This window comes from Lepisma saccharinum, chromosome 6 (assembly GCF_977018435.1).
Source record: "Lepisma saccharinum chromosome 6, izLepSacc3.1, whole genome shotgun sequence".
Classification (NCBI taxonomy): Eukaryota; Metazoa; Arthropoda; class Insecta; order Zygentoma; family Lepismatidae; genus Lepisma; species Lepisma saccharinum.
The window spans coordinates 78,713,357-79,164,252 of NC_139234.1; the positions used below are offsets into that span (position 1 = coordinate 78,713,357).

The 450,896-nt window shown below is 39.5% G+C and overlaps 2 protein-coding genes across 4 annotated transcripts; both read left to right on the top strand.

Moving 5' to 3' along the window:
- Positions 1 to 3,667: 3,667 nt before the first annotated feature.
- LOC145988902 (uncharacterized) lies at positions 3,668 to 83,427 on the top strand. Its single transcript, XM_083124193.1, has 3 exons — positions 3,668 to 3,726; positions 25,513 to 26,216; positions 74,331 to 83,427. The coding sequence occupies exons 2-3, from the start codon at positions 25,561 to 25,563 to the stop codon at positions 76,408 to 76,410; spliced, it is 2,736 nt and encodes a 911-aa protein (XP_082980319.1). The 5' UTR covers positions 3,668 to 3,726; positions 25,513 to 25,560; the 3' UTR covers positions 76,411 to 83,427.
- A 94,448-nt stretch (positions 83,428 to 177,875) lies between these two features.
- Ypel (Yippee-like) lies at positions 177,876 to 422,037 on the top strand. 3 transcript variants are annotated; one of them, XM_083124194.1, is made up of 6 exons: positions 177,876 to 178,034; positions 229,784 to 229,827; positions 340,341 to 340,586; positions 390,641 to 390,684; positions 412,077 to 412,185; positions 416,893 to 422,037. In XM_083124194.1, exons 3-6 carry the CDS (start codon positions 340,485 to 340,487, stop codon positions 416,980 to 416,982), a joined length of 345 nt encoding a protein of 114 aa, XP_082980320.1. In that variant the 5' UTR covers positions 177,876 to 178,034; positions 229,784 to 229,827; positions 340,341 to 340,484; the 3' UTR covers positions 416,983 to 422,037. The 3 variants fall into 3 exon arrangements, with proteins under 3 accessions (XP_082980320.1, XP_082980322.1, XP_082980321.1); XM_083124196.1 differs by lacking the exon at positions 177,876 to 178,034 and adding an exon at positions 199,804 to 199,821; XM_083124195.1 differs by lacking the exons at positions 177,876 to 178,034; positions 229,784 to 229,827 and adding an exon at positions 272,516 to 272,690.
- Positions 422,038 to 450,896: the final 28,859 nt, after the last annotated feature.

A 450,896-nucleotide genomic window follows, 5' to 3' on the forward strand; every position in this document is an offset into this window, starting at 1 on the left:
GTGGCTTTTGGTTTCAACATGAGATAGGGAACAAATAATTGTTCCCAGGTATCTATGCATCGTTTTCAGACAGAGCCGAATCGGAACGATCAGTAGATTTAGGCAGTAAAGCGATTGGACACAAACACGAGGGAGTAGGCTCTGCAATCGGCACTTCATCAAATCAAATGGAAATGTTTTACGTGTTTCTAAAATTATAATTGCCTAACGCACATGTGTTGATTAAATTTAAAAGTTGAAACTATTTATAATCATATTATAACGCATTTGCTTTTTGGTTGTTGATAAGCGCTCTCTCCATGGTCGTCGGTAGGTCCGTCGACTCCAACCCCCCCCCCCCCCTCTGGAAATTGGCATCCTTCATTTCAAGTTGCAAAAAAGTAGGAAGTTTGTTTTTTTATTGTTAATAACAGAAATAAAGTTAACTTGGTTATTATTCGAACAGAGTAATCAATGTAAAATATGCACTAGATCGAAAAAATGAGTGAAAAATACAGGAACCATGATATTTTTTCATATTCTACCATTTAATTCAAAGAATGAATGGTTCCACAGTTTTCAGAATTCGAGAAATTATAATTTTAGATGAGGTCACACAATATAAACTTTGTTAGTATTTTTTATAACTTCTAAAGTCCTTTCTTAAACGACACTTGCAAAAGTTAATAACAAAATACAATAACTGCGCATTCCAGTATAGTAACTATGAAATGTAAAAGTATTAATGGAAAATACTTGTGCTGGATATTCACTCGCCTTGTGGATCGAATAGCATAATAACTATGATAATAATAATAAACAACAATACTAATAATAAAAATTCAATTAATATTTATTGAATTAGGCATATATTATTACTGTAAAAAAATAATTTTAACCGTAGTAATTATTATTATTTCTTTTACTGTTGTGATCGAAGTATTTCAATGTTTATGATTATGATTAATGTAAGCTTCATTTCAACCTGAAGAAGTACAGGGCTAGCATAAATGATTCATTCGTTTTGAAAAGGCTATATTTTCAAAAGTATTACACGTACACACATGAAAGATATATATGAAAAGAACCACAAACACATCAAGTTTGTATTGTGTATTCCAGGTGGCAGTACGAGGTTAGGACCTGTCGAAAATGGTGGGAAAGCAAGAAAAGATTTTTTGTGTGCTTGAATATGCCAGATGTTCGTCTGTTATAGCTGCATAGGCGCCGACTCCATGGGGCTTGGGGGGGGGGGGGCTCGAGCTCCCCCAATGTTATGATGTTGGGGCAGAGTCCCTCAAATAATTTTGGTTAAGAGGATCTAATGTATTATTTTGCTTCTCTTGTAAAGTTTACTCTGTATTGTTCCACATGAACTTAACTTTAAATACACATTTGAAATGTTCTAGACCATTAACTTACCGTTAAACCATCAACTTTGGGGGGTCTATGACCGGAGACAGAAAAAACACATGACTTAGTACTATATACTAAGTATATAATTATGAGTATTGTTAACATTTTTACTAAAAAGAGTTTCGAGGTGATATGACAATTATACCAATATGTTGTTTAGTGAATTCTGAACAATTTGAAGTCGTAAACACAACTTTCAGGCAATATTGATATGTACGATATTTAGTTATCCTCGAAATCTCTTCTTCTAGTCCAAAGAATAAGGGGAAAATAATTCTAAAGTATTTGAGTTTATTTAACACTGGCTTGCAGTAAAGTACGCAAGGAAAGCTTATGAAAAGTCTGTATTGAAAAAGTGGGATTAAATGCATTATTGCTAAAGCACGGCGTGCTATGTGACTTTGAAACATTTTCTAAAAGTTTTTCATGTTACATTTCATTTGCATGAGGAATATAATAGCTGCTTAAAAACTGCTATACGAAGACGTAATTTTTATTTTTAAAGAAGGGAGGGAGGGAGTCATTCATTCATTTATTTCAGTGATCAGAGCCCCCCCAATAATTTTGACAAGTCGGCGCCCCTGTATAGCTGTGCAACGCGCTTTCAGAAGAGAGTATGGGAAAGAACCGCCATGTAAACACAGCATTTTGCGGTGGTATCGGCAATTCAAGGACACGGGTTGCTTGTGTAAAGGGAAAAGCACCGGTCGACCAAAAGTGCCAGAAGAAACAGTGGAGAGAGTGAGGGATAGTTTCGTGCGTAGTCCAAAAAAATCAACGGCCCGAGCTAGCCGTGAACTTGGAATACCACAAAAAACTGTGTAGAAGATTTTGCGTCAACAGTTGCATTTCAAACCGTACCGTGTGCAGCTCCTGCAACAATTAAAGCCGGAGGATTACGCCCGTCGACTAGAATTTTGCGTCAACATGCAGGAAGCATTGGAGGACGAGGATTTCGCCGCCAAGTTGATATTCAGCGATGAAGCAACGTTCCACTTATCCGGGAACGTGAATCGTCATAACGTGCGATTCTGGGGCACGGAAAATCCACGTGCAGTCGTGACAGTTGAAAGAGATTCGCCAAAGGTGAATGTTTTCTGTGCAGTGTCACAAACAAAGATGTATGGGCCGTTTTTCTTCGCTGAGCAAACTGTGACCACCGGTAAATGTTACCTGGATATGTTGCAGTTGTGGTTGTTCCCGTAACTCAGTGCTGACTTCAGGGATTTTGTCTTCCAACAAGACGGGGCACCCTCTCACTGGAACATCCCAGTTCGTGACTACCTAAACGATGAACTTCCGCATCGCTGGATTGGGCGTGTTTGTGAGGATGACCTAGCTTTGTTCCCCTGGCCTCCCAGATCTCCTGATTTAACGCCCTGCGACTTCTTCCTGTGGGGGTACGTTAAGGACCTTGTTTACGTACCCCCACTACCGCAATCCTTAGTCATAGAATAGTTATTCTATGCCTTAGTCGAGCTCAAAGAACGCACCAGTGCTGCAGTGCAGACCATTGACAGGACTATGCTACAAAATGTATGGAATGAGCTCGAGTGTCGTCTGGACGTGTGCCGTGTAACCAAAGGGGCACATATCGAACATTTGTAGAGGGTGTATAAACTTGGTGAATTAGTGGTTCTTTTCATATATCTTTCATGTGTGTACGTGTAATACTTTTGAAAATATAGCCTTTTCAAAACGAATGAATCATTTATGCTAACCCTGTATTTTAAAAAACGAAATTGTTGGTAGAAGATCAACATTGCCTTGGAAAATATTAGTATTGTCCCTGCATCCAAAGGATCCGGGAAATTGCCAATCTTTTCTAGGTATCTCTGTATCTCTATATCACTCAAAAATTTCAAGTGATCTTTTATAAGAAAATAAGCTCGGTGACGATCTGTATTCCACTTGTTTACATTGAAAAATTCACCAAACCGGAAGTTCTTTCCCCGCCATCAATAATCGAATAGTCTGATCGATCATTTTTTGTCACGAATAACCCCTATATGTTATATTGGTATAGATGTATTCTCCGAAATCTCATCTTTACATTGATGTACTTATTCTATGACGATGCACATCATAATTTTGTTTCATAACTGCTACCCCTTCCGAAGGAAAAAAAAACATTGAATTGAATAGAGAGAAAACATGTTCTCTCGTTGTGAAGACTCAGTTCCAACTCGTCGTCTGCTTGTGACGTCACACTATTGGACTCCATTCCTAACATCGATATTTTTCTTTATCGACAATAATTTCGGTTCGAGAAATCGAATCGATACGACATTGTCGGAGCTGCTTTCATTGAGTGACAGGTGCACAAAGAAGGTAAATTATTTTTTATCACAAACCTTAAACAACTGTTTACAATGATTTACAGAATGTAATGAATTCCACTGCTCTATCTCGTGAGTTTTATTCTCTTGAATGACAGCTATTTCTCTTGTATTTCACACAATGTTGAAAACCGCCTTAGGCCTAAGCCCGCGACTAGACATTACTCTGCATTGATTGCAGAGGGATTGAAATCAAAATTTCGATATTAGACACATCTATGTAAGATCAGGTACAGGGAAATACAAGTTATTAATTTTGTCATCGAAATATGATAACTGGATCTGCTTTTTAACGTTGTCAACGATTCTTTAAAGTAGAAATAGCGAGAGAGAACTATTTCGTTTAAAATAAAGAATTTGGTATTTTATCTTTGCATCCTAAACGCTTTCAATTTTATTTAGTCTTAAGCGTGTGTTGACAAAAGGGAAATTTATGTTGCATGTAATTACTTTCAGGTATTTAGTTTGGGAATCAATTGATTAATTTTTTTCTTTCACTAAATATAATATTAGCAAAGTTTAAGCTCGGGTGGGCCAACCGGGATTGAAAGGATAAAGTGCAATTCTGTACAGTTTTCTTCCTTTTAAAATCGAACCCGGTATACCGTGATTACAAATCGTCAGTGAAAAGTTACACTGTCTGGGGGGCGGGGTACGAAAATGGGAACGACTTAAGATGACCGGACCCCTCTCCGATTTTCTTCATATTTGGCATACTCACTAATTGAGGCCTCCTAATCACGAATCTGAAGTTAAAAGTTGTCGGAAACGTCTAGAAATTGCAAAATAAGCGAAAATAACGCGTTAATTTTCGGAATGGAAACCGTCTATTTTCGCGAAAGTTTTTGTTTCACAAGCAAATATATATGTATATTCCTGAGGTAAATATCCGATATCACCCGAACGGATTTCTTCAAATTTACAGGAGAAACTACTTACTGAAATCAGTTTCTGTAGCATTGTCGAACTTATTGGAGGAATTTTCTTTCGCGGAAACTGAAAACTTAACCATAGAATGGTGCAGAACAAGAAATAATCACTTGTGATGTAAGGAACTTGCATTTTCTGTAACATTATGCCGTTCATGGACGTCCGCAGGATTTTTCCCTGGGAGGGGCAAGGAAGGTATTTTTTTCCAGGGGGGTGCAAACGAATGCAAATTTTCCCCAAAAATAGTGTTGTTCCCTATAAAACATTGCTTAAATTTGAATTTATGGTGTTCATGCAATAATTAACACATATTATTGTGGCTAAAATGAAATTATATGTGTGAAATACATATTTTTTGGTTGACTTTCATTTTTCCAGGGGGGGCCACGGCCTACCCTTGCCACCCCTTCTGCACTCCCCTGATGTCGTTGTTTCCATTATGTACATAAAGATGGCGCGAACGTCAAAAGTCACTTCGGTCTCACCAGTTTTAACAAACATGCCTTTTTTTTTACGAGAAATTTTTTTTAACTGTGCTAACCCAACCTAACCTTGCCAGAAATGGTTCGTGTGGCTATCATGAATGTTTTTTTGGGGCTATCCGTCAATGGTTTGGGATGACAGAATGAACACGAAAGTAGGTATTTTTCGGTTAAGAAGGTTGAAACACTGCATACCCACTCCAAATCGACAAAACACAAGCACGACGTGCAATGATCTGTGATGAGTGCACGCCATATTGTCCGTTACCCAAGCAGAACAAGGAACACAAGTAATGACTCGTAATATGAAAAGTTGACACTATTTTATGGAAAAAGGCATAACTTCACCTTAAAGAATCTTCCGCAATGCAGAATAGGTAAGTATCAATGCTAAAATTAACGAAATAAGCGAGTGAGAGGTGTTCGGGCCTTATCAGATATTTACCATTCCTGATACTACCACGATATATCGGAGACACTTTAAAATTGGGTATTTTGTGTTTTGTATTGCGGAACATATTTGAACGTGCCATTAAGGTTTTCACACAATTAGAAACATTTTTTGCACTAAAATAAGCCATTTCTCAAAGTGTTACGAAACGCACGTCATGGTGCGAGCCCCACAAACCATTCACAGATAGCCCCAAAAACCATTCTCGCATAGCCCCAAAAACCATTCACGCATAGCCCCAAAAGTCATTTGGGATCGTATAATCATCCACAAATAACCCCCAAAACCATTCCCGGATAGCCCCACGTACCATTCACAGAAGGTTAGGTTAGGCAAACATTTTTAAAAAACAGCGTGGTTACGTTTTCGCTTAAATTGAAGCAACGGGAATTGATTTCCGGCTGAAATAGATTGAAAGATGAAAGAAAATACCTCGAAGAACTTCGACAATGCTACAGAAACTGGTTTCCGTATGTAGTTTCTCCTGTAAATTTCAAGAAAAGTGTCTCCGATATAACGAACTGTTACCTACCACGACACCAAATTTTAACTATGTTTGCCTAACCTAACCGAAACGAACCTAACCACACGTCAATGGTTCACAATTATTTTGCGATTTCTAGATCCTGTTACTACCATGACACGAAATTTTAACTATGTTTGCCTAACCTGACCACACATCAATGGTTCGTGGGGCTAGCGCTGGCTTAATTGAAGAGGATGGGAGTGTTCCCCGATTTGTTTAAAATGTTGTATACTTTCTACATGAGGCCTCCTGAACACGAATCTGACATTAGAATTTCCCGGTCACGTCTGTAACTTGAAAATTTCACGTAACGGTAGGTTAGGTTAATTTAGGTTTGGTTATGTTTGGCAAACGTACTTCAAATAACACTAAGGTTATGCTGTGTGGCAACACAGCAACACAGTGCAACTCAGTGGCTACATTCCACAAAACATGGCTTCCTCATTTCTTTCCGGAGAAATATCACCATTATGAAAAGCAATATATTACACCTTACACACGTAATATTCAAATTTCAAACAGTGACCGGGACATCAGAACCTCTGATACTTCATCCGGAAAACTTATTTGGTTAGTACATTCTCTAATAAATAAATCGGAGAACACTCCCTTCACCTTCAATTACTCCCTAGCGCCAATTCTTCGTGGGGCTAGCGTCAATGGTTCGTAATTATTTTGCAATTTCTAGAAGTTTCCGACAAATTTTAACTTGAGATTCGTCATTAGCAGGCCTCAATTAGTAAGTATGCCAAATATGAAGAAAATCGGAGAGGGATCCGGTTGTCTTAAGTCATACCAAAAATGTAATAATGATAAATCAGCAGAGCCAGAATATCAATAAAGAAGGAAAACTGTGTAACTGAAGATGTTGAAAAAATTAAACATTTTGTAACATGCTAGGAACGTTGATGTTTTCTTTCAGTTTTAAACCTGCTGTTAGTAAACATCTGGTAAAATTTTCATACCCGTCAAACGTATTTCTTCAATTTTACAGGAGAAAGTACTTAACAAAATTTGTTTCTGTACACTTTACGAAGGTCTCGGAAGTGTTTTTTCCCCTCGCTTAATTTATTTTGCTGGTAAATTATGTATTTTTCAACATTAATCGTTTCTCCAATGCACAAAAGCTGTTCCTTGATGTCCTTCTACTACGTGAACCAAATGTTGCGTGCGTTTGATGATGTAAGAACCGGTTAGTGTTTCCAACCACGTGGTTTTGCAACTGTGAAATGAATTGTCTTGAATTTTTCTAATGTTAAATAACAATTTTAACTATGTTTGCCTTACCTAAACTAACCTAACCTAACCTTGCTGTGCATGGTTCGTGGGGCTATTTATGAATGGTTCGTGGGGTTTTCGAACCTGGAAAAAAATGCAAAATCAGGTATTTTTCGATTAAGAAGGTAGGAAACACTGCACAGCAATTGATCATTGACAACGCTAGTCAAGATTTGTCCACCATATTGTGTGTAACGCAACCTAAGAACAAAATTTACTGAAATTTTAATAAACATCTTAATGTAGACCTTTTTTTATTTAGCTAACAAAGCAGTCGAAAATTGGTGCAGGTTTCATATAATTTTTCGTTTTGCAATATAAAATCATGTTAAAGTAGTGTATCAGAAGTTTGTGTTTGATTGTAGGATCAACAGAAACTGTATTACAGAAGTCTACTATGATGTGTGGAAGATACACAATAGGTTTTAACTAATGGCAACATGACATCGCATAAATATTTTTGAAGTAAATCATTCCATGATTGGTGGAATCCATGGTAGAAATTAAGGTACCAGTGCGATCTCCACCGAACACCTCTCACTCATTTATTTAGTCATTTTTAACCTTCGTACTTACCTCTTCCACACTGCGAAAGATTCTTTAAGGTGGCATTTTGCTTTTTTCATTAAAACAATTTCAATTTTTCACATTAACAGTAATTATTGTTCTTCATTTTTTCACTTCCGTAACACACAATGTGGCGGGTAAAGCTTGAGTCGCGTCGTGCATGTGTTTTCAACGTTCATAACCTAAAAATACCTGAATAGCCCCACAAACCATTGATGCATAGACCCAAAAACCATTTACGGGTAGCCCCAAAAACCATTCACGGATAGCCCCGAAAACCATTCACAGATAGCCCCATGCACCAGTTCCGGCAAGGTTAGATTCGGTTAGTTTAGGCGAGCATAGTTAAGATTTTGTTTGTAAAACAATGTGATACAGTTTTGATAACAAAAATTTCACCTTCACTTCTTGCAAAACAATGTTGTGGTTGGAAACACTGACAGTGGGTTACGTCATGAAACGTACGGAACAGCCAGCTCACGTAGAGGAAGCAATGGTCATTGTGCGTTGGAGAGATATTTTTCTTCAAATACATGAATTCCCGGTCGAATAGATTCCACGATGGAAGAAAATACCTCCACGAACTTTCTGAATGCTACAGAAACTCATTTCTGTAAGTAGTTTCTTCTGTAAAAATGAAGAACTCCGTTCGGCGGAGATCACACTGTTACCGAAATTAAAATTTAGTACAATAAAATCAAATACCTGGTGATGGAGTGGCAATGATAATGAAAATACATTGTACATCTGGAGCAATATTTTGTCAGATGTTCCTAAAACCTATTTCAGAAATATATGTGTGTGTGTGTACATGCGTTTTTGATAGAGTAATGGTAAGGGGATGCATTTCTTTTTTTATCCACTTCAATATTAATATAAAAAATTGAAACAATTTATTTTAACCTTCGTAAACCAACCAACCCAGGCTTGTGAAATGAAAAACCCATCTTAAACTTCCTGAAACACACAAAACAAAATTTATATTAATTATTATGGACTGAAAAAACCATAAATATTTTTGGCATGAGCTGCCACTGCAAACATACAGTAAAGTGCTTGTAACTCCATGACAAATTTATAATTTTTGAAAGTTTTTGTTCTTGTTATGACTAATTTATATGGTTTTATTCTTCTACAAATGTGTTTTGTGTCAATCCATACCGATTGGTCCAGCATGGTTGCTTGACCGTTAAATAAAAAGAAAGGGGAAAAAATGTTTGTTTTTGTAATCCCTATGCAAGGGTAGTTCAAAACAGTCATTATTTTTCTAAAACTTGACTTCATTTGAAAATGGAGGCCATTTTTGTTTCATGACGCACCATTTTTGGCCTTTGCAGACAGTTGTGATAATTAATATAAGGCAGCTAAGAAAATGATAAAATGATAGTAAGGTGGGGTAAAAACCATTGTTTTCAGTACATTTGAAGCTCATTTTCGTTCTGTACCTTTTTTTAACCATCTCGGATGCAAATTGCTGAAATATAGGGCCGAAACTGAAGAAAAATCTAAGTTTAGAATATTTTTAGTAGGGAAGTAATGTAATATCAGAGCTATAATTTTCTTAGAGGAAACATATCCATCCAAAGTTTTAGGAGAAAATATTTGAGCTCTCTTACTGGTTTTCTCTTTGAGTTATGGGTCATTCTATACCAAACCATCCAATGGTGGTTGCATGACCATTTTAGAAAATTTTCATTTTTAGATATCAAAACCAATGTTCAAGAAAATTTATTGCCTTTAGTTCTCCTGGGGCAACCATTTTTCCAACATGGCACATTGTTGTTTTTTTTTTTTTTTGTTTTTTTTTTTTTTTTTTTTTTTTTTTTTTTTTTGCTCATGTAGCAGCTTATGGAAACCTTAATATCTCAAAAACCGTTAGAGCTAGAGATCTGAAACAAAATTCATTTTGTAGCTAATAAAGCATACTTTCTGTGATATTCAAGTATGTTTTGCTTAAAATTGCATCCTAAGTACGAAAATGATGGTGGAAATTTGGGTAACAATAGTTATGCCCGATTTTTTTAATGAAGGAGTTTAGTTTAAGGATTGATTTTTTAGTAACGTGTAGATCTACCTGCAGGGTGTCTGTAAATAAAATATCACTGCTTAGAAATGCACCTCTTTTGTACAGCATGGGTTCAAACATGGCCGTTCATGGAATTTTGACTGTTTTTGGGGTTAAATATCTCAGATGGGTCCTCTTTAAAAAGTCTGAAATTTGGCACAAATGAACCTAACTCACAGTAAAAACCTCACTTTTAGATTCAACTCGTTTTGGTCAATATGAGGTAACGTATGTGACCTAATTTATGATGTTGCAAATTAAGGTTAAGCTACATGTATAGCTAGAAAAATGGAGTATTTTATTTTTATTTTTTAAAGTTGGTTTTAATGCCTGACTTGTCAGAAATTAAAATTACAAGGTATGACAATTGAAGATCTGCAAAATCTCATTGCAAAGGGATTGATTTATTTGCTACTCACGTAGCTCCAGTTTTCTACTGATTTCCTCCCAGTTCATCATGTATATTTTTTCATGACCAAGTGGTAGTAATCAAAGTGATAATTCTGACCTTTTCACCAATAGTTCTTGCTAATTACTTTTTCCATTTTAACATTTCAATTTAATTACTGTACTCTCCGTGCAAAGATTTGTCACACTTGCCTTCTTGTTCTTCAGTTCTTATACTTGCTAGAACACAACTTACCAGTTTCCTCTGCACTTCTTGTATGATGCAAATAGTTTTGTGAGCAAGATCACTTAAGAATTTTTCTGCAATCAGCCTCCTCTGTTTTGAAATAAGAGATACTTCAAAAACAGAACAGACTTCATCCATTTCCTTCTTGGGGTGGCACAAAGACATCATTTCCATTCTGGTTTTTATGTGAGCCACTTTCTCCAGAGATGAAAATTTCACTGTAACATGGCCATATTGAATTACCTGGTACAAGACTTTCTTGACACTTCTTTCGGTTTGCCATGTGATGCAATTTGTTTGATTGATTGATTTAAAATTTTTGGGTGCATCATTTTGCACTCTTCATTTTATATGGGGAAATATCCCTTGATCTAATTTCAACAATTCAGTGCAGTGTTGTTCATGCAGTGTTGCCAAATGTAAGTGAAAGTGTAAATTTATTTTTCCACAAAGCATGGAAAATTGCATGTCAAACATTCGTACGGAAATTTGGACGTCAATTTCCACCTTGGGTAGGTGGACTATTTCGCCATCTATAGTTCAGAGAAGAAAACTGATCGTTTTCGCGTATAGCCAATCCTGAAATGCCTCGTAAAGGCGTACCGGTCCAAATGGGTGTTTTAAAAAAATTATGAGGTACAGTGGCAACACTGTTGATGTTTGAAGGCAACAAAAGGTGTGTTTAGAGATGGTCTATGACATGGAAATACTGGAAACAGGAAAAAAAGAAAATGAAAATTATGGTGAAAAAAGTGTTACTTACCTACTCCTAGCAACCATGCAATGCGATAAGAGCGCCCACCGAACGAGAACATAAGAATCAGTTAGTTGTGTACTCAGAACTGTTTGAGCCGTGCATTTCGCATTTTTCGTAGGGGAAGATTAGAAATGTTCTGTGAAATGAAGTACTCTTTGGAAAAGAGGGTGTTCATTGTGGAACATTATTTTTGTTCAAAATCGTACGCTAGTGTAAAAACTGTGTTTCGCGAGAAATATCCGAATAACAGTGTTCCAGAAAATTTGACGATATATCGACTTGTTTCCAGATTTCGTGAAACGGGATTAGTTAATGACAAACCCTACCACAGACAACCACCAGTTTTGACACAAGGTGTGCTGCAGGATGTGGAGCAGATAATATCACAATCTCCCAGGAAATCTCTTCGTAAACTTGCTGCACAGTCAGGTGTATCAAAAACAACAACTCACCGAGCGTTAATACAATTGCACCTACGTGCATATACAGGCTGTGCAAGAACTGAAGGAAGCAGACAAAGGTGCACGTGTAAGATACTGCCAGTGGTTTAGAAATTTTATTAGAGACAATGGTGTGAATATTTTGGATCAGGTTTTTTTCACGGATGAAGCATGGTTCCACTTAAATGGATATGTCAACAGTCAAAATTCTCGACACTGGTCGCCCGACCCTGTGGCCGAGTGGTTAGCACATCGTGCTGCAATGCCAAGGGTCCCAGGTTTGAATCCCGGTCGGGCTTGGTTGTTTGTGAATGTCCATTCATCAATTTCATCATTTCATCACTCATCCCCATCTTCGCAAATTAGCCAAGGGGCACAAAACGCGAAGTAAAATAAACTAAATCAAATCAAATCAAATCTCGACACTGGTCAAGTAACAATCCCCATTTGTTACATGAACAATCACTTCATCCACAAAAGATCGGTGTGTGGTGCGCGATTTCGCGGAGAAAAATAATCGGTCCATTCTTTCATAACACAACAGTTGACGGAATAGTTTATCGTGACCTTATCACACAGTTTATTTCTCTGTTGGAACGTGATGAACGTGATTGTTGGTTTCAACAAGACTCCGCAACATGTCACACGTCTAATGAAACTTTAGACATGTTGGCAGAGTTTTTTGGCGATCACATTATAAGCAAAAACTTATGGCCCAGTCACTCCCCGGATCTGACGTCTCCAGATTTTTTTCTGTGGGGTTATTTGAAACAAACAGTTTACATTAATAACCCAAGAACACTTGATGATCTAAAAATAAACATTTGCACAGCCATTAACAATATAAACCAATCAACCTTGCATAAAGTTGCTTCCAACATGATAAAACGTGTTGATGAATGCCTCGGGGAAAATGGTTGTCATTTTCAACATCTTTTGTAAAGCTACACTGCCTCTTACGTGCATTGCATGGTTGCCAGGAGTAGGTAAGTAACACTTTTTTCACCATAATTTTCATTTTCTTTTTTTCCTGTTTCCAGTATTTCCATGTCATAGACCATCACTAAACACACCTTTTGTTGCCTTCAAACATCAACAGTGTTGCCACTGTACCTCATAATTTTTTTAAAACACCCATTTGGACCGGTACGCCTTTACGAGGCATTTCAGGATTGGCTATACGCGAAAACGATCAGTTTTCTTCTCTGAACTATAGATGGCGAAATAGTCCACCTACCCAAGGTGGAAATTGACGTCCAAATTTCCGTATGAATGTTTGACATGCAATTTTCCATGCTTTGTGCAAAAATAAATTTACACTTTCACTTACATTTGGCAACACTGCATGAACAACACTGCACCCCATTTGTTGTTTCTATGTTTAAAAATATCTACTTGGACAGGGCTAACATTTGGTGTATGACTTATGTATGGAGTCATTCCATGTGAAATCACCCAATTTTAAATCAATTGGTTGCTTGACCATTTTGTTAATTTTTTATATTTTCACCATAGGTGGTCTTGCTAGTGACCTGCTCAAAAAGAATTTTTTTTTTTGAAAAATCTTCCGCCATCTTGGATTTCTGCTCATTTTTCATCACTGCGGGAAGCAAAAATGAGTGTTTACAAGGGTTTTGAAAAAAGGTTGCTGTGTGATTTCTATTACAGATGGAATGTTCTAGTTTTCACTGCCTGAAAGTAGAGATTCTGGCCTTTCAGAAAATGTATATATATGTAAGGTAAGAATTAAGTAACTGGGACTTTAATGGGTTTCAATATAACCATCGTAATGGGAAATTTTGCCAATTTTAAAGGTCTGTAAAATCAAAAGGGCTTGAAACCACAGGATGGAATTATTTTTGCAAGAACTATGAGTGGAAGGCTTTTCAGCCATGGTGAAACAAATCCGGGGTTGTAATCCCTTCTGTCCGATTTTTAGTTCCGAAATCCGAAAATTTCGAAAATTTGTGAATTTCAAGGTCAAATATCTCTAAAGGGGGACCTGCCAAAAATTAGAAATTTTGGCCATGGATACTCCTACTAGTACTTAGTAAAACCTGTGAATTTCATTTTGGGGTTCACACCGATGTTCATGTTACAGGCTGTCAAATATCTCTAAAAATGACATCGTGAAAACATAATAATAAATAGGCTTAAAGTGACCTGATTTCCATTATTTTATAATCTAGTTATTTTATAAGGGTAAACAGAAATTAAAATAGATAACTAGTTAGTTACTAGTTGATATATTTCAATATATACTTAGTGTGCTTTTGTTAATAAAAATCAAATCAAATCAAAATCACTTTTTGGATTGAGAAGACAAATGTTAGTAAACAAACAAGAGTACTATTATGTCAGTAAGTATATACAAGTTGCATGCACATTTTTCTTAAAGGTTTATAAATATCCAATACTATCAAACCTTACTCAATACATCCACTCTAGTACATAACAATTGTATGCGAAATATAACATACTATATACAACAATTGTCTGCGAAATATAACATAAGCTACCTGTAAAATATGACAAGCATTTAAACGCTTGAGAATATACGTATTCAGGTTCTTCCTCTATTTTTTGTATCCCAGTTACATATACCACTATGATGTACACAGTTTGCAATTCAATATATTACATCACAATGACATTTACAATTCCATATATCACTACACATAATACAACATTACATCAATATATATATATATATACACTATCTACACATGCACATCAAAGTTACAGAGGATCTTGTCTGTCTCTCAATCCATGGAGCCATGAAAAAAAGAAAAAATATCTGAGTGGTGCGTGGTCCCGAAAACACTGATTGGCACGGAGATGATTGATCAACGGACTATTTCTTCTTATGTGCTTGTAACTTTAGTGATAGTTCTGTGTTTTTCTGTTGAGTAAAATGTTGTATGTTCTCCCAGTAACAGTGGTGAAGTCACATGGTGCCAGAACATCAATTATATTGTTCAACTTCACCCAAGCAACATCATTTCTTTGTAAAGTAAAGCTCGTTGATGGTCCACCAGAGTTGAAGAACATCACTTTAACATCATTGTTTTCTTTTGACATTTCAATTACTTTACCTACATACCACCTGGTATTGTAAATGCAAACGACATTGTCATTTTCAATTATTTCAATAAAATGAAATATTCGTGGTGAGTCATCAATTCTGAACTCTACATGATTAATTTGAAATGATGCAGATATTCTACTGATGAGAAGAGTTGAAGAGTCCTTGGGTATGTAGCAGTGGTGATCTCTTGTTCCTTCAAATCTATGAGCTTCATTGAAGCGGTCATTCAGAAACCCTTGCTCATTTTTTGTCACTTTCAGTCACCATGATGAAGTTTATCCTTTAATATTTTCCACACAAAACTCATACATGTCCTTTGGTGTAAGAATATGGCCCTCAGTTGGTCGCTGCAGACTTGCCTTTGCCACAAGTCTTTTTACCGTCCCACCAATCCCATCACAAGGACCCTTGCCATGGCTTGTGGCAAAAAATGCCACTCAGCAGCCACACCGAAGTCCTGTTTATGCTTACATAAGTTAGAAAAATTCTTTCTGTTCTTATATTGGGCTCCTGAGCCATCTGAGAAATAATAAATTTTCTTTAGATTTGGGATGAACGTTTGAACAAATGGAATCAGCTGCTTTTGGAAAGCGTAAACAGCAGTTGTGTTGTGTACAATGCAGTCACATATAATACAAAGACGTTTGATGCATAGATCATCTGAAGAATTAGTCTTAAAGTAGACACAAAAGGGGTGGACAGTAGCTTGAGCATTAATCCAGTGGTAACTCTGGATTTCATCTTGTACAACAAATGTGAAGTTTTCAGAGAAATCACCAATCACTACACATTCATCCGGAGAAAGACTTTCATTCGTTCTTTTGCAAAATTCTGATTGACTCTGAGCAATAAAGTGGTGACTTTTTAATTGCAGTAACTTCGAAGCTAAATTTTCTTTAAACTCTGAAATTGTTTCTACAACAGTGATCAAATTGCAACGATCTGTTGTTATCCATTGTTTGTAAGTATTTTTTTTTCTAGTCATCATCATCAGAATTGTCCAAATCAGGATTCAGTTCAAGTAATTTTAAGTCTTGTGTAATTGTAATTGTAAACTGTGTATATCACAGTGTATATGTTACTGGGATACAAAAAATAGAGGAAGAACTTGAATACGTATATTCTCAAGCGTTTAAATGCTTGTCATATTTTACAGGTAGCTTATGTTATATTTCGCAGACAATTGTTGTATATAGTATGTTATATTTCGCATACAATTGTTATGTACCAGAGTGGATGTATTGAGTAAGGTTTGATAGTATTGGATATTCATAAACCTTTAAGAAAAATGTGCATGCAACTTGTATATACTTTCTGACATAATAGTACTCTTGTTTGTTTACTAACATTTGTCTTCTCAATCCAAAAAGTGATTTTGATTTGATTTGATTTTTATTAACAAAAGCACACTAAGTATATATTGAAATATATCAACTAGTAACTAACTAGTTTAACTATTTTAATTTCTGTTTACCCTTATAAAATAACTAGATTATAAAATAATGGAAATCAGGTCACTTTAAGCCTATTTATTATTATGTTTTCACGATGTCATTTTTAGAGATATTTGACAGCCTGTAACATGAACATCGGTGTGAACCCCAAAATGAAATTCACAGGTTTTACTAAGTACTAGTAGGAGTATCCATGGCCAAAATTTCTAATTTTTGGCAGGTCCCCCTTTAGAGATATTTGACCTTGAAATTCACAAATTTTCGAAATTTTCGGATTTCGGAACTAAAAATCGGACAGAAGGGATTACAACCCCGGATTTGTTTCACCATGGCTGAAAAGCCTTCCACTCATAGTTCTTGCAAAAATAATTCCATCCTGTGGTTTCAAGCCCTTTTGATTTTACAGACCTTTAAAATTGGCAAAATTTCCCATTACGATGGTTATATTGAAACCCATTAAAGTCCCAGTTACTTAATTCTTACCTTACATATATATACATTTTCTGAAAGGCCAGAATCTACTTTCAGGCAGTGAAAACTAGAACATTCCATCTGTAATAGAAATCACACAGCAACCTTTTTTCAAAACCCTTGTAAACACTCATTTTTGCTTCCCGCAGTGATGAAAAATGAGCAGAAATCCAAGATGGCGGAAGATTTTTCAAAAAAAAAAAATTCTTTTTGAGCAGGTCACTAGCAAGACCACCTATGGTGAAAATATAAAAAATTAACAAAATGGTCAAGCAACCACCTCTGGGTGATTTGACATGGAACGACTGGAACATGTACAGGTTTCGGTTACAAAGTAACGCCACTCTTAATTCCCAGTTGCGCCGTTCGTGGGACACACTGTATTTTGATTGGTATTTGCATATTGTCTCTAAGTCATCCAAGAAGTGTTTTGTTATTTTCACTAAGTTGTTTAAGATTAATTGAATCTTTGGCTACCTTACTAAAAGTGTCTGTGACAGTTTTCTCCAGTTAAAAATCCTGCAGAACACTCCCATTTCCAGTCACAAATAGCAAGCATTCACAAGTCACTACCTCTCAGCACATTAGGCAAGGGAAGAATGACAAAACAGATCATTCATGCACATATCAACTCCAGACTTGCTTCAAATCCTATCAAAACATGTATTTGAATCTTCTGTTGTGCATGACTCATATTCCATGAATGTCATTCTTGCAAAAAATAGTGAAAAGTACAGGCAACATAAAATCATATCTCCTGCCAGCTTTGACGCTCCAAAATAAATAGCCTACTTTTAAGCTACATGCACTGTTATATTTTTTTAAAAAAAATACATGCTGGCACTTGGATTCCAGTAAATAAAATGTTCAGGAAACTCTCAGTTTTGGAGCTGACACGACCAACTAGGCATGGATAACAAATAAATCAATCTCTTTGCAATGAGATTTTGCAGATCTTCAATTGTCATACCTTGTAATTTTAATTTCTGGTAAGTCAAGTATTAAAATTCTATGTTACTATATCTTCTGAGGCTTTTTTTAAACCAACTTTGAAAAATAAAAATAAAATACTCCGTTTTTCTAGTTATACATGTAGCTTAACCTTACTTTGCAACGTCATAAATTAGGTCACAAACGAGTTAAGTCTAAAAGCTGAGATTTTTACTGTGAGTTAGGTTCATACAGGGCTTCCTTTGTGCAAAATTTCAAAATTTCTAAAGATTACCCATCTGAGATATTTAATCCCAAAAACAGTCAAAATTTCATGAACGGCCATGTTTGAACCCATGCTGTAAAAAAGAGGTGCATTTCTAAGCACTGATATCATCCTGCAGGTAGGTCTACACGTTATTAAAAATTCAATCCTTAAGGTGATCTCCTACCCCGGTGAAGGTTTGAGCATTTTCCATGTAAGCTTATAGGGTGTTTTGGTTACTTTGGTCACAATTATCTCGAGAACCAGTCAATATATATATTATTTTTTTTTTTTTCAAATTTTAACAGAACACTGAGAAAGGATGTTTCTAGAGAACCACTGATTAAAAAAAGGTAAAAATAAAAAGGTAAAGTGCTCCCCTGCTTAACGCCATGCCATGAAGGCATATAAGGGGGGGGGGGGTATAATGCCCCACACTTTCTTGATCTGGTCTTGAGCGGCGGTGATGTAATCAGCATCATGCCCCTGACCACCTTTACCCCCCATGGTTTCCCCCAGGTTCCCAAGTCATTCGACGCTGCATGGGCACCGGGGCCAAAAGTTCCCGGATTTGAACCAGCCAGGGATCGAACCCGGGACCTTTGGCATGGTAGTCAGACGCGTTACCGACTGAGCCACCGCAGAGAACCACTGATTAATATTTTAAATTGCTGCATCAACGTCTGAAAATTAATTACAGTAGGCGCCCTCTAGTTTAGCCACCTCGGAACCAAACTAAAAAATGGCCGAACAAACTGCAGTAATGCAAAAAAGACCCATAAATCCTATACACGGTTTGCCATACTTTAAAATTAGTTATATGGTAGTTTAAACCATGTTTAAGTGTATTTTACTGTACAGAAAACAAACTGCATCTGGCCTACTTAGTACTTACCGACAACGTGATGTTTTTTTCTCGTTGTCAGGTGTCGTCTACTTTTTTTTACCTTCACTCACAAATGAAACTGTTGATAGCTGTTTCGTTAAGTATGAAAAAGAAACGAAAAACACAAAACATAACGGTATAAACACTGTCACTAATTTATATGAGACAATAAAGAAAGTAAATGCTGTACAGTATTATTTTTACTTAGTAGACAACACGTAGGCCTAAAGTAAAAACTGAACTGTTAAAAGATATTATTGGCCTACAAAACTAAAAGAAACTTAAAAGAAATCAATAAGGGTGGGCCAAACCAACCGAAGCCGAACTAGAGGGCGCCTACTGTAATTTCCTTTTACTCTTTTTTCACTTTTCTTGACACGGCAACCCTGCAGAGCCCAGTCGGCTGGCTCTTGAGGGACTCTCGTTCACGACTAATGAGCCAGGAGTAGAGGTGGTGGAGACCCGAGAAGAACTCACCAGATGTTTTTGAGCTGCAGAAACTGGTTTCGGGTATACATATTCAGGGAGGAAAGCTCTGTGAAGATTTAACTGGGTATTTTTTTTAAAATTGTAGGGCTAAATTGAAAATGGACAGAAGAAAGGGTTCAGGAATGTGAATAGAATCAGCGCAGATATATATTCACGTAGTCTGAAGTATGAAATTTCTCGAAGTACCGGGATGGCGAAAGTATGCTGTGAAGCATTGCTGTTCTCGAGGAAGGGTTGAGGGCGACATATTGCCCAGTATCTCAGATGTCGAGAAGATAAATAAATTACATAATGTCCATTTCAAATATATTTCGGCAATGGAATAAAATATTGATATTCTGTGATGACATAAAAGTAAAATATCTGTGTTATCACTGCCGTACGTCGAGGCGGAGCTGAAGGGCTACAGCCCCTCCTGAAATTTTGAGAAAATCAAATAAACCTCAGGTTAAATAGTTCATGAATATCTGGATAATGAACTTCTAACAATTGTCCAGGTCAGCCTCCCCATCCCATGGCCAATAGCGCATCCCCCCAGATCATGCCATAATTCCCATAAAGTATTTGTATGACACTGTCCTATTACTGAAAGTCATTTTTTAAGCTTTACTGAACAATTTACTTGATCTGCCCCTTCTCCAAATTATTCCTTTTCTTCATCTTGGAACCAATTATAGTGAATTAATTACTAATCAAATATGGTCCTCTCTGACTCATCGCACACATTGCAGCACGATGCCCTTTTTATACATATATTTTAGAAAAATATGTTGGGTTTTATGGTATTGAAAGGAAAAATATCCCTCCTCAAGAATTTTGATGGCACGGTCTGTGCCATTATCCCCTCGCGTGCGACGCGCCTAATGAGCCGGGAAAAGGGGGAGGGAGGAGACCCAAGGATAACTCACCAGATGCTCTCAACCTGCACACAACCAGTTTCGGGTATATGTAACAGGGGAAGAGCCCCCTGAAGATCAATCTTGGTATTTTTTTTAAGAAATTGTGGACGGAAAGTTTCGGAGCAAACGTTTGATGAATAGAAACAGAATTATCACAGATAGCCTATATTCGTTTAGTGTGGAATATGAAATTACTATGCTGCAAACAGTGCTTTGTGCAAGGTGGGGGTGGGGTTCGATATTTTCAACTATGGAAGGTAAAATAATTGAAAATTAATGATGAAACAAAATTATTTAACTACTCGATGGTTACATGCTCGATTTTTATTCTTTCTATTTTCATGAGCACAAATTGTAAGCTTTCCAAACTGTTTAATTATTGTAACTTCATTAAACACAGAAAGTATGCAAAAGTGGCCTATGCTGGTGTATTGTGTTTGTCAGTTAAAAATCACGTACATGAAGCGTTGCTAACTTGTCAACACGTGTGCACGCTTGTCCAGTGAACAGTATTTTTTACTCCTGGGCTGTAATACTACATCATAGGGATCCTATACAGACACACACACACACAGACATATTTGTAAAATTGCTCGTGTGGTGGGGGGGGGGGGATTCCATTATCTTCTTTCCATACCCAAGGATATAATATCCCCTTGAACTAAAAATAAAAGAATGCAAGGAGGTCGATCAGGTCCTTTGATTCCCATCCTCCTCGCTGAAAATTTACATTGCTCCTTACAAGTTACAAAAAAGAAAAAATGTTATTTTTGTTGTTATTAAAATAAATAACGTTCATTTAGTTATTGGAATAGAATAACGAAAGTAAAAACTGAGTTAGATCAAAAAGAAAGTGTAAAATACAGGAACCAAGTTGTTTTCATATTCAACCAGTTAATTCAAAGAATAATTGGTTCCATAATTTTCAAAATTTCAAAAATTTTCCACTAACTTTTGTGTGTAAAGGTAGTAATAAAATAGAACTACCTTCATAGTCTCAGATGTTATTAAATTAAGAAACCCATATATTTTTGTTTTGTCCACAAAAATTCCTGTCCCGAGATGCAGGCTGCCAAAGATGGTGCCTCGGGTGTCATTTCTCATGTGTGATTTTCGGCAAAATATTAAAATGCTCTATGGAACGGTTTAAGATAATTTTTGTTGCTGTTTTTTTATTTGAAGGAGAATAATTTTCCGATTAAAATAATAACCTCCGTTTGGAAATATGTGTCCAAGTTCTCTTGCTGTAGCCTTCTGAATTTATTTTTTTTACAAATAAATAAAAAAAAAATTCAAAATTACCAATCCCAAAAATTTTGATTTTTTTTGCTGTTGGTCAGTACCATACAGTACTACATTCTCTGAAAAAGAGAACTTCCAGTTTTTAGTTTAACAGGTTTTATAAACAATTGAACATTACCACATTCTCACATATTGGTCTCATGAAATCAAAATCTAGTCTTATTTGACATGGCATTTTAATTCTTCATAAAGATTAGTAACAGACAAGTTTTCAAAACATATTAAAGCTTCCAAAATATATGTGCAAGTTTCAAAACATATTACAGGTTCCAAAGCATACCACTTCTGTGCACTCTGCTTAGAACTGAAATTAGCAATTCAATGAACTAAAAATTTGTTCAACTGCATCAGTATCTTTCTTTGATATTGAGTGATGCCTTCCTATTGAACCAATAGGAACTGGGGCACCCACAATCTTTAAAACATCACGAATTGGAAGTGAGCACTGGTGGTGGTGTTGCTGTCTTGCAGCTGGAAATCTATATCCAGCCTGTCCATGTGGTAGCATAAAGTTCACGACGATTTCATTTAACTCACAACTGATATCTATAACCTCTGCAATCCACCAGTCACAGTTATACACACAGTCCACAAACATCCCTCTTTGTGGGTTATGAATCTGAATATTCTCCTGCCTTTTCTGAGATCTTGGTTGGACAAATTAATTTCTTCTTTCTTGCTCTTTAAAGTTCGTGCAATATAGGTTCGCCCATCACTGTGAGTCCAGACATGTGTCTTCTGAATTCCTTTCACAGGGGTAGTTTGGTTGGACCATTCTTCTATTTTCTGCTAGTGGAATTCTTCAACTTCCTCTTTGGGCAACAGGATGAGGGCTGTTGATGTGTATGACTTCACCACTCTCGTAAAATCCTCGGCATTCTGAATTGCAGCTGTACTTGGGCTGCAAAGATTATGTTTTGTAGCATGGTGCTTCAGCAGGCCTCCTACACCATTGCAAGGCCCCTTCCCATGACCAGTAGCACTGTATACCCACTCCATCGGCACAAGCGACTTAGTCAATTCAAACAGTTGGTAACAATTTTTGAAGTGACTAGGGGCACCATCAGAAATAATGATGATATTTTCTGCCTGTGAGTGCATCTGTTGTTGAATTTTGCATATTGCCAACAATGCATGTGCTGAGTCATGTCCTCTGTCATCACTTATAACTGCAACACTTGTGGTCTTGTTTTGAAAATATGTGACTCCATAAAAATTTAAACTTGGTCATTACTCCAGAGATACCCTTGCACTTCTTGTGGCAGAATCACAGACCAGTTCTCCGCAAAATCCCAGTGAAGCACTAAACATAGTATGTTCAGCCTCTACACGTCCCTTCACTTCTGCAATGTGGCGTTGTTGCAATTTCTTCAGATGTTGGTGTGTTACTGCTTTCACTGTTCATTTCCCAAGTTTGTCAATGAAGGTATCAATGGCAACAGTACTTTATTTTTCTCCCATGCTACATATGTAACTTCCGAAGAGTCATCTGCTATGTTTTCCAGACCAAGTGTCTGTAAGGCAAGTCCTTCCTTCCTGGAACAAACAGGTCTCTCGCTCTACATCACAGACTACTAACGACTTCACAGGTCCAACCAAGGTGTCATATGTCACACCTTCAAGTAAGTTTTTCAAAGTTACCACGCAAAGTTCAAAATTGGCACAATACACACACAAACAGACATCTAATCTGTAGGTGGGTGTGGAACCACCCACTTAGGTCGTAGTGCATAAAATTTTGATCTTCCAATGTGGAATACTGAATGTTCCTTCTTATATATGGCGAAAGTTAATTTTTATACTGCGGGTCATGTATCTTTTCACTTTCACCACTTTTTCTCGTACAACTGTTATAATGACAGTGTCTTTTTTGTTGGCGCTCTGGCAAGAACAGTCCCATTTAACTTCCAGATAAAATGACTGTGCAATTTGAACATGTGCTTCATTCATAGGATGACCATAATAGGGATCCTGTTTTCCAAACACTCCTTTTGCAGACCTCACATTTCTTGTTTTGTCTACCATGTATTTTGTTGCAGATGGAATGTGGTGCAAAAGTTGTACCTTAGAAAGGGACACTGGGATAACTTGCACCTTTTCATTGTAGAATTCACACGATTCAACAGCTGAATTGATGTTTAATATAAATTCTCGGCAAGTTGCACAAACTTCTTTTGGTTCATTTTCTTCTGCAGATGGAATTTATACTTTGAATGGTTTGGTCAGTTTTGTTTTGTTGTACTCACCCACAGCTTCATTAATTTCTCTGCGCTTTCTTGATGCATACAGCTTACAACTTGACTTCACTGACCATGGTTTCTTAACAGGACTAACACCAACCTCTATAGCTGAGTGATTCAGGGAATCTAATTCTTCTTATGCAGTTACAAATTCTTCATCATCCACACCATGGGAGTCTTCTTCTTGTTCAGTTAGTGTCATTGTTGATATTCTGTCAAAGCATCTAGAACACAGAAAGTCATCACTGGAAACATATTAACTTTGAAACAGAGTCTTGAATTGAGCACTCTTATTCCCAACCTGAAGAAAGTCTGCTTTTTGCTAGTCTTATATATATCACTCTTTTATGTATATGCAAATAGTCAGCACACTTCACTCTCCTGTGGCCCCAGTCAGAAGATATTTCAGACTCAGTCCTTTTCACAAATTACCCTACACCTCAATCAATCGGTAGAAACCTCACAAAAGCTTACACGTACTGTTGGACCACAAATTTGGTGAACTGCTCTCTTTGTTTGCCTGTTGACAACTGAACTGTGAATTCATGTCCCCTCCCTTTTATATGCTAGGCCAAACACATAGAATTATCTGGATGGTTTCAGAATGTTTTAGAAGGTTCTGTTACATTCTGGAATTATCTGGAAGCTTCCACGTTGTTCCAGAAGGCCTTTAATGATTTGGAAGGTTCTATGTAAAGAAAATCCAGAAGAATACAAACATTTCACCAGTTCCAACTTTGTTTAATTTATCGTTTTTATTCCATCACATTGAGCACATTGGTCCGAGAGTGGATTTAAAAAAAAAAAAAAATTATGTAAAATCCCAGAACCAAAGTGGCGTGTTCTCCTTTTCAGGATATGTAGTACCCTTAGATATACAACTCCTGTAAAATTCTCAGAGTTTTTGAGACAAAAAAGTTGAAAAAAAAAACTGCAATAAAGAAATTAGCCATGGAAGTTAAAACATGAACATTGTTTATAAAACCTGTTAAACTCAAAAGTGGAAGTTCTCCTTTCAGGGAATGTAGTACTGTATCAACAGTAAAAAAAAATCAAATTTTTTTGGGATTGGCATATTTTTTTTAAAAAAAATTGATTATTCAAAAAAAAAAATCAGAAGGCTACAGCAAGAGAACTTGGACACATATTTCCAAACGGAGGTTATCATTTCAATCAGAAAATTATTCTCTTTCAAATAAAAAAGCCGCAACAAAATATCTTGAACCTTCCAGAGATAGAGCATTTTAATATTTTGCCGAAAATCGCACGTGAGAAATGACGCCCAAGGGGTCATCTTTGGCGGCCTGTATCTCGGACCAGGAATTTTTTTTTGGACAAATTTGTCCTGAATTTTAACATATGTTTAATTCAATAGCAGCTGAGACTATGAAAGTAACCCCCCTGCCTGAGTTAATATGTGCCCAAATTAATGCATTTCATTAGGTATTCATCATGTCCGGAGTGCGGTACAATTGTAATTTGAATGCACTGTATATATGTATTTTATATATATATATATATATATATATATATATATATATATATATATATATATATATATATATACACACACACACACCAAGGCTAACATTAATTTGTAATGCTTTGGTGATCTTTATTGCAGGGTTATGCTGGGGTGTTGATCTACCCTGTCTGTCTGCACCATGTGAATATGAACTATATGGGGCAAGCGTCCACTGAGCAGTGGGCTACTTCATGGCCCCATCTAAAGACAAACAAGCCTCCTGGAATGGACTTTTCAGTGGTGGAATCTTGCCTCAAGATACACTGCCTCGAAAACTCAAATCCTGCCGTTGGCCAAAACGTCGACAATGTCCTGCAGTCGGTGTACGATCTGAAGCAAACCAACGCGACCGCTTACGCATGTAGCAATAATCTATTTCCTGGTGAACAGTTTCTTCAGAAGCTAGATCCAAATGCTGCATACAAAAATGACTTCAACAAAAAGCTTAGTAGCAGCCAACAGCTTGCATCCCAACCTCCTTACTGGCCACCACAGAATGCCCCAGCATGTTCGGAAAAAGTTGGTTACGAGGACACCACGGTCATCGACAAGGAAAAGGACATGGGCGACTATGCCCCCATGTTGGAGCAGAATGGGGAAGCAGGCAAGTTGGATGATGACGACATACTGAAAACGAACTTTGACTGTGGTGTCGATGGGAATGAAAAGAAGACTGATAATGCTCAAGTCTCACCGAACGATGTTGGAATGGTGTGCACTAATGTTCCGTTTACTAGTCACCCTGAAGACACCACTGTAATAAAGAAGGAGGAAGACAGTCTTTCAGGATTTGAAACAAAAAGGTAAGTTTGGAATAATGCATTTATTAATTCCTCTTTTTCTTTCAGAATATTATAGTGTGACCTCATGCAAATGAACTTGCGGAGAACTGCGTGTCTTGTGCCTGGAGAGGAGGGATAGAGCAGAGCAAGCTTCACCAAGGGCCAATCTGAAAGGATGAAGGGGAAGGGGTGTGAAGGCTTCTGCCCGAAGGTTCTTTTGTTTGTGGTCACAGTATAATAGCCCTTACAATAATTAATCATGTCATACATGTATCACAGACTCTCCTAAATACTTTTTGTCAAAATTTATAAAATCATGCTTTAAATTTGCTATTTTGTCTAGGTGCCAGAGATATGTATGCATATGCATATAAAAATACAATTCATTTCCATGTTTATTGGAGTTAATTTAACTTTCTTCCCGCAGCATTTCCTAGGATTAAGAGGGATACCACGACAATATTCAGATTACCCGGACGGTTATACAACATGGAATATTGTATCAAGATTAGGATCAATTCTATCATTTACAGCAGTAACTATAATATAAGGTATGCCCAAATGAAAAGGAGACTGCGGTTATATCTAAAGAATATTATATTACTGAATATTTGCATTACATCATATGTGAATTACAGTTAATGTGTAACATGATACCTACATATAATTGCCATTGATATTGATACACTGATCCCAGTGCGTAGAAAGGGAGTGGATGTCTCAGTGAAGAAACTCCTGGGGTGCTTACGGATCCAGCTTTCCAAGGTGTTCTGCACTTCCTTGTCACTTTACACAAACTTGGCCATAACTCAGCTTCTTGTGGATTATGTGTTGCATTGTTCCCTTGCTTATCGACAGTTCAGCAGCAATTTCACGTGCTGTGATCCGATGATTCTGATGAATGAGATTATCCACAGCAGCAATTGTGGCAGGGTTGAAGACAACGTGCGCTTGCCTTGGTCCTTTCGCATCACGCCTCATAACGCTGACATCAACGGAATATGGTGAACGTCCTACATCCTGTGATAAATTTGTGAAGCATGCTCGCCTTCTGCGCAAAGAAATTTGATTACAGCTCTCTGCGCTGATCTGGAGGAATCCATAATGCACCCGTCCGCGCAAAACAACTATCGCCAACTGAGGAAATAGCAGGCGAAGCCGTTCGCTACACCTGCAAACTGGGACAAACACCGCACATCTATCAGCAAACATATTTACCTTCTTCGATTAGATACAACGCCGCTACAGCAAAGGTCTCCTTTTCATTTGGGCATACCATATAATATGTATTGCCTGAGAAGGCATAGCAAGTGTCCAACCAGCACTATTTAATATACACTATGTTGCCATTCTTCACCAGACACCCCTTACTCACAAGTCCTGCAGTATGGCGGGTGCTCGGTTATCCCCGAACTGGTCTTCGACAGTAGGCAACATGAAAGCGGTTAAAATGTCAACGTAAGCTTGTGCCATGACATTGCCACATAAAGCAACAAGGTGGCCAAGCCCCCTCCAGGAGAAACATGACCATGCTGTAACCCCGCCACTCCCCGATTTTCACTGGCACTATACAGGCTGGTAGATGTCGTTCACCAGGCATTCGCCACACTCGCACCCTACCATCAGAGCACCACATTGTGTACTGTGATTCATCACTCCACACAGTTTTCCACTGTTCTATGGTCCAGTTTCGATGCTCCTTGCACCACACGAGGTGGTTATTTGGCATTTGCCTGTCTGATGTGTGGCTTATGGGCAGCTGCTTGGCCATGGAAATGAAGTTGCCGCACCTCGTGCCGAACAGTCATGGTGGTTGTAATAGATCCTGATGCAGTTCGGAATTCCTGTGTGATGGTGGCTTTGGATGATTGACGCTTACTCTCTGACCCTCTTCAACACTCGACGGTCTCTGGAGGTCAACATGGGAGGTTGGCCTGCACGTTTTTGGGTTGTACACATCCCTTCACATTTCCACTTCACTATAACATCGGAAACAGTGGACCTAGAGATGTTTAGGAGGGTGGAAATGTGATGCACAGACTTCTTACACAAGTGGCACCCAACCAACTGACCACGTTGGAAGTCCGTAAGTTCCTCAGATCGTCCCATACTGCTGTCTTGCTCTGTCTGCAGACTATTGAGATCACTGACCATGTGTTCGTTCCATGCGGTAGATATCAGTACTATGTCGCCCTCTATGATAAACACACGAACTACATTTCTGATGTAATGATACGTTGCAAGGAGGCATCATCCTGTGGTTCCTGACCTTCTCAGACCTGTATTTCTTCGTAATAATTTCTTGACCATGGGTTCCTATTGTATATTTGTTTTATTTCGACCTCTGTCTGCACTCCAAAGTCCAATTATATACTCTAGCAGGCTAATCAGGACTTAAGGTTATCAACCACGGAGATCCCGGAAACACACAACCCCGAACCTCTCAAGTGGAAAATTCCATGTGCCTTTTTGAGCATAGTCCGCCCATGAACCATACCGCCAAGCTCTGAAGCACCGTGCCGTGCAGAACATTTTCCATGTTCGGCTACAGCAGGACTGAGAATGACAAAGAAGGGCATTTGGAGACGTGGCCACCCTGGAGACACTTCTGGCACAGAAATTCTGTCATTTGGTTCTGTGCATTTCGCTGTAGTGGTCGTTACACCATTTGATTTCATAAGAACCAGACAACAGATGTACTGTTGCAGCGTTTCTCTGCGTTTCCCCACGTCTCAGTGGGCAATATGTTTTAGCCTACAGTTTAACGTGGGATCTATATTGGAGCATGATACCTCCACTGGGAATTTTACCTGGGACCAGAGTTGCCTACAAGGGGGATTCACGTGCCTGCATCTTGAGAATTTTTGGGGGATCGTTTCGTTTGATTAACTTGTTATTATTTTTAGTTATGGTTATGTTCAGTACACTTACAATGGCAGTGAGCCTGAGCAGCTTTGTATGTTTTATATTAGCAAACATGAAAGTGAGCCTTTTGTCTTTGTAATTAATTCAGGAGGAGTGTTATGGTGCAATTGTAGCGGTTTAACACGTTGGCATGTTATTATCTGCCGTTGCAGTTCCATACCAGTGTATACGGGTTTTGGGAGTGAAAAGTTAGAACGCCACCAGTGCATTAATGCAATGAAAAATAATATATATATTTTTTAATTTTGTTTGAAATCACTCTAATAAGGAATCGTATGAAGAAGTCTTCTTTGCAGCATTTTTGGTAATTTTACTTATGTGTTAGTTCATATTTTGCGAATTTTTAGTCCATATGTATGTAGCTACATACAAAGCCACTTGTTAGTACATATTAATCCTAGTCCTGGTATAATGCATGACGTTTAAAACTCAACGTTAGATAGACCTGAATTCTCTAATTTTATTGTTGTACGTAACAGCTGTGCATCGGCGCACTGCAGCGATTTTTCTATCTGCTCCATTAGCAACACTGCTTCTTTAGTTGTTTCGCGCATCGCACGCAGAAATATCTGCGCTGGACTCTACCTCACTTCTGCTGATTGTGGGACCCTCATAGTGCCATGACAGGACAGCTCTGTAAATCCCAACAGAGCAAAATGTTGACCATTTCAGTCTGTTGGTTGACTAACTAGTGAACAAGTCACTGGGCGATGAGGTCGTCACATCCCTACGCCTGAATATGGTTCATTCTTGTGGCAAGAATTGCACAAATGCTGCTGATACGTTTGAAGAGAGAAAAATCCAATGTAGAAGTAAGTTGGGTTTTTTTCCAGAGGGAATTGACTCCCTCACCCCAGATATATCCATAATAAAGTTAAACTTTACTAATAGGATACCTCAAGTCTCATGTAGCACTCAAAACATGTATCTCTGAACATTACCTGAGTCAAAGTATGCTCCAAAAGTAAAAGAAAAAAATGTGACACATATGTACCATGCCCCAGGCATTTAAGGGTTAAATGCCTGTTCAGCAGTGGCGTCTCGTCCCTTGGGGCTTCCGGGGCTTAGCCCCTAAAGAAAAACGGACGTATTCACGTAATTATCAATCACCATAACTCATAACTATCACACAGTCTTTTAAAAGGGGATTTTTACCCACGTAAATTCATCTGTTGCAATGGATACGAGAGCGCTCCTAGCGGCATTGATGTCAAGTATCGCTTTCTGGAGCACGTCACAAAGGTGGGCGTGGCCTACACCCACCTACGCTACAATGAAGGTCACATGCTAGCAGAGAGAGGAGGGGAGAGTGCAATGGATTTGAGTGCTGATTCGAGGCTACTTCCGTTGCGTCGCGTTCGATCTCGCGTGTTGTTCTGTAGTGTTTTGGTGGCTTTCATTCGTTATGTTTGAGTGAGTTTGGCAGGGTTGATGTTCGAACACAAATTGATGAAGGACATAGGCTGTCAATTACAAGACACAATGAAATTTATCCAGAAAAATAGGCATATATTGAATAGAATTATCAATTGCTTAAAATTTTGTGGTCGACATGAACTTGCTCTACGAGGACATAATGAAAGAGACCAATCTTTAAACAGAAGCATCTTCCCAGTTTTATTATCCCTTCATAGAAGAGGTAACTTCATGTTTTTTATTGTAGTGAAGAGTTGAAAAACATAAACTCTATCAGTAGATAGCATTCATTTTTTATTTAAAATTATTTAGAGGGTACCTTTTCAAAAACAGTAAAAATGACAAACATAGTTTTAATAACTCCAGTGTCAACAGCTGAATCTGAAGGATGTTTCAGCACATTGAAGCGTATTAAAACCTGCTTAAGAAATGCAATGGGACAAGACACACCAAATGCCTTGGCACTTGCTTACAATAGAGATAGAATACATTTCAAACATAGAGGGCTTCAACGAAAAAGTAATAACAAAATTTGCTGAGCAGAAGAACAGGAGTCAACGTTCGTAGAAAGGTATGTTTCACAACAATACCTGTTTCTTTTGTAATCATGTGAATTGTCATTATATTTTAAATTCTTTAAAAAAATAAGTCCAGTTTTGTAGTTTAGAAGAAGATAAATACCCATTTTTTTGTAATTCATGTAATTTGTCATTACATTTTAAATTCTTTAAAAAAAGTAAGTCCAGTTTTGTAGACTAGAAGAAAAAATACCTATTTTTTGTAATTCATGTGAATTGTCATTATATTTTAAATTCTTTAAAAAGTAAACCCCGGCCAAATTTGAGGCAACGAGATGCCACTGCTGTTCAAAGTCTATTTGAAATATTCTGTTACTTCTGCTCGTCCACCTACTGCCAGCTAGTGACCTGCAGAATGTGTTTTGTTGTTGCCTTCTTGACACTTTGCAGGAAGAGTGTGATTCTTGTTGAATGTGCCGATTTTTCTTTCCTCAGACAACAGTATTTTATTTGCATGTTTTTAGCTTTTTGCGAAGAGCTGGTCTCTTCCACTGTGAGGAAGCTTTTAGTATATTCTTACTTTTTAATGTGTTGTGTTTGTGTTGTGCAGGTCCCTTTACAAACTTGCACTTTTAAATTTTCCCAAGGGAATATTTCCCTGCATACATTGAAGGGTGCAAAATGGCATAAAGTTCCAACGCAACCAAAACTTTTAATTCAATCAATGAATCAATTCTTCTCCACACACTAGATTACCAGTTTACTTCAACATGCTACCATTATAGACTGTTGTCCCTTTTTCATTTTTCTCATTCCATGATAAAATTCCCTAGCATCATTTCTAAGATGTACGGGTAAGTACGACAATATGGATGAATGAAAAACTGATGAAATGGATGAAGTGAGACAAACACAGTGAAACGTCCTTGCCTTACTAGGTAGGAACACTGACTTCGTAGCATGGGCAAATTATTTTATACATGTATGTATATGTGTGTGGGGGGGGGGGGTGTTGTGTTTGTGTGTATTTCTACCAGATGGGGAAGATAGATGGCACCCTAGCATAAGCGTTGCTATCTTGAATTATTGAGGAAGACATTTTGTCTAATTCACGAAATATATATTTCACATACGTAATGCATTTTCTCATTATGGTGCACGATGCGTGCCCACCCCTAACAATAGCTGTACACCGAACGCCAGCAGAAGGCAAATTAATTTGTTATTGTTAGCATTCGACTTGAAAGATTGTGGAAAATGAATTTTGACATAAAAGTACCTATTAGTTCAGACGTATGAATTGATTTCAGTCTCAGTAATTTACATCCATTATTATAATAGGGATATAGGAACGTGATAATTTCAAACTCAAGTGGTGTTTTCTGAGAGGGCAACATTATTATGGGGTAATATGCCTCGTTTACCCACCTGATAAAAATACATTGTTTCCCCCTCGCTGGAAAAAATCTGTGGACGTCGCCTTGCCCCCGAGAACATTGTTCATCCGCTAGTATTAGATCATCGGATTTTGTAGCAGATCTTCTGGTCTCCCAAGGAACAATCTCCCGAATTTTTCAAGTCTGGCCTGGCAACACTGCCCCGAGCACCGATAATGGCAGGGAAGATGTGCGAACGCTTTTGACAGAAGGTTTTTTTCCTTGTGGTCGAGCTATATCCTTATGAAACCATTTGTTTCTCTTACATACACTACATAGCCAAAAGTCACCGGACACCCAAGTGAACGTGGCGGTATATTGGGTCATGGTCTGTGGCTGTGATTTTTGGTTTGGGCTCGGGCCATTTGTTTTGGTCAATGGCAACATGAACAGTGGTGTTTATGTGGACCTTTTAGACAATACCATGCTGCCCACAATGTGGCAACAGTTTGGAATGGCCCCTTTTCTCCATCAGCACGATAATGCACCTGCCCATAAAGCAGAGTCCATTGCATCGTGGTTTGAGGACAATCAGGTGGATGTGCTTAGCTGGTCCGCTCAAAGCCCCGACTGGAACCCCATAGAGCATCTTCGGGATAAACCGGAGCGTCGGTTGAGTGTTAGACCCACTCGAGCGAAAGTAACCCATGAACTATTCACGAGGCTACTGGACGAATGGAAAATAATTCCACCAGCAATATACCAGAACTTAGTGGAAAGCCTGCGTTGAAGAGTAAATGCTGCAATAACAGCGAAGGGAGGTCTGACATCTTATTAATTATCTGGCCGGTGTCTTTGCAATGAACAGAACTTGTTGTCCGGTGACTTTTGGCTATATAGTGTAGCTTGGGTTTGCAAGATTGTTCTTTTTTTTTTAATTCTAAAATAATACGTATAACTGAGAATTATTTACAAATCAAATTTAGATACCATGTCGTATCATTATTAAAATACTGTGTGTGTATCTATCTATTTTCAGGAACAAGATACAGTATAATACACGTTATATCTGTCATAAAGTGGTAAATTGACGAATGTAAAAGTTGGATTCTTAAATACATTACATTTGCCACTTTATTAGTGAACACTTTGATACTGAAATATGACAATTTGTGAACTAGAATTTTTCATAATGAATGTAAACATCTATTCCCTTTTAATGTTAAGCCCGACCCTGTGGCTGAGTGGTTAGCACATCGCGCTGCGACGCCAAGGGTCCCGGGTTCGAATCCCGGTCGGGCTTGGTTGTTTGTGAATGTCCATTCATCAATTTCATCATTTCATCACTCATCCCCATCTTCGCAAATTAGCCAAGAGGCACAAAACGCGAAGTAAAATAAACTAAATCAAATCAAACCTTTTAATGTTAACAAGGAATCTCACATAATATTATTGTCACTGTAAGAAAATTCGCAAATTGTTTAAGGTTTAAATTAGGGCTGAACGGATGCCGATGCCCTTACCAATTCCCACCGATACCGAAACTTGAAAATTGAATAATTAAAATTTGTTCAAAATATTGATCATTATTGGTGTGTAAATACTCTTCTCCAATTATCTGCATCAATTTATATAGAAATTTGCTTTAGAATATTCAAGAATTACAGAATATTAAAATAGATGCTATATAATCATCAAATACAGTTTTTTTGTGCAAAATTGGTGGAAAATAAAAATAAATTTTGAATTTTGCATAGTTTCCAGGATAATTAGACTGCAAAATTGTCTGCCAGCGTTTTTGTGCACCCCGTGAATGACCAATATGCCAAAAAAGTATCGGTACATGAATTCCAACTGATACTTTAAGATTCTGATACCACTGGTATTGGTAGTGGCCCTAGTTTAAATGATTCAGTAGGCTTACATAGATAGAACATTAAAGTGAAAGAATTCAATTTGAACTTGACCGTGGTTTAAAGAAATCAGACATTTTGATTTGTTTTACAACCTTGGTGACAATGAAGTTCGACCAGAAAGGAATATGTGATTAAATGCACAGAGGCATAGGCGGTGGAATGGGTGACCCGCAGAAGTGATGCATGTGTGTGTAAGAGGAGGCGTGTGAGCAGGCAAGAATCGTGATCCCAGCATGTTGCACCCAAGGTCACGTAAAGAACGAAAACGGGGAACTATACGCATGACATTGAACTTCGACCAGGCACCAGACCCATACGGAAAAATTCCAGATAGTGGCGCATTCGACAGAAGCATAATGTCACGGACACGATAAGGGAGTCCCCCGTATCTAAGCGCGTGCTGTGCACCGAGGAACCGCAGTGCATCATCACCATGGCCAGGGGCAAACCTATTGACAACACCGTGAGGAGAAGAGGGGTGGAGTTGCAACAGGATGGACTCAGTGAGCGGGAAATAGGGCGCCAACTGAACTTACCCAAGTCAACCATCCACTGCATCATCAAACACCACCAAAATACGGGTACTACAGAGCCAGGTAAGGCCCCCGGTCGAAAACGCCTGCTGAGCGTGCGTGACGTACGGATATTTAGGCGCTATATCCAGACCAACAATCATGTTTCTGTGGCCGAATTACGACTGTGGACTCGAGAACGCTTTCACATTGAAGTGACAACCAGAGCCATTCGCCGTTACCTACAGCGATGCGGTTACCGAGTGTACAAGGCGAAACGTAAACCCTTCCTTTCCATGTTGAACAAATGCAATCGACTACGGTGGGCACGAATGTACCGGGGATGGACATTTCAGCAGTGGAACAGGGTTTTGTGGACGGACGAATCCATTTTCAATGTTGTGTATGGGAAAATACGGAAAACAGTCATTTGTCGGAAGGAGGAACAGAATGAAGCAAAATGTTATGCACGTCGGGTACAGAAACCTGCGTCAGTGATGGTATGGGGATGCATGACGGCATCTGGGGTTGGCCCACTACACGTCTGTGAGGGCATTGTGAATGCACATGCCTATACACACATACTGGAGCGTCATCTTCCCACAGTGCGAAGGCACCTGTTCCACAGGCAGCGTCTCATCTTTCAACACGACAATACCAGGCCTCATACAGTGCGAATGACAAGAGAATGGTTGACTCGCCATCACGTGCGAACTCTGCCATGGCCACCATCGAGTCCCGAGCTCTCGCCCATTGAGAATGTGTGGCGTGTTCTTAAGTGACGTGTGCAACAGAGGGGACCCACGACAGTGGCTGCTCTTATCGCCTGCCTGCAGGAGGAATAGCACCGCATCGATGTGGAATACCTTGAACGACTCGTCCGCAGCATGCCCCGACGCATTGCCACAGTTATTCGCCGACGGGGCAGCGTCACACCATGGTAAACAGGATCCCCTCTAACAGTGGTCGAACTTCAATGTCATGTGTAGATGGACGAAAATGTTTTATTTTGTGTGGACACCATACATTGCTGCGTTGCAGTGGAAATTTATGTTTTCCTTTGTTCCATGTAGCCTGCTGAATAAAATATGTTCAGCATATGCATGTGTTCTCCTTCTTTCACAACGCACTCCTATATTTGTGACTGGTCGAACTTCATTGTCACTAAGGTTGTACTTTTCTTGCATTAAGTGCAGCTATTTCAGTTTTAGTTTTATGTGGATTAGTATCCACTTCCAGTATTAATTTTACTTTCTGGTCAAGCGTTAAACCTTTATGTTCTCCACAGCCGATTAGTAGCAACTGAAAACGTTCACTGTTCTTACATGTATTATGGAACACAGCAAATGTCAGCTATCGGCATCTTTTTAACATGTGTACTTTTGTATCATAATTATGTACAAAAAACATTGCGTTTTATGTTCTGCGGCAAATATTTCTCCTCTGATTTCATGTGTCGCGCGGTACCTCAGTTGCCTTCTCTGTGACCTTGCTGTAGTTATCTTTCTTGCAACTTGAGACTGAACACCGCTATGCCTGCCTATCCTTCTTTTGTATTTTTAAACTTGCCTTGTGTTTTTCTAATAACAAGAAATGTATAGTTCTGTGACATAGTTGCAGTTTGGTTACATACAAATCAACTGTATTTTATGAAAATTAGTACGTATAACACCGAATTACATATAAATGCATTACGTACAAATAATGTTTAATTAACATGTTTTTAAATTATATTTTGTCAGGACCTGCATTAATTTACGTATAAAACAGAATTACGCAGAACTGTGTTACGTAGTCTTAACTGTATAAGCAGTCTCAACTGTATATCGATTCTCGGAGAGGTCCGCACTTTTAAACATCCATTATCTATCCTCATCCTGGACCTTTCGGATGTACTGCACTAACATCTATATGTAGAAAATCCCCTTTCTCTTGATCAGGAGTTCTACCAAATAGCAAAGTAACTGTGTTTTTCCTAAAACTTATCTCTGCTTCGTGCTGTCTTAGAAAAGGCACACTTAAAACAATGTCAGTACCACGACTTTTTAAGACTAATATTTCTGTGCTAAAATTCATGCCACGAATTTTCAGTTCTCGTCTACCACAGAACATTCTCTTCTTATGATTTTCAGGAAAATCTGTTGGCTTTATATTAGGAACCTTTTGCCTGATATCAGATTAACTAATTTCTTACAGATCTTGTAACTTAATATGAAACATTCACTTCCAAGTTGAGGGTTGTCCATTAATTTTATTGGAACTGCTGGAGATTTTTACTTGGTTTTTGTTGTTCGAGCAGTTTTCACTTATTTTTGTAAATATGTTTCTTCTGTTTCTGTTAACTGAAAGTTTACATATAATTCTTATTTTTGGTTCCTTCAAGTTTTCTTGTTTAAATGGAAGAGAAGCACCCAGACAAGGTTCATGTTTGTCTGACTATTGGGATCACTGGTTGTGTAGAAACTCACGAGTAGTCTCCACTGCTTCTTCTTGTTCTGAGGTAACGCCATATCTGGGTGAGAGCCAACCATAATTTTCCCCCTTTCTCATTCTACAAATGTTTATTGTTATTAATCTTAATGTCAGGGTATGGGTAATCTCTGTTCGGTCATTGCTCAAATAAAATCAAAGCCAAGTTTTCACAAAAAAAAAAACAAGTATACTTACTTCTTAGGAAAATAAATACTTGTGCATGAATCCATTGCAGTCAGAGAAATAACATCAGCTTGACCCCTCTTTAAAACTCCAAAGCTAAAGACAAAACACCGTCATAATTCCCTTGGCAACAGCTCTTACAAAATATGTACATAAAGGTCAATCACTATCCTGTGACATCATCAGTGATAGATTTAAATATTGAATAAGCACATACATCAAGTTAAAGAAATTAAAAACTAACAATAAATATTTGTACAAAGGGAAAAGACGTGCCCCTCCGAAGAAAAGCAAAATCAACGACAATCTGGAAAACTTCAAACCGTCTAGGAGATTTTGTATTTAATCACCAATAAGAATTTCCTCTTGGTCTCCGGATAACAGTTTACAATTCTTCATGTATTTAGTTTGCAGGTTCTGAGATAAAACTGGACGCTTGAAGAAGGATTCAATTTTTGTACAGCCTGTGACTTATGATACATCCTAAATAAATGATGAAACTTGATATAAATATGGAGACTCGATCATGTAATCACTCGGCAACTTACTCCACATGCTCTCATACTGTAACGTGTTGTAATCGCCGACTCAATGAAATGTTAGTGCCAGGCCTTTTCATCTTATTTCTTCCTATGGATCATGATGTTTTCAATTTAAATTGGTTCTTCATTCTATTGTCAGTAATTTACTGGAATCAATCTTCTGGTGAAGGGGTTAATTTGTAATGGCTATATTTAAATTTCCGGATGCTTATTTGCTTGTCTACGGAATCATCCTCTTCTAGCTTGTTTTCAATCAACACTCCATCCACCGGTAAATATAATTTTCCAAGTTTAAGACACATTCGAGTTTTTACTTTCACAGAAACTAATAACGTAACAGTAGATCTCATGATTAATCTTTAACAGTTAAAATTTCCATTGCAATTGTGTTTTCAATAGTAGTTTATAGCACAGAGTTACTCTTGCAACATCTCTAGGTCTGAATTCAAATTCTAACTGTCTCTGAATTTTTACATTGAAGGGGTGCTTTATTTAAATTTATTTTTCGCCTGATTTTTACAGGTATCACCTTGGTCACCAGTCTGGGAATTGTCTCTTCTTGCTCTCAGTTTCATCCGAGACTGCCTAACATAAATAATATTTCTATGCCAGGGAAGGGGTAAAATCCCACGCCTGACTGAGATTAGATCCGTTGTCCCAACAAAAGTTCCTCATTACTTCCACACTACGCTCTTGTTCATTGCTGTGATATGTTTCAACAAAGTCTGTCTGTATGCCACTGCTTGTTATTTCAGTCCTGGGAAAATTACTGTCCTCTCTCTGTGAAGAAAAACCGTTGTTTGGACGTGGTCTCTCATAAGGATTAACTCTGGATGCTGGATATTCTCGTCGTGATCTAAACTGATGCTGCTGATGGTAACGATTTCCATTTCTAGGGTATGAACTTTCAGCTTGTTTACTGCTGTTGTGCTGCTGAACTAGGCAAACTCTAGACATTCTTTGGACATCCCTGATGTTTTGTTGAGCTCCATTCTCTCGTCTCCATGTCGACAGCCAAGCATCTTGTTACTCTGCTTGCTCTGTACCTCTTAACAAAATCAGCTAAAAGATCCATGGTGTTCGGAGCTTGAGCCAGGCACAATTGCTTTATTCTACAAGGCAACTGTCTGGTGATTAGATTAACTACTTCCTGCTCAGTGTAATGACTACTTAGATTCCTATAAGTGGAGTACATGGCCCAAACATATTCCTCCATATTATTATCATTATGCTTATTGTACCGCCTAGTCCTCGCAGATGCCAATTCCCTCTCTTTCGCTTTTGTTGAAGGAAAACGCTTCTTGAAAACTCTGCAGAAATCAGAGTAAGTGCGGAAATCGTTTTTATGGGAATAAAACCAGTGGTAGTCTTTCCAGTTAAAAAAGTGAAATAATTTCAAGCCTATATTATTGAGGAATTTGTAGAATTTCAAGGTTAATATTTAATTCTAAATATATTTCAGCTGAAATATATTTGTAGCTTCATCTGAACAGATAGGAGAAAATGTCAAGTCTTGTGTAGCTTCCACAGTTTTCATCCATTCTTCGTCAGTTTTTCTGTATTCCTCTGTTTCATTTCTATTCTCCGCCACTTTCTCTGTTATTTTCTGTTAATGGTGTCTTCTAACTTATCTGTAATAACAGTTACCTGGTGATTCACATTTCAAACAGTTCATTCCTGAAATTGTTCTGTTCGTCATTCATTTCCTCATGGAAGTTTCTCTGCGCTTGTTCAACCTCTTCTCTCAACAGGGCAATTTCGTTCTGCACCCTTAACTCCACTTGTTGAGAGTTTGTTTCACATGTCTGACGTAAGTTAATGATCTCTGTTTGGCTGCTTTCTTTTATCTTCTGTTGATTTTCTTCTATTTTTGCACTCAAATCCTCCAGTCTCTGTCTCATCTCCAAAGCAGATTCTGTGAACTTCGAATAACCCTGTGAAAATTTCTCTTCTAAGCGCCATTTTGCTTCCACCAGATTTCTACCACTTTCCTCTAACCTTAAGTTCAAGCTGCATTCCAATATGGTTATCTTCTCCTGAATCATAGCTTCCAGACTTCTGGAGTTTTCCCTAATGTTTTCCCGAATTTTTTATTCCAGAGCACTGGAGTTTTCTTGCATCTTAGTTTCTAGAGCCCTTGTACTTTCCTCCAATATAATCTGTAATGAAGAAAGCAGGTCTGCTGTAACTGGAACTGACTGCACTGCAGATTCATTCTCCTCAACCGATGATTTATTGGCACTTGTCAATATTTTTTTATCCATACTGTTCTAGTACAGAATTTCCATCAGAAGTTACCTTCATGAACACACAAAAATAAACACTAACAAAACATCATTATTTCAGGTCGTGCCAAAATCTTGACACATTCTTTTATCCAAAGGAACATTATTTAACACATCGGGGTCTCACGACGGGCATAGCCCGCAGTTCACTTAAAGTCAATGTGGACGAACGACGGTCATAGCCCGTCCTGTGATATGCAATCGCTTTGCCGATTGAACTACGGGCACGTGTTCGTTCAAGACCCTCTATTGAAATTCCGACCTCTAGGTGACTCATGTGCTATTTTTATCTCGCACCTGTGACTGTTTGTTGTCGGGTTGATGTACTGTGCATTGTTTAAAATGGCGTCGTTAGATCCAGACTGCATAGCGTCAATTCTGCATGAGGATTCCGCCCCAGAGTTTGAAGTTAGCGACGATTTTGATGATGCAGATGAATTTGAAGATTTGGAAGGTAGGTTATATTCGTAATAATTATTGTCGACAATATAAACAGTGTTGCAAACTCTAGTATTTTATGAACGAAGTGAGAAGAGGTAATTTTTTTGGGTCTATTCATCTTGCCTCTTGTTTGATTCTCCTACATGCACAGATGTATTTTTAGTTTTTCCATTTATTATTTTGTATAGTGTATGTAAAATGAAAATTTATTTTATTTATTTAGTATATTTATTTATTTGTTTAATTTTTACAGATGACGCAGAACCAACTGATACATCGTCTGGTCCTGTGCTGCAGCCACTTTTTTTATACAAAAGATAATTACTTGTAATTTGTAATTATTTTTTGTTATGTGCACATAAGAAGTATTCTTATTCAAGATTCAAAAGATGTATTGATAGTTTATGTAGTTAATTATTGAAATTTTGAGATTACGGACTTAAAATATCTCTATATTAACATTTGTTACAATGTTGTACTTTTTTCTTCTTCACAAAACATTGCTGAAAAAAATATTAAAAAACGTCTGAAAATGAAAATAAAATTTAACAAATTTTTGTTCATTGAAAAGAGGAAGTTTCTTAGACTTAAGAAATATGTGGTAAATAAAAACAAATTAAAAATATTTTTTCTATGATTTTTTGAAAAACAACCAAAAACCGCAGACCAGAGGTAACAATGCTGTATTATGAGGCCAGACCCGAATGTGTTAAATCAAACACCAAAAAAGAAAATCACATGAAGACTCGCAGCATTCACTCGATGCCTCTCAGCGTATGGGTAATCTCTGTTCATTCATTGCTTAAATAAAATCAAAGTCAAGTTTTCACAAATAAAAAGAAGTATATTTTGCTTCTTAACAAAATAAATACTTATGTGCATAAATCCATTGCAGGCAAATAAATAACAGCTTCTTACAATTCAGCTTGTTCTTTTTCTTCCTGCATTGACCCTGTCAAACAAAACACTGTCTACTTTGGCCAACATTCCTGTTTTTGCAGGGTTTCAATTTTCACTCTTGAGTTCCTGTGTAATGTTAATGAATTCATGAGATACATGATAGTAATAAATCCTGATTCTTTCACTTTTACACTTTATGTTCAGGTTATATTTCGATTTCATGTATAAGGGTGGAGAAAGAAGAATTTGAAGAATATTTGGAAGAACACGTAGGAAAGGAATGGCAAATTGTGATGGGTGATTTTAATGCACAAGGGGGGAGAGACAGGAAAGGGTATACGGAAGTACTTGGAGCAGATAGATGGGGACATGAATTAGGAGGGAAGGAGGCTACTGGACTTCTGTAAGAGAAACGGACTGTTAGTAGGTAATAACTGGTTTAAGAAGAAATGTGACAGCCATAAGATTACAAGATACAGTTGGAATAATGAACAAAAGTCTGTAATAGATTATATATTGGTAGACAAGGAAGTAAAGAAGATAATGAACAACATTAATGTAGTACCCAGTGAGAACTTTAAGACAGTGACCACAGGCTACTAGTAGGAGATGGAAAATAAAAGATAGAAGGGACAAACGAGAGAAGGATAAGAGTGTGGAAATTGAAGGATAAGATGATAAAAGAGAAATATCAAGAAATATTGTGAACAAAAAGTGCCAAGAGATGAACACAAAGGAGTAGAAACAGAATGGACAAGATTTAAAACAGAATTAGTAGAGGCAGCTGAAAAGGTATGTGGAAGGACAAGCAAGACAAAGAAACACCATGGTGAAATGAAAGAACTAGAGAGGCAGTGAAAATGGTTTAAAGTTAAATCACAAAATGCAGCTGAAAAGGTATGTGGAAGGACATGCAAGACAAAGAAACACCATGGTGGAATGAAAGAACTAAAGAGGCAGTGAAAATGGTTTAAAGTTAAATCACAAAATGCACAAAAAGAGTATGTGGAAAAGTAGAAAGAGACAAAAACAGTAGTAAAGGAGGAAAAAAGAAAGTGAATGGAAGAATGGACCAAAGTGCTAGACTAGAAGAAGATGTAGATGGGAACAAGAAAGTATAGTATGGATTAGTGAGAGAAAGAAGAAGAGAAAGAGGAGACAGCTGTAAGCTAAAGGATGAAAGGGGAAACATTGTAGAAGAAGATCAGGAAATAAGGAAAATGTGGAGAAATCATTTCGAGAAATTACTGAATGTGAAAAAAGGAAATGAGCATGAAAAAGTGAGGGAAGCTCTGAAGAGAATAAAGAGTGGTAGAGCACCTGGAGTAGATGAAGTGCCAGTGGAAATGATACTAGAAGCAGGAATGATTGGGGTGCAGTGGATGTACAGAGTGTTGAAAACAGTGTGGCAAGAGAGAGAAGTGCCAAGAGATTGGACAAAGAGACTAATAGTTCCCCTATTCAAGAAGGGTGACAGAAAGGAATGTAAAAACTACAGAGGAATAACACTTATGTGCCACTCAGCAAAGGTGTATGAGAAAATATTAGAGAAAAGAATAACGGAAGTAACAAGAGCTGAACATGAGAGAGGAACAGTGTGGATTTAGAAGAGGCAGTTCAACAGTATATCTGATATTCACCAGAAAAGGCAAATGCAGGAAAGGCACTATGAGTATGGAAATGATTTGATTATGGCATTCCTAGATATAGAAAAGGCATGCGATAGCATGGACAGAACAAAGATTTGGAAGGCTCTAAGAGAGAAAGGAGTCGAGGAAGAGATAGTGTGTAGAGTGCAGAGCATCTACAAGGCCAACCAGAGCTGTGTGAAGACACCAGTGGGAAGAACTGTGTCCCTTGGTCCCTGGTTCAATACCCGGTAGAGGCACATAGTGGTTCGGATCCCACTTTAAACTGTAGGTTGAGTCCCAATTAGCCTTTCTGTTCATAAAGTGGACTTAAAACACCAATTCCATAAAGCCACTGCTCTTCATAATTACAATGGATGCAATTAACAAAGAGGTGGGGAAGAAATGAAGGCCCTGTTGTTTGCTGATGACTTAGTAATATGGGGGAACAGGGAAGAAGAATTACAGAGACAGCTTCATAGTTGGAATGAGCAAATCAGAAGAGTAGGAATGAAATTCAGTGCAGAAAGGAGTGAGGTGCTAATAATAAGAAGAAACAGAGCCAGAAATGAACTAAGAATAAAGATGGACACAGAAGAGTTGAGGGTAGTGGAGAGCTTCAAATATCTAGAAAGCATAATTTGAGAGAAGTGGAAGAATAGATGGAGAGGTAAACAAGAGGAGAAATGGGTGGTGGACTATATCAAAGCGTTCGAAGATTAATATGGAACAGGGATGTACCTATGAAATGCAACAAGGTATAATATACAACACATACTATGTACCAATAATTATGTATGGAGAAGAGACTTGGACAATGACAGAGAGAGACAAAAGAAATATGCACTCAGTGGAGATGACATTTTTAAGGAGTATATTGGGGAAGACTAGAAGGGATAGAATAAGGAATGAGGAGATCCAACAGACAGTGGACATGGTGAAGCTTCAGGACAGGATGGATCAGGCACAGATGAGGTGGTTCGGACACATGAAGAGGATGGATGCAGAAAGACTACCAGTAAGAGCTTACAATGCACAAAGAGTGGGAATAAGGCCAAGGGAAAGACCAAGATGTCGGTGGAAAGAGCACATAGCGGAGCGTGTTAGGGGAAGAGGACAAGATTGGAACACCGTGGAAAGAGAGGAGTGGTGGAGGACCAGGAAAAAATGGAGAGGCTTGACTTCTATGCCAACCCAGCCAGATGCAGGAAACTGAGAAGGATGATGATGATTTGCATGCATCTCCATATAAAATCCAAATAAGTGGTGGGGATAAATTGGATAAAAAGGTCAATTCAGCTTTACCACTCTTTAAAACTCCAAAGTCCAAACTAAAGGCCAAACACAGTCATAATTCCCATGGCAACAGCTCCTAAAACGTCAGTCACTATCTTGTGACATCATCTCAGTGATAGGTTTAAATATTGAATAAGCACATACATCAAGTTAAATAAATTAAAAACAATAATTATTTGTACAAGGGGAAAAGGCATGTCAACATCTTGGAGAGTAACATCTGGGTGAATTGGGACTGTTGTTTTTGTTAACACCGTCTGTCTGTTCTCGATAAGGTCTATAGGAGTTTATCTGTCTTTGGTTCTGACCTCGGTCGAACTCTCTCCTTCCTAATTCTGTATTGAATTTTCGAGGACATAGGTAAATTCCTCTTCGACCTTTTGAATTTGTTTTGCACCTTAAATTTTTTATTGCCTACAGGTTCTTTATTCTTTGAGCCTTCATTATTATTCCAAGCATCAGGGTCATCATAAATCTAAAAGTCCTTTAAGAAATGGATAAACTCATCCACAGTTTGTGGAATATGTGCAAGACAAAGATTCTAAATGTGATAAGTAGAGCCCGGATTTTAGGCAAAATGCCTATTCGTTTCCGACGCTGGTAGACAAAAATTGAACGCAAAAGTACACCGATCCGAAGGTTCTTAACATTCTGAATGTTACTTTATGTTGCCTTTTTTTTTGTCTATTCCACCTTATGCTGACTTTTTCAAACATTTTTGCCTCTTTTGTCATTCCGACAAGGTATTTTTTTAAATTATATTTCTCTTCTTCTATTTGATTTCCTTTTTCAGTATCCCTTGTTATTCAAATTATTATCTGTAATTACATTTTTAAAGATTTAAGAAGAATTTAAGTCCTTCTCTTCAATTTTTAATGCCTCTTCTTCAATTTTCACTGCCTCTTTCTGAAACTTGACTGCCTTTTTTTTTTACATACACTGCTTTTTCTTCAATTTTTTGTTCCTTTTTTGTCTGCCATTTTTAATACTTTTCAGTGCCTGAACATCTGAACTTTAGTGATAAGGCAAGTGTCTAATGATCAAATTTAGAAATTCACTCTCACTAAAATTGTCAGCTAGGTTTCTGTTCGCAGCGAAGACATTCAGGCGAAGCTCTCTTAAGTTCTCGTGGACCAGATGGAAATATCTATGGTTCATCACTGCTGTTGGTTGTCTTTGTTTCGCCTTTTCAGACGCAAATTCATCGTTAAACCAAGCGCAGAAATCAGCATAATTTACAAAACTATCCAGCTAACCAATACTCAACCTTGCCAGTGAAAACTCTAGGTCACAATTCCAATCCATAGTGGTTAGGCACTTGCATTATCTCAAAATTGACATTTAATTCGTGCAGATGTCTTTCGGTGATTGGGCTTTGATATCACCTTTGAACTTTGGGATGTTTGCAATATCAGCCATCCGAGGCAACCAAAACTGTTCTGTGTTGTGGTGAAAAACCGTCATTAGTATTCATTTACCCAGGCAATTTGCATCAATCAGCAGCTGCAAAAAATTTGCAAGTACCCTGGGAGGTTCATAAGCAGTAGCCTCTGAGTTCAGTCATCCTTCATGCTCATTTGAATCAGGTAGTATATCGGAAGGGGTTTCTGTTCGAAACTGTAAATTATGGGACCTTTCCTGCAGTTCATTGACTCTTCTTGAAATTGTATCAGTCTGTTCCTGAAGTTCCTTACAAAGAGATACTTCCATCTTTTTAGCTTCTGCATAACGAAAGTTAACCTTTTCTGCTGCTACCTTTATTTTGTCTTTCTGTTCTTGCACTGTCATTTCCATGAGCTCTGTTTGTTCACCTAAAGTTCTTACTGCTAAATTAATAGATTCTACTGAAGTTCTTAACTCTTGGAAGTCTCTCTGGAGGGTCAGATTCAGATTCTCTTCCAGACTGGACGGTTTCTAGACAGGTTATCATATTTTTCATCAACTGCTCTTGTTTCCTCTATTAAGAGCTATAGCTGTTCTTCAACGATTTCTTTTACTTCTTCGTCAACCTTTTTGGTACTGTAATACTTTGACTTTCTATCTCCCCTCTCATGCTTTCTACCTGTTCAAGTTTATGCTGAGAGAATAGATCTTGCAACTCTGACCTTAAGTTTTATATCTTGCTCTAGCCTGCTTTTTAACAGACTTTCAATCAGTGAACAAAATATATCTACTCTCTCTTTCTCTTTTCTTCTTCCTTCTCTTTCTTTCCTGACTCTCTGTCCGGGATCTAAGCTCCTGTAGCTCTTTTTCTTCTTCCTCAACCTTTTCTTTCTGTCCCGTTCTGCCTGATCTTTCACCAGCCAATCAAGTAACTAGTGATCTAATGAGGGCTTGGTAGAAAGATTCTGTTCTGGTAAGCATTGTTTACATCTCATATGAGCCTCTGTAAATACTGGCAACTCTGGAAAAGTTCTCAAGATCCTCACTGCATCCAAAGCTGGTTTCATAATCCGTTGCTGCCATTCCTTTGCTTCGCAGGTTCATTCCCATTGTCCGTTTCTCCATTTTGCTTGTCCCTGTTAATACGATCGCTTTTACTATCACTTCGTGAATTCCATTGACTTTCACTAAACTAGGTGTTTACTAAATCTTAGCCCATCCTTGTGCACCAAAATAACTTTGCAACGTTCTTGCACTTGACTGCATGTCAGGAACATGTGACTCTTTTTAACTCCGAAGTCTTGCCGAGTAATAATACGACATGAATTTCAGAGACTAGACAATGTTGTATGAACACACAATGTATATTCATTTACCAACCACATACAGATTGATAATCTGTTGATTCAGGCTAGCCACTTAATGCCAGAAAGGATGAAAATAACAATTCTTATAACATATCAAACACATCGAACGTAAGAACATTCAAAATTATCATTGTGCAATTCACACGTATAACACAAAAGTCTTTGCATGGAATTACTCCCGTACTTTCACGTATTGCCAAAAAGGGAAAACCAAAACTCCCCTTTCAGGTTGCCATGTTCTTGTTGCACGTTCTTTTGTTTTTCGACCCAAACTGTCGGTAGGTAGCAATATACAGGCGGGTCGATCCACCTGGACTGGCAAGTTAGAAATGTTACATCACTGGCACTGATGCTACAGCCCCCTCCAACATTTGGAGAAAATCAAAATTTTCAAATAAAACTTTGAAGAACTTGGGAAAAAACAGAGTGGTAAACGCAAACCTCTTGAAATGACCTCCAATTGCCATTTTTGAGAGTGGAAATATCTAAATATACAAAATATCTTATTGTGCATTCCGCCCCTGTAGAAAGCAGTTATGTACTATTCACCTTTACAATTCCAGCCCCTTTCGGAAAAAAAAATCCACCAGTGATCATTGGTAGGAGATTATGGCACCTTTTGAAGATTGAAATCCTCCTAGTTCAATTAATTGATTTTCTTTCTAATTAAAGGTGTCATTATTAATTAAAGGTTACATTATTTGAAGTAACATGTTTTTTTTAAAAAAAGTCTTTAACAACTCAACAAATATCAAACCTTAAGCACAAAGGTTCATTACACATACCGAAATCATTAAGCAACCAGGGTGAAATGGGTGACACCCAAATGTCAACCACACTTCCACATAGTACACCTTTGTGCAGACTAACGAGGCTCTGACATCTGGACCAGTGGCCAGTGTCCTCTGTGCGACCTGTGTTGTGTGCTCTCCATACATGTTTGTGATTTTCTCTTCATAATTAGCCAAAGGTCGCAGAAATGTGTGAAGTAAAATAAATCAGATTATTTTTCTTCCCTACATACTATTATTTCATTTTTTGAAAATTTTTCTTGCATATCAATGGTGGTGTTGAATCCTCGTTAATTTATTTTTATGTATAAGAATCTAGCATACTGGAAACTACAGGAGCTAGTTATGAACCTCGATTTGTATAGGGTAATTAGTTCTGCGGGGGCCACAAAACGGGTATTGCTGGTGTGTATTAGCATGATTCGTATATTATCGACGTGTAATCAAGATATATCAGATTCACTTTTCAGTGGTAGTACATTTCAATTTCAAATAGATCCAGTAGTGATTACCCAATTACTCATGTCTCTTGAGGGACATGTGCCAATCCACCAATTGCTAGGGCCAATATACCTTTCCTGATATGATCTAAATACACAACATTTTTAATAGTGTCTGTATTATTATTCCAGGGACGGCTCAGGATAAAATTTTCACCCAGGGGAGATGGATTTTGGCACCCCCTACTTTCTACCTTCCTCCAATAAAAAACATGACCATGCTATATATTTACGGTTTTAATGACGAAAAAATAATACCCTTACTTTTAAAATACTTTAAGTGTTAAAGAACATTTATCGTAGGTGTGTGTTTATTTAATACCAACATAATTACATCAAAATAACAGGCTCTGAGCTTAAATTGCTACATGATTTTGCAATGTACGTATTATACAACCTTAGTGACAATGAAGTTCGACCAGTCACAAATATAGGAGTGCGTTGTGAAAGAAGGAGAACACATGCATATGCTGAACATATTTTATTCAGCAGGCTACATGGAACAAAGGAAAACATAAATTTCCACTGCAACGCAGCAATGTATGGTGTCCACACAAAATAAAACATTTTCGTCCATCTACACGTGACATTGAAGTTCGACCACTGTTAGAGGGGATCCTGTTTACCATGGTGTGACGCCTCCCCGTCGGTGAATAACTGTGGCAATGCGTCGGGGCATGCTGCGAACGAGTCGTTCAAGGTATTCCACATCTATGCGGTGCCATTCCTCCTGCAGGCAGGCGATAAGAGCAGCCACTGTCGTGGGTCCCCTCTGTTGCACACGTCGCTTTAGAACACGCCACACATTCTCAATGGGAGAGAGGTCGGGACTCGATGGTGGCCATGGCAGAGTTCGCACATGATGGCGAGTCAACCATTCTCTTGTCATTCGCACTGTATGAGGCCTGGTATTGTCGTTTTGAAGGATGAGACGCCGACTGTGGAACAGGTGCCTTCGCACTGTGGGAAGATGCCGCTCCAGTATGCGTGTATAGGCGTGTGCATTGACAATGCCCTCACAGACGTGTAGTGGGTCAACCCCAGATGCCGTCATGCTTCCCAATACCATCACTGACGCAGGTTTCTGTACCCGATGTGCATAACATTTTGCTTCATTCTGCTTATCGCCTTCCGACAAATGACTGTTTTCCGTATTTTCCCGTACACAACATTGAAAATGGATTCGTCCGTCCACCCATTCCACCACCTATGCCTCTGTGCATTTAATCACGTATTCCTTTCTGGTCGAACTTCATTGTCACCAAGGTTGTATTATGCAGCAGTAACTTCAATTAATTCTTGTCAACAATAAATCCATCTCTTTTTAAAACAAATAACCATGCACCCAGTGGAGGCACATAGTGGTTCGGATCCCTCTTTAAACTTTAGGCCCAGTCCCGATTAGCTTTTCTGTGCATAAAGTGGACTAACAAATAGCCTCGTTGCTTGTGTAATCAGAAATATGTTTTTTGCACTAATCATGGGTGACAACCCGGGCAGTCACCCAGGTTGCCTAGCCCTTAAGCTGTCTATATTTTCCCCTTCCCTTAACTTGGTTAAGTGGGTTTCTAAGTCTGGTGTTTAGCTAAAAAGTAGTGACCTTCTTACACACATGTGTAAACACATGAATTACCCTAATGACTTTGTCTGGAAAAACTACAAAATTGTAGACACCCTGAATATCTGTGTGGGGGAGAGAGAGAGGGAGCTGTTTCAGCTTTGCTCACAGCCACTGGCGTTCGCAGTAGAGGCTGGTGCTGCTTCATCTGAAATTTTGATAAAATCAAATTTTCAAATAAAAGGAGTGAAGATCTCTGGAAACACTGTGCTGGTAAATACAAAAAACCCTTAAAATAACTACCGATTGACATTTTTGAGAGTAGATAGTTCTGAATATACAAATTATCTTCCCTAGAAAGCAGGTACAGAAGGTCGATCTGCGTATATGTGTCCAATTTTGGACTAGCACTTACCTTATGAAAATCCATGGGACCACCATCAGTTGGCCTCAGTGTGATTACCGTGTGTCTTGACAATAGCCCTGCACCGTAACTTCCATTGTAGGAGACTACGATGAAGTACAGGAAGTGGAATCTTCTGCTATTCCTCCTGATAGGCTTTCCACAGGCCCCGGAGAGTGGTGACAATGAGAGGAAAGTGCCCGTTTCAGTAGACCAAACCCACAGAAATCCATGGGACTCGCATCCGGTGACTTCACCAGGATATCGTGAAATAGAATAGACCGAATGCCGGTGTCTGTCGCCATCTGTTGCAGAAAGTTCTGAGTGGAACAAGATGTATGTGATGAGACCTTACACCAATAGGCCTCTCTGAGGTAATGTTCACAGCTTTTAAAACCTTCTGGAGGTTTAATTTCTCACACAGGGTGCGGTTCACAGTTGACTGGGCCATGTGGAGTAGGGATGGCCAGATCCGGATCCTGGCGGATCCAAAATCCGGATCCGGTTGGTTCCGGATCCAGAATTTTCGGATCCTGATCCGTTTTGCCATCCCACATGCGCTTCTTTCGAAAGTAAGAATGTGCTTATAAGATATTGTTACCTGCTAATATACATATATATAGTGTGTGTGCGCGCGTGCACGATTTGTAATTAATTAATACATTTACAAGGGAGGTCTAAGTCTCCCCCTCCGATTTCCATGAAACTTGCCAAGTGTATAGAGGCCCCCCCCCCCCAAATGTCAAGATGAGGAGAAATTGAAGTGGGGATCTGACCCCGAAACTACGTAAATATAGCATAGGAAGAAACAGGGAGCATAGGGCCTCTCTATACACGTGTCAAAATTCATGGGAATCGGAGGGGGACACAGGGGTCAGATGATCCCCATGTCAATTTGTCCTCATCTTGACATTTGAGGCGGGTTTCGCCCTGTAAAACCGTTTTTTAGCTGAAACAAAAAAACACGTATTTCTTCCTTTGGGCCCCACTATACACTTGCTAAGTTTCATGGAAATCGGAGGGGGACACATAAGTCAAATGCCCACTTACATTTGTCCTCATATTGACATTTGAGGTGGGGTTGTCCCCTAAAACAGTTTTTTAGCCGAAACAAAAAAAACACATATTTCTTCCATTGGGCCCCACTATACACCTGCCAAGTTTTATGGAAATCGGAGGGACACAGGGGTCAGATCCTCACTTCAATTTTTCCTCATTTTGACATTTGAGGGTGTTTTGCCCCCTAAAACCGTTTTTTAGCTGAAACAAAAAAACACGTATTTCTTCCATTGGGCTCCACTATACACCTGCCAAGTTTCATGGAAATCGGAGGGACACAGGGGTCAGATCCTCACTTCAATTTGTCCTCATCTTGACATTTGAACGGGTTTTGCCCCCTAAAACAATTTTTTAGCTGAAACAAAAAAACACGTAATTCTTCCTTTGGGCCTAAACTATACTGCCAAGTTTCATGGAAATCGGAGGGGGACACTTAGATAACCTCCCTTGTTAGTCTTACACTTTGTAATTATATAACACTGCATATATTATAATGTTTTATTTTAATTTGTAAAACTGTAACTGAAGAACAATTGTATAATTTTTGTATAACATTTCTATCTTGTTATATGTGTTAAAGGTTTCATCCTGGAATGGAATGTCTCACATTTATGTGCATTTTCATTTCCAATACATTCGAATTCGAATACATTCGAATACATATTCGTTTCAATGGCATTTACAAAATCACCTCTGACATTTTATGTTAAACAAGTAAGATTATTTTTGTGCACGAGTGTGTTAGCCGTTGCGTAGCAAAGTATTTTAGGAACAACACTTGAAAAAAATTCTTGTAGGACTAACGAAAAATTTCTTTGTAATCGAAGATCATAATACCTTTTAAGGTGTGGTAATACTGTATTATAATGGGATTGAGATACGAAACTTTCGGGCCTGGATCTAGATCAGGAACTCTCTGATCCGGATCCAGATCCGAAACTTTCAGACCCGGATTCAGATCCGGAACTTTCGGATCCGGATCCGTTTGGCCATCCCTAATGTGGAGTCGTGTGGCCATCACACGTTGCATCGGGGGGGGTCCTGTAGTGCCATTCGATGCAACTTCCGAGACACGGGTGGCATCACTGCAGTGCACGCTCACTTCCTCGTCCATACCGTTGGCGACGGAATAGCTGGAACCTCGTGGTTTTTATGCCGCTTGATTATGTTCTTGATGGTCGTCGAACCCAAGGTGCATCCATGTTCGTTGCACTATTTCTGAATTTTTGACACCGAAAATTTGGCGTGGAAAAGTGCAACTATGTACCCTGCCCAAAAATGGTTCACCTTAGGAGCCATGATGCACACAAGACACACTCCCGATAGTGCCACGATACTACAGGCTCTAACCATCTTCCCACGCTTTTAACTGCTTGGATCTGTGTGCAGGGGTGACGGTTCAAAATCGGACACATATACGTAGATCGACCTTCTGTATGTACTCTGGCAGTTTGTTTCTTTATACACCATATTTGCAGAAAATGCAATTCAACTTACAAGCCTATCAATATATGCTGTATAAAACAGACGTTATTACTAACTTTGTTGACCCTGTACTATCCACATTTACAATTCCAGCACCTCCTGGAAAAAAAAATGATCCTGTGTATCAGGGTTCCCACACACCTGGAAATCTCAGGGAATTTTAAAAAAGTAAAATTCTCAGGGAAAATCACCTAATTGATCAATGAGTCCTACCTGTTGATTTTCTTCACACAAGCTGCTTTGAAGACATGAGCTTGTAATATATGTTTATTTTCCATTAGAGATTAATTGATATTGTGTCCATTTGTAAATTTCTGTTTCTCAAAAGTGTGAAAATATTTGTTCTATATGTGGTATGTTTGGAATGTTATTTTGTGCTCTGCAATACAGTTGGAAAAGGTGCTAACTCAGAGGAATATCTGTAACGTAGTCCTTAATTATATGTGCACAGGTATTTTTCATTGAGTTGATTTCAGAAAGTGAACTGATATGAAGTATTTCTCAATACAGTAACCGACTAATGTAATACATGACTTACGTAAATTTGCAGTTACGTAATAACTGTAGGTAACTGTCACAAAACATTTTATTTATTTGAAAAGTGTGATTTCAGGTTGTTTTTATATTCTTTTATATAGTTTTCATACTTTTATAGTTTATATCTGAGTAAATACTGCTGCATGATGTTTCATTTATATAATAATACTGTGTAAATAATATACATACATACATACATACATATATATATATATATATATATAATAAGTATTTCAGTTTCTTACGAAGTTACACTTAAGTAATTTACAAATTCGACTTACGTAAAGGTTTACGGAACGCATTACTTACCGTCTAAAGTATTTCTAACTAGATGATGAGGAAGTGCGTATTACTCACTATTGAATACTAAATAAATACGTAAAATAGTATTAAAACTTTTCAAACTTACGTGAGTGAGTATATGTTAATCCGGACGATGTTTCGGAGGTAAATACTTACTCTTTCTTCAGGTCTAACTAGATACAAAGGCTGTCGCAGAGAAGGTGAGACTAATTCCTGTATAGGAAAAGAACGACCTCCATTGGCTAGCAAATGTACTAGGGTGAAAATTTGGTTCATTAGCTGCCGATTGAGACCAAAATGATCGCAATAGGTCAAAAAGTCGTGACTGCGTAGCAGTTAAAAGACAAGCATGTACATGGACCCCTCCAAGAATCATTAAAATGAAACAAAAAAATTACAAACCACAAGATATTTATTCAGAATCAGCCATATTGAGTAGACGTACATCTTTTTCAAAATAGGCACCATTGACAGCTAAGCAAGCGTCCATACGCTCCTGCCACTTGGTGAATGTCTTTGAAAATTCGTCATCAGGTAGCGAACTGAAGAAAACCTGCACTGCGGTGATCACTTCTTTGTTTGTCATGAAATGACACCACGTAAAGCGGCCTTTAAAAGTGGAAATAGCCAAAAGTTGCAGGGTGCAAGGTCCAGGCTGTATGCTGGAAAATTTCTATTTTTCTCTTCGTCGCATAATCCTGAAAAGCTCGGGCGGGATGCGGGCTTGCGTTATCGTGGTGCAATATGAAGGAGTTCTTCAACTGTGGCCTCTTTTTTGCTCAATGACTCCTTGGTAATGCTGTTACTCTACTCAGTCTGTCTTGATCGGCATATGTCTGTTGAAACAATGCATATGTTTTCGCAGCACTTTTCCCTAAACGCCAACAAAATTTTATGGCATGTCGCTGTTCATCTTGAATATTCATCACGAAAAGCAATGTTATACACAAAAACCTAGAGGGGTAAACGAAACACGTTCCACGTAAATCAACACAGCTGCTCACTAACGTGGTTTCGCAACATGTGACAACTTGCTACGGAAACAGAATGAGTCATCCTACACGACGCAACTAGTGCCGAAACCATAGGCAGTGTTGCCAAGCCAGGAAAAAATCTGTCTCACCTTCTCTGCGACAGCCTTTGTATCTAGACACCAGACATGGTGTCACGTTAAATAGTGTTAAATAGGGATATGGTTGAAGGAATCGGTAAAAAACACTTAAAAATCCTAATTATTAAAATCGTAAAAATCCCTATCCAGGTAAAACATTCTAAAAAATACTCATATTCAAAACTAAAAGCTGCCCACATGGCAGCTGAGGAACTCCCGTCCAGCAGTAAGGTGAAGCGCGTGGGTAATGGTCTACACTCACAGAGTTACCTCCTCCCCCATGTGACTGATTCCCCTCAACCGCAACATCACCAATCCAATGAGAATTCGCGTTCTTCCCCTACAACTCTCAAAACTTCGGCAGTGACATGAAAACCCAACTTAGCGTAATTTTTACCGGCATAATCCCATTTTCTAAGGAAATGTATCCACCCCTCTCCAAAATTACCATCATCCCTATTGAGCTTATTGCCACTTCCTGTGCCTATGTATGCTGCTTCATATATGTTCTGGTCCAATTTATTACTTTTCCTAATAACTTCCCTTTTTATAATTCTATGCTCGCTCTCAACAATGTGTTCCGCGAGGCCGGTTTTTGGAACCTCTTCTCTGATATCTTTATCATGCTCACCCCATCAGATTTGCATGCTCCTTCCCGTTTGTCCTACGTATTCCCTCATTCGCATACAATTTTGTAGACACCTTTCTCTTCTTCAGGGTCTTATTTGTTCCCCCTTCCACCTTTCTTATATTTCATAAAACATTTTTCAATGCTACTGGGGGCTTTCATTCCACATTTCACACCGTATCCTTGCATTGTTTTTCAATTTTTTCAGAAATTCCTTTATAGTAGAGAATACCGACAAGGCATGTCTCCCTATCCTGTTCCTCCTTTTTAACGTCCCTATTAGCAATATTAATGAGTTCCTTCCCTACAATTATCCTATCCTATCCATCTCCAAGGTCATATACCCATTCTTTAAACCCACTCGCCTTATCCAAGCCATTTCTTTCTCCTCATTTTTGTCATTACACAATCTCTCTGCCCTGATGTAGAAATGAAGGAAAACATTATATTTGACTCTACACGAGTGTTTAAAACTCTTGTTGAGGTACAGATTAACCGCTAGTGGCTTATGAAATACACCGGTCATTATTCCGTTATCAGTTTTTGTTATGCTGAAATCTAGAAAATTGATCTTATTGTCGATTAGGTCTTCCCTAGTAAAATTAATCCTTTCCTCCTGTTTTCCCAATTCGGTAAAAACAAGGTCTAGGTCGCTTTCTTTCCCGATAATGAGAATGTCATCGACATATCTGCCATAGAACTTTATCCCCCCCTCCCCCAACTAAGTCTAAAGCAGCTTTTTCGATGTAATGCATGAAGATGTTAGCAACGTGGTCTGAGATCAGGTTGGCCATGGCCAATCCTTCTTTCCGTTTAAAGATCTTCTCATTAACGTAAAAGTAATGGTAACCGGTTGTGAGGAAAACCCACCTAACGTATTCCCATGCCACCAAAATTTCTACCCCTTTCTCCAACAACCATCTCTGAAGGCAGTCACCCGCTTTATCTCTTGGAACACTGGGGTACAAATTTATTAGGTCAAAACTGCTGATTATATCGCTATCCTCAATTTCCAATCCTTCAATGGATTTTTTAACCTCAACTGAATTTTTAATGCTGAATTGGGTACTTCCTCCGATTTTTCCCATTCTTTTTATCAGTTCCTTAGCCAATCCGTATCCCGGCTGTTCGTATGTAGGAATAATGGGCCACCAACTTTGTGAGTCTTTGGAATGCCAAATGCGATAGGAATATTCCCCTTCTTTAACCTTTTTCAGTAGTGTCTTTTTTTCTCCACTTCCCAGAGTAATACTAGGTTCTATACCTTTCTTAATTTCCCTTTTTATCCTGTTAATTGGGTTCACCGAAATTTCCTCATAATCGTCATTTCTAAAACTATTTTCCAACTTATCACGGTATTCTTCCCTCTCCATGATCACCATTTTATTTATCTCCGAAACGTCGTCCGGATTAACATATACTCACTCACGTAAGTTTGAAAAGTTTTAATACTATTTTACATATTTATTAGATTTAGGGGACCAAACCTCAGGCTATGTGAGAGCCTGGTATTGGACGTTTATAGGCAGCGAGAGGTGCATTGAAAGAGAAAGGGTGTCCAGCTCTGAAGAGCAACATCAACACTCAAACAGCTAGGGGGCTAGCCCCTTGAAATAAGAACACACACAAATTTAATTTAAACCTTCACTTGACTGAACAGGCGGGGTGAGGAAAGACATAGGATATGTTCGTTACCTGTAGCCCTGTCGCAAGATCTTGTTGTTGGTGGTCCTCGTTTCAACGGTGTCCTAACCTGTAATAAAATGCAACTAGGGAGCTTAACTCTGTTTCCCCCAAATCTGCCCTAACGTAATCCCGATTAGGCGATCACTTCCGCTCGTAATTCTCTCCTTTTACTTTTTACTTCTACTATTTAGGAGCTCATTTGCTAAGACTTAATTCGATGTAAAACATAAATCAAGCGAGCATGACCCTGGATACTGTATTTGATATAAATCTAAAAGCAACTAAGAACGAGATTTTTTCACGTGGACTATTTATTCGGAATTGGAACTTTTGATCGCTAAATCCATTACCTCGAGAGCGTCCTTTTGCAATGGCAATTCTGAGGAAAAATTCTGATTTTCATATTCTGCTGGCCTAATGCAATGTCAGCAGAGGGTTGCTGGCGTGATAAACTTTTAAGAAGCTATTTTCCAATGCTTCAGCGGGACCCCTTTTTATAACATGATTAGCTAATTTTTTATGATGCCCGGGTCCTAGGTTCGAATCCTGCCTGCGGAGTGATACGTTACGTAACTGGGGAGGGGAGGTTACTGTACTGATATAAAATTTACTGATTCCTATAACTGAGCCAATGCAAAATTGCAAATGATTCTTGCAGAACATTCATTCACCTCCTCAATTAATTTACAGGTAACCAAGTGATTCAATATGATTTACTTTAATAATGAACTGCTTATTTAGACATTTACTTCACAAAACCATGACATACAAATTGCATTTATTTATTCGAAAAAGTAATAAAAAAATGGCTAAAATTATCAGTAATATTACTGATACGCAGATATGCCCATACCAATAGAGTCACAATTAGTTTGATTCTGCTGGGTCCCCAGTCATGTGGGCATCAAGGGGAATGATGCTGATGCAGATGGCGATCTTCTCGTTCACCTTGTTCTCTTCTCTCTCTCTCTCGCCGAGAATAAGTCATCGTAACTCTGATACAACCATCTCACACATTGCCATTTTGCTGCAAGGGATGACCATCCGCTGTGCCGTACCTGTAACGTTGTATTAAGTGTTCGCATTCTTCTCGCATGTGCTGATTTTAATTTCCTCAGACAGAGTTTTAACCTTCCCAACGATTTTTGATCCACCCATGTTGGGAGATTATGACGGTGTTTTACCAAATATTTTTATCTTTTTTGAGAAGAGTGGGCTTTTTACACTGTTTCTGAGGAAGTTTTTAGACTATCCTTGTCTTTTTTTAATTTTCGTGTTTGTCATGTCGAAGTCCCTTTAAAGCTTGCAATTTTAACCTTTCTGAAAGGTCTCTTTACACCCCTTTTTAAATTTTGTAATTTTAAGATAAGGGTTTTTAGATAAAAGAATTTTCTCCATATACTTAGAAGGGTGAAAAATGGCCACAAATGCCGAAGCACCCAAAATTTTAAATCAATCAATCAGCTAGTCCATCTCATCTCTAATAATAAGAAGGTGGTGATGTTATGTCTATGAGGGGAAATGGAGGCTATTGTAAAAATATTAACAATACTGACTACTCGGGAGAAAAATTGAAGATTCTGAAAAACTCAGGGAAAATACATTTCAAATTCACGTGGAAACCCTGGTGTATGTCAGTGCTCACAGTGAATATAGTTATTTAGAATGCACCCAAATTTTCTTGTACAACAATCAAACTTTCATTGATGAGTAGATAATATAACTTGCACATGGGGATTATAAGACTTTTTTTTTCAGGGAGGGACAAACACTGTATTTTTTTCCAGGAGGGGAGAACAATGCATATTTGAAGGGTCAGAGATGAAAAAAAGAGTTAAGTCAAACTCCAGAAAAATTACATTTTAATTGCAAAACATTACTGAACATGTTAATTAAAAGGTACAAAAACATATGCTTTGATGAATGGAAGTGTCAAAGATGTGAAATGAAAGAAATCATGTTGTAAAGTCCAGTACAGCATCCACATGGAAGGAAATGATGCCACTACTTTACTCAGGACAGAAAGTTGACTTCCAGTTAACTGCCCCCCCTGACCTTTCATTACTCCCATAATTGTGTTACCCCTTAAAAAAAACATCATTTTGACATTATCATGTTCCTGCAATACCTTTATAATAATTAACATAAATTACTGTGATTGAAATGTGTAATTTAAGGTTAGGGATATATTTTTTTAATGGTGATGTATTATATATAATGAGAGTTGGGGCATGTAATAGGCTTTATTTATGGAACATTAACATTTATTTTTCATAACACCATTATGCCTTGTTTCCATGATTATGAAAAAATAAATATGCTGACCAAGGCGTCTTCTTCAGACTCTGTATCAAGTACAAAAGTCCATTTGTCAGCATATTTATTTTTTCATTTATTTTTCAGAGTGGCACACCCCTTCCATCATGGTTCCTGAAAATGTCTGACCCCCTCATCAACAAGGGTGCACTCGCCACACAACCCTTCTTCCTTTTTTTTTTTTTTTTTTTAAATGTTAAGGTATATTTGTTAACCATCTGGGACTTGAGGTTCAATCCCCCCCCTCTCCCAGGTGGACCCAAGTTAGCTGCTGCCGCTCCTCATTCTTTATTTTTCTCTAAACAGTTTGCAAGTAGCACTACTGTTGATTTCTTTCAGAGCAAAGCGACTCGAAAAATGTACCATCTAGTTTTTATTCTTCCTGAATAGAAGTCACTGAAGTTGTTTTTCAAAATTGTAAAATATACTTAAACCATAGATTCCCACGGCAATATTTCAACGAAGGAAATTTAGCCTTACATCCACATAAATATAAACTTACACCCCTCCCCCCTGATGGAAAATTCTGGACAAACCCCTGCCTGACACAAATTCTGGTGTCTATCAATTAGTATATTTTTTGTACAATTGTTTTTGTTCAGCTTAAAGGAACAGCTGTTTTTCAACTGAACAGCTGATTGTATTTTTGTAGGTAAAATTGTCGGTAAACAAATATTTTTTTTTCGAAGGTAGTGTGGTGTAAATTTCGCGTATGTATTGACATTGTCACTTTCTTAAATTAGTGTTGGTGTAATTTGGTACCTTGCCCCACCCCCATCCCTCCTGTTTTGTCTTAATAGCGCATTTATTTTCTTGTTTAGATAGAATATCGCGCGTTTACTTCTTGGTGGATGTCTTGCTTTGTGATTTTCGTTGACTGTTCGATCGGAAACAATTGGCGTATACCTGATCTGCCACACGTACACGGTACATAATTAAGTTTGATTTGATTTTTGTATTTCATCTGCGGTGCGCATCTGTATACCGAAAAGTGCGTGCACGTAAACTCAGAAATGTTCGTATAATCGATAGTAGGATCGTAAGACCTGCCAACCGCTGAATTAAATCCCGTCAATTCAGCTGTAGGCGCAGGTGGTTGAGCATTATTTTTTCTGTCTCAAATGCGTGTGCGTATAGTATTTTGATGCGAATGTATTTTGGCTGATAGATTGTAAAATCTTGCGAAGTATTCCCGAATTAGATATAAATTTATACATTTTGGGAAATAACTGAAATAAGGACCCGTAATAAACAATACGTTTGGTTTGCTTTTTTTACGTTAAATAATCCGTTTTCGAAGTAAATTAGACATGGTTAAAATAGTAGTCTTTTTAAGAAGTTCCCGACCTTTCTCATTTTTTATATATATATTTTTTGTAACAATTTGATAAATTGCTTCCAATACAATTAGCGCTATTATTGAGCACGTCATCGCAGTTCAGCTGCCACAAATGTTAAAATTAATAATATAAAATCCGCTTATTTGGAAGAAAGTTATGTTGTGAAACAATCCAATATGCTTATTGACAAAACTAGAGGGGATGGGGAAAGTCAAAAGAAAATAATGTGAATGTAGAGATTGTGTTTTTACGCGAGCCTTGGTGGTTCTCGTATAGTGGTACCCCTGATCCCGCATCGAAAATTGTAAGATGGCGTGTTGAACGTAAGGATAGGTGTAGAATGATAATTTTTTCATTATTACACTGCAGGAAGCATTTTTGAACGTAATTTCCATTTGGTGTTCGAGATCTGTATAGTGTTGTGGTTTGTTCACGGGTGAGTTTTTATGCAAATAATATGTAATTAAGGTAGAGTGTATTTTCAATTTAATTGTTTGTGACTGTTCATTGCATGTCAGATTTGTTGTTTTGTTAACAAGTTGCTCTTGAACGTAGTAGTGGTGTATGTTTTGTATTGTAGAAATGTGTGAAAATACTGCAGTCACAATTGTTAACTAAATGCTCCAAGTTCTAGTTTATATACCCTAACTTTAAAATCGTAATTTTCAGTAAAGGTGTGTGGAAAATATCAATAGGTATATCATAAATTGATATATATTTTTTTATAATACCACTATTTAAATTATTTGTTGTAGTTTGAAATTACGTGTTGCGTTCATTCCGAACATTTCATAGCCTCCGTACTTTTGCTTTCTGCAATTTACGTAACTGAAATGCTTTTTTTTTAGTGTACAACTTGACAGAAAGCCGCCTCCTTATCCCATTTATGCAGTGTAAAAAATACATTTCTCTAGATGCTGAACAGTTTTATAGACACTATTTTTTTTCGTAACAATATATGCTGTGTCTGTTTAGTTTTTATGTGATAAATCAATTCTAGTTCATTGTTTTCTAATTCTTCCCGTAAAATTAATTTTTATTAGATATGTAATACCTTTATGGCTTTTGCTCCTCTTTCAATACATAAAATGATCATTGGATGCCTAACACTTGTGATGTTTCAGGTATTTTGGCATGTCTTGGGATGGTTTCAATGCTCAATTTTAAAAAGCTACATTTAATTGAAAAAAAATAATAATGTTTCAAAAAATAAATCAGACAAAAAAAAATGTCTTCCTTGCTAATTGGTTCTGTTGTGTCTCGATCGACACATAAATTGTATGCATGAGTCGTCAAATGGAGCCCAAATATCATTAATTGTATGCATTAGTTGTCAAGTGGAGCCCAAATATCGAAGTTTAATTTCATAGTGGTAGATTTTTAGTGTGTCCCCCTTCTTTGATACAAGGCTTGACACATGATTGCCTTGTACGTACTTCAAGCAATCGTAATGAAGAGAGCATTCCTGTTATTGAAATATTATAATGGGTAACTGTTTCAAATGTTTGATGATTTTTTCCAAGTTTTATATGAGTATTACTAAGTGCTTTAGAATACTGGAAATTATTGTGGGAATAAGTTAAAAACTTGAGGAAACTAGTTACACAGTTAAAAGCTTGGTACTTGTTTACTATCCTTCGGACACATTTATTTGTTTTTACAGAAGAAACTACTTACCGTAATAAGTTCCTGTAGCATTGTCGAACATCGGGAAGGTGTTTTGTGTGATGTGGGAATGTTTCATAGCTGAAATTCAAGTTGTTCGTTGAAAATTAATTTTCCGACTGAGAATAGCTAGCCCCACGAACCATTGGCGCATGGATAGGTTAGTTCTGTTAGGTTAGGAAACATAGTTAAAATTTGGTGTCGTGTTAGTATCAGGATCTAGAAATTGGAAATAATTGCGAACCATTGGCACGTGGTTAGGTTAGTTCTGTTAGGTTAGGAAACATAGTTAAAATTTGATGTCTTGTTAGTATCAACAACATTGATACACCTTCAGGAATGTTCCGCGAAGCAGATACATAAGTACGAATGTCAAAAATTGACGAAACTAAAAAATTAGAGGTGTCTGAAGGATAGTAAATTTTTACCTGGTTCAATTTCGATTTACTTCTTTTAACACATAATTACTGCAGAGTTTTAGTGATTACTTAAGATTTTGTTCAATATATGCTTTTGTAGTTAGGTTAGGCAGGCCAGATGGCTCTCTTAGCATTAAAATAAAGTCCCTAAATGCATTCTACTAAGGTTCCGATTTACTTCTACATTGTCCATGGGAAGCACGCATGCTTCCGTAAGGTAATTTTTAAGGGTTTTTTTTTTCAACATAAATAACTTTTCGAAATCCAAACAGTGCTCATTACTTTAAGGAAGTGTCAAATTTTGTGTGAATGATTGCCAAATTTCTACGATAATTAGTATCCCTTCTATTGGTGAGCCCAACTTAAGAGTTCAGTATGGGGCTTATGGCAACAGCGTTGCCGCATGGTGCGCAGTACAAGAAAGCTCCAGCGCGCATCGAGCGTCTGCTGTAGTACACGCCGCAACAAACGTTAGTGGTCAACGGGGCTGTTCACTGTCAAACTTTTCCACTAGAGGCGCCAGCCCTGTTCTGTCCCTAAATAATTTCATTCGTCATCTGGTTGCCCTAAGCTTTAGATTGGAGCGCGATAGGATGGCTATTCAAACGTTATTTTCAACGAAGGTAAGAATTTCTCGTGTAAATCGATAACAAAAATTGTTTAGCGAACCTTTAGGATTATGTAGCAAGTCATAAGTTTCTGAAAATTACGTTCTCCTGAACCTAAGAATTAATATATTAAAGTGCAACGACAGGGTAGCTCAGACAGGCTAAATATAGTATATTTATGCACAAAGAGTACTAAACTTGACGTTATTTTGGTCGTCCCTAGCTGCCATGGGTCTATAATTTAAAAAAATAGATTTCTGCACTACGCTTTTATGTTTCCTCTTGTTGCGACTTGCGAGTATGTGCAATTCAACGGCGGGAGTAGGAATCGGGGAAACTACCCAAATTACAAAGAGAAAATGTATTAAGTGGATAAGCGCATAATATTTATTATTATACACTATGCCCTATCCGATAACTTAATATTAACATTATTAACATATGTTTTCTTTGTATGAAGCAGACATTTCCCCCTCGTATTTTCGTCCTTTTAAAATTATAATTCCTGTAAATAAGAAAGTTCTAGATATGAAACAGAATGTAACATATTTTTTGTAATAACTGTTCTTCTCGATAAATGTGTATGTATAAAATAGAGAACCATATTTACTAGCCATGAGGAAAAGTATGATATCACGTAAAAAAAATGAGTCGGGTATTAATAACAACTAGCTATAAAAAAGTTCAGTCGCGTGGAATTATTATGTATTATTCTTTACCAGATTCACAAGAATAAAGCACTTAAATTGTGAAAATTCTAAGTGACGTAAACAAGTGGTGTGCAAATTTTAAGGCTTTTTTTTTGTTCCGATATATTTTCTGTTATTGAGGATCGTCTTATTAAAATTCTTAGTTTCACAGAATTGATGTTCCGACATAATTTCCGATGTTAAGATGAAATTAAACTTGCAATTTAATGTAATAGCAGCACGTTCAGCATCAAATTCCCCATATATTTAAATGGGAGAACAATTGCCCATCAAAAGCGCTGGTCACAACAGGGGTGCTGGCACCTACAATAGTTTGCGTTGACCAGGAACATACAAGAATGCATGACTTCGTGGGAAGCTGTTCATTCTTGCAGCTGTTGGTCCAGAATAATGACGGTCCGTGGAGGAAGATTTGAAAATAACTGTTTCCGAATATACTTTTCATACGTCTTACTCTCTATTTTATCACAGTGTTTTTCTTTCCTTTATGTACAGAAAGGCAAATCGGGACTTGACCTACAGTTTAAAGTGGGATCCGAACCACTAAGTGTCTCCAACGGGTATCAAACCCGAGACCCCTTGATTACGAGGCGACGACGTTACCACTGCGCCATCGGGGAGGCCTCTTTCACATTTTTCGGTGCACTGTCTCATTTGAAACGGAACAGTGTTCATTATAATACCGGCATACACCAAAGCAAATCCCCCGGTCGTCGCATTTTAATTAAGGGATTAGGGTTCCATACCCGGTGGAGGCATATAAAGGTTCGTATCTCACATAAAACCGTAAGTCCGTCCAGTCCCAATTAACATATCTGTGCAGAAAAGTGACTTTAAAACTCAATTAATCAATTACTAGAGGTGTGAAGTAGATGAAGATCTGTTGTATTTGTGTGAACAATGATAACAGAAAGAAAGAGATAGACATTGGAAATATTCAATGTAAAATGCTCTCGCTTTGTGTCCATCAGTTAACGTTATTGCCTTGCAAGCAACAAGTCCCGGATGAAATTTATTTAGGTATCTCATAAATCTATTCCCTATTTATGCATTTGCGTCAAACTTTACTATCTGGAAAAGAACTGCTCGATCATTTTATGTTCTTTTAATATAATGCTATCTAACTTTTTATAATAGTCATCCTTTGGGAAGAGCAAGTGAACCGGGGGTATTCCCGCTAGATCCGCCAATGCATACAATATGCCTGCTTTCGGAGAAAAAGTCCCCAAAACGAGAAAGCGCACACACAAATAATAAATTTCTTGACCTGGCCCCAAGACGGAAGCCTATTCACGAACTTTTGCCTGGCCATTCCCCACCCCCTTCCCTCTTCCCAACACGTGTTTGCAGTGAGTGGCAACAGGCGGAAGGCTGTTATTTTTGACTCCCCAAATCGCGGTTAACACAAGAAAGGAAAGCGCATTTTTGGAATGTTCTGAATTGTAATAGAAGGTATAGACCATCAAAACCTTACATTTCCTCTCCTATTTGCATATTTATTATTTTCTCTTCGCATGTTAACGACTTTTATTTCTGACAGAATGGGGGTGGGGATCTCAAAAGTAAAAGCCCATAACAGCCCATACTGAACTCTTAACTTGGGCTCCTCTATAGGAGCATTTGAAAAAAATCATAGAACAATCGGAACCGTTACCAAACTTGACCTGCTTAACCTAACAACAAAAGCATTTAGTGGTGAAATACCTCTTCACACCCAATACATGTGAAGTAGGTGTCAAGAGAATGGCTGTTTGCGAACAATGAATCATACAGCCGTGTATGGAGGAAAAATCTTTCTCCAAAAGAAACACAGTAAGCAATCACTAAGACTCAGAAGTATGTGTTAACAAACATAATTAGAAATTGTACCACGTAAAAATGCATGTACACCATGATAAATTTTGAATTAAACATACAGAACTTGCGCTTAAAATGTAGATCCAGTTCTTGGCATAAAGCAGACTTCAAATAATACTTTGTCATTAAAGTGTTTTTTTTTAACTTATCACAAACCACACTGTAATATGTATTTCTAATCAACCCTGTCACGACAGTAGCAGCATCTAGTTGTCTGCAGTTTTTGTCTCTCATTCACATGTCTAGTTGGTTACAAGGTGCAACACCAAGTCATCTACGTTGATTTGATGTCATGTAGACATGCAGTGCTCCATTTGCACTGTTCTGGAGCGGTGTACAGTGTGGTGTATGGTTGCGTTATACATGCTAACCAGTCAAATTACTGTTTAAAGAAGCAAATTTTTGTTGAATCATAAACTTGAACACTGATATTTTTGCACACAGCACTTAACAAGTCAACAAGCCTGATACTGGGATATATCAACACTGCATAGTGTCAGAAAATGCAGCAAACTACATGGGTCCAATATGAAACACATTTAGATTGTGCGTAGAGACTAAACCTCATACAGCATGTAATGGTGGACTCTTCACCACACATCACAAATTTTCTCTCAACATCAATGAAAAATATCCTCTAAGGTGTTACATGGTAGCAGAATCGTTGGATTTTAAATGTCTTCTATTGAACATTCATAGGTAGGATAAATTAAATCACCACTTAATTATGATCATAGAATTTGAATAAAAGATTTAATAGCCTACACACGTATTTCTTGTGATTAAGCAAATACATTCTGTCAGGTCAAGTTTTGATTGCTGGTTGAAAATATCTTCATTATATATATGCCTCTCTTCTATCTTCTACATATGAATTGCATACATGTCTGGGGAAGGCTTTTTTACCTCTCCCCAAATTTCCTCAATAAGGGCAGATGTTGTTAGATGTATGTAAATACATGTAATGTTAACTTCAATTTCACCTTTGGGTCAATCCATATGAAGTCATACAACATGGTTGGTTGACCATTTTTAAAAAAGTTTATTTTTTGTGTGGTGTGAGCCTCATATGTTGACAGTTCAAAACCACTGTTATTTTATTTTTACTATCACTGATTGATTTGAAGATTGCGGGCATTTTTTTATCATGGCGCACGTCATTTTCTCCATTCGTAAGCATCAGCGGCAACTTTTCTATATCAGCTCTGGTAAGTCCTACGACAATGAGACAAAATCTGTGATGTTAAGCACATTATAGGCTACAATTATATTTCTGTGTAATTTTCTAAATATTATTCCTTCATAATAAATTTTAAGATCAAAATTGTGTATTTTAATCACTCAAAATGACATTTTTGAACATTTTTTTGGGGAGGGAAGGCAGTTTGTTTGACACTTGAATTTTTTTGTTTAAGTACCTGTGTACCAATAGAGTACGTCAAAAATATTTGAAGCTTGAGACTTTAATATATTTTTTTCTACAGGGTCATAAACATGTACTTTTTGTTAAAAATTTCCAAGTTCAGGGTTAAATATCTCTGGTGGGCAGTTCTTTAAAAATCTGAAATTTGTACACAATACAGTACTCCATGATAACTAACTTCAGTAAAAATTTTGAGTTTGATAAAATAACAGTAGTTCTGAACTGTCAACATATGAGGCTCACACCACACAAAAAATAAACTTTTTTAAAAATGGTCAAGCAACCATGTTGTATGATTTCATATGGATTGACCCCTTTGCAAAAAAAATTGTTGTCCACACAACTACAAAGAGCTATGAGAATAATATGAATACAGAGTATTCGTTGATGACATTAATGTTATTGGCCTTACTCTATGGGGAGAGGATTTATACAGGGTCATAAACATGTACTTTTTGTTAAAAATTTCCAAGTTCAGGGTTAAATATCTCTGGTGGGCAGTTCTTTAAAAATCTGAAATTTGTACACAATACAGTACTCCATGATAACTAACTTCAGTAAAAATGTTGAGTTTGATAAAATAACAGTAGTTCTGAACTGTCAACATATGAGGCTCACACCACACAAAAAATAAACTTTTTTAAAAATGGTCAAGCAACCATGTTGTATGATTTCATATGGATTGACCCCTTTGCAAAAAAAAATTGTTGTCCACACAACTACAAAGAGCTATGAGAATAATATGAATACAGAGTATTCGTTGATGACATTAATGTTATTGGCCTTACTCTATGGGGAGAGGATTTATATACCAGGTATAGAGAAATTACTGTAGAACATATTTCTTTTAAGACATGTTAATGCTATACAATCTTTTGTATACAGTATTCATGTACTCTTAACATTTTTGCTCATTTTGATTCTAGTAATCCTGGAATAACTACATTTTCTATCCTATATACTTATGCAACCACGTGACAAAAATCCACAGTTTACAATTACATTTACTTCTTTAAGAGAGTAAAAAATATATAGTATGATACGGCTAGAGGAATCCTGTGCGTTGTAAATAACTATTACAAAAACTTAACAACTTTTTAAAAAAATGGAAACTCATCAGTTCCCTTACTTTTCTAGGTATTTCCAAATAACTTTCCAGTCTAGTGTATAATGATTTAACTTGCTAATAAGTAGGTGTTAAACTTGATCTTTGCAAGGTAATTAAATGATTCAGTTTATTCAACATAGTTTAAGGGTACGAGGAACAGTTTCCGTGTCCAGCCAGACACAAGGACCCGAAACTGCTCCTTCTCCACTGACCTTTCCCCATCTAGGGGTTTGGAAAGAGAGGTCTGTGCATTGGATGGTTGTAGAAGGGGGAGAAAACTTAGCATTACGCTTATGGAAGTATTATTTTACTTGTTTTCTTGGGAATAACAAACTTCTGATGGTGTAGAATAACACATGAACGGAAACAGGACAGGTTCAAGATTTTGTTTGTTAGGAAAAGTCTGAAACTTCCAATTGATTAGCTGTAAGTTGAAGTTGTTTGTCCATAAGGAAAACATGGGAGTCTGTAAATAATTATTCATCATATTTGTTACAGATTGTATCTAGCTCTGAGTACTTGCATTTATATTTGATATTTACTTACTTAGAACATAATAAGTGTCTGAAATGATTTTTTTATTTTTTAGTGTAGCTATAGTTTGTGAGAAAACGGATGTCGACAATGGGCATGAAAGGCATCATCGAAAATTAATAGAAAAAATACATATATTGTTTTGTTATCTTGTATTTATTATATAATGACATAAATATAAATTGTTTTCTTACACTTGAACTCTATAGATACGCAATATCGTCCAATCCAACAAATAATAAGGATTTTCTAATAATGATGTTCTCATAGAAATAATGAAAATATCTTAGTTCTTTCCTCTTTTTTTTAAATTTTTTTTATTTTTTTATTTATTACCTTGTATGAAACGCCTCGCTGCAATTTACATGGCTTCCAACTTGACATATCTGACACTTCTTACGTGTAGCTTTTCCGCAAAACCCACACCTCACTTGCATCACACATGTTTGAAGGTAGTGTCCGTGGCCAGAAAAAACTTACTTCATCAGGTACCAGTTTGTCAACTTTCATGGTTGGCCTACCGGCTGCAGGATGCTGTTTCGTGTACATAACTAAGTATTCCCTGACAACATATCTCGTGAATCCCGCAAGTCCAGGTTTTCTGAATACACTTTATAATGCAAGCGATATAATTGCCATGCGTTATTCATTGTAACGTTAAGTATGTAGGCAATCATTGGCCAGTACCACTTCTTATTTTTGATATTAATGCGATGCGATGCAATATTTTGGTCAAGTCGATCAACTCCCCCCCATGAATGTATTGTACATGACAACACAAGCTGGTTGAGGGACAAACATATACTTTTTGTGTGCACTTGACCACCTTTTAACTTTACAGATTGGGTCCATACTAGGGGTGGCCAGATCCGGATCCTGGCGGATCCGAAATCCGGATCCGGTTGGTTCCGGATCCTTAGGATCCGGATCCTAAAATTTTTCGGATCCGGATCTGTGGATCCGGATCCGGATCCGCGGATCCGGAATTTTCAGATCCGGATCCGGGGATCCGGAATTTTCAGATCCGGATCCGGATCCAGAACTTTCGGATCCGGATCCGCGGATCCGGAATTTTCAGATTCGGATCCGGATCCGGATCCAGAACTTTCGGATCCGGATTCAGAACTTTCGGATCCGGATCCAGAATTTTCGGATCCGGATCCAAAACTTTCGGATCCGGTACTTTCAGATCCGGATCAGGTACTTTCGGATCCGGATCCGGTACTTTTGGATCCGGATCCGGAATTTTCGGATCCGGATCCGTTTTGCCATCCCACATGCGCTTCTTTGGAAAGTAAGAATGTGCTTATAACATATTGTTACCTGCTAATATACATATACATATAATATACATACACACACATATATATATATATAGTGTGTGTGCTCGCGTGCGCGGTTTGTAATTAATTAATACACTTACTTACTAGGGAGGTCTAAGTCTCCCCCTCCGATTTCCATGAAACTTGGCAGGTGTATAGAGCCCCCCCCTCAAATGTCAAGATGAGGAGAAATTGAAGTCCCCGAAACCACGTAAATATGGCATAGGAAGAAACAGGGGGCATACGGCCTCTCTATACACCTGTCAAATTTCATGGGAATCGGAGGGGGACACAGGGGTCAGATGATTCCCACGGCAATTTGTCCTAATCTTGACATTTGAGGCGGGTTTTGCCCCCTAAAACAGTATTTTAGCCGAAACAAAAAAACACGTATTTCTTCCTTTGGGCCCCTCTATACACCTGCGAAGTTTCATGAAAATCGGAGGGGAACACAGGGGTCAGATCCTTACTTCAATTTGTCCTTATCTTGACATTTGAGGGGATTTTGCCCCCTGAAACAGTTTTTAGCTCAAACAAAAAAACACGTAATTCTTCCTTCGGGCCCCTCTATACACCTGCCAAGTTTCATGGAAATCGGAGGGGGACACACAAATCAAATGCCCACTTAAATTTGTCCTCATATTGACATTTGAGGGGGGTTGCCCCCTAAAATCGTTTTTTAGCCGAAACAAAAAAAAACACGTATTTCTTCATTTGGGCCCGTTTATACACACACCTACCAAGTATCATGGAAATCGGAGGGGGACACAGGGGTCCGATCCTCACTTCAATTTGTCCTCATCTTGACATTTGAGGGGGTTGTGCCCCCTAAAACCGTTTTTTAGCTGAAACAAAAAAAGCACTTATTTCTTCCATTGGGCCCCACTATACACCTGCCAAGTTTTATGGAAATGGGAGGGACACAGGGGTTAGATCCTCACTTCAATTTGTCCTCATCTTGACATTTGAGGGGGTTTTGCCCCCTAAAACCGTTTTTTATCTGAAACAAAAAAACACGTATTTCTTCCATTGGGCCCCACTATACAGTATACACCTGCCAAGTTTCATGGAAATCGGAAAGACACAGGGGTCAGATCCTCACTTCAATTTGTCCTCATCTTGACATTTGAGGGGGTTTTGCCCCCTAAAACCGTTTTTTAGCTGAAACAAAAAAAAACACGTATTTCTTCATTTAGGCCCGTTTATACACACACCTGCCAAGTATCATGGAAATCGGAGGGGGACACAGGGTCAGATCCTCACTTCAATTTTTCCTCATCTTGACATTTGAGGGGGTTTTGCCCCCTAAAACCGTTTTTTTATCTGAAACAAAAAAACACGTATTTCTTCCATTGGGCCCCACTATACACCTGCCAAGTTTCATGGAAATCGGAAAGACACAGGGGTCAGATCCTCACTTCAATTTGTCCTCATCTTGACATTTGAGCGGGTTTTGCCCCCTAAAACCGTTTTTTAGCTGAAACAAAAAAACACGTAATTCTTCCTTTGGGCCCCACTATACTGCCAAGTTTCATGGAAATCGGAGGGGGACCTTTAGATAACCTCCCTTGTTAGTCTTACACTTTGTAATTATTTAACACTACATATATTATAATGTTTTATTTTAATTTGTAAAACTGTAACTGTAGAACAATTGTATAATTTTTCTATAACATTTCTATCTTGTTATATGTGTTAAAGGTTTCATCCTGGAATGGAATGTCTCACATTTATGTGTGTTTTCATTTCCAATACATTCGAATGAATACATATTCGTTTCAATGGCATTTACAAAATCACTTCGGACATTTGTGCACGAGTGTGTTAGCCGATGCGTAGCAAAGTATTTTAGGAACAACACTTGAAAAAAATTCTTGTAGGACTAAGGTGTGGTAATATTATAATGGGATTGAGATACGAAACTCTTGGATCCGGATCCGGATTTTCGGATCCGGATCCAGATCCGAAACTTTCAGACCCGGATCCGGATCCGCGGATCCGGAACTCTCGGATCCGGATCCAGATCCGAAACTTTCAGACCCGGATCCGGATCCAGATCCGAAACTTTCAGACCCGGATCCGGATCCGCGGATCCGGAGCTCTCGGATCCGGATCCAGATCCGGAAATTTCGGATCCGGATCCGCGGATCCGGAACTCTCGGATCCGGATCCAGATCCGGAACTTTCGGATCCGGATCCAAGCAGATCCGGATCCGGATCCAAACGGATCCGGATTTTTCGGATCCGGATCCGTTTGGCCATCCCTAGTCCATACCACAAGCTGTAGAAATTACAGTTACGACACTGTTGTCATTGTGCCGAACTAATGTAATACCACTTTTTTGATCTGACACTTCAGAGTAGCTGCCTCAAGGAAGCTTTTTAAATTGTTTTTTATCTGGTAGCGGTGCTCGTTCAACCCTGTTATTTCGTATAGTTCCCTTTGCAAGATGTCCTTTTTCTCTCAGGTATTCTAGCAATCGAACTGAATAAAAGAAATTGTCAAATGTAAATATCAACGGTATTTCCTGTGGTAGTTCCGATATAAGGTCCATAACCACTGATCCACCAACACCAAGTTGAAGGATCGTCTTCCCTGTTGAAGCACCCTGGTAAGGTTCTCCTTGAACGAGATAACCACTTCTGGTAGCTATTGCCCACACTTTGTAACCGAACGGTATTGGCTTACCATGTATGTGCTGTTTAGCACCGTGACGCCCAAAATATGGAACCATGGATTCGTCTACGGAAAGGTATGGATCCCCAGGGAAGTAGTTGAGCCAGCGCTCCTTTAACATACACCACACTGGTCTTCACTTTGCTAAACCTGTCCCTTTCATCTGTTTCAGAATTGTTGCAAAAGTGTAAATTTCTCAAAATTTCTTCAAACCGGTTTCTGGACATTGCTTTTGACACCGCATCATGATTTACGTCTTCTGAATAGTCTTCATTGTCATTGATATTTGGTTCCTCTGCTGTATCAGCAACACTCATGGAACATAAATTAGGATCTTCTGACCGGAAATCTAAATCACCTACCTCCTGATCCCAGGTCTCAGCATCATCAGATCTAGACTGCAACAGTCCTTCTTCTGTTACTTTCGTAAACACCAGCTCTGCTGTGCGAGTCATGTGAGTAAAACTTTCAGAGTTCTTCTTTATATTGATACCTTGTCTGATTTTCTATAATACATAGTAACGTTATAATAACTGTAAATTGCACCATTCATTTTGAATTACCCTGTATTACCTGTATGCCTGCTTTAAGGTTTGAATTGCTTCTGTAAATTTCTTACCAAGTTTAAGGCAAAATATCACCCAAATCTTTTCAACTTCAGTGCATTTAATTTTTCCATTGTCACAGTTTCAACAAACTATGAAGTGTGAATAGCTCGGTGACAATTGCATAATGTGGCAAGAGCATGTGTCTAGGTGCCACCACTACACTCCCACTGCCGGTTTGGGTGCTGGTTGTAAAGTTATTTTTTGTGAACAGACCATGTAGTAGTTTAGCTATGAATGCTAATTTATTGACGTAACTTTAGAATAATACTTTCAACAATAGAAGTAGAGTTCTTCAGTAAGGTAACTAACTGAGATTTTTTTTTTTAGCTCTCAAACTCCAAACTATGGGTCTTCAATGGGATGGAGTAACCATGCATCTTTGGTGCACTTGGACTCTCTAAAAGTAGTTCCTGAACTTTTGGTAGAGAGGCTTCGGCAGGAAGAATCATTTCTAAGAGATGTTTTCCAAGGTGGTTCTAATTGCCAAGTTGGGACTCACAAGGCATTATGTACAGCCACGTCAGCAGCTGGAAAAGATTGCATATCAACAGGTTTTCATCATCCATGGAGCATGTCAGCCGAGTGTGCTGTGAAAGGGTTTGATACAGATTCCTCTGGTGCACAAAAGCATCCCAAGATTGAACCATCAGATTCCAAGCATTCCTTACCAATCATGTCGGTGACCTCGAAAATACAGAGTGACGTGCCTTTCATGAACAAACATTACATGTATGCAAATAATGAACAAGCAATAGCTTTGAAACAATCGCTAAATTTCAATAAAAGTATGAACATGCTTTGTAGGAAAACATTCCCGATGAACGATACCATATGCAACAACCCATTGATGTTCGGTGGGATATGTGATAAGGCATGCCTGCAACCAGGTACCCATTTTATGGACCCAAAGTGCAGTTGTGATCAAAATCCGTACTTCTGCAGTGGCAATCCTAGTGTGTTCGCGGACAAGCAAATGTGCATTAAGCAAACCTTTCCTCCCACGACGATGCAGACTGCTGCATCTCAGTGTGGTGAGTCATTTGTGAAGAAAGATAATATGGCTCGAGCTTCGATGGTACAAAATACTGGTGGGAATAAGGTGGTGGTGTCGCAGGAGAATCATATAAACCAGGATATCTCAACGGAAATCAGTCAAGCAAGTAGTGATGACAGTGCAAAGGAACTTGAGGGAAATGTTATGCCAGGACCATCAAAGCCAAAAGTCAAGGAACGACCATTCAGTTGCCCGGAATGCGGAAAGACTTTTTTACTCAAGCATCACCTTGTCACCCATGCACGCGTTCATACTGGAGAGCGTCCATATATCTGTAAAGATTGTGGAAAGACTTTCGCACACAAACACTGCCTCGTAACACATTCAAAGCTTCATACGGGCGAACGGCCGTATAAATGTAAGGAATGCAAGAAGTCTTTTACGCTGAAGCACCATCTTGTGACGCATGCCAGGATTCATACGAAGGAGAGGCCCCATGTGTGTGCGGAATGCGGGAAGACATTTGCACAGAAGCGTCACCTAGTGACGCATGGGAAGGTACACACTGGTGAACGCCCGTACATATGCGAAGAGTGTGGTGAATCTTTCTCGCAGAAAGATCACCTTCTGATGCATTCGAGGTTCCACGGTGGGGAACGCCCATACGTGTGCAAGGAGTGTGGGAATGCTTTCCATCGTAAGTTTCAGCTCGTTACACATTTGCGGTTACACGGAATCGAACCCTACACATGCCCGATATGCGGGAAGGAGTTTCTGCAACGACGTACGCTCCTGTCTCATTCCCGAATCCATTCCGGTGAACGGCCATACATTTGCGAACACTGCGGAGAGAGCTTCCCGCGCAAGTGCGAGCTCGTTGTGCATTCCCGTGTCCATACCGGCAACAGACCTTTCACGTGCAAACAGTGTGGGAACGGTTTTCCAACTAGAGAGGGCTTGCTCGTCCACACGAGGCTCCACACTGCCGAAAAGACTTACGTTAGTGATATATGTGGCATAACTTTTTCGGACGGGAGCCACTTCCTTGCACCCGCAAGACAACCAACCCCGGAAAAGCCCTTCATGTGCCAGCAATGTGGGAAGTTCTTCGCGCAGAAGCACGGACTGGTTCAGCACACCAAACGACATTCTGGCGAAAAACCGTTCAAATGTGAGATTTGCGGAAAGGCTTTCACACAAAAGTACAGTCTATCAGTTCACTCAAAACTCCACTCCGAAGGCAAAACCGATGTTTCGCAGGTTACAGCCCCAACTCAGCAGCCTCCCCAGCAAGAGGTGTCAGTATCAGACGTACAAGTGCAAGTACCAGTCTACGAGAAACCTCTTGCCACCCAGCAGCAAGAAGTGACGGTGGCTGATGTACAGGTTCAGGTACCAGGTCCTAGTGTTTGAGACCCTACATTGAAGTAGGTGACTGTTTCAATGCATTTGTTGCTGGTTAGAGAAAAGAAAACGGAAATTTATTTGCTTCCCCTCATTAAAAAGATGTACATTCCCATGCATGTGACAAATAATGGATTAGTAATTTGCTCTACTGGCTATATAAAAGTATCTAAAGATTAGTAAATATATATGTATACAATTTGTTTTAGAGCATCACTTGAATTTGCATTAATTGCATGTTTCTAGCTGATCTGTTTACTTCATTCAATCCAGTAATTTTTGTTTACTATTTATTCATGATATATTTATTTTATAGGTCTCTGTAATATATTTATTATGTTTTTTGCTTTAGAATATCAATACATTCTATTGTGTACACTTTTGACATTAACGTTGAAAATTAGCATGGTAACTTAATGAAATTAAATAGTCATAGCTTTCAAAGTGTGTTATGTTTAAAAAGGAAGTATATAACACGTTCTTGATTTAAAACCAGTGTCATTTTTCATAGTCATTGATCAGAAGCTACACTGTGTACCATATTGTAAAGATAAAAATATTTATTAATATAACAGATTATAGTTTTTCAAAAACACACAATTCATAATTGGGAAAAGAGAGACGCGGTAGTATGTAAATACGGAGAAACAGTACAGCAAGTTCCAATGAGGATGGTGGCAGTAGCCACTAAAATTAATGGAAAAAGAAAAAACAGCTTCGTGGATAAAAGTGAGTACTAGTTTCTCCGTATTTACAAGTACACAAGTTGAAGTATGTGGTCATGTTGCTGATTGAAAATTCAGTGTTCTATTATTGCAGCTTTTTGTTATTTTTTCTCAATCTCTCAGGTGTATGCCAAGATAACAACAGCATAACAAATTATTCTTTGCATACAACTGCTGCTGTTTTAAAATGAAACTGTAAAGCAGGTTAACATTAATTTCACTAAAAAATAAGGACCTTTGATGCCTGGGGTGGGCCCATTTCTGTGCATCAGATCTATTTTAAATTTTATACTCAATCACTATCACTATCACAATTAGCTAATCTGTGCACAAAGTGGACTTTTTTTTTAATTGCACGTATCAAGTGCTTCATTATTCCAAGGGTCTCTGCAGAAATTTTCTAGAAACTAAGTACCAAGCCTTTTTTATCTATGTTCTGTAAAGTAGTGATGATTGTCATACCTCATTTTGTTGCTATTATGGCTAATATTGTTTACATGAATCGCATAAATTGCAAGACTATTATCACATGTGCAGATTGTCTGAGATCTACCCACTTCTGGTAAAGTATGTTCGTTCATACAAAAATAAGATGATTATATTGTTACAAATACAAAGCATCAGATGTCACTCCCTTAACTGCATTTATCATCTGATGTTTCTAGTCAAATAGCATTTTAGTTCCTGCCCCTGTATGAGCCTTAAACTATTAGCTTAATGGTTTTCTTGTGTGTATTCATCTGTAAGGGATATTTTATGTGTCGTAGTGCTCTGGTTGTGTTAACTTGCTGAAAATCCAACAGTCGATATGAATGATCATTTTATGCATAATTTAACAGGGGCTAGTAGCCTTCCTGCTGTGTTTTAGCTTTTATGTTGCTTTAGCTTAATTAAAAAAAGAATGTGTACATTGATAGAGACTAGCAGATGATAACAGTAATTATGTAATTTTTCTGTGTGGCAAAAGTACTGGTCCAAGCCCTCATCATATTTCATAAACGCCCACTTTTATCCTGTAAAATCGTGCCATAATCTTAGTTCTACCTTTTAGCATATTCTAAGTGCCTGAGAAGACACTTTTACAACAGTTTAAATTTGTTTACATAATATGTGTATAAAAAATGGAGACAGTCTCTCAAGTAATCATAACAGTTTCTGCACACACACACACACATATCACCTCAAAGTAATCATTGATAAAACATGCATAAAATGCATACTGTTTCAGTGTGAAATTCCACTTTTTAATTGGTGGTAGCTTTTGTGATCCTTGTGATAACCACATGCAATTCCACTGAGCATCATCCAAAATGTTAGTTTGGTGCAGATGGCATTGGTGTGACTGCAGTTGTGGCCAGAGGTAGCAAGATGTTTGTAGTCCGCAGTGACCGTTTGTTGTGAATAATTACTGTTCACCTTTTGATTTGACACACGCAGAAGATTTACTACATGGAAATTTCAGTATAATTTTGAATTCCACAGACAATAACATACATGCTTGTTTTGTCCGTGACTGTACACAGTCTGATTTTTCAAGCATAGTTGCTCTTTGGCACATAATCACCGAATAGCTGGTCTTCCATAACAGTCGAGGTAATGATTTTGGGAGGAGGGGATGAAGCAAGCACTCGCAATTCTGTAGTGCTTTTGATTGTGGGTTGTGATGCCGTTCCTTGCTCTTTAGTGAACCCTTCTATTCCAGTTGCTATATAATTCACAAACATGACATCTTGCTGCCCTTGGTAAGTAAACATGGGGTTCGTGTTGAAGAGTAGCTCACCATAGCCATTTATACAAAATTCCAACATTTTGTATGGCATTTAAGGTCAGTTATGTGTGATTACTACTAAGGTCACAAAAGTAATGGGACTTCAGTGGTAGCTATATTTTATATTTTGAGTTTATGGGTTCTAGCTAATTATGTTGTACTATATCAGGGTGTCTACCAGTCATGAAAATCAAGAAAATATAAAGAAATCAACAAGTAGGTCAAGAATTGTTGCTATCACAATGATTGATTGATTGATTGATGTAGTTTATGTTACTTCAATTTTCTGCCCTTTTTAGCTAATCACGAAGATGATGATGAATGGTATGTGAAATGAATGAAGGGACAATCGTAAACATACAGGAATGACAACATGAGCCCCACAGAGGATTATGCTGGCTGTGTCCAGATGCCAGTACCTCATTAGTCTGCCAAAGACACTCCAGGGTGAGGGTGTCCTACATAAAGGGGGACATTAATTATTATGTGCATTAAGCAAGTCTTAATTCTCTTGTTAAAGTACGGGTTCAATTTTAATCATGACTTGTGTTTTAGTAGCAGTTTTTTCATTATATGAAAAATATTTTTTTAATTCCTAATTCCCAAGTTTACCTAAGTAGGGGTCAAATAAATAAACGTCAATAAAGGTCAATAAAAAGTCAAGAATTTGGTTGACACTCTATACTTATCTATCTTTGTCTTTAAAACAGGTCACTAAGCCCCGCGACAGGTTAAGTTTGCAGCAGGTTTTATGTATTAATCCGCGTGAGAACGACACTCTGCACCTCCCGTGCCAGTCTTGCCTCAACCATCGAGCTGTTCATATCGCAGACTGTGAGAAAATCGTCAGTATTGCAGCAGAACTATATTCTGCATGCATGTTTGGGTCTATATATGCAAAACGTGCAAATTGCTCGTGTGAGAACCAGAGGTACATAACTCCCAATTCATCAATTTTACAGGAGAGTGGAAATAATGTATTCTTATGTATATGTGTGACTTAAAAAGAGTCAATAAATTGGAGATATGCGACTCCACCTTACTGCTAAGGATTAGAAGTGGAAATATGTCGATTGGACTCTTCAGAGGAGATTATTTAAACAAAACTGAAAACCACATTTTTGAAGTTATGTTCCTCTGGTTCTCATATGATGAATGACGGTGGCAAAGTTGGAAATTCCTAGTTGAAGGGGAGTGGTGGGGGGGTTGCTTGTATGGATCAAGATGGAGACGATGCACTAGGTTGGAGGAAAGTTCCATACGGACCCACACATTCTTGGTCTCGGCCATTTTGGAGGTGATGTGATCAGCACCACACTCGGGTGGGAGGAAGCTTATGCAAATTGTCCTTGTGCAACGGGAATACTTTACAAAAGTTTTCTGAACTCAAAAAGTTCTTTGTGCATAACCTGTGTATATAATAAATATGGACTAATTTGTTGTTCTATTTTTGAAAAATTCAATCCTATAAATGTACAAGCAGTTTACTTGTTGATCAACAGTAAATTAAAACATAACATTATATCCTAAACATGTGTCTAAATCCATTTCCATGTTGCAGTTGCTTCATACTATTGTATGTCACATTGGGTAATATTGAGGTAACATCTGACAATGTGTGGTGTTATGTGCATTGTTTCTTGATGTGGAGACACATTGAAGTAGTGAATAATCAATCAAGCATTGCAGCTTTATTTCCTATTTATATCTGCTAAGGGAGGTTTCACAATGACGCAACAAATGCCATTCAACACTTTACCACAAACTCCATACATTGGAATAGCAACTTTCCCCTCCAGTCTGTAGAGAAACATTTTGCCACACATACATGACCAACAGCCAGAGGCAATGTGATGCATCCAGTTGAGAAAATTGCCCGGTCTGTGACATGATGCCTATTTTGTTGTTCCAGTGTGAAAGATTGCATGTAATTATTAAGGTTTGTTTACATGTGACATGGTGCTTGCAATTCTGGTGTGAAGCTCCCTTAAGATGTACGTACTGTGACACCTGTCTCCTCTTATTCTGTTGAAATGTTTCGATGCTATGCACAGATGCAATGAATACTAAAGTATATAGTATAACGCTTAACTGCCATTAAAATGTGTTCTCCATTACTACTACTACTACATAGACCATAAATTTCTACATCCAGCAAGCTGGTAGCAAATATATGTTATGAAGTTTCTTGTTTGACATTACCTTTTTTGCTCAAGCAACAAACTAGAATTTTGTTAGCATCAAATGGTTATGCAATAATTTTTGTAGCAACAGAATATGTTGGTCCATGTTTATTTTGCTATTCATTTCAGTGTGATGAAAAGCTGAATGGATATGTATCGTGTTTAGTTTACATAAAATTAATCTTGTTTAGGAGTAGTAGTTACTGTATGTACTTCTAAAATAAATCTCTCACACCCACATGCACTGGGTGTTGCATATATTTGTTAGATCTGAGATAGGCTGTTTTTTTGTAATCAGTGATAGTATGCTGTATGAACATCATACACAAATCTTGTTAATCTTCTGCTGTATGTGTACTGTGGTTAAAAGAAAGTAACAACTTTCACCAGTAAAATGAATTTTCATTTATATTTGCTTTGTATTGTCATTCACACAAAAATAGAAGCTGTTGGGGACATGTATACCACATGTGTGTTAATTTCAGTTTGATGAGAGAGAGAGAGTAAAACATATTTTTGTGGGATAAATACTGGTATTGACAAGACTAATGCATAATATGGAATATGCTGAAGTTTACTGTTTGTATGATTGTAAATCAGCACAGTATGATTAAACTTCTATGTTGTTTGCAATACTCATAGCATATGAATTGTATTATTGTTTGGTAAATTAATATATTTTGTTACTTTCTTGCAAAGCAGTTGTCACTTGAAAAAGTTGGGAAAAATCAGTTCATTATTTACCTGCAGGCATGGAAGAATTTTCTAGTTTCCTTGTAATACACACAAATTTTAAAGACTTTGTCAATGTTTCTGCCTTTACATTTGAATTGTTAATTTTTATTTCTTGGGCAAATATGGTGCAAACTTGTGCAAAAATACATGTTTTCCATGTATACAAATATTATGTAATGTTTTCAATAGCAGAAGTCTATGAGGACTAAGTGCCAACTATATAAGATTTGATTAAGAAGTGAAATAGTAAGATAGCTATGTAAGTTTGTTCATGATGGTTTCATTTACTTGTCAGGTAGACATATGCACCTCTGATTATTGTCATTTATGATGATGTAGATAAAATATTAGTGCATAATTTATGAATGTACCCTGTTATGGGGACTACCATAATGTAGTTATACTACAGTTTTATAGTAACATTACAAACTGCCATATTGAAATGAGGGGAAGTATACAGTATTATTGCTTCAAATGTAAGAAAATGTCACATGCAGGAAAGTACATTGTCTCGCCTGTATTCAAATCTGAATTAAAACACAGCACAACATTAAAATAGCTGTCACCACTCTTCTCATACTCACATTGTCATGAAAAACGAGTGGGGAAAAGGTACGTACAAGAGCAGTGATGTTCATTAATCAAAAACCTATTTTCTTTGTTTCAGAAAGATGGTAACAAATGTGCTTCTTTGTCACTTGGAAACTTGCTCGTCGAAATCCACTTGGCATAGTGGTAATGCCATTACCTTGTACGAGGTACATAGTGATTCGGATCCCACTTTAAACTGTATATCCAGTCCTGATTAGCCCATCTGTGCATAAATTGGACTTTTAAACAAACTTGAACTGGTAGTAACAGTGGTTGAATGGTCCCACCACTTGTGCTTCATAGGTTGCAGCATAATTTTTTTAAGTGAGACATTGTGTCCTTGGTTCTTTGGTGCCTGTATCATTGGCAAGGGTTCGGTGACTTCAGTAGTTTCTTGTTTTAAGTGTGACAGAATGGTCGAATGAAAAATAGGTTGAATTCATTGAAGTTATCTTTAATTTCTGTGTGAAGAGTTAGAAGGTGTATTCAGCAGCTATTCATTGGTCAACCCTGACTGATTGATTTGGTTTATTTTGCTCTGCTTTTCTGACATTTTTGGCTAATCATGAGGTTGAGTGATGGTATCATGAAATTGATGAAGGGATGCTCACAAATAACATGCCCAGCCCAGGATTCGAACCTGGGACCCCTTTCATCCTATCCTAGCATGCTTTTCTAACCAATCTGCTATAGTTTTCTGCCTTTGATACATAATTTAGGCAATAGGAATGTAAGTTTATTACTAGGGCTGAGCCGATACCAGTGGTATCTGTTGGAATTCTTCTACCGATACCAGCAGATACTTTTCCAGCATTTTGGTCTTTCACAAGGTCCGTAAAATGCCACGCAACACTTTCGCAGAGTCTGATTATCCTGGAAGTTATGCAAAATTCAAACTTTTTTATTTATTTTGCACCAATTTTGCCTGAGAAAAGAATGTGGTTATATAACATATATTTTCATATTCTGATGTAATTCTTGAATATTCTAACTCAAATTTCTTGGTCAATTGATGCATATAAGTGGAGAAGAATATTTATACACTAATAGTGATCAATGTTATGAACAATTTTACTTATTTCAATTTTCAAAGTATCTCTATTTGTATCGGTGGGAATCGGTAAGAGTGACGACATCGGTATTGGTTCAAAGTGGTATCGGCTCAGCCCTATTTATTACTGATTTGCTGCTTTTGTTTAAAAACTCTGTGGTCCTGGCAGCTATTTTTTCGAACTTCGACATCTTGAAGTCTGAATGTGTCTTGTCTTGAATATGCAGATAGCAAGGCATCAAACCAGTTTTCCATTAAAACGTGCTTGAACTTTCTAGCACTGCTTGAAGAAAATGTCTTGAGCAGGTGGAAATAGCGAAACATTTTGTGACATTTTTGAGTGAGACATCTCTTGTAGATAGTTTCTTGTGTTCTGTGACTTCACAGCAAGAATAGGAACAAAATATTTCTCGAAGTATGCTGTTTCTTTGTCTTTATTTAGTCCCTCCCTGATGGCATTATGGTAATGCTGAAGTCTTGTAATTATGGAAATCTGTGTAAAAAAACACGAACATAAGTTTATGCTGGATGTTGATGTTGACTGTTTTTTCACACCAATGTTTACAATAAACCGTTTCCAGCTGATAATCCTGGATGACATGACAACAACGGAGATCATTCTTATTCTTTTAGAGCTTGTTGTCTTTGTGTCTGAACATATTGAGTGCTGTACTTGCAATCTCGCCACTTAGATTTTGCATGATTTTGATGTAGATATATAATGTATATGAAAACTGTATATATTCAAAATTTAATTTGATATAACAGTATCATGTTACAGTACATGCTTGACGTATGTTTAGGACACTTGGTGTGGAGCTGGTATACAGCTAAACCAATAAAGTATGAATGAATGGTCTCAGGTCGGAGCCCTGGTGTGAGCATGGATGTTCCTTTGTGTTTCTTCAGCAATTTCATCCAATCATCATTCTTCCTCATCATGATTAGCCTAAAGAGGCAGAAATGTGAAGTAAAATTATGTTGTTCCTTGTTCAGTTATTTTGTGAATGTTCCAATTCATTGTCTTCCCTCCACTTTCTAGACCCATGTATTCAAGGGTTATAAGATTGTTCCACAAGCATTGCAAGGTTTTTTTGGTAGAAGGTAATCACTCACATTGGGTCATCAATAAACAGATGTCCACTATTCTGCCAAGGCCAACTTGAAAGGACATTTCCACTACGAAGCTACCGTGAATGCATCTGCACATTTTAGATTACTGAGATTGTCTTTCCTATATCCTTCGTCAGTCATAATCAAAACTTTAATTATGAAAATCACAGAGAATTCTCTTAAGTGTTTAGCATTACAAGCACGAGGAGTTACAACGCCTTCGTACATGTATTTAGAGTGTGCTAAGCAGACGACCAATTTCATGGCTGAATGAGAATGTCATAACTGGTATATCTAATTCAGTTTTCGTGATGTATATTATCAATTTGGCACAACTTCTGAGGTAAATTTTTAGCAAACTATGTCAAATTAACACAAACTATTTTGCACAGCGTTAATATAAAATGAAATGCATACAGTGATACAGTTAAAATCATATTTTAGGTTACAGTGGAAATGTCCATCCTCAAGAGATCATGACGAAAACTGAAGTAACATTGTATTGATATAAAACTAAAATGGCGTGGAGATAAAATAACATTGTCAGAGTGTTTCAAGTCCTTTTGGTTTTCAGAGAAACAACTATCCTTAGGGTATCCCTATTTATCTACTTACCAATCGTTATCATGTAAGTGTAATTCTGTTGATAATCTCCCAAGGAAGCAAGGTTGACCTTCGAAAGTATTAGCCCCATCTAGTTTGCTGCACATTTTCTCTCTCTGTACACCAAAGCTTCTAGTTGGTTACACGATGCAACACCGAGTCATCTAGTTCATTGATTTGGAGTCCAGTAATGTATTTGGTGTTCACACTATGTTCTGGGTTGGTGTGTGTGTGGTGTATGGTCACGTGGTGAGTGCTAATTAATCAAATGAACGTTTAAAGCAGCAGTCAGGCATTTGTTGAATCTTCTGAACTTGAACACTGCTTTCCGTGTACTTGGTTGAACGCCACCACCCTGACACTGGAATACACCTGCACAACACAAAGTGTCAAAAAGTGCAACGAACTAGATGGGCTAATATGTACCAAGGTAAGTGATTTACCCTTATCTTGGTCCTGGGTTTGATACCCGGTGGAGGCACAAGTGGTTCTCATCCCACTTTAAACTGTAGGTCCAGTCCCGATTAGCCTTACTGTGCATAAAGTGGACTTAAAGCACTAAATCAATCAACAATTACCCTTATACTAAGATATCTGTAGACGCAGGCAGTTCTACATTAGTCACTCTGAAGTTCCTTGATCTGTGTGTTGCCGAGTTTTGGCCTGTTGTCAGTGTAGACCTCAGGTGCTACCGAAGAAACATTTTTTCCATTGTTATTTTCCACATTATTTTCTTGTTTTTTTTCTACCAAGGACAGTTTACTTTCTCTCTATTCATAAGATTTAGCGTATTACGGAGGCAAGAGTCACCGCCACTGGGTGTAAGAACCCAAAATTAACATGAACAGAAAAGACAAATGTATAAGGGTATAGAGAGAGAGGGCACGTAAAAAAATAAACCTCATAGGAGTAGGGCAATGTATGCACGCTCACCTCACTTAGTATTCCAGCAGTTTGTTTCTTTGTACAGCATGTTTGCAGAAGATACATTTCAACATACAAGTGTATCAATATATGCTGTATAAAACACAACTTATTACTAACTTCGTTGACCGTACAGCCACAAGGGCTCATAAGGGGAATAAGCTTTTATTCCAGAGGGTGCCAAACTTTTTCGTTTCACGGCACCCTTATGGTTTCAAGATTTTTCCATGGTGCTGAAGTCAGAATGTAGACCTATCTAACACTTGCAATGCTCGGTCTATTTGATGTTGGGCAAAAATTGCAACAAGCAAAGTCGTCGCTTAAGTATTTGCTTACTTTAGTTAGTTCATGATAATGGTTAGGTTGCTTGCCTTAAGTTGAAAAATAAACACACATTTGGAACATTGTATGGTGCATCTATAATCCATCGAGGGTGCCGCAGCACACACTTTGAGAGCCACTGCTCTATTCTATTCTAATTAAACGGTGCCAGAGGAGGTGCAGAATATCAACTTCTGTTTCTGACTACCGGCTTTGGCAGTAGCACAAACTTGCTTTTCTTCCCTTTCCAGTATCATCTGAGAATGAAACATCACTGAAATGTTGATAGCTTTTTTAATGATGTGTTTTCTTTTCATTCTGATTTTAATAGAGGTTAAGACAATAAACAGTATTATACTCGAGAACCCATACTGACATTAATATTAATGTTATTACCAGCAGCAAATGTGTTAGTAGGCATTATAAAAGCTGTTATCAACCAGTTTGTACAGAAATGTAGTATTTATCAGTGAGTTAGAACATAGGCAAAACAACTGTGATGTAAATATATGTTTAATGAATGTGTAAAAGGAGTGTTAGTGTGCATGTGAGAGATGGATGTTGCATAATATTGAAACCATGGTGTATTTTATACATCCATTGTTAAGAGTGATGGGTAAATTACATGTTTCTAAATAACTTGAGTATTATTGTGAAGGACAGTTCTTATATCAGTGCAAGGTGCCAAGAATGAACCCAAAAAAATTGTATGTTACGTGGATTATTTCTTAGAATTGTTTGTTAAAGGCTGATTGAAAATAATGACTTCACAGCACTACAGTAGTATTAATAGCTAAAAGAGTTTTCCAAGTATTTGCGTGAATGTTTTAGACAAGAGTCAGTTCGGTTATAAACTGATGTTCGGCTGAGTTTCAATCATACCCGATATGAGCCCTTTAATAACAGTAGCAGCGTAGATGTTGATAGGAAAAAAGGCTTGCTTCTAAATATATAATTCACTCTGTTGTTTCTCTTTGCAGCGAGACGTTATCAGTTGAATCAAAAGTAGCATTTGCTATCACACGGTTGATTTCTAATGTTATATCTTGTATTTACAAGTTGACTGTTCAGTTTTTGAACCTTTATATAAGTAAACAACTTATTCTGTGAAAACTTTTTTTTTTATCTTGCATGTTACTGAGTATTTTATTTTGTGTGCATGTTTATTTTATATACAAATTAAAAATCATTCATATACATAATGTCATGGATAGTGCTTGTGGCAGATGTCATAGCAGCCAGATGTGATACTTTTAATGAGGTACCAGTAATATTGTATTTCGTATAGTTTAAAATGTTCCTTTTCTTTTTACAAATAATTTTTTGTGTTGTAATAGCAGCTGAAAGTATTAAAGATCACGTTATAAAAGCATAAGTTTTTCTCATTATTCTTATCCACCAAACTACAGACTACAGAATAGTCAATTCAACATACCTTAAAAACTACATTATAGGTTGTTACAAACAGTATTTGTTTTTTTGTGATTGTGTATGATTTTGTATGCTTGGGGTTCTTCCGTGGTTCTGTGTAGTTAAAAGAGCCAATAAGGTTTGAACTTTCAGCCCTCCCCATGCGACGCCGGAGGAAGTATAAAATATGGCCTCTGACAGAGAACAGGGAGAGGTGTTTATGAACTGGATAGCAGAAGGGAGAGGATCTTCAGGCTCCAGTGGCCTCCTTGAGAAAAAGCATCCCAAGGCAGTTCTGCCGATGCTTAGCTTCCACTTGGCAGTTCTGCCGTGGGGCTCAATTTAGAGGAATGTAAATAATGTAAATTAGAGAATTATTGGAAGAATCCGAGCCTTGTTTTGTTAAATTGTAAATAAATGTATAAAGCCCATTTCTGCGAGTTTTCAGCAATCACCCTGCAACATTAATTCATTAAGTTCTTGCCTGTGATTGATTCTTTGGTTCCGAGCGCTCTGGTGAGGAACGGGATGGGAACCCAGGACTAACGAGCCTATTTAGTTGTTTATTTGGTTTTTTCCTGCCAGAAGCAGCCCGGTAAGGGTGGAGTGTTGCGGAACAAGGTATGTTGCTAAAAGACATTATTATATGATTATCTTCATTTGAGGTGTGTAATGTAATTCTGTACTACAAAAACAATTTTTGCAGGGGTAGCGTCATCCCTTTGTAATCAAGGGGTCCCAGGTTTGATACTTGGTGGAGGCACATAGTGGTTCGGATCCCAATTTAAACTGTAGGTCCAGTCCCGATTAGCCTTGCTGAGCATAAAGTGGACTTAAAACACAAACTCAATCAATCAATCAAAAAACAATTATTTTTGTTTGTTTTGTTTGAGGAGAATGTTATTTTTTACTCAGAATATTGTTATACCAAGAAGAGGCATTCCACAAAAATTGGACCTACTAAACATAAATAACAAAATGAATTAATATGGAAATTATTGTTTTTAATTGCATTAAGGTGTAAATGTTTGTGAATGCATATAATTTGCACATTTCACCAATAAAAGTTACAAGCATCTGCAGCCTATATGCTTCACAGTCAAGTCAAAATTTTGCTACATTTTTAAAACGTTGCACACGTAACACACTTTTGTTAATGCTTTTTATGTATTCAGTCTGTGCCATCATACTCAGGTTTTTTCATTTGTTAGCAGACACCATAAAGAACATCATAATTCCATGAAATCAGTTCATTATAATATTTTTATCAATATCATATCTAGAACTTCAAATTTTGCATGTGAAATGTAACACACTTCATATCAATTAGTATTTCCAGCAGGGTTGTTAAAGGTCCAGGAACTCATAGATTCTATTTTATAATTTTATTTACAGATTTACAATGCATGATTTTATGGGTGCATCACCAAGTTGCAATTAATTATGATAATTATGAAAAAAAAAAAAAAAAAATGTCTAGAATTGGAATTCTCAAACCCTTGTTTCGAACGCTACCAACGAAACCTCGGGTGACAACTCAGCTTCTCTTTGAAACAGCATTGTTTAAATAACCATAGAAAACATATGTCAGGATAGTTTTCTGGCTTGGTAAAGTACTGTAATCTACCTGGCGATAATCGCCCCTCCCAACTGCCCTCATGATTGTCAAAACTCGAGAATTCTAGTTCTTTCCAGTATTATACATTGGGGTTCCCACTGCCATGGGAAAGTCAGTGAAAATCGAATGATGTTTTCACTTTCCAGGTTGGAAACAAAAACCTTTTTTTTCCCTCCAAATTGTTTTTTGTGGAAATTTATCTTCTAAAAATGTTCTACAAAGTTGAAGAATTTTGTTTTGCAAAATTTGGAACCCTGGACATACGGCATGTTTAATTTCATCATAAGATTAAAAATATTAGAGAAAGTATTTTGAGTATATTTTGTGATCTACATTCGACAATGTACTCTTAATGGCCACTGTTGAGGCATGTAGAGAGGTGAGAAGCTAAAATACTTTTAATAATTTTCAAAATATAGTTTTGCTAGAATGTACACACTTGCATGCATGCATGCACAATACAGACATGGGTCATTATGAAATTCATGGCAACACTGCAAAGTCAGAATACATGTTTGGAAGCCTGTAGGATGTGATGCTGAATGCCACCACTTTGTGTCAGGGGGACATTGGAAACTAGTACTATAAGACAATCTGCAAACATCTTTTACTAAAGAAAGATAAGTGGTGAACACGGTAATGCTCAATACAAACCAAAACCCCTCTAAGTAGTTTCCCAGATTGTTGGTGGTATGTTGCCAACGATGTGGAAAGTGGTGAATACCATTGTCTGTATGTGTGTTATAAATGGGTCGCACCTATTGCCGAAATGTTCTCTCTGTTCACGTTACAGCTTTACAGTGGGAATGAAATGAGAGTTTGAAAGTTGCATGGACTGAGGTTTTGTGACTATGGAGACTGATCCCAAGACACCTCACCGACGCAACAAATCCTTACATGTGTTGCATTATAGTGAAGGATTATGGTGTTGGATAGCAGTTCTGAACACTTCTCATGAATGGCATGATGCTGCAGAAATGATTTGTAATACTGCATATTCATAGCATGCCCCTCATAAACCAAGTGACACAAAAAAAATACCAACTGTCATAAGCCAAAATGGTAATGACTTTCGTGAGGAAGGGATTCTGTTGAACCAGCATGATGCCATTCAAGTGAGTGATACTTGAGTTCAAATTAATATGCATGTGCCAATGTTTTGTCTATTGCATTTATGTGATTTAACATGTCACATTAGTTTGTGTTGCTGCCACCATTTGAAGATGGAAGTCAGTGAGGTGGAGTGCTCTAAATTAGTGGTGGAAAATGATCAGTGAAATCAGTATTTTTTTTCTGTATCTACAATTTTGTGACTTTTGAAAAATGTTTTGCTCCTTTACAACTTCCCAGCAAGTTTTTTTTTTTTTTTTTTCAATTCAGCTAAAGGTAAAGCATATTTTGTACCATTTCCCTACCAGTGATTTTCTTGAGTATTAGCCTTCTTCAATTACCGAAATGTTTTGTTTTTATTGCCCGAGGGCCACATTCCCTACCTATGCCATTTTTTATAATTTATAAGGTATACCTTGTTAATATCACAGGGGCTCTTACAGATGGCAAGAGCAGCTCGTGCTCATTACAATCAACATGGAAATCTCTTGAAGAATTGGAAAGGCTGATGAGGATAGACAATGAAACGAGTAGTAGAGGAAAGTGACCAAAGTCGGACACCCAATTGGTTTATCGATGATATATTTCTGAATATTAAAGGTAAAAATTATTTTTCATTGTTAGAATACTCTCTAATGAGTTACCAAAGGGTTCCGAGTGTCAGAATCCACTTTAGGAAATACTGCCAAGAGCATTTTCAATTTAGCAAAAAGTTGCAAAAATGAGCATTTTAAAAAAGCACTCCAAATTCGGACCCCCTATTAGTATTTATAAAACAAATAATATAAATGGCAATTGAATGATAATTTAAAGTATAAAATGCAAAACAACTGAGGTTATGTAATATTATGATGATCTTTTTAAACACAGTTATAATTGAGCACTTAAAAGTAAATTCATAGTAGAGTGGATAATAATCTCCAAAACAGTGTTCTGTAGTTGTACTGCTCTAGCAGTCGGCCAACGAACAGAGAGAAGTTTCCTGTGTCGCTTCAAGAACAAGGTGAGCCATTTTCGTCTGACCCAATTGTTTCTCTTGAAAGGGTGGTCAATATTGTTCCTTACGTTGGTATGCTATGCATCTTAAATTTGAACGTGTTAGACCAAGCAACATTCTCTCCATCGCTGTACAATACTCAACAAATTCTTCCTTTAGCACTGGTGTAAGTACAATCGGACGGCCCATTTTTGTCTGATGCTTCTTCAGGATTCCAGTATCTCTCACTGGATAAAATGTTGTTTTAGGCACAACAAACGCATTAGCTTTCTTCCATCCAATTTTCTTTGTTCTCATTGCATCTATCGCTCTGGCCATCAACTCATGGGACTAGAACCTTTTCTTGTTGCTTATGCCTTTTCCTGCCATTATTTGTAACCTATAAGTGAACAAAGATAATGAGCCTTCCTCAAAATATTCCGTGAAAAATGAGGATCCGACTTTGGAACATTGAGGTGTCCAACTTAGGAAAAAGCCATTGTTTCGAAACGTCGCCTTCTCGAATTACTACCTTAACGAAACTTTTATATAATCACGTATAATATAATCACAGTATAAGAAAGCAAAACAGGAGAGGATGAGATAAGAAGAGAATGATTGCTCAAACATTGCTAATTGAGGAAAATACAGGGTGGGAGTCAACATGAAACAGCTCATGCTAGAAGGGAGTGGAGAAAGCAATAGAAAATAAGAGAAGAATGCATGTGGATGAAGTGCAGAAGACTGTACAGAAACAAGAGTTTATTAATAATGCTTTTCAACAAAAAACAAAGACAACATGTTTTGCATTTCAATATCTGCTACACACTATTTTTCTTTAATGTGACGTGGCACCCACTTGTCAGCAACTTCACACAATTTGAGGATGTGCTGAAAAATGTGAACCACCATATAGGCTATGTCAGGCACGTATCCAGAAATTATTTTCGGGGGGGCCTAAACATCATTTTTTTTTTTTCAGGGGTATAGATAGAACCTCGCAAGGTTTAAGGTCGATGGTGGCGATTCAGTTCGAAAACGGGGGGGGGGGGGGCAAGAAAAGTTTACTTTCTCTTGCTAGACAAAGGTTAGCATTAAAAAGCCATAGTGCGGGGCCAAAAATGGAGAGCAACTATCTCCTAAATCTGCTGCTGTTTTTTCTTTTCTTTTTCTTTTCAGAACGTGATATCGAGATATTTTTATCACTCGACTCCTCTGTTGCAATGTACGAACGTTGTGTTTGTGCCGAAACGATCTCGGTATGTGTGTCCGTTTCACGAAGCTGTTATGCAATGGACAATCCATTCGAATGTGTTCTCCCAGGTTTTAATATGATCCTTTATGGTGTTGTCGCCTGCCTACGAAACTTAACCTTAACAAAAATCCTAATTTTCCATCCTTGTGACTTGGATCTTCAAGGTTTAGGAAGAATTCAGACCGAAGGCACACACACGTCGTTTGTAATGACTAATGAGTGACCCAATTGACAGAAACTTTTCACACCGTAGCGTCACGACAGGCTGCAGAAGACTGTGTTCGATTTGTGAAATCCTCAAGCGACTAGTGTTGCCCACGAGACGAGACATGTCCCGTCTCGTCTCGTTTTCGAGACGGGACAGGCTTTTTAAAATTCGAGACGGGACGAGACTGACCACCTGTCTCGTCTCGTTTTCGAGACGGGACGAGACGGCTCCTGAAAAGTCTCGTCTCGTCTCGAAAGTCGCGAAAAAATATAAACAAAATGACTAATCAATTGCAAATATTTATTTATTCGGAATAAAGCATTTTCTTTGGGAACCCAAAACAGCTTCTATTACAGGAATAGAGATCTGTAAGATTCTCCCTCGAAAAATCCTAATTCGTCACACGTTGTCCGTAACGAATTTGCCCAGACTGAACCTCGTGTCCCTGTATCTTCCTACTGAAATTTCCTCAGAATACCTTAACTCTGGAAACTATATTTTACCCCAAGAGCTCTCTTCCATTTATCCTTGCGCAAAACGATCCGGAGGTAGTCACTGCCATTGTTTTCTGCGGCCCTGTTCCAGCCATACTGGCGACAATCGTCATAAAATTTCTCGCCCAAACAGACCCTTCTTTCATTTGCGACCCTCTTCTCAAAATCCACAGCAGCCTCGATTGCTGGTTGCAAACTTCAAAGATTTCACACTAAAAACCTAGGTAAAGGTAAAGTTCCAGGTGCATATAACAATATAACACAGTGCCATGAAGGCACATTTACGGGGTGTGGGGGAAAGATCATTTTGGAGTCGAAGTGATCAGCATCACACTCTGGCCGCTTTTGCCCTCCAGGATTGCCCCCATGCACCCATTGATATGAGGCTGTTGAGCTACTTAATGCAGAGACAATGAGGAATAATTCCGACCTTTATTTACCCACTCCGGGATTCGAACCCGGGTCTCCCGCCTGGCAGTCAGACGCCCTAACAACTACACCACCGCGGCTCTAAAAAGCTAGTGCAATTGTTACTCTGCTTTGACGTAACGAACATAAAATTGCCTGAAGTCATAGGAGTAATAAGCGACATGCGACAGCAGCAAGTGTCGCTTGGAAATGAACCCACAGTAATAAACGTGTCGCTTGTCACATTGAACAAGTCACAGGAGAGAAGCGACAAGCAACATGTTTCGCTTGGATACGAACCCTCAGTAAACGTAACCTTCCGAACCGAAGCACCACGTGTCTCTTGTCGCTTGCGTGTCGCTCAAATTGGGTCGTTTTCTTAATATCGAGCGCAGAATCGCCTCGATCTGTTGGCACTGCCCGTGCTGTGAATACTTTTATCATAGACGGAACGGAAGGGAATCCTGTCGCTTGTCACTTCAGTGTAAACCCCCGTGTGGCTTGTCGCCTGTCGCATGTTCCTTCTGTCTGAAAGCTCCCTGCGTGTACGATGGATAAAGAGTGGATGGGAGCTAGAAAAGCAAGGCAGATTCTATACATTATCTAGCTATTGATAATCAACAAACTTTATTTGATATACTCATGTTCTTATGATTAAGGAATCATATTTATTCTCACTATAGCTACAGTGAGCAAAGTGATTACAGGTTTAACCAATTTTCGAGAGTAATATTTGTGATGTCTCCCAGTTATAACTTTTGTTGGCATAATATCCTGGATTACTTTCACGAGACGAGACGGGACGAGACGAGACAGAACCCTTCGAGACGAGACACGAGACGGGACAGCATTTTCACGAGACGAGACGAGACAGACCAAAGTCTCGTCTCGTCTCGTCTCGTCTCGTGGGCAACACTACAAGCGACACGTATAGCTTGTAGCTTCGGTGTGAAACCTGGTGGGTCACTCTCATTGTCACCTTGAAACGGCAGCTCGTGTTGACCAGAAGAAAAATATCTTGTCAACCGGTGGGAATGTCCCTTAGTTTTATTATTATCTCCATTTTTGTGCTTGTTAATTAAACAGGCAACATCTTACGGTTGGGCATACACAAGAGATGTGCTATGCAGAAATTTTAGCGGAAAATGCAAGCTCCACTAGGCATACCGTGCCATTGCTCTACAGCGACAGCAAAAGATCAAGCGAAGCCAAGGGTGACTCGGTAGCTCACTTGGTAGAACAAAGAATGGCACGGTATATATGCCAGAGACCCTGGTTTTGGAATCATGATCGAGCTTGCTTTTTCCGCTAAAATTTCCACATATGCAACATCTTCTTGCTTTCTCTTCTCGACATTCATAAAATTTTCGGCCTTCATGGCTGTCCTTTGTGGTAGTTAGTTAGTGTTTGAGTGTTTTTCCAAAACAGTTGACTTAAAAGTCCTTTTTTAACCCACGAAACTCTCGGACTGCATACACGAAACTTGGTCCGGTCACTAATAAATCGTCACTCAAAACTTAGTATTTCAGTCGATCTGTGCAGCTTATTTCTTTTTTTTTTTTTTAAAAAAAAAAAAGGATGCTCCAATGCCCATTACTGCTGAAATATTTACTTTAGAGACCTCGATCTCTTCGGCTCATGACCCGAAACGAGCACTACACTGTTGGCAATGTATTTTGCTTTGGACCCGAACTTGTGCTAGTGGTAAATGTGTCACTAGTCCTCTTCCCCCCTCCCCCTCCCCTCCGAATATCTACATCTTATAAAACTGTCAATGGACACTTACTGATCACTAATCGACTGTCGCACTTACTCCTGAAGTCTTATTGAATTATTCTGTTGTACAGACTAACTGTGAAATTGAATCCGCATATTTATACCCATATTATATTCTGGAACGTTCCACACATAAAATGTTTTGTTAATACTGCCAGTAGTTCGACTCCACCTATTCAAGAACGTTCCTTCTCGAGCTTTTCAGAGAATTAGTAATGCAACGAATCGCCCGACTCATGGCACTACCTTCAACAGTGCTTTGTTGTGCAACTTTCAAACGCTGACAAATCTTTAAAGAATGCTCAAGTTCGTTGCGACAACACCGAAAGAGCAAGAAAAGTTTACATACAATATTATCAATAACAGGATTATCCCTCAGGGTTCTAGAACATTCTCCGCCTTTCCTCTATAATTATATCTCTCCTTAAATTATAATCACAATATTTTATTTCACACACACAAGCCAAAACCCTCATTTTATCTAGTGTAAATCGAAACATTTCGGAGAGGGCTCGAGCCCCCTGAGCCCCCCTCTGGATACGTGCCTGGGCTATGTAATACATACCAGCCCCCTCTGTAAAAAGATCCTTATGCTAGGGTTTCCTACCCTATATACTGAATCATTAACTTGTTCAATTTTTATTGAATGTGTGCAGTTAAATCACTATTCTTATAGCTGATATGATCCATATTTTTATGTGACGTCACCAGTAGAAGATATGTCACTAATGTATTTATTTTTGTAAAAGAAAGCGTAATTTCTTTGTTTTATATGTAATATTGCACCCTGTTTGTAATATATATCTTTTGTTTAATGTTTATTGTATTTTATGCTCTGTTATGAGTAGTTTAATGTATCTTCATGTTTGCAAGAGTGCACTATACGAATTTATATTTCTAAAGATGTATAGATGTCAGTTTTGTTGGTAGAATATTTTTGTAGATAGTGAATGATTCATCTGTACTTTAATCTGTGTTCTCGAAAATAGTATAAAAGCGAGGATATCGCGTAAGAATCATCACACTCTTTCGCCACGGATCGACGAAGCTTTTAAACTTAAAAAGAATTCCTCGGTGTTGTGCATACATCTTGGTATGGTAGTTCGGGGCGCAAGCTAGGCCTATGTGATCATAGGTACGCCGATAGCCATGCATTGATGATATGCACAATACTGCAACCATTCTACGTCAAATAATAAAGTTAGCCTAAGGATTAATTTGGAAATAAAAGGCTAAAGAGCAAATATTGGCTCAGTTATCATTGCATATCTCTTGGTGTGGTAGTTCGGGGCGCAAGCTAGGTTTATGTGATCATAGGCTTGCCGATAGCCACGCATTGAGTTTATGCGTTTTAATTGAGTCAATTCATCGACAAAGCGAAATCCTCGCCCTCGTCTCAAGTATAGTTGCATTATAATTGCAATAAATAAAGAATAAAACTTTTCAGTTTATACATACGGCAGTAATGTGGTTTTATTTCTCTGTGCTGTGAATATTGTCTTTGTCTAACACTATCCCTGTACCTGAGAGGAGTCTGTGTACTTCACCGAGTCTCATCGTTCACCGCTGAGTATTATTAAGTTAATATTAATAGTAAAATAATACGACGCGTCTAAATAATTGTGCTTAGAACGTATCAAGTGGCAGCTCAACGTGTTGGCTCGATATTGTAGTGTACAAGGGCAAGACAATTGTTTAAAGTTGAGATTAATTGTGCAAGAGCACTGAACTTTCATAGTTGTAGAAAAGCACAGAGCTATTTCGTTTCGAAATGGAAAAGAAGCATTTGCGTAGCGCAAATGAAAATCTTGCTTCAAGTTCAGAGCTTAATGTTCCCGATTGTTGTCGGGCCATTGATAAAGAACCACATTTGTATGCAAGAAATGTACAAGGCTTCTACATTATGAATGTTGTGGCTTAGATATTCGAACTGAAAGCCACGATGCTACCGATTTGGTTTGTAAAGATTGTGAATCATTGTCTACGGATAGTTCATATGATCCATTAAATATGTTCAAAGCATTAAAAGCCATAATTGAAGGAATTAGCAAGGAACAAGTCGAAAGTATGGAAAAATTACAGACTGATATTAAACAGCAAGCTGATTCCATTAATAACTTGAAGGCCGATATTAGCAATGATATTAGCAAACAGTCTGAAGCACTGAAAGCTGATATCTGCAAACAGTCTGAAACATTGCAGGCTGATATGTGTAAACAGTCTGAAGCACTGAAAGCTGATATCTGCAAACAGTCTGAAACATTCCAGGCTGATATGTGTAAACAGTCTGAAGCACTGAAGGCTGATATCTGTAGACAATCTGACATATTAAAGGAAGATATCCTCAGACAATGTGCGTTGCTAAAGGATGATATCGGTAAGCAGCACGATGAATCTATAAAAGTATTAAGAGCTGAAATAGGCGAGATGGCCTGTGAGATTCAACAACTGAAGTCTGAGAACGAGGAATCTAGGGCGCGACTCTCTGAAGAAATCCGGCAGGCTAGAGAGATAGACTTTGATGACTTCCGGCGTAGCTTGGCAGCCGATGTTAATACAGCCACGGAAAGTGTTCGCATCGATGTAGAGGATATTAATTCGAGATTCACTGAGGAGTGCAATAAGATTATTGAAAAACAGCTGACGATGGAACAGATATTAGCCGAGGCCGAGACTGACAGAATACAGTTCCGGGCTGAGGTCCAAGAAAATATTAGTCAGATTTCAGTAGTTATGTCTCAAAGAAGCAAGGACGTTGAGGAAATAAAAACTCAAGTAGAACAACTTACGAATCACTTAGAGACCATGCACGTTACCCGCCAAACGGAAACAGAAACTGGATCTCGAACAGCTGGTCATCCGTCTGCAGTTGCTGAGAGTGCAGCGTTGCCAACCGTGAACATTGAACTAAATGAAGCGATGGACAGAGCCGGTGGAGAGAGAACTAGAGAAGACAAACAAGTCTGTCGCCCACGAGTTACTGCTGATTCAAGAGCTAATGAAGTGGCGTCTGCTGTTCCACCTACCTTTAGTCTTTCGGGTGATGACAGAGGTTACAGAGAGCGCGAATCTGGCAGGGCCCGGCACAGTCTTTATGAAGAAAGGACAAAGAGGAAACGTCTAGAAAGGAAGAAAGATCGCAGTTCCACCTCTTCCAGCACCAGCTCTGACTCTCAATATCAAGCAAAAATCAGGAAGCGAACACGAAGGCATGGAAATTCAAGGAGCGGGCCAGATGAGTCACCGCCGACAACTCAGCGATCAGCAATGACTGGAACTCCAAAGATGGCAGACCTTAATTCCTTGTCAAAGTTCAAGGGAGACCTGGAAGCCCAGAATGCTGAGCAATACTTAAAAGAACTTAATTTCAATTTTGATTTAATGCAAATTCCATACGAATATCGATTGGAAATTATTCCTCGGCTCTTCAAGGGCCAGGCTGAGCATTGGTTTCGAGCAAACCAGTTAGAGTTCAAGTCCTATTCTGATTTCTGCCGTCGTTTTCGCAAACAATATGCTTCAGAAGAGGCCAAAGAGAGGCAGCTGACAGCAGTGAGATCTCGCCGATACTTAAAGCAGTCCGGTATGAGCATGGAGGAATATGCCTGGTCTATTTACTCAGCCTATCGCAATCTGTCTGCCCGTTACATAGAACCTGAGATTGTGAATTTAATCATCTCCCAGCTTCCATATAGAGCTCGCAGTCTGAGTCTAGCTAATTCTCCTCAAACTGTACGGCAGCTAGCCGACTTTCTGAAAAGGTTCGAGGTGTTTGAGGAACAGGACAGTTGGAAGCCTGTGTGGAATAGGGAAGGTGCAGGCCAGGGAAATGCTCCCAGACAAAATAGAATTGGAAACCAACAACCCAGAGTCAGACAAGTTATGCAGAACCAGAGGAATGGATATTCCAATTACAACAGGCGGCGTAATCCTCCGAGAAGAGATGGCAGGAACAACTACGCACGTGGGCCGCGTCGTTCCAGATCTGATCCAGAAGAACATTCCCGTGACTCTTCACGTAACGCCTCTGAACCCAGTAACTTCAGAGCGACGGCGCCTCCGTTTGAACCTTCTGCTTCACGTTTGACGAACGAGCAACGTCAAAGCGTCGACATAACCAGAGACTTTGCTACGTTCCTCGGAATATACTCAAGGGAACTACTTACATTTATTGCTCAACTGCGAGCCTGAGACTTATCAGCCTACCATGAAGCCCTCAGGTTGTGGGAAAACCGATAAGGATATGCTTACGTAAAGCTTACCAACTCTCGCACACAAAAATATAATTAGAAGTCAGTTAATGTTAATATATTAGACTTGAACTCACAATTAAACTCCTTATTAGAAACAAAAGTGTATTTAGATCATAATTGTTCTTCACTACACAAATTACCACATTCACATTTCCAAAATCACTTCCATTATTCCAGAAACATCCATAATATCTCTCTCCTCACAACCCACAATCAAATCTTTTAAGGTTAGTCCATAACCATAAAAGACTACCCAATTGAACAAAACAAATTACGTCATAATAGACAATTAACATTTTAAACATATTAAACACCTAAAATTATACAATAAGTGGGTGCGTATCATGGCATCCTCCCACAAACAAAAAGAAAATTAACAAAATGAAAATGGAGTAAATTTTCTTTTTCAAAACTCTAGGGCCATCCACTCAACTAAACAACTGCTTCTCAGTTTCTTGGAGTGTAGGACGGGGCAGACGTATTCCAAGTGGTAACATCTAATTGTTTAACACTAGTTTCTCCACTATCGAAATCTTCCGTCTGTGTAGCAGTTTCTTTCCTCCTCCAATTGTAGTTACCTCTATACCGGTTATAGCGATGTGGGGAGAAATTATTATTACCATACGAACTTCTTCTTCGGAATGGCGTTCTTCTTTCTTCTCCAGAAGATCGCTGTGATCCCTCGCAGTTCCTTCTTCTGTAGAACCCGCTTCTATTTTCTTCTCCTGAAGGATTGTTACTTTGCTGAGCGCTACCACTGAAGTTCTCATTATCAGATCTTCCGTTACCTGTAGGCATCTTTGCTGAATTGGGTTGATTACTGGAGAACGTCAATTGCCTAACTCTAGCTTGGTTGGCTCTTCTGTCCTCGAATCTCGGATTTTCTCTCCTCCATCCCTCAAGTTGCTCCGAGGCTTCATATCTTCCCAAGAAGCTGGTAAGTTGGTCCATGTTGCGTGGATCGCGAGTAAGTACCAACTGACGCACTCGCAGCGGAAGTTGACTAATAACCAAGTTCAGCGCTTCGCTTTGGTCAACACTATCCACAAGATTACAATAAGAGCCATATGTGTCCCAGCAATATTCTTCAAGTGAGAGGTCACAGCTCCTCGAATACCGTTTGTTTCTCAGAGTCTGCATTTCCCTTTGCTTGGCATCAGCAGAGGCATATTGTTTTCTAAAGGCAGCACAAAAATGTTCAAAAGTCTTCCACTTCTTCTCATTTGCAACAAACCACGCCTTAGCTTTTCCTACCATAAGAGAGGGCAATAACTTCAATCTAAAAATCATAGGAACATTCATTAGATCCAGGTATGTTATTAGCTCTTTTAAATACCTCTCAGCAGAGACAGTATTAATCTCTCCAGCAAACTTTGAAAGAGCGTTAACATCAGACATGCGAAAAGATTTGTAGGAGCTATTCTTATAGGCATTGTCACGAGATATCTCATCCTGTCCCAATCTCTCGGACTTTCCATTATTATGTCTCTTCCTGGGCTTTGTAATTTTCCTAGTTTCAGTTTCCTCAGAACTAGAGGAAACTGCAGAGCAAGAACTTGACGAGTAACGATTTCTTTTCCTCATCTTCCCCTTGGAATCACCTCTAGTTGTTGAACCGTTCATTCCCGGTTGAAATACAGCTTCACCATTTTGAGAAGGTTCTAGAACCCGACAGCCTGCCATTAACATCTGTAGTTGATCGACCTGCCTATCTACAGATGCGACTTTCTCCGTAACTTCTTCAAGTTTCCTTTCTTGCCTTCTCTGATTTAGCTCTAAATTATCAAGTAATTCTGAGGAACCTTGTGTTGCTTCTGGCCTTGCAATTATTTCAACACTCTCTATTCGTCCCCTCAATTTCTCAATTTCATTTTCCATTTCCTTTTCTTTAGCTTCTCTAGATGTTTTCTCCTGTGTCAAGTCTAAGTTCCACTTTTCATAATCCTCCTTTTGTTTTTCTTCCAGCTTTAGTATTAATTCAGCTACTTGCTGCCTCTCACACGCAATTTCCTTCCTCAGAGTCTCCTTAATTTCTCTACATTCCTTCCGCCCCTCTTCTATTCTAAATAATAATTCTTCCTTATCTTGGCTGAGCAGCTTCAACAATTCTCCTCTTTCTTCATTCCTTTTTCTTTCTTGTTCATTTCTTATCCTTTCCTGTTCATTTCTTATCCTTTCCTGTTCCTCTTTATCTTCTCTTCTGATTCTTTCTTGTTCATTTCTTATCCTTTCCTGTTCCTCTTTATCTTCTTTTCTTATCCTTTCCTGTTCCTCTTTATCTTCTCTTCTGATTCTTTCTTGTTCATTTCTTATCCTTTCCTGTTCCTCTTTATCTTCTTTTCTTATCCTTTCCTGTTCCTCTTTATCTTCTCTTCTGATTCTTTCTTGTTCATTTCTTATCCTTTCCTGTTCCTCTTTATCTTCTCTTCTGATTCTTTCTTGTTCATTTCTTATCCTTTCCTGTTCCTCTTTATCTTCTCTTCTGATTCTTTCTTGTTCATTTCTTATCCTTTCCTGTTCCTCTTTATCTTCTTTTCTTCCCATTTCCATTTTCTCCATCAGGGTTTGAAACAACTGTTCCAAACAAGGACTTCCTTTGTTACCCTTCTCTTTACAAATAAGACATTTCAATTCTTCCCCCTTATACTGCGATTTTGGCAAAGGATAACCAGCACAACGTAAGTGGAAGCTTCGTTTACAATCGTTGCACTCAACCTCTTCATCGTCAGCTTTCCCTTTATCGGAACAGCAACTTAAAGTATCCATTTTTAACTTACGACGATCACTTCTTAAATTATGCTTCTGCATACCCTACTCAAACACATTTATCGAGTCCCGCGTTGCGGCGCCAAAAAGTTTACACCTGCTACGTTCCCCGGAATATACTCAAGGGAACTACTTACATTTATTGCTCAACTGCGAGCCTGAGACTTATCAGCCTACCATGAAGCCCTCAGGTTGTGGGAAAACCGATAAGGATATGCTTACGTAAAGCTTACCAACTCTCGCACACAAAAATATAATTAGAAGTCAGTTAATGTTAATATATTAGACTTGAACTCACAATTAAACTCCTTATTAGAAACAAAAGTGTATTTAGATCATAATTGTTCTTCACTACACAAATTACCACATTCACATTTCCAAAATCACTTCCATTATTCCAGAAACATCCATAATCTCTCTCTCCTCACAACCCACAATCAAATCTTTTAAGGTTAGTCCATAACCATAAAAGACTACCCAATTGAACAAAACAAATTACGTCATAATAGACAATTAACATTTTAAACATATTAAACACCTAAAATTATACAATAAGTGGGTGCGTATCAACTTTTGTTGGGCACCATCGACTAGTGCTAATCCGAGTGGTATGCAGTCGGATTTAGCCAGTCGCCCAACGTGAATTCTTCGTTCCCGATCACGGTTGGGCTAAAATCTTGGACTTCTCTGGGAACCGATGACAGCGTTATAAATAGTGAAGATAATCATCTTTTTGTTGTGCTGACTCTCAATGAAGGAGAACAAAGTTTAGATAGAGCACTACAACAGGCAGTTAGAAAGGAAAATTTACCCAGGGCTCCGTTAATTAAAGCAACTGTAACAGGCGTCGATTTTATTTGTGTTCTGGACACTGGCAGCGAATGTAATCTCATGAGCTACGCCATTTGGAAGAAGATTAAAGAGAAGCTGCCGTCATTGCAGTTACAAACATGTCCAGATGTTAGACTGACTGATTTCACTGGGAGAAACAAAACTAGAGTTGTGGGATGTAGACAAGTATATCTGGAGATTGCTGGAAGAAATTTATTGGAGGACATGTTTGTCTTGAAAAGTCTCGAAGCTGACTTTATTTTGGGCTACCCATTCCTCAGGAAATATGAAGCAGGAATTGACCTACAGCTCGAGAAGTTATCCCTCACCGTAGACGAAGTTCCGGTAGAGCAGGACCTCGTGAATAATGGATCTTCGACAGGGACGTATGTAAGAAAAGTCCGTGAAGATTTCCATGTCGATCAGTGGACGGCTAGTCCTGACGACATTCTTCAGAAGGTCAATGCGAATGAGATTTTATGCGAAAGGGGTAGAAGTCAATTGAAGGAAGTCTTACCGAAGCATAAAGATGTATTTTCCGAGAGACCAGGTACTATTAAAAACTTCCAGTGTGAGATTGAACTCACCACCACAGAACCTGTGTATCGATATCCATATCCCATACCTATAGCCTAAAGAAAGCTCCTGAATGAAGAACTGATAAAGTGGAAACAAGGAGATGTTACTGTGCCTTGATATTCATCTTGTATGAGCACCTTAATTGTTGGTAGGCCTGATGGTAACATACGCCTGCAGTCGTATTGATAATTAATTATTCCATTTCTGAGACTACTGGATATTCGCCTGCTGAACTATTCTTCAACCATCCCATACCCAGAGAGATCCTAACCCATTTCAATTGGCCCGAACGGGAAGAAGCCCAACCGGATTGGAAGTCCAAATTATTCTTAGCCCAAGTCAGGGAGAAGAAGAAACTGTCGAAGAATATAAAACAGAAGGGAAACGCCAAGACATTGACAGTTGGAGACTTCGTGATGGTTAAAAACCATTCCTTAAGCTCCTCACTAGATAGGACCATTCAAAAGTTATTTATGTTGTGGATAGAACCTTATCTAGTGGACAAAGTGGAAAATAATGTTGTGACATTGCTAATTCCAAGGACTAAAGAATTATATGGTAAGGTTAACTTGGATAACCTAAAACTGGTGCGTTTTTCGGAGGATAAAAAGAAAGAATTTGTACTTTAAAACTAAGTTTCCTCCAGGTAGATAACTTCCTTCCTGAAACTTAGTTTCCGAAAGGAAGGGGCAGATGGTATGGTCCATATTTTTATGTGACGTCACCAGTAGAAGATATGTCACTAATGTATTTATTTTTGTAAAAGAAAGCGTAATTTCTTTGTTTTATATGTAATATTGCACCCTGTTCGGGGCGCAAGCTAGGTGTATGTGATCATAGGCTTGCCGATAGCCACGCATTGAGTTTATGCGTTTTAATTGAGTCAATTCATCGACAAAGCGAAATCCTCGCCCTCGTCTCAAGTATAGTTGCATTATAATTGCAATAAATAAAGAATAAAACTTTTCAGTTTATACATACGGCAGTAATGTGGTTTTATTTCTCTGTGCTGTGAATATTGTCTTTGTCTAACACTATCCCTGTACCTGAGAGGAGTCTGTGTACTTCACCGAGTCTCATCGTTCACCGCTGAGTATTATTAAGTTAATATTAATAGTAAAATAATACGACGCGTCTAAATAATTGTGCTTAGAACGTATCATAACGTCCTTTTAGCTATTCATGTAATAAAATATAATATTAACTCTCCCGAAACATATTTAAGATACGCGCCATTCAAAGCCAACAAGGTCAGAATATGCCATGGAGAAATTTACACTTGGCAGAGGTATATTCTGGTAATGTTGGATATCAGAAAACCAAGGCGTAACAAGAAAATATCGAAGGATTCACAAAAAATGTCAGTAATAAAGGGGGTGCCAAAATATTGGCTACGTGGCTGCTTATGGTATATCTAAGTACCATCTGCATTCTTACGATAATTTTTTTAATAGATTTCTGAAATGATGATAATGCTGGACTTAGGATGCTTTCTTCAGAGTAAACACGAAACTTATATCTTGGACTTGAAGCCATTCAGAGAATATGGACCAAATTCTTTAATCTAACTTTGATAAACATACATATCCCAACGGAAGAAATGAAATAAATTTTCTATCAACAGCTGGAAGAGGTATGTCGCTCAAGAATACAGAGGAACCAGTATACACAATAAAACCAACAAGAATAGGACAAGACTGAATTTGTAGGAGGCAAGAATATGATTATTGTCTCTGTATACTTTCCACATAAACACCGGCAGCTCCCGAGGGGGATGGGGGGTACGATGGTACTGCCGTACCCCTGTTGTTTCACGGACGCCGGAGGGACATGAAGGCAGAACGTAGCCCAATTTGTTCCTGAGAAAGAAGAATTGATGCGAGAGCAGAAGAGAAGCAGAGCGGCTACAAAACAGGAAAGTCATAGTTCGTTTAGTCCAGATCGTTCAGACCTTGGCTATAGCTGGTGCTCCGTTGCGTGGCCACAGTGAAGGAGAGGGTAGTACATATCGTGGATTGTTCAAGGAACTTTACACCTTGATTTGAAGACTTCGATTCTGTGTTGGGGCGGCATAGGGAAGAGGGCGCTGATAACTAGGACATATATTTTTTTTTGGTCAGGACGGTAAAAAATCGCCATTTCCCGACGATGGGAAATGTTCAAAATTTCCCGAAGCTCTGAAAATCTCGAATTCTACACGTCATTTTCAACTTAAGTGATTGTTTTTGCATTTCTGGAATAAAAACAAACAATTTTCGATACGTTCTAGACACTTACAATGCAGAAAACGTCGAGAATTAACAACTTTTTAAAATGACCATTCGGTAGTTCCCGACTTTTCGGTATCCCGCACACCCCTACTGATAACGCAAAGTACACCTCGAAAACCATCCAAAATGACATCATCAAATCAATCCACGACGTCATGGCCGACAAAATGCGTGCATCGTTCACATGTTTCTGTGATGATGGACGAAACAACGGACCGTTCGAAACATGAACATACGCTGGTGTCAGGAGTTCATGGAACCCTGATTGCGCTGAAAAGAGCGAAGTCGACGAAAGCAGGGTACTTTGGATCTCTTGCGGATGTCATTGGAAGCGATGGGAGTTGTCAAATGCAAGTCTTAGCGCAGTGTTACGATGGAGCAGCAAATCTGCAGGGCCGTTGGAACAGGTTACAGGCGCAAGTGAGTGATTTCGTGGAAGAGATGTTCTCACCGTTCATCGCTACGCGCACTGTCTAACTCTCGTATTAGTAGATATCATGAAATGCGTGCGGGAAGCCTTTTCACTGTTTGGTACCCTGGAGGCTTTGTATGTCTTCATTGAATGCTCAGCTCAAAGACATTCAGAATTCAGTCGACTTGAAGTTAAGGACACTAAAAAAACTCAGCGATACGAGATGGTCCCGACGGTCAGAAGCGGTGAACATCATAACAGAAAAATTTCCTCTGATGATTCAAGCCCTTAAGGAACTTCAGGACAACTGAGAAGATGCCAAGGTTTCTGTTCAGGCTAAAGGACTGCTCTTCACCATCCAGTCATTTGACTTGATTCTGTGGATTCGTCTTTTGAGGCCCGTCCTGAATGTCATCAATACACTTAATGTCTAGTTACAACAACTTGACACGGATATGGAGAGTGCTCTAGGAGGTTTTGAAGCTCTGGAAAACTCCATCCAAAACCTTAGATCAGTTGATCACTTCAAGACAATATAGGTATGAAGGTTCCATGGCTGAATGCGAAAACATGGAATTCTTCTTCCTTCAAAACGCAAACGCCAGGTCAATGTACGCTACGATGACAACCTCTCAACAGAAAATATCAGTACAAGGGAAGAGGAACCATGAGCGGCATACTTTGCTGTGCTGGATCGAGTTCTCGTTGGTATGAAGGAGTGCTTCTCCCAAAGATGCCGTTCTCGCCTACAGGCCTTCCAAGAAGTGTTGACGCAGGAATCGCCGCCGTCTAAGGAGTAGATCGGAGAGGTGGCTGAGTTTTGCGATGTAGACTATTCTCTTCGGGAAGGGGAAATTGCCTTGTTGAGAAACGATACGCAGTTTTCTGAAGCTAGGACCATACACACTCTCTCTATCCCTCTGTCTCTCGTCCGTCCAGTGCAGCCTCTTTTCTTTTCTTCTTTCTCTTTCTTTCAGAGGGAAGAGAGAGAGAGTAAGACACTCTTCTTTCCTCTCCCATTCCCCACCCTGAAGAGGGGGGGGGGAAGAAAGAGAGAGACAGTTTCCACTCTCTCTATCTTACTTTCTCTCTCACTAGGGTGTGAAGGGGAACTTTCTCCTCAATCTCATCTTCTTGCGGGGGGTTCGGAGGGGTCAGGAGCGAGAGGAGGAGGGACACGGGAGGACAAGAAAGAAAAGAAAGAAGTGCCTATGAAAGAGAGAGAAGATGTTTCCCTTTTCTCACCGTCTTCGAGAGAGAGAGAGATCCCTCGCAAGGAAGAAGAAGAGAAAGAAACGATTTCCCCTTTTCTCCCTTTCATCCCTCTTTCGAGAGAGAGAGAGGGAGGAAGCTCTCTTCTCGCTCTCTCTCTCTCCAGAGAAGAAAGAAAGACGTGAGGGGAAAACCTCCACTTTCTTGCTTTAATCACTTTATCTCTCTCTCTCTCCCGGAGGGCTAAGGGGGCTCAAGCCGTGGCCAGTCCCCCTTCCGGTTTTCTCCTCTTCCTCTCGTTCCTTCCCTTCTCTCTCTCTCTCTCTCTCTCTCTCTCTCTCTCTCTCTCTCTCTCTCTCTCTCTCTCTCTCTCTCTCTCTCATCATCTCTCTCTCTCTCTTTGAAAGAAGAAAGGAAAGGGAAGATAGAAAGGATTCCAACTTCCCCCCCCCCACCCACTCGCTTCCCTTTTCTACGAAAGAAAAAGAAGGGGAAGGGAGGTGGGGATTCTGTAATTCTTCCTCTCTTGCTCGCTAGGAAAGAAAGAGAAGACATCTTTTTTCTGTCTTCCTTTCCTCATGTAGTTTCCTTCTTTCTCTCTCTCTTTCTTTCTAAAAGTGAAAGTGTGAGAGAAAGAAAAGAAAGCGGGGATGAGTGGTCTCTCTCTCTCTCTCTCCCCGATATTTGTGGTGTGTTTCAGATCTGCAGCGACTACTAGCAGTGTGCGGGACAAAATGTTTTTGGTCGGGACGGGAATTTTTTCAATCCCGAAATTCGGGACGGGAAAAATTTGCCATTTCCCGACTTAAATGTTCGAAATTTCCAGAAGCTCTGAAAATCTCGAATTCTACACGTCATTTTCAACTTGAATGATTGTTTTTGCACTTCTGGAATAAAAACAAACAATTTCCGATAAGTTCCAGACACTTGCAACGCAGAAAACGTCGAGAATTAACAACTTTTTAGAATGACCATTCGGTAATTCTCGACTGCTCGGGATCCCGCACACCCCTAGCAGCGACAGCTGTTCTTTACTCAACAGTAAAGTCAATTATTAGATCATGTTTGTGCATGCCAATTTCGACAGCCAGCGAGCGTCGAGAGAAGTTTCTCGAAGTTGACAGGTGAAATCAAAAATAAGAACCACCATGACACAAGATCGACTCCAGGAATTGTTGATGATGTTTATTGAACAAAACTTGTGCAGAAATGTTAATATCTCGCATTGCATTGATAGATTCAGATCGTACGGCCCTCGTAGGCTTCTTTTGTAAACTAAACTGTTAACCTTGGTATTTTTAACATGCACAAACATTTCAGTACAAACAGAGGGAAATTAAATAAACCTTACGGCACAAGAGAAAAGTAGATTTCGTCTGCTTAGAGTGTAAGGTGGATGGTAATATTTTGGAAAGGAGGACAGAAATCAATGATCGATCGTAAGTTAACTTTCGTCTTTCGGAACACATATTGAAAAAAATAATGTATGTACGTAATACCTCGTATCATGTAATAGGTTTTATTATAACAGATACAAAAGACATTAACAATATAGAGGCATTAATTATATTATTTAATTATTAAATATTAATAATTAAATGTTAATTCTATACCTGTATAATATGGGATCCTTTTTACTAGTGCTGTACATTCCAAAACGTTCTTGTTAATTATACTGTATTATTAAACTTATAAAAAATCGTCATACAGATACTACATATAAAATTGCTAGATAAAATTTAGTATAATACATTCTACTAGAAGAGAAATCCACGAGCAAATTTTATTGTACAAAATTATCAATGGATCAACAGAACAGCAGGAAATTAAATTTATTGAAATTCAATGTGAACAAAAATAGGTTTGCTTTTGCAGAAAATTGTACATTAGTTACGTCAATTGGTAAAGGTATTGTAATATATAAAAGACAGTGTGAAACTGTGTAATCGATTTTCATTCTGTATAAGTATAGTGGGAGCGCTGTTTTGCTTATCGTACCCCTTGTTCAAGAATCCTGAAACCGCCAGTGCACATAAAGATATACAGAGTGATCCATTGAAGTATGGAGCGCTGCGTCGGAGTAGAAATCTAATGCAGAATGAATTCAAGACCTTTTCGTTTCTCAATCTTAATATCAGTGTCGGTATAATAATATATAATGTAATATAATAAATTGTGTCATATTAAATAAATAATGAAATTATGTTCCATATTTTGTGCGCGTTTGTGTACAGAGTGCTATTAATACTAATTCCATGCAGCTCTAGTAATTAGCAATTAGAAATGAAAAACTATCTTAAGTCAATTACAATTTGTGAAGGAAAACAAGTATCCCCTGTGTACTTCTCTCAGTGAATCTCAAAATTCGGTCACATTGACCCCTCGCGACAATGCATTTATTAATTTCATTTTATTTTCAAAAGTTTGTCAAAGTTTATTTTGAGTCAACCTTATCCACGCACACCCATTCCCCTAACACAGTGGCGTGCTCAGGGGTTACGTATATTTTTTTTAGTAGTTGGCCCTCATTTTGCCATCTTTTTCTCTTAAAAGATTGCAAACCTCACATATAACAAATATTAGATTTAATTGGTTGCTATTGCATTGCATGCTTTCGGGACAGATATAGAAAAGGATGAGCTATGTAGCAGTCGAGTGGTACGTGCGCTGTATACATCAAAATGGCACCAGAACCAACAACCAAGAAACTATGTCTCAGAAATCAGGTGGTTTTGTTTACATTAACTTCGATCTTTCAGAGGATGGACAATAACAAAGTTCATAGATAGGAGTTGATAATACAAAACAAACTCACAGTGAGAACCAAAATGAAAGAAGTCATTTGTCAGTTGTCACTTTCCCTGCTATCCATCGAGAATTTGAGAAATAGAAGTTACTTTACTGGAAAGTCAACTTTGGGTGATTCACCACCCCCTTACCAAATCCCCCTACCGCCCCTTGCCCTCGCTGGACGTTTACCCCTCTCCCAAAACACTCTCAGGAGGACCTGGAAATTAATGTTCACGAAGCACGTAAGTTCCATTTTCCAGTTCCGACACGCGAATGTTTGGCCCTTGTGACTGTTTTCAAATTGTAAAATATATAATCACTTCTTGTGTAAAAGAAAAAGAAAGAAATGTCATAGCATACTGTTTTGTTGCGTAGCAACCAGTTGTAAGAAACAATTGAAGGAGATAACAAGAACGTTTTGCATATAGTTCGAATCATAGTAATTGGTGCATAATTAATGTATTTATTCAGTGCAAATAATAAGTATACTCATCAGAGAATAGTGTTGTGATTTTGAACTATATTATTGTTATTTCATAATTTGCTGTGAAGTAGAACAGTGATTTACTGAGTATAATGTAAAATGCTCAAGCCTCTACGACACTAGCAAAAAGTGGCGACCGTGTGACAGGACTCCGAAGTTAAGTAGTTCTTCGGATAAATGATGTGAAATATAATCTCAATAGGTCTGGGATTGAAGCGAATTCTAACTGCATTTGATTCATATTCAAGTATTTAAGTGTGTGTAAGTTTTTTTCGTTAATGTAAAACAGTGACGTGCGGTGACGTCGACACTTGGGGTAGCAATGAGTGGCATGCCCAACGGGTCATAATCCTCCCCCTCTTTTAGGGCCCAGTATTCCTAAAAGAAGAACGTCAAATAAAAAATTGCAAAGTTAGGAATGACTACAAAAAATTGTACACATAACTTCCACCCACTTTCGAAAATCAAAAACGACGACCAAAAATGGCGGAAAGCGAAGTAAAACAAACCAAATCAAACAATCAATCAATGAATGATTTGATTTGATTCGCTTTTTTGACACATTTGGTTTATCGCGAAGATGATGCGACAAAATTAATGAAGGGACAAACACAAAGAACACCCATGTCCAGGTAGGGATTCGAACCCGGAACTCCTGGTGTTGTAGCGCGTTGTGGTAACCACTCCCCCACGGTTGGTTGATTTGATGGTTGATTTGACGTTTTAAGTTCATTTTATACACACAAAGGCTAATCGGGACTAGATCTATAGTTTAATGTGGGATCCGAACCACTATATACCACTATATACCTCCATCGGGTACAGATCCGGGACCACTTGCACTCCCCCACAGAGGTCGGCCGACAACAAACATGTGAGGAAGGCGCTAACCATTCGGATACGTGGGTATTGGTAAAGCAAACTGCATTTTTCCTGAGTAGTAATTTTCAATTGAATTTTTGAAATACTATCTTTATATATGATTAACGTGTTTTTTTTCAAAAATTTTGCATTGCTTAATTTCCCTAATTTCCCTATCTCACGACTCGTTACTGAAGGATCCGGGCTCAAGCCCTGGCATTTGGATGAGTGTTTCTTTTCAACCAATCTTCACCAGTTTAATTTAATCAACGTTCATCGTCATGGCAGAAATTAGGTAAAGCGATGGATGAGAGAAGAAAATACAAATAATTTCTTCCCAGTACATCTGCAGGACACTGTGAAATCAGGAGCCTAGAATTCTCTGTTCATGATTGTCCCTTACGACTTTCCAAGCTCTTAGCTACTTATTGCGATTAAATCTATACAGCTAGAAAAAGCGATGGGTAACAAAACACACCTTTAAACAAACCTTTTTTCTACTTTCTTGAATGATATTCATTTGGCTTTTTGAGTTCTGGGATACATTTTTCATTTCTAATTTTTTCATTATTCACTGCAGGCAGAGTACAACACATAAGAACAAGAATGCACGAATTCCGGCCTGAATTGTTCTTTGTGAGGTCCGTTCATCACTTTCATCATATCATCACTCATCCTCATTTTCACGATAACCAAATGTGGCAGAAAAGCTAAGTAAAATAAACTAAACCAACAACAAGAATTAGAACGCTCGTTCACTTGCCCAAATAAGTACATCCGTATTTATGATTGTATAGCTTATCCATTTTTTTATTGGAGGCCAAGAGATTAGTATATTTAAATAAAACACTACTAAAACGAGAGAAAGAGAGAGCGTGAGCAAATATTTGTTAATTAATAATTATATATTCCATATTTTTAAAAAAAACATAACATTTTTGTCTGCACATAAGACGTTCCAATTGCATAAATAATGAAAGTACATCCCATATTATACATACATATTGTACAACGTGTAAAAAGTAGTGTAAATACAGAAGACAGAAGTACTGCAGAAAAATTTCCCCTTAGTTCTTTAGAGGATTTACAAAGGAAGCGAAGGGAAACCAATCCCCTATCTGTCCTATAGGAGATAGACTGGAGGACCTGAAAGCACGGGCTTTCAACCATTGGAGCGGGGACGAGGGGGCAAGGGAGGTAGAGGCAGAAATCTTCCCTTTCCTTTCGAAAACCCGTTTCTACCTGGAACTGTGAGGCGGAGAAAGAGCGAGCTAGGCCGCTGAACGCACCGAGGGACGAGAAGCGCGTGAAAAAAAAGTGTTGCATATGAACTGTGGCTTCAACAAAACAATAAATATTGTGATTTGAAAATAATTAGAGATTTGAGATTGATTGAACTATCTCTGCTAGACTAGCTACTCCTCAGTGCACGTCACTGATGTAAAATGTCTTCCAGAGATTCATCTAAATCTCGTAGCAGAAAGAAGACTGCTATGCAATACGAGGGCACATATCTAGCAACGTTTACAAACGTTCAAGGACAAGAAGTTAATTCTGATGATAAGACTGATACCAGTACTCGCAAGGTGGAATGTTGTGGTGATACGAAAGCTGACATCAGATTTGTTCAGTGCTATAAATGTCTTTCATGGTTTCACTTTTCTTGTCTTAAGTTGTCACTTGTTCATTGGTCTATTTATTCTACTACGGTAGAGAATTACTTTTGTAAATCTTGTGAACCTAACTATAATCCATATTAATTGTCAGCTTACAAAGAGAGTATTAGTCCTAATTTTAACGATCTGCTAGAAACAATCAAGAGCATTCAGTTCGTTGTAGTTAATTCTAGTAAAGAATTAAAATCTCAGCTTGAGGATTCAAACAAAGAATTAAAATCTCAGCTTGAGGATTCAAACAAAGAATTAAAATCTCAGCTTGAAGATTCCAACAAAGAATTAAAATATCAGCTTGAAGCTTCCAATAGAGAATCGAAATCTTCCAGCGAGGAATTAAAATCTCAACTTGAAGCTTCTAACGAAGAGTTGAAATCCAAAATTGAAGCTTCCAATGTCGAATTACAGTCTAAAATTGAATCTATGAATTTTGATTTTAAGCAGGTTAATAACCGTATACACATGTTGGCTTCTGATGTAACAATAAGAATCGAATCCTTAGCAGAAACGTGTGTAAGTTCAAATGCAGAATTAAACCAGAAGTTGCAAGAAAGCATGCAAAATTATGACTGTAAAATATCAGACATTCTTAGTCTACAAGATCTTCGTGAGAAACAAATAAATGACATTGAAGGTTCTTTACAAGGTGCAAAAGACGATATAGGTAAACTCAAATGTGGAATTGATGATTGTTGTTCGCAAATTGAAACATTCGATTCTAAGGTTTCACAGTGTTTCGAAATCGTTAATCAGTACGATAATAATTTGAAACAGCTTGCATTACGTGTTGATATCATTGAGAATAATATGCAGAAACCAGTTAATGTAAATTATGTTGGTGCTGGTTGTACTGTTACAGGTACTTCTCATAACAAATATGCTAATACGAACAATAAAGTTAATGGTATTGATAATGTTGCAAATCGCCAATCGAGAAGATTAAATGTAAGACGTGATTCTGGAACTGGTCATAATCATGATTCTGGTTTGAGTGATTCAGATGCAAGTTCTATTAACTCTACGGATACTACTAAAGTAAAGATGTTTTATGTAAGGGAACCGCATCTTAAGCATGTAAGTTGGAAGCAAAATCGCAAACAATCTAGTTTACATAATGCTAGAAAGACGCAAGAAAATTCTAATTGCTCTTGTATGAATAGATCTAGCTGTATTTTAGACAAACACAGAGTACAAACTGAGAATAACATTGATGTTTCCTCGAATAACGCATTTCCTGAAACAACATCAAATATGTTAGGTAGGCCAGAGGACTTCCGCAGTTATGGAGGATATTGTAATTTAAATTACACAAACTATCCTTGCACTTGGTGTTCCGGTTCTACTAATTATACGCAAATTTATCCAGACAGGTCTGATAACACAGCTTTAAGAATGAATAATACACAGAGAGCATTTAATTCTCATAATGATAACGATGAGTCTAGAAGGAAACTGTTTAATTGTTCTTACCCTTGCACATATTTTGCTGGTAATCAACAGTCACCGAACATTCATGATAGTGCATTTGTGAATAGAATAGAAAATTGTAATGGTACACATAATTTTCAAGAAGATTATAATGCAAGACCGAACTCTGATTCTTTGCCCTTGTACATGAGGAAAGATAGACATTTGAAGTTAAATGAATTGTCTTTATTACCAAAGTTCTCAGGTCGAGTTGAAAATCAATCTGCAAGAGAATACTTGGAACAATTAAACTCAACGTTAGATCTGATAGGAGTGCCTGCTGATAAACGATTGCAGAGCATTCAGAATTGTTTTACAAATCGAGCAGCTTATTGGTTTAGAACACACAAAAGATATTTCTGTTCTTACACTGATTTCGAAAGTAAGTTTATTCAGCAGTTTGCTTCGCCTGAAATGTTACAGTCACAGTTAGCTGTTTTAAGGAATCAAAAATACGACCAAAATGCACATGGAAGCTTAGAAACCTTTGCACTAAAAACACATTCCACATATTGTAATTTAGTGAACAATCCGAATGATGTTGATGTTATACAATTGATAATGAGCCAGTTGCCTGATAATGTTGCTAACAATATCGCTTGTCATAGTGTTCAGACGATGGATCAGCTTACAAATATGCTTCGTAAATTAGATGTTATTAGAACTAGTAGGAAAGGACTTATGCATTTACCTGAAGATTTAGATTGCGACAAGTCTAACAAAGGTCTTAAGAAGAATGAACATCAAAGATTAAATGTACGACAAGTAAATATTCGACAAACAAGAAGTACTAGTTCTTCTTCTACTCAAACTCTGCCTTCTGATAATTTGGGTGCCTCTGTTGGAAATAGTTCAGACAATATAAACCAATCTATGAGTTCAAGATATAATGCAATTAATGCAACTAATTTTGGAAATTTCCGACGAAATAGAAATCAGATGTTTCCTAGGAATTTTTACAATACTGGCAGGTTTTACCGTAATAATAATAATAGAATTATCCCGAATGAGAATTCCAGACAAGATAATGGTCTTAATTTTAGGCAGCCTAATTACAGATTTTCTAGGAATGGTTACTATAATAGTAACAGATCTTTGTTTCCCTCTGTTTACGAAAACTGTCCACCACAAAATCGAGATGTGCCAGTGGTGAGTGATACAATGAGGAATCAGACCAGCAATATGCAAAGTAATATAATGACGAGTACATCTAATACTGGTGTAAATCCTAATTTGACTCAAAATCCAACTTGTGGTGTCCAGTCTTTACAATTTAATGATGCTAGGCAACAGCAGTTGGAAAGGCAGTCTACTTTAAATTAAAGTGGCAGTCGGAAGAGCCTCTTTCCCTCTGCACTACCTACAAGAGGCACAAGGAAGAGTCAAATGATTTATTTAATGTTTGTGATGCTATGCAATTTTCGAATGAAAATGCATTAAGTAACTTGCAAATTAATTTTTTGTTAGAATGGTTTGAGGAAGAACCTGACTGGGTTATTAACGATGAAGATATTCCTGTACCTTTAACAGAAGTTCCAATTGTACATGGAATTATATGTCAATTGCCTATCATTTGTATAATAGATTGTGGTAGCCAAGCAAATGTTATGAATTATGAGGTTTGGTGCAAGATATCATCATGTATTGGTAATCTTACGTTGGACATGGTGGATGACATTAGATTATGTGGATTTGCTGGAAATAAAAAGTGCAAAATTGTCGGTTGTAAGACGATAAATATTCAGATTGACTGCGAATACTTTCCAATGGAATTTTTCATTTTAAAAGAACTTAATGCAGACATTATTTTAGGTGTTCCTTTCTTACGAAAGTACAAGGCAATTGTGGATTTTAGGAATCAGAATATAAGTTTAATAACTTCATCAGGAAAGCAAGTGTGTACAACATTAGATAATAAGAATTCTAGTACGATAAGTGTTGAATCTGACAAGCTTGTATCTGATGTCAAGCACGATACTGACATAACTGAGAATAAATTCCAGTCATGTAGAATGTTAAAATATGTACATATGTTAGATATTGAAACAAATTATATGCCTTCCCAGAGGGATATTCACGAGAAAGTATTTGCAATTGAAGATATCAGTGACTCACAGAAACGTGATTTATTTTCACTCTTATGGAATTATCACGAACAATTTTCTGACAAACCAAGACATGCCAAGGTAGAACCATATAAGATACAGTTAGACAGTGACGTACCTATTGCCACGGCACCTTATCCTATACCAATTTCTAGGAGAAAGAATTTAGAAGAAGAACTCGCCAAATGGGAAAGTTGGGGTATCATATATCAAGAATCTTCCCCATATTTAAATCCTCTACACATTGTGCCAAAACAAGGTGGTTTATGGAGACTAGTAGTGGATTTTAGAAATTTGAATAAGCATGTCATCAGTCCTCAAGTTAGAGTTGAACCAATTCATGAAATGTTACAACGATTTTTGGGATCAAAATATTTCTCTTCTATTGATTTATCGTGTGGCTATTTCCAGATCCCATTAACTCCAGAATCACATCTTTATACTGCTTTCTCATATCGTGGTAGACAGTATTTATTTCGATATCTTCCCTTCGGCATACGATCTGCTGTGTCCATTTTTCAAGACAGGATGAACAAAATTTTCACGAGAGAATTCCACAACTTTGTTGTTTGCTATTTAGATGATCTCTTGATCTTTAGTAAAACTTGGCAGGAGCATTTAACACACCTGAAAGCTGTTCTGCAAAAATTGAAAGATGTTAATATGTCCATCAAGTTTTCAAAGTGCAAAGTTGCTTCTAAAGAAATTGCTTTCCTTGGACATATTGTTTCTGGAAATGAAATTAAGTTAGATAGTAGCAAGAATTCTGCTATAATAAATTTTCCAACACCAAATAACAAAAGGTCACTTCGAAAATTCTTGGGTTTAGTTAACTGGAGAAGAAAATTCGTGAATAAATTTGCAGAAGTTGCCCATCCGCTTTATGAACTTCTAAAGTCGAATATTCTCTGGACGTGGAAGGAAGTGCATGTAGAAGCTTTTGAAAGGTTACGTGATTTGGTTATATCTCCAGAAGCTTTAGCACAGCCTAATTTTTCTAAACCTTTTAACATAAATGTAGATGGTTCAAAGAAAGGTATTGGAGGTGTTTTATGGCAAAATGGAGAGACACCAGAAGATAATCCCAGGATTATTCAATATGCAAGTAGAGTTCTTCGTGGTAATGAGTTGTCTTACAGTACACATGAAATCGAATGTTTAGCAATTATTTTTGCTTTTGAGAAATTTTATATTTATGTAGCCGGAACTAAAATTAATTTGTTCACAGATCATAAATCTCTTTCTTGGCTGGAGTCAGCAAGAACTTTAAATCCACGTTTAAATAGATGGTGTTTAAAACTGCAAGGTTTTGATTATGATATCCACCATGTTTCGGGGGTAAACATTCAAGCTGCTGACACATTAAGTCGATATCCCGATACTACTACAGGAAATATTTCTTTATCCGAGTTGTTTATTAATAACTTAAAATTAGATATTATTGAAGAAGATACTTTGGAATTCTGGAAGGAGTCTCAACATCGTGACGCATATTGTAGTGCTTTAATTCAGAAGATTAAGAACGGAAATCTTTCCAAGTCTTGTAAGACTCAGTATGCTTTCCAAGATAGCATTTTATTTTTAAAATGTGTTTCTGAAGGTAATTGGAGATTAGTTGTGCCAGTTTCATTAATACCGAAAATCTTACATAAACTGCATGATTTGCAAGGACATTTTGGATATAGAAAGGTTTTTAGTAAATGTAAGAAATTATATTATTGGCCAAAGATGAACTTTAGTATTAAACAGTATTTGAATAATTGTTTAACTTGCGCCAGAACTAAACAAGCTGTTTTTAAAAATGAAAAGGATGATTTACACGTTTATTCTACCAGTCCACATTATTTGATTTCAGTTGATTTGATAGGACCACTTCCGAAATCTCAAGGTTACACATTTATATTGACTGTAATAGATGTAATGTCTAAGTTTCTTATGGCATATCCTTTAAGGAAAGCAACATCTAGAGAAGTAATTAATAAATTTAAACTGCAATATTTTTATCATTATCCTGTATGTAATAGTCTACTGTCTGATAATGGTTCGCAATTCAAGTCACGAGAATGGAAAACTTTTGTGGAAGAATTTAAAATAAGGCATATCACAACTTCCGTTTATTCTCCGTTTGCCAATCCTATTGAACGATACAACAAGGAGTTAATTAGATTATTAAGACTGTACATAAGCAAAAATCATGAACATTGGTCAAAATATTTAAGTTTTGTTTCAGGACTATTAAATAACTCCGTATCTGAAGTAACGGGATACACTCCAAATGAATTATTTTTGCATTATGAAATAAGAGATCCTGTTTTAAAACAAATTGATTGGCCTGAGACATTGAAAGCAGTTCCTTGGAAATATAAATGTTTAATTGCCAAATCTCGTTTGAAGGAAAAATATAAAATGAAGCCTAAGGAAACTAGTGATAGATACACAAGGATAGAGAAAAATGATATAGTATTAGTCAAAAACCATGGACAAAGCAGTGCTGAGTGTAAACGAATACACAAATTTATGGACTTGTGGCTTGGTCCATATTTAGTTAAAGAAGCCAATGGTAACTGTTGTGAATTGTTATCGTTGGATGGAAAGGGAACTGTACAAACACATAATGTATCCAATTTAAAGAAATTCAATTGTAGTCAGGAAAGAAAGGACGAATTATGTAAACTTAAGTAATTTCAATTGATTTCAACAGCCTTTTAATAAGAAATGTTAATATGTTTTAAATAATTATGATATGTTTTAAATATTTTCTGTGTTAATTAATGACAATATGTATGTCATGAGAAAGTTTGTTTTCTTTGTAATTTTTCATGTTACCTAAAAATTTTAAAACCAATGTTCTAAAATTTTTCTCCGGAGGAGGGAGAATGTTGTGACTGTTTTCAAATTGTAAAATATATAATCACTTCTTGTGTAAAAGAAAAAGAAAGAAATGTCATAGCATACTGTTTTGTTGCGTAGCAACCAGTTGTAAGAAACAATTGAAGGAGATAACAAGAACGTTTTGCATATAGTTCGAATCATAGTAATTGGTGCATAATTAATGTATTTATTCAGTGCAAATAATAAGTATACTCATCAGAGAATAGTGTTGTGATTTTGAACTATATTATTGTTATTTCATAATTTGCTGTGAAGTAGAACAGTGATTTACTGAGTATAATGTAAAATGCTCAAGCCTCCACGCACACCCATTCCCCTAACACAGTGGCGTGCTCAGGGGTTACGTATATTTTTTTTAGTAGTTGGCCCTCATTTTGCCATCTTTTTCTCTTAAAAGATTGCAAACCTCACATATAACAAATATTAGATTTAATTGGTTGCTATTGCATTGCATGCTTTCGGGACAGATATAGAAAAGGATGAGCTATGTAGCAGTCGAGTGGTACGTGCGCTGTATACATCAAAATGGCACCAGAACCAACAACCAAGAAACTATGTCTCAGAAATCAGGTGGTTTTGTTTACATTAACTTCGATCTTTCAGAGGATGGACAATAACAAAGTTCATAGATAGGAGTTGATAATACAAAACAAACTCACAGTGAGAACCAAAATGAAAGAAGTCATTTGTCAGTTGTCACTTTCCCTGCTATCCATCGAGAATTTGAGAAATAGAAGTTACTTTACTGGAAAGTCAACTTTGGGTGATTCACCACCCCCTTACCAAATCCCCCTACCGCCCCTTGCCCTCGCTGGACGTTTACCCCTCTCCCAAAACACTCTCAGGAGGACCTGGAAATTAATGTTCACGAAGCACGTAAGTTCCATTTTCCAGTTCCGACACGCGAATGTTTGGCCCTTAGTGACGCATTAAAGGGTGCCGTCATAAAGAAAGGCCATCAACCTGGATCCGTCCATTGGTCTCTGCACCGCAGGATCTAGGCACTTCGACCACCTGCGCCTGCACCACGTGTTCAATAGTCAACAAAGAGCCTGTTATAACGGAAAGAGGGGAGAGGGGAATGTCTGGATTAGGCTGGAGAAAAAGAACAACTTGTTTTCCCAGACATATAAGGTACTGGGTTATAGTGTGAAGACTGAAGAGAAGAAGATAGATAGTACGTGTAGGGAGCAGCACATGAATCGCTAGCTTCGCACATAATGGTCCACAACAAGCAAGGGTTTTTACAAGTTTATGACTTACAGAAGATGGATTTTTAAGTGAGGTGGGTTTTATTTATGGTACAAGTTTATTGTAAAGTGAGCACAGTTCTAACGACAAGGGTTTATCCAGAATTTTCAATTTTGTCGTATGACTGAAAAAGAGCAACGTTCCATCGTCCTTGACCCTAGAAAAGAATGCAAAGTATGGTACGAATAAGGAGCAATCTTTATATAATATGAAAATAAGTAAAATATAAAAAATTTGATCTCCCTGAATAAGGATCATGGCTCTCGACTTAGAGAGAGGGTGCAAGGGCGTGCCGAAAGGTTTATTCCTTCCTTATTTTATACCGCAATATTTTAATCGTAATGTTTTCAATTGCCTAAAGATGGAGTAGAACTGTTATGTAATTAGCTGACTGCACTGCTCTGTAATGATGTCAACGGTCTGCATTTTTCTGAAGGCTGACGAGAGGCTCTGCCTGGACTCCGATCCAGGATAACCCTCTACGTAGCTTGTGTTGTCACGATTTGTCAAAATCTGAAGAAAAGGGACGTAAAACGAACGAAAACATAACACTTGCTTCAACTTTAAATCCACTCAAGTAATAAGTTATTATTATTATTATTATTTTTTTAAATCCTTAAATTTTTTGCCAACCCCCTACATGTTAACGTACTCGGTTGTAGCAAATCAGCCTCGAAAATTCTCTGCCCCTTATTAGTATCTATCTCATCGTTCGTGTTTAGTTTTTTCTCTATTCTTTCTTCTTTATTCTGACTGTTTCTTCTATTTCTTGATTACTTTTCTCTTTATTTAAAAAAAGTCTCCCATTTTCCCCCTTTCTCTCTCTTCATCCTTTCTCTTCTTACTCTTGTTTCGTTTTCTATTTATCTGATTGTTTTTATTTATCTTTATGCTCTCTATCTCCCTCTTTTTCTTTGTCTTTCTCTCTTCCTATCTCTATTTTTCTTTCTCTTTTCTCTACAGACGCCAACCAAACATATACAAACTCCCAGATGAAAGGGGGGGAGGTCAGCTGTTGGAACTGAGACGTGGAAGGGAGAGGCTGTTTTGCTTCGGTCAGCTCGGATCGGAGGACAGATCTCCCGCAACGAATGCTGTAAGAGATTGGATTGTCGGGCAAGCTAGTGCTTTGGTGTCCAGTTTACAGGTAAAAGGGTAGTTTGTACTGGATGTTATTTTGAAGTAATTGCGGTGCGCCGGGCAGTCTAGTGCCTTGTCACCGTGGAGGTTGAGAAATGTACACGTCGGGCGACTTCGGGCCTGTTAAGACGTTTCTTGGAGTAATGCGAGTCTACCTTGTGGCAAGCGTACTCCCGATATAATTCATGTCATTTAAAGCATCCAGTTACAAACAATAGAGATTCCAACATCGAAATCAGAGTTTTGGCCCGATAATTAGAGAAATGAATGTTCGGATACGACATGCATATACTTCAAATTTTACGTTAATTAAGCTTTTAGAAAATATCCAAAAATTCAGTTTTTAATTACACAGATGCTGGACAAGGTAATTTATCCCCCTATAACAATAAGGTTTCGTAAAGGTTATCCGTTGTCTCTTGTAGTTAATTATATAATTATGTTGACTTGTAGCAACCCACGTGCATTGTCGTACAAAGCAAGATACCCCTAGACAATCTGAGCCGAGTACGAAGTGCACCGAACCTTGAATGCGGAGGTAAAGTGTGGGGGGCCAGGCATGGGGGTGTGCACATTTAATAACACAAAGCTTATAAAGTTCGTAAAAGGCAATTTTAAAGATTGTAGCTTCTCGTGCATCAGAAAAGCGGCACTAACTTAATAAAGTAGGCATCAAATACACAAACCACCCTTGAATAGAAAGTATGTTAATTATGCCATTTTGTCTGCCATGATGAAATATCTTACATGTTCTTGTTCAACGACTGAAATTCAGAACTTAGGGCTAAAAATGGGAAGGACGCCGAAATGCCATCCACTTAGGAGGTGCCACTCACAAGGGACAAGAATATTTTTAATACAAATTAACTTCCATTAGGAGACAAATACCTTGACATAAAAGCAATGAATGTAGTTGCAACTCTTGCACTGGGCATTTTTATTAGTGAAAATAACTGCTGAAGATTTTTTTTTTAGAATAGATTGTGCATAAATACTGCACAGAATTGGATCAATTGTTTTAGATTTGCTTCAAAGATTGATTCTTCTGCACGGAATCAATTTTGGCCACTATGGTGGTACTGCAGAAATTATTTCCTAACCTCACAAATTATATTTAATTAGCATGTAGGACTAAAACTGCGAGCAAGAAAATTGCCCAAGCCTGCTGATATTTGCACCGTATTTCAATGATTACTTGATTGAACTTGTATTAAGGTCTATTATATGCACAGAGGCTGATCGGGACGAGAGCTACAGCTTCTAGTGGAATTGAATTGCTTTTTGAAGTCCACTTTATGCACAGATACGTTAATCGCGACTGGACCTACAGTTTAAAGTGGGATCCGAACTACTGTGCAATGTGCCTCCACCGGGTATCGAACTCGGGACCCCTTATTACAAGTCGACGACGTTGCCATTACGCCATAGGGGAAGCCCTTCTAGTGGAATCTGAATGATTTAATGAAATATACCTCCACTGGGATCGAACCTGGGACCCCTTGATATGAAGGCAGCAATTCTATCGCTAGACTATGGGGCTGGGAGGCCAATTTTAATATTTCCAATGTTTTAGCATTTAGGAATTAGGTAGTTTGTGTACTCTTTCATTCTTTAACTTTGTATTTCTCCCTCGAATATTTGCAGTGATAAGGATAGGAAGGCTCGTGTTTCTGCAGCCATAAACATTCGGGTTTAAGAATGCTGGAGAATTAGTTACTTTAGAATAGGTATGACGATTGAAACGAATGAGAGAACATCACTCTCATGCAATTGTCGGTACTCCAATGAGGAACTAACAAACAGAAGGGAAACATAACGCTTCTTTAGATTTTGAACGTCATCCTACTTATGAAAACTCATTTGTCACACCACTTAAACCTATTCCGAAATATAGTGATACGATTTACAGAGGCTAATAATTGTACACATTCAGCTGTATATGCCAACAGCAATCAAAGAACAATCTCACAGCCACGGAATACGTCAATCTTCCAGGCAGGCAGGTGATTTCGCAGCAAGTTTGGCCACTCCTGATTGGCAAATTACTTAATATCGAACGACCAGTGGCACATTGATTTCAGAACACATCGTAATAAAGAAATTGCGAACTACCCGAACTAGAAAATGTACTTGAACATTGTACTTACCCCAATGGAAGTTTCATAATGGAAAATGTAAATTTTACTTTTTAAGTTTTTGGTTGAAATGCGTCTACCGTACTACAAAAATCTAGGGGGCTACCGGGGGGCTGAGGCCCGGTTTGGGGGTCTTCAGCCCCCCTAGCCCCCCTGTAGCGCCGTCCCTGAATGTGAGAATGGCTCTATGATTGTTTGAAACCTGAAAAAAAAATGGAAAACTATTGTGCCAGATCTGTTGTATCAAGTAGAAGTCTTTCTTTCCAGGATATAATAATGATATAAATTATTATTTATTGATAATACTACAGAAATATTCGACGCCTCGTACATGATTACAGTGCATACAGACTATGAGACCCGTGCTTAATAACAGCCAAAAAACCGTGCAAAACCTAATTTATGCTTCCTTCTGCCAGTTCTTTTGAAGGTTAATTCGTCGATAGCTGTACAAAGCTCTCTTTGACAGACCACGAACAACGTAGTTGTTATCCAACACGGAGCACAGATAAAGCATAGTTTACTTAACAATCTAGACCTTGCCTCTATTTTTACTGCTTTCAACAAGAAGCACTATTTCAGGATTAGACTCGCGTTCAATCTGCTTCTTCTGACACGATATTCTGTGCGCCAAAGTCAGAAATGTACAAGGGCAAAGCATTTCGTGAGTTCAACTCATGATTATCGGTTTTGATAAGACTTTGTACGAATTGTCCAGCACCAGGTTCAGAGCTAGATAGCAATTTAAAGAGGTGAAGGATTTGCAGATCGGAAGAATTATATTAAGATAATATTTTCTGCAGGCATGTTCATATTCGAAGGGAAAGGTTCGTGTCCAAAATCCTCTCGCCAAATTGGTAAACACAATGCAATAATTCTATAATAAAATAACCAAGAGCTAAGAATTTGTACAAAAATATCTGAAACTGTGTTGATAATTTATGATTTAATCGGTGCCAAATAAAGAGTTAAAACAAACAACAGCTTGAGATAGAAAGAATAACATCAGCGATAAGTTAATACACTCAAGTGCCAAAAGTCATGGAATTAAACATACGAAATCTAACTTATAGCATACATAAGACGAAACTTGTGTGAATAACGTAATCTCACAATCTCTGTTACTTTCGAAAGCGAGAGATTGGAATCGAAACTTGGTTGCAGAACTTCAAAATAGCTACCGTGATTGAGTGTGTAATACTAGTAATACTACATACCATATACTAAAACCGAAAATGTCTTAACTTAAAAGTCACTACCCATCGTGTAAGATATTCAACCATCCCAAAATAAAATCCGGTGAACACTACTGTCCTTCATGGATAATTAATTTTATTGTTATAAATACTCTTTAAAAAATATTAAGTAATAAATACTTTATTAACTTAAAGATTTACTGTGAAGATCAGTAGTTTTATTTTAAAGTTCAAATGTTTTTATTATGTTTGAATTCCAATCAATTTTGATCATGATTGTGCAACAGAAACCAAAGTTATAACGCTTAGGCAACCATGGATTGCGAAATATTACTTCTCGCTACAAGCCTATTGGAAAGGGGAACGGGAAAACATTGAATAAGCGTTAAAGTCAGACAGAGAGAAGGAAGAGGCCGGTGTTCCATTGGAAATCAATATATTTGCGAAGTTAACCCGACACTGAAGTTTTCTTGCGCAACGGAATGACTACGATTTATCAAAAATCCAATAATCGTCCCAACAATGACTGGACTGCTTCCGCCTCGGATTTTTTTGTCTTGTCTTGTCATTTGTCAGAACTGGTTCAGTGTGTCTGTGGCTGTCCTGCCTATTTAGCTGCTTTCACGTAGCTAAATTTCTGTCCAATAAGAATGCATATACCAATAATATTGGATATATTTTCAACAATTGCAGAGCAAACCTGTGCATTTACTATACTTCTAATTTCATGTGACTACTATTTTTTTTTTTCAAATGTGAAAGAGTTTTTTACCTGTCTTTCAAACGTCTGATCTACAAGCCATATAACAGGGGCGGACTTGCATAGTAAGCGGGGCTTGGTACCGTTGTCCGTGGGTCCAATATATTGAGGTACATATATAAGGAAAACTTTCCAATTTATACATAAAACTCATCATGTTTATATTGTTTATTGTTTATATTACCTGGTCCTAAGGCAAAACGTGTCAATAGAAATATGACTATACAATAAATCAAGATTCACATGCCGAAGTAAAGGGCCTCCCTGATGGCGAAGTGGTAGCGTCGTCATCCCCTTGTAATCAAGGGGTCCCGGGTTCGATACCCAGTGGAGGCACATAGTTCTGATCCCACTTTAAACTGTAGGTCCAGTCCCGATTAGCCTTATTGTGCATAAAGTGGACTTAAAACACCAACTCAACCAACCAACATACCCAAGTAACACGCCAGCCGTGTGAAAAGGAATGGAAGAGACAAAAACAAGAATTGCAACCAAGACATGAAGTTAAGGCCACAGCACGAACTGCATAAGACATAAGACTACAAATTGCAGAAACTTCAAAAATAGCTTTACCCACCATGATAAGTCTTGATCTTGACCAATTTATTGCGACTATTTTATCATTCATAGCCGGTACTAGAGAGGGGCAACTCGGGCACTGACACGAGGCTCTATGGCCCCGAGCCAGATTAAAATAATTGTCTGTGTACGGTTTGTTATGAGTGACGCAGCTGCTTCCAATTAAGTTGACTTTTCCTGACTTCGTGAATTGTTTTGATATACTTAAAAATATCGAAAATTACTGAATCATATTTTAAACGAAGTACTACTTAAAAATCGTCTTCAAATATTTCAGTCAAACATAGTTAATGTGCAATATTCGTTTAATTAGAATGAAACTACGACGTGAAAATATTATTTTGTATGAGACGATGTAAATGCACTACAGCGTCAAAATTCAACGAAGAGTACACAAAAGACAGTTATTATAGAGAAGATGTGATTAAAAATTGCCACTTTGATTGTTAAAATAATAGTTTGATATCGAACACATCCCGCTTTTTAATAAAATATAAAGAATGTTGCACCAATGGCACATCGGAAATGAAAAGAATCACTAGTTAGAAGCTTTATTACCCTCTTCATGGTTTTCATTTTTATTGTTCTGCTTACTGCTCTCAGATAATAGCACGAAATATATAAATAAATTGTTCGTTAATTGTAATAATGTTGATGTTATTTATAGGACACATGTACTTCGGACTAAGGAACAAAAGCTGATTTTTTCAGACTTATGGAAAATTTTGGTTATAGGCCACGCGAATATTTTGTCCCAAGTCCGGCACCCACCTAGATCTCCAGGCTGTTGCATTGTAGTTGTGCACCACAAATAAATGTATTTGTTCAATTGACTTTTCCTCTGGATTAAAAGAGAAATACCTAATTATTTTAACACCATTAAGCCTTGTTTCCATGATAACAAAAAATCCAATATGGTGACCAAGGTAGAATTTATTTTTATTTTAAAACATAAAATAGAAAGAACATAGGGATGATATACGATTTATGAGAGAGAGAAATGCGATATTTAAGCACACGAGAGAAGGAGGCCAAAGAAATAGAGAAGAAAGAAGAAGAAGACACAATGAACTGGAGTGGGTGACTGAAGATAAACAAAGAATGGAAGAAGGTGTTAGAAAGAGTGAAAAGGACAAAAGCGAAGGAGGAGAAAAGAAGGAAGAAGAAAGAAAGAATAAGGAAAAAGAGCGTGAGATAAGGGGTCCAAGCACGTTCCAGATGAAAGGAAATGTTTATCTAAATCGCCTGTCACGTGAAACAAAAGTTGACAGGAGAAGGCCATCTGCCGGAACATCTGGAAAGGAATGTTCCAGATAAACAACTTCTAATATTCTTGTGTCTGGAGGAGAGTGATTTTTGTGTATATATATCTTCCTGTTTTGTACCTTATTTCATTTGAATTTGGTACAGAGTCTGAAGAAGATCTTGCTAGAAGGTTGAAACGTAACGTTTAGTTTATGTTTTAAAATATAATAAATTCTGCCTTGGTCAGCATATTGGAATTTTGGCTAATTGTTTTCACTTCTCCTTTTTATTTTATCTATTTTTCCCATTCTGATTTTCTTTTCTCGTTTCATATTTCCTGTGCATTTCTTTACGTACGTTGTCTTTCCTTCTCTCGTTCTTTGTTTCTATAGCTGATCTTTTCTCTCTTTTAAAGCGTTTCTTTCTTATAACGAAACATCAACATGATATCAATATATCCCGCTTGAAGGAGTACTAAATTGTGTTCTGTATAATATGGGGAATGTGAAAAAAAAATTTGGGGGGGGGGATTTCGTGATATTGTTTCTAATTATAATCTAACTTAACATAATTCATCTTATGTAATAAACTGTACCTCCCTTGTAATTTAAATTAAAGTTTTATTCTGGATTAAATCTCCTTAATTAAATTTCACATATGTATTTATTAAAGAGAGGTAAAATGTTTCGCTAACTTCCGGGGCTTTAGTGGTTGAGGGTTAGATTGCTAGTTCGCAGTGCACAACCGTATCACTAATAAAGATTATAGGAATAAATTTTGGGATGTAAAATATTATTTTATTAATTACACTTTGGAATATTTATAATATTGTTAAGATTAAAAGTATTTATAAGTACCGTATTTACCGGCGTATGAGACATGTGTGTAAAGGCTTTTGAGGAAAAAGATTTATCACTGAATTTGTAACTAATTTACATTATTTCAAGTATAAAGTAATATATAGGTGTACTTTCAACAAATAACTTACCTAATCTAACTAGAAAGAATACATTTTAATCTTTATCACACACCGCAAATAAGCAAGAAAGAAATCGTCTTAACTGCAGAATGAAGACAATTTCCTGAAATTGAGGTAATCAAAAACTGAGTATCGACGTTTTTCAGACCTATTTTTAAAAGAAGCAAGTGCGTCTTATACGCCTGCAAGTACGGTAAATAAGAAAAAATCATGTTCAAGCTGCTGCGTACAGATGGCGTTGAAGTGATACCTTTTTGTTAAAACCGGAGCATATTTTTGCTTTTATGGCTAGTAAGGAAGGCTTTGTTGAGAAACATCTTATCCAGAGTGGGACCGAAAGTATCTGAAATACTATGTGTGTCTTCAGAAACTAGTCCAGAAGTGGTGTTTCCTCGCAGTATACACAGGCCCGTAGCCAGGCAGGGGCCAGGGGGGGGGGGGGGGGGCTGAGCCCCCCTGACAGGGTCACCAGCCCCCAGCCCCCTTGCACTGCCGCCAGCCCCCATGAAATTAGGTAAAACTATTTTGTATTCTAATTTGTTTAAGGTGAAGAGTGAAAATGTAGACAGAATATATTATTTTGTTCCCAACTTCGTTCGTTCATCTTGTTTATGAGCAGAAGTCTAAGCAGCGGCAAGTGTTTAGAAGATTCTCTAGACTTTAGAAAGTTCTTCAAGGGGAGCCTTCTTTATCTGTACCTTCCCTGCCTGTTGCAGCTTCTCGTTTGACAGAAATCTGTGACTTGATGTCATCATCAACATTCCTTCCGCATCTGCGTCAAATGTCAACAGATCCCAAGTTTTTTTTTATTGCTTTCGCCTGGGGGTGGAATGTACGGTAGGCACTATGATTGAAGTGAATACTGTAACAGGTGACGCAAAAGTCATTATCCTATTTGAACTGACCTTTATTTTGACATCTTGTTGTTTATATGAGTAGTGTTTTGTCAGTTAAATAGAAGATACTCACGAAATTTATTGTTTGCAAAAATAAATAAGTATACCCCACAAGAACGTGAAAAAAGTGACAATTTTGCGTGACACTTTTCCGGGCAGAGTAATATCCCGCTTTGGTGATTTAACATGGCCGACCAGGTCCCCCGATCTAACCGCTCCAAAATTTTTCCTTTGGGGATATTTGAAGTCATTGGCTTGTGTGAATAAGCCAGAGACGTTACAGCAACTAAAGGACAGTATTCAGCATGACATTGAAAAAATTTTCCCGCAGATTCTTTGCAACACCATGGAAACGCAATAAAAGGAGCTCAAATTTGCATCAATTTCGAATGGTGGTCATTTATTGGATGTTATCTTTAAAAATTGAGGACATAAATCTTCCAAGTATCAATAAAAGTTTAACACAAAAAAAACCTAATCAGGTGATGACTTTTGTACTACCTTGTACATTTTAACATGTATGATACAAATATCTGGATCATCAAATATAGTATGAAGTGTGTATTAAGGGATACATTAGCACTTCAAGAGATGTTTTAGAAGATGTAGAAAATAACTGGAGTATGTGTATGATATTTCTAAGTTTTATATTTTAAATTAACTTAATGACTCACCAACACACATAATTTACCTTCATTTAATACTATTAAACTTTTGAAAAATGGACTTGGTTTACAAAGCCCCCCCCCCCCGATAACCCATGAGCCCCCCCTGGAGGTCAGTTCTAGCTACGGGCCTGAGTATACATGGTGCAGATTTTAGCAAACACTGTTTTTTGAGAAAAAAAACCTTCGATTTGTTTAGTTATTCTACGCTTGAAACTCGAAGTCGAGACTTTCCGTTCGAGAAAGACCGAGAACAAGACAAGAATTTTTAATACTCCGTGGTGTAGTAGTCAGCGTAACGCATTGCGAAGTCAGAGGTCCAAGGATCGCTGGTCGAGGCATGGATGTATCATTGTCATTTTCCCATCACCCATTTCACCCGTTCGTCATTCGACCCTATCAACGTGATTAGAAAAGCAGCATGGAATGACCAAAATAAAAATAGAGATGGACATTGCAAATTGAGACGAATGGCTCATCTCAATACCATCCCTACCTATATTTAATACTTCTATAACCTGGATGACTAATTTTATAATAATTGAATAATTTTCACTTTTTGAGAACTAATATTATATATTTATACATTAATTATTGGTTTTGAAAACGTATGTTTTTATAAAAAAAAACTTTGTGAACGAAAGAAAGGGAATCATTTTATTAGGGGTTGACACATTTAATATGTCCCTAAATACCATTAAAAAATGAGGATTTGGGTTAAAAAGAGCACTTACTTATTTATCTAGTTTTGTTTGTCGGGGTCCGGTAAAGAGAGTCTGACGTCTGACTGGCACCCCCTTCCTATTTTCCTCCGGCCGCCTGTGTCAATTTTCGGATCAAAGGTGAAAGCGGAGGAAGCGATCGCCTCCCTCCCCCACCAGGCATCTAAAAATAAAAATAATAAACTGCGATTGTCCCTCCTTTGATGCCTAAAATCTAGCGAATTTAGACTCTTCTGAGGTCTAAAATAAAGTGATCAACTCCGAAACTGCTAAAATCGTCAATTAGCAAAGAATAAATAGTGATGACTAAAATTTAGCATTTAGTGTCTTCATATAATGGTAGGTAAGAAAAAAACACCTTCTCCCTTCAGATCTTCACTAGGGATTCATTCACCACTGCCATATTGCCCATAGCAATCTCAAAGTCAAAAGTCTACATTCATAATAACAACAAGGTCGGAAGATATGCAAGACTTATCTGCGGTAACTGATAAAATTTTCGTGGGAAGAAAAACAAAAGTACACAAGAAAAAAGTACGTAAGAAAGATTATCACCAGTCAGAGTGTATGCTTTTCAGATAAATAAAAAAAAACTTTGTAGTTATTGTTCTTTTCATTTTGAGATTACGACAATGCTGATCGATACAATCAACTGTGCATATAAATAATACATTTAACTTTACATTGTGTAGCATTTGCTCATTCCAAGAAACACAATTGGCTTGTTTACTTTTCAAACACGGAATTGCAGTGCTTTACTTCATTTAGGTATTATCACATGCGGCATGATGACTATCAATGCTTGTTTCACGAGTTATTGTTCCTTGGGACGTGTTATACATAAATATTGATGGCTTATCGGGCTGGCGTCGGCTCTACTTTCGTTTGCTATTTCCGGATAATCATTGCGTTGCTTGCTCTGTGTTTATAGTGTGAACACGCGGTTACTGTCCAAGCAATGACGTGTTTCGAATATGCAGAGACACGATGTGACATTCACCTATAGTTGACTTGAATGTGAACACATGAATTTGAATATTCTAGGTAATAACGGCATAAATAGGCTGTCAGAACCATAGAATACTACCAGAAGGAAGTGATTTCGCTTCAGTGACGTCGCTGTGTTCATAGTTGTGTTTCTATTGTGTAATTTACGATTGCATTACTATGTAGTACTGTTGTAATATAATTATTACCGTTAAAGAGTGACATTATATGAAAATTATGCACGTGATTTGTAAATAAAGCCTCTAAAGACATATTTTCTTGCATGGACGTGCCAGTATATCACATAGGTAAAGCCACAGACCTCTCATTACAAACTGGAAACGATGCGCTTTTGTTTGAAGCCGCGCATATTTGCTCGCGCATAGCCCGGGGGATATAAATATTGCGGAGATGAGCATTTGAACTTCTTGTTCTTTTTATTTATTTATGAAGGTATTATTTGTACAGTGGGATCCACTAGTATTGCTCGGCAAATTATGCATGACTATTTTCATTAATTTTTCTCTTACATCCTATGTGTTTTTAAGCGATGGATTTTTATGTATGGTGGTGCAGAAGTTGTCAACAGCTTGTTTTGAGTTTTCTTTTAATTCTTGAAGCTGTTATTGGGTCAAATAAAGTGCACGAACATGGTGATGGACAATTTGCACGATAATACTCATGGATCCCACTGTACTCACTTACTTCTTAGTAAACTTAAAAATTTCAATCTTGTGTGGTGCAATGACTCATAACTTTCAAAATAGTTGTTTCAAGTGGAAATATGAAGGTATGCTCGCAGCCATGATAGTACCACCCGGCTTCGAAAATTTTGGCTTCAAGTTGACCCATATTAAAAGGCTCACGTTTCCGGTCTGGTATTAGAGGTCTGTGGGTAAAGCAACCTCATGCCATACAACCTTTATTTGATTTATTTTACTTTGCTTTTCTGCCACTATTGGCTAATCGCGAAGATGGAGATCAGATGAAATTGATGAAGTGACACTCACAAAGAATACCCATGCCCAGGCAGGCAACCCGGGATCCTTGGCTTGCCATTAAGGCTAATAGGGGGATGTAAAGGTTGGCCCCACGCCTTTACAATGCATTGTGATCAGCACCACACACAGAAAACTAAATGCATCATATCGATTGATGCACTATGTGTATTCTAGCTTCTTCAAAGAATCAGATTCACATTTGATGCTTTGGGTGAATTTTTGTATGTCGTGAAAGAAACACCGATGTGCATCATTTAATTCAAGTGAGGATTTTTTCAGTTGAGATGCACTTTAATGCATCAGTTGATGCACCTTCCTGCATCTTTTTGGATGATGCACTTAAACGTTTGGTCTGAGCTAAATGACTTTATGTAGCTAAGACGAAACGTTTAAGTGCATCATCAAAAAATATGCATTCTGGTGCATCAAGACGCATCAGCTGATGCATTAAAGTGCATCTCGACTGAAAGAAATCCTCACTTGAATCAAATGATGCACTTTGGTGTTTCGTTTACGAGATACAAAAATGCATCAAATGTGAATCTGATTCTTTGAAGAAGCTACAAAACACGCTTTAGTGCATCAATCGATGCATTCTGTTGCATCAATCGATATGATGCATTTTGTTCTCTGAGTGCACGCTTCGGCCGCCTTTATTTCCCCAAGGACGACCTACCGACTCCATCACTGATACTCGCAGTACAGCATATACCTTTTTTGTCACAACGCCCAACATGTATGTCAGATATTAACCTTTGCTTTTAAAAGACAGGAAAAAGTACAATACTATTAATTAGTATTTTGTACCTTGTATCTCACATCACCATTAACAAATCATGTAAAAAGCATAACCTTGAGTTGACTCTGATAAAAAGAACAGAGCCCATGGTGTTTACCCAATCTATTTCCTTGCAAACTGACAACAAAATTAATTGAATGGCGCTCCATGTATTATTTCACTGAGTTGCCTCGTCCTTTAGTCTTTTCCAATTATTTTCTTTTCGCCCCGTTCATACCATTAGAAGCAGGCTACATCAAGACGATGAGGACGAGAAGTGTAGATATTATTATTACAGGATCTAACCTATAGATAGCATGAACTCACAGAAATATTTATAATTGACTGAATGAATGCAAATAACATAATATTAATACTATTCTACCAACTTATAATTTCGCGAAGAATATACAAACTAAGAAGATATTTATGATATTTGTCCCATTACTGTGTTATTGCAATAATTTTTAAAAATTAAATAATGAGAAGGTATTGGTTGTTCTCAGGACAAGCTTAAAATTTATAATCGCTTATTAAAATTTACCTTCAACTTTGATGTTTTTCATAAAATTTATATTTTCCCTTCTTACCTGAATTTCTTTGTGCAGTGGGAAATTTCATATGGAACCTGAAACATCATTCTGTACTGGAACAAAATAAACATTATAGCAATGGATTTAAATACAGAGAATTGACAAGCAGAAGTAGAAAGATATACAAGAACACGAAAACGAAAGAGAGAAAATTAAAGAATTACGTAGAAACAGAAGAAAAGAGAGGAAAAATAAATACAAACAAGAAAAAAAGAGAGAAAATGAAAAAGAAATTGAAACACAAGAAAAGAAAGAGAAAATAAAAATAAATAGAAACAAGAAATAGAGAGAAAATTAAAAATAAATAGAAACAGAAGAAAGGAAAAAGAGAAAATGAAAGAAAAATAGAAGCAGAAGAAAATGAGAGAAAATAGAAGCAGAAGAAAAGGAGAGAAAATAGAAACAGAAGTAAAGAAAGAGTGAAAATGAAAAAGAAATAGAAACAGAATGAAGGTAAGAGAGAAAATGAAAAATAAATAGAAGCAGAAGAAAAGAAAGAGAAAATGAAAATGAAATACAAACATAAGAAAAGAAAGAGAGAAAATGAACAAGACATAAACAAAAGGAAAGAAAGAGAAAATGAAAGTAATAGAAACAGAAGAAAAGAAAGATGAAATGAAAAATTAATAAAAACAAGAAAATAAAGAGAAAATTCAAATAAATACAAGCAGAAGAGAGAAAATGAGAATAAATAGAAACAGAAGAAAAGATAGGGATAAAATTAAAAAGAAATAGAAACAGAAAAAAGAGAGAAGATGAAAAATAAATAGAAACAAGAAATAGAGAAAAATAAAATAAATAGAAACAATAAAAGAAAGAGAAAATTAAAATAAATATAAACAAAAGGAAAGAAAGAAAGAGAAAATGAAAAAGAAATAGAAACAGAAGAGAAGAAAGAAAAAATAAAAATAAATAGAAACAAGAAATAGATAGAAAATAAAAAATAAATAGAAGCAGAAGAAAATAAGGATAGAAAATGAAATATAAATAGAAACAGAAGTAAAGAAAAAGGGAAAATGAAAAATAAGTAGAAACACAAGGGAGAAAATGAGAATAAATAGAAACAGAAGAAAAGAGAGATAAAATGAAAAAGAAATAGAAACAGAAGAATAGAAAGAAAAATGAAAAAATAGAAACAGAAGAAAAGAAAGAAAATGTAAAAAATTGAAACAAGAAAAGAAAGAAAATGAAAAATAATTCGAAACAGAAGAAAAGAAAGAAAATGAAAAGTAAATAGAAGCAGAATAAAGGAAAGAGAAAGTTAAGAATAAATAGAAGCAGAAGAAAAGAAAGAGAGAAAATGAAAAATGAATAGAAACAGAAGATAAGATAGAGAGAAAGTGAAAAATAAAATAAACGTAAGAAAAGAAAGAGACGAAAAAGAAATAAACAAAAGGAAAGAAAGAAATTGTGAAAAAGAAATAGAAACAGAAGAAAAGAAAGAGAGAAAATGAAAAATAAATAAAAAAGAAGAAAAGCAATGTAGAAAATAGGAAGGCAGAGAAACATGGAGAAACGAAGGAAAAAGAGAGAGAGAAAAAATTAGAAAAATGAAACAAAGGACAGAACTAATAATAAGAGAGGAAAAGAGGGAGAAAGGGAGAGGGTGCTGGAGGGAGAGAGAGAATGACCATCGAAGAAGCAAAACCCATCAAAACCAAACAATTCTCTGGTTGTTCTTTTGAACAGGGCCGAACATAACACATGATCCGTAACGGATCAGACGTAACACATAATACGTAAAAAGAACTAATGATTGATTATGTTTTTGTTTTGCGCGTAAAACGTGAACGTGTTGGCAAAATAGAAGTTTAATGGCCTTGAAATGACATTTGCTCACTGTGCGAAGTAGCCACTAAATTCGCATGTGACATACACAAAGAGAGCAGCAACCAAAAAACGGAGCACATTGTTGTTCCTTCATGGCACAAGCGTGAAGGTTGTTGCAACAAAGAGAGTAAAGATCGAAAAATGAAAAGAAAGGTGGAGAATTTGCTTTGTCTTGCCTCGCTTCACAAAAAATGCAACCTTAATGTGTATGCTTTGTACAGTGTCTCTCAAAAGTTTTAGGACAACGACATTTCCAACTAGGCAACCCAATTTACACAAAGATTTCGTGGGTTGCGTGTAGAGTTAGGCTCAATTTCAGGGTTGCCACATGCACAATAGATATTTGTGAAATACGCGAGAGAAATGAAAATAAGTATTATTGTATAAAATTATTAAAATATCAATATTGTATCGCAAATGACGAAATTCTTACTAAAAGAAACTAGGTTTTCTAGTTTTTCATCGCTTATGAGCCTAAGGAAAGGATAACAGGTTAGAGGAGACGAAAGGCGACAAAGGATAGGCGAAAGAGAAAGCGAAAGGAGAAGAGGAAAAGTAGAGGAGAGAAAAAGAGAGGATAGACGAGGAGAGGAGAAGTAGTGAGAAGAAAGGAAAAAATTGGAGGAGAGATGAGGAAAATGGAGCAAAGAAGAGAAGAGAAAACCGAGAGGAGAGGAGAGGAGAGGAGACGAGGGGAGGAGACGAGAATAGAGTAAAAAGGAGTAAAAGGGAAGAATGAAAAGAAGAGGAGAAGAGTGAAGTGGAGTCGGAAATCTAAGACAGGAAAGGAGATAAGAGGAGTGGAGAAGAGTGGGATGAGACAAGATGGGAGAAAAATAGAGAAGGTGATATGAGATAAAAGGAGAGCAGAAGGAGGGGAGAAAAGAATAAGAAGGAGAAGAGAAAAAAGAAGAGAATGGAAACGAAAGTAGAGAAGAGGTAGTTGGAGAAAATATCGTCTCGGCGTCAAGAATTGATGCATTCATCAAATTATCGATATGAAACACTCAATAACGTTTTGAAATATATTGGAGAATCGGTGCCATATGCCTTTTGGCTGAGTTCAGAGCAAGATGAAATCTTTCACGTAAGATCATTGATTTTTCCCGCGATTATACCACTAAAACATGAATGTAATTTTAATATTTATAAGAATTATCCAATTTTTCTCGACTTCTCGGTTCGTTGAAATGAAGATGTTGTAATTTAATACAGTAGAGCGTCGATTATCCGAAGTAATTGGGGGACATGGGTGTTCGGAAAACTGGTTTGTTCGGATAATCGAACTGTACATGTTTATTTGCCAAAAAGAAGTACTGTACAGTAAATTTATTCATAAAAACAGGCATCTCTTTAAGTATGTATTACAAAGTAACGTACAAAGGCAACTTTAGTAGGAATATATAGTATGTGGTACAGTTTATTAAACAAAAATATGTACATATTACATACGCATTTTGCATGAACAATACACACAGTACACAAAATTAACGTTTAAAAAAATCCTTTATTTTGGTCTGTCTAAGCAAGCCTACACGCTTACGAGCAGCTAAGTCACGTACTTTTTTCATTACAGATATCTGAAAGTGAGCGAGTACACAGTTCGGTTAAGCGGTCGTTCGGTTGACCGACGTTCGGATAATCGACGCTCTACTGTATTTCCCCTCCCCCCATCGTTAATTCCAAACTGAATCATTCCGTTTCACACAGGGTGGACAATGAACACAATGAGATATGTCTAAAACTTACGAAAATTTTCTGCCACCGGAGGGGTTTGAACCTACGACCTTCAGGTTGACAATCCTTAACGATAACCACTACCCCACAAGCTTTCGCTCCCGAGAACAGGTAGAAGGAGCTGACCAATGTGAAATGTAGATGCAACTCTCCTCCTACATTTAATGTGCAAAGAATACTTGTTTGTAACAAAGAAAACTAAGGTAGAATGAATAGGAGAAAACATTTAACGGAGGATTGCACATGTTGAAAACTTTTCATTCGATATTTGCGGAGGTATCCTTGCATTGATCTCGAGTGGGAAAAGGGGTAAAATTAGTATATACTGAATTGCCACAAATATAAAGAGTTATTTCATTAATATTTGTCAATGTCTTTAAAGCAGTACAGAATTATCGTTAGAGTATCATAATTCAGGATCTTATGCATGAAAATATCCCTTTGAACGTGTGTCAATTCATTTTTTATTTTTTTTATAAATTCCAGATGCAGAACAATGTAGTCACTATACACTGCTTTTACAAATAATGCCACCATGCTGTTGTTTAATAAAGTGAGAATCGAAAAAATGAGAACACCTCGTAAGGAGGATCGATCCTAGGACCGCTAGCAGCCCAATCGAGAACACTAGCCACTACACCTCGCTTTTACCTTCCGTTGAAACATCAATTTTTAAGTATTCTGTCCTTCCAATATTGTAGTTGAAACATCAATTTTTAAGTATTCTGTCCTTCCAATATTGTAGTTGTCGTTGGGTATACATGTATAAGTTAAACTTTTACTTTAATTTTGAATTGCTTTCTTGTAGTATAGCAGCTATCAGCCTCACCGATGGCGCAGTGGTAGCGTCGTTGGAGCGAATTTACAATACCGGAACCCTCCCCGATGTTTGTAATATTTCGCATACTCACTAATTGAGGCCTCGTAATCACGAATTTGAAGTAAAAATTTGGGGGTCACGTGCAGAAATTGCAAAATATGCGAAATTGAGAGGTCCGCGATCGGCACGATTGCTTATTATTTACCGGAAAATTTTGTGTTTTTCAATACTTAAAAAAAGAAACATCGCCTACATTCCTGATATTACTACGACCCCAAATTTTAAATATGCTTGCCTTGCCTAACCTAACCTAACCTTACCGAGAATGGTCAGTGGGGCTATCCGTGAATGGTTTTGCGCTAATTGTGAAAAAGAACCAATAAAAAAATCTTATTTTCGTAGCACTTTAACGGCAAACGTTCATCATCGAAGACGCCATTTTCGTGTCCTGCAATTTTACGATCGATGCACTGTTGCCAAACTTACCTGCAATTAAATCAGTCCACATTCCACATGTTCTTCTACATCGTGATTGTCGCTGTCACTGTCGTCTTCTTCGTCATCCTCGACGCATTTCCATGCTCTCCAAGTATGAAATCAACAGTGTGGCAACGCTGTAGACGGCGTAACTAATTGCGAACGTCAATTGTTCATGTCAACAAATATGGCTACCATACTTGTATACGGAAAATCATTGCGAGAATTGAAAAGCTTATTTTACAACTACTACACGTTAATGAACAATTTCTTCACCTCACCCCAACATGTTGACCCGAGATAAATAATCGACTAATTATTTCGTGAGTATAAGCATAGAAATTACAGAAGAGTCCGGTATTGTAAATTCTTTCCGCGTTGCCTTGTAATCAAGGGATCTCGGGTTCGATTCCCGGTGGAGTCACGTAGTGGTTCGGATCCCACTTTAAACTGTAGGTTCAGTCACGATTAGCCTTACTATGATGATGAAAAACGAGAATATTAGTAGTTGTGAAAATACGAGTTATTTCTTCTAACTTATTATTGTGATTAGATATTATGAATGGGAATGGAAAATATCTAGAGGCTTGAACATTGCAGAATGATGCTCTCTTCCTGTGATACTGTAACAGACGAAATGCTCGTGTCCAGAACAGTCTTATGAAATGTATTTGCTGTTGCGCAAGTTAACACAAAATAATTGCACCGTTTGCAAATATGTTTGCGTACTGCCAAATGTGAGAAACATTATACGTAGACAGGCGAAAAATTTTATTCATGAAATCACATCACATTTTACAGTGTTTGTCAAGAGATACTAGTGGGACACTGTGTTAAGGTGCTGGACTAAATGCTTCTTATTTGTCTTCATCGAACAACAACAATTTTTAAGGTAGAGCAACAGTAGTTCTGCCCTTTCTAATTTCTTTAAAATTCTTACACATTCCTTTAATTGGGTTAAAAATAAATAAAAATATTGCTTGCATTTCTGTCATTGACATAGACCAGGCACGTATCCAGGATTTATTTGAGGAAGGAGGAAGGGACCAGACCCAAAATTATATATATATAATTATATATATATATATATATATATATATATATATAGAGAGAGAGAGAGAGAGAGAGAGAGATTACAAAACAGTTCAAATTGTGCGAGCGCCATTGAAAATTCATTATAATTCTATGTTTAGAAAACGACGGAAGAACATTGGTCGAATTTCCTTTCTTGCTCTTTTGAGAGAATACTGTATATACTTCTACAATAGCAATCGCGTTCGGAAAAGGTGAAAAAAATTACTTTGTTTTCAAAGGCAGACAAGCTTGGTAGCGTAGCTTGCTGGTGTTCAAAGTGACTCACGCTATATTCAAGGCCGCTTCTTATCGCAAAACACTGTGCGTCGATGCACAACGTCTGCACCCAGCAAGTTACAAGTGACCAGAGTCGAATTTTAAAGAGAATCTGAAGAATGATATATTTCATCAGAGGCGGCTAGGTGGGCACTAGCTGAACATGCAATAGTTTAAGTCATAATTCCTGACAAACAAAAAGCTTATTAAACATGTATTCGAATAGTAATACGTGCTTTATCCTGTAACATGTAAGATACTTATTGGGATTACAGCGTAGTAGTGGCAACATATGCATGAAAAACAAAATAAAACTGAATGGTTGGTTTATTATAGATAAATATTTAAAAAATATATTTTCTTCATTCCCTTTTTTTCTTATTTTAATAATAATAATAATAATAATAACCCATGGCTCCACAGTCCTGGAAGGGCCTTGACCTATCTTCCGACTGCCAGTCTCCCTCCAACAGTACTGCCAAGAGGTGTGGAGATCTTCAACCGGTAATGGGGTGACGTGGGATCAGCACGTCGCACCCCAGTCGTCATAGGATATTTCCCTCACTCTTACCTCCCCAATTTCCTCACGATGGTGGGTTGCTATCGGTGCTATACCCAGGGCTAAAACCCAAAGACTGAACACAGGCGAACTCGAACCCATGACGTCCCGCAGTCGGAGTCCAAAGCACAGCGCCTTAGACGGCACAGTCAAGGAGGGGGACTTTTGTTATTTTACTTTTGGCTAATCGCGACGATGAGGATGAATAATGAATAGAGAAAGAAATAAAGAAGTTCACGCACAAAGAAGAGGACGAATCTTCAAACCTCTTAGATTACGAGTTCAAGCCCTAAATATGAGGTTTTTTACCTTAGACCTCAATTTCAAAATTATAAAAGAAAAATGCCTATTCATACTAAACTTCTGATCGAGGACTAAACAGTTTGTAACTGTGAAACTACCCCTGAATGCAAATTCACATTTTTTTTCATGTGAGTAAGAATTAAATGTGTGGCACACAGAGATACTTTTTGTGAAAACAGTTAATTCTGTCCTGTCCCAGCATGTCTGTAGCAAAGCCACGCATAGCAGAAGAGGAGGAGAGAGAGAAAAAGGGGGAAGGGGGGGATCGACTGGACAGAGCGAAACAGTGCACGCTGCTGGGAAGGCTGGTAACTGCAGTGGCTCTCCCCCTCCACGCAATCCCGTTCCACTCACTTGTTCATCGCTGCTCAGATACTTGTTTTCGTTCACCTGCTCCAGAGATAAGTGGGACAGAGTGTAGTTCGCATATATGTAGCAAGTAAACAAACTTATCTCAGAATGAAAATTCCACAGAGTTTTAAAACTTTGCTTCAGCAATGAATGACTGGAAACGGATCACATATAATTCCCTTGCAAAAATCTAGTACTCTAAAATTCATTTGAAGACTTGAAAGTATCTATTTACTAGATTCCAAGTTGTAAGGAACTATTTCGTAGATGTTCATGTAACCTTTATAAAATTACAAATAAATTATTCACAAACTTAGATATACTAATACGCAGAAAGACATTCAGAGTTAAATGCATCTGTATAAAGTAATTCTAGAAGTACAGAGCTATATCAGAGTATTGAACTTTTCTTTTGCAGGATAACGTTTACAATATTGAGGCGAGAGAATGATTAAGAATTTTTGCTCCAAGGGAAACAAAGGGCGTAGTGTATTGGTTAGAGTTCTTGAAAGCATTGATTGCGGTCCCAGGTTCGATCCTCCATATTAGAAAACATATTCCCCTTTTATTAAACAAGAGCATGGTAACATTATTGTAATAGCAGTGTAAAGTGGCTACATTGTTCTGCATCTGGAATTTATATACAGTATAAAAAAATTAAAAAATGAATTGACACACTTTCAAAGGGATATTTTCATGCATAAGATCCTGAATTATGATACTCTAACGATAATTCTGTACTGCTTTAAAGACATTGACAAATATTAATGAAATAACTCTTTGTATTTGTGTAAAAAGTAAAAGTAAAGTGGTCCCCTGTGCTTAGCACCACGCCATGAAGGCGTATAGGGGGTGTGGGGGTACTAATTTTACCGCTTTTCCCACTCGAGATCAATGCAAGGATACCTCCGCAAATATCGAATGAAAAGTTTTCAACATGTGCAATTCTCCGTTAAATGTTTTCGCCGATTCATTCTACCTTAGTTTTCTTTGTTACAAACAAGTATTCTTTACACATTAGATGTAGGAGGAGAGTTGCATCTACATTTCACATTGGTCAGCTCCTTCTACCTGTTCTCGGGAGCGAAAGCTTGTGGGGTAGTGGTTATCGTTAAGGATTGTCAACCTGAAGGTCGTAGGCTCAAACCCCTCCGGTGGCAGAAAATTTTCGTAAGTTTTAGACATATCTCATTGTGTTCATTGTCCACCCTGTGTGAAACGGAATGATTCAGTTTGGAATTAACGATGGGGGGAGGGGAAATATTAAATTACAACATCTTCATTTCAACGAACCGAGAAGTCGAGAAAAATTGGATGATTCTTATAAATATTAAAATTACATTCATGTTTTAGTGGTATAATCGCGGGAAAAATCAATGATCTTACGTGAAAGATTTCATCTTGCTTGAGACCCCTTGATTACAAGGCAACGCGGAAAGAATTTACAATACCGGACTCTTCTGTAATTTCTATGCTTATACTCACGAAATAATTAGTCGATTATTTATCTCGGGTCAACATGTTGGGGTGAGGTGAAGAAATTGTTCATTAACGTGTAGTAGTTGTAAAATAAGCTTTTCAATTCTCGCAATGATTTTCCGTATACACGTATGGTAGCCATATTTGTTGACATGAACAATTTACGTTCGCAATTAGTTACGCTGTCTACAGCGTTGCCACACTGTTGATTTCATACTTGGAGAGCATGGAAATGCGTCGAGGATGACAAGGCCACTGCAGCGCGCAACATGGAAATGGTGATGACCAATCGTTATCAGGCCAAGGGGGAACCACATTGACGCCCCACACGGTCGGCGGCCATCTTGATGTCCGCCATCTTGAATTCAACTTCAGAATTTTAAATGGGAAGGGGGTCGTGCGAAATATCAAAATGGGCTAGAATTTCACGAGAAATGCAATGGTGAAGGTTTTTTCGACGTATCTTTAACCAGTAAAAAGTTATGACTGAATTCTTGTACCAATTTGCTTCTTTTCGAGGTGTTAGAAAAATGCCTTAAAATTTGTTTAGCGCTTCGGTAATGCATCGAGATCAAAGTGACGTCTATGGAGAGACGTTCGCATGCCATTGCACATTATTTTAATCGGATACATCCATGAAGAGTTGTGCATTATGAATGGTTGTCGCGAACAATTTACAGTGTGACGCTTCCATTGAATTAAAAGTCCTTCACAGTGACAAGGCTAATGTTTATGTTCATAAGGAGGTTCATAAACAGAATATTCGATGATTTTTATCTGATAACCCATTTTCGACAGATCAAAGCTGAATGGTTAGTGTTGGTAAGTTAATGGTGTGGCGTGCTGTGTGGAACACGATTGGTTAGTCAATTTTCCATCAACGGAACCTTAAATGCTTAGGGCTACTTGGATTTGTTAAACAAACAGTTTTTTTCATCCTTGCTTATGGAAGAAGGTACTTTTTACAGAGTTTTTTCAATAGGGAAGAACACCAGCACACTTATGGGAATGTTATGAACCAGTTTTTGTCCAAAGTTAGTTATCAGATGACAAGGGTCACATATTCTGTTTATGAACTTCCTTATGAACATAAACATTAGCCTTGTCACTGTGAAGGACTTTTAATTCAATGGAAGCGTCACACTGTAAATTGTTCGCGACAACCATTCATAATGCACAGCTCTTCATGGATGTATCCGATTAAAATAATGTGCAATGGCATGCGAACGTCTCTCCATAGACGTCACTTTGATCTCGATGCATTACCGAAGCGCTAAACAAATTTTAAGGCATTTTTCTAACACCTCGAAAAGGAGCAAATTGGTACAAGAATTCAGTCATAACTTTTTACTGGTTAAAGATACGTCGAAAAAACCTTCACCATTGCATTTCTCGTGAAATTCTAGCCCATTTTGATATGTCGCACGACCCCCTTCCCATTATAAATTCTGAAGTTGAATTCAAGATGGCGGACATCAAGATGGCCGCCGACCGTGTGGGTGGCGTCAATGTGGTTCCCCTTGGCCAGATAACGATTGGTCATCGCCAATTTCAAATTCCATGCCGCAGTGGCCTTGTACTGAGGGTGTTAAGTGACTTATTGAGCCACCCTGTATAAATGAATAATAGCAAATTCTGGACAAGTTCCAAACAATTTAGAGTTTACAGTGTCTCGGGAGGCTCTGGAGCAAGCGAACGAAAACAAGTCTCTGTGCAAGTACTCTCTCGAGAGGACTCGACCAATCAACGCATGAGAGGAGAAAACGTGGCTGCACCCGCCGCTTGCAGCAGCGCGCACTGCTTTCCACCTACTTGCTTTCTGTTCTTGTCGCGGCATTTCTCCACAGATTTCCGAAATAGAGTGAACCTCAAAAGAACATGAAACGTGTTAAAAACCGTAGCCCAGTAAATACAGAAAAAAAATCGGGGCATATCGAAAGAAAATAGGAAGCTGAATTTTGGGAATGCCATTTCTTTAGGATATTTTTCTGCATTCGACTGTTTTGCTGAGTGTTTTTCTTTAATTTCTTTTATGCCTTACTTCAAGTAAACTTTTTCGGCGTGAGGAGGCGCTTACGCACCCATAATTTGAACTATGCTACCTAGAATTTGTACACTACATAATTATATTAGAGTATTTGAAAAAAAGTCCTCCTCCGTAGTCGAGCGGGTTAAGGCGTTCACTCGTCTTGAGATCGTTCGCTGCGGGACGGCGTAGGTTTGAATCCGGCTCTGGTCGGAACTTATTCGGCCTACGTATAGGGCCGGTGGCAACCCACCATCGTGAGGAAATTGGGGAGCTCCGAGTGAGTGAGCGTAACCCGATCGAGAAGACCTACAGTAAACGGCTGGGGGTTAGTCGGGCTGATCACCCGTCACCCCTTTACTGGTCTAAGAACTCCACGCTCCAACAAGGTGACGGCGGAACAGTGTGGGAGGGAGACCAGCAGTCGGTAGGTAAGCCAAGGCCCTTCAAGGTGCTGTAGAGCTGTGGGTTATTATTTGAAAAAAGAAAATAAGCGTTCGATTTTAAGCGGGGAAACACATGTCCAAATTGCAGGGCAAAATTATTGGGGGGGGTCATTAATGAATGACTCACTCCCTCCCTTCTTTAAGTTTTGGCCTCAGTGTTCGGAATCTCGTAAAAGCCCATGAATTCCTCAAAAATATTAAAAATTTTATTTACAGTTCGATTGCAAAATGTCAATTTTTCACGGATGGATATGTCACAAGTTTCGTCAACCATAATAATTAGCAAAATATTCCCGACTTTTAATATCTGCTACCACGGAGCCCAAAACAGATCTCTCTAATATATCAATTATCTCGTTCTGATGCCTTCACATCCTTCATTCCACACCATCTCAGACGAGGGTAGGCTGGCAAGGTATCGGCTCCACCCTAGTGTCACTAGACCATTTGGTGTTCGTGCAGACGAGATCCTGTCAGCACTTGGTGTTGACAGTGATCTTCCTGGCGTCTCTCCACTCATTTCGCCTCTCCCTACCTGGGAGTTTCCTGCACCTTCTATCGATCTTTCTCTGACTGCTCTTCCAAAGTCAGAGACACCAATGGTTGTATACCAGCAACGGTTTTTAGAACTTCGTGCGAAGCACCCCAATTTTAATGTGTTTTACACGGATGGGTCCAAGACATTCGAATCAGTTGGTTGCGCCTTCGTCCTAGACTCTCAAAGCTCCAGTTACTTGCTACATCCTGCCTGTTCCATCTATACGGCAGAGTTGTACGCCATTCTAAAGGCACTGGACTTTGCAGACGTCAATGGTCTGAAGAAAGTCCTTGTGTGCTGTGATTCGACCAGCGTGTTGCAGTCTCTGGATTCGCCGTATTCCCGGCATCCAGTAGCGCAACGCATATTCAGACGGCTTGTGTCCTTATCTGCCAGCACAGATGTACACTTCTGTTGGGTCCCTAGCCACGTGGGCATCCAGGGGAACGAAGCAGCTGATGCTGCCGCCAAGTCTGCTGATGCAGATGGCGACGTTCTCGTCCACCTTTTGCCAGCTAGCGACCTGCAGAATGTGTTCCGTTCTCGCCTTCTTGACACTTGGCAGACCGAGTGGGATGTGGAAACGGGGAACAAGCTTCACTCTGTTAAGCCCACTATAGGTGCTTGGCGTTCCTCGTCTCGTCCCTCTCGGCGAGAAGACGTTATTCTTACCCGCCTGCGTATAGGACACAGCCGTCTCACGCATGGTCACCTACTGCAAGGGCTGGACCCTCCGTTGTGTCGTACCTGTAATGTTATTTTAAGCATCCGACACATTCTCGTTGAATGTGTCGATCTTGCTTACCTCCGGCAGACTTTTAACCTTTCCGGCTGTTTGTCATCCCTCTTGGGTGATGACAGCAGTATTTTATCACATGTTTTTAGTTTTTTGCGAAGAGCTGGACTCTTCCACCGTCTGTGAGGAGGTTTTTAGTTTATTCCGACTTTTTAATGTGTTGTGTTTGTCTCGTGCAGGTCTTTTTACAACCTTGCACTTTTAGTTTTTCCCAAGGGGCTCTTTACACCCCTTTTTTAAGTTCTCAGTCAGAATTTTAGATAAGGGGACATTTCCCCGTATACACAGAAGGGTGCAAAATGGCCTTAAGTGCCGACGCACCCATAAATTTTAACTCAATCAATCAATCAATGAATGACATGTGAGAGCCATCTGTAGCCCGAACGTCCCATCCATTCTCCTAGTTCATGCACATCTTCTTTTGAAACTCTTTTTATTAAAAATGTTAACAATGCTCATAATTATACTTAGTATATAGTAATAAGTCATGTGTTTTGCTGTCTCTGGTCATAGCCCCCCCCCCCCAAAGTTGATGGTTTAGCGGTCTCGGCCCCCCCAAAGTTGATGGTCTATAACATTTCAAATGTGTATTTAAAGTTAATTTCAAGTGGCACAATTCAGAGTAAACTTTACAAGAGAAGCAAAATAATACATTATATCCTCTTAAGCAAAATTATTTGGGGGGCTCTGCCCCCACATCGCTAACATTGGGGGGGCTCGAGCCCCCCAAGCCCCATGGAGTCGGCGCCTATGAGGGCAACTCTCGATTAGCCACTTAACTACCATTTTATTGTTATTTTATTATTGTATGCATATATATACCTAAATATGTACACACACACACACACACATCGCATTGATCCCTCGAAACTATCCACCCATCTGGATTCTATACTTCCTGGCGCAGTCTATTTTCACTATATGATTCAGCTTTATTTTGTTTAAACAATCTTGGACAAACTTGCCTCGTGTTAGATATTAAGATATTAATTGTGCAATAAAGTCCCAAACCTGTACAAAACCAAAACAAAGATTGGATAGTTTGTGCAAGAGTTTTTGAAAACCGGATAGAACAGTTTGGGCAGGTGGTTCTGGTAAAACAACATGCACAAAACTACAATTCTATACTTCCTTTCATACTAAGACTCTCCAAGAATAATTAATCTTAACACATGCACTTAATTGCACTACACTGTTAAAATTTTGATACTATTCTTCTTCAGAAAGGAAGTCAAGGTTGTCATCGAGGTCTTTCGACTACGAATCCACTAATGCCAGTCTGTCGCTAGATGCCTGTGGTTTCTAACTGAATCTCAGCTCTTGGCCAAGTGAAACTTTTTCCCCGTAAACAGACACAACTTTTGTTTCATTTTTTAAAGGAGACAAAGACGTCATCACAACCACAAGGAACTCGACTGCAGGATAATTTTGTCTGTTGTGGAAGAATTGAAGGCAAGAAATGCAGGCTGAGCTGAATTGTTGCTCGAACTAAGCAACCTTGAAGTTGATTGATATCCGTCTTTGCGGTTTGTGAAGTTCAGTTTCAGCACATGCAACGTTTGTGAGAAGAAATGCGTCTTAAGATCGGAGTGTTCTATTTTCCTGGCAGCTGAAAGCGAATATCTAGGTCCATCGGAAGCAATCTGTAAATGTTTGTGAATGGAGGTCGAGTCACATACACTTTATTTACACATTCAAAACAGTCAGCAAGATAGCTATGAGTATCTGCAGTGTGTATCAGCGTAGAAGGTTACGAGGTCGTAGCTAATAAATTAATGTTTTCCTTCCAGTTTTAGATGATAATTCCCTTCATGGTTCGCGTGAATAGATGAACCGATTTTACGCATGAAACCATGGCTGTGGAATTATTTGCTCAAATTGCTCTCCAGCTTCTTCAGAGAGTTTATTTTATGTGTACTTTATGCATATATGAGCTAATCTGGGATGAACCTACAGTTTAAAGTGAGATGTGCCTCCACCGGGATACTTGGAATCGCTTGATTACTCGAGAGCCAGGGGCGTATCCCCAAAGAAAATTTGGGTGGGGTCCAGCCAGAGGTGCCCATCCCCCAAGGCAAATGGCGCGTCCCATCCTCTATAATAGTACGAGGATAGTTATCTAGTTTTTCTTTCTCTTTCTTGTCGTTTTGTTATTCAGGAAATCGTAATTTTAGAATTGAGTGTCTGTTGACACTTTTTAGAAGCCGTTTCAAATATTTGGCTGCACTCTTTCATCTGAAATCTCCCGAAGTCTCTGAAGCAGTTCTGTGACGTCCCTTGGGTAAGAAAGAGCAGAGGCTAAATTGTGATAAGGGCTCTAAATACTTTCACAGCTGTACAGTAAAACTGAAAAAACTTTTCTCAGATTAAGAAAGTCCCCTTTTCAACTGCAGCTAGATCACTTGCTTTGAGTGGTTCACTCGGACAGCTCCACTTAACTGACAAGGTTGAAGAAATTTAACAAAATATGAAATGAATCATGTTTTCTAGAAATCGAGTTTCACACACTACTGACAATAGTTTGTTCTTACTGTTACATAATACGATATATTTGTTTTTAGTATTTCACCTCTGCATGTATTATTTCTTTAAAAAAACTCAAACTTCACTTACTGTACCAAAACAGTTTCTCACTGAAGTAAAATTTTCAGTTGATATATCACTACCCAGTGTGAAACTAAAAAAAAATAGTTGATGTTATTTTATTTTCAGAATCCACAAACCGTGCACGTAGAGAAATTTTTCTATACCTGCCACATCAAGTGTCTCATCGGAAAGTATGTTGAATCTACCATAGTATTTTCAAAACGAAGAAATGGATTGGGAGGGGGGTCCGGACCCTTGTCGAGAGCAACACTAACACCAAGCGCCTTAAGTTTATTTCTTATATTTTTCTTACGGTAGATCATCAAACTCAATCGCCTTACTAATTTCCAGAGAAGTCTTTCAAAGAGTTCGACTGCCTTGAAATTTAAAATCGAAAGACCTAATTTTAAGACAATTGGTGTTGTCAAAACTTTGGCAATTTGCTGCTCCGTTTTGATTAAACCTTCTACCTTCACGAACATGAAAGCTTGCATGACCAAACTAACGCTTAAGTTCCATGAGACACATTTCTCAATATCTGAAAATATGGACTAGACAGAGATTTGAAAATAGAAGAATTTGAAATGCCCGAAATGTATGCCATCTTGAAATGCATTGACCGATTTTACTGGATGCAATACCAAATCATCTGTCGAAAATTTATTTACCTTGTAGGACTATGGAACAATACAAAGGCTACGAAAATTATCACAAATAGATCCTTCAAACTAAGGCTTGTTTCAGAAATGAAGTCTGATGCTTCAGAGCTTAAGATATAGAAACAATCAATAAGACAATTAGAACGAAATTAGAATTAATTTAGTTTTCTTATGGTAATGAAACTAAATTAAGTGGAGACACTATACATAAAATCCCACTTCTACTATAAAAAAGTAATATGTTATTAAAAGCCATGAAACTAATGTTTGTATTAATAATTCCAAATTCTGCATAGTTTTCCCTTTAATTTCATCATACTAAGTGATACTTTGAATAAAAATATAATTAACCTTGTTTGTCTACTTACACATGTAATGGCTCAAAATTAGGTAAAATTGTATTTCAAGCTTTTGTCGCAACATATTCCCTAACTTACATAAAAATGTTTACTAAATATAGTTTTGAAGATAATTCTACATCATGGGAGAGTGAACGTAACATATAGGAAATCGATTCTTCGTCCTTCCATTTTGAAACTTAACATTTAATTTCGTTCCTTTTAATTTTGCTGTAACTTCCCTGTGAATTTCAGTTAAATGATGCTAAATTTACTGCAGTTATCGAAATCACAACTTTCATGACGTGCCCCCTTTGGGACAACTGATGACGTGACCAGCTCATGCGTTGTATACTTTACGCTAAAAAAAATGGTAACCTATAAAAAAAATATGAAAATGTCAGAAATAGCCAAACAATGGAGCAAGACAATACTGAAATGTTCAACAATAGTTATGCATTGTTGAAATAGATTTCAGTAGCCATGCAACTACATTGATCTGACGATTCATCACATGGCAGAGACGACAGAATTTTATTTTACTTTCATCTAAGGTAACCATGTTTTGTTTAGTTTTAATTTCAGATTAATGGCAGGCCTCCAAGAAGGGTACACACAGGTAGAAGCGATTTCCAACGTAGGAGGCGCTGCCAGCTGCAGTATCCATAAGTATAGCTTTAAGGTTCCGGGAAGTTATTTTTTCTTTGTTTTCGAAATATTTTCTTTCGAACTGGGGCATCAATATCAAGTATCTAGTTTCGATTCCATCGAGTTAGTTAATTAATTAGATGATTAGATTAGAAAGTAAGAAACGAACACAGAGAATAATAAAATAATTTGCATTTATCAGTAAATTGCCTGAATTCGTCCACTGAGAATGTTCTATGTTCAATTTTTCATTTGTACAGGACAGCACTTTAAAGTTTGACATGATATGTTTATTGAACCTTTGTCACCATTGCGCTGAAAGCTGCAAATGCTGATATGTTGAAGTCTCTCTAAAGAGAAGTAGAAGTGGTTGTTTCGTTAGGTACTTATGCTGTAATTAATAATTGAAATTTCTGATAGAACAATTGCACACAACACTAGCCTTGATTTGAGAGTGCCAGTGTTGTATCTACCAGATAGTTCATTGAATTTTGAATACGAGATGGAGATTGCAACGTCCCCACGGTTGTACCCCAGTCGTCACAAAGTTAGTCCGCTACTCCTTTAGTCGGGAACATGAGAATATTTGCAAATCATCAGGGCTTGCTGGGTAGGAAAAAAACACAACACTGTTTTCAAAGTTAAACGCAGTTTTATAATCGCGTATATTTCATAATCACTTACCAATAAAACACTAGAACATTCAATACTAACGTTGGGCAATTCCCTCACATATAGCGAAAGTCAAATTACATAATTAATTGTTTACTTTCAACTTATCGGCAAGAAGAAAACTCGAAAACCCAAAATCTATACTTCAATTCTCTCCGTTTCCAAGTTCTTATTATTCTTCACCTTCACCTGTTTTCCAAACTCAGTCTGTCGTCAGGTGAGAAACATTCAGGTGGGTTCACTTCCTCGGCTGAGATGAGAAAGTGACGTCAACACGAACAGATTTTGACGTATTTATAAACATATATAAAAGTTCCAACTACAACTGTATCAGTCTAACTATAATTGTCTCTGACAACTTGCACATTATTTGAAGTAACAAACATTTTAAAAATTTTAACTTCTTACAAATATAAAATCTTAAACTCTCAGGTTCGTTACAATTGCCCCTCGTCTGGGGAAAATTTTTGAAGAAATTGTAATTTACAATTTCTGAAAAAATTTTGAGTACACAATGAAACTTTAAATACAGAAATTATCTTGAGGCTAATTCAACTTCACCAACCAATGCTTCTCTTCAATCGACAACAACTCAGAAGGAACGTAGGTGTAGTTTGTGGTATCCAAAACATAATACAATCCAGGATAGTTAATCAGCCAATAAGCAGTGAATTCAGGCAATGATTGATTCCATGATGGTTCAATAGAACAGTAAGTTTCCATATATCTAGTTTCTTCTCCAGAAAGACTTTGTAGAAAACGGTATAGGGTTCGATAAGCGGTGAACTGAATCAGTACTTTCCTATAGCACTTCGAACTCAACACTCTTCTTGCTTCTGTGCTTCTAGAATAATGCCTTTAAATTCCACACCAGCAATATAATAACTCCTGCTTATAGGAATCAGTCCAAATATTTACTATATGGACCTTCTCTGAGAGGTATACGGATTTATACATCCCGATTCTATCCTCATCTTGGACCTTTCGGATGTACCGCACTAAATATATATCTGGAAAATCCTCCTTCATTTGATCAGGAGTGGTAACAAACAACACATCAACTGCATTTTTCTTAATACTTATTTCTGCCTAGTGCAGTTTTTAGAAAAAGCATACGCCAGAGGAAGTCAGAACCAAAACCTTAAATGATTCTTTGGTGCTAAACTTCAGAGCACCGATTTCCAGTTCTATTTGTCTACCACCTAGCACACTATCTTCTTAAGACTTCCGGAAAATCTATATCAGTTTTGTATTCGGAACGTTTTGCACTTGACTGCCTGAAGATACATTTTCTGTCAGCAAAAATAATTTACATATTATTCTTGTTTTTTACGTCCCTTCGAGTTCACTTGCCTAAACGAAGAGGAGGCACTTAGAAAAGGTCGACGTTTGTTTGACATGATTGGGATCGCTGGTTGTGCAGAAACTCTCTAGTAGTCTCCACTGCTTCTTCCTGCTCCGAGGCAACGTCATGTCTTGGTGAGAAGGAACTACAATTGTCACCTCTACGTGGTGGAGAGTACCGTCTGGGCGAAGTAGGATTACGTCGTTCTGGGTAACGCCATCCGTCATGCTCTTGTTCTGGACGAGGCCCGTAGAAATGTCTCTGTCTTTGGTTTTGATCTTGGTTGAAACTTCTCCTGCCTAATCCTCTGTTGAATCTTCGAGGTCGTGAGAAATTTCCTCCTCGACTCTCTGAATCCGTCTGTATATTCCGGATCTTAAAACTTTTATTGCCTGCAGCCTCTTTATTCTTAGGGTCTTCTTTACTCTTCCGGGCATCAGGGTCATCATAAATATCGAAGTCCTTTAAGAAATGTGTCAATTCATCCACACTTCGTGGAGCGTGCGCCAGACAAAGATTCCGAATGCGATACGGCAACTGTCCAATGATCAAATTAAGTACTTCACTCTCATTAAAATTATCAGCCAGGTTTCTATACGCTGCGTAGACACTCCAGGCAAAACTTTCTAAGTTGTCGTGGACGAGGCGAGAATACCTTCGGTTCCTCACAGCCGCTAGTTGTCTATGTTTTGCCTTTTCTGATGCAAATTCATCCTTAAAGCGTGCGCAGAAATCAGCATAATTCACAAAGTTGTCCATATTACCAGCTAACCAATGCTCAGCCTTGCCGGTGAAAACCCGAGGTAATAATTCCAATCTATAGTGCTCAGGCACTTGCATTAAGTCGAAACTGACATTTAATTCACGCAGATATCTTTCGGCAGATTGAGCTTCGATATCGCCTTTAAACTTCGGAATGTTCGCGATATCAGCCATTCTGGGCATCTTAAACTCTGTTCTGCGTCGAGGAGAAAAACCGTCATTACTATCATTTTCTCTAGGCCTCTTGCATCTATCAGAAGTTGTGGTATTACTGTGGAAGAATGGGTTTGGAAGTAGAACAGGAGGCTCATAGGCAGTAGCTTCTGGGTTCAGTCCTCGGATTGAATCAGGCACTATATCGGAAGAGGTTTCTGGTCGAATCTGTAAATTATGGATCTTTTCCTGCAGTTTACTGGCCCTGCTTATAATTGTAACTGTCTGTTCCTGAATTTCTTGGCGAAGAGATACTTCCATCTTTTTAGCCTTCTCATGGAGAAAATTAACCTTTTCTCCAGCTTCCTTTATTTCAACTTTCTGTTCTTGCACTATATTTTCTATGAGTTCTGTTCGTTCACCAAAGGTTTTTAGTGCTACATTAATAGACTCTACAGAACTCTTTAATTCTTGAACTCTCTCTGGAGGGTCACATTCAGATTCTCTTCCAGACTGGACAATTTCAAGGCAGGTTTCCATATTCTTCTTCAATTGATCCTGTTCCTTCTCTATCCGTCCTTGCCGAATTGTTAAGAACTCTAGCTGTTCTTCCACAATTTCCTTTACCCTTTCGTCCACCTTCTCAGTGACTTTAATATTAAGTTTTTCTATCTCTTCTCTGATACTCTCTACCTGTTCAAGTTTGTGCTGAGAGAATAGAGCCTGTAACTCTGACCTTAGTTTTATATCTTCCTGTATCCTCCTTTCTTCCTGGTTTTCAATCAATGCACGGAAAATATCTAAGTCTTCTTTTCTCTTTCTCTCTTCCTCCTCTTTCTCGTCCCTTCTCGTTTCTTCTTCCTCTTCCTTTTCCTCCTTTCTCATTTCCTCTTCCTCCTCTTTCTCTTTCCTTCTCTTTTCTTCTTCCTCTTCTTTCTCTTTCCTTCTCTTTTCTTCTATAGACTCAACTATGAGTTTAAACTCCATCATCTCCTTCTTTCGAACTTTCTCTATCTGAGCCATCTCTTTCTTACGCTGTTTCTCCTCCTCTATCCTTTCCTTCTGTCTACGCTCCTCATCCTCCTTTTCTTTCTGGTTTCGTTCTGCTTTATCTTTCATCAACCAATCAACTAGCCAGTGATCTGATGAGGGTTTGGTAGGAACGCTCGGTTCTGGTTCTGTTTCTGGTGCTGACAAGCATGATGTGCATCGCATCCCTTTATTTGATGCCAACGTTACTTCCTGCCCATCACAACTACTATGAAACCCCTGCAAACATTTTCAACACTGGAAGAATTCCCTGTCATTGGTAAAATCATCAAAGCATTCAAACTTGGTTTCTGCATCCATTGTCGTTCTTCCTCTGCTTCGCAGATTCATTCCTATCGCGTCTTTCTTCATTCTACAAAACCGTCTATGACTCTTACCAGTTAATACCTTCACTTCACTATCACAATTTTATCTTCGTGGATTCCAAGGACTTTCACTATCAACTTCGTGAATTCAATGGACGAACACTTTCAGTATGCACTAAATCGGGTATCACGTTATAATTGCTAAAATAATTTGCACTCGAGCTCCCACGATTGTATCAAAATAACTATGCACTCGGGCATCACGTTGGTGTGCCAAAATAACTATGCACTCGAGCCCCACGCTGGTGTGTCAAAATAACTATGCAACGTCCCCCCGGTTGTACCCCAGTCGTCACAAAGTTAGTCCGCTACTCCTTTAGTCGGGAACATGAGAATATTTGCAAATCATCAGGGCTTGCTGGGTAGGAAAAAATCACAACACTGTTTTCAAAGTTAAACGCAGTTTTATAATCGCGTATATTTCATAATCACTTACCAATAAAACACTAGAACATTCAATACTAACGTTGGGCAATTCCCTCACATATAGCGAAAGTCAAATTACATAATTAATTGTTTACTTTCAACTTATCGGCAAGAAGAAAACTCGAAAACCCAAAATCTATACTTCAATTCTCTCCGTTTCCAAGTTCTTATTATTCTTCACCTTCACCTGTTTTCCAAACTCAGTCTGTCGTCAGGTGAGAAACATTCAGGTGGGTTCACTTCCTCGGCTGAGATGAGAAAGTGACGTCAACACGAACAGATTTTGACGTATTTGTAAACATATATAAAAGTTTCAACTACAACTGTATCAGTCTAACTATAATTGTCTGTGACAACTTGCACATTATTTGAAGTAACAAACATTTTAAAAATCTTAACTATTTACAAATATAAAATCTTAAACTCTCAGGTTCGTTACAAGATGAAACAATTTCATTATAAATTTGTCATTCAGTAGCAAAGTAAAATAAATAATTCATATTTTGGGCAATTAATCAACTACTTTGATTCCACTATTATTAAAAATTTTCGTTTGTTAGCAACAAAAGTAAGAACTAAAGACTATTACTATTGCTACAGCGCCTAGAATCAAGACTACTAGAAGGAAAGGCTGGGGTCAGACACGCCTCTTTTCGCGACTGCCGCGGGTGTGACGTCATGGGCGGACAAAACCCAGCTGAGTCTTTACCCCATACGGAAAGAAACGTGGAAAGGCTGATCTGTTTTGTTCTTTTCACTCCTTTTTTCTTGTATTTCTCGATTGTTGGGTTCAGGGTGCGAAATGCTGGAGGGGACGAGGGGGATTTCCCCCACCAACAATCTTGGCCACAAAAAAAACCACTGTTATAACAATGAAAAGATAAGCAATTACTTTAAATTTCAAATATACTTTACTAAGAATAATATTGAAAACACACACAAATTAGTGTAGTTGTGAGTGTTGAATGCTTTCTGTCTCAAGAGATCATTAACAAATCTACATCAATACGCACAGTAAAAGTAAAACAAGTATGCAAAACAATAATAACTATGAAATCTAATTGATTTATATTAACATAGTGCACAAACTAAACAAAAACTTACACATAATAAAACCACTTCAACTGCCATAATTTATTAACTTCTTTAATCGGTTAGTAAAGGAATTAGTTAGCTGCTTTACACTATCTGATATGTATGAAAGTAACAAATTAATTTCTAATTAATAATCACAATAATTATTTTAATTGAGTAATTTATTTTTACTTTTAATAACATTACAAATATGTACATCGTATAGTTCACACATATGTTTGTGGGGAGGGGGGTTGTAGGTTACGAACTTTCTCCCCCTCACCAGTTTTCAATGATTTCGCACCCTGGTGGGTTGTGAGGTGTTGCAGTTCACAATGCCTTCAGTGAGGTGTTGCGACGTGTCGTGATCTCCGATGAAAAAATAAAAACAGCGGGTGACAATATATAACTGAACACATCGCATCTAACGAGACTTGTTAGTGGATTGCAATACCAGTAGTCTCATTACACAACATCAGGCTACCATACACTTCAAAATACACAACTTGCTATTTATATACGAGTGATGCTTAAATGACAACGTAGTTCAACTTCCGTCCTCCATTGTTCTATTATTTATTCAGTCAAATTTTCATCACAATCCCCCCCCCCCCAAAGTTAAGTGGACTCAACCAGCTTTCACATACCCGCCTGTAGGCACCCCTGTTCGACATTCCACTGATTATATATACGTATACGTATATAAAGTGACCCTCGACTTTCTTCAGTTCTATGTCTCAAGTTTTCGTTCAGTGAAAAGTTTTTTAAAGTGTGTGTTACATAATACACATTCCTCCCTGTGTAGTTCAAAGATTCATAAGACTCAGAACTGTAATCTGAATAAGGAAAATTAATTAAGAAAAAAATACCAATAGTCGAAGCAAATTTACCAAATTTGAAGAAGTTAAATGAAAACAGCTCCTCTCTCACTCCTAAAAGAGAGCAATAGACGAGATTGTTTTCTTTTACATATTCAACTTATCCATAATTTTGGCTTTCTGCCTTTCTTTATTTAACAAAATTATTTTACGCATTCAACATATATATTTTTCTTTCTGCCCTAACAAAATGCATTACTAGGTGTATTAACAGCAATTTTACATGAAACTAATGTTTCACAGAGGAATGTGACGACTTATAAACTACCGATAAAAAATGTGTAATGGCTGTGTAATCCAACTGTAAGGACATACGTTATGTCGGATCCTAAGTAAGTCTGTGTATTCACTCCCAATTAGCTTCTGGGCATAATTACGGCTCTTTTTTGTTCATAATTACTGCTTTGATTCGGCTGCGAAACCGGAGCGTAGAGCGATCTGTCCGCGCGTGACGTCACGCCTGACGTCAAGGACCACGTGATCAGGTATGGCCCCAGCCTTCTCCTCTACTAGTCTTGGCTACCACCTACTCGCTCGTTCCCTGCGCAGACTTTTTCATGCCTCCTCGCATGCCTCTGCGCACAGGCCAGACTATGCTGGCCCAGTGTTGCCAATCTCCGATTTAAAGATATACACACTGAAGCATTTGTATTTTTTATATTTACTGTCCCTTTTCTTCCGCTTTAAACTAATCGCGGCGATGATGATAATGATGATTGCATGAAATGACAAAGGGAACCCCACAAAACTTTCTTAGTGCCATCGACATGAGTGTAAGGAAACTTTCAAACCAATGGGACAAGCGACACGGGATGTTCACACTGTCACACTAGTGACACACACTTCCAGACTGTAAAATAGCATTCATTACAGATGAGGGTCCAAACAGCAAACGACACGTTCATATGGCGTATTCGCGTGCTACTTGTTACTTCGGTCGGAAAGCTCCTTAAAAGAAGGGTGCTGAGACCGAAGCGACGCGCTACAGGGGGAGTTCCCAACTAAGTGACAAGCGACATGGTGCTTCAGTCTATTAGCTTGCGAACAACAGATAGGCGACACGATAAACCGCACATTACAACAACAGATCAAGGCGACACGATAAGTCACACGTGTCGCTTTGTCGCTTCTCCGTCGCTCAAACTGGGCCATTTCCTCAATAGCTTGCAACATGTTGCCGTGGTTTGTTGTTCGCGCATACGCGATGCAATGAGTGTCTTGCTTTAGTGAGATTGCGCACCAAAGCGACAAGCGGCACGCGACACTTATCGCTTGAGGATTTCACCAACCGAACGCTGGCCTGTGCTTCCCGTCATGCCGCTACGATGTGAAATGTTGCTCTTGATTGGCTCCTTTCCAAGCAACATATGTCACTTCGGTATGAAAGTTGCCTTGGACCGAATGACCCGTGTCGCTTTGGTGTGAAATCCTCGTATCGTTTGTCGCGTGTCGCTTTGGTGTAAAATCTCCTTGAGGAAACGGTGCAGTCAGAGTTTTTGTCCCTACGGTTCGAAAGGCTGCATTGATTTCCGACTGCTCGCTTTCAAGCGACATTTGTGGTTTGTCGCCTCGGTATGAAATATCTCTCAGGATACTATTTATATTCTAATAACATAGAAAAATAAACTCTAATACACAGTCCAAGACCTGACGTCCGGAATCACATTGCGATGTTTCTTCTGTGTTACGCATGCTATTTATTTATTAATTTTATTTTACTTTTCTTTCCAAATGAATGTCATTTCGTGACTGCAAATCACTCCACAAATATAACTGTTTCCATCAAGTCACGTACCGCCTTTCAAGACAAACAAATCTACACAATATATTCCAAAAACTAACTAAGCCGCATTACTTTCATAACAAAATTAGCACCTGGGTCGATCGCACTGCCATCTACTTGTCATCGTCTCGGGGAACCAGTTTCTTGGGTCGTTTTCCACACTACGTTATTCAAGGCGCTGTACTATTGCTAAGCAGCTTCCACAAGTGACAGGTTAGAATGCAAGTGGTTTATGTCATGCTCGGATGGCGCTTATAATTAGTTGAGGAAATTGTCGTAAGGTTTCATTGGCTGTTGGAGTCACTCTCGTGGCTGTTTCCAAATTCTGCACATGGACCAAAAAGACTCTCAATGTATCAATATTGGTTGTATGTAGGCATCAGACAATTGCAGAGATGAAACAATGGCATCCTAAATAGACCGCAGCCAAATATCTCGATTTGTTTACAATTTGGAGATAGAACATTTACATTCTCAATGGACGTTACATAAAGTGTTAATGTTAAATAAACCTTTGAGGGTTCGAAGCATCGTTTTGTTTCGTTCCTTTTGTTTCATATGTCTACTAAATGCATCGAGTCCATTGCCTCTGTTGTCGAGCTGACAGTAGCCTGCAGGGACAAAATCGACGCAGTATAATTTATAAAGGCACACAGGGTTTGCCTGAAGTGACTTGGAGGGAAAACAGATATTTCTTGCCCTAAAAGAATCCGTATATAATCCAATCATTTGTCAACGTTTGGGGACTCTACCAAATCCTAGAGGCTACAGACAAGTTTTCTCACAATTAGAGGGAGGAGAAGGGGGCAAATTCATCTTGTTTCGGGTGGCAAGTAAAACTGTAGGACCTTTCGCGAAAAGTATATGTCTGTAAAAGTGACCAAACTTGGCCAAAAACTTTCACTCCCTTCGCCATCTATCCAAGAGCTATGGAACTCCTTCCAGCGCGAATTGGAAGAGGGGAGGTTCTCTCCCCCATTAAGGCGACTCGAACACTCGACCCTTCCTGTTCGGCTTGGAGTCCTCGTCGAAAGTTCCACCTAGAAAAGGCTCCACGTGCTCCTGGATGTGATAGTGCACGAAGGTTCTCCGAATTGGGATTGGTTCATCAACTCTGGAATACAACCATGGACGTCCGCAGGATTTTTTCCAGGGAGGGGCAAGGAAGGTACTTTTTTCCAGGGGGGGGCAAACAAGGCATATTTTCTCCAAAAATAGTGTTGTTCCCTAAAAAGACATTGCTTAAATTTGAATTTTTGGTGTTCATGCAATAATTAACACATATTATTGTGGCTAAAATGAAATTATATGTGTGAAATACATAATTTTTGGTTGACTTTCATTTTCCAGGGGGGGGGACGCCCCCCCCCCCTTGCCCCCCCTTGCCCCCCCCCCCTTCCGGACGCCCATGAATACAACCCTATTGGGAAGGTCCCACATTTTACTCTGCGTCCACTGTTCTTATACTGGGGTAACAATGACCAGCTTGCCACAGGATGATTATCGTCAACCTCTTCTACCAATTTAATGTGCCGAATGTGCATTGGATATTATCCTAATTGTTTCCATTCATATCCGACAATAGGAAAGTTGCTGGCACATGTTGATATCCATATTTTCGGTTCCACTGTCCGCAGTCGAGATTCTCCTACGTCACTTCAGACAAACGTTGTATGCAATGTACTGTGTAAGGCACCTCTCAATTATTTCATTTGGGTCTGCCAGGTACCTCAAGCTTGTACTATGTTAAGTAATATTCAAAGAGCCTTCTGTAATACGAGAGTGATTCAAAAAGTAAGGTAACAAGAGCTCTAATGGACAAACTTTATTCCACAGGCAAGATACACAGTAGTGTGGCACTGATGCACATTACTTTTCAACATAGTGACCATGTTTGTTCAAACATTTATTCCAACGGTACACCAAGTCATCAATGGCATAGAAGAAATCTGCGTCAAGTTCCTGAAGCCGCGTCATGATGGCTTGCTGAACTTGTGAATCGCCTACCACCACCCAGGTTGTTCTTCAATGGTCCGAGGAGATGAAAATCACTGGGTGCCAGGTCAGGACTGTGGGGAGAATGGTCAAGTACCTCAACCAGAAGCGCCGTAACAATTCACATGTGCTGTTGGCTAAGTGTGGTCGGGCGTTGTCGTGCAGAAAACCTGTTGAGACAGATGCTCATTTTGCTGTTCTCATGAACGATCTTGTGCACACTGCCCACTGAGATGTTGAGTTCCTTAGCAATATCGTTAAATCAAATGCGACGATCGTCCTGAACCAGGCCTTTAATACGGCACAAATTGTCACCTGTGGTGGACGTCCTTGGCCGAGCTGATCGTTGCTCATCTTGGACATCTGTCCTGCCGTTATCGAACTCAGTGCACGAAACCCACACCTGTTTCATGGCATTACATTATCATCGTACACCTCAACCAGTTGACGAGGACTTTCTGCTGGTGAGGTGCCCTTTAGACTCAAAAAGCGGATCACACTACGCACTTCCACGCTTGACCATGTTTCCGTGAGCGCAGCCATCTACGAACTGATATTGCGAGGGTATGACGCAACATATGCGTCATCTAACGGCTGTGTGATAAAGTTGTGTTTTTGTGCTGCGAGCCCGGTGGGAAAATCAAAGAACAGAAGGGATATGATACCCGTGAGAGCTCTTGTTTCACCCTCGTATCATGACTTTAGATTTACATATTTTAGTATTTGCAGACTCAAATCGAAGATTTATTTCATGTTGTATTACAAGATCCGTTGCCTTGAATATGAAAACGTGGATCTTGTAATATACTAATGCAAATTGACTCATTTGAGTCGGTTGGTTCTCCGGCGCAAGGCTGTAAGGTCCAAATGGCCTTGCGTCCCTCTTCCAACTGAAAAAAAGAGGCCCTCACAGATGGTAGAGACGTTGACGGCGTTGTGGGGCTTTAAACTAACATCTACCTGTACCAAAAGTAAATAAGTCATTACAGGGCCTTAGCTGTTTGAAGGAAGTTGAACCTCGGACCAGAAGATGGGTAACAAGGGTGAAGAGCTGTGTGTCAAAAGTTTATTTGCAATACGTAATCCTATCTAAATAGGATTTCAAATATGAAATCGGTGTAATTTTCTCGGTTTTCAATTCATTGACGACATTGCGACGGCGAATGGAGTGTCGGTAATACTCGAAAGGGAGGATAAGGCAGATGCACAAGACGACGTCGCTTCAGCTCCTCCGTCTCCTAGCAGAAGTCCAGTGGCGGCGATTTGGTGAAAGAACTGGGGGAGGGAAGTTTAAAGTGCCAGTCCTCATTCGAAAGTCACTTTACTTCAAAGAAAGTTCCGAAGGGTCAGTTTCCTTCTGACAACCGTATGTCAAGTCCACGTGGACCCGGTATATCGTCCCCTCAATCCTTTCCCACCAATAGCGTCCGTTTTAGGAACTGACGGTACTTGTCAAGTCCACGTGGAGTAAATGAGATGTTGCCATTGAGTTTCTTTAGAGATTTCATAACGTGATGTTGCGGTTATCTTTGCTACGTTGTGTTATAGTGTTGTGCTTTCTTTTATATACAATGTGGAGGGAGACCTTGGGAGTGGAAAGTCGTCGCAGTCCGTGTTGAATGTCTAAACACTGCAGGTAAAAGGGACAACAGCGCTTCTCAGAAAAACAGGTGCTGGCTCGAAACCAGATACGCGTCAGGTCGGCTTCCTCTCGAGCTATGTCAAAGATACCAAACTGGCGTTCGAACCAGGACTTATACCTTACCTTCTCTTGGGAGACAGAGGCCATAGTGCGGGGCAAGAAGTTGTACAATTTGGGGGAGGCAACTGCCCCCCTTTGCCGACTACAATCACCGCTACTGATGTAAACTATTTGCCTTCAGTTTACTTAAGAAGAGAGTTTATTTTCAGTTTTCTAACCTTCGCACCTAAGTGTTATGTACTCGTTGATCGGTATCAAGAAAAGCCAAAATTAACCTTAGAAGCTGAAATCTAATCTATTTTTCATTGTCTTAAAATCTTGCACAAGCCAAACGTTTATGTGAGAGTGCGTGCTATCCTTCCCTTCTTTCACTACCGGGCCTCCCCGATAGCGCAGTGGTAGCGTCGTTGCCTTGTAATCAGGGGGTCCCGGGTTCGATACCCGCTGGAGGCACGTAGTGGTTCGGATCCCACTTTAAACTGTAGGTCCAGTCGCGATTAGCTTTACTGTGCATAAAGTCGACTAAACACACCAAATCAATCAGTCAATTTACCTTGTCCAACTATCTTCCAGGAAAACTTCTTGCCAGGTCTCATTGATTTGACACCAAACCGTTTGCCTTCCTTAGCGCCAAATTCTTATTTCTGATTACGTACAAGTAATGGTAAGTGTGGCTATTTAATTTTTGGTTTGAGTTTATTTTTAAATCCAAATTTTGTACAGAAAGGCTAATCAGGACTGGACCTACAGTTTAAGGTGGGAACCGAACCGCTACGTGCCTCTACCAGATACGTGGCTATTTGTGTTAAATCTAATTGATTTTTATTGTTGGCAAGAATTAATTGGTTACTGCTGCAAAACATAATAACTAGGCTATATTGCAAATCATGTAGCAATTTAAACTAAGAGATCACTGTTATTTTGATGTCATTAGATAGGTATTAAATACATACCCAGAAAAAACGTGTTATTTGAACTCCTGAAAGTATTTAAAAAATAATGTTGTTATTTTTCTTCATTAATACAGTAAGTATATAACACGGTAATGTTTTTTATTGGAGAAAAGTGGAATGTAGGAGGTCCAGAGTAGAAAGCTGTGGGATGGAGAAGGGTGGAAAGTACGGGGGTGCCAAAAATCTACCTCGCCCGGGTGGAAATTTTACCTTGAGCCGCCTCTGTCCACTAGTGGTAATTTTGAGTCTGTGCTGCGTTATTGTATGTACCTAGGTATATTGATTCAGGATGATATAATAATTATTATTTTTTTGAAACGAAGTGTTTATCAGAAAAAAAATGTTAAGAAAGGTTTTTATCTTGTGACCTCTATGGGGTCGCCAGAACAACCCCGAAAGGGATTAAGCGTGAAAATTAAATTTTTGCTGTTAATACATGGTTGTTCTTTTGGCGCTTATTCCGGTGTTCAATTTTGGTTTCGGAATTAATCCGTTTCACTGTAATTCCATTTCGCACTTATTCTTTCGTGGTTAGCCTCCCCGATGGCGCAGTGGTAGCGTCGTCGCCTTGTAATCAAGGGGTTCCGGATACCCGGTGGAGGCACTTAGTGGTTCGGATCCCACTTTAAACTGTAGGTCCAGTCCCAGTTAGCCTTTCTGTGCATAAAGTTAACTTAAAACAACAATTCAATCAATTGAATCATTCGTGGTTATTCCATTCGCGCTTAATCTACCACTACCCCCTCTATGAACTGTGAAAGGTTTTGTGCTGGGAAACTCTGTATATGTTGCTTATATCATACATATTTTTTGAGATTTGCTATTCGAGAACAAGACAGCTCGCGACCTTACAGTAAAAAGGTTTTATCTGCCAATTCGTCATATTCTCAGGAGAACTACTAGTAGATAAATATTTAACTATGTGCACAGGGAAAACTAATTATTCCAACAAGTTGTGCCTTTGTATAGTGATCCCTCCCTCTCTAATATATACAGGAAAATTAATGAAAATATATTACGTACTAATGTTTAGGTATTGCAACGCAACGACGAATTTGCAGTTAGAACCTTTTTACTCCAAAAGTAACGTTTCAGATGAGAGTAAAAAGGTTATCTCTTAAATATTCAAACTTTTTGCAAAAAAAAGAAACGTGAGAAATTAATTATATTCTAGTTATTCTGTATTCTGCATGAACTATGTACACGTTAAAGTAAATAAGATGTAAAGGGTGCTCCAGAGTACAAAATAATACAAATTGTTTCATCCAATACTACAGTATAAACCAATTACCTAAGAGTGTGAAGATTAGATTTTGAAATAATGTTTAATAGAAAGTATTGACATGTGAGTCAGTTGAAAAAGTAACCATGTTGTAAATAGTGTTGCAGTATATAATTCCAGTGGGAACACAAAACGTTCATTTTAACATAACATGATACTGCATATCCTTCTGATAAGAAAATGAAAAGTATTTGTACTCATTGAGAGTAGTACATATTGCTTATTGACAACACGACTGTAAACAAGTGAAAAAAAAAGTATCTTGTATGTTTCTCTTCAACACCGTAGCAAAGTAACGTCGGTCCACAGCCGGCATCCACTTCATCGTATAAGTGAGATCTGACACTTTTTCTTTACTTAATTGCTTCCTCTCTACGTTGGAGGTTCCAATAGATGGATACATAGGAGATGAACGTTGTGCCATTTGTCTGGTAGTCAGAAAGACCGGAAACAAAGCAGATAGAACTTTTTTACCCCAACTTAAAACCTCATTTGCAGATAGTACTTTTTTATCCCGTTGATTTCTTCGAAACTAATATACTTCGAAGCATGATCTTTACGGAGTACAAAAAATGTAAACCAATGGTCTGCTTAGGGTCACAAACTAATTTTCGCACAAAAGTGCAGATATAACCTTTTTACTTTAAGGTCGCGAGGTATTATATATCGAATCGAGAACGAGAAGGACTTTCTCAGATACGAGACGAGACCCTTCCACTTCTCTATCTATTGAACTTATGTAAAACTCCCGACTCAGTGTTGTCGAGTCATGAAACAATTTAGATATTTTTCTTGCAGCGTAGGAATTTTTTCAAACATAACATCTTGTATGATGCTGATATGCCAAGGTCATTATGCAATGTTTTGTTTTCAGTCTCCCAGAAATGCACTACAATGACATTCACTTGATATTCCTGATGCGTGTTTTTTAACGCGTAACATACCCCCACGCAATCGTTAGGAAACAAAGACTTGGCTGTGATATTGTTTGTTTTGTGTAGGCCAAGGTTCATATAGCAGTATTAGTATAGGTCATACAAGTCTCATACATGCGTACGCAGAAGGGGCTACAGCCCCCTCCGAAATTTGGAGAAAATCAACATTTTCAAACAAAAGCAGTGAAGAACTCGGGAAAACCCATAATAAATGCAAACTCGCCTTCAAATGACCCCCCTATTGCTGTTTTTCTGAAAAGTTTTCAATACACAAAATATCTTGCCGCCCTCCTACAAAGCAGCTATGCATTATCCACCTTGACAATTGCAGCCCCTTCCTAAAAAAAATCCTGCGTACGCATGTATGTAATTTTTTTTTTATCTTAAAATGTATTCTTCGTGCAGATTTGCATTATTATAAACAGTGTGTCCCAGAAAAATGTGTACACACGTTAACAAAAAATTTGAAGCACCGGCATTGGAGAGTTACATTCTAAGAAGAGTCCATGTTCTCAATGTAGATGATCTGGACCGGAGAGTTTAGTTTAGTGCTGTGCTGGTACTTGGGGAAAATGTGCCGAACAGATGGATTGGATGAAGAGGTTCACCACGTTCATTAGACCTCACACCACTAGACTTTTTGTGTAGGGATGCATAATAATACGAGGGGCATACTGAAAGCAATGACCAACATTTTTTAAAAAAATCAGAATCCATCAATACACGCAAAAAAAGTGAATCATCGCAAAATATAGACTTTACTGAACGCGTCGAGGTAGTGTGACATCATTAGCTTCGATAGCGTGAGCACAGGCAGTTGTTTCAAAATAGCTGAGAGTGATGTTTCGTTTCGACAACGTGCTGTGATTGAATTTCTTGTTAAAGAGGGAATTCCTGCTGCTGAAATACACAATAGACTTCAGCGTGTATATGGAGATGTATGCATGGGAGTAGCAAGGTTAGAAGATGGGTAAAACATTTTAAAGATGGAAAACACGAGCATCAAAGATGAGACGTCTGCTGGCAAAGATATGGGCTTCTTTGAGTTCCGATATCTTTTCTGTTGTTGACGATCGTCTTTTCAAAAATGTTACTCTCACAGGACTGATTATTCAACTATTATGTTCAGACATCATTTCTGAGGTTAAGATGATATTAAACTTGCAATTTAATGTAATAGCAGCACGTTCGGCATCAAATTCCCCATGTATTTAAATGGGACAACAATTGCCGATCAAAAGCGTGGGGACGCAACAGGGGTGCTGCCACCTACAATAGTTTGCTTTGACAATGCCCATTCAAACCATATCCTCCCTGCACGCTATTTCCTTCTCTCTTCAAGAACTAGCGGTTCTGAGTATGCTACACGCCAACGTTTGCCACGATTACCCATTAACGGCAAACCGCACTTTTAATTTACAAGTGGCCTCGAAGGACATATTCCCAGAAGGTTTTCCGCCAGTGATAGACGCTCGCGCTATCTTCCGAGAATCATCATAACAAAACCCTCTTCCTGAAGTCCGAGAACTGTTATACGGAAAAATAGAAAGAGGAAGAATAGTTGGTTGGTAGCATGTGCTGTTTGCTTGTGTACTTTTCCTAAAAACTTTTTCTCAATAGAATAAATAATCTGAAGTTCCCTGGAAGAGAAAGAGAGGATATTTGAGGTTCGTGATTCCACGAAAGACATAAAACTCATCAAATCTTAAGGTGGTCTTATATCCTGGTGAAGATTTGCGCATTTGCGTAAATATGGTAGACTTAGCGATTGGTTTTGTAGAAACGATATAGAGCATCGTTTCTCAACCTATGGGGCGCGACCCACTGCTGAGTCTCGAGGGGGCATTTGGTGGGTCGCGAAGTCGGGCTCGAAAATCTATTTACTGTGTCTTAAAAATATATTACATTTAAATTAATAAGATATATTGTTTTAACAATTTAAATTCAACCTGTGTTGCACGTAATCGAAATTCTACATTTTTCTTATTGGCACACTACCATTGCTTTTCACCGGTATTCCTCAATTTCAGCACGTGTGTTTAGTTACATGTTAGACTAGAGTAAATTTGTCTTTTAAATTACATAATTACTTTTCTAGAATAAAGTATGTGTGATTTGTTTAAGCAAGCGTAAAACATGGTTTCTTATAAAGTACTCGATGTCTGCAAAAATATGATTATAAACTGGGTGCACACTCTTACAAGTAATTCTTCCGGTGCCCATGCTTATGGGTTCCATGAAGTGTAATATCCTTCAAGGTGGGTCCCGGACTGAAAAAGGTTGAGAACCATTGATATAGAGTTATCGTGCGTTTCAATCACTGACGTACGCAAGGGGAAGCTGATGGGGCCACAGCCTATCCCGAAATTTTTAGAAATCCAAAATTTTCATATGAAATCAGGGAAGAACGCGGGAAAAATCAAGGACGTAATGCAAACTCCCTTTAAAATGACCCCGGATAACCAATTTTGTCTTTCAACAACTTTTAAAACAAAGGTTAAAAATAGTAATTACTAAATACTTTATTGCGTGCTCTTCTCCCCAGAACGCAGCCCCTCCAAAAAAAAAAATCTAATCGTTTCAATTGCTGGATAAAGTATGAGAATAATACTTTTCACTTTTCTGTACAATTATGAACAATGTTCTACTAAGTATGAAACATAACATTTTAAATATTCACTTGATCGATGGAATAACTTACTACTGATGTCTCACGATTGCAACGTTTGTATTTATGTATATTCGTGTGGCTTCTCTCAACAGTTTACGATTGAAAGAAAATCTGAAATTTGCTGTTGTGGATGAGAGTGTTTTTTGCTGGGTGCGAGCCAAAACAAACGGAATGTCGCTCGTCTTTCAAAACGCAGATGTACATTAATTTTTAGTGTAGTGTACATTGTCTACGTAGAGTTTAATCTACGCGTATGTTATGAAACTTTCGAGATGATGAGATTAAATGGTAATCAAATGAAGTAGATGAATTACGGAAGTGCCTTCCCTAAGAATCGAACTTAAGATCATTTGCTTTCGGCGATTTTTTGCCTTGAATTAGTGCCCATTGACGGTCTACCACCCGATATTCAGCTCTTTGGAAATTATATTCGAAATGTAACGTTCTCGTCTATGTGCAGTTTTATTGTCTACGTAACATGTTTTTTGGTCGCGACAATGAGAATGAATTTCGGCTGAATGAGATTTATGAAGATAAACACAACAACATCCTAGCGATGTAATGGCAACTCCTGCAATTCTTGAGGGGAAGGGGGTGCGGAACCGTGGTGCAGGGGTACCACAATGTGCTCCTGAAATTTTGTATAAGCTCAGAAATTTGTTAAAAATATATATATATGGAAGTGTTTTGAGGCGAACACTGGGTAGAGATAGAAAGATCCGCTCTTTTTGTTTACTGTGCGTGGAAGATGTATCAACAGAGTTAGTAGCTCTATTTCACGGATCGGGGCACCACAAATAACTTCATGACTCAGTGTTGATCGTTATTACACAGATAAGGGTATATAAGCAGATCTGGAAACAAGGCAGGAAACCGGTTTCACTGACCTCCTGCTGGGAACGGCCCCTCGCAAGAAATTTCGGAATAATACGTTGAGAGGCGCTGAGAGGCACCACTCGCACTCTTGCTTCCCACTTCTTCTGCCACAAAAAGACAAGAGATGGCACTGCTAAATTTCAACGCTCGGGTGCTAAGCCTGATGTCATCGAATTCCGGGACAACTTTCACTTGCGAAGCCTCAGTTCTTCGGCATTGAAAATTGACCGCGAAGGCGTGGCTTTTACTAGCGGTTAGGAAACAGTACATCTATTTAAAGACTAGATTCTGGAGAATGCATGGATATTATACTCATTCCTCACAGATAAGGGTTACTTTTTCAGAGAACACTTAGGTAATTTACTACAGATATAATGTGCCTAGCAACGAGATAAATCGTTTACTTGTGGTTTTGTTTATCTTGCGTTACTTACATAAATACCGCCTAATTAAATGTAAAAGACGTTACTGAGTGAATTCAATAATCGCAAGAATATCTCTGGAAGGCAGTCTTTTATATACCCTTGTCTGTGTTATTACTTTATAATATGCGGAGAGGTGGTCGAGTGGATACTCAGTGGCATATCATGAGACGATGTCTGCTACAAAATTATTATAGTCCTCTGAACTGTCGACCTGGTTCGACTTTAGTTTGATTTTCTGCACCCACGAAACGCATTCATTTCCCCCCTTCCAAGCGCACCATCTGTATTGATCTATGGTGTCACATCCTGTCAGTAAATGAATTACACTTTTCTTTTCAGATGGGAAGGAAGGAAAACTCTTCCATCTTTGCTTCTTCCGTGTGAAAGGAGGTTCTCGCTTCCTCACACTCTCCACGTAAAAACGTGTTGAAAAATTGAATTAGTAATCAGGGTTGGGCAATCTCAGAGGAAGAAAAGAAAGGCATTTGTGTTTTATTTTCTGCTCGCTGCCTCGCTCTAGGAAGCAGAAAAGTTATGTGCATGACTTCCCGAAGAAAATTGCATGGGTTAGAACAATGGAGCTGCAAAATCTTTTGTCACGTGAGTGAGTTTTTTTGAATTCACGAAAACGTACAAGTTCTTGGCGGAGTCGTAAAATGTTTATCACGCTAAGTTCACTAAACCGCATCTTTACACTTATCTATTATTCCATTTCCTCGTGAATTATCTCCTCAAATTGTACGATATCGCTATTAATATAGTATATCTAGTGTATTGAAAAGACGTTGGCCAATATTAAATGGATATTAATTCTTGTAGTAAAACGTAGGCTGAAATCTCTTCCATTTTTGTTTGTTCCGATTGGAACACTGTTGCATCTGAAGTAAAAGAAAATGAATCAGCAAGTTTAAACAGCTCTCTACATCACACTACATCTAGGGTTGGCACTGACTTAGTGTCGTCTCACCCCCCCCCCCCTCTTCTATCACCGTCACTAAATGTATATACTACACCACGTCAGGCCAAAATTTGCACTTTTCCGTAACACATTTTACCCATATGAAAAGAAATTACAACTTGTATATAGAAACGTTAATAGTGCAGCAATTGTCTCGTGAAGAAACAGTAGAAAACTACTTTTATAATTCGCTTTTCCGTGCGAAATGAAGTCAGTAACCTTCGGATCACTAAAACGTCATCATTCTGGAAGAGTTCACGAGTATGTGGTCTAAACGCCCACCGCGATTCCCTACTGCTGCGAGCTTCCCGGAGTTTTCTTGCGTGCTTGGATTGGAGGTCGTATCCCGAAAGTAAATGTTCTCCTGAGAGAGATTGCCAGCAGTTTTCGCCACGAATGCAATTAGTGAGATCAGGAAGAAACTTAGAGCTCTGGCCACTGCTGCTGCCTAACGGTTGGTTAATTCGTACAGCAAATCTAGTGGAAGAGAAATTTTATACTTGGTACCACTGTGCGATTGTCTATGTGCTGGCAAAATTGTTCCAGAATTGGGGCTTGCGTGCATAATCGTCGTTCCCAGTGGTGAAGGAATAGGGAGGGGAGTTTCATGGGTACAATGTACCCCCACCAAATTGTTAAAGGGGGTACATTAACCTCTAAGCCCCTCGGCTCATATTCAGTGGCGGCGATTGGGTTCCAAAACTAGAGGGCGGGGCAAGGACAGATTACTTTCGCTTTGCTAGATATGGTTTAGCATAGTGCGGGCGTAAAAGTAGCAAAAAGTGGGGGGACAACTGCCCCCTTATTCGCCGATACTGCTCATATTGTGCCCATCTTATCTCCGCCTCTAAAAATTGGAAAAACACATGTGTCTCTTTCTCTCTTTCTGAAAGAATCTCTTTTACCACCGTAAACCTATTTTACCACATTGTGGTAGTTACTTCAATTGATTTTGCTCTCTTTTTTTTTTACAGATGATAAAAAACCTACTTGAAGGAAATACAAAGAAATGAAATAAGACATGAAGTTTAATTTAACGCAATGAAACTGAACGTTAAGGTCACTTCGTGTGTTCATATGAGAACCCTGAAAGTTTTTAAGGGAGGGGAGCATTTTAGATGCCATTATGGGAAGGCATATTGAGCGAAATATATACAGTGACCTGACAACCCCCCCCCCCCCTTTCTTCGGTATGCCTATTCACACGTCTAAACAAGGGATTGGAAGATATGATATACATTTGGTTCAGAGCAGTATACAATTTATCTTCACTTCCTCGAATATTTATAACGAAATTTTCAGAAACTTAATGCTCTCGCTACAAAATATTTTCCAGATATTATTGAATGTTTTCAGCTAAATTTTCAAACTTGTAATTTTTTTTATCTTGAGAGCTCATTGTGAGCTCATTTGTCTCATAAAAGAATGGGGAGAAGAGGAATGGAAGAAATATTTAAAAAAAAAAACTTACCAATTTAAGTGTTGATGTTTCAATTTGAACAATTAAATATACCTCAGCCCAAATTTAGATAAACTTAGATATAAGGCTGTACAAACATTCTACCAAACTATTGATTGATTGATTTAGTTTATTTTACTTCGCGTTTTGTGCCTCTTGGCTAATTTGCGAAGATGGGGATGAGTGATGAAATGATGAATGGACATTCACAAACAACCAAGCCCGACCGGGATTCGAACCCGGGACCCTTGGCGTCGCAGCGCGATGTGCTAACCACTTTTTTTTTTTTTTTTTAAAGGAAAGCCCCTATGCGGAAGCTTCCCCCATCACACTTCATTCACTCATATCATTTCATTCATATTTCAATTTCAAGACTTTTCAGGACAGACAATCACAAACATCCATGGCCGAGCCGGGAATCGAACCCGGGACCCCTGGCGTCGTAGCGCGATGTGCTAACCACTCTGCCACAGGGGCCGCCCAACCACTCGGCCACAGGTTCCGGCAGTATTGCAGTTATCAAGTTTCCTAGCCTTTTGCCAGAATTACCAAACTATTAAGAGGTAATATTTGTTCATTTTTATGCAGTTTGCACAATGTCGAAAGAGTCTCGTTATCTAATCACTCGTTACGCACATTTTCGGCGCTACTTTTATTTACTGAATTCCTGTAGGTGTGTTTCACCTACGTCACAAACTGTTGCATGTGGGATCAAGCAGACATGATGGAGGCCAGTTCTTGTAAACATACGGAATTCAAGCGGGTGGGAGATTTGAACCTTGTTTACGATGACACATTGTGCAGTTTTCTGTTGTTCAAACAGAAGCTCGCGTTCTTTCATGATATTCCCTTGAACATAACAAACAAAATTGACAGCGAACATGGCAGCTGTGCGAATACTGTGAATTCTGACGTCACATGAAACACTCCTTACGAAAATCGTATCCTGATGCGGATGGAATATATATGTTTATCTTTTCGTTCCACTAAATTCGCAAATGGGCATCGCCAACCGTTTGGCAAGTATGGTCTTCAGCCCACCGTGAAATTGTTTTAGCCCATCCAAGTCTACAGAAAAAAAAAATAAGAATCATTTACACAGAGTGTGGTAAGAAGTTCCCCGTCCACATTGCACCGTGCCATAGGGTGGGTGTAGTGGTTGGACCTCACACATTCTCGATCTCGGTCAGATTTGGAAGTGATGTGTTCAGCACCACGTCCCAGCCTCCTTTACCCCTCAGGTACCCCAGAGCCGTTTTATACTCGGACAAGGCAGGAAAAATTCCGACCTTAGAAAACACCCAGAGAATCGAATCCGGGTGTCTCGCGGTCAGACACCCTTGCGACTAGATTACCGCGGCTCCATAAAGATATGATAAGACAGAAATAAAGTGAAAGTGATGGAAGGAGATGGAGGAAAATGAAAGAAAGAGAGAGAAAGAAATATAAAGAGAAACACAAAGTTGAAATGAAGGAAGAAAGAAAAGGTAGAGTTAGAGAATCCGAGGATGAAAGAGGAAGAAAGACAATAGAAGCAAAACCAGACACACCAAGAGAGAGGGAGAGGCAGACAGACAGACAGACAGAGAAAGAGAGAGAGAGAGAGAGAATCGACCTGATATTTCCTCACCTTTGAATGTATTTGATTTTTTAGCGCCCCTTCTCTGCCACTTTTGGCTAATCACGACGATGGATGAGTGATGATATGATGAAATTGATGAAGGGACACTCACAAAGAACACCCATGTCCAGGCCAGGATTCGAACCCAGAACCCCTGCAGCTTAGCGCGCTGTGATAATCACTCCGCCACGAAGTCTGCTAGGCTAAGAGCGAATATGAGTTTGAATGGTGATAGGATGAAATTAATGAAGGGACAATCACGAACGGACAGCACACAACATTAGCCCCACACAGGAATATACTGTCTGCGAGTCCGGACGCCAAAGCCTCGCTAGTCCAGAGTGTACTATGTGGAAGGGAGATTGACATATGCCAAGCATGTATTCGGAGAGCGTCACCTCGTCTACACCCCTCAATTAGAGAGTAGGAAGGAGGCAGAGAGAGAAAGGGGGGATAGAAAAGAGAATAAGAGTTTGTTTGAAAGGTACACAAATAAAGTATGTTAGAAAAATATTAATAGCAAGATACTAGGAGGAAAAACTGACGAGAAGAGGAAAGAGTATGTTTGAAAGGTACACAAATAAAGTATGTTAGAAAAATATTAATAGCAAGATACTAGGAGGAAAAACTGACGAGAAGAGGAAAGAGTATGTTTTTGTTATAAGTCAAGTTTATGTACAGATAGGCTAATTTGGATTAGAACTACAGTTATATGTGAGATCACTCTCAGTTTCCCTAGCTCTCTTTCTTTCAATGTTTTATGACGCAATATCCTTGTAATCAAGGGGTCGCTTAGTTTCACTCCTGGTGGAGGCTCCTTGCACAGTAGCGGTTCGAACATGAACATGGAATCATAATTTTCCTCTCTATTTTTGTTTTCTTCATTCTTCTGTACTCTTACTTCTTTATTCTTTTCTGCCTATTTAATTCTGTCTCATCCTTTCCATCGCTTTCTTTCTTTTTCATTCTTTCGCTTTCTTTTCTTACACTGTGTGCGGCATTTTATTCTAGATTATAGTTGCAGTAATTTTTCGCTGTACAGTTTTTGTAACGAAGCTATACTCCACAATTGTGAAAATTTGGTGGCCCCCCAAATTATTACACGCGTATGAAATTATAATGCTGCAGGTTTTTCTAACAAAGATATTTTATTTTTAAAGATTTGCATCGAATATTATCTTTCATACTCCCAGCTGTTCATCGCACACAGACAAAAGCCTAAACAGGTGCGTTGAGTCTAGATCCTTTCTCATAAAGTTTATCTTGTGCTGGCGCACACTTCAGCTGCGCAGATAACCATGCACCCGGTTGCCAGCTGCATAGTTATTATAACTGTGATCAGTATTTTGACGGGATTTGTTCAGCGACGAATATACTGTATATTGAGATAGATAACCGGGCTATTCGGTTTATTATATCTCTCATTTTTCGGCTAGGGTATCATGGACGACACGTGTCTGATTATTTTTATTTTTACCCGCAATTTGTCTCTTCTCTTGACACAAGACTTAACTTGATTGATTGAGTTGGTGCTTTAAGTCCACTTTAACCACAGTAAGGCTAATCGTAACTGGGCCTACAGTTTAAAGTGGAATACGAACCACTATGTCACTATGTGCTGCCATCACCCCTTGATTACAAAGCTACGACGGGGAGGCCAAACTTGAAAAATACATATTAATGTATATTGAAATATTTTAAAATTTCAATATTTTTTGGATAGCAGTTATATTTAATATACCTAAATACCATACATGAATGCGTATTCGAGCTAAAAGAACACATATTTACTTGTTTTTCTTGTTGGTTGTGCGTCCCTTCTGATAACGCCACTGATTGGGTGGTCCATTTTCGATTGAAATTTCTCAATATTAACATGTGTAAACAATTTGTTCATAGGACGGAATCGATCAATTTGACCCTCCCCTCGAACAGTAATTTTCACACACCCTAAAACCTCTAAAATGTCCTCAACAGCCCCCAAAATTTTTCACAAAGGCTCAATGCGTTGCTATTTTGGCTCTAAATTTACCATTACGGTCTTCTAAAAATACGAACTTACACCTCTCCAAATGAGGAATTTTGTACAGATACCTGGCACCAAAAATGAACTGATTACCCTTATTAAGTGCAATACAGAATTCTGTTTGAAGTTCATGAGCCTCCTGTACAACAGCATGAACTATATTTCGTGTACGTTCTAACTTTCACTTCTTTATAATGCTTCTTCCATGATCAAAAATAAAAAATAATGTTGTTTTCCATGTATTATACTAAATCTGTAAATTCCGACAATTGTGTACCAAGTGTAATAAGTGAGTGTGCTGCCAACCCTGTCAGGCAGACGATGCAAAATAAATCGAAGCAGACCTCCGTGTTGCTGAGATGGAAGATTCGTAGTGTGTTATTTATGGTGATTGTTCTTTTATTCAAGTGATTTTGCAATCTTAACTGAATTTACAGACTCTTAAAGGGTTGGTGCATTTTTTGTTTTATCGAGGACTGTACATGAAGGTATGTTTCATCTGCATTTGTGGAATAGTCTGTAGTTTCTTTGTTTTTGACAGTGAAGTATCAGCCATCTTGTTTATGAACTAGAAATGCTTTCTTGTATTTAAGCACAGGTAGATAGAGTTCAAGAAATTTGAGCATGACATGCTCTTAATATGCCCTAGTTGCATGTTGTACACACGAACATTGCTATAATACGTTATTTACGCATTACTTGAAAGCACGAATCGTGCAAGACGGAACGGACCAACACCATGCTGGCCGATGTTTACATTGCTTTGCAGAGTCATTTAATTTAATTAATGCACTAATTTTAGGGTTCAACATGTTACAAATTGCTTATATATACCGTTGGACGTCAGTAAGTTGTGAAGTACATGCCAACAATCTAAGAAACGTCGTACAGTTCTCTTTGTTATGGTAGTCAGCTGGTTGCAGAACCTGCCATGTCTGGAAGGGGGAGGGGGATGTGTTTTGCGTTGGTAAGAAAGAACTTTGTGTGCGAAGTGAGTGTGCTCCATGTGTTTTCGTTGCACCTTGAGAAATGATATGTTTTCATGAAAAATGAACCTACATGTACAGACATTGCATTTCTTATATAATCTCGCTGAAGTTTGCAGCTCCAACAAACATGCGCGAAAACGAATGACCTTCGTGCTAGAACGTATTGATCCGTTGTTAGCAGAAAATAAAACACGATTAACGGAGCAGCTGTAATGTAATTTGAGGTGGTTATGAATGTTTCATAGGTACTGAGCTCCTTTGGCCTATGAAACCAAAAGAAAATTTAATTTAATATTGATGTTAAAATTAAAGGCGGACCAACGCGATTAGAGTTGTCTTTGCATGGCTGGCGGTTTTGTATCTTCTCACGTGCATATTTATTTTCTAGGTCGCTTGGTTTGTGGGAATTGTGTAACGTTGACGTCTGGTTTCGCTTGTTTATTTCGTTTTGTGGGCGCTGTGTTGACATTTGTTGTAGCACTGCACTTGCACTAACATTGAGCTTGCAGTAACCAAAACGTTTAGAAATCACTATTTTTGTAGAATGTTTTCTCATATATATACACATGCATATGTCTGGTAAATCTATAAAGCAGTATGACATTTTAGTAGCATGCATCAAGAAAAGTGGGTGAAAGATTGTGAGTGACATTGGGTATAGTGCCAGTGGTATGCATAAGAAATAACAGGCAAATTGTTTCCAAGTATTTTCACACGTTTATTTACATTCTACATCATCAGGGATAAAATGATTAAATGAAGAAATTGATTGTAAATGAAATTCACGAGCAAGGCATTGGCCAATTTGGCTGGTTTCTCAGTACCTACTGATGTAAAGTGCTGAAGACATGTTGCTCTTAATGTTTATTTTACTGCAAGACATAGTTCTTTGCAATCTCCTGCATGCTTTTTTTTTTTTTTTTTCCACAAAAAGCATTGTGCTTTCTAGGACTTACTGGAGCTGCTTTAGGCTGAGAAAAAGGGTTTTCTGGAAATACAAAGTGCTTATGCTATGAGAAAAGAGAGTTGGCATTTTGTTTGAATTTTTCTGTCACTTGGCCAATTGAAATATGACTTGTTTGCCAAACACATGCTTTGACCAAGTGTTGCAGAATAGTAATAATTATAAGCACTTTTGTGTTTAGATGATTCTGTGATTTATGCACAGTTTACACCAATTTGAATAACTACTAGAGTCCATAATTCCGAGCTACTGAGGTGATAATGTACACTGATGTGAGCTATCTACTCAAGTGCCCAACAACCATCTGATTTGGAATTGAAGGTTTTGGTTTTTATCAAAGTTTACTTGGGAGGTGCATATTATGTGTTTTTTCCTTGCTCTGTATTCACAACAAAAAAGTTGAAAAAGTGAAGTGATGCTATCGGTACTCCTTTTTGATTTTAACAATATTGTGGAATAAAACTTTACCTTAGGCACTTTATTACTTGGTTCAGAAATGCAGATGCGAAGTAGGTTGAGTGCTGGACTCGTGATCTAGCCACAGATAGATTGTAGCGTGGGCGTGGGTGTTTCATTGTGAGTGCCATGAATAGCGAAACATGGTAGGAAAGCAGTGCTAATTAAGAATAATACAAATTTATAAGTTATTTTTTGGAGAACTTTTGTAAGTCAAGTGTGAGCCTACCAAACATTTTTGAAAAGTTGGCGCCCCTAGTAATTGGTAAAAAATGCTCTGGAAATATTATTTTATCATTGTATCTGAGCTTTTAAAAAGGTCTACCTGAGGAATCAAGTAAGGCCTACTGCATAGCCAAGTGGCTTATGTTCTTGACTTAGATGCAATCAGTGGCGTAACGGCCACCCCCGCAATGTGTGTTTGGGGGGGGGGGAAGCTGTAGGGGCTTCGCTATGCAGTGGCGTAGCATTATAGTATGCCCATACACCCGGCGTTCCCTGATTTAAAATTTAAAAAATACGTAAATGCTGTAAATATAAAGTAAATCTTGACTAATTTCATATATGTTTGACCTTCATGGCATTATAATAGCTATTTTTCGTGATCTGCTTGCAACGCTCCACTAACAACATTCGTTCCAGCATTTTTTCAATGCCTTTCCTGCCTGGACGCCGGGCAGGTTCGGAGTAAAGAACTCTATATTCCTTGCTGTCTTTCTGGAGGGAAAGCTTGGACAGGCTTGGATCTCTACAGCACACGCGCAAATGCCCTCTTGTAAGCCAGCTTATGGAGCAGAGGACTACGTGATTGGTTCATGTGACCCTTCCTGCCTTCTGAAGCAGACGACAGCTGTAGAATTCCTACCTGGTTCTTCGCGCTCGTGCCACTCGTGCTGTGTGATGCTACAATACGCAATATTGACTGACGTACCTTTACCAAACTCAAATATACTATTTCTTAATGACCATTGCATTGTATAATTTATCGCACGAACAGCGATGTGTATTAAAAACTAAAAGATCAACACAGTTTTTGTCAAATAAGTTGGTGAAGTCCTCGTGGTAGAAGTTCAGCCTGTGCCTGCTCTACCACTTAACCTACAAAACTATTCTTTTTTTTTATCATTATTATTTTTTTGTTAGTATCTAACTGGTTAATATTGTGTCAATTGGAAATGTTTAGCACTCATTTGAAAACTCTTAACATTGAATGGTCTGTGGACAAAATTATTTTAAAATGTTTATCACCATTCCAAGATGCCATAAACAGTGGTCTGAATTACTAATCGGCACTGTTACGTCAGTCGAGTGTACGATAGTTGGATCATCCACCCACCTCTGTGTCAGAGTGTTTTGCACAGCATGCCAAGACGACAGAGGTCCCTGGTTCGAATCCCGGCGTTAGCATGGGTGTTCTTTATGAGTGTCCCTTCATCAACTTCATAAATATCACTCATATTCATATTTGCAATTAACCAAAAGTAGTAGAAAAGCGAAGTAAAATAAACCAAATCAATCAGTAGTTGGATCATCCACAACAATGACGTCTACTGTTGTTCAGAGGCACTTGTGATTCAGGTAGGTTTTCTAATGACTTGTGGCATAGTGAGGCATCTCATTTTCTTGCTAAAACATGCATAGATGATGTTTTATTGAAAACCCATCTGATTTCAGGCAAATAAACAATACCTGTGGCAACTAATTCCATAAGTAAATTATTAAGCAAAAAAGGGCCGACCTTCCTTCGGACTTGGCGTTCCCACTCGAAATGTCCATGCTACGCCACTGCCGCTATGTTCTCTCTCTGTGCTCCTGACATTTTATATTGGCTAATCCCAGAAATTAAGCAAATAGTGTCGCAAATTTTAAAAATTGGTTTATGAGGCCGAAATTTGGTTCCCAGTAACATATCATATGACGAAGTCTGCGATAATAAGCAGTCGCGTATTGTCTCAGCTAGAGGGGCTCGGACAACTTGACATTATGGGTCTCCTCCAAAATTCAGAATTAAGTTACCTGCTCACAGATGACAATGGATAGGAAACTTCTCTCATCTCATACTTTTATAGCTACGTAGGTTTCGTAAACGTAGTGTAGTGTGTGTGTAGTACAATTGTGAATCGAGCAGAAAGATTCATTTGCTCAACTGGTCGATGCCTTATTGTTACACAATACATAAACAAACAAACTTGATAATTCATGGGCTTTTTTGACCAGTTATATTACATGATATTTAAAATGTAACTTTCCACCAAATATTTTCAAGGAGGCTGGACCTCAGTATGAGATTGAAATAAGATCTAAGATAAATTTCCCACATTGTTCACAATGTAACAGGTGTGAACTTCACACCTGTTACATTTTACTTAAAGGGACCTAAAAACTCAGGAGGTGGAGTTTTCTCTTTATCCTTAGGTCCAGTAACCCCAATTCCACCACGCAGGGTATACAAAGTATTCAGTGCTCCAATCGGCATTTCATTGAGTGATACGTTTTCAGTGAATAAAGTCCGGTCTCTGCTTAATTTTCTCTCTCTCAAGACTGGAGTCTGCTGCTATTTCTTCGCAGCAGATTGCAATTAACGTTTTGATGTTAGGTCACCATCGACAATCTAGAGGTCCAGTTCAACCCCCACAACTGAAATGGTAAGTTTGCTTGAGTATATAACTCACTGTTAGTATTAGAAGCGTAATGTGAACGGCTCGTACGTTGAATCTTGGCCTGGTATAGTCAGAGGATGGCTTTATGGGCTGAAGGCACATCCACCTCCATGTCCAAAATAGTATAGTTTACTATGCTTTAAACAGTATTTTTTTAAAATATATGTGTATGTGTAACCTACATCTTAAAAAAAAAACTTTTCAAACAAAGAATACAAAGGATCAGGAACAAAATAGTTGGCTGTGTGAAGCCTCCACCCTCCTTAAAAAAATAACCCTGGCTGTGCCACAGTGTTGAAGTAAGATAAAATATTTATAATTTCTTCATCCAGTAATTTATCAGAGATTCAGACCACCCTGATTTAGTTTCCACAAACTACTAAACTGATGTATAGCCTAAGTTGACGACAAAAAATGGGAAGGAAGGGTTAAAGTTAATTCATATTACATCTGGGAAGGGGGGGGGGGTGCTAACTATTGTGTGTCTGTCCCACTCTGGCATCATCTCGATATTTTTTTTGTTTCACTGAGGGCCCCCCAATATTTTACTTGCAGAGGGCCCCCAGAGAACTGCGCTACGCCACTGGATGCAATGGGTCGTGAGTGCAAGCAGTTGAGTTTCAATTCCTAAGTGTTCTTCACCCAGTATTGTAAGACAATTTGGGCTTTGGTCTCGAAAGCTAGGAAATAGTGTCAATGGGACTAAATTCTGTGACAATGCACAGTACCACTACAACCCCCCTCCCCCTCCTGGAGCGGGGAGTGGACTCTTGGCCACTATTAACACTCCCATCCAACTTATGGTCTGAAAGTCATCGGAGTTGCTGTCCAAGTGTGCTCATAGATCATACATATATTCTTGGATTGGTGTAAAGCATACCTAAGATCTCATACTTCTGCAGAACTTGAGTTGCAGCTGTGTAATGCTCTGCAGAAGGTAACCTTCCCCCCCATGCACTTACAGCATAAAGCTATTGTCCACTATTCTCTATCATCTGAACACATCCATAATCATTTTTCTCGATTGAAAATTATTAGGGACTAAATAGCACTGAAGTAATATTGTACACATAACACTAAACGTGACTGTGACTGCTCTATTAATAAAACACTACGGTTCTCAAACGTAACATTATGTAATGGAATATATTTTAAATAGTGATATTCTCTTTACAATGACAAGGTAAGTTCCCTGGGCATACAACACTGTGCCATGAAGGCACATTTAGGTGATGTGGGGTTAGGGCCCCACACATTCTTAATCTCAGCCATTTTGGAGCTGGTGTGATCAGCACTATGATACAGCCACCTTTACCCCCCAGGTACCCATTGATATGATACATTTTAAAGTCACATCCACACTTATATCCATGTGACATCATTTTCGAGATTTGCATCAAGCACATGCACATACATGTGAGTTGTCAGGTAACAATTTTAAAATGTCAGAAGGTTTATGCTTGACGTTTACTGTTTTTAGGAAACAAGTATAAACATGATGTGACTTCTGCAGGAACAGCTCTGTTGTGAGTGAAGTGAGGAAAAAAAAGATTTATTTCTTTGTAATGTGACTATAATAAGCCAGATCTTTCATATGGCATGGTAACATTTATCCTTGCCCAGTGTTTTCTTTCTTTCTCTCTCTTCCCCCCTCCCCCCTTGCTTTGCTCCTCCCAAGCTGTGACTCTACTCTGTTTCAATATCTGTGCAGTACATGCTTCTCAATTCAACTGCTGGAGGAGAATTGGAGAGAATGCCTAATCGTGCCTGCATCCATATGATACACAGCTACGACACACCCTCCCATCCACACTAGGCCAGTCAAGATGTTGATACAAGTGTGGATGTAGCACAAGGGAGCTTTCAGACTGAAGTAACTTGCAACATGCGGGTTTTGCCCTGAGTGACAAGCAATACAAACTCAGACTGCACACACACTGCAATTGGAACCAACAGTCCATGGTAACACAGTGTGTACTATTGAGAAAACAAGAAGACCAGAGTGAGGCACACGCGACAAGCAGCATGTGTAGCATGCAATCTTTCGCACTGGATGGGCATGGCATTTATTTCCGAAGGTTCATTTCAAGTGATCAGTATCGCTTGCCACCTGGTTCTGAAAGCTCTGTTACACTTCCTTCAGTGTGATCTATAAGTCCCTGTGCACAGTCGTCATATAAGAGTTCAGACTGCTTAAACTAGTTTCATGCCTTGGTACACAATAAAATAGACAGACGAGATATAAAATCCTAAAAATCCATACGATTTAAAGGCTCTCATGCAGCCAAATGTTTGGAATTCTCAACTTTGGTGCTAACAGTTGCAGGTTTGATTCCCTTGGTAGCCCCTAAGATTTCAGTGTTGTCCCACTTGAAAAGAAGTAGCAGTCCTCAGTCTCAAAGCACCAATGGGAGTCAACACATTGCACACACATCACCATTAAAAACCCGTTTGGTAAGGCTTAGCCCTCAAAGGGCTGTTGCTCCATTGAGTTTAGTTTTAAATTTATACTGTTGCTCCATTGAGTTTAGTTTTAAATTTATACATACAACTTCACTTTAATAACTGTAATATATTTTTGTTCCTAGACAACAATAACATAGCCTAAACATTATACCATTAAATTATTCTGTGTGATAAAATACTTTTTGAAGATCATTGTAAGAAACTTTAAATAAATATACTGATATTTATAAATATAAGTCTTATATAGTATATTCACAATCTTTCTCATTGTCATACGAAGCATTGTGAGAGTTATAAATAGTCTGTAGACATTTGCTAGACAATGAAGTGAAGATATGATCAATATTATAATGAAAGCAACATTCGTTGCATCTTTATTTTTGTTTTATTTTATTGTACAAGGTGTTTCCATGACCTTGAATCAAACTGGTAGGTTGGATGGAGTCTGACCCAAGTATCAATATGAGATTAGGAACCCCTGTCCAGAAACACACCATTAAAAAAGTTATAAGCTATAACTAGTTGGAGCTGTCTGTGATACTGGAATAAGACAACTGAAAGATTAGGCTTTGCACATGGTGCTCGTGACCATCTGAATCAGACTTTTTCTCGACGATGGATAGGAGGAGGAGGAGGTGGTCATGTTCCTTGGCCAGCTCCGTCACCTGATCTGCCCCCTCGCGTTTTTTTGTGGAGTCATGACAAAAATGTTGTCTACGAAACTCTGGTAGAGAGTGAGGAGGACCTGCTGGCATTTTCAGGGATGATAAGCGTGGATGCGACAGAGCTTTGCATAGTTGTTGTGTCTGCATCAACGCTGGGAGTCTTTATTTTGAACACCTACTGTAACATTTTCATCATAGAGTGCTACGATACACTAGTAGTGGTCTGTATTCAATTTACAAGTCACATCTTTCAGTTGTCTTATTCCACTGCCATAGTTAGCCCAACTAGTTTTGGCTTATAACTTTTTAATGGCGTGTTTCCAGACTGTGGTTTCTTATCTCATATTGATACTTGGGTCAGTCTCCATCCACTCTGCCAATTTAATTCAAGGTCACGGAAAAACCCTGAATTATACTGCTTAAAACACAGTTATACATAAACCTTTTAGACAGGAAAACATTCAGACTACCTTAACTTGTAAAACCAGGTAATATGGAGTAGCCTAAAGATTTCCCTAATAAATTATTCTACTTGACACAATGTGCATTATAAGTCATTGTGAGGACCTTTAAGAACATGCTTTCTTTTCTTGATGCAAAACTAAACAGTTTTCACATTCACATTAAAAAAACAGCCAATTGTGTTTGCAAACTACTCACTAAAATGTTCTCCACAAATATGTAGTTTCTGGACTGTCCATCAACTGCATGTTCTTGTGTAATTTGTGTAGGATTTAATTAATTAATTTAATTAGATTTTTCGTTGTAAATAATAGCATGCACATTTATACAGTTATTGGCCGCGGTGGCTCAGTCGGTAACGCGTCTGACTACCATGCTAAAGGTCCCGGGTTCGATCCCCGGCCGGTGCCCACCCAGCGTCGAATAACATGGGTACCTGGGGGAAACCCTGGGGTGGTAAAGGCGGTCAGGGGCGTAATGCTGATCACATCACCCCCCACTCACGACCGGATCAAGAAAGTGTGGGGCGTTACCCCCACACCCCCTATACGCCTTCATGGCGTGGTGCTATGCACAGGGGAACACTTTACCTTTTACCTTTATACAGTTTAATGTACAAGATTTAGAGGCAAGATACATTAAAAATCACACACATACAAAACTTTATAAACACACTAAAATACAGCATTTCACCGAAGTTTCCAGGTTCATGTCCTTGCCTGGGCATGGATGTTCTTTTGTTAGTATTCCTTCATCAATTTAATTTAATCATCACTCATTCTCATCATCATGATTAGCCAAGTGTGGAAGGAAAGAAACTAAATAACAAAAGTACAAATACTGAAGAGGCAATTTCAATAGCTACTACATTCATTATTTGCATTGTTTACCATCCTTCAAGTAATCATTGTGTTCTGATAGAAGAACATTAAAATATCCATTGTTTATACAATGTGAGTAAAAGAAATATGAGAGTAATTTATTCTAAGTGAATAATGTTAAGCCTGTGTTGTAATCTTTGATGGTAGACGTGAAATATCTAGTTTCCATTAATTAAATTACGAATATATATTCTTCTTTTTAAAATACTCTTAGTATTTTATTTATCTAGTATATTATGATGACCATGATATAGAGTCTGAAAAGTTTGAATTGTAAAACAAAAGTGCGACCGTCGTGGTGGAGTGGTAAGCACAGTGCAGTATGACGTCAGGGGCTTTGAATCCGGGCTGAGATGGGTGTTCTTTGTGTGTCCCTTCACTTCATCAATATTATATTAACATTCATCTTCATCTTCGCGATTAGACAGAAGTGGTAGGAAAGCGAAGTAAAATAAACTCAATCAATCAACCTAATACAAAAGTTTAATGTATCATTTCTGTTCATCCTTGACGATTGTGTTTTTCATATTTTTGTTGCATGCAAAATTCCATGCATTTCAATATTGGCCTGACACACTAAACTGAAGAAACGAATAAAGATAAGTAATTTGTTTGATTTAGAGCATTTTTTAATAACCGTGCTGCATTTTTTTCTTTCTTTTGCAGTTTAATAGACGTTATCTTTAAAATTGAGTCTCCTGTCCAATAGGACAACCAAATCCCTGATAGCTGCAACTTTTTTTCTTCTTCAAAAGAAGCTATATGTGTGACACCATATCTTCCTTGTAAAAGCAACAACAAACGATTTAGCTGTAACAAACTTGAAATGACTGTATTTGTTGTACAGTGGAATCCATACTGTGCAAATTGTCCATCACCATGTTCGCGCACTTATTTGACCTGAATAAGAGCTTCAGGAATTAAAAACAAACTCGAAACAAGCTGTTGACAACTTCTGCACCAGCATACATAAAAATCCATCGCTTAAAAACACACAAGATGTAAGAGAAAAATTAACGAAAATAGTCATGGACAATTTGCATGGTAATACTCATGGATCCCACTGTACATGTCAGTGTAAATCCTGATACCATCAGCATTGAGAATATATATATTTAGTGTTATTTACAACTCTTGTGACATCATTCGAACAAATGTCAAACAGGAGAGACGTCTTTGTATATTTTACTTAGCATAGAAAAAGTTGATTTATTCGTTTTAAACCATATTCATATATTCGAGAATGACTTTGTCACATTTCTATCTATCCCCAGTCAGCATTTCTTAACCAGTGGCCTCAGTTCAGATTCCTTATCCATTCTTCTCTATCCATATTCCATACCCACTACCAGTGGCGTACCCAGGATTTTTGAAAAAGGGGGTGCTACATATAATATACAGGGTGTCCGGGCTAGGGGTATACAAAAATATATGCTTATAAAGAAATAACTGTACATTTTATGTTGTTGGATAAATGCTTAATCGTGAGAAATTCTCCCCGAGATTTGATCGTCACCATTTCAAGATCAACACCGAGTCGTATAGATCGCGTATGCACACAAATGTTCAATGTGACGCGCACTGGGAAGTCTAGCAGCGTACGCCTGGCAGTCAACAGGTGGACGCCACAACGAAAGGTGCAGTATGTGCTATGGTTAGTAGAGTTCAAATGAGTAACATGTGTTCAGTGGCGTGCAAGAAGAGAAAGGACGTGGACCTCCCACTCTTCCTGGTCGTTAGATCGGAAGAGGTGGTCTCACTGCTGGCCCCCTCGATCTCCAGATCTAACATCCGCTGGACTTCTTTGCATGGCAGTTTATCAAGGACTTTGTGTACAGGACGAAAGATCCAGATCCAGTCCACATGTTGACTGTCAGGCGTACGCTGCTAGACTTGCCAGAGCGCGTTACAATGAACATTTGTGCGCATGCACGATCTATACGACTCGGTGCTGACCTTGAAATGGTAACGATCAAAGCTCGGGGAGATTTTCTATCGATTGAGCATTTACCCAACAACATAAAATGTATAGTTCTTTCTTTATAAGCATGCATATATATTTGTGTACCTCTAGCCTGGACACCCTGTATTTTATTTAGTAGTCGGACCTCATTTTGCAATCTTTTCCTACATTTGATGTTTTTTTTTTACGAATACTGGACCAAAGGTTTTCTAACCCCTATTTGGGTACTCCACTGGCCACTACCCTCAAGTCTACATTCTTTACCTAATGTCCCCAGTCAACTTTCCTTACCCACCACTACTCAGTCCACATTCCTTAACCCACTACCTTCAGTCCACGTTTCTTACCCACTGCCCTCAGTCTACATTCCTTACCCATTCCTCTCAGTTCATATTCTATACCGTCAAATATACATTCATTACCCACTACTCTCAAGTCTACAATCCTCACCCAATGCCTCTACTCACTCAACATTCGTTACTCAATGACATCAGTGTACATTCTTACCCCTGCCCGACCCTGTGGCCGAGTGGTTAGCACATCGTGCTGCGACGCCAAGGGTCCCGGATTCGAATCCCGGTCGGGCTTGGTTGTTTGTGAATGTCCATTCATCAATTTCATCATTTCATCACTATCTTCGCAAATTAGCCAAGAGGCACAAAACGCGAAGTAAAATAAACTAAATCAATCAAATCAATCAATACATTCTTACCCAATATATTTTTATATCTGGCCTTCTACTAGAATTCTATTGCTGCTGTTGCGAATTTTGAGTGTGTGTGGGTATATTGCTCCAGACACGACTACAAGTAAATAACTAACTCTCTAGCTTTCTTAAACCCGAAAGTGGGCCTCCCCGATGGCGCAGTGGTAACGTCGTCGTCTTGTAATCTAGGAGTCCCGGGTTCGATACCCGGTGGTGGCACATAGTGGTTCGGATCCCACTTTAAACTGTAGGTCCAGTCCCGATTAGCCTTACTGTGCATAAAGTGGACTTAAAACACCAAATGAACAACAATTAAACCTGAAGGTTTATGGCTGCAGCAACACAAGCCTTCCATCGGTCCCTATCCTGCCTTTAGGTTCATCTCAACGTTGTCCATCTTCGTCTAGGCCTTCCTACAGGTCTCTTACCATCAGGTCCCACATGGCCTGCCCACCTAGGTCTTCTTGACTCAGACACGACTAGTTCATAAATAATTCAAGCATGCATGCATGACCTGTGTGCAGCTGGGAGCCATGTATTTGTTTTGTAGTGAGAAAAGTACATTGTTTTTTCTTCTTCCTTTGCGACGTTGCAGACCTTATGACCTGTACAACGCAGTTTCTGGTGTATCAAGGTTGCTGCGAAACATCTGTTCCACGATAAGATATTTCGTTTTTAAGATTCATTGACGCAAGAGGTTTGTGATATGTTTCCGTTCCGATTTATTATTGTTTCCAGGCCTTGAGGGGTTTCGCGCGTTTCAAAATAGCGTTGTGTATCTTTTTTGTTCCCTGGGCTTAGGTGATCTAGATAATGCTTATCTGGCATTGTTATCTTTACAAAGAGAATAATTTCCTGTTCTTTGTTCTCTAGAGGTGTGAGGTGCTATTGTTTTTGTAATAATCTCTGTAGCCAGATACATTATCGAGATTAGAGAGAGAGACTTACGAAGACAAGACCGAGAACAAAATAGATCTTTTTCAAATTCGTTCAGTTGTTGCTCATACGCATAATTCAGTAGTTTGATATTTACATTTCAAGTTGTGACTCATTTTTAAGGAAAGAAAGAACACAAAAGTGCTTATTGATTCATCTGTAGGGCTTTTTCAGAAGACACGTAGTACCTACCAGGTGCCTGCAGTCTCGTATCACTCCTTGCTCTCGTTTTGAAGCCAGTGGGCGGAGCTTAAGTTTGTCTGCGTAAGATGGCCGCATCTACTTCAACCAATGACTTCAACAGACAGAAGAACATCGCATCGGCTGCTGCAAGCACATGCGGGCTGGAAGTAGGCTCCAACTACAAACGCAAACTTGAGGTTTACTTTACACGTAAATACTCAAAAACAAAAACTATGACTAGCGTTATTTGCTTATGGAATATTGTTCCTTCAGGTTTCCTGTCGCTTCTGTTAGTGCAGCCGTGTGTTGAGCAGGCACCATTGCGTCCTAAATCTTATTCAAAAGTACACAAAATTACATGCTTTCTTGCGGCGTCTTCGAATGTTTTGGTCTGACTTCTCCGGTTCTGTCACGTGACCCGGCTTCAGAAACACCGCGCAGGGCTTACTCTTCCTTTCTTACCTCCATGCGCAGTTCACTCTGTACTGCATTGTTGCCGATTGGTGCGGGCCACATCCAGCTGCTAGCACTTGGGAATATCGGTTTCTCAAGCATGTTGATAGCACAAAACGTAACCCTCGTAACCAACTTACAGGCATTATTTCGACAGAGTTTTAATAATGCCTACGTTGTTAGGTTCGGAGGCCTGGTTCAGGGCTGTTAGCAACCCGTTTTCGCGAAGTGACAGCAGGTGGATGTGCCACGCACCCAACACGCTGAGGCTGAGCGCCTGGACTCTCAGCCTCTGTGGAACTTGTGTTGCGCGCTGTCCACCGGTGTTTATGATTGTCCCTTTACCAATTTCATCTTCATATGATCACCATCTATCCTTATGTTCGCGATCAGTGGCGCTAACTTATATGAGCTCGTGGGGCTTGAGCCCACACAATAATTTTTCTTCTTATTATTATATTTGTTATCGGGATTCGTGGCGGAGTGCTTGTTGAAATCAGTAAATAACAGGTTTTTTTTTTTGGTGGGCAATAACATAGGTAATCATGGGCGTAATTTGGGGGGAGGGTGGGCAAATAGAACTTGGGGCTTAACTTTGGGGGGGGGGGGCAGAATCAAATTTGGTACTTAACTTTGGGAGGGGCAGAATCAAAGTAGAGACTTGACTTTGATGTGGGGGCAGAATTAAACTTGGTACTTAACTTTGGGGGTCAGAATCAAACTAGAGATGACTTTGATGTGAGGGGGCACAATCAAACTTCGGACTTAACTTTGGGGGGCACAATCAAACTTCGGACTTAACTTTGGGGGGCAGAATCAAACTAGAGACTTGACTTTGAGGTGGGGGCAGAATCAAACTTGGTACTTAACTTGGGGGGGGGGGCAGAATCAACCTAGAGACTTGACTTTGATGTGAGGGGGCAGAATCAAACTTCGGACTTAACTGTGTGGAGGGGGGCAGAATCAAACTTGGGACTTGCGGCTGGGGCAGAATTAATAATTTTTCCATCCCAAAAAAATAGCGTCCAGAACTATTTTGCTCAATAGCTTACAGTTGCACAATTATAAAAGAATACTCTTCAATACTTTGCTAATCATGTCCCAAGAGGTTACCAAAAGTATAATTAACTTTTAAATTTAGTAGCCTGAAAATTTTGGGGGGCAAGTGCCACCCTTAGCCCCGCCAAATTACGCCTATGAATATAATACATGGAAGGGAGGAATTATGAGATTTTTTGTGAACTTCTATTTCAAGTCTTTGAGCCCACCCAATGTTTCTGAAAAGTTCGCGCCCCTGTTCGCAATTAGCCAAAAGTGGCAGAAAAGCTACGTAAGTAAGAAAATACAAGTATATACATATCGCCGTTCTTGAGGAACTAGTCACCGCATGCTAACTGATATTACAATTAAGATAGATGGAATTATCTTGTATTGCATTCCTAATGTGTACTTAAAGAAGCAGGGACATTACCGCACTCAGCCCTTAGTCAGTATGTAAATGAGAGTCAATATGCAATAACAACTAAGAAAATTAAAAGGACATAATATCAGCCGTGGAATAATTCTCAAGATTTGAGAATAATTGGCCTGGACTGTTATATGCTCGTAGATGCCAGGCTTAGAAGGGACTGACTAGCTGGGGGAGAAGATGAGCTAATGTGAGTGGCGAAAGGGGGTTGGAGGATTGCCCCTTGTGTTGTATTGGTGTACGCTCGTCTTTTTATAATTTATAATCTGCCTTAATTGCTCCAATTAGCACAAGGACGATATTAACGTTTTTTTTGCCGATAATCTTCCTGTGGCGCAACCACAGGGGCATTGTCCCCCAACCTTAAATGGAAATCGATTCTTGGGGGGGGGCGGCAAACATTGACGGCCAAGGACACCTGTAGAGGGCACAGAGGGGCAATTCATAGGTATTGTATTTTGTTATTAACTTGTACACATTCTGTTAAAAAAGGCTTTAAAAGTTAGGGCCAAAGTTTACTCATAAAGTTTATATTGTGTGACCTCTCACAAAGAAAAATTATTGCTGTGGATCCATTTATTCTTTTGATTAAATGGTAGAATATAAAAATGTAACCTGTTTCCTCTATTATACACTAAACTTTTTTCGATCTAATGTTTAATCGTGCTAAGGAAGTAAAAGTGATTACCACTATACACTATTTAAATTAAGCCCCCTTTACCCTCCCCCTGTCTATGTACCTGGAGTTGACGTTCACCTAGCACTATAGTTTCCGAGAGAGTTGGTGGACATGCTTCGGTGACCATTCCGCTGGGAAATATGGCTAGGAATGGTTTCCTTAGTTTAGCAACAGCAGTTTCAATTTCGGATACGACAGGAACGCTGATTATTCCAGCCCCGTTCCACTCCCACCTCGTTAGCACTAATGAATATAATCCGCTCGTGGATTATGCAACTGTAAGAACACAGGTGCAGCTAGCTCGGAGGGGCATTATGTAAACTTACCCGACCCTGAGTGTGTGCGTACATGCTTTTAGTTGTGTCTCGGACGCCCCACTAAGGAGTTTTCTCGAGAGCTTTCGACCTTAACGAAAAGGCAAAAGTTCAACAAATATTCAGAGCAAATGCTCTTTCAAGTCTGGCGATCCGTAATGTAAAACCCTTGCAAACCAAATCAAGTTCTACATTTACTACTATCTAGCCGTAGACTTTAGTGTGTGCTCTTGTAACATAGCAATATTTTCTCGTTTCTTTAAATTTTTTGCATTTTTTTTTTCAAACTGGTGCCTTTTTCAGGAGGTACACAACGGTACGTCGTGCCGGCACCTTTTTATAGGTGAGAATAAAACTAATAACATTGTATTTCCTCACGATGGTGGGTGGCCACCGGTTCCATACACTGGCCGAAAAATCAGGAGAAAAATTGTTGCGCTTTTCCTCAGGAGAGACAAACCAGCACTCGTCCTGTAGCCCGAACTCTGCACTTACACTTTATATAGACCGCACCGCTACTCAAGTAGTTACGATGAACACAATAACAATCGCACCTGAAGAGTACCGGGACCTTTCTCCTCAGGAAATAATAAAAAATGGTTATCACAGTATTCTTTTTGTGAACTTTGACACATTGACACTATAGTGGAAAGCGAGCGTCTCAGGTGGTTCATGAACGAACGACAATCCGTTGGTGCAATCGGTATGTGCTACTTTTTGTGTGCGGGAGTAATGCAGGTTACTGTTTTTATTTATTTATTTATTTATTACTTCAGATTTTCTATGTTGAAACGTGGTTAGTGAAATTGATGGAAACAAGTATATTTGTGTATTGATTTGCAATCACGAAACTACATCTATTCAAAATTAAAAGCCATTCTTCCTGGAAATAAAAAGTGTACGCGATGATAAATAAACAGTTAACAAGCACATTTGTTAAACAGTCATATTCTTCTTTCCTCGTATTTATTATGTACCCGTGATACATCCAATATATACATAAGTGTAGGATAAATAAAAGAGCGAGGAAAGAAAAAATGAATCGAATTAAAACGTAACGTTGTAACTTTTTTTTAATGTGACGGCGGCTGAATCGTGGTGTTGATCACGTCACCTTCATTGTGGCCAAGATCGAGAATGTGTTACGTCGTCCCTGGTTCGATACTCGGTAGAGATACATAGCGGTCCGGATCCCACCTCAAACTGCATGCTCAGCCCCGATTAGCGCATTTGTGCATAAAGCGGACTTAATGCAAAACACAACCCGAGAATGTGTGAGCCCTACCTCCACAGGGCTTCATCATTTTATGCTCATAGATTCAATAGTGTTGCCAACCATAATAACCTGAAAAACGAAATATGCTGACCAAGGCAGTAATTTATTTTATTAAAAACATAAACTAAAACGTAACGTTTCAACCTTCTAGCAAGGTCTTCATCAGATTCTGTGTCAAGTACAAAAGTAACAAGATACACAAAAAGGGGCATTATATATACATAGTGTTGCCCACGGGACGAGACGGGACAGGCTTTTAAAAATTCGAGACGAGACGAGATTGACCATGTGTCATAAGACAAACGAATATTTTCGAGACGAGACAGCATTTCCACGAGACTCCACGAGACGAGACAGGCCAAAGTCTCGTCTCGTGGGCAACACTATATATACACAACATATTTCGTTTTTCATAATCATGGAAACAAGGCTTAATGGTGTTATAATAATAACCTGACAGTAACCGCACTAGACTCGGCAGTGCTGACCATAATTTTTTAATAGTTTTACTCTCACTCGAACCTGCGACCTATCGACCTACCTACCACCTGGCATGCTTATTGTCACGTGTCTCTTTTGCCATCCTGGCATACTGGTTAGCGTGCTGATGCTCGTTAAACCCTCTGAATCTAACTTTTTTTTTACAATGCAGCACTCAATTCTTAACCTTTTTATCACCTCTCCACGTGCTAGCCTACTACCATCAGGTTATCCGGAAACGGCCTCGGTAGGTCAGTGGTTAGCGATTCACGCTATGAAAACAATGCTGATATTTTGCGATTTGCAACCGATAATTTTTTGCTGACAGCGGTTGTTTAACTTCTGTAACAGTCATGTTCTGCCGCAGCAGTTTTTTTTATTTTTCTTTCTTCAGGTTACAACAAAAGTAATTTTTACACCAGATCCGATCCGATGCTGCATCATTAAATAAAGATGGGAGAGGACTCGGGTTGGAAACACTGAATGTCGGTCATTGACTTGAAGATTAGAATTGAATCTGTGTTTTTCCAAACTGCGTTTTCCCGATACCCACGATCAGGTGTGTTGTAATTCTCTTATCGTGGCCCCAGTTCCTTTGCAGACTCAACAGATCCATTCCCACGTTATTATGTCTACTCTTGTTTCTCCCTGACATATATTCCTTAATAGCATGTTTTGTTGTTTGTTACATTAAGAAAACATTAGGTAATTTCATTCCCTTACTTGTTTTTGACAACAGTACAACGCTGTTATTTACGTACAAGATAAAGTGGCAGGCAAATCAGTGGCGTGTCTAGTATTTTCGAAGTTTGAGGTTTTTTATTTGTTTTAAGTCCACCAAATGCACACAAAGGCTAATCGAGACTGACCTACAGTTTAAAGTGGAATCCGATCCACTATGTACCTTCACTGGGTATCGAACCCGGAACTCCTTGATTACAAGGCAAAGGCCCCCAAGGATTTTCGAAATGAGGGGGTTACGTATACCTTTTTAAAGCAGTCAGCCCTCAATTTGCCATCTTTCCCTGACTTTGACGTTCTTTGGCCCAGAAATATGCCCCCCACCCCCGCCCCCCTTGGGCATGCAACTGCTGGTAACACCTTTCAGTCTCCTTTTGTAGTACTTTTTTCTTATTTACGTCTGTTGTACACTTTTCTGCCAATTTTGTCTACATCGAGACCTCGTCAAACCGCCGGTACTTTCGAGTAACGTTCTCGGATGTGCAGCACGCGTAGACTGCAGAGCGAGAAGCGATACTGTAGGTTTGGGGCGGGTTTGCACAGTTCTCAATCTACTTTTTTTGGTTAAGCCCTGCCCTTCCGTCTTCGGACGTAAGCACTGATAATATTAGTTTTTAAGGTCCGATCGACCAAACAACCAACTTCAAATTCTATTTTTGTCTTTTACGTCGAAAACCAGGGAGGGTCATATGAACCCTTGAACCAGTCGGCTTGTAATCAAGGGGTCCCTGGTTCGATACCCGGTGGAGGCACATGGCACAGTGGGTCGGATCCCACTTTAAACTGTAGGTCCAGTCCCGATTACCCTTTCTGTGCAAAAAGTGGACTTAATCAATCAAGGCATAGTTTATAATCAAGTCAACTTTAAACTATAGGCTCAGTCCCGATTAACCGTTCTGTGCATAAAGTGCGAGGCAACTTTAAGATATATAGGTAAAAGGTAAAGTGCTCCCCTGTGCTTAGCACTACGCCATGAAGGCGCATAGGGGGTGTGGGGGTAACGACCCACAATTTCTTGATCCGGTCATGGGGTGATGTGATCAGCATCACGCCCCTGACCGCCTTTACCATCCAGGGTTTCCCCCAGGTACCCATGTTATTCGACGCTGGGTGGGTGCCGGGGCCGCTTCCAACGTTAGAAAAGTTCCCGGAATTGAACCGGCCGGGGATCGAACCCGGGACCTTGAGCATGGTAGTCAGACGCGTTACAGACTGAGCCACCGCGGACCGTCACCTATATAGCTTCAGACCCGATTAACCGTTCTGTGCATAAAGTGGGTAAACTGAAACAAACAAACGGTTGGCAACACTGTATGGTTGTACTGCTTGGATTCCCATATAGTGTGACGGTTAATGCTGTTGCCTTTTGTGCGAAATGTGTGGGCTTCGATTCCCGGTTGTATCCTTGAAACATGGTACCAATTGAGGATCAAATGGGAAAGTGCAAGCGAGCTCATTCATGGTTAGCTAGAGAAGAGCGGTGAAAGATCCTACGCTTCGAACGATGAATAGCTGATTGGTGAGTCTTTGCTATGAAAGGACCAATGCTCCATAGACCTTAACTTTAGTGCTTTCCCATCGGAGAACTGCTTCTCAGTCCGATTCGCAACTTAATTGCCACTGTGGCGCTAGCGTCGCTGCCTCTATGATCGATGGAAATGAGATACAACGTTTGTTTGTTTACAGTCGTCTGTTCAACGCGAATGGCTTCGTTCAGAATAGAGGAAACGGAATTTTCGGAATGTTATCGTGTGTTGCGTATCCAAAGGCAACTCCTGGAGGTGTGAAGCCGTTTTAAGCATAGTCCTTGCGTGTTCTCAGTTTTTACTTACGACCGTGAGCAGTAATATAGAAAATTCAGTTGCCGACCACCGTGGCAGAGTGGTTACGCACTACGACGCCAGAGGTCCCGGATTCAAATCCCCGGCCTGGGCGTTCTTTGTGAGTGTCCCTTCATCAATTTTGTCGTATCACCACTAATCCACATCGTCGCAAATTATAATATATAAATATAATAAAGCAAAGCAATTAGCCAAAAGTGACCGAAAAGCGACGACAAATAACAAACATCAAATGAAATGAATCAGAAAATTCAGTCACAATATGTGAAAACATGCATTTGCATTATAAATGGTGTTGTTCGTATCCCGTGTTATAACTGCAGATATTCGAGATGGGACGTGTATAAAGCAAATTCAGTTGGAATTGCAAAGCTCTAGATTCTAGAGGTGTAACATGAGACACATCGTCGTCGTTCTTACTTGCTTAGGTAAGCGGTGAGAAATTTTTGCTGATTCTGTTGACGGATACTGTATTTTAAGCCTGTAAACTATACAGTGTGTGAAGCTGGTTTAGAAATAATTTTCGGCTTGACAAGGAGTTTTTGTGTGTTGCAGTGCTTGCAACATTGATATCAAAACAGATCATCTAAGTGGATTGAAATCACAAAACATTTATTGCGAAGTGTAACGCTATTTTGTAATTTTGTCTTGCATTTTTTTTTTCCTGTGTCGAAAACATTGAAATGATATGAAAATCATGACTCGGGATGTTTTGGGTGTTGTCGTTCGTTTTAAGGGGCCCCTGATGGCGTACTTGTAACGTTGTTGCCTTGTGATCTCGGAGTCCCGGGTTCAATACTCGGTGGAGGCACATAGTGGTTCGGATCCCACTTTAAACTGTAAGCCCAGTCCCGATTAGCCTTTCTGTTCATGAGGTGAACTTAAGAGAAAAACTAAAACTCCAAGCTCGTTGGTTATATAAGCCTCTCTCGACGAAAGTTTATTAATTTATTTTTAATAGTGTTGAATAAATCTGTATACGTGCAGCTTAACACTAAAGATTGGGCGGCAAGGATGTCGAATCGACCCTTCCTAATAGAAATATGTATAATACATTGTTGGAAAGGGGTAGGAATCGAAGATTCCAGAGATGTGTGACTTATGGTGAGGAAACAATTAGGAAGTGGAATAAAACGTAGTATTAATTTTCAGAAACCACCATTATAAATTAAACATAATGAGCCTAATTTACGTGCAAATGTAAGGCTAAATGCCTAATTTATTATGTTAGGCTTGTTGGGTTTAGTTATCCTAGCATAAATAATACATTTACAGTGTATTTATGCTAAGAGAACCAAACCTAACGGACCTTACCTAAGAACATAGGAATTCCTCGAGAAACGTCACAACGTAAGAGTGTCCTCATGTGCGATAAGGGAGACAAGTGAAGTCAGGGTCTTCCTTATCACACAACGCTAGGACAACCTTGAACAATAAAATAACCAAAAACCATATATTTGCTAAGCAAATTGAAGAAAGCAATTTAAATTAACGGAAATAATTTACAGCTATTATAAAATAGAAACTTCAATATCAAAATATAAAAGGAAAACCATAAATACGGATGAAAACACAAAATAAAGATAGTTGAATCCTAGTGGAAATTTGAATACATACACGTTAAAAACCAAAGTTCGACCTGGCAACTCTGTGTGTTTACAACATGGATATCGATAAAGGAAAGCTCTTATGGTAAGTAATGTAAGATAGTTTGTATTATTTCACAGAACAGGAACTTCTAATTGAAAAATGCACAGTGCCAAATGGAAGCACGAATTAAGTACTAGGAGTGAACAAATTTTCTTTTACGCCGAAACGGTAAAACACAAGGGTCGATTGTGCAGTTTAGCCGATTCGGCTTTTAACATGTTAAAGCACCATAGAATGGCCTGGAAATGGATTTTCAAATTGCCAGGAAAACCTGGAGAAGTCAGGGAAAAAAATCCCCTCCATTAGAGGATTAATAATCCGCAAACGGATGCCATCAAGAATCTGGTTTAGAATTGGCCGACTTTTGAATTTTACTCTGTCTGACCGTAGCTTTTAGAAGAGAAAAGATAGCGACGCCTTATGTAACCACATGTACTTGTTTTTCTTTTTTATATACAACTAAGTGTTGCGTAACATAGTTTTCATATTTTATTGTTAGTCGCGGAGATAACAGATTGTTGTTACGTAAAAGAGATGTGAAATGGGAAAATGAGATTTTTTAATGCAGTTATGCAGCTCGGATATACGAGTTTTTGCATGCCATCAGAAATAATTGGCGTGTGCAAAATTATCTTCCACGGGGCAGTACGAAAGTTCGTAATAGGATAATATTTCCGAAATGGGTAATAAGACTTCAACAACTAACAACGTGTATCTTCGTGGAGCGAGTCGACAGTGGTGCCCGGGGCGATACAGCCACGGACACTTCTGGATTGTAACTATCCCATTGAAAATCAATGGAGGTCGTTACAACCTAGAGTCGTTTTCACGTTCAGAAGAGACAACGGCGCTTATGGAGAAACAGCACAGTGTTGCCAATACAGCGCTAGCTCATGTCGCCGGGAAATGATGACCTTCCTTCACAATGAAGGTGTTACATATTTTGTATATATAATGATAATTATATGTAATTATTAACATTAATATTATACTGTGAACGTTACAGTTACCCTTTTTACTATGATCCATTGCGATCACTACACACGCGAGTGTAATGCACGAATATGACACTTCAGAAATCACTTAAAAAAGTAAAAATCACTGAGAGCTCACACAACTGAAAATACTTTTTCGGGAGAGGGAAAAAGTCTAAACAGACCAAAGCAGATCTCTCACTCAAGTAAGGGGACCCTGGCACATGGGTTAGATTCGAGTTGCAACCCAAACAAACAAATGAGTTATGGCCCACGTGAACTGATAAGACGCGAATGACTCAAGCAAGGCATGTCATATTTCTATCTTGAAGCCCCATATTTTGTCACGTGTTGGAAAGCCTTTCAAAGGTTAATATGGTGTCTATGAATTTATGTGTACGTTGGAAACTGAAAGGCGATCTTCATTTCAGTATTAATGTCGACAGTAATGTAAACGAAAACAACGTGTATTTGCGACAGCACTAATGTTGCTCACAACAGCAGCATTGGAAATAATTGTCAATTATTAAATTTCAGTAATTTCAATTCTATTATAACAAACTGCATGAAGTTCATATTTTTACTGAATGGAAATAAAATAACAACTGGAAAACTTGGTGGTGAGTAGCCCGAATGCTGCGGTGAGTCAGCTCAAGATGGCCAGACAACGTCTCCTTACTTCGCGTGCGGTTCGGGTTAAAAAGAAACTCCAAATACATGGAAGTAATATTTCTGGGAACCTTTGAGTGGTTATAAAAAATAATTTCATTATTTTCTCCACAACTTTGTCGCTGGAAGTTTTTACTTGGAATTACAGAACAAAAAATGGCCAGCGACGACATTTTCTACTGCACGAATATAAAAAATCTCCACATACTTTATTTGAATATTTTTTAATGCAAATATGCTTTAAAGTATTGATAAATTCTGAGTACCACCGTCACCTATGACAATTAAAAAACAGTGTCAATTTTTTTCATAATGAAAGCTTCAATTTTACGGCATGTTTCAACGTTAGGAATGAAAACAATGTAAAAATTGTGTTTTCACAGAAAATTTGCGTTTTTAATTTATCTAAAATTATGTAAGCAAGTTACCAGTTTTTTGTGTTCACTATCGTATTCTCCACAAAATTTCCTGCAAAACTGCAGGTACCGATTTTACTTAAGCTAAATTTCTAAATCCAGAAATTTGACAACAGCGCGCTCGTATCTCCCATAAGAAAAGCATTGCCCATAAGAGCCCATTGTGTCTTCTGAACGTGAAAACGACCTAGAAATGTCCGTGACTGTACACTCGACGGCAAATGTAATAGCAAATATGTTGTCCATCGCCGTGCTCATTAGCTTTGCTTTATGGAATTCCTATGTTTGACATTGACTTGAAAGTGTTGCAAAACCTGAAAGAAGTCACCGAATATTTAAAAAAAAAAAAAGCTGCACACGGCGTGAATGAGCATTTTCACACATTTGTAGACACTAATTTTCTGCAACAGTACCAGCTATTCCTCTATGAAACTATCGGCAGTGGTGGCCTCCCCGATGGCGCAGTGGTAGCGTCGTCGCCTTGTAATCAAGGGGTCCCGGGTTCGATACCCGGCGGAGGCACATAGTGGTTCGGATCCCACTTTAAACTGTAGGTCCAGTCCCGATTAGCTTTACTGTGCATAAAGTGGACTTAAAACACCAAATCAATCAATCAACTATCGGCAGTGACCACATGTTCCACGTTCCTGGAAATTCATTTTAAGTTGTCGGGATCACATTGAAAAGTTGAGTAATTTGTTTAGGTAAACTCGCTAGGAACCTGGAATCTTTTGTTATAGCAATTAAGATAAGCAAATTTTTGTTGACTCCAAAAGTACTTTACTAAGGTTAACACACACAAAGAACGGAGGATAATGTGGAGGGCTCGGAAGTCGATGACCTAAATAATGTAAAAAAAAGATGACTTAAAAATAATTTTTACTCTGAAAATGAAAACTTGATTTTTTAATAAATTAAATTAGAATAAGTTGAATAATTCAATAAAACCCTCAGTTTGGTGGTTTAAATTGCTGAAGCAAAGGGATAAAAGCAATTAAGTGCTAATGTAGTTTTCTTTATCTTTACTTCAAGGTTGTATAAAATACACTTCAAGGTTTTTTTTTGTTTGTCATTCACTTCCTTTCAGAATGGACCTTCCATGATACAGTAGTCAGCCAGCATCTGAAAATATAGTTGTATGTCGCGTACATCAGATTATATATTTTTTTATATTGTGATTAAAGCGATAATAGTTTTGAATTTGCTGGAGGGAAAATAAATTTACCACAATGAATTATATTGAATGCATTGCCAAACATTTCATTTAAAAATAATATTTATTTATTGAGGAAATTTCAGATACAGAAAGCATGGCCATTTTACGCTGAAATTGTCAACAATGGTAAGAAAAAAAATTAAAAAGAAAATATGAACAAAATATTGTGATTTTCCCTTGACCGTATTTTCGATTAATGTCATGTCACGAAATTTAAATATGCAAGTGCTGCTAGCAAATGCATTTAAAATTCACAATGGAGGAGAAAAATAAGCTTAAAAAAATGAAGAAAAATGCAACAAAACGGCAAAAAATACTGAAAAATGACCTAAATGTTAAAAAAAAGGCCGACAAATGCCAAATAAAAATAATGTTTATTTGTTCTAACTGAAGGGAAACGGACTGATATCAGGTTTAGCATTGCTTTTAAGGCTCACAAAAAGGATGATATTTCATAAACTTTCCAGCCCTACTAATGTCTGTCTCTGACTGTGTATGTTTCATGTTCTCTCCCCCCCCCCATCCCTGTCTTTCATTACCATTAACAGATCTACACCAGTAACAATGCATGCACAATAAGAATAAAACAACAATGCAAGAAAACTATAAGTGCGAATATAATTTATTTTTATTAATAGAAAACAAAAACGTACGTATATTTAATAAAACCATTTCAACTAGGTATTTTCCTATTAACATTTTAAGCAGTTTGTAAAGGAATAAATTTGCTACTATGTATATATTTTTCATTGATTTAGTTTATTTTACTTCGCGTTTTGTGCCTCTTGGCTAATTTACGAAGGGGGATGAGTGATGAATTGATGAAATTGATGAATGCACATTCACAAACAATCAAGCCCGAGCGGGATTCGAACTCGGGACCCTTGGCGTCGCAGCGCGATGTGCTAACCGCTCGGCAACAGGGTCCGACTTTACTATGTATGTAGATTTTAGGTTTTTAATCTATTTTTTCCTTTACATGCATGTAAGAAATAATAAGTTATGTCAGCGTTTTGTAAAACGCAAACGCCTTAAAAAACTATTTTGCTTGTTAGAACCTATTTTAGGTTTATGTGCCTAAATCAAGCCTTGTTTTAGGTTTTTATATATTTTTAAAGGTTTTACAGGATTTTTATGTCACATAGAGGCATTTACTTTATTTGGTCACGAAAAAAAATCAATGATGAATGTGTTTGAAACGTACTCTCTGTCGATTTCCCTTCCTTCAAGTTAAGCTCTACACAAATTGTCTGGTGCCACTTACCTTTACAATTCAAAGTGTTCTGATCTGTGAGGTCTTGCTACTTTTCATGTCACTTCGAAGCTATGTGGCATTCACGCCTTGCAAACTAACATTTCAGCATTGAAGTTTGTACGACTGACTATGCTTTTGTTGAAAGATTATTTTCAGCATGTAATGATATTCCTTCCCCCAACAGCCTTTGATGATTTCACACCTGCCTTTAGTACTCGACTGCGGAGAAATATAAGATGAACCTTCATTTTCGAAATTACAGTTTTAATGAATTTTATCATCTGAAAAAAAAAAAAAGGCTTGTCGACGTGTTTGTTGGCTCGTTCCCGCAGGCTAATTACGACCTCAAAAGTGTTGTTTCTGACCCTATCAGCGTGTTTGACATCTCTTGAAATTGAATTATTAAATGAAAAAGTTAGCCATGGTGTGTGTGTGTTGGCACAGCGCCTAGGGCACGACTGTCAAACGACGCTTTAGGTCATTTTGATATATTGAATGGCTCTGGCTCGGATATTTTTCAATGCAAATTAAATTGAACTTCAAAAGCATCGGCTAGTCCAAAGGTCGTAATTGTATGCGCGTGCTCGTTGGTAACAGAAGATTGAAATGCCAAACAGGATTTATATTTTTCATTGAAAGTGCATAGTTTTAGCACTTGATACTTGTTTTGGATGGCGAAGTTAAGTGATGCCCTTTTTTTTTCTATTATAAGAATTCGGAACGTGGACAGAAAAGTCTGGGAGCCTTCGAAATGCAATGCTACAGGGAAAGTTCAAGATCAAATGGAGAGACGACACAATAACAAACGAAGATGTCGTGAGACTTGCATATACAGGGTGAGCCAGAAAAATCTGACGATTTTAAAAATGATATAACACAGAAAATAAAAAAAAGAGTTCGTCTTTATTCATGTGCTAGCCATCCAGCCGTATGCATGGCGAGTCCGTGTCGCTTGCGCCGAGTCATTTGCGCCGAGGCTTCTTATCGGTTCATTTCTGCCGCGACATATGTCAAGATCTTCCTTGGTGGGTTTTCCCACAATCCGGAGTGTCATTACCGTCGCGCGCACCTGTGTTTATGAAGTTGCACAGCTGCAGCTGTGTTTGTCTTCGATTGAAAAGGAAGGTGATTGGTAAATGAATGTAAGATGAAAGTATATATGAGGGATCTACATCTGGAAATTAGTATTTATGTGAAACTCAGGCTTGCAAGAGACGACAAGATGGCTGAGAATATGAAAATGTCAATACATCGAAATGGACAAATGTGTTGATTGTGTTCTTTCGAAGTACAGAAGCTTATTCGATCTTCGAGGATGCCTTCGAGCATTTGCATACCTACAAGAATTCAAATAACGTTTGTACTGTTCTTGTTCTAGTGTATCTAAATATTGTGTTTATATAATGTTTGCAAAAAATAACACTGTATTTACAATGTTTCTTTGACGAATAACGATAAATTATTAATAGTTAATAGGCTGATGCTGATTTATGTATTTTGTGTTGTGGAATGAAATTGATACAAGTAATCCTGTGTAACGTCTTTTGAAATAAGTAAAGAAAAGTCATATTTGACTCTGTGGATAGGTTTAACATTTCAGTGTAAACACAGCTGTGTAACGTCATAAACATACGTTTGATTTTATGTTTTAAGTCCACTTTATGCACTATGCACCATGTGCCCATAAACACACGTGCGCGCGGCGGTGATGACACTCTGGATTGTGGGAAAACCAGCCAAGGATGGTCTTGACATATGTCACGGCGGAAATGAACCGATAAGAAGCCTCGGCGCAAACGACACGACACCCCCATGCCATTATTATTGAGAAAAGAAAATTATGATTTCCATCAACATAGTGTAAAGGTTTCCGTGACCAGGTTAAGCTACAGAAGCAAAGGAAAGAAAAACAATTAAGTGCTAATGTAGTTTTATTTATTTTTACTTCAAGGTTTTTCTGTGTAAGACGTTCATCGCCTTTCAGAGTGGACCTTGCACGATACAGTTGTCGGTCAGCGTCTGAAAATAGATTATATTTTTTTTAATACTGTGACTAAAACCACAGGTTAAAGCGATTATACTTCCCAACAAGGGAACCTCAAAGTCAAAGTAAGCTTCACACAAAGTATTTTAAATTGCCGGAGAAAAAATAAATGTACCACAAGTTAACTATTTAATCCATTGCCAATCATTTCGGTTAAAAATATCATAGAGCTTTTCAATTTACCGTATTTTCGATTAATGGCGAACTTGCTAAAAAGACCACGTCAGAAAACTTAGATATATAAAAGATATACTAGTAAATGCATTTAAAATTTACGAATCAGAGGAAAAGAAAAATAATCCTCAAAATGAAGAAATATGCAATAAAAACGGCAAAAAATACTGAAAAATGGCCTAATCGTAAAAAAAAAAAAGGCCTAAAAATGCAAAATAAAGACAATGTTTTCTGGTTCTAACTTATCGACTGATATCAAGTTTAGCATTGTTTTCAAGGCTCAGAGAAAAAGACACGGAATTCACTGCAGTTATACACAAAGAACCAAGTATTCAACATTCCGATATAATTTTCCCCCACTTTCCCCTTTATTATTCAAGTTATCAACTGGATTTGTCTATAGTAGGAAATATTTCGCGGAGTTGTCGACTAACGAGAAGAAAGTGTGAGCTATTTTCATCATACAGGTGCCTCGACGTGAAGCTCAAGTGCAAATTCATTTCCACTGTCTCGCCTGATCTTCTGGCACTCGCTGCAAAAACTCGGGATTGCTACTGTGGAGATGTTCTATTTCCTCATTCCTAGGGGCTAACGGGGTTCTGGCGAGTGGATCTACGGTTAACCAAAGTATCCTCTGTATCTAAGCTTGTCACCTCGTGACTTTGTTACTATTTTGTGTTATTGTTTACAGAAGGTGCTTTACATTTTGAGCATGGCAAAATTGCAGTTTTTAACCACACATATTCCCATATTTTGCATCGAAATTTGTATCAAGGCAAATTATTCCATACTGCTTTAATTTTTTTGAAACCGTGACAGACCTCTGGTTTCAGGAGACATGAGATGAACTATCCCGTTAGTAGATACGGGAGCTAGATTTATACTAGAACTAGATGAATAATACTATGTAATAATACGGGAATTATTTACATGAAACTAAGAACAATACGAGAACCAGATTAATGATGATACAAGGTTAGATCAATAAGAAGGATACGAGAACTGGATCAATATTACTGAGAATGTTACAGAACTAGATCAGTGATGCTAAGAACTGTAATCTGTTTTTGAATCATTATTCTGCAGTTTTAATTGTTGTCCAGAATACTATGCCGTGCAGCTCCACCTGGTACCCCTTGAATGAAAAGCGACATCGTTAGCTACTGTGCTATCAGAGAAGCTCCTAACAACTACATCAGCGATACCATAAAACGATACCAGAAGAACAGTCCTTCCCTATGTGTATTGGTAACGCTGTCGCCTTGTAATCAAGGGGTCCAGGGTTCAATACCCGGTGGAAGCACATTGCACAGTAATTCGGATCCTACTTTAAATTTTAAGTCCAGTCCTGATTAGCCTATCTTATCATAAAGTGGACTTAGAGCAAACTTTTTTGATGTGACAACAACAACAATATAAGATGATTGGTTACGAGAACAAGAAGATGAACGGCACTACGTATTATAGATTCGCTAGTGAGATCAATGAGCTAACAAATATAGACACGTCAATCTACTCATCGAAACAAAACTGATAGCAAAGCAAAAGCTGAAGCAGACGTAAATTCCAGTTTTTTCTTGGATAACGGAAATAGTCAGCGAGCTTGATATTTCCTGCAGCCTTCATGGTACTAGTATTCCGCAGTTTGGTGTTCCTTGTTTGGAATGTGGCTCGTTGGCACAGCTTAACTCAGGACATCGCTTGTTGATATCCGTCGGCAGAGTGTCCTCCATTCGAGGTGGCGAAGTTTGCTGTATCCTTTTGGAACTTTGCCCAAGAGGCCGTGTGGAAATCTGGAAATTACCAGATACGGAATTTTCTCTCGCAAGCTGGAACATTAGAAATCTGGTTTTGCGACTTCAGTTTCAGAAGAAACGTATATATATTTTCTCACCTATTTACTGTCCGCTGTAAGAACGAAATCTATGTAAACAAAAGCACATAGGAGAGAATCTATTGGTTATTCCGATGTCAGCTCTGCAGGAATCTCAACATAGCTCCTATCGTGAAGTCGTGCGATCTTATATTATACTGGCTGATTACCCGGCTTTGCCCGGGCATTTATTTATCCCAATCTTGTATTAGAGGAAAATAGTGAATTCTAACTATAGAGTAAAATGTAACTAATTTTAAATGTGGTCGTGAATGTCACCAATTATCTTAGTGACTCCGAAAACTATGGATTCGACATTAATCTAGGTCATTTATGGCATTTTATTTTTCACCCCCTCTCACACCCCATGGCGATAGGTGATGAACTTGGGAGTTGAACCGCATTGGGAGTGTCACGAAAACTATGGATTCCATTCGCAACGCAGCCTGAATGTTAGACAACCCGAGAAACACTATCGTTGTGCGGATTGCATAGAGTCACGGATGTCTGTCTGTCCGGAATTTAATATCGGTGGTTTTCGATTATTTTTACATGTCACCTTCTCCCACCCCACCCCTAGGGGTGCCAGGGGTGTCTTACCTCAAAATATTATTTCCAGATTGCAAGTGATACGTGTACCAAGTTTAATTGAAATTGCTCCAGGCATTCGAGAGTTATGCTGGAACAAACAAATATATATATACACACACACACACACACACACACACACATACACACACACACACACACATATCCATATTTATATATATAGAAGATTAGGTATCACTTGGACTAGGTCTGAAAGGAGCAAAAGAGAAGGGGAGGGGGAGTGTATTGCAGTTTCCTATGAGTTTGTTACCCGTATTTTACTATTTCGAAAACTAAGGTGGTTTGATTTCAATCAAGTTTTAAATCGGGCGACATTTTTTAAAATCAATTTAAAGAAATAATTGATAGAATATTGCACATAAGGAATTTGTAGATATCAGAATCACTTTCAGTGAAAGTACAAGGTAACCAAAAAAGTTCTTGACGTTTTTGACGTCCCATTAATCATGCGCTCACAGAGAGGAAACGAAATGACGCACGTGCCTGCCAAGCGATCGGGAGTTAGTCTGACCATCGACTGTCAGTAATACAGGCACGTTGCGCACACACAGCAGTCATAACTCGTCCAGTGTCGAAGGGAAGGTATCGAAGCAACTTGTTCGCGTGTGTTTGTTGTATGGCTTTAAAGTGGGCCTGTCAGCTGCCGCATCAAGTCGCCGCATTTGCCAGGCATTTGGGGAGAATGCCGTGAACGAACGCACTGCCAGGCATTAGTTCCAGAAATTCCGTTCGGGAGATGTGAGCCTTTCGGATGAACCTCGCAGTGGATGACCACATGTGTTGGATGACGAGGCCCTGAAAGCAGCCATCGAGGAGGACAGTGGTCTAACGTGTGATAAACTTTCAGAAAGGTTCCATGTTTCCGCTGAAACAGTCAGACTGCACCTGCATGGGATAGGGAAGTCATACAAGTTAAGCAAGTGGGTAGGTACCCCACATATTGTCGGCAACCAACAAGGACCAACGAGTGACAGCCTGTTTGTCCTTGCTCACTCGGCACCTGAACACACCCATATTTGATCGCTTGCTCACTGGTGACGAAAAGTGGGTCCTGTATGACACTCCCAAGCGTACCAGACATTGGTTGTCGCCACGTGACCCTGTTCCTCACACCTCAAGACCACCTCTGCACCCACGAAAGGTTATGCTCTCTGTATGGTGGAATTGTCGGCAAGTGGTGCATTACGAGCTCCTTCCACCTGGTCAGACAATCACTGCTGACCTCTACTTTTAGCAGTTTCAAAGGGTGCACCGTTCATTGCGGCAGAAGGAGCCGGCATTGGTGAATCGCAAGGGTGTGCTGCTCCTGCACGACAATGCCAAGCCACATGTGGCAAAGAGGACACGGGAGACCCTTCAGCAACTTGGCTGGGAGACACTGTGCCTGCCATCCACCATATTCACCTTGCACCAACAGATTACCACCTGTTTCATTCCCTCGACAACCACTTCCGTGGGAGATCCTTCGCAAATGAGGGAGACCTGCGGAACCCACTCACGGACTTCTTTGCATCCAAGCCCGCAGAGTTTTATCACCAGGGTATTGTGCAGCTGCAGGAACGTTGGCAAAAGGTGTTGGATGCTGATGGAGATTACTTCGAAACCTAAAGGTACGTACCGTCCACCGTATTGCTCTTTGTTTATCACTGCTCTAGAACGGCAAGAACTTTTTTGGTTACCTTGTACATTAATCTCGTATTCATTTAATGGTGTTTATTAGGCTCTAGGAAAGGATATATTATATATACTAATGGGGTGAAGCTCATAGGAAAGGAAATGTAATATGTAAACTGTATACACACTTTCTCTTGATTTAAAATTCAGTAATTTTTAAGGCAAAAATAGCGAACATTTTTGTGCAGAATAATATACAAAATACTAATCATGTTAAACCGTAAATAGTGTAATTATCATTAAACTGTAAATAAACATGGCAGATGATATTTTGAAAACTATCATTTAAAAAATCACCAAAATTCAGCTACAAAGACTATAAAAAATATTTTAAGTTACAATTACTCGTATATAGTACATCCAGAATGTTTTATTTTCACTGGAAGACTACTACTTCAATCAAACTATTCAAATATTATACAGGGCCGTTCATTAGAGAAATACTTTCTATAAAAAATATATGTGCCAAAATACATACAAGTGATTTTAAGCCTTTTTTAATTTAAGAAAAAATCGATTTAAATAATAAAAAAATCTTCAACAAGTAATTTTAAAAATAAAAATCATGATTTTTGTACAGCCTGTGTAAAACAATGGCAAGGAAATAGAAAGAACTTAATTTTTATGTACGCGATGACAGATGCGATCCGTAGCTGGCCGTACTATTTTTCCTCGCTCTCTCTCAAAGTTAGTTATTTTCGCATTTTTATTTCTCTCCAGGCGAAGGTGTTAACGAGAGCTGATCTCATTTTGGTATTTTCTTTGGCGGCGGATTTCCAGTACTGGCATTCTTTGGCGGCGGATTTCCAGTACTGGCATTTTAAAAAAAGGAACCCTTCGATTTGATGGGAGCTGGCAGACGACGCTGGAATTTGCACAGCTGTCATTGGTTGTCCTTACCACTTCCTTTTGATCTTTTGATGCCAACTTCACATTTGCTCAGATTCGTTTATCTGGGTGGGAGCTTTAGAGGAATTTTAAGTACCTAGATACTGGGGAAGGTGAGCAGAAATATAAAAAAATACAAAACTGTTAGAGATCGGTTAGTTCACATGAACTCTCCAGCCTAACTGTTGCCTATTTAGGGGGGGGGGGGGCAGGAAAAGATATTTAAAGTCCTTGCCTTTACTCATTCTGAAGGTGCCGGGGCCTGCCCCGAGTTGATACCTTCCTGAAGATGATGCCTGCTCGAAAAGGTATTTAAAGAAGCTGAGCAGAAAGCTGGAGAAAATAACCTCCTGGATATTGCCACCATATTTCTGCATACAATATCAGTCTCTCAGAAAGTTGGGATTCGTGAACCACATAACGTACGAGTAATAAGGGTTACTCGGGAATTACAGACCTGGGCGTTCTTGGGGGGGGGGGGGGGCAAAATCAAACTTGGGACTTTACTTGATGGACAGAATCAAACTTGGTATTTAACTTTCGCGGCAGAATCAAACTTGGCACTTAATTTCGGGGCAGAATCAAACTTGGCACTTAATTTCGGGGCATAATTGACAAGTTTTCCATCACAAAAATAGCATACATGATTATTTTGCTAAATAACTTACATTTTGTGCAACCATAAAAATAGTACTTTTCAGTACTTTACTCCTGGTTACTCCTCAGATCGCAGGAGGTTAACAAAATTGTCCTTCACTTCTAAATTTATTAACCCGAATGTGAACGTTGATTGAGAATGATATTTTCTTACCAGTAAGACTAGTGTTTTCACGATGCATATTTTTTTCATGTACTGTAAAACATTGTGCAAAAGGTGTAAAAAAGAAAACAAAGATTTTTTTGTTGTTGCCTCAAACTGTAGAACAATTCACATAATCTATTATTCCATTTACGTATGGGGTGTAACGGGTGACCCTTTTTGCAAACACCCAAATATCAACCTCTGTTCCACGTAGTACACCCTGGACTGCATTCTTGCAGACTAACTTGGCTCTGGCGCCAGCAGCTGCTGCCAGGATAATTCTCTGTAAGATCTGTGTCGTTCCGTATACGAGTATGTTTTTGATTGGTCCCTTCATACATCTTACTATGTCACTATTCATCCTAATAGTCGAGATTGGCCAAAACTGGAAGATAAGCGACGTAAAATAACCCAATTCAATCAATCAATCTACTTATGCCTCCCTGCTGGCGTAGTGGTAACGTCGTCGACTTGTAATCAAGGGAGCGCGGGTTCTATACCCGGTGGAGAGACATGGTACAGTGATTTGGATCCAAATTTAAACTGTAGGTTCAGTACATAAAGTGGACTTAAATGAATAATTCAAATTCATCTTACGTATACATTACTTAAGTGTCATTAAACAAACTAAAGGTTAGAGATAGAATGCAGATTTTACTTAAAATTCTCTTACGCATTTCGCCCTGCAAAAACTACAATGTTTTACACACGCCAAAGACCCCTTCGCCCCTCGCAAGCGCCTCCATCTTTCTCAAGCTCCTCGTTTACCATCCAAAACAACTTTTTTTTTTCAGGACAGGCAATGGATACCCGTACCGAATTTGCAATGAATGAATAATCGAGTTAATTTTTTTTGCTGCTTCTGTACATATGGTTCCGAATTTAGAATTTCTATAAATTAGTTATATTTTATTTTGCCATTTTAATGTAGTATTTGAGTCTACCCTCTAAAGACATGTAGATAGAATACCTTGCGGGTCGGATATATTTGGGGGGATGCTGTGGCTCAAATCCCATAGCTCCCCGACACTTGATATAGTAATAAAGTGAAGTCTGCAGAACTCACGTTGCATGAGGCATTCTTCGATGAAACTAAACGTAGAAGTCTTGTTATAATTTTATTTTTCACTGATGCGAGGTCTGTTTAATTTCGAAACACAATCACACAGAAAAACCGAAGGCGACACTTGATTTTTACCTCTTAAAAAGGATATCTTTGGTTCTTAAAACAAGAAGTAAATTCAACAACTACATATCGGAATGAAATTGAATTGTATATTACAATTCAGTAAAATATTTTTTTTAATAAATGAAGGTTGATTGATTGATTTGCTTTACTTTACTTCGCTTTTTGTGCCACTTTTGGCTAATTTGCGAAGATGGGGATGGATGATGACATGATGAAATTGATGAATCGACACTCACAAACAGCCATGCCCAGCCCAGGCCGGGATTCGAATCCGAGATCCCTGGCGTCGTAGCGCGATGTGCTAACCACTCCGCCACGGGGCCTGCAATAAATTAAGGAAAATAGTTTGTAGTCAAATGTTAAAAACTGTTTCAGAGGGAAGTACGTAATTTACTAATACTACGAGCAATTTACGTAAAATACGTGTCGAGTAAATAACTCCACCTCTGGATTCTAATAAAATTTTCACAGTTTTTGATTCCTAAGTCTACTAATTCTACAGTTACATGATTTCCATGATTTCTGCAGTATGAGTTGTGGTCATTTGTTTTGAATAAAGTTTGCGATTTTTTCTTTGAAATGTAACCGGCTATTTCACCATTAACTTTTCCCCAGGCAACTAAAATTAGGTACATTCGAGCGGAACACTTTATTTCCCATAGTTGTCAGATAATAGGTCCAGTAAGAACTCTTGTTATATCCTACAAAACCACTATTATCATTGAGACTCTGTGCTTGTTCTTTCCTGCCAAAGGGGGAAAAATCCCTGCGTGATTAAAGAAAAAAAAAAGGTTTTCCCAATTTTTTTACCGTTTGCGAGCAGAACAAAGAATCCGATGGAAAGATGTGACGCATGCGGCGGCCCTGAAGAAGTGAGTCGTTATGCACAGAGCTGGACATGGTTATGGAACAGTGTTGCCAACTTGTTACTTAAAAAAGAGCTAAAATGGAGCTAAAATAACCAAAGTGAAGTACATTTACTAAGGTGCAACAACTTGTCTTCGTGTAATAGAGATGATCGTAGCAAGTTTGAAAACTGGTCCGAGAAATTCGCTTAAACACAAATGGAGGGATATTTCCTACAATGAGTACTTCAAAATACTCTTCATGTCGACACAAAAGTGCACGAATTTCCGTCTGAGGATTGTGATGAAAGTTGCACAATGGCCGAGACTAACACGTGTTAGGACTAGGCCTCATGTAGGGACAGATAGGCAACCAATCTATCATTCCACCGAATAAATACAAGATGTTTCAAAAAAATTCATCTGATTTTCAAGTGGTCGTATATTTGGAGTTTACAAGGTGATACGTCATCTGAAGGAAAACTAATCAAATTCATGTATTACCGTATGTTCTGTATGTGATATCCTTTAGTTACACGAGTAACATCAAGGTGACAGAAATTCGTGCCATATTCGCTCCAATATGTCGATTCACACTGACTCCACAACAGTTAAGATTTTTCAGCTCAGCTCATCCAGAGTTGGTGATCTACAGTTGGCCTCCCAAGTCACCGGGTCGTCTTGTGGGAATACATGCTGTGGGATGCTGTGTGTACCCGCTACCGTTGCCCACAACAAATAATAGCTTTTTCTTAAAGCAGCGAAATGTCATTGTATTACTATTTCCGATAACATCAAAAGAGAGAAATTTTAGAGTCAGGTTCCCAACCTGCTGTTTTTTTTTTTTTAAATAAACTGCAAATGTTAATCATTTTCTTTTCTTTAATTTATAATCACTATGAAAGTTTTAAAAAAATGTTTTGTGCCTTTCATACATTCGTGGTTGGTTTTCAATAATTTGCCGCCTAAAGTTTTCGGTTTGGCGAGAAGGTTTGATTCACAAGGGTCGTAAGTATCAAGCGAGTATGGATCGTAAGAAATCCTTCTGTCAGCTTCATTAGACTCCCAAGTGGCGTGCCACTTTTTCTTGCAGATGCTCTACAGAGTATATGTAATGTCAGCACTGATGATGCTACCAGGTGTAGAAGTATGAAACCGGAATTTGTTTGCAAGAAGTAAACGGCTGGTGTTTGCAACTGACAAACAATATTTTATTGAAAGTAAGCTCCATTGCTAGTTACACATTTCTCCCACCTTTCCGGCAGGTTATGAATGCCACGCCAAAAGAAAACGTTCTTCTTTTGAAGCGAACCAGTCCGCGAGCCATGTTCGTACATCTTCATACGAATTGAAGCGCTGTTCTGCAAGAGCGTGTCCCAGTGAGACAAAGAGATGATAATCTGAAGGAGCCAAGTCGGGAGAATACGCCGCATGCCCTAGTATCTCACATTTGAACGCCTCGATCGTTTCCCGGACCCGTTTTGCTGTGTGTGGTGAGGCGTTGTCATGGAGCAGGATGACCTTGTGTTGCCTTGCTTCATATTCCGGCCGTTTGTCACGTAATGCTCGATGTAAATTGATCATTTGCTGTTGGTAGCGATCTGCGTTAACGGTTTCACCGGGTTTTAGCTTGCAATTCGTTGTCTTCGAACTTTTTCGGAGGTTTCCCACGTTCCTCGTTTCGCAAGTCAAAATCGCCACTTTTGAATTTCTTGAACCACTCGAAACACTATGTTTTCCCGAGAGCATGTTCGCCGTAAGCTTCGACGAGCATTCGAAGCGATTCTGCGGCGGTTTTCTCCAAATGATAACAGAACACCAATGCTGTCCGCAAATCGTAGTTCGTAGGCACAAAACTCGACATGTTCCGGGTGTGCAACACCTTACTCTGTCTGGCACTCGGGTTACTCTGTTCCGATATTACGTCCTCGGGAGTGGCGGGCAGCAGCTGGCGGTGCTTACGCGATCTTCCGCGCCCTCCACTGCCGGCTATCACCATCTATCGGCCAATTCCGGTTTCATACTTCTACACCTGGTATATGCACTCTTCTAATACGGAGCAACACACCCCTTTACGAAAAAAACAGAACTAATTTAAGTCGTGAATTAAAAGAACGAGTGTTTTGACTGTAACAAGTCAACAACCATTACATATGGAAACAGTTGTCTCCGTACAGTAAGTGTCTGTCTAATCCTTTTAGCGCTACACAGGCCGACTGTGATTCAGTTTTTTTTGTGGGCGCAGGAGAAATGAATCTTCATTTTGTTAAAAAAAAAACAAAAAAAAACAATGCAACACTTTCTCCAAAAATGAGAAAAGTCGATTCAGGAGTGTTGTGAGCTGTTCAGCTTTGATTATTGAATATTTGTATAGAGTGGCCAAAAACTTGTCAGCGTTTGAACATCTCACAATGTGCTACTAACGGGCTCAAGCACGTTTCTCTATCTGTACACATTCCCGAGATGTACGTAATTGAAAATGGCTTGTTTATGAATACTTACTTTTTGAACAACCCTCGTACAATGCGGAATAATCAGATTCCAGTAAAATCCTCTCGGAAGTGTCGGTTTTGGAGCAAAGCAAAGCTCTGTATCAAATTTCATGACAATTTGTGACCATGAGGGTCAACTCCTTCCTGATTTGACATGGAATGTGAATGACCCGTCAGCGAGAGCGCATTAGTGCTAGTAGTTCTAAACGATGCGAGTTGGCAACATTGCTCAGGAGTAAGTTGATCGCTGCGCCTACGTACGGAACAGGGAAAGCGGGCGCTCAGCAGAAATCGAAGGCTGGAATGGGGGCAAAATAAACCGCAGCAAGGTCGTCGTTTCAGTGAGATCCCTCGGAAAGAGGCCTTGGAGTGGATAAAACGATACGCACATCTGATACAGTATCTGATACACAAACTAAAAAAAAAAATGGGTTATTTAAAACTTATTAAAAATAAAAATATTATAAGTAGTAGGGCTGAGCCGATACCAGTAGTATCCGTATCGGAAAGTATCGGTTGAATGCTTTATTTACGATACTTTTCCGTATCTTGCGGGAAGTTTAATTATCCTGGAAATTATGCAAAATTCAAAGTTTATATTTATTTTGCACCAGTCTTGTGTGGAAGAACTGAATTTTATGATAATGTAACGTGTACTATAGTATTTTGACGTAATTCTCAAATATTTTAAGGCAAAAGTCTTGTTGGCCTTCCCTTTGGCGCAGTGGTAGCGTCGTCGCCTAGTAATCAAATGGTCCCGGTTTCAATAGCCGGTGGAGGCACATAGTGGTTCGGATTCCACTTTAAACTGTAGGTCCACTCCCAATTAGCCTTACTGTGCATAAGGTTGACTTAAAAAACACCGACCAACTCAATCAAAAATCTTGTTAAATTGATGCATATAATAGACACTAATACGTATTGATATACGTAATATATTAATATGTAATATTGTGAACAACTTTTAATTATAATAATTTTCAAGCGAGCAAGAAAATTTTTAGATCCAAATTTTTGCAAACTGAAAACAATATTGATTTAATAGGGCGCAAATAATTTATTTTACATTTTTTCTTCATTTATATCGTTCGGCTCTCAGGGCCGACTCCCGCCGTCCCTCTGAACTTGACGAGTCTGTAAGAAAAGTGAACAATGCGAGCGAAACGATCAAGATGGTTTTACGAAATATGTTTTCGTTTGTCTAAATTTTGAAATCGAGGGGGCAATTGAATATCAATCCAAGTTTGCGGTGCAATGCCCCTGTCTCCCCTGTGGTTGCGCCACTGTCTGCCATTGGAACAACCGGTAGGATTTTTCATAATCCATGTGAATTTGCTTAGATTCACTTCATCCTTACAACGAACAGAGAGTGGATGTAGCGTAGACTAACTCTATTGACATACAGAGACACATCGCAGGTCCTTGACAGGACATGACAGGTTCACATGAAGAACCTGCACATATGTACATGTATCTGGATCCCCAGTAAGGATACCAGGGAGTCACTGTAGACATCAAGGCCATTTCCGTGTTATGAAACAGCTTACGTCGTCCGATACGAGTTCTCCAGCCAGGAGGTAAACTTACCCTTCACTTTTTCTCCTCCCACAGAATCCAGTTATCTGGCTGGAGGCAGCGTTGCCAACTTTATAGATATTATTCTCCGAACGTCACTTACTTTATCTACACTAAACGTATATTTTGACATATATTATGCCATCGCATACACGTAGTCTATATTAACTTTGGTGCTCGTGTGCCGAACTTCCATAAAAATAAGTTCGCAAAAAGAACTTCAACTTTAATATGGTAATTTTGGTATGTCAATGTTTCTCACTGTTTTTGGTATTTTACGTCGCTTTTCCACCTCGTGGCGATGAGGATCAATGATGAACAGGTGAAGTTGAGGATGGGACAGACACAATGATATATATGGCGTGAATGTTATCGATTTAGTTGCTAATGTATAGTATAGGAACGAAATAGAGCCTACTTCTGTTTCTGTAAAAAAAAATCATCGTAGAGTGCAATTTGGTAAACTTTCGGGAGGGGCCGTGCTCGGTGAGCCCATGCCTGGCTACACCAATGTTTATCGTTGTCAGGCTGGGAACAATATTGAAGGAATTAAAAAACATTGAAGCATATCGCTTACTAATAAGGAAAGAAAGGCAGATTTTGAGAGATCTGTTGCGTTTAGTGAAGAGAGAACTCGTTCCAAGTATTTACAAACCGAGGGAGATATTTTCCTAACGCGTAGGTACGCACGACCTCGCAATTGTCTCTTTATAGCGCCATACAGGGTGTTTAAAATAAAGGTGACCGAACAACATTGTTTGAGTAGCTACTGAGTTTATTACTTTTTTAAAAAAAAATACCCTTTACTATCATTCATGCTCATCTTTACGCTTTGCCTACAGAGGTAGAAAATCCACTCAAAATAAGAGAAATACAAATACCTTTGTAAAGTGAAAATATGTCAGGATATGGCACCACTTGCTGGAGGATGGATGAACACGGTTTGTGCCGTGTCGCCAGCTGTCGCCGTCCTCTAGATTTTGGATATTTCTGTTTTCATTTCTGCAGGTTATGGCACGACCACATCTGTGTTGTGTCGAGAAGTGCTGCCAGGAGTTGTTCCAGGCCGGATGGCAGAGATTGGAGTAGCCAGATTTACTACAGTAGTTCGATTATTTTTTCCTCCGTACGAAAATATGGAAAACACCTTGAATTTCCGCTTCCACACACACACACACATTCATACATACATACCTATATATACACACACACACACACACACAGCGTGGTCCCAAAATGATTATCGGGGTTTCACAGTTGTTTAATTTCCCTTATATGTGGGTTACAAGGACAAAGCTTACAGAGAGTAAACAACAATTGAACACCTTTGCATATACTCTGTCACAGTTATCTCTGGAGTAAGGCCGCGCAAAGCGATAGAGAAGTGGGGTGGATCGAGCGGGAAGGACGAAGCAGTACACGCTGCTGCTGAGAAGGCTGGTAACTGCAGTCGCTCCCCCATCCAAGCAATCCCATTCCCTCCCACGTGTTCAGTGGTGGAAACGTCGCACGTCACTACTTGCACAGAGACTTGTTTTCGTTCGTTTGCTCCAGAGATATCCGGGACAGAGTGTAGTGTACCTTATAAAAGTTCATTGTGAGCACCTTTCGTGACACGGCATACGTCCATCCGGTAGTCCAATGCTTCTCGATGCTTTCGTTTGATACACTTGGACGTTCAGAATTCTTCCCTTTGCAGACACGTCCAGTTTGAAACGTATTAAACCGTCGAGGAATACAATCGGACGGAAGATCACTTCCAAATCGCTCGCTAAACTTAAACAGCAGAACCACACCTTGCAAATTCAAAGATACCAAAGGACTTCAGCATGGTAGTCGCTATTTTAATACACCTTCGCCGCTGTGACTGATGGGAAACAAATGATAAGTTCTCAGGGTAGCAAACTTCCACAGCCGTTCTTATCGTACATGTACGATATAAACCTTCGCCTTCGTCTGTAGCAATATACCAACTACTTGAATCCCCTATTTTCGACATGCTGTATATAAATAAATAAATATATTTAGAAAAATATGTAGAAATTTGAGCTATTAATGCAGGCTCCAACAGGCCTCGAAAGTTCAACAGTGCCAGGTGCATCAAGTATGTAAAGTGTAATTTTAGTTTGGTTTCATGTAAGTGCACCCAGTGGCAACACTAAGCTAAGCTTAGCGTTGTGCGATATTTCGATACATTGAATCGATAATTTAAATACAGAAGCCCGGTTGACGTTGCCACGCAGTGCGCGGGAACCAGCGACTTTTGTTTCGCGCTCGCTTTGCTTTTCCCATATGTGGCAACAGCGCACTTATACCCAGCCGCCTATTTTCATGGCCGTGCGTTTAGTCACGGAAATAATATGTGAAAGGAAGAGTTTTGCATGACTACGTCTACGTCTTATCCTGGCGGTCTATAATTTTTTGGAAGTATGGACATTTTTATTGTTGTCATGCCTTCTCTTATTTCTTGTAATCAAGGGTTCCCGGGTTCGATACCCGGTGAAGGCGCATAGTGGTTCGGATCCCACTTTAAACTGTAGGTCCAGTCCCGATTAGCCTTACTGTGCATAAAGTGGACTTTAAAACACCAAATCAATCAATCTTATTTCTTGTATTTTTCTCTGACATGGCTCTTATTTATTTCTATCAATTTTATTAATTACCCTCCTTTCATCACGTCTGTCGTGTTACTCAGGAATCTATTTATATTTTAGGCTTTAACACTATTAGACCTGATCGTGTTTTACTACTTAACTTTTATTGTCTTAACTTACTTTAGTCTAGGCATTTTGTGCGTTCTTCTTATTGGGTCTCTATGTCCAATATTGTATATTGTTCGGTTGAAATGATAGGGTAGTGCATTCCAAAATTTTATTTTTTCTCTTTGCATAAAATCAAATAGTGTTTCTTCATCTAACATTTCTCTTCATTTGAATGTTCGTTACATATCTATCCGCTCCCGTGATAATTCTAAATACTTTATTTTGTATGCTTTGGAGTGGTTGTTGATAAGATGGTTCAGCATGTTGCCATACCACACAGGCATAGGTTAACATTGTTTTAATTAATACTCTTTTTTTTTTGGTCACATGTCAAGAAACAACAATATAAGGCCATGGATGTTCCCAAGGTAAAATATTCCGGAGGTAAAATAGTCCCGTGTTCGGATCTCCGGGTGGGGACTACTTTGGGAGGTCCCTGGACTAAGGACAAGATCTACATTAGGAATAAAAATATTAAATTAGGCACCTGTAATGTTCTGAGCCTTTACCGGCCTGGGGCATTTCAGTGTACAGTTAATGAAATAGTTAAGTATAAATTAGATGTAGTAGCTGTCCAGGAAGTTAGGTGGCCAGGAGAAGGGAATTGTAAAACTAAAGATTATACTTTTTTCTATGGTGGTACTGAAAATCATAATTTTGGAACAGGCTTTTTCATAAATAATAGAATTATCTCTGCTCTTAAAACAGTAGAATTTATTAATGATAGGATATCATATGCAGTTTTACAGGGTAGGTGGTGTAAAATTATTTTAATAAACATACATGCACCAACGGAAGATAAAGATGATAATACTAAAGATGATTTTTATACAGAGTTAGAACAGGTCATTGATAAATTTTCTCAGTATGATATGAAAATTCTGTTAGGTGACTGTAATGCACAGATTGGCAAAGAAGAGACATTTAAACCCACGATTGGTAAATAAAGCCTTCATGAATTAAGTAATGATAATGGTATAAGATTGATTACTTTTACAACCTCAAAGAATTTAATTGTGAAAAGTACCACTTTTAAACATAAAGATATCCATAAATATACCTGGTGTTCTCCAGATGGTAAAACTCATAATCAGATAGATCATATTCTCATTGATAAGGGAAGACATACTAGTATAATTGACGTTCGTACACATAGAGGTGCTGACTGTGCCAGTGACCATTATTTAGTAATTGCTAAATTAAGAGAAAGACTCTCAGTGATAAATCATAAGCAACAAAATCTAAAAGTTATAAAATTTGATACAGGAAAATTTACTGATGAAAGAATTAAGAAAGATTACCAAATTAAACTGTCAAATAGATTTGATGTTTTGCAGGATTTAAATGATGATGAAAATATAAATGAGACAGACGTAAATAAGAATTGGGAGCACATACGTAATGCAATAGAATCAGCAGCTAAAGAAAGTGTAGGATACCATAAACCAAGAAAAAGTAAGCCATGGTTTGATAATGAATGTCATAATCTAATAGAAATAAGAAATCAGGCTAGACTTAGGTGGTTAAATAACTCTGATGATACAAATCTAAACAATTATAATAGAATAAAGCGAGAAGTTAACCGCACGTTTAGAAGTAAAAAAAGAGATTACTTGAAAATCAAAATTAACGAAATTGAAACAAACAGCAAAAATAAAAATATCAGAGATTTATATAAAGGTATAAATGAATTTAGAAAGGGGTGGCAACCTAAAGTAAACTTGATAAAAGATAAAGAAGGTGATTTTCTAGCTGACCCAAGCGATATTCTAATTAGATGGAAGAACTACTTTAATGACCTTTTAAATGTCCATGTAGGAGATAAATCAGAAGTAAATGAGTCCACACAGCAGAACCTTTAGTTCCAGAACCTAACTTGACTGAAGTTAAAGATGCTATTAAAAGGCTAAAGAATAACAAAGCACCTAACATTGATTTAATACCAGCTGAGTTAATTAGATATGGTGGAAATTCATTAATATGTCAAATTCATAAATTAATTTGTTTAATATGGAATAAAGAAGAAATCCCTCAACAGTGGAAAGAATCCATAATTGTTCCTGTGTTTAAAAAAGGTGATAAAATGAACTGCAATAATTACCGTGGAATTTCTCTACTCTCAACAACATACAAAATATTGTCTAACATTCTTTTAACAAGACTAACCCCATATGCTAATGAAATTATAGGTGATTATCAATGTGGATTTAAACGTAACAGATCAACTACAGATCAAATTTTTCACATCAGACAGACACTTGAAAAAAAGTGAGAATATAATCAAAATGTCCATCAGCTATGCATTGATTTAAAAAATGCATATGATTTGGTGAAAAGAGATAAATTATATAATATATTAGTCGAGTACAATTAAGAATAATGCTAAAATATTTTTCAAAACTGCTAAAGAGATAGGTTTGGAAGTTAACAAAGAGAAAACTAAATATATGCTTACAGGCCGAAACCAAGTGTTAGGTAATAATCAAAATCTAATTATTGATAACAACTCGTTTGAACCAGTTTCCAAATTCAAATACTTAGGAGTAATATTAACAAATGATTGATTGATTGATTGATTGATTTGATGTTTTAAGTCCACTTTATGCACAGTAAGGCTAATTGGGACTGGACCTACAGCTTAAAGTGGGATCCGAACCACTATGTGTCTCCACCGGGTATCGAACCCGGGACCCCTTGATTACAAGGCGAGGACGCTACCACTGCTCCATCGGGGAGACCCTATTAACAAATGAAAATTATATTAAAGAGGAAATAAAAAGTAGGCTCAATTCAGGAAATGCATGTTACTTCTCTCTTCATAAACTTTTGTCTTCTCGTTTAATATCTAAGAAACTAAAAGTTATAATATACAAAACAGTAATTTTGCCTGTAGTATTATATGGATGTGAAACTTGGTCCCTTACATTGAAAGAGGAACATAAATTGAGAGTATTTGAAAAGAAGATCTTTAGGAAAATATTTGGACCTAAAAGGGATGAGGAGACAGGTTGAGTGGAGAAGGTTACATAATTTAGAACTACATAATTTGTATTCATGTCCAGATATTATTAGAATAATGAAATCAAGAAGACCTAGGTGGGCAGGCCATGTGGCACGAATGGGAGAGGAAAGAGGAGTTTACAGGATTCTTGTTGGGAAACCTGATGGTAAGAGACCTGTAGGGAGGCCAAGACGAAGATGGAGGGACAACGTTGAGATGGAGGGACAACGTTGAGATGGACCTAAAGGAAATCGGTAGGGATGGAAAAGAGTATATAGATCTTGCTCAAGATAGGGACAGATGGAAGGCCTGTGTTGCTGCAGCCATGAACCTTCGGGTTTAATAAGGCTAGAGAGTTAGTTAATTAATACTTTATAAAGCGTCACTCTATTTTTTATAGTTAGCATTGAGTTTTTAACTAATGGGTACAATTGAGAGAGTCTTGTGTTACCCTTATGTGCTATTTTCTGAATGTGATCTTTAAAAGTTAGTTGACAATCCATCATTATATCTAAGTATGTAGTTTTGTTTTCATGTGGAATGTTATTTCCCGCTAATCTTAAGCTGTATTGGGTTTCTCTTTTTCCTCTCGGTGAATAGTATAGCTGCACTTTTGTCTAAATTTACTTTAATTCTCCATTTAGTTGTCTAATTTTTGTATTTTATTAGATAGGTCTGTATTTTTCTCTTTGCTATACGTATATTGCCTTGTGCTATTTGCGAATATTGCTGCGTCATCAGCAAACACTGATAATGTTATATCGTGGCTAGTGGGCATATCAGCCGTGTGAATGGCACATAGTATCGGCGACAGGATTGATCCTTGCGGGACTCCAGCAGTAATGTCTTTGGGCGAAGATCTACTGTTGTTGAAGGTCCATTAAGGAATGTATCCAATATTTGAATTATATACTTAGGGTAGGAATATTGATGAAGTTTATATAAAAGTCCTACTGTCCAGACCTTATCAAAACGCTTCTATGTCTAGGAATACTGGCACTGTGTATTCCTACCTGTTGAAGTTTCTTGTTATGTGGTCCACTGCTCTCATTAGCTGAGTTACTGTGCTATGTTTTTGTTTGAATCCGTGCTGAAATTCAGGCAGGATATTGTTTTGCGTAGTAAATGTTTTTATTCATTGATGTAGTATCTTTTCAAACATTTTACTGATGTTGTACTGATGTTGCACAGTATGCTTATTGGCCTGTAGTTGATTGGAAATAGAGGGCTTTTATTCGGCTTTAAAATTGGACATACTATTGCTGTTTTCCACTGTGTTGGAAAGTATCTTGTTATTAATATCACATTAAACGTTTTAGTTAGATACACAATCATTTTTCTTGTTCCGTTTTTTAAGTGTTGCGTATTAATCTTATCTATTCCTGGGGCTCTTTCCTTTGGTAATTTTTGTACAATTGTTGCCACTTCCTTGGGTGACTGCATACAGATAATGATCTTTATTTTCTTTCGATAGTCAATATAGTGACACACGCGCTCCCTTGAAAGCAAGGCGATCCAATAGGGAAAATCTATTTCTCGCCTTGGCTGATGGCCATGCCTTCTTGAATGAAAGGTGCCTGATTTAGCTTCCGTCTTCCAACTCCCACACTCAGTCACTGGGGCCAGAATAACGAAAACCAACGAGGGTGGCAGGAAGTTAAAAAAAAAAAAATGACATTTGGCGAACGAACATTTAAGTTCCAAGGAGTAAGATAAAGTGATTTCAAAAAAGGAAAACGTGAAAATAAAGTAGCTATTTTAAGTTTATGAACCAGGCACGTGTAGAGATGGAAAGTTACAAACTTCCAATGATTCTTGCTTACCTCTTCCCTACCAGATTAGAATTCAACACGTGTGCCCACACTAACCTACTAATATGCTTAATATAGTGGCATCAGATATAAAAAAATAATAATTTTGAAATAATTTCTAGCGTCAGACCGACCTCTCTCCGGGGCACGTTTGTGTCAACCCTGACTTTTCGAGCAAATACTGTCAGTTTGTGTCACATAGATTACAAAGACCAACTCTATGAGATCTTTCATTCTCTTAAACCTCCGAACACACGGGGTTGTGCTCCGATGTGGCAACAGCGCGAATTTCTGCCACCCGCCTAATTTCATGGCCGTGCGTTTATTAATTTTTCATCGAATTAATATATCGAGGCTGTTTCGGGGCAAGAGAAGTGAAGTCAAAAAATGCAATTTGACAGCAGACAGTTATTTATAGCAACCATTACATGTGTTGGATCATCACTTTTTAGAATGATTATAAAATGACCAGTATAAAATTATACTTGTTATAATATTTTCTTTGATCCAGTGTGATTTAAATGCAAGCTACACAAAATCGCAGTTTGTGACTTATGTGCATTTTCCCGAACATCCTAGATATTGCTATTGGTACCCCATTTTATCAATCCAACCTTATCTAGCTCACGCTCTGTTCTAATATGTTCAATGCACATTAATTAATACATTAACTGCTCCTGACTGAAATATAATTTGAGAATACAGGCCCTGGTAATTCATTTTCTGTATGAGCTAGTTGAGAAATTTACACTTCATCGCATTTCTTAACAAGAATGCTACAGAATTAATTTTTGAATGGCGGAAAGAAATCCAACCCTGAGAGGGCAACAGTCCTCCATGGCCACTACGTACACATTTATTTATTTATTATTATTGAACTCAACAGGTTTACACCTATTTGCATAGTTCATTGTTATGGAACACACAAAATAACAATACTGTACAGTTTCATAACATATTTCAATTTGTTTTTCTAGCCAATGTATTCATAACTGTGTTCCTGAATTCTAAATATGACATTGCAAACAAATCGATGCTTTTATTTTATATTTTTCTATAGCATTATAGGGCGCAGTCATTCTCCAAATACGTGACCTTTCCATGATATTTGTTCGTGCTCTACTTACTTCTCCAAAGCATGGACATATAATCAAAATTACAGGTCCTGGATTCGAATCCCGGTTAGGACAGGAGTGTCCCTTCATCAATTCCACCATATCATATCTCATTTTCGCGATTAGCCAAAAGTGGCAGAAAAGCGAAGTAAAATAAACGAAAATAATCAATCAATCAATAAACTAAACTACGACTTCATTATTTCAGCCGGCCCCCGTAGCGGAGTGGTTAGCACATCGCACTACGACGCCAGGAGTCCCGGGTTCGAATCCCGGGCTGGGCATGGATGTTTGTGAGTGTCCATTCATCATGTCATCAGTAGGGATGAACGATATCGGAAATTTGATATGCCGATATATCTCCACGATATATATCGCCAAATATCGTGACGATGTATCGCCAAAACCATATATATTCGCCAAAATATCGTGACGTTATATCGTCGACACGATATATGTCGCCAAAATATCGTGACGATATATCGTCTAGTTGATATCGCCTGTACGATATTTTTTCAATATCGGGATATATCGTCTCGACGGTATATCGCCCAACACTAGTCATCCCCATCTTCGCAAATGAGAGAAAAGTGGGACAAAAAGCGAAGTACAATAAAGCAAATCAATCAATCAATCTCATTCTTTCAGTACATTACACACTGTCCCTCATCAGCTGGTTGTCCTGTTGTTGTGCAGACTTCTCTAAAGCATTCGTCGCCAGTCGACATGCTAGCGTCATGTTTGTATACCTTTGGTATCGACCAACGCTGGGATGTTTGCGATGGGGCGATATTGATTGGCTGACAAGAGCGCGGCGCGTGCGCGAATGAGTGTTTCTGCGGCAGGTTGCTAGGCAACCGGATTCTGCGTCGTTCTCTCCAGTGCATCTCTTTACCTTTCTCCGGAGCATGTGCGTATGGGTTGTTGTGCCTGCCTTGGAGGCCACAGGTGGCGGAACTGTTGATCAGCTGTACAGGCTCTTTTGTCCCTGTCCTTGAGAGACTTCTGGGGCAAATGCGGGAAGGCCCCGGGAGGTCATTCAAGCGCGCATGTTGTCATGGTGAGGGCGGGTCGGTATGTCTTCAAGACTCCCACCAAGATAGAGATATTTTTAGTGTCATGGACATTTTTTTTTGCAGAGAATTTCAGAAGTTGTATTCTAAATTGTGGGAAACTCGTACATCCGTTTAGATTTCTTCGTGAATCTAGGTGTTGAATCTGTGACTCATTTGTGTCTAGCCAACGTTAGTTACCTTGTAAATTCATTTGCACTTTGTTTTTAAAAATACATTTTCCATGCAGACATCCCTCCTGAAATCAGTGTCTCCAAGCAGAGTCAATTTTGTATCATTTAGAGATGTTTCTTTCGAGATCGAGATAACAAAACTGGAGCTTTTATATATCGGGAACTGACCGAGAACGAAGCAGGGGTATGCTGCTCGAGACGAGATAGGTTCCTGATTCGAACTTTGTGTTTATCCCATTATCCATTTCACCATTTTTCCTGGTCGTCGCGATTAATCCAAATGGTCAAAAAGCGATGCAATATAACCGGCATAGAAAGAAAGATGAGAACAAGATGTCTCGAAGCAGGGTGCGAAATCATTGAAGGGCGGGGGGGGGAGGGGAAGAAGATCTTAATCTACACCCCCATATATATATATTATATATATAAAAAAAAATTATGATATGGATATTTATAATGTTATTAAATATACATAAAATAATTAATTAGTTACTTTTATACATATATGTCAGATATGTGTAAAGTAGCAAGTTAATTCCTTTACTAACTGGTTAAAGATGTAAATAAATTACGAAATAGTTTTGTTATGTACAAGCTTTTCTTTAGTTTTTGTATTAATACAAAACTATTATAATTTATAATTATGTTTGACTTGCGGCAGTCTTCTTTTATTGCACGCATATTGTTATTGGTGTAGACAGAGTAATAATCTCTTGAAAAAGAGAGAAAGCATTCTGCACTCACTCTTTTGTGTGTTTTAGATATTATCCTTAGTAAAGTACATAAGTAAATACTAATTGCTTATATTTTGTTGTTACAAGAAGAACTCTCCCCCCCGGGAATTTTTTGGTGGGGGGATTTTTTAGGTCAAGATTATTGGTGGGGGGAATCCCCCCTGTCCCCCAGAATTTCGCACCCTGTCTCGAAGTCTTGTCTCGTCATCATGTCTGAACTTCTTTAGGCTAATGTACGTACACGATTTAATGATGAAACACATGAGAGAACGAAGACAAAAGCCATGACTTACTCGAGGACATTGTACTAAGAATCTGTTCACAGAAAGTGGCTACCTAAGGCTCGACTAAACCTTTGGCCGGCGCCAGCAAAGTCGTTTTCAAAGTTTATTCTCGTATATATTTTTTCAGAATTTGGAATTTTCGAAAGGAGAATAAATTTCGAAAATGACTTCGCTGGCGCCGGCCCAATAGTTCATAGGGTTAGAACGTATGTTGATTTTGTTGGTAGCCATGTGTGTAGTTTTCCTATCGATAAGGAACAAGTATAAAGTACAGCTTGTGTGTTACATACGTATTGCACTAGACTATGTAACTATTTTATTGAACCATAATTAATAATGTTTTCTTTTCATTCCAGGTGCTTTTGTTGTGGACTTTAAATCTACACTGGAAATTTAAGCCGTAAGTGTATTTATATTTCATTTTTAATTCACTTCTTAGAATTCTTTGATGTACAACATTCTTGCGAGAATTGTTGTTGGTTATGATTTTCCTTTTATTGCGTGATTGTGGGGTGAATTTTAGCTCTGTTGATGGTAATAAAAGTTTTTTTTTTTGTAATGAATTTCATTTCTTGAATTCAGCTCGTTACATGGCGGTATTCGAATCTGAAACTAAGCCTTAATCATTTGGTTCCTTTTTTGTTTCCCTATGCAGGCGCAGGATCATCGAAGAAGAATACAGGGATCATGAAAATTTATGAGTAGAAATAGTTAAACGTATCGAAATGAGTGAAGCGTTCAAATGGGGCGGAATAACATAGCTTTTGAGAGATGCGATGTATACAATTGATTGGCCGCTCTGAACGGTGTATCCTTTCTCTTCTTGCGAATTTTCCGAACACTGCATATCCCCACGAGAAAGCTATATCGCTGGGTAATATCGAGAATTCGATCCACATACATAGCCAGCTCCCATACCACGATTTGTGGGATGATATTTTCACCATCCCACTTAGCAAAAATTACCTTGCGAGAAAATTAACGCAGCAGACTTCGAAAGGTGGCGATGCCTTGATAAAATTTGCGCAAAGAAAGGTGAAAGTAAGAGGTACTAAGTAATAAAATAACTGTTTTTACTGCATTTTTCCATTGTTAACCTCACATGGTCCTTGCATGTCTTTCCCGTGGTGTGCTAATTGCTTCATTCTCGAGGTGGAATCGAAGGAGGTTTATTGCAGTGTGAGAAGACTTGTATGCAGTTGATGGAAACTCGAGGCTGTGTCTTGTAAGCCGGGTCAGCGCCCTTCATTAAAATAAGATTTTGATAGTCTTTCTCAGCAACGACTCGAAAAATATATATAGAGGAACCACTCTAATATTCTATATTTTCCAAAAATCACATCATGCCTGTTGGAAATTCATCACATTTATTTCCTTACCAGCAGTGAATGGATTTATACGTCAATGCATATCTTCATATGATGCTAAAATCAATGTTAGTTTTGTATTATGTTTCCTTATCGTGGTATGGAAGCTCCAAAAATGCTATTTTTATTTTCGATATTTTTCCATATATTAGCTTTTGGCACATATTTGAGTTATTTTTACATATAATTTCCATATTTTCAAACATTTTCTGACATATTCCATATTCGTGCCATTACATTTTCCTCTCTTGTTTTAAATTCCATAGTTTTCGTTTGCTGTATTCTGTTCTTTTTGTTCTATACCCCGCAGTTCAGCTTCGAAACAGCCAGTAGCGAGCACGATGAACGAGCACGCTCAGTTGCATAACGTATTATTGTTAAATTTCTTGCGAGTGAAATTTTGGAAAGATTAAAACAGCATTTCGGCAGTGAAATATTATCGAAAACCCAAGTGTTTGCGTGGCATAAAAAGTTTGTGAGTGGAACACGACCTGACAAACCTGACCGCAGACCACATTGAAGCAGTCCGGCATCTGATTGAACAAGATCAACGCATAACTGTGAAAGACAGGAATGCTGATTATTATCGTACGCTTTTGGACACAGTTAAAGCATCCTATAAGTCCAAAAAGACGGGGCATCACCATCCGTAGTGTCAATCTTCTGCACGAAAACTCTTGACCTCATTCCGTCGCTTTAACTCAAGGAAAAAATTACGAATCTACTGGACTGTGTTGGAACATCCTCCCTATAGTCCTGATCTCTTACCCCGTGATTATAATTTGTTTGGGTCACTTAAGGAGGCGTTAGGAGGTCAACGTTTCAAGAGCGATGAGGAGGTAGAGGAGTGCTTCTCGTGCAACCGGTTCGCCTTGTAATGAAGGAGTCCCTGGTTCGATACCCGGTGGAGGCACAAGTTGTTCGGATCCCACTTTAATCTGTAGGTCCAGTCTCGATTAGTCTTCCTGTGCATAAAGTGGACTTAAAACCAAGAGTCAAACTCAAACCAACCACCGGTGTTTCTATGCCACGGGTATTTAAAAATTACTAATACGTGTCAAAAGTGCGTCCTTTGATTGTAGTGAAATGTATACAGAAATATTATTCATTTGTATTTTTTCAATATTTTCATGTAATAAATAGTTGGAGAAATTCCGGTTTATATTTGACTGATCGTAGTATTTCATTTCCCTCTTCTTCAGCCTCAGTGGGCGAGCGTATACATGATTACATGTTTTTTTTTTTATTATGCTTCCGCCGCAGTGGGCGCGACCAGCATTGGGAGGAAGAAGAAAGATTCACTTGAGAGCGTTGGAGCATTTCCTTTCCCGACCGTTTGTGCAGAACCTCTGACACAACACTTTCTGCAACCGCAGCTGCAAAACGCTCACGTTGCAAGTTCAAACGTCAACAGAGGCTCCCGTGTTCGAGGAATCTTATCGCGCAGTGCAGACTGAGTGCACAGCATTCTGCACTTCGTGCAATTTGTTTATCTCGTTTCAAGGACTGCAATACTAAGAAATACATTTTCCTAAAGCGGGCCCCTTACGCCTATTCATTACTGGATTCAACGAAAGGCCAGTACAAAATTTCAATTTGGTTTCTGCAAATGAGCGGTGGTCCTGAAGGCTGGTTGAGGTTTTATGGTTTATATTAGTTTTTCTTAGGTTTCATTGTGTAGGTATCTGTATAAAAATGTTAACATGGAATCAATTAAATAGTCAATTTACATTTTAAGTTCAGACGTAGCGATCTACAGTATTCTTTGAAATCTTCCTCTTGTAACCTTTAGACTTTTAGAGCACTTGAATGTGACATTTAAACTTCTAAACTTTCCTTTCTTTATCTTTTTCATTTCTTTCTTTTTCTCTTCCTCTTTATTCCTTTTGTTTCTTTCGTCCTCTTTTCTTTTTCTCACTTCTTTGTTATCTTTTTCAAAACAAAGATGGTAATAACATTTGGGTATAGTTTTGTTTGGGCCACCCTGTATTTTCATACTTTCGCTCTTTTCATTTCCTTTCCTTTCTTTTCTTCTATTTCCATTTCAGTTTCGTTACTCTTACCTTTCTTAATAGTAATCACCATTTCGCCTTCCAATCAAGAGGTCCCGATTAGCCTATCTCAACATAAAGTTGACTTAAACTTTTTCCTTATCTTTTTTGACTGTTGATTTTTTCCTTCTTTTTTTCTTTGTTCTTATTCTTTTTTCCTCTTTCCCGTTCTTAATTACTCCCATCTTTTTTCTCGTCTTTTTCTTTTCTTTCTTAAATTTTCCGTTTTTCTTTTTCCTTCCCTTTTCTATACTTCCTTTTATAATTTTTCTATTATTCATTTTTTTCTTGCTCTTTCCATTTTCTTTGTCTTTTTATTCTTTGTTTCTTTCTTCCTTTGCTCTTTCTTGTGTTAACTTCTGCTACTTGATGCTGTCTCACTGTTTCGGGGGTTTCACTGATATAGTATCGTGCTTTATTGCGATGCAGTTGCTTTAAACTGGATCATCCCGTTCTTTATAAAGTTTGTATGAGGCGCGCCATGTTTTTCACACTTACAGAAGGAAAGTTGACGTAAACTTCCGAAAATGATGGCGCATCATCCTCCAAAACGTCACCATTTGCACAGTATATTGTTTTTACGCATGCAAGCAACTCTACACAGAACTGTGAAAACCCATTGTGTAGTTTCGCACCCTAGTTACTCGAAAGATCTGTGTGACGATTCTGGCGGTCGGAGGTCATGGCTTATGAATTCCATTGTTTCAAGACTACGAGAACGATGTATAATTAATTGTGTCATTGCGATTATTAACATTCATTCCATTGTAGATGTCAAGGAGCACGCAAATTGTCACACACGTGGGAGCAACAGACGTTTCTAAACAAACATTGCATTATCCACTACCTGCAAAAGTGAACACGTGGACATTTTAACGCTTCGTGACACGAGCCTCGAGGCATTGTTGTAGGGATGTCAGTCAGTCTGTAGATATATAACCGCATACAAGACGTAAACTTACAATAATAAACGTATTTCATTGCCTGTTTGATGTTCGCCTTCTAACCACGGAGTCTAAGGGAGGGTTGCTAAAGGTCCAGGAATTTTAAAGAAATTCAATTCCGCTCCAGGAGAGAAAATCAGCAAGCGCAAATGGGTTCTGGACCGTAAGGAACCTATTTATCTGTAAAGTATTTCAATTCGGTCCAGGAACTTTTTTTTTGGATGAATTTAAATACGATCCAGGAACATTTTCTCGGATGAATTTAAATAAGGTCCAGGAACACTTTTTTCCGGATGAATTTAAATACAGTCCAGTAAACTTTTTCCTGATCACTTTAAATACGGTCCAGGAACCTTTTCTCCGGATCAGTTTAAATAGGGTCCAAGTTGCATATTGAAATGAAACAATACGCAACTTGGATCTTATTTAAATTGTGCCAGAAAAAAAGGTTCCCCTCCTGTTACGGAACCCATTAGAATGTATGGGTTCTTGGCAGGCACGTATCTAGAAATATGTTTGGGGGGGGGGGTCCGAACCCAATGCCTCAGGAATTAATATTAATAATAATAACAATAATGTTTATATGAAGATAATTATAAATCAAATTAATACTAATTACAATACATAAATTAATATTATATTATTACACGATTACGTAAAACGACTGTATAAGAATAGAGATATAAGAGTGCATATTCATTACGTAGCTTACCTGTAGTTAAGATCGGAATAATTTACATAAAAACAAGTGCCTTGGAAATGTAATTAATGTCAAATAGTTGAATAATTGAATATTTATCGAATAACAAAAATGATGATGATACATGTAGTTGGAGAAAAGTAAGTTTCTGATTAAAATTTTATGCATATTATTTTGAGTAGTAGTGTACATAAATCTTCTGTGTGATGTCCTTCAAAGCCGTATGATCCCAATATAATCCTTGTCTTAACAATAAGTTAAGAGGAAATTATACAACAAATGCTAAACGAGTATATTTTCATTATTTAATTTTCGTACTTAATAAGTCTTTCGGGTAAGGGGGGGGGGGGTCCGGATCCCCTAAATACGTTCTTTGTGTCCTTCAAAGCCCTATGATTCCAATATAATCCTTATCTTCGAATAAGTTCAGAGGAAATTGTACAACAGCAGCTAAACGAATATATTGTCATTATTTAGTTTTAGTACTTGATCAATCTTTCGGGGGGGGGGGGGGCTGGACCCCCCTAAATACGTCCTTGGTTCTTGGATCTTTAACAATCCCATCCACTAATTTCCTTAGTCATAGGCAGATTTCCATGACTTTTCCATTATTTCCATGTCAATAAGTATTATACGGAATTCCTGTACAATTCAGTAGTACTTCTTTGCTCCAAAGCAGTGGACATGCGTACCTAAATTGAAGTTGAAAGCAGTCTCGCAAGTGGGACACCCAAGGGTATGTTGTGTACATATCTTCTGTCTGTAGTATTCTCCTTCAGAAGATAAATGAACTTTGTTTCTTTGAAATGGGGTGAGTCTGTGGTTTGCACGAGCGCTTTCACAAGACCGCAATCTCCGCTTAGCTACCGTTGGGTCTCAAGGACATAGAATTATCATCAGTCTGGCTCGCGTTGCTTCCAGTTGCCGCAACATGTGTGAGGACTGCTGGAGATAATGATATGTCAATGTGCGTCGTATTGAATACGCACACACAAAGTGGTGGATATAAAATCTGGTTCTGATACAAATATCGTTGGATGTATGAGGAACACAGGTTGTCATTTGAGTAATCTAACTAGATGCTTTGGTGTCCAGGGTTGCCAATTTGGTGTTTTTTACACCAGATCTGGTGTTGTGAGACGTCGGACTGGTGCCAACTGTTTATTATTTGCGCCAAAGCGCAATTCTCGTGTTTTTTTTAGATTTTCTGCCGTAAATTCTGGTGCGAAGAATTTCATCGTTATATTCAGTTTGTAATAAGTTATAATAGCTTCGCTGGGGAATTAAAATCTACATTAATGCAACGTAATTAATTTGTAACTACGTATTTCAAATACACTGGAATGGATATTATTAATATTCGATAATGAAACAATATACACTTAATATTATTTTTATAGAATTTTGTTTCCAATTTTCTTTAGTTCCTTTCGCGCCCTCTTGACTTCGGTGCCCGGGTCGACTGCACCCTTCCCTTATCCGTACCCACGGCCCAAGATTCTTATAAGACAGATGTTTCCTTTGTCAGATGATAATCATGATGATGCTTTATAAATGAAAATGTACTATTTTATGCTATAATTCAATTTTTGTGATGTGGCGCTATTTCTGGTGATTTTTCACTTTGCCTATAGCGCTTTTCTGGTGATTTTTAACTTGGAATCTAGCGCGTTTGTCCACTGGCAATTGGCACCCTGTTGGTGTCACCATTCTGGAAGGTCCATAACCATTCTTCAGCGAATTTGCAGGTCACTCAAAGGTCCTCAACGCCAAAAATTTTCTCGGCCGCTCTCCTTCCATTCAAATCTTGTTTCCAACCCCAAAATTCAAAATACCAGAAGAACGGTTTTGTAAACTCTTCTAGGAACTTTCAGCCGTGTAACGTGACATGAAATTCGCATAACATATTCATGTTACGTTGACACAGCACAGATAAGATAGAAATGGAATGGTATTGTCCGAGTACTTTTGCATCACCCTATATGTATTTTGTTAACACAAAAGATTATTGGTTTTTATTCTGAAGTTTGGGTGTATATTTGGTGTTCGACAGTTGGCCTCCTGAGTCACCTGACTGTATTCTGGGGATACATTAATGATGCTGTATACCCGTTACCAAAACTATGGATAAGATGAAAAATCGTGGTGTTGGTTGAGCGAGTATGATACGAAATCCTCTTATCGCCTTGATGCTGTTCATTGGTAGAGCACTTAAAAGGTATGATATAGATTTGTGATCAGTTTTCCTTCAGATTGACGTAACACCTAACACTCTGACCTTGTAAAACACAAATATACGACTATTCGAAACCTGACGAATCATTTTGAGACACACTATATATGCACTCGAATTGGTGTAAACTGATTAACTTTAGTACTTTAAGAATGTTTCCTTTAAAACTTATGTAGTGCATTGGTGTCGATTAATAATGATGTTCTTCCTTTACACAAAACATTTGCAAAGAATGAAATTCAGCCTATATCGATTAAGAGGTATTTTCTATTTTTCCCATGAAATTAGTCCTTCATTTTTCTTTGTAAAGTTAGCAATTAAAGTGTATAAAACTTGAAAACAAGTTAATGACTATTATAAATTACACACTATCACCAAATTCGTTGACCTTAAATTACATACAGGAATAGTTCTTTAATTAAATTAATGGGCGCTTTTCATATCTCACTTGTTCTGCGACTTTACTAAAGCATTTGTTCTCAAATATTCATCGAAGATTTGTGTCCAAGGATTCTATTACCGTGATTGCTATGCGTTTGTTGATGCAGCCATTGCAATGCTATTCAGCCGTGTGACGTGGCCTGCTGCCAATGCGGGGATTCATTTGAAGATCACGTGAAAGAAGCCGTGATTGCATTGCGCTAACTTCTGAGTGTCGGTATGCGAACCGTTGGCTCGAACCCAGGCGTCGGCATTGGGCAGGGTTTGAATCTGCCGGATTCAACCGGGCTGTGTGAATCATCTGCGTTGTTTACATTATGAAAGTCGCTTGCTGCTGTGGAGTCCTAAGATAAACTGCCTGTTTTCCTGATTGCCCTGGTAGTCATCAGCCGATTACGGTTTTGCGGGAGTGAAATCTGAGATCTGGCTATAGCAGTGATTCCCAACGGGGATGCCGCGAGATATTTTGGGGATAAACGAAAAAAAAGGATTATTAGGAAGTAGTCAAAATAAATATTAAGTCGAATTACGAAACAATGAACTTAATTTTGCCCTATTCAACTTCATATTTGTGCGAACAGGCCTTCTCTGCTATGGCGACAATAAAATCCAAAGCAAGAAATAGACTGCATAACCTTGGGGATCACATGCATGTTTCTTTGTCGACTGTAAGGCCTCAATCAACATTTGTGCTCTAAGCATCAATTGCAAGTCTCACATTAATAAAGTAAAACTCTAATTTAAAAAAAAAATGAAAAAAAAATAATTTTTTGTTGTTTTTTTTTTAAAAAAATTGAATTTTTCTAAATTTTTTGTTTTTGAAATTTTTTTTCAAATTTTTTATTGGAAATTTTGAGTGATTTCCATTGTAGTAAACTGTATTCTATTCTGATGATTGTTCCTTATCATGGGCGTCCGGAAGGAGGGGCAAGGGGGGGCCGTTGCCCCCCCCCCCTGGAAAATGAAATTAAACAAAAAAATATGTATTTCACACATATAATTTCATTTTAGCCACAATAATATGTGTTAATTATTGCATTAACACCATAAATTCAAATTTAAGTAATTTTTTTTAGGGAACTACGTACACTCTTTGGGGGAAAATGTGACTTGTTTGCCCCCCTTCCTTACCCCTCCCTGGAAAAATCCTGCGGACGTCCATGTTCCTTATATTATACACATTTCAATAAAAGAATAACGTTAGTACTGGAGTAGATATTTGACAAATTTAACTTGCTCCTCATAACATATTCCACTTCGATTTAAGATTAAAAATTGAAAAAAAAAAAATCCAACAAGGTTGCCCCAGGTTTTTAATATAATTCCCTAGGGTGCCGCAAACGTAAAAAGGTTGGGAATTCGTGGCTGAGTGTTACACAGCGCGCTAGGACGCCAGGGGTCCCGGCTTCGTATTCCGGCCTGGGCAAGGGTGTTCTTTGTGAGTACCCCTTCATCAACTTCTTCATATCATCAATCATCCTCACCGTTGCAATTAGCCAAAAGTGACAGGAAAGCGACGTAAAATAAATTCATTCAATAAATCGAGGTGTTGAACACGTACACATGACATTCCTAGTTTTAGGGTTCTGGAATTTTCGTCTGATGCTGATGATTGGCAATTGTAAATTTTTTTTAAAAAGCTATTTGATTTAAGTTTTGTTATTTAGTGTCTACATGGCTAATCGCGATGATGATGACGAAGAGACAAAGAACACCAATGCCCAGGCCGGGATTCGAACCCGGGGCCCCTAGCCTCGTAGCGCGCTGTACTAATCACTGCGCGACCAAGGTCAGCCGTTTGCGATTTCCTCTTTTAGATACGAGACCAAGACAAGACAGCGGTTTTTATTCCACAAGACCTGACGTTCCAACATAATTTATAGATGCAATGATTTTTTGATTGAGTTTATTTCATTTCCCTTTTCTGCCACTTTTGGCTTACCGGGAAGATGAGGATGAATGGTGATGAGATAGATGAAGGGACAGTCAGAGACACATAAGGGCAGCACTCAACACGAGTCCGACGGAGGATTATATTGGCCGTGAGTCCAGACGCCGGAGCCTCGCTAGTGTGCGAAATGCAGTTTGGGGTGTACTACGGAAAGGGTCATCCCATACACCCCTATGCAGTTGCTATGAAAAAAAATCACGCCTCATGGTTATGAACATGTACTTCCAGACAGAAGTTGCACAACCTGAAAGATGTCACCGGTGATATCGCTGATGGAAAGACAAAAGTTTGTCAATAAATACGTACATATTTTTAAAGCCTCTACTGCAGGTGAAGGTTAAAAGTAACGATCTTGTACTCTGTGCCTGATGGTTGCAATCGCACATATATCTTCCTTGCGTCATTGGGGCCCTTTCCGAACTCGCTGCCCTTGAAAATATCTCAATTTGTAGAAACGATAATATGTGAAAACAGTATACAATCGACGCTCGAAAATAATGGCGCAATTTTAAAAAACTGCGTAGCTGAAAAGTCAGTGAGGCCAAAAGTAATTGAGCTTGTTTGAAAATGCGTAGTTATTTCACCACCTTAGCTTCTGTGGTTTGAAAAATGCAATCAATTTTAGCCAACACCATCGTTTTTTTTTTTGGTCCATTACCTTTATACTCTATCCGGGAATCTGTGGAGCAGGGCCGCACATAGCGGCAGAGAAGGGAAAGACAGCGAGTGGGCGGAGCGAAGCAGTACACGCTGGTAACGGTAGTCGAATTTCCTCCTCCACGCAATCCCGTTCCCTCATTGGTGGAGACGTCTCGCGTCACTACTTGCGCAGTCCTGTTTTCGTTCGCTTGCTCCAGAGATTCCAGGCACAGAGTATAGTGTGTTGTAATTTAAACTTACTTAATTTCTAATTATTTGCTCTTTTTGACACCAGATGTAGTGCAGGTTTATCCCAGTGTCAGGCGATGTACGAGGGATGACTTCCACGCTACTCACACCGACTCTGGGGTCTCGCAGCCAGGATAATTCTCTGTCGGGCTTGTATTGTGCGTGTCTTCCCGTTTCGCCGAATGTCGCATTATATCAATTTCCCACCTAAGTAAAATTTTAGGCGAGAGAGGAATTCCCGTTTCGCTGCATATTTTGAAGGGAGGGGATTTTCCCACCGATGGGAAATTTCAGGTGATTGAGGCCAAACGAAACATTTGTTTTAAAAGGAGGTATTTGTAGATCTGGAGAAAGCATTTGATAAGAGTGAGTTGGATGAAACTTGAAACTTACAGAGATACTAACTGAGATTGGTGTAAATGGGAAAAAGCGGAGACTGATAAGCAACCTGTACATGAAATAGTAAGTTAAACTGAGAATAGGACAAGAAATGACAGAGGTGAGTTAAATTGGGTGAGGAGTACGACTTGGATGCTGCCTATCACATTATTCAACATCTAGTTTTGAAGAATTAGTAAAGATTTTTTTTCCAGAATGAGGGTGGGCTAATAAATTATAGGAAGAAGAACAAGATGCATAATATTTGCTGACGACATGTCTTTGTTAGCAGAAGACTAGAGGACGGTGAATACTTAAATGCCCACTGTGACCATTCGGGATGAAAATAAATTTGAACAAGACGAAGGAAATGGTTATTGGGCAGAAACCAAGGAAAATTAACACGAGACTTCGAGACCAGGATAGAGAACATTCTGAAAGTGGACTTTGTTACGTGGAGGTAATGAAACTATCTATCTTCCAAGTTTCATTGCCTCCAAATAAAGTTGAGCTGTTCCCCAAGTGAAAGAAGTGAGATATATATTTTTACCACAGTTATTGAAGAACTGAGTTTTTCAATTTTCTTTCCGGATTTTTTCCTGACCTTCGACTGTAAAATTCGACACAGTAGTGCATTAATATTTACAATGCAAATATTTCCTATAACCATTTCCTTGGTTTGATTTGGTGTTTTAAGTCCACTTTATGCACAGTAAGGCTAATCGGGACTGGACCTACAGTTTAAAGTGGAATCCGAACCACTATGTGCCTCCACCGGGTATCGAACCCGGGACCCCTTGATTACAAGGCGACGACGCTACAACTGCACCATCGGGGAGGCCTTATAAACGTTTCCATTGCCTTGTCAAGTCATAAAATTTCCTGTGTGTTTTGATTTTTTTTTTTTTTTTTTACTAGTAAGCAACACTTCAGGGTGCTGCTTTGCGAACATTAACTTCGGGTGTACAGTCAAACTTGGTCCCCTCCAAAGCAGGACTTCAGCTCAAATGAGTATACTACTTCCCTGAAATTTCCCAAATGAGTGAAAATTTCCTCCCTTCAAAATATTCCGCAAAACGGGAATTCCCTTTTTGCCGAAAATTTGAGTTAGGTGAGATACTTGTGAGATATAAGAGCCGCGGTGGGTCTAATCGGTAGGGCGTCTGACTGCACGCCAGAGACCCGGGTTCGATTCCCGGGGTGGGTGATCCAAGGTCGGAATTTTTCCGACATTGTCCCCGCATAAGGCGGCTCCAGGGCTTGCCCATCATCAAATTAATGAGTAGTACCTGGGTGTAAAGGCGGCCGGGGCGTGTTGCTGATCACGTCACCTCCAAAACTGTCGAGATGCGTAGGGATTTCATGGCAGGGTGCTAAATGCACGGGGATATTTGTCTCTAAGACATTCGGGGGAGGAGAATTCGGCGAAACGGGAGTAAATCTCCGAGTTGGCAACACTGAATCATTCTCTTAGAAATGAATGCGTGGGCGTCGCTGATGGCCGGCGTCAGGAAGGAAAGGGCTCGCAAGGAATCGCCGCTTGCGAAGGCACAAGTTTGTCGACCTCGGATAAAGAGCGACAGCTCCCCCCGAATCCCCCTTCTTCTTTTCCTATCTCCACTTGCGATTTTTCTTTTCCGTCTCCATGGCACAAGAGGACATTTCCCAAGTATGGGAACCCGAATGAAATATGGGCAGTCGGCTTGCTTGTACTTCTCGTTCCGGGGTCTTTTGTGCAAACGAACGCCTGGTTCGTTGCACTGTCGGAGCAATTAGGAGCCTTGTAAGATGTTACGGTACATCCGTTCTTTTCCCGTTAAGAAGGAAAAGGATTAGTGTTAACTTTTCTACACTTCCGGTAGGTGCATTTTTCTCTATCGGCTCTGCTTTCCCAGTGGAAATTGGCTGCTTGTAGCTTCCTGTAAATAAGAATACAGTTTGCGAGACGTAAAACAGAAAATACATCTCTCTTAAATATGTTCTTTTTCGATAAATTTAAATATTAAACAACAGGATCATTTATTAACCATGTCAATAAGTGTGTTGTGTTAAATAAACTAAATTAAGAATTTCCTGGCGACTTGATTCGAACAAGTGTTCTCGAGTTACCAGGCAGGTTAAATCGGCATTAGCTGCTAACGTTTCGAGCGCATAAATTGCCCTCATCATAAATCATCATCCTGGTGGGAGGAATGTATGCTCTCGAAACGTTGGAAGCTAACGCGAATATAACCTGCCCGGTAACCCAAGAACACTTGTTAGAAACTAAAATATTAACAACTATGAAAACAAAAGTACAGTCGTGCGGAATTTTTATGTTTTATTCTGTAATGCACCAATCAATTCCCAGTAATAGAGCATTTAAATTGTGAAAAGCAAAGTAATCAATTACTGTGCAAATTTTAACGTTGTTTTGAGTTCCAGTATATTTTCTTGTGTTGACGGTAAAAAAATCTTAGTTTTAAAGCACTCATCCGATTTCATTTCTCAGTTTAAAATTATATTAACTATGCAGTTTAATATAATTACAGCACGCCCAGCATTGAATACCCTAGCTAACTAACTAACTCTCTAGCATTCTTAAACCCGAAGGTTTTTGGCTGCAGCAGCGCAGGCAAGATCTGGGCAAGATCAATCTAATCTTTTCTATTCTTATCTATTTCCTTTAGGTCCATCTCAACGTTATCCCTCCATCTTCGTCTTGGCCCTCCTACAGGTCTCTTACCATCAGGTTTCCCAACGAGAATCCTGTAAACTCCTCTTTCCTCTATGTATTTAAATGGAAGCAGTGTTGCCTGTCTGAAGAGCAAGGGCACATCTATCGTGCTGCCATCTACAATTACCTATGCCTAAACAGCCCCATTAATACCACACTTCTAAATAAAGCGGGTTTACCAGGTTTTTCTGAACGAAGTTGTGATTTGAGACGCGTAAATTTAACTTAGGACATTACTAATGTCCAGCCCCTTTCTGAATGTATTTATTAATTAACTAAAATAAAGTGTTATTAATTAAGTAAATTTTGTCTCCATTTCTTTACTGCAGCGAGGTTCTAATACGAGACAAGTAGCTAATAGGCGCTTCTTCAGACTGCAATTTAGCATTTATCGATGCTTTAAACCCAAAGTTAACAGCTTATGGAGCTACAAAGTAGCGTGATAATTTAGACTGACACTGATGAAATCCCTTGGCGGTTGTGTGTTATCAATTAATATAGGTAATCTATAATTAGTTATAAGAGGTATTACAGGGTGACTACTCACTGGGAATTCCTTGAATTCCGAGAAATCTGCGAGAATTATTGGCTCCGGGAATTCTGCTTGATTTTTTATCCGTAGACGCGAAATATTACAACTTTTATTAATCCAAATCCCCATTGATTGTATACATATTTATAAATGCCCTGAGGCAAGTTTTTCACAGTGTAGGTATTATTTTTATCGAAGAAGGAAAAGAAAGCTGCGTGTAAATTAAATAATTCCCTCAATCCGTTTACTTTGTTAGTATTATTTGCAGAACAATCTCTCTGGCAGACGGAATGTTATTGCAAGGTAAATTTGAGTTTTAAATTCTTGTATAGACAATTTTTCGTAAATTTATGTATACCTTAAAATTTGTAACTTGTGTTTGTAGATGTATTTCGAGTTTGAGTATGTGAAATTGCTAATGCAAACTCCGCACCTTAAATTAAATATTTTGAATATGTTCATACCGTTTAATTGAATTGAATTAGAATTGTTGGATGCATTAGAATCACACATACCCTTTTTATTTATGTTTGTGTGTATGTATGTGTGTGTGTGGTGAGAGGTAATACATAATGTTGAAATAGGGAAAACATCTGCTTGTAGCCTTGAATTTTTGGAATGTTCGCCTTCATCTTGATTTTTATCATGGTCCTAGAGTGGCCACTCTGTATTAAAAGCTGGAAATATAAAATTGTGGAATCCAAGTCGATGATTGTGCGTACCGCATCTTAGAAGTTTCTTGGACTCCAAGGAGTTTTCTCCACGTCCCTTCAAAATTAATGTAGTTACGTAAGGATATCCATCCGTGGTCCCTGAAGTGCTGTTTTTCTTCATCGCCGCCAACATAGCTTCGGGCTTAGAACTGTCCCTTTTTGCAAACAAATTTCCCTCTCGTGGGACAGTAAAGGGATGTTGTGTGTAGTCTTGACGTTCTTTAGTTTTATGGACTGCCGGAGGCTTTTCTCATTTCTGCTGAGAGAGAAAAGGTCGTCAAATATGAGGTATGCAGTGGTATTGTTGTTTACACTCCTATACAGTGCGGTGCATAAGTACTACCAAGCAAATTGTCCATCACCTTGTTCAGGTACTTAGTTTTATCCAGTGACAGCTTCAAGAATTGAAAGAATAAGCTAGATAAACTTCTGACAGACTCCGCAACAGCATACGTAAAAACTGATTCCTTAAAACCACATAAGATCCAAGAGAAAAATTAATGAAAATAGTCATGGACAATTTGCTCCCACTGTCAAAACATTTCAGTAGCTTTAAATTGTACATAAAATTACAAAGTCTGTCTGAACATATTTTGCTCCATAAAAGAAATTAAGAAATTGTGAAAATAATTTTTCACGCACTTAGAATATTTTTTAATTTTATTCTGAAATTATGAGAGAACAAGAGAAAAGTTCACATTGTAGTGCAACAGGATGTGCCTAGAAATCGTGGAAAACATTTATGGAAATCCATTTACATGTGGAAAGTCGGTAATTTTTTAAAGACATTCAGAAACCTTGAAAAGTTTAGGATTGTATTTTTTTTTATTATTCCCAGGATTAGAGATACAAAACGCATTTTACTATTTCCTTCAACTGGTGTCTTGGTTAAAGATATTTCATATTCAGTGTTCTTATATTTTGTCTTTTGTTGTTAATATATTTTCAGCTATTTGTATGTTAAAACATTACGGAATAATGTGGAACAATAAAATAAATACCAGTATATCTTGTGGCAAAAGTTGTGCGAATACTGTCTGGAAGTTTTTTTTAAACAAATCAGGTATCGGATTGGCGATTTGAGATTCAGATAGCCTATTGGATCCGTGATTAGGGATTCGGGTTTCCGAATTCGATTAGGGATTTGGGATTCACATATGGAAACCAGGATTTGGGAATGGGGTATAGGATGCATATATCGTATCCAGAAGTGGGGATTCGGATATGGGATCCATGATCGGAGATTCGGATATCAGATCAAGGATTTATGGATTCGGGAATCAAATCCAGGATTCCAATCTCCTCTTGAATCGAATAATTCGCAATGTAAAGCCCTGAATTCCAAGTACAAAACGTATACATGAATTGTTTTAGCGTCGAGTTCCAATGGTTTGTAAAGAACAGTCTTGAGGGAAACTTTTTTCGCAAGAATTGGTCTCTCAAAAATAGAGAGAAAATAGCCGCTAAGTTTGGAAAATTTGTCCTGAAAACTGAGTTTGTGTTCTCGCTCGAGCAGCCACCATGTATACGGACAGCAATGACGCTTCCTTCGTGGTACGCAGCACAGTGGCACAGCGTCCCTCTGCACGTGGTTCCATGCATAGCTAGTAGAAGCAAGCAAATATTGACATTGGTTGTTGGTTCCACCAGGGTGACTGGGCTGCAGCGATTGTTTGCAAAGACAACGTTTCATACTACGTTGATGATTCACGCGTTGCAGGTGATGCAACTGATACTGGAAGACTATTGTCGATTGGTCTCGGACCTCCGGAACTAATTCGTTATGCGTTGTAGTCAGTACACTGAAGAGGTTTCGTACGAGAGCTTGAAAAGATGCTTGACACTCAAGGACCAGTTCTCTTCTTTAAGTCAATTCTCCAGTTGGGGTGTAAGGGCCAATTTTCGGAGGGCTCTTGATGTTGATCTCGTATCCACGAAGTTCACTCAGAACATAGGCGTGCGCAGGCGCTCTGATCAGGGGGGGGGGGGCAAAAGCCTAGATGAAAGTTCAGTCGACGAAAGAAAAACCTCGTTCCCTCTCACTGTTTTATTGTATTGATGGGTACTAAACAGGGCCGTATATAGTGTGTGTCTGGGCCCACCGATAATCGCTATATTGGAAGAATTCCAGCTTCCGTGGCACAAACGTTCTCTGTTCCCTTCCTAATTTATTTTGCTTCTCTGTGTATTTCGTACAGCAGATTCAAAACAGATACACATAATTTATTCATTTCCAATGTGTGACCAATTTATTCTTCGACCACATAGGTGTAACACAACTAGGCTAACGAATAAAATGTGTGATTCTAAATAACAAGTAATTTGCTGGAGAACGAAGTGAGATAGTCCAATTACATATGGAATAGACCCGCTGTAGTTGCTGGGAACTTTCGTCAGCTTAGAAATATTTTTTTAAAGCGAATAATGTTGTTTAATAACGGTAATAAGATTTCTATACATTAAATTTCTAAGTGAGAGTATTAGGAGGGGCAACTGGCCCCCCTTTTGCCCTGTGTGCCGTCGTACAGCCTTTAAAAAAATGTTGTTTTTTAATCAAAGGACTTTTAATGTTATTTTCATTTTTCTTGTTTTTATGTCAGTTTTCTGCTACTTTTGGCTAAATGCAACGATGACGATGGTGATTACATACATGAAATTTACAAAGGAACTCTCACAAGATATTATTATGCCCAGGTTAGAACTTAAAGCCACCTAACTGAAACAAAAGTGATAACAGGACTCTAAAAAAGGCTGTAAAGGGGCTCACGTACGGACAAAAACACCACATAGGATTATCCTGGCCGTTGGTCCAGTCGCCAGAGCGTCGTTGACCTGCAAGGCCGGGATGTACTACGTGGAAGTGAGGTTGACTTTTGAATGCATTTTCAGGACACCACTTACGGGCTCGTTTGCCTCTCATCCTCACAAATACTGGGTGAAAATATCAAAGCCAGTGAACTTAATTTTTGTTTCAAATAGTCCCCGAAATTGCAATTGTGTGCGTAAAGGTCGCATACATCCAGTCTATAATACTTTGTTAAAGTAATTTAGATACACTTAAATATATTCATATTCTTCAAGTATGAAGGTACAGAAGCATGGATTTATGCAATAATGCGTCTTAATTAGCATGTGTTGACTAAATATTTTTTTCTATAACTTAGACATTCCTATATATTACGAAGGACAAGAAACACTATCAGCATAGTCTACCCTGCAATAAAATTATGATTACGTCACAACAACACAATTGTTGACTTGCACACATGAACATGATATGCAGAAACTAGAAATTTTAAAGTTGATACATTTATTGTATTTAAGAGTAAGATTGTAATGCAGATTAATTAAGTAGAAAGCTGTTACCTAAAGAAGTGACAAGGAGAAAAGGTTGGTGACAAAATTCAGAGGAGAGTTTCATAAAAGGCTTCCACCACCATCAAAATATAGGGTCGGGTGAGAGGCACATCCAGCTGCTAATACATCATGAAAATGGGTTGATAACAGCTCTAAACCAGGCCCCCTAACGCTAACCTAACAAGTTGTAATTGTTAAAATAATGCATGTTAAGTTTGTTAGGAGGGTTAAGTTTGGTGCCATCAGCATGTTTGAGAAACCGATTTTCGCCAAGTGTTATCTGATGGATGTGCTCCGCACCAAACCCCGAAATATAGAACAAGGACAGCTTTGTGATGTAAATATTGATAAATTGTCACACTTTATTTCTAGTAGGAATATTAGGTGAAAGGTTAAGCCATGCGGCCCCGTTCTGCTAACCTTTGCCATGGAGTAAAGTTAGTCATCGCAAAAGACAATTTGGGGAATAACTATAAGTGAAAATTAAATCTGCACAAATCATACAAAGTGTTTACAACTAAATTCCAAAATATATGCTCACAAATTAATATGAAAATAAATTGTATCTTATAAATAATAATTCGAAAAGGGAAGGAATTCAGGCATAAAGAAAATACAAAAAGGAACAGAAAAGGAAGTTTCGTGCTTTGTCAGAATATATAATTGAATACATCTACACGAAGAGATGTTTAGAGGCGATTCCCAGTAGTTCGGACTTGCCACTGTCCGCTCTTCCAAAATAATTTCCTAGCCCAAAAATTGAACATGTAAGATACGAGTACGCTATGTGGAGTCTAAAAAGAAACTGTACGTATAAGGCGTGTCCACACATAAACAAACAACATTTTCCAGGTAACAAATTAACCCTATAGCAAGTTTTGTCAGGTGAAGATTTTTTTCTCTTGCTGATTAAATCCAGGAGACATTGTTTCCTTTCAGTATGTCCAATTCTTTCGGTGGAAGTAGAGAGGACTTCTCCATATACACTCCTGTTCACATAAAGTTTATTATTTATTTGTTATTATTTAAACGTTTATACTGCTGTGAACAGCATGGCTACCTTATTACAGCAGTTTTACATAAATAGATTACATAGAAATGGAAATATAAAACACAAGATATTTGATAAGACATAGACTTACAACAACATACTTATAAGTAAAATATTTTACAACATACCCTAAAACTACATGAATGGACAAAATACAATTTAATATAAACATTGACATATTTCAAAATAGATAGAGAAGGAGAGAACGTGGTACCTTTTGTAGGGTTGAAAACAGTTGAAGTATGTGACTTTATCTTAAGAGTAGTGTACAAGTCTTTCAATGAGTTATAGTAAATTTTAGCATTTACACGGTCGAGTTATAGTAACTTTAAATATTTACACGGTCATCCACAATTTTTTTCTATAATATTGACTCATTACCAGTTGAGGATAGGTTTTTAAAAAATTATTGCTACTTTTTTTTTTTTAATATTGGGTCTTTTTAAGGTCACAAATACATTTTCGATTTTGCATTTTTTTCAGCAATTTAGAGGTAATTAATGCCTTGCCCTAGAAATTAGTATATTCGAAAAATACTTAATTACAAAATTACTTATCTATAAATAAATAGGTGGATATACACTTGCGCGTAGGATGAAGTAAATTTTCAATATCACACTAGAGTCTCGAACGAGACCTAGAATCTCGGACACCAAGTCTCGACGATTCTTGGTCTCTTTCCCGAACCATCTTAAATATATTTCTAGATTTGTGCCTGATGTACACACTAAGAAAAGGACATTAGGAAAAATAAACCTTCGGTTGAGGCGCCGAATAATATGTAAGAAACTAAAAGTTAAAATATACAAGACATTAGTTTTTGACTGTGGTATTGTATGGATGTGATACTTGGTTCATTACATTAAAAGAGGAACATAAATTAAGAGTTTTCGAAAATAGAATTCTTTGAAAAATATTTAGACCTAAAAGGGATGAGGAGACAGGTGAGTGGAGAAGGTTACATAATTTGGAACTGCATAATTTGTATTCATGTCCAGATATTGTTTTATAGTTATGACAACCACTGAACAAGTTATAAGTTGAAATGATCTAAAATTCGTTGAAAAAAATTTAGAAGGTTACTACTCCGTTCCAACGCTTTCATCCAGAATATCTATACGAGCTACGCCATATCGAGTACGCACAACATCTACAGATTATAAATATAATGAGTTTCTAAATTCCATAGTCAGTAGTTATAATGATTTTCACCGAGACTAAAGATCAATTGTATTTTAATAATTCTTCAGGCCTATTTTAATGTACTTATCATGTACTTGTCGATAATGACTTATGTATACTTTAATGTTTATATCATTCATATTTTATTGTACCTCTTATTGTATTTAGCATTTCTTTTGTACAGTCACATCTTTATCATTCAATCTTGTATTATAAATTTATGACTTTTATATATTTACATATATACGTACTGCTGTACTAAGGCCAGCCAGCCGTTTTTCATCAGTATAATACTAGCATACTAGCATAAATAAATATTCTTAGCATAATTAAATCAGAAGACTTAGGTGGGCAGGCCATGTGCCACGAATGGGAGAGGAAAAAGGAGTTTACAAGATGCTTGTTGGGAAACCTGATGGTAAGTGACCTGTAGGAAGGCCAAGACGAGGATGGAGGGATAACGTTGAGATGAACCTAAAGGAAATCGGTAAGGATGGAAAAAATTGGATTGACCTTGCCCAAGATAGGGATAGATGGAATGCTTGTGTTGCTGCAGTCATAAGAATGCTAGAGAATGATTGGGTTGAGGTGTTGTGAGCCGTAGCTTGGAGATCATTCCTCCAGATCGAGTACGGGGGAACGTTTAAAGTTGAGACGCCACCGCCTCGGCACCGATATGTTTTTATCGCCCCGAGATTTCCTTTCCTGTTGTGAAGCGGCGGAAGCGGGTGAAAAGCCACGCCACTTGCCAGAAGTTCTCCTGGGGAAACTCCGGAAGTGCAGTTTCCGCGTGAGATAACCTAAATGCCTGGCGCTGAGGATGTGTTGGTTTTCAGAGCAAGGATAACCCAGCCTTTCTTTTCCGACAAATTTTTCAAAATATGTGCCAATTAGTTTACAGATATGCTTTTACTCCCCCACAATAACTGTTTACACAAGTATCGCATCCCGAACGAATTGGAACCACAGAAGTACAAACACTTTCATAAGATAGTGCATGATTAACTGATGATGAGGAGCAAAGTAAGACGACATACGATTAAAAACTGAAATTTCCTGTGAATTATTGGAAAATATATTACCTTAAACTGGACTGAAACTAGGTTAATACATGTATTGTTATTATTTTTGTCATTTATTTACACACACACACACACACACACAGTACATATTTCATCTGTTTTCTTTTTGTCGTTTCTTTGTGCAGCAGTAGTATTTCTTTCATATAAGTTTTTTTTTGTTTTATTTATGTAGTATCTTATAATTTTCATGTATAATAATGTACTCTGCTACATCTTGCTTTGTCGGGTTAGGTGGTAGGTCAGCATTTGTTGAACTTCGCCCAACAATAAAGACTATTGAATTGAATTGAATCTGTTCTACGAAGTAACTTTACATGCACAAGTTTAAAGGAACACAGGGAAGCATGCTTCTTCATTGCAGTTAAATTCGCCAGTTTTGCCTTTATCAAGATAGTGGGGTTCCACCAGCCTCTAATGAATGGGTACCTAGAATATAAGGACTACCGGAGCATGGTGCTGATCATGTCGGCCCAAACAATGACCGAGAATGTGAATAGCCTCAGGGTTTCTAGAAGTCTGGAAAAGTCATGGAAATGTCAGGGAAATTTACTGGGTTTCTGAAAAATCAACATTTTTGTAGTATTGCACTAAAAGTAGGGTTTTCAACAAAGAAAGAAAAAAAAAAAGGGCAAGCAAGAAATTAAAATTTGTTGTGGAGAAACTGTACTTCAGTTTGATATGCTGAATATTACCAGTAGTTACAGTACAAATTGTACATTAAATACTGCAGGAAAAGGCCATTTTTTAAACCAAGGGTTCCCAAACTTTTTCATTTCACGCTGCTCTTAGTGTTTCAAGATTTTTTTCCGCGGCGCCCAAGTCAGAATGTAGGTCTAACACTTGCAACGCTCAGTTAGTGTGATTAGGTTGCTTGCGTTAAGTTAAAATATAAACACATATTTCAAATTCAGAAACATTTTACACATACAAAGTACTAAATAAGCACATAAATTGGAATAAGTATCATTTCAGTGAAAATATTAGAACATTTCGCGGCGCCCCTGTAAGCCATCTACACCGCCGCGGCTCACACTTTGGGAACCACTGTTTTAAACTATTTCGATGCAGAAATCTACTACATTAAGTGGCTATTTGAATTTACCAATTTCTTGATTTTGGGTTTTGTTTGGTTGATATTAGGATTAAGACATAACTAAATTTTACTATAATTATGTATTATTTATTCTTTAATTGTTACGAAATTTTACAGAAAAATAATTCTTTGTTAACCGTAATTCAGTACATGCCAATTTTATGTAAAAGCTCATAGTCCGCTTCTTTTCGGTTTCCCTTCTCTTTACTACTTTTACATGGGAAGTGAATATTCTAAAAACTTGATTAAGTGTGATTCTAAGTGTGACGTTTAGCTGAAATATAGCAATCTTGTTAAACACACACACATGTTTATATACATGAATTGCTCTGGAAAATTTTGATTCTTTGTCTGCAAAACCTGGAAAAGTCAGGGGATTTTGTTTTTATGAAATTGTAGACACCATGAGCGTGTGTGGGACTCTACTTCCACATTCCCGTGTATGCCTTCATGGCAAGTTGCAATGTGCAGGGGTAAGCTTTACCTTGCTTTAACCTTACGCAAGTAAAGTAACGCTTACAATTACTCATGCAGTTTGGGTAACGTGTTTCAAACGCAGTTTTAAAAAAAGAATGCGTTGCATTACTTCCCAACTCTGTACACGCGTAATGTGATTCCTAAAAGCACACCGCCCCTCATCATTAGTAAGGCTAGAATTTTGAAGACTTTGTTGAGAATACTTGTAAAGGGTTTTAATGCAAATGCAATACAGTCATTCCATGTCTTCTTATTGTTCACAAGTTCCTTCCAGTTTCTTACATTTACTTTATTCTTTGGGCTTTAACGTATCGCACAATATTAGCGCCATTATTTGTTTTTCCAACTCTCTCTTTCTCTCTCTCTCTATATATATAGCCACTGGCATACGGAGAGGGGTTGCTGATGGGACTACCCCCCCCGAAATTTTGAGAAAATGAACATTTTCAAACAAAAGCAGTAAAGAACTCGGAGAAAAACCAGAGCGGTAAATGCAAACTCTCATTAAAATGGCTGGCGATTGCCATTTTTGAGAGTGGAAAGTTTTTAATATACAAAATATTTTTTATGTACCCCCCTCCCCTAGAAAGCAGCTATGCACTATCCATCCACCTTTACAATTCCAGCCCCTCCAGAAACAAAGATCCTGCGTATACGCCAGTGTATAGGTAACATGTCTTTGAATTTAAATGGACATTAGTGTTATTAAAACCTAATTCAGTTAAGGTGTTTCGATGACCATTTCAACATGATTGACTAACTAACTCACTCACTCTCTATCTTCTTAAACCCGAAGGTTTATGGCTGCATCAAGACAGACCTTCCATCTGTCCCTATCCACTCTTTTCCATCCCTACAGATTTCCTTTAGGTCCATCTCAATGTTATCCCTCCATCTTTGTTTTGGCGTTCCTACAGGTCTCTGACCATCAGGTTTCCCAACAAGAATCCTGTAAACTCCTCTTTCCTCTCCCATTCGTTCCACTTGGCCTGCCCACCTAAGTCTTCTTGATTTAATTATTCTAATAATATCTGAACATGAATACAAATTATGCAGTTCTAAATTGTGTAACCTTCTCCACTCACCTGTCTCCTCATCCCTTTTAGGTCCAAATATGTTTCTAAGAATTTAATTTTCAAGTACTCTTGAGCACACTTCAATCGTTTTTCGATCATAGTCAGCATATTTTCATTTTCTCAAGGTATAAAGAATTCTATGTATACACTTATCTATTTTCGAAGTATTTCTCTTCTGTCTGCTGAAGTAAAAAGAAACTTCTCTATGTAGAACGGCACTTTTGGCTGACAACAGTTTGGAAATTGGTCAATTCTGTGATACTGAAGATCCGTGCAACTTCGTGGAAAATTGAGGCTTCATTTGTACGTTTTGGGTTAATTCATAAATTGAGTCGGAGATGGGTATCCTCTTCTGTGAAACTTACAAACTTCTTGCTCCCCGAGGACATCGGTGACTGCTTTCTTGGAAATACAATTCCTCCTCTCTTCATGAAAAGGAATACTTGGAACAGAGCCAGTGGAAGATTTCTTGCGTGTTGAGTGCCAGAGTTTCGGATAAGAACTCCCGACTTTTCGAGTTGAAGACAAACACGTGATATGAACCCCCGAGAAACTTGCATGCATCAGAGAATAACAGAAAGTTAACTGTGATTTATTGATAATGCAACCTCTTCCTCCTCTGAAATTTGTCTTTCAGGACCTTTTGAGAAGGGGCCCAAAAGTCACAGAAGTCAAACTCACTTCAACGTAGTTCACCTCGGTAATGCCTTCTTGCAGGCCAACGAGGTTCTGGCGTCTGAAACTACGGCCAGTACGAGGGGAGGCTGATGTGGTAAGTATTGAGCCTTGCACAGAAAGAAATGAGCTAGGAAGGTGTAACTGCAACACTATTCTACATATTTCCTCAGGAAGTCAATGCACCTGCGACATCTGTCCTGCAGCTTTTTAAGTCCCTGCAAATAAAATTCTTCGGCCTGCTGGTGTAACCACTCATTTGCATCATCAGTTGCCTCTGAACACACCCAAATCGTTGTCCCTTTAGGTGTTTTTTTCAGATGGGAGAACAGATGATAGTCAGATGGAGCCTGGTCAGGCGAATAGGGTGGATGAGGCAACACTCGATACCCTAAGGAGGTCAGTGTCGCCATTGTTTCACCTGCAGTGTGTGGCGAGGCATTGTCATACAACAGGATGACGCATTTGGAGAGCTTTTCTGGAGGTGCTCTTATTTTCACCTTGGACCTGAAAAACAAAGGGAAGTAGAAATCATAGAAAGTCGATTTTTGCACCATTACATGTAGGAGAATTGACCAGTACACCCTGCAAATTGCAGCCTCCTACCTCAATTTTTTCTGGGTAAGGCTCAATACTTATCAGCCTCCCCTCGTATAATCCCCTGTAGGGCTGTGTTGCCCTGTGTTTGACTTTGTGTGTGCTGAGTGCCCCTTTACAGCCTCAGATTTTAGATAAGGAGATTTTAGTCCTCACAAACAACGAAGTTTTAGTTCTTGTTTAGTAGTGAATGAATGAGTTTTAAAAATTGAGTAAGGAAGTTTTTACCGACTTTTATTTTCTTGCTAGGGGCTTGTCCTCAATTTTGTTTTAGTTACAACTGTTTACAGCCTCGACTTTTAACCAAGGTAAGAAGATTTTAGTCCTCAGAAACAAGTGTTTTTGTAATAATGTTTTTTTTATTGATTTAGTTGGTGTTTTAAGTCCACTCTATGCACAGTAAGGCTAATCGGGACTGGACCTACAGTTTAAAGTGAGATCCGAACCACTATGTGCCTCCACCGGGTATCGAACCCGAGACCCCTTGATTACAAGGCGACGACGCTACCACTGCGCCATCGGGGAGGTTTTGTAATAATGGTAAATTGCCTCAGTGCTGAGGCACCCACAGTTTAAATTTCAATCAGTCAATCAGGAGCAGAGAGGGTGAGTGCCCAATTGGTGGGATTCCTGGGCAGGAATCGTGATGACCATTTGCAAATTCGAAATGAGAACGAGACTAGACTTGTCGATACAAATTAAAATTGGGCACGGGTTGACGAAAAAGAGAAAACCCCTCTGCCGCTGCCGTCGAATTTTCAACCATAAGGGAGTGCAGAGAGTGTGGGTGATGCAGTCAGCTGTTTGCCATGTAATCCTGCCGAAGTGTGCCGCGTTATTCAACACGTCGTCAACATTTATTCATTTATTACGTCTTGTTTATCATGTCGAAATTAAGGCTTTGTAACCATTTCTACCACTTACCAGTGTTTACATCGAAATTTTAGTACATGGAAATTAAAAAAACAACATTTAAACCATTACATAAAAAAGTAAAAAAAAAAAAGAGTACATACATTCTGGAATAAAAGTCTAACCTATACTCACGGGCATACAAGAAAACACAAACACACACATACGCTCACATGTACATGTTCATGACAGCAATTTGGAATTTGAAATATTATGTTGAATAAGAGGTTTCAGTGTTTTTTTTATATTCAATTTATCTGACCCTTAACGCGTATCATCGTGAAGCGGATAATCCATACAGCGAAAGCAGACGTAATATTTAAAGCTGTTGAGGTTTTTGACGACGAAGCAAAATAGGACAGTTAGGCCTATGCATATGGCAACACGGGGCATCAAGTGAAGGGGAAGCGAGAGAGGAAAACAAATGACTGTCCACTTTAGTTCACGAGTTTACCGGGGTTCTTCTTATCTTGGTTGAGCTGTAGGAAGAGAGATATGTTCTATATTTTATGTTTCAACCAAAAGTATAGAGAAATACGTGTTGGTGATTTTATGTTCGAATCCAAAAGCAATCGCAAGTAGGTAGGTACAGTCAACGGCAAAGATAATCGTAGGCAAATTGTCCACTGCTATTTTCATTACTTTTTTTTGTACATCCTTCGAAGCATGCATAGTTCTCTGCTTATTGAAGTCATTATTTCAATTCGTTGTCATCGCATTGTGTAATTCAGACCGAATGGAAATGGTTGTGGACAATTCGCGTACTGTTTCTTTCGCTGTTGGGTGTACGAGCTGTGATGGACAACTCATCTTCAAATACGAATCAAAGGTAGAGAAATGTGTTGGGAGAATTTATGATCCAATAGCAATCAGATGAAGGTAAATACTGGCATTTGATGGAGATTCCATGTTTAAACACTAATCAACGTTAAGTACGTACCGGCATGTAGCTTATTCGCTCCAACATTTGCAAATTCGAGACAAGCCGACTTCCTTGGCAGAGTGCGTACCCCAGCGCACTACTACGCTAGGTGGCCCGGCATGGGTATTCTTTGTGGGCGTTGCTTAATCAATTTCACCTTATCATCACTCATCGTCGTGATTAGCCAAAGGTAGCAGAAAGGCGACGCTAACTAACAAAAAGACAAATCAAATCAAAATTAGGACCTCTCCGATGGCGCAGTGGTAGTAGCGTCGTCGCCTTGGAATCAAGGGGTCCCGGGTTCGATACCTGGTGGAGGCACAAGTGGTTCGGATCCCACTTTAAATTTTAGGTCCAGTCCCGATTAGCGTCACTGTGCATAAAGTGGACTTCAAACACCAACTCAACTCAAGTCAAAATTCCAGGCAAGAAACGACTTATTCTTCCAAGAGTTTCTCCTGGTTCGAGACAATACTTACTGAAAATTAGAATGCAAGATGTAAGAAAATTAAGTCTAAGCCGTAATTGCTTCACTATATATGAATTACTCAGACTTACCAATAAGGAAGATATTATTGAAGAGACATGTGAACCGCAAAGTGAAAGTGAATTTGTGATTTGATGCGTTATGACAGAGATTTTTAGAAACCTAGCAATGTTTCATTGGTTAAAAAAAAAAAAAAAAAAAAAATCCTCATAGCTAAGATGGGCACCATATTGCACCATATTGCCTCATCTCGGTATAAAATAAATATTAGGCACGTTAACAAATATTTAAATTATAAACAAGAAGTTGCCAGCGCAACTTATTTATGCTACATCCCATATAAACTTGTACAGAGGAATTCGAAAGAAACGCCTCCCTTACGGTTATGCAACCCGGAATTTTATATCGTCTAGTTTCGCCTGGTAGAGTAGTTCCCGAGAGGAGCAGTGTTTCCAAACCTATAACCGTAGTGTTTCCAACCCCGTATTGGTTGGTTGGCTGTTGATTTGGTGTTTTAAGTCCACAATGAACAGTATGACTAATCGGGACTGGACCTACAGTTTAAAGTGGGATCCGAACCACTTTGTGCCTCCACCGGGACCCCTTGATTACAAGGCGACGACGCTACCACTACGCCATCCAAGCCTGTATTGCTTCGTAGAAGACGAAACCTTCACGTAACTTCTTCATTCGTGATTTACATTTGGTTTACAGACTCACATTACAGGACACTCTTTTCCTGTATTGCATGTTTTCTGGAGCATTTATTTTTCCTTCTGTGGAGAAAATTCTGTTATTATTTTACATCTTATTTTTCGCAGCTTCTCTACCATTTATTGGCTAATCGCAACAATGAGGATGAATGATGACTCGATGGAATTGATAAAAGGACAGTCATAAAGGAACCATGGGGAGCTAGATTCATATTTTTATTATTACTAATATATTTCTGTTTTTTTACTTTACTTTTGGCTAGTCGCAACGATGAGGATTAGTGTATGATAAAATTCATGAAGGAACACTCATAAACAATCATACCCAGGCCGGGACTCGAACCCGGGAATTTCGGCAGTGAGATCAAAAGCCGACGGCTTACCACGCTCGGGCACAGCGGCGGCCAATTATTATTAGTGATATTGTCTCAAGTAGTGTATTTTTCCACCATATTCTTTCACACAATCATGAAACGGATGAAAATTAAAATGTTAAAATACCTGCCTACGTTGTTTTTTTTAGCTTGCAATATAAAGCCCTACTGCACGAAGCTAAATTGTGGGAATACGAAACAGAACCAAGTTAACATATCTTGGCCGTGGAAAGTGTTAATAGAAAATCTAGAAAAGAGCCATTTAACAGTTGCCTGATTGCTTTTCCATTTGTTGTATGGGAAGAATTGTCTGTAGTGGCAGGCAAAAGAGAATACAAAGATCGAATAGAGAGGCAATACTGTCATTGTTCTGCACTGCACAGACCACGCGTCTCGTCGAGTGGGCGGGGCACTGTGGGTGCGAGCGAGCTGCTGTTGCTTCTGCAAAAAGAACACTCACAAACAACTGAATGACGCTCCGCTTAAAATCTAGTCAATCGAGAAAGGATTTGTTGAGGAAGTGAATTGAAATATAAACGCCAGAATTTGGTCTAAGCCTATAATGGTTACTAGCAATAAGAGCTGATCAATTTTTACATGTGGAATTCCGTAATGAACGAGGCAACAGGCCGCACTCCACACCTTTAGTCTGGTAACACTAATAAATCATCTCATTATATGCGTTCGGTTATGCTGATAGTCATGTTTAATATATTACCTTCAAACATAAACAATATCATGGACTCACTCAGAGGCAGAATTCAATTTTACGCTTTACTTTCCTGAAGATATTGTAGCAATATAATCATTCCGCTCTATTTTCGTATTCTCAATTGAACTCGCACTATTTTCCCCCCTCCCTTCTCCCACCTTACAAATTTTTGGGTGAGAGGCTACAAACTATACTAAAACTGAATTACAGACAATACTTTACGACTCAAAATGACATGACCTAGAACGTAGTGAAAAATCACTGGTGCAAAATTCAACGTAATGATGATAAAATGAAGGTAGGAAAATGGATGTGCTAGAAAGTTTTACATACATACACACAGTTAGCTCCGTGTAGAAGATATTTCTTCACATTTTTCTCACCTTGGCTTCCTTGAATTCACGAAACTGTAAAGCCATGAACGCGTTAACCCACTATAATCACGGAGTCCCAGGTTCGATTCCTGGTGGAGACACAACTGCCTAGTGGTTCGGATCTCACTTTCAACTGTAGGTCCCACTTCGGGTAGCCTTTTTGAGCATGAAATGGAATTAAAACAAAATTGGAACACGGTAACCCATCACAACACACGCGCAGAGAGCGTTGAACTTAATGACTGACAACTACATCGAACTTTCAGCGAAGCTGGAATAAGGTCTATTTGCCATGACAAATAGTGTGAATTTTCAGTCCCGTGGTGCTTTCTATACGAAGTGCAAGCAAGTTATCTAAAAAAATTCAAATGTGAGGGTGAGTCGAGCTATGTTTCATTCAATAAGACTCTTCACTTCAAACATATTTTGCTCTATAGCTGTCGATTTCGAATGGGCATCTAAGACTGGTTGCTTAGCGGACCGGATTTGGAAAAAATCACGGACTGTCATTGTTCCAATCACACTACAGACATAGCAAAAATTGATCGCCTGAAGATGAGAGAAGAGGTGATCTCTTGATATGTCTCGAAATATATAGATAGAATATATAGTCAATCAAAAAGAAAAACAATGGATAATGTCCAATTAAGTATAGAAACGCTGTTAGAACCGGTGTTCATTCACAGAGCAGAAGGGTTATTTTGACAAAATTCTGTTTCCCGGCTGGCTGCTTCGGAGAAGAGGGCTTTGTGAAGTTGCCGCTTCTTGCCCAAGCGGTAGACCTAATTCGTTGTTTGGCCACGAGTTCCTTCGTAGGTAAACGCGGCAACAGACGATCACTGCCATAAAGGTGGTTCCCGCGCCGGCTGAAAGAGCGACGGAAAATTAAAGAACCATTGTCACTAACTTCAGACAGACATCTAATCATTTCCTTAGGTTTCGAAGCTGATCCGAAGGGACAACAAATACCAAAAAAACGTCATGAATTAAATGATCGATTGGTCCGTCCTTCTGTTGATGGATGGCAATCCATATTAACAATAATAATCGTAAGCTTATCATTAAAGAGTCAACAATCAAAGCTAATACGCATCTATTGATCAGAAATTACTAGAGGGTTAAAGTTGTTTTTGTACCTCTTTGTTATTTTAAGTCGCTCTTCTGCCACTTTCGGCTAATGAGGATGAGTGACGATTAGATTAGATTGACACCATCCTGAATACTGAAGCCGTGACTCGAACCCGGAAATTTCGTGGTATCGGAAGTGGACCATTTAACGCGCTTGGCCACCAAAGAGAACCTTCTCTGCGGCCAAGCGCAGTTAGTGATGGACTAACTATCCAGACACCGAATGTTCCGGGTTCGAGTCCCTTCACAATCTAAGACATAACACTTTATCAAAACTTTATTCACCTCTCCTCCACCTCAAATTTAATACTCAATCTTCCCAACCAAATTTCAAGCCAATTTTAGACTTCCTGTTGATATTGCTCCCTCCAAAAAAGCAATCTAAGACGTAATAGTAATACACAAGAGTTGGGATTCCCTGCCCCCAAAATAATTATCAATCCAGCTACCTGAAAATCCCACTAACTTCATTAGTCGCCCACCATAATTTCCCTTTCAATCTAAGGCCTAATATGTAAGAGTTGGATATCGCCCCCCACCAATATTACTTATTACCCGTAACAATTCCCCTGACAATCTACAAATTACTATTTGTATAACAGCAATGGCTAATTGATAACGTAATTAAACTTGTTCCCTGTTTACTCAGTCAAATTTCCATCACAGTCTGCGCCATAATGCCCCTCCCCCTGGGCACCACTGATTTAGAACTGTGACAACGTGATAGGTGTAATGTAACTAATAGTTAAGTGTTAGGGATGGGTGCATGTGTGCTGCGCATTTGAATTTTATGTGAATCATATCTGTCAATAATGTGAATATTAATATTATAGAATATAATATAATGGTGGAGGTGTGTGAAAAAGTAACCATGAGCACCAAGGTACCAATAAAAAAGAATTGGAAACATAAGTTGCATATGGAGATGTGTGTAATTAGTTTTGTTCTGGGATGTAGCAAAGAACATCGGTTAAACCGTGCGGGGTTTCAATACTGTGTCCACCCGCCGTTGGATTCAAGCACTGCATCTAGTCGACGAGGCAAGGATTCCACGAGCAGATGTTTGGTCTTCTCCTTAAACTCTCCCAAACATCAAACACGTGAAAATGTTTTCGATTGGGAGACTTCGCTGGCCAATCTACTCTTGAAATTCCTGGGTGCTGATTAAACCAGGTGGTGTTCGCTTTCGATGTATGGACGCTGCTGTTGTCTTGATCGAAAGTCACGTGCGAAATCTCATCTTCAAGGTGTCTCTCTCGCACGCTGGGAAGCGTGTGGTTTTCCAGCACTGCGATGTATTCCTGCGAATTCATTCTCGAGGACACTTCCACCAATCCACCTACTCCAGACGAACTGATCCATCCCCACACCGCCACGGATATCCTGCCGCTCCTAGCATGGGTAGAAATGTTCTCGGGGCCGTAGCGAGTGTTGTTGCGCCTCCAAACATAAACCTGACCATTTTCGTCAGACGAAAATACTTTTTTGTCGCTCAAAATTACGTTCTGCCAAAATTCTTGAGGAGCTGGTAAATATTGTAAAGAAAACTGATCCGTGCTTCGTGATGGAAATGCGTCATTGCTTCATTCTTTGCCGCTCGACGGTGCCGAACTGTTGCAGCATCGCACTCCAGTTTCAACTCTTGGCGAATCTTCGTTGTAGCCATGAAGGGATTGCCCTCGCTCATCTCAATGATGCCTGCATCTTCTTCCCTGGTTGCCTTCCACGGCCGGCCTTTGTTGGGTCTTCACTTCATTCCTTGGTCACCTTCTTCCTCGTAACACTGAATCCAACGCCTGACGCATGAATCGTCCACACCAAGGGTCGTAGCAATCTGTAGTGCAGCAGATCCGCCGCACAAGAACATGCGGACTATCTTCTCTCTTGTAAATTCCGAAAGTAAGGCATGATGAAATGATATCGTAAAGGAACATTCGGACCGAAGGGACATGCTGCACGTGGCACATACCTCTTGAAAACACCTTATCATTGGTGCATGTAGAGTTTCACGCCCATTCCGGTGCAGAAAGTTTCATTTTATTGGTTCCGTTGCAAGTGCCATGCTCAAGGCATAGATACGAGTAAAACTGCTGCAGGATCTCGAACGAAGCACCCACCGGGGCTCGAATTAAAGCCAAAGCGTTGTGGCAAAAGGCAACCGTGAAGTTACTGCATCTGAGATTTACGTCAAGCAGGGCCTGCGTGGTGTGTGCAAAGAAACTCACGCTTGCTTTAGGAAATAAGGATACTATTGAATCAATGCAATATAAAAAAGTATATACCGTAAAATATACATTATTATTGACTCATGCATTCCCTGAAAAAAATGCATTGTTTTCTCGCACATTTCTGCCCGCAATGAATATAAATGTATAATCTATTAAATTTAGCAGGTGCATGCAGATTTAAAAATATTGATAAGATAATTCAATTGAATTGAATTGAATTGTTGTTTTTTAAGTCCACTTTATGCACAGAAAGGCTAATTGGGACTGGACCTACAGTTTATAGTGGGTTCCGAACCACTATGTTCCTCCACCGGGTATCGAACCCGGGACCCCTTGATTAAAGGTGACGACTCTACGATTGCGCCATAGGGGAGGCCCTAGTCCTCTTACGGAGATAATTCGTTCGGAGCAATAGAAATGCCCTATCAAAACAATTGGGGAATATTATTTTCAATGTGGATATTCTTCGGAAAATATGTTTCTAACAACAGTTTACCTAAATAGTGGGGACTTGGGGTGAGAGAGAGGGACGGAGTTGGAAGAGAGAGAGAGAGAGAGAGGGACGGAGTTGGAAGAGAGAGAGAGGAAAAGCACACAATTTTCTGTTCAGTGCGAACCTTTGGGATTGCTTTTTCCTAGCGCACCAAAAACACAATACGTATAACCCAAATACAACCCAAACCTTCAATGGCAAAATTGTGAGTCAATCACTCAACTGGAATAAAAAGTACGGATTTAAATCTAGGCCAGAAGATAGTTATTGCGCTACCATGTGCCAAAGAAATCCACTTTGCCCGCGAGAATGGTCATGCCTGAGTGATATGTAGTTTACGTTAGTTGTGAGAGTTGCTTCAATTCCATTGCCTGCCAAGAATAATGATAGCGCTGAAAGCATAAAATACAGAAATGTGCATGTTTGGCGAGCTATGAGCTTGTGTTTTCTTTTCAAAATTTATTAATTTTATGTCAATTTTTACATATAGCCAATGGCGACAGAGGATGAATGATGCTTCAGGGAAATTGATGAAGATTGAAGAAACAACGAAAAAGAAAAAAAACTCATTATCAGAGGCTAGGACCCAAGAACCCCGGCTACGCAGCATGTTATGATATTTAAATATATCACGGATTGCTGCTAAATCCATTCCTAGATATTTGTAATGAATGAACCCCCGCCCCCGCTACGACAAAAAGAAAGACTATAGGATGTGAAACATTCACAATGTAATTGCATTGCTTTACATCGCTCTTGCTGTATTCCAAATGTAGTAAGAGATCAGCGATAAGTTAGATTTTTTTTTGTGGCAAGGTATAAGTGTATTTGAGCGCAAGGGCTACCTATTGCATCATTTATAAAGAGTTAACTTCGTCGTTACACTAGCACCAGGCACAAATGCATCAATTTCTATTTCGGTTATTTTACATCACTCTTCTGCCTCTTGAGTTAATCGCGATAATACGGATGAATTATCAATTTATAAAATTGTGGCAGGACAAACTCAGTGATACATTCATGCCTGACCAGAGTTCGAATCTGGAACATATGACCTCGCTTCTCTAGAAAGGCTGGCAGAAATGTATCGGAAAAGTGTAGGAGCACCAAGAACCGGTTTCACCCAGCACAGACAATGAAATCATTTACAGCGACTCGCTGTGGCAGTGTTGCTCGTCACCCCCTCCCCCTCACTCGCAGATAGCATAGCCTTCTCAGCACGCACCTGCTGATGGAAGAGTGGAACCACAAGCAAAACAACCTGCGCAGACCCACGACTCCTGTGCACCGTACTCCCGCGACGAGGGGCGGGGGAGAGTGGACCATGCTTCCTTATGGCCCGAACTGAAGGGAAGAAGGGAGATCTGCGCGGGTACTTTTCGTCCCAAGGATTTTTTTTTGTTTTGGTCGATCTATACTTTTCGTTTCAGGCATATTCCGACTGGAAGGTTTCTGGCACCCCTCCGCCCCCTCCCCTTCCCACCATGGTTAATAAATGAGACCCTTGCACTTTCAAAACCCTTATCGCAAGAAAAAGCTGGCATCAATTTTACACCACTATACAATAAGATTTACACGGGAAACATTTCCCAACATATTTTCTTGATTCGGACTAAGGGCAAATTAAAAATAGTCAAAGAATTAAATTACTGAAAATATGGAAAAGCGCGATACCAAAATCTGTAATGAGTGCGAAGGGAAAATCGAGAAAAGGAAAAAAAAAAAATAAGTATAAAAGTATTCGAATAAACAGATTAAGAGAGAAAGTTATCACTGCTCGAACAATGCAAATGAAAAAAAAACGGGAATACGAATTGAAATATACGACAATCGGAAGTAGGCTGAAGGAAGCAAATTTTAATAAACGTGGAAAGAAAACATAATGAAAGGAGCGCTGGTTCGATTCGCGACGGAAGCTCATATTTGTTGTTCGAATCCCACTCTACACTGTATGTCCAGATGCATTTACACTTAAAACAAACTTCGTGGAACGTTTTCCAAATCAGATGTCGCCAAAAATTTAAAAACAAAAAGAATAACTCTGAAGGAAAAATGCCGAAAGCGTTATTGCAAAATGAAAAAAAAAATCTTCACATATTCGTTCGGAAGTGGTAAAAGAATAATAAAAAACTCAAGCATAAATGTTAATAACACTTGTTATTATTACCAGAGACATTCTCAAAATAAACTTCTTGTCCGTTAAAATCAAATCAAGAGGAAAGCAAGATCTCCACCCGGTCGCGTGAATCTGTGGCTAGATTCAAGAGTTGGAAACACTACGCTTCTCGCGAGCTGATATTCCTGGCGAAACTAGATGATATAAAATTCCGGGTTGCATAACCGTAAGGGGGAGCGTTTCATTCGATTTTGAGTGTACGCATAAAGTTAATTGAAGTAAACATGCGGAAGATATTCCAAAAATGGTTGCATTTACTTTCTAATCGAGATGTGGAAACCATGTTTTTTGGCATTATGGTAAATGCATTGGAATATTTTGCACACCTCGGAGACTATTTTTAAAAATTTAAATAATTTCGTGGCGCCTGCTTTCTGTCACAGATATCTAGACAACAGTGAAAGCGAACCACACGAGGATATGCTTGAATGCTCCAGAAGGAATTCTAAACAGATGGAATTTTTCGGAATTTGTAATGCCGTAGCGGTTTTACGAAAGAAGAAGAATTATCGAAACCGACTTTTCTGGCGCAGGCCAAAGGTCCTGTCGTGAAGGTTTCTCTAAGGGTACACACCGTGGAAATTTTAAGGAGAAAAAGGAGGCTCTACCAGGACTCGATTGATTGATTGAATTGTTGTTTTAAGTCCACTTTATGCACAGAAAGGCTAATCGAGACTGGGCCTACAGTTTAAAGTGGAATCCAAACCACTGTGCCATGTGCCTCAACCGTAAGTTACCACTACGCCATCGGGGAGACCCGACCAGGACTCGAACTCGGGTCTTTGGCATGCCGTGCCATTGCTCTACCAACTCTGCATTTTGTCGCTAAAATTTCTACGTAGTACATCTCCTGCGTGTGCCAAATCGTAAGTTGTTGTTTTTTTCACTACATTTTTAAGTGTGGGTTAGCGCTTTTTTACCACATAGGTCGGCAACACTGGGCGAACCAGACGCAGCGATCGCGGTTTGGCGCAGGCGGCAGAAGGGTCGTCAAAGCAACGGCATTGAACTTCCAACGAAGAACAAAGCCCTGCCAGAGTCACGTAGGTTCTCTCCGTCGGATGTGCTGTGTTCCACCGTCAACTTCGCAGCTCGCCCACGCCGCTCTGGCTTGATCCGAGATCCCTTCTTTCCCGCATGAATCACCCGACTCCCACCCAGCCCGTTTACTCTTTTCAATCGTGGTAGCAGGGAAAAGAGCTGCAATAAAAAAAGCAATTGCTTCTCTCTGTTTCATTATGTGTGACGGCGCTGCCGCTGCTTTCCTGCTTCCCCGTCTCCCGTTTGCTTACACTGTCAGGACGAAAGCACGCAAGGTTGATTTTTGCGTTGAAAGCAATGGGATCAAGACCAGTGTTAGCATCCGCACAAATAGGTGGAACGAGTTGTTGAAAAGACACGGAAAATACTTTCTGAGCGTCTTTATATTACCTGTACTTGCTTTAGCCTGGTGCACTTCCCGCCACTGAATGCTCTATTACGTGAGGGCCTTATCCCAATACAGAAGCACTGGGGGACAGCACCTGTTTCTGCGATCAGTTGAATTTTCTTCGTCTGGCATCGGCCATTTTCGAGTTACAAAGGCCTCCCCGATGGCACGGGGGTATCGTCGTCGGCTTGTAATCAGGGGTCCCGAGTTCGATACCCGGTGGAGGAACATAGTGGTTCGGATCCCACTTTAAACTGTAGGTCCAGTCCCGATTACTCTTACTGTGCATTAAAGTGGACTTAAAACACCAACTCAATCAATCGAGTCACAAGGCACCGAACGCTGTTACCGGGACGAAACATACGAGCGTCGGATGCATTACATGTTGTGCCAAATGTACTGTAAAGCGAGAGAGTTCTCCGACAACGATATCGTCATCAGCACCAGAAATCAACGGGGGTTAATGGCACACAACTGCACACGTGGTCCTGCTGAAATTTCCTGAACGACCACCCACATGTCGGGATGTAACTGGCCAAAACAGACGTACGCTTGGCAACGTTGCTTCGGGAGAGCGATGTTACCTTTACAGCTTTTACTTCACCAGTGAGTTTGTTGACGCCCATCGAGCCACACACCCCGAATTGCCAAGGCCAATGCTTCAGTTGAAGCTGAGCGACGGGTAGGTAGAGATGTCGGCTACAATCGACTCTCCCGCCAATTGCTTAGTGTGATACGATTTCTTCAGGCAGAGGGGCACAATGCAGCCGAAATGCACCGTCGAATGAGCTTGTGCTGGAGAGCCATGTTGTCTTCGGGCGTTGTCTTGCTTCATGACGATGCCCGACCGCATGTTGCTGCATCAACCCAAAACCTTCTTCAACGAATCCACTGGGAAGTGTTTGATCACCCTCCCTACAACCCAGACCTGCCGCCGACTGACTTCCGCCATATCCTGGCGATGAAGAAGTGATTAGGAGGATGGTGCTTCCACACCAATGCGGAGCTTCGGCAGACCTGGCTCAACAGACAGGCGGCACTTTTCTTTGCAGAGGGTATTGGAAAGCTGGTTCATCGGTACGATAAATGTCTGAATCTTCTTGGTGATTACGTTGAAAAGTAGATTATACGTGTACGAAACTTTTGTCAATAAACCCATTTTGTTATTCACTGTGGTTATGATTTCATGCCCTATCGGAGGTTGAAAAAAAAATAGCCCTCGTAATATAGGTATATTTTATCCGGATTTCGAATATTCTGATATCAGGATTATTCGAATAACCAATGTTCGAATTATCCGTATATTCGGATTATCTGAAATGTCCGAATATCCCAATGTGTACATTTTCCGGATAGTTTTTTTGTTATCCGTTTTACGGCTATCCACAATTTATTTATTCGTCATTTTCGTATTTCAATATTCGGATTTTCCACAAACCCTTCATCAAATCTGTTCTGTCCAGATTATCCGAATATCAGTTATCCGGATTTTGTGGCTATCTCTAATATAAAGAAATGGAATTCCTGGAAAAGTCCGAGAACTTTCAAAATACACCCGGAAACCTTCAAGTCCTAAAGATCAAGTGGATTTTGTACTTTCCAGGATTTAGGAATGAAAATCCATTTTTTTCCAGCCAGATTATTTTTATTTATTTTTATTTTTTTAAATAAATATTTGTATAGATTATTATTGAACAGTGTTAATGAACTTAGTTCTCTTTTAAGAACAAGTTCAGTTTTAATACTTAGACTTGGTTATGATCTCGACATTTATTTTTAAATTGCCTGGAAAGGGGTTCGTACTAATGAAGAAAAAAAATAAAACTTCGACTTATTTTAAACTTTTGTGTGTATATCTGCTGTCAAACCGAGGCGAAATCTAGGCTTAATTTTGTGGGCGTCGTTTTGTGCCCGTTTGAGAAAGTTTATACGTAGGGGGGGGGGGGGAGAGAGTTGGCATAATTTATAGATCAGATCTTGGCGGGATTCCAGGTCCGTTCGTGCCCTTCGCAACTTGATCCCCTCAGCAGGCGAAAAAGTTCCTTTGTGTGGAAGTATACATGACAAAAACCCACCCCTGCACGTTAATTTAACATGTGGTGACGGTGAAACATTTAACGTTGCGTCAAGAAACACAAGAGCCTCCTTGAAAGGTGTTCGTTGCTGATTTACGCCCCACAAGGGAACTTCATTGACATGGAGCCCGCCTTTTAGATTTTATTTTAGACCTAAAAATCGGTTATCAAAATTCTCATGTGAGCTTGTTGAGGATGTAACACCCATGGACTTTCAAGGGCGCGTTGAGGTCAAGACGCTTGTATGTATCGACGAAACGAGTCCATGAAAAGTTGCAAATTTGAATAATTGTTAAGTCCATTTTATGCACATGATCGGGACTGGACATACAGTTGCAAATGGGATCGGAACCACTGTCACCGGATATCGAACCTGCGACCCCTTGATTACAACATAGAAATTAAAATACAAACTCGGCCAGGACTGAAACCTGCTACCAACTGAGCTACTACGAGCCAACTCTGGTTTAGCCTGATTTTTCCGTTCGGTTTTCTTTGCCGGTTTTATCTTTGAGAAATTGTTAGTGATACTGCGAGGGGTTCTGTCGCCTTTGAAACTATGATGACGTCGTCACTTATGTTTTTTCTTCTTCTTCTTCTCTCTCTCTCTTCTTTATTTACACCGTGATATTGCTCTATCAGCTGAGCTACCGAGCCTGCAATTTACATTTCAACGTACTATACTCTATCCCGGAAACCTCCGGAGCAAGGACGCATATAACCGCAGAGAAGAGGAGAAATCGAGGGGAAAAATACCTTGCTTGCCCCTCCCTATGAAAAATCCTGTGGACGTCCATGCTGGTAACTGGAGTCCCTTTTCCCTCTCCTTGCAATCCCCTCTCCTCGCACGCATTCATTGGTGGAGCTCTTGCGAGACACTACTTGCGCAAAGACTTTGCTCTTGTTCGCACGCTTCAGAGTATACATTTCTTGTGTCAAATTATAAGGTTTATCCTGTTTGTATGCAACCACGCACCACGGTTGCCACACACAGTTTCAATCTAAAAATGGCAACATTGTGAGTCCGCCGCGGACAGATTGTGGATGGTTGGAAGTGCCTCCTTCGAGGGTGTGAATATATACTTTTGGGCGAAACTTTAAAATCCTTCTTTTAACGTGAACACGTAAAATAGGCTATGCATGGATTGTCCTATATGCCTTTCCTACGTCTCAGCAAGCATGATGTTTCCACCAAGTCTAGATAATTGAGACCACGTTCCAGTCAAACCAGTTTATAATGAAAATTATCTTTTGGCTCCCCCATACCACCTTATGATCTTATCACCCAGAAGTGAAGCACCCTTCCATCCACCCACATTGCATCGTGCCATAGAGGTAATATGGGGGCGGATGTGGAAGTGGGCCCCCAATTTCCTCTATTCCTGCAATTTTTTTTAAAGTAATGTGATCAGCACCACGCTGCAGCCGCCGTTAACCATTTATTTCTGGGTGGCTGAACCACAGAGCCAGGGACAAGGTCACCATTTGGGGAATCGAACCTGGGTCTCAAGCCAAGCTGTCAAACGCCTACCAATTAAACCACTTTTTTCCTCTAGAGTTTCGTGAAAAAGTTCGTGTATGGTCAGTTGGGCTAATCGAGACGAACTATAGTTTAAATTCGGATCCGTTGATCCATTGTGCAATTTGCCGCTACAGAAATCGAACTCGGGATCCCTTGATTACAAGACGCTGTTCTGTCAGTCCACTGGATTTGCGATTGCCAGCCCATGCATTTTATTCAGCCATCTTTCATTCTCATCGTCGCGATTATCCGAAATCTGAAGAAAACCGACCAAATACAGATGTTTCTAGAAATGTTTATCCTTCTAGAGTTGGCAACCGCGTGATAAAATTTTGACGGGTGTAAATGACAAAAGTGTTGACGTAGCCTCATAATTTTCTCATCTGTCAACCGGCTCTTCCACAGCTGTGAACTTAACGACAGGTGTATTTGGGTTCTTTGTTTCCCGATCCCAGCTGGGGAGAACAGGGACTTCTTTTTATGGGGGCAAAGAAGAAGAAAGGAAGGGGGGAAGTGGCCCCCAAGACAGTGCAATGCTCGGGAGTTAAGTGGTAGGTGAGCAACCAATGAGAGACGGCCGTCGATGGTTGGCTGACCGCCACGGGCGGGAGCATTAGCACGCTGCGAACGTCACATTCAGGCAGCAGTGTTGCCACGTGGAGGGAAATTTCAGGCACAATTTTAGGGTGAGAAATTTCATGACAAATGTAGAAATTGTCGGGAAATTTGAAGATATGCGGCAAATATATTATTAAAGTCAAGCAGAACGGAGTGTAAAATACATTTTCTTGCTATTTTCGCGTAATTTAATGCCTCAAATATAACAAACTATCTTGAATTTGGGGCGTAGGAAAATTGCTATTGTTCCGGTGTACAGTGTGCGCTCAGCCAGAGGCTTTTCAAGAATGTTCCATCTGGGAGAGTGCAAGTTCGTATTTAGGGGAGTGGTGTAAGGGTAAATTTAGAGACCAAATGACTAAAAATTGGCCTTCACGATGACTTAGTGGTAACGTCGACGTTTTGTAATCAAGGCGGGTTCGGGTTCGATACCCGGTAAAGGCACTTTAAACTGTAGTTCCAGAATTAGCCTATTTGTGCATAAAAGTGGACTTAAACACAATTCAAATAAAAAATTGGACATTTGTGAAAAAATTAGGGGGTGCTGAGGAAATTTGGAGGTGTTAGGAGAGTGTTGGGGGTGTGTGGATAAGTCACTGATTTCAATCAAAGTAAAGGTACCTTTGTGCACACATGCCATGAAGGCATATGGGGTAATGTGAAAGTAGAGCTTCACATATTCTTGATCTCAGCCATAGTTGGAATGATGTGATCAGCATCACACCTAGCCGCCTTTACCCCCAGGGTTTCCCCCAGGTACCCACCCATTGATAGAAGGCTGGGTGGGCGCAGAAACAGGACAATGAGTGGAAATATACCTGGTCCAGATTACCTCCCCAGGATTCGAACTATTTTATTATTTCCAGGTGTTCATGCTTTCAGTACAGTGGCGACGATTGGGTTAAAAAACTGCGGGGCAAAGTGCCAAAATGGGGGGGGGGGAGGACAGTTTACTTTCCCTGGGTACATAAAGTTTAGCAGCATAGTGCAGCGACAAAAAGTGGTGTGCAACTGCCATCCCGGTTCGCCGCCACTGTTTCAGTAAATACTAATATTTATTTGAATCAGTCCCAGTGGAGGCACATAGTGGTTCGGGTCCCACTTTAAACTGTAGGTCCAGTCCCGATTAGCCTTACTGTGCATAAAGTGGACTTAAAACACAAAATCAATCAGTCAATCAATCTATTAATCAGTGAAAATAATATACATAATTCTACTTGTAGAGAAAATTATAATAACAATAGTTGATAACGTTTTTCTGATCGCTAATTCCGTTTTTCTTACAGAAAGGGAAATTTTGAACAAGAAAGGGAAATATCTCATGTGAAAGGGAAATTGCAATATCTAATTGTGGCAACACTGCCAGGCAGCCATCGACTGTGAGCAAGGTTGCGGAGAGGGCAGTTCAACGCTGACGAGTGGTAAGATCACTCCAAGTGCTCGTGTGTCTTGAGTTCCCGCATGCGCTGTGTTTTCACGCGAAACAGCTGTGCTGTGGAGTCGTTCTCTTGGACAGTTTTGTGTTTGTTGTTGCCCAGTGTTTGTTTATTTGCCTTATATTGTTGGTGAGATTTCGATGCACCGAAGATCGAACACGTAAGTAATGGCATCCAGCCTAAATAATGTGGTTTGCATGTAGGAGACCTGACGGGAGTCGTGATATAAAGACTTTGGGTTCGAAGTACGAGCAAAGGCTTACATTTCTTCTGTTCGCTTCCATTTTGGTTATTTTACGTCGCGTTTCTACCCCTTAGGTCAACCAGGACGATGAGGATGAATGATGAAACGGGTGACGGAACAAAGACTATGCCTGAACAGGATTCGAACCTGTGGGCTCTCGTTTCGCATTGAGTTACACTGACCACTCCGCCACGTAGGACAGCAGACCGACCTCTGAGACAGTGTAATTTGTATTGTAATTGTAGTCATTTACGTACAATGGGATATTTGTATTACTCTCGGCTAATCGCGAGGATGAAGATGAATTATGATACATGAAATTGATTAAGGGACACTCAACAAACGAATATCCACACTTGATGGAAACTTAAGTTCCCGAATACAGTGACTTGTCTACAACAACCTATGACTATATTTCTCACACTTGACTCAGAACAAAAGGGCTAAAGTTTATCCACTCATAGCCACAGACTTCGAGGGGTCAAGTCAGTTGTTTTACCCTCAAACTCATCATTAAAGGACTAGATGTGATGTATATGTACAGATAACCTAGTCGGGTCTGGTCCTACAGTTGATCCTAACGACTGAAACATACCCACACAGGTAATCGAATCCGTTGACAAAGTTGACCAGTATGTTATCAAAGCGTATTGACCTGTCCTTTACAAAGCAAGACGTTGGATGCCTGAAAATTGGGTGTCATTGGATGGCATTCGTTATGTTTAGTCGCTTCTATGGTCCGTGTAGTCTCATATAGGTAACTAGGGATGATCTAATGAAACGGACAAGGAAGAAAACTAAAGGAAATGTACTACTTCACCACGATTCGAACTAGGGACCAACGATTTTCCAGCACGATCGCGAAGGCCGACTTGAAAACATAAGGGAACCCATAAGCATTGTAAATTAGAAGAGCCATGGGCACACGTTTCTTTACGCAGCTTCGACCCCATGGACAAAGCAGCGGTCACATATTCATCCGGAGTCTTCATCCCATCCGTTGTGTATAAAGTGGAAGCAAGATTGAAGAAAACAGCTGATCTGCGCGGCCTAGAGGTTAGCGGGACGCGCCCTGGAGGACTTGGGTTTTAGCCTGAGTCGTTGTGTTGTCGTGTCAGCTGTTCATTGTAACGGTACACGCGCAGCGTGAAATTACCAAGACAGCTATTCTCGCTTGTGTATTAGTGAACTCTTTCAGAAAAACAGCGGTCTTATTGGTGGTAGATGATAGGACTCAATTTTCTAGTAGCTTTGCAAGAAAATTGTTATATGAGGAGTGGAAAATTGTCGCTCAAGTCTGCATTTGTTGTCATAAATGCAGTTTGTGAATATATACACAATGGGTACTCAGTGAAAGCCAAACATACGAGGAAAGCCACAGAAAAGAATATTGTTGTGTACAATAACAGTACAATAACAAAGCTCTCAAATTGGACCTAATCTTTTGACATCGTCCGAGAGTCGTCCTCTGTGACTGTCATTTGTGATTGCAGATATAATATAATACATAAAGAAAAGTTTTACCTTGCAGCAATTATACGTACTTTATCATAAGTATTATTTTTAAAAGAAAATATTTTTGTACAATTGCGAAAACTTATTTTAATCTCCTTAAAAGCAGCTTTGTGCGATGACTATGTGGAGGACAGATAATATGTTATTGGAATACCGATTTTTTAAATGCTAATTCATCGCAAGGTTGTAATTAAATTGGTCAGTAGTCAGTCAATGCCTGGGTCTGGATTCGAATCCGGGATCAAACCTTTTACACAACAAATAACTCGCCAAATTTGTGACTATAATATTGCCTTAAATGTATTTTTTTTTAATTCTGCGCGGGCTATTTGTACAAGAATGACAAGAAAATAAAATATGGAAGTTTCTTAACATACATATATTTGGTCAGTTCAGTCCATAACTTTGCCATCTTGACTAGTTTGTTTTGTGTGTGGATGCATTTACGTGACAGACGCGCATGTGTGTTATCCATAGTAAGTCGCGAAATAACTCGAATTATCTCCATTACGCGATAGTTTTCGTCACGAATTTCATCATTTTTTTTAACACTTTGTACCACCTAGGCTTGAAATATTGTCTCATTTTTTTTGTGCAGGGTAATTATACAGGGTTATTATAAATGATTGACCCGATTTCATAAATTCACTGTAGCTTTATTATTTGACATATTGTCAAGAAACTTTGCAGACGTATAGAAAAACTCAAAAAGTTTTCTTGTGTTGCAGGTTCGCTTCTGATTTCTGCCACGGGAGCGCAGCAGTGAGCATTTATTCAATATGGCGACAGGCAGAGAGAAAGCTTATGTTGTGCTCGAGTTTCATTCACATCAGTCTGTCGTAACAATGCAACGACACTTCCGAACGAAGTCCATTCGGCGATGGTATGCACAATTTACAGCTTCAGGATGCCTCTGTAAGGGGAAATCAACTGGTCAGCCTGCAGTGACTGAAGAAACGGTTGAGCGCGTGCGAGCGAGTTTTGCACGAAGCCCACAGAAGTCGACGAACAAAGCAACCAGAGAGCTCAACATTCCATAGCCTACCGTTTGGAATATCTTACAGAAGCGATTGAAGAAGAAGCCTTACCGCTTGCAATTGCTACAAGCACTGACGCCTGATGAAAAAGTCATATGCTATGAACTCTAGCACAACACAAGCTTTCTCTCTGCCTGTCGCCATATTGAATAAATTCTCACTGCTGCACTCTCGTGGCAGAAATCAGAAGCGAACCTGCAACACAAAAAAACTTTTTGAGTTTTTCTATATGTCTGCAAAGTTTATTGACAATATGTCAAATAATAAAGCTACAGTGAACTTATGAAATCGGGTCAATCATTTATAATAACCCTGTATATATATATATGGGCTCGCCACTGTATAGCTAGCATCCCCAATGTCGTAGCGCTGTTGCCTTGTAATAAAGTGGTTCCCGGGTTCGAGCTGTACATTCAGCCGTGGTTAGCTTATATGTGCAGAAAGTAGGCTTACAACAAAGTTTTGACGCCCAGGTAGAGAAGAAAATAAAACGTGGAGGCTTTTTTTTTTTGGTGCGTATCAAGTACGTTTTTCTAAACACACAGTGCGTGACCAATGTGCAGCTGTTTATCGTCGTTGGCTCTGTCTTGGCGTGAAAGCACAGCCATTAAAACGTGTAGAGGTCGGCGTTATGCCTTTGTTTATGTGCTTACAAGGATCTTGTTGTGTGCGCAGCAGTTAATAAGAATTTATAAGTACGTTCCTTACGAAGAAGTTACCCCCCTCGAACCGACCTTTGTTAGGCGTCCACCCTAATTGAAATCGATGCCGCAGTAAAAACAAGGTTAATGGCAAAGGTCAGGCACTCCTGCTTGAAACAGGTTGAAATTAGAATCCCTACCAAATTCTACGAGGGTATTTTGAAAAGTAAGGTAAACGAAGCAGAGACGCATAAAGTGTTTCCGGGGCTCACCCAGCCGCAGGGGGCAACTCTGGGGGCTAATGGCGGCCGGAGCGTGGTGCTGATCACACCACCTCCAAAATGGCCGCGATCGAGAATGTGTGGTGCCACTAACGGAGAATAGGCCTCCGTGACGGAGTGGTTTGCACAGCACACTACGACGCCAGTGGTCCCGGGGATCTAATCCGAGCCTGGGTGTTCTTTCTGCGTGTTCCTTCTTCAATTCCATATCACTCCTCATCAAAGTGGCAGAAAACCGAAGTAGAGGGACACCGTCGTACGCGCGTATGTAGACGCGCACCGCCCATAATTCATCCATTCTTCTGGGCGTTGGTGCTTGCGTGCGAGATGAATCTGCGTGGCAGTGAACTTCGTTCGAGTTGGCAACGCTGCTCCTCAGCTGACGGTTGTTTTTGTTTGATTTCGAGTCACGTGGATGTCCCCCATGTGCACAAGAGAAAAATCATTATCTCGCTTTGTATTGGCAATATTTGCGTGGTGAATTTCAGGTGATTCATGCTGTGTACATACGTCTTCAAATGAAACTCTGCCAATGTTTATGACTTCGTTCAGCGTGTTATCTGCAACATATGATCGTCTCAAGAAAAACACGATTATCACCAGCCTGTTTAATCACCATTTTTGCGCATTAAATTGAAGCAACATTTTGCTAACGAACGGAAAAAAAATCGACAGCCTACATAGCGGAGTGACGCACTAAGAAGCCAGAGGTCGCAAGTTCGAACCCTGGTCAGACATGGGCGCAACCTTTTGTTTGTCGCATCACTATTCGATTCGAATCTCGGCCTGATCATGGGTGTTCTTTGTGAGTGTCCCTTCATCAATTTCATCCTCATCTTGGCGATTAGCAAAAAGTGTCTGAACAGCAAAGTAAAATAAACCAATTAATAACTCATCCTGCGATCAATAGAGCGATGTAAAATAAACCAAATCAGTCAATGAAACCAAGGCTTCAACCTGCCACCTATTATTAAACAGGTGGTGAATTACCCCTCGTATCCCCTTCAAAAGCCACCATGATTTTCTTGTTAATCTTGGCCCCTCTCCTTATTTGAAGTTGACGCCACAGCATGTAGTATTTGCACCGAACTCGGTCATCACACCTCGTCTCTTATCCTCAAAAGAAGTTATCTTATGTTGACGTGGCTTTCACGAAGGTAAATCTTGTTAACGTAAATCCAGCAGATCAATCATGCTCACTCATGACATAATTACAAGAGAGAGATGGGAAACAACGGGAAAAAATTCAATTTTCCACAGTGTTTACTAACAAAGGAAGGAATGTAGGTTAAAGAATGGTTAGATAAGGTTTGCGGTCGACGCCCATAAGACCCCTTGGCGGGACGTGATTTTCTAAGTAGGTCTGATATTCAGGATGAAAATTGGCCATGATCACGACAAGACCCTGTGTGCTGAATGCAGAATCATTATTACGGGTCCTTACCCTCACGAAACTAATTTCCATTCATAATTTGAAAGCGTAATGTAATAGCAATTGCGCCTTTTCAAACGGCCAGGAATTCGATTTGTATCCTGTATTAGTAGGTGCGTTGCCATAGCTCTGACGTTTTGCAGTCTACAACATGTCAAATTTCGTGTTATGGCCAACTGTCACTGTTGTTGTCTTTGTGAATGCTGCAGTTACAGTTACTAGGAGGGGCACAGAAAATGCTGTAAGCATGTAAGATGTAAATTGGGAAATATAATGTGCATGTGCAGGTTTTTATTCAAATCATAACAATTACATGAGTTCGTTTTACGTCCATGTTTGTGTCAGATAAACTAATCGGAACCGGACGTTCAAAGTGGAATCCAAACTACTGTGCAGTGGCGGCGATTGGTTTTGTAAACTGGGGGCAAGGACAGTTTTACTTCCCTTTGTACGTAAGGTTTATCATAGTGCGGGGCACAAGGCCCCCCCCCCCCACAATCGCCGCCACTGCTACTGTGCAATTTAACCTCACCAGGAAACGTACCCAGGACCCTTTGATTTAAGATGATAGCATTGGCAGATTAGTGCGAAATGGAAGTGGAAGCACTCTCTTCAACATGGCTGGTGAAATCTCAACAGGTGTGACCGTAATCCGTTGTTTCACTTCTGCGATGTTGCGGATAAAAAGTCCAAGGGGGTCAGGTCTGGTGAACGGAGGGCCCACCCAAATCCTTGGCACGAGGCACGGCCAATCCATTTACCTGGTGAAGTCCGGTCGCACCTGTACATACGTCATTCCACGCTGACTGGATGTTCTTTCTTCCGCTGTTAGCATTGTTTCACATCACCTGCAAAAGAAATATATTGCGTCACGTTTTGCATAGTGACTTCATAATCACCTGAGTGTCATGAACAGCCTACTACGGAATAACATGAATAACATTACAATAATAACAACAACACTACAGTAAACATTGCATTACCTCACATCAACATACCGTAAATCTGTTCCACACATTGTACCATATTCTATACTCTGTCTCAGCTATCTCTGGAGCTATCTCCGCTGCTACGAATGAACATACGAGAGTGAATGGTATTGCGTGGAGGGGAGGAAAGCGACTGCAGTTACCAGCCTGCTTCGCTCTTCCCACTAGATCACCCCCCCCCCCCCACTTCCCGGACGCTATGCGCGACCAAGCTCCAGATATACTGGCACAGGCACATCTAAAACAATTTAATTCGAATCGTAGACGACATCTTTAATTGATCATGACAGGAACTGACAGCAATGCAATGTTGTAAACCTTAAATCACCCACCCCGGGAATCGAACCCAGGATTCCCGCGTTTCAGTCAGACGCCCTACCGACTACACCACCGCTGCTCCACAATTGTGGGGTAATGTTGTATAATACGTATTCTTTTTATCAAAATCTTCCAATTGCATAATAACAACAGTAGCAAGAACAGTAATGAAACAAAATTTTTGCACGAAGTCTTCAGCATTCCGTGTTCGAGTCCAGTCATGGCGATTGTTATCCTCTGGTCAGTTTTATCTAATGATCGAAAGTGACGTAAAATACAGTTACCAGAGCCCAGAAGGAGACCCGACTCGGTCAAATCCCGGCTTCGTCACGGTCCAGTGATGCTATTACGGCGAGTGTGTGGGCAGCTCGAATTAGTGAAATCTGCAGAAATGATTTTTTGGTCATGGTCTGATTCACGACGTGTTGTGGCCCATGACATCACCCCCATGATCAGTTCCTCATGCACGGGACAACACATTACATAATAATGAGCGTGGAGAAGCGAACTTTCTGTGACCCCAATGCTCCGCCACAAAGATGATGCCATGGCTAGACAGATGATGTTATTTTCAGGTGAAGAATTTGAAATTTCGAGTAGCTGTAACTCAGAGTAGATCATCTGGCTACTGCGGTAGGCCCAGGTTCGAATCCCGAGCAGGTGATCTGGACCATAACTATTTTCCAGTCATTTCCCTGTTGTTGAGCGGCTCTGAGGTCCATTCAGCCTCGTAAAGGCGCCCGGGCGTGATACTGATCACACCATCCCAACTTTGGCCAAGATCAAGAATGTGTGGAGCTCTATACCTCCACATCACCCCATATGATTTCAAGGCATGTGTTCACACGCACAGGGGTACCTTTACATTTTTTAAAAACTTTACTAGCATTTAGAATTTCTACATTTCTCGAAAAAATGTAGAAAAAGCTTGGTAATTTGTTACCAATATTCAATTGATATGATACATTAACATTTATTTTCATGACATTTCTTGTATTATCGGTGGCCAAACGCATTGAGTTGTCGCTACTGATGGTCTGCTTTAGAATTGAGAATCCTCTTGTGTGTGCGTGTGTATCTTAATCAATTTTATCGAATCATTATTCATCCCTTAAATTCCGTGACGCAATATGTCTGTTGAAAGTTAGAGCCTTCCAATGGACTATCTTGGGTGACACCTGGTCACTGCATCGTGTCCAATCGCCGCTGTCTTGTGGCTTTGGTGACCGGTGTCACGATACTGTATAAACACCGAAATTTTGGGGCACCCACCGGAAATAGAACGCGGGCGTGAAAGGGGTGGAGTGACGTACAAAGAAGAAAATACAATTATAGCCATAAACAATAAAACTCGTCCTAATGGAGGGGTGTAAGGGGTGACCTCCCACGTAGTACACCCAATTGTCAACCTCACTTCCACGCATTACAACCTGGACTGCTTTATGCAGACAAACGAGGCTCTGGCGACTGGCCCTACGGTCAGTATAATTTTGTGTTTTGTCCTATGTGTGCTGAGTGCCCCTTTACGGCCTCAGCTTTTAACCAAAGTCAGAAAATTTTAAGATTTTAGTTGTGCAGCATTACAGTTATGCCACTTTAGTTCTGGTAAGGGGCTGGACCCCGTATAGTGTGATGGGTGCAAGATAGCCTTAGTGCTGGTGCACCCAATATTTTAAATTCAAATTCTAATCAAATCGCCCTAATGGATGTGTGTATATATATTGTTGGACGCTGTCAATGCACATAGTTACTCGTCAAAATAAGTGGAACACTATTCCGATATTGCCCATGACTACGAGTATAAGGTCTAACTGTGCGATTTTCCACTTTCCGGGATATAACTAGATGAACAGACACATATTTTTTTTGGCCATAATTCGTGTTACCTCAGCGTGTCGCCGATTTTTGTGCAATCGAAAGGCGGGCTAAATGCTCTCCCGTTAGTTCTGCTAACCTCACAAACCGAAAATTGCATAATGGGGCCCATATTCGTTACTGTTCCGTGGTGTAAAGGGTTAGTTTCTCTAGCTGTGGCTGTTCGTGTAAAACTGCCGAGGCCGAGCGTGCCATTAAAGATTTGCTGTTGAGGTTCGCCCATCGCCGTAGAGTTAGCAACACACACAACGTCAGGAAGGGAAGCGAGTATTTCAGGATCTAGGTGTTCCATTTCTATTGTCGGTGACTGTACACAGTAAGGCCCGTTTAGACGAAAGCATTTTCCTTAACATTTATGCCATGACCAAAATGCTGCCGTGGAAAGTGAGAAATCTTATGGCATTTCATATGCCATGGCATTTCTCAAGCATAGGATCGGTCCTATTTCCATAGCATAACCACTCAGAAGCGACCTGTAGGTCACGAGCGCAGATGTAATGGCGACCGAGTGAGATGTAAACAATGTATCACTTCACATTTTGAAAAGTCGATAACTATTATTCAACCGAGAGGAATAACGTTTCCTATAAAAACGTTTTAGGTATGAATGGCGCTGTTTAAATACATACTTTATAACGTATACAGTACTTGTATGAAAGAATATTTTAGTTGTTTCAACCTTAAACACCGCGTACTCAGCATAAGTGGTGTTATTCGATGTGCCTATCGTGCTGTATATATATATATTCTACATCGTAATCGCAAAACCTAAACGAAATGTTACATAGAATGCTTCCCTGTAAAGTACTATCTGCTATAAGATTTTTTGAAGCATTTATGCTAGCAAAAATGTTAAGGGTATGCGGGACATCTCCGCCTGGCCTTTCCCTCCGAGTCAGTGTTGCCAACTTAGCTCTCTTAGAGCCAGATCTGGCTTTTTCGTGCACTCGTTTGCCTGTGAACTGGGGCGCTTGCCCCCCGTGCCTCACTATGATACCATCACTGGTTCCGGCCCACATAGACCAACTTTTGCCATGGTTATACATTTTGCACGTGACGTGATATTCTTATATTGGCTGCGTCGCCCCATCCCCTCTTATATACCCAGCTACTTTTTTTTTTTTATATAGCGCCGTGTTGACGTGAGATTGACATAATATTGTTATCAGGGAATCCTTTATTTTCGATTTCATACGACCATCGGTGGATTATTGAGATGGATGATGTCGCCGGATCTAGATGGTGAAAACTAAGAATAAATTGTCATTAATTTAGAGTTAACGGTAATAGCAGCGCCCCACTCCTTTGACAACTAACATTACTCTAGGAAGCACTTCGTAAATCTAGCTCCTTGAAAGTCAGTTTTAACTCCATTTAAGGTAAAATTTAGCTCTTTTGTGCGCATCAGGTTTGGCAACACTGCCAGGAGGCAAGGAGAATTGCATTCGGCATATGGGAGTATTTTTTGATTTGTTATCTTGGGAATATCAAACTTCCGATGGAATTGGAAATTATATCAACGGGAAGAGGGCAGTTTGAAGAAGTGATTGCCCAGCAGAAAAGTCGAAACTCCCATTTGATTAGCCGTAACTTGATGTTGAAGTTGTTTCCCCATAAGGAATACATGGGATTCCGAAATTTCTTATTCGTCATATTTTTTACAGGTCGTATCTTGCTTAATAACCAACTTTGAAAAACGCTTCCACCTGCCACATGTGGATAAATTCATACTCTCTTGTCCCCCCACGTTTTTCTTCAGTAGCATTGGCCATTCCGACGATATTCAAATAAATGCACACATGGTGCGTAACTGTATCTCCGAAATGCTTCAGTCTAAATCGGGTCTAATACACTTGTTTTCTGCAGATTGTAGGCTCTCCGACTTACAGTACCTTCGGATTTTCAGCGCTGAAGCTTCAGTTGACGTCATCGCCTATTCCACCACTTAAACGTTCGAATTTTCATCACAAATTGTTTCAAAATGGAGCTTACAGTTGTTCTTTTATCTGCAGTTTCCGCTGTTGCTTCGGTTGGTGGAAGAGGTGGAATCTGATGGATTCAGCGCTGAAACCATCCGAGCGTTGAAAATCCGAATGTGCGGTTACTCTTAACATTTTGTATTTTTTCCTTCCACATTTCGTGTGCACGTGGAAAGGTTTCCAGGTGGAGACGGTGAGCAATTACTGGTCGTGAGGCACCCTGAAGGCGAGCCATGTCTGATTTGGCTGGGATGGGAGGGCAGCTGGGATTCGGTGCCGTAGGGCCAAATGATTTGTTTCTTCGTCCTTGGGCCTGCTTATTTCATGGGTGAACCAATGCTGGTGTTCTTATACACACGTGGGAGTAGTTTGAACCTACTCGCTCATGGGTGCTAACGATAGTGAAACGAACCTGAGTGATCTGTGCATATGTAACCACATTATAACCATATTCTCGTATGCATTTGGTAGGCCTTCCCGATGACGTAGTGGTAACGTAGTCTCCTTGTAATCAAGGGGTCCCGGTTCGATACCCGGTGAAGGCATATAGTGGTTCGGACCCCACTTTAAATTGTAGGTCCAGTCTCGATTAGCGTTACTGTGTAAAAACTGGACTTAAACTCAAACCCAATCAATCAGTCGTATGCATTTGGATATTGTTCTGCGCAGGATATGAAACTGAATTTCGGTTTTCATGCACCAAAACTGACAACTTACTCCCAGGATGCGATTCGCAGCAGCAAAAAGTACAATGCCTCATCTGGTACGTATGTATAGCGCGACGCGATATCAAGGAAAATAACTTTCGGCCAAAAGTCTCCGCTCACCTTCCCCTCCATCTGTTCAACTCTGGCCATAAGGAAGCATGATCTACTCTGCCCCTCCCCTCCACGCGGGAGTACGATGCACAGAAGTCTCGGATCTGCGCAGGCTCTGTTGTCTGTGGTTCCACTATAGGGTGCGGCATAGGTAGATTTCGTGGCCGCGGTGGCTCAGTCGGTAACGCGTCTGACTACCATGGTCCCGGGTTCGATCCCCGGCCGGTTCAAATCCGGGAACTTTTCTAACGTTGGAAGCGGCCCCGGCGCCCACCCAGTGTCGAATAACATGGGTACCTGGGGGAAACCCTGGGGGGTAAAGGCGGTCAGGGGCGTGATGCTGATCACATCACCCCAACTCATGACCGGATCAAGAAAGTGTGGGGCGTTACCCCCACACCCCCTATACGCCTTCATGGCGTGGTGCTAAGCACAGGGGAGCACTTTACCTTTTTTTTTTATAGGTAGATTTCTTTTTCTACGTGCTATATAATTGAGACAAGTGGGTTAAGAACATAACAGGGAAGGAAATGATGGAAGTGGTGGAGCTGAAAAGAGGAATCAAGAAGTGAAACAGTGCAACAAGTGGGGAGGTATTTGTGGGACGTGAGGGAAGGACGAAGACAGGCGATAAGGATGATGAAACTGACAAAGTGAACAGGACTTATATATGTAAACTGTAGAAACCTTACGTGCAATGTATATGTTTATAAATGTCAAAAGAGATAATTATTGTAATTATACTAAAGTACAGTCAGTATGTAGTGCGTACAGGCCACACACAAGAAAATGCAAATAAATACTAAATATTTCCTAGCTATTCATCTTTTTGTAACAGGTACCGATAGCTTACGAATCTGACCGTGGGAACAAAATACGGATTTAGACCAATATCCAGGCTCTCTTTATCAGCCTCGCTATCTCTCTCTGATAATCGCTTGCTTGTTTTCCTAGCGAAGACAACTGCCTTGTTCGATATGATGTTTTTGTGTATTGATGCACTGTTATCTTCAAAAACAACAGAAGAAGATAACACTGCTGTTCCCCCCGCCCACATGTTCGCAGCAGACAGCATGCACGACCTGCCACCATGCTCGCACGTGTTCCAACATGATTCCACCGGCCCTGCTAAGGGCATTGCCCTTATTGTCTGCCCGCTGCTTTTCTCTCGACAAAAGGAGAAACCTGCGCCCCCTGGAGGAGCAACGGGACAAAGGCCCGATGATTCAACGCGGACAGTCATGCTTTTGTTTGCACAGGCATGTCTGCTCACCACTTTGCATCATTCGTTTGAACTAATGAGTGCACCGTACCATTAACGTTTCGTTATTTCGCAATTATATTGTGCTCAACGGTACAGTTCGTTCGTATGACCACAGACAAATGTCTGTTTTGGAGGACACCGTGGCTGAGTGACGCAATATTAAGCTCGAATTTATTTCCGTTCTGTTTTGTGATTCATCTTCTTCCCTCTTCCATTATAAAGAAAAGCACTTGTAGAATTGAATCGCATTCTAGTGTTAAGTCTACTTTATGCACAGTAAGGCTAATCCGTACTGGACCTACAGTTTAAAGTGGGATCCGAACCACTATGTGCCTCCACCGGGTATCGAATCCGAGACCCTCTTGATTACAAGGCGACGACGACCGGTTGTATAAGTGAAATACAAAATTTCTGTATTCTTCGCAGCATGGGGTTTTGCACCAATGTTCTTATCTCCCTAAGTAGCTACATTTGATTTGATCTGATTTGCGTTATTTAGCATCGACTTTCTTCCACTTTTGACTAATCGCGACGATGAGGATGAAAGCTGATTAGATTAAAACGATCACAAGGAATGACCAGTCAGGGATTCGTACCCGGGACCCCCGGCGTCGTTGCGCACTCCGCCATGGACGTCGCCTCCCAAATTCATGTTTCAACAGTGGTGGATTAATGCTTTCTGACGGGGCGTGCGACCATAACGTAAAAAGCAGTGGCGTATACTGAGTCCAAGATGTGAGCTATCTCACTATGTCATGTGGTCCTAGGCTATGAATAGAAATAAATTTACCAACTCCTAAGAAATCAGGTTGCCAACTCATAAGAAATCAGGTTGCCAACTCATAAGAAATCAGGTTGCCAACTCATAAGAAATCAGGTTGCCAACTCATAAGAAATCAGGTTGCCAACTCATAAGAAATCAGGTTGCCAACTCAAAGGAAATTAGGTTACCAACTTATAAGAAATCAGGTTGCCGACTCCAGAATCAGCGTCATCATTTCACTAATATGAATAATATTATTTACAATTTCTGATGGATTTTTCTCCTGTATTTTATTTTATAGATTTCAGGCTTCGCAGATAGCCTAGCTAGCCTAGAATATACGGTCCTGGTAAAGAGGTCCTAGAAGCAAAACAATTTTGCTATTTATATCCGAGGGACAGTCAAATGAAAACCCTTATTTTTTTTATCTATACGACGCACGCTTTTAGAAGCGATATAGGGAGGGGCCACGTAGAGGGTGTGCGTGGCAATGAGCCAATGGCAGGAGTGCAACGTTGTACAGTTAGGAGACTGCGGCGCGGAAGTTGAAAGCCGTGTTCTGTATTTTTCTTGCGCGCAAGATGTTTTCATAAAACTCGCCACTTTAAGGTTCATCATAAGATGGGGAAAGACATTTTGAACCTGACTGTCCAAGTCCCATGAATTTCCGTCGCCTACAGACGGAGTTATCGTTCCTTGAAGAAACAAGGGAAACGTCACCTTTCATTTCCTTCAGCCTTTTTTTTTCATTGCCACCGTGTTGACGCAGCTGAGTTGTTGTGTCTAAGGAAAACTGTGGGTGTTAAATTCGTCTCGATATAAACAATGACCCTTCATTGTTCTCGAACATTGAAAGTCTGGGTCAGTTTGAGTTCAGCGTTTTCGTAGCAAGGCTGATGTAAAATTATTCGCTTATCGTTCACTCGTGCGCCACAAAGAACAGTTTGTGGAAAGATTAAATACAGCCCTTTCGTACAATAATGTGTGTTCCGTGTGTTCTTTTCATTTTAAATAATGTCACTCTCGAAACCTAGCACCAGTAGTACAGGCACCAAGGGTGCAAAATCTAATCATTAACCTCCAGGAGAGTGACTCGGAAATGAGTGAAATGAGTGACACGGAGACCGAGGAAGACGACGAGAGCTTCTTTCAGGTATGGGTTTCTCGTATATGCTACAGTGATATGATATTATAATCCTGTGTAGAAATATTCACTACAGTAAACCCTCGTTAACACAAACTCGCTTAAGACGAACACTCGGTTAACATGAACAAAATGTTGGTCCCGGCAGGGATGTATTATATCTTATAGAAAGTTTTATCGGTTAACGCGAATTTCGGTTACCACGAATTACGAACTGTTTTTCAGTCCGTTGTGTCATTAGATCTCATTTAACACGAACTTTCAAAGTTTTTCATATTTTTTTTTGTTGTTCCTCTGTCGTTCCTCTGCTAGGTATGTAAGAAATCGCTCAACAATCTCTATCATCTTGCCAACAATCAACTTATACAGTATTGTAACCAACAGATTAAGATCAACAATGTGTTCAAAGGTGTTTTTCTATTCTTTAAAACATAGCCAGTACGAGTAACATAAATATTAAAACTTGGGTGCAATTGCTCGACAATCGCCATCACCGCGTCAACAATGAGCTTATACGTATTTAACCAACAAATTCAGTTGTGTGTTCCGATGTGTTTTTCTATTCTTTAAAACGTAGAAGACTGAAACCCCAAGTAGGAGTGTGCTTGATACAATAAAAACTATCACCGCATCCTGGGAATCTGTGTCATCACAACACATACAGAACTGTTTTTCACCAGAAAATGATCTGTGAGTACCTTTTTTTTTTAAAAAATAATTAATGTAGTAGTGTTTTCTATGGTGACATACAAAATAAGTATTGTAAATGGTTAATGTGTAGAAAGAACTGTATTGCAACAATAAAATTTGAGTCCCCGGTTAGCACGATTTTTTTTTTAACACGAACTCTTGATTTTTCGGTCCCTTGGGATTCGTGTTAACGAGGGTATACTGTATATTATTTCACTGTACTCATATATACTGTACATGCATTATCAAAATAATGGATACATCGCGAATCTTCTGTCCTTTCCTTGCGCTAGCGGTTAGTTTGGCAACGGCGCAGTAGCACTGGCCGGGTATTGGCCGAACTCATGTTCCTTCTCTCGGCCCGACCCTGTGGCCGAGTGGTTAGCACATCGCGCTGCGACGCCAAGGGTCCCGGGTTCGAATCCCGGTCGGGCTTGGTTGTTTGTGAATGTCCATTCATCAATTTCATCATTTCATCACTCATCCCCATCTTCGCAAATTAGCCAAGAGGCACAAAACGCGAAGTAAAATAAGCTAAATCAAATCAAATCAAATCAATCATGTTCCTTCTAAAAGCGTACGCCGTATAGTAGGTTTCTGCATGTTACGTTGCACAAGTTTGCTGAATTTTAGTATAGACCTATTGCTGACCCACATATTCAAGTCAGAGTGACTGTCTGTATACCGCAAGAAGAATCATCTTTGTATTCATCTGCAGTACGTATGAACCACCGCTAGGGTGATTCCACCCATCTGCGTGCTGACTGAGGACATTGTCGAAATTTCTCCTCTGTTAGTAAACTTACTGGTGTGGTAAGCATGCATAGAGATATTGAACTTTAATTTCCCAGAGACTTTATATATGTTTTAGGCTACCAGAGGACAAGAAACCACTGCTCTTCACTGGTACAAATGTATGGAGGAGGCGCCATCCTTACAATGACAAAAATGGTGCTTTGAAGCTAACTTGATCAGTGTTGCACCCTTGAGGTCGTTTTGTAAATAACAGTTGATACCTCATGTAAATTTGAGCTGTATACAGTCTGTCCTATAATTTTTGTCGCACTATTAAGGTTTTGATTTGACTGTCTCTTGTATATATAAACCAAACCCCGCGCCACAAATATGAGGGTCAAGGTGGGTGATGGTCAAGGTCGGTCAATGATTGTCAACGAGTCGCACTCGCATCCGCTTTGTACGGGGTGGTCATAAGTATGCCTCGGATTTTAGGTTTTTAACCTATTTCTTTCCTTTACAGGTATGTAAGAAATAAGTTATGTCAGCGTTTCGTTGAAAAACGCAACAACTGATGAAGTTTTATAGTGGCTAAAAACTATTTTGCTTGTTAGTACCTATTTTAGGTTTATGCGCCTAAATCATGCCATTTTTTAGGTTTTTATATATTTTTAAAGGTTTTTACAGGATTTTTATGTCACAGAAGTATTTGCTAGGTTTGGTACCGAAAAAATTCATGGACTAACGTGTTTGAAACATACTTTCATTCGATTTCTCTCCCTCCTAAATCCAAAATGTTTTTTCAAAGCCCTAAACAAAGCAAATTGTCTGGCGCTAATGTTAGCCTACCTGCACAGTTCAAAGTACAAACTTGTGATCCGTGTGGTCTTACTCGCTTTCGCTTCAGTTCGGTACTTTCTGGCATTCAAAATTGCACCTATGTTTTTGTTGAAAGATCATTTTCAACATTTAAGACGGTCCACACCGACAAAAGGCAGAGTTTGACTGTGGATAACATGAAAAAGATGTATGTATTCAGGGTGGCCACTCTAGAATAAAATTCAACTATAATTCCCGGTTTTCAAGGCGAACTTTCCAAGAATTCAAGAGTACAAGCAGATGTTTTTCAACTTTACGTATTACCGCCTCCCACCAACCACACACATACAAACAAATATATTAACAATATATAAATGGTCTGTGCGATTCCTAACAAATATATTAACAATATATAAATGGTCTGTGCGATTCCTATGTATCCAAAAATTCTAGTTCAATTATACGGTATACATATTTAAAATATTTAATTGAAAGTGCAGATTTTACATTGGCCATTTCACATACTGAGACTAAAATTACATCTATAAACACAAGTCACAAATGTGGAAAACTTGCCTCCAGGCATTAATAAACATGTATAAATTCAATGCGATCTGGATTAATAAAAGGTTGAATTTTTCCCGTAATGGAGAAAAATGCACGCAGAATTCCTTGAATTCTAGGAATTCCCGGTGAGTTGCCACACAGGTATTGTGCAGCATATTATACATGCGTAATTGATTCTTCATATCAACAAAGTAACTTTTGCTAACAACACAAGTATAGTATTACAATAATTTGTGCATAATTTTGAAAATTATGTTTGCAAATGAAAATTTGGTTAGAAAATTAATAATTGGTTGTTAATATACCTTTTAAGATTTCTTACGGTTCTCTTTAACGATTATACCTAATCAGTATTTTTCAAGAAATTTTGAACAGTTTTCAGTTTTTTTGGGAAGCTACTTCAGGATTTTTCGAGCCTAATTTTAGAATTTTTGGAACGTATTTTGGGATTTTTAGAATCTGTTTGGGGATTTTTAGACCATATTTTAGGAACCTAAAAGCACACTTTTTAGGATCTAAACATCCCTAGACAAAAGTCAATGAACACTGTGTGTGTGTGTGTGTGTGCAATGTTAGGACATAATTTTATGTACTGGGCCTTCCAAACACCAATGTTTTCGTGGAGAGAGTATCTACTTCAATCTTAGCCACGTGCTATGTGGAAAATTTGTTTATGTCTATCAAATTCCACAATCGTCTTCTGTATGGCGGTCAGTACTGCATTGTTGGATGAACACAGGGGACAAATATCTGCCCTTCAACACGTAGCAAACTGTTGTAAATTTCGTATATACATGGTAAGTAATAGTCCCGAATGTCGCCTTTGTTATTTTGTACTCGGGACTACTGGAAGCGCGCTGGTTCGAATCTCCTGAAGGAAGAGTAACAACTTTTCTCCTGAGATTTCGGCCTGTTTATGGGACCGGTAGCCAACCCCCATCGTGAGGAAATGGGGAGCTACGAATTAGTAGCGTAACCCGGGGTTCGTCGTGCTGACCGTACGTCACTCCGTAACTGGTTGGATGATAGCCCACCTGTTCCGAGACATGTGGGATTGAGACCGGCAGTCTGTAGGTACTCCCTGACCCTCATGGGCTGTTGCGCCACCGAATTATTATTATGGTAAGTAATAAATTGTTGGGTCTTGTTGGATTCTGCTTTGAATGTGCATGTATTATTCGGTACACTTCCTGGTGTAATGTGCTTGTTTCTTTTTCTTTATAGGTAAGTACCTGTTCGTATTACATCTCCAGGCGGCAGTAATGACGTAAGTGCATCCATGTAGTGCTGTAGATGAGAAGTGATTGTCTCCCCGATGGCGCAGTGGTAACGTCGTCGCCTTCGATACCCAGTGGAGGCACACAGTGGTTCGGATCCCACTTTAAACTGTAGGACCAGACCCGATTAGCCTTTCTGTGCATAAAGTGGATTTCAAAACAAACTCAAACAAACTCGACGAGATGTGAGTTTTAATGTCCTGCATCCGACGTTTTTTCCATTCATTCACTTTACGAATTGGTCATACTTAGGTAAATTTCCGTGGGGATAGCAACACTGTCCCGAAAGAATATCAGCTGGTCCTTGCTGAATTCAGCACGATGCCTGCAGATGTTTTACTGCGGTGTGATGCGTAGTAGCCTGCTTTGGTATCACTTGATAAAAGCCTTCTGAATTTATCATATTTTAAAATGCGTACGTAACCTCATTCAAAAGATAAGCGACCTTTTTAAAGAAAAAAATAAATAAGGAAGAGGAAATGTGCCACTTAAAGGGACAGAAGACACGACTGTGATATAACTAATACAAGGCTGCCTGCATGTATTCGTTTGACACAATACAAAGAAATGCAAACGTTACGTCAAGTTTGCGACGACGCATAATCTCTCGTCTCCAATATTGGAGCGCCGGCCTCCGTGGCTATCACTACACCCTAAGACGCCAGTTGAGTTGGGTTGGGTTGAGTTCACTTTATGCACATACAGGCAAATTGGAACTTGGCGTACAGATTATATTTGGATCAGCAGAACCTCTACCGGGTATCAAACCCGGGACCCCTTTGATTACAAGGCGATGACTTTACCACTACGCCATGCGGAAGGCTGATAATTGTAAAGGTGCGATAATTTTCTCCCACGAAATTACCAATGTGGAAAAAGAAATCACTCTGACCTGTATCATTCATAAATTTCTAGAATTTTATGTGTGGAGTGAACTATGCATTCTTGTGCTGAGTCCTCTTTTTAGAAACTGACCCTGCAGTGAGCTTAAACGAACTGTCGGTAACGCTTCTCAATCTTTGACAGCTGCTCTTCCTAATGGTGCAGGTTACACCCATGCAGTGGCTTGCCCAGGGGGAGGGAAGTTGGTGGGGGTCATAACCCACCCTTTGACCCAGTATTCAAAAGAACTTCGAAGGCATTAAAATATGGCAAAATTAGGATTGACTACTAAAAAAAAATTGTACGCCCTTTCGAAAATCCTGGGCACGCCACTGTACCCATGTACGGTAGTAAACAGCAGGTTTACGACTTCACTATTCTTTTATGAACGCCCTGTATTATTTTAAAATATCTAAATGGACGAGAGTTTTAATGCAGAAAACCTACGTAAATCTCTCTCCTATAGTTTTCATATTATAAGGGATCAAATTTAGAGACGTACGACCTTTTCAAGCACTGTAGAATCGAGCGCATGCGCGTGAAACTCTCACCAACGCCCCCCCACCCCCCTGTGACAGTAGCCTTAGATCAAGTATTTAGGGGGGTCCAGGGGGTCCGGACCCCCCCCCCCCCCCCCCGAAAGACTTATCAAGCACTAAAATTAAATAATGAAAAATATATTCGTTTAGCCTTTGTTGTATAATTTCCTCTGAACCTATTTCAAGACGAGGATTGTATTGGGATCATACGGCTTTGAAGAATAGGAAGGACGTATTTAGGGGGTCCGGACCCCCCGAAAGACTTACCAAGTAATAAAATTAAGTAATGAAAATATTAGCATTTGTTGCATAATCGATGGTTATTAATTTCCTCGGAACTTTTTAGAAGGCAAGGGTTATATTGGGATCATACGGCTTTGAATGACATTACAAAAATGATTTTTTGTACACTACTACTCAAAATAATATACATAAAATATTAATCTGGAACTTACTTTCTCCAACTACGTGTAACATCATTTTTGTTATTCGATAAATATTCAATTATTCATCTATTTGAGAATAATTTCATTGTCAAGGCACTTGTTTTTATGTAAATTATTCCGATCATATCTACAGGTAACCTACGTAATGAATATGCGCTGTTATATCTCTATTCTTATACAGGCTTTCTACCTATTCGTGTAATAATAATATAATATTAATTTATGTATTGTAATTAGTATTAATTTGATTTATTTTAATTATTTTAATTTAAACGTTATTATTATTATTCCTTAGACACTTGGTTCGGATCCCCCTCGAAACATATTTCTAGATACGTGCCTTCCTTAGATCGTAAGACGCCTCAGCGTTTATATAACGCGTTCCGTACATTCTGTATTGTCTGGAGGAACAACCGCTCCATACACGGAATACCTAGATCTACTCGGACCTTCACGGTGTTAATAAACGTTAATATTCCCAAGGACACGTCGTGCCGCAGGAAAGTTGCGTTGGTTTTGTTCTGAACGCTAGTCGGATGTCTAGCAATGATTGTTTTTTTTCTTTTGAAACGTACAGACGAGCAATTGTATATTTCGCCATTCGTTACTTGATGAAAAGTGACGCAGGTACCTTTATTCGAAAAATAAGTAATGTTTCGTCCATACCTGATAACTAGCGAAAGGATTTAAAGGTGCAAAATTATGGTCGTCAGGAAAGGCAAAAAAAAAAAAAAAAAGTAGTAGTTCTGAAATGTTGTCTAAAAGGTGCAAAAAAAGGTGCTGATAAAATGCCTTTACTCAGGTCTAAACTTCAATACTGTAGCAAATAACATAATTAGTAATAATTACCTAAAGTAACCAGTATTTAGGAACATAGGCGTGCGCAGACCCTCTGATTATGTGGGGGGGGGGGGGGCAAAAACTTTGCTGAAATTTCAGTAGTCAGTAGTGAAAGAGAAACCTCATTTTATCACTGTTTTAATTTCCATTGCATATATATATATATATAATGCAGCATAACGAATAATTTCCTCCAAGCAGTCCACACATTTAAGACAAACATTTAGCAAGAAGAATCTGAAGTGCTTAGTACGTAGTTATAACTTCTCTCTCTGGTAATTTACAATGCATTACAGAAAACAAAAAAATTGGGAGCGAAGCGAGCAAGAACATTCTTAGATACAAATGTTTGCAAACTGAAAACAACATTGATTTAATATGACACAAAAAAATTCATGGGGCGCCATGGCATTCTCTTCTAGAATTTTTTAAATTTAGATCATTCGGCGCCCAGGGCCAACTCCCGACGCGCCCTATCTACGGATCTGAAGTTGATATGGCTGTAAGAAAAGCAGGTATTGCGAGCTAAGCGGGCAAGACAATTTTACGGAATGTATTTTTATTTATATAAAATTTGATATCGAGGGGGCCAAATGCCCCTATGTGTCCCCCTGCAGATGCTCTTGACCGTCTGGTAGACATAATGCAAGAAAGACGCGAAAACTAATTTCATGTTCAGAATCCTTTTTTCCTCCTTACTCTTAGATTCTACTAGTCTCGCTTTCTTTTACCTCAATGTTTGCCCCCCATGCCCCTTTAGAATTGATTTTCGTCCAAAATTGGGGAGGGGAAATGCCATTGCCCCTTTGTGGTTGCACCACTATACCCCCCATCCCCGTGTTTGCTTTGAACTTTAAGCGGCTTGAAAATACTTAATCGTTCAATAACTGCGATAAGATTCATCTCCACTAAATTTCTAGGTGAAAGCACAATAATGTAGGAGGGACATGGACGTCTGGAAGGGGGGGTGGGGCAAGGATGGCCACACCTTCCCTTTAGAAATCGAATGTCAACCTAAAAGTATATATTTCACACGTATAATTTGATTGATATTAATGCGATAATTTCAAATCAAGTTGTGTTTTTTGAGGGGGCAACACTGTTATCGGGGTAATATGCCCCATGGAGAAATACCCTGCTTGTCCCTGAGTGGAAAAAAATGTGGACGCCCATGATTAGGGGGGCGCCCCCCGTGCGCACGCCTATGTTTAGGAAGTAAACGTTGTATTTACTGGGTTTCAAACAACTTGTTATACTATTACGCTCAACATTTCTATGTTTTCGAATGTAAGTCGCTGACGCTTTGAGGTCAGGAGATCCTTATATGTGGAGAAACTACATTATCTTGGGAACTATTGAGGCTGCAATGATCATATTATACCATTTAATAGACCTCGTTCTGCTCAATACAATGAGACTATAGGATTTTATGTAGCTACTCAAGAAGAGTGAAATTCATTTATTTTTCTGACCATTTTTTTATTAACAAAACATGAAATCAAAGGAAGGAAAAAGGGGTATCAGAGTATCAAAGAGGGGGTTAAAACGGGATAAATGTGCTAATCTCACGAAAAGGTGCAACAAAGTGTGTTCATTTTACTTGATTTCATGTCATAAAATACATATCTCAAAGGATCGGTATGAAAACAGCTACATTTTTGGAAAAGTGCTGCACCTTAAAATCCGTCCCCTACTGATAACAGTAGTAATTCAACGCCAGCTCCTTTCTGAATAAGGCCTACAGCGCACTAGCGATTAAAAAGTTCCGTGATTTTTTAATCACGTAGGGGGAAAAAGTTGCTCGTACTTGCGTTCAGCGGGCAGTAGTGATAAAATACTTGGGCGATTTAGGAGACATCACGATTTTTACTACTAAATGCCTATGTTCCTTGTAGCTTTTCCTTTTCTTTCAAACTGAAGTAGTTGTGGATGAAGGGTTTCTTTTAAAAAGCAGTGCATTATGACTAATTGCGACTAGATTATCGGCATTAAATCAAGAGGTTGAAGCCGGCCCCCGTGGCGGAGTGGTTAGCACATCGCGCTACGACGCCAGGGGTCCCGGGTTCGAATCCCGGCCAGGGCATGGATATTTGTGAATGTCCATTCATCATTTGCAGCATGTTATCACTCATCCCCATTTTCGCAAATTAGCCAAAAAGTGACATAAAAAGCGAAGTAAAATAGAAGCAAATCAATCAATCGTAACAGGTTGTTTACACCCGTCAAGCCACACACCTCCGAAGACCATTGGTGGACAGATATAACTATGTTGCAGCAAGTAGATCAGCTTCCACTTGGGACCGCGATCAGTATAATCCTCGAGGCTTTTAATAAGTGATAACCTAAGCACGAAATACAATCAGAACATTGCGCGAAGAAAAATATGCGTGACCGCAGAGCATTATCAGGTCAATAGAAATGGCTAAGTTCAGTCGGGCCGAGGCCACAAAACAATTGTGTAAAGGAATTCTTCATGTAGATTTATGTAATGTGAAGTCAAGCAAATGGTAATTATAATGTCGTTACGAAATCTATTGATAATTTATACTTAGTTCGAAGGTTCAGGGATTTCTTGTATGGCATGATAAGAGATTCACAAAGCAAGGAAGTTGGAAACAGTCTTGGTCATTTACAGTACGCATAAAAGCCAGAACCCAGATAAGTGTAATTTTTAGGGCTGAACCGATACCAGTGCCGTGCGACACTTTCGTGGAGAATTATCCTGGAAATTATGAAAAAAATCAAACTTAATTAAATTGAATTAATGCAATGTTTCAATTTGAAACTTTGTTTGATATGCTTATTCACTGTAAGTGTTCATTAATACGTTATTGTTTAATAGTACGAAATAGGCACTCATTACAGTTAAGAGCAATTTGAGGGGGAACGACTTTGTGTATCATCTCTTTGCTTGCTGATTTTAGGCACTTGTGGGGAGCGGAACTACAGTATATCTAAGTTTTATAAGAACACACATTCCGCTAAGTAGCAAAACGTAGTATATGAACATTTCTCGTAATTTAGGGAGAGATATATTACTTTTTGTCTTACGATCACCACATGTGTATTGTCTACATTTTATATTTTCCCAACAGGGGATGGGCCTCCCTGATGGCGAAGTGATTACTTCCTCGCCTTGTAATCAAGGGGTCCCGGGTTCGATACCCGGTTTAGGCATAGTGGTTCGGATCCCACTTTAAACTGTAGGTCTCCTCCCAAGTAGCCTATCTGTGCATAAAAGTGGGTTTATAACTCAACCCCAACAGATGATGCCTGAAAGAGATTGCGGGAATTATTTTGTTGTTTTTCAACTCTCTACAAATCAAAATGATTGAAAAATGTTTGCAATGAATTGATTACAGCGCTGTTTCCCCCCTTGAAAACAGTGCTGTAAACTAAGTTTACATTGTCTATGTAGACCGTAATCTGCAAGCCAATGTAATGTACTCCTAGACAACACAGACTCATAGTCTACACCACATTAATGGTTGCAAGCGTGTAACGAAGCCTATACATCACCTTGAACTAGTATCGATCAACTTGCGTACGGTGTACTGCGGTTCTAGACACGTCCCGAACTACCGAACTCCGGGTTGAGATGTGTGTTTGTGGCGAACGATGCATTTGCTCTGGACCAGCGTTTGCATCACAAGCTGCCATTCAGGATTGGCGTTACCTGATCAGTAATGGAGGCTTTTAGTCGCGAGGAAAGATAGGAAGGATGATCTTGTCGCTGGTGGTGAATGACTTATGTACAATCGATTACCATTTTTGTGCCAGAGAAGAAGCGACGTCGTCCATCATATTGTTTTCCTGCATTGTGTTCGTCGATTTATCGTGGCTGTAGTCACGGATGTAGCAAATGTGTTGCCACCCCTCGTCAAGTGTGAAAATGTCGTCTCTTCCAAACTACAGAGTGACCTATAAGTCATTTGACAAAAAGGCTTTATTTATGTAAACACGTTTTTTCTTTACATACACCATTTATTACAAAAACTTTATCACCATTAATCACGAGAATAGGTCGTGCTCACGAAATACTTGTCGTCGATGCTGCTACCGACCCTGTCTATTGAAACCTTTTATTAAGCTTGAGAAGACGTTGTCGAGATGGAGGTTCTGTGTTTGGAAAACATTCCACAAATAAGCCAACGTCATCACATCACAGAAATTGTGGTGTTGTTCCTACAATTCTGGTGTACAAGAACACGCTCTTCCGTAGCAAACTTTCTATTCATTGTACACTTGTTCGCTAATTCAACTTAAATAATGCTAAATGTTCTTTTCGGGTGCTTTTCAAAAGCTACCACTTACTAACAACATATCCTCAAATGGCTACTGTTCCAGTCAAATGGTTACCACTATAGATATATTCTACTCTTACGGCGTGTTCTCTACATGCTGGCAAGGGAATTTGACAGCGTGGAATACGCAGCAGACCAACCAGACAACAGCGGTAGTGTCCAGAGTTAAGACATCGATGGAAGGATGTGCTGCTGCGCGCACCTCGTTCTACAGGCTGTTGTATTTCTTATCGCGCTGGATTGGTCCCTTCCCTTGCCAGCGCCCGCCGTAAGACGGGAAAGAACTATAGTCAAGGAATAGGTAAATAACTGCTAATAGCTATGGCGCGACGGCAACAGAACTACACCCCCCTACCCTATAGCACAGGTAGGAGGAACTGGAACATGTTCTACATGACACGCCATGAGTCTTTCCACCCGTAGTTTCCTTCGTTCATGGGAACTAAATTTTCGTTCATTTTCGAACGCCCCTCGTACTTATACGCCCTTTCCTTCAAACGAATGCTGGGGTAGTAACTTGGACGTTACCTTGTGGCTTTGAATAAGTCATTTCATCCACTCGTTCAAGTTATAACCAGGGACGTGAAGTTTTCGTTTTATTTTCCCCTGAATTTCGATGTTATTTTTTACTGCGATTCGGTGTTATTTTTTGCGGTTTAGGGCAAAATTCGGTGTTATTAATTTAAAATCGGTTATTTTTACATGCATTTTTACTGTTCCTTCTATGCTTAAAATTTTCACATTGTTCTAGTTCTGGAAAATTGAGACAAGAAAAATATATGGCTTACCTTCGTGAGAAATGACCAAATTTCTTCAATTTGGAAAACTATTTCATCTCTCATCAGCCACTAAATATGAAAGTTTATTGAATGATAACACCCAAATCTTTGAACACAATCATACACATCACATTTCCCTAACAATCCCAAAAAATCTCTCTGCGACCGTTTTGAGTACATACACACGCATACACCCCCCCCCCCCGGCCTCCCTTTCCTAAGAAGTTTCCCTTCCGGGAAGATACCCCCGAGCGAATTCTATTTCAGGATGAGGTTAAACACTGTCAGTCAATTCTACGCCAAACTGCAATAAATGAAGCGTAACAATCTCTTTTGAATCGAACAATTCCATCTAGACTACAAATGACATATCTAATAGCGTTTCAGGTAGTTCTTCTTGAACATATTTGCATTTTTTTTGTTTTTTTGAAAATGACATAATTCGCGTTATTTCGCGATTCCGAAACACCGAAAATTTACCTCCTTTACAAATCCAAATTCATTTTAAACACTTTCTTTTGCTTTCCTCAACTTTTTGGTGTCATCGTTAAAACGAAAGCTTTACGTCCCTGGTTACAACTCTTCTGGGAACTAAGGCGCTCAATCGTTGACAAGCGTTTTCTTTTATGCCCGAACACTGATTGCGCCGGGAATCGAAATCGAGGCAACAACCTCGACTAATTCCCACCGGAGCCGGTTCTTCCCGGTTGCAGACGTTGATTCGGGTGCAGGGACCTAAGATAACTAAATCGTAGCGAGTCGCGGAAACAGCGGTCTTGCAATCGCCCGCGTGTGCTGCTCAACTGCGCAGTGCTGGCGCTGTGTCATTGAACGTTTGGGCGCGATGCCAGTTCATTCTGGGAATGTTTACCAACACATGTGCCTAGCAGCTTTCCCGGCTGCTGAAGTTTAAACAGAATTTTTGATTTTGTTTCCAAAAAGGTCTGCTGTTTGATTTGCGCGGTGTCGACGCCTTCCTCTTGAGCTCGCTTCCATATTTCTGCGTTTCCTTCTCTTCATTTGACTTGCAAACGACTCCAGAGGGTGAACGCTCTCCTCGGCCTTTCCAGTCTTAAACAATTTTTACGTTGGGTTTTTTAATAGTTTTGGCAGGCCACAGATGTCGAGGTTGGTGAGAAACATGGAACAGTTTTCTTTGCGAATCAGAGTCAAGAACAAAGAAGATGAAACTGACCTCAGTTATTTGCTAGACGAATGAAAGGTTCCTCCCAGTGCAGTCGTTTCTTGCACGCGAGAACTCGCTGTGCGAAAAGGTTATTTGAAATTAAGATCCTTAGATAAATATTGGGATAATTTAGAACTGCATACAATTTGTATTCATGTCCAGATATTATTAGAATAATTAAATCAAGAAGACTTAGATGGTCAGGCCATGTGCCACGAATGGGAGAGGAAAGAAGAGTTTTCAGGATTCTTGTTGGGAAACCTGATGGTAAGAGACCTGTAGGAAGACGAAGATGGAGGGATAACGTTGGACCTAAAGGAATTCGCTAAGGATGGAAAAGATTGGATTGATCTTGCCCAGGATAGGGACAAATGGAAGGCTATACAACCTTAGCATGGCCGTTTGTTTGTGTTTGCCACTTCATCAAATCCATCCATCATCATCGTTGCGATTACTCAAAACAGATATAAAAATAAGTAAAATAAAGGAAAAGATTGTCGCATTACCACCTGACAAAGAGCTCATGTTTTATGAGAAACTTTGGCGTTCGGATTCGCGAGACAGGCGAAAGATGTCCCACGACGCGGACTGCTACGTGCAATGACCTCATCCGTTATCTCTGGCGTTGGCTAAGTGCATGAGCTTTCGGCACATAAAGCGGTCGTTGAAACCCAACGTGCATTTCCCTTTCTCACACACACGCTCTTCCTCGTCTGATTCAGATTGTTATTGCCGGTGAGGGTGAAATCCGAGACCTGTCTCAACATGGAATCGACGATCCTGAGAAGAAGAGCTGTTATTACCTTACCAGAACAGAGAGAAATGAAACTCTTGCATTCCTGCTATGAGTTCGAAGTAGTAGTTTGAATCCTCGCAGTCGACAACGAATTTTGCCCCGAATAGTTTTAGATTCGATGTGCATCATTACCATATTGAGTGAGCAGTACGGATATCCGTACCTTAGTTGGGTTCTATAGAGGTTTTCAGAGCTAAAACCTGCCAAACCTCTATGTCAGTCGACGCATCGAACATGAAAAGTATACAGATTTCAGTACTTCGCATTCCACCTAAAACTGTAGGACCACTCCCAATTCAATGCAAGAGATTGTATTTCTGGGTGAGGTTCAGTGGTTGCTGGTATAACATCTAACTCTCAGAAATACAAAATTCAAAATAATAATAATAAGGGTTCCCGCATCGCCAAGTGTTTAGAGCTTTCGTTTTATCGTTAACGACCTTGAATGCAGTAGTAGCAGGGCCTCGTAGTGGCAAAGCCGTCACCTTGTAATCAAGGGGGTTCCAGGTTCGATATCCTGTGAAACCGCTTTAAACTGTACGTTCAGTTCCGATTAGCCTTTCTCTGCATAAGTTGAACTTAAATCCGACTTAAAACCAAACCCAAGAGCAACAGCAATATTAGCAGGTTTCCGGTCTATATGACCAGAAAACAGCGGCGATGGGACTTGATGCGCTGGTCACGTGACACACAGTAAAAGGCTGCTTGGCAAATAGCAAGTCGCAAAAGAAGTAGGCACTGGCCCTCACGTCACGGTTTATTATTATTAAAGAAAAGAACACAATACAATACTTTTTTTTTTGCATCTATATTTTCAGATCATTATTGAACTATTACAGAGGAACAATTTTTTACAGAGCCATGGTGGTCCAGTCGATAGGGCGTAATGGGTAACTGCAGGCAACCAACCTTGAGGCGGCCGAAACGTGGTAATATTTATGTCGCCTTCATGCCTCCACACACACTTCATGGAACGGCATTTCAGGGATGGTACTGATCTGGAAAACCTGAACTTAGATTTGCTAAATGAGTTGGAACCCTGTTACATCTCGTTCTCGGTTGGTCTTCACACGTCTCGTTGTCTTGATTTTCGAAACTCGAGCAAAGTCTCGACAAGCGCAGACAAGACCTGCAATTTCAAGTGGGATCGGAACTATGGATGGCCACAAAATTCGGATAACGGATATCCGAATTTCAAATTATGCGATATCCGTTTCGGATGCAACGGATAATTGGATATCCAGAGAATTCGGATATCTGGATAGTCCAAATATCCTGTTAATTCGGGTATCCGATATGATGGAAGGACTTGTAGAAAATCCCTAGAGTGAAACACGAAAGTGACGAATAAAAGATTATGTGGATATCTCGTAAAACAGGCGATGAAACTATCCTTCTAGCCTAATGCACATGATTGATTGAGTTGGTGTTTTAACTCCATTTTATGCAGAGTAAGGCTAATCAGGACTGGACCTACAGTTTAAAGTGAGATTCGAACCTCTATGTGCCTGCACCGGGTATCGAACCCGGGACCTCTTGATTAAAAGGCGACGACGGGGAGGCCCTCGTATAATGCACATATTCTGATATCCAGACATTAGGATAAATCGGATATCAGAATACCCGTTATACGGATATTTGCCACACCAAATCGGAACCAACGTGCAACGTGCCTCCGCAAAGAATCATTTCGGCAAAGACGACGTTAGCCACTACACGATCGGGGAGGTACCGCCTGTCTCTGGAATTCAAATGTGAATGGGATGGCGTGATGTTTGTTGAAAAAGTTAAGGAAACCCTTTTTTTTTTTGCCGGGGGTTGTGAACCCACGGAAAGGGAAAAAACACTTCAAAAATAACCAACTCCCTTGCATGACCTTGGCGCGGTGACTACCACCGCCACCTGGTCAATTACCTTTCAATTGACCTTCGCTTCTTGCCTAAGGAAACAATAGGCACTTAACTGCAGAGCGTTGTGATTGGAATAAAAAAATATATATTCAACTTGAAAAACGGGAAAATAGCGTATCTTATGACCCTTCTGCGTATTTGTGTTTTCTTTCTTTTTACGTTTTTGTGGGAAATCTACCGTGTTTTCGCATTACTGTTTCTCCCCCATTCCTTTCGTTGTTCAGAGATTGGAACGTGACGGAAATCTTTCGTAGGTTCATTGTCCAGGGAAGAAGTTAACGACTTTGCTTGTTAAGTCTGCATGAAATGTTATTGCAATTGACGCCCTTAATGGGACAACCCAACATGTCATGTGCAGTGGCATGAGCAGGATTTTCCAAAGGAGAGGGTTACGTATATTTATTTGTAGTCGGCCCTCATTTTGCCATCTCTTCCTGTCTTTGACGTTCCTTTTTGAGGAATACCGGGGCAAGGGGGTTTATGACGCCCACCAACACCCCCTCATTGCGAGGGTCTCCCTTATTGCACAACGCTAGAGCAACCTTGCGTTCTGACGTCATCGCGGAATGGTTTGCTTGTTAAGCTAAATGCTTACGTTGTTGGGTTTAGTTCTCTTAGCATAAACAATACATTTTCTGTATTTGTACTAGGGGAACCAAACCTAAGGCCCGCTTTAGACGAAAGCATTTTCTTAACATTTATGCCATGGCATATTTCGTGGCATTTCTCAAGGATAGGATCGATCCTATTTCCGTAACATTGTTCGTAGCATAACCAATCAGAAGCGACCTTTAGGTCACGAGTGCAGATGTAATGGCGGCCGCGTGAGATGTAAACAATGCATCACTTCACATTTTTAAAAGACGATAACTATTCAACCGAGAGGAATAACGCTTCGTATTAAATGGTTTTAGTTACAAAAGAATGGCGCTGCTTAAATACATACTTTACAACGTTTACTGTACACGTATGGAAGAATATTTTAGTTTTTTTTCAATTGTAAACACCGTGCACTCACCGTAGATGGTGTAACTTGATGATGTGCCTTTCGTGCTGTATGTATTATACATTGTAATCGCAAAAGCGAACCGAAATGTTCCATGAAATGCTGAAAAATGTTAATGGAAATGCTTTCGTCTAAAGCCGGCCTAACAGACCTAACCTAACAACGTAGGCATTCCTCGTATGACGTCAGAACACGAGGTTGCTCTACCGTAGTGCAATAAAGGAGACCCCTCCTTGGGCACGGCACTAGTCACGTGTGTCCTATCGCATAACGTGTAACGCTCAGTGGACACGTAGCATGTGATGTCACATTTTGTTGCTTCTTCGTTGTTTTGGCTGCATAGTATTAACGTGCTAAAGCTGTAGGAGAGGACTCAAGGGTGAGAGCTCTGCTTTACGCTTCCTTCTTTCATCCCTTGTTTTTGGGGTGCTGGGTGTGAGGAGGCACCCAGAGGTTAACCTCACTTGCACGCTGTACACCCTGCTAACTGCAATGTTGCAGGCAAATGAGCCTGTCGCGTGGACTCAGCTATGCAGTGTTGTGTCGTATGTTTCTGATTGTCCCTTCATCCACTTTATCTTATCGCCATTCATTCCCATCGTCGCGATTAGCTAAAGTGACGAAAATGCGACGTTAAATAAGCTAAATAAATAATTCAATCAACCAAACCTATGTTTGTTTCTTTCTCTATCCCCAAATTCTTCTCTTCCCCTGTTTCTTTCAGAGGATATTTGCTTTGAAATAAAAACAAAAGACGAGAAATAGACAATTAAAGAGGTGAAATAAACACACACTAGGAGAAGTTTGTACAAGTACAGGGTGTCCCCAAAACAAATTTCTGATTTGAACTGCTCACAAGATTTTAATGCATGGAGTCGCACATATGCCAGATTCGGTACAGACGTACGTGGGAACTTGAAAGTTTTCTGCCACATGCAGGGCACTATGTGCACTTAATCTGGCCACCTTTGGTGACACGCAAAATAACCAAAACTACATTTTAACTCACGCCAGACGTTTTGTAACATTTGGAGAGAGACGCCTGCAATTGCGTGTGCGATGCGTTCATGCAATGTTCCAAATCTATTACAAGTGTGGCATACACCATATCCTTAACATGTTCTCATCATTTGCAGCGATGCAATTTCCACACTCGGCAGCAACAGCGCTCCTACCGGAGGAATTTGGCCCACAAACAACGTAGGCGTTTTACCTTAAACAAACAAGCAGCAAATAATAAACCCAAGGCTTACCTATGATTGGTACTTTCGTTGCGCATTACGCTAACCATTCCCACGTAAAATTGAAGAACCTACAGGCTGACTCAAAGGAAGGTTTTATTTTGACCATCTTGTACTTCTAACATATTCCTCTGTAACCAAGCTGCCAGTACTCGACGCTTTTCGTCATTCGTTCCGGTTTTACCGTTCCGGCAGTTTCCATGAGTGAACAATAGCGAAACGGCGTAATGAAGATAAACGCAAGTGACTCATGGGAAGGAAATGTGTGTTCGTTGAATGAAATGTGGAATTTCCTTTATTTTTTTCATTTTTCTTTTTGCCGGATGTGGTTTTTCGACGTGATTTTGTGCTTCAGTTCAAACATTTGCGTTGAAAAGAAAATTAGCTAGGTTCTAGGTTCGAATCATCAGTAAGGCATTGATGTGTGTGTCATGCCATTATTATCCTTATTGTTGTGATGATAGAAAAGCGATACAAAATAGGAAAAAATGTAAACACTGATACAAGAGGCTAAAATATGTAATAATTACGTGTGTTGTCCAGTATCATCCTAGTTCTCGCCGGTAATGTGGGCGGCGTCCGTGGCGAAGTGGTTAGCACAGCGCACATCGACACCAGATGTCCTGGGTTCGAATCCTGGGCTGGGCATGGATGTTCTTTGTGAATCCGCTAATCAATGTTATCATATTATCACTTGATCTTATCATATTATCACTTGATCTTCGCGATTAGCGAAAAGTAGCAGAAAAGCGAAGTAAAATAAATAAATAAAATCAATCAATCATTCAGTTCTCGCCGATGCAATAGGTTTGAAGGAGGCACATTGCACAGTGATCCCACGCCAAGTGGTTAGCACAGCGCGCTGCGACACCAGGGGTCCCGAGTTCGATTCCCGGCCTGGGCATGGTGAGTGTCCCTCCATCCATTTAATCATTCATCCTCATCTTCGCGATTAGGAAAAAGTGGCAGAAAAGTGAAGTAAAATGAACCAAATCAATCGAATCACTTCAGTCCCGATTAGCCCATCTGAGCATAAAGTGGATTTAAAGTATGTTTTGCCAAAGTTTGTAACCACATCATGCATTTTGGGGAAATCATAGAGAAGTGGTACAAGAATGTTTTTGCTTTTCAGCATCAGAACAAGTTTCTTAAAATGACGTTTTTAATCCCAGTTAATCTCAGAGTTAAACCACCCCATCAACAGTGGCGTAGCCAAGCGGTGGGCGACTGCCCGTGGCCTCGCGCCTGAAGGGGCCTCACTTCACATGGAGTTGATACGAAAAATGTAGCAAACATTTTGTGTAGAAAAAAATATACAAAATACTAATCATGTTAAACTGCAAATAGTGTCATCATTAAACTGTAAATAAACATGGCAGCTGATATTTTGAAAACTCTTATTTAAAAAAAAATGCTAAAATTCGGCTACTTAAAAATATTTTAAGTTACAATTATGGAGTACATCGAGAATGTTGTACTTTTCACAGGAAGAAAAAATACTGAAATTATGTATTATAATTTCATTAACACACTCAAAATTTTAAACGTTTTTTTTTAAAAAAATCATTTAAATCAAAATGATTTTTTAAATAAAAATCATGATTTTTATCCACCCTGCTTCATTGTCATGAATTTTTATCCCGCGGCACACACGAGTTCAGTAGATCTGCTGCTGCGGAGAAAAGAGAGGGGAGGGCAGGACTTGTTCCGGAGCCAGGTTGTTATAACGGTGCCGCATGTAAAACCGTGTGTGGAGCAGACGAGCGAGAACAATGAGGCTCGGTGGAAGAACACCGCGGAACGATTCGCGTGGGTGTCTCGATGAAAGCCCGTTGCTAACGCATTTCTATAGATCAGGTCGCTCCTATTGAACAACAAAAATTTTATACTGACGCAACTCTAAAACTCGATGTGCTTACAAAGGCCCCCCCCCCATTCCTAGAAACGTGGAATTTGAACGATGCACACACAAAGGAACACGTCAGGAGTATTGCCCGTATGATCATAGGAACACCCATGTGCTGTGTGCGAATTAAACTTTTTCTTTTGAGTGGACTGCCCGGGGAATGTCATCCATTGATTGATTTACGTGTTCATACAGAGGAAAAATAATAACAATAGTTATTATTGTTATTAACAACAACTACAACAACTAGATGAAAACTTTTAAGCAATAAACAAACTGCACATCCATATCCCCCTTCACACACACACACACACATATATATATATTTATACAAGTATATTGTATACAGACATACACATATATACCCATCTCCAGTATTCACTGTTCTGCTACTTGTTGCACTGAATTTTCATTTTTGGAATCGTTATTGCATTGTGGAACATATATTGATAATTGTCTTCTTGTACAGAAAATTGAACTGGTTTCATAGAAGAATGCAGGCTCGACCAAGACTCGTACCCAGTGGCGGCGATTAGGGATGGCAACTGCCCCCCCCCCCAACTTTTTCCCCGACACTATGCTAAACCTTATCTACCAAGGGAAAGTAAACTGTCGTTGCCCCCCCCCCTCAGTTTTGAAACTCGGTCGCCGCCACTGCTCTCTTTGAAATGCCGCACTATTGCTCAACCAACTTCGCTATCGAGCCATGGATCTCCTCGATGACGTAGTGGCAACGTTGCAACCTTGTCGTGGTTCGGTTTCCACTTTAACTGTATGCCCAGTCCCTATAGCCTATCTCAGCATCAAATGGACTGAAAGAAGAGTGGAGCACATATATGGGTGGCCCTCTGCAGCAGGACTGCAAGAGAACAAGTTATTTTCGGAGGATTCGATTCCCTTGTTTATTTCTGGCAAAGAAGGAAGTGAAAGCATTATGACATCAGTTAGAAGTTGTTGGTTCTAAGATTTGAAGTTTTTGTACATTGGTGTGTCACTACTACATTGTGAATGCCGTTAAGACTTTTCTAAAAAGGAGAGAAAAATGACGTTTATGTGTATGAATGAAGATGATGTTCCCGTCTCCGTGACGGACTGGCTAGCATTTCGCATTAGGAATCCACGATTTCCTTCTTCGAACCTTCGGAAAGCTCCTTGCCTTCAGCCGCCTCGTTCAATGGTCATCTCACGAGCCCGCCGCGGAAGGTTCCTCGTTCGAGCCTGGACATTGGTTTTTGTGAGTCTCTCGTCATACATTTTGTCTAATTGCTGTGAAACTTCATATTCGGGATCAGCCTAAGAGGCAGAAAAACGTCATAACATAAGCAAACTGCAAATACTTTATGTAGAAATTGAAGCACGGTAGCTCAGTTGGTATAGTATCTGCCTACCCGGGGGGACCTGAAATTTTTCCAGTTATTTCGAGTCCTGATCGCACCGGTACCCATGTATACGCGTGAGGCTGAGTGGACCTCAAAGCCTCGCAGAAACATAACACCGCAACGATATATGCTGCCTTTGAAGCACTGACGTCGGAGGTGGTAAATATCTTCTGAACGGCTGTCAAAGGCATCAGCTGAAGCAGCGGATGTGTAGAATCAGGAGAAAAGGATAACTGGCTCACACTAGCCATTGGTAAAGGCAGATACTCGGATTGAAATTCTGGTCGATCCTGCATTTTTCGCTTCAATTTCTAAGGTAAGGTAAAAATAAAGACATCACAATTAAAATTTTCTCTGTTTTCCACATAATTATCAATTTAAGTTCCATTTAAATCAATGCAAGCTTGGAGACGTAATTGGCTTTCCTTCTATCTCTCCGTGGCCTGCCGGATTTTTTTGTTGATTCTTGAGATAGTATCATTTTTAAGTGCTAGAGGTCCACATTCCTTCAGCTACACGTTGTTGGTAATGGAAAATACACGTACACATTTGACACGCTGCTCAGTACTTAGGCGACTTACTGCCATTCTAAACAACATCCACTTTTTCCGCTATGTCGGTTAGATTTTACATACGCGTAAAGAAAGATAAAAGGAAAGAAAAATACTAGCTCAATTAATACAAAACTTAGTGACAAATTCGTGACCACCCTGTATATAATTTTAATTTGACATTCATTTTCCAAGGCGAAGGGAACGGCCCCATCTTGCCCCCCGTGGCGGATGCCCGTGGTCGTTACTAGCATGACCCCCAGCCTTTATCTACCCTCACTACTCGTACCCGTTCACAGATTTGTGAAAATACACATGTCGCACATCTTGCTCAGGGACAATAAATTTTTGAAAATGGAAGTTATTAAATCTCAGGAGAGGGGAGGAAGTCTTCTTCCTAGGATATGCTCACACAAAACATTCTGAACCGAATACGTTATAAGGAAGGTGGAGGTGTGCTGATAGCAACAAATGCAAGTGTCGAGGAATCCTAAATATCCTATAATTTGTATTCCTTTTGACACCCAAGCCAGGTAATTGTTAATATCAAGATACAGTGCAAGGTTGGTTTTCAAAATGGGATGTAAGTTGTGTAAATTTCAGGGTGGTTTTCTGTAAATTTACGTCATGACTGTACGTACGTGTTTGCCACAACGTTTTCATCCAGACACGAACTGTTTCAGAATTTGATCCTGGACAAAGAATAGTCTAGCTTGTATCAATTCCCTAATGGAACAAGGTAAGCGTTGTGCTAGGGCGATGTTCCCAACTTCGTTTGTAAGCAGATGGCGAGTGCGTTCTTTAGCAAATCGCAAGTATCTGTTGCTAGGTACCCCGCTGTGCCGCCGGTCAGTCACATGGCGTTCGACCTTGGTCGTCAGCTGCTCGTTTTGCAGACAACAACAGATACTCTGTTTTCGTATCAACTTCCTCGTCCTTCACGTGTGCATGTTACGTTGCCAACTTGATTGGCGTTCGGCTCAGTTGCAACATTTCTTGTGCAACGTCACGCCATTTGTCAAGTATTGCATGCACCTGATATCTTGATTTCACTCGAAACCATACGTAGATCTTGTAAATAAACACTCGATCACCAGATGTCGTTAATGGTTCTGATGTGTTGCGTGCTAGGTAAATATGGATTGTTCCAGAAATGCCGGAACCAGGAAGCACAATATCCCTTCTAATGGTGAAAAATTTCCCCTTTTCATCCACATGTTACTTGCAACTTGGGCAAATTGACATTACCATCACAAATCTGTATCAACTACTACTACTGGTATAGTGCGTTGACTAACAGTACAGGATTTTCGAAAAGGGGGAGAGGTACGTTTTAGCCATCTTTTCCTGTTCTTGACGTTCTTTATTTAGGAATACTGGGCCAAAGGGTGGTGGTTATGACCCTCCTTGGGCACGCCATTGTTTACTAATAATATAAAAGTATTGATTAGTAATATTAGAATTTGTTGAATGGTTAAAAATGTATTGATTGAATTAGGTTAATCTACGTGTCGTTTCTTCCACTTTGGCTAACCGCGACGATGGAGATGGATGAAGGGACATCCACGAACAGATATGGACACGACACAACACCCTATTTCTGCAGAGGATTGATTATCCTGGCTGCAGGTCCAGACGCCAGAGCCTCGTTAGTCTATAAAATGCTGTTCAGGGTGTATTACGTGGAAGGGAGGTTGACATTTGGGTGCCTTCACAAGAGATCAACCCGAATGGTCAAAAATAACGAGGGATAAACATATAATGAACATTATTAATACAAAAATACAGTGTCTTTTACGGTCGAGTTGCCCGCGGAACGGCGATTAGCGCGGCGGAAAGTAAGATCGCGTCTCCCGGCAAACAGGTTGCAATATCCGCGTAACTGGAGCCGCTAGCTATGTAATAAAATAAGTTTGTACAATTACATTGACAGTTACAATTAAAATGAGCACGTGCCTCGTTACAAGAGGTGTTTTTACATTTTTAAATTAAATTTTCACTAACACGTATCAGTTCCTCTTCCAAAATTGCTTCAATTTCCTTTCTTTTCTTTCAGTTCTTCTAATGTATGGTTTCAGATTTGAGAGCTTGGTAGCTCGCTACGCAGACGTCATGAAAATGTCTGTTTCTTGTGCAAGGCGCCGGAGGGATTTTTGATGGTACTTGAACGTTTCTCCTCATTAAGCACACGCTGTTTTACCCTTTGCTTCTTATCAAGAACAGACCCTGATTATCTAAATTTGTTCACAAGTATCCGAACACTGTCTCTGTGTGAGACAGCAACATCTGGGAATTCTGCTGCGAAACGTATTTTAACTTCCCTACAACAATTCGTAATGACGTAAGAGTCTTGCATAAAAATGCGTTGTTTCAAATTGTACATATAGATTGGCATTATTAGACTGCAGGAGAGCACCAGTAATACGTAAACTAAAACAAAACAATCTAAATCACTTGTTAACACTTTATCACTTCACAAACACGTGCAAACTGGACACCAGCTATCTGGATAATGAAGCACTGAAGCGTCCAGTGGCAAGTCAGCGTACAGCTGTCGGTCTAAATGTCGGTAGATGCGATCTTACTTCCCGCCCAGCTAGCCGACCGAAAAAGGCACTGTACTACAACTTTAGAGAAAAAATAATTAACATTTCAATAATTGTCATTGTAATTGCAATATTTTTTTAAAGTTGCCATGTTCCAATTTTCAAAAATATGTATTTATGAAAAATTCGTTTTTATATTAAAATGTGTGCATATCACCGTCCTGTTTTTGCTTCAGGAAAATATGAAATATGGCCCATTTTGTTGATTTAAAAATTTGGTCGGTCACCTTAGAAACAAGTGAGTCAGTCCCATGACAAACCTGTGATTCTACTACAGAACATGTGCGCAATGCACTGCCTTCTACTTATAGCATACTCCGCATTCAATTTACCTTATATCTTTTCCTTGGTTTCGGCACTCTTGAGCCTTTTTCCATATTCTTTGCCACAACCACACTTGCTGCCAGTCGCAGCGCAAATTTATTTCAAGTCGTCGACACCGATTTGCCTCTGTGCTGTCTCGGCACGAATTATATTCTCATTCTGGTCTTGATCTCTGTCGTCGGGAGCTCTCCCCTCTGGGTGTCGGTTTTTGTTTTCGCACCACACTAGAGCAACCTAGAGGCAGAAAATCCTTCCACAACTTTCAACGGCATCTGCGTTAAATTCCCTGTGCACGTGGATTTCTTTTTCAGGTGTCTGCACAGACACATAACAACAGGGTTTGCAGTACGAGCTCTTCGGCAGGTGCATTGTTATGATAGTCTTCCACGCAAGGAAGTTTTCCTCCTGCACTCTCTCAAGCCAGTGTTGCCGTCTATCGATATTTCTTACTAGTTCTGGAGGATTACCTTTTTCTGACATCAGTCCGCCGCAAGAGCGAGGTCAAAGCAAGCAAATACACATAGCTTCTGAGAAATAAAGCCATTGTTGCAATGGCGACTGTGCATGGACCCTTGCTCGTAGACAGGCCCGTAGCCAGAATTTTATTTCGGTTGGGGCTCATCCCTTATGAGCATCCGCCATCTAAAGGCGAAAAAGTGGGAGAGGGATAGAAGCCCAAAAGATAAATTATTCAGTATCTTTCAACTTTTCATACAAGTTGTTAAATTAATTTCCACTATACACTCTTTAAATTATATATTTGTAGAATTGGGGGGGGGGGTGAGGCGGGATTTCAGCCCCCCCCCCCCTGTCTACGTGCCTGCTCGTAGGAATATGGTACAAGTGAAATAGCCATACCACTCAATGTAGTTCTTATATTGAAGCTGTGGATCCTTGAGTTATGTATATGAGTAAATTACCACCACCAGCACCCAGGATAGGAACCAATTCTCAGAAGTCATGTGATTTTGTTTAACTTATTTCTTGCAGTCGGATGGAGAATAGTGATTTTCCGGTGCTCCTTTAGAGAGCAATTCTTAGTGTTTTTAGTGAGAAGCTGGGCACGTGCTTCAGAATAGTTAGGTGTGATGTGTGTGTTTGTTCTCAAGACGTTTGAAGGCATGACAACGGGACATTATGGCATTGTTATGGGTGGAGCAATGTGACAATATGGCATTGGGTGGAGCTGAAGGGTATTCTTCGCAGGAATGCTATTTTATTAAATGTTGGTGTAACTGACAATATGGGGATCACATTCCCACAAATATTTACTGGCAAACTGGTTCACTTAAAGTGTGTTGAGCAAAAAGTTGCAGTCAAGTTTTCCGTTTTGGATATGGGCCGCTCTCCAGGGTTTCTCTGAAAGTGCCTACCTCCACTCTTGCGTAGCCAATTATTCGCGGTCTGGTCTTTGTCCGGACACGAGTGGCCATGGGTTTGATCTCCTGTGAGAGCTCAGAAAACAATCGGTGTTGGCCCAGTATCTGAAAACAGCGGCGATGGGACTAGATGCTCTGCTACATGTCACCCATGACTACGGACCATGGCCCTTAAAGAGCTCTTGCACCAAGTGTTTCCGTTGGTTATGTCTGCTTTTAGCTTGTTTATAAAAGCATGTGGCAAGAGATGGATGAAAGAGTATTTAAGAATGTTTTCTCTTCACTGAAATTTGCTGTTGGAAGAACGTTTCTTTCAGAATGTAACTAATCTCTAATGATTGATTTATCAATATTCGAGCTGGTGGTAACATTGTCTCACGGTTGGCAACACTACGCTCAGCTGCCGCTTCCAGCGATGCAACCTTGGGTCGAGTCACATAGTTACCCGTCGCTACGTGGCCTGCATTCAGAGAAAGGCGGACATGTGACAGTTCCTGCGTCTCTTACAAAGGTGAAGAGATTATACCTCGCGGCGGATATGGAAAGTAAAGAGGTTTGTGTACAATTGCGAATAAAAATGCGTTGTAGCAAGCTAAAGAAAATGGTTATGAACATGAAGCCTAATGAAACATGAATACTATAAGGCGATATTTACAACGCGTTTTCTGCATTGACCCTGAAATTTTGCTTTTATTTCTTAAATTCCGCTGAACCTGGCAACAAGTAGAGTATAATGCTGAGTAAGTGCGATAGCAGCTGTAATGGAGCGTGGGATAAAGCAGTCAGTGTAGCCAGCCGCAACTAGAATCCTTTCGTAAGTTCCATTTCAGGGCAAAGTTATAATTTATGATTTTTCAATATTTGGGCGCACATTATATATGCGGACAATAATCTAGACTGGTAATATTTCCAACCGTCATTATATGCCACTGAAATAAAACTTTTCACTTCACCAAACCCTGCGAGTACAATAACATGAATCCTGCTGGTCTCAAACCGGAAGGTGGCAAGAAACACAAAACTTCGTCTTATAACCCCGCGACACTTCCTTTTCCTCTCTCGAAATTGGAGTTCTGAAGGAAAATACTCTGATTTGAGTCGTTTTCTGGTAGTCATAAGTATTGAAAATGCCTCAGAGGACGAGAAATCTCTGTGTAAATACCAGGCGATTTTTTAAACACCCTGTATTATCCCTCCCGTCCGCAAATCAGCACATATTCATGTTCCCATAAAGCGTGTTGCTGTTACTCATCAGGTCAATGACTAACGCTCTCGCCTTGGGGTCTATGGCCGGTGGAGACTTATCTACAGTGGTTCAGATACGAGTTTTAAACTGTAGGTCCAGTCCAAATGAGTCTAACCTAGCGGACAAGACAAATTTGGTAAGCTTTCTGGCACCTACCGTGCAATACGCATCAGAACTGCAATTTTCCATGTGGGAAAGAAAGAAAAAACTCAGCAAAATAATACAAACCACGTGTTTTGAGTACTCGACGAGGCATCATTGCATTACGCAGGCTCATACAGATGGATGAAAGGACATTTGCTTTGTGATTCTGAGCAAGCAAAGTCCACTTGCATTACGGAGTGTTGTATAAGATCACGTGATTTGGAAAATGATTTCCTCCATTTGTAAGTGCTTTCCTTTAGGAAGTTAAGCGTCGTTTCTCAAACAATTCGTTCACGCCGTAGGAATATAAATGGTGAATTCTTGACGCATTGTGCCTGCGTGTGCCTGCGAGATTACAACCGAGCTGCAAGTGTCAATAAAGAAGGAATGTTTGTCCTCCTGTGCGATGACTGTTCAACAAATCTCTCTATCTTTATAGCTTACCATGAATCCATGTTGGGGTATTGAGTACGTCTTTAGTGTTTATGGATCGAGGAGCGCTTGTGAAACAACTCTATTGAATTCCGCCTGTTGCTGTTTGAGAATTGTATTGCTGCTGGAACAGTCTAGAGCCACATACACTCCTCACAAAAAGTTTGGAATATTGTTATATTAGGCAATAGGTGATAGGCACGGTGGCATATGTCGGCGAAAAGACGAGAATGTCCATCAGACAGATACCATGTGTTGTTGCATTCCAAGGCCATGTCTTATCACCTATTGTCTAACATAACAATATTCCAAACTTTTTGTAGAAGTGTATTTTATGGCGAGTAAAAGATCAACATTCCAATACAAAACGAGCAAATTTCAGAATCAAAAGCGGTATATAAAACAGCTTTTCGGTTTTAAAATAGTGAATAAAATCCGAAATATACTTATTACACAAAATAAACATTTCCCTTCTAATTTCACATTTATGTAATTGTGTGGAGTATTAAGTTTATTCCTGAATAAAGGAGTCCCGCTTTTTTTTGCTTTTGAAATTTTTACAGCAGAATTACTAAAATGTATGTGATTTGCATAATTCACAAGATAATTCAAACTTCAGAATGTGTCGTGTCGCCAAATAAACTCTAAATTTCGTGTTTAGAGTTTATTTCGCATTTTGCAGTTCATTTCTCATAATTTCGTGACAAAACATGATAGGAAAATGCACCCCACGCCTTTCAAGAGCATGAAAAATGAACATTACAGTCAATTACGTGTTTCCGTCAAAAACGAAATATTCATGCCTCTACACCAGTTAGAAGATAATAGAGATATAATTTGCATTTAGACACTATTCCCGGCCCGCAACCAGCAAGAAAACCAGGGAGGTACATAATAACCTTGAATTGATATTGTAAGACCACTTAGCACAGATAGGCTAATTAGGACTGGACCTACAGTTTAAAGTGGGATCCGAATGTGCAATGTGCCTCCACCAGATATCGAAACCGGTACATAATATCCAGAAAATATAATTTACGTGTAAACATTCCTTCCTCAGTCAGCATGAAATAGTAAATATAATGGCCGGAAAAACTTCCGCGTTTCCGAATGGTTAACGCTGTCATCTTTGGTGCGAGCTGTCCTGCGTTCGATTCCTAGGTATTACCCCTCAACATTTCGGTGTTGACCCAGCATCGTGCAAATGGGGAGCTACTTGAAAAGTAGAAGCCAGCTCCGGTCTCAGCAGCCAGAAGACAGCGGCGATGGGACTCAATGCTCTGATTTGACGTCACCCAATGAAAAAGCCGCTTGGCAGCGAGGGTCCTTAGAGACTGTTGCGCCATGGAGTTAAAATGGCTGGGAGACATAATTTTTATCTAGACATTACTTCCGCAACTAGTAAGAAAACTGTCAATTTCAGAAGAAGATGTGTAATGACCGAGAAGCGTAATTTACAAATAGACATTATTTCCGCAACTAGTAAGAAAACCAATAGCCGCAGGGAAACATAAATTGTTTCTTCAACGAACGTAATGTCTTGGAAGCGTATTTGCATCTGGACATTATTTCCGCAACTAGCAAGAAAACCAATAGCCACAGGGAAATATAATTTACATAAAGAAATTGTTTCTTCAACCAACGTAATGTCTTGGAAGTGTGTTTGCATCTGGACATTATTTCCGCAACCAGCAAGAAAATACGCAGAGAACAAGATGCGAAATCATTAATTCATCTAATAAGAAAACAGTAAATCTCAGAACAAATGTGCACAGCACAATTTTGCATTTAGACATTATTTCCTCAACCACTTTGAAACATTCGGCAGATACCTAATAACCGGGAAGTATAATTTACATGTAGACATTATTTCCACAACAGCCAATTGTGTAACAATATTTCCAGAGCCGGCCCTAGGGAGGGTCAACTCGGGGCCCCGTTCTAGATAATTGTTTGTGTACAGTTTAACACAACTTCTTTATAGAACACTGCTGCATTTGATTTTTCATGACCTCATGGATTATTTTGACATTCTTAAAAATAACCAATATTCATAATAATCATATTCTAAACAGAGTACTGCATAAAATCTTGTTCAAATATTTCAATCAGAAATAGTTAATATACACTAGGTATTCGTTCAATTGTAAAATGAAATCATCAAGTGAAAATATTACTCTATGTGAAACAATGTAAATTTACTACAACGTCAAAATTCAGTGAAATGTAAACGAAAGAAGATTAGATTGCATCGTTATTGGATATGATTGAAAATTACAACTCGGATGGGTAAAATTATAGTTCGATATTTTACGTACGTAGTCTTATAATTAAATATAAAGAACGTCGCACAGTGGCACAACGGAAATGAAAACAAACACTAATGCACTAATTTAGACACCTTTATTGGCCTCCCATAATTCTTGGTTTTAATCTTCAACATATTCTTCCTTATTGCTCTGAGGTTACGCAATATATAAATAGTTTATTAATTGAAGGGCTCGGTTTATTAATTGAAGGGCTCGGTAGTAAAACCTGACTACATTTTGGTCATTATTGAGTTCATTAGGTTACCAGAAGCTATACTGTAGATAAATTGTTTTCGTCTTGTGTTTACCAATTTCAGAACGGGTCAATGAGTCCGATGCAGATTTGCATGATGGCAATTACACACGAAAATGAAAGGGTGGCTCTTTTTTACTTTGCAACTCATTAATGATCAAAATGTCACTTACCATGGTTTACTCCCGAGCTCTTCAATTGTAATCATGTTTATATTGTGACTACGTAGCACACCTGCACTTCAGAATAAGGAACAAAAATATGATTTTTTCAAATCTTTGATAAATCTTGTCTGTAGGCCCCGCGTATATTGTATGCTCCAGGTCACGGGCCATGAATATACCTAATGATCGAAAAGCATAGATTTTAACAATTTGCTTTTGAGTTTAGCTTCAATGCTAAAACTAAGCATTGTGGGTAAATTGTACACTGCCTTTGTACAGAAAGAACAACCTCGTTTTGTAACGTTGCCTGCTAGCAATAATCGATAAGATGCATCGAAACGTAACCTTTTCGATTATGCTTATTGGGATTGTGAGTGCCGCGGGAAAGTCGAAAGTAATTAAGAGTGTTTCGGGCGGGTGGTTCCATGGCAGGTTGCCAGGAGAGACGGAGTTAACCTTCATTTTCAAGTTGAAACCCAATGGCTTCCGGTTTTTTTCCTTTCCCCCGCGGCTGCTCTAAATTTAGTCGGAGAGACAGGTTGCTGTGTTTGTAGCGACGTTATACTGAGCTAATGGAGCAGCCCAGCGCATTCGAACGTTGACTTGGTCTCCCAAGTTTTTCGGTTGCTGGGGAAAACCTGTTAACGGGAACCGGTAGCAGGCCGACAGGATATCCGTCAGACGTGAATGGACTCGTGTCTTTTCTTTTTTCCTCTTTTAAAGATAAAAGAGGGAAATTCCGATTGCAAGAAGTATTGCTTTGTTTTCTTTGCTTTTATGTGTGTACCCTGCTATCGCTTCTTCGAACTTGGAAAGGTTGGTGAAATCGGTTACCTCAAGTTCGAAACAGTGTTGTCAAAACCGTGAAGCACGATTTCCATTTTACATCCAAAATTTCTCTTCTACGTACAAATTTTCGCTTCAACTTGGAAAAAATTGAAGTCGTGGTCGTAAAATAGTATCAACTTATGGTAGTAGAATTAATTATGTTAATCTATTTACTTGTATATAAAACATGAAATAATAGAAATAACATAATTGATTGAATGGAAGGGAAAACATATTATAATAAAAGATTATTGATACGAAATTGATGTACGAAGTATGAAACTTAAATAAACATTAAGTTTATACTTTTTTAGGTGTGTTATTGCAATAATTTTAAAAGCTAGATGACAATTCTCAAGACAGATTTTAATTATTCTTTGTTTTCGGGGGTAGGATGAATTATTGCACTTAAGAAAACTAATAAGCAATTTATTATGTGAACCGGATATATTCCCATTTTTTTTTTTATTTTTTTTTATTTTTCATTAACTTTCCCTTTTCACCGAAAATTCTGACTGAATTACACGCGGACTCCTGCATTTAATCATACGCTGTTACCTATACTGTGGACCTCCCGGATGGCGCAGTGGTAGCGTCGTCGCCTTGTAATCAAGGGGTCACGAGTTCGATACCCGGTGGAGGCACAAGTGGTTCGGATTCCACTTAAAACTGTAGGTCCAGTCCCGATTAGCCTTACTGTGCATGAAGTGGACTTAAAACACCAAATCAACCAAGTTAAATATACTGTGGCGCAGTGCGCATGCGTGTGAGCAACAATAATATTTTGTGGGCTGAGATTTACCTGCCATATGTAGATTTCCTTCGAATCTCAATATAAGGCACGAGAGAGTTTTGATAATCGTTGGTACGCAGAAAATCTGTATATCCTTGAGAACAAGTTGTAGCAACCGATCATTGTACTACAATCACCGGCAATAAAAAATGGGATATAGTGCTCGTCCCCAAAGAAACCTCACTTTACTTCAAAGAAAGTTCCGAAAGATCAGTTTTCCCCCTAACAACCACATGTCAGGTCCACGTGCAGTGCAATAAATCGTCCCCTGAAACCTTTCCAACCAATAGCGTCCGTCCAAGAAATGACAGCTCTCATCAAGTCCACGTGGACTAAATGAGATGTTGCTAATTCAGTGTCTTTAGATATTTCTAAACGCGAGGTTGCGGTTCTCTATCTTTGCTAGGTTGTGTTATTGTGTTTTGCTATTTTTTTATGCAATATAAAGACCTTGGGAGAAAAACGTCGCAGTGAATGAATGGATGTATAAACACTGCAGGCAAAAGCGACAACAGCGCTTTGCCGAAAAACAGGTGGTGGCTCGAAACCAGATACGGGTCCGGTCGGCTTCCTCTGGGGTTCTGTCAAAGATGCCGAACTGGTGATACGTTCAGGACTTGGGGTATACCTAAATCTTGAAATGCTCGCTCCCCTTCAAGGCGTTATGTGTGTTGCATAACTCCACGGATTTGAATAGTACATTTTTAATGGCAACTTTTACCACCGCCGTAGAGTTAGGTAACATACCGGACGCCTTGCAGAGAAGCGAGTGTTTCAGGAACTAGGTGTCCCATATTTATTTCCGGTGACTGTACAATGAACCATTGCTCCCGAATCGCCCCCGCTCCCATGTTAGGTCGCGTTTGGTGGCGGCTCCATCCCATAATATGTATTTCGATTACGTCAGTCCCTGTCGTACCCCTCCGAAATTTTGAGAAAATCAACATTTTGAAATAAAAGCAGCGAAGAATTCTGGGGAAAAAACAGATTAGTAATGGACCTTCCCCTCTTAAAATGACCCTCCATTTCCATTTTTGAGAGTGGAAAGTTCTATATATACGAAATATCTTACGGTGTATATCGCCTCCCTAGAAAGCAGCTATTTACAATTCCAGCCCCTCCCGAAAAAATACCCTGCGTACGCCAATGACGTCAGTGAAACTTCTATAGTTTGCTCGACTAAGCTGGTAGATTTGAAGTCATCCTGGCGCTCTTGAAATCCCCCCCCCCCTTACTCGTTCGTGGTACTTGAAATCGCCCTCTGTTGGCGGCTGACGACTCTTGCCTTGCCATGGCCGAGATGTGATGCGGAGTAAGTGGTTCCTATTCGTATCTCTTTGTGAGAGGTCACTGACTCTCCTCGTGAAGCCGTCTTAAGACTTGATTAGTTCCACCAGATCAGGGGCGCCCGAACGTTTTTACACGAAGAGCCAGTAAACTTCTTCAGCGTATTCCTTTACGCTTACACTGAAGGTAATACTGTACCTCAAAATAAAAATTTATGAGGCTATTTTAGTATTTATTAGACCATGCATTTAGGTTAACTCCATACAAGTGTGATAAAGCGTGAAGAACAATCGACCCACCACAAAAGGTTCCCCATTCGAGTCCTGGTCTGGAAATGGATGTTCCTCTTTGCGTGTCTGCTTATCAGTTTCATCTAATCCTAATTCACACGTACTGGCGCGACATCCTAAGGTTGCATAAAAACGTAAATAAATAATACTAGTTGACACTTCTCTCGAAGATGTTTTCCTTCTGTAGATCTGAGATCTTCTTGAATCGCCACATCGGTGTTCCTGTTACAACAGAAATATATTAGCTCGTTGAATGATTGTTTTGTTTTTGGTGAACAGTATGCAACTACAACATTAAAGCTTTATTCTGAAATTGCACTATTTATATTTCCACCATAAGAAGTGCAAAATGATAAAATTGCTTTGAATTTGTACTTCAAACTTACAGAAATGACATATTCTTCAAAACATTTGAATTTGAAGAAGTAATGGGAAGAATTATTACACAATAGGGTACAGGATTTTAGGCATACAATTGCAAAAGATGCACCTTCAAACCTGAGAGCATAACTAACAAACTCTCTAGCCTTCTTAAACCTGAAGGTTTATGGCTGCAACAACACAAGCCTTCCATCTGTCCCTATCCTGGGCAAGATCTATCCAATCTTTTCCATCCTTACCCATTTCCTGAGAGCATACATGAGTTATATCTTCCGCTTACAGTATGCAACGTGCAACACGGGACTTGCACTACAGCAAAAGAAGAAATTACGCATATGCTGGTGGAAGCTTCTGCTATTTATCAGAAGCGTTTTCAAAGTGTTGCCGTAATCTCAAACTGCACTTAACGTAATATGACCACTATTAAAGGGGTAACCACCACTACACCAGAACTCTTTGATACAAGACAACGTGAATTGTTTAGCATTTTGCACAACAGGACCCACCATGAGCAACATTAGTACAGCAACCGCAATACCTTTAATGTAGATATCCACGAATGCAAAAAATTACCACGATGACTTGGAAATCTAGTGTTTTATTCGCAAATGACAAATTGATCGAAGAGCACTTACGTTTGTGGGGCCCTTTGTATAAACTGGCATTGACTTTTCCCCTGACTGCAAGAGAACTCTGTCAAGGGGACCACCTTTCTTTCTTGACCGAAAGAAAAAATAAATATTGACGTAGCTCTTTTAGCAGCCTACACTTCAAACTCAAAGATTATAGTCTTCTCCTCTTTATGCGGCCATAAAACAGGCGGTCTGGCTTCCTGTTAGGAATGCAGATCCCGGCAAAATCTTTCTGTTTTTAAAATAGAAAAGCCACGCCGCCACGGAAGTGCGCAGAAACAGCCTTCCACAACCCTCTTCTCTTCCTGGATCTGGAAGGTTTTGAAAAACAGATGTTTGGATTACATTGGATCCGAGCAATTTATGTAGTTTGCACAGCAAGGCTAAGTAAATACGCCGTATTCCTTCTTTCTGCCCATGGAGGAAGTGTGCGCCTGTTTGGTCTTCGTCAGACAGATATGAAGGATTTTAAATTATCGCTGTTGTTGGAAGACAGTCCTGATTACTCCTAGGAAGAGATGCACACCAGAACTAATGTTCGAAGACAGCCTACAATACATGTAGGATAGGATTAACACCATAAGGCAACCTGCAGTATTTGCAGGATGGGATTCACACCTGAATGTTTGTTAGAAGACGGTCTACAATACATGTAGGATGGGATTCACATCAAAAGACAACCTCCTGCATACGTATAGGATGGGATACATACCTAAACTTTTATTAGAAGACGGTCTGCAATACATGTATTATGGGATTCACACCAGAAGACAACCTGCATACGTGTAGGATGAGATACATTTATTAGAAGACAGTCTACAATACATGTAGGATGGAATTCATACCTGAACTTTTGCTAGAAGACATGTATTATGGGATTCACATCAGAAGACAAATTGCAGTGCATGTATAATTGGATTCATACCTGAACTTTTGTTAGAAGACAGTCTGCTATACATGTAGGATTGGATTCACACCTGAACTTTTGTTGGGATTCACATCAGAAGACAAATTGCAGTACATGTAGGATGGGATTCACACTATAACTTTTTATTGGAAGATAGCCTGCAGTACATGTTGAATGGCATTAACACCGGAACTTTTGTTGGAAGGTAGCCTGTGAAAACTTGGAATTGAATATGAATTTTGTCGTGATGCTAGACATTTGTTATTAATTGGGTATTTTTGTATACATTTATTGCTAATGTATTTCAAAATATTTCTAATTTTGCCGCTTGGGTTGAGTGGTCTGCTGACAATCTCACTCAAGGCCTGATTTGCGTGTAGATGTTTCTTTTGCAGGGTCTTCATCAATTCCATATAATCTTTATTCATTTTCATCGGCAAAATTAGCTAAAATTGGAAAGACAGCGACGTAAGCTAAGTAAATACAATTATATTAAAAATTTGCTTTGGGTCCCGGATGTAGAACTATGTGATTCTATAAATGACCATCCAGGGGTATCGTAACGCCGGTTCAACAGCAGCGTGCTTCACAGTAAACCTGACACGTTAGATGAATATAAAGACGAATGGTAGGAGGGAGGATCATAGAAGGGTTAAAGAGCGATGCTGATCGGATTTTAGATTCAGAAGGACATTTTCGCGTTGGGTGATCAGAGGTGATCATCGGATGAAGTTCACATCGGGTAAGCTAACGTACGTCATACGTGAAGAACGTACCAATCCAGCGGAAAAAAATAGAGGTATACTCCCGAGAGTTACACAGCGTTACTTCCTGATTGCATGAACACGTCCTTCCCATCTAACGTGGAGCCTCGTATACGTTCGATCGGTCGTCCATGTGCAAAATGCGTCCTCAGGCCAAATGATATATGCCACTTCGCTTTATCGCCTTCCTATGTACTCGTGCCGGTCAGTGGAGTTGTACGTTCGGTCGAGTGAGCGTATGTACAGCCAGAATATTGTCGTTGCGTAAAACCAAACTTGCATAGTGTGTTGCCTCTTGATTTTTTTTTACCACTATCTGGCTTGTCTGTCCAAAAATTAAATAGATTAATCCGCAGTTTTTCTTTCTAATTCGATTATTTTTCGTATCCTTTTCTATCGATTTGGTTAATCGCGACGGTGAGGAATAATCCTAAACTCATGATGTGTATGATGAGACAAACACACTGATGCACCCATGTTTTAATCAGGGTTCGAATCCCGGCCTGGGCATGGGTATTTATTAGTGTTCATTCATCATATCATCACTCATTGCCATCTTCGCAATTAGCCAAAAGTGGCAGAAAAGCGAAGTAAAATTAACCAAATGAATAAAAAAAAAAGAACAAGACAAGGCTAGGGGAATCAGTTGATAGGGTTTACATTGGACTCACTGGCTGTAAGAAATGTTCACGAGGGCTGGAAGAATCACTCAGAAGCACTCTTCAGTAGATAATACTGTTTTCGAGTCGGGCTGGATTCAAGATTGAAACAGCAGATCCATTACCGGAGTGATTAACCACTCATCCCCCTCCCAAATTTCAACAATACCTCTCTAAATATTTTACAATATTTTATTATTACAAAGGCCCAAGTTTTGGTCATTTTGGTTCCTAAATATGAAATTACACCTCCCACCCCGCAGATGGGAAATTCTGGTTGAACACTGCATTACCGATCTACCTACCCCGAACGAACTTCAGAAAGAAAAAAATGTTTGCACTATTACTCAAAGTAATGAGTCTTTCCTTCCAGATATGCGAAGTTCCTTCTCTCTCCTCGGATGAAAGTCATTCATTAGCATGTTCATCATCTGTGCGTTGAGGGAAGAAACATGGCGCTGTCTCTTAAACAAGGATGGACTTGTTTGGATTGTACAAGGACAGGGAAAGGCTATTCCAGGCCATTAGTGTTATTTGAGTGACCACAGGTTTCTCCGCGTTGTTTCGCAAGGCCTCACGGCACGCAACATTGCGATCTCTTGTAGTTCGTTACTAGGAGGAAAAATATCTCTTTACTTCATGAATAGAAGAGTTGTATGGATTTTTAGGCTCCCAGGACCTGTTTTTCGAAAACTTTTGTCATTTTTTTTTTTTTTTCAAAATTTTGAATTTATTTTTTCACAATCAATACGTATTTGTTTCGAAGCAGCACGGCGATATTGTCATTAACGAATAATTAGAATACGGTTTCTTATTGTTATGTAAGAAGCCTATGTTCTCTGGCGTCTGGACCTAAGGCCAGTATAATCCTCCGTAGAGCTGTGTGTGTGTGTTGTCCTCTGTTTTGTCCGTATTAGGGATGGCCAAACGGATCCAAAAGTTACGGATCTGGATCCGGATCCGAAAATTCCGGATCCGGATCCGGATCTGGATCCGGATCCGAAAGTTCCGGATCTGAAAGTTTCGGATCTGGATCCGGATCCGAAAGTTCCGGATCTGGATCCGGATCCGAGAGTTCCGGATCCGCGGATCCGGATCTAGATCCGGATCCGAAAATTCCGGGTCTGAAAGTTTCGGATCTGGATCCGGATCCGAAAATTCCGGATCCGGATCCGGATCTGAAAGTTTCGGATCTGGATCCGGATCCGAGAGTTCCGGATCCGCGGATCCGGACCTGGATCCGGATCCGAAAATTCCGGATCCGTGTCTGAAAGTTTCGGATCTGGATCCGGATCCGAAAGTTCCGGATCCGAAAATTTCGGATCCGGGTCCGAAAGATTCGGATCTGGATCCGGATCCGAGAGTTTCGTATCTCAATCCCATTATAATATTACCACAACTTAAAATGTATTATGATCTTCTATTACAAAGAAATTTTTCGTTAGTCCAACAAGAATTTTTTTCAAGTGTTGTTCCTAAAATACTTTGCTACGCATCGGCTAACACACTCGTGCACACATGTCAGAGGTGATTTTGTAAATGCCATTGAAACGAATATGTATTCATTCGAATGTATTGGAAATGAAAACACACATAAATGTGAGACATTCCATTCCAGGATGAAACCTTTAACACATATAACAAGATAGAAATGTTATACAAAAATTATACAATTGTTCTACAGTTACAGTTCTACAAATTAAAATAAAACATTATAATATATGCAGTGTTAAATAATTACAAGGGAGGTTATCTAAGTATCCACCTCCGATTTCCATGAAACTTGGCAGGTGTATAGTGGGGCCCAAAGGCAGAATTACGTGTTTTTTTGTTTCAGCTAAAAAACTGTTTTAAAAAACTGTTTTAAGGGGCAAAACCCCCTCAAATGTCAAGATGAAGACAAATTGAAGTGAGGATCTGACCCCTGTGTCCCTCTCCAATTTCCATGATACTTGGCAGGTGTATAGTGGGGCCCAATGGAAGAAATACGTGTTTTTTTGTTTCAGCTAAAAAACGGGTTTAGAGAGAAAAAACCCTCAAATGTAAAGATGAGGACAAATTGAAGTGAGGATCGGACCCGTGTCCCCCTCCGATTTCCATGATACTTGGCAGGTGTGTGTATAAACGGGCCCAAATGAAGAAATTCGTGTATTTCTTTTGTTTCGGCTAAAAAACTGTTTTAGGGGGCAACCCCCCCCCTCAAATGTCAATATGAGGACAAATTTAAGTGGGCATTTGACTTATGTGTCCCCCTCCGATTTCCATGAAACTTGGCAGGTGTATAGTGGGGCCCAAAGGAAGAAATACGTGTTTTTTTCTTTCAGCTAAAAACTGTTTTAGGGGGCAAAATCCCCTCAAATGTCGGGATGAGGACAAATTGAAGTAAGGACCTGACCCCTGTGTCCCCCTCCGATTTTCATGAAACTTCGCAGGTATATAGAGGGGCCCAAAGGAAGAAATACGTGTTTTTTTTTGTTTCGGCTAAAAAAAACTGTTTTAAGGGGAAAACCCGCCTCAAATGTCACGATGAGGACAAATTGACGTGAGGATGATCTGACCCCTGTGTCCCCCTCCGATTCTCATGAAATTTGACAGGTGTATAGAGAGTCCGTATGCCCCTTGTTTCTTCTATGCCATATTTACGTGGTTTCGGGGTCAGATCCCCACTTCAATTTCTCCTCATCTTGACATTTGAGGGGGGGGGATGAAAACACACATAAATGTGAGAAATTCCATTCCAGGATGAAACCTTTAACACATATAACAAGATATAAATGTTATACAAAAATTATACAATTGTTCTACAGTTACAGTTCTACAAATTAAAATAAAGATCTGGATTTCGGATCCGCTAGGATCCGGATCTGACCATCCCTACTATACACCTGCCACGTTTCATGGAAATCGGAGGGGAACACAGGGGTCAGATCCCCACTTCAATTTGTCCTCATCTTGACATTTGAGAGGTGGTTGCCCCCTAGAACAAATTTTTTGCCGAAACAAAAAAAACACGTATTTCTTCATTTGGGCCCTGCAAGTTTCATGGAAATCGGAGGGGGAGACTTAGACCTCCCTTGTATGTGTATTAATTAATTACAAATCGCGCACGCGCGCACACACTATATATATATATATATATATATATATATATATATATATATATATATATATATATGTATGTATATTATATATATCGGGTGGGCTGAAAAGTTCGTAGGCTGACTCATAGATGGCGTTACTAGAATTAAATCCATGTGATTTTTACTTAGTACTAACCTTCAAAATTTACGTGTATAAATTTCACAGCTGCCGGATAATTAGTTCGTGAGATATATCATTGTGAGTGAAGCAGCTTTTGTTATTGTGAAAAAATGGATAAAAAAGAATTTCGTGTGTTAATAAAGCATTGCTTTTTGGCGAAAAAACTACTGTTGAAGCCAAGGCTTGGCTTGATAAACATTATTCGGACTCTGCACCAGGAAAATCAACCGTTGAGAAGTGGTTTGCTAAATTTAAACGAGGCGAAATGAGCATCGAAGACGATGCACGCAGTGGACGCCCCAAAGAGGCTGTTTCCGACGAAAACATCAAAAAAGTCCACAAAATAATTTTAAATGATCGTAAAGTGAAGTTGATCGAGATAGCTGAGACTTTAAAAATATCAAAGGAACGTGTTGACATATTGTGCATGTATATTTGAACATGCGAAAGCTGTGTGCAAAATGGGTGCCGCGCGTGCTCACAATCGATCAAAAGCAAGAACGTTTTGATGATTCGGAGCAATGTTTACCGATATTCAACCGTAATAAACACGAATTTTTCCGTCGATATATTACAATGGATGAAACATGGCTCCATAACTACACTCCAGAGTCCAATCGACAGTCAGCCGAGTGGACTGCACGTGATGAACCGAATCCAAAGCGTGGAAAGACGCAACAGTCGGCTGGCAAGGTTATGGCATCAGTATTCTGGGATGCGCATGGTATTATATTCATCGATTACCTCAAAAAGGGCCAGACCATCAACAGCGATTATTACATAGCGTTGTTGGAGCGTTTAAAGGATAAAATCACGAAAAAACGGCCCCATTTGAAGAAGAAAAAAGTGCTGTTTCATCAAGACAATGCACCGTGTCACAAATCAATAAAAACGATGGCAAAATTATATGAATTAGACTACGAATTGCTTCCCCATCCACCATATTCTCCAGATCTGGCCCCCAGTGACTTTTTCCTGTTTGCAGACCTTAAAAGAATGCTCGCTGGATAGAAATTTAGCACTGATGAATAGGTAATCGCCGAAACTGAGGCCTATTTTGAGGCTAAAGAGAAATCGTACTATAAAAATGGCATCGAAAAATTGTATGACCGCTATAATCGTTGTATCGCCCTCGAAGGCAACTATATTGAATAATAAAATCGAATTTTGTCAAAAAAATATTTTTTACTTTGTTAGCCTACGAACTTTTCAGCCCAACTGTTATATGTATATTAGCTGGTAACAATATGTTATAAGCACATTGTTACTTTTCAAAGAAGCGCATGTGGGATGGCAAAACGGATCCGGATCCGAAACTTCCGGATCCGGATCCAAAAGCACCGGATCCGGATCCGGAAGTACCGGATCCGGATCCGAAAAAATTTAGGATCCGGATCCTTAGGATCCGGAACCAACCGGATCCGGATTTCGGATCCGCTAGGATCCGGATCTGGCCATCCCTAGTCCGTATATGTGTCGAGTGCCTCTTTACAGCCTCGGCTTTTAACACAGGTAAGGATATTTTTGTCCTCAGACACATATTTGAGTTAGGCTTTTTTTCACTCGTCAAATTATACCATAAGTGCTGACGCACCCACAATTTTCAATTCAATCAATCAATCAATTTATTTCTCCCTAAAAACCGTACCACCTATACCACCTGATATCACAGAGAATCCATCTAGAATTTCGTTTCTCATTTTTATTTATTACTCCCTAAACTAATACACTGGGCTCAAACGCTTACATCAGTTTAGAGATTTGTTTTTCGTATTTAGAATTCATTACTCCACACCGAATCTGTCTAGAAGTGCGTTTCTTAATTTTTACTTTCCTGTTATTCCACGAACTATAAAATATTTCGAAGAAGCACGCTGATATTGTAATTACTAGGGTGCGGATGTTAGTATGTATATATATATAGTTTTTCTTTGCGTATTTAATCATTGTGTTTCTAGTTTGACAACGCATTTTATATCGTGCCTATTTTGCATATTGCCTAAAATGCCATTTTTTGGGTGTGTTTTGGCCTATTCTAGCTTTCTTCCGCAACTTTGTCTCCCGCATTGTGGAGGTAATCTCTTGTTTTTGTTTTCCTAACCACTATTCATCATCATTGTCGCGATTAGGAACAAGTAATAGAAGGGCGACACAAGAATGAAAAAATACAATAGAATACAAAAAATGCAAGTTAACAAGTGTGCAACTAAGAAAGTTAATAACGAGTTAATTTACACAACCTATTTGGGCGCCTATTTTATTTTCTAATGCCTATATTTGGTGCCTATTTTCCTACCCAGTGTATAGGTTTTACTGTGTACAAATTCAATCCTTAATAAGTACTGAATAATTAGATCCGTCTAGAATTTCGGGCCGGATTCTTCCGGTTGTGTTCTTTTGGGTTTTAAACACACACATAAGCCACATTCATCTGTGGTTTAAATGCCCAAAGTTTAAACCCATTTTATGCACAGATAGGCTAATCGGAACTGGACGTACTGTTGAAAGTGGGATCCAAACCACTATGTGATTACACCGGCCATCATACCAGGACCCCTTGATTTCCGGACAACAGCATTTCCACCACGCCTGCAGGGAGTCCACTGGTGTTTATCTGCAAGTCTACCAATCTCCGAAAAGTTGGAAAATTACTAATTACACTTGAAATTCTGGTTTATATTGCTGTATGTAAATTCCATGGTATTACTAAATTTGCTGGCTGGTCTTGATACCCAACCCTTCATCCGTTGGAGAGACATGTTGTTGGTACGTGACCAATCTCTCGGTATGAATCAGGTCTTTCTCATTATGTTACGAAGGTCACTTACACAGCTGTTTGGTTACAGGGTTATTGCGTCGCTTCGGCAAAAATAAACTAGGATCAGAGCTGGTTGAATTGCGTAGAATGCTTCGAAGAAAACCTGTAGGTCGAGTACTTTAGTGATTGTTCAAATCAGCTTTTTGGAACAGCGAAGGTGGTTCTTTTGCGCTACGGGATTTAGGAGCATGCAGAATGGTTTGGGAATGTATTTTAAGATACTTGCAAAACTAGGAAAAGTCAGGACGTTTGTTTTATAAGTGAGAATCCCTAAGCCTTCGGTGACCGACACTAAAAATTAACGTGCTCCGAGTCTTGGGCTCTACAGAGGCTTACCTTAAGTAGTATAGGTGAACCAAGATGAGAAGAACCGCGGCAAACCCGCGAACGAAGTAAGATAGTCATTTGTTTTCTCCTGGCGTTTTTGTGCTCGAGTGCCCTGTGTTGCCATATGCATAATTTCCCTCCTTTCCTTTGTTGTCAAAAACTTAAACGGCGTTAAATATTGCATCTCTTCTTTCGCTGTGTACGGTTTTCTGCTTCATGATGATACAGACTAGATTTTAGAGTACTGAATGGAACCACTTTCGCTGGCTCGACTCGTTCGAGTATCCCTCGAACGTGCTCGATTTTTTTAAATTTTTTTTTGTTGTGTAGCGTCGCTTTTCTGCCACTGTTTACTAATGGCGACGACTTGGATGAGTAATGATATGATCAAATTGAGGAATAACACCCATCCCTAGGCCGGGATTCGAACCCGGGATCCTTGCCATTGTAGTGCGTTGTGCTAATCACTCCACCACGGAGGCCGGCTGTGCTACGCTCGAGCGTATACAATGGAATATCATTTTAATGTGACAATAAAATAGTAATGTAAAATATCCGCTTTGGTCGTTTTCGCCCATAATCATCTATTTCATTTTCATATATCACTGTGTATTATTGAGAGAGACTAAACTACGTTTTAACATGGAGATAATGACTATTTTCACTTCAGTTTCAATTTCACTGTGTCTTTCACTTTACAATCCATAGAGGAAAGTGTCCAAAGTAGGACCCCCGTTTTGTTTTTCATCCCTGTTGTCATTATGGCATATTATTTCTATTAGAAATTTAACAAAATGGGTTCTTTGATATGTTTGCTAACGTTGTGAGTAACTTAATCCACCTTAAAGCACATGATGCTTTGCCAGTAAGCATTTCTGTAAAAAGAGACGAAAAGTTACAACGGAGTAAAAGTGGCCAAAGTCGGACACCTCCTTTAACAAGTTCCAAATACGCAAAGAAATGTAAATATATGATACGTAGTAAATGAATTACATTTATTGAGCTTGCATAAAGAATATAGATGTACAAAAGTAATATAATATAGACTATCAATATCCAATCCCCCTTTTCATTTTGGACATCCCACCTTCTCCCACCTACATTGCCTTTTCCATTGAACATCTGAAACAATATGTAAATGGACTTTACTAACGAGTAACGACCCTTTGCTTCAATTACAATTGTAATCTTAGGCATTCATTGAGGGGTCCTTCTTAGGGCATTTTACTCGTGGAGTCTTATTGTTTATACAATAAAACCATACGTATCTTCAAACAAACCATTATCATAATTTCAAGGTACAATACTTACTAGTATCTAAATTGTAACAAGATTCTCTCTTAATGAGCAAAATTCCCACTGTTGTGCACCGATGTACAAACTTTCATTCACACAAAAACAAGTAATGGCCGTTTCGCCCATTGTGACCACGCAGCAGCACCTACTTACGGAAACAGGAAGGTCCGGCTCATCACGGACAAAGTATGCTTCTACGTGTACTTCTGGGTTTCGAGCGTATACTGCTCGTTTTGCCAGTTTTAGAGTTATTCCGCTCGAGCGAAGAAGCTCTCAATTCGGTACGCTATCTAGCGTCGTTCGTTCGAACTATTTGGCGCTCGAGCGAAACCCTCTCGTTGCAGCACTCTAATACAGACACTTGGCACTGAATTAAGATGACGATGATGTGTTGAAGATCGCCACACATTAAGGAAACACAGGGGCAGGATTACACGGTAAACAGCTGATTGCATCGCTTATATATATATATATATATATATATATATATATATATATATATATATATATATATATACCGTGCGTCCATTTCGATCTGCAGCCGAGAGATCGGGAGAAGCGTGGCGGGCGGCGCTGACGGAGAAGCCGACATTTGCGGCCTGTAATGCCCGCTTATTTTTATAGACATATGCAGACATTTATATAAATATTGCAAAACGATCACTAACCTGTGTTATAACACGCAAAAGTTCTTCTGTAATTCATCCAAGTTCTGCTCTTATATACACAAATAAATACGCTATAGAAACGATAAGAGCCACAGATAAAAAAGCATTTTAATCATGGTTTTGATCAGTAACGTCCTGCTTAAGTTTATATCCTTGAAAGAGTTTTGTGGCGATGGGAATCGTTTGGAGGTTTCGAATGTGCAACACTGTATCAGGATTACACTGCAGACGAAACCGATAAAAGTGAATGGTTTTCGTGAGCTTCCTCGCAATCCGAAATATCCGAGCTCGAGTTTTTTGTTCCTTCGCGACTAGATGAAGACAGAGTTGTAAATATAGTGGCGAGCAATGTAAACCAAGAGCGTGTTAATTTCGTACTGTGCGCAAGAGTGTTATTCTTGCTTACTTGCAGTTACTTGTTTGTGTTATTGTAGTGTGTATGTGTGACGTGTCAGTGAGACGATTGGAATGCCAGCCGCAAGATTCACGTTAGAACAAAGATTTTTTATGTATGACACGTACCTACGTGAAAACAAACTCGTGTAGAGACGTGTGTAGGTAATTTGTACAGAAATTCCCATGCGTTTCAACTCCACACAGAGATACGGTTAGATATCTTGTCCTTAAATTACGAGAAACTGTATCGTTAAATTTTAAAACACCTAAGCAAAAACGACGAATTCTAACCGAAGCAAAACTCGATGATATTGGTGCAGCGTTAGAACGTTCTCCAAACAAACCTCTACGCCGTGTTTCACAAGAGGTGGGCGTGTCAAAATCATCGGCACATACAGTCACTAAGCTACTAAAATTAAAACCATACTCTTATAACACAGGTTAGTGCTCGTTTTGCAATATTTATATAAATGTCTGCATATGTCCATAAAAATAAGCGGGCATTTCAGGCCGCAAATGTCGGCATCTCCGTCAGTGCCGCCCGCCACGCTTCTCCCGATCTCTCGGCTGCAGATCGAAATGGACGCACGGTATATATATATATTACTGAATCTCTGAAGTGTAGCACAAGGTACATTGTAACCTAAATTTCTGCAGGGGGGAAAATATCCCAGCATTTGTTTCGCGTGACAGAAAGTCTTGCGTGGCTCTTTAGCCTGCTTAGGAGGCTATATGCCTGTTTACATCACCTTTCTTTCGAAAGCCTTTCTCATGGACGTGTTTAATGGTTTGTGGGATTTTGCTGCGACGGATACTGAGTCGAGTGAGCGTATAGTTCGGACACGAACATCACGGAAATTTCACGTGAAGGCGACGTCTTGCATTATGCTAAGCGGGAACTGGCAGTCAGCATCCAACACGCCCAAAACGGCTTTGCTGTCTCTTAGTGGTGATGTAATGCCCTTTCCGTGGTCTTGTTTTCACCAGTAATTCTGCTGAAGGTCGTAACAACGAGAATATAATCGGAAATTGTTGCGAGAATCTTGGCACGAACGAATTCCGATTACGCGTAGACGCAAGGACGCGGGTTCAGTCCAGGACCTTATTTCAGAATGGTAGCGAGACAGACTGTTCAAATGAAGTCGAGAACGAGAACGGAGACTCGTAGCTATAGCTAGATATTTTGGTGCCCTAGACAGAATTGTGGTTTTTCGCCCTTCCTCCCTTACTTTACCAAGCACTGATACTTCATGTGCGTCCTGCGATATTTTCTTCCTATGCCATACATGGTTTGTAATATTTACATCATACAAATTTTGAAATGAGAAAAGGAAAAAAAACTAGAGCTGAACCGATACCACTTTAAACCGATACCGATGCCGATACTCTTATCGATTCCCACCGATACCGATACTTGAAAATTGCAATAATTAAAATTTGTTCAAAATATTGATCAATATTTATGTGTAAATATTCTTCTCCAATTATATGTATCACTTTAGTAAGAAGTTTGCTTTAGAATATTCAAAAATGATAATAAAAAAATACAGGTTTTGTTTTAGCAAAATTAGTGCAAAATAAAAAGGAAGTTCGAATTTTGCATAATTTCCAGGATAATTAGACTCCATTAAAATGTGGCACGGCATTTTTGCGGACCTCGTGAAAGACCAAAATGCCGGAAAAATATGGGTTGGTATCGGTAGATGAATTCCTACCGATACTTCAGCTCAGCCATAAGAAAAACCCATTAAAATATTATAGGTTATATTTGAAGATTCGTACTTTAAATTTCTGATTTGAAAAAAAAGAACGTTTAGAGTATATTTAAGAATATTTCACTTATGTGAATGAAAATTTACTACTGAGGTTAACTCGTCGCCGTAAAATTAGGCAACACACACAAAACATTGCAGAGAAACAAGTATTTCAGAATCTAGGTGTCCCATATTTATTGCCGTTGACTGTACCTCCACCGGGTATAGAACCCGGAACTCATCGAGGCGAGTTAAATAAATACTCCGTCGTACACTACATATGTATTTCGAGAACGAGACAGCCATATATAATTTGAGACCGAGTCTACGGAATCGTGTCTTGCTATCGTCCCTAAACCACAGAATACGTGTATTGTTCTGCGTTTTGTATATATTCTCATTTCGCCGATCTCCCGGCTAGCACTACGTAAAGGTCCGCACCTTCTTTTGCCACCGTTGGACGATTATGGCCTTCTGAGGGCACACCGTTATTTGGCTTCGCAGTCGAGTAGGACGTTTATATGTGGGCACTGGTCCATCACAGCCGTGCACCGCAAACGAATGTTATTGCTCTGCGGGAAGCACCACACTCTGGTTAGCATGTGCAACATGCTCAATCGTTTCTTAGGACAATCTCACATTCTTTATACAGCGGAAACTACGTCCTTGCAGACCCGCCGGACTCTAACGACTGGCCCCTCGGGCTTTTAGTTGCCCCGTACTGAATTGCAAGTAGTCCTAAGTGCTGGAATATCCATAATTATAATTTCAATTAATATTCACTTGAGTGTAATCAGTAGGGATCGGAATGTAATGAAAATAAATATGTTATTTTAGTCTTTGAAGACTATGATAAATATAATAGAAGTCCCTTTCCCTTCAGTTAGAACCAGGAAACATTGTTTTGATTCTGCTTTTTTTCTTTTTTACCTTTTCGGGTAGTGGCCATATTGCTTTTTTTTCAGTACTTTTTCATGTTTTTATTGCATTTGCAGTACCTTGTATGTGTTTGTTGCATTTGCAGTATCTTGTATGGTTTATGTTGCATTTGCAGTATCTTGTATGGTTTATGTTGCATTTGCAGTATCTTGTATGGTTTATGTTGCATTTGCAGTATCTTGTATGGTTTATGTTGCATTTGCAGTATCTTGTATGGTTTATGTTGCATTTGCAGTACCTTGTATGGCTTTTGTTGCATTTGCAGTACCTTGTATGGTTTATGTTGCATTTGCAGTACCTTGTATGGCTTTTGTTGCATTTGCAGTACCTTGTATGGTTTTTGTTGCATTTGAAGTACCTTGTATGGTTTATGTTGCATTTGCAGTACCTTGTATGGTTTATGTTGCATTTGCAGTATCTTGTATGGTTTATGTTGCATTTGCAGTATCTTGTATGGTTTATGTTGCATTTGCAGTATCTTGTATGGTTTATGTTGCATTTGCAGTACCTTGTATGGTTTATGTTGCATTGCAGTACCTTGTATGGCTTTTGTTGCATTTGCAGTACCTTGTATGGTTTTTGTTGCATTTGCAGTACCTTGTATGTTTTTTATTGCATTTGAAGTACCTTGTATGTTTTTATTGCATTTGAAGTACCTTATGTGGTTTTTGATAAATTTTCAGTACTTTGTCATGCTTCTATTTGCTTTTTCAAAACTTTTAATAGGTTTTATTTGTAACTAGCCGATTGCCCGGCATTGCCCGGGTATTTATTTATCCTAATCTTCTATTAGACAGGAAAATAATGAATTCTAACTACAGTGTAAATTGAAGAGTTGAACGGCATTGGGAGTATCACTATTCATCTTAGCGGCCCCGAAAACTATGGATTCCACACTAATGTCGGTCATTTTCGCAACACAAACTCATATCAGCCTGAATGTTAGACAACCCGAGAAACACTATCGTTGTGCGGGATGACATAGAGTCACGGATGTCCGTTTGTGCGGAATTTAATGTCGGTCGTTTTTACATGTCACCCCTTCCCACCTCACCCATAGGGGTGCCAGGGGTGTCTTACCCCCACAGTATTTCTATCGAGATTGCAAGTGATACGTGTACCAAGTTTGGTTGAAATTGTTGGTTGAAATTGCTCCAGACATTCGAGAGTTATGCCGGAACAAACACACATATATACACACATTCATCCTATACACACATACATCGTATATATAGAGAGAGATTTCAGGACTTTGTGGGTTTTTTTATTGCATTTCCAGTACTTTGTCAGTTTAATTGTATTTTCATTACTTGGGCAGAAAAGCAATGTAAATTAAACCAAATCAGCCAGTCAGTCATCACACAGCCTCAACGTCACGATCAGCCAAAAGTAGCAGAAAAGCGACGCTAAAGAACAAATCAACCAAACATGCATATTGAGTTCGGTGTGTATTTTGCGAAACTAACATATCTTGCATGCCTATTAACTGTTTGCGTTAGGTTTTGTTGAAAACCATTTGCCCCTCCCCCATTCCCCCCTTTCTTTCTCGTGACAACGTGTGATTTAACTCAAGGCTGCTTTTCCAGAAATAAACGTGGGAATTGAGAAGGATGGCATTGCGCAGGCCTTGGTTCGAAGTTTATTTTGAATAACGGACAGGCCACTCGATCTCTTAAGAAATTTTGTAGTACCCAAGTCTCTTTTGTAGATTTACCATTTAGGCGTGTGTTGTTGTTTCTCGACTGCAGGTGTCAGTGTTGCCAGATAGAAATCAAGAAAGGATCTACTTCTTTAGTAAAAACAGAAACGACAACCTGTTTTCGTAAAAGAATCCTTCTCCAAAAGCCAAAAATGTCGGCAAATTCTAGCCACTCAATGCATATTCTGAATATTACAAGCACATCTTCCATCTACCGGAAGTATTTTTATACGATGTCTGCGACGAGAAAAAGGCAAAAATAGCTTTTCAAGGTCCTTTAACCCCTTTCTCTTTTATATTTGTTCAAAATACCCACACTGAAGGAAATTTCCCGCTACTTGGCATCGCTGAGTGCACCGCTGTTATCTTCAGCTTGTAGTGAAGGAGCGAGACATGTAGGGGTGGTACCAAGACGACACAAGTTTCCCTCTTGTCTCGATTTTCGAGACGAGAACGAGACACACGTCCTGTGAAATCACGCAAGACCGAGGCTAAGTGTCCAAGACTGCCATGTTCTAGACGAAATTTACTTCAGTAGGTATCCACCTGATGATATATACAGTAGAGCGTCGATTATCCGAAGTAATTGGGGGACATGGGTGTTCGGAAAACTGGTTTGTTCGGATAATCGAACTGTACATGTTTATTTGCCAAAAAGAAGTACTGTACAGTAAATTTATTCATAAAAACAGGCATCTCTTTAAGTATGTATTACAAAGTAACGTACAAAGGCAACTTTAGTAGGAATATATAGTATGTGGTACAGTTTATTAAACAAAAATATGTACATATTACATACGCATTTTGCATGAACAATACACACAGTACACAAAATTAACGTTTAAAAAAATCCTTTATTTTGGTCTGTCTAAGCAAGCCTACACGCTTACGAGCAGCTAAGTCACGTACTTTTTTCATTACAGATATCTGAAAGTGAGCGAGTACACAGTTCGGTTAAGCGGTCGTTCGGTTGACCGACGTTCGGATAATCGACGCTCTACTGTATTTCGTTTATTGTGAAGTGCTGTCGGCTTTATTCCCGGCCTCCAATAGCATGAGAGCGCGGGTAGATTTCAAATCCATTCTCGTCTTGAGTGGCTGTTCCCAGCGCCTGCCGTGTCGCGCCGTAAAGACAACCCGCAAGTGACCAATTACGTCGCCTGTTTTCCCCAGCGAGGCAACATCCTAGATCAGTGATTCTCAACCTTTTTCAGTCCGGGACCCACCTTGAAGGATATTACACAGCATGGGCGCCGACAGAATTACTTGTAGGGGTGTGCACTTGTACTAAGTCTACAATCACTAACATCGAGTACTTTAAGAAACACTCTTTTACGCTTGCTTAAACAAATTACACATCCTTCATTCTAGAAAAGTAAATATGTAATTTAAAATACTAATTTAGTTTAGCCCATGGGTTCCCAAACTTTTTCGTTTCACGGTGCTCTTAGTGTTTCAAGATTTTTTCCGCAGCGCCCAAGTCAGAATGTAGGCCTATCTAATACTTGCAACGCTCAGTTAGTATGGTTAGGTTGCTTGCCTTTGCAGTAAATATGTTTCCTAAAACTTGCAAATTCGTATATAAACTTGGCGAAAAACAACGTAGAAGCTCGCAAGCAGATCTCTTCAACTAGTTTCTCTAGCATGGTGTAGTCGACTTGTAATCAGGATTTTCCGGGCTCGATCCGGCGGAGGCACATTGCACAGTGAATCAGATCTCACTTTGAAGTGTAGGTCCTGTCCCGATTAGCCTACCTGAGAATAAAGGGGGCTTGTTAACAAAGTTTTACTTTGGCCATCGAGTCATCCCTACTTTTCGCGATTTTTTTCCCCCCTCGAACTCTCGAGACGAGATGGAGACTATCCATCCGAGACCGATACTGCAGTTTAGACATCAGGACAAAAACGGGACACTTTTTCACGTCCGAACTCCTGGTCCCCTACTTTTCCAAATAACATGATATCACGTAGCAAGTCGCGAATTTGCTTGTAATACTAAAGTCTTGCGAACCACTTAACAATATTATTTACCTTGATAAGCTTTGCGGCGGCACGCTAACGTCGTGACATGATGCCGGCAGGAGTAATCTCTTATATCGTGGGAAGCAGACTTCAGCTGTTTTATGTAGAGGTTACGTAAGCGGTGAGCTGTCAATCTGAGCAAGGACGCGTGGTTCATCCCGTGCTTCAATGCAATAATTATGTTAACTAACTGTCGACCTACTCAGCTGATTTCTCGGGTCGTTACCACGAAAATTGTGTGTGAATGAACAGAAATGGAGGAGAAGGGATTATCACAAAATGCTCTCGATGCGCACGCGCACACACACAGAAGATATGCTATTTGCGATTGTTGCAGTTTATGTGCAAGTAGGAATAATATATGGGAGGTTAAATAATTTTGTGGAGAAGCGGGAGTTCTACAAAACTAGAATAAGAACTTTGGTATAGCAGTTTGTTATTCGTGTATCGCCGACCACATGGCGGAGCGGCCATTGAAACGCACTAATGTATCATTTTGTTTGCCCCATTACAATTTATTCAGTTCAGAATCCATTTTCACCATCGTGATTAACACCAAGTTGCATGGTATCGAAATAGAAATAGGAAAACAATATAGCTGTGACAATTTTGAACATGTCAACAATTTGCTCCATGATTGTAATTTTCCATACCGACGTTATACAGAAGTCTCCTCCCACCCAAGAGCTTTTCCCTTCTGCGACGGCGGACGCCACAACGCACCTGTCACGTGACGCAGTGTAGAATGCTTCTCGTATACAGGGCATTGCTTTGCGCACCATTCACATCACGTTCCACCAAACACCCCGGTCCACGAATTGTCACTGCGCATACGTACAGTCGTGGAAAGAAATACTTCCCCTGTAATCCTACTGGTATTAAGTCTTTATGGGGGAAGAACGTTTTTCCATGACTGTACATTCCTGCAGAACAATATGGACACGGGTAGTAAAGAAACTTCACTTTTGTTAACAAATGTAGCTTACTGTATATGTATAGGAGTTACACTGAATGAAATAATTTAGTTTGTTCTTCAATGTAAGTAATGTACTAATGGATGCTCTGTTTTCTCTCTGCAGGTGACCTACAAGTAAATTTGCCACGCTGGATTCCCCGGAGAGAGTGCGGGTGTCGAAAGGCGCGGAGGCCGAGGAGTCAGTGACCCTGGCGTCGTAGCGGAGGGTCCCCACGGCTTGCTGACCGTCCAATCAGCTCGCACCACGATGGTGAAGACCTTCCAGGCCTATTTACCAAATTGCCACCGAACTTACTCCTGCATCCATTGTAGGGCCCACCTCGCAAATCACGACGAGCTCATATCCAAGGTGAGTACCATTTGTACTTCTTGGCCCCTGTTGGTTCGCTACCTGGTATTGCAAAAGAGTTTAACGGGTTGTCGAAACTTCAGGATGTACGAATCGTGACGTGGATTGAGAAAATTATCTTCCTATTTTGGTCCGAAACTGGGCAGTGTTGAATAAAAAGTGTAGTTGAACAAGTTCAACTTAGTTATTGGCGTGTTAGAGCACTCCAGAATGATCTGGGATTGTTGGAAAAGTCAAGGAATTTGTTTTGTCACCTGTTTTGGTGGCCGACCTCGTTGAGTAGTAGACACACAACTTTGCCTCGCTTTCGAGTGTTCAATTTCCGGTGTGAGCACGGGTGTTATTTTGTCTCTTCACCAATTTAATATACTAATGATTCATTTTCATGGTCGCGATTAGCCAGAAGTTGAAGAAAAGCGACGCAAAATTTTAAAAAAGTATGTAATATCTTGCTTCATTTTTTAGTTATTTCCGGGATGAATTTGAAGTGAATCACCCTGTAGAGAGAAGCGACAGTCGGCAAACGTCAAGCGACACCTGCCTCTTGGAAACCAACCTTCAGAAATAATGGAACTTTTCGAACCGAAGCGAAACGACAAGCTGCACGTGTCTTTTGGACTGGGCCGTTTTCTCAATGGCGTGCATCGTGTATCCTATGCCTGCTGTTCTCCCATGCGTGGTGAATGCTTTCTTATTGACTGACGGGGCTCGTGCTGCTTTCGGTGTGAAATTCTGTGCAGTTCTTGCCATGATGAGACATCTCTACCCCATCTCCTTTCCTACAGACACTTGAGTGTCTTGCCACATCGTAACCTCTTCTCTCCTGTGTTAGGTCAACATTTCGCAATACCTTTCCTAGGTTGCGCTTTGGGAATAAGGAGGATGATGATGTCTACGGATGCACTACTCTCTTCTCGTCCCTTAGGTTAGCGAAAGAGCGCAACTGAACCATCAGATTCATGGCTAGTTAGTGTTGGGATAGGGAAGACGGAGGCGTCATACCTGTCGGGGAGAATATGTATAATCACTTCATTATTGTCTACCCGTTTTAGGAATGAAGTCAGTGTAAACAAATACATGCGGCTTCTGAGAAGTCCCATTGGTTGTTGGTTGTTCGAATAACCACTCAGAGTGGTTGCTGTATTGAAGTTGTGGAACCATATATCATGAGTTGTACAGCTACGACCAATATATTCCCTGGCAAACTAACACATAGGAAAATAACTATTTCCCAGAAGGCACGCGGTTTTGTTTACATTAACTTTGTTCTTACAGTGGATGGAGTAGGCAGAGGTACTTAATTGGAAACAGCTAGACAGGGAGCTGAGCTGTGTAATGTTTATGAAACATGAGCCTTTTCCGGAAATATTTTCGGTGCGGAATATGGACAAATGACAAATCATTAGACATTTCGTAGTTGGTACGTTCTTCGATAAGGCGAGATGCTACGGATTTCGGAAAGTTTCGAGGTTTTCGCTTCTTTTGCGAAGTAATTCTAAGATTAGCAACTCGGAGGGCATTGAGCAACAAGAATGGGGGACACCGCTAGCAGCGGGTCGCGTCAATTGCGCAACCATGCCTTTACGAACCGTTACGTGGAGAGACTGCCTTGGGCTGCAACGGCGGAAGATGAGGTCAGGAAAAATCAGGTCTATTCTTCACAGAAAAAGAGGATTCGCTGACGTTTGACGTCACGATAACTGCACATCTCTCTTTCTCTCTCTCTCTCTCTCTCATACACATACGTACATCTATATATATATATATATATTTCTGTATGTCGATTAGTTTTCCATTTAGGACTCTCTCCTCACCTCTCCTGTCTTTTTCTTTTTTCTTCCCTAATCCCACATTTCCCCCATACTTCATTATTTCTCCATTTTAACTCGAATCTCTACAGATATCCGAGTCATTTCACAAATAAATAATAACTTTCGTTTCTGTACTGGCTAAAATGTATTTATTCTACTCAACATTTCGGTAAATTGTTCATACATTTTCTCTAGATCTACGAATGCAATAATGTATGATGTTACAGCAATGTCTTATTTATCGTTGTCGCTCTCTATATCCACCCCACCCCCTTGTTTTCCTTCTCGCTTTTCTTCCTCGTGAGTTTTTTTCTCTTTCGTAGGGTGACCATAATATTTTGACCCAAAAGCGGGACATCGTCCCTGCTGAAAAATCGGGTTAGGCCTAATTACAAAATTATTCTTATTAACATATTATTATTATTTATTAAAGTATGGATCACATATGAAGACCCGGGGGGAAAAACGATGAATGTCGATTTTTCGCCCATTTTGAGATCGCAGCGCCATCTGATAGTTCAGAAGCTGTACTATAAGAATGAGAACGGCCTTGGTTGGTAAACGATGAGAAGTGCCTGAAAAACGCATTATTATTTTGGCATATATTAACGTATTTATGAAAAGAAATACTTTGTTTTTCATTTCCTGGCAAATCGTCTCGAATGAACATTCATCGTTTTTCCCCCTGGCCCTTCATATGTGATAGCCGTACCCTGTGGCCGAGTGGTTATCACATCGCGCTGCGACGCTAAGGGTCCCGGTTTCGAATCCCGCTCGGGCTTGGTTGTTTGTGAATGTCCATTCATCAATTTCATCACTCATCCCCATCATCGCAAATTAGCCAAGAGGCACAAAACGCGAAGTAAAATAAACTAAATCAATCAATCACATATGTGATACATCATAAACAATATCTACATAAAATTAGATCTCCAGTTGTCAAGAGCTCCTACGCTGAAGGTGAGGAATGCCAGAAGTATTTATCAGAAGAACCAGTCTTCTTGATAACAACTTTATTCTTCACTAACCGTTCATAAAACTCCCCGAAAATCGTACCTCACATATCGAACACAAGAGGCGGGATTTGTCTTGAGTTTCTGTCAAGACACAGGTATTTATTCTTTTTTTCAAGCTAACTCCTAGACTTTCATAAAACGGGACACAGTGTTTTTTTATACAATATCCACGGGACGACCTGGACACGCTTCTGAAACGAGACTGTCCCGGTCAAAAGGGGACGTATAGTCACTAGTCTTTCGTCAATACATTTATTTCCGATCCCGCGCGCGCGATCCACCAAGACATTTGAAACCCTGGCGTGGGGCAGTTTCGCTTGTGTCGCTATGCTAATTTACGGGGAAACCTATAGTTTGCATATTTCCCGAGATTTCAGAAAGCTTAGTGGATCTATCTATCTATATATCTGCTATGTATTCCTCCTCTCCACAACTGTAACTCGTTTCAGATCTTTCCCTCTTTGGATGCAAGCTGTAGCCTTTTCAGAAGTCACCCAAATTTCAACTTCCGTACTCGTAGTGTATTCTGGAAACTCCATTGTTCTGAGGGACTGTACCCAAAGCCAGTATGATTGATTGTACTCTGTGGGGTTCCTTGTCGTGTGGACCCACATACAGTTCCCAAATGTGTTTTACAATGTTCACAATAGTGCATTAGCTTCATTATAGTGAAGACATCGTACATTTTAATTAGCAGACTCAATAATTACATAGAAACTTAGTAAGTACTCACGTTTTCCGCGAAACTGTATTTTCTACCACGTCTCTCATTTCCCAAAAATGATTAGCAAACTCTAATTATACATTAGAGTCTAAAGGTATAAAGCTTTTAGAACTAACATGATCGCAGTAATTTTAATAAATAAGTAAAATAAACTTTCTCTCCGGTACTTCCTCCCTTCACTTCCTATAAAACTCCATCTTTTTGTCATCTGTCCCTCTTCCCCTCTTTTGCTACAGGGAAGCTCGACTGTATTTAAGTAAGACCGCTCTCCTTTGCACCTGTGGACTAAAAGCGAGCAGCGTCACTGTAGCGTTGTAGGAGGGAGTGAAGGAGGCAGGAGTAGGGTTACCATAATATTTGGACCCCCAAAACGGGACATCCCAAGGAGGTCAGTTTACCAGTGGCGAAGCTCCTATGAGGCTTTTGAGGCTTAGCCTACCCAAAAAAATGTTGAAATTAAAATGTTCTTATACCCTGTAACAATCAAAGTTCGTTAAAACGAATTAAACTATGTAATCCGAACGTTTGGTTCCGCCGATCCTTCCATATATCTCGTCAGGCAGGCCAGAAAGAGAGAGCGCGTTCGGGCCGAACTCTGAGGCTTTTGACGAAAAGCCTCGCGTTTAAAAGGCAGCTACAGCGTGAGCTCTGTGTACTGGTAGGGGAGGGTAAGGGGAGGGGACCGCCGATTCGCTGGGTAAAAGCGGCTAGCCTCAGGACCAAACCTGTTGTGCTTCTTCTCGTGCAAAGTGCGTCCGTCGTTCACGCGCTGCATTGTTGAATGTTAATTTACTTCAAGTGCATCCGCGCGTGTGTTTGTGTGTGTGTCACATAGTGTAGTGTATTTATGTTATAAAAATATAATACTGTGAAATTGTGTTGGAAACTCTAAGATGATTTGCAGTAAAATAAATGTAAGTGGACAAGACTTCGTGGCTCTCAGATCCTTAACCTACGAAATATTGGACACACTGACTGTGCAACTGGAAATACGTTTTGGAGATCTTGAAAAGATAAAATTTGTTGAATTGGTAGACCAAAATAGCTTTGGGGAATATAAACTACATTTTCCTGTGATGAAATTAATTAACCTTCTGTCCACATATCCATTTTTCAACAAAGAACGATTAAAAAATGATTTAAAGAATATCTGTGCTGATGAAGAAAAGCATTTACCTCCTGCAGACCTTCTAAAATTCATAGTTAGCAATGATCTTCAAACAATCTACAAAGAAGTAACACAACTTATCAAGTTGGTCTTGACATTCCCAGCTTCCTCCGAAAGAAGTATGAGCACCCTCAAGAGAGTAAAAAAAAATATCTCCGTAATTCAATGAAAAATGAAAGATAAAGTTCTCTCAGTCTCAGTACAATAGCCATTGAAAAAAAACTGGTTAAAGAACTTTCTATTGGTCAAGGCTTCAAGCAAAGAGGAATTGATACTTTTGCGACCAACAAGAATCGACGCATGAACCTGCTGTATAAAAAAAATATAAGCAGATTTTTCAGCCTACCCAGTATTTACGCCTTAGCTTCGCCACTGCAGTTTACCCCCCCCCCCCCCGTCGTGAAAAACCGGTTATACCTAATTAGGCTTACTTGTTTAAAATTATTGTTAATATTAACTTATCCTAGTTGTTATATTACTTGTTAAAGTACGGATCACATACATGATACATCATAAACAATATATGAAATACGATATCCCAGTGTCAAGAGGTATTAGTAACTATAATCTTGGTAGGACTTATAGTGTTTCTGGTTCCGATAGTGTTTCTGGTGCCTTCTGATCACCCTTTGATGCTAGTTCTACGCTGAAGTTTACAATTGCCAGAAGCATTTATCAGAAGGAAAAAAAAACAGTCTTCTTGAAACCAAATTTATTCTTCACCAAGTGTTCATAAAACTCCCCACATATCTGGCAAACAATGCAAGATTTGTCTTTTGAATTTGTGTCAATCTGCAGGATAGGAATTTAAATTCTAGTTGCAGGTCCGTATTGAAACCACATATACGCTTCTTGGCCATATTTGTTGCTCTACAAATAACTGAACACACACAAGACAACTGTCTGCTCGAACATTCTCTAGTTTAAAATTTCCATCAACATTTTTTTTTCTCTGAAATTTAGAATAGGTTTTCAAGCTAACTCCTAGACTTTTAAAAAACGGCACAAATATTGTTTTTTAATAATATCGACGGGACGACCGGGACACGCCTCTGAAACGAGACTGTCGCGTTCGTGCAATGAGAAACCTCTCGTGATGTGATTCTTGAGTAACAGTGCAATGTGGGCGCTTTACCTTTTCAGCCGCAAGCAGTTCCTGCTCGGTGATGTTTCTAGCATTCACCCCTCTCCCTCTCGCGTGAACACAATAGTAGAAATGAAATGATCAAATCAAGAAAATCATGACCGAACTTGGCGACGGACTTCCTGGAAAACCCAGCGGTTCCGTGTTCGATTCCCGTGAAGCATGGACATTGTACTCGCGGCGCCTTCTCGGCGGGGTCCACGTTGTCGTCCGTCACGTATCAGAGTGATGGGAAGCCCATCTTTTGTTTGAAGCATAGAGACGGAACTTCCTTATGTCGAACGCACCACATCAAACGTACGTGTGGCGCATGACTTGAACGTATCTTTCATCAGGTGAGCGCCGTCTCACTGGGCGTATTGCCAGTATTTACAAGATAAATGGATTGCACTAAACAGGCACGGTACCCAGACGAGACCAGACCCGCCAAGAGGAGGAAAATTGTTGCTAAACCAAAAATGCTTCACTGTGAGACTTATTCAGACATATCAAGCAGGTATCTGTCTACCAGATTACCTAGAGATAGGTTACATATTTCGTTCATGGCATGCGCAAAGTTAATGTATTGGTGGTAACTGTCAGCCTGTTCAGCGTGGTTGCATACATTAAGGTTATTTTTTCCTATCCCCTTCTCTCTCATAGAGAGAGGTTGGCACAATATTTACATCTCTATCTCTCTCAACGATAAATTTCCACTTTCAGGGTTCTTAACGTCGAAACAAAATGTCAAACAGAAAAGTTACAGAAGTGTGTGTCGTGACACACTCCTCGTATTTCGAGACTATGCCGAGAACAAGACTTGTCCTTAGAGACAGACACGACATGATGCGAGACGATACGCACTCGGTTACCGAAAAAGAGCCATAGCCTTTGCCAAGCGTCTTTTCCCTTTGGTGACACGTGGTCACCCATTGTCACTGTTTTCTCGCTGACGAGACCGGAGCCCGCTTTTCTTCTTTTAAAGTGACTCACAAATTGACCTCACGATCCAGGGTCAACACCGAATATTTGGAGACTCTGCCAGGCAACCGAACTCGAGACCTCTCGCACCAATGGCGAGAGCGTCAGCCATTTGGCTCCTCGTGAGCTCTTATTAAATGATATCTCAGCGAATGTTGGTGACAATGGTTCATGAAAAGTGTGGAATGTTAATTGGAATTTACCTAGCTTTGACTATATTGACTGTTTCGAAAGAGTTCCTCTCATCTCTTCTTCACGTCAACAAATTGCTTTTTGTAGGTGGAGGGGTGCGAACCATTGACGGACCTGACATTTGCTCCAAATCCGGTGAGCTATCCAAAATATGCCTCGTTTGCCCTTCCCTGGAAAAAATACTGCGGACGTCCATGTGTAAAACCACTAAACAATGGATATAGTGCAGTCAGCATTACAGGTCTATGAATAATAAATAAACATTAAGTGCTTGGGCCCAATAATTTATGTTCTAAAACCGCCCCTGTTGCGATCGCGTGCATAATGTTCCCACGACAGATGCGACCTTGTGATTGTATGAGTTATCGAGTCACAAGTTTGGTGGCGGTCCCATCAATAGTTTGGAGTTTCTGCGTGGAGCGGCAATGGGGGGGGGGGGGGTAACGAATTGCCCTAGGTTCACCCCGCCGCCGTTTGAGGTCGTTAGCGTAGCTGTGTGTTTCGGGCGCCCTCAACTCAACCGTCGGCGCCGAGGAATGTGTATTTTTGTGCTGTCGGAAAGGCGGTGGCAATAAAGGGTATAGGACCGGATGTTATTCGTCGAAGTCAAGAAACTTGTTCGAGAGAAGAATGGGGGGCGCTCTGTTTATCGGCCTTGAGTAGTCCCATGGCGCTAGAAATTTAGGTGTGCGCTTTCGATTCTGCGGCGAATCGCGTGACGCAAATCTGCAAGTGCCTTGTGTACTCGAATTTCGTCAAAGTTTGCGCGGCATACAGGGTGTATCTAAAGTAGAATGTCGGGATTCTCTGCAAAGGCCACCTTCTGACAACCACATGTCAAATCCGCGTGGAGCCCAGTAAATCCCCTCCCTCAAACCTTTCCCACCAATAGCGTCCGTCCAGGAACTGACCGCACTTGTCAAGTCCACGTGGAGTAATTCAGTTTCTTTAGAGATTTATTAGCGTGAGGTTGCGGTTGCGTTATCTCTGCTAGGTTGTGTTATTGTGTTGTGCTATTTTATTTTTTTATATATACAATATGCAGACCTTGAGAGCATAACGTTACAGTGAATGAATAGATGTGTAAACACTGCAGGTAAAAGTGACTACAACGCTCTTTCAGAAAAACAGGTGCGGACTCGAAATCAGATACGCGTCCTGGTGACCCTCTCGAGCTGTGTCAAAGATACCGAACTGGCGTTCCATTGAATACTTAAGCTATAAGTGCTTCTGGTAGTAGCAGAACTAACCAACTCTCTAGCTTCTTAAACCCGAAGGTTTATGGCTGCAGCAACACAAGCCTTACATCTATCCCTATCCTGATCAATCCAAGCTTTGTCATCCTTACCGATTTCCTGTAGGTCCGTCCCAACGTTATCCATCCATCTTCGTCTTGGCCTTCCTACAGGTCTCTTACCATCAGGTTTCCCAACAAGAATCTTCTCCTATTCGTACTACACGGCCTGCCCACCTAAGTCTTTTTGATTTAATTAGTTGAACAATATCTGGACATGAATGCAAGTTGTGCAGTAGCAGCATGCTTCAAATAATTTGTCATAGATTGTCGAGAATGTTCCCAGCTGTTAATTTATTTTTAGGTATAAATTCTTACCACACCAGTAATTCAACTGACGGACATCAACCACAACAAAAGAAAACCCAGAATCCAATTAAAGCAGTGAAGTAATATTCGTGACATTTTCGGAAGATCGTGAAAAAAGCGAGCGAATGCGTATCAAAAGAGGGGACGAAGAGGCGTGCGAATGTCACGTGCCACGCGCCCACCCACTCCACCGTGCCATGAGCGGAGCAAGCGGGTCTATAATTAGCTGGAGTTTGTTACCATACTCAACTTCTGAAATGTCACAAGGGGAGGAACCTCCGTATACAGCAGGGTTGCCAGGGCTACAGGAATATTACGAATTTTAGTGTTTTTTCTTGTTTTTGGCTGCAAAACTGCCTCTCACTTCTTTATTCTGGTTAGTGTTGCCCACGGGACGAGACGGGACAGGCTTTTAAAAATTCGAGACGAGACGAGATTGATCATGTGTCCCGAGACAAACGAATATTTTCGAGACGAGACAGCATTTCACAGCATTTCCACGAGACGAGACAGGCCAAAGTCTCGTCTCGTCTCGTGGGCAACACTAATTTTGGTGCGGGGCAGCTGCTAACACCTCGCGAAAATCGGTTTCTCGAACATGCTGATAGCACCAAACCTAACCCTCCTAACAAACCAGTGTAAAATAGCCGAAGTGCTGACGCACCCAAAATTCAAATGAAATCAATCAATCTAGAGACAGAGTATTAAAGACCACTATGTCGGATGGTGTTTCCGGTTAGGTGAAGTAACCCGAACACATTTTCCCATCCTAAGTGTATTTTCGGCCGGCCCCCGTGGCGGAGTGGTTAGCACATCGCGCTACGACGCCAGGAGTCCCGGATTCGAATCCCGGCCTGGGCATGGGTGTTTGTGAGTGTTCATTCATTAATCATCATATCATCACTCATCCCCATCTTCGTAATTTGCCAACATTGGCACAAAAGGGAAGAAATATAAATTAAACCAATCAATCAACCAAGTGTGTTTTCAACGTCCGCCACTGCAAAAGCGGCGTAAAATAAGAAAAGTATGAGCTACGAGACTGTGACGAGCGACAGTGTTTTACTGAGTCAATATTTTGAGAAAAATGCCTTCCACATATCAGGGCAGGGGAAAGCCATTTAGGGAAGAGCTGCCTGCCTAGCAACAAACAGCCTCTGCCGGCTATTGCTTCCAGCTGATAAATTATCTGAATGGCGACGATAAAAGGCAATAAGTTGTCAAGGCGCCGAAGACAAAAGAGTCGAGCAGCTGCAGCCTCCTCACCTCCACTTAGGGATGAAACAACACACTTAATTCTCTCCTCTCTGGGAACCTCAGCGTTGCCAACCCTGCTTTATTTCCTGGAACAGTCTTCCTAAAAAGCAGTAAATTTCACCGAGACTTTATGCTCTCCTGATTGGGAGGTCGTTATGTAGGGATATCGGGTTCGAAGGCCGTCCAGCCCCTAATTAAAGCAGACATGCATGGACCACGGGCCCAAGCATTGGAGCAGCCAGGACCTCTGACTGTCTCAATATTTGGCCAAATTATACCGTGTGTAGCTAATGCATTTTTGACAGATCCAATTTTTGGTAGATCTTGGCTCTTGCTTGTCTTCATGTTGTGCAAGGGAATATAATTGAACGCAAAACCCGCCCTGTTGTGTTGTATACCCGATTTGTAGGAACCATATATATTTTTTTAAATCGCGAGAATAAAACGAAGAACGTTATTTGTTGTCCGAATTTGCTTATAAGTGGATAAAATGACATGTCTTGAAATAGAGACAATTTACAATTTTAAGTTATTATTTTTGTATTTCCCGCAAATGTAACCACATTTTACTCATTCTGTGTGAACGACACCCCAAAAATCACCCCGCTCTCTCTCCCCCTCTCGCCCCCCATATACACTGTGTGTGTGTGTGTGTGTGTGTGTGTGTGTGTGTGTGTGTGTGTGTGTGTTTATTCGCGTTTCATTTATTTACGTCTTTAAGAAATGTCGTGTCATATTATTATTAGTTTTCTGTTAGGAAGGGATATGAAGTGACAAATTCTCCGTCGCAGATACAGAACAATGAATCGTTGGAGCCTAAGTTATTTCGATCAAGATTAGATAGGGAGGAAAAGAGTCGGTCACCCGGGGCGTTGTAGGTATTTTTTCCCCAAAAATACTTAAAATTAGTGTTGCCCACGAGACGAGACTCTGGCCTGTCTCGTCTCGTCTCGTCTCGTGGAGTCTCGTGGAAATGCTGTCCCGTCTCGAAAATATTCGTTTGTCTTATGACACATGGTCAATCTCGTCTCGTCTCGAATTTTTAAAAGCCTGTCCCGTCTCGTCCCGTGGGCAACACTACTTAAAATAGTTTCACACACCATCTAATGTACAGACAACGCACACTGGGCGCGAAATACTGGGGATCTCCCCTCACCACAAATTCCCGGGGCGGGGTGGAGTTTTTGTTGTAACAACAAAAGATATGCAATTACTTTTGACATCAAATATGCTTTACTAAGGATAATACTCACACACATAGTAATATTGTTGTGAGTGTTGCATGCTTTCTCTCTCTCAAGAGATCATTAACATATCTACATCATGAACAATGTATACACAATATAAGTAAAACAAAAATGCAAGACTAATATAGCTATGGACTCTAAATGATTTGCATTAACATAACGAAAAAAGTAAATAAAAACATACATAATAAAAGCACTTCAACTATTTCGTAATTTATTGACATATTTAACCAGTTACTAAAGGGATTAGTTTGCTATCTGATGTACTTATAAAAGTAACAAATTATTCCTTTATATGTATTTAATAATAATGGTATTGCATTTTGAATTATTTAGTAATTCATTTTTACATTTAATGACATGTACTTCATAATAATTTGTGTGTGTGTGTGAGAGAGAGATAGTTCGTAGATTAAGATCTCCTCTCCCCCACCAGTCTTCAATAATTTCGCACCCTGAGCGCACATATGCGTGGTCCTGTAGTTTACGTCACTGTCATGGAGGGAGGGGTTTGTGCGAGAGAGGAGGCATCACGTATTGACCGTCACGGTCATGTAGAAACGTGGTGTCTGCCAGATCTGTCTATTCCGTGCTCTCTACCCCGTCTCCCGAAGTGGGGCAGAGTTACGGCCTCCGTGATCTCCTCGCGTCGATGCCGTTCCCAAGAGAAGTTTGCCTCTGGTGGATATCCGCGAATCGAGACCACGGGAGGAAGCCGAGTGGAACCGCCCCCGGGCACGAGAGACAACTGCACGTCCTCCGGCAGCTTCTTTTTTTTTATTTATTTATTCCCGAGGGTCGGGACCGAAGTTTAAGGTTCAGCTGGAGCTTGCGCACGTCACAGCAGATGCACTCAAATTCGTAATTAGCTTTGTGGTATTAGGCTGATGACCTTGCCTATTCTGTTGCTAATTATACTATATTCTGTCCCAGGAATCTGTGGAGAACGGCTGGTAGCTCTATTGCGTTGCCCCGCTCTATGCCACACCACTCCCTCTCACGCTTCATTGGTCGAATCCTCTTGCGCAGAGGACTTGTTTTCGTTCGCTTGCTCCAGATTTTCCCAGGACAGAGTATAGGGGTGGTATCGAGACGAAGCGCAGCTTGGCAGTGTCTTGGTCTCTGCATGTAAATGCCTGTCTCGTTCTCGTCTCTGTCTCCCAAGGACAGAGCTCGTCTCCTTGATTGAATTAATTGAAATTATAATTATGGGTGCGTCAGCCCCTTACCATAGCTAACCTCAACATGTGTCTCTGAAAACTAAAATCTCTTTACTCAGATTAAAATCGGAGATTGTAAAGGGTTTGATTTGGTGTTTTAAGTCCACTTTATGCACAGTAAGGCTAATCGGGACTGGACCTACAGATTAAAGTGGAATCCGAACCACTATGTGCCTCTACCGGGTATCGAACCCAGAACCCCTTGATTACAAGGCGATGACGCTACCACTGCACCATCGGGGAGGCCCTGGTTGTAAAGGGGAATATATATATATATATATAATAGGAGGACAAAACACAGGGCAACACACATCCTTACAAAGGTTTATTCTGGCCGTAGATCCAGACGCCAGAGCCTCGTTGGCCTTCAAGACTGCGGTTACCATGCTACGCGGAAGCGAGGTCGATATTTGGTTGTCTTCACATCCAAAATCTCGTTTCAGGTTTTGAAATATGTATTATTAACATATGCAACGTGTCAAAGTGTGTAGAATTCATTAAGGCGATTTGACGCCACTCTTCGACGACATGATCTCTCGATAAACTTTTTTTTTTATCGTGAATGTATACACCCCGACGCAACACAGATTCGCAATTGCCACTAATGCAATGCCTTTTCAATTACTATAAACAAAATGTGACCTGTTTCAGGTAGATACCTGCTGAGGAAGTCACACTGTAAAGCAAAATTTTTCAACTTTTCTCTAAAGTCTCTAAAGAAACTGAACTTCTCACTTCTCAAAAGACCAATTCTCGGTCGTGTCGACCTTTAGAAGCCCGGCTTTCTTTTTAATCGGATATATATATATATATATATATATATATATATATATATATATATATATATATATATATATATATATATATATATATATATATATAATCATCATCATCATCAGATATGTTAGAACCAAAACGTGGGCAAAAGTAAGAAAGTCTGAACACTGACGGATCTCAGACCGAGAGAAAAAGAGAGAGAGAGAGAGGGCAGGCAGAGGCAGGCATTTCTGGTATTTCATATTTCGTACAATAGTAATAGATAATAGACAGCGTTGATCCTAATGAACCTATCCCTATACCTCTTTTTCCCGCACAGTCCGCTGGAGGCATTGTGAAAGTAATGTTGCTTTAGCTATTCTGTTTCCCCAGCTCCGTCGATACGCAGTCCGGTTATTGATGAAAAGGCCAGTCTGCCGTCCTTGGAGCCAGTGTGGAATGGAAAAAAATAGTAGTCAAACAGGAATCAATTATTGGTTTGGCATTGTTTAATGACTAAAGTAGGCATCTTTTACTCATTGTACATCCTTCAACTTGTGAAAATTTAAAAAGAACAGAACGACAAGAGGCAACCATTAAAATAAACTGGAATAATAATAATAATGATATAAACACACCTGTGCCTCAAGAAGCAATCCAGGCTGTTGATATTGTTCTCCGTAGTAATAGCATTCAGATTTGTTCAGGTTTGAAGGCCTTTCTCTACTGAACCTAGCGATCAGATCGTTGATTTAGGTGATGGTGTGGTGTCTACCAAAGTGCTGGAACCAATTCCTCAATGTCTTCGAATCGCAAGATGTTTTGGGGTGGATGTGTTTGAAACTAATGCTGAATTATTGAAGTTTTAGAACCTTGTTCTATGAGCTGTGTAGCTATGACCAGTATCTTCATGGACAAAACAACATCGGAACTAACACGTAGGAAAGCAAGCCGACCTCTGATGCGTGGCGGAGTGGTTAGCACGGCGCGCTACGACGGCTAGGATCCCGGATTTGCATCCCTGCCTGCCATGGTTGTTCTTTGAGAGCGGCCCTTCATCAATTTTTTCATATCACCAGTCTTCATCTTCGCCAAAAGTGGCAAAAAGATCGAATTAAATAAACCAAGTCAGAAATCAAAACGTAGGAAAGGAAGTCTCGGGCTTTTGTTTACAGTAACTTCGTTCTTGCTGTGGATGTACAGGGTCCGGCAGAGGAGTTAGATGGTTTTGAAATGTGAATAACACACTTAATTTTCAAAGGTAGAGAAATATATTACTACAGAAATACAGGTTATTGTATGCCATTTGTATTTACCACGACAGTTCGTGTAAAAAAAAATGATGCCTTCAATTTACTTCTATACACATTCTAAAGCCTTTTTCCTTTCCTTTTAAATGACCTACGTAAGATCTTGAGTCAGCCCTTTGTTCGTTTGAACAATTGAAAGAAATTCAAATCATCAATAGGCGATCCGGTGAGAAGTTGGTAGCCTGCTTAACTGTTTGTCAGTCCAGTAAGCATGGGACCCTGTAATGTGCAACATCGAGCGTTTGTTGTGGAGGGATTCTTCAAGACTGGAGAATCTATATTGAAAACTCAGCGTCTTTTTCAACGTCATTTTCATGTGGCACGCCATGGACGTGTACCAAGCTGCAACACTATCCTCGCGTGGTTGCAGAACTTCAGATTGACAGCATCAGCTATGAATAGGTCACCACCTGGCCGTGTTCGAACCCATGGAATGCCACATGAAAATGACGTTGAAAAAGATGCTGCGCTGCGTTTTCAATACAGATTCTCCAGTCTTGAAGAATCCCTCCACAACAAACGCTCGATGTTGCACATTACAGGGTCCCATGCTTACTGGACTGACAAACAGTTAAGCAGGCTACCAACTTCTCACCGGATCGCCTATTGATGATTTGAATTTCTTTCAATTGTTCAAACGAACAAAGGGCTGACTCAAGATCTTACGTAGGTCATTTAAAAGGAAAGGAAAAAGGCTTTAGAATGTGTTTAGAAGTAAATTGAAGGCATCATTTTTTTTGCACGAACTGTCGTGGTAAATAAAAATGGCATACAATAACCTGTATTTCTGTAGTAATATATTTCTCTACCTTTGAAAATTAAGTGTGTTATTCACATTTCAAAACCATCTAACTCCTCTGCCGGACCCTGTACAACAGATACATGTGTACAAAAAACTGTTTTCCGGTGCCACGAATCTATCCCCAAAGACAATACAGGGTGTCTACCAGTCAAGAATGTAAAAAAAATCAAGAAATCAACAGGTTGGTCAAGAATGTCAAGAAATTATCCTTGTGGTCAAGAATTTTTGATATTTTTTTAGGTATAGTAGTTTACATTATTATTATATACCTGTACTGAGATTTGATAAATTTGAATATTTGGAAATCTGAAATTGCATTGATTTGTGGTTAAGAATTGTTTCCTTTTCCTTGAGAATTACATTCTTGTATGCGTGAAGTTTTGTAAAAATATTAAATAAAGTAATGTCGCCATTCCCCGTCCAGGATGAAGTCTGGAGCATCAATTTTTACATGTACGTATTACGTATTAATAATTAATAATTAAACCAAGTCTAAATCTCTTATTAAAGTACAGCTTCAGTTTTCATCTTAACCGGCCTTGTGGTAGGGGTTTTTCATTGAATATATATCTATATTCTTAATTTCCAAATACACACGTCAAAAAAGTTTGGAAACACCCACAGTACCAGGTATTAGAGAAAGAAAACTAGGTATAGGCATCATGAAAAATGAATAGTGTATTTGTGGAAACCTTTGACCACAGTACAGTGAAACGACATGACAATCCCAGTCAAGTGACAGACGAAAGAACAAGGTATGCCATTATGGCGAAAATGGAACAAAAAGAGACAGCACATGACCTGATTTCTGCAAAGCACATGGTCCATCTCAGTAGCGAGTAACGCCTCCTCGTACACGTCTCGGGTCATTCACACGTTGCATACCATTGATGAGGCTGTCAATGAACTCTTGGTCCATCCTATCCCACTCGTCTTCTGCCGCTCGTCGGAGGTCGTTCAGTGTTGAGGGAGGTGGTACACGCTTCCGGACAGCCCTTTTCAGTTTGTCCACACATGTTCGATGGGGTTCATGTCTGGGGAAGATGGGGGCCAGACCATTCAAGTGATACCTGCATTGTCAATGAACGCTCCTACAATCCGCGCCCTGTGACAACGAGCATGCTAATCCTGCAACACGAAAGCATCTCCCACAGCAGCACGAAAAGGCGCAACAAAACGTTCCGAAATACAGTCTCGATATGTGACAACATTCATAGACCCTTGGACAGCAAACAGTGGCGTGCGACGTCCCATCATGATACCACCCCAAAACATGACTAAGCCACCTCCCTGTTGATGCCGCTCCACCACATACCGAGCTCGAGCAATGCTACCTGACACTCGCCACACATGTATTCGACCATTATCAGGTCGGAAATACAGGCGGCATTCATCAGTAAAGAAAACACTGGACCGTCGCTGAATGTCCCAGTCGTGGTGTTGTTGAGCCCACCGATATCGCACACTACGGCGTGTCATGGTTAAAGGGGGCGCCCTCCAGGGACGTTGTGCATGCAACCGTGCATTATGGAGCCGATCGCGAATGGTGTGTGGGGGTCACCTGTAGCTCCGAACATGTCATTTCTGAGGTCTGCAGCAGTGCGTTTGGGGTTTCTCTGGGCAAGAATTCAGACGTAGCGGTCCTGTTCTATGGTGGACGAACGGGAACGACCACTGCGAGGACGTTCGACGACGCCTCCAGTCTCCACATACAGTTTCCATGTTTTGGACACTGCAGATACACTCACACCCACTCGTTGGGCAACTTCACGATAAGAATAACCTTCCTCCACTAAGGTGACAATTCGAACACGATTGTATTCTGATATTGTTACTGGAGGCATTTTTCTACCCAGACAGGTGCGTTTCACTCACTGCAACACACGGAAACACAATGAGTCTTACCGTGCTGCTCTGCTGGTAACGTCTCGACTGACATCTACCATGAGTCACATGCCAGGCATCGTTCCGTATTTCACTGTTTCACTGGTCAACTGGGGTGTTTCCAAACTTTTTGTGATGTGTGTATATCTAAGTATGGGGCGAGTAAATAAATATTAAGAAAAAGGGAAAAAAAGTTAAAAAGTCATGAATTTTGGATTTGTTATTCACTTGGATGTTCTAGAACAAAGTCTGAACAGATGTAATATTTGAGAATTTGGAATATCGTAGCCATTTTTCGAAAGGACAATTTTCTAATGTGACTTTGCTGGGTCGGACCAAAGGTAGGCAGCGCCGAAATTTATTACTACATCCTTGTATTACACTCGAAGGTACTTACCAGCCTTGCATCAATGATATTGCCCTGTTTTTTCTTATCCCACCGCGCATGGTTGAACCAGCGAAAGTGGTCATTCTGCCGGTGAAGCCAAGCGTGAAACAGACAGACGAAAACAAATAAAAAAAGACAAGGATGGGTGGTTTATGAAACGTGTTTACGAGATGAAAGAAAAAGTTGGCGTTTTCTCTGTGCTGCTTCGTTTGGGCGTTACCTACATCTCTCAGAAGCGAACGCGGATGCTGGAGTAGCATTCAAGGCGAGCGGGCGTGTTGTTGACGGGCCTAGTCACCAGCTTTATCGCTACGGACCAAAGATCTTGTAAGTTAACAACGTATTTACGTAAATGTGTCCGCACTTCAGGGCACCATGTTTTCTTGCCCCTGATTCCGTCAGTCCACCATATTCATCGGGATGCCGGTGGAGGCTCATTGCACAGTGGTTCGGATCCCACTTTAGACTGTAGGTCCAGTCCCGATTAGCCTTTTTGTGCATAAAGTGGACTTAAAACAACAAATGAAACAAATTATCGGGATATGGGCGAGGTGAATCCATCGATGAAAAATTGGAATGGATTTGAATTTGTGATGGATCCATCGATAAAATATTGAATGGATTTTAGACGGAACTAACTCATTGAGGAAATATTGGATAGATTTTGTGGTGTACGAACCTATTGATGAAATTACTACTAGGTCAAATACAATTGTAGCGAGTGTAGAAATATGTTGCATAAATGGACGACGCTTGTTTCTATTGAAAGCGTGCCATCACAACTGGTGCGTACCGCGCCTTTTTTTAAAAAAATAAACTTTTCGATATTTGCCTTTTTTAAAGAATGCTTTTGGCAGTGTTTTTTTGTTCTTGTAGTTTCTGTTGTGACTTATATATATATACACATACATACATACTTACCGTATAAAGACTGAATATTATTAATAGGCCATATATAATTCTTAAACAAATAAGAGAAACCAACAAGATGAATGTTTGATTGTTAGTAACAACAACATAATAATAATAATAATAATAATAATAATAATAATAATAATAATAATAATAATAATAATTTGTGCTTGTTAAAAAAGAAACTCGAAATCGTTAGATTCGCACACTTCGTGTAGATATTCTGGCAATGCCCGATTACTGTGTCTGATTCATCGGATACCTCAAGAAGGTATTTTTCGCACAATATTTAAAGAAATCCCGAAATGTGGAGACTTATCCATAAGAGTGACAACGTTTTTGACAGGAACGAAGATTTTCCGTTAGCGGAAAGTTTGCGGATCCAAAGTTTCACCTCGTGCTTAATTTTAGCGCGAGCGGAGTTTCTCCCAGATCTGGGGAATCGCTGGAGGGGCAGGGCGTTGAGGCAGATCTGGAGCAGAAGATTGTCGGAACGATGGTGGAAAACGTTCACGGCACGAGAAACTCTTCTTGTCATTTTGGGACGTGAGTTTCTCATTTAGATGGATTTATTCGCATGCTTGCCAGCACCTTGGCATGTTCCTTCAAAAATTCTGCAAAGTGACACTTTCAGTGTTGCTGACGCATAGGCATCGGCAGAGCTCCACCTCCCTTTGGAATAAGTAAAACTAAATTACCCTTTTCTCCTTTTTATTGTATCTCTTATCCTGAAATCCGTTTTTCTCGCATCTGCATACCACACACAGAACCCAAAATTTGTCCGATGATACAAATGGGCCCATATTTAAGTGTATAAAAATATAGGTAAGGGGTTCGTATGAACATCAGACTAGGGATGGCCAAATCCTAATAAATATTTTTTTCCCGGATATCGGATAATTTTCTGTGTATTTGAAATATCCGGATGTCCGAAATACCCCAATGTGTGCACTATCCGCACAGTTTTATCATTTATCCGTTTTACTCGCTCTTGCTGTGTGGTTTTTACGCACGCAGCTGGAAATTGGGAAAGTATATATATATATGTAAGAATTTATTTCTTTGTAGATGTTCTGGCCTAGGTTGACTTTTTCCCCGTAGTCGGGGAAGCCAACGGTTAGGTTCTCTCAACGGCTTCCCTGTTTGAAAGGTAACAAACAATAGGGCCTTGCCCCGGCGGTTTGGGGGCGGTTACGGTTTCTCTTATATCTCAGAATCCGAAGCTCGCAGATATTTCGGTACAAGGCCCGGTGGAGTGAGGCCGTTTTTATGGATGCATAGGGAAGAGATACACACAGAGTGAGCGCCGAAGGGTTAGGGACCTCTGCGTGATAAACTGCGGGGGCGGGTTAGCGCTATGGTAAATAGTGCGCTCGTAGAGTGAAGTCCTGAGAAGTGCAATTCTCTGGGGCCAAAGGCAACCGGGAGCAGTTGATATTGGATTTCTTATGGAAAGATGTATATACGGCGAAGGGTAGAAGTGTAAATAAATGTTATACATAAAGAGATAACTCTATGAGACGTTATTCTTGTCAACACTCCACATATTATTTTGTTCTTCATGTTCGTATTTCTACTGTACGGATTCTTTACAAAACCATGTTTCAGTCCAACTGTTTATCCGTTTAACGGATTCCCCGCATATTTTTTAAATGTGATTTTTTTTTGGGGGGGGGATCTAAAACAGATGTATATTACTAAATTCAGTATAAATGCACAAAGTTTTCCGCAACAAAAGAAACACAAAAGAGGATACAGTTTATAATATAACATTCTCGGGTTGGTGTCCCGATCCTTTATTTTGTAATTATTTCCTTAATTTCAGACACCACTTACCAGAATAACTTACTGAATTTGAAAAAGTAAATAGCGATCTGAATACACAGATTATCTTAATACTCGGGCATCATGAATTACCGTAATACTTTGATATCCTGATTATCTGTATTCTCCGAAATATCCGGATTAGGATATCCGTACTATTCGGATTTATCCGTTTTATCCGAAATGGATATCGGATAATTTGAAATCCGGATTTTGTGACCATCCTTACATCAGGCACAAACATATCAAACAAATGAAAACCGCGTTTTTTATCTCTGTTAATTGATGATAATTTGATATGTTTCGAGTTCTGGGTTTAACTTTTTTTATTCTTACCGAGATCATGTTCCGAGTCTTTCAACGTAAAATAGATTGTCGTTCATCTGTGCGTTGGGCGATTACGAACCGTTATCACTCGAATCGGCTTCAAGTAGTTGGGTCAAGTAGGGACCGTGTTGGCTAGTTGATAGCGTTCTGTAAAATCGGCGCGTCATTGTTTACATTGGTCATGAGCAGCCAAGTTTGAAGGAGCGATTGTGTTATTTCTGATATGGAAGACTGTTGTTACTGTGAAGGTAAACTCTCTTCTCTTCTCACAATCACGTGATGATGACTTGCATTGCATTGTGTCCGACTAGCGGTTATTGATACGAGCGCATTCAGTGGTCGACTCACAATCTCTCCACACCAAATTCAAGTTACGAGTCTCTGCAGTTTACGGCTGTACGATATTTAGATATATCGATATTTTTTTAAATATTTTTTTTGTTTGTTTGATGTGCACATTATGCACAGATCGGCTAATCGAGACTGTATCTACAGTTTAAAGTGAAATCCGGACCAATTTGTGCCTCCATCGGGTGTCGAACACGGGACCCCTTGTGTCAGTGCGTGAGTTCCGTTGCCGCTGTTTTCCGGCTTTCGAAACCGGGGCCTTCTGCTTCGATTCAAGTTTCTCTCCGATTGTCGTCCCGATGTTAGGTCAAAATTTTGGGGATCGCACCGGGAATCGGCAAGAGCAAAAACAAGAGAGCTTTTGGGAACACGGGAGCGCTGAAACAATTCCTACTTTTGACAAAAGAGCCCAAAACAGACTTGAATGATCTGTCACAACCGAATGTTTGAGTGATTTAACACAGAACTTGTTATTTTTAGCATTTCTTCACGAGACGAGAGGGTTGCCAATTGCCAAGTCTTACCTCGGCGGTACATCTTTGTCTGTATTTCCTTCGAGTTTTATCTAATCGCGACGATAAAGATGAACGATTATTACATGAAAGTGACGAAATGACACTCTCACAAACACAAATGCATACAGGTCTGTTGCGATGCCGATTTATCGATATCGTTTGGCGTCGATATATCGAGCATCGATAGTGAGTGTACTGATATTAATATCACGATAATACAGTTCCTATATTGTTCATAACGACGATCACTATGACGTCGATATATCCCGTTGGCGTAGTGGTAGCGTCTGAGCCTTGTAATCGAGGCACTTATCAGGCTCCGGCCTCCACAGAGCTATTTCGAGAAGATGTTTAGTTTAGGGATGATCCCTATCTCTGACTTCCATCACCAAGTTAATCTAACAATGGCGTTGTAGTTAGAGATGGGCGAATTGTCCGGATTATTTAGATATTCGGATTTTCTTAATTATCCGTATATTCGGATTATCAGAAATGTGCAGCTCTCCAAATTTGTGCATTACCTGGACAGTTTTATCTTTTATCCGTATTACGGGCTATCCATATATTATTTTCATTCATGTTCGTATTTCAATATACGGATATTATACAAATCCTTCCGGATATCAGAATTATCCGGATATTTGGATTATCCATTGCATCCGAAACGGATATAGGATAATTTCAAATCCCGAAATCCATTATCCGGATATTTTGTGGCGATCCCTAGAGGTAACGTCGTTGCCTACTAATCGAAGGTATCTCGCGTTCGATATCCAGTGAAGGCCCACAGTTACTCGGATCACACGTTAAAACTGTACGCCCAGTCCTGATTAGCCTATCTGTGCACAAAGTGGACTTTAAAAACTCAACTCGAACTCAACAATCGTCATTCATCCCCAAATTGACCAAACGTTGCAGAAAAAGAAACGTAACATAAGAGCTATTGATCCAAGCTTGCCGGCTTTCGTGGCGGAGTGGTTAGCACACCGCGCTAGGACGCCAGGGGTACCGGGTTCGAATGCCGGCCTTGGCATAGGTGTTCTTCGTGAGTGTACCTTCATGAATTCCATCACTCATCTTAATCTTCGCGATTAGTCAAAAGTGGCAGAAAAGCGAAGTAAAATAAACCAAATCAATCAATTGGTCCAAGGTTAATTACTGGAGAGAAGAGAAGAGTAACGTGAAAACACAGCTTGCATATCTTGAGTATCTGCGCCGCCACTGCAGTCCCTTGGCCTTGGGATCGCCGTCAAGGCCGCAGCTGTTTATGCAAATGCAGGGCAAAGAGTGGTGACATGTATAGCGTATCCAAATCAGCTCTTTATTACCATTCCTTACGCAGGCGCAGGATTTGACCTCGGTGCAAGTGACGTTCGTTGACAGTTCCTTATCTCGGCAGGAAGTGGGCTTTGTTTATGTGGCCGGGGAAGGGACCCAACACAAGAGACACCTTCCGGTGCGGAGCATCACGTGGTCTTGAGTTAATGCACCGCTGCGTATGTGTTGGTTGACAAAGGCCAAGGTGCGTCCTCGAAGGTAGGTCGTGAATATTCACGTAGTTATTCGTGGCTTATCACGTGGTTGCTACTTTCACCTTTGGTACCCCGGCAGTCCCTGGTTCGAATCCAAACTTACAAAATTATGTGCACAGTATCGGACTTGAACCATTGCGAATCAGGATGGTACCCAGGCGGCCCTTCGACATTTGTCGAGACGAGATCTCTGTAATATCGAGACGAGATTCAAGACTGGTCAACTATAATATTACCTGAATGAAAATTACGGTTGGACTTGATTAGATATATCAAGCGGATACGTACCTAATCAGTGTATTTATAAGTAGTAAGCTGTATGCATTGTAATTGCAGAGTTAGTACATCCTTAGAAAAAAGAAAAAGCACCCTGAATGTATGCAACCACACTGATAGCACAGCATGGTTGCATACATTCAGGACGATTTTTTTTTTCGGGGTTCCGTAGCGTCGAAACGAGGCGTCAAACAAAATCCTAAATATCCTGTGTATTCAGAGAAATGTTGATGTATGGTATTCGAATCTAAGTTTTCTCCCATTACTAGTAGATTCCTGAAACCTGATTATTGATTATACACATAGCTGTGATTTAACTCTTTTGTACTAACTCGTTTTGGCAACACTATGTTGTCACATATCGGCAGGTGTCCAAGTATTAATGCTGCCTAAAAAATGAGTTCATCTTACAAGAATGTTTCAACGCACAATTGTAGAAATATATTAGTAAATTCATATTAATTTTATTAAACTGAACTCCGTGGCGTAGGGGCCAGGGCCTGCCATAGCGGCTTTTCATCGGGTGACGCGTGGTCAGCGCATCGGATCCCATCGCCACTGTTTTCTGGCTTTCGTGACCGGAGTCCGCTACTTCTTCATTTCAAGTAGCTTCGCAGTTGTCCTCACGACGCTGGATAAACGCTGAAATTTTGAGAGCTCCCACCGGGAATCGAGTCCGGGACCGCTCGCACCAAAGGCGAGAGCGCTAACCACTTGGCTACGCGGGAGTCTATTAATTGTATTACTTGTTACATATTCTCCTTTCGGCTTCTGAATTTCACATTTTGGCGACTAAATTTGAAACTTTGGCGGCGCCTAAATTTGCGCATTAGTCTCGAAATGGCAAGCGAATATCGAATTCTATTTAAACCCTATAGCTTTTCTCCGAAATTATATGCTCCGGTTCAAAAATAACCAGTTGGTCAACCATAGCGAATCGCCAGTACTCTAGAACGTGTTAACATATTTAGCCGTGTCCCTGTCCTCCGTGGGTGATGAGGCGATTGGATGATGGTTTGCCATAAGTGCAGTAAGAGAGACGTTGTTCTGGCACTCAGGCTAGCATTGGGCCGTCTTCTTATTACACGCCTTGACGTAGACATTCCTGGCAAGGGGAGAATAGTGTTGGACTATGAACAAACGCTCAGTCGCCGTTGGAATGCCGCTTACCACAGAGACCTCGCAAACCAAGCCTGGAACGTAGGAAGAATTAAATTGTGGGCCGTCGTCCCCCTAGCCCTTTGTCCCTAATTTCGTATTCACGGTGGCCCCGAGGTAATTTGAGCATCTGGCGCGGGAGCACGGTAGGATGAAGGGGTGTTTTGTGGAGGATGGATGGTCCACCTGCAGTCGCCTCCAGAGCTGAAAGGGGCAATTAACGATCAAGGTTGTGCGTGGACTTGCATGATCGTTCTGTGTTTCTGCCAGGCAGCCCACGAGACCTTTATTCCTGTACACACGCACACAATAGCTGGCTTGTAAGATAGAGTTTTTGAATCCTTGGATCCGTAACCAGTTCGAATCCAAATTTGAGATCTCATGTCCGAATCCACAAACCAGGGTTCTATGTCCAAGTCTTGAATCCTGAGCCACATGTCCTTATCTTGGATCTGAAATCCCATGTCCGAGCACTGAAATCTGGGTCAGGTGTCTGAATCCGGGATTCCATCCCCCAATGCAAAAAACGGGATCCCATGCCCGAATCCACAAATCTTGATCTCGTGTCCGAATTCAGGATCCTGGACCTAATATCAGACTCTCTTTTTATCTGAATCCATTACACTGTCTCGGGAACGTGAATAACGTTAAACAAGGGAAGAAAGCTAGTGTCGGAGCAATGAAGTGCACTCTGCTGCAAACGGCTGGTAGCTACAGCTCACGCGTTCATTGGTCGAGTCCTCTCGAGCCATTTCGTTGGCTTGCTCCAGAGATTCCCGGGACAGTGTGTAGAATCCGGTATCATAATCTTCGATATCGAAACCCATTAGAATTCACATCCTAATATTCACTGTTTCAGAACGGTCCATCCTTAGTTTGTAGAGCTTCCTCGGGTTCAAAACATCACCACCTGGAAACACACCGTTTGATTGTGGGAACAAAGCAGAAAATCTTATATTTGCGATTAGCAGTGAGAAAAATGCACTTCAGATCACTACCATTGCACGAAAAAGTGTGAAAGTGCATGAACCTGTCTAGAATTTAGTGTCCAACCAGCCTCTTACTTGACGATCAACGGTTGAGGGCTCGCACAATATCGACTTCATGACCAAAATTTCCCCTAATTGTCAGATTTTCCTTAATCGACACGGGAAATTAAAACATATAACAGGGTTTGAATGTCTGGTGTTTCGAAGTCTTTCAAGAATGTAATAGCAACAACATAATATTTTTTTCATTATTATTTTGTAACTGTTGTTGATTATACGAATTAGACGTGGTCTAAATTTCCCTCACTGGGTGACAAAAATAAAGTAATCCATGATATAGGAAGTTGGTCACTGGGAAGCGAAAATTTCAAGTTCGCTTTAGGTAGTTTTGCGGGCAGTGGGAAATTTAGGTGTGAAATAAAGCTGTACACTGTGGCCACTCTACATTACTCGTCTGTAACATAAACTGGTCCCTCTTCAATGGTAACATGAGTTTACCTTTCCTAACAAATGCATTTTTGTTTTTATTAATTTTATTGACAAACGCAATTGTGTAAAATGAGAATGGTGTTAGGCCTGTGTCGCAAAAATGAATGCAGTGAAACAAAATATGTGGTCACAAATAGTAAAATGCTTTTGAAGGAAAATAGTAATGATGGTTTGTATGTACTACGTATAGGAAAATAGTAGTAACTTTCCATTGACACGAATAGTAATAAGGCCGATACATCTCCTCAAGCACTCCGAAACACACAGATGCAGTGAACGTAGAAACGTCACAACAGTGCCGCACTGTCCTGAAGTGAGAGAATAACTAGGTGGATGAGACATAAACATGCAGTATTGCAAACTACATAAAAGAAAATATACCTCAATGGGATGATGCATCATTCCTGTAACCAGCAAAATGTTAAAATTGTATGAATTTTCAGCGTCGAGGTTGTTTTTGAAGTGCAATACAAGAGGGGAGAGAGCGAGGCGGGGGAGAATTCCGCCCACGAGTTGCGTCACAGAGCTAGGCCATCGATTTTCCCGGAGCGGCGTGAATGATGGTCAACGCTAACAGCTGGGTGCTTTGTGTGTCAGCACACGCCAAGAGAAGGGAGAATCCGAGGATGCATTTTTCTGCAATGACCCCGATGCCAGAGTGCGGAAGCGGCTGTAACACGATCAGGAAATCACGCCTTGACAAGCTCTTCCGCTCGGAACAATTTCCTACGTTAAAGAGAACGTCTGGAGGAAGGTCTTAACCGTATATACGGGGCAATTCAGAATGATTCGTCCGATTTCAAGCGACCATATATCCGAGTTTACAGTACCACCGCGAAGGGAAACTCGTAACTACGATTGTAGGACAGCATGTACTTATTGTAAAGGTAAATGACAGTGAAAAGCCTGGGCCATGTCCGAATCTCTAAACTCACCGTTGCGTTCTTTCACGTCACCAAAGTTGTCCGAATCGAAGGGTCCCGAGTAATACAGTTGCCATTTTATCCGCCAAGTGTGAGAACGTCAGCTACCGCGATCTGGGACGCAGGCGTACTGTATGGAGGGTCTCACTTATTGCACAACACTTTAGCAACCTTGTGTTCTGACGTCACGGGAGAAAGCTTTTTAATTTTAGGCTAGATGCCTACGTTGTTAGGTTAGGCTAGCTAGGTTTAGTAGTCTTAGCCTAAATAATAATTTTTCATTGTATTTATGCTGATGGAACCTAACCTAACCTCGTAGGCATTCCTTGTCTGACGTCAGAACACAAGGTAGCAAAACTGTTGTGCGTCAAGGAAGACCCCTGTATGGAAGCAGAAAGCAGAACGAGGATCTACATCCAGTAAAATCCTCTGGTGGGTTTGTGTTCTGTCTTGTCCATCTAAATGCCGTTTACGTGTGAATAACAGTGATTTTAGATGGACGTAAGTAGCCTCAGTATTGAGGCGCCAATTTTTAACCAATCCACTCATCAATTTCAAATATCAGTATTCGTCCCCATGGCCGCTATTAGCCAAAAGTTGAAGATGAAAAAAGTGTAAATATTAAGCAACATTTTACACCAAATATCCCCCAGATTTGGGTTTCTTTGCAACAATTTTAGATTGAAGAATATAAATAAGCTGTTACGTTGATTGATCGCGCTGAATCTCGACACATAGGATTCTGAATTCGAATCACTTTCCGAGTAACGATGTTTCCTTGCAGATGTCCATCAAGTTCTTCCTAATCATCACTCACCCCTATCGTCGCCACTAACCAAAGAGCCGACCTCCGCGATGACGTGGTCAGCGCAACGGGCTACGAAGCCAACGGTCCTGAGTTCGAATCCCGGCATGGGTGTTCTTTGCGAGTGTCCCTTCATCATATCAGTCATCCTCATTCTTCGCGATTAGCCAGAACGGAAGGACGTATTTAGGGGGGTCCAAGGGGTCCGGACCCCTCCGAAAGATTTATCAAGTACTAAAATTAAATAATGAAAAATATATTCGTTTAGCCGTTGTTGTATAATTTCCTCTGAACTTATTGGAAGACAAGGATTATATTGGGATCATACGGCTTTGAAGGACACGAAGGACGTATTTAGGGGGTCCGGTTCCCCCATCCGAAAGACTTGTTAAGTACGAAAATTAAAGGGTGAAAATATTCTCGTTTATCATTTGTTGTATAATTTTCTTGAACTTATTGGAAGACAAGGATTTTATTGGGATCATACGGCTTTGAAGGACAGGAAGAACGTACTTAAGTGGGGGGGGGGGTCCAGGGGTCCGGATCCCCCGAACGACTCGCCAAGTACTAAAATTAAGTAATGTACACTACTACTCAAAATAATATGCATAAATTATTAATCAGAAACTTACTTTTCTCCAACTACATGTAAGATCATTTTTGTTATTCGATAAATATTCAATTATTCACGCATTTGACATTAATTTCATTGCCAGGTCACTTGTTTGTATGTACATTATTCCGATCTTAACTACAGGTAAGCTACGTAATGAATATGCGCTCTTATATATATATATATCTATTCTTATACAGTTTTTATCTAATCGTGTAATAATAATATAATATTAATTTATGTATTGTAATTAGTATTAATTTCATTTATAATTATTTTAATATAAACATTATTATTATTTCTGAGACACTTGGTTCGAACCCCCCCGAAACATATTTCTATATACGTGCCTGCCAGAATGTTGCGGAAAAGCGAAGTAAAACAAATGGAATCCATGAAGCAATGAAACTAGCCAAACAAGGCGTAGAATGGGAGTAAGAGAGATTGCAAATAGTTTTCCTGGCAAATAGGGGTTGAGGGATAATTGGCGAGGCGGTGCAGTTCTGGCATTTGCGAGCAAACCAAGAGCGGAGCCGATTGAAAGTTGCTTCGTGTGAAAGTTCCACCGGAGAACGGGCTGCGTGGCTATTCTGGGTTCGGAGCAGGTGTTGCGATGTCCAGGAAGAGAAGCTTTTCCCGTCTTTCGCTGATAGAAAGTCCGCCGGGATTGAGGGACAAGACAGGGTGTCCCTAAAGTAGCGTTGCCTGAAGACGAGCATCGAGACAGAGAGGGAACAAGGAGAACAACAACAGGAAGAATAATGACGTTCGTGGTAACGCTGTTGCCTTGTAATCAAGGGGTCCCGGGCTCGATCCCCGTTGGAGGCCCACTTGAAACTGCGCTTCCAGTCCCCATTAGCGTATGTGTGCGTTAGGTTGGAGGTAGAGAGGATGTGGAAGGGCGGCACAATTCCCATCATGCCCATCGCAAGTTCATGCGCTGTTGCCAGGACCACACCATGAACGTGTTACTGGGATAACATAAAATCAGTCTCCGTTACTTGTCGGACTCTCTTTCTCTGTTGCCACTTCCTTCTCTTCTTTGGCACCTTAATATTTTATCTGCCTCTTTTCTGTATTATCTCTCTCTTTCTCCTCCTTACCATTTCTTTCTCTTTACTTACATTTTCGCTTTTTGTGTAACCTCTTATTATTGCTTTATATTTTGCGCATTTTCTCCAATACAGTTCCTTCTCTTTTCATTTACCATTTCTGCTTCTTTCCTTTCTTATATTTCCTCCCACTTCTATATTTTCGTGGTTCTCCCCTTCTCATTTTCACATTTTCTCGCAGTTAATTCAACACATTTCCTTCTTTCTTTCCCCGTTTCTTTGTCTTGTTTGCTCTTGTATCTTTTTTTATCTGTCTGTTCTCTTACATTTCTCTCTTCCTTTCCATTCTCTCGTTTTCTTCCTCTTTCTTGTCTCTATTAACTTCAGGAGCGGCTTAGGGCCGGACGACTGCCCGGGGCGCAAAAAACCTTAATTTTGAACTTACAAGCGTGGCTATTTGTTCTAAGAAAAGTTATTACAAACCAGGTATTTTATATAAGAAAGTAGTTTAGGAAAAGAAACTTAGATGGCAGCACAAGGCGAAAATCTTATAAATAAATTGTTGGAGGATAAGTTTCGGTTTAATGAAAGCAGAAATATGATAAAAAAATAGAAAAGGTGAAGACGATGTATAAAAAATAGATAATGGATGGAAATGAAAATAAAAGTGGTTTCAATCATTCAAAGTTCAAACCTATAGTTAATCGTAAGGCACGTACAAAGAAGTATTCAACGAAGTAAGAGTAGGGACTTTAGAAGCACAGCTCAATGAAGCCTTTGTCTTCAACGCTATCATCTCCCTAAGGAAGAAAATTTTCAATTTACTGCTGCATAACATAATACACACATTGCAAAAGGACAAAGTCAAGTAGTAATTTAAGCTAAGCTATTAAATAAATGCATACCTACAGTAAACACATTCTTAACAGTAATATTTAATGTATTTAAAAATAAGGCTATTATTTTTCTTATTTAAAACCAGAAATATGGTCAAAGTTTTTATTGGGATGGCAGGTTTGAAAATAGGGGGCGCCAAAAATTTACCTCGCCGGGTGAAAATTCTATCTTGAGCTGTCCACGATTAACTTTTCTTCCCATTCTCTCTCTCCCCAAGATTTCTTCTCTGATTTTACTGTCACGTCTCTCTTTTCCACTCTCCCTTTTCACCTTTTCACTCTCAAATCCGTCCCTCCGCGTCATTTAACTGTTAATGAACCTCCCTGACCAAGAGCTGCGCGTGGGGGAATAGCAAACGGCCGTGTTTCTGCGAACTTTTTTTAGTTGTCGTGTTGTTAACCGCTTCGTGGAAGCAGCTTGCCAGAGCTGTGTAGTAAATAGTGTGGAATGTTGGCAACGAATTAAATGTCATTATGTGCCACGTGCTTCTGGGGTAGGGGCAGCGAGCGCTCTTTTATACCTCGCTGTTAAAAGTAACGAGAGGAAAGGTGCCCCCTGAGGTATATATTGGTGTGAATGGAGTGAATCAATTCGTACTATATTCTCCAGTTATATATTTACCTTGATGGGGATCCTGTCATTAACTTGCTAGTTGTGTTGTCATGACGTGATCTCGTTTTTTTCAACCTTATGTTGGCAGACCCGCAGGTGCAAGAGTTTCATTTTTTTTAAACATGTTTCTAAATGTCCTTTCATAGATATGTTATTTAGGTACGAGATATAAAAGTTTTAGAATCCTGGGTAAAGTACTGGTGCTCCTTTGTGACGGTTTTAATCGATTCGTTATTCATCCTCATCGCCGTGACTAACCTCGCAGTTAGAAAAAAGTTAGAGCTACGTTTACTGCGTAACCGTGCTCTGCTTCCAAGGGTGTTAATTTATCAAATCCTGAAATTTTCATAGTTCGCATTGATATAAGAACAAAAAAACTTTATAGGCTATTCTCCTGGACATAGTATGATGACTTTTAAGTGTTTCCCATCGTAGGAGAAACCGCAGTTAAATCTTGGGGTGTAGTTCACAGACAAAGGAAAACTAGCTCCGAGTTGTCTAGTCTCTTTACCACTTTCCCTCCATTAAGATGGACAAGAACACGGGGGAGGAGGCATGCAGATGTTCTTTCCTTATCTCCATGAACATTGCAAGGCTTGCTAAAGAGTGAGTCCGAAACATCCTTATTATTTCCCCCCCTTTGATATGTTCATCCATTCCCCATAGACACGCTTCCGGTCAGAGAAAGGTTGACTGGTTTAGCTAGGACAGCCGAGAGACGTGGCAACCCTTTCGTCTGTCACCTGGGGCATGCAATGTGGTTTCGGCAGAAAGAGGTCGTCATACTTTGGCAAAACCTGTATATGCATTTTGACTATCTTGAATGGAAAACATGTAGCTCGAGAACATCAGGAATTGAGACATATCCAGAAACAGTATTTGGGAGGATGCGTTGTATGTTCGATGTCATCCAACGATATAAAAACATTTTCTATTACGCTTACATTATTCCACTCCTATATTGTGTTAGTGTGGGCTCATTTTGTGCATGTAGTTAAGCAAGAACAGAATAAATTTAAAGACTTAATCTTTTGCTTTACTATAAATATTGAAATGTGTGTACCTTTTCAAACTAAGTTGTACAAGAACTCTTGCAATATAATGCATAAAATTCAAATGCTTTTAATATAGTCCCTTACAAAGGAGGACTCTGTCTCTCCCACTGGATACGCCCAAGTCAGAAATGGCCGACAGTGACATCTTAATGATCTTGTCTTTTCGTGTTTCGTCTTATAACTCGCGCACCGTTCGATTTGGATTTGCAGTGAAAGTTGAGGCGAGTGGACAGGCCTGGATTTTGAAAGGCGAAGAGACGCACTGGGTCAAATCCAGCATGCTAAATCTTCTGGAAGACGGAAGTGATTGTGTTGACGGGCTTGCTTTCTGAAATATTTCAGTACCATTTATCTAAATGGATCACTACAGCAAGTGTTTCGGTTGTGCTTCGAGAGCACTGTAAGAAAATTTGGTATTAAAGTGTCGCAGACAGTGGACTCGCGAGGTCCGCACCACATTTTCTTCAACTTATACTTTCAGTGGTGTTAAAACATATCAGATAGATTGTTGAAATCAATACCATTTTATGACCACTGACCTTAATCTTTGACTAGAATGTGGTGTAGGTCTCCCCTGTGGCATATTGGTAGCGTCGTCGCCTTGCAAGCAAGGGTTCCCGGGTTCGATACCCGGAAGCACGTATGTCCAGTCCCGATTAGTCTTTCTGTGCATAAAGTGGACTTAAAACTAAAACTCATAATCTGGTGTGGACCTCCTGGTACCATACTCTGTGTCGCTTTAACGTAAGGTGTTTTTTCAGTGTTTGAGCTCGTCTTGGACCAACGGCCGTATTGCCTAGAACTTGGTGGAAACGTAGTCTAGTAAGGTTGTGCTCCTTAGATCCCCTCTTCACCATAGCATGATCTAGGAATGGTGACCCCTTTTCGAAATTGAAATTGTAAAAATTGAGACGAGAACTATACCAGACCTGTCTAGCGTGTTCGCATACATTCTTGATAAAAATTAAGTTTTGGAGGGAACGTTGCGCCGAATTGAGGCGTCAAACGTCACTCCACGTGAAAGCTGACATGGCTCCTTACTTGTATTTCCATGTCGTGGTCATTAGTGAAATATTAAAATATGTCCAGATTTGGATCGAATAGAAATAAGTTGGCAATAAGGTAACATTGAGTAAATTGCCATTGATTTTTATGTTCTAAATGTGATTGTTTTCCCGAAACAACTTTTTTTCCCCCGTTCAAAACATAGTTTAAATTATTTTCTAGTGTAGTTTGCAATGATTACGCTAAGAAAAGGTAATGCTACCCCTGCACATTGCAACATGTCGGGGCTGATGTGGAGGTAGGGCGCCACACATTCCCAATCTCGGCCATTTGTGGAGATGATGTGATCAGCACCACGTTCCGGCCTCATTCACCCTTTCCAACGTTATCAAAAGCTGGGTGAACTCCAGAGCCGCTGTCGTAACAGTAGCATTTCAGAAAATTTACAAGCTTGACCTTGAAATCTTATCCATTTTTGGTTCACATCAATCTTAAAGTGGCTTATCAGAAGGGACTTCTTTATACATTCTCTTAAATGAGCCACTTCCTCAATTAGATGAGCCCCCCCCTACCTTCGTCCCCACCTCATCCAGGTTCAGCTTACATATTCACCGTCGACGCAGCCAGTGGCTCAATAAAGCGAAATATGAGCACAACGTGTTATGAATCGAATCGCAGGTTTTAGGAGCCTAGTCCTGTGTATCGAACGCATTACCTAACGACCCTACAGCAGTTTTATATGCTTCCTGGGGGCTGTTTCAAAACAATACCCCAAGGTAATAATGTGCCATTATTGTCCCATCATTACTTCGCGTTGAAAGCCGTAAATAACTCGCATACCAGCGCTCTGCATGCGATACTCTGGGCTTTTGTTTTGCCTGATGCAGCTCTTAACTGCACTAGAATTTCCGGGAAACGTTCAAGGTTTATCTGTTCTCCCATTGGTTCCGTGGATTCTTACTAAACGTTGCATACATGCAGTGTAAGTTAAAAGAAAATTAACTGGTGAACGTCTTACGGAAGTAATTGGTTGTTTTGGTCGAGTATCTTGCGCACAATCATAGTTTTCTCTTCATATGCGCATGCTACAGCGCAGAGAAGTAGCGCATGCGCAGGATGTCCTTTCCGCAACACTCTACATCAGTGTTGCCAACCGCGTGATCCTAATCGTGCAAGTACTGTCCTGGAAACAATGTTAAATATATCCAAAAGAATTGGCAATTATTGGCAAGATAACAGGATATGGGTAAGATAACAGGGTGGCAACTCTATGGCCATGATAAAATTCAAGTATAATTCCCGGTTTTCAAGGCGAACTTTTCAAAAGTTCAAGGGTACAATAATATTGGCACCGTAATATGAAAGCTCTGATCAGAGATACCCTCTTAATTTCAAAAGACATCAACAATGAAATTATCTCATAAAAAAGAAAAATACTTTGTAAATGAAAATAAACCGAAACAATTATCAAAGAAAATAAACCCAGACAAATCAAACCCTACTGTGGAAGATAAAATTATTTGAGCCGAGTGCTCAAGCTCGATAACAATGTGTCACTACAGACACACACGTGTACGTACAGTAATCCCCAAAATTCAAGTACACCGTACAGGAAACAAAAATACTCTACGTTTCGCTCGTATGTACAGTTTTGAGTACGTTGAGAAGTTGGCAACCCTGCCCTCCACATTTCGATCTGATCATACTCGGGGAGGCTTACTGCGCATGTCACCGCGCAGTGAAGACTCCTCTCACTCGTTGCTATAGCATGCGCCTTAGCTAGTGCGCATCTTGCTGAGCAACAGGTTGCCTACGTGCGTTTCAGGCTGACTCATCTAAGAAGCCATCAAAAATATTTCGCACAGTCTTTGTGGGTTACGTGAGGCGTTGAAGTAGATAGGAGCATGGTCCCAAGCATGTTGAGTGGTCGAATCACTATTTTGCCACCGAAGGTTCCGTGTTCGAGCCATGACCTAGGCATGAATGTTCCTTTGTGAATGTCTCTTCAACATCGGATTAGAAAATTGGCAGGAAGATGCATTCCAGTAACTACTCTTGAACCATGGGGATGTTACGTCAATTACATAGATACCCCCCCCCTCCTGCTGTTAAATGCAGGCACGTAGCCAGGGGGAGCGCTCGTGAGGGACTCCCCCGAAATCCCACAAATACCTAATTTAAATAGTGTATAGTGGTAACAGGGTGACGGCACACCTGGAAAACCTGGTTTGGTAGTCCACAAAGTTAAACACTCCGCCACAGAGGCTGGCAGAAGAGGTGGCAAAAGAGGCGACGTAACCAGATGATAATACAATCTGCGGAGTGTTTGTTGCCTTTTCCCCACCGCCCCTACGTGACCACGGACGCTGGCAAGCTAGATCTGCGTGCGTCATACCGTTCCGCTATGGCGCTTATGTGCGGAAGAAGAGGTGGCCTGCGTTGCTCTCCAGTTAAAGTTAGACCGCGTCCGTAAACACGTTATGCAAGAGGAAGGCCGCTGCTGCTAATAGATCAGAGTTTCCGAAAGACAATGCTGTTTTCGAATGGTCCCTGGGTGAACTCTCGATATAACGTTGACAAAACCACATTACAGTAGAATCTCGATTCAACGTTACCGTCCTGGGACCGGAAGGGCGAAATAGTAACTGATGCAACGCGAGCAACAGACAAGTACAGTATTTGCTTCAGGTACAACATTCAAGTACAGTACATTCTCTGCGAGACAACTGGTAGCTGCCAACTTGTTAAGCGACATACGTACTTTCAGACCCGTAACTGTTTAAGTGCAGTGGTTGGCAACACTGTTATGTTTAAGTTTAAAAAATGCAAAATGGAACAGCGGAGCATAAATGGCGCGGAGTACGCAATTTATTTCCCCAACCTACAAATGGCGTGCGTCATCGTGTTTATATTCTATTAGCATGGAATTCCGTCGGCTTCCTGCGGTTTTTGTTTTGTTTTGGTACGCGCGTGCTGTGCTTTACGTGTCCTTACTCTCAATGACTGGCACACTTTAATTGTTCACACTCATGGGCGTAGTTAGGTAGGGGCTAGGGGGGCCTAAGCCCCCCCCCCCCCAGAGCCTGGCATTAGCCCCCTCAACCGCATGCGGCATATGCACAAAATAATTAAGGAACGAGAAACATTGAACGTAGAAAGGGAAATTGTAGCGGATCGCAAAGGAATTTATGCAGAAGAGCAAAAAAAGAACATTTAGAAGAGGCAATTAAATAATTTCTGTAATATCTTAGTTTTTCCACGGATCGTAAGTGCTTCTCAGTGCTTTGACTTGCAGCATTATAATTTGTTCATTACCATGAATACTGGGTTATCCAATAATAACATATTAAAATATACCTTCCTTATGCTAAAGAAGGAGTGTTTTCTTTAATAACTTTGCAACAATCTGTAATAGTGTATTTATTCGTTTCATAAAATTAACACTCGACATAAACACAATTCCATTTATTTTGGATAAGATGATTGGGGGGGGGGGGTCATCTGATGATTTTCGTAATGGATAAAAACATGAATATTGTTAGCCCCATTTAGCCTACCCAAGTGGACTGACGAACTACAACTATGGCTGCTGTCTGTTTAAACAACCCTTGCTTAAATAGCTGAGGGCGGAAAGATGGGAATGTCTAGGATATTCAGCGGTTGTGACGTCACATGGAGACACTTTATTTACTGGAGGGTAATTGTATTATATTTGGAACGGACCCCGTTTGCACTTTCTGGACGCCCTTCATTACTCATCTGGTGTAACTTGTAGACGGATCTCCTCAAATATATTATTATTATCATCATCATTATTATTATTATTTCTGCCATTCAAAATCAACAGCCGGTTCCTCCCTCCAGAAATTTATGGTGACGTACACGCTCCACAACAATTGTTTTGAGTAAATTTGTAAGCTCCTCCAACCTACGTAAATGCCGGGATGGGCTTGGGGAGTCAGTAGACCCAGTCTTCCACTGGTGGAAAATTGCTATGCAAAAGGCCACAAATTGAAAGTGTGGTAAAAATTTTATTAAAAATTATGACTAACAGTCGGACTCAACTTTGCCTAAGAGTTGCAACTGCAATAGTATTTTGAGAGGGGCCTCACGATTTTGCTAACCCCTGGTCTCCACGTAGGATCAGTGGCGTGCCCAGGATTCAGCCATCAGTTTATCATCTTTTCTTGCCTTTGACGTCCTTATTATTATTATTATTATTTTTAAAATATTTTTTTTTTAGGAATACTGGTTCAAGGGAGGGGGGGGGGTGTTATGATCCCTACCAACCACCCTCTTTGGCACGCCGGGCCCGCAATTATGAATTCACCTTCCAAAAAATGCAAAGGGGTCCCGGGTTCGATACCCGATAGAGGCACATAGGGTTTCGGATCCCACTTTAATCTGTAGACCCAGTCCCGATTAGCCTATCTGTGCTTAAAGTGGACTTAAAACATTAATCAAAACCCCAAAAATGCCAACTGGTTGGCAACACTGGTCCTTAGTGAACTCTGAAGAACCGTGAATGGAGGAGCAGGTAAGGCATTCGATACGCTCTCTGTCTTTCCCGTGTGATATGGTTAGTTTCCCATGTGCGTTTCCGGCAGACGAGGCGTGGCCGACACGTTCTCCCCTCAACTGCCCTGGTAAGTGCTCCCGCCGTGTAAGACATTGAACCCTGTGTAACATCCGTCGTTTCCGGTGCATTGTGGAACTCCTGCGATTTTCCCAGAATCTGCACGGGGAGGGGAAGGCGAGTTGCACTCCTGTTTTGAATAGTTTTGTGTGTGTGTCGTTTCAGAAGGGAACGATTGTCGTAGCCAGGCATCAGCCCGTCACGAAATTATGCCTAGGTCCTTTACTCTATCCCGGGAATGTGTGGAACAAGGCAGTGCATAATGGTAAAGGAGGGGAGGAAGCGCTGACGCATGTAGTGCTCACCTTGAAGATCGTGTTTTCGTTATTTAGGCTCGAATTTCAGTTTGGAAGTAAAGAGCAATTTTAAAAGTCACAAAATATTGACTAAATATTAATGCGGACTGCTGCACCTCTTCCTATCATCATTCTCGGATAGTTCTCCCAATTTCCAATAATGGAAATTTGATATCGCGATATATCGTCAAGAAAATATCGTCACACACGATACGATACGATATTTTTTCCGTATCGTGATATCGGCGATATATCGTCTTCACGACATACGTTGCTAAATATCGTGACGATCGATATATCGTTGACAACGATATATATCGTGACGATATATCGCCAACACGATATATATCCCCAACACCATATATATCGCCAAATATCGTGACGATATATCGGCGACACGATATATCGCCAAATATCTTGACGATATATCGGCGACACGATATATCGCCAACACAATATATATCGCCGTCACGATATATATCGTCAAAATATCGTGACGATATGTCATCCAATTGATATCGCCTCGACGATATTTTTTCAGTATCACGATATATCGTGTGGACGATATGTCGCCCAACCCCTAATATTCGTAAGCTCTCCACGCAGGGGTGAAATCACTCACCCTAGGTATCGAACCCAGGTCTCCAGCGTGACAATCAGACTGGGTTAAATTAACTAGAAATTATATCCCGGATAAATAAAAATAGTGTTTGGTACATAAGGGTAGTGATGTACCACTTAGTACCTACACCTTAGTAGAATAGTTTGCTTTCGGGATTATCCACGCAGCAGGCCCGGCCCACACGTGAATTACAAGCACGGAAGGAATAGCTGTCAAATTTGCTCGTCGCACGTTGGGAGCGAGTCGTCCTGTTGTGGTGGATGCTGTGTCGAAAATCGATGGAGACTGTCAGGTCAGGCACGTGGCCCTTAGTCGATGTCGTCCGTGTTGCTATGTGGGGCCAAGCGAACGCAATTAGGGGTAGTGGAGCACACAGCCGGCATCTGAGACTCGTTCCGCGCTTCCTACGCGACGCGGGCAAGCCTCCGACTTTTCCCATTATAAAATGTTAGATGAGTTACTCGGAAACAAAATCGGCACGCTTCTCCACTCCACGTCTCATTCTTATGGAACTAAGTACATGCGAGTCGATGAAGCACGTCGTGACGTAGCACACCAATTAACAGTCTTCGTGTGGTACGTCTTTTTGGTTATTACTTTTTTCTATTTTCAAGAGTTACAATTACAATTACAATTGGATGAAATTTAGGGACGATACCGAGGCGACACAGTCTCGTCAATATAGAAACTAGTCTTATTTTCTATGTCGACTCTTGAAAAGGGCCTCCCCGATGGCGTAGTGGTAGCGTGGCGTGTTTAATACTCAGTGGAGGCACATATTGTTCAGATTTCACTTTAAACTGTAGGCCCAGTTCCGATTAGCCTTACCGTGCATAAAGTGGACTTAATCGATCTTGTCTTAGAAGAAAATACACCGATCTAATTAAAAATAATTATGAAAACAAACAAAAAAAGTTTTTTTTAACCTTAAACAACTAATATAACAATATAACACACACGTAAGTAATTAAGACACCTCATTAGTATGTCTGAATAAGTCGTATGTAGTGAAGCAACTGTGATGTAGGTTAAATTTTGCTATACCTTCCACTCCGATTTACTTTAGTTTCGAACAAGAAGAAACTCGTGGAGATTCTCTCTGCATGTGTCAATTTTGATTTGAGTTTTGAGCTTCAAGTTCACTTTATGCACAGATAGGCTAATCAGGACTGTACCTTCTGTTTAAAGTAAAATCCCAACCAGTAGCGACTTTTGCCTATTCTCACGTGCACACCCAAATAAGTCTGTAATGCAAATCATTATTATTATACTTATTTATTGAAATCTATCTCTTTCGAAACATCAAGTGTTCCCATGCCGCTCCACCAAGAGAGATGGTGGAGAAGCCTGCGATCAGTGATATCAACCCACGTAGACAGAGCCGCGCTCAGAGCTTGAACACAATGGTAGTTTCGCTCCCTATGACGCTGTTGCAGCAGTCGCGTAGAGGACGCTGATTGGGTCTTTGGCTTGAGCGCCGTGTGAGGGGAGGTTGCATCATTTAGGAAGCCGGTAAGGCAGCGATCGGCGTGTTACCAAGTGTAGTGTTGCAAACCCATTTCATTGGAGATCGTGTGACGGAGTCGATGCAACCCATACATCATCTTAAATTGAGGGGATTTTTTGTTACGAAAGGGAAATTTCGATGGTATATTGTCCAGAGCATAACAAGGGATGAAAGGAGGAGAGGGGGGTGGGAGGGCAACTGAAACCAAAACGAGTGTTTTAATCATGCCTTTGCTTTGTGCATCTTGTTCAAAATAAACGTTCTCTGTGGCGCAGTATAGCCGAATTATCAACCCGCGGGGAGGGAGCGTGCATCAAATAGTCAGCTGTTTTGCATTGTGTTGCTGTTACTATGTTACAAAATTGTTTAACGCTGTCAAAAGGTCGTTCCTGTTTCAGTGCAAAGTGTTTGATTTCATGATGAATAGGGAAACTGTACATAGCGAAAGCAGAGACTTAATATTTAACGTTATTGAATTTTTGGAGGAAAGTTAGCTACAAAGCCTGTAGCAACTGCAGTAATATGTGGATACGGCGGAAGAGAAGGAAAATTTTGAAGTACGATTACGAAGCAGGGCAGTGTGAACTTAGTGAGTACTGTTATTTTCTTTAACATTTATTATTCTCTTGATTTGATCAGTCTGTCATTAGAAATAAACAACAGCTAGATAGATTACAACCGATTTCCTCCAAGCGGTAGTTGGATCGGTGTACGCCAATGTTGTTATTCTCCTTGTTCATTAATATCAGCAGAGCGGGGGAGAAAGTTTTTACGAGATATTTTGCAAATCGCCAATAGTATTGATATTGTAGACGGGGATTTCTATGTTTTGAGTGATTTTGTCAGGTTATCGAATGATGAATTACATATTGCACAATAACATCGCTCTTCTCGTGATTGGCTGGATAATTTCCGAAATATTTGAAATTTGTAAAAAATATCCGTGTTTAAAAATCATGAAATATAAGTCATAGCCTCATTTTCAGTGAAAGTTGATCGAAACTTCGGTTGCCAATATATTAAGCATCATTATGTACGCAAAAACGGGTGAGAGTATTTCACAAGAGTGGTATAACTCTTCTGGACGCGAGATTGAAGTGCACACCCATAGAGCCAGACCACGAGCCGCCACGGATCCCAACCACTATGCTTCCACCGAGTATAGAACCCTGGGCCCCTTGATTATAAGGCGACAACAACGTTACTACGACGCCGAGGGGAAGGCCTTGTTTCGATATTGTGTACTATATCTAAACATATAAGATACATTCCTGTACGTGCTATGCTTGAACATCGAATCTCCATCACATGCCCGTACCTGCTGCTTCTGGTTGTTGTTGGAACATACTGCCAACATGTGTCTCGACCTGCTTACTTTTTACTTGTCTCGACAAGTTTTCAAGGATTTGGTCTCTTTCACAATTCGAATTTTTATTGGTGGTCCGTGCATAAAATCTTTTGGAATTTATTTGTTTGTAGACAATATGATGCAACTTCTTTCAGTCTTGTCTAATCTCATGATGATCTCATTACAAATATGATACGTAGCATGCTTACAACACGACTTCTCTCTCTCTCTCTCTCTCTCTCTCTCTCTCTCTCTCTCTCAAACGTTAAGTTCAAGTACATTAATAGTCTGCATGATGAACTTAATTCTGAGATTGACGCGTACAGCTCTTCCCTTCACCTTGACCCTATCATGGAGAGGAGGCGATGAGTGCTGTTAGTGGTGGACGGGCTGATGTTTACAACTCCTGGCAGAAAACTTTTGTCTTTGCAACTGTTTTGGATTCCGATTGAAACGTTACTGTCTTCGGCACTTACGTTTACGTACTTTTATTTTGTGTTGGAACATGGACTCTTCATTGAATTCAAATGTCTACGTATTTCTCATTGTCGTTGGAACAAAATCTCCATCACATGTCTGCATCTATCCATATCTGATTGCTTTTTGAGGGCTGTTCGAACAAATTTCCATTCCATTCCCGTACCTACCTACTTCTAATTGCTGTGTGGGTGCACGCATGCCATGAAGGCATGGGGGGTGATGTGAAGGTACAGAGCTCCACATATTCTTGATCTCGGCTATAGTTGTGATCAGCATCACGCCCGATCGCCTTTACCCCCCAGGGTTGCCCCCAGGTACCCATTATACGAGGCTGGCTGGGCCTCAGAGCCTTGCAGAAATATGGAATTGACTGGAAAAAAAAAACCTGGTCCAGATCACCTGCCCCGGGATTCGAGCCCTGGTCTTCCGCGTAGTAGCCAGCTGCTCTACAAACTGAGCTACCGCGGTTCCTTTTCCTATTTCTTATTGTTGTTGGAACATTAGAACCCCCATCTAAATCCCGTACCTACCTATTTCTGATTCATGTTGAAGCCGCCTGGAGGGTCGAGTGGTTGAATAACGACCTTTGACACCGAAAAGAGTGGATTGGAATGCCCACCTGGGTTTCTTCTCTTGCGTGTCTCCCCCATGAGAGAGACGTCGTTCAAGAAAAGAATGCCCTGATTTTTAATAGAACTGTTTCCCGTTATCATAATTTCCCTTTCGAAGCAGAAAAAGTACCCTCCATTGCATGGTGGAGATGTTGTGTGTCATCTTACAGAAACCCGTAATGAACACAATGAAATGTGTACTTACCCACCCAAAGAATACTTTCTGATTGCCTACCAATAGAACAGCTCGCCATCTTACAGTAGTATCAAAGTAATGGATTAGAGGATATAATAGAATATAATTGAATGGTCTTTATTTAAGCAGGTGTGTTTCGGCCTCGTGGGCCGTTCTTTCAATCAACCCTTGACCGAGATACAAAAACCAAAACAACATTCTATTCTATTCTACGTGTCGCTTGTATGTAGTTATAGTGATTCCACATTAGTGGAATACTCATTACGACTTTAATTAAGAAGGTTAAATGAATGTTACATAAAACAGAAGCCAAAAAAGTTATTTGTGGCCATTATCTTGGAATATCATCACTAACCCCATACTTGCCTAAACAAATTTGAGAAATTGGAAAACTGGTTTTAATATCATTGAATGAACAAACATTTAATTTAGCTTGCAAAGATCTTTATTGCAATTTAACAAGAAACTGTTAACATCGTTGATAGTTCCAAAGAGGGCAAGAGTCAGAAGTTACTTTCCATAGAGGTAGGCACCGTGGTAGGCGTAAGGTGCGACATTGGCTCCATAGCCATAGTATCCACTATAGAGGCCACCGTAGGCTGATGATCTGAGCGGAAGTGGCAGCAAACGAAATTGTGTGAAATGGTTACACAAAGGCAGTAACCGATGATGCGACAGTTTTGAGTTGTAAGCGCCAAAAATATCACACTCCAAACATAGTACGACAGAAGCTGGTTTGCCGGTTGCATAATTCAGGATACTCTTCCACCTGCGGCCTTATTAATTGTATGACGCGGATGGAGTTGGCCGTGGAATTTCGTCTGGTACTTAACCTTGGTCCCAACAATGCACTTGCCACTCTAATTAAAGGAATGGCAGAGGTGCCAGAGGAGGTGGGGTGGTCGCGCCCCCCTGCAAACCCCTTTCGCTCCTCGGATTACGCAACTGGAAAGTGCCAGGAAATCAGCTGGCAAGGGTTTCCTGTAGGCGTCTGTGTCGTGAACATTGCGGAACGCGATGCTTCTCCGAATATTCCTCACATGTGATAAATTTCCGCTCTACTTGAAAAATAATAATGAAAGAATTTACAAAACATTTTACATTGGGGCCTAATTTTGGGGGAGGAGCAGATCATGACCTTAAGGTCCAGGTCAATAACTAAAATACTCCTGTAAATTCGAATAAACCTGAAAATTGGAGGAGAATGCCTTCTCTCCTAAGTTACGCCTTTGCAGCACTTAAATAAATAAAAGCTTATATTAAGCGGGATTTTTTAAAAATAAATAAGTATTATAGATTTCTCTGCCTTGAGGTTAATATCCATGCTTTGAGGGTCTGTTTCCACTCCTTTGAGGGAGGGTCTATTAGCTTAGTTTGAATGCGTTTTTCGTCCTTTGAGACTCAAGTTTTCCTACTGTAATGGGAATTTTCCTGCAAGGAGTATCACCCTGTAAGGATATCTGTTCAGAAATGGAGAATGGCAATAGTAAGGGATTCTGGAAAAGTGGATATTTTGACAAATAATTTTACTATTAACGCGAGGGAGTCCTTTAAAACCTTTAGAACCTTCGTAAGCACAGATTACTACAAAAATGAAAGACAGAAAAAAATCTTTTGTCATTGAAATTAACATAATTTATGTATGGTACGTTATGCAGTGGGCTAATTTATTGTGTGTTTTGGTTTGCCTGATTTAATGTCATTGATTAAATTTCAAAATTATCTTGTTTGGCATAATAACTTCATTCTTCTTTTGTCCTTGCCTTCAGGGCTCTTCTTAAAAAGGGCAGATTCTTTGCTCTTACGAACATTTTCCCTTCATTTGAAAGGGAATACTCCCGGCTTCGAATCATTTCCTTGCTTTGGGAACGATTTTTGTACTTCGAAGGTCAATTTCCTTACTTCGAGGAATTAATTTCACTACTTTGAGGGTCAATTTCATTAGTTCGGGGGCCAAATTCTCTACTCTAGGGATCAGTTTCCCTACTCCGGGGTCAGTTTCGCTACTACAGGGACTGGCTCCCGTGGCGGAGTGGTTAGCACATCGCGCTACGACGCAAGGGGTCCCGGGTTCGAATCCCGGCCTGGGCATGGATGTTTGTGAGTGTCCATTTAATTTCATCATGTCGTCACCCATCCCCATCTTCGCAAATTAGCCAAAGGTGGCACAAAAAGGGAAGTAAAACAAAGCAAGTCAATCAATCAATCAACCTACTCCAGGGGTCAATTTGCCTACTCCAGGGGTCAATTTGCCTACTCCGGGGGCCAATTTCCCTACTCCGGGGGTCAATTTCCCTACTCCGGGGGTCAATTTCCCTGCTCCGGGGGTCAATTTCTCTACTCCAGGGGTCAATTTCACTACTACGGGGATCAATTTCACTACTCCGGGGTCAATTTCACTACTCCGGGGGGAATGAGGAATCAATTTCACTACTTTGAGGACAATTTTTTCTACTGCAATTTCCCTATTTTCGAGAGACAATATCCCTGGTTCAAGGGTCAATTTATCTACTTTCAAGAACAATTTTGCTTCTGTCGGTAATATTTTTTATTTGGTACTTTAAGGGGCATTTTCCGTGTCAATTGAAAGAATTTCAATACTTTGCAATCCAGTGTTCCTACTTCGAATGGGGACTCCATGTATTCTAATGATAGGGTTTTCCCTCGAACTGTTCCTCGGCATTCTAATGAATGGCGGCGGGGGTTGGTGACGTCACGAGTCATGTGCTTCGGAGGCTCCAGTATTGAACGGAGGAAGGGAAGTGGGTCAGCGGGCCAAATCCTGCAGGTCCTCATCCCAAAATGTTGGCTGTGGCAAAAAGTCGTGGGCGATGGTGATCCAGTTTCTTGTTTATTCCACTATTTATCATCATGCGACATCGCTTTTTTCCAGTCAAGATTTCCACAGTTAAATCCATTCACGTGTTCGCGTCCTTCGCTATTTTTAAAAGCGGCTTTTAAATATGTTCTTTTGCTTAAGTAAATATTCGTTTCAGGATCAACAGAGGAAAAAAATAACATAGCGGATCCCACCTTCTGTATCACTCATCATTTTGTTTGTTAACTTGCCTTTATTATTTGTCCAAAATATTTCGTAAACAATCACGTCTTTCTACATGTTATCCCTTTAATATTTTTTTTTTTTTGAACTATCGCCAATGCCTACGGAGCATTCGTAGAACAGCCATAATCTGATTACACAATATTTTGATGCAGAGATGTCCCAAGCCTAGCCACAAAGAGCCAGCTGATGTCAATTGTCTTGTTTTGAATTTTCCTTTTCTTCCTCTTTCCCCCATTTTTATCTTCTATTTCTCTTCTTCACATTTCCCTTTGTATGTGTTGATTTTCTTGTTTACCTTTCCTCAATTTCTTTTCTTTTCGTTATGAGCTTTTATTTACCTTACATTTTCATTTTCTTTTCTTTATTTCTTTATTTATTGTTTTTTATAATTTTTGCATCTTCTTTGATATTCTTTACTGTTGTTTGTTTGTATCCTTTTTCTGAATTTGATTTTTCTTTTATTTTAATTTTCTTTCGCTTTATTATGGTTTCCCATTTCTATTCCTTATTTTTGTGTCGCCAGCTCGTTGGAAAGGTAATTTACTCCTTACGTTTTTTTTACGTAAATTACGCATAATTTACTAGTAATTTACTTCGCGTAGAGAACCAGTTTTTTTACTCAGATGTAAAAAAAAACTAATTTTCTTTCGCAAATTAGTTATATACAAACTACTTTAATTACATTAAATTTTGAACTTTTGTTTTCTTACATATTTCAACATTATTTCATTTCATTATATTATGAAGATTGTTTATACAGCCAACTCACGCTCTCGCCCTCACTAACAGACTTTTTAAAAATAGAAGTGTCCTTTCACGTATTTTTTTTTTAAAAATTGAGTAACCAGTTGATATATACATCTTGCACTAGTACTTGTATTTAGAAGATAACGATTAACGACAATTTATTTGGGTTGGATTTAAAATTTTTTGTAACATCTTCAAATTCCTTTTTCATGCGTATTATACACTTGCATAGGCCAATTATGATGTGAATGTGAGTATGGAAATTTGCAAGATTCCAACATAAAAGCACATAAATTCAGAAGGAAAGTTTTTTAAACCTTTTTTGTGTCTTCTCCACTAACAACTGCCACACATAACAGTAACCATCGAAAAAACTGTTTGCTTTTAATTTTTAGTTTTGTTTCTAGTTTTTTTACGTTTTATACGTGTTTTTACACATAATTTAAGTGTCACGTAGAAAACGTTTTTTACGCGTAATTGCACAACCCTGCAAGCACGTCGCGATTGACCAGAAGTGGCAGAAATCCGACGCTATTTAACAAAAATGCAAAATAATTTTTTGCATCCTTTTCTGTTGCTTTTTCATCTTTTGCCCCCCCCCCCTTCTCATTTTATTGTAAATGATCGCAGTGTGTTCCGTATGTAGTTAATCCCGGTTCTTTGTAAATCCATTACATTAGACTTTTACCATACGTAACACACACCGAGCTTCTTATCAATGTATACAATACCTGCAGGAGAGGATATAAAGGCGACTGGAGCGTGGTGCTATCAACACCGATCTATAGTGGCAGAGATCCACACTCCGTAAGAGACCTCACGGCATGGTGCAATGCACAGGGAATAGCTCTACTTTTTTGTACTCTGTGCAACTTCCTCACTCTTCGTAGCAACTTGAGTGATTAAAGGCTTCGTGGGACCCGTTTTCCCATTGCAAGGTTTCTAAAGCCTTGTATCTCAGATTCTGAATTGCGGACTGAAAAATTCAAAACGCAGGACGGAGCGGAGCACGCCTGCATAAATTTGACATGAGATCGATTTTGGATTTCCTGTGTCCGCTAAAGGTTGATTCTCTTTCCTGTTAAGCGAGGAAGACTTGCCAATTGAGGTCAACGTAAGATCTTATGCACGTTCATAGATTTAGCAGTCACGTACAGGTTGATCCAGGAATGACATTTTGACCAGTAGCTTTGTTTATTCATGGAGATTTACTTATATTATTCACGTTTCTGCCCATGAACGGACTTCCGTGGCGGAATGAAGCCCGTGGCGGAATGATTAGCACAGCGTGCTTCGACGCCAGGATTTCCGGGTTCGAATCCCGACCTGAGCATGGATGTTTTTTGTGAATGTGCTTTCATCAGTTTCATCAATATCATCACTCATGCTCATCGTCGCGATTAGTCAAAAGTGGGGCCTCCCCGATGGCGCAGTGGTAGCGTTGTCGCCTTGTAATCAAGGGGTTCTGGGTTCGATACCCGGTGGAGGCGCATAGTGGTTCGGATACTACTTTAATAAACTGTAGGTCCAGTCCCAATTAGCCTTACTGTGCACAAAGTGGACTTAAGACACCAACTCAATCAATCAACCGAAAGTGGCTGAAAAGCGACGCTAAGTAAGAAGAATGAAAATCAAATCAAAATCATTGTCGCCACGAGCCGAAAGTGGCAAAAAAGCGGCGCTCTGACAAAATAAATGGAATAAAAAATCAATATTAATGTCCACGAGAATACCATTGAATGTCCATTGGTATTCCCCCCAGGATTCATAAAAAAGCGTGGGTAGATTTTTTCGGGTGCGTTGTGTATAAAATTGTAAGTTTGTTCAGGTAGTCTAACTTGTAATTCGACCCAGCCGGTCTAGAGTGAAAATTACTTTCTTCCTTCGAAAATGGTTGAACGGAATGGACATCTGATTTGGTTTCACAGTAGTACATCCGCTACTTTGCACGATGAGAAGAGAAGAATTGCACTAAAATTTGGTTGAACTCTTCGCAAATGAGTGTCGCTTCGCATCTGCGTGTTTGTTTTGTGCTCCGAAATCACCACAGATCTGTCATCTGTCTACACCATCACCCTCCGCGTCTCGAAGAAATAACGAACGCTATTATGTATTCGTGAACGTCCTGTAGAATATCCTCCCCGTTCTTGCGAAATGTTCTTTGGAACATTCTGTATGTAGTCTGCATGGAATATATTATTATGTCGACATGAATGATACTGATTTGAGCAGCTGGGAGAGTGGCGTGTCCAGGATTTTCGTAAAGGAGGGGTTATATATATTTTTTTTCTTTAGTAGCCAGTTTTACATTTTGCCATATCTTCCTGTTTTGTTCTTTTCTTATACTCTGTCTCGTATCTCTCGAGGGGCACGCCACTGATTGGGATTTCTGTAATATTACAGGGAAAATAAATATAATTTCACGGAGAACATCTCGTAGAACTTATATTGAGATTCAGCTGCAAACTTTTCCTATTTTGAGTTCATAGCCGGGGGGGGGGGGTAAATAAAAATAGCACCACGTATTGATTTCTGCGTTGGAATCCCGAGGCAGCGTTATTTTCGTTAGCAAAATGTCAGGTCTCGGATTGCAGCCCTGTAGGCGAGTCCCGAAGGAGTCGCAATACTTTTTTTTTTAAAATTTTTTTCAACAGCGATCGTTTGTTCCTCAAGTCTTGACAGCACAAATTGGCTCGTACCCCCTTCATTAGGAAGACATGGAGCTGTTTCTTCCCCTTTTCTTTCGTAGCGACAAGATCCGGCCATTAAGTAAATTAGTCTCAATAGGGGGAAGTTTTATTTATTTATTTTTTATGAAATTCACTCTCGATGACGTCATATTGCTTTGCTGCTGTTATTTGATCTCTCCTTGTCATTTCGGTTGATCTTGCCTAAGATGAATTGCTTGCAAAGTCGGAAACTTTTTTCTATCATCCCGAACCAAGTAACAGGCATCCCACAGAGTGTCTCCGTGCACAATACAAAGTTTCACAGCGTGTAGAGGACATAGGGGTGAAGAACTTTTTTTAGCAATGCTTTGTTAGTCGAGGCTTCGTTTTTAAGCCAAGAGCCTAGCAATTCTTATACTGCATGTATGCATCCACGCCGCACATATTGATGGTTTCCGAGATGAGTGATGACATTAATGAAGGGGCACTCGCAAAGAAAGCTAAACCGGAAAGTCCACCTATGCACAGATAGGTTAATCAGGACTGGACGTACAGTTTAAAGTGCGTTTCGAACCACTATATCCAGGTCAGGCTACAAACCAGCCCTCGTTCACAGCGCAGAACGGCTGTTTCGACAATCCTGTTGGCTGCTTCGGGGAGAAGGGATTTTAAAGTTGCCGCTTCTTACCCAAAGAGGTGGCAGCAGTAGGTCTAATTGGCTGTTTGATCGCAAGTTCCTTCGTAGGTGGTCACTGTCAGAAAGGCGGGTACCTCGCCAACATTGACGGCGGCCTGTCTTGAGGTGCTTCCACCGGGTATCGAACCCGGGGTGCCTTGATTACAAGCTGGCGAAGTTATCACTTCGTTCTTCTCTATGGATCGCAAATTGAAAATAGGTGTTCGAAATAGAGATAGAGGGATATATTTCCAATCACACTTGTAGCTGAATCACATTTGTATATTGCTCACACTTCATATTTGGAAGCGCGAGGAAAAAATATTTTCTTAACTCATTGTAATGTGTGTTGGCCAATTCTAACTGTGTTTTATTTTTCTCGTTCCAGTCGTTCCAAGGGAGCCAGGGAAGAGCGTATCTCTTCAATTCAGTGTAAGTACATTCTCTTTCTGTCCTAAAGATACATGGGTGAATCATGGACGTTTCTTTGTGCAGTCATTTATCCTCATCGCCGCGGTTAATAGAAGAGCGAAGTAAAATAACAAAAAATACCATGCTAAATGTTTTCTCCATATTGAAACATGTCAGTTTTCTCAAATGTCACCCTGAATCAGCACCTCAATGTATCCACATATTTATTCTCAACATACTCTCACTTCCTTTATTTGTATTTACGTAATTTACGTCTCTTTTCCATCTATTGGGTTAATGGCGACGGTGAGTGCGACTGATCTTATGAAGTACGTGGTATACTTTCGTACGACGCCATCTTTTAACTTGATAATGGATTTCATTTCAATGAAACAACTGTCCAGTACTCGGAAGTTATGTAGCCTCTATAAACATTTCAGTTCAACAGCTCCAGAAGTATGGCAGTTATCGTGGCCACAAACTCCGCTTCCCGCGCTCCCACTGAGGAAAAAACAGACATTTCTTTCGTTAGCTGGCAAACAAGTAATTGTTCCACAAAGAGACATATTTATTCCAAATTACCGAATTTAGTAAACGCTTCCAAATGTTTCGTTTGCGGTTATCAAGAAACCTAATTCAAAGAAATATGTTTTTCCTGGGCACAATATTGAAATGTTCGTTCTCGAGTGAATGCAACATGTGGTTGAGTTTCATGTCGTAAGCTCCAAAAGTGAGAATTTTGAAAATGTCAAAAAATTGCAAAACGTCAGGAATATCTAGAAATATGTATCGGGGGGCGGTCCGAACTAAGTGCCTCAGGAATAATAATAATAATATTGTTTAAATTAAAATAATTATATTAAATCAAATTAATACTAATTACAATACATAAATTAATATTATATTATTTTTACACGATCAGGTAAAAAGACTATAAGAATACAGATATAACAGTGCATATTCATTGCGTAGCTTACCTGTAGTTAAGAACGGAATAATTTACATAAAAACAAATGCCCTGGCAATGAAATTGATGCCAAATATGAGTATATTTTCATTATTTCATTTTCATACTTAATAAGTTTTTCGGGGGGGGGGGGGTCCGGACCCCTAAATACGTCCTTTCCGTTCTTCAAAGTCCTATGATCCCAATATAATCCTTGTCTTCCAATACGTTCAGAGGAAATTGTACAACAAATGCTAAACGAGTATATTTTCATTATTAAATTTTCGTACTTAAGTCTTTCGGGTGGGGGTGGTGGTCCGGACCCCCTAAATACTTCCTTCGTGTCCTTCAAAGCCCTATAATCCCAATATAATCCTTGTCTTCCAATAAGTTCAGAGGAAATGCTAAACGAGTATATTTTCATTATTTAATTTTAGTATTTGATAAATCTTTCGGGGGAGGGGGTCCGGACCCCCCTCCCAAATATGCCCTTGCAAAACGTTTATGTATATGTAGCATTTTTTGAACGGCAATTTGAGTGATGCATAACACACAGTCCACAGCTCAGATTCCGCCATTATATTATTCTCAGCAATCGTGTATTTTCCCAGTAATAGTCCACCTTGCGTAAAGACGAAGGCACGAAAAGCAACCAGAGAAAGAAGATATGAAATAACGAGGTAAGAAGGGGAGATATTTTTTAATGAAAAAAAAAAACTAACGCCAGAAAAACTCTTAGTCAAGTTGATCCCTCGTTGAGGACAGTTGTTGTTGTTGCTTTACCTCCAACATTACCACAGCTAATGTAATGAATATGCATCCGGAGGCGGTATTTTCAAAGCATCTCCTCCACTAGACTCGAGTATCACCGGCATGCCTGGCAGGGCTGAATTTACCCCCCCCCCCCAAATAGAGCTAATAGTCACATCTGTAACTCAAATATTTCCCAAATGTACACTTGTCCTCAAAACAAGTAACGGGCCTCCTCGGTGGCGTAGTGGTAACATCGCCGCCGTGAAATCAAGGGGTCCCGGGTTCGATAACTGGTGGAGGCTTATAGTGGTTCGGATCCCACTTTAAACCTTAGGTCTAGTCTCAATTCGCCTAGCTGTGCATAAAAGTGGACTTTAAACGAAACATAGTACTAGTAATTACAACAAACGCTTTGTCTGTTCCGAAAGGAGCCGATTAATTGAATTCTACCATCCCCGAAAAAGTTTGACGACCATTTCGATGGGTTTTCGGCGGTACCCTCCCCTCCCCCAGTCACATCAGGAAAATTACGCCATCAACGAAAGCCACGCATCGTTTCAATCACGCTTTTAGCATTCCCCGCTTTTAGCATTCGGCTACCAGCAAAGTGGATTTCTGGCGGCTCTGTTTCTCGGAGTCCCCCATTATGCGCTGACGCACTATCCTGCTGGCGACAACGAACGTGCCTTGATCCGCAAGTGGCGGGAACGTGCGTTTCCATCGAGTCCGCAGATTTCGGGGAGTTCGCTGTTGTTTCGAGTGCGGATGGCTGGTTTCCATGGCAACCAGCGCGATGTGGTTTTGTCCAGGTTGCCGCGTCAACTCACTGAAAAATAAAGTTACTGCGTAGTTACCCCAAATCCACGCGCCCCATTTCACCGGAGACTGGAACCAGTGCTTAACCATGTCCACATCAACAATATATCATCTATTTACCTAAGGCTAATAGCAATATTCCTCGTGGCGTCTGAAATTGGCGATCACCCTTTGAAGCGTTTAAAAGTAACAGTGCATAAGATTTTGTTTATTTTGTGTCGCTTTTATGCTATTTTTTGGCTATCGTGACGATGAAGATGAATGGCGATCAGGGATATAAAATATCCACAAGCGCGAATTTTTGCGGAATGTTAGAATGACACCTTTTTTTTTTACCTTTTACTCTGTCTCTATATATCTTTCTCTTTCCCCTTCTCTCTCTCAAGAAAAGAAGGAAGGAAAGAAAGAGGGGATAAAAAGAGAGAGAAAAATAAAGAAGAAGAAAAGAGGGGAGAGAGAGAAAAATAGAAGAAGAAAAGGGGAGAGAGAAAAATAGAAGAAGAAAAGGGGAGAGAGGAAAAGAAAGAAGAAAAGAGGGGAAAGAGAGAGTAAAAGAAAGAAGAAAAGAGGGAGAGAGAGAGAGAGAGAGAGGAAAAGAGAAGAAGAAAAGGGGGAGAGAGGAAAAGAAAGAAGAAAAGAGTGGGGAGAGAGGAAAAGAGAGAGGAAAAGAAAGAAGAAGGGGAGAGAGGAAAAGAAAGAAGAGAAGAAGGGGAGGGAGAAAAGAAGAAAAGAGGGGGAGAGAGAGATCGCCTCCCCCCCCAGGGAGAGAGAGATAGGAAAAGAGAAAAGGAAGAATGGAATAATTTGTTTAATTAGCCGTTACATGTGTGACTAGGTTGTCGGTGGGTTTTTTTCTACACACATTTTTGCCTTACAATTCGAATTTTCCGCGAATTCTTGTATTTGCCTTTGAAATGCAATTTTCCTTCCAGTTCGTTTGTATGCATAATTTCTAAAATTATTTTCCTTATTCTACTTCATTAGATTATGGTCTCCCCGATAGCGTAGCGGTAAAGTTGTCGCCTTGTAATTAAAGGGTCCCGGGTTCGATACCTGGTGGAGGTACCTTGCATAATTGTTCGGATCCCACTTCAAACTGTACGTCCACTCCCGATAAGCCATCTGTGCATAAAGTGGACTAAAAACAACAATTCAATTCAAACCTCATTAGATTATTCGAGAGTGAAGTTGAATGATGAAAAGAGGAATGCAGGAAAACCGAAAAGGGAATACGTGCAGGATATCGATCCCAGAAGATGGTGAGTCAAGTGCTCACTCAACACGCCCAGCCTATTAGGTGAGTGGCAGGCTATTTCCTGGATGAATAAGCTCTTCTGTTTTGTGGCCGAATTAAATAGTTTCCATTTATTTTCTTTGTTTCAACAACTTGCTCAACAATGTGACTTCAGTGTGTGGTGTGCCAGCGAATATGAGTGGGGAAACTCATAGAAGCCGAGGATGTTCTGTGGTGCCTCCTCTCTCTTGCTCCCCCTTTCGGCGCGACACTGCATATTTTCATGCATATTTATTTATATACTCGGGTAAAAACAATCGCGTTTTCTATGTGTTTTTTTTTATTTGTGTTTGTAGCTGATTTCCATTCAAAATTTTCCGGCTTCTAATGATGAAATGGTACCTATCTAACAGCCATCAAAACTGATGGTACAGGCAGCATTCAGAGAATTTTGAAAATAAATAAAAAAACTGGGAAAAGCCCTGAAGACCAAGTGTTTGCCGCGATTGGGAAATGAAAATATAATCCAATTTTTTCTTTAATTGGATATATACAGGGTGGGGCAAAATAATGTCACCACTTATATGGTGTTTCGGTCGGCGTGGTCCACTACAATGGGCGGCAAGATCACCGGACCTCAGCCGGTGCGATTTCTGGTTATGGTGACTTATGAGGGATGGTAAAGGAGCGTGTTTACGCAACAAAACCGCGGGACATACAAGACCTTAAACAAAGAATTTCGACAGTATACAGCAAGACATGTGTTCAAGGGTCATGGACTCAATGGTTGACAGAATGCTCAAATGTATTCACATTTCTGGTTCACAGGTTGAAGGGGTATATTAAATGTGTATGTTTCCCTTTCGGTGGTAACAGTTTTTTGCCCCACCGAAACACCATATAAGTGGTAACATTATTTTGCCCCACCCTGTACTTTACAGAAATGATTCTGTACTTTATTCTGTTCACTTATTTTGCTCAGTGTTGAATCAACTTGGTTATCTTCAATAGAAAGACAGTTTCACATGTAAAGTTGTTTGTAGGGCTGATAAAGCATCACGTATGGGATGTGCATTTAGGCCCCCACACGTTCTCGATCGCGATCACAGTAGAAGCGTCGATACTGACCTTCACGGTTCTCGTATCGTGGTGAGATTGCCTTTCACCGACTCATGTCGTGGTGTCACCACGCTCCGGCCTTCTTTACCTGTAAAATATAAATGTATTTTAAAATTGAATTTGTCAAGCGCCATGTTAAAATTAGTGGGAACCCTACCTCGTTTCTTAGTACGCAGCAGCCTCTACCAGTAAGTCCCCACAGAGCTCTTCTCTCGGAAAAGGGTTTATCGTGAAATGGCACAGGCGTTCTATCGTTAGCTCTAGCGGCATATCCTTGTTCCCGTAAGCCCGCCACTCCGTGGATTTGTTTCCCGAAACTGCGTGTATTCGGGCCGTCGCACGGGACTCAGCGTTGTGACGTAACTGCTATCGATCTCCCAAACAACAAAGGCATTCGAGAAAATCCAGAGAAATGGAGTCCACTTGCAATCTAGGTTTGTGCAAGGTGGGAGAGTAGCTTCTCTATTTGATTTATTATCTCCCTCTTTCTTTAACTTTCTTACGTCACTTGTTACCTCTCCAGTTCTCTCCAATTTTCTGTTGGTTTAATTCACTTGCTCCATTTATTTTTTGCCTTTTTCGCTTTTCTTTCATTCTGTACGTTTCCATTTCTTCTTTTTTACTCACTTTTCCTGATTTTTCTGTCTTCTGGGTTTACCACTTTCTGTTTCCCTTTTGGGGTACTCCTGCTGTCTTTTCTTTCCCTTTATTTCATGCATTCTTCGCCCTTTCTCTTTCTGTATTTTCTAGAGCAGTGGTTATCAAACTTATTGTACCCTATAGTCGCAGCTAAACGTGTAATGTACCCCCACAATAGGTTTTCTCCGAATAGAGGGGTTTGGGGATTATTTTGGGCTCCCTGATTGGTGGGGTGTTTTTGGTATGTTGGAGGCGTGATGGATTTGCTTTATTTTACGTCGCTTCTTCTGCCACTTTTCGCTACTTTGCGAAGATGGGGATGAGTGATGATATGATGAAACATCCATGTCCAGGCCGGGATTCGAACCCGGAACCCCTGGCGTCGTGGCGCGGTGCCACGGAGGCTGACGGGAAATCCCGAAAAACTGGCGGGGAAACTGAATAAAGAAATCCACAACTCGGAAATGATATACGTATTTTACGGGAATACTGAGAGACTAGAATTGAAAAGAAGAAATGTTATGGAGAAACACACTTTACGGTGGGACCAGATGTCAAAGAACCTGCGCAGAACCGCGTGTTGTGTAGGTAGGGGAGGGGCAGATGCGCGAGACCTTCTGACATAACGTTTCTTTGGTCGCTCTGTAAGAGTAAAATTTCGTGTTTCTGGGTTACTGGATTGTTACATTTTTCAAAAAAGAAAGAAAAAAAAGATTCAGGACTTTGCGTAGGTGGATTTTGATTGTTATTCTACTTAATTATCTGCTAACTTTGTTGCACACATCGCTTGTTTTGCAATTAATTCCGTTTGCGAACCATCGTCTCCACGAGCATAGGCGTGCGCAGACTCTCTGATTGGGGGGGGGGGGGGGGGGGGGCGACAAAAGCATTGATAAAAGTTCAGTCGCGGAAGAAAAACCTCATTTTATCTCACTGTTTTAGATTCATTGCTGATCGGTATATGTTGTTTCTGAAATGTGCCGCGCTCCTTTTCCTCCAAACAATTGTGTTCATGCACTTAAGACAAAATTGTTTAGCAGCAAGTGTCTGAAGTACTTAGTAGTTTTAACTTCTCTCTCTGGCAATTTACAATGCATTACAGGAACCAGCCATAAAAGTCTTAGATCCAAATTTTTGCAAACTGAAAATAATATTGATTTAATATGGCAGTATAAATTTCATGGGACACCATGACATCCTCTTTTACATTTTTTAAAAAAATTTATATCGTGCGGCGGCCAGGGCCAACTCCCGCCATCCCCTAGCTACGGCTCTGAACTTGACAAAACTGTAAGAAAAGCAGATATTGCGAGCGAAGCAAGCAAGAAAATTTTACGAAATGTATTTTTATTTGTATAAAATTTGATATCGAGGGGAGAAATTGCTCCTCCGTGCCACCCTGCAGGTGCAGGAAGAAATAATGCAAGAAAAACGTGAAAACTAATTCCATCTTGAGTATCCTATTGTCCTACTACTCTTAGATTCTACTAGTCTTGCTTTTTTTGCCTCAAAGTCCCCCTTGCCCCCCTAGAATTGATTTCCGTCCAAGGTTGGGGAGGAGGGGGGCATTGCCCGACTGTTGTTGCTCCACAGCATCCTCTTCCACCGAAGTTCCTTTGAACTTTAATCGGCTTGAAAATACTTATTTTTTCTTTAAGAGTATACTATCGTTTAATAACGGCGATACGATTCCTCTACACTAAATTTCTAGGTGAAAGTATAATAATGTAGGAACATGGACGTCTGGAAGGGGGAGCAAGGATGCCCCCCCCCCCCTTAGAAATCGAATGTCAACCTAAATATGCCTTGTAATCCAGAGGTCCCGGGTTCGATACCCGGTGGAGTCACATATTGGTTCGGATCCCACTTTAAACTTTGGGCCCAGTCCCGATTAGCTCTACTGTGCATAAAGTGGACTTAAAACACCAAATCAATCAATCAAATCAACCTAAATATATACGTATATTTCACACGTATAATTTGATTTCATACAGAGTAATTTACATTAATGCGATAGTTTCAAATGCAAGTGGTGTTTTTTGGGGGGACAACACTATTATCGAGGTAATATGCTCCATGAAAAAAATACCTTGCTTTTCCCTCCGTGAAAAAAAAAATATGCGGACGTTGCCCACCCCCCCGTGCGCACGCCTATGTCCACGAGTTTGTGCACAATTCGAAGTACGACACAAATGACAAGACAGTTGTCGTCCGTTGCCTTTTGTCCTTGCCCTTTCTCTTTCCTTTGATGAGAGCGAGCGCTTATTTTGGGTGTTGGCAAGTAAACAGCCAACGCTTGTATGGCTGCCCGAAAGGAATGTGTCAGCCGGCGGAGCTGCTGGTGGATGGCCCTTTGAGGGATGCAGAGAGCTGAAGAGATAGGGGGAATAGGGGCACTGAACCCAAACCCCCTGTGTAGGAAAGAATGCCCACGATTCGAATGTTCCAGGTCATGTGTGAATGCCCCTTCTTCATCAGTTTCATGAAATCATCTCATCGTCGCGATTGAGCCAAAGAGGCAGAAAAACCGATGGAAAACGAGGAAAAATACCGTGCGTCCATTTCGATCTTCAGCCGAGAGATCGGGAGAAGCGTGGCGGGCGGCGCTGACGGAGATGCCGACATTTGCGGCCTGTAATGCCCGCTTATTTTTATGGACATATGCAGACATTTATATAAATATTGCAAAACGTGCACTAACCTGTGTTTTAAGAGTTGTTCAAACTGATATCCACCAAGTGCCAAGTGTGTAGACTTTCGGGGAGAATACGTTGAATAGCCTGAAACTTTCGCGCCTGTAGCTAAAGTCCTTCTGGGTCGGGCCGAGAACTTATCAGCCCCCCTCGTAACGTGAACCTTGCGGCTGGCATTCCAATCCTCTCACTGACACAACACACATACACACTGCAATAACACAAACAAGTAACGGCAAGTAACCAATAATAACTCTTGCGCACAGTACGAAATTAACACGCTCTTGGTTTACATCTGCTCGGCACTATATTCACAGCTTTGTCGCGAAGGAAAAAAAAACCTCGAACTCGTAGATTTCGGTTTGCAAGGAAGCTCACGAACACCATTGACTTTTAACGGTTTCGTCTACAGCGTAATCTTGATACAGTGTTGCACATTCGAAACCTCCAAACGATCCCCATCGACACGAAACTCTTTCAAGGATATAAACTTAAGCAGGACGTTACTGGTCAAAACTATGATTAAAATGTTTTATTATCTGTGGCTCTTAACATCGTTTCTAAAGCGTATTTTTTGTGTATATAAGGGCAGAACTTGAATGAATTACAGATGATAAATTATAACACAGGTTAGTGCTCGTTTTGCAATATTTATATAAATGTCTGCATATGTCCATAAAAATAAGCGGGCATTACAGGCCGCAAATGTCGGCATCTCCGTCAGCGCCGCCCGCCACGCTTCTCCCGATCTCTCGGCTGAAGATCGAAATGGACGCACGGTACAATTCATGTCAACCTTTTCTAGATGACATCTCAAATGAGGGAAAGTTTTCGAGCGCCAAATAAATATTTATGTTGAGTGCTGTATTTTTTTTTTTTTTTCGGGAATGGTGCTTAACGAGGTTAGCCAAAGTGACTATATTACAATTTTAAAATCACGGTACTGTATATTTGAAGACGTTGGGCTGAAAACGTACAGCTATATCGTTCAGGACGGGTATCGCATTTGGTTGAAATGCGTTCACCAGTTTCAAATAATGGACCACAACCCTACGATGCGCGCGCAACAGACATACATACTTGCTATTTTCCGGAGGTGATCGTAATCAGCACCACGCTCCGGGCTTCTATATCCTCCAGGGTTGCCCCCCACCCCCACCCCGGTACCGATTTATTAGAGACTGGGGTTAAGTTTTAGACGAGCAACCGCTGAACCTCGGCCAGCAATCAAGTCGATTCAATTCAACCCGGGAACCTCCCCATGTCCGGACCGGACACTGCTAGAAAAAATTCCATCCCCCGGAAACAAGAAATTGGATCCCGCGTGACAGTTAAACACCTTACTGATTGTACTACCTCTGATCCATGTTTTGTTAAATTAGAACCTTGATTCATCCATTTCCATCGCCGTGGTGCACGTAGAGTAACGAAGATCCTCTATTAAGCCTCGGCTGGATGTTGAAAGAAAACCAAAATTCGAGGGTGTCGTTGGTTCCGTTCTAACAACAGTACCAAGGGAACACGAGGGAGGCGCTGACGTTGCTTTCAAGAAATTCTCCTTTTTCCCAGCGAGAAATCTCCCATATTCTTACCATCGTTACCCAGTTTCAGCAACCCGACCTCGCTGCTTGTATGATCTTGCAGGGAGGGGGAGAAGGGAATGGTCGTGCACACTGGCTATTGACAGATGTGCCGGAACCCTGAAGAATAACTGTTTTCCTTTCCTTAGTTGAAAAAAACCTTACACATCGTCCTTTGAGATCACCAGCCTATGCACTGTGAAGCCTCATGCTTCTTTTTGTTTCCGTCGGTACATTCATTTCGTTACAGTAAAATGGCCAACTAACATAGATTATGTAGTAAAATACCTAAAATATAAATTCTCCGCTTTGGAATCAGGATTCTGTTGTTACTGTTCTCGTGCAAGAAGCTACACACTTTGTGTTATCAGGGCCTCTCCGATGGCGTAGTAGTGACGTCGTCGCCTTGTAATCAAGGGACCACGGATTCAATACCCGGTGGAGGCACCTAGTGGCTCTAGTGGCGTAGCAGCCGCTCCCGCAACCCCGCAATTCGGGGGGGAGGTGTAAGGGCCCCACAATGTGCTCTTGAATTTCTTATATAATCGCAGAAATTCTACAGATAGTGTCGCTTATAAAAAAATCGATTTACGAAACAGAAATCTAGTTCCCAGTAACATCACATACGATGTCTGCGATAACAAGCAGTGACATATTATCTCAGCCAGAAGGGCCCCAGTAACTTGGGCCCCCCTCCGAAATGCAGAATTAACTTACTTGCTCGCAGATGTCCATCGATAGGAAAATATCCCTCATCTCATACCTTTGTATCTACGCAGTTTGTCGAAAACGTAGTGTAGCGTGTCAATTGTCTACAGTAATGAATCCAGTAGAAAGGTCCAGTTGCTCAACCAGTCGATCCTTATTTTACAATAAACATTAAAATGGTTAATTCGTAACCTTTTAGTTTTACACGTGATATTTAAAATGTAACTTCCCACCAAGTATTTTCAAGGGGAGCCGCAATTCTTTTCATATTGAAATAAGAGCTGAAGTGAATTTCCCACATTGTCTACACTTGTTACGTTTTACTTCAAAGGGGCCGAAAACCTCAGTTAAAGATGGGACCCATAGTAAATTATCCCTTTGCTATAAAGACCATCATCGCCTCTGCCACGCAGGGTATACAACGCATGAGTTAAATGTGACCATTATTTTGTGTAATTTTGTAAGTTCATTTTTCCTACAATTTGGCATTTTGTGGACATTTCTGTCGAACTAGTTCTTATTTTCCAATGTGTTACGATTTTTTGATCTGCAGTGTTCGAAGGGAAAATTCCTAGCTGCAAATTTCCTTCTTTGCGTTGAAGATAGAAGGAAGGATCCTTGTGTGGAACAACTTGAAGATGATGCAGTAGGTGAAGGAGAATGATTATGCAAATTCGAGCACTGATGGTCTATTAATATAAAAGGTTCTTGTTTCATGAAAAAGTCTTTAAGAAAGTATGATCACTGGTCTATCGAAGAAAGAATGGCAGGGTTAAAATTATGAATAATGATGTTGAGGTCTACTAACCTGTGGCAACCTTCTTTTATTTTTGGGGGGAAGGGGCTCAGTCCTTCCAAACTGCATTTCATTGAGTGACAAATTTTCAGTGAATAGAGTTCCTTCGCAGCTTTATTATCTATCACTCAAGACTAGAGTCCGCAGTTATTTCTTCGTAGCAGATTGAAATTTACCTTGTGATAGGTTACTACCGACAATCTAGATGTCCGGTTCAACCCCCATTACTGAAGGATAAGTTTGTTGCTTGAGTATATTACTCACTCAGTATTAGAAGACTAATATAAGCGACTCTTACGTTGTATCTTGGCCTGGAGGAACCAGGGGATGGCTTACGGGCTGAAGGCACATCCACCTCAAAGTCCAAAAGAGGAGTGTTTACTATATTTTTACAATTCCACCAAAACAGTATTTTTTTAATATCTGTGTAATATATGCAACTTCATTAAAAAAATATTTCAAGCAAAAATACAAAGCATCACGAACAAAATATTTGGCAGCGGGAAGCTTCCCCCTCCTCCAAAAGTGATTCCTGGCTGTGTCGCTGCGTTGAAGTAGAGAAAATATTTCCAGATTCTTCTTCCAGTTATTTTTCAGAGATTCAGGCCATCCTGATTTAGTTTCAAGAAGGTACTAACTACAGTGATATAAGTCGATAACAAAAAAATGGGAAGGCATAATATTTGAGGTAAAAGTTAATTTCTTGTACAACGAAGGGGGGAGGGCAGCTAACTATTGTACCTCCGTCCCACTCTGGCATAATATTTTTTTTACACTAAGGGGACCCCTCAATATTTTACTTGCAGGGGGGGCCAAAGATCTGCGCTACCCCACTGAGTGGCTCGGATCCCACTTTAAAATATACGTCCAGTCCCGATTTGCCTTTCTGTGCATAAATTGGTCTTAAAACAAGTTTAACAAACAAACTTTTTGCTATCAGTTCACAATCATAATTGGCTGTGCTCTAGTAGTTGGAGATATTGATAAGTGTCCAAAATGGATAGATGCACGTAAAGAGTGAGGTATTTGCTAAATTTCCGGCAACTACTCTTGAAGCATCGATATATTATAAATTGTACATATATAGTCTCCCCACAATAACCAAATATTAGCAAGCAGATGGAGGACTTCCCCTTCCATTTCAAATACCATTCTGTACATAACCGCCGAACTCGGGACCTCTATTATTCAATATTAGTCTGTTCGATGCCCGGTGGAGGCACATGGCACAGTGGTTCGGATCCCACTTTAAACTGTAGTCAAGTCCCGATTAGCCTTCCTGTGCATAAAGTGGACTTAAAACAACAAATCAATCAATCAATCAATCAAGATTAGTCAAAAGCAGGCACGTATCAAGAAATATATTTCGGGGAGGAGAGTCCGAACGAAGTCTCGGAAATAATAATAATTATAATATAAATGATGAAATTAAAGTATTCACATTAGATTAATGACATTAATTAAATATGTAAATTAATTAATAATGTATTATTATTATTACTTGAATAGGCAATATGACGGTGTAAGAACAGGGATATAACAACACGTATTCTTCATCTAGGTGTAGTTAATATCGCAAAAAAATGAAATGGGAAATGAATGTCAAATATATCAAGGATCGAAGGTTGGATCCAGTAGACGAAAAGTAAATTTCTTGGTTAGTTCCAGTGTGCATAAATCATCTTTGACAGTGGCCTTCACAACCGTATGTTCCAAATATAATCGTTGCCTTCCAATAAGTTCGGCAGAAATAAATAACCTTCGATTATACAACAAATACTAAAAACGTATATTTTTATTATTTAATTTCAGTACTTGTTACCCTCTGGCACTGGTGTACGATGAATTAGATATTATAATTATATTTTCTTATATATTTTCTTTTTGGGGGCTGAACTTGTGAACTTGGATGGTGCATAAACAGTGGCGCAGGAATATTTTTCATCTGTAAGGTACAAAATTCGTCCTCCATATTATATATATATATATATGTGTGTGTGTGTGTGTGTGTGTAGTTATACACACACGCATAAAGTTGGGGCATTGAAAATTCCATTTTAGAAGAGCACACACAGATTTCCTGTTTTTTTTAAATATATATATTTTTTTATAGTTATTTTAAAAACAGATAATTTCGAAACATATAAAGATCGTTTTGTGCTCATTTGGAAGAGGATGAAACTGAAAATCAGAATTTTGTCATTTGAAAGTAGCGAATATCTATTGATTTTAATGTATGGTGTCATTTGAAGGGACAATAGGAGGAATTTTCCCCCCGTCTTGTTTTGAAACATCAAATTTCTAGTTATGAGTGACACATCTCAACCGGGGATCATTATTTCCAAAACCCACTTGTAAACTATATCGTACTTATGGTGTTCCATTTGAATTCAATTAAGTTTACCACACCATAGATACATACAAAAAATTCTCGTTATGCAATTTATGGTGACTGTGTACAGTGACACCAATTTATACGGGTATGTGGGGCCCGAGCCCACCCAATAATTCATGTGATTTGTGAATTCAAATTTTTGAGCCCACCCAGTGTTTTTGAAAAATTGGCACCCCTGGCTGTCTCTTTTAAATGCCATGTATTCGGTATTTTTTCAGACTTCTGGCGATTCACAAGTACTCTTGTGTCGAACACTAAAACTGGGCGATGTTTCTGACGTATGTTGAGTCGCTTGGTCATTTAATCTTCTTCGAGAGCTTGATGAGATCTGTAGTATTTTGTTGTGTTTTATAAAAATAAGTCGAGGTGGTCCCCCCGATCGAGGAAAACCATACGTTTGAAAGCATTGTTTTCAATCTTAATTGCACAGTATGCAGTATGCATATAGTCCTATTAAATGCACACACATGGCATTTAGATGATTAAGAACGTGTGTTTTATGGAAAATTGGAAACATGTCATGTCCGCCAAGAAACATTTTTACCTCACTCAAGGATTATGTGAATTCAATTGAAGTTGTACCAATATTTACAACTGAATGTGAATGTGGGTTCCGTGCCATGAATCTAATCTTTACTGAACAGAGTGAGATTAAATATTTGGTTGAATCATAGAATACATTGCCGTAAATCAATTTCAGTGTTGGTGTTTTATTTTCATTTGGTATGAGCTCAAATTACCATTATAAACCTTCGTTTTAAAGTAATTCAAACACAAAAATGGTTATTGGGGGTCATTTTGAGTTTTTCGACTTTATTACTACCTTCATTTTAATATATTATTTTCTAAAAATTTCGGGGGGGGGGGGGGCTGTAGCCCCTTCAGCAGCCCCCTCTGCGTATGCCAGTGTCCTCTGGATCTACCTCCCCTAAATAGTCCTCGGCTCAAAAGTAACAGAAAAGCCAAGGTGATTTCCTTTTTATAATCTCTAATTCTCCGAAACTATTCTTTTTGGAATGAGAAAATAGAGATTAAAGTTGATTTGAAAAAAAAAAAAAATATTGAAGGACAATAACAGGGAAGTTTTCCCTTTGTAAAGTCGGCTGGGCGTCTCACTGACCTGCAGGAAACTAAGATTAGATTCCTTGGCGTGTTTTGCAAGGTCGGATTTTTGCGGCTTTGTCTCTGCATAAAGCGGCTCTGGGGTTCACCCATTCTCAACTATATAGGTACTAGTGGAGGACGACACCCCTAGGGGCGGGGGGGAGTCTAAAGGAGGCTGGAGCGTGATGCTTAAAAACCAAAGGATAGAGAATGAAAGTGAAAATGAAGATTGATTGATTGATTTGTGGTTTTAAGTCCACTTTATGCACAGAAAGGCTAATCGGGAGTGGACCTACAATTTAAAGTGGGATCCGAACCACTGTGCCATGTGCCTCCAGTGGAAATAAAGATGCAACACAGACTGAAAGAGAGGAAAAGGAAGAGGAAAACCAACCAAAACCGACTATAATAACAGAGGGAGGGGTGGATTGAGAGAAATGAAGATAAACATTTCTCACGATGGAGTGAGAAAAGGAACAAAGAAAAGAAACAGTACAGAACGATAAAGAGATAAAGGAAGGAAGAGAAACAAAAAGATAGGCATACAGAGAAAACTATAGAAAGAGAGAATGAGAAACAGAAGCAAAAGGTAGAAAGCGAAATAGAGAACGAGCAAGTGGAGGGAGAGAGAGAAAGAGAAGAGCAAGAAATGAAGGAAGCTCTATATCTGAAGAGCCAGGGAGAGAGAGAAAGAGAAGAGCAAGAAATGAAGGAAGCTCTATATCTGAAGAGCCAGGGAGAGAGAGCAAAGAACGCAGGAGGGAAAATGGAACAAGACCTAATCGTGAAAAATATACTATGGTTTTACACACAGAGAGAGATAAAATAGTTATAAATAAAAGGGAGTTTTCTGTATTACAAGTTCTAGACTCTGCCAAGTCTCATTCCAGCTCAAATGAGGCGAAAAAAAAGTCGCCCTAGTTTCGAGTGTAAACGAAATTTTAAAATTTTACTCGCTAAACTGCTGGAAAAGGAATACAATTCAATTGTATTCAAATATTATGCACCATTACCAAGGAGGGCCTACCAGATGGCTTATTGGTAACACTTTGTAATCAGAAGGTCCCGGGTTCAATAACCGGTGAAGGCACTCCGCTCCCGAAGAAGTGGTTTGGATCCCACTTGAAACTAAATATTAAGATTTCACCAGATTTCTGACTGTGATGCACCGCAAAGTCATAAGTCCTATAGTCTCGAAAGTCAGTTAATGAATGAATGCTTCCTTAGATAATGTTACCAATAAGTCACTCTTCAAATTGAAGGGGATTCCAGGAGAGTGTCTTCTGTCTCATTTTCCCCAGCCTCTACATCTTCCAACCAGTAACATAAATTTTCCCCTTCGTAAATTTTCTGTTATTTTTGTATAATTTGTCTTTTAATTTTTAGGTTCATTTAACGCCGCCACGTCAGTCAAAATTGTCAATTTTTACATAAACTTACATTAATTTTTGTATTAAGTCCTATGATATGCACAGATAGGCTAATTGGGATTGGACCTACAGTTTAAAGTGGGACCCTAACCCGGGAACCCTTGATTACAAGGTGATGACGTTACCACTATGCGATCGGGGAGATCATTAATTTCAGATGAAATTTATGGTTTGGAATAAATTTATTAAAATTTTGTTACTCCCCAAACTCACACAGAGCATTGTCGTCCTATTAAATATTGCGCTTTATAAGTTTCATAATAATAATAATAATACGCATGATGATCATAATAATAATAATATGATGAACGTTAATTTAAATTTTTATTTTATTATTTACTTTGAGCCTCAATAAATTAAAATAAATCAGTTCTTGGGTGTCACCGCGCCGCAAAAGATTTAGTATAAAGTAATATAATTGTATTAGGTAAAAAAAGTCAAGATGCGAAAATGGGAATCTCTGAACCACCCTCTTCCATCCTACATTTTATTCAATTCCCATTATGATGCATATAACCTAGATATGTAAAAAAAATCGGAGAGCATCACAGAGTAAGTCAACGAAGTAACTGGCTTTCTTGTTTCGGATCAGACTTGTACGAACCGACGTAATTTGTGTAAACTAAGTGATGGCGATTCACTTCCTCGACTTCCAAAACTGTCCAAAACCCACTGAAGGAATGAATGCACTTCCCTGAGTTTCCAAGGTCTTTGCACGGACAAAACATAAACCAGATGTCAAAGCAAGATAAGTTTACAAATTGCGGTGTGAAACCCTCCCCCTTCCTCCGCTCCGAGCGGCACATGACCGGTGCCGCAGATGGGAGAATACACATTCAGAGGGTTGCTTGCCCAGAAGCGACAGCAGCGCTATAAGTGGAAAATCCTCGAACTTCTAGAAGGCGTGGGAACTAAATACTTGTATTTTTTGTAATAAAAATATGTAATTTCTGTTGAAGATATTGTGCAAACGCTTGGAATTATCTATCTAAATTCACGACACTAAGATGCACAATGTTGAACCTAAATGGTAAGATGGTTTAAAATTCTTCAAACGCCCCATTTAAAGCTGCTTTCACATCCAATTAATGCGGCATTTCCAATTTTTTGTGCGCTAAACTAGAATCCCAATTCGATTTTTTATTCAATACATCACTTCGTGTATCCTTCTACAAAAGCCTTGCAGAGTATCACCGAAATTGGAGGCATATGTTAGGAGATTTTGTCAACAGAAGGAGAAGCAGTTTTCAGCTGTTGAGAGAAACATCCAGCCGAGGCTTAAGCGCAAGACCTAAGCTAGCTAGCAAACACTTGTCAATGAGATGACGTAATAGGCAGAAAAGAATCCCTTCGTCCCGTGCTCAAAGCTGCCGTTCTGCAGTTCCCGTGTTCATGCTTCTCGGCAGGTTGCTAACTGTTTGGGGAACCTCTCGAAAGTGCCCAGCGACTCTTCTGATTGTTTACATGATGTGAGTTGCAACGGTCGCCTTTACATGTCCCCAGGCTGTCCTAAGATTGGGACCAGTTCTGCATCAATGGTTGTTGAAATGTCCGCAGCAAGAAGTCATAATACTGCGTATAGTTGCGTAAGGGCTCGTTGCGTAACAATATATTTTGGTATGTCGTTACGTTATGTCAGTTTTTTCATTTTTCAAAAACAGCTCTTTGTCTTCTTGGTAACACCTAAAGGTCCAGTGGCGGCAATTAGGGGGAGGGGGCGTGACCCCCACAGTTTTTGCCACTTTTGCTCCTGCACTATGCTAATCCTTATCTACCAAACTGTCCTTGCCCCCCCCCCCCGCAGTTTTGGAACCATATCGCCGCCACTGGTTTCGTCTCGTGTCGAGAATGTCCTGCTCAATCTCTCATGTCTCGTAGCGTGTTGAGAATGACTTTCACGATCTCATAACATGTTATAATTGATTGATTGATTTGGTTTATTTTACTTCGCTTTTCTTCCACATGAAATTGATGAAGGGACACTCACAAAGAACACCCAGGCCCAGACCGGGATTCGAACCCGGGACCACTGGCCTCGTGGCGCGCCCTGTGCTAAGCGCATGTTGAGAATGACTTTCACGATCTCGTATCATGTTGAGAATTGCCTTCACGATCTCGTAACGTGTTGAGAATGACTTAACACGATCTAGTATCGTGTTGAGAATTGCCTTGACGCTTCCCTTCTTGGTTGTGTCAGAGAGCTTGTGTCCTGTGTTGAAATTAAATTTGTGGATCTTTTTTTTTTTTTTTTTTGGAAGTATACATTCATACTCCAAACGAAATAACTGATTGTTTCAGTCGGATTAAATACATTATTTTTGTAATTTTTCCTAAGCTACGTTGTGCTTTCACAGCACATGTTTCTTCTTGAGATTGGTTTTCTTATCTCCTTTGTATATGTAGTGTGTTATTCACCATGTTATATTGCTAAGTCACTTTTTGTTTACAGTGCATTAATCTGGATTCTTATCTTAATAAAAATATTAGTTTTGCGTTCAATAAAAAGACGTACCATGAAACGGTAGGTTATGTTGGATGTCAATCTGGTTTTTTCTTTAATTAAATACCAGTTTCGCTTTTGAAATGCTGATATATTAGTCAGTTTTTGTTATTTTTGACAGTTATTTATTTTGACCATTTATCAATTTTTGCCCCCTATAAATTCCAAAAGTAGTATTTTTTAAATACAGTAGTCACAATTGATGTCATTTTCATTTCACTACTATTTTTTTTAAAAAAAAATTAAATCGAATGTTGGACCCCTTTTCCGCTATCAACGAAGGGCTTATGATCCTGGCTGTAGGGTTGGGCGGAACCTTCACCCTTCAATGAACGTCAGTTTGTTTAATTAAAAGTAACATATATCCAGATGACTTCAAAACAGACTTTAACATCAGAGAGAGAGAGAGAAAATGGGAAATTCCAAAGATCCTATGAAACTTTAGGGCGCGAAGTGTTTTGTGGAAATCCAAGTTGTTCCGAAGCCAACTCGAGCAAAGAGAATTTCCCAGAAATGGCAAGTGGGATGTCGCATCAGTAAGAAACTTTTTCCCTTTGTGATGGAGCCTCATTTATCCTGGGGCATTTCCCATTCGTCGCTCTCTCGCTAAAGAATCATCGGGGAAAACTGCTCCACGGAGAATGCATTGAGCGGGCGACGATAGCGGAGTTCCAAGAAGTTTTTCGTCCCTGTCGCAGTTCCCTCGATAACATCGTAGATAATTGTTACCGCATTCGACGCTCGCAGAGCTATCTAGGAGCCTCCTGGAGAGTTAACTCGTCCGGGAGCAACGAACTTCGCTTCCCAGCTCGGTATATTGATTTCTACGGGGTATCTGCTGGCCTCGGCGACCTTGAAAATAGTACTACGCCTTTGGTGCGCACTTGCAACTTGTATTTGCACTAGGATTTTCATCTTTCTAGGCTCAATTGACTATTTCTCGGTCTCGTCTCTCGTGAACACTTAAATTTCTCGGTCTTGTCTGGACACGTACTTCCTCGGGCTCGTCTCGTGTCGACACTTACTTCCTCGTTCTCGTCTCGTGTCGACACTTACTTCCTCGTTCTCATCTCGTGTCGACACTTACTTCCTCGTTCTCGTCTCGTGTCGACACTTACTTTCTCGGACTTTTCTCGTGTCGACTCTTACTTCCTCGGCCTCGTCTCGTGTCGACTCTTACTTCCTCGGCCTCGTCTCGTGTCGATACTTACTTCCTCACTTTCTCGATGTCTTATATGTCCAGTGACGTGCCCAAGGGGGCGTTTGTGGAAGACATAACCTCCCTACTCGCCCAGTATTCCTAAAAAGAGAACGTCAAAGGCAGGAAGAGATAACAAAATGAGGGCTAACTACTAAAAAAGTGTACATAACCCACCTCCCGTTAGAAAATCCTGGGCACGCCGCTGCTCGTGTCAACAAATACTCTCTCTATCTTGACAAATAACTTTCACTGTGTCTTGTCGTGTGGCTAATTCCCATCTTTGTTACGTCTTATGTGGACGTTTTTTTTTCTCTCGATTTCGTATAAGGTTGACCCGACCTCCGTGGCGGAGTGTTGAACACAGCGCGATACGACGCCAGGGGCCCTGGTTTCGAATCCCGGCCAGGCGAAGGCATGCTTGGCGAGTGCCCATTACTTTCATTACATCACTCATCCTCATCTTCGCAATTAGCCAAAAGTGGCCGAAAGCAAAGTAAAATGAACCAAATCCGAAAACAATCAACAATCGTCAAACATGGACAGCTATTTTTTCGGTCTTGCGTTAGATGGACTAATAGTTTCATCTCATATTGAGCCACCCTTGCCTGGGAAGTGTATGTCAGTTATTTATACCGACGTGAACACGACATTTCTACAATTTTACTCCTGAAACGAGAAAGCGCCAATGTCAACATCGACATGAATCAAACTTCAGTCAGCTCTTCTGAAGAGTTAGTGCAGATGAACATTCAACCATGGACGTCTTCAGGATTTTTTTCCAGGGAGGGGCAAGCAAGGTAATTTTTTCCAGGAGGGAGGGGCAAAGGAGGCATATTTCCCCCCATAATAGTGATGCCCTCTCAAAAGACACTGCTTCACTCTGAAATTATCATGTTCCTTCAATACCCTCATAATAATTAACATAAATTACTGTGACTGAAATGAAATTATGTGTGAAATGAATACTTTATAGGTGGACATTCATTTTCGGGTGGTGGGGCCTCCCCGATGGCGTAGTGGTAGCGTCGTCGCCTTGTAATCAGGGATCCCAGGTTTGATATCCAGTGGAGGCACATAGTGGTTCGGATCCCACTTTAAACGGTAGGCCCAGTCCCGATTAGCCTTACTGTGCATAAAGTGGACTTCAAACCACCAACTCAGATCATCAAAGTCCATCACATACTATTAAACCATCCAACTGCTTTATAACAGCGTTCAGAAATTTTAGGTGTTGATTGTAGTCATATTGACTTTCAGTGGATTGCTACATCCCAGAAGTGTTTGTGACTGTACATGAACCACCTTTCTAGCCCTTCTTTCTTATAAAAAAAGAAAGAAAGAAAAGCAAAAAAATGTATATTATGATCGTAAAACGTAACACTGGCTACTGGATAGTTAAAAAAAACATTATAAAATTTGTGGTGAAAAATTAAGATTAAAAGCACTTTTTATGGTTTTTAAGTATATTGTTGGTAATTTTTGGGTTTTGTATTTTTCAGTGTCAATGTGGGGTGTGGGCCGGCGGAAGAGAGAGTTCTGCTTACTGGCCTACACGCCGTAGCCGACATCTACTGCGAGTGCTGTAAAACAACACTCGGCTGGAAATACGTAAGTATCCTCCCTAGTGGCCATTTTCTGTCAAGGCATCATCTGCCAACTTTTCATTTCTGCATATAGCTCAAAGTCACAATAATGGTTCAAGTGAAGCTTGAATCATGGCTCTGGTCTCTGTCTACTATAAGAGGGCAGAAAATACAATTTTTCGAAACGAGCAAAATGTTAGTGGAAAAGGCTGTACACCGTGATGTCCTGTACACGCTGTGAAAATTTGTAGTGCTGTACGGCGACATCCCGTATATTTCTCTCAATTTGTTCAATATTTTAATGGGTGTTGGGGTCTGCCTTCGTCCCGCCATTTTGAAGGTGCCTCCCTAAAATTCTAGAACTTCACTGTTGTGAATGTAATACACACTCCATCCACACTCACATGTACAAAATCCCTTTGGAACAATGGCAATCGAACTGGACTGATAGAGTTTGTGACAAGTCAAATGCATTTGCTAATAGTACATAGGCATCATTATGTTTGAATTGTATTAATAGCCACCCCTTCTGTCCCCCAAGCTTGTAACACCCATTCCCACATACGTACATCCAAGGTTTCATAGTTGTGGGAAGAGCCAGGTAGCACATTGCACAGAACATGATTCTACCTAGTTTGCAACCAGCTGCAAATGCTGGGAGTACACCAAATTTCAACGATACGATGCAAATTGTGCATCACTATTTATGTCCAGTTTTCTTTTTAGATCTTATGCTCCAACAAGGGATACTTTTGACAGGACTGTGCTTTGTCGACCATTTTTACATTTCTTTAAAGTTCTTGAATGCTGCTGTATACATTCTTCAATAATATTCACTCATTTTTTCCACACATATCATTGTCGTAAGCATTCACTGTTGCTAATGCAACATGAATTGAGTCTTGTACGTTAATTATAATACCTTCTCCCCACACACACACCTTTTGGAAAATATACAACTCCCATCTTTGCATGCAAGGATTTAATTTTTGTATGGCCGAAGTGTGACAGACTCGTATGAATTTAATTAATATTTACTCTTTCTAGCCAACTATAATGTATTTCTTAATGAGCAGAGTTACACGCTGTCACAATAATCAGAAGTGTTATTAAGCAGGAAAAGTTACTTGAACAGGTGTGTAATGGAAACTTTGAAAATATACAGAAATGTTTTTTAAAATATGAATATAACTATGTTAAGGTTGTTACTAAGTACTAACCTTGCCTTTTCTCCTGTGGTTCGGTGCACCTCGTTCTCAGCTCTGATTTGTCTACAGGCATCTTTAACTCTTGACCGGGCAGTATTTTTTATCACATTCTCCAAAGGACACTTCCTGGGACCTTGATATTTTGTGACTTTGTTTGCTTCTCTCTTGTTCGTCTTTCACAACATTTGACTTGATTTGAGTAAGAAGGTCGGGTGTGAAAAAAAATATTTTCCATTCCACTAACGTAAACGGGCAAGCAGTGTGTGTCGGACACAGTGTATAATTCGCATGTCAAAGATGTCTTCCTAATTTTTGTTCGGTGTTTTCTTTTTTGTTTATAAAATTTGCTTTATTCTTTCAAAGCAGACACCAAGTCCTATGCTTCTAATACTACTGGTTCATGTAAAAGAACAAGATGTCACTTGTGTCCTTATGGGGAAAATCATACACGGAAACAGTGTTGCAGCAAATGCAACCTGTCTGAGTGCAGTGAACATATCGAAGTAACTCACTCGCCCATTCAAAAAGTGTAGAACAGTATAACGTACATGTAAACACAAGTTGTTTTTTTTTTTTTTTTAATGTTCATGTATCAATCATGCAGTTAGATATTGCAGAATGATTTCCATTCAAAGATATGTGAACATACATATAAGCAACAGTTGTAATATTACTTGAATATGTATTAACAAATGTTTCATGAATAAATAATAAAAAATATAGTATTCTTAAATACTTCTTAAAGGTACCACTATCTTTCATTAGAGCAATTAAACAATTTCCTCATATTAAACTACACCTTCATGTATTTTATACCCTAAGCTTAAAAAAAATGACAGTGACGACTATGATGATGAATTGAACATGACAATGATTAGGTTAAGGATCATGTTACTATCTTGTTTCCACAGCAACACTGCTTGCCCGGATATGTTACATAAGTAACTTGCCCGGACAAGGGTTAAACAGAGGCATACTAGAGTTGCAGCAAAGTTAAAATAATCAGATATTTACTCTGAGAAGCAACAGGTTGGAGTGATCGATGAAAGTACCTTTATTTGCAAGGGTACTTTTTATTAGTATTATCCTGCTGGCCCTTCTCAGGGAAAGAAATCCGTGTATGTCCGTATTACATATAATGTTACATCTCCGACCTCCAGAATGTGTAAAAAGTTTAGGTATTCCATGCGAGTTAAATTTCTTTTTTCGCTATATTGCTTCAGCAGATATTGTACTGAGATTTTTGATTACTCTCTATAGTTTCTCATAACCCATGAATTTATAATGCATTTTTTAGAAATGTTTGTAACATGGAAGGGACCTTTGAAAGTTATGCATGCCAGTAATGAAAAACTAATTTTCAAAATGTCATTAGCGTAACACAACTCCATGCTTGCATTGTTACTTTGTAGTTTCAATTTAACATGCACCCAATCATCTCACAGTGGATGGATGCCAAACTGTCAGCAATAAAATGCAATTTAATCCATCATGATGAGACTGATAACCCCTCTTGGGACATCCTTTTGTTTATTTTTCAAAGCTTAATTTCTGATATATATGCACAGTTGCGGTATTTAGGTTATTAACTTTATTGACGAGCTCTTTATGGGTCCAGAATGAGAGTGTGTGTGTTTGCTCTTTTTCTTTTGGTGTGTGTGTGTATGCATATTGGGTGTTACTATGTTCTGTTGCTATTTCAATATAGGCTTCCTTTCATTTTTCATATTGTTTCTTTAAGAGTTGGGGCCATGTTTATTTCAGTGCATGTGCTAATTTTCGCTATTTGGGAGAAAATTGGATTATCTTGGCACTGCCATAGAGTAAAAAGAAGTGTAAAGTGATCCCCTGTGCTTTGCACCATGCCACGAAGGCATATAGGGGGTGTGGAGTTTGGGCCCCCCACACTTTCTTGATCTCAGCCGAGTTGGGGGGGGGGGGTGATGTGATCAGCACCATGCCCCTGGACACATTTACCCTCTAGTTTCCTCCAGGTACCCACTTTATACGAGGCTGGGTGGATGCTGGAGCCGCTTGAACAGATTGAAATAGTCCCAGTTATCCCGTGCTGGGGATCAAACTTGGGTCTCTCGCATGGTTGTCAAGACACCCTAATTACTGAGCTACCACGGCTACTGCCATAGAGAACTAGAGTAAAAACTTTCTTTGGAAATAGGAGTTCTAAAGGTTCGGAGACACAAATATTTTGGCCCATACAAGATCCTAAATTTTGCAGATTTTACATTTGTATCAGAATTGCTTTGTGGTACAGCCACGGACACTTTTGGGTTGTAATGAAACCCATTGATTATCCATTATGCTGTTACAATGCAGAATTATCCTTGACTACATGCTGTGTCGTACAATGCACATAACAAGAAAGTATGTGAAAATTAAATCTGTAGGATTTGCCCATCTTCCCAGTTGTTTTTCACCATGCATCATCCAATGAGATAAACTTAACAGGTCCTGCCCTCAAAGGGGTGGTGTGCAATGGAGTATAGTTTAGTTCATTATATTAATTCAAGTTTTAAATGCTATATACACAGTGTGCCCATAATTTTCCGGACTAGAACGAGAAAACAGGAACCACACTTGCAATGACACTTTTGGGTGTATATTATTCAAAATACATTCCTTGTGCTTCAATTCAACACTCGTACCACTTGTCAAAACACTTCTGGAAGTATTGGACAGGAATAGTGTTGAGATACTTGGTTGAAGCTATTTGAATATCTGCTACAGCATCAAATTGGGTCCCTTTCAGCTACAATTTTAGTTTCGGGAAAGGAAGTAATGAGGAGGAGACGGATCAGGAGAATAGGGGAGATGATCAAGCAGAACAATCCCTTGGAGGCCAAAAACTGATGGACAACCACATACAAGTGACTTATGCATTGTCAATCAAAAGGGACCGTGTGCTCTTGTGTTGGTATTGTGGGCGTACCTGTCCCAATTTGTGCCCACAGATGCTTCAAAACCTCGAAGTAGAACTCCCCTGTGACCGATTGTCCATTATGAACAAATTCTCTATGAATGGAGTTGAAGAATGTGATGAACATCATTTTGATACCTACAGGACTTCAGCAAGCGAACTTTCTTGGGTTTTGGGGACCCTTGGTTCTTCCACACCGAACTCTGGCACTTTGTTAACTGTTCATATTGGAAACACCAAAGTTTTTGTCACCGGTCACGATAGTTTTCAGGAAATTGGAATCACTGTCTGCAGCCCTAATCAGGTCTCGGCATTGAACCCTTTGGTTTTTCTGGTCATTTCCGACATGGTGACCTAGGGTGGTGTCACTTGTGTTACTGAAACTTTTAAGAGGATCATTCCCCCAATGTTCAAATTTAACAGCAAGAGAGAGAAAACATCAGGATAATTGGAGAAGGGGTGTTTTCCAATTCATGCTATATGTAAATGCACTGCAACATCAGTCCGAAAAATTGATGGGACACACTGTGTATTATATTAGGACATAAGTTGTGGTGAATAGTTGCTAGTAATATTTCTCTCTTTACAGGAACATGCCTTTGAATCTAGTCAGAAGTATAAAGAGGGCAAGTACATCATTGAGCTGGCCCACATGATCAAGGAGAATGGATGGGATTGAGAATTACTGTGACCCCACACATCGAGGTGATCTCAGCATGTTTGAGAGACAGCCATCTTGGTTGCTGCAGCTGCTGCTGTCCGCTCGGAGAAGACGGGGAGGCGTGTGGTGGACTTCTTGGGAGGCGGACGCCAGATGCTTGGCATCGCAGAGAAGGTTTTACGAAGAATGTGGCAAATTACGGATGTGTGCGTGGTTACATTGTGCAATTATCTCATGAAAAAAAATAATCTGTGATTGATAGAAACAAAACAAAACTTGAACTGCATGTCGGCAGTTTTTATCTCAAGCCATGAAGAAAATATGGGATATTTTTTAGCAAAATAAAAACAACAAAGTAAAGACTCCCTAGGAGCAGGCATGTTACTCCCTTGGAAAACGTTTATGAGTTTTATCTTCAAATAGAAGTGGGGACTTTTCCCTAAGTGGTTGCAGGATGTGCCAAGTGGCCGAAACAAATAGCAAACTTAAAGCCATGACACTTTACGCATGGAAAAAATAAGAAATCACTTCCAGATAATGTGATAAAAAAAAGAAAAAGACTTGTGACAAACTTGCAAACTTGTTCAATCATTTTTTTCACAAGTATTTGGAAAGAAGAAAAATTTAAGCATTTGTGCAGAGGAGAAAGAACATACTGCAAGAATTTTAAAAAGAAACTGCAATTTAGTGGAATGGTGAGCATTTTTGCACTGCATTGTTGAGCTTGTTGCTACACAGATACACACACACAGATACACAAAACATAAAAAAATAAGGTTGAGTGTTGGAATAGTTTATGAAAATGTTGAAATGAACGTTGCTATAAAAAAAGGCGGTAGTGGAAAGCACACATACATAGAGTATGGTCTGTTGACATCTACACGAAGGAGACTTTGCATGATTAAATATTATATATAAAAATATCTATCTATATATATATATATAAAACACTGTGGAGAGAATGTTAAATTAATTTACATTATGTACTTACAGTGTGCCAACTAAAATATGGACTGCTGGCATTAGTAACCGTTGAATGTGGGATGTTTGATTTCAGTACATGGAAAAGAGCGAAACAGATCGAGCCAATTGTTTCTGTAGTGTGTTTCAGATTGTGAATAGCTTGCATTTACAACCTGCAGTTGCAAATGGAAAAACGCTAGTTTTTTTTTTTTAAAAAAAAATGTTTTTCAAGGCAAACCTACGATCTTTGTAATAAGTTAGTAGCCAAACAAGAAAGATGTACTGAGATTTTTCCCTCTGTTTTTCTTCTATGTGATAAACTGCAAAACTCGACGAGCGTACTCGGGTGCATTGCACTGATCGTACTGGGTGCTTGACTTTATTTTCATTTTGCGAGAAATACTGTGTTTTCTTTTAAAGTATAATGTGGCTACGAGGTCCATACTGCTGTAGTCCGATGCAAGTGTCTCCGAAGTGGTGACGTTGTAGGCAACCATATGTATATTTTTTACAACAGAATTGAACTTCTCTCCCACAATTTCCTCTCTATAGTCTTCACAGAAAAAAACATGTACTTTATTTGCTGTAGCTCATAACGAGTGTACTTAATTATAATATTCAGATAATATAAATGCCAAGGGAATAGACGAAGGTATATTTCAGGCAGCTGTGATGTAACAAATTCTGTTGTAAAAATAACAAAAAAAAAAAAAGCCAGAACTTTGCGTAAACCCATTCTAGTCTTTCAGCCTGCACATTAATTGCTTTCTTTTTTTTAAAAAAAAAATAACATCTCTGCTTTACTCGATATATATATTTTTGTCTTTTTTTACAAAAAAATCTTGGTGTTGTGGATTAGGACAAATACTCCATAAATGCAAAAGGCAAGTAGTAATTTTTTTACAGAAAAATACACGCAAGCTTGCACAATGTGTTGGCATGTATAATTTACATTTTTACCCCTTATTTCACACAAGCAACTAATTGTTGTACAAAAAATATTAGTAATTTTAGTATTCCATTATAAATGTTGTGGGGTTTAAAGACTGCACTGAGTTTAGGAAGAAAATAATCGTCCAAATATTCTAGTGATTGTTTTTTTATTTCATTTTTTTTATTATATTAAAGGTAGTGAAAATTTATATGTATAAATGCCACCCTTTTCTTGGTTGTACTGTCTCGTGGATTTTTGCTTGACCTTTCATCTGGCTTAGAGTGAATTATAATATATATTTATAAAACAAAGTAGGAGTTTAACAGAAGATGGTGCCTGGAAGCGTCTTGTGTAAAAACACATGTGTGGGCATGGACATACATAGTTCATTGTTGTATTACAGTGGACCAATCCTAGAAACTCCATATATTCATTGTTTGCTATTGTTGTTGGTTAGACACTTTTCCTTCCTGTATTGTTTTTTTTTCATTCATACTTTTTAAATTATGATCCCAGGCATACACAAACAAGGGTATGATTATTGTTCTTAAGTGGAATAGCATAAGTGCTATACTATGTACACAAACCATGAATTGATTTGAGAAATTGCTAGAAGGTTCGAGATAAGCTTGGTGGATATGAAGTAATAGAATTTGTCAAACATGTATTTTTTTAATTACAATTTTTCTTCATTTGACATAATCATTTTGGTTATATGTTAATGTGTCATATCTGCCTTTGAAGTAGAAAAGAGTATATATATGTGTGTGTGTTTTATTTATATGTGCTAACATAATCATAATAGATGGAAAAAAGTGTAAGCTTCATATAAATTTGATTATTTTTTAAAAAAGAATATTTTATTATTGGTTCCTTGTAGTCTGTTCCCCCACTTAAGTACCAAAATTTATATAAGTACCAAAATTTATATAAATAGTAACTAAAAATGTTTACTTGGTAAAAATTTGTGTTTAGAGGTATAAGCTTGTATCTTTCGTATAGATAATGTGGAAGTGTGGTGGTAATTGTGCATTGCAGGTATATGGATGTAATATGTGGAGGTAATTTCTTTTTTTATTATTATTGTTCTCTCTTTCTGTTCACCCTCTATTCCTTCCTTCCCCATCTGGTGCATGCCATTTTTTCATTTCTCAGAAGCTAAATATAAAAGAAAAGGTCTTTTGCTCAAGTATAGTGTAGAGGGGCACGATAATATTATGCCAAACTACTTAAAAATTTCTGAATGTGATTTTTTTTTCATTATCACAAGCTTTTTTCATTGTACATATTGTTCATCATAAAAACTAAAAGTTTTTTCATGTACACGATTCATGATAGAACATTTTTTTTATAACTGTATGACATTCATTCTAAATGTATGAGTGTTATTCATTATGTGTGTGTTATGTTCATTCTTTTTTTTATTTTTTATTGTATGTGTGTGTATGTCATCCAGGCTTGTTCCTTCTTAAAAAGAATTAAAATATTTTGAAAATGTCTGGTTAGGTAACCAATTTCCTGTCTGTAGTGCAACAATTGTAATATTTTCTTTATAGTAGTTGTATTTTGAATCGGTTAAGCTTCAGAGGATTGAGTATACTTCTGAACATTCAAACAAATCCAAATTGTACTTGCGCAACATTTTTCATGTAAAAATGTGCCATTTCTAAAAGGCAGGGAAATAGTTTAATTTTTATTATTCATACAATTCAAAGAATAAGAAGAAAGATAATCCTACAACACACGACTTTGTTCTCGTGCGCAACTAAACCTTGAATATCAAGTTAAAAAAAAAAGTTCACGTTGCCACTGCTTGATACATTAATTCCAAATGTAACGGAAAAGCTACTTGTGTTGTAACTAATTGAATATTAAATATAAAACTTAAATTGGAATCAAAATTACAGCCACAAGTACTCCATTCTTCAAACATGTGTTGTCAAACATTGCCGAAAGGTGCATGGTAGGTACGTTTGCACATGTAAAATAAGTTTCTTCATCCTTATCTGCAGTTTGTCTGTGGTTGTGACGCTAAACCGATTTCATAATTCTTGAAAGACTGATTGAGTGGTGGAAGTCATGTCACCTACATACTTCCTGTTGTAAATGCTTTATTGTTGTAGGGAAAGAGAGGAATTGTCTTTGGGGGTGAAGTCATTTTGGCCAGCGTTGTTCCCAGTACAATACATTTTTCCTTGGAAAATCAGAACTCTACTTTTATACATGCATATGGGAGGCAAGGAAATGCTAGAGTGTTTGCTACCAACACATGAATATTGACAGAAGGCTTAACATTTTTTTTTCAGAAGTATTATTTTAAAGCTTTCTGTGAACGTTTCCTTTTAAAGTTGTTTAATAAGATAAAAGATGAAAATGTGATTGTTTTGATCCATTCATAATTTTTCTTTTTGCAAACAAATACAGCAGGTTGTGTTTCTTATTTTGCGGAAAAAAAAGTGCTCAGTACATTTTGAAAGTTTATGTTATGTTGGTAGTACAAGGTTATCGACAATATCTTAATTACAAGACACTTTGGAAAGGTAATTGCAACTTTTGGGCAATTTTCCTCCCTTCCATCCGGCTTTCCGGCACAGTAAACAGTATAAATAAGCAAACAGTAGAATTGTTTTTGAGGAGTGATATGCAAGATAGGCCTAAGTGCAGTGACGTAGGTAGACACATTATGTGTATGGTGCCGTGGTAGCGTGTCCGTGCACTTGATAAAATATTCTTGTTCCATTGAATTCATTGCCTCTGCATTGGCTACAGAACTATATGCTGCATGTATGCCCTTTGCATAATACTTCTCAAGGCTTATGCACTGTTCCAGATACTATAGAGACAGAAGACTGAAAAAAAAGAGTAACAACTAAAAAACATATTGCAATCAGTAGGAAAACATTTGATTAACAAAAAATTATCACTTGACGTATTGTGAATTCCAGTTGGCGACGCTATAACTGAAGATGGAAGGTAACAAAGAGAAACTTTTAAAGCATCGCAAACTGGAATGTCTTTACACCTAGATAAACATGTCAGTGTTGGTGATAATTGTATGTAAGTAATTTATTATTATGATAATAACTGGGATCAGCAAGGCATCCTTTGGCCAATGCCAGGGACTGGATATCTTCTGTGTAAGTGGATCTTTTCACAATAAATTCATCATTATAAAATTGCTTATTATTATTTTTTTCCTTATTGGTTAAAATTCTGATAATGGGGAAGCTTGTGAAGTTTCCAAAGAGTGCCCAAGAAAAATGTAGTTAGAGGGGGTCCAGACTCCCTCCCCCTTCTAAAAAACTTGCTTGTTTACTATTATATAATATCAGGTTGATTTATTTCCACAGAACTTATATTGTGATTATGCTTCATGTTAAAACAAATTCGAAAATTTATGCATACCACTTACTAATAATTATACACATAAAAATAATGATCGTGTCATTAGCTGGACCTTACAACCTTTTTGGTACTCAATAAATATTTTTTTTTAGCATTAATTTATTTGGTAGGACAGCTGTTCTTATAAAAAAATTTAATGATTGCAACTAAACATAACATAGATAATGAATACATTCTGTTATTATACTTCTATTCTTATATCTTCTTACCTGTTCATGTGATGATGATAATAGTTAATTGACCCATTTAAATAAAATATGATTATTAATAGGTATATTAATTTTATCAACCTATTAATTGAAACTTTATTATTATTACATGCAAGACACTTGGTTCGAAACCCTCCTAGGATATAGTTCTAGATACTTGCATCCCAATGAAACTTTCAGCGTATGACAAGGGTGGGATATATGTGTACTGTGGCATGTCTACCTGAGAGGTTAATGTTAATATGTATCCACTATGGCTCAATAAAATTTACATGTTTTACATTTTTTTGGGAATGAAAGATACAAAAGCAAATCAATATACTGAAAAGAAATACTCTCTTATCTACGAAATTGTTTTTTTTTTAATTAATAGAACATAAAAACCAGTTTTGCAGATAAGTGGTTACTTCTTGTTACTATAATAATACATAATTAATTGCTGATAATTGGTTTTATTGCAGCTGTCTACATTACAGGCATTATGTAGTTATTTTGAGCATGTTCCAGGAGCAGCAGCTGGTTGCAAAATGTTGTAACTTGCAATATATAGTATTCAAATATATGATGGTTTATGAGGATTAAAAGATTATAATATATAATTATTGGATTATAAGTAATTATCCATTTTATTGAGTCCTTGCTTACTTATTATAAATTACAACAAATAATTATGAGAAGTCAAGCATGTAATGTTCTATCTCGTGGACCAAGGTCACCTTAGCACGGGCCCCTCTGGAACCCACTCCATAATATTTACTACGTATAATTCACTCCACAGAGATAGGACTAGTTTCAGTTTTACCCATAATGCTAATCTTTTCCTCCAGTGGTGTCATGAGAGACTAAATTGCTCTCAGGGTTCGGGTGTAGGTTGCCAGTTAAAAAAAAAAGGTAGCCAAAGGCTTGACCAGAGCAATACACAGGATTGACTTTAACATATAAAACATATAAAAAAACTACAAAGTTCAGAAAGAAAACTTAAGACTAATACAGAGAGGTTATGAGTTTAAATTAAGGTAACAGGACTTTAGACACAGAAATACAATGGATAAACTTAGTCCATACTCAATTTACCTTTATATTTATTTATTTATTTATTTTCAACAATGAACTCAACAGGCTGGCGCCCAGTTAGAGAGTTCAGAGATACAGGTTTTCATAGATGCTTCAGTGACTGTTATTTGATATTGTATTCATTACACAGTTTTTAAATTGTATATATGGCATAGAGAACAAATCAATTTTTTTGTTATGCTTTTCTAAGGCATTGTAGAGAATACTCATTCTCCAGATTGGGGATTTCTTGACAATGTTTGTTCGCGCTCTATTCACAAAAAAGGTTTGATGATTGGGTCGCGTCTTATTGTTAGGAACGCGTAATTTAAATTGTGAGATCCAATGAGGAGAGCGAAGTTTTCCATTATATATTTTCCAGAGCAGCAGCAGGTCGCGCACTGTCCTTCGATCGTCAAGCCTGTGCATTCGGAGCTCCTCTATTAGATTACTGTACGAATCAAATTTGGGATAAGTTCCTTCAAGTTTATACTTCATATAACGTAACATCTTTGATTGCACTCGCTCTATTTAGGGAGCCTACGTTTACATATTAAACTCGTTACTAATCTATCTCCAAAAATAATATTCCTATTAGAGCATAAATTTCTACTTCACGGTTGGAGGCTGGGGGGAAGAAAAAGGAAAGCTGATTAATCACTTCTCTCACCCGAGGGTGGACCGAGCGTAACATCTCTCATCCAAAGATGGAGCGAGGCTATCTCTCACCCGAAAGTGAAGCAGATTATCTGACCAGAGGACAGAGTCCAACCTGTTATCTCATCCGGAGAAGGAGCTCAGCTTCTCTCATCCAAAGATGGAGCCCTTACTACTCGTGGTCTCTCGCCGGAGTGGAACGCACCTCCTCTCACCCGAAAGCGGAGTCCTTCTCCCTTTCTGGTGTTTGGTCTCTTGCAGTAGTGGAGCATAAAGTCCACGCGTTCATTATATCCCCATCAGCAACCCTTTGATAAAACTTAACACTGGAAACAATAGCCAACAATAGCCAGACCGCTCCCGATAAGCGCGTGCACTCAAACGTTGTTGCCACATTATCTTTACATTTCTTGTAGTTGCAAGGCGGAGCAGGCGGGTGCGTGAGCCTCTCGTTATTTTTGCGCCATAACCACGTACGGGGTTGATTTTCTTAACTAGTTGTGTTGTGTTGTGTTATTTCTTTGTTGTGTTATGGTGCTGTGTTGTTGCTTTGTTATAGTGTTGTGCTTTTAGTTTTTATATTAGATTTTGGTTTTGTTATTAGCATGTGGAGACCGTGGGTTGCAAACCAGGTTCCCTTAGCAAACGTTGTTGCGCAGGAGAATTTAACTGACGAAAGTGACCCCCAGCCAAGTACTAGCAGCGGCAGTTCCAGAGTTCTAAGGAAAAGAAAGAAAATTCTGAACAAACAAGCTCAAGAATTTGTATGCAGTGTACACGAATATGTCTCCAGGAATAATTCAGGAAGAGGACCAATATCGGAGACAGCAAATATTTTGAAATTAGACAGGAAAACAGTGCGAATGATCACAGAAAGAGGCCCAGTTACACCAAAGAAGCCTGGTAATAAAAAGAAAAAAAAACATAAAGTGGACGAGTTTGTTTGCGATTTTGTTAGGAGAGAGATTTACAAATTTTTTTTCTAAAGGACGCACACCAAGTGTCTGTGAATTATTAACGCAACTGAAACTAATATCAGACTTCCCTTACAAACAAACGACGCTTCGAGAGCTTCTGAAGAAACTTGGTTTTTCTTTTCGTCAGCTGAAGAAAAGAAATGCAATAATGGAGTCTACAAGAATTGTTGCTTGGCGGTATCATTACCTTCACAAACTCAACAGGTTGAGATCAGAAGGCTGCCAGATTGTTTATTTAGATGAAACTTGGTTCGACACTCACGACGTCGTCAAAAAAGGGTGGGACGATGGTACTTGCAACTGTATTTTGAAGTCGCCGTCAGCACGAGGAAAACGCATCATGGTGCTCCATGCTGGGAGCAGTGAGGAATGGGTCCCAAATTGTTTGTATCTTTCAGCTAAGAACATTGGAGATTGTAAAGCTGATAGTCATGACGAAATGACCGGACAAGTGTTTGAAAATTAGTTTACCAATAATCTGCTGCCAAATTTGCCAAGTGATAAGAAGTGTATCATAATTTGCGATAATGCAAGTTACCACTCGAGGTTGCTAGTGAAAATCCCAAGTATGAAGACAAAACTGCAGGATATTATTTCCTTCATGGAGAGGCACGACATTCCACTACCGAAACCTGTTCCTATAAAAGCCCTTTTATTAGAAATAATTAAATCGGCAAACATTACTAAAAAGTACGTAGTGGATGAGCTAGCAGCCTCACGTGGACATGAAGTGTTGCGACTCCCTCACTACCATTGCATGTTTAATCCCATAGAACTGGTGTGGGCCAATCATATGTGAGGAAAAACAATGTTACTCCTACTCTAAGTGCCAGTGTATGCCAGCTGTTGCGTGATGGAACAGAGACAATTGATGCTCAGCTTTGGTTGTCCTGTATTCAACAAACCATCAAAATTGAGAGAAAATATATTAACCACGACACGGATAGTAACCAGGAGAGATTCGTGATTCACGTGGGAGACAGCGATGACGATGATGATGAGTGAAGGTAAATTAACTATATATGTATATTCTGAATAATATATTTTTCGAGTAGAAAAGTTAGGGTATTCAGTGTAAATATGAGGATTTATAATATGCCTCTTTCCTATCTTTATTAATATTGTCCTTTTTAATCTTTATCTATTTCTTTTCTCTTTACATATTCTTTAATTTGTTTGTTTCTCTTTCTTTTTCTTTACCCTTTCCTTCAATTTGGCAACATCGCTTTCCTACTCCAGTTTCTTCAAGAGAAAACTGCCCGCTTGGGTGTTTCTTTTAACAAAGAGCACCGCTCCCTTTGTTAACTGCTGGGGATATAATGAACGCGCGGACTTTACCTTCTCTCGCTCACAGGCAGAGTCTAACTCACTTGCCAGCCAAGCTTTTGCCTTTATATAGGGTGTGCGAGGCTAGCGAAAACGGATGGAGAAGAAATAAACTATTAAAAGTATATATCTAAAGTAAGTTTTCCAAAATAGAGGTGGAACTCATTTTTTTTTAAATTTATAGAATTCTCAATTTCTTAGAAAGGTCATAAAAATAGAGGTGCAACTCGTACAATTTGAGACGAGACAGGTTCGTTACAATAACCCCTCCCTTCAGGGAAAATCTTTTGTTTTAAAATTCATCACCTCTATTTATTTTAATGAAGAAGATTTTGGTTTAAAATATCATTACAACACTTGTACAGAATATAAGTAAGGTTACACTTGACATAAATCCAACACTCATAAGACCATGTTGTTTCATAAAAGACATCACCACAACAATGAGCAACACAAGTTCAAATATAGAATATAAGATTAAATATTTATAACATAAATCCATGTTGTTTCATAAATTTGATGAAGGGAAACCTTCTTCGCACCCGGATGTTATGCTTTCGAACTATTGAAATTGTTTGTAAATAAGGCATAGGTTTGCCTTTTAAGATTGTCCTCAACTGTTGTGCCAGCAAAGTTTTGTTGCCATTCCAATGAATTGTAACTGAAGGGTTCAGTTTGCACGCTTCACTTCAAGTATCTTGGTGATCAGGAGGCCCAGCAACTTCCTTCCTTGTATCTTCCCTGGGTCGGGGAATCGGCAGATCTTCCTTCATCTCGTTTGTCCTAGGAACCGGCTTCAGGGAATTCCAAGCTTCTTCCATTGAGTCATGTCCCGCATGGTAGACTGCAACTTTCTATTCTCAGATTCTAGCAGGCGTACCTTTTCTATCAAGGGTTGGAGTACCTCACTCGAACAGTCTTTTTGTCCCTTTAAGGGCTCTTCCTTACCTCGGGTCTTAGTAGATGGGGTAAGCTCAAGCACTTCCAACAGGTTGGGCAGCACCACGGCTATAGGTTTTATTCCATTTAGAGAATCCTGTTCAGCATTAACGGAAAACTGGGTGTTCACTTGGTTCACAGGATGTAACATAGATTCACTCGACTTAGGGACTATTTTACTTAAATCCATTACTCCTGGATGGGAAGGAGAATACGGCAAAGAACTATATCTTCGTTCGATATCTTCTGCAGCTATGTTATGGATTAGAGTACTTTTTAGTCTCGACACAAGCTTTCTTCCTCTCTTGGGGGCCTCTGGATCTTCAGTGGGGGGAGAAATTATCTTGACTCGCCCAGGTTCTTGCTCCTTTCGGCTGAGATGACACTTAAGTTTTGGTACCGACTCTCACCATATCTTCATCCGGGGATTGCCTCCTCGTCTTAACTGTTCTCTCATGCGTTTAACATCAGGAAACATTTTTAATGCCTTATCCATCCTGAAATCTGGATCACAAGCAGCACGAGGTTTAACCTAAGTAGACTCAACCTCAACTGTTTCATAACTAGACTCATAAATCTACTAAATACAAGAGAAGCACTAGATGTGTGACAAACGCCACCTACTTACAATCTAGTAATACTTAATTTACAGGAAAGATTAATTCAATATAAACTCCACAGTGTTGCCCTTGCACTCTAAAAGTTAGACCCAAAACCACTTCTTAAATTATTGTTTATAACTTTTCCTTCTTTGTTTACAAAGGAAATCTATAAGTATTTTGGCAGATTGAGCACGTATTACATCGTAACGGCTTCTTGTAAAATTCTTAAGTCTCTATACTTGGGGTTTTAATACCCTAGGAGCTTTTTGGCTTCCTTTCTTCTTGGAGACTATTGCTGCGGCGTGCCCTTTCTGGCCTTACTGCACTCGAAGGTAAGGTACTTTGACCACTATACAAACTTAAGACCTACTTAAAAACATTCTTCTGGTAATTTCACTGCCCACAAGCCTTTCATCGGGATCTTGGTTTAAGAGTTTTGTTTCCTAATCTCTTTAAATAAGGCTCACATCGTGTTGGTAACATAGTAATAGTTCATTAAATTAATCATTAGTATTCCCTTTTTAAGTTCTAGTTTTTATCTCTCTCCAAAGTGCTTCTCTTTGTCTTCTTTTTCTACTTTAGACGAATGATCCTTTGCTTGTTATCTGTAGTCGGCCAATTTAACTCTCTCCAACCATCTAGACCTCCAGATTGTTGGGCAAGAATCAGTAAGGCTCCTGCTCATTACTTTCACTTTCAACTTTCCTAGTCCTTACTTCAAAAATTACTTCTCTCGGGCAATATCCACAGTTTGTAACAGGCACTTCGGGCCTTACTTTATGAGTGCCAAAACTTGGAACAGTCTGACATTCATACTGGCAGCCAAATAAACTTGAGCTATTGTGCCCATACTGGTTTTGCATATTCGGGTCTTATGTTGTAAGCATCAAAATAGCTGAAACGCGCTGAATCGTGGGCCAAAGAACTCTAAGCAACAGTCGGCCCCACGTTGGGCGCAACTAACGTACTATCTCGTGGACCAAGGTCACCTTAGCACAGGCCCCTCTGGAACCCACTCCATAATATTTACAACGTATAATTCACTCCACAGAGATAGGACTAGTTTCAGTTTTACCCATAATGCTAACCTTTTCCTCCAGCGGTGTCATGAGACTAAATTGCTCTCAGGGTTCGGGTGTAGGTTGCCAGTTAAACAAAGTAGCCAAAGGCTTGACCAGAGCGATACACAGGATTCACTTTAACATATAACATTTATTCAACTACAAAGTTCAGAAAGAAAATTTAAGACTAATACAGAGAGGTTATGAGTTTAAATTAAGGTAACAGGACTTTAGACACAGAAATACGATGGATAAACTTAGTCCGTACTCAATTTACCTTGATACATAGGGACCCTACGTTTACAAATTAAACCTGTTACTAACCTATCTCCTAAAATAATATTCCTATTAGAGCATAAATTTCTACTTCGTGGTTGGAGGCTGGGGGGAAGAAAAAGGAAAGCTGATTAATCACTTCTCTCACCCGAGGGTGGAGTGTGTTCTTGGCAGTGCCAAGTTCATTTCTCTTGTCCTAAGACTGAGCATAACATCTCTCATCCAAAGATGGAGCGAGGCTATCTCTCACCTGAAAGTGAAGCAGATTCTCTGACCAGAGGACAGAGTCCAACCTGTTATCTCTCATCCGGAGAAGGAGCTCAGCTTCTCTCATCCGAAGATGGAGCGGAGCCCTTACTACTCTTGGTCTCTGGCTGGATAGAGTGGAGTGAGTCTCCTTTGCAGTAGGGGTGGCCAGATCCGGATCCTGGCGGATCCGAAATCCGGATCCGGTTGGTTCCGGATCCTTAGGATCCGGATCCTAAAATTTTTCGGATCCGGAATTTTCAGATCCGGATCCGGATCCAGAACTTTCGGATCCGGATCCAGAACTTTCAGATCCGGATCCGCGGATCCGGAATTTTCAGATTCGGATCCGGATCCAGAACTTTCGGATACGGATTCAGAACTTTCGGATCCGGATCCAGAATTTTCGGATCCGGATCCAAAACTTTCGCATATACGGTACTTTCAGATCCGGATCAGGTACTTTCGGATCCGGATCCGGTACTTTTGGATCCGGATCCGGAATATATATATAATAATGTGTATATATATATATAATATACATACACATGTATATATATATAGTGTGTGTGCTCGCGTGCGCGATTTGTAATTAATTAATACACTTACTTACGAGGGAGGTCTAAGTCTCCCCCTCCGATTTCCATGAAACTTGGCAGGTGTATAGAGCCCCCCCCCCCTCAAATGTCAAGATGAGGAGAAATTGAAGTGGGGATCTGTCCCCGAAACCACGTAAATATCAGGGTTTCGGAGCGGAGTGCGGAGCGTACTAAAGGAGCGCTCCGGAGCGACTTCGAAGCGTCATTTCTACTCCGCTCCTCGCTCCGGAGCGGAGCGTGGTACGACAGCACTCCGATCCGGAGCGGAGTGGTTCGATTTCTTGAGAGACACGCTCCGCTCCGGAGCGGAGTGGTTCCACTTTTTGAGTCGCACGCTCCGATCCGGAGCGGAGCGTGATATAACAGCACTCCGCTCCGGAGCGGAGTGGTTCAGCTTTTTGAGACGTACGCTCCGATCCGGAGCGGAGCGTGATACAACAGCACTCCGCTCCGGAGCGGAGTGGTTCGGCTTTCTAGGACACACGCTCCGATGCGGAGCGGAGCGTGATACAGCAGTACTCCGCTCCGGAGCGGAGTGGTTCAGATTTTTTAGACGCACGCTCCGATCCGGAGCGGAGCGTGAGACAACAGCACTCCGCTCCGGAGGGTGGTGGTTTTGACAGCACGCTCCGATCCGGTTAGGAGTTGTTTTTTTACACGAATGCTGTAATGCAACTATGAATAATGGAATGTGCGCATTAAAGCCGACTTCCGTGACGGAGTGGTTATAGTGGATCCACATGGAAAAGAGCCTGCAGTCCTGTTTCCACGTACTCTAGTTGTTGGTCTGCATGATCGCCCCCGCTTGGAGGGGAGGGACAGAGTGGATCATGCTTCCTTATGGCCCTAGCCGAACGGGTGAAGGGGGAGGTGCGCGGGGACTTTTGGCCGAAGCATTTTTGTTTGTGTTCGCTCTACAGCACAGCACCCTATGACGTCAGGGATCCGTGGGGTGGTTCAAAACCCGGCATGGGCTTGTACAGGGTCAACGAAGTTAGTAATAAGTTTGTTTTATACACTTGTATGTTGAATTGTATCTTCTTCAAATATGCTGTATAAAGAAACAAACTGCCAGAGTACTAAGTGAGGCGAGTGTACAATCTTTGTGTGTATCGTTAATCAATTTAATCATAACATCAATCATCTCCATCTTCGCGATTAGCCAAAAGTGACAAAGAAGAGAAGCAAAATGAACTAAATCAATCAATCATGCACATTAAACATTGGTAAAACAATACAAGAATATTGTTTTGGCTCAAGAGAGAGAGAGAGAGAGAGAGAGAGAGAGAGAGAGAGAGAGAGAGATAGAGAGAGAGAGCTATAGTACGTAAATTGTTCATTTGATATAAGTTGAAATATGAATTACGTAAATAGTATTTCTGTATTGAGATGAACTATTTTGTATTGTGACTCTTAGATATAAGAGTTTGAATGTTATGTGTTGAATGGGTTACGAATAATTTTAAGCAATCAGTTTTTCTGCTTTGCGGATTTGTCCGACCCACCTCCCCCATACAACAGACAGCTTCGTTTTGTACCGTATTCCGTGTTCCTTGCAGGTGACTCAGTGCAATCGGCTAGCGCTTTGGTCTTGTGCCCGTTTCAAGAGGGGAGGAGGGTGTTTGTGTGTGCTTTCGGGGTTGAGAACTTCGTTCGCTGCGCTGTACGTTGCGTTCGACTTATCCGTACATGGTAGAGACATCGCCTTTGCCAGACAGCTCCAGTGTTGCCAGTTGTATTAGAATTATGCTACACCAATTCTGGCTAGATTGTTCTCTTTTAAAAGTATTACTTGCGCGTGTTGTTCTTCTCTTCACTTTCACAAAAAGAAGTGGATACATTATTAGGACTTTGCCAGATTTCAGAAAACACACACACACACATACGTAAAAGATATGAATAAAAGGTTGTTCATTTGGAAATTAATTTCCAAGTTGTATTTTTATGCTCTTGTGAATAGATGTAAAGGAAAGTGAAGTCTCTTATTGTTAAACAGAATTATAAATGTATATTTTCTTAAGGATTAATTTATCACAATATACATTGCAATTATACATTCAACATACGTTGAAACAATGCCTTTTGTTATGGACTTTTGGTGGATTTAAGACTCAACAATACCCTATCGAGAATAGACCTACAGTTTAAATCCTACCTAATGTGGGATTCGAGCCACTATGTCCCTCCACCGGGTATCGATCCCAGTGCCCCTTCATTACAAGGCGACGTTGCTACCACTATGTTGTCAGGATACAGCGCGCTACCTTTTATTCAGTACACATTTATCAATTCTCTCATTATCATCGTCGCGATTAGCCAAAATTCAAAGCTAAGTAACAAAAATAAAATCAAATGCCATTAGTGAGGAAGGCACGTATTGCTCGCAGCCCTGTTTTTCAAAATGAAACCATAAAATTCAGGACATGACCCTATCCAAGTAGATAATATTACATTTTGTGTTTATCACGGTTATTAAGGTTTATACATCTTGTTTCGACTTATCTGCTGACTACACATTGTTCATTACTGAAAACTTGCTTTCAGTTTGCTGTGTACAACGTACTCAATACAAAAAAATATTAATTTTATACGTATACGTTTCCTGGCTTTCTAGACTCAGAAAGTTAAATATAGCAAAATTCCATTCGTCGTTTTCCAAAATTTTTGCAATTTTCTTATAACCACCATGCCTATTTCCAGGTTACTGCTTACAAAATTGAAATGTTAGATATGGCAATCAGACATTTTGTAATTTTTGCAGTAGTATACGTATGTAACCATTAAATTCCTATTTCAACTTCCTGCCTTTAAAATTGCGAAAAAGAATCGATATGACAACCCTGTATTTCATACTATTTAAATTCCCCGGTTCGGCTGTATAAAAACAGCATTCCGATTTTCGATTTTATACCTTCATAAAAGTAAACCAAATGTGTCAACTTACATTTTTGGTTAAGCCGGTTTTCAACTTTCTAGTGTCAGGATTTTTAAAAAGTTAGATATGAAAACTCTGTAGCTATTTCAAATTAAAACGTTTCCTTATTGGCCGACGGTAACATTAATAAGCATGATTCCGATTTTCAACTTCATACATTCAAAAATAGAAAAGTTAAAATTAGCAACCTGAATTTCCAATTACTTTAAACTTTTCCCTTTCCCTACATTCAAAGTATCATACATAACCAGCGTAAAAGAAAGTAAGATATGGCAATCATGCACCAGCGAGTGTTTTGCATGAATACCGGCAATGTCCTGACTGTACAGAGGAATTCGAAAGAAACGCCTCCCTTACGGTTATGCAACCCGGAATTTTATATCGTCTAGTTTCGCCTGGTAGAGTAGTTCCCGAGAGGAGCAGTGTTTCCAAACCTATAACCGTAGTGTTTCCAACCCCGTATTGGTTGGTTGGCTGTTGATTTGGTGTTTTAAGTCCACAATGAACAGTATGACTAATCGGGACTGGACCTACAGTTTAAAGTGGGATCCGAACCACTTTGTGCCTCCACCGGGACCCCTTGATTACAAGGCGACGACGCTACCACTACGCCATCCAAGCCTGTATTGCTTCGTAGAAGACGAAACCTTCACGTAACTTCTTCATTCGTGATTTACATTTGGTTTACAGACTCACATTACAGGACACTCTTTTCCTGTATTGCATGTTTTCTGGAGCATTTATTTTTCCTTCTGTGGAGAAAATTCTGTTATTATTTTACATCTTATTTTTCGCAGCTTCTCTACCATTTATTGGCTAATCGCAACAATGAGGATGAATGATGACTCGATGGAATTGATAAAAGGACAGTCATAAAGGAACCATGGGGAGCTAGATTCATATTTTTATTATTACTAATATATTTCTGTTTTTTTACTTTACTTTTGGCTAGTCGCAACGATGAGGATTAGTGTATGATAAAATTCATGAAGGAACACTCATAAACAATCATACCCAGGCCGGGACTCGAACCCGGGAATTTCGGCAGTGAGATCAAAAGCCGACGGCTTACCACGCTCGGGCACAGCGGCGGCCAATTATTATTAGTGATATTGTCTCAAGTAGTGTATTTTTCCACCATATTCTTTCACACAATCATGAAACGGATGAAAATTAAAATGTTAAAATACCTGCCTACGTTGTTTTTTTTAGCTTGCAATATAAAGCCCTACTGCACGAAGCTAAATTGTGGGAATACGAAACAGAACCAAGTTAACATATCTTGGCCGTGGAAAGTGTTAATAGAAAATCTAGAAAAGAGCCATTTAACAGTTGCCTGATTGCTTTTCCATTTGTTGTATGGGAAGAATTGTCTGTAGTGGCAGGCAAAAGAGAATACAAAGATCGAATAGAGAGGCAATACTGTCATTGTTCTGCACTGCACAGACCACGCGTCTCGTCGAGTGGGCGGGGCACTGTGGGTGCGAGCGAGCTGCTGTTGCTTCTGCAAAAAGAACACTCACAAACAACTGAATGACGCTCCGCTTAAAATCTAGTCAATCGAGAAAGGATTTGTTGAGGAAGTGAATTGAAATATAAACGCCAGAATTTGGTCTAAGCCTATAATGGTTACTAGCAATAAGAGCTGATCAATTTTTACATGTGGAATTCCGTAATGAACGAGGCAACAGGCCGCACTCCACACCTTTAGTCTGGTAACACTAATAAATCATCTCATTATATGCGTTCGGTTATGCTGATAGTCATGTTTAATATATTACCTTCAAACATAAACAATATCATGGACTCACTCAGAGGCAGAATTCAATTTTACGCTTTACTTTCCTGAAGATATTGTAGCAATATAATCATTCCGCTCTATTTTCGTATTCTCAATTGAACTCGCACTATTTTCCCCCCTCCCTTCTCCCACCTTACAAATTTTTGGGTGAGAGGCTACAAACTATACTAAAACTGAATTACAGACAATACTTTACGACTCAAAATGACATGACCTAGAACGTAGTGAAAAATCACTGGTGCAAAATTCAACGTAATGATGATAAAATGAAGGTAGGAAAATGGATGTGCTAGAAAGTTTTACATACATACACACAGTTAGCTCCGTGTAGAAGATATTTCTTCACATTTTTCTCACCTTGGCTTCCTTGAATTCACGAAACTGTAAAGCCATGAACGCGTTAACCCACTATAATCACGGAGTCCCAGGTTCGATTCCTGGTGGAGACACAACTGCCTAGTGGTTCGGATCTCACTTTCAACTGTAGGTCCCACTTCGGGTAGCCTTTTTGAGCATGAAATGGAATTAAAACAAAATTGGAACACGGTAACCCATCACAACACACGCGCAGAGAGCGTTGAACTTAATGACTGACAACTACATCGAACTTTCAGCGAAGCTGGAATAAGGTCTATTTGCCATGACAAATAGTGTGAATTTTCAGTCCCGTGGTGCTTTCTATACGAAGTGCAAGCAAGTTATCTAAAAAAATTCAAATGTGAGGGTGAGTCGAGCTATGTTTCATTCAATAAGACTCTTCACTTCAAACATATTTTGCTCTATAGCTGTCGATTTCGAATGGGCATCTAAGACTGGTTGCTTAGCGGACCGGATTTGGAAAAAATCACGGACTGTCATTGTTCCAATCACACTACAGACATAGCAAAAATTGATCGCCTGAAGATGAGAGAAGAGGTGATCTCTTGATATGTCTCGAAATATATAGATAGAATATATAGTCAATCAAAAAGAAAAACAATGGATAATGTCCAATTAAGTATAGAAACGCTGTTAGAACCGGTGTTCATTCACAGAGCAGAAGGGTTATTTTGACAAAATTCTGTTTCCCGGCTGGCTGCTTCGGAGAAGAGGGCTTTGTGAAGTTGCCGCTTCTTGCCCAAGCGGTAGACCTAATTCGTTGTTTGGCCACGAGTTCCTTCGTAGGTAAACGCGGCAACAGACGATCACTGCCATAAAGGTGGTTCCCGCGCCGGCTGAAAGAGCGACGGAAAATTAAAGAACCATTGTCACTAACTTCAGACAGACATCTAATCATTTCCTTAGGTTTCGAAGCTGATCCGAAGGGACAACAAATACCAAAAAAACGTCATGAATTAAATGATCGATTGGTCCGTCCTTCTGTTGATGGATGGCAATCCATATTAACAATAATAATCGTAAGCTTATCATTAAAGAGTCAACAATCAAAGCTAATACGCATCTATTGATCAGAAATTACTAGAGGGTTAAAGTTGTTTTTGTACCTCTTTGTTATTTTAAGTCGCTCTTCTGCCACTTTCGGCTAATGAGGATGAGTGACGATTAGATTAGATTGACACCATCCTGAATACTGAAGCCGTGACTCGAACCCGGAAATTTCGTGGTATCGGAAGTGGACCATTTAACGCGCTTGGCCACCAAAGAGAACCTTCTCTGCGGCCAAGCGCAGTTAGTGATGGACTAACTATCCAGACACCGAATGTTCCGGGTTCGAGTCCCTTCACAATCTAAGACATAACACTTTATCAAAACTTTATTCACCTCTCCTCCACCTCAAATTTAATACTCAATCTTCCCAACCAAATTTCAAGCCAATTTTAGACTTCCTGTTGATATTGCTCCCTCCAAAAAAGCAATCTAAGACGTAATAGTAATACACAAGAGTTGGGATTCCCTGCCCCCAAAATAATTATCAATCCAGCTACCTGAAAATCCCACTAACTTCATTAGTCGCCCACCATAATTTCCCTTTCAATCTAAGGCCTAATATGTAAGAGTTGGATATCGCCCCCCACCAATATTACTTATTACCCGTAACAATTCCCCTGACAATCTACAAATTACTATTTGTATAACAGCAATGGCTAATTGATAACGTAATTAAACTTGTTCCCTGTTTACTCAGTCAAATTTCCATCACAGTCTGCGCCATAATGCCCCTCCCCCTGGGCACCACTGATTTAGAACTGTGACAACGTGATAGGTGTAATGTAACTAATAGTTAAGTGTTAGGGATGGGTGCATGTGTGCTGCGCATTTGAATTTTATGTGAATCATATCTGTCAATAATGTGAATATTAATATTATAGAATATAATATAATGGTGGAGGTGTGTGAAAAAGTAACCATGAGCACCAAGGTACCAATAAAAAAGAATTGGAAACATAAGTTGCATATGGAGATGTGTGTAATTAGTTTTGTTCTGGGATGTAGCAAAGAACATCGGTTAAACCGTGCGGGGTTTCAATACTGTGTCCACCCGCCGTTGGATTCAAGCACTGCATCTAGTCGACGAGGCAAGGATTCCACGAGCAGATGTTTGGTCTTCTCCTTAAACTCTCCCAAACATCAAACACGTGAAAATGTTTTCGATTGGGAGACTTCGCTGGCCAATCTACTCTTGAAATTCCTGGGTGCTGATTAAACCAGGTGGTGTTCGCTTTCGATGTATGGACGCTGCTGTTGTCTTGATCGAAAGTCACGTGCGAAATCTCATCTTCAAGGTGTCTCTCTCGCACGCTGGGAAGCGTGTGGTTTTCCAGCACTGCGATGTATTCCTGCGAATTCATTCTCGAGGACACTTCCACCAATCCACCTACTCCAGACGAACTGATCCATCCCCACACCGCCACGGATATCCTGCCGCTCCTAGCATGGGTAGAAATGTTCTCGGGGCCGTAGCGAGTGTTGTTGCGCCTCCAAACATAAACCTGACCATTTTCGTCAGACGAAAATACTTTTTTGTCGCTCAAAATTACGTTCTGCCAAAATTCTTGAGGAGCTGGTAAATATTGTAAAGAAAACTGATCCGTGCTTCGTGATGGAAATGCGTCATTGCTTCATTCTTTGCCGCTCGACGGTGCCGAACTGTTGCAGCATCGCACTCCAGTTTCAACTCTTGGCGAATCTTCGTTGTAGCCATGAAGGGATTGCCCTCGCTCATCTCAATGATGCCTGCATCTTCTTCCCTGGTTGCCTTCCACGGCCGGCCTTTGTTGGGTCTTCACTTCATTCCTTGGTCACCTTCTTCCTCGTAACACTGAATCCAACGCCTGACGCATGAATCGTCCACACCAAGGGTCGTAGCAATCTGTAGTGCAGCAGATCCGCCGCACAAGAACATGCGGACTATCTTCTCTCTTGTAAATTCCGAAAGTAAGGCATGATGAAATGATATCGTAAAGGAACATTCGGACCGAAGGGACATGCTGCACGTGGCACATACCTCTTGAAAACACCTTATCATTGGTGCATGTAGAGTTTCACGCCCATTCCGGTGCAGAAAGTTTCATTTTATTGGTTCCGTTGCAAGTGCCATGCTCAAGGCATAGATACGAGTAAAACTGCTGCAGGATCTCGAACGAAGCACCCACCGGGGCTCGAATTAAAGCCAAAGCGTTGTGGCAAAAGGCAACCGTGAAGTTACTGCATCTGAGATTTACGTCAAGCAGGGCCTGCGTGGTGTGTGCAAAGAAACTCACGCTTGCTTTAGGAAATAAGGATACTATTGAATCAATGCAATATAAAAAAGTATATACCGTAAAATATACATTATTATTGACTCATGCATTCCCTGAAAAAAATGCATTGTTTTCTCGCACATTTCTGCCCGCAATGAATATAAATGTATAATCTATTAAATTTAGCAGGTGCATGCAGATTTAAAAATATTGATAAGATAATTCAATTGAATTGAATTGAATTGTTGTTTTTTAAGTCCACTTTATGCACAGAAAGGCTAATTGGGACTGGACCTACAGTTTATAGTGGGTTCCGAACCACTATGTTCCTCCACCGGGTATCGAACCCGGGACCCCTTGATTAAAGGTGACGACTCTACGATTGCGCCATAGGGGAGGCCCTAGTCCTCTTACGGAGATAATTCGTTCGGAGCAATAGAAATGCCCTATCAAAACAATTGGGGAATATTATTTTCAATGTGGATATTCTTCGGAAAATATGTTTCTAACAACAGTTTACCTAAATAGTGGGGACTTGGGGTGAGAGAGAGGGACGGAGTTGGAAGAGAGAGAGAGAGAGAGAGGGACGGAGTTGGAAGAGAGAGAGAGGAAAAGCACACAATTTTCTGTTCAGTGCGAACCTTTGGGATTGCTTTTTCCTAGCGCACCAAAAACACAATACGTATAACCCAAATACAACCCAAACCTTCAATGGCAAAATTGTGAGTCAATCACTCAACTGGAATAAAAAGTACGGATTTAAATCTAGGCCAGAAGATAGTTATTGCGCTACCATGTGCCAAAGAAATCCACTTTGCCCGCGAGAATGGTCATGCCTGAGTGATATGTAGTTTACGTTAGTTGTGAGAGTTGCTTCAATTCCATTGCCTGCCAAGAATAATGATAGCGCTGAAAGCATAAAATACAGAAATGTGCATGTTTGGCGAGCTATGAGCTTGTGTTTTCTTTTCAAAATTTATTAATTTTATGTCAATTTTTACATATAGCCAATGGCGACAGAGGATGAATGATGCTTCAGGGAAATTGATGAAGATTGAAGAAACAACGAAAAAGAAAAAAAACTCATTATCAGAGGCTAGGACCCAAGAACCCCGGCTACGCAGCATGTTATGATATTTAAATATATCACGGATTGCTGCTAAATCCATTCCTAGATATTTGTAATGAATGAACCCCCGCCCCCGCTACGACAAAAAGAAAGACTATAGGATGTGAAACATTCACAATGTAATTGCATTGCTTTACATCGCTCTTGCTGTATTCCAAATGTAGTAAGAGATCAGCGATAAGTTAGATTTTTTTTTGTGGCAAGGTATAAGTGTATTTGAGCGCAAGGGCTACCTATTGCATCATTTATAAAGAGTTAACTTCGTCGTTACACTAGCACCAGGCACAAATGCATCAATTTCTATTTCGGTTATTTTACATCACTCTTCTGCCTCTTGAGTTAATCGCGATAATACGGATGAATTATCAATTTATAAAATTGTGGCAGGACAAACTCAGTGATACATTCATGCCTGACCAGAGTTCGAATCTGGAACATATGACCTCGCTTCTCTAGAAAGGCTGGCAGAAATGTATCGGAAAAGTGTAGGAGCACCAAGAACCGGTTTCACCCAGCACAGACAATGAAATCATTTACAGCGACTCGCTGTGGCAGTGTTGCTCGTCACCCCCTCCCCCTCACTCGCAGATAGCATAGCCTTCTCAGCACGCACCTGCTGATGGAAGAGTGGAACCACAAGCAAAACAACCTGCGCAGACCCACGACTCCTGTGCACCGTACTCCCGCGACGAGGGGCGGGGGAGAGTGGACCATGCTTCCTTATGGCCCGAACTGAAGGGAAGAAGGGAGATCTGCGCGGGTACTTTTCGTCCCAAGGATTTTTTTTTGTTTTGGTCGATCTATACTTTTCGTTTCAGGCATATTCCGACTGGAAGGTTTCTGGCACCCCTCCGCCCCCTCCCCTTCCCACCATGGTTAATAAATGAGACCCTTGCACTTTCAAAACCCTTATCGCAAGAAAAAGCTGGCATCAATTTTACACCACTATACAATAAGATTTACACGGGAAACATTTCCCAACATATTTTCTTGATTCGGACTAAGGGCAAATTAAAAATAGTCAAAGAATTAAATTACTGAAAATATGGAAAAGCGCGATACCAAAATCTGTAATGAGTGCGAAGGGAAAATCGAGAAAAGGAAAAAAAAAAAATAAGTATAAAAGTATTCGAATAAACAGATTAAGAGAGAAAGTTATCACTGCTCGAACAATGCAAATGAAAAAAAAACGGGAATACGAATTGAAATATACGACAATCGGAAGTAGGCTGAAGGAAGCAAATTTTAATAAACGTGGAAAGAAAACATAATGAAAGGAGCGCTGGTTCGATTCGCGACGGAAGCTCATATTTGTTGTTCGAATCCCACTCTACACTGTATGTCCAGATGCATTTACACTTAAAACAAACTTCGTGGAACGTTTTCCAAATCAGATGTCGCCAAAAATTTAAAAACAAAAAGAATAACTCTGAAGGAAAAATGCCGAAAGCGTTATTGCAAAATGAAAAAAAAAATCTTCACATATTCGTTCGGAAGTGGTAAAAGAATAATAAAAAACTCAAGCATAAATGTTAATAACACTTGTTATTATTACCAGAGACATTCTCAAAATAAACTTCTTGTCCGTTAAAATCAAATCAAGAGGAAAGCAAGATCTCCACCCGGTCGCGTGAATCTGTGGCTAGATTCAAGAGTTGGAAACACTACGCTTCTCGCGAGCTGATATTCCTGGCGAAACTAGATGATATAAAATTCCGGGTTGCATAACCGTAAGGGGGAGCGTTTCATTCGATTTTGAGTGTATTGTGTAAGGATTATTCCTTGCTTATTGGCAACACTGTAGGTGAGTGACGTAATATTTTCTGGACTGTTTCCGTGGCGTTAGCTTTAGTAATAATCAGTTTTATAACTACAATAACGGGCGATTTTCAAATGCCGTACAAATTCCACAAACAAAATTACTAATGTACTCGGAACCTTTGATCGTTAGTTTTCTGTATACACTCGTATTATCCAACCTCGGAGCGCTCCGGAGTCGCTCCGGAGCGGAGTGGGCAAGTTCTTAGAATATCGCTCCTCGCTCCGGAGCGGAGCGTCACAAGGCATCGCTCCGCTCCGGAGCGGAGTGAACCGTTTCCTAAAATTTCGCTCCTCGCTCCGGAGCGGAGCGAGAAATTTTCCAACTTCCTCTGCTCCGATCCGGAGCGGAGCGTGTCAAGGTAGCGCTCCGCTCCGGAGCGGAGTGAACCATTTTCTAAAACTTCGCTCCTCGCTCCGGAGCGGAGCGAGAAATTTTCCGATTCCCGCTGCTCCGCTCCGGAGCGGAGCGGGCTAAGACATCGCTCCGCTCCGGAGCGGAGCGAACCATTTCTTAGAATCTCACTCCTCGCTCCGGAGCGTGGGCAACAGTCGGAGCGTTGATCCGCTCCGCTCCGAAACCCTGGTAAATATGGCATAGGAAGAAACAGGGGGCATACGGCCTCTCTATACACCTGTCAAATTTCATGGGAATCGGAGGGGGACACAGGGGTCAGATGATTCCCACGGCAATTTGTCCTAATCTTGACATTTGAGGCGGGTTTTGCCCCCTAAAACAGTATTTTAGCCGAAACAAAAAAACACGTTTTTCTTCCTTTGGGCCCCTCTATACACCTGCGAAGTTTCATGAAAATCGGAGGGGAACACAGGGGTCAGATCCTTACTTCAATTTGTCCTCATCTTGACATTTGAGGGGATTTTGCCCCCTGAAACAGTTTTTAGCTCAAACAAAAAAACACGTAATTCTTCCTTCGGGCCCCTCTATACACCTGCCACGTTTCATGGAAATCGGAGGGGAACTCAGGGGTCAGATCCCCACTTCAATTTGTCCTCATCTTGACATTTGAGAGGAGGTTGCCCCCTAGAACAAATTTTTTTCCGAAACAAAAAAACACGTATTTCTTCATTTGGGCCCGTTTATACACACACCTGCCAAGTTTCATGGAAATCTGAGAGGGACACAGGGGTCAGATCCCCACTTCAATTTGTCCTCATCTTGACAATTCAGTGGGTTTCGCCCTGTAAAACCGTTTTTTAGCTGAAACAAAAAAAACATGTATTTCTTCCTTTGGGCCCCACTATACACCTGCCAAGTTTCATGGAAATCGGAGAGGGACACACAAATCAAATGCCCACTTAAATTTGTCCTCATATTGACATTTGAGGGGGGTTGCCCCCAAAAATCGTTTTTTAGCCGAAACAAAAAAAACACGTATTTCTTCATTTGGGCCCGTTTATACACACACACCTACCAAGTATCATGGAAATCGGAGGGGGACACAGGGGTCCGATCCTCACTTCAATTTGTCCTCAGCTTGACATTTGAGGGGGTTTTGCCCCCTAAAACCGTTTTTTAGCTGAAACAAAAAAAAAACACTTATTTCTTCCATTGGGCCCCACTATACACCTGCCAAGTTTTATGGAAATGGGAGGGACACACAGGTCAGATCCTCACTTCAATTTGTCCTCATCTTGACATTTGAGGGGGCTTTGCCCCCTAAAACCGTTTTTTATCTGAAACAAAAAACACGTATTTCTTCCATTGGGCCCCACTATACACCTGCCCAGTTTCATGGAAATCGGAAAGACACAGGGGTCAGATCCTCACTTCAATTTGTCCTCATCTTGACATTTGAGGGGGTTTTGCCCCCTAAAACAGTTTTTTAGCTGAAACAAAAAAAAAACACGTATTTCTTCATTTGGGCCCGTTTATACACACACCTGCCAAGTATCATGGAAATCGGAGGGGGACACAGGGTCAGATCCTCACTTCAATTTGTCCTCATCTTGACATTTGAGGGGGTTTTGCCCCCTAAAACCGTTTTTTATCTGAAACAAAAAAACACGTATTTTTTCCATTGGGCCCCACTATACACCTGCCAAGTTTCATGGAAATCGGAAAGACACAGGGGTCAGATCCTCACTTCAATTTGTCCTCATCTTGACATTTGAGGGGGTTTTGCCCCCTAAAACCGTTTTTTAGCTGAAACAAAAAAACACGTAATTCTTCCTTTGGGCCCCACTATACTGCCAAGTTTCATGGAAATCGGAGGGGGACACTTAGATAACCTCCCTTGTTAGTCTTACACTTTGTAATTATTTAACACTGCATATATTATAATGTTTTATTTTAATTTGTAAAACTGTAACTGTAGAACAATTGTATAATATTTGTATAACATTTCTATCTTGTTATATGTTTCATCCTGGAATGGAATGTCTCACATTTATGTGTGTTTTCATTTCCAATACATTCGAATGAATACATATTCGTTTCAATGCCATTTACAAAATCACTTCGGACATTTGTGCACTACTGTGTTAGCCGATGCGTAGCAAAGTATTTTAGGAACAACACTTGAAAAAAATTCTTGTAGGACTAAGGTGTGGTAATATTATAATGGGATTGAGATACGAAACTCTCGGATCCGGATCCGGATTTTCGGATCCGGATCCGGATTTTCGGATCCGGATCCAGATCCGAAACTTTCAGACCCGGATCCGGATCCGCGGATCCGGAACTCTCGGATCCGGATCCAGATCCGGAACTTTCGGATCCGGATCCAGATCCGGAACTTTCGGATCCGGATCCAGATCCGAAACTTTCGGATCCGGATCCGGATCCGGAATTTTCGGATCCGGATCCAGATCCGTAACTTTTGGATCCGGATCCGGATCCGAATGGATCCGGATTTTTCGGATCCGGATCCGTTTGGCCATCCCTACTTTGCAGTGCTTGGTCTCTCGCCGGAGTGGAGCGCACCTCCTCTTGCCGAAAGCGGAGTCCTTCTCCCTTTCTGGTGTTTGTTCTCTCGCAGTAGCGGAGCACACTTTCTCTCGCCCGGAGGCAGAGTCTAACTCACTTGCCAGCCAAGCTTTTGCCTTTAGAGTCTGCGATGCTAGCGAAAATGGGTGGAGAAGAAATATACTATTAAAAGTATATTCCTAAAGTAAGTTTTCCAAAATAGAGGTGGAACTAATTTTTTTTAAATTTATACAATTCTCAATTTCTTAGATTCTTAGAAAGGTCATAAAAGTAGAGGTGCAACTTGTACAATTTGTGATGAGACGGGTTCGTTACAAACAATACCACTTTTTTAATGAGTATCTGTGTATCTCACAGTGTTTTTTTTTAGAAATGGCACATGCTGATTTTCTAGGAAATGTAAAAATTACTATGTGCCACCATTTCTAAACGTTTCTAAACCACATACACACAGGTGCAGTGGTGGCGATTGGGGGGGGATGATGGGGGCAGATGCCCCCCCCCCTACTTTTTGCCACTTGTGCCCTCGCAATATGCTAAACCTTATCTACAATGGGAAATATACAATCTTTGCTCCCCTTCTCCCCATTTTTGGCACCTTCCCCCCCCCCGCCCCTGCTGGTTTTGGAACCCAATCGCCACCACTGCATAGGTATAAGCATACACATGCAAAACGTTTCTAGCAACTATTCCAGTGCATGCTCTAATAGGGAAGTTCTCCATAAAAATGTAACCTCCCTTCAGTACAACAAAAATTGTGAGAAATATTTCACTAAAACCAGCTCAGGCTAGAAAAATGAATGTTGGTAAATTGAAAAGCCAGGGAAATACTAACTTGATGTGACATACATTCTTGAATAACCTTGAATTTGATTGTTGATTGATTTGGTATATTTTACTTTTTGCCTAATCGTGAAGATGTGGATGATGTATGAATCTCAGCCTAAGCATGCATGTTCTTTGCAAGTGTCCCTTCATCATATAACACACACCCTAACAGATGTTCTTTCTTGTTTTTTTTTGCGGTGTGTGATGAAGAAGATTAAAATGTATTCTTTCCTAGTTAGCTTAGGTAGGTTTTTTTTGTTGAAAGTAGACCTATATATTACTTCATATTTGAAATACTGTAAATTCATTATAAATTCATTGATATAGCTTTTACTTCAAAAATGTATATGCCGGCCTTCACACATTTTTTATTGAATACAAAAGCAATGTGTTTACAGGGTGGCTACAGACAAGCAGAAATGAAATTCCCTGACTTTTCCAGGTTTTCCAGGACAAAATTTACATTTTCCCCTGACAATTACAAACTAAACTAAATCGATGTTTTTGCAAATGGAAATAATAAACTCATACAGATCCACGCATGGTTTTGTTAAGTACCAATATTATTTTCTATGAAATTGACTTAATTTCTCTGTTCTCTATGATTTGAATTCAAACTGCAATATAGTGAATTTGGAAAATTATTACAATTCACAAGCTAGGGAAGGATTATGGAATTTTGTCATACGCAGTAAGTTTAAAATAAAATACTTGATTATTTTTAAAGTTACGACTAAATGAGATAAGAGTGAAAAGTGATTGATTAAGAAATACAATTTATAATTTATCAGTGTCCTTATACATTCTCGGTATTATATGTTGATATTTCCACTGAGGTTTGGAACCCTCTGCTTGCAAGAACCATGAGTGCGGACTCATTTTTCAATGCATAAAGCTACTTCTCTCTTCTCTGTAAAGCAAACAACTTAACTCTTGCATATAAGTGAAACAATTGAATCGAACAAAATGAAGTGTCATATTTCCTTACAATATCAATGGGATTTCTACTTCAGTACAGTATATCCAAGTGAAGTACTGTGAAACTGACAACATGCAGTTATACCATGAATGCTGACAAAAAGGATATGTAGGTATTAGAAATTTAACGTGGGAATTTATAGAATTGCATTGTATAGGTACCTGATTTAGCTAACCACACATTAAAACAGGAACACACTAATAATAAAAGCTTCTGAAAGTTCATATACGAGGGGCATCCTGAAAGAAGCTCCAATGGTGTCTATACGCAGCACTAGTGGTCAGAGATAGACACACACACACACACACACACATGCAGGCAGGAAAAAGTGGCATGTAGCTGTAATCTGGTACAGTTGCAATGCAGCCGTTTTAGGACACTTCTAGGTTAAAGATTGCAGCTCTCGTACAGTCTCCCACCGACTGCAATGTAGCCTACATTGCACACTCAAAATTTGGCACAGAGCCACCAGCAATTGTGTGAGGTGTGCAGACTGGACGTCATGAGTGATAGTATAGTCAGACGATGGTGCAGACAATTCACGGAAGGCCAATCGAATGTGCACAACCCCATGCAGCTGAGTACACACGGGCCCTTTGCATCACTTCAGGTGAGAGATCTTGGACCACTCCCTGTACAGCCCTGGCCTTGAATGTACCGACTTTCATCTCTTTGTTTAACTGAAGAGGTTTCTGGCAGGGCAAGGATTTGACAGCTACACTGCGGTAGAGATAGTTCCAGTCTTTGCTGTCAGACACATATACCATGGACATACAAAATTTAGTGCCATGCTACGACAAATGCCAGAACAATGGTGGTGATTATGTCGAAAATTAGGTTAGGACTCACTGTTAATAATGCAATAAATTACAACTGATATTCATGTTTTATTTGTGCCTAATCGGTAGGGACCTTGATATTTGTTATTATTTTTCAAATGGGTGTATTTTCTTATTTTATTTTTTACTATACGGTGTTATTTTTCCCAAAATTCACATTCTCATTTTAGCGCATTTTCTGGCAAATATCTGAAATTATACCTTCATGGTGTTTTTAAACTACTGTTTCAAATTGTAAGTCACATGGCTTACACCTCTTCGTGAGACTTTGATATCTTGAAAGTTATTTTGGGAAAGTTATTTTCCATACCCCTTTTTTAATTTTAAGGTAAGGATTTTAGATAATGGAATTTTGCCCGTATATATTGAAGGGTGAATAATGACCATAAGTGGCGACACACCCAAAAAATTAAAATCAATCAATCTCACGTGACAGATACCGATATATTATGGCACCAAAAATTGGGATTATCTTTTTTTGACTTGTTAGTGTTACATTTCCCAAATTTCGCATTTTAGTTTTAGTATATTTATCTGCCAAATATACCAAAACTTAATACTTCCATTGTGCTTTTAAACTATTATTTTAAATTGTAGATCACATGGTCTACGTATTTTCGTGATAGTTTGATATGTTGGAACAGATTTTTGAGGAAGTAAAAGTAAAGTGCTCCCCTGCACTTTTCCATGAAGGTGTATAGGGGTGTGGAATTAGGGCCCCACACTTTCTTTATCACTGCTGAAGGTGGGGGTGATGTGATCAGCACCATGCTCCTGGCTACCTTTATCCCTCAAATTTTTTCTCAAGGTACCAGCTTCATATGATGCTGGGTGGATGCCGGAACACTTTGAATTGGTACAAAACAACCCGTTCTCCCCCGCAGGGGATCGACCCCGGGTCTCTTGCATAGTAGTCAGACGCCCTAACGACTGAGCTAGATTATTACTCGCTCGACAAATGCCGATGGTGCGCACTTAGCTTGGTAATTCAAAACATATCTCGCGCGACAAATACTGAAGATGTGGCTCCCGTGTGACGATAGATACACACTCGATCTCCTGTTAGAACCCTGCCACTTTGCTCTGTGATGCAAATGGTTTTGATAGAAGTTGAAAAAATCGTGGGAAATACATGATTTATTGTGGCTTACGGAATTATTCCATGTACATATAACGCTATAGTTTACTCTTGAGTAAAATGTTGGAAAACTTACATGTTCCATGTACACAAACATGGCCTAGAAAATACAAGAATGTTGGATTTCATGGAGTTTTTCGTTGTTTTAGGACATTTCTTTTAAAAAAATCGCTAAAAATGCCAACAATTCACATTTTATGCCAAATTCGCATTATTTCGATATTTCGAACGGGCGAAAAATGTGTCCAGACATCACTGCACATTCCTAAACATAACTTTGCAGCAATTACCATTTTTCACGGTTTTGGCGTTTGCGAAAAATTAATGTCCCTACTAATCGGAAATTACTTTCTGGTCATCGCTTGTATAAATCAGTAAATGGAAACTGAAAATTTATCAGGGCTGGCAGAGAAAAGTCAATTCTTGAAGAAAGTGATTTGCTTTTATGATTGAATGATTCGAGTAAATATGATATTAAAATATTTACATATTTATTATTAGTATTTTATTTCATAATATTGGACATTAATCTTACTCAGTGAGAGATTAATGACCATCTCTCATGAGCTTAAACAGACAGGACAGAGAGTGGCGTTAATTTCATTACAATACTAGTGTTGCAGTAATATTGAGGTTGGGAGCATGAACTTGCCAATTTTTATAACTTTCACCAATGTAGATTTATGTTTCACTTTTGCGTGATAGTATTCAATATATATCCCATTTGGTTGGATTCTTCTTGATATCTAAGAATAGTGCAATGTCATTGTAAACGTATGTTAACTTGTGCGAAACCAGTAATACATCAGGATGGCGAAAGAATACCTTCGTAAGCACTGCTACGTTAAATAAGGTGAAGTGAGCCAGAAGAGTAATAAAATTCCAGCAGCATATTTGCAGTCTAAAGCTCTTCTTGTTTATGCATGCAATTTTTGTTGGATGTTGCAGTCGATGCAATTTCTGTCGCATGTTGTGGTGAGATACTTTGTCGGGTGGCGATATTCGACAAAAATCGTATGTATCAATTGAGCCTATTTGTTTCAATGTTCCTTCAGTTTGCCCAACAAAATGCCTTACTATGACGTCTGACAACTATCGGACGGCGCCACCCGCTCTTTTCCCCTCCATCTGTTGACAAGTCGACTTACTACTCCCATACGGACAAGAAAAAACGATAATTCAATGGATTTTCCACTTTATTTACTCCCCCGATGATACCATATGGTATAATCAGAGTAAGGTCGTACTGGCCCGATGATACCATATGGTATCATGGTGCTGATTACGAAATTAATGTGCTTTTTGGACCTTCATACTCTTATGTTTGGGTGGGAACTCTGACACAGGTCTGGAGCAAGCCTGGGAAATTCATATTGATGACCAACATCCTCCCCTCTCCGCAACATATCCATGCCACATTTCTGAACAGAGTTTCACATTTTGGCTCATTATTCAACTTGTATGGCACCCAGGAACATGAAACATGTTTCAATCTCTTTGGAAAGAGAATACTAAGGTTTAGTTTAGTGGGAGAAGAGGGGGCAAACTCCAGATTTTTATGTTGTTTTTTTCATTCAAATTCGGTGGTCACGCCCCCAAATCCCCCTTCCTCGGTTCAATGTTCTGAATTGTACACCGTTGCATGCTATGATGTTTTAGCTGCAAAACAAAACTTATCCGAAGTAGATTGCTCTCATAGTGCTCGAGTTATAACAATTTTCCTCCAAAAATGCAAATTACATATTTTTCGTAAAACAAATAATTTAAAAAATCACATTTTGGCTTATTATTCAACTTGTATGGTACCCAAGAACATGAAACATGTTTCATTCTCTTGAGAAATGTCCATTCCTTTAAAAGAATACTAAAGTTCGCACCTTCTTCCCAAATAGCGGGAGAAGAGGGGGGGAAAACTCCAGATTTTTATGTTTTTTTTTTCATTGAAATTCGGTGGTCACGCCCCCAAATCCCCTTTCCTCGGTTCGATGTTCTGAATTGTACACCGTTGCATGCTATGATGTTTTAGCTGCAAAACAAAAGATATCCGAAGTAGATTGCTCCCATAGTGCCAGAGTTATAACAGTTTTCCTCCAAAGACTGTTCGAATTTAAAATTCCCGCCAAGAAGCCTGGGTGAGAGAAATTTCTCTCTCTTTCTTTCTCTCCTCCTGCCATCATTGGTTTCTGGCACCGTGGCTGTGTTGCGCATAAAATGGGCCTAAAAGTCCATATCTTTAAATAAATAAATAAAAAAAAAGTCAATGAAGACGAAATTCCCTGACATTTCCCTGACTTTTTTTGACACCTCAAATTCCCTGACTTTTCCCGGTTTTCCAGGTGTGTCGCCACCCTGGTTTATTAAGATTAATCTAGATTTTTATTATCGTACAAAACATTTTAAGTAAAACTTGCTTTAATATTCCTTTTTTGTGAAAAAAACATTATTGACCTACTCTTTCATTTCTCGATAGTTTTTTGCATGCATTATTGTTATTTCCTTCTTTATTGCTATTTTCACTATTTCTAGCAGGAGATGTGCCAAGTTGACTCCCGTAAAACTACATATTATCTGGAATCACAAATTTGTAGTCG

Coding starts and splice junctions, on each gene's coding strand:
- Ypel (XM_083124194.1), top strand. CDS start 340,485: ATGGTGAAGACCTTCCAGGCCTATTTACCAAATTGCCACCGAACTTAC. Junction 340,587..390,640: donor ACGACGAGCTCATATCCAAG/GTGAGTACCATT, acceptor TTCTCGTTCCAG/TCGTTCCAAGGGAGCCAGGG. Junction 412,186..416,892: donor CAACACTCGGCTGGAAATAC/GTAAGTATCCTC, acceptor CTCTCTTTACAG/GAACATGCCTTTGAATCTAG.
- LOC145988902 (XM_083124193.1), top strand. CDS start 25,561: ATGAACTATATGGGGCAAGCGTCCACTGAGCAGTGGGCTACTTCATGG. Junction 26,217..74,330: donor TCAGGATTTGAAACAAAAAG/GTAAGTTTGGAA, acceptor TTTTTTTTTTAG/CTCTCAAACTCCAAACTATG.